Raw genomic sequence first — 562,415 nt, forward strand, 5'->3', positions numbered from 1 at the left:
CTAATCCTTATTTCGGCCTTCGAGAAAGCAATGAACACTTCTGTGGTCGAACGAAAGCTTGCGACCCTTTCGAGGAGGTTAGAGCTTTTTTTGTATCTTGCGCGTCCTGAAATCGTGTGCCGAACAAAAATTCTAGAACTGAAGGAAATGCAAAAAATATTGTAATCGCAAAAAAAAAAAAAAAAAAAATTGTATTTATAACTTTAAACGCGAAAATGTAAAGTGGTCTTTCCTGCAACCTTATTGATGTTGCAGGAAAGATACATATGCAGGGCATAATCTGGAGATCTAATTAATTACCTCGCTGGGAACTCAGAGATTTAAGTTATGCGTTATCTATTTCACATTTTTTTTAGCAGACACTTTTACTACATATACCTCAAGGAACTTTTAGAAATTAAGTATTTTTCGAGTATAAATTAACAATAATTAGTCATCAAAACTGAGATTTCCACATGGTTCAATGGGAGAAAGTACGTGTTTAACTAGGAACCTAGATAAACAATTCTATGGAGCTAACATTTCTCCTGGCTATATCATTTCCATTGATCTTATTAGCTACAACGAACTTTTCTTTATTGAATTTGGATCAGGTTGATTTTATTGTTATTTGGACGATTGCCCGCATATGCCGAAAGATGGCGAAGGTGCTTCGTGTCCCAAAATGCTAGGAATAGGGCGGAAGACGGAACAACGCCACCAGAAAACACACGTAAACACACGAACCGGGTGACGCGCGCGCTGGCGTGGACGACGAAGCGACGATTTCTGAGTCCCCAAAAGTGTTTCGAGCAACTCTCGAGAGGGCGCGTCACGATCGTGGCCACTCTGACGCTTCTTGAAGGTCATAAATATCACATCAAAATGTGTTTTTTGGAGAAGTGATCACATATAAAGCAACATTTCTGATATTTTATTAAATCCTGAAGAGTACCGTCGAATCTCATTCAATTACTTTTTCAACGTATTTGTACTCTACTCATGATAGCTCGTACTAAAAGTAACTTGAATACTACTTAAGATACATTTTCAAATGGGTATGTAGTATCTTTTTTTACATTCTTTTGTTGAACATTTGGCACAACACTGTATCACATGCCGAGTCGGGTTAAAACTTGTAGGGGTGTGCGAATACTCGAATATACGAATTCGAATCGAATAGAAAGTTCCCGAATAATTCGATTCGCGAATCGAATTCTTAGTATTCGGTTACTCGAATATTCGATATATTCGGCCGAAGACGCGCGGTGGGCGCGGAGCAAACGAAAAAGCAGTTTTTTTCCCGATGTAAGCGCCGTGATGTTAGACAGACCATGCGAGAAGCACCTCTTGGTCCTACCATCCCACAAAAATCTAACGCACAGGTTAGAAAACAGAAAAGTAACGAACGCCACAAACTTTATAGCACGAAGATTTACTCACGATCATGACACAATCTACCCTTGAATCACAACTGAAACATCCCGCTTGCGCCGCTTCCAGAGAGGAATGGACCTTTTCCGAGAAGCGTTCTGCGCACGCGCGAGCGCCCTATGCCAAGCGGCGGAAGTCGGAACGAAAAATTGAGGAAATTCGGAATGAGCCTGTGGATAAGCGAGTAGAACAGGTAATTGCAGCATATATTTAATTGGGTTACACAAAAAAAGAAAGTGGACGGAAGAAAAAACACAACGACGCAGCTCGGAGAGCGAAGAAACTGGTAGCGTAGCTCCCGGTATCGATTGGTAGCGCAGGTAGGTCACTTCCTCGATTTTTAGTTCGTGCAGCCACCGCCTGGTGACGTCGGTATGTGGAAAAGATCCATTGTTGGGAAGCCGGAATTCCGCGCCAAGCCTAATTCTTTTCACGAGTAAAACTCCTCGTTTCAAATTGAAGCGCCGATATAAAACACACTTGCCGCACTCGCAGAAATCGGCTACTGCGCCACTGCACGATCACAGAAAGAAAACCAACGTTACCACGCCGGCGAAACCAACCGAGTTATCGTCGTCGTTCTTTTGGAACCGCGAATTCTGATTCCGAATCAGAACGACAACTCGGTTGGTTTCGCCGACGTGGTAACGTTGGTTTTCTTTCTGTGATCGTGCAGTGGTACAGTAGCCGATTTCTGCGAGTGCGGCCAAGTGTGTTTTACTTAGGGGCTTTACTCGTGAAAAGAATTAGGCTTGGCGCAGAAGAAACGGAACGGAAAAATAGTGTGCCTAGATTTGAGAGGGTTTCCAACAGCTCGATAGCCGCGTTTGAATTACGAACTGCGAGAAGGTGCCGAAAAGGCGAAAGCGTCGGTCGGGTTCGGGCAGACAGGGCAGGCGTCGTCGCTCTTCTGTTTGTTCGCCTTCTTTCCACGCGACAACACAACACATGCGCATTCACGATCAATCTGCGATGGAGCCGTCTCTGTGGTTTCAGTTTCGGTTGCTCCATCTTTTAAATCAAGGCTCTCTAAAACAAGATAGATAAACGGAAAAATGATGCGTAGCGGCAGTTGGATGGTGACTTGCGCCACCTAACCACGTGTTTTTTTTTCTTACTTTAGATTATATTGTTTAAGCCAGTTTACCTCGTTGCTGTTTAGTCAGATTTAACACCTGTCTATTCATTTATGTGAAATCAAATCCCAGGTGCCATTTTTTCCCCTTAAAATGGAGACACACTATCGCAAAATGCCCCTTTTCTGAGATATACAAATATTAAAAAAAAAGTTGCGATGTTAGGTTGTGTTTTTAAAGAGAAAAAAAGGCACGCGTGGCTGTAACTTTTTTTTGTGACGTTTAGGGTAGATAGATTATGTTTGCACCATAAAATTGTATCTTTAGTGCCCAACGTTCAACAGCAACTGCTTTTTTTTTTTTCACCGGAACTTTTTTAGATTTTGGCTTTTGTTTTGTACAAGACGTATATTCTGCACTAGGCGCATACTCTGCACATATAATAATCGCATTCGCACCAAACTTTGAAAAATTCCTACGAATAAAATCACTATTCGATATTCGATTCGATATTCGGTTTTTTTTTCTTGATTCGATTCGGTATTCGATTCGAAAGCTACTATTCGGTATTCGCACACCCCTAGTTAAAAGACAAATGTCCCGTCAGTGCATGAATCGGGTTGTACGAGCACATGACGACGTAAGCATCCCGTACGTCAAGGGAGTTTCGGAGGCGTTGGGACGCGCGTTAAGGCCGTTATGTGTACGAACTGTGCACCGACCCTACAGGACAATTAATTATTTTCATTTGTTGATTTATTGACCACCGTTAACTCGAAACTCAAGGACCCGACCCGTTCAGGGATAAAAACGGGGGTGATTTACCAATTACATTGCAAATAACGTGACGCGTCCTACGTCACACAGACGGGGCGAAAACAAAAACGACTAAAATAACATGCACAGGACATCGCCAAGGCCACAAATGCAACTCGCTTCAAGTCCGAACTTGTCGACCACGCATGGATTACAAGTCACAACTTTGACCTTGAGAATGCGTCGATTCTGGCGAAGGAGAAAAAGTGGGAGTGGCTCATCGCTGGAGAACAAAAACCCTGGACCCCTGCCAAACGTGTGCAAAAACTTCACGCGTGAATAGTTTACCTTTGGAGCGCGCTTCTCATTTCGCTATTTGCCTTATTGAAGATGCCTCCCGCACGAGGAGTGAAAGGCTTAATTAAGCTGTTATTCCTGTTATGCCCAGACGTTGTCGTTATTACTTTTATCGTGTCTTGGCCCGGCTTCTATAGTATATTTGCTCCCCCCCCCCCCCCCCCCCCCCCCCCTCCATGTTTACGACGCTACGCGGCGGCAGTCCGCGGATGGCTCATTACAAAAATAATAACCCACCTGGCACACCCGTACACTCCGCTTTGCGGCGCCCGCCGGCGGCCCAAGACACCCTGTCCCCAATTGCACCTCCGAAAAAGTGCGACCCGTGATTAACTACGCGCCCCACGTGTTCTGGTGTCATAGGTCGCTGTTGGTCACTGCGTCCCCCTCCCGTATAGTCATAGTATGGCACACGTATTTGGATCGGCTTCGATGGCTCGTGCGCCCTCCGTGGTAGGGCAAAACAGAGTATATACATGACTTGCACTGACGTCATATCAGTGGCGACTCTGGCGGCTAGCGTGGTTCGTTGTTACAGAAGACAAGGCCTACGCACCACGTTATCGCTAGTAGATCCCTGAAGCGCCTCGAGTGGGCAAACACGCTGAACCTCGGTCGAGGGACGCCGGAAAGCAGCAGACATCCGTCTTGGTGTCACCGCCTGCTGTAGCGTCGCGCTCGTGGTCTGAGACGCTGCGAGGTGTACTAAAGCCTTTTAATCAAAGCCGTTTTTTTAACCGTTCAGTTGAACGGTAAAATGTTTTGACCTAGACAATTACGCTTTCTTTTTACACCGGAAGAATAGCAGTGTTATAATGATCGTTATAATTTATAAAGGTTATTTTCCTCTGGAGTGGGGAATTATTAATAAGACGCTTTATTATCTCCACTTCTTCCATTTCTATTGCTGCTCATACTAACTGATGACTTGTGGTGTTAATGTGGCCAATAAAAAACGGGAACACCATGGCTTACATTTTATGGAGCCCAGGATCATGGGGTGCATTGTCGAACGTACGTTCCTTCAAGGAAGTATCATCGTCCTTGAAGAGATGTATTCCATTTCAAGCACGAAGCCGTCCTTGAAGTAACGACCTGCCTCCATGTCACATGAAACTGAAAAAAGACCCTCTCCTTCTTTTTTGCAATGAGCACAACCGTGGGCTTGCCAGTTTTCCAACCTACGTTTTGAGAAATGAAGCTATTCTCCGAGGATAGAATGAACAGACATGTAAACTGATAAATACAAAAAAAAGTCGCCATGAAGAATAGTTATATTTCTTTCCAAGAAGTACCTTTCATGCGTAAACGAATGGAAGGGAGGGGGGATGGAGAGAGAGAGGGAGACTTGGGGTGTGGGTATATTTATACAGCCAGAAATTAGTCTGCCTCAACTGGCGACTTGTCTCCCAGCTGTAGATTAAAATTTAGCCAGTGCAGTACAACCGCTAGCCAGGAATCTTTAACGTGCACCACGCAGTAGTGATACACGACCGCACGCCGGTACGATGCTCCTCCAGATCGAAATGGGCAGGAGTGGGGATTGAATCCAGGATCGCTGGGATCTGCAGCGCGAACTTCCGCTCCACGTACTCTGAGCTGGTGTGCGCTAACCCATCGGCCACCGATCCTTTTTTTTTTGTCTTTATTATATGGAAAGTTACGTTCAAAATTCAGGTTACAAGGTTACTAGTTTACAAGGTTAATAGATGATTATGTGCATAGTGATGAATATGATGTGAAAAGTTGAATGGAATGTCTACCTAAACCGCAGTCCTCTAGCACTCTTTCACTCCCGGCACATCTTAGACACTAGCAAACGCAACATTTCTTGATAATTTTCAGATATTAAAAATCTGAAAGTCTTAAACCAGCATCAAAAACTGGAAACTGTTCAGGTACTGGTGGGTGAGCTTCGTAAACACTTCTTACTTTCAAAATTTGTTCTAGAAAAGTGTATTATGTGGTGCGTGGTGTGTCGGCGTTCTTGTCAATTAACCGGCATCTTCAGAGCCTGTGGAGGCCTACCAGCATAAATAAATCACAGGGAATGTTTGTCTTGCTAGGTATGTGTAAAGTCTATATCCTTTTTAAGACTTCGTTAGAGGGTATCCCAGAAGAAAATGGCATCTGTACTGTAGACGAAGCGGTGTTCTATTGTTCTCTGTTGGTGGCATACTCGACAGTCAATAGACCAAGGTACAAAACAAAACGCGTTCTTGGAGCCACGATTTTACTAGAAGCGTTGTTGTGTGTAACTTAAAGAACAATGTTTCAGCTCTAGGAGATATGCACATTCACTTTATTCGTTTAAAAACATCTTGTCCTTCACAGTCACTAAACCCTGTCCTATATAGCGGAATAGTAAAGAGAATTTTAATCAAAACTAGTGATAGCCATTTTTCTTATACTTCAAATAGATATTATAATGAGAAGCAGACTTTTAGAAACGAAAAAAAAAATATATCGACTGGGCATGGAAGCTTTGCAGCGATGAGGTGGCTTATGTTTTTCGTCTTGCCGCAGCTCCTGTCCGTGTCAGCGCGTGCGTCCCCATCCAGCCGGCGACACGATGACGGCGCAGCTTTGCTCCGGTTTACGGACCGCGAGCTACCATCCGCCACGCGCTCGTCGACCACAGTGTTGCCCGCTGGGATCAACATCACAGAGGACCTCGCTCGTGCTATGCCATCAGCAGCGACATCAACGGAAGCGCCTACAAAGGGACCCCCCCGGCTACAGCGCGCCAGTGGGCATGGAAGCTTTGCAGCGATGAGGTGGCTTATGTTTTTCGTCTTGCCGCAGCTCCTGTCCGTGTCAGCGCGTGCGTCCCCATCCAGCCGGCGACACGATGACGGCGCAGCTTTGCTCCGGTTTACGGACCGCGAGCTACCATCCGCCACGCGCTCGTCGACCACAGTGTTGCCCGCTGGGATCAACATCACAGAGGACCTCGCTCGTGCTATGCCATCAGCAGCGACATCAACGGAAGCGCCTACAAAGGGACCCCCCCGGCTACAGCGCGCCAGTGGGCATGGAAGCTTTGCAGCGATGAGGTGGCTTATGTTTTTCGTCTTGCCGCAGCTCCTGTCCGTGTCAGCGCGTGCGTCCCCATCCAGCCGGCGACACGATGACGGCGCAGCTTTGCTCCGGTTTACGGACCGCGAGCTACCATCCGCCACGCGCTCGTCGACCACAGTGTTGCCCGCTGGGATCAACATCACAGAGGACCTCGCTCGTGCTATGCCATCAGCAGCGACATCAACGGAAGCGCCTACAAAGGGACCCCCCCGGCTACAGCGCGCCAGTGGGCATGGAAGCTTTGCAGCGATGAGGTGGCTTATGTTTTTCGTCTTGCCGCAGCTCCTGTCCGTGTCAGCGCGTGCGTCCCCATCCAGCCGGCGACACGATGACGGCGCAGCTTTGCTCCGGTTTACGGACCGCGAGCTACCATCCGCCACGCGCTCGTCGACCACAGTGTTGCCCGCTGGGATCAACATCACAGAGGACCTCGCTCGTGCTATGCCATCAGCAGCGACATCAACGGAAGCGCCTACAAAGGGACCCCCCCGGCTACAGCGCGCCAGTGGGCATGGAAGCTTTGCAGCGATGAGGTGGCTTATGTTTTTCGTCTTGCCGCAGCTCCTGTCCGTGTCAGCGCGTGCGTCCCCATCCAGCCGGCGACACGATGACGGCGCAGCTTTGCTCCGGTTTACGGACCGCGAGCTACCATCCGCCACGCGCTCGTCGACCACAGTGTTGCCCGCTGGGATCAACATCACAGAGGACCTCGCTCGTGCTATGCCATCAGCAGCGACATCAACGGAAGCGCCTACAAAGGGACCCCCCCGGCTACAGCGCGCCAGTGGGCATGGAAGCTTTGCAGCGATGAGGTGGCTTATGTTTTTCGTCTTGCCGCAGCTCCTGTCCGTGTCAGCGCGTGCGTCCCCATCCAGCCGGCGACACGATGACGGCGCAGCTTTGCTCCGGTTTACGGACCGCGAGCTACCATCCGCCACGCGCTCGTCGACCACAGTGTTGCCCGCTGGGATCAACATCACAGAGGACCTCGCTCGTGCTATGCCATCAGCAGCTACATCAACGGAAGCGCCTACAAAGGGACCCCCCCGGCTACAGCGCGCCAGTGGGCATGGAAGCTTTGCAGCGATGAGGTGGCTTATGTTTTTCGTCTTGCCGCAGGTTAGTAGTCGTAAACCTTGCCACTGTTTTAGGTCGAATTACGTTTGCCTAGTTGTGCTTCCATGCCCCGGAGCTTTTATTGAATCTTTTAGAGCGTGTATTGAATCCTTCAGAGCTTTGTTGCTTTTATTGTCTGGGGATGTAGAGAAGAACCCAGGCCCTATGAGCAAGCAACAAGAGGATGAATTCCTTGCGCTTGTGCAGACGGTCGCGAAACTTCAGAGTAGTCTTGCTCTTCTGCAACAAGAGGTAAACCTACTAACACAGAAAAATATAGAAAGCGAAAAATCTGCTTCCGCTCTAGAAGAACGCGTTAAAAACCTAACAACTGAACTCGACTTACTAAAGCAGAAGGAAATCGGTAACGTCACACCTACCGAACTTCAGCTTACTACAGCTCTAAACGAACTTTCGCAGCTGAAAACCCGTTGTGACGACGCGGAGGGCAGATCCCGTCGTAACAACCTCCTATTTTTTGGCGTCACTGACACCGATAAGGAAACGTGGGCCCAGTCCGAGGGCTTGGTAACCGGCCTGTGTTCCAGTAACCTAGGCGTGAATATCGAAGCAAGCAAAATTGAAAGAGCGCACCGCTTGGGAGCGTTCAATCCACGAAAATGTCGCCCTATAATCGTGAAGGTTTCATCATTTAAGGATAAAGAGGGCATTCTTTTGTCGGCATTTAAGCTCAAAGGGACACGTGTAGCCATCAGTGAAGATTTTCCCATTTCTGTCCGACTTGCGCGCCGTCACCTTCTTGATTTTGCCAAGCCTAAAGGCACGACTTACAAGCTGCGTCACGATAAGCTGTTTTTAGATAATAAGTGTTATGTATATGACGCCGCTCTTGGTGCCGTGAAGGGAAAAAGTGCAAAGCAATGCCAGCGTTCATTTCGTTTTTCGTCACCCAATCAACCTGCAAAACGCCGTGATATCTGTAACAAACCTTCTTGTCATTCTATTTTATTTACTAATATTAGAAGCTTGATACCAAAAAGAGATGATGTGATTTCCTTGGTTGAGGCATGCAACGCAGATTTCCTTGTGCTTACCGAGACGTGGCTAAGCCCCGATATATCCGATACTAAACTTTTTCCTTTGTGTCCAAACTTTCGTGTGTATAGGTGTGATAGATCCGCTAGGAGGGGGGGGTGGTGTGCTTTTAGCTATAAAAAATCAAATTCCGTCCCGGGTTATACCGATTCTTACTGACTTAGAAGTTGTATTTGTGTACGTCGCTACGACGCCCCCCGTAATAGTGGCTGTGTGCTATAGACCGCCAGATAGTGATAAAGAATTTGTTAACAAGCTATATAAGTGTATTTCTGAAATCACCACTAAATACCCTAACGCCTTTGTTACTCTCTTTGGTGATTTCAATTACCCAAACGTTGACTGGTCTGCCCTCTCTTCTAGTTGCGCATTGTCTCAAGAATTTATAGACTTTTGTTTAGATTTCAACTTTACAAATGTTATCACTCAGCCTACTAGGATTACTAATCACTGTAGCAATATACTCGACTTGTGCTTAAGCCAAGACCCCTCACTCTTCAGTAACATCACATACTTACCCGGCATTAGTGACCATCTCGTCATCGATTTAACTCTCTCTCTCTCTGTTCCTCATAGATCACATTACTGCAAATTCATTCGCAATTACGCGAGAGCTGATTACGCATCAATCAACTCGAACCTCGAAGATTTTTATCATACCTTCTCAGTTAACTTCTGGGAAAGAACGGTTAATGAAAACTGGACTCTATTCAAAGATAAAATGATCTACCTAATCGAACGCTTTATTCCACTGACCCGTATTATATCTGACAACACTAACCCTTGGTACAATAAAACAATTCATAGTCAATCCAATAGAAAAAAAAGACTCTATAAGCGGACTAAGGCTGTCAACACTACGGCTTCTTGGAACGCCTACTACGAATGCGCTAGGGCTTATAAATCAGCAATAAATCACGCCAAAACCAAATTCTATAGTATCGACCTCCCCAACATACTAACCACGAAACCAAAGAAGTTTTGGAAAATAATCAATCCGGCTCTTTCACTTCCTTTGCAATTTGTAGATGACGACGGACTTCCGCTTTCTGATAAACACGGCGCTCTTGCTAATAATAATTTCTTCTGCTCCATCTTTACTAACGAGGACTTACTAAATATTCCCGACTCGTGCCAATCCACCCACCCTCTCATGGATCCTATCGTAATTGACCGTACTGGAGTACTTAAGGCTATAGATCAACTAAAGGTGTCCTCCAGCTCCGGAGATGACCAAATTAACTCTAAGGTATTAATAAACACTAAACACATTTCTTCCACTTTCCTCTGCGACATATTCTCTCAATCTCTTAAACTCTCTGAAGTACCATCAGATTGGAAAGTTGCTAACGTCATACCCGTTCATAAAACAGGCGATCGCCAACTAATCAGCAACTATCGTCCCATCTCGCTCACCAGCGTTTCATGCAAACTCTTGGAGCACATTCTCTATTCTAACATAATAAATTTCCTAGACTCTCATAACCTCCTTTTCAAGCACCAGCACGGATTTCGCAAGTCCTACTCATGCGAAACTCAGCTAACAGCATTTCTAACTGACGTTTACTCAAATTTCGATTCCAATGTTCAAACTGACGCCATCTTTATTGACTTCTCCAAAGCATTTGACAGGGTCCCTCATCAACGTCTTTTAATGAAACTAAGAAATATTAATCTTCACCCCTCAGTAGTCAATTGGATTTCTGAATTCCTTACTAATCGCACACAGTACACTTCTATTAACAATATAAAATGTACCACAAGCGCAGTAACGTCTGGCGTCCCTCAGGGAAGCGTTCTTGGCCCCCTTCTTTTTTTAATCTACATTAATGATCTCCACCATGGCATCACTTCTGAAGTACGTTTGTTCGCCGATGACTGTGTCATATATAGACCCATTCATTCACGCCACGATCAGCTAACCTTGCAAAACGATCTCCAACTTATAATTCAGTGGTGTCATAAATGGCAAATGGCTTTAAACTATAATAAATGTAAATCGCTATCTTTTTCCCGCAGTTCACATGTTCTATCCTCCTCTTACCACTTTTCTGGCATCCCAGTAACTGCTTGTTCATCGTATAAATATCCAGGAATTCATCTGACATCTGACCTGTCGTGGACCACTCATTTAACAACTGTCATCGCCGATGCTAACCGCACTCTCGGATTTCTTCGCCGTAACCTCAGACAAGCTACATCCCCCGTAAAACAACTAGCTTATACTACCTTGGTCTGAACTAAACTAGAATTCGCTTCTTCCATATGGTCACCGTGGCAGGCATACCTAACTAACAACCTGGAATCCGTTCAAAGCAGGGCCCTCCGTTTTATTTATTCCGACTATTCCCCATACGCAAGCATATCAGGACTTCGCCAATCAGCTAACCTTGACACTCTTTCTCACCGCCGCAGGGTGTCTCGTCTTTCTCTTCTTCATCGGATCTTTTATTACAACAGTCATCTCAGACAAAGTTTGTTATCACCTCCTTACCGCATTTTCCCTCGTCTCGACCATTCTTGTAAACTCCGTCCGATTTCATCGTCAACCGTCACTCACCGAATGTCTACTTTACCAATGGCCATTGACGACTGGAACTCACTGCCTGACGTAATTGTTACCTTATCTGATACTAAAAGATTTTCTGCAGCCATTAGCTTATTTTTTCTAACCCATAACTAGATTACAGCGTGTTTTCGTAGATAAATAATTTTGTTACTTGTTTGTTTTTTAAGTGTTCACTCCCTTGTGTAATGCCCCCTGGGCCTTCAAGGAATAATAAATGATGATGATGATGACATGTTTCCAAAGGCCCCAGAGTTTGCCTGGGGTAGATTTCGTTGTTGAGACGACCAAGAATGGCAAGTGATGTGCCAGCTTTCTTTGAACGATGGTAAGCAGAAAAGGGTGAGGTAAGTTTTAAAAAAAAGATAGTGGCGGAACGAGTTGACGGACGAATAAATATGCCAGACCTAAGCCACCAGCTTCCAACGGAATGAATAAGTTATCGCGTTTCATCTGTACCCAAGCAAAAGTTCTATGGAACACTCTAATAAAAAGGGTGCAGCGGTCATCACGCCAGCTCTTGAAATGCGAGAAAGAAGAGGACGACAGGAGAAGAAAGCTCGCGAGCACGTTTGAGCGGTTAGGTTTAGAAGGCCGTGACAGGTGATCTGTACTTGATGTGTAAATAATGTATATGTATACTGATTGCTGTAAGGGTATAGCCATTATGCCCCGTGTCCCATATATGACACCCCAAAACTTAAGTTCTACGTACAGCGCACTGACGTCTTACTGACGGCCCCAACTTTTACGAGAGGCTTGATGCCGGTGGGATATTACATATTAAACAGCTAAAGTACGTATCAAAGTCAACTCGAAAAAAACACAGAGGTTTTGCAGTAGGGTCAAGAAAACACAGATTACGTTATTTGCAGTCAGCCACACATACATTACATATTTTAAGAAGTTTCACAACTCGGCAATCAAGCTGCTGGTTAAAGTTGGTACCGTCGATTCAACGTCAGTTCGCTGTACGTCGAACTGAAGTTTCGGAGTGTATTACATGTGACAACGGGTGTAAGAATATGCCCTTTTTTTTCTGTGTGAGGGCGTGTACCTTTGGACGGCCACAATGTAATGCTTGTAAGACAAGCAGTTGTTTAGATATTAAAGGAAACAAAAAAAAAAAAAAAATGTTGCACACTGCTGCTTTTGCGAGGATTGAAAGATATCGTCTCTTACATGATAACGTTTTTAATTAATCTCAGTTACAATGGAATTCCCATATAGATTATAGGAACCGTGCGCATCTAATTCAAGCCCCGACCAGGGCGCCCCTAGCGGCAAACGGGTCCCTTGCATCGGGGAGCTTGTGCCAGCCGCTGCGTTGGTTGTGCGTTGTAGTGGGTTAGCGCTGTAATTTCTGAGATGGCTATTCCGCACCAAGAAAGCCGTAACAATTGCTGCGTGGTCGGCTGCAACAGTACGTCGAAGATCGCGAACGGCACGAAGTACTACATCGTTCCTTCGGAGCCGTACGAGGCGGAGTACTGCGCGGCCTGGGTGCGACTTGTGCGTCCATACAGGTTAGTGGCGTTTCTTACCTTCCAGTTCGCGCTTTGTTTAAGCTGCTCACGAATAATACAATTAACTTTTTTTCTATTCTAGCGACGATGCGACAGCATCGACACCGACGGCAAACTCTAAAGTATGCGGCAAATCACCGGAATCGAGAAGCGGAATGCGGTCGCCACTCTAAGCCTACCCTGGATGTTTCCATCAGCCTACAGGAAGATAGTAGTGGGAATCGCGGAACGGCGCTAAAAAAAATCGCCCAGTTATTGTCAAGCTGATTCAGAAATAAACGTGCATAATTACCACAGTCCACTCAACGCCAACTGCATTTTTTTGCGGGCGCGCTTAATTTTGTTAGCGGAGTACGGCGCGCCGTGACATCCACTTGTCCGTCGAAACGGACCTCCTTCACGTCGTACACGCGGCCAGATTCACGAACGAGTTTTCCCTTCTTCATATTGGTACCACGGAAAAAGCTTTCTGGATTCGTAACCGCCTTAAACCCCGTCGTAATCACCCCGGGAACACTGTCCGCTGTGCTGCTCATCACCATTGCTTCCCCCCGATGATTCTGCACCGGCTGCCGAAGAAGCTTTCCGGATTCGTAATCGCCCACTGTCCTCTGTGGCGTTAGGTGCTATTACTTCCCAATGATTCTGCGCCGACGGCACCGGCTACCGAGGGAACTTTCCGAATTCGTAACTGCCTTAAATTCCTCCGTAATCACCGCGGGGACACTGCCCGCCGTGCTGTTCGTCGCCGTTGCTCCCCGATGCTCCTGCGGCGGCTACCGCTAGGTCGCGGCGAACAATAGGCGACCGCCTCGACACGGCCGGCTTGCTCGCTTCCTATTGGATATTGCTTGATCTATCTTAGAGGAATACCAACATATTTGAAGGGACAGCAAATCCACGATTGCCCGGCATAATGTTCTTGCATGGTTGTCCACGCGCCTATCCAGGAGCCATTATATTTTTCAGTGTACAACCTCGCTCCAGTTAGGTCGCAATACTTCTCTGTTAAGGCCCGTTCACACTCTTGCGACCGAGTACGACTGAGAGAGACGAGATCTCTTACAACTTCTTAAATGTTTCTAGAATGAGGGAACACACTGATATTGTGGCGCCATCTATGCGGTGACCCTAGAACTGCATTTCACAAAAGCGAAGGTTTTGCGGGATTTCCGAGGTCAAATGTGCGTAATACCCATAGAAAGGCTCGTTTATAACATTGACAAAAATGTTTCGAGCCAAAAAAGAAAGGATATTGCGCGAGAAATAAAAAAAAAATATGCCGGACCGCCGAGTTCACACTACTTCCCAATAGATGGCGCCAGTGTGTTTTCTGGTTTAAGAAGTTTTAAGGAACCCAGGTTTAAGAGGTCGCAAGCAGTCGCAAGAGTGTGAACGGGCCTTTAGAGGAAGGCCTTTTTCCACACTTTTTTTTTTATTCGAACAGAACAGCGCCACGTCATCAGCATATGCCAGTAACCCTACCTCTGTGAAACAAAGGGTGTAACCTCGGGTTGTATCATTGGTAATAATGCTAAGGCAGAGAGGTTCAAGCTATAAAGCAGAAAAAAAAGTGGTGGTAGTGGGCAGTCTTACCTTACTGAAGATTTTATAAGAAAGAATTCAGAAAGAAATTTGTTTACAATTAGCCTTGTGCTGCTGTTTTTGTAACAAAGCCGGACGCCCTCGAATAGCATGGTTCCTACGTTTGCATGAGCAAGTATTTTGAATAAGAATGGTTTAATCTATCGAACGCTTCGAACTAGTCAAGTTCAACTATAGCTACTTAATCTTGCTCATCAAATGCAGAGTCTTGCATAGGTCTTGCTCCGTGTATGTTCGTTTGAATGTTTCGTTCTCGTATACCAGAAGTTTGGTGTTCTCCATTTAGATTATGTATTACGAGGTGTAAGCGTTCGTTTAAAATTTTTGTGAATATTTTATAGAACACAGAACAAAGCGATATAGATCAATCAGCTTTAACCTTTTTAAAGCTATTGTCTCTTCTATTTTAGGAATTAGTATAGTAAGAATAAAAAAGAGTAATAATAAAATAATAAAAAGTTGGAGGTAGTGCTTGGCGTTCATATGCGGCTTTTAGGGCATCAAGTACTAATGGACTCAACAGATCAAAAAATTCTCGTATAATGCAGCACTTTGGCCATCAGGCCCAGGTGTATTGTTTGAAGGAAGAGCTTCTATGATATCTTGAATTTTTTGCAAAGTCAAAGGACCCTCGAATATTTCTTTTTCCTCATCTAATAAGGAAGGCAAGAGGCTCACAAAATGTTTTATATCAGAGTTTTTTATTGGGATGCCTTTCCCCAAAATATTAGTGTAATTATCCCCAAAGGCCTCTGAAATATTTAGTGTATCTATTCTTGTACTACCATTATGTTCAATTTCAGCCATTTTCTTTGTTAAAACATACTTTCGCTCATCTTATAATTTTTTTGCGGGATCTAATCACTGCGTTTCTATATTTCTCGGCGTCGTATCGCTGGAGTTGTGTTTTAGCCATGTTAATTTCTTTTGTGTATTCACCAGGACTGTTACTTTGAAGTTCGAAAACCGTCAATAACACATACAAGAAATTCTTCAGTTCTCACCTTTTCTCGAAGGTGATAATGCTCGTGCGTTCTACCGCCCTTTTTGTTTTTTTAAATTTCATGTTTGAACATGTTCCATTTGCAAAATACGCGCAATGAGGGTATCTGGTGTACGCGTAAAAAACATTTGGCGATACGATCGGCAAATATTTTGTTAGCTAGAATGGTTGTGTTCAGTTTCCATAGGCTTCATTCATTCAGGACGTAATAAATGCATTTTCTTTTCACCAATGGTAACTGACACAAGACAGGGGACTGAGGAAAATACGTCTAACGGTATAATTTGAAATAACCTTGTAGAGTTCTCCAGAGACGTATATTCGATCCATCCGTGCGTGAGAGGAGCTTTGGAAATGTGCATAATCTGCTCTGCTTTATTTCTGTTCTCCAATGTCTGCTGAGTTGTTTTCGTCAATGAAAGACTGCAGTAAAGCCGGGCTAGGGTCAAATGTGGCTGTAAATTGGAAACGATCCTCTATATTTAACGCATAGTTGAAATTTCCCAGTAGAAGTAATTTTTTATCGGTTCTAATATATGATTCTAAGAATAAAAATAAGTCATTACGTGCACCGACAGCGTTTGGAGCGTAGACAAGGGCTGTGCGCCATTCGTCATTGCCATAAGTAAGATCGCATACAATTAATCTCCCTTGCCGATTGGTGGTGAGAGCATTAGCAGTCAGACCCGTTCTCATTTTCAGTAACAAAAAACAACCGGCCGAAGTGCCAGTTGCATAGGTGACACACACATCGAAATCATTTAGAAAAGGTTTCAACGCGATTTCGGTTTCTCCCTCGCCGGACAATTTCGTTTCTTGTACAGCCAATACATCTACCTGTTAAAAATATATAAGCAGAAGAACCTGGCACTTCTTTCGCTTAGATTTAAGACCTCTCACGTTTAAGGTAGCTACACAAAGCTGAGGGGCGCAGGACATGAGATGGTTTATGGTTCAGCGTTATCGCTCAGTGGCTTGTCTTCGACAAGTCTAGGGCAAGAAGATGGCTTCCAGTACGGCTTGTGCCATGTTCCAGCCTGTATTCTGTGGGACAGTTTTGATCTAGATAAGGAGCCATCACTCAATGTCGCATTTGTAAGTGCCTCAATTGCAAGAATAGGGTCATCTGCATCGTCGATTCCATGCGTTAGGTTACCTTGCTCCTCAACCTTAGGGGTCGCTGCGTTTTGTTGACCATCTGTGAAAGTCTGTCTGTGTTCTCTCATATGAGAAGTTGTCAGTGTTCTTTTTTGGATGGTATTGGGTTGATCTGCACTCACATTAGTAGAAGGAAGGGCTTTTTCTGGAAGGGTAGGTTCGATCGGGGGTGGCTGAGATGTTGGACATGGAGGCTCAGTCAACATGGAGATGACCCCACTCGGTTCAACAACCTCGCTTGGATCCATTAGGTGTTATGTGTTTGAGTCTTCTGCTGTTACAATTATAAGCCTGTTGGCGTGGGTGAGAACGCAGTCAGCAAGCCGGTGTCCGTATTTTTGGCACTTCGTGCACCTCGAAGTCCGACCGTGGCGGCGGATATATGGCCCACGCAGTTGCTTCGCAGGCACAAAAGAGGTCGTCTGGGAATCAGTAGCAAGCTCTGGCACCCATAAATAGTCAGTAGGTAAGGAATCTTGCTCACCTACTCTCTCGGAGTGTCAGTTGCACCTCTTTGTTGAGGGTATCCATATCTTCCATTCCATTCGCATTTCCGCTTCTCGTGTACAATAGAGCGCACGGTACCGAAGAGTTCTAGCGCTTCAACCACTTTCCGCTTTTCCATGTGCCGGAGTAGCCACAGAAGCCTCAGTTTCACTTCTTTCGACTCTGGGTCTACAACGAGACATTGTCACCCTTTCACCTTTAGCTTTTCGCAGGCGACGAGCTTGCTTTCCGCGAGGTGAAGTCACACATACGGCCATTCAGACATGCAACATGTGTTATACATAGCTTGCACGTGACGTCATTCGCGGCCATGCCAGTGTTTTATGCGCCGCGAGCGTTTGGTTTTCCGTGTTAGTTTCACACCGCAGATGTTGTAGATCGAAAAAACCAGTAAGCAGAAATAACCACCAGTACCCAGAAATAGCGACATTTGTAAGCTATGAATTGTTCCATGGCGATGATGTTCTTTCGATCAATTATGCCACGGAGGGCGTCTTGGAAGTCCGGAGCTCAGTAGGGTCGAGCTGCGAGATTTCCATGCAGGAATACTGAATTTAGAACCAGGTTAACACTAGGTAGAGGGGGGGGGGGGGGGGGGGAGGGGGACGGTAGCAGCAGCAGCAGTAGACGTAATACTTCGCCCGGAGGCCGGTGTGTTTTCTTGGGAGGAGGCCATGAAACGCAACCGTTCGAAACGGCGCCTTCTCCTTTCTTCTCCGCCACCGATACCCCTAACAAATGGGGGGATGGAGAGGAAACGAAGTGGTGTGGTGAAGAACATCTTTCACATTGGAGCTGTTAAGGGCTAGCTTCCCCAGGATCGTGTCCCTCGCAAAGAAATGAAGACACCGAACTCTGGACACCTACCGCCATCTATGAGCGACGGCGGCAAGCCACGTATCTGGTTGCCGCCGTCGCTCATAGATGGCGGCAAGCTTTTCCACTCTGGCTTGCCGACTTGCGGCCAGCCATTACTTTCCATTGTACAGCTCCGCTGGTATTCCTTCTTCACCAGAGTGGAAAGGGTGAAAGTTTGTTTTATCTTACCTGAAAGCAGTCAGTCGCATACCCAATCAAGTTATGTTCCATGATTTAGTAACCAAAATGTTAGTGAAAAAGTGGCTGGGGTAATAATTCTATTGCTGGTGATTCGAGAGCAATGTGCAAACCCAGAAGCGAGAGTAACAATGTAAAAAGCACTCTAATGCTCCGAAATTCCGGAGAGCGAAATTCAATACAACAGCGTTAAGCCAATCGATGAAATGGCGTTTGATGAATCGGGTTTCGATTAAATGGTTATTTGATGAAACGGCGTTCGATGAAATGTCCAGTACTCTTTCTTAGCTTCATGTTTTGTTTTTGTTTTTTTCCTTTTTTTAAACCTTGATGTTTACTAAACACAGCTTTCATAAAGGGTTGAAGCGGTTGGCCAAATTATAATTTTATTTGGCTTTCAAAAATGCTCTCTTGACGACTCAAACCTGTTACAAAGTTCCTCTACGCTACGCCACTATTGATTTCTATGACGCACGCTTTCAAGAGGACGTGGCGCCACCGTAGGTCTAGACTTTTTTTCTGCGTTGTACCAATTGAAATTTGAAGCACTAATTTGTTGCTATTCTGTCCTTGTTCAGTCTATTTACGCGGGCCGAGGATCACGGTTCTTTTTTTCTCAAAAACATTCTGTATGTAATTATGAAGCATAAAAAATAGTGCATTTATTCTGGCAGCAAGCCAAAGCACAAGGCGATTCGAAAATGCGTTGCCAGTATTTCTAGAGCCCATGCGACCAGTATTTTGGTAAATGACTAGCTAACTCTGTCAGTCTGTATTGTGAGCGGTGGAGCGGGCGTAAAGGGGTAAAAAGGCTTTAATTTGGTAGAAAAGGGGCTGGGTTACAAGTTCGTCAACACACGAGGCTCATGGCGGCTCTTCACGCTCCTTGCGCTGGGCTGCCCAGGGTTGTTACACCAGGTCTCAGTGTCCGCTGTCTGGGGGTCACCTCAGCTCACATCCCACCCCACTGCAAGTCCAAGTCCTCTTGAAACAAAAGAACAACCTAATCTTGCAACGACAGGTCATAGTCCTGTAGTCGCTTTGGTTTTGTCCGATGACGCTGCGGTCTTTGGTTTGAAGGGTGGCCTGGGTCCTCACTTTGGGGCAAAGGCACCAAGTCAGATTCAGCTTCAAGTCCCACGGAGTTGTGTGCGGGGGCTTGATCTTCAGTGGTCGACTCGCCCAGAATTGGATCGAAATATGGGGGCCGGTATTTTTTCATTTGGCTTACGTGGGCGACTCGGGACTCTGCTGTAGTCGTCGTCGAGTTTGTCACACGTCGCACGTCATACGTAACTGGAGTTCTCTTGCGTGTGACTTGATATAATCCTTTGAATTTGGGAGCAAGTTTCTCCGATCCCTGAAGGATAGGCTCTTGTCGTCGTATTTCATTTCATTTATTTCTCCTTAAGGGCCCTGTGGGGCATTACATAAGGGGGGGAAGCTTGTGGGGTAATACAAAACATATAAACACAAAAATAGAACAAACAAAAAATTGATGTAAAATCAATAGTCACAGTAATACAGGTTAAATGGTTAAAATTTATTGGATATGTGCAGTCACTGATTGGCGAAAAGCGGATTGGTCAGTAATAAGGATGATTTTTTCAGGAAGAGAGTTCCAGATAGTTATGGCATGAGGAAAGAATGACGTATTAAATGCTAACGTTTTGCCTGTTATGCGTTTGATGCAACGGCTGTGATTGAGGCGTGACGAAATTCTGTCAGGAGGTGATATCAGGGAGTTAGATAAGTTGGTGCTATTGTGGTAAAATTTATGTAAGAGACATAATCGCGAGATTATTCTGCGGTCAGAGAGCAGTGGAAGCTCGAGAGTAAGTTTAAGCTGCGTCACGCGGGTGTCGCGGGAGTATGCTGATGAAATGAATCGGGCTGCACGATTTTGAATTCCTTCCAGACTGTCGCTGAGGTAAGCTTGTGATGGATGCCAGATGGACGAGGCGTACTCGAGTTTGGGGCGGACGAATGTAGTGTACGCTAGTTGCTTTAGGTGAGAAGGTGCTGATTTTAGATTCCGCTTTAAGTAGCCGAGAGTCCGCGAAGCATCAGCAGTGATGACGTCGATATGATGAATCCAAGAAAGTGTGGAAGACAGATGGATACCGAGGTACTTGTATGAGGGAGTAGAGCCAATTGAAACGCCATCAAGTGAGTATGAGTAAGAAAGAGTAGATTTTTTCCGCGTGAATGATACAAGTTTGCACTTCTCGTAGTTAAGAGGCATAAGCCAACGATCGCACCAAGTGTTAATTCTTGTTAGATCCCTCTGCAGGGTGATATGATCAGAGCAGTTTGCGACTGGTCGGTAAACAACGCAATCGTCTGCGAACAGCCTAATTATTGAGTCGATGTTATGCGGAAGATCATTTATATATATGAGAAATAGGAGTGGGGAGAGCCCTGCTCCCTGGGGAACGCCTGATGTTACGTTAGCAAGGGGTGATTGATGATTGTTAGCAATGGTAAACTGAACTCGCGACGTAAGAAAATCCCGAATCCAAGAAATTATAGTTGTGTCAATACCGAGCATTGAAAGTTTAGAGAAGAGGCGATTATGCGGAACTCGGTCGAAAGCCTTGGAGAAGTCTAGGAATATGGCGTCTGTTTGATAATTGTTATTCATATTAATGTGTAGGTCGTGAGTGAATTCGGCAAGCTGGGTTTCGCAAGAGCGATTTTTTAGGAAACCGTGTTGGTGAGAATAAAAAAAGTTGATCGAGTGCAAGTGGTTGATTATGTTGGTGCTGAGTATATGCTTCAAAAGTTTTGATGGGACGCTCGTTAAGGATATAGGACGATAATTGGATGCAAGTGATCGGTTACCATGTTTATGGACTGGTACTATTTTCCCAAGTTTCCAATCTTTTGGAGAGCGGCCACAAGACAAGGATTGCGAGAAGATTAATGAAAGATATGAGCTGGCGATTATATCGATGTTCTTAAGTATTTTGGAGTTGATATTATCCGACCCGGCTGACGATGAAAGCTTCAGTTTGTTAATCAGCGTAGTTATTCCAAGAGGTGATATCGTTACAGGTGGCATGATATGGCTCGATACCGGAAGAGGTGTAGGTAGATTGTCAAGGTCTTCAGTCGTGAATACAGATACAAAGAAGTCGTTTAGGGTCGTTGCACATTCACTGTCGATGATTGGGTCGTTATTGCTGTCGGTTAGTTCCAGTGATCGCGATTGATATTTTGGTGATAAATGTTGCCAAAATCGAGTCGGATTAGATCGAAGGATAGAGGGCATGTCATCAGATAGGAATTTTGTCTTGGCACGCTTGATATTTGCGGTATATTCTCTTGAAATGATTCCATGGGCATCCCAATGTTGGGTAAGCCCGCTTTGTTTAGCTTTTCGATAGAGGCGTTTCTTTTTGTTATTTAGTGACTTGAGAGATTTATTAAACCAGGGGTGGTTTCTGTCCGATTTAACATAGACAGTCGGGATAAATATGTTGATGAGGTCGTTGAGCTTGGTTCGGAATATATTCCAGTTATCTTCAATATTTCTAGAGCTAAATGTTCTACTAAAGTCATTGTAATAGGCCTGCAGTGCATGATTAATGGATGTGAAGTCTCCTCTCTTATAGTCTTTAATAAACTTTTGTGTAGGCGCTTTTCTGTTAATGGGAAGCGACAATGTTATGTACAGCATTTGATGATCGCTTAACCCTGGCGAATGAGTGATTTCATTTCATTTATTATTCCCTCAGGGCCCGAAGGCATTACAGAGGGGAGTGGGCGGTCGACAGATAAAAATAACATAGTTGAACGAGGCAAAAATAGAAAAAAAAACAAAAAAACACACACACACACACAGCAAAAACACGCGCTACGCATCATCTGTTAAAAAGTTGGTAATAGCATTTTTAAAATAAACAGTGTTAGTTATTGAGACTATATGTGCGGGAAGGCGATTCCAATCAATGGAGGTTTGGGGTAGAAAAGAAGCATTAAAAGTGGATGTGCTACAATGGGGAATCCCTACCTTTAGGTCATGGTCTACACGTGATGATATGTACGATGGTTCTAAAAACAATGCTTGACGGAGAGCGGGGTTAGAGTAATAAATCTTGTGAAATAAACATAGACGAGATATTTTTCTTCGGAGAGAGAGATCAGGTAAGGAGAGGGACGATTTCATGGAAGTTACACTGGCTGTACGATGATAGTTCGAGAGTATGAAACGGGCAGAACGATTCTGAATAGATTCGACAGCTGATGCAAGGGTGATACCGGGGCTCCAGATAGAAGCTGCATATTCCAGTTTAGGACGAACTAGGGTTTTATAGAGGAGAAGTTTTAACGAAAGACGAGCAAGCGAAAAGTTACGTTTGAGCTAGCCCAAAAGCCTATTTGCGTTGTTAGTGACATATTGGACGTGGATATTCCAGGAGAGGTCGTTGGTTATGTGAATGCCGAGATATTTATAGGAGGACACAGAAACTAAAGTAGAATTGTTAATTGAGTAGGAAGGACAAGTGTTGTTATGACGAGATACTCTCATAGATGTACATTTAGTGATGTTAAGCTCCATGAGCGATTCCTTGCACCATTTGCAGATGAGTTCTTGATGCATTTGCAGGTGTGGTCTAGAGTGAGGTGAAGATGATGAGTTAATGTTAGCAGTTGGGTATCACAGGAATAAAACTTTCGAAAACCGTGTTGAGCTGTGTTGAAAAAAGAGTTAGAGTCAAGAAAATTAACAAGATGTGAATATATTACGTGTTCAAGAATTTTGCAAGGGATGCTCGTTAGAGAGATCGGGCGGAAATTAATAGGATTATGTTTATCGCCGCCTTTATGAATTGGAATCACCTTCCCCACCTTCCAGTCACTGGGTAATATTCCTTGTTCGAGAGACTGGGAAAAAAGATAAGATAGAATAATGCTTGAATACGTTTTAGTGTTCTTTAGAAACTTAACAGTTACATTGTCGATGCCGGCTGCCGAAGAGGTTTTAAGATTTTCGATTATGTTAGCAATCCCTTCAGATTCTATAATGACAGGATACATTGGCAAAAAGTTACAAACTGGAGCTGCGGTAAAGTTGGAGGTAACAGGGCACGAAAACGCTTTGACAAAAACATCATTTAAAACAAAAGAACACTGATCATTTGGTACATCTACTCCGTCAGCCATTCTAAGCGCAACATCGGAGCTTTCAGTGGGGTTAACAACTTTCCAAAATTGACGGGGGTTGTTTATTAGCATAGATGGTAACAGAATATTAAAAAATGAGCTTTTAGCCTCTACAACAGCATTTTTGTACACGCCCGCAGCTAGATGGTACGCTGCCCAATGCTGTACGTCATCCTTCAGCTTGGCAGCACGAAACAAACGCTTCTTTTTATTTGAGAGCCTTTTCAGAGTCACGGTATACCATGGCGATTCAGGTGACGACGTTATGTTGCGAAGAGGTACATGTGCCTTCATCAGTGATACCACCTTATCTTTGAATAAACGCCAGTTGTCTGCGACTGAGCGCTCGGCAAAACAGTGCATATACCGATCTAAAAAGAGACTCATTTCATTGTTGATCACATCAAAGTCCGCTCTAGCATAATCGTGTATTTGCTTTATTTGTTTTGATTTGCGGGAACTGGGAATGTTTAATATAAAATGCAACAAGGAATGATCACTAATACCAGGCATGTAAGTCAATGAAGTAATAAGCTCGGGCGATGTTGTTAATATAAGGTCTAAAACAGAGGCAGTTGTAGTTGTAATACGCGTCGGTTTCGTAACAATTTGTGCAAAGCTAAAGTCCAAGCACAAGTTCAAAAACTCACTACTCTCTGAAGAAAAGGGACTGAGGCTAGCACCCATATCTGACCATACTATGGCGGGGTAGTTAAAATCACCCAGCAGCATTATTGGCGTATTGGGAAAACGCATCATGACTCCGTTAATGGCGTCGTGTAGGCTTGTAACAAAAGTGGCACTTTTTGAAGGAGGACGATAACAAACGCCTAAAATATATTTTTTTTGTTTTTAACTGAAGACAAACCCATAGAAGCTCCAGTTCAGAAACAATACTGATTTGAAATGATAATACGTTTTCCGCCACCGCGACCAATACGCCACCGCCATTGTTTTCGCCTCTGTCATGACGGTAAAAATTGAAACGTTTATGACAGTTTAGTATTTCATCGTTACGTATTTTGCTTGACAACCAGGGCCCGTTTGCTCGAAGCACTAACCGCGGCTAAAGTTAGCCGCAGTACCTAGGAGGGGGATTTTGAGATCACGTGACTGGCTCGGTAGGGATGCGGGGAAACATGGCGGTGCCCCGGTGAGTGAGCGCCGCTCGCTTTGGAACTAATATGTCGTTGTAGTTGCAATATTGGGCGCGTTAGTCAGCAACGAATGGTGCAGGAGGCTTTCGCTTTGCCTTACCTCACTTAAACCGCAAAACATGGGCAATGACATCGTGGGAATATAAGCGCCAAAAAAACACGGACAAAGAGTAGATTGACAACGACACAGGGCGCACTCTCAACTGAATTTATTAGGAAAAAAACACACCATCGCCGCATTTCTTAGATGGTGTTTCGATTCTGGGCACTCCTAAGCCTAAATGAACGCGATAATTGTCGGCATAGCAACGTCTTTGAAAAGCGGATTGTTGATAGCCCACAAAAGCAGACGGCGTCCCAACAGACCTTTTCTTTAAATTATCCAAGCACCGAGGTGCATGCTACGACTGTAGTTGCACGCATCGCACGTGCTGGCGTCTGCAGTAGTAACCGTTCTAAAGCAAAAAGTATAAAACAAATTTTGCCTTGCACGCGCGTTCGTTAAAGCCTTATTATGATTTTTTACTTCAAATATTTTATAAGAGGAAGGCCAGCGCGCGTGAACCGTAGAATTACACTTCCAGCGTTCTCCTCGCGATGCTTGGATAATTTAGAAAAAAGTCTGTCGGGACGCTGTCTGCTTTTGTGTGCTATCAACGATCCGCTTTCCAAAGACGTTGCCATGCCGACAATTATCTCGTTCATTTAGGCTTAGGAATACCCAGAATCGAAACACTGTCTAAAAAATGCGGCGATGTCATTGCCCATGCTTTGCGGTTTAAGTGAGGTAAGGCAAAGCGAAAGCCTCCTGCACCATTCGTTGCTGACTAACGCGTCCGATATTGCAACCACAACGACAAATTAGTTCCAAAGCGAGCGGCGCTCACTCACTGGGGCACCGCCATGTTTCCCCGCATCCCTACCGAGCCAGTCACGTGATCTCAAAATCCCTCTCCTAGGTACTGCGGCTAACTTTAGCCGCGGTTAGTGCTTCGAGCAAACGGGCCCAGGTCTCGGTGAGAACAACAACATCCGCGTCTGATGAGTCCACAATGGACGACAAGTCATCGCGGTTACGTATAACGCTTCTAATGTTAGTAAATATAACAGAAATATTTACAAGGGGTGACTCACTAATGTCATCCGAACGCTATGACAGAGCAGGTGCTAGGTTAGAACTGCCGGTTTTTCTGAGCACCATGACGGGGTCATGAAGTCCGGAAGGAGTCCCGTCTGGCTCCAAGTTCCTCTCAGGTGGGTTTAGTTCGCGAACGGAGTCTGTGCCAGGCGCGTAGATGTAACATTTGTTGTCAACGAGTAGTTTGTCGAAACGCAATTTGATGGGCTTCCCATGCGACCTGGCGAACTCTATCAGTTTCCGCCTAGCAAGGCGGACAGACGGTATATAATCCTGACTAACGGAAAAAGGGGTGCCCTTAAGCTTGAAAGCGTTTGAAAGCACCGTCTCCTTTTCTTTATAGACCATTTTTACAATAATGGGGCGATGCTTTTGGTGACTGAACCTGCCAAGACGATGCGCTCTTTCGATAGCTGCTGTTGAAAGTTGGATGCCCAATTTTTCGCGACACACGTCCAGAACAGCTTTTTCCGATTGTGCCCAAGTTTCTCTCTCCCCGTCGGGGAGGCCAAAAAATAGAAGATTCGACCTGCGCGCTCTGCTTTCTGTGTCATCGCAGCGCGCCCTAAGTTCTGATATCTCGGAAACCGCCGATGTTATCTGGGGATCCGATATTATGCAGTTACTTGCACTTGCTTCTTTTATTGTGGAAAGTTCGTTTTCTAAGTGGCAAACTCGTGTGGTGAGGGCATTCAACGATTCATCAGTGCTACTCTGTTTTTCTTTTAACTCTCTAACCTCCTGAAGTATGCTAGTCTGGCCAGTCTGCAATGACGTGACGATGGTGAAAACTTGGTTAAGTAGGTCCTCTTGCGCTTTCGTCATAGGACCAGGGTTAGTCTCAATGTCCCCTCCGAGGAGTAAAAGTGACATATATCTAGCACTTTCTACGTAGGCAGCCACACAAGCACTACCAACGCGATACAGTTCACAACATTCAAGGTACAACACTGAGCATGCCTTGGGGCCCGGCAGCAAAAAAAGACACACATTGTTGCTCTTTAAACCAAGGTGTTTAAAACTACTGACCTGTAACGATATGACGAAAAACTTAGGCATCCTGCTCGGATGGAAGCTGTCGGGCCCACTGGCGATGTTGAGTGATGCCGCCGCTTGTCTACCCAGTGGCGCTGAGCTCGCGGAGGTGGCTGATGGTGACTGGTTGGGGTCAAGCAGGGGCAGAACCGCAGGAAACACGTGCTGAAGACCGATCCACAAAGAATAGGCCGGTGATGACGGATGCAGTTTAGTTGTATCTGTAGATGTCGCTGATGTGAAGTTGCCTCCGATGATGGTATTGCCGTTCCCAGATTGTGGTGACCATGACGGTGCCAGGACGGTAGACAGCAACTGTAACGATATGACGAAAAACTTAGGCATCCTGCTCGGATGGAAGCTGTCGGGCCCACTGGCGATGTTGAGTGATGCCGCCGCTTGTCTACCCAGTGGCGCTGAGCTCGCGGAGGTGGCTGATGGTGACTGGTTGGGGTCAAGCAGGGGCAGAACCGCAGGAAACACGTGCTGAAGACCGATCCACAAAGAATAGGCCGGTGATGACGGATGCAGTTTAGTTGTATCTGTAGATGTCGCTGATGTGAAGTTGCCTCCGATGATGGTATTGCCGTTCCCAGATTGTGGTGACCATGACGGTGCCAGGACGGTAGACAGCAACTGTAACGATATGACGAAAAACTTAGGCATCCTGCTCGGATGGAAGCTGTCGGGCCCACTCATGTTCTGAATATGTTCGGGGGTGGTAGAAAATAAAAGATCAAGTGTGTTGTCGAGTCTTGTTGGTTGCATGATGACTTGAGTGAACGTAAAATCAAGAGTTAGGTCGAGAAATTTTCTCGATTCATTTTCTGCAGATTTGTTTGCGACTGTTAGATCTGTCCAGTTGATATTTGGGAAGTTAAAATCGCCGAAAAGGAAGAATGATGCTTTACGGCGAGTATTTCTAAACTCGTAGAGCGCGTTGCGCAGCTTATCAGTGAAGTCATTGTTGCTGTCGGGTGCTCTGTAGCAGATTCCGATTATTATTTCGGAAATAGGTGATGTGACGCATACCCACATTAGCTCAAGATTAGTATCGCGGTTGATGCAGAAGGAGGATATGTTATCTTTTATGGCAACTAGGACGCCACCGCCCCTTCTCAAGCGCCGGTCATGACGATAGATATTGTAGTTCATGTGGGGTGGAAATATTTCAGTGTCATGTATGTGTTCAGTTAACCAGGTTTCTGTGAGGACGATAATGTCGGCTGCGCAATCGTCAATGAGGCCGTGTAAGTCATCCCGCTTGGGCATGACGCTACGTATATTAGTGAAGAGGACAGAGAACTGCAATCGCTTTTCAGGTTTATGTTTTATTGCGGAGGCGGTGCAGTTTTTCCGGGTATTGCATAGTTAGCTCCGCGATTCGATCACTAAATCCGAGTTGGCGTCGTATATATAGCATACGTTGCCTACATAGAGCCTATCGAGCCGTAGTTTGAAGGGACATTTCTTTAGCTTGGCGAACTGAAGAAGTTTGCTGCGTGCTACTCTCGTTGCCGCCGAGAAGTCTTCACGAATTGCGAAGTTGGTTCCCTTTAGTTTCGGCCCGCATGCCATGATCAATTCCTTGTCCTTGAATCGACTCAGCTGAACAATTATTGGACGGTTTTTGTTCGTTGCGAACTTGCCCAAGCGGTGTGCCCGTTCAATGTTATTTGCATCAAGGCTGAAACCTAGCTGCCTTGTGCAAAATGCTATCAACCTTGTTTCGGATTGTTTCCAAGTTTCTTCTGGTGAATCATCAATCCCCATGAAGAGCAAGTTGTTTCTGCGCAGTCGGTTGCTGGCATCTTCGCTAGAGGCCTGAAGGGCTGCGATTTCGGTTGTAAGTGCTTTTGGGACTAGGGCCGGTTCAACACTGACTGGGTCCGCCTTGTTATTTTCTAATGCAGCAAGTCTAGCCTGGAGCTCTTCTATGGCCTTATCTGCTGCTGACTGCCGCTCTTTTACAGACTTTATTTCGGCGAGTATATTTGATTGTCCCTGTTCGATACGTTGAACGATGGCTAAAATATCTTCTAAAGTAGGCCCGGGGTTCGCTTCAACATCTCCGGACAAGAGTAGAAGAATTTGTGATAGGAACACATTGGCGCACATTTCACAGCACAAGAGCATACAACTGCGCCATTTCAAGTCGTAGGGGCACGACATTGCGATTAAACAATAATCACTACTTCTATAGGCATACGCTCGATCGAGGTAACTAACCTGTATCAGAAGCAGGGGTGAGTTCATCGTGTCGTTCGCGATGTCGTGCCCCGTCGGGTAGGCGTGAACTGGGTGGTTATGTAGGGCGCGCACAGAGTCTTTGTTGCGTTGTGGCGAAGATCCAGGTTGCCAACCGCAAAGGTTGACTTGCTCCACTTTTGGCCAGATCCGCGATGGAGTGGGTGTTTGGCCCGGATGGCCCGTCCGTAGGTCCGATATCTTGAACGGCTGGTGGTTTTGGCATGAGTCAGCAAGGCCGACGGCGAGTGACAGGACCTGTATCAGAAGCAGGGGTGAGTTCATCGTGTCGTTCGCGATGCCGTATCCATACAAAGTCACCGATGTCATAAGATGCATCGCGGTGGGTCCTGTCATATATCGTCTTCCGTGTTTCCTGAGCTTGTTCAGAGTTACTGACTGCTTCGCTTCGCAGGTCTGGTAGTGCTAGAAGTCTTTCGCTGAGGTCAGAGGCTTGATGTGGGCGGACTTTCTGGTGTGGCAGCTTTGGTATGAACCCGAACAAAAGTTCGAAGGGTGAAAATCCGGTGCTTCGGTGGCGGGTTCTGCTCACAGCAAAGGCGGCCTCTTCCAGTTTAGCGACCCAGAGTGACTGATCACCGTCACACAGTTTCCGAAGTACTGTCACAAGCGTCCCGTTGGCACGTTCAACAAGTCCATTGCTGGCAGCACGGTATGCTACTGAGAAGTGCATGTTCACACCATGCATGCGCATGAAGCTCCTGAACTGGTGGGACTCGAATGACTTGGCATGGTCGGAGAGACAGTCATCACAGGCTCCGAATCTGTAGAACAGTGAATGCAAATGTTTCGGCACATCTTTTGTTGAAGTTGTAGGCACTGCTGCTGGGACGATGTATCTGGTTGCGAAGTCGATGACGTTGAGTATGTACTTCTCTTCTGTTCCTGGCATTGTGATGTGATCAAGGGCTATTGCACTGAAGGGGATCTCTGTAGTGGGCATGAAACACATTGTGCCAACTGATCGCGTGGTGGGTCGGTTGTGCGCTTGGCAAACTTGACAGCCTTCGACATACTCTTTCGTAGTAGCCGTCATCTTCGGCCACCAATAACGGTCTTTGACCTTTGTGAGGGTGCGTGACGCATCCATGTGTCCATTGGCGTCATGAGCAAGTTCAAGGACCTGCTGTTGCATCTTGGCCGGGATAACAATTGTGCACAGTTCTGGATTCACAACTCTGCACAGGGTCTTGTCGACCACAACAAAGTTCTGGGTGTCCTGTCCTGACAGAAGTTTTGCACGTATGGCCTTGCACGTTTCGTCTCAGCTTGCATTGCGATGAGTGTGTCGACCTGGGACACCGTGGCACATGAGTATCGTGAAAGCATGTCAGCCACGTGGTTCTGACGTCCGGGTCGGTGCTCAACCGAGAAGTCAAACTCGGCTAGGTCGAGTAGCATTCCTGTGAAGCGTCGCGACGGCTTGAAGTTTGTGGTCAAACAGGCGACTGACCAGTTGTCAGTCAGAAGATGGAACCGTCGTCCCAATAGGTAATGTCGAAATTTCACTGTAATGGCCCAATGCACGGCCATGGCTTCCCAAACATTGCTGTGCAGTTTCCGTTCAGGTTCCGTGAGCAATCGGCTGGCATACTCAATCACAGTCTCTTTTCCATCTTGCTTCTGGGCGAGTACTGCTCCAAGGGCTGTAGCAGATGCGTCTGTGGCAACTGTCGTAGGCGCGTCAGCATCAAAGTGGCCAATTATTGGTGGTGACGTTAGTGCAGAGCGAATAGTTTCAAAAGCCTGCTGGCCCTCAGGTGTCCACTGGAACTCGACGTTCCGAATGGCGGCTTGAAGAGGCGCTGCAATCTTCGAAAAGTCACATATGAAGCGTCTGTAAAAATTGGCCGTTTGGAGCCACGATAGCAGCCGTTTCGACGTTGTTGGCGCTGGGATTCGCAGGAGTGCTTCGATCTTTGAAGGGTCTGGTTGTTTGCCTTGTTCAGAGATCACAAATCCAAGAAACTTCACAGAAGGAACCGCAAACTTGCACTTCTTCAAGGAAACCTTGAAGCCGGCCTGCTGCAGGAGAATCAGGGCCTCTTCGAGAAGATCCAGGAACTCCGAAAAGGTGTCGGCAAAGATGATGATGTCATCCAGATATGTGCGCACACCTGATTTGGACTGTCGGGGCTTCAGCTGAGAAAATATCTTGTGCATCGTTTTTTGAAAGGTGGGCGGTCCATTCTTCAAGCCAAAAGGCATTCGCGTCCACTTGAAGGTACCTTGATGAGTGATGAATGTGGTTTTCTCTTGGTCTTCATCTTTCACTCTGATCTGCCAGTACGCACAGCATAAGTCCAAGACCGCAAAAAGGGAGCTTCCACCAAGGTCATCAAAAATGTCATCAGCTCGGGGGAGTGGCTGCAGGACATTTACTGTCATCTGGTTTAGAGGTATGTAGTTCACACATAGCCTCTTTTTGTCTTTTTGCGTCACAACAATCGCTGGGAATCTCCATGGTCCAGAGGATGGACGAATGATGTCATACTCGAGTAGAGATGCTGTCTGACGCTCGAGGAATTGTCTGTCACTGGCGGTGTAGCGGTAGGGCTGTCGACCGTAGGGCTTGGCGTCGGGCATCAGCTTGATCTCGTGTTCAATGCCTTCATAGAGGCCAATGTCCTCAGGGCTGCTGCTGAAAAGACCAGCATGGCGTTGTACAATGCTCTTTACGGCTTCTTGTTCTTCGTGACTTAGCTGAGCTCCTAGGCAGATATCGGTCAAATTATCATCAAGAATGATAGCAGGCTGGTCTGGAGGCAACGGTCTTGGGGGGCCTGTCTCGAGGTGGCTCGTGGAGCGAGTTGTGTCCGCCTGAGGTAAGGTTGCCTTGTTGAGTTGGCTCCACAAGGGTTCGTTTTCATCTGGCTCGTGCTCGACTTGGGGTGGCTCTGCTGTAGAGTGCGGGGGGTCAAAACGTGACAACGCAGAAGTTGTCAAGATTACTGCATTTGACATTCTTGGCAAGAGTTCCTCCTTACACTGCACGATAATGTTGTTTGACGGTTGGCAGATCACAGGTAGGAGCGGAGGCTTGAAATGCAGTTCCGCTTGGGCTGCGTAGAACCAGTCTTCTCCCAGAATGAGCGGGAGGGCATTCCTTTCAAGGACGGCTGCTTTGACAACTGCAGACAGAGGTCCGGTAGTTATCCGCAGAAAGACTGATCCTTCGGGCATGACTGAGCTTCCTCCGACGACAAGCAAAGGTGGCTTGGTCCACGGTTCCAGCTTGAGGTTTGATGGTAGGCTTGCTGCAAGGATAGTGACGTTCGAACCACTGTCTGGGAAGGCACTGATCTCTCCCAGTCCTTTGACTTGTGCGGTGACTACAGCACATCTAAACTTGGATCCAGACAAGAAGTCCTCGGCGCGGCCAACACAAGCCGTTGGTGCTTTGGGGACTGTCTGCTTGTCACGAACAGGCTGTTTTGGTTCGGTACATTTGCTTGCGAGGTGGCCCTTCTTTTGACAGTTGTAGCACACGGCATCTCTCAAGTCTTGTCCTCGTCTGTATGCTGGGGCACCATACTTCGTCGAAATGGCCTCATACCTTGATTCTTGGTCAGGAGGTGGTAGGCTGGTGATGCGAGGAGGCGGCATAACACGTGTGGTGTGCTGGAAGGTAGATGATCGACCAGACTGTGGGGAGTTCACGGCACTGTCAGATTTGGCGATGGTACCTTGAGGCGTGGGGCGTCCTAAGGCTTGCTCTGTTGACTTTGAAGATCGGGCCAGGCGGGTGTGGTCCAATGCTCCATCCACTTCAGACACTATGCTGAGGAAGTCGTCCACGGTCCGGGGTCGCTGAACGGCGATGGATGTGGCTACCTGTTCGTCACGAATGCCTTGAACGAGGTATTCAATGCGTTCCTTGTCGGCAATATGAACTGGACAGCGTGACATGCGCTTCAGCTTTGCGAAGGCGTACTGCTGCAGGCTCTCTCTGGCTTTCTGCGTGATCGCTGCGACTCTCTGGTGCCACTGAATGAGTGAAAGTTGTTCACCAAATTGCTCTTCAAGCCCGGCTTTCCAAATGGTCCAGGTTGTAAGTTGTCGCCCTGTTGACACATGCCAGTCTGCTGCGACACCACGTAGCTTCCCTTGTGCGATGGCCAAGAGAGTTGGGTCTTCCCATCGCGCAAGTCGTTGAGTGCGCTCGAGCTCTTCGACCCAATGCTTGAGGGTAGGGGTGCCACTTCCGTTGAAAGTAGGCAACGAAGCTGAGAGATCCGGTAGCGTCGTTAGGCGCACCGGATTCGCTTGACTCGCTATCGTTGTCATCATCACGGCCATGTTCTGATGGAGGAAGGCTGTCATGCGCTGCATGTTCTCTGGTGGGTCTGATATAAAGGTTGGCGTTTCCGGGAATGACATCGTAGGTGCTGGCACGGTTGGAAACGACGTCGAAGCTGCGGGCACGTTTGGCGGTGGTTCTTGGGCGGTATCGACCAGAAGTCGGTCGATCAATTCCTCCTTGTTGCCGGTTGTGGAGAGGCTCCGGCGCTGCAGCTCGGTTTTTATCATCTGTACATTCAGGGTGGCAAGGTCTTCGGCGGTGGCAACACGCCAGTTGATGAAAGGCATCGTTGTTGACGGGCTAGGCTGAGTAGGCTTAGGAGGCGGTTGACGTTCCGACAGCGCTCAATCAAATGCGGAGAGGCTTACTTGACGGGCAAAGCGGCTGCGGCAGGTTGCGGGCGTCGACTGCGCCATGTGTGAGCGGTGGAGCGGGCGTAAAGGGGTAAAAAGGCTTTAATTTGGTAGAAAAGGGGCTGGGTTACAAGTTCGTCAACACACGAGGCTCATGGCGGCTCTTCACGCTCCTTGCGCTGGGCTGCCCAAGGTTGTTAGACCAGGTCTCAGTGTCCGCTGTCTGGGGGTCACGTCAGCTCACAGTATGACTCTGGCACGCGGTTATTCACAACTTTCAGCGATGGTGGTACCGCGGTGTGAGAATCTCGCTCCCTAGCTCCTGGATGATGGGCCTCATAATAAATGGGCTTGCCTACACCTTCCTGGCGTGAAAAAATAACGTAAAGCTCTAAAACTGCGCGTATGTATAGCAAAACTAGAATTACTTAAGCGTCGCAGACCCAGCCTCGCACCGCTGTTCTACGACGATCGTCCAGATGACATGTAGAAGTGTCTTCTGTTTCTTCAACAAGTCTTCTTTCCTGTCTTCTGTTTTCTTCAACAGTTTCCTAACGTTTTTCGCTGATTTTAATCACGTTTCCAGATGACAGCCATTTTGACACGTACCACTGGACCCCCTTTAGGTCGTGAATGCTGCAAATTTGGATATTGGAGTGCGGCTGCGTTACTGATGGTAAGAAGACGAAGATCGTCGGTTCTTTGGCGCGCGAACCTCTTGTCTCGAGCGAGTGCCGCTCAGCTGCCAGAACCTTTGTTCTGGATTTTGTTGTCCAAATGGTTCCAACCGGATAACCCGCAGGTAAGACAAACGAGCTTGATGATCGCGCTGTTCTATCCTCTTGACAGCCGTAGAGGATGGTGGAATACGGCTTGTGTGAAGAACTGCAGCGCCCGTCCGTGCTTCGAATCCTCCGCGGCAGCCTTAGGTCGTTTGATAGATGCCTTTCAATGCGATGGTTTGGCGAACGAAACACCGTTCGTTTGGCAAAAGCCTGGATTTCATTTTCTTTTTCGTATGTTTTTATCCTCTCTCACTCGATCAAACCTTGTCGAGAATCGAAACCGGAAAGGGCCCGGTAGCCATGGGTTATATATGCCCTTCTCGTGTAAGGAAAAGCGTGCACGCATGTACACGCTTTTCCACTTCGCCGTACACGTGGCTTGTCCTGCCTCCTTTATTGCGTGTGCTCCGGTATACGTTTTGGTGGTGACTACTTGCGACGGCACACTATTTTCTGTCGGGCCCAACAAGCCTTCTTGTCGACTCCGCTTCTGGGTTTGTTGTACCCAAGAACTACAAAAAGAAATGCAAAAGTGTAGTTACTTTTCTTTCCTGTGAGGGCCGGTGGTAGGCCCCAGGAAGAAAGAACAAGTTTAAAGATTAAGATAACTGTTTATTACGGGAGAAGGAAGGTATGTCTGAGTCAGTGGGACGGGCGGAAGCAACTGGAAGAGAAGAACGCAGGCTTGGAGAATCTTGAGGCGAAGAGGCGATGGCTTCGGGGCAGGGGCGAGGGCGAGGCTAGTTTATGAGGTGAGGGGTAAGGTTACAGCTGCGGCGAAGAAGTCGGCTGCCGGGGTTTGCGAGCAGAGTCGACTTGGCTGGTGTTTACATTTGGGCGATGGGTAGAACTGAGGGCGAGAAGAATGGGCGGTGGTTTGGACGGCGAGGGCTCGTTGGCTCTAGAGAACTCGGGTTGCGGGGAGCAATTTGGAAGGAAAGAACGGAGCGGGGGCGGCAGAGGGGATGGAAGAATAACAGATGGCTACGGTTAACATATGCTCACATTCCTTTTCTTTTTTTTACTGTTTTTTTTTTTTTATTGGGTAAGCGCTGTCACTGCCGTATCCCTTCTCTGGGAAGCGAAGGGCGCGCTTCACCCCCCCACAGGCATCCCCGCTTACTGGCGCCGCCACGTGGAAGCCGCACGCACTTTTCTGCCCCCAACATTCGCGTTGCGCCTGTCCTGATGTGATAAGCGGCAACTGTTGCGCCTCATGTTAAACCGGGTTCAAGCACCCTAACGGGTATAATCAGCGGCTCCAAAAAGTATAATAAAAATAACGTGCGCCAGGCCTTTTTTTTTTCTTTAATAGATTGATTTCACTATGCGTTCGATGCATGCATGACGCCGTCATAACTTCAGTCATATGCTTTAGTTCACAAGATGTAGAAGGTCGTGCATGCGAGCGCTCGTGCCGTCACGTGCTCCACACAAGCTAGCTCCGGCGGGGTTGTCGCACGTGCAGAAAGATAAAGTTACCTCGATGGGGGGGCGGGGGGGGGGGGGGGCATTGCGGCAGCGGTGGCGTAGTCAAACTGACTGGTCATATCGGTCTCTTGTTCATTTGCGAACGAAGATAGTCTTTTTCGTGTGTTTTAGGCCTTTTATGCAGAGCGTGAGCGGACGATGTTATGAAGGTTCGAGTCAACGTTACTAGATCAACTCAGTTGTGGAACTCCCGCAAACGAATGTATCTCCCCTCCTCCTCCTCAAGTCCGCTTCACGTCGTTTGAAGTGATATCGCGGAACACTTTTAGTTTCCTTACATCCCTTTTTAGGCTTGAAAAACTTTCGACAAAGTTACCATTTCTCATAGTACGTATATTTGATCTCGAAAAAACAAAACCTTCGCTGTAGTGAAATGCAGTTCCAGGATCTCATCGATGGCGCCAGCGCGTGCTGTCTCGTTGTAAGAGCTCGGTCCACACGCAAATCGCTCCTGCCGTAAGGAGTCGCAAATATGTGAACCAGCCTTAAGCCTCTCCGGTCGTAAGCAGTCGAAAAATGTGCGAACCAGCCTTAAAGGCTCGTTCAGACACCTGCGTTTGACTGCGTTAAGACTGTTTCCGTCGAGCTGTTGCTATGGCGACCCTAACGACTAGACAATGGGGAGGCGCTGTGCCGCACGATGCAACACAGAGCAATGCAGTCGACGTAACTGTGTGAGAGAGCCTTAAAGCGGCTGAGCGGAGTAGGATCTATTCTGATGTACTCCGTGTCACTTGTGTAACACTACTATAGTGTGCAGTGCCCGCGAAGGCTAAAGCCCCTTCATGTTTCAAAAGTAGAGCAAGGTGCGTCGATGCACGAGGCACGTGTAACGTGCAGCCCTTGGGAAGACCATGCCGGCACAGCTCAGCAATGAACTAGATTTTAGACGCCATGTTCCTCCCAGAAGTGGCGCGCGGCACTTGTCCCAAGCATTTCCACAACAATGAAAGGCGTCATTCTTTCCTAGGATAGAAGGGCTTTACCGAAGGTAATTCCAAATACTTTACTAGGGGGAAAACATTCCACTCCTCTCAAATACAATAGCCTCGGCGCGGACAGGTTTTCTGGGCTTGGCGATAGTCATCTATCGTCGGGGAGGTCTCGGTTATCGGGCGGTAAATGATGATGATGATGATGGTGGTTTTACATACCAAATTCATTGTCGTGGAAATGCTCGAGAGACGTGCCGCGCGCCGCTTTTAGATCATGGCGTCTAAAATCTAGCTCAGTACTGCGCCAAATACTTTGCTGCGTTGCGCCGCCATGATCTTCCCAAGGGTTGCACGTTGCACGTGCCTCGTGCATCGACAAACCTTGCGCTACTTTTGAAACATGAAGGGGCTTTAGGTGGAATCGGAGACGAAACCGCTGCGGCCGCCGCGAACATCCACGTGCACATGCGCGTGGAGTGACGCGGACCTCCCCTTCGTCAGTCCTGGATTCGGCGCTCTAGGCGTTGTGCCTAATGCAAATGAGCGGAGTGGAATGTATTCCCCCTAGCAAAATATTTGGTAATTCCAGGCGGAGAGAGAAAGGGCGAGCACTAGGAAGGCGGGACGGGATGGGTGGGCAATGGAGGCCGTAGAGAGAAAAGGAGAGCACTAGGAACGTTAGAGGAGAGAGGAGGTTTCTCTCTTCCGCCCCAGCCTTCCTAATGCTTACCCTTTCTCCCCTCGCCTGGCGTTGCCTTCGCCTGTACTGCACGCTACTAATGACACGGAGTATAGACCCTTTGGTTGTCTACAAACGAACCGCTGCTTGAGTCCCAAGCGACGTCCGGTCTCTCGGTCTTTGCAAGCCTGTCGAGCTTGCTTATGTCACTCATTGAGATCTCGGAGGCCATGTGTCATCAGTGCTAGGAAGCGTAAATGCTACACGAACAACAAAGTTGGAAATTTAACAAAGGCCTTCGGCTGTGCAATTTAACCTCTCGGAAGAGGCAGGTTGGTTTACAAGAATCATGCGAAAAAGTTTAACAGATTTCGCTCTTCTTCGTTCCGCTCGTCCTGTTTGCCTCTCCGTCTTCGTATTCGTCTTTATTGTGCGCTTTCACTACTTTCAACATGCATAACCAACTCGCCTGCATCGCCACATTTCTTCGTTCTATTGGCGTTCAGCGGTGTAAAGGTGAGCTTGATTCATTCTTTTTATGAATCGGAAGTTCTTTGTGACGTCAAAGACTGGAGCACCGCCTGGTGGCATTTGCCATGAAAAAGGTCTATAGTAAAGTATTTGAATTTAACATCAAAGCGTTGTTTAAAACCCAATTCACTCTCCCTTTGTGACCTGGCGAGCCGCTGTTCGCCATGTTTTGATACATGTCACACATAATCGGAGGATAAGTGTCAAGGCTCAAGAGTGCGTGTCAGCCAGGCGAGGAAAGAATGGCTGTCCTTGTCGACACTACTAGTATAAATAGTGTCGACACGGACACCGATTCCTTCCTTCGCAGTATATTTCACACCTCCGCACGTGCTAAAAAACAATATAAAAGTTGTTTTAGCGCTTTCCACGCATTTTTGTACCTGCAGGACGAAAAGTACCTTTAGCGCACTACTATACGCTTCCCATGCGTTCAATGTATTTCTAAAAAATAAGGATTTCGTGGCTTTCGATGACGCTCAGCAGGTTTCTAACTGGAGCAATGGGTCTATTTTTGATAAATAGAAATTTAATTGCATTTTTACTTAAATAGCCGACTGATCGTTAGGTTAGCCCGGTATACTATGTCCCACTGGCCGTATTACTCACCTGCACGAATCGGATAAGTATAGTTTTCACGGCTTTTTTTTAAACACATCTATTAAGCTTAAAAAAAACTGTACGTAAAAAGAAAACAATTCGCTGTTAAGGCTGCTCTCATCACATGTAGTTATAATTTTAAAAAATTGACGATAAGTCTTACGTTTATCTCTTTGGGTTATTCGATCTTCATTCCTTCGCCATCTGTTCATACCTAAAAAAAAGTTCGGATTCTAAATAACGTGGCATGTTTTTGCGGTTTCAGCAATTCAGGGCCGGTGGAAAAGACGAAGCGCGACATGCACGAGCTGATCTCAATGGGCCGCTTTTGCTAGCGGTGGTTCACCTTGTAAGTATAACTCCCCCTGTTCTTTTCTTTTTTTTAAGCACAGCGCAACTAAACGGAAGCCTAAGACACTGTTCTTACCAAACCATCTTCAGCGAGGATTTCCTGAAGATGGCGCATCGCCTTCAAATTCTCTTACGCGTTATATTTTTTATCGCCTCTCAATTAAACAAATGACATGAAAAAACTTCGAAGCGTATCTTTCTTTTTTAGGACTAACGCGGCCTATAGCGAACAAGTTGTTCCCAACCAAGCAACACGAATGCCCCCCCCCCCCCCCCCCCACACACACACACACAGAGAGAGAAGCACACATAACGCCGAGCTATGATTGGAAGAATTAGTGGGTAGACTCAAAGGCTAGATACCAATCTTTCTCTACTCACTGTTCGAACGCGAGGAGGTAACGACGCTCCTGTTTGCTCTGGTTGGATTGGAGGGAGACTGTGCGTATAGAGACGAAGGCAGCTAGCCTCTGCGTCTATCCAAATCCGTCCAATCAGAGCACAGCACGGCGCTCTGACGTCCCCGCGCGCTCTCGTTTCCTCCTCTCCGTGAGTTTCTCCCCGTACAGTGGATGGACGCAGCGCCGCCTAGTTCACATCGGCGGCGACGCCATCGCGGTTTGCAGCGTCTCAAACGAGCGTGACGCTTGGCACGCAATGACGCCAATTTTCTCTTCGAGTTTTAGCCCGTTTGTTTTCCCACTAAAACCGACGTCATGCGTAGTCCTCGTTTACTAGATTGTAAACGAGGACTCTGCATTGTACCGGACTGACGACTCCGATACATTGCAGAGGTCTGCGGTTTGGTACATTGGCACTCGCATGCACCCCTTAGCTGAGCAAACTACTGCACGCTTTGTCAGCTGGGTTCGGAAAGCGCCGTGCGCGGGAGACATTAGGGAGTTTTAGGAAACCATTTTCGCACACCCGATACGGTGCGATGGGCCCTCCCGTACGTACTGCGCATGCGCTATCACAGAAGGTTCTCATATGCGCAGTTCGTACCGGAGGGCCCATCGTATACCGTATCGGGTTTGCAAAAACGGTTCCCTAAACATGCCCTTTCTAGCACGACAACCGAAAGGCCGTAAACGCGCCCGCGATGCTAGAAGGAGCGAGGGCCAACACCTCGCACTCCTCTTCCATGCGCCGCCATCATGTCTACACCAGTGGCACGTCAGCGCGTTCCCGACCCCGACGAACCTAGCCCGACCGCGACGGCAGCCCGCTTCCCCCGCGAGAACTTTCGTTTGAGGAAGCGCCTTTACTCTCCACCGTGCGAATCTCCAGTGCGCAGACGCGTGGTATTGGCGACGTGAGTGATCGAAAGCGTCGCTATGATCGGCCTTCCACGATAGGCCGAATGCTGACTATGACGTCAGCAAAGGATTTCCCATGGACGGAAATACTGTATAGAACTTCAATTTTAATGGTGTTGGCAGTGTTGCTCTGAGAGCGCAATGATTTCAAGCTTCTACCGTGCTCTTTACAAACACCATCAAACTTGTTGTTCACAAGGTAATGACGTCACGAGAGGTAACCATAGGAGGGCGCCACCAAAACATCTCGCCGCCAATACTTCGCGCAAGGTCAAGCACATGTGTTTGAGCAAGAAACCGAAAGTCGCGTGACATCGCATCGAGTGTCATCACTTTTAAGTTGCAACATACTCGGTTGCAAGCCTCAAGTACTCAATACGATGTCACTCGATGTCATATCACGAGCTGATATCACGGAGTCACTCAATATCATCTCACAAACTCAGAGTCATATTGTCACGGATGAAGGCGGAAAGACAATGAACAATGAATGGAAATAAACATTTAATCGTGCAAACTTGATCCCAAAATAAGCGAACAACCAAAAGGGGTAAAAGAAGATAAGCACAAAGCGTTGCGGGCGTCGGAGTCGGTGGAAACGCAGAGTCGAGCGCTGGCTGAAGAGTATGTCACGAAGGAGAAAGCATATGGATTGCGGAAGAGAAGAGGAGGAAACATTCCCCTCTCTCCAGCATTCCGCCTGCTTCCTCCTCACTGGCCTGCTTATCTTTTACACTCGGGGCAAGAGTAAAACGGGTCTTCTAGATCCACGGGGAAGCGTTCTTTCTCGGCCATGCACGCTGCAATATCATGGAGTCACTCAAATTCCCTCGCAATCACGCGGTATGTATGAGCGAGTCTGAGTGAGTGAGTTTGTGATTGAGTTTGTGAGTTTGCCGAGGTATGGTTGGTATTGCGTAACAGCTATGCTTTGATAACTGGAATTATATAAAATATTTTAGCATCGGGCACCAACTGTTACATTATAGTTAAGATCCCGTGTTTTCGGAGTTTTTTTTTTTTTTTTGACAGGTTAGGAAGGTGTTTTATTGAGTTTATTTTTTGCAGAAAATTTTGAGTTTAATAAAGTTCTTTTTTGTTCTATTCTCAATTCTTCCGATATTCAGAGCTTAATTTTTTTAATTTTTTTTATTTTAAGGAATAAAAATAAACAATATTCGGGTGTAGACATGTGCTAGATTCAAATAAATCCGCTTTTATCGAATTATCTTTTCTTTTTTCTTTTTTGCTGGATTCAACGTTGGCGCCACTGCCACTGGCAACACTAATTTATTCCACCACAACAACTGCAAACGAGTGTTGCTTCGATAAACGGCGATAGCTTAAGATCAATAAACCGGCCGTAATCAATAAATAAAGTCCCTGGGAAGCTAGTATTCGTCCCATCCTACGACTATCTATCAACCTACCCCGCGGCTGCGCGGGATCGAGTGGTAAAGGGTGTAATATAGAAACTTCAAGTGCCCACCACCTCTTCCCCTTGTGTCACGCGCGTTTCGCGCGTGACACAAGGAGGAGGGGAGGAGGAGAGGGTACGGATGAGGAGGAGGGGTATACCCTCCCATCAGTACCCTCCCCTCCTCCTCCTCCTCAAGAGCTGCGCTCTAAATCGGTGTTACTGGAAGTTGTAAACGTCTTTCATTTTTCTTTTCATTGGTAGTAGATGAATATTTGGAGTTTATCGCATTAATCCTAATTAACGAATATTCTCCCTGCGGGTTTTTTCGGAGATTTTTTCGGATTTATCCGAAAAGACAAAAGCTTACTTCTAGTTTGTGCACATTTTTTTACATCGCGCGTATATCATGCTCGTATTTTTGTATTTTTTATGACTGATGTTTTTCTCATGTAACTTATACGCGCATACTGCTCCTACGTACAATATAGACTTGTAATGGAGAGCGTGCTGGTAAGAATAATAGTATGAATAATGTGAGGAACATAAAACACCGGGTCGTCTTGTCCGTGCTCTATGTCTTATGTTCTTCCCATCATTTATATTATACAAGATTCAAGTCTAATCTACCTTTGAGCAGAGCTTTTTTTGTATTATTGTAAGACGGATACTTGATATTTGAACGCAAAACATCTCAGAGTTTTCATTTCACGCATGGTCATTGACAACTTAAGAAACGAGGGGCGTGACTTCTCATCATCAGGCTTCTGGCTTCGTGATTCAATCTTCGGCATTCGGTGGATTCCGGCATTCCATTGACCTGAATAATAAGGTGTTCACGAGTCGCCATACCCTGCCCCTCTCAAGTTGTAAGGGCACTCTATAGTGTGCTTTTAGGTCTTTGAGGGCTTAAAAAATATAGTGTCCAATTAGATTCATTCATTTCAGTTTTAGAAACGATTTTTCTTAAAACCAGAAGTTATATACAATATATAGTCACGTTTTATGTGTGTTCTGTATAACTGTGCAAACCTATAGCTTTTAACGCGTTACTTTTCCCTCGTCGGGTGAAGTCACAGGACCAGCGTCTCCCAGACTCCATAATGGCCAAGCCACCGAAGACAGACATGTCTGCCAGGATCACGGACCACAAGTCCGGGGTCCCGGACCGCCCGACGGATATATCCCGGGGGCTGCGCCGGGAGGAGAGCGCCTACATGCACGACATGATGGGCAAGCCGACCGCGGTCAAGAGTCCCGAGAGCACCGCCAAGAACGCCGAACTATCCAAGCTGCTGCGTCGCGAAGAAGAGAGACTCAGGAAGATTGAACACAACCTGCAGAGGCCGGACCTGATTGAACAGAACCTGAGAGAGGCAACCACCAGGACCATGAACGCGGAATCGGAATTCGCCTCGTCAGGAAACATCAAGACCGACACCCGCATGAAGATGACCGATGACCCGAGGTACGCTGAACCTCTTCCTTCGGCGAAGCAAAAATCCGTGCCGGTTTCGCCACTCAAACAGGCGTCGCCGTCCAAAGCCGCAGCAGCCCGGCAGCCACTCACCGGAGGGGGTCTGTACACGGCTATGAACGACAACGTGAAGACGGACATGGTTGCCGGCATCACCGACCATCGCTCGCACCTGGACGAACTCAGCAAGACGATGCAGGACCGCGTCCGCGAAGAAGAAAGCAACTACGCGAGGGACGTCAAAGGGGCTCCCGAAAAGAAGGACCAGGAAGTTCCTAAGCAGGAGGCCCTGGCGGGTGTCTCCAACGTCAGCACCAAGACGTACGCGTACATCACGGACAACAGGTCCAGGATGCGTGAACTGAGCGGAACGACGCGCGAGCGCCTGCGCGAGGAAGAGGACTCCTACTTGAGGGACATGCACCCCCATCCTGGAATGAAGGCGGAATTGGTGAAGCCCTCGGGTACCGCAACTCCAAAGGCCGGAGCTGTCGGAGAGACGACCCCTCAACCTCAAGCCGGAGCTATGACTGGAGGTGGGAGAGAAATAGGCGGCACGGCAGGGGGCGTCGGGACTCGCGCCGGGGCTGGTGCCGGTGGCAGTAAAGGAGGTGGAAGTGCCGGCTCGGCGCGTGTTGCCCCCACAACAACGCGTCAGAAAGACGATGACCACGCGGATTCCGAAGAGTATGAACACGAGCAGAACGTCTGCTGGTTGGTGCCTGAGCGAATACAAAGAATGTTCAGCCCGTTAAAGCCCCAACGGCCCCACAGGGCCGCTGGGGCTTCACTTCCACTTGAAATGGAAGTGGATGACGAGAGTTTCGACCCTTACTTGAACCAGGGAGAGGCCATGCAAACAGGTTACCAGCCTGAAGAAGAACATGTAATGTACAGAACGAGATCCCCTGTTCCCGGCCGGCGAAGGATGTACGAAACGGAACAGGAGTGCAAAATTATGTACCAAGGCAGTTTAGACCCAAGCATTGTATATCAAGAAATGCAAGGTGGTGGAATTGTATACGGGGGCAAAGGCTCGATGTATGATGATCAACAGCAAGGAATTGTGTATCAGGACGCGCAATGTGCGGCGATGTATATGGAAGAACCGGAACAGCGAGTAGTGTACCAGGACCCCCGCACGGTGTACCAACAACAAATGGTAGAAGCCATGCCCCAGGTACAGATGACGCAAGCCATCCCCCAGCAACAGTACGCATACGTGACCGGACGACCCGCAACGTGCATGTACAGCCCGTCGCAGAACCTCGTCACGCAGAAGGGCTACATTAAGATTAGTGTATCAGAGCAAGACTTGTCTCAGAATTGGACAGATAGGTACGCGCCAGGCGGCCCCAATAGGCAGCCCTCAGGCGTCGTCGCGGGAAGACCGCAGCCTATGACAATGCAGCAGGCGCAAGGCAGTGATGCAACTGGGTTCAGAATGTACATGAATGCACAAAGGCAATATCAGGGTCAATCTCCTGGCGGCAGTATGGAGTCTGAAGGCGGGTTCTTCACAAGGGATGAAAGTTTTGGAATGAAGACGGCTGCAGTTCAGACTATGCCAGACCTTCCCATATCTACTACAGTACAAACCGAAATCTCTCATAAAGAAACGAAAAGCGTCCATGCTAAGGCAGAAACAGACGAAGTAGCGACTCAGCAGAATTTTCCTAAGTGGACTGTCTCGAACTCCCAGACGTTTCCACCATATGTTCCAGGTGCCGGTATGCCATTCATGGGCATGGGCCAAATGGCCAGCCCGTTCATGAGTACGCGAATGCCTGTGGCACCTCCAATGGTACACGAACCTCCACCGCCACCACCAGCTTCGTCCCGACCGTGCGATGAGTGTGACCGAAAAAAAAACTGCTGCGAAGACGTCCCTTTCGAAGATCTGCAGCGCAACATTGAGGAGGACATTGCAAACATTGTCAACGAGAATATGAACGTCAAAATTAGCAACGAAGACACTAAGATTCTGGTTGCAAGGCCCGACTCGCCGTATAAGTTGGTCTACCTTATCCCTCAGCGTCCTGAAATTGTAAAGGAGGCAAAGAGTATACAAACAGCTAATCTACCCGAAGACAAATGGATGCAGACCGACGCAAAAAGTCGTAATTTATCGCGAAGGAGTGTCGCCGATGGCGAAGCTGCTGAGGCGAGCTGCCAGATCGAAGTTTCAAAAATTAATACGAAAGAGTGTCGGGTGAACGGCAAACGCGTGAGGACCACAAAAGCCTACAGAATTAGCCAGTCAGAGGACAAGGACGGTATGACTGAGGTAATTCAAGACTCGAGTTCGTCCGACCGCGGCCGAAGTCGTTCGAAAAGCAGGTCCAAAACTATGTCCAGGCGTGCTGTTTCTGAGGGCAAGTATCCACAAAGCATTACAATATCCGTGGGCCGCACCAGTTCCACCACGGAGCGCAGCCGATCCCGCAGCTGCACCTTGAGCCCAGTACGTAGCGTGGTAACGGGTCCGAATCGCTCGCCTAGGCAAGCCGGAAAGCGCTGGAAAGAAATCAGCATCTCCAGCAGCTACAGCAGTGCCAGCAGCCGCACAAACGGGTCCATCATAGGCGTTTCCTCAAACGCCGGCACGGCCAGTACGCACACCAGTTACTACTGCGACCCTTCGAAAAGGCCTCTCTTTCGTAGCTGCTCTATGACCAATATGCCTCCCAGCAGCACAGCGCAATCCCCAGTGCGGTGCCTCGTAGCCGGAGGCGCTACTGGAATGGTCTACGAGGGCAACAAAGAATGGCGTCATGACTACCGAAATAAAGTAGGAACCAGTTCGAGTAAAGTGTATGTGGAGAGGGCCTATCCGGAGCCCCCGGACCCAAAATATCGACCAGAATGCAGGTCTCCTCTCTCCACCGATCCGAACGTTGTCCTCTGCACTGATACTGGCGCTCCCCGTCGCACTGAAGTCTGCACCCGCACTCCCGAAGGTTTCACTCGCCGCATCACGGAGGTCTACACTACGCGGCCGTCTGACAAACGCACTTACTCTCCTGTTGGGGGGCAACCGCCCAGGATGTCGGCACGACCGAGGTCAGCCTCAAGCGGACGGCGTTCAGTCACCAACTACGAGGGCCTGCAAACCGCCCGAGTTGCAATGGGAGCCGTGGGCCAGTCCTCCAACTATCAGGCCGAGCAGATAGCCAAACAAATTGCGCATCAGCTCGCCCCGCAACTTTCGGCCATGAAGCAAATGGAACCCCAACGATATGTTCAAGAACAAGAAACAATACGACAGCCGTCTAGAAGCCCATCTGCGTCGCAGAGAACAACCCTGCAGCCACTCCCGCAGAGAGCCTTTCAAAATTCGTCCCGCCCGGTCTATATGGCCGAAAGCCCCGAGGACGACGTGTATCGGGGAGGCTACTACACTTACAAGGCGACACATTCGCAAGAGCGCCTCTTAAACGAGCAAAGCCACAAGATTGCGAAGGATTGCAAAGTGAGGTACAACCGTGAAGCGGCGCCTTCGGTAAGCCAGGGTCTCCTACAGCAATCCTCGAGACAGCAACCCGCCCGGTATGCTTCGCACGGGAACAACAGGCGCATGATGGTGCAAAGCTCGATGAGCCAGACGCTCCACCCCACGTACCAACACGCGAGCCTGAGGACGAACTACACACCATACAGCAAACCCTCTACAATCCTACAACCCGGTCAGGCCCCACCACGCTACATTCTACCCATTCAGTTACAAGTTACCGGAGGGTCCAGCCGCGGGCCAGTGTCAATGGCCACTTTCCGAGCGACAGTGCCCGTACCAGCGCATGCAGAAGTCATGGCCCCTAGCAAGGCGATAAACGGGATCGCGATGAACCAGCAGCAGCAGCTTCAACAGCAGGACGCTGGCTCGACCACGCAGATGCGGTCCATCCATCCAGACGTAAGTCCATCGAGGGCTCACTCTCCTCAGCGCTGTCCAGTGGACAAGAGGAAAGCCTTCTACAAAAGGTACGTCATTCACCCTAGTGTCTCCTCTCGCACCCTTGGCTTAGTGCTTCAGAACTAAGGTGTTGCAGGCGGTGTAATATATATACATCACTGCCCTCTTTGTCCGTACCCTCATGTGCAAAAAACGCTGCATTAGCTGTCACATGGAGAGAAGCCGGCGTTATCTGATGTCTGTAACAGCGAAAGCCGGCACCTAAACACCCATTGCCTGAGCGAAACGGCTTCTAAATACTCATTGGTTGAGCGAAACGGCACTAAAATCCCGTTTTGGCTGAGCGAAATGGCACGTGAATTCCCATTGCCTGCGCGAAACGGCACACATATTGCCACTGGCTGCAAAGCGGACGCGGCTCAGAAAACATAAAACACAAAGAAAAGCACAGCAACGCAGATGCCTCGTCGCGGATGCCGGCAGGGCGCTCAAGGTCAAAGCGGACGCGCCCCAGAAAACATAAAACACAAAGAAAAGCACAGCAACGCAGATGCATCGCCACGGAAGCCGTGGATCTGGCGAGGGGGCCGCGCCTGCGCAGTGGGGGAGCGTGAGGTCACCGCAGAGCACCGTGTGAAAAAGGAAGAAGCGGCGCGCTGCTTGTAGCAGTCTTAACTGTCTTCTCTAATTTGTATTTGACCATAACAGGAAAATTACGCATCGTTGGATGACCATGTCTTCCCCCAAATAGGATAGTGGTCCGAACCAGCTTTCAAAATTTGAGAACTGACCGGTATCTTCTCCAAAAGTTATGAACAATTTTCGTCAATTTCCTAATGAGAAAATGGTCGCCGATAAAGCCCACGAATACATACGGACGAATGGCGTCAATTACCGGGAAGGGGCCTCATTTTCTTATTAAAAGTTCGAGAAAATCACCTGTAACTTTTAAATAAGACAACGGTTGACTCTGAAACTTTGGCATCTGGTCCTCTGAAACTCTGGCAGCTATGCACGCGCACTCTTGCTATTAGTAAAAAAAAAAAAAAAAAAAAAAAAAGGAAGACGTCACGATTGGTGTTAGTGCGGGGGAATATACCTGGCAAGCTTGCAATGGAGCGCGCTGCCCACACGAGGGACACGCGCTTGGCAGGCCGAGCGATCCTTTTATGACGTCACGACTGGTCGAAAGATTTTCGTGTTTTCTCACGTTGAGTTGCATTTTCGAGGAAGACGAACGCGATATTCAGATTCACGGGATGAAAATACTCTCGAATTCATTTCTAACCCGTCTTTTTTTTTTTTTTTTTTTTTTTAAGAATCTTTTCAGCTTCCCTTTAACGAAGTCCGAGTTCCCACAAGGTTCGAAAGTGTGTTCATACTAAAATGTAATTATTTTTAGAATCGAGAGTAGTATAATTGCTACCGCGCTTGAGCATTGTACATGCTAGATGTATATTCTTTTCCAATAGCATTGTCAAGAATGCGTAGAAAAAAAATGAGGAACTAGTGCAAGAGGCATGACCAATCGGACGTTCCTTATTTAATTGATTCGAATCTTATAAACTAAATGTCTATCACAAAACGATAATTATTTCAAGTCAGCAGTTTTTTTCTTTTTTTTTTTTTGCTTTTTTTAATGGCTGAAAAGGCATCAGCACACAAAGAGGGAGTTGCTTATATTCAATTTCTTTCCTTTTTTGTTCTCTATTAAGTAGACATAGATGCTAGACATAAAACACGGGCACACTCACTGTCAGTGCAAGAATGAAAATTGATTTAACGAAGCCTGCATTCATTGAAAATATGCGCTAAACTAAGCGCAGTAAGAAGTGGTTCCTAAAAACAAAAACTAAGATTACCAATGACTTTACCTTTAATGCCTTATAATGCCTCCAAGGCCATACTTGAGGTGGGAACGTTTAGATTTGTTTACAAGACATCAAACTGTCGCTTCGGGCCGTGAAGACCGCCTTGTTTATTCATTTTCTCACTATACATTTAGGGTAAATATTGACGTGACATGGCCTGACGTCATGTGACAGGACATCTCGGTGTCATGTGGCCTGATGTCAGGTAACCTAACATCGAAATTGGTATCACAGTTTTAAGTTACGTCACGTGATACCATCACGTCAGGTGACGCCAATGTCCCCGCTAACTTTTGCGGTGAAATGCATGTTGTAAAAAATGCAGTCTCTGAATCGGCAGCGGACTTCTTTCCGAAACTTACGCTGGTTCGAGTTACGTGAACATGCTGCAGAACCCGGTCATTTAAACAGCAGCTCGAAACCCATTCTAATCAGCAAGAGAATCAATGTAGCCATTGCTTGGGTCCAAAGTCACCTGTGGAGCAAGAGTGCAAACCTGCCGTTTACACTCTTTAGGGGGGAGGATCCAAGGTGGGGGGGAAGCGAAAGGGGCGCCCCCCCCCCCCCCCAAACAAAGTCGACCCCCTCCCCCCTCCTTTTTTGGAGGCCAATTTGACGTGGGTGGAACCCCCGGTGCACAAGAAAGAATGGGAGAATAGTATCTTTTCAAATTTTCCGCCCCCCCCCCCCCCAAACGGAGTTCTGGATCCGCCCCTGCACTCTTAAGGGTGTAAACAAAATGTACACCTTTAAGAGTGTAAAACAGCTTGTCCCCGGTCTAACACCTTAGGGCTGTTACGGCAACACCCTTTTCAATTTCAATTATTTTATTTTATTTTTCAAAATTTATTTTTTACAAATACACAAATATTTATTGGGCCCATAGCATTGAGCTGGAAAGGGTTCCAAATAAAAATAAATTCCACATTGCAACAGGCAAGCCGATGAAACAACGAACAACAATCAAAAATATACTAACCTAATAAAGTGTTTCAGTGTTCGGACAAATAGTATTTTAAATGAAATATATATCTTTAACACGGCCAGAAGTTGGATTTATGTTTCACATCAGTGGGTATTGGATCCCAAATTAATGCTCCTCTGTATATATCCTATCAGTCTTTGACCATACATATTTCGACATGAAGGCAAATTGAAGTTAAGATTGGTAGCAACCCTCGTTTGATTTCTTGGAGAGTTAAACTTACTATGAATGGCTTATTTGATGCTATGATTTTATTAATAGCTTGAACCAGGGTTAATTTATTAAAAATATACAAGTATGACTCGCATTGACTGGTATAAATGTCTACTTGAATCGGTGGTTTTTAAAAATCTGACTATTCTGAGCGTCCGTTTCCGCAGGCGAATAACCGTATCTAGGCAAAGAGGATGTGTACTGCCCCAGGACCCGATGCAAGAACTCATTAGATGATTGTGAACAAGTGAAAAATATAGTCGCTTTCAGGCAGGTTAGTTACGACGGCATGGGTGCCGTCGTAACTAACCTTTCGTTTTTGTTTCCTGTTATTCCGTTCGCTGCACTTCATCATTACCACAGCAGGACAGGGTATTGCCATTTTAGATACTCCGCGTCCTTCTCCCCAGCAAAAACACCGGTGGAGGTTCGTAAACGGCCGCTTCAGTGGCTCGGCATCTCGGTAGAAGGAGAGAAGGTTGGCTATGGCGGCTCAATCTGGCGCGTGTTTAAAGCGTCTATAGCATTGGAAAAATGAACGAGTCAAAATATTCACGTGCCCTGAATAGTTTGTAACATCCGTAGGCTGGCTTTGAAGATACGTTTTTAATTTGACTTTTCCAATTCATATCCGATTCAAATAAGACTCCTAACTTAAAGGTAACAGCGCAAAAGATAACTCACAGGTCCAGACCTCACGCACACCGTCAAAACGAAGCCTCTCACGTCACGCCGATATATCAACTCTGGCTTGCATTTTTGTCTTCTTCCTTTACACCGATAAGAAATAAAAAAAAAAATCTCTCTCTTTCTTTCTCTCTCTCTCTCTATATATATATATATCTATATATATATAAAACACGGGCACTTCACACCATCGTATATATATATATATATATATATATATATATATATATATATATATATATATATATATATATATATATATTTATCACACTTTGTTGTTTTCTTTCTGCTGCTAAGTAAGACCACTATTAAGGTCCGTTCACACTCTTGCGACCAAGACAGAGAGAGACCAGACAGGTTTATAAGCCTCTTGCGACGTCTTAGGACTAGCTCCGCTGCAGCTTATCCGGTCCTAAGAAGTCGCAAAAGGCTTAAAAACCGGTCTGGTCTCTCTCGGTCTTACTCGGTCGCAAGAGTGTGAACGGCGCTTTGTTCTGCGTGGTATTCTGTCCTCTTGTAAACTATTTTAAAGTCTAACGCACTTATTGCTTTCGAGTGGAGTCGATCTGGGTATAACAACCCCTTCTCGGAAAGCGATATATAGAAAGATTGCTAGCACGTGTTTCACTCTGCTTCATTCTGTGATATGAGTGTGTGAGTTATCTTTTGCGCTGTTACCTCTAAGTCATGAGGAGCAAACTCGGCCAAGCCTTCATCTTAAAGGGACTCCTTAATATTTGTAAAAATAAACATGACTCAACTCTGTATTGTCTAAGCAGATAAAATACTCGACGTGGAATATTTTTTTTCTTTGTGTAAAATACTGTGTACTTAGTTGCTTTTTAACATTAGGGGCAAGTTGATTACTTGTAAACTATATGTTATGACTGTGGAAGCTCCTAATTTATTTTACATTTAAGTTCAGCTACCGAATCTTCTACAAAAACCTAGTGCTGTATCATCCTCGTACATTACGTCTGAGTATTTTAATAACAACAAAAAGTCATTGACTTAAAGTTAAAAAAATAGTTGGCCCTATAACTGAGACTTGTGGAGCCCCAGTTAACAGAGTTTCTGGGGTAGAAATAAATTTGTTAATTATCACGGATTGTCTTTTATTGGAACTATTGAACAGATGAAATATTTTGCCAGAAGAGCCATAATTGTGTAACTTATTGAGTAGGGCGGTGTGAGTAACTGTGTTGAAAGCCCTTTTTTAAATTTCAAGACACAACCACAGCAATATTATGTCATAAAAAGCCTTATTAAGAAGTTGGCTTAAAAAGTGAAAGCCGTTTACAACTCCCTGTAACACCGAATTAGAGCGCAGCTCTTGAGGAGGAGGAGGGAAGGATACTGGGGGGTGAAGTGACCTAGGGGGGGGTCACGTGACCTTGGGGGGTCACGTGACGATGCCGATGATGTCATCAGTGACGTCACTGATGACATCATCCGTGATGATGACAATGACGATGCGGATGCCGGTGACGTCATCAGTGACGTCACTGATGACGTCATCAGTGATGATGACGATGCGGATGCCGGTGAGGTCATCAGTGACGTCATCAGTGACGTCACTGATGACGTCATCAGTTACTCCACTGATGACGTCACCGGCATCCGCATCGTCATCGTCATCATCACGGATTACGTCATCAGTGACGTAATCCGATGCGGATGATGACGATGCGGATGCCGATGACGATGCGGATGCCGGTCAGGTCATCAGTGACGTCACTGATGACGTCATCAGTGACGATGACGATGCGGACTCCGATGACGTCATCAGCAATGATGACGATGACGATGCGGATGCCGGTGACGTCATCAGTGACGCAACTGATGACGTCATCAGTGATGACGATGACGATGCGGATGCCGGTGAGGTCATCAGTGACGTCACTGATGACGTCATCAGTGATGATGACGATGACGATGCGGATGCCGGTGACGTCATCAGTGACGATGACGTCATCGGGGAGGTCACGTGACCTCGGCGGGGGGTCACGTGACCCTGGGGGTGGTCACGTCGGGGGGGGGGTCACGTGACTTTGGGTGTCACGTGACCTTGGGGTGACCCTGGGGGCCACGTGACCTTGAGATGACCTTGGGGGGTCGCGTGACCTTGGGGTGACCTTGGTGACGCCGACGGCGACGCCGACGCCGACGCCGCTCAAGCCGGGAACGGGCCCCTAAGAGCTGCGCTCTAAAACAAGAATGGCGGAGAAGGTAGATCTGTTATGCCTAAACTGTGTTGATAAGGACAAAAAAAATGAAAGCCGTGTACAAATCCCTGTAACACCGAATTGGAGCGCAGCTCTTGAGGAGGAGGAGGGAAGTGTACTGAGGGTTACCTGTTCTTGGGGCGGGGGGGATCATGTGACCTTGGGGGGTCACGTGACCCCCCAGAAAATTTTTTCCGCTAGATTTAGCGGGGAAATTTTTCCGCTAGGTTTAACGGGAAAACTTTTCCGCTAGACTTAGCGGGGAATTTTTTCCGCTAAATCTAGCGGGGAAATTTTTCCGCTAGATTTAGCGCGGAATTTTTTCCGCTAGATTTCGCGGGGAAATTTTTCCGCTAGATTTAGCGGGTTAATTTTTCCGCTAGATTTAGCGGGGCATTTTTCCCGCTAGATTTAGCGGAGAAATTTTTCCGCTAGATTTAGCGGGAAAAGTTTTCCGCTAGATTTAGCGGGGAATTTTTTCCGCTAAATCTAGCGAGGAAATTTTTCCGCTAGATTTAGCGGGGAATATTTTCCGCTAGATTTAGCGGGGAAATTTTTCCGCTAGATTTAGCGGGGAATTTTTCCCGCTAGATTTTTCCGCTAGATTTAGCGGAGAAATTTTTCCGCTAGATTTAGCGGGGATATTTTTTCGCTACATTTAGCGGGGAATTTTTCCCGCTAGATTTAGCGGGGAATTTTTTCCGCTAAATCTAGCGGGGGAAATTTTTACGCTAGATTTAGCGGAGAAATTTTTCCGCTAAATCTAGCGGGGAAATTTTTCCGCTAGATTTAGCGGGGAAATTTACCCATAATGCACGGCGCGGTTACGCCGCTGGCGACGGCGACGCCGACGCCGCTCAAGCCGGAAACGGGCCCCTAAGAGCTGCGCTCTAAAAAAAGAAAAACATATTGTACGTAGTTATAAATTATTTTATACGCCTACAATGTATCTTTTCAAACCCTTTCAGGAATTCAGCGCCATCTGGCGGTATAGTTTGGATATTTCTATTCTGCGCCGTCGCTTTCGCGGGTCGACGGCAAACGAGAATGTGCGCTTCACTCCCCCCACCCCCCCCCCCCCCCCCCCTTTTCAATATACATATATCTTTCTCAATATCTTTCAATGTTGATGGCGAAAAAAGATGCAACCGGTCGGGACGAATCGCCGATTCCCACATACACGCCTCGATAAGGTATACCATACATCGAGGAGCTCTGAAGCCGATTGTGTGCTACAAACAGATTGACCGGGCCCGAGTTAGAAATGAACGCAGCTCTTGCATTCAATTCCTGCTTCGCGTCGCGTTAACGTCTCAAATGTGTAGAACTCGAATCATCTGCTTAGGAGCACCTTCGACTTTTTCCTTCATCGGTAAACAGAAGGCCTGCATTAGTATAGCACGCCTTCCATTTTCAGATGATGATTATAGTGATCAGAGTGTTCAGATTGAATTTCGGAAAGGGTCTTTTATATTTAAAACTTATATTGGTCCATACCTATAGATGTTTTGGAAGGATCGCTATTTTTTTTACACCGGCACCACTTTAGCTATTTTAAGTTCATGGGGATATATCCCGCTTTCTTCCTGTAGTGATTGATGAAGTGTAGGAGATGAATGGCTAAAATACCGATGTTATCTTGCACTAATTTAACAGAAATTGCGTCGAGGCCAGCCGCTTTACTCACTCGAAGGCCCCCAACGGTTGATACAATTTCAACCATTTCAATTTTCTACAAGACAGAGTTATTTGTGACTGGTTTCAAAAGCAGCGGGGGTTCAGAAACCTGTGGCAGTAGAGCTGCTAAGAGAAGCCCTTCGTTAGTAAAATAGTCATTAAAAGTATTTACCCTCTCCTCTTTTATAAATTGAGGAAGTACATGCTTATTTTAGCGAATGCCAGTTGCGTCACGTACTATGTGCCATATGTTTCTAGTGGCCCCGTCAGCTTGCGAAAAAATTAGGAGTTGTATTTTTCCCCATTTGATTATCATACAGATTTATTTGTCAAACATCTAAACTGGCCTAGGTAGTAATTGTTGCTTTATAATATTGCTTTCATTTATCTTTCAACTACATTTTTTTTTTGACACCCCCAGAACTTTGCTTGTCATTTAATGACAGACCGGTACGTTATAATTACAGAAAGTCTGCTTTATAACAGCCAGCAATACTGCACTTTTAAGAGTAGTGACGAAGTTTTCGTATGCAATGCGGGTGTCAGGATCATATGTGGCATAGAAATTTGTCTGTTCTAGTAGACTTCGAAGCTGGTCATAATATATTTTGGTACGCGCTTCAGTAGAGAAAGATTTGACAGTACTTGGCAACTGTCTTTGGTACTAAAATAAACGTAGGCAAATGATGGGCTGTTGGGTCCAGAGTAAATTCCGGCACTCACATCCGTATCATTATTCACAAGGGCATGGTCAATTAACGTACTAGATTGGCTAGTAATTCAGGTAGGTTCAAATATAAGATTGTGTAAGTTAAATGATATCGGAAGAAGCGTTTAGTCATTTTGAGCATCACCAGCCATATCAATATTAAAATTTCCAACAACAAAAATGCGACCAAGAAATCCATGAGATAACTCTGCAAGGACTGACTAAAATTCTACAAGGAAAAATGCTACACTTGAGATGGGAAGGCGGTACACTATGCCGATTATCAGGCCACAATTAAGCTTTATGAAAAGGGTTTTAATAACGTCATCACTGATAGATGCAGCAGATAAGACTTGATAATCAAAGTTTTCTTTCTTTGTGTGTGTGAAAAGTGCTACACAACCTCCGCGGCTACAGATATTGCGTGGAAGCGAAGACAAATTATAGTCATGTATAAATGTCGTTTGATTGTTTTGCAACCATGTCTCACTTATGGCGATTACATCGAAATCAAACTTATGCCATGAAAGATAGACAACCATAGAATTAAAGTTTCTTTTCGTATGCTAATTACATTGCTATGAAATATTAAAACAGTATTAGCGTTATGTGTTAATTAATTAACTTGACCATAATTGTAAGGCATGAAACTTTGCAATAAGAGTCTGGTGAACACCATATAAATAGGATGCGGGCAATCTTAGCAGCATTCTAGGGATATTATTTTGCGAGCAACACGTTTACAAGCCGCAAGCACCACTAGCAGCTCTCACATGAGCAGAAACAGCAAATACAGACGGAATGATTTAGGCACGGCGTAGAAATCATGACCCCGCTGATTGCTCCACCGCCTCATATACTCGATGATTTAGTAACACTTATTAGCAGGTGACCGTCTCCGCAATTTCGAAAGTTAGTCAGGTTTTTCTCTTGACGTAAATATTTCACGTAAACCATAATAGCATATTTAAGGGGGCACAACCCCTAGGAGGGTCAACTTTTGAACCCTTGGCTTAACATTACTGAAATTTACAGGGTAGGCTGGTGGCCATGCTAGAGGATGCATGACAAAATTTAAAGTCTGTCGGTTAAGTGGCAAGGAAATTAGGGCAGCTTCTATCAGCAACACGCCTACATTGTTTAGTTAATCCTATCGTCGGAAAACTATACAATATTCAAGATTTTTATTCGCTAGATATGTAGCAGAGTGCCTAAAAGGTGCGGCTATAGAAGGTTGTTTGTAAAAAGTCATTTATTTCTATCAATTTTCTCTTCTGCAAAATTGGTCAACTTTTTGGTCTTCTGTGTCTTTGACAAAATGTCAACATTTTTTTCAAAAAACACATCTGTAAAGGGACAAAAATATTCCATAGCCGCATTCCATATTAAATTTCAGTTAGGAAAAGTGAAGAACGAGCCTTCCCTGTATTGCCATTATGAAACGATAGGTTGACTAAAATGGAATTTACACCAAAAAGTGGAACGGAGAAAAATATGTTCAAAGTGCTCCAAACCCTACCTTTTCCTTAGCTTCGGTGGACAAAAAATAATTTATAAAAAAATAAGTATGCAGTGTAAACTAGTGAAAATTTCGGACAATACTTTCCAGATGTTGGTGGATGTAAATATGTGATTTTTCAAAATCAACATTTTTTGCAGAATTTTGTTTTTCTGGGTAGTGTCCCCCCTTAAGCCCAAGGAATGTGTCTCCAAGTCAAGAGCATTGGTATACAGGCAATCATGATTTTACGTAGTCGCTAAAAGCAAGTGCCGGTACAGCAAACGACCTAAAAAGTGAAGGGTATTTCATGCAACAGCACCCGATTAAAATTGCATGTTACTCGAAATTACGCTACCTGGAACGCGTCTCCAATCGGGGTGTTTAGCGTCCCATTCCTCCTATGCACCGAAAGTGATATCGATGTGGCAACAAATGACGTCACAAAAACGGGAGTTTCATGCTGTTGGATGTCACGATCCTGGCGGCGATCGGACAGAGGGTCATCACCTAAATGTTTCTGCCACCGTGGTTTACATGCGCCCTAACTGTCACACATCGAGAGCCGAAACAAACAAACAAAGAAAAAAGAAAACGTCCCAGCATTTTATACGTATTCGAACGCAACACCTACAATATTAAAAATTTAATCTAAAATGCAAGCACCGTATTTGCTGGTGACGGAACGTCGTGAAACGAGATTGGCTAATCGACACCGAAACCGTAACCAATGGGCTCCCAACATGCTTTAGGATCGCTTCGATTTTGCAAGCGGTCTATTGATGGAATCGAGTAAGGCCAACACCATTTAGAATGATTAGTGTGTGCACCAGAATTTTGACGTCATCACATTGAGATCGAGCGAAGACAGATTGGATACGAGGGCTGCGTCAGTGCTCGGCTTGGCCTCGTGTCCAATCAGCGCGTCGAAGGACGTTCGGCATCGGGTTCGGGTTTAATAACTGAGTTGGCGCCATCAGACTGTAATAACGTTCCATGAATAAAGAGTGGCGCATTCAGAAGCCTTCATTATTCTAGATGGTGTTGGCCAGTCTTGAAATGGACGAGCAAATCCAACAACTCGGGGACTTTTGAAGCGACACCAGCCAATCGGAGGCGCTAAAATTTCTCGTCGCACCTCCTCCTGAGGTGATGATGATAATAACTGCAGGTTTTAATCTGGTGTAGATTTAAAATAGATAGTTTTCACGAGTAAATGATTTCAGGGAGATGAAATACTAGTGTTCTCAACTCGCCAGCCAAAGATGTAGAAGCCCGTTATTAAAGGTGTACACCGGCGATTTCTTCATGGTCCGCGATTTGCCTGAAAACTTTCTAAACACACCAGCAAGCATCGTTGAAATACTATCCAAAATATTAAGTCAAAATATTCTTTTCCGGTTATTAAATTGGCAATTTTGGTGCTCACTGTACTTTCCAAACTGAAAGTCTCTACTGACAAAAAAAAAAAAAAAGGGGGACGCTAGCTGAAGACAGCGGTTCAGTCTTTGGACTGTAGAATTTGTTCTCCACTGATTCTAAGCAGTTTTATAGTGTAAGACGAATGCTTTGGAAGCTCGCCCGCCCACCAGAAGGTAACAAATGCTTGGCCTGGTTCATTTTCTAGACTGCTTGTTCGACTGGTAAACCTAACTGCCCCTGACGTCACGGCACTGAAAAGTGTGGGTACATTTGAATTCTGGTTTTTGCATCATTTTCATTGGCTGATTTCTAAATAACTATTGTGAAGTTCGCGTTACTAAATAGTATACCGGAAAGGGTAAACATCGAGGATTCAGAAAATATGGTCTGTTGCGGTAGCTCTAAGGATCACCGGAGTACCCCTTTTGATCTAAATATGCAATACATCAAAGCTCATATTGATGATGATGATAACAAGAAAAAAAAAAGACGCGGCTCCAATTTAAGTTGTGATGGTGGTTGGCCAGCGACAACCATTAGCCACTGCACTATAATTGATTGACGAAAAAAAAATGTAAATGCACTACCAATGATTTTTGTATATTGTAACGGACAAGGAAAATGAAGAAAAGGAGAAGAAGAAGAGGTCGTGCGGAGAACGGGGACTGAATTCTGGGTTGCCCGTTTGGCCCATGAGCTAAGACTCCCGCAACATTTAGTGGCAGCGGTGGGATTACGAAATGACAACCCAATCGGAGGCAAGTGGCGTGTTCTCAACTTCCGTGGCGATGCAAATCACGGAGAGGTTAGCTATACTGCTCGCCGAAAGGAGTGCTACGGACGTTGTGAACCTGCTTGGAACCCTCGACGGTTGCCTCGCAACCCATCTGTCTCTGCTGGAAACTGCGGTTGAACGTCAGGTTGCCGATGTAGCGCAACGCCTCAATGATGGCCTTTCGTCCGTGGAATCTCGGATTCGACTGCCTGTGCACCACGGACTGCCACTCACGCTGCCGACGTTCGATGGGCAGTCGTCTTGGCAAGCCTTCATCATCCAATTCAAAACGGTTGAAGACTTTCACGGGTTCGACGCAACGTCCAGAGCTCGTGCAATGGTGGCCTAGTTGAGGGGGAACGCTGCTGAATGTTTGGAGAGCATGTCTGTAACAAGCATACCTCGGCAAACCTCACTCATGAGGGCCCTCACTCACCCTCACTCACCCTCATCTTCACAGGTGAGGTGAGGGTGAGTGAGTTTCTGAACCAGGAAAATTCATGAGTGTGAGGGTGAGTGAGGGCCGTGAGGGCGGTGAGGGCCGTGAGGGCGGTGAGGGCCGTGAGGGCCGTGAGGGCCATGAGGGCGGTGAGGGCGGTAAGGGGTATGAGGGTCATGAGTGCGTGAGGGGCGTGAGGGCGGTGAGTGGCGTGAGGGCCATGAGTGGCGTGAGTAGTGTGAGGGCGGTGAGTGCGTGAGGGGTGTGAGGGCCATGAGTGCGTGAGGGCAGTGAGTGGCATGAGAGGCGTGGGGGCTGTGAGGGCCGTGAGGGCGGTGAGTGCATAAGGTGGTGTGAGGGCCATGAGTGCGTGAGGGCGGTGAGTGCGTGAGGCCCCCTTCAGATCGAGCATCTTTCTCAGCAATTTTGGTGGTAATGGCGGGTTGTCCTCTAGCTTTCCCTAGATCGACACGAATTGCTGAGATCGGGTCCGGCTCAAAATAAGCAAGCAACTCGGAGGAATTCGAATGCGTTTGAAGCGGCTGCATCCAATCAGGGACGCAAAATTTTCACGTGATACCTAGTGCCGGTGATGATGACACCGAAAGACTTGGTTCTGGTTTCAAATCGATCGTTTTTTTTGGAAATAAACTGTTTCAGAAAGGTGCATTAGTATTCTTAACGAGATTTAAATGCATAAAAACACGTTTATAGCGCGTAATTGTGTCTAGATAGTGCAAGAAAAATAAAATTTTATGATGACGATGGCAAATTGCAGCAATTGGTTGCTGCGTGTGATCGCGGGCGGCCCGTGTTGCTGGTGTTGCTACATAAAGTTTCTGGGCGAAATTGCCCCATCTGAAGCTGGCCTGAGTGGCGTGAGGGCCATCAGTGCGTGAGGGGCGTGAGGGGTGTGAGGGCCGCAAGGGCGGTGAGGCGCGTGAGGGCGGTGAGTGGCGTGAGGGTGGTGAGTGGCGTGAGGGTGGTGAGTGGCGTGAAGACGGTGAGGGCCGTGAGGGCGGTGAGGGCGGTGAGTGGCGTGAGGGCTATGAGTGCGTGATGGCCGTGAGGGCGGTGAGGGCCGTGAGGGCGGTGAGGCCCGTGAGGGCGGTGAGTGGCGTGAGGGCCATGAGTGAGTGAGGGGCGTGAGGGCGGTGAGGGGCGTGAGGGCCGTGAGGGCCGTGAGGGCGGTGAGTGCGTGAGGGCCGTGAGGTTCAGTGAGGGTGAGTGAAGGGCTGAAGGTGAGTGTGACTGTGAGGGAGAGGGTGAGTGAGGGGCTGAAGGTGAGTGGAGCTGTGAGGGTGAGGGTGAGTAAGGGGCTTAGGTGAGTGTGGCTGTGAGGGTGAGGGTGAGTGAGGGCGACCTAAAATGCCGACCTCTGGTAACAAGTCGTTCCTCATATCAGCTACTCATGGAAGCCCTAAAGTCTCGCTTTGGTGATGAACACCTCCAGCAATTTCACCTGACTGCTTTGAAGCACCACCGCCAAGGCACGGACACACTCCAGCAGCTAGCTGACGTAATCCAGCGGATGGCGAGAAGAGCGCTCGTCGGATGTACGGAAGTGGAGCAGATAGCGACCACTGCTTTCATCGACGCAATCAAAGACACCGATATCCAGCTTCTTGTGCGACTACTTCACCCAACCACGGCTCGTGCAGCACTGGCTCGCGCACTCGAAGTTCAAGCAGCCAGCAAAGCAATGGACATGGTGTCGACATCTAAAATCCAGCTTCCGGGACTGGCTGAACGATCTTCTCCGGTACGTTCAAGTAAACGTCGTTGCTTCACGTGTGGTGACATTGGGCACTTAGCTCGATTTTGCCCAAATCACTTGGCCCCGTGCAAAACGCAACCTATACCAACGCCAAACCTTTCAAGTGACAGTGAGCCTAGCCAGATTGAGTCTCATGTAGTGCATCATGTTCCTCTGGTGACAACGTCGCTGCGCACCTCACCAACGCCATGTCTTTTAGTTCATCTTCATGAGTTGGGACAACATGTGAATGCTATCGTGGACACCGGAGCTGCAGTAAGTCTAATTGATTATGCATTACTGCACTCAGCGAAGTGTACCACGCCCAAAACAATTCCTGGTACCGTCTGTCTTATATCAGCCGACGGATCTACAATCGAACAAGAAGGACAGATCTTGTTGACTGTAGAAACCTTAGGAATAACAGTCAACCTCCCCTTTGCAATTGTGCGCAAGTTACAATAGTCAATGATACTCGGCCGTGACTGGTACGTGTTCAAACGTCCAGCTCTCTCTATTGTATCGAGGAGGTGAACATTGTTTGTCAGCCCTACTAATTTTGAGTATTGGCGATCAGTCTAGTTGGTCTGCGAAACAGTTGCCCCAAGAAAATAGCGGGGAAAGCAAGGAATCAACCCCCTAAAATTTTGAGAGCTTATTCGATGAATTTGTCCTAGCGTGGCCCAGCTTGAAAAACCCGACGAAGACCGCTGCAGCTCAGGTATGTTCGACCGTTGCAACTGCTGGGTGATTTCAGATAAGATCGACCAAAGGATGGCTAGTCGACATTTTCAAATCAACTGATGTTTTTATATGTTATTGTCTAGTGTCTGGTATGAACGAATCCAAACTTAGTTTTGACTAGAAAAAATACTTGGGGACAGGAAAAATCGTAAGGCATGAGGTGGTGGACAGTTGCATTAACGCGCACTGATGGAGGGGGCCCGTTTGAGAGTGAATAACTAAAGCGATAACATTAGGAGAACTCTAATACGTTTTAGGCTCAAACTATGGGTATAGCTTGCTTGTAATATAAAGTAATCATATTTATTTAAAATTTATTTATTTTTCTAAAAATTGACAAACATGCCTGCTCGAACGACAAATGGCAAACTTTGGAGGTCTGTATCTCATGAAATAATTTAATCATTATGATATAATTTGCAGATATTATTCTACTAATATATAGCTAATATTTAAAAAATAACTAAGGTATATGTGTGATACAATAGTTAGGATATATTTAGTCAAACATGGAAAAAAAATCAAACAAAGAAAAATTCCGATGCGAATAAAAAAAAAACACCACCCTCGATTTTTTTTAAATTTAGGTAACCTGTTATACTCTATTTCGGCATTCATTTCCATTAAAAACATGTTGCATCATTTTATTGAGGAAGAAGATACAACTCCCCAAAGTAGGGTCCTTTTCCAAAGCCTACACTTAGCAGTGTTTTATACAAGAACTGACTCTGAGTTCCAGTTTCATGAAACCAACACACATCTTTTATATATTTTTATTCAGATGAGGCCAATGATAACTAAAGAAATCGTTCACACACTTAAATTAAGGAGAAACTACTGTGTACAAAGAGGTATCATATTACGGACTAGTGATCCGAGAAAAGATCATGCAGCCATCGGCCACTAGGAACTTTGTTTACTTTATTCTCCTGCGACACTATATGCTATTCCCTCTTCCGCTCTACCTTCATCTCTCTCTCTCTCTCTCATATATATATCCCTGATATATATCCAGAACAAAAATATGTCCAAGCATTCCCTTTCTGCGTGGTAGTGTTCTGTGGCTAGCAAAAATCATTTCCTCGCTAAGCTCACGATTATGGCAAAATAGTTGCCGGAAACCGCAGACGACACTCGTCGCTAGTTCTGGCAAAACGGCCGATACAATCTTTTTTTCGCATTTCCCCGCTCGCTGTCAAGGACAAGGGGGTTCGCTTCAACCAGCAAAACATGGCCGCCGACGCCTGTTTACTGAGCAGTCATGCCTGTCGCCATCTCACTCGCTGGCGTCACGGGCGATAATATCAGGCACAAAGGGGCACACCAACCGGCAGCATTCTCCCCAAATACTCGAGCCTCGCGTAAACACATAGAGTGTAAACGCTGTCGCCATGTTATCGTAGTAAGACCGCCCCCCCCCCCCCTCCCCCAACGGGGGACTGCAGTACGCGACGGCGTACTAACACAACGGCGACGATATCGACATCGCGGGCTCCGAATTTTCCCATAGTTCTACTCCACGGGCATTTCTCGAAACGCTTGATATTGTGTACGCCCGCCTGGAAGGATTTCAGGCGCGTAGTTAAGATAAGGCGATTCTCCGCGGCAAAAGAAAGCAATTTCACAAAAGCTTAAAAGCGGCGGCGACGCGTGTGCGGTGAACGCTTGTAGTTTTGGTGTAGACAGGGTGCGTGTGTTCTCGTTGTTGACACCAGCCGGCGATAGGGCACTGCAGGCGGTAGCTCAGTACAGCAAGGGCTAATCCGAGTGACCATTAACGTAACCCCACCGCCAACCCCTCGCGAAACGGTCGCCGACATGGCTCAGGCTGTGTCATGAACCACGTGGTAGAAGCTCGGGTGCTTTCATATCAGCGCGTGGAGGGACGACAGTGCGATTCCGGAAAGTCTTTTTCGAAGGCCGCTGACCACAATTTTTTTGTCTGGAGACTTTCCCTCTTTCTTCCTTTGACGGGGATCAAGCTTTGCCGACAGCCTCAGTTGTGACCTCTCTTTTCAAATGTACGTTTGCAGTGAGTGAACTTCTCAGCCTCGGACTTGTCACTTGTGCACCCAGTAGTTCTTTCACTTGGCAATTATATGCCATCATTTGGGGTTTAATTTCTTTTATTTATGTATACATTATGAAGACGTCCTGGAGCTCCGAACGAGTGTTTTGTGCAGATTACTTTTGCAAACACAAAAAGACTATACCAAAGCAGCGGAATCTTCGAAGTATTGGCGAGTTGGACCTAAACTCGTTGAAGCAAATTCTTCCGCCTGACTGTTCCACCAAAGTGAGTGCGACGGAGTACCTGTGCTACCATTGCTTCATGCACACCACTAAGGAGATCTCGATGCGAAGCTCAGAGCAGTGCCCTGACATATTTGTGCCAGCTGAACAAGCAATTGAAGATCTAAATCGCAGCATACTACCTACAGATGTGTCGCCGCTGAGACAACCAAGCGTCGTAAGAAGTCGGGACAGGCCTGCCTATGTCAAGAGAAAGCAGGCAGAACTGGAGCAGGTTGCTGTCAAGAATATACGCTCAAGGCTACGTATTGCGTACGACAGGGACGCACCATCGGGGTCGTCCGAACCAACATGCTCCACATGCACTGAGTGGGTGGACAACTTTCGGCAGGCCTTTGAAACCGCCACCTCTCTCCGGGAACGTTGTCAACTGCTTACACTCCTGCCGTCAACACTGACGAAGAATGAGGTTCAAAAGATGATTCCACAGGCCTCAATGTACCTCATCAGTAAATCCCGAAAACTCAAGGAAAAGCATGGCGTGTGGTATGAGCCGAATCCTTACACGAGGTGCAAGGTGAGCCCTGAGAACCTGTCTGCTGCCCTAGAGTACTTCACGAAAGACGAGCTACAATGTTCGCGCCAAAGTCCCAACCAGAAGGACGTCATCTCTGTCATGCTCAACGGAGAGAAAACGTTCGTGCCAAAGCGCTTCATGGCACGCTCAATACGAGAGGCCTTCCGTATATACAAAGACAAGCATCCCGATTCCGGCGTTGGGCTAACGAAATTTTATTCGTTGCGCCCTAGATGGGTCCAATGTATTCCACACCAGGAAGTGTGCGTTTGTGTGCGCTGCGCCAATTATTATCTTTGTATTGCCGCTCTAGACAACGTTACAGGCTCAACATTCAACACTGGTGAAATGAACTCGGCATTTCTGTGCGACCCAGCAACAGAACTGTGCCTTCAAGGAGACTGTGATCACTGCCCAAAAGGCCAGTTTCTTACACTCCAGGAACTTGATATCCCGGAGGATGAAGAGATTGTGCTTGCAACTTGGGAGTCCGGCGACCTTGTGAAAAAAACTTTGGAACCTGAGACTTTCCTAAAAGTCATCCAAGTGACGGTTGGAAGTTGGGTACTTCACAACCATATCCGGCAAACGCAAGGTAAAGCGATCTACGATGAAAAACAGTGCATGCAACGCGGGAGCATTGTCTTTCATTTTGACTTTGCTGAAAACTGGACCATCGTGCTTCCTGACGAAGTGCAAGCATATCACTGGAAAAAAAAAACAAGTTTCGATATTTACATGTGTAGTGACGACAAGAAAATCTACAAACAGCTTTGCAATCATCAGTGAGGACCTGTGTCACGACGCCGCTCACGCTTGCTTGGCTCTAGAAAAAGTGAAGGAGTGGGTTGAAGACAACGTTGCGGTATACTCGTACGTGACGTACGTAATTGACGGCGCCGCCAGTCATTTCAAGAATCGCTACCAGCTTCACCAATTTGCAAAGGACGATTGCCCACAAGCCCAGTGGTTATTTTCTGCATCTGGACATGGGAAAAATGCATGTGACGGAGTTGGCGGACTCGTGAAGCACCAGGCCACGCTGAACAACCTGAGAGAACGTTCAGTAAGCGCAATTCAGACGGCCAGGACAATGGTGAGCGTTCTATCAAAGAAACTGAAAGGCGTGCATCTTGTATATCTGGACGAAAATGAGGTTGTTCGGTATCGTGAACAAAAAAAAAGAAAAGTGACTGACGGTGCGCGCCTTCCCTGGCATTCAGTCTTGGCACGCGTGGCGGCTCAGCAAGTCATCAACAGAAGGGACCTGTCGGATCTGCTTGGAAGCAACTTTATTAAATAGGTACAGCGAGGAAAACCTTAGCGTAAAGTGCCGAATTTGATTTCCCAAGGACTGCTCATTTTGAATGCAGGGACATCTTATTTATCACATTTTTCTTCACGGGGTGTTTAACCTACTGTTTTTGTTGGTGGTTACTAATAATTTTTATCTGGTCACTATAAAAAAAATCCCAGAATGTTATCCTCGAGCAGGATAAAATATATCGGCTTGCCACGATTCATTCATACACCGAGAGCATCGAAGCTGCTCCAGTTAGGCACTATGGCATCCGTCACCTGAAATTTTTTGTAATCGTAAATACACAGCCAACCTAAATATCTTACTATTATATCTTTGTTTTTGTGTGTGGAAGTAAAGTTATTTATTTTACTCTAGATGTAAAATATACCGGAAGGTACAACTTCACACTGCATCATCTTTTCTCAAATCATTAGTCTCTAATATGATACCACTTTGTACGCTTATGTAAAATGCTGTATATAGTTTCTCCTCCCTTTTACTGTGTGACCGATCGCTCTTTTTATCAATGACCTCATCTGAATAAATGTATATAAAAGATTTGTGCAAGTTTCATGAAACTGGAACTCAGAGTCACTTCTTGTATAGGACACTGCTAAGTGTAGGCTTTGAAAAAGGACCCTACTTTGGGAAGTTGTTTCTTCTTTCACAGTGCAATGATGCAACATGTTTTTAATAGAAATGAATGCCGAAATAGAGTATAACAGGGTACCCAAATTTAAAAAAAATCGAAGGTGGTGTTTTTTTTTATTCGCATTGGAATTTTTCTTTGTTTGATTTTTTTCCCATGTTTGCCTAAATATATTGTAACTATTGTGTCACTCAGATACCTTATTTATTTTTTCAATAATAGCCATATATTAGTAAAATAATGTCTGCAAGTTACGTAATAATGAATAAATTATTTCATCAGATACAGATTTCCAAAGTTTGCCATTTGTCGTTCGAGCAGGCATGTTTGGCAATTTTTAGAAAACTAAATAAATTTTTAATAAATATTATTACTTAATATTACAAGCAAGTTGTACCCATAGTTTGTTTGTAAAAAGTTTTAAAATTCTCCTCCTAAAATCCGCAAACTCGGCGAACCAGAAAGTCGATGTCATTCTTCAGAACTCGAGTGCCTCGCTGTTGTTTGGGCAGTGGAAAAGTTCCATCCGTACATCTACGGAAAGCATTTTACAGTCGTGACAGATAACTCTGCTCTCCGTTGGCTTCAGTCAAAAAACGATCTTACTCCGAAATTGACTCGGTGGGCAATGAAATTACAAGGGTTGGACTTTTCGATCGTTCATAGAAGTGAAAAACAGCACCAGGAGGCCGACTTCCTCTTACGGCACCCCATCGAAGACGCCAGAGTTGCTCCTGTACTCGCACTCTTAGATTTGCAGTCGGCGCAAGCAGGGGAATGTGACACATTCAACATAATCCAGTTTCTTTTTGACAAAGTGAACGGGAGACCGCGACTTTCAGAAGGTCGCTTACGGCGTCTACGAGCGTACTACCAGCTTCGGGACGCTCTGCTTTGTCATCGAGCACATCCCCGTCGTTCCCCCCAAAATGCGTCGGAACGTTCTTGAGATTTTTCATGGTGCTCCAACTGCGGGTCATCTCGGGCAACACCTGACGCTCGACAAAGTCGCCAAGAGATTTGGGTAGCCGCACCTCAGGACGGATGTCTGACAGTACGTCGCGTCTTCCGCAACATGCCAACTGCGGAAAACACCACCGCACCCGGCGAAGACCGAGCTACAGCAAATACCGCCTCCAGGCAGCCCGTTTGAGGTAGTCGGAATTGATCACCTGCGGCCGTTTCCAAAACCTAATGATGGAAACAAGTACAGAGCGCGACACTGTTAGCGAGAACAAGCGATGGCCGGTTTTTCCAGTTTTTCTCTTTGAAACCAAGGAATGCCATTCAAGTTATTATTGCTGCGGAAAGAACTCATTTAGTTCTATAGTGTAAGCGATAAAACTTCGTGCTCACTAATACTATTTAGAAGTAAAATGCGAAAATGCGCCGATGTCGTGTTCGCGCTAACAGTGTCGCGATGTGTACGTCATTGTCGCAACGGATCACATGACGAAGTGGGTCGAAGTGGAGGCAGTCCCCGGTACTTCAGCCGTGCATCTCGTCGCCTTCGTCAACAAACACCTTGTAATCAGGCGTGGTACACCCCGCCTGATAATATCTCACAGAAGAACGTCATTTATGTCCCGTACTTTCGGTTGTGCTTTGCGAGATTACGGAATTAAACATGCGGCCGCTTCACCCTACCATCCTCAAACGAATGGCCCAGTAGAGCGCACCAACCGCAGCATTGGAGATATATTAGCTGTGTTCGTCAGTAAATCTCACAAGAACTGGGACACGTTCATTGGTACAGCGGCGTTCGTTTTGAACACTTCACAACAGGATGGGACCGCCAAATCTCCATTTTAGCTTGTTAATTTACGGAAGACTCCCGACGCTTCCGCAGGATTCATCGATGGGCGCTGCGTGGACCCTCCGGACGCGAGAGTATGAAGAGAACTTCGCTGAACGACTAAGTGAAGCAAGAAAACTGGCTCGGCTGGCAATTATAAATAAGCAATCAAAGTTGGCCGAACGTCACAACAGAGACACCTCATTGCCGTCGTTTTCACCAGGTGATGTGATGCTTCTTCGAAGGCACTTAAGACGTCCACAGCACTCGGAAAAACTTTTGTCCTGATACTGCGGACCTTTCAAGATCAGCAGGCAACTTGGACCCGTAACGTACCGTCTCGAAAACCTTGACACCCTGCCTCAGCGTGGGCGACGCTGCACTTTGACAGCCCATTCAAGCCATCCGAAACTTTATGTCACACGTGGTGACAATCTTAGCATCGTCCGGGACGGACTTCCAAACAGGGAGGGGCGAGTGTAACGGACAAGGAAAAGGAAGAAAAGGAGAAGAAGAAGAGGTCGTGTGGAGAACGGGGTACTGAATTTCGGGTTGCCCGTTTAGCCCATGAGCTGAGACTCCCGCAACAATATTAAAGGCTAGTGACGTCACTCCATGTCGCAAGCTGCCGTCACTGCGGCAGCTTGCGCAACAGCAATTTTACCTTGAAACATATGCGGTGAGCGCTACATGCTTCGCAGTGTCACCAGAAGCGCCTTATCATCAAATATGTGGGTCGGATGCATATTTTGTCCTTGTTTTTATTGAAACAAATGCTGTGCTGTATGTTGTATGCGTGATATGCACTTTTCTCTTCAATCGTTAAAGGTTTTATTCCGAGAGGACGCCAACACGAAAAAAATGCGACCTGCAAATCATTTACAGCTTCGCTGTAAAATAGTAATTCGAGCCGCATAAGTTGCTGCGTGTAAAAGCGGAAGACCCATGTTGCCTCGTCTGAAAGGGTATCAAACAGCGTACTTCAGAACGCGTGAAACGACACTTCTCTGCCATATGAAGTAAAAGTTGAAGTCCGACAGTCCGTCTTCTGTTTGGACATCCACCATGCAAACATCGCGGCTTTCCTCCTCGCCTCCTTGGCTTTTCTGAGACGTCGGTGCTCATCAGACTTAACATCACATATGCCACCTGCCCATGGTGTGCCTGCTGCCTGTCCATCTGTTCTGCCCCCCCCCCCCCCCCCCCTTCCCTGCGCTTTCGTATTCTTTTCTTTGAAACTTTCAGGACTTGAACAGCAGCGGGGGGCTTGGGCATTCGACTGACAGCCAACAAAGCGTGTGAGTGGCTGTCCGGACCCACGTGATGGGCATGCTCTAGGCCTCTTTGAAAGACAAAAGCGGACGTTGGCGGAGAGAAACTTTCCCTCCGGAAAAAATCTACGACAACAAAAACAAAACACAAACGGACGGAAGCGGATCTCCGCACTTCATCTGGCGGAGAAGTGTCGCTCACATGTTCTTGAAGTGTCCTGTTCGGACAGCCCTTGAAGCGGGCCTAAGAATGTAAAGATATACTTAGTGTGTGAGACTGAGCAGCGCACCCAATCGGTTCTCTGCAGGGCGTACGGACTGCGGATTCCGGCGCAGGAGAAGCAGGTGCTGATGTACGCCCTGGTGTCACTCGTGGCTCTCATCAGCGTGATTCTGGTGATCAACACAATCGGCAAACGTCACGCGGCCCCCGTGGTCTTTGCACCGAAGCCTGGTTCAGAACTTCGGCTTCCCTAACGGCAACGCGACACGGGCCACTGCGCCCCTGACTCAGCGGACCATCGCACCGCTCAACGCCGGGCTCGAGGTCATCTTAAAACTGGAGACGCTGTAGTACCGTTGTCAAGACATGTTGGAGTAACTTGCTTTTTTCGTAAGGATAATAATAAAAAAATGATCCAAACAAACGCCACCCAATCTAACGGAAGTTATGCGGATTAAACATTACTTGCACGTAACGGCATCGCACCATGGTATCCTATGCTTATGCCTATGCTATACTTAGTATCCTATGCAGTGGGAAAGCTTGCGCCTTTCGCGCCAGAAAAATAGACCACCAGGCCCGCCAGATCGGAGAAAATGAGGGAAGAGGAGCGGCAGGCGAAAGGGGACGATTCCGAAGGCAGCGCCACACAGGTAGCGGCCGTACGACAAACGATCTCTCCGTTTTTAAACGTCATCCTAGACGCTGTCCTTGACGTCGTCCTCGATGTCGTTTTGGAGGTTGTCATAGAGGTCATTCTTGACGTCGTCCTCTAGGACGTCGTCCTCTAAGACGTCAAGAACGACGAAAACGTCTTTGAGGCCGACGTCCTAGAGGTCGTCGGCCTTGAAGTTATTTTAGAGGTCATCCTAGACGTTTCTCTTGACGTTGCCGTCTACGACGTTATTCGCGATGTCGTCCTTGACGTCGTCCTCGGCATTGTCATAGATGTCGTCCTTGAAATTGTTCTAGAGACCGTCCTAGACGTCGTTCTTCACGTCGTCCTCTAGGACGTCGTTCGAAGACGCCGTCCCTGAAATCGTCCTAGACGTCGTTCTTGACGTCATCCTCTAGGACGTCGTCCTCAATGTCGTCCTAGAAGCCGTCCTTGACGTCATCCTTGATGTGTGCACGGCATATCACTACTATTTCATCACCGAACCATTTCCTTTTCAAATTGTTTCCAATAATGACATACCTGTAAATCTACCGCATTTCGTCCCGTTTAATTGAATGAACGTGCGTGTATTGTTTTTTTTATTTCGTGGAAAAAAATTCTGCTTTGCCCATACTTTTTTAAATACTTTGCTAGGTGAGTTTCCTAGTTAAGTATTTGCCCCCCCTACGGCTTACCCTCCTCTCTTAGTGAGAGTAGGAGCAAATACTTTACTATACTTCGTTTCAGGTTAAGTCCAGACCGTCCAGACGAAACCGATGCTACGAGCGCGAGCAAGTGGCCTTGAACAGTGCATGCACTGCACGAGCGAGCGTGCTTGGCAGGGACACTGAAAGCCCGAAACTCGCAATTGTAGCATGGGCTGTGTCTGGACTTCAGCTGAAACGAAGCATATGCTCTCTTCCGCCTCAAGAAAAAAAGTGTTGCGCCTAAAGCCCCTTGATAAAGGAGTTCTTTTACAAGTACCGCCAACCATTTTAGTGGACACGCGCAAGACACGTGCCACAAGCGTCAGAGCCGTGTGTAGAGAGAGCTTGGTCAACGGGAGGGCACGGGCAGAGCCAGGGCGTGCACCAGACGCAGAAAGAGGGCCTGACATTCCCTCTTGGCCAACCAGCAGCCGAAAAGAATCCCCTAGCGCTGGTACCAAGAAACAATTTTAATAATAGGTATATGGTTTTTATAAGCGCGTAAGAGTTCAATGTAGTAACCCTTCATGGTTGAAAATAGGGTACACGTGATATTTCGATCATTATCATGGAATGTGCTGCTTGAACTGTTTGGCTCGGGCAGAGTGAGACCGCTCGGACGGCCTATTCCTGGCCTTTGACGCCTGGCGTACGGACTATGTCGATTGTTCCGCTAGTCGTACTTTTCCACTATAATTTTGGATGACCGCGATTGAAGCATCACGTGCACCATATTTTCAATCGCCGAGAGTTACTCCGACGCACTTATTAAGTTTGTTTCTCGCGACCACCGCCAGGGCATTATTTCCGGCTTCTGGTTGGCCACATTCGAATTTGTGAAGACGCCCTGGAACACGCCCAGCACGCTTTCGGCCTAATGGCCCCTCCTCATTTGTCTCCTATACTTCCCAATGAATGGCCAAACTCTCTACACATACGGCTGTGACGAAATTGTGTGTTCCGCCGCCATTTGCTTCCAAGGGCCGCTCAAGACACGGGCCCGGTGCACTCGCGCATTTGACGCTACTTGCAAGGTGGTGGTACATAGTTTATTGTGCCATTTTAGGAAAACTCGAAGGTCGGGGTAAGAGCCCTCAGTTCAGAGCTCCAGTGCTTTCTGCTGCAGCTCTTGCCCGCCGTATCAGGGCGAGCTGGTTGTCGGGGGAGGGGCTGCGCAGCGAAACTTCTCAGGCCTCGCGTTCGGAGGAAGGAGGTAAGGGGAAAGGGAGGAGCTAATGGGACAGACCCACGTAACGTGGTAGAGGGACGGGTGATCTCCGCAAAAGGGAGATTCGGCTGGGTATTGTTGAGGAAAGTTTGTGCAATAAAGCTAAGTGTATATGTTTGTCTGGAATAGCCTCCTCTCGGGTCAGCGTCTTATGCTGCTGTGGATACTCTCTTCTATAGACCATTCCATTTAGCGCTCTCTGGGCGGCACCATTTTGTTTGACTGCAGCGCCCTCTCCACACATCCGGGTAGTTCAGCGGGTTCGGCGGGGTAAAACGAGGGAGAGGGCACGCGCCCGACTCCGCTAGCAGACGACAAACCGGGAGGTTGCTGTTCTCCAACTTTGGGCTGTATCGGCGGACAGCACGGAACATCGAACTCTCGCTCGTGGCTGCCGTTGTGAAGTGGTTCGCCTTGTGGCTACTGCAAGCATGTCGCCCTGACTGGTGCCCCGCGCTTGAAAGCGTGTGCAACTTCCGCGCGAACATAGCTTTGGCAAGCTTGAAATTGTACGAACTTGTCCGCACGAGCAAAGACATGTCGGCGGCCAGTTCTTTTGCTTGCAATCGTCTATAAGGAGTATTCACTGGGCGCCATATATGAGGGTGCTGTTTAGAGCGCATGCTCAGAACGAGCCCCCCTTAATAGGCTGCTAAGACCGGCCATTTTGACGGTGTGGAATGCACGTTGCAAAAGAGCCCTGGAAGCTAGCCATCAGCACGCGCTCAGCAGTCGCGCACACAGCTATGGCCGCCAGTGAATACCTCCTATAGCTCTCTGTTGTTCTATTTCTCTAAATGATCAACTAGCATATTTTTTCCGTCACTTAAATAGCAGTTGAGTCAGCCTGCAGTACTACCCTCAACTACTGCGTGTATTGCGGCAGGAGAGCACGTTTTATTTATTATTTCAGACTTTCACTCATGGTCGCTAGAGGCCTACACCAGTACAAACTTTGTATTGTAAAAAAGGGACAGCAACCGGATTTACTTTTCGCCAAAGAGACCGGCAAATCTGACACAGTTTTCCCTATTTTTTTTTTATTTGCACGCAGGTAAAAGCGCAATTGGACCCTGTGAGTCTTTTTGTGTAGCATAGTAATACACGACAACTGGCATACCAAAATCTGCGCATCTGCGCTTGAAGGTTCCAAAATGACGCGATTTTAAACAGAGTTTGCACGCCAGCCGGACGCTAGCTACAGCCCACTCGGCGCAGCAGACGACGTTAGGGGTGAGAGGGGGAGTGCATTTTTTTCTCTTTTACCCTCTCTGCTATGACTCTAATGGAACGGTCTATATTCCTTGCAGAATGCTAGAAGGACCGTGGAGTGCACGGGAGTGGCAAAGAGCTGTGCCTCCTCTTCTTCTTGTGGGTCGAGGGTTTGCTCGTTGAACGGCGGCCGCTGGCCGTGGAAGGAGGGGTGGCTTGGAGGATTCCAGCTCGAGCCGCAGCGTGCGCACGCCGATTTCCCTCCACATTTGCGTGACCGGGCGTCCAGACGAGGGGGCGCCCTTGGGAGGTTGGGTGCGGGGGCGGATCCAAGGGCGGAGGGCGACGGGGGCGGCCGCCCCGTCCCTTCAAACTAAGTCAACCCCCCTCCCCCTTTCTCGGAGGGCAATTTGACATGGGTAGACCACCAAACCCCCCCCCCCCCCCCAAAAAAAAAATAATAATAAATAAATAAAATAAAACCGATTACCGGCCTGCCATGTGGTAGAAGGCTCGGTACTAAAGGACGAGGGTTCAAAATAGGGTAGGTCGCACCCTAGAAGGCACACTTGTACTCTGAACTTGGAGAACCCCTCCGTCGAATGGAAAAATAGTATCCTTAAAAAAATTCCCCTCCCCCCAAACGGAGTTCTGGATCCGCCCCTACCCTTATCAGCACACAAAGAGATGCTGAACCGGAATTTGGATTTTGCAAGATAAAGCTGCGGAAACGTTGAACGGGGCGCTACGAACTCCTTAAAAAATCACATCGATATCTCAAACGAATAGCCGTATTTTTTGGAAAAGAAGGGTGCGATCAAGCGAGGACAGTGACGTCACGATTCTGCGGTAGAATGAAGCGAAGCGGCCTTGCTTATCTCCTACTCGCTTTGGTTCACCTGCTCGAGGGAACGAAGCGAAGAGGAGAGAGAATCTTGTCGGCCTCGTTGGCCGTTTTCACTATCGCACTTCTTTTCCAAAAATACGACAAACCGTTAGAGATATCGCTGTATGGGCGATGTTTTTGGGTTTTGCAGCGCTTTGCCTTTCGCTCCAGCCTTCTTTTGTGAGCTCCATATTTCGGTTCAGTATCACTTTAAAGGAGGACCAGCAGAAATATTCTTCCGCCTGGCGGAAAGTCCTCCTCGCCCTCTTTCTTCTTGTATTGTAGCACGGCGAGGCGAGGGGAAAGGTCTCCTTTTGCGCCGGCTTCTTCTGAGAGGATAAGCCGAGAAAATCCCCATTCTGAGCGACGGGCGATCGGTGCGGCAGCAGCGACCTCGTGAGTTAGAGGTAGCTTCAGCTCCTATCGCGTAATCTGCCCCATTTTTTGGCGCTGACCAAGCCTAGCCCCTCGGGTGTAGGTTTTACGGAGCTGCAAGGCTGCGCCCGCGCAGTCACCGAATTTCCGCTGTCGAAGGTCTTTAGTTTAGCCCGTGGCAAAGTAAACGCATGCTTGAGAGCTGCGATGCATCCCCGCACCCATTGAAGGAACGTTACATAGATATTTCCGGTTGATCAAGGAGCTCAAAACACATGCGCGAGAAGTGGTGACTTGAATATGTAAGGATGACTCATATCTTCACAAAACGTTCCATCTTGAACAAAAAGGCTTATCACGCTCAAATTTGCCTCAGATTGGGATCGATGGAGAAGAGAACGATGTACCAGGCGCGGGCATCTTCTAGAAGGTCTCTGTTTTCTAGCAGCGAGCACAAACATTGTGTGCGTAACTCACACTATATGATGGCCAACGAATGTATGTGACATTTATATTTACACATCCCAGCAACCACATGAGGTGAGAAGGCAGCTATGGTGTGTGTCGATACTAAAAAGTTCTAGTGGATCGTCTTTAGCTCTTGGATAACCGCACCCTACAACAATTTATAAGCTATAACCTTTCTGTGAGCATTCTTGATCGAGTGCGGCTATCGAAGCGTCTGATGTTATAGTTCAACGTTGCTTAAATCGGCGCTATAGCACGTGCTGCCACTTTAAAGCATTTCTGAGGCATTAAAAATAAAAAATAAAAAAATCAACTGTAGCCTTTTTTTTAACATAATACGCGTTTGTAATTTGTCTGTGCAAACACATTTTAGTTAGCACGGACAAACTATTGGCGGTCTTTCTGATTTTGTTTTTTAGAAATAAATGATATTTAGAAAACTGTCAATGCAACTATCCAACCTAAGTGGCAGAGCTCAGTGCTAGACAATACATGTTGCTGGGCAGAAATAGTAAAAAGCGCCGATGTCGCGTTCGGGCTAAAAGTGCCACGTAATGCACGCGTACCGCTACAAGTGCGTCCGGACATTTCACCGAACGCCGTTTCATCGAATGCCGTTTCATCGAAGCCGTTTCATCGAACGCCGTTTCATCGAACGCCCTTTCATAGAAGCCGTTTCATAGAAGCCGTTTCATCGAACGCCTTTTCATCGAACAATGTTACAGTCTGTAATACTTTGGAATTTACTTTAATTTTTATACACAACTTCATCTCATTCTCTCTTTTTTTTCTTTTGTTTCTGCTTTTATATCACTGGGTGCAGTGGCGAGATAAGTTCCATCGTGAACATATCCTGCTTCGAGAAGGAAGCCTCCATGAAACAATGACCCCTCTCCATGTCACACGAAACAATAAAAAATGAGGCAAAAACAGAAAGCACAGACGCTTAAAAGTGTTTTAAGTGTCTGTCCTTTATTTGCAGCGTCGTGGTTTCAGCCATGTATGTACAAGAGTAAGGCTTTTCAGAAAGTCGCATACCCAATTGTTTTTATTTCTTTTTATGCCAATTGCTTTTATTTTTAGTAATTTGACACCACCTTCAAAACAATTTCTCAAGTGACTACCTTAGTCTTAACAAATGCAAGGTGAAACATCTATAAAGCACTGTTATGCCCCAAAACTCGGTACAGAGCCTGTGGGGTTCTACCTTTTGGGTGGTTACCACTTAGAAACACAAAGAGTTCCTTGGGTCCAGATAAAGACGTGTTTATTGACTGCAATGTCAGCACGCTTCGCTCTTAGACAATGAAAAGTCTGGGCGCTGGCTCAATTGCCAGTATCACCCGGTCGGTTTCCCGCGCTGCCGCATTAGACAGATTCACGAGAAGTCGGAGGCCCACAAACAAAAACCGAGCTCCGTAGAGCCAGGGCCTCCGCCGACGAGAGCCCCTGGCCCACCTTCGGGGCCAGCTTATGTAGCCTCGGAGAATGGACGCGCCCGGGGAGGCCACTAGCAGTCGCGCCCATTATAACTCTGAAGGGTGTGCCGAAGGCGCGTTCACCCAAATGGGCAAGGGAGAGTCGGCCCCTTCGGGGAATTCGGCCTCGTGGTTCCTTGTATCCGGGAGGCCGACGCCATTGGTGACGACGACTCCCACGGCCTGCTTGAAGCTAGGCCTGGATAGGGATAGAGGGAACCCGATGGTTCCCACAAGCCATAACTGAGAAATTCGATGAAACGGCCCTTGGCGATTCGATAAAACGGCGTTCGATGAAACGGCGTTCGATGAAGTGTCCGTTCATTCGGTGAAACGGCTTTCGATGAAATGGCGAAAAAGTGAGGTTCAGGCTTAGTCGGAGATTGCTACGGTTACACACGTACGCTTTTTCAGCTCTATCTCGCATAAATAAGCTTCTTGCTCAAATAAACAGGGGCATCTGACTTTTCGCTCATCTTGGCCTATTGCGCGACTGTTGACAAGTTCTAAAACAGACAAAGCAAAAGTGATTTAATTAGCTCAGGATTATAGGTTGAGCGAAATATTTACAAAGTTCAAGGTTCCCTGAGTCGTCTTTTGTATTCAATTCCCCCTCCCCTCACCACCACTTCCTTCCTCTAAATAAACAACGTAGATTATTTTACGAACCACCAGTAATAGAGCGTATTCACAAAACGTCTATTTGGCGTAAGAAAGCGTAAGAAAGGCCTTGTTTAAATGTTCGAGCAATGAACTTGTTTTCTTACTGTGCGTGACACATCTAGCACGAAACACAATATTGACATTTTTACGCAAGGGCCATGCAGAATTTAGTGTATAAGAACAAATTGATGCCTCGTAAGTTGGTGCCCAGCGGAAGCACTCTTTACCGAATTGCTTGTTTAAAAATAACAACTTTTCAAACATAAAAATAAAACAAAATAACACCACTTTTTTGGGGGCCACTAAATTTACTGATTTACTATGTTAGCGTTGATTGTGCAGCGGTATGCGTACATTACGCGACACTGCTAGCGCAAACACGACATCGCGCTTTTTGCTATTTTCCCCAGCAATGTATCCACTCGCACTAAAATCTACAGCTTAGGTTGGATACTCGCATTAACAGTTTCCTAAACAACGTTCTCTTCTAACAAAAAAAAAAAAAAGGGAAACACCGGTGATAGTTTGTGCTAACTGCGTAGCGTAGGGTACCTAAAAGTTTTTTTTACAATGTTAAATACAATTCTGTGTCACGTTAAAAAAAATTGTCTGCTTTTGCCTTAGTTTCTTTGAGACACCGTAAATACTTCGAAGTGGCGGTCCGTGCTATGGTACCGATACAAGCAACGTTGAACCATAACACGACACGCTAGACTCGTCAAAAAGGGTTTTAATATTGTCTTTTCGCTCCATAGCCGCACTCGATGAAGAATGTAAACAGCGAGTCTAGCTTACATTTCGTTGTGGGGTACGGACCGTATACGGTTATCTAAGTGGCTAAAAGCGACCCACTAAAACTTTCTAAAATTGACATCCACCCTTGATGCCCTCTCACCTCAGGTGCTTGTTGGGAATGTGTAAATATGAATTTCATACATTTTGCTGGCCATCATGTTCTGCGAGTTAGGCACACAACAGGGCATGTTTGTAAATCGTTTTCAAAGGCCCGCTGCCACTTCAGGCGCGCGCTTCAGAGAATGCATCGAAGTGGCAGCGCGAGCTCCCGCTAAATATAGCGTGGCCTGAAAACATAGTCTGCTAAAGTTCTTCAATAATTTGTGCTCGCTCCTAGAAAACAGAGACCTTCTAGAAGATGCCCGCGCCTGGTACATCGTTTTCTTTTCCATCGATCTCAATTTGAGCGTGATAAGCCGTTTTTTCTTGAAGATGGAATGTTTTGTGAAGATGTGAGTCATCCTTACATATTCAAGTCACCACTTCTCGCGCATGTGTTTTGAGCTCCTTGATCAACCGAAAATATCTATGAAACGTTCCTTCAATGGGTGCGGGGATGCATCACAGCTCTCAAGTATGCGTTTACCTTCGAAAGCGGCAATTCGGTGACTGCGCGGGCGCAGCCTTGCAGCTCCGGAAAACCGACACCCGAGGAGCTAGGCTTGGTGAGCGCCAAAAAATGGGGCAGATTACGCGATAGGAGCTGAAGCTACCTCTAACTCACGAGGTCGCTGCTGCCGCACCCATTGCCCGTCGCTCAGAATGGGGATTTTCTGGGCTTATCCTCTCAGAAGAAGCCGGCGCAAAAGGGGACCTTTCCCCTCTCCTCGCCGTGCTACAATACAAGAAAGAAAGAGGGCGAGGAGGACTTTCCGCCAGGCGGAAGAATATTTCTGCTGGTCCTCCTTTAACCTGAAGGTCCTAATTGTGTATAAAAGTCTGTTTTAATATACAATCTCTCGACAACGCAGCATGCTCTATCAGTATAGTTTACAGGTTAGGTCAACCAGTTAAACTGATTTTTGTTTAGGAAAATGAATTCACTGAAACGTTAAAATTAAAATTTATTCCACCAAGCCTAGTTACGTTTTTCAAAACTGGCACGACGTTTTCTTGACCCCCCACGTCCATTTTCTACGCATAAAAGGATGCTTGCGGTATTTCTCCGACGCCATGTACTGCTTAATGTTGGGCAACTCTTCAAACTCGTTAAGGTATTTGAGCAGAGTTGGGAAACGCTGGAAAGCCTCAGGTTTAAAGTCGCGAATCCAGTCCAGGGCTTCGTGGAGCATGAAGTCCACGTAGGTCAGTCTTCCGCCCAGGGCCCACGCTCGTCCGTGGAGAAACTCATTCCAGGGTCTGAGTTCGTTTTCCAAGCTTGTTTCGTACTTCTTTCGGGCCTCCTCCCAGTTCGAGTCAAATGCGGTTTGGGCCAGTTTCTTTTGAAGGTCTAGAGCCTGCTGCTCCAGGAGGTCTAGTTGAGTGACCTCTTCCTCAGTTCTGGTGATGGGGAGAAAAAAAAGAGCACTGGATGTCTCGTTTATATAAACAATACCCCCCCCCCCTCCCCCACCCACACACACTCTCCCGAAACGTTTATAATATGAGTTGTCCATTATATATACGAAACGAAATGCACGTATTTACGCAGTAAAGCGGGGTATTCATATTAACAAGTCCGTATTAAGGAGGCCTGACTCTAGCAGCATTGTGGTATTCACTCCCAAAAGTTTCCACAAATTTGGTTTCTATCTACAGCCTTCGTCAAGGGGTTCAGAATTACATGGCGTTTTCAAAAAAAAAAAAAAAACTGTGATTGTTTGTTTGGTTAGTTAAAAAAAATAAAATGAAATTTTTATAAATTCATCTTTGAATCATTCATCTCCTGTCAGGATGCAGTGCTAGCAGTTGGGATCAGATGAGTTTCAGATCTTAACGTTATCTAATTCAAAAGTTAGAAGCAATTTTACAAAATTGCTTCTAAGATTCGCTTTATATAACAAAGGCTGTTTAGGCTCATCGATTTTCTGGATCCGCCAACCGCCACATCGTCATGATTTTTTCTTTTTTTTTTTTTTATCACGCTGTTTTTTTGTTAGATGACGCTAAGTCCTGAAATTTCGATGTCTCTGCCCAGCTGTTTGCGCTACACTCAGGCGATGGCTGATTAGCGTTCGGAAAAAGAGGTCGTTTATATTTCCGGTGAGCAAAAAGAGGTACAAATTGCTCTCCAACGACCGGTGCTGAGGGGTTTGGCAACAACCATATCAGTGCACAACAAGCGCTTACTGTTAGAGTAAACTTTGAGCATGAGGTGTCCGCTGTCCGTTATGAATCTGCATGGTATGGTTCAGCTCGTGCTTGCATGGAGCGTACACCGTGTATACCTTTTGGCATTGACTAACATTGAAGTTTGAGCCAGTTAGTATACAAATAATAATAATAAAAAAAAGATAACCAACAGGACAGAGTTGTGTCCTGTCGGTTACCTCTTACGTTGTGCACGTCTTCGCGCTGATTTTTGCCTATCTTATGTCATAACAGTTGTTGCTATAGGTGAGTCAGTTTTTGTAGCAACAAAGTTCACTAACTTTCATACGTGAGTTTCTGATACTCTATTCATCGAAACTGGGTAACTGTGCTCGAGACGAGCTAGAGCGCTTTGATCCAGCGGCCATGATTGTGCAATCGAATGAAGAAACAAATACTATTATACAACCGCTCGCGCAAAAGGAAGCGTGCTCAGACCTCATGCTGCTGCACAGAACATTTGGCATGTTCATTTGTCTGTGCTGTTTCCGTCGTCTTTCTTTTTTTTTTCTTTTCAGAACTTCTGTAAGTTTTTCATGTTAATATCTGATAAAAACGGTTTACCATTCATTTTGCATGAGTAGGTGCTTTGATACAAGGTTCTCCAAATCTACAGAATCGGAGACAAACTTTGTGTCCATCTAGCCGATAACGTTGAGCCCTGGTTCTCCTCTGGAAAAGAGACGTTGAACCAATGAAGGTCAGAAAAATGCCCGTTGGGATGATCGCCGTTTTTGGCCGTCCGCTAATGTTTCGCTGACAGCCCATTCAATGTTGTAGGCTACTGGTGTGGATTATTCGCGTAAATGATTTGTTCGTTTTCTCAATTAATAAAATAAAACAAAACCTGGAGAGAAAAAAAGCTGTCGAAACGTGCATCGCGCTATTAGCATATTGTTTGGGTTGGTGCAGATACGAAGCCAGCTACCCCAAATCTTCCAAAACGTATACACGTGTCCGAGTCTGTCCCTATCCTCTTCGATCCTGCTTCGACAGCTAATTCGGGTGGTCTTTCTAAAGCTATTTCTTTATTTCACTTACCAGTTACCCAAAATTCAAGCTCAATCAATTATCTTTCCTTGCCAATAGAATACTCATGCGCCCCGTTCACGAACGAGATTAAAATGATAACACAGATTCCCAGTAACGCTTTCACTGCGTCTTTGTTCCTCCAAATATATCACGGAGCGGTAACCACGGTTATACGTTTTAAATTATAAACACAACGGTCCTTGATTTCACCGCTACAGCAAACACCGACAAAGCACAGCAGTCACAGCCGGTGCAAAGCCGCAAACAAAGAAGAGCAGCTGTAGAGTTCAGGAGGATCTGCACCAACCCTCCCCGCAATCATACGCAGAAAGCGACTCAGCCCATGTGGCGGTATACACTCATGAAACGGTCGCGGGTCTACTTTCCCATAAAGCCCTCAAAGATCCAATTATTACATGAAGGGAATTTGACGAATGACCAGTCCGGAAGCATGTCTGAAGCTAAAAAATGGAAGTCTGTGACTCTGCGCATGACGTGACCTTGTGAAACTCGATGTTCGGTGCCCCTCTTTATTTTTGAATTACGTAAACATATCCACGGCCTCCTCATTCGTCGCACTACTTAGTGTGTAGTGATTGGCTATGTGAGATCTATAGACCTTTTCATCCTCCACCGCATGGGCGCTGCCATCTTGGAATCACGTGACGCGGCAGCCATTAGGTTGCTTCAACTTGCTGCTCCGCTCTCCCCTCCGCGCCTTGACGGATGTATTGTTTTCGTGTTTTTCGCCGCGTTTCACCGCGCTTTCTTGCCTTACTTCGAAAACTAGTCCGATACATCTACTTGATGACTAAAACATTACGAGGGTTCAAAGGTCCTTATGACAACTGAGGTTTCTTTACTAATAGTGGCGGAACATTCTCAGTAAGAAGCGCGTATATTTATATCGCGCATTTAGGATCGGAAGGCGTCAAGAATAGTCAGCGCAAGGAGACTATCTGTATGTCCTGACAGTATCATTCTTTGTATTCATAATATATCGAGAACAGTTTATTTTGATTATGTGAGGAAACTCGCGGAGGAGATAGACAACAAATGTTTAACTTGTATTTCATCTGAGGCTAGAAGTAATGGTACGTCAACATCAGGCGATTTGTTTGTTCATTATATCACACCTACATGTGTATAAGCTTCTCAATCTTTTTTTGCGACGTAAACATTCGGTTGGTAGGTTTACTAATGAAGTTTAAGAAATTGTATACCGTGCTCGCTCCCATTTCGAGTCATTTAAGTGATTTATTTATTATATTTAGATAACCAGTGCCATCCACTTATATAAAATCTATTTTAATACAAATGTTGGGACTTCCCGCGTAAGAAACTGCCACAGACACTTAACAGTAGCGAGTTTTAGAATAGCATGCACAAAGAAATAACGTCGTTTCTATTCGCAAATCCAAAACGCGGTTTGGGTTCGGCGCTTGCGCAATAATAACGACCCTTTTTCTTTCTTTCTTTCTTTTTTTTGCGTACGTTGTCATAGATTTTGTCAGTATCTGGAATATTTGACTCCGAAAAAAGAAAAAGAAAAAAAAAAAGAGCCGTTTGCATAACAATTACGTCAGTCCAGGGTTGTCGATGGCGAATAGAGATCTCCTTTTGGTGGCTGGCGACGCCGAAATTTACAAAGCGAATCTGTTCAAACAATTAAATATTTGTTCACACAGGTCCGTGAAGTGGTGCCTAGCGCTAGAATTTAGTCAAACTCTCCGAGCTATTTCTCCTCCTGCGCCCTTTCATTTTTTTTTTTTAATTTTTTTGACCAATATTGCGGAAGACAAATGCCAGATTTAATTTGACGGGCCTGTCACATAATCATATCTTGAGTAAGCAAATGTTCATATAAAAATTGATTTCCTAGGGCCAATATCGCGAAACGCCGCTTATTCGTGCTTTAGCAGGGTTGATAATTTAAGAAATGTCCTACTGGGCCTGTCAAAACATTCTCGAGTATTGAATTAAAATAGAAAAAGAGGCTGAGACGATACTACTTCTTTATATCAGTTATCTGCGTCATTACACGATACGTTTTTAGTCTGCGAAGTTCACTAACGGTTGGGTGTTCACGAAAACCAAACAGGGAGTAGTAAACTCGCGAGTTCATCTGTCCTGGCCGATTCAGCACATTGCTAATCAAGCTGGCGATATGCTTCTCTACATTCACGTGTTAGTTTCTTCATTGGTTTGTTTTTCTGAAAACTGTTGCCACCGGGTACGGCCGTAGACGATGGTAATCTTCCCTGTACATCCGTCAGGCGTTTCGAAACCGATCATAATCAGATGCACCAAAGGAGTTGGTAAAAAAAGCCCGCAATTTAGGCTAAAATACACCTCGTAGTCCACAAAGTGGCTCAATACCACTGTTTCATTTGTTGTGTGCTACAAGGAAAATAATCGTAACACAAAATTAAGCAAAAACAACGTAAAACATCAACTTAGCCGCGTTCACGTTAAAACAGAAACCAACCAAAACGTTTAAGGAACACTTCGCTGTGACTCGACTTTACTCTTCGCTACGTACCACCCGTGCTTGTCGCCGCCTTCATACCATCTGGTCGCGTGGGCCCTGCATCAGTCAAATCATTTTTTCCTGTGTACAAACAGACAGATATGATGATAGCTAGAAACACTCCAGGTAGAAGCACGTGCGCGACAACGGCGTGCAATGTTCAAGCATGGTCATGCTGAGTGCGATAGTGTGCTACTCTAATATCGTACGCTTGTACTTGTCGATAGTTCAAACTCTCACGTCGGAGCAGCGCCGCCAGTCTCTTTCTGTCGTTGCTCGGTCGTTTCCGCTTAGCTAATTCTCGACTGTACATCTGCTAATGTGACGTTCAACCATCTTGAAACGTAAATGAATTACTGTACATCTTAGCGGCTAGACATTCTTGGTCCGCAGTTCCTAGGTACACAATAGACAAGATACGTTAGGTGATGAGCCCGTTATATATTAAATGTTCCTATCTCTTTAGTGGCTTGTATTTCGTCCGTTTCCCAACAGCAATGTACTGGCACCGCAAGTTTATGTAGTTGCGTGCAGGATTAGTGCTATAAACCAAAATGACGAAATTTTCTGAAATAACTCGCTGTATATTTAGCGAGTATATGTAACTCAAATCTCTCTAACAGCGCTGTTACAAAACAAAAAGAAAAAAAAAACTGTTTTAAGCGTTACTAAAGATGCATGATTTATAGCTATATCAACAGTGGTCACCTTTGACGTCGTCGCCTTGTCCGTTAGCTGGCGATATGATCTCTGAATGTGCAGACGGCGACCAGGCAGATACAGACCGCTCGGTCTAGCAGGCAGTGAGTGGAGGGTCAGATATATGCGTCTACTCATCCGCCGCGCGTGCGATACCTCCCCAGCCCCAACATAAGCACGGTCGCCGCGCGACATCGTGGTTTGTGTACTGCCACCGTTCGCGTATTCTAGCTCATATCGCTAGCCAATGTACGTGGCTAAATTGTTTTTTTTTTTTTTTTTTTTTTTAATTTATGATACGTTTAAAGCAGTGAACACCTATTGCGCCGCCCGACACGTGCGCATACTGCAATCAGCTCTTCTTGTACTCCTCAGTGTCCGGTCACGCATGTGTTTCGCGCTAAACGTTGCAACATAAATCAAGTATTCATCTCTTTTGCACGCGGCTACACAAGATGACATTTAATTTTTCTTTTAAATAGGCCCATTTATTAAGTTTTTAGGCACGCGTGACGTCGCCATAACTTTAGTCCGTATGAGGCAGGCGGCAGTGCATGAAAGACAGCCCGGGTTTTAAAGAAAGGATTAAAAAAAATTGTGTTGTATGCATATTTATACAGCCGGAAGGTGATCCGGCTTAGTGGGCGCTTGGTGTCTCAGCTATATATGAGAAATTTAGCCAGTGCGGTACAACCGCTAGCGGGTCTTTGATGTGCATCGCGTGTGATACACGACCGCACGCCGGTACGATGCCCATCCTGGTCGAAAGGGGCAGGGGTGGAGATGGAACCCAGTATACCTGGGTAGAAAGGATTCAACTCGAACCGTGGGGAGCGTTTGCAATTTAATGGTGAACGCCTAGTTCTTGCGAGTGCGGTGAGCAGTGCGCATGAACTGCGTTGTCGCAATTGGGCGAGGAAGAGGAAAGCAGGCGGAAAGGCGAAGACGTTCGCAAAAATCAACGCTTTTGCCAACTCCTCACAGCTCGCGTTTCAAACGTGAAACCGCGTGACCCTGATCGCGTAGTTGGAAACTCTCCGTAATATATATGGGCTCTTCAACTCGTGCCGTCTATAGTGCCAATACCGGCCTGCATCTTTCGGCCTCAATCGCCATTACTATACTCCATTCACCTCTGAGCTGAAACTGCGGTCTACCTTACGTCAGCATCGTCGCCAGCACATCTTGCAGCGGCTTACGACTGCGACGCTATACACGCAGCGACGCCCAGACAGACGCGTTTGCCGTTCTCCGGCGACTGTCGTGAAACAGTTTTCTGCGCTTGTTGCGTGTGGGGGTTCACCGATGATGACGTAATGAGCATGCTTCTGCCATCTAGGTGGTGTTGCTCGTGCTCTGGTTGCGCTGACCTGTAGCAGGGTGGGTCGCAGGAGCAGAAAGGTTAGAGTTCCCATACGATGTATGCCGCTGCGACGAAACTGACTGCAAGATTGCTCGGTTCTTACATGGAAGGTTTTAAATAACCTTACCTGCCAGCAAGGTCATGCTTCCTGCCGAGGTAGCGCAGGATGGCGAGGCTCTGTGTCAGCGTGACATCTCCGTCGATGTAGTACGGCAAGTTGGGAAACTTTAGGCCCAGAGAGGACTTGTCGGCTTGCCACTCGGCGCCGACGTAATCCGGAGGCGGTCCGTACGAATACCGCTTGTCCACGAAAGCGACGTCCTTGTAGACGAGCAGGTTCCGGATCATTTGAGCCTTTCCCCGGATGTCCCAGTAGCCCAGAACGGGCGCCATGCTTGCCTTTCTTGGAGCGTGTTCCTGAGGAGAAGAAGACACGTTTTTCGCCCTCGCGTTGGTGGTTCGTTGACGGAACAGGCGATTTCGAAGCCCCTTGCGCCTCTTCTGATTTGGGTTTCTTAGTTATCACTGTGCTTCCAAAAGCAGAGGGAGGAAAGCAATCAAGATATCAACTTGTTGTCGTGAAGTGTGGGCCGACGAATGTGTCTTATCTAATGGGGCTTATCTAACGGAATGTCTCAAGGACACAAGTTCGTTTACCTTTAATTGCGTTCGTGCAAGCCATCCCTGACGTTGATACTTCGAGAGTCTGCTCACGAAATTCTATATCAAACATGCTGGTTGAAGTAACGCAGTCGTCTTCGTATATTAATGTACTTGCTTCCGAAATGGAAACAACGCACTTCTCGGTATCTTTCGGCTTTAATTATCGGCATAATAAAAACGTATAAACACATTATTCTTACCGGAACGAACGTTCGTCCTTTGAATGCGTCAACATTCAAAAATATTTATTACCATGTATTTATTATAGCATCTGAAGACATTGAATTCTTTGATGCCAGGCATGTTTCGTAGTAAGCTTATACACAAGTATCATGAACAAAACACCAAGGCGAGCGAAGCTGGCAGGAGAACGTGAAGAGGGAGCTTCTGGTAAATCTCGGAACGACGCGCCGACGTTGCACTATAGGAGACCTAGCTTCTTCAGGAAAAAAGCTATAGGTCTCCTTGTGAAACGTCGGCACGCCCTTCTCATGATTACCGGAAGCTCCCTCTTCACAAGTATCACAGGCGATTCCCAAGCCTCTAAACAATTTTCGCATTGCAGTGGGAGTTCTATATGAAAATACCAGACACGGCAAAAAAAAAAAAAAAAAAAAGAAACACTGGGTTTTCTATTTAGTTGTGCGAAGCGAAGTTAATGGCTATTAGCCCAGTTTGCGGCTGTGCTGCACTGCCCAAATTACACCACTACATCAGAGGCACTTTCAGTCTTCTGTTTTACGATTCCAGGTTGTCCCCCAAAACAAATGTACAGTGTGTTATTTTTTTTTCTTATGCTGAACGCTCAGTTTCCGCTTAAAAGTAGTGGCCCAGACTTGATGACAAAGTTTCGTGACCGTTGTCTTATTCAAAAGTTCTGATTTCTCTGAACATCACTGGAAGACGAGGAGAGGTAGGGCGACCTTCCCCGGCATCGCGCCGCTTTCCAGTGTTGTTCTGCCATTCATGAAGTGCGAGTGCGACGACAAAACACCTTGCAAAACTTACTGCTTTTTCGCCATAAGCCTGCCGTATCATTTAAAATGTCCCTGCTCCAGATTTGCTGATGTGACGCAGAGCTGATGCTCGCTCTTCGCTCTGGCTTGCAGACAATGCTGAGATCACTGAAGCACTCGTGCACGACGCATCCTGCGATTGAAGCCATACGATAGCTGCGCCGCTGCGCCTCGCCGCCTGGCGCCCGGCTGCACACGCGTCACCGTGCTGCTCTCTCTCTTTTTAAAAGACAAAACTCGTCCCGGTACTTTGCAGTGGCGTAGCCAGGTGTGTGTCTGTGTGTGGGGGGAGTTAGGACAGTGCCGTCGGAAGTGTTACAATGGTGGGTGGGGGGTGGGGATGGTGAGGGGCTGTTTCGATCCCAGTGCCGGCCAATGTTTTTCGGTTGATCTCATTTCGACAATACGGTTTGTATCATCTGCACACTTCAAATACAGTTTATAATAAACTTTATGAATTCATGACTTAAGCGATAAGAAATAACAAACTAAGTGGAATATTAACAATGTTATCAGAGATCAGAAATATAACTATATAACGTGTCGCTTTCACGGGAGCACAAGGAAACACGAGATAAAACAGCCATCAGTATATTGTGCGCTCTAAAGCCGGGGTCGCACTACTTGTGCAACATACAAAATACAGTCTGCATACAGAGTTTTTTTTTTTTTTTGTGCAAAAACAAAGATTAGCCGCCCGACGTTTCAAATAAACTGGGGAATAAGCTGAATTATTGGTTCACAACGCTGTATACGGCAGCCGATGTCAACATAACCGAGAATCGGTGGGCGGCGGAACAGCGGAAGCCGCTTTTGTCGCTTCCTCGTTTAGGGCAATTATGTATACCCCCCCCCCCCCCCCCCCCATGCAGTGCATGACTTTCAACTAGATACATGCTCATATTGTAAAATCTTCATTCACTCATGTGTCAGTGAGTAGGGGCATCTGGAGGGAACCGCAGTCAATGTCTGGTCCTTATAATTTTGCTCATCAAACAAAAGTTTACAGAAGCCATGACTGGGAGCTCCCTTGGTGAGCATGAGATAGGGTTATTTGCAATGGCGTAGGCAGGAGGAAGGGGGCGGGGGGGGGGGGGATTCACCCCCCCCCCTTCCCTCTTCTGGGGCCCGCTCGTTCCCTGCTCGCGCAGTCGGTTTTGCACGAGGCACGGAGCAACGGGAGAGAGCGGACTATCCCCCACTTATATTCTTCCGGAAAAAAATGCAAAGTCGAACTTAAAAAAAACGTTTGTGGGGTAGAAAATGTTCAAATTAATAAAATATGCAATATTGTTTCATTCATGTTTCTTCGATGGGATGCGGAACTTGGTCAGTATATAGAAAACGGATATTTCGAAACATTTGGAGTAAAGGATGGCGATTTAAAGGCAAAGTAAAACAAACAATTTTTAATTAAATACACAGTTCAATCAAGCCAATGTTAACATAACAAAACGAACAGATGGTGATAATATAAAACAATGTCAGCAATCTAAGGAATGTTAAATGAATTGTAAAAACAATTGCACTGTAAGCTACGGGTGGCGCTGCGCTCACGCGCACCTTGTGTACTGAACAGAATTACATGCTTTCGACTAGAAATTACCGCGAATAAAAAAATAACAGCAAGAGCGCGAAATGTGGCCTCGCGCTCTTGGAATAGTCTAATCATTCCGGCAAGAAGCAGGGGAAGTTGGTCCTGAAGGGTGCCTACCGGCGGAACGTTAGGGTTAGGGGAGGCATCTCTCGGGCGTTGGGGCTGGGTGCCTCTCCGCCAGAAATTCGCGCTATCTGGCGGAGAAACTGACCCCGACAGCGTGCATATATTTTTGTTTATTATCCGAAACAATTGAAAACCGTGCCCGGACATTATCCTCAAAATCCGAAACTTGTGAATTCTGTATTTCTGAAGTAAAAAAACAATTTCCAAATGCCGAATTCGAAGTTCTTGCCCGATCCGCGCCGGTGCGTTGGCGTCAAATATTGCGGAGTCCTGAAAGTCGACTTTCTTTCACGACTCCGTGCTGTTGCCACCGCGACCCAAAGCGAGGAGGAAAGGAGCGAGGGATAAGGGCGCCGGCGGACCGAAAAAAAAAAAACGGTTTTATTCCGTGCGAGCGGTGCCGCCTGCCCAGGCGGCATGTTTTCCGAGGGAGGATACAATTCCAGAAGGCGACATCACACCGGACTCCGATTTTTGGTATTTCTTTCTTTCTTTCTTTATTGGTTTGCATTACATACAGAATGGAGGAGGCCGAGGAAAAAAGCTACAAACGCAGCTTGTGGGGCCCTCGGCCCCCTTTAAATGATGGCAGCATTGGACTCACAAAACACTTACACACAGTAACAAAACACTTCCTGGTCAATCAGATTCACTCATTCGATACAGCTCCACACATTAGTATACAGTTGCAATTTAACATGATTAGGTCGGGTAAGGAACACAAAACAATTCTAGGAAATAGCTCGTTTTCATCTCAGGCAGTTCTAAGGGCACCGGTATCAGAAAATGAACCTAAAAGATATCTCAGTTCAGAAGGGGTTATAGAGGATATATCGGTGCCAGCCTCCTCAAATGAATTTAGTAGTCGAGGCAAAGTATTCTTAAGCATTTGGTCACCATAATTTGTCCGAGAACGAGGAACTATCCATGGTTCTGGAGTTCGTGTTTTATGCGAAGGTTGCCTTTTTTCTAAGTTTACTATTTCTAAGAGTGTAGAGGTATTTTTCCTAATGCTATAATAAAAATCTCGCATAAGCCTCCTTCGGTATATGTCAAGAACTTTTGGAATGTTATATTTCTTGAAAAGGTAGTCAGTATGTTCGGTGTATGAGACATTGGCAATAACGCGTATCATTCTCTTTTGCATTAAGTGTAATTTATGGAGGTTAGATTCTGTTGTTGTGCCCCATACAAGATGGCAATAGTTAATGTGAGATACAAATAGCGTATTTTAGATTAATAATTTAACTGATTCCGGAAGAATATACCTATTTCGATTCAGTATACCAGCTAATTGACTAAGTTTGAGTAGTACAAAGTTAACATGCTCGTCCCATTGCATGTTACTGGAGAAATACGTGCCAAGCACTTTTATAGTGTCCAAAACTTCGATGTTTGTGTGATTAAACGCTATGTTATGATGCAATGGGATAGGCGTTCTTCTTGTATAGAAGAAAACGGCTTTAGTTTTATTGGAATTAACTTTTAGACGGTTTTGTTTTGACCAAGAGCTTAATTTACGTAGAACATCATTTGCCATATTGGTTATCTCGGCGTAGGAGCTGGACGATAGAAATATGCTAGTATCATCCGCATAGATTATAAACTTCGCCTGTTGACATATATGTACGATATCATTGACGTATAAGTTAAAAAGCAACGGGCCAAGAATGCTACCCTGAGGCACACCAGAGATTATTTCTTTGCTTTTAGATGTTAAGCCATTCAGAAAAACGAATTGTCGCCTTCTGCCGAGATAGGATTTTATGAACTCAAGTGGCAGACCCCTTATGCCATACCGCTCAAGCTTTTTAACTAGAATATTGTGATCGATATGATCAAAGGCCTGGGTAAAATCAACAAAAATGCCCAAAGTCAGAAGCTTCTGCTCGAAGTTTTGTAAAATATATTCTTTTTGCTCAAGAAGAGCCAGCTTCACAGACTTATTTTTTTGGAATCCATACTGAGCTTTAGTTATTAGCTGATATTTTGCACAAAATGACGATATTTGATTTAAAATAACTTTTTCTAAGCATTTCGAGAAAATTGGAAGGATAGAAATTGGGCGATAGTTCTTTATATCTAACCTATCACCTTTTTTATATAGTGCTGTAACTTTGGGAACTTTCATTTTGTCTGGAAAGGTTCCTGTGGAAATACATAAGTTGTATATATGAACCAAGACATGGACGATTTCATTAATTACGTACTTGACAGGTCTTATCTGAATACCGTCAGCATCACGGCTGCAAGAGTTCTTGAGTCCAAGAAAGGTTGAACATACCTCTACACTGTCGGTTGTATGTAAAAAAATACTGTTTTCGTTTCCGGACAGGGAGTAACTACAAGACTCATTTGAACACAGTTCAGGTTCTCTATGGACAAAAATAGTGGTTAAACGCATTCACTAATTCAACTCCTGTCAGTACGCGTCCATTGAGAGAAATTCTTTCTATTGTTTCAACATTCTGTTTTCGTTTCATGACTACACTTAGCTTGCTCCATAGCTTATCTGTGTCCCCTGCACAGCTAGAAAAGAGGTTCATGTAGTAAGCTTCCTTGGCATTCCTTAACTCTTTAGTTAATTTATTACGATAGACCTTAAACGTTTCCAAGTCTGAAGGGATCCTTTTCTTAATAAATGTTAGATAAAGCCTCTCCCGCTTCTTAATTTTCCTTAAGAGCTCTTTTGTTAACCAAGGTTTCCGAAATTTCTTATTGAATTGGCGCTCCTTATTGATAAAGTGCTTCTTATATGCTGCAACAAATATGCTGAGGAAAATATTATAAGCTATATTGGAAACTCGCTTAAGGTCTTTTCGTTAATCGAAAAGAAGGGCCGTAGTGCGTTCGCAATTGCGTTAAAAACATGTTTTACGATTGCCGTTATTAAATGTTATAGAAATGTCGCCTACAAAGCTTCCGAATTTTATGATTTTTGATGTCAGGAATCAAAAGAAGCGAGGAGGCGAGGAGCGGGAGAGAAAAACGCCAAAAATAAAAAGGCGCGCGCGCGCGTAGGAATGTTTTCTTTATTATTTTTTTGCGTGTTTATGACTACAACTTGCATCGTTTTAGACAATAATAATAAAAAAAAATACGACCCTTAAGGTGTCAGCGCCTTTGCCGAGTCGGCTAAACGGTTTTTCTGATCAAAGACGCCGGCAGGAAAAAAAAAGCAAAAAAACATAATGGTGCTTCGGAACGTAAAACAACGACTATATGTACACTCCCTCAACCGTTATATTGTACGTACCTGCCACACCGAAAATGTCGCCGATCTCGTTCCAGTCCTGCAGCTTTTTGTCCCGACCCTTGTGGTCGGGGTGCCACTTATTGTATGAGGTTATTGTAAAGTTACCGCCGCCGTGCGCGCGCCGCTATTTCCCGCGGGAAGCAGTGCCGGATGTAAACAAACGCACGCATCACTTCCGACGAGACTGTGCTTGGCTCCGCCGTCCAGCGACTCGTTTTTGCGACTTAAAAAATCGCTCAGGGAGCGATCGCCAAAAACCGGTCTCTAGCGACCTGTTTTGGTCGCTCTGCGACCAAAAAAAAAAAAAACCAGTTGCTAATCGCTGGTCGCTCCAGCGACTGTCGCAAGTGTGAACGGGCCTTAAAGAAATTTTATTAGGAGGTTTCAACAGGTCTTGTCTCTCTCGGTCGTACTCGCTGGCAAGTGTGTGAACGGGCCTTTACACCAAACACACCTTTTAGCAAATTTATACCAACGTAAATTTACACACCTTAAAAAAAAAAGTTTTTAGGCCGCCGTTTTGTTGCTGATGATGATGCAAATAGCGCGATCTCACGCCCCCTGTCAACTAGAAAGTTTCTGTCACTCTCTTGGACTGTGAGAACCTGCTCAGCACGATATTCCACCTATGTGTTGCGGTTTTGCATTCCAAGTTTTTCGACTTCTTTGAAAGTTTCCACTTAATTTTTCTTATGCATGCTGTGTAACCGTCTTGTGTTTTCTTCGACTGTGATAAATAGGGGCCAGGGTTTATAAGGGCCTGCCATTTAATCGTTTCTGGTTGATGTTCACGGGAAACGAAGGAAGGAAAGAACCTCAAACGGCCCTCGACGCGATTTTGTGAACAATAAAAAGTGCTCTCCCCCCTTGGAAGAGATAATCCGCATAGTCCTTAGTCATCACCAAAAATAACATCTATTCCTTTGCCTTGGTGCTGGTGTGGTTAAAAAGAAAGCTACCCAAAACGTGCCCCAAAACGAGGCCCTCTTGTATTCCTTCCGTTCGTCAAGATGTCGTCGTTGACACTGTATAGTCCTGTGGTATCTGAGAACTTTTTCAATTAAATCTTTTTCGGACAACGCTGCACCGTGTGGTGCGTACAATGTATAGTACGAATGCTGTCACTTGCTAAATTTTATGTTCTATTCGTGTCCCGTACGCATACATCCGTAAACATGTTATTTGTGCTCGTGAAATAGGCATGGCATTCGGTTATCTTTTGTTGGAAATCTCTTTCGACTTTGGCGGCTGACATGGCTGAGCGGGCGGCGTTGTCAAAACTCAACGTGAAATAAAATAACAGTGTTGTACGGAACGGCGTTCCAAGGAACGCCGTTCCTGGAACGCGTTCCTTTTTGGAGGAACGAAGGAACGCCGCCGTTCCATTTTGCATCGCTGGAACTGGAACGGGAACGCGTTACATTTTTACTGGAACGGAAAGAGTAACGGCGTTCCTTTTTTTCGTCCAGCGGGGTGATCTTTATTTTATTTCTAACAGGGAAAGTATACGAAAGTACAAAAACAATAGCTTTACTAAGTGCAGGATCTCTTTAACGTTTTGGCTACTAATCTTATGGATTATTTTGTGTGGTCCTCGCTTGCTAACAGTTTCGGGTGCAGGAGAGCTGCGGGCGTTGATACTTTTTTGAGTGCCCGAAACTGTGGTACAAAAAGCAAAACTTTTAGTCGTATAGGAAAAGACAAAGGAAGAGGGTTGTTTCAAACTAAGCTGCTTTTTTTGGTTCCACGAATCCTCATACACCCAGAAATATTTTTCCAACTACAGACATTTTTGAACTTCAATAACGAGACCTCCAATTACAAGATCGCAGGTTGCCAGATATCGAACTCACCCTTGTATTCCGACCATTATTCACTTAAAAGATACACGAAAAAAATAATAACCTTTATTCCTACAATTGTCCCCCACCTTCAAACTGAACAACAAATCTAACCTTCACAACGAAGTATTTGTAGCTTTCAAGACGGACTTTCCAAAAGCCCCCACCCTCTTCTTCACATGCTCGTCTTACGGACAGCAACATCGAGAAGCAACTGTTGTTAAGTTCTAACACAGGACTCTGTTGAATTGAAACGTGTGAGGTAGTTGTAAAACGCTCGTGCAATCTTGGATAAAAGTACATTCGGCTCGTCTCAAATTATCCGCTACAAACATGGAGATGGTTAATAGCTGAGATTTTTAACATGAACATATCAACAAATGAAACCCTGCTTCCGCTTGTTTTCTTCTCCTGTTGCCCTTCCTTCACGACATACAAAATCGTAAGCTGACTATTAATAGGATAGATAAAAAAAAAACTTTGTTTGATTTAACTAAATATGGTAATTAGCAAAAAATACAAATGTAACGTATATGTAACGATACGTTCCATTTCTTAAACTGTAACGGGAACGAGTTCCTTTTTCACATATGGAACTTGTAACGGGAACGCGTTCCAAAAATCAGAAGGAACGAGGAACGACCTTTCGTTCCTTTCTTTGAGGAACGTGTACAACACTGTAAAATAAGCATTTCAGTCACATTCGTTCTATCGCGCGCATGCCCCCCCCCCCCCCCCCCAAAAAAAAAAGATAAAAAATAAATAAAAAGAAATTTACAGAATGCTTTTTTAACGTCACAACAAAATGGCGGACCAGGAAAGTAGCAGGACAGCTATGGGTTCGCTTATATCGTATTTCTACAATTAAAAAGTATTGAAAAAGGTTCTGGGAAGATTTACTTGCGGCTCTCGGCTCAGTTTGTTGCGCTCTTTCAGAAATTATGATTAGCTGAAAACGTTCAAATTGACGCCGGATGTGCAGCCCCGTGATGCGTAGTGGTGCAGCCCCGCACAGCATGCTGCGGCTGTGTGGCCTTGCCGTGGGGACGAACATGTTATACTCTGTTTCACCTTGTGTTGTACCGCAGGAAAGGCTACAAGCGCGAGCTCCTTGCTCTAGGGCGCATCTCGGCGGCACAAGCTCTCGTGCACCAAGGGCAGCTGCCAACGCTATGAGCTCGCGCTTCTAGCCTTCGCTGCGGTACAACATAAGGTGAAACGGAGTATAGCGAATTGATGTTAGCTTGAACAAACGTTGCTTGAACGAAGCTTTCACGTATTTTCTTTCACTTCCCGTCCCCGAGCGCGCGTGCACAGCCAGCACAGCAGGCCTGCTCAAGCTTCGGGCTCGTCTCTTGTAGCTTCTCATTCTCTTGCTCTAGGGCAACTTCGTCTGCTTCTCTTTCTGGTGACGTCAGAATGCCGAGTTCTGATTCGTTCTGATTGAAGCACATTGGGTGCACCTCAAAGCAAGCTTCCTCCTAGGGGCTTGCTTTGCCTATCCTTCAATCAGAGCCAATCAGAGCTCGGCGTCCTGACGTCACCGCAACCCCTGTAAAAGAAACAGACGAACTTGCTGTCCGCATAGCCCAACGTTGGCATAGCCTCACGTCGCACAAAATAGGTCACGTCTCGTGCATATTTTGTGCAAGAAGAAGCAGTTGGTTTATTCCCACTCTAGATTTAAAAAAAAAAAAAGCGATTGAGCGCATAGTTTGAGTAGTTTCGGTTCTGATTTTGCTACTCTAGTTTACACATCTTTAAAAGTTAGCATAAAAGCTTTTTATAAATTACATTTTATATTGGTATAAATAGGTAACTAAAACCGTATTCAACACAAATAAATTCTTTAAGAAAGCCATTTTTGTTAGTTTTAGTTGGTTTTGGTGAAAACAAGATATCGTTTCAGCAACACTGTGTCCACTCGCTCCGTGGATAAATTTGTGCGTGAATGAATGATATTGCAATATTTAGATCGTTCTCAAAATGGTAAGTGTTTGCTTTTATTGCCTATTTCTAGGGAATTTAGCTCACACACAGTGCCGCGAACGTACGTTCTTTATATATTCGTACGGAGCGACTGAACGAGGAACTTGACGCTGCGACAACGTCGATCCTGTTTGACGGGAACGTTGCAACCTTTATTAGAGTTTCAAACCATCCTTTATTCAGTTCGCGTGGAAGTACCGTGCAGGCGTGATAACGTTTCGTTTTCCTACTTTTGAACATACTGAACACTAACTTTGTAACTGATACTGGACTGTGAAGATCCGTGTATTTGTTTGCATATGCTGTCCCGCGGAACGCATCCGTGGTACAGGCTGCTGTCTTTCAGCTGTACCGCGGCTCTACTGAGCCAGTAAAGATTATTACAAACATGACATCATTATTGTCCTATTCCTGTACGTTATGAGAACGTCGCCGATGAATGTGTCAAGGCGCGAGCTATCACTCTAAAACACGTCTGCGAGTGCACTGTCCTGCAGAACACAAGGAGCAAGCGAAACATCACGCTCATTGTCCCTGCGCATATCGCATCTTTTAGATCTAACCGTATTCTGAGCTTCGTCATTCGCTGAATTTTTTTTCTTGTTCGCCGTGATTGACTACCGCGGTGCACCGCAAAAAAAGCGCACTCGCAGACATTTTTTTTTTTTTTTAGTAAAGTTGTTTAGCATTGAATAGCATGTATATCACAATGTTATGATCATGTTACACATGTTCCTTCGCTTCACCAAAAGCGGGTTTTGTGACGTACTGGATGTCTTGTCAAGATGCGGAGCTTCAAGAGGAGACATCCGAGAAATTCGCAACTTCCAGCGATGGTGGCACCACGGTTTGAGAATCGCGCTCCCTAGTTCCTAGACGATCGGCTTCACAATAGAGGTGCTTGCTTACACTTTCCTGACAGGAAAAAAAAAATAAGTAAGGCTCTATCTCGTATATATAAAAAACCAGAATAACTTATGCGTCGCAGTCCCAGCCTTGTACTTCCATTCTACGAGGATCATTCAGATGGCAGCCATTTTGTCATAAAGCCCCTCTATACTGAAAGTAGCGCCACTGATTGATCCTCTGACACACTCTCACCCTCAAGAAAAATCTGCCTCCTCTTCAAAGTTCCCCTTGCCACTACCTCTGATTGACCGACCATCTGTTCAGTTTCGGTTTGCCACTTCCGTCTGCCTTTTGTGCCCTCCCGTGTCGCAGCCTCACATTCTCCGGCCGCGTGCATACATACTACGTTGCTGGCCGCCCATCGAAGCTTTTTTTTTATCCGTAGAGCGTACGTTGCGTGTTTTGCTTTTAGAAACGACATCGAACTGCCGCTATGATGTGATGTGACTAAATCGCTTGCACGTGTTTTACAAAATGCTCGTTCGCATTTCTCACTTCGGCATGTAAAGGCGGAAACAAAAACTTCGCTCCGTTCACATCGTAAGATGGCGGCTTCGCATTCCATAACACAGACGTGTGCTATTTCGTGCTTATCTTATTGGCCCCCTGTCTGCTGAAGAGGAGATTGGGGCAATCTGTCTAACAGTTCAGTTTTATTGTGTGAATGTTTATAAAACGGAAGATATTGCATCTGATATTGAACCGAATGATCTGAGCAGACGCACAGCCGAAGCCTCGGAAAAGCTTGCGTGCCTGCTCCAGACGTGATGCAATTAAAACACATACCCCCTGTAGCCCAGACGATAAAGACACCAGTAACTCATATCTTAGCAAAAGCACAAAAGCTGTGAGTCGAAATCGCGCAAAAAACACTGATCTAGGGAGGGTTGGCGAGCAGTCACCTGTCGCAGCTCTTGGCAGAAGTGCAGCCTAGGTGGCGCTAGCGTCGAAATGAAAGAGGGAGAGACTCACGTAGAGTATGAAAGAGCGAGAGATTCTCAAGAGAAAAGGGCAAGGTGCTAGTTTCAATATAGAGGGGCTTATTTTGACAGGTGCCACTGCACCCCCTATAGGTCGGGAAAGTTGCCCATAAACTCTTAGCTCTATTTGGAGAGGATGTGACGTCTGTGCGTCCCTCGCCGATACCACTACACACGTCTAAAGTAGAATATAGTGCTTTGTATCCAAAGCATTGCTTGCCCTTTGAATCACATTGAATGAATGTTCCCAGAATTGCTGTAAGTAGGGTTCCGTGTTTTCTGAGTTAGTTTTTCTTCCAATTTTAAAGCTGTTTTTTTTTTTTTTTTTTCGGAATTTATTATTATTTTTTTTTATATTCTGTGTTTTTCGGCATCAATATCCAGTGCCGGACACAAGGTTGGTGTTTGTCTGGGGTTCATGTTGGTGCAAATAGGACATGAGCCTTCCCTAACCTCCAGTAAACATGTGCGTGACCCAAACACTTGCCAATTGTTTCGGTACCATTAAGAGTAAAAAAAAACTAGGTATGTTGTTCCCGAAGAAGCAGCCTAGCCAACAGTTCACAGGGGCCGTGTTCAGGGTTGACTCAGAATAACTCCATAAGTAAAAATTTTCTTCCCGCGAAGCTTGGGTTTTTTTCCCATAAGGATAGCTCCAATTCGGGGCTCTTCAGTCTTCTCTGATTTTGATGAAACAGGCTCGGAAGTTGCTTATCGAGTTTTATCGGTATTTATCTAAAGCACAAAACCCACATTTGTGTTCTCCTTTCAGTTCCCGTTCAACATGTTCCACGAGCACCTCACACGGCCCTTCAATACCCAGTACAGGTCCTACTCCGTCTCCATGCTTCCCGGAAACGAGAGACAAGACGTTGAACGAGGCGGCAAAAGTGAGCTTAGCATGGCTTTTGGCTCGTGCAATGTGTCGGGCATTGAGACTGCCAACGTCGTAACTCGACACTTGCGCTGCAAATTACTCTTCTTGTATTTCAGTTATAATGCCCCCATCTGCACTCGACCATTTAAGTAAGTCCCGATTCATAATGTCTCTATTCATTCCTTTGGGGTTTTTGTGTTCATGGCTTGCCAAACTGTTTCACTCCAAAACTGATTGTGTGAGTAAGGTAATCAAACTCCAACTTTGACTCACAATTTTAACTATGAACTTTTGCCATCGTGCAGTGTAGGCTGCATGGTAAAGCTACCCTTGACATATGCTTGAATGTCGAGCAGAATATGTTGTTGCTTAGACTACAACAAAATTACCAGTTGTAATTTTGTTGGAGCCAATTTGATGGGAAGTCACCTAGAAGGATGTTCAAAACAAAATAAACGCAAGTACTCGAGCAGCGTGTGGCTGGTAGGAGGACGTCCTTGCAACACATCATTTGCTTTTGAAAAAGATAGCTGGGGATACTCGGTACGTACAAATCTGTACTGCATTGGGCATCTGAATGTCCGGCTTTTGTGTTATTTTTCTAGCACGGCTCAACATTGTCTACCCAATGCTCTTCAAGCTCACAAACAAAAAGTCCAACAGGGAAACACACTGCGGAGTCTTGGAGTTTGTTGCAGACGAGGGAAAAGTGTACTTGCCATACTGGGTGAGTGGGGATCATTCTTGCGTATTTATTCAGAGTTTGCAGAGTATTTAAAATGTGAGACACTATGCAGCCATTATGCTAATGCTCTTTGACCCTTAGTATGGCTCAGAGATTACATTGACATAATCTTTGTCAAGGGAAAATTTGTTAAGTGCTGTTATTTTTTGCTGATATGATTGAATTCCTGGTATTACAGCTAAGTATGTACTCAAGATGTACACCCCCAGACAATATGAGCTAGATCTGCACCCTTACTACGCTTACAGTTTTCACGGGCTCTGTATTTTCTCAAATTGTGAAAAATTCAAAGATTGAGGCCTAAGCTGTGTATTCCAACACATGTTTACACCAAAGGTTCTTTAAAAACTGAGAGGTAAGCCAAAGAAGTAAGGAGGGCTGTTTCAGCTAATACTGTCCAGGGTAATCCGTATGCGGTATGATCGAGACAGAGAACTTACTTCACTGGCTCAGTTTTTCTGTTAGCCACTTTACAAAGCTTGTAGACACTTGATTATTGAACATGAGGGTAGGAAGAAAAGGAAGCGTCATACCGGATCAAGCCAGCCAGACGAGCAAATTCCAATAGAAGCCGGAAGTAGAGGTCGCGGTTGGCAAGAACGCCCCCGAGGGCAGCCAAAAAAAATTGTTGGCACCAAATCAGCTCACCTTTCCGTCCATAGCGCCTTTCGGTTTTGTTCGTTCTTGGTCATCGTTGAGGGCATGTACCTCCAAACCTGAAGTCTCCCCTGGCTTCAGCTCTGGTGGCGTCATGTCACCTCCAGAAGATTCCTGCCTTCATGTTATTGAAGGCCTTGAAGATTGTACAGTTCACTTGTGTTTGCCATAGTTATGAGGGAATCCAGCACTCTGCATAACACCCTTCCGGTGGCTATGCTGGAGCAGGCATCTGTGTAGGTCGGGTTGTGAACTTGCCATGTTTTGCGTGCTTCACAGATGCAGAGAAATTTACTGCTCGACGAAGGGGATCTTGTCCAAGTTGAGAGTGCCACACTCCCAGTTGCAACCTTCTCCAAGTTTCAACCTCTCTCGGTTGATTTCCTCGACATCACCAACCCCAAGGCTGTGTATCCTTTCTAGTGACGCTTGTTTCAAAGGCGGGGAAAAAATGCAATGGGACAAGGAGTAAAAGCCTCTACCTGAGCAAAACACCACAGCCCCGAACATTATGCAAGGTGGACACTTTTTGTGCTTGACTGATTTTCATCACATTTTACTGTCCCGTTTAGGTTTTAGTACCTCCTTGCTGTAACAGCTGGCTGCTCGGTGATTGTGTCTGTTGTTCTCAGAATCTTGCACTTCTTTTTTTTGGCATCTGTAACTTTAGATTGTGGATATTTACGAATAGAAACAGAGGAACATATTAAAAATAGTGTCCCTGACTTGTTATGGTTATCTTTGTCCTTAACCTTTTGAGTTTGTTTGTTCAGCCATGTTCGATAGTTTGTCGTAGGTTTAGTACAACAATATAGAAGGCAGTCTATCAGGAGGTCCAACCACTCTTATAAAAAAGTGAAAAAATATATTGGTTGCAAATTATGGGCAGGGGGGGGGAGTGGACAATGATTTGAAGCTTTCAGTGACGACTGGCAAGAAATTACTATACCTTGTTGAATCAGTCTATTTTGTCACCCTCCAGGACCAGCAGCAAGGGATTTAACCACTGGGGTTCAACGTGGGGCCAGTGTTGAAACTTTGTTATTAGGTTTTAGCTGCGTTCTATTAATGCAGGCTCACCTGCGCTCTCATTCTTTTATCATTTCCATTTTTCTGAGCCTTTGTCCCAACTTCAGGCTCGAGAACGCACTGCGAAACTTTGCCTGCCTTTCAACGGGCGACAGCATTGCCATCGAGTACAATAACAAGGTATTTTCGTAATTCTCATTACCGTAAAATCTTGTAAGGGCACCCACCCAAAATGAAGAGATAAATGTTGCAAAACATGAGGTGGGCTGTCTTTGGGGATAAGACAGCATAACTTTATAAAACGTTATGATAAACGCGGGCACCCGATACAAGCCACGTGACACAGGAACTAATATTGCAGATTGCGGTATCACAACGCTGTAAACACAACGGCATTCGCTACAAACTCCTGTGTCATGGGGAAGGATACTGCGGACCATGGATGCAACAGATATGTGCGTTTCACGGTGCGATCAACACGTGGAAACCGCTTGCGTGCCACTGGAACCGATATCGCTCGTGCAGTTCGCGGACAAAAAATGAGAACTTGCTACAAACTCGCACGGCACAAGAATCGATATTGAGCACGCAGATCGCAGACGAAAACGCAGGAACCCGCTGCAAACTCGCTTGTCACAAGTACCGGCACCGCAGATTGCCCGGTTGATGTGATTCCCGTCGAACATCACGTGACGTCTGAAGGGAATTGGGGAGTGGGCAATGTTTTGGAATATTTATGTTACGAATATCTAACCACAGAAACGGGATGGGCAATCTCTCAGGAGAGGGTGTCCTTAAAAAGATTTACGGTAAAAATTAGTAAAATTTCCATACTTTTATATTTTTTGTTTTTCTTGCCTTTTTCTTTAGATCTACGAGTTGTGTGTCCTTGAAACCCGTCCAGGAAAGGCGGTGTCCATTATCGAATGTGACATGAATGTAAGTGCCTTTTGTCTTTCTAGAATGAAACTTGCACCTGATTTTGAAGTCTGACATTTGGTGATGCCTAGATTTTGATTAGGTTATAAAAGTTTTGAATTTCGCTGTCCAGCACATAATGAACGCACCCATGATTTTGGCTTCACGAGCGTTGAATTTCATTTGCTCCATTCGCTGGCTCATGCACCTGGGCATTCTGTCCCAACGCCTTCATCGAAAGTCAACTCTCGATAGTGTGGTCACTTCACCCAGATTTTTGCGTACTAATTCGAAGCACGGGTGTGGTCCTGACAGTCATACTTACGAGTCTGCGGGAAAAGATGTGCGATAATTCAAAGTTTAACCTCCGAGTCAGGTTAATTCCAAGGAGTTTTGGGCACTCCAGAAGTCTGGCGACTCTGGGAGCACGAATGAGACCCGCGATAATGCCGACCACGACTCGGCATAAGGAGAGGTCCCTTCTTTCGGTTCTCGGACGGTTGTGTGTGAAGAAGATGTGTTTGTGCTAGTAGTATATTTTTCTCTGTTTGCAGGTTGAATTTGCCCCACCCGTGGGCTACAAGGAGCCTGAGCACCACTCCGCACCCAAGAAGCAAGAGAAGGAGGCCGAGGTATCTGTTATCACGTCTGTGCAGCGGTCTTTCTTTCAAGCAGTCCTGTGCTACACTTGTCTCAGCACACGTTTTGCTTTGGTCTAGATGGACCTGTCTGCCTATGACGCCGAGGCTGCAGGATTCGTGGTGAGTCGTTGCAAGATTTGTTTCACTGAATCAGTCAAATCAGTGGTAGTAGTACTAAATATATTCTCTAAACAACTTCAGTGATGGAAGTGCTGCGCCAATTGCGCCAAATTGCGCCAAGGACGCAATCCTGCTACATGTAGCGCCAAATTGCCATTTTACCGAAGAATTGCGTCATGCCTGCGCCGAGATGAGATGTAGCAATAAAAAATAAAAATTGAAATCTTATCAGAGCGCGTGGCGGTACCGCGGTATTTTCCGCGCCGCAACTGTTTCGCAAAACGAAATTGCGAGGGCGCATTATCATCATCTTTATTGAAAGGAACAACGTTAGCAACATCCGAGACCAAAGCCGCAGAGGCTAAGCGAAGAACCATCCCACTGAGCAGCTTATTTAAAAGAAAAAAGGCCGAGCTTGTAGATGTTTTCAACGTTGGCCCGCCCTGTTCCTGTGTGCTAGCTACCAGCGAAGTCAAAGCTAGCGCGAGCCCATTGCTCTGTGCATTCCTGACTCGCGCGTGGGCTCGTGCAGTGTGGGCACCGTAACGGGCTCCGTGCGCGCGCTTGTAGCTTCGGCTGCGCTCGCACCGAAGCTGGAGCGAAGTATAGTTGAGTTGCACCAAACTCTGGATGTAGTGCTGGTAAAGCCTCACCGTCCTTTTCGAAGCACAAAGTACTGCGCGACTCGCGTGACTGCGGTGTTTGCTCCGCGGGTGTCGCTTCTCTGCAGCGCGTCGGTGCATGCCAAGGAGCGCACTCAACAGGTTAACTTGCCGTGATCCGATCGTGACTTCGCCAGCACACCGAAAATGAATTGGAATTTTTGAGGCGAATATCAGATACCGCAATATATGAAGCTGCTGCCCGAAAGACAACTCTAATCTGAACTAAAGCATTCCACAACAGTGAGGGTCGTTGATGCTACTGCAGATACCTTAAAAGAAGTGTAGGGTGATAAAACTAAATATCCTGTACCATCAGAACTCAGTGTGACATATTTAATTGTAGTTTTTTATCTGACGAGCAGATAAACTTTTTTTTTTTTAATTTTTGTGTGTGTTTATTTTGTTGAATTTTATATATCCTGTCTTAAAAAGGCGACAGGCGCTGTGTTCCAATTATAGAGATGGGCTTTATATAGCTATGCAGCATTATTTCATTTTCAAGTATTATGCTAACATATGCCAGACCCTGCCCCAAAAGGGCCACTACCTGCTCCAAAACAACATTTTTCCTGCTACAAGGCCTGCTCCAAAAGGTCAAATGGCACTTCCATCACTGCAACTTTATTTTTGTGGAGTCCATATGTATCTTGCAAATCTTGCTAATTGGAGCTTTTTGGAAATATTTCGTGGGCATCAAATGTTGTGTCCGAGAGGGGTATACTATGCATTTCCTTACCGTGGGGAAATATGTTTGTGAGATCTATTGTTTGCACTTTCATTCAAATCATATAATGCACAAAAATTAGGTTCTTTCAAGAATTGAATCGTTTACAGAACCCTGAGTGACTTAGTGGGATTTTAAAGTTCCCTGGAGTTTTTCTTTCTTATTTTTACTGTTTGCTCTTTCTTGTTTGCGCTACAAAATAAAAAGATAAAGGGGCTTAAACATCTTAAATATTTTTATCGAGGTGATCCGATGGCTTTTTTCGGTGAACATTACGAAACACAAATTGTGCAAAAAATGAGAATGAGCTGAAGCACACAGGGCTTGTGCTAACTAGATTTAGAACATCAGTTGCTGGTTAGCGCTCGTCCTGCCTGCTTTTTCCACTCCATAGAATGAAAAGTTGGTCGAACTGGTGGATGTTAATAGTGAAAACAGCGTGAATAGAAATGCCGACGAAGGACAAGAAAGGACAGTACCAAACTCGGAGTTCTTCTTATCCTCATTCGTTATCCTATTTGCTTTTTGGAAAGTGTTTACTGATGATGCAAATGCTGGTTGCACATTTTGACTTGACCTTGCGGGGGAGGGAATCGTACGACTGTAGCACTCCCCATTTTTTGCATTCAAGTTGAAGAGTTTGACCAGTAACACAATACCGTAAAGTTCCGAGAGATTGCCCATCCCGTTTTCCGTTGGATGTCACGCAATGTCTGATGGGAATCGCATTAACCGTGCGATTTGCTGTACCGGCACGTCTAACAAGCGAGTTCGTAGTAGATTCTCGCTTTTTTGCCCGCGATCTGCGCGCACGATATCGGCTCCTGTAACACGCGAGTTGTTCCCGCGTGTATGTTGCAACGTGAAATGCGAATCTGCTGCGTCTGCAATCTGCAGTATCCGTTCCCTTGACATAAAATTTGTAGCGGATTCCTGTTTTGTCCGCAATCTGCACGCGCAATCTCGATTCTACGCGAGTTGGTCCTGCGTGTGCATTGCATCGGGAAGTATGATTCTGCTGCATTCGCATCTGCGGTATTTGTTCTCATAACATACGAGTTTGTAGCGGATTCCCGCGTTTTTGTCCGGTATCTGCGCTCACATTATTGGTTTTCATGACAGGCAAGCTTTTGGGGGCTCCTGCGTGTTTATTGCATCATAAAAGTTGAATCTGCTGCGTCCACAACCTGCGATATCCTTTCCCGTGACAGGAGTTTGTAGCGAATTCCTGCGTGTCTATCGCATTGTGAAACGTAAATTTGCGGTGTCCGCGATCTGCAGTATCACTTCCCGTGTCACGTGGTTTGTAGCTGGTGCCAGGGTTTTAATAATTAATTTTTGATAAAGTTTTCCTGTGGCATCCCCAAAGATAGCCCACCCCATGTTTTTCACCATTTACCTCTTCATTTTCGGTGGGCGTTCTTTCGGAACTTTACGGTAAGATTTTGATCAGCAAGGTTCAAACTCCTGAGCAGTCTTATTTTCTGTGTACACTTCAAATGGCATTTCACTTCATTTGTTTTACATAGGCCTTTAGTGGGAAAGGGACCAGACTTGACGGAAAAGCACGCTCCCAGGAATCCACCTCGAATGACGTCGTCAAGCTGCCTCCCCGAAGGTGAACTATGATTCTTTTTCCACTCGAGGCTTTCTATGACGGCAACGAAACAGTCCTGGGGTGGTTTGCTTATCTCTGAAGGTATCTAAGTTTGCGGCTAAAATAGCCCAAAGCACGATTTTCTGATCACGACAGGCTGCGTGGGGACAAGAAGCCAAAGGTACCTAGCGTTGCAGGGGAATGGCTGCATGAAGTCCGTCCTCGCTTCGATTAATATTAAAGGATTATTCCAGGCAGAGAAAAAGGGTGAAGAGCCCTGAAATGTAAGTGGAATTAACCCCATTTGTGTAAACTGGGAAGGAATCGGCATAGAGAGTTATTTTTTGGAAAAGTTGTGTTAAGGCCAGACGTTGGTCCTAAAATTGAATTTATTATTTATTGTAAGGACAATTACTCTATCTATGTGTTTTACCACCCTCTTTCCAAATTTGCAGTTAGATTCAAGACATATCAATTATTTTTCGAGTTACGTAGAAAATAATAAAGCCTAATTAGGTAATTTTTTTTTTACAGAGCTTTAAAGTCTTTTCTGTTAAGTCTTTTTTTTTATGTAAGTAATATGAATTTGTAGCTGAGAACCCTCAAGCAGACTTATGCTATTTATATTTTGTAAAAAAAGTTTATTTGATCAACTAAGTAATTATGTCAAGTCCCCTATTTATAAAATACACTTTATCCCTAATAAAATTAGTTTGAGTGCATTCAGCCATACAGAAATAACATGGCTCCACAGTTCACTTTGTTCTAAATTAAACGCTAAAAGTTGATAGAAATCCTTAAAAAAAGAAAGACCTTTGAAAACCTCCGTAAGGCAAAGCTTATTGAAGAAAATTATAAAGTTGAGTAAATCGCAGTTGAAGTTTTGACAGTGATTGCAGAAAATTGTACGAGCGATCCTATCCAATAAGTTTAATGAATATGTAGAGTAGTTCTTTCTGAACAAATTGAGATAAAATGAGCTGTAATCCATAAATGGGAACCTTAAAAAAAAAAAAAAAAAAAATCTGAAAGCTAAAAAGAATATCTATAATGTAAAAAAAAAATCAAACCAACGAGTTAATTTTTTGCAAGATACAATGGGAGGGGCCAGTGAGAGTTGGAAGCACACTAACACAATTTTCTTTGACCCTAAAAAGGGCCTTTGTTTGGGAAGTGCCTTTACAGTTGTCTGGGGCTGCAATCCTGAGCTGCTCGTGCCGTGTGTCGCTTGGCATACTCCTCCTTCGATCTGCTGCTGATCTTGTCTGCGGCGTTTGCATTATGCAAACGCAGACTGTCAATTTCTAAACTTGGGCGTTCGAGGCAGTTACCGGTTTCATACCCCGGGCTTGTGGTAGCGGACTTGCTGTTCATCCTCCTTCCCTGGTGGTAGATGGCAACAGCCTCGGCTGCAGGACATTCGCATTTTTGGACATCTGCAGCGAGATGACCAAATGTAGGCTCTCGCTGCTGTTCTTGGTCTTGCCCTCACTGCATTCTGCCAGCAGATCTTCATTGCTGAGCCTCGCAAACACGGGCTCAAGAGCAGCCCGAACACAATCCGGAAGCAGGCTGTTGTGTGGTGGAGGAGGCTCACTGTTTGCCAAAGCTCTCTAAAACCTGCACCAGGACTCGACTCTATCGGGGCACTTGCTGTGGTCTGGACGTGCGTAGGAGGATGGCCTCCACTGCCCTCTTCATCCCCGGAACATCATTCCTGTTGCTCCTGAGAGCACAGCCATAGTAGTACTGAATCTTTTTGATCTTCTCCCAAGTCAGCTTGCCCCTTCCTTTGAGTGCTTCGTTTTAAGCTTTCTTCTTGTCCTTGATGTTGCACAAAGCAGCCTCCATCTACTTGCAGACATGGTTGACACAGTCCTTTTCTCAACTTCGTTGAAGCCATACACTTCTGCCTCTGTCAACGCTAGAAAGGTCCGACTGTCGCCATCTGAGGGAACGGTGGTGTAGCGCAGTCCATGGTTGGCCAGGGAGCTTTTAATTAAGCATGGTCAATGCAGCTTCAACCTCCATGCAACCACCATTACAGTCTATGTTCTTTTCACACTCGTGGGCTGCGTACCAGTCGCCATGCCCCTCTTTCTCCGAGTCCGGTACCAGGGCACAACCAAGGCAAACGTTTGAGTCGAGGACTAGGCCCAAATATAGTATGGTCGAGGACTAGGCCCAAATACAGTTCTACAATGCAGCCCACGGCGTTGTGGGAGATGCATCCTCTGGTCATCCAGGATCCGTCAAAGACGACGTCGATGTTGGCAACAGGGTTCAAGAAGTCTGCGTGCAGCTTCTTCACAACTGCCACACTGGCAGCTTCATTCGCACTTGCTGAATTTTTGCGAGCTTGCACAAAAGTCTTCGAGTGTCCCTGAAGGTCTTGTGCAGGCTACGGTGGGACAAGTTCATGCACGCACAGAAATCCCCCACAGCTGTAACTCCTTTGTCGATCGACCGAATCCCCTTCATGGCCCACGTGTTCACTTCGAAGGGAGTGACCTTCGCCTAATTCCAGACACTCTTGTCGAAGAGAACTGTTTTTTCTTGGACTCTCTTGTGGTGCAGCCGAGCAAAAGTTTGACTACTAAGCCATACTTTTGTATGTAGCCTTGGTGATTGTCAGTGTTCCCGCACTGCAGGTTCCACACTTTCTCTGTGCAAAGAGGTCGTTCAGTAGTTCTATATTCACAACAATAAACTGTCTCTTGGCATCCTTTGTCTGGCCCCTTGCATTGATGCCGAGAAGGCGAAACTTGCACTGGGTCGCTGACTTTTCCGATACAGCATGCTTGCATTGCTCCTCTTGTTGGGCACGTTGCGCCTTCTCAGTTGTGGAGTAGTATGTGGAGTCGACTCGCACCTTACATTCAGAGCTCGAGAAAACGCCCATGATTTAGCCTGAACCTGCGACGTCTTCGGCAGGCGACCCGGCCGATCTTCCCGGTAGATCCAATGATTCTGGCAATGCCAATCGCAGTGGCGCAATTGCGAGAGACACCTTTGGCGTCTTGTTCCAGGCATGTTTTTTCTTCCGGAAGCTTGTTGCGTTCTCGCTTTCAATTGAGCATCGGCCCACATCTCAAGAACTCAGAACCAAACTCCTGCTGCTTTGTAACAAAACAAGGCAGTGACCGATGTTCAATCCAAGCCCGCAAACAGAAACTGAAAATGTGCGCTTGATCACTGAAAAAATAAAGCAGACGAACCGGCAGCCAACAACACAAAGCAGACGACGGTTTCATCAGCGTGCAAACCGAGAGGAGAAAAAGAGCGGAGGGGCGCATCTCGGCCAATAGCAGGAGTGCGAGATTTGGTGTGTGCGCTCCCATGTGTACCGGCCAATGAGCTATCGCTATCGGAGCCTGGAAAACCCGTGGAGAGCGGACGTTCCCTGCAGGTGTCACGAGCATGAGTAGAGTGGGGAAGAAGGAAAGACAACCAGCTTTGCAACAAGCTCAATATGGCTGTGATCCAACAAGCGGCTGCGGAAATCGAAGGTTCAACTACTTTTTACTTCGAAACCGCGGTTCGAGCGCTGCAGAGGCATCATAGTTAGCATTTTTCTTGTACTTAGACATTGAATTGGGCATTGAAACTTTGCAGGCAGGTAGTTTAGACTATAAAGTTGACTTCTGTTAATTCAAACTTGGCAGAACATGCAAAATTGGGTTGAATGATCCAAAAGTCTAATTAAAAGATGCTTACAAGATTTTCCATATCCGGCGCTTTAGGTAATGTGGGCTAACATTTTTATAATGAGCCGCTGCACACCGCCGCACGGCAGCGGCAGCGGCCGTGTATGTCCTTTGCGCAAGCGGTGCGGCCACAGAGGTGACTGGCAGCCAACAAACAACCTGCACCTCCAGCGGCTACGAGGCACATGTCATCGTTGCGTGCATTCACGTCATCAGTGGCCCTCTCTCATAAACAGCCAGTCGGTGCTCGCTGCTCCGCAGCGGTGTTGCCATTTGTGTTGAGACCCGGCCATGTCCTCTGTCTCAACGTGTGCTCTCTTTTTCTATCTCTTCACAATTCGGCACGCGCTTCAAAATATAAAAATGTTCTTTTTTGCAGACGGGCACTGCCAATCGTGCTTATAACTTGTCCACCGCATAATTTGGGAAGAAAAAGACCTGTTTTTGTACATTACGCATGGCCAATCGTGCTTGTAATTTGCCCACTGCCAGTTCTCTATAGGTCAAATTAACCAATATTTTATATTTAAAGACTAAAATAACAAGTTTTTTTTTTTTTTTAGAGAAATGTATGGGCTTTTGCCAGGACCTTTGAACAGGGTTGAATTAAACTATAAGTTGAATTAACCAAGGTTGATTTAATGCAATTCTACTGTATTTAATCCAAAAATATGAGTTTCAGAAAACGTAAAAGTTTGCATTTTTGATGCTATATTAAGACTGACATTTTTTTCTTAAGCAAAAATTAAAGAAAGCAACGAGTGAGGCTTACATTTGGTGAGTGGAATTGGCTAGAATGCTAGGTACCTTCTCCCCATGAAGCCGGTCACTTCACCTAAAAATGCCTCTCGTGGCTGTTTCACCCACCGGTTAAGGTAGTCACAGAGATCAGTAAACTGGTCCTGGAGTGGATAGTTTGAGGCAGTATTCTGATGTTTCTCGCATTGCTTGAAGAGATGCTGCAATCAGCTTGGAATGTCTGTTTTCTGTGACGATATGCATGTCTCATGCAAATGCTGCTCAGAAATGAAAGCATAATTCGCAAAAGATTAGCATACACTTTTCTTTTTTAATTCAACTACAAGCTTGCCATCAAACAATGGCAGGTGCACATGACCAGGAACAGGATTGAAAACCAGAAAACCCAACTAAGACTAGGAACATGTGCTAATAAAAACAAAACAAAAATATTCTCATCCTCTTGTGGCTCAGTTGTGGATATGCAGTGCCAGCCATAAAATAGGAATGAATTTCAATACGAGATTTGAAGCAGTTTCAGAGTAATTTTTTTTATTATTTGCTTGTGCATACAAGTGGAAGTGAACTTTTAGTGCTCTAAAAGTGTGAGCACAAAGTGCTTTTGAATTGCTCCAGATCTGCGATTCGATCTTTCCATTACTCCCAGGGCTGTGCCTATGAATGTTCTTGTTTTCTCTGTTGCACAGTATGGATTGATTGAACTGCACATGCCAAAAATTTACTTCCTACCTTTCAGGCACGTAGCCAGGATTTTGGATCGGGGGGGGGGGGGGGGGGCCTGCCCATGACAAAATGCTGTATGAGGGGGAGGGGGGAGAGGAGGTCCCAGAAAAATGGAAGATTTCGGGAGGGCCCAGGGCTCCATGGGTCCCCCCCCCCCCTGGCTACGTGCCTGCTACCTTTGTTCCTGAGCCAAACTACCGTAATATCCCGAGTCATCGCCCATCCCCGAGCCATCGCCCACCCCATTTTTTGGGCCAATATCGATTTCCGAAAAAACACCGAGTCATCGCCCACCCCTTCAAATACCCCCGGCGCGGACTCTGCGATCCGTGAACACTCATCCTACCCGAATGACGCGGCCGCGGACCTTGCAGTTGGAGGACCTCCGTGACAAAGTAAAACGAAGGAGGGAAAGACACTTCTTTTTGTTTACGCATTTCCTCCGTGAGCGACCCCAAAGTGGTCGTGTATCCGTGCAAAAAGAAAACGTGGAGATAACAAAATAAGAGTTTGTTAATGTAACCGCGGAGTACTAAGTCAAAGTCTGTCTCCGCCGAAGTAAGGACACCGCGAACCCGCTCCTTCTTCCCGCCCGTCGCGACCGCGGTTGTGCAATATTGTAGGCAAAGCCAACGCGTAAATAAAGCTTTGCTGGAACGCCCTACACAGACGTTTGCAGAGCGTCCCAACCGTGCATTGATAGCCCGCCGTGCACGGACGCACGTATGTACGCACCAAACAAGAAAGTTGCGCAAGAGCTTGCGATTGACAAGGCGCCCGACTTGGCCCGACGCCAAAGTATTTGCCAACGCGACCGCCGGCTTTCCCCTTTCCCAGGATTGCTCTTAGTCGCTTCTTTGGTCCGCTCGCTCGCTCGTTGCGCCTGGTCGGTTTTTTCTATTTTCTTTTAGACTTTTCTTTCTTTTTTTTTTACTAACTAGGAGAACATAGTGGTGACGTTCTTTCACAGAACAGACGTTCGCGCTATATGCAGATCGGCGGTGTTTCTAGCGTGTATGCAAGCAACGGACTCCGCTATAGTAAAATATTCTTTCGTGAGCATTTTTTTTTATAAAACAATGAAACTAAATCGAGTTTTGAGTTTGATATATTTCTTGTGCATCAGCGCTAGATACGCAGAGAAAAGTAGGCAGTTTTTTCGCTTTTTTTTAAGTGTTTGTGCTCACCCACCGAGACATGGCCCACCCCACTCTTTTAATGAATTTCAGGCGGTAGGGGGTTGGGCGATGACTCGGGATATTACGGTAAGCAAAAAGAATGTGTGTTTTGCAAATTATAAAAATTACAGTTGCTTAGAGGGACACTGACACCCACCCAAAAAATGTTTTATTATTTGTTGCCAGGCAATTCATTATGGTGTTAGAAGACTACCCAAACAATATTTTGCTAGTGTCACATATATTTTTAATGAAGCAAAAAAATGCAACTGCTTAAAACCGAAACTGGACTGGGGAGGAAGAAGAAATATAGAGGAGTAGAGAGATACCAAAAATCATATGGCTGTGCAACATTTTTTTTTTTTTAATCAACATAATTTCCGTTTTTTGGAAGGCACAAAAAATGGATGTCATATTTTTTTGTCTATTTCTAGTATTGAGTGTATGCCTTTGATGACCCACGACTTCGATTTTCTTTGGTGGTTGTGTCTAAACCATAGAAAAGCTGCATGTGACCATGAAGAAGAGAGTGAGCGCGACTCAAACCGGCCAGTTCTCTATAGGCGGTTTTCGGGTGGATAGAAAACGAATTTCGAGCCGCAAATTGTGTTCTGGGTAGTTGGGTTCTCATATGTCATGTACAAATAAAAACCTTGGCAGGCATAAATACCCTGTCAGTGTCCCTTTGAACCTGGTGCAAATTGACTAGTATACTCACTGCAGCATTTAAGGAAGTTCTGAACTCTATACCTTTCCATATGACAGAGGCATTCCCGACTACGACTACGAAATTGGGACACTCCGATTTATACGGACAGCTAGACCGGCACAAGAAGATCCTGATGTGAGTTGGAATCATGGGTTTTCTTGGGGGTTCACTCGATTTAATGGGCGCCTTGACAGACAGTGAAGTGTTGTGTGTATTTGGTGCAATAGAAAGGCTGCAGTACTATAAATATACTACTGGTGTTTGTCCTTTCATATTTGAAGCTCTTGTATACAGGGTGCTTAAATATAATTCAAACAAATTAAAAAAAAAAAAAGAAGTGTGAGTTACCCGGGTGTCCTCTTCACAATGTAGGTGTTTATCAGGCTCAGCAGATATTAAATAAGCGAATAAGAGAGTTAAGTTGACTAATTAACTAAAATCTGTTAAATATTTGTTTTTAATATAGATTTTATTGCTCATGATGCAATAGCAGTATTGATTGAACTTACTCTGAAAGGCCAGAACAATTTAAAGAATTTTCAAGGAAGTAATTGTTTTTTTAGATTAATCATTTTCACATTTTTTTCGCCCAATTCCAAAAGTTGAGTGCAAAAAGAGCACCGCAAGCCCTGCCCACAATAATGCTTAGGAGAGCGACATAGTCATTTCAGTTGCATGGTCACCATTTCTACAGTGTGCCGTTGGCAAATGCACCAAGTACTATGTGCTTCCGAGATGGTGACGACGTGATTATAACGACCATTATGTCATTCTTCCAAGCACCATTGCTTGGAAGAGTGGGCAAGGCAGGGCTTGTGGTGCTCTTTTTGCACAGAACCTTGGAATTTGGCAAAAGAATGAAAAAGCTGATGGATGAATATCTGAAAAAACCATTACCGTCTTGCAAATTGCAATAGTGATTGCCGTCAATGCTCCCATGGCAATGTGACCGATAGAACCTATCGAAAGTTCATTAAAGGGCAACTCCGGCCAAATTTCAAAATGAAATAAATTACTGGTATCGCTGTAGCGACACAATATACGACCCCAGCTAAAATATTACATCCGTGGGACGCCGCATTCTCAACTAATGCCAATAATAAAAATGCGACCCGCCGCGAGCCGCAGCTCCTTAGCGGGCGGCCAGCGGGTTGCCGATCGCTAAAGCAACATTGGGCCGTGACGTCAGTATCGTTCTCTTTTTTTCCTCCGGTCCGGGCGTTGCACGGAGTGCGCTTCTTTGAGCAGCTACCACCGCTACTTCGGCTTGTGATTGGCGTGTTTAGCCGTTGCTTTTATCTGTAGCCCGTGTAGCTTCGGTATAGCCTTTTGTTTATTTGCTTGTGAGAACTCCAAGACTCTTTTTAGCGACCAACTCGGTGCGCCCAAGACTTCACAGCTGTTCCTCGAAAGATACCGAGTGCAGCTTGTAGCGCCGTGGGCTGCTTAAACAACCCGCCGCGCAACACGGGGGTGCTTTTTCACAAGTTTCTAACTCACGGGAAATCGGAGAAGGTGTGGGTGAACGCTGTTTGACGAGTGGACTTTGGACTTCGGCTTTTACGCGCCCGAGGAAAAAGGAACGAAAAACCGCACCTCCACGTGGTGAATGATGTTGATTGGGGTGAAGCTCTGGTGGTGCTTGTCTGTGTAGACGCTGAGCCGCAGCATGCCGAGCCTTTCGTTCGTATATAACCACGTTCCATACCACACATTCTCTTTCTGACATGGATGAAAATGAACGAAAGGCTCGGCATGCTGCGGCTCACCGTCTACGCAGACAAGCACCACCAGAGCTTCGCCCCAATTAACATCAAGCACCACGTGGAGATGCGGTTGTTTGTTTGTTTTTTGCCCTACACGAGCACGTGAGCTCACGAGCAGGAGCACCTGCACCCGACGGCGGGCGGACATACGGACCTGGCTAGCCCCTAAGGAGCTTCGCCCCTAAAACCAGACGTGTACAGCCCAGCACCACGTGTGTTCGGGCGCCGCGGCCCATGCCAGAGAGCCTCAAAGCTTCGTGTCTGGGACTGACCCGCAGCGCGAAAGCGAAAGGGCCCCCAGTACTGTATGTCACTGGCAGCGCGGCGTAGAGCAACGCCGTGCTGCCATCCACGGATCCCCGATGACAATTTAGGCCTAGCGACGAGTACGGAAGACCGCACACACGGCGACAGCCGCCGAGTACTGCACCGAACGAGTTCACTCGTTTTCCAGTCGCTAGCTTTTGGGTATACGAGCAACGAGTACGGCATATACGTGCGCGGCGGCTGAGTACGGCACTGTACGAGTTCACGGGTTTTCCAGTCGTTAGCTTTTGGGTATACGCACTAACTCTTGCTACATATGCTGGATAACTACCACGCATACAGAATTAAAACAAAATCAGCTTATTGTTTATTCTTATTTTTATTGTTTATTCTTATTTTCAGTGACCCACCAACAGCTTGACGCCTCCTTAGTGGTGCACTTATTCCTTCAGAAATACAACGCTAAACAGGATAAAAGCGAAACGTTAGGAAAGAACAATAGCCTCAACACACTGTCGAAATTTACGCTTTTCATCAAATATATCAAGGCTAGCATTCGCACAAATCCGTTCCAAATGGTTATAAGTCAGTTGTAGGCGTGTTATGGGTGCAGCATGATAAAAGTCGATAGGATAAAACAAAGTATAAATTCTACAAGACTGACGAGGAACGTGCAAATAGATGTGGCTGAGTAGCTCTGGGGAGTCAATTATACCATTTACAATCTTATACAAGTATGTCAGTTCACGAATTGTTCTCCTGTTGTGCAACGAGTCTAACTTCACGAGTTCACAAATCCTCTCATAACTATAGAAATAATTCGGTTGAAAATAACGATCAAACAAAACAATTACCTCCTATGTTTAGACGGCTGAGCACAACAGAGGTAGGTGCCGCTTGGCCTGTGTAGTTGTTGAACGAGAACGATCCTGACAACACGGAAAATATAGCGGCTAATTTCCAGTGTTGCCGGGGCCTCGAGCGGCTAGTTTCAGTTTTGTTGGCCGCGCCCCAAACAGAACTTTAAGGCGTCGATATCTTTAAAACTATGCATAATAACGAGAAAAAAATTACACCTTGCAATTCAGGGACACTCACTGCACTAAAAACAGTCATAATCCCAAAATCGAAAGTATGGACCGAAGTTGCCCTTTAACAAGTTTGAGTTAATTTGCCCACTTGCCGCGACTGTTCATTTATCTAATGTCTGCCGAGCCGGTAAACACATAGTGAAGACAGCTTCTTCGAAACTCGCTTTTTTTTTATTAAGGGAATGCTCAGCATTTTGGTGTGGGCTCAGAAATGTATATACCGTAGGACGAAAATTGCTGGCACCCCCCGGCAGACAATTCGTGTGGAAACGTTGAATCTGGCTTGTTTCTGCGTCTGCGGTTCCCGCAAGCGCTGTTACATTCCAATTTGTCAAAGAGTCTGAAGTATGGGACCTCAACTCTGCACTTCGTTCCTAGTTCGGTCCAGGGCTCTCTCAAAAACTGGCGAGTACGGCAAAGAAGCATGAAGGACAGTTTCAGCTCGTGTTCTCCATGATAGCACATAATAAGCAGCGGCTGTTCATTGAGATTAACTTGAGAGAAATTTAAAGCTTTATTTCCAGACAAATTCAAAAGTTTAAGTGAAATTTGGGGTAATGGAGTTTTAGTAGATGGTTCCGACGACTCCAATAGCAATACCCGATGCTCCGCCGCCACCTTTGCGCACGCATCGTATCATTATCGTGAATCCTTGTCCGGGGTACATAATTGTCAAGTCTCCTGTATTACCCTGGAGACTCCCGAATTTCGACCATTTCGTATGATTCTATGATCGACAGAAAATCTCCTTCAAAACGCATGTTAACTCCCCCCTCCACTGCACTCCGGCATTTTCTAACACATCAACATACATCGCCAAATTAGTAACCCAAAAATTAGGCCGAAACCATTTTTTTTACAAAGTTATTAAAATTCAGATTTTTGGCCTTTACCCTTTTTTTTAAGCTACAAGTCTCTGCCGGCAACAATGAAAAAGTGACACCAGCAGAAGGCAGGGGTCCACTCTTTCGACTGTAAATTCGTTCCCAACTGATAGCAAGCAGTTTGATGGTGTCAAATGCCGGAGCTAGCTTTGGAAGCTAGCTCCGGCACCGGCGGAACAGCACGAAACAAATGCTCGTCACAATCCACCTTTTTAGATTGCCCGCTCGACCCGCAAGCCTTCCTTCCCTTGACGTCGCGAGACTGGAAAGCGCGGGTACATTTGAATGTTGGTTTTGGCACCATTTTTGTTTGCCTATTTCACAATAACCATTGTGAATTTCACGATACTAAATACCATACCGGAAAGGGTAAAAGCAGGGGATTCACAAAATATAGCTACTTATGGTAGCTCACAAGTTCAAGAGTACCCCCCTTTAAACAAGCTTTTGCCGTCGCAACGGATGGCAACACTGATAGCGAGACTTAGCTGTAATTCTGTTCAACAACCAAAAGAGGGAACCCCTGAGGATACAAGACATTGTAATACACCTTATAGGAAAATACCAATATCTGTAAGTCTGGCTCAATGAAGGAAGGGATTATCTAGAGGAGAATAAGGAGAATGTAACTAGAAAAGGGAAAAGGAATTCATCTATTATGCAAGCTCTAGGCACTATGGAACTTAATAGATACGAAGTGGTCAGAGGTATATGGAAAGGAGTGATGGTACCAGGACTGTCTTCGGGCAATGAGGTACTGTGTATGAAATCAGAGGTTCAATCAGGATTAGAGATTCAATAAAGGAGCTTAGGCAGATTGGCTCTGGGAGCACATGGAATGACACCGAATGAGGGAATGCAGGGTGACATGGGCTGGTCGTCTTCTGAGAGCAGGGAGGCAATAAGTAAGTTGAAATTTGAACAAAGGTTGACCGAAATTGATGATACGCAGTGGGCACGAAAGGTATTCAAGTACCGTATTTACTCGCACAATGAACGCACTCACGTAATGAACGCACCCCCCAAGTCGGCTCTCAAAATTTCGACTTTTTTTTTCACTCGCGTAATAAACGCACTTCCAACTCGGACGTCAAAATTTTGACCCCCTCCCCCCACGCGCGCGAAATGAATGCACTTTTCTATCCTGGTGCAGCGAGGTCGCGAATGCATGGGCAGCGTGGGCGAACGAAACGCCTTGCAAAAGGCGTTAAAAAAAATTTGCAAAGATCTAACGAAGCAAGAAAAAAAAACATGGAGAAGAGCTTTTTCTTTTGCACAGCGCAGTCTGTACTTTGGGTTCGTGCGCCGCCGCGCGCAAGGTGGTAAGAAAGAGAAGCGGAGAAGCGCTCTAAGCGAACGAAACAGCCTGCGAAAGGCGGCAAAAAGAAAAAAAACAAAAAAAAACCACGGAACTAAGAGAAAACAAAAACAAAGAGGAGCTTTTTTTTTTTCTTTTTTTGCACAGCGCAGTTTGGTTACGGGGGGGTCGCGCGCAAGGAGGTAAGAAAGAGGAGCGGAGAAGCCCTCTAAGCAAACGAAACAACTTGCAAAAGGCGGCAAAAAAAAAAAAAAAAAATCCAAGGAATTAAGAAAAAAGAAAAACAGTTTTTTTTTTTTTTTTTATTGCACAGCTTAGGGGGATTGGTTACGGGGTGGGGCGCCGCGCGCAAACAGATAAGAAGTTACTTCGATTTTTCAGGATAAAAGGTCCGTTCATTATGCGAGTAAATATGGACGCAAAAATTTTACTTCGCGTAATGAACGCGCCCCAACTTTACATCGATTTTTCGGGAAAAAAAGTGTGTTTATTCTGCGAGTAAACACAGTATTTATACATGAAAGGTTTAAACACAGAATGGACAATTCGAACCCGAAAGCTTACATTTAAATACCTACACACTAGTGATGGGGCTGAGCAGACTGCTTAGTGGAAAAGAGAGTGAAAAAGGCAGAAAAAAAAATGTGGTAGGTAAGAATGCAGGAAAAATCAGCTCAAACAATGTACAAGACACAAAAACAGGACATAAGAAAGCAAAATGTGTTTGGCAATTCACTGGGAAGTTCTTTATTCTTCGAGGCGAGAACGGGAGTTTTGAGGACCAGGACGTATAGGGCCAAATTTCAGGAGACAGACACATTAGGTGCTGCCTGCCATAATAAGAGCGAGACACTAGAGCACTTGGTTTTGAAGTTCACGGGGCTTTGCCCTTCCCTCTCTAAAGGGGGAACAGATTTGGCCTGGGTTTTACTGGCGATGAGTGAAGGATGGAAGAGAAAAGGATTACAGTCGCAATGAGGTGATTAGAAAATTGGTGGAAATAGTCTGGGGAAAATTAAATGATGCACAACTAACTAGCACAGCTGGGGGCAGGCGGGACAGGAAAATTGGGACTGCCTCCCATGTGGCTCCAGACCGAGGTTTCAACCCTGTCCCCCAGTGGGTCCGGTTCTGGGGTAACGCCGACAAGGTGACCACTCCCTCGCCGGGAGGAAGAAGCAGGGGGGTGATATTTTTTTAGATTTTTCTGCCCAATCTCCCAAAGGTTATCCCAGTGATATCACACACTGCCTGGCGGTAGTTAGGGGCAGAAAATTGGCTTAGAAGGGTGGGAGGAATCATATGTTTGTCTTTTTAGAGTTAAGCTAGGTGGTGCAAACTACCGCCCATTAGAAAGGGTACAGCCGTTTACATCCAACATCCATCCCTCCATGTATTTTGCTAGCATGAGCAGTGCAATACAAATGTAATAAAGTTTCCTTTATTTCTATTCATTTTCAATATTTATTTTTAAAAAACTGCTACCTGGCTTAGAAAACCTCCCAGATTTAGTTTCTCCAAACTTAGCAGGTAGGGGGTATCAGAACAACCTACTAAACTCTTCAATATGTGTTGGTGACTATAGAGAATTCTAGTGTTTGAGGAAAGCACATTTTGATTAGCACTTATCTGCCACTTGAGCAGACAGGTAAGGTCAGATACCAAAAGCATGCATGTGTAGAATAGCAGTGGCCACAGGGCTGCTTTCTGGCGTGGTGCATCTTAGACAGTTTTAAAAAGCAGAAACATTGCTCCCGATCTCTTACCGTACACAATTCTTTCTCTTCCTTTCTTCAGAGCAAGAACGAAGAGCAGTTCGAAGCCTTTTCTGGAGAAGGACGTTCGCTCAGACAGCAGAAATCCAGGAAGTAGAGGAAAGGGTGGGGGGAGGGGGGGCATTTGGCATATATTTATTCTTTAAAGACCAATTTTGGGAACAGCAGGTTGAAAGTGGTTTAAATAAAAGTGACTTGAACACTGCTGCACAACCTTCTTGCATATCGGTCTGAAGTACTTGCTGGCAGTTTTCTATGGACTACTATAGCTGAATATGTTTTTCATTTCATTTGATCAAGCAAAAGTTCTGGTGGCCTGTTAGTATACTTGCTCAGAACATTGTGGGTTGTAACTCTCCAGTGATTGCAACACTAAATCTTAACTGTTAGCCCACTGATTTTAGAATTATATCTTAAAAGGCCTCTGAAAAAAAAATTAAAAATGTTGTTCTTAGCAGTTTGGTTGAGACACACATGTAAAAAAATTAATTTTATGCGAAAAGAAAAATTTTTTAGAATAATATTGACGGCGCGAGACGCGATTTAGTCGGCAGTCATCTCATTTCAACTTGTTTTCTCTCTCGGCATTTCGGGCGCATGGAGGAGAGGTGGATCGGCTTTGCCTGCACGACCGAGATGGTCATTCCGGAATGACCCTTGATGTCATGGACTTCACGCGCAGAATTTCAAATAAATCTCTCGCCGTCAATATTGCTCTAAAAAATTTCTTTTTCGCATATAATTTATTTCTTGACACACGTGTTTCAACCAAACTGTTTAAAAAAAAACTTTTCTTTTTTTTTTTTTTCTTAGGGGCTCTTTAAGTTGTCAGGGGGATCAGCAACATCCAACAGTATATCCTTATTGCTTTTGCCTGAAATTGTATTTACCAAACTTTATTTATACCGTCCCACTGCTAATTTAAAAATGCTAAATTGCATCAAGGGAAACAGACAGGAAAGTAGCTAAAGTTGAGTTCAATGTGCCTATACTTCATTTCACCTTGCGATGAACTGCAGAGGGCACTAAAAGCCATTGAAGCCATTCCATTGCTGTGTGAGTGACGTGTGACTTTTGGAAGGGGGTGCAGTGATGTGTGGTTTCATGACACGTGTATGGCGCTGGATTGACTGGGACTACTCGTGGCATCTGCTGCAGTTCATTGTAAGGTGAAACGGAATGTAGTCCGAGTGCTGACCGTGTGAACCATACCCACATTGTTCCTACCAGTTCAGTGCTATGATTTCCTCCCTTTGTTCTGTGCTGGTGGTTTATGAGACTGGGGCCGAGCTTAGTGGCATCTCATCACTTTCATCATATTTGCACTTGGTCCAGTGACTAAAGCAGGAGCATAGATGCATGGGCAAACATTATGTGGTCCTCATCTGTAGTCCTACTGGACAGATATCCCACAAGCTGCTCGTAGACGTGACAAATTGCATGCCTTGGCAACCTTTCTCACACTTGAGTATCACCAACTCGTGACAAATACATAATTCTGTTAATACTTTGGTACTTGGTACTGTTGCTTAGGTTGCCAAAAGGCTGCTTTTGTAAAGCTGATGATTGTGCTGGTTGCTAGCTTGACTTGTGGTACTAGATCGTTCGGGCTTTAAACTCGTACTAAAGGACAAGTAGTCCTTTAGTACGAGTTTAAAGTAAAAATGCAGGCGAGCTGGTGCACATCCATATTGAGAAACTTTGAGACCAGGAACCGAAGGGACAAGGACGACACCGCCTCATATGAGACGGTGTTGTCCTTGTCCCCTTTTGTTCCTGGTCTCACGGTTTCTCATTATGAAATAGAGGACAGACATGCATTACCAAGAACGAGGCAGTGGTCTGCAAATGTTAAGGTATTTATTGCCTACACTCCAGCTGAGTATGGAAGCAATGCTCTTATGCCTCTTAGAGGCAGCTGCAAGAACATCAACTGCTGCCATCCACCTATCTTACAAGAGCCAATGCCGACAGAGTGGCACTGGCCAGTATACCAGCCTGCAAGGCCAGCAATGCTCGGGAAGGTAACCGGCACTCTTCGATGTTTGAAATACAAAGAAAAAAAAACCTAGAGTCATAGCTCCACTGTACAAATAGGTTGCTGTCTCTGTACTAGCCTTTTTGCACCTTAGACTGTGCTGGAGTTTTACAAACTCTTGATCAGCTTTCTCAGGACGTGCAACAACTGAGGACAAGTACAGTGGGTAGAGAATGAGAAATATAGGAAAGAACATTTTCAGAAAAAAATTGGGCTTCGTCATAATTTGGTCAGATGTCAGTCCTAACCATCTGGTGCATGTCGGCACTGGTCACATGGCGAAGCTGTGGGCGAAAAAATTACCATGGGAAAGCACTGTCTCTCTCAAGGACTTGCTCAACTGAAGCTATTTTTATGGTTTGTTTGCAACTTGAAAGCTCTACCACAGGACGTTTTCTGCCTCCAATGCATTTTTTTATCCTTTTTAATGGAATAAAGACCATAATGTTATCTCTCTGGGCATTTAGGAATGATCATGGGCTAGTCAAATAAACTATACCGCACATCTCAAGATATGGAGACAGTTTTTGTTCCTTTCACAGCTGGTGAACTTTGCGTTGAAAGCTCGCAGTTCTCCAAGCAGGTGTGGGCATGGCTCTGCTGGGTCTTTCTTGAAACGCAGACGACACTAAAAAGGTTTTGTGGCCCGTTTCAGATGACTGTTTCGCCTTCGTAGTCTCCTTTGCTGTAGCCCTTGTACCTGTGGCTCTTGAGGACCGAGGCGTGATGGTTAACGCCATTCTTGGGGTTGTTGATGACTACCAGCGGCTTTGGTTCCCAAAAGTCTGTGGGCTGGTCGACGTCCATCTGGGGCTCTAGGGCTTCTCTCACTTTCTGCATTTGAACGAAAACGTGCTGTCAGATCTTGTGAGCGCACAGCGAAATTTGTAGTTATTACTGCGGTATTTAATCTGTAATATACCCTTTTCAAGAGGCCATTAAGCAACACTGGTGGCTGCCATATTTTGGGCATCACTTCCTGCGCGAAGCATGTGACTGCAGCCGAGTTCGTGCAGACGCAGCAGCACTCGTGTCGAATAGATTGCACCTGAGTATGCGCCGAACGCCGACACGGTGCTCGTGTTCGATGTATGCACAAAGTGCGTGTCCTAAGTCTGGCGGTCTCAAAACAGCTACTGGAGAACGTTCATTTTCGAAAGGGGTATCAAAGACTATGTCAGTACTTTTGCGCAAAAAACTGTGTCACAGTTTAAAGATGTTCCTTGTGAAACGTTTCTTTTCTGGTGCTTAGTTTGCGAACGCTGATGAACCTTTTCTGCCACTGTCCCTATTTTCTTGCATGTAAGCGAATCTTCATTAACATAATTTGTTGTGTCTTCTGCAGAGAGAGTGGCTTCGTCGACGACAGTTCAGCAAGTGTGATTTGGGTCATATCTGGGTCTCGTAAACCCCTGCTTGCTGCTTTTCTTTTTTATCGACTCGGAGTCGCCCCGGTGGCATTTACCGGGTCCATTTTTAGCCGTTCACACTCACTGATTTCCCTCAAAATTTATTCAACAGATTAATGTACTAGTATTACAAGTCGCACGCAATAGGTCGTTTTTTCGCGAAGTTGTTGAATTTCTAGATTTGGTGTGAGGTTGAGGGGCTCTGCTGGCAGCACTAAAAACGTGACGTCAAATGTTGTAATAGGAAGAGGGGGCGACACAAGTTCTTCCCGACGCTTACAAGAAGTTTGATGGTGTGAAATGACTAGTGGGGAAGCTCACCTCAGCAAAACGAACAAAACGCGCAAAATACCATATTCTTATATTGCCTGCTCAACCCGAGTCCTACAACCTGTAACGTGTCCCGATGCCACCTAGTGGCTAAAAGACGAGGCCTGAATATGATGTCATCGCTAGTGGATCCCCCGCCCGTCCCAAGCGGCAAAGACGCTGAAGCTCGACGAGAGACGCCGCAAAGCTGCAGACGCGTCCATCTTGGCGTCTCTGCGTACTAGCGTCACGCGCGTAGTGAGACGCTTCAAGATGCGATGCTGATGACTTTTTTTCTTCTTTTTGGAAAAGGGGGGGGGGGGGGGGGGGGAGGTGAGGGGCAGGTTTTGTTTTCCTCCAAGTGACTGCACTGGAGAGCTCAAAAAAGTTTAAATGTTGATTTTGGCGTAACCTTCGTGTGCCATTTTCTAATTGGCTATTTTTAGGTTAGAGATAATAAAGAGCACGTTGGGAAAAGTATAAAGCCTGGGTATTCCAAAAATGTGCTTAATTTGGGCAGCTAAAAAAGAAAGAAAAAACAATCTGTTGGAACTTCTCCTTATACAAAATGACGACTTTTTTTTTTCTTTTAGGTGTATGTTTGGTGTTGGCATTCAAAGAGTGAGTAGAGACAAGGCCAGCAATTAGTGGGCAGATGCAAAGGCTTCACTGGAACCAGAGCCCGGCGCTTTGACGTTTCCAAGCGCTCTCATCTCTCCCTCAGTCGAACCAGCGTCCGGCATTCAAACGCTAGACCGCGCGCGAGGAGCAGACGACGCTCTTCTCCGCTCTGATTGGAGGGAGACAAAGGCAGCTAGCCTTGGCTACTACCCACTAATCCTTCCAATGAGAGCTCGGCGGCGATAGGGCGTCCCCCCGCTCTCATCTCCTCCTCTCCCAGGTTTTTTCCCCGCATAGTAATCGCGCAGGTTCACTATTGCCCTTTGCCGACAAATAACGACGGTCAAAAAGGAGATCTGGAGCGACCTCTTACTTGGATGATTCCCGAAGACTCTGCCTTGTGCAGGGCCTTGACGACGAACACGGGAACCACGCTGACGATGATGCCGAACAGGATCCAGCCCACGACGTCCACCCACATGGGGAAGTGGTGCTTGTTGCGGTAGCGTAATCGGGAAAGGGACATGCCGCCACACACCACCACCGCCTGTGAAATAGGAAGAGGGTTCGCGGACAACATGAGCTGAAACACCCGATCTGGTCTTCTTTTCTGTGTCTGCGGTCCCCACAAGCTTTGTATTATCTCTCAAGCTGTCAAATAGTCGGAACTGTGACACTTCAACTTCGCATTTCATTCCCAGTCCGGACAACGGCTCCTTCAGACACTGGCAGGTACGGCAGAGAAGCACGAAGTACTGTTTCAGCTCATGTCGTGCACGATACTACATCAGGCTTCAGCTGTAAGAAAAAACGAGAAAGACCGAAGGTTCGGTCTTGGCATCTGCCCGTAAAGCAGAGGAAGAACTAGTTCTTAGCGTTTTACTGAAAGATTTTTTTATGATTCCGTACGTGTGTAAACATACTGCTGCTCGGGGCACCTAGAGCGAAACCTCGCACTGCAGAACCCCTAGTTCAATACCCACCCCTTCCCGTTTCGATCTGGATGAGTATCGCACCGGCGTGCGGCGTGTATCAGAGTAGCAGACGAAGCAGTCGTACTGCACTAGAAAAATCTATCTACAGCGGAGACACTAGGCGACCATTGGGGCTAACTCCCCGCCGTCAAAACAAACATACAACGCAATTAGTTTTCTCGTTACACAAAAGTTACCACCGCAGCAGAAATCGAAACTGGCCGGGCTGGAAGTAGAACACAAGCAGTAAATTAGCAGTTCCTTTCAATGCCGTTTTTTTTCTTTATCTTTATTCAATAAAAATAATTCGAAAAAAGGTTGTATTTGATTGGGTGAACAACGAATTGTTTTTATTTTTGTGAGTTATTCCGCAGGCAAACGGCGTAGGTGCCTGGCAAGGCCTGTTGTACAACATGCAACGTACGGACAACAGTTGAAATAATGCGGAGGTCAAGTCGTCTCCTTGCGCAGGAGTTGCGGTGACGTCAGAACGACGCTGAGTTACGATTGGCTTCGATTCAAAGAACAGTGATAGGGACTTCAAGGCATCTAGGACCTCAATCCTAGATGCCTTGAAGTATACCCACATTTTTTTTTTTGTTCCTTCTAATCAGCCAATAAGAGCTTGGCGTTCTGACAGTATCGCAACCCCGTGCGAAAAACAGACAAACTTGCGCCATGCATAAAAAAAAAAAGGAACTTGCGTTTTGCATTAAAAAGAAAAAGCAGCATTTGACACGGATTCACAATTAGTTAAATAGCCAAATTCAGTCAAAACATGCAGCTGAAGCTAATGTCCGGATAATGCAATTATATACTATAGAATTATGTCGGCAACCTGTAGAAGAGAAAATGGCACGTGAATTAGTTGTTCTCGCTAAATTTTCGTAAATAATGTGCTCTAGTGTTTTACAACCAACACTTGGAAATGGCTGCCTTGTTGCATTTTTCCAATCTAGAGGTAATTTTGTTCAAAACACTTACTTTTTAAACAACAAGTAGGGGGACGACAGCGGCTGTACAGTTTTTCAAGATGCGGTTCGAGATACCACCTGAGCCGAAGGCTGAGTTTAACCTAAAGTGACGCCGTGCCGCTGAGAAGGTCTATGTCCTTCGTTTGGGCAAAACGTTTCTAATTTTGTAATTGTGAAAATCGACTGAACAGTCGTGAAAACCGACTGAAAATACAGACCGAAGCTTTCAGGTTTGCCTCCACATCCGTGCATAATTAACACCAGTATACTAGAAAAAAAACAAAAAAAACGATACTGTGTTTTTGTTTTGTATTTTACTTTTCAGATATTTTTATATATTTTTTAATATTTTCAGTTTCCTTTCACTTTTTCAGCTATTTCTATACTTTCTCAATTTCTTTTAGATATTTGTATACATCATTTCACTTTTTCAGGTAGTGCGTCCAAGTGCAAATATTTCGCCTTGCGCATTCTTTTTGTTATGGTCTTGGTTAGCTCTTTTATCTTGGAATACAGTGTTTGCTCCGGTGAGTGACAATACCTATGAAACAAACGATTCGTTTTGCAGGATGTTGATTAAAGTTTGATGTCTTTGTTCATCCAAGCCTTATCATTCCTCCTGTGCTTCGCTGTTATGACACGCGATGGTACGTACGTCTGTGCCAAATATAAAATTTTCGTTTTAAGTAAATTATTGTCCGAGTAGATAGATATCCATAGATAAACTTTGTGTAGGCCGTAGATTTTCCGGTGTTTATTTACAAGAGAAATCGGCGGATATGCTTTTCGGTGTTTATCCTTTTTTTAATATAGTAGAATATTGTTTGTTTGTTTTTTGGGGGCGGACGCTGAAAGCTGTGATTATCGGTGAAAACATATAATGAAAAACTAAGAGCTCAAATAAAAAATAAAAGTGTTTTGAAGAAAAAAAAAAAGTCCTAGGTAAAGCAGAAAAATTCGCAAAATCGGTGTTTTTGAGGTATTAACTGGTTTTGTATATTTAACACCAACGGATGTTTATGGGCGTTTTGGGGTTATAACCGGAAAGTCTACGGCCGAACTCTATGTGTTACAAACCTGGGTAGAAACGCGTCCAGGGCCTCTAAACTCGTCAAACACAAATTTGGGGCCGAAGTCGACAGAGCTCACCGATCGGCACATCACGACGATGACTTAGCGCTTTTTTCGCCGACGTTCAATCGGCGCGCTCCGCGAACTTCCGGCTCCAACTTTGTGTTCGACGAGTTTAGGGCCCCAGTCACGCAAAACAAAATCACCCATTAAATTTAAAAAAAAAAAAAAAATAAAGAAAAGATTCCCGTGGTTGGGTATTTAATGACTCATTGCAGTACAGGAAACTCTCGCGACAACAACCTCGTGATCACAGATACCAGGTATCGTAACAACGGAGGACACAGGGTTACCGTCATTTCATAAGAGCAAGTCTTATCACATTAGCACTGCCAGGGCACAGTCTTGTGGGTGCTTCCACAGATTGAAACATTGAGCGGGCGTTAATCATTCCCCCCAAAGAACAAAATACAAAAGAGGTAAGCCGAGAAGAAACCCATTCTACGTTTGAAAAATTTAAATCGTCTGCAAGAATAATTGTGCTTTCCGGTCTGTAATGTTAATCCGCGCGAGAAATGCACTTCCCAAGACCAGGAGCGCCGGCTAGCTCGCGCTTGTAGCCTTGGCGAGCAATTCGTTCATACTCCATTTTGTACGCGCTCCGCACACCAGCAAGTTCAGACTCGTCCCAGCATCCGCCCGCGCATTGGCTTCCGCCCCGTGACGTCACCTCATTCTCGCCATCGCCCTTCACTACTCTCCTCTTCTCTACGCGTCCCTTTCCACTGTTTTGCCCACAAATGGACGCCGTCGGCTTTCCCCTGTTATGAGGGAACTAATGCTAACGCATAAATAATCTCGTCCACGAAACGAACGAGGGCTCGTCAAGCTGTGTATGTATTTATTACAAGCTGCTTTCAGCTACCTTTATCTTGAGAGTTTTGCCTCCGCTGTCTGCCGATGTACTATCGCGGACAATATGAGCTGAAACGGCGCTCCGGCCTGTGCACGGTACTACCTGCGCCGCCTGTCGCATCGCTCCCTAAACACGGCACACCCTGAGGCCGAGATAAATTATCACTTGCGCTCACTGCGCCGCTGCGCTCTTCCGGCCGTCTGCTAGCCCAATGTTCACGTTTTCAGCTAACCTGCATTTCAGTGCATTTCAAGAAAGCGCCGAAATGGAAAATGCGCTGTCACGCTCGTATCTCCTCAAGGAGCGCTGCCTGACGAAGCGGCCTTGGCCCCCAAAAGAAGCCGATCTGAATATCATTAAAAACATTTGGAGGCGCCTCAAGGCGCGGTGGAGGGGACGCCATGTCGCGGCGTCCCCTCCATCGCGCCACTGCTCACAAATCGTGGAAAGCAATCAGAGGTGAATGGGAGTGGCTTCGGGGCTGAGCCAGACTTCGTGGCCGCGCTCTATGATTTCTTACCAGACAGGATGAGAACCGTGGTCGCGGGTCAGGGGAGAATGACGCGGTATTAAATTATTTTGCAAGTTTTACTGCGCCTCAGGACACCCTGAACTGGACTTCTGCCGATTGGAACAAAGCTTGATGCTACAGTTGCGACACGGTTTGATGCCATTAACCACGCATACGTTTGTGCGGTGCCTCCTTGATCCCGATCTTCTTGTATAGTGCAGTGGAACTTCCAAGCCGACTATTAATCTTTTGTGTCTGACAATGTCCTCTGCAAATATTCTTTCGATTAAGTTTCAATCTCCTTCTGTTGACAAATATATGACTGTTTGTTCCACCTTATTAAGACTGGGAATCCATAAACATAAAACTGGTGTCTTGTCAGCAACTTGTTTTGCTTGAAACAAACACGTGGGCCCCTTAATAAAGAAATAATATTTTGGAATCTTTTCATACTAATCAAGGTTACAAAACCTTCTCAGTAACATGTATGCTTACCGTTTTTTTTTTTTAAACATCTGTGATCAATGAAACAGAAAAAATAAATTAATAACTTGGAGCTGGACTAAACCCGGCACGCATATTATACTTCGTTTCAGCTTCGGTCCAGACGCAGCCAAAGCTACAAGCCCGAGCTCCGGGCTTTCAGCATCCCTGCCAAGCACGCGCGCTCGTGCAGTGCAAGCACTGTTCTGGGCCACATGCTCGCGCTTGTAGCATCGGCTGCGTCTGGACCGAAGCTGAAACGAAGTATAGTGCCTATATTTTAGGATGTCGTACTTTGTGCATGCACCTATAATCAAAGAAAAACAACCTGCAACGTCTTTTGATATGACTTTCAAAAACGATAATGGCAGTTGAAATTTAAGACACTTCAATATTTTTTCTTCACCAGTCAGCGTTTTTTTCTACGGGATTCTGCGCAATAGAGTAAAGTAAATCAATACCAAAAGGGGGACGGCAAGTGTAATCTTTTGTTCCCACCGCCGCCCTACCACACATGCCCGCTGTCGCACCCGCCGTCTCGCTTGCAGACAGCCGGAAGAGCGCAGTGGCGCAGCTAGCGCAAGTGAGAATTTATCTCGTACTCAGGGTGCGCCATGTGTGCGGAGCAAGGCGACGGGCGGCGCAGGTAGTACCGTGCGCCCGCCGGAGCTCTGTTTCAGCTCATATTGTCCGCGATAGTACGGGAGCCGAGGGTTCGTCAAGCTGCCACCTAGCAGCTTTTTCCCTCGGTCCTCACTATCAATGATGAAAAGTAAACTTATACTATTATTTTAGAGCGCAGCTCATATAGGCGCCCGTTTCCGGCGTGAGCGGTGTCGCCGTCGGCATAACCGCGCGTTGCATTATGGGACGTGTCGCATAATGACTTCACATGGCGCCTAAATTTGGCGGAAAATGTTCCCGCTAAGCTTAGAGGGGACATTTTTTCAGCCAAAATTAGCGGGGGAATTTGCCGGGAAATTGTCTCACAATTTCACGGTAAATTGCCGTTCATACCCTTCCCTCCTCCTTCTGAAGAGCTGCGCTCTAATTCGGCATTACACTGAATTGTGAACGTGTTTCATGTTATTATTATTATTATTATTATTATTATTATTATTATTATTATTATTATTATTATTATCATCGTCATCCCCGTGGCAAAGTCGCGCTGTCAAAATTCATATTTACAGAGAAAAAAGAAACGCGTGAAAGTCGTGCATCCTCGTACAAGACGCCCCTACGAAAAGTTTAGAAAGAAACCGCAACTATTTCCTCGGAAATAATGACCTATGCGTTGCTTTAAAGCTTAATAAGATGTTTAAGACTAAAATAACGAGACGCGACATATCTCAATCGGGCTTTTCACTTACCACGAACACGAGCGGCGTGATGAGTCCCCAGCAGATGCGTAGGTAGATGTACGGCACGTGGTGCATCACCTCGCTCTGGCCACTCAGGAGGTTGTGGCCGCCTTGAAGTACGGGGAGCACGCGTCAAGAGAAGCAGCGAGCGGACAACGCGGTACTTTTTTAAAGAACTCTGTAGATGACACAATTGAATAAAGCCGTTTCATTTCTCCACCAAAAAGGCTGTCTAATAAGGATTCGATCGTCATGAAAGCTACGCTCTGTTGAGACATCGGACAGAGAGGTGGCGCTGTTGTCGGTAAGACACATGTGCAGTCGTGTCTCTTCGACTGAATGTGGTTTCTGCGCACGGGCACTGCCCCCGCATGGTGCAGGCAGACTCTGACTTGTTCGTAAACAAAGTGTAGCTCTCTGGGTACTACATTCATAATGGAAGAAGAGGAAAAAAGCCTGCTGGGAAAGCTTCCCTTCTATCCAATTTGGGTCGATGGTTCTAAGCTTTCGGTTAATTCACCTTAAGAAAAAAAAAAAAAAAGTAAGGAACGAAAAGTCTTTTATTAAGCTGGGTATTAATGATTTAAAGTTCTAAAAGCAAACGCGTGCTTTATTTCTAGCCCGCATTGCGTAGTATATTATATTGTTTCGTTTATATATATATTTGGGGGTACGAGTCACCTTAGCCAATGTGGCGGTTCACGGCTGCCACGTGACTCGCCGTCAGACAGGACTTTTTTTTTTTTCAAATGAATAGTACAAAGAAAGGGTCAATGCGCAGTTTTTTTCTGTGTTTTTTTTTAATGGTCTGACGGGTGCACGTAGTACAGTGTTTGCAAGTTATTCAGGTTTATAAGCACCGAATAGAAATATCGAGGGCGAAAGGTTGTCACCTTAGTAAAACATATAAAATAGCGCAACAGAAAGACAAGGACAAGAAGTATACAGGACAGGCGCTAAGTACGTTCTTAACGTTCTTAAGGAACGATCAGTACGTTCTTAAGGTTGTCACCTTCCATTCGGTTTCATTTTGGCGCGTCCGCTTCCGCGACATTCGTCTCCGTCGGATAGTGAGCTCTCATCCTCCGAATTTAACTCCGAGAAGCATTAAAAGTTTGAATCGGAAAAGCCGGCGAACCATCTCGCGTGTATTACGTTATAGCAGAGCGTCTAATCTCGAAACTATGAACCCCAGCAAATCGAAACTCGCTGCAAATATAACGTTTATAGTACGCCAAAGACGTAACAAATAGCAACACCTTCCGGGTGTGTGTGTAGCGGCCTCGGCGGCTCCTAGGCAATGGGCCGGCTTACGAATTCTCGGGTGACGGTTTCGAATCTCAGCCGAGCTGCCCTCAATCTGACGGAGGCTCATTGCGGAAAAAGGTGCAGTGTAACCCAGCTTTCGATAGCACATCAAAAGAACCCCAGGTAGTCCAAATGAATCCTCAGTCCACCGCTGTGGCGTGCCAGATGCCCTTCGTTGGTTTGGCACGTAAAACCCGAAATTTGACTTCCGGGCATCCCGGAAGTCAAAGTGCAGTTTTAAGGCGGGAACTTGTAAATGAAGAGTCGCCGCCGTACATGAACGGCGACGACCGTCAAAGGGTAGCCCGGCGGTTTTTGCGGGTATATCTACGCTAACTACATTTCTGGAATATCGGAACTTTTCTCCTTCCGGCAATGCTATTTAGTATTTCTAAATTCAGGATAGCTCGTGAGGAAACGGCAAGTTAAGATGACGTCGAAACCAACATTAATATTTCTCCGCGCTTTCTAATGGCGCGACGCCAGGTGCATCGTTCTCCATGGAGTGGAGCTTCCATGGCCCTTATTTCACGCCGTCAAACTTCTTGTATAACCCACCGGAAACAGTCTACTGCCCAAATTACATCGACGGGTGGATGTATGGATGCATTGCTAATGGCTGCATCCTTTATAATGGGCGGAACCTTGCGCCACCCAGCTGTCGTCACATTTTCAATGTTGCCAGTAAGACCTTTCAGTTAAAAAAAAAAAAATTAACACTTAATAACGTTGTGAAAAAAATATATTTTGACTAATATGGGTTACTAGTTCAGCCTAGTCTATTGGGGGGTTGAATCAATTATAAGACTAATTCGTAACCACGCAAAAAAAAAAAAAAGAATCCCCGCAGTTACACATGCCTGAAGTGTCAGAAAAACGAAGTGTGCTTACCGTAGAACCAGCCAAGGGCACAGAGCTCGAGGAATGAGATGATTATGAGCGCTAGCACGGCCACGTAGTAGTCTGTCATTTGGAAATAGTAGATGCCTCCCTGTAAGACATGGCTCGTATTTGTCTCGCAGAGTGCATTCAGTCTCTTTGCACAAGGCTCAATTGGTTCCACTTTTCTAGGGGCAGTTGCCCTCTCGAATCACAAAACCCCGGCACTAAAAATAATTCAACACTATACTGTTTGATTCGCTGGAAATCTGTCAAAATGAAATATGTTATACAGCCAAAAAATAGGACAAAGCAGTAATGTTTTTGGCCACGAAGAATGTCGTTTTCTATTCAACTGCTTTGTTTGAAAGGAACAAAAACGCGATTTTCAAAGGTCAATTTTATTGTTTGATTCTGACGTGTCATGCCTTGCTAAGCAGGTATTGAGCTAATCGTGTTATACTGGTAGAGACGTCATTCATCTTTCTGTTTTTCTTTCTTTTCCCTGGTTCAAACGATAGCATCCATTTTGGTTCCTCCTGTTATTCTTCGAGCGATTTATTTTCAGGATGTTACTTGGAATTCTTTTTAATAGAAATTGGGTAGCGTACTTTGCTTATAGGAAGATTGTTATAGTAACAGCTCAAGAAGGTAGGGCGAGGGAAAGGAAGGCTGGAGAGGAGGAAGCAGATGGAACCTGGAGAGGAGAGGGAAAGACATCCCCCTCTCCCCAGCATTACGTCTGCTTCCTCCTCCCCGGCCTTCCTTTCCCTTGCTCTACCCTCTTGAGTTGCAATGGACTTTAACCAGAAATACTTAATCTCTCTCCAGTGTTCCTTTCAAGTTAGTACCGTCATGTTAAGAAAAAAGACCGTACCACATGCATATTCCTTTTCGGGGAGGTATATCAGTACGTTGTTGATTGCATTACGATATGCGCAAGCAATCCGCGAGAACAAGATGTGTGCAAATAAAAGCAGACATTATGCGAAGTGCCTTAGCAAGAGGCCTTACAGGATTTTGGAAGTCGTTCATCTGTTCTCCCCATTTGCACCCTATTCTATAATTTGTAAACACCTTAATAATAATAATAATAATAATAATAATAATAATAATAATAATAATAATAAGAAGAAGAAGAAGAAGAAGAAGAAGAAGAAGAAGAAGAAGAAGAAGAAGAAGAATTTTATTTAGCAAATAGCTTGCTTTGAACATATATTTCACACATAAGAGAAATCTAAGAAGGTTCTTTTTTGTTATGTGCATAATTTTATTTTATATTACTGTGGAAGAACAGAGAGATATCTGATCGGAGGCCAGCCAAGGTGGCGAAAGCTCGCTCAGTCTTTGCGCATCTCCCGGGAGGGGCACTGTCGGTTTATGGGTCTTCGCGCATGCGCAGTGGCGCGCTGCACGGTCTTGACTTTAGTCATGACTGTTGCGCATCTCGTGGCGCTTACAAGAAATGCGAACGAACCTTCGACACACGTGTTCTAACTTGTTCCATGGCGATGCGGCGCCGTCCAGCTAAGCTCTCTTCTTACACCGACATTGATTTAGCAATATAGTGGTTTCCGGTAAAAAAGAGCCGAGGATCAGGCATACCTGTGTGATGTAAGGTATGCTGGTGATGAAACATGCGACGCATATGAAGAGCAGAAACAGGCCGTGCCCCTGAAATCGTTGCTTGATGAACCGGCCGTAGGATTCCTCGAGTGCTTGTACTCCTGTGCTAGCAATTGTTACCTGGACAAAAAAAAAAGAAGTGATTTATGAAATGCGTAGCATTTATAGGGCCGCAGCTTCTGGGAATTTGTGTCCGTGGCATGCTGCCTCAATGACGTCACAGCTCCACGTGACATGTCACGTGATGTAATAATTTCAATGACCCTATGGTGCCACGTGACACTGGTTTCGCGTCACATGGGAACGTCAGAGTGTCACGGGACTCTGTGGTGGCTTTATGCATATTCACAAAACCTTCGCACTGTGCCCTTGAGTGGCCTCCTTAGCTGTGTGCGAAAAAGGAGGAGCCCGAAGAATAAATGTTATGCATTTAGAACGCCTTTAGGAAATGCAAAAAAGAAACCGCCCGTTTTTAATTTGCCTCAATGCAATGGGCAAGAAGCGCACAGCATCCTGTCTGTTAATGTACACTTTCGTTGGTTCCCAAGTGTGGGAACAATATTACGACGTTCGTTTTCACTAGCTTGCCTGTTTTATTAACAAAGGTGAATCGGAAATGCTTTCTCACTTGTGAATCCATGGCGACGCAGATAAGGAAGAAAAAAAAGATGACAGCCCAGAAAGTTGGCACCGGCATGTTCCTTATGACCTCCGAGTAGACGACAAATATTATTCCGGGATCTGCAAGACAACGAAATTCGGGGTAACTCACTTTCCATGTCCGTTCTGACGAGTAGGAACAATGCGAACGTTTTAAAGACTGGTTCACAAATTTGCGACGGTTCCGTTCACAACAACCAAAACGACAAAAACGACCGGAACAACTTTGATTTATGCTTGCTTCATGTACCTCTCGCACACATGCCACGCTGTGTACGGCGAACACTTGTCCCGGTGAATTTGTCGTTGCTGTCGTTTCGGTTGCTGCGAACGGAATCGTCACAAATGCGTGAACCAGCCGTAATTTTGAAAGCAAATTAAAACAACCACAGACAGTGCGGACAAAGAGCGCGTATACTCGAATTGAGCTTGAGCTCAATTAAAATAAATTCGTGCTTACGAGCTTCCATTAGGAAGCTTGACTGGGTTCGGTGTTCCTGCACGTACAAAATATAGTTCAAACATTTTAAAAAAAATTGCTTAAATAAAATGAGCGCACACTGTTTTTATAGCTAAACAACGAATATAAATGGTCGAAGACGAAGTAGTTATTAGGCAATGTAATGTGCATGTTACACAGAAGCGACTCAAGTGCATAGTAACTAGTACGGAAATGAGGAACGATCAGGCACTCCCTGCGTCGGAGAGAAAATCGCAAGGTGTTGCACTGCGCCAGCAAAGATGCGAGTGTAAGTGCATGCGTGGCTTTCGCGAGTGCCGTCTACGTGAAACCGCTCGTGCAAATGAAGCATTCTGCAGATGCCTTCATGTTGCTATCGCTACTCATGGCTTGTGAGGTGGAGTATAGTTGCTGCGAATAGCCCGGAAAATTGTTTTGGTTGCAGAAGATGTCCCGTCCACCAACTGCTTATGTGTTTATTTTTCGGCTGTTCCTGGTACGCGATTAATGAAAATGGCGGTTTTTCATCCCAAAGCTGGTGTATATAACGATGTATATACCATATATACGTCGTGATGCATAGAACTAAAAACAAATAACAATGATTGCGAAGGACCACACGAAGTCTGCTGCGATTATGATAGTAGTGAAAGGTTTGCGATTGCCGCAAACCTTTCACTACTATTTCCAGCTGAAGGGTCTCACTACTAGAACATTCGTCTCTAAAAGTGTTAAAATTCGTCCAGAAAGGGATGAAAGTTACTCTCTCATTACTATAAAATTCATCTCTAAAAGTGTCAAAATTGATTCTTAAAGGGACGAAAGTTACTCCCCCATGTTTTACAAAATTTCATCACTAAAAGTGTCAATAATGGTCCTCAAAGGGACGAACATTACTCCCCTGTCACTTTAAGTGGCAAAAGTAATTCCCAAAGGGACGAAAAGTTAGTCTCCAATCAGAAAGTTACTTCCCAATCATAGCATTGTTGATCCTCAAAGAGATCAAAGTTACTTCCCCAATTGTGGACACGACGGCGCTTAAGAGGGCGCGGTACCTCTATTTATTCGTCCGTTTCAGCCACCAGATGGCGCGCGGCTCGAAACGTGGTTGAACGCGCAACTTCTAGATGGCGCCAGTATCGAGGTGTGAAAAGGCCCGCGTTATCCGCTGCGTGAAATAGATCCTGAAATCTGCCGTGTTCTCCCGGCGGAGGAAGTTTCTGCATCCCTCGCGCGCGCTTGGTATGTACGCGCGGTGACCGAGTCCGGCCTCTGCGCTGTGTGATGCAGTGGGTGGCGCTCGTTTCTGTTCGGAGGTAGGAATAAAAATGCCGGTCCCCTTTTTTACGACGCTCGTTTCTATAGCTTGTTTTTCTTTTTTTTTTTTTTATCTCAAGTGACCTACAGTACCGCCTGTTCGAAATCGTCCTTTGCGGTGAGCGATTGAGAGTCAGGTTAGCATTTTATTTGGGTCAGCACTACACGTTTAATGGAGACCTCGGGCGGCGATGTAAATATGCATTGCTTCCCAAAGTGTGTCCAAGGTGCGCAATGACAATTGGAAAGGGTATTGAAGGCGCGCGACCGTCGGTTGGTAAAATACGTGCGTTAGATTGACTTATTCAGTCTAATCATTTTTGCCAACGTCTTTTATCTGTTTCGACAAATGACATGGTCGAGTCTATTGATAACCTTAGCTAGATTGGACGTACGGAGTGTCCGGGCTTTAAATAAATTTGCTTCGTTTATGTGAATGAATAACTGTTTTCTCTTTTCCGTGCTCGGTGCTATGCAAAAATCGCTGAGATGTTATGGTAGCTCAGTGTGGCGGCGTTTTGCACGCTGACTCGCTATTGCATTCGCTGTGCACAATATGTGTTCAGATGGAATGTGCCAAATCGTATTTCCGATCGATATGATAGATTTACTTTGCTACAGTGTTAATTATATTTTCCTGATTTAAACTGGTTCGTCCCTGAATCCTGATCTGAGCCTAAGTTTAAATTCGAAGGGCAGACAGACTTAGCGTCGTAACAGCCGTAATGCGCAGAAAGAAATTAGTACCATGAAAGAAAAACAAAAGGATACGAGGTGGCTCAGTGTTATAGAAGTAATGAGTGTGCAAAGGATGGGATACGGTCCATTCGTCTCATGCACACTCGTCACAGGACGATTGGTCACAGGACGATTCGTCACACAGGAACATTCGTCATAGGATGACTCGTCACGCGGCCAACCGGTCTCACAATAGTTCGTCCCCCCAAAAATGTATTGTTCAATTTGGTTCGGGCGGACAAAGGCGAAGAATTTGTAAGGAACGTTTTAGCTTCTGATTCGGTCCCGAACATTGAATGTTGGTTGGGCCTCAGAAAGTCGGTCACCTCTTATCTTAGCATGTCTTTCGCGTCTCGAGGTCAAAGAATTTGTAACAGACGTTCTAGCTATCTGGGTCCGTCCTGAACGGTGAATGCGGAGGCCATAGAAGAGCGACTATTTTTGAACTACATTCAAAAGGATGGAGGTGATCGCAACAGAGAGAGCCATGATGCTGCGCGAGGGGTACTCGTACACATTCGGCAGAAGGAATTCCGATACTTGATGGTTTTGTCGAATAGGTGTATGCAAGGCAAAACTAAAAACTAATTTGGCTGCCAGTCGGATTATTGCTCGTTCAAGCCTGCAACTGAGATCAACCTGCTGAAGACCCGTAATATAATGAAAGGAAAAGCGGATGAGTATTGTAATATTAGTTTATATAACCATTGGTTTACGTGACAGTGGAGAATTGTGAAACTCCTCATCAGGGTATGTAGGCAGATGTTGAAATTTACAATTTACTATCGTCCCCTGCTCGATCAATGAGACCAGTTGCCCGCATGACGAGTCATCCTGTGACAAATGTTCCTATGTGACGAATCATCCTGTGACCAATCGTCCTGTGACGAATGCGCATGTGACGAATCGTCCTCATCCCGCAAAGGATGCCATCGTACGTTTTTTTTTTCTTTTTTTGTTTTTTTAACTCTCCGCATTGCTGGGAAACGCTCAAGGTACCAGCAAAGACAGCGAGCTGGCGTGAAATTTCCATCGAGCGGAAAACGAGTGTGACTTTTATTTCATCATGCGCTTTCATTTTGATATGGCTCAAAATGGGCGCGAAATAGTAACAGGTAAGGCAACAAAATTTAGATGTTAGGTCTGGAGCACCGCCATACTCAGCCGTGTTGGGGGCATCTCTCGCGAGTCAATACGGCAAAGGTATTGCGCGTCGAACTGTACGTGAGAGTTATCCATTTCAGCGAAACCTTGATTTCGCAAAACTATTGTGGCTCGAGTCGTGGCTTCCAGTACTTGGAAGCCACGAGCGAGAAATAAATGACAGTTGATTTTGAAGGACAATCGCGACGTGGAAACCCATAAAAGAGAGTTCCAATAAGACGAGAGCTTCCCCTTCTCTTCAAGTGCGTGGGTTACGCTCTCAATCCTGCACCTGTGGTAACACCGCAGGCTCCTAAAATGGCTTTGAAAACGTTCCTGATCGCAACAACTTTTTTTTTTTTTTGTCGAGGCGCTATTTCATTTTTTTTACTTTTTGTCTACCTTGATACCCCATCAGCGCAAAAACTACCATAAACTAAAAAAAAAAAAATAGTGGGCATACAACGACAACGCACCCGCTGGGACCCGAGTCAAGGCAAGAACAACTAACTTCTAAAAGGGGAAAAAAATCATGTTCGCATACACAGACAGAACGCCTCCATCGAAAGAAATGAATCATGCGCTTTTTCTGCCAGTCTCGTTGTGCGTCTGTCAAAAGCCACAAAGGAGGAAGACAATCAGCGCCTACACCACTCCCCTCCACTCCCCCCCCCCCCCCCCCCCCCCCCCCCCCCACCACCACCCCTAAAAAGAAGAAAAGAAAGGTTTCTTGGGCGCGCGCGCGGTCGCCCAAGCGATGACCTTGGAAGGGTATGCGATTGTAGCACGTTTGTCCCCCGGTTGTGCCCCTGTCTCAAATGCCACGGTTCGTTTCTCCCAAGTGCCCGTCTTATCTTCCCGAGTATCAACTCCGCAGTGATTCTGAATCATTCCGATGCTTTCCAACGTTGCAAAACTGTTAGACGAATATTTGCACAGAAGTATACTCTGTTCGCAGAACTATCTACGGCGCTAAAATTCAAAAGCGCCGAGTTGGATTGGGGAACTCGTGTAGGTTTAGCTCATCGTTGGAACATTCTTATTCGCTCGATGAACTCCACAAAACGTGTAAATATTAGAATGAACTTTCCAGAGAACGAGAGTTGTTGTCGGGGTTCCAGGCGACCGGACAGGTCGCAATTATTGGCTGATTAAAAATTTTATTTCATAATCACAATCGTATCATCAAGGGCACGCCATTTCCTCATCACTTCTTCTACGAAAAGAGTTGCTGTATTCGTAGCACACACAGACGGAAACGGTTGAGACTGCCCAAATAATATCTTCTTTTGGCAGGTACTGCGCAGCGATTACACACAATGCCTCTAACATAAACATGCTGCTCCCCATGTCTATTCACAAGATGCAATACATCGTTCTCCCAACTTTGTTGAAATGGGCATGAAAGCGCGTAACCGTCACTTTTTTGAAGTTCTACTTAGAGGTGAAGTGTTTACCGTAAAAAGTCGTTAATTATTTATTTTTTTCCGTTTACTACAAAGCTCGATTCCCTTAAATTTTTGTTTTTATATCGTCTCTACAGCGCTTTTACGTCGGTACTTTCGTGTTAGAGGACATCACATAATGTGCGAAAAAAACAACAAAAAAACGGTAGGATCGATGCTGCATAGCCTTTTTTTTTTTTTTTGTGGACATCAAGAAAAAAAAAAAAAAGATAGTAGTTGTCTTCACTTCGCACTGCATGTTTTGGCACGGAAGTTCCTATTTGGTTATGATGTCTTTACTTTCTTAAAAATTATATACAGTAATTTAAATTACCGAATTACAAAAACGTCGAAATTGTATAATTGCTTTTCGTTGGGACGCCATGACGACAGCGACACTCGTGTTCCCTCGTGGTTTTCGCCAGCATTTCTACGATGAATTGCCAGGATCGCGAGATGCAACAGCGTGACACTCCGTCTTCTGTGACGTCATTTGTTGCACTTCGGGACAACTTTTGATGTATGGCCAGCATAAGACGCTAACCACACCAGTCGCAGACGCGCTGCAGGTGCCATAGTACTGCTCGTAAAAGTAGCTGTCACGTGCTTTGCTCCGCGACTGAGGGTTGCCAAATTACGGTGAAACGGAGTATAGACAAAACAGACTGGACGACATTTACCGGGCATCTTTAGAGCTGCGAAGCTCAAAATCACGCGTACTCATAAGATTTTTTTTTTCTCGCGTGTTTGTGATTTTTATGATGTCCTGCAAGCAAGAAAAAAATATATATGGTGAAGTCACTCCGAGGGGGTAGCGATAACTGCGAGCCACGAACATGAAGGACTCGCTAACATCCGTCAGGAGTGTGAACGGTAAATCGTCACGCAAACATATTCTCACAAGCTGCAAATATTTATTTGGCTTAGCAAGTAGAATACTAGTATACTAACGACATGTGATTATTGTACACAAGATACCATTTCTCGGTTCTTCAAAACCATTTCCCAAGTCTGAACGGTCGCGCTACGGGCCGCGGCTAGCCGTGCCCTCGATAGACTACGGAGCTGCGTTGTGTCGTCTGCTACTGTACCGCCAACAGGAGAGCGATAGCTCTGTGTGTTCCACAGATGCGTGTTGCGGTATAACTCTGTACGTCTGTCCTAGAGGAAGACAAAGAGATAGGCTCTGTGACCCCCTCCTAAGCTAACAAAAACAAACAGAAGTATACTCGTTTGGACTGAAAGGTTTACAAAATAGTGACCAGACATTGGAAAAGCATATGTCACAGAACTTGGTTTATGAAATGGCATCATTGTTTCGAGCAAGAAATCACCTGCTCACCACTGGGACGATGAAATCGTCACTATTTATTGCGTCAGGTATATTTGCGCTCATGAAGAAAAATCTGAACACATCCTTCTCCCAAAGTCCTATGTCGAATAATAAACACTTTTTTAAACATCTATGCACAAATAACTCATTTTTTTCTACACTTGTATATGCACGTTAATTGACGTCAAACCGCATTTTTGATTAGATCTTGATGTCTACACCAACTACATTCATATTTTTTAGGGCTTTATTGAACGATAACTTCAACTATAGTTAATGGAACACGATGGCTCGATCTCGACAAAAACCTCAACGTGCGAAGCTTCCACAGACGGTCGCTAGCGAGTATTCTCAATGTGAGACTTCAGAAGCTTTCGCTTGCCATAGGGAGCTTGCTTTCGACTACAGCACTGCACGGGCCCGGAAAGCGCTGCTGTGTGGAGAGGTTGACTTACAAGATGACGTGTTACGTGGTCACGTAAGATGGCGTCATTTCGTGCAGCGTGATCACGTAAGATGACGTCATTTCGTGTAACGAGATCATGTAAGATGACGTGTTTGTGTCACGTCATCACGTAAGATGACGTCAGTTCGTATGAACTGACGTCATCTTACGACAACGCCAACAACATTAGTGCCGTCCGGAACCATTGACCTTAGAAACGCGCTTCTTCGCTTGAAGAGCTGATATGCGTTGATTGTTATTTGTTTCTTTTGCCTACTACAGACCATTCAAGAACTCGCCTTCTGGGTGCCACCAACTTCGTCTACTGGGCTGTGAAGCGCGTTCGAGCGTGCGCAATACCTCTCTAGGCCGAAAGATTGTACACTGAGTATGCGTTCACAGCTCAATGACTTTGGCATTTTTCGTCAGGATAGATGCTCCCACGAGAAGAGCGTAATGGATATGTGAATAGAATTGGAAATTTGAAATGTTCTTGTCTAATCGCATTTTTCTTTGGTTATCAACGCTTTTTAGCGTCATCACAAGACGTTCAACCCATAATACACTGGTGATTAAAAAATAAGCACCGAAAAACATGCACCGATTTTCGCTCAAAAATAAACACCGGAAAAAAACATACCGTAATCATTACCCATGTCACCTTTTTGGGTGATATGTGAATTTCCAGAAGAACAGCGAGTTATCACCCTCCCCTAGGAATACCCTGACTACAGAGCAGGCGACCCGTTTTTCCCCGCGTTAGAGATTGTGGTGACCACGAACCGTACGGAGGTCACAGGACGTCCGCGAAAAATAAAAAGGAGGCAAACAACGATCTACTCTGTGCACGCTTCATCCCCAATTTCCACGACCCCAAGGCCGAAGGACGTTTGTGTGAAGGATAACGATAAAATAAAACTTTGCGTAAAAAAAAAAAGCCCGTTTTTAAAAGAAAAAAAAAAAGTAGAAACAAGCACAACGCGTTGACGGACCGCGAGGTTGTGGAACACCTCGCGGTCCGCTTGCCACAGGACGGTTGTCTTCAACCCATAGCTCCAAGGTGAATTTGCCACTTGCGAAAACACGGAGACCTACCCAGCGAGAACCAGGAAAGCAAGACACGCACACTGACGCCTCGGCGTGCAGAATGAAACAGGATACGGGCGCGGAACACGGCCGCGGAAGAACACCTCGCACAGTGCCGATCCGGCCGATCTCCGAAGGGACGATTTCGCATTTCGTGGACAGCGAGCGCCACCGCACGGGAGAGAGAGGTACCTTAAAAACGACGAAAACAAGCACCGACACCTTGGTTCTTTATATTTGCTGTAGTTACGGAACAAATCGACTTACATGAATAATTTGAATATTATTCGATTCCGTAATAAATTTAGAAGACATTAAACGCAATTCTTCTTATGTTTGAATTTAGATAACTTTGTAAATTCGCTCCGAACGCAAGAGTGCCGAATTAGCCGATTTTGACCATTTTCATGATTTTTTTAAAGAATATAATTAAATTTATGACGAAACATCTGTTGCGTTTAGTGTCTCGATAATGACTCAATGTCTTTAAAGCCGAAATTTTCAAGAAGATCTGCGCAGCCGTTATTATGTGAGAATTTTTTTAATTTGGTGAAAAACCTCATGTATTCTCTATGGGGCTCTGAGGTGCGCCCCCTCTTAGGGACCATACTTAAAGGAGGTGTGCAACGATATTCAATTGGAATGCTTTTCTCTCTACACGAGCTTACTGGCACACCTGGGACTCAAGGATACTCACACGCAACGCCATTGGCCAAGAAACTCCTTTGTCGCGGTGTAATTTCATGGACAAAAGCGATCATTTTCATTCGATCTCTCCTTTGCAAAATTTGATGACGTAACTCGGGGATCGCAGTACACCCAAGGGACGGTATTTGAATGCGGTTCATAGATTGGACCCGAGCATTGCGTGGGCACTCGACTTGGGCTCGTGACAATTGCTAGCTCGAGAAGCATTCGGGCTGTGACCCGTGTCCAATCGCTGCAACGACGACAACAGCCGAGCCATAACAATGTCTGGAACTCAGCGCGTGTCCTGCGCTTTGCCAACCCCAGCGCGTGGCTATGATCAACACTGGCGGCATATAATCGGCTCCAGATCACGTGGCCGCTTGTTCTGGCTGCGAGTTGAGGGGGTGAACGCTGCTCGTTTTTCTTAAATTTTTTTCTGGGATTTCTATTGCGTGGGGTGAACAACGAACGCGTGCTTCATAGTTCATTAACGTTAGGGATCCGTTTTAAGCGGTATTTGTGCACAGTACAAAAATTGTTGCATAGCTCCTTTAAGGGACCCCTGAATACTTAAACTTTGTCCCTGATGCCCTGCTGTGGGGATCAAAAACTCAAAAACACTCCTTTTAACGGACCAAAACTTCGACCTAAAAGTATCAATGCAAAGAGACTAAAATAAAAGGGAGGGACTGAACCGGCGTTTTGCCGTTTTGGGGGGATCACTCTCAGTGGCATCGACTTAGTTCCCTAAAAGGACGATACTACTCCCTTCTTTGTTTCTTAAGTGTGTGTGCTGTGCAGTGTTTCTAATTGGTTATTTGCACTCAGCAGAATTGATGTAGGAGACATGTGCGAGGAGATGTGTGCTTTGGTGAAACGAGTGTGCAAAATGTTGCATAGTGTGACTGTTTCGCTCCTGCCACCGTGCCTGCAATAAAAAAAAATAAAAAAATTCAGCCTTTCTTCCTCCCCCCCGAATGCAGCCAACCCTATCATATACACATGCATTTTGACCGTTTCCTCCCCCATCCGCACCTCAAGTCATCAACATCACAGCCACCTCAGCCTCCCACCCCCCGAGAAAGCAACTCTGGATACACCGGGCTACGTCACTGCGCTTCTGGCTCTGAAGACTGTGAGAGTTGAGAGCGGTTGGGAGGCGTTCAACGCTTCAATTGTTTGACCATCTACTAAAAAAAAAAAAAATAATAATAATTTGGGGGGATTTTAAAAGAGATGGTGAACCAAAATTTGGATTTCAGAAAAAAAAAAAAAAAAAAAAACGCAGGAGACGTAGGCGGGACGTTAGAATCCCTACAACACTACTCGTAAGGCGGTATCTCGAATGGACGGCCGTATTTTTGGAAAAAGAGGTCGAGATTGAACCGTGCCGACGAGGCGCGTGACCGTGAAGATATACCTATACCCGTTTTCACCTCAAGAAAACAGTAAGTTTTGCGCATTGTTCATACGCCGCGCGAAATAGTTCTCGCCAGATTTGGTTGTTGGAGGCACAGGCGATGCTTTTGGCGTTTGAAACGTGTACTCTTTGATAAGATAACGTGTATCCACTCTAAAATGCTAATAAATATATCTTAAATCTCCACCTAAAGCTGAAAATTAGTAATCATCCGCGAGACGCCGGACTTTTTTTCCTATGGTTCTTGAGGTGAAATCAGGTATAGTTTCCTCCTTTCTTCGCTTCGCTCCCTCGAGGCGGCGAGGCGGAGAAGACGCGAGGCCATTCCTCCTCCTTCTCGGGGAAACATGACGTCAACATCTCTGTCAAATGCGCCTCCTTTTCTTGAAAAACGCGGTCATCCGTTCGAGATATCGCTGTATGAGTGATGTTTTGGTGTTTGTAGCATCCCGTTGCACGCTTTTACCGCGTGTTTTGAGGAATCCAGATTTCGGTTCAGCATCCCTTTAAGCTCCGCTTTTAAGACGCGACAGCGTTATCGGGCCCCGTTCGAGCCTTCTCATGTAAACCCACGCTCGTCCCCGAGCCGTGCAAGCGTATGTTCGTGATGTTGTCGGAAGTGTCAGGTGTCCCGTGACTGTGACGTCATGACCCTACCGAATTTCGGGGAAATTTTTTCGCTAATTTCGGCGGGAAAATTTTTTAGCTAAGTCCCATCGACTCCGGATTTTCTGCGACATGCACTCCTAAACGCTATCGCGTTAAAAGAACTAGCGCGCTTAGGCAAGAATGGTTTTCAGTTCTTTACTCCAGATGTGACAAGGAACAACACCCACACTTATTTTACCCCAGTACGAAAATTGCTGCACGCACCCCCTAACAGCTGCCGCTGTAAAACTAGACCGAGCTCACTTGAGTCGTCAGCACCTGGTGAATTTCCCATTGTTCGTTGTGTGGCTCGCATGTTGGTAGTGTGGTAAAATATGTCGGGGTTTAGAAGTGTTTCGGGAAGCACCTCAGTAAGTAAACCATTTAGTTTGGTTATTTATTAATACTGTAGCATTAGTACCAACATGACAGGGAAAAGCTGACGTCGTACGTCTGCGGACAAAACAGTGGAGAGGAAAGCGCGCCGCGTAGAGAGGAGCAGTGAAGGACAAAGGCGAGAGGGAGGCGACGTCACAGTGTGGAAGCCAATGCGCGCGTGAAAAACCGGTGAACAGCGTCAGGAAGCGGATGACTCTGCTAAGCGTGCAAAGGCGGGCGGACAAGACAGGGGAGCGGATGCAGCACCTAGATCGGCTGTCCGAAATGCGGCGGAAGAAGCGGCAAGCCGACGACGGGGGTCTGCGTGCGACAGAGGCTGGGGCGAGGCGAGCCCGGTTCGTCGAAAAACATTAAGGCAAGATCCATTGGTGGATTCTCAAAGAATGCGTCAGCATGACCCTTGGGAAACGTCACATACGTCCCTTCTTGGGAAACACTAACACTGACCCCATAAGGAAGGCAAAAGAGGCAGCAAAAATTAGAGGGAGCAAAAGAGAAAGCCAAGACAGAGAATTGAAGGGGTCAGGGTTAGCGTTTCCCAGATGGGAATGTGTGTGGCGTTTACCAAGGCTCATGCTAACGTACTCCCCAAGGATCCACCGATGGATCTTCCTTTAATTTGTTTTTTATACCTACATTACCCAGACGGCGTCACAGTAAGAAAAAGGAGCGGACAGAAGCTTATATATGTATATAACACAACAAAGAAAGCTGAGAAAGCATAGAACAAAACAGAAATACTGAACAAAACAAAAATCAGATTGAAATTTCATAAGAATGTTATTTTATTAAAAAAACAAGTGAACTAATGCATCAGGCCGCATCGGTCCAACATCGCCTAAAAAGGCGAGCTTCCTTGCAGCGCTGGGCTTCAGTGAGGGCAATGGTACAATGTATTTAAAATGGGTGAAACAAATTAAGATAAGGTATAGGATTAATGGTGGTTTAAATCAAAGAGAAAAAAAGCACTAACTCTGATCAAATTTTCTTGAACAACAGATCTTAGTACTATGAGGACAACACTTGGTTACGTGGGTTTAACCACCTCGCCAAAAAATCAACGGACACCACCGCCTGATCCAAAGGAATTCGCAGCTTCAACGCATCCCTTCAGTCAGGTTTACGCAGCATGAAAAATAAAAAATCGTGGTACTCTGGCGGAAAGCAATACGATTTTTCTACGTTGCTTCTTAGAGGAATGAACAGATTAAAATGAATCATCTTTAGCGTTTCTTTTTTTAATGACAACCTGCTTTCATTGTCACTTTGAATATGGGTGATTTCAGATAAGATCGACCAAAGGATGGCTAGTCGACATTTTCAAATCAACTGATGTTTTTATATGTTATTGTCTAGTGTCTGGTATGAACGAATCCAAACTTAGTTTTGACTAGAAAAAATACTTGGGGACAGGAAAAATCGTAAGGCATGAGGTGGTGGATAGTGGCATTAACGCGCACTGATGGAGGGGGCCCGTTTGAGAGTGAATAACTAAAGCGATAACATTAGGAGAACTCTAATACGTTTTAGGCGCAAACTATGGGTATAGCTTGCTTGTAATATAAAGTAATCATATTTATTTAAAATTTATTTATTTTTCTAAAATTTGACAAACATGCCTGCTCGAACGACAAATGGCAAACTTTGGAGGTCTGTATCTCATGAAATAATTTAATCATTATGATATAATTTGCAGATATTATTCTACTAATATATAGCTAATATTTAAAAAATAACTAAGGTATCTGTGTGATACAATAGTTAGGATATATTTAGTCAAACATGGAAAAAAAATCAAACAAAGAAAAATTCCGATGCGCATAAAAAAAAAACACCACCCTCGATTTTTTTTAAATTTAGGTAACCTGTTATACTCTATTTCGGTATTCATTTCCATTAAAAACGTGTTGCATCATTTTATTGAGAAAGAAGATACAACTCCCCAAAGTAGGGTCCTTTTTCAAAGCCTACACTTAGCAGTGTTTTATACAAGAACTGACTCTGAGTTCCAGTTTCATGAAACCAACACACATCTTTTATATAATTTTATTCAGATGAGGCCAATGATAACTAAAGAAATCGTCCACACGCTTAAATTAAGGAGAAACTACTGTGTACAAAGAGGTATCATATTACGGACTAGTGATCCGAGAAAAGATCATGCAGCCATCGGCCACTAAGAACTTTGTTTACTTTATTCTCCTGCGACACTATATTCTATTCCCTCTTCCGCTCTACCTTCATCTCTCTCTCTCTCTCTCTCTCTCTCTCATATATATCCCTGATATATATCCAGAACAAAAACATGTTCAAGCATTCCCTTTCTGCGTGGTAGTGTTCTGTGGCTAGCAAAAATCATTTCCTCGCTAAGCTCACGATTATGGCAAAATAGTTGCCGGAAACCGAAGACGACACTCGTCGCTAGTTCTGGCAAAACGGCCGATACAATCTTTTTTTCGCATTTTCCCGCTCGCTGTCAAGGACAAGGGGGTTCGCTTCAACCAGCAAAACATGGCCGCCGACGCCTGTTTACTGAGCAGCCATGCCTGTCGCCATCTCACTCGCTGGCGTCACGGGCGATAATATCAGGCACAAAGGGGCACACCAACCGGCAGCATTATCCCCAAATACTCGAGCCTCGCGTAAATACATAGAGTGTAAACGCTGTCGCCATGTTATCGTAGTAAGACCGCCCCCCCCCCCCCCCTCCCCCAACGGGGGACTGCAGTACGCGACGGCGTACTAACACAACGGCGACGATATCGACATCGCGGGCTCTGAATTTTCCCATAGTTCTACTCCACGGGCATTTCTCGAAACGCTTGATATTGTGTACGCCCGCCTGGAAGAATTTCAGGCGCGTAGTTAAGATAAGGCGGTTCTCCGCGGCAAAAGAAAGCAATTTCACAAAAGCTTAAAAGCGGCGGCGACGCGTGTGCGGTGAACGCTTGTAGTTTTGGTGTAGACAGGGTGTGTGTGTTCTCGTTGTTGACACCAGCCGGCGATAAGGCACTGCAGGCGGTAGCTCAGTACAGCAAGGGCTAATCCGAGTGACCATCAACGTAACCCCACCGCCAACCCCTCGCGAACCGGTCGCCGACATGGCTCAGGCTGTGTCATGAACCACGTGGTAGAAGCTCGGGTGCTTTCATATCAGCGCGTGGAGGGACGACAGTGCGATTCCGGAAAGTCTTTTTCGAAGGCCGCTGACCACAATTTTTTGTCTGGAGACTTTCCCTCTTTCTTCCTTTGACGTGGATCAAGCTTTGCCGACAGCCTCAGTTGTGACCTCTCTTTTCAAATGTACGTTTGCAGTGAGTGAGCTCCTCAGCCTCGGACTTGTCACTTGTGCACCCAGTAGTTCTTTCACTTGGCAATTATATGCCATCAGTTGGGGTTTAATTTCTATTATTTATGTATACATTATGAAGACGTCCTGGAGCTCCGAACGAGTGTTTTGTGCAGATTACTTTTGCAAACACAAAAATACTATACTAAAGCAGCGGAATTTTCGAAGTGTAGGCGAGTTGGACCTAAACTCGTTGAAGCAAATTCTTCCGCCTGACTGTTCCACCAAAGTGAGTGCCACGGACTACCTGTGCTACCATTGCTTCATGCACATCACTAAGGAGATCTCGATGCGAAGCTCAGAGCAGTGCCCTGACATATTTGTGCCAGCTGAAGAAGCAATTGAAGATCTAAATCGCAGCATACTACCTACAGATGTGTCGCCGCTAAGACAACCAAGCGTCGTAAGAAGTCGGGACAGGCCTGCCTATGTCAAGAGAAAGCAGACAGAACTGGAGCAGGTTGCTGTCAAGAATATATGCTCAAGGCTACGTATTGCGTACGACAGGGACGCACCATCGGGGTCGTCCGAACCAACATGCTCCACATGCACTGAGTGGGTGGACAACTTTCGACAGGCCTTTGAAACCGCCACCTCTCTCCGGGAACGTTGTCAACTGCTTACACTCCTGCCGTCAACACTGACGAAGAATGAGGTTCAAAATATGATTCCACAGGCCTCAATGTACCTCATCAGTAAATCCCGAAAACTCAAGGAAAAGCATGGCGTGTGGTATGAGCCGGATCCTTACACGAGGTGCAAGGTGAGCCCTGAGAACCTGTCTGCTGCCCTAGAGTACTTCACGAAAGACGAGCTACAATGTTCGCGCCAAAGTCCCAACCAGAAGGACGTCATCTCTGTCATGCTCAACGGAGAGAAAACGTTCGTGCCAAAGCGCTTCATGACACGCTCAATACGAGAGGCCTTCCGTATATACAAAGACAAGCATCCCGATTCCGGCGTTGGGCTAACGAAATTTTATTCGTTGCGCCCTAGATGGGTCCAATGTATTCCACACCAGGAAGTGTGCGTTTGTGTGCGCTGCGCCAATTATTATCTTTGTATTGCCGCTCTAGAGAACGTTACAGGCTCAACATTCAACACTGGTGAAATGAACTCGGCATTTCTGTGCGACCCAGCAACAGAACAGTGCCTTCAAGGAGACTGCGATCACTGCCCAAAAGGCCAGTTTCTTACACTCCAGGAACTTGATATCCCGGAGGATGAAGAGATTGTGCTTGCAACATGGGAGTCCGGCGACCTTGTGAAAAAAACTTTGGAACCTGAGACTTTGCTAAAAGTCATCCAAGTGACGGTTGGAAGTTGGGTACTTCACAACCATATCCGGCAAACGCAAGGTAAAGCGATCTACGATGAAAAACAGTGCATGCAACGCGGGAGCATTGTCTTTCATTTTGACTTTGCTGAAAACTGGACCATCGTGCTTCCTGACGAAGTGCAAGCATATCACTGGAAAAAAAAAAAAACAAGTTTCGATATTTACATGTGTAGTGACGACAAGAAAATCTACAAACAGCTTTGCCATCATCAGTGAGGACCTGTGTCACGACGCCGCTCACGCTTGCTTGGCTCTAGAAAAAGTGAAGGAGTGGGTTGAAGACAACGTTGCGGTATACTCGTACGTGACGTACGTAAGTGACGGCGCCGCCAGTCATTTCAAGAATCGCTACCAGCTTCACCAATTTGCAAAGGACGATTGCCCACAAGCCCAGTGGTTATTTTCTGCATCTGTACATGGGAAAAATGCATGTGACGGAGTTGGCGGACTCGTGAAGCACCAGGCCACGCTGAACGACCTGAGAGAACGTTCAGTAAGCGCAATTCAGACGGCCAGGACAATGGTGAGCGTTCTATCAAAGAAACTGAAAGGCGTGCATCTTGTATATCTGAACGAAAATGAGGTTGTTCGGTATCGTGAACAAAAAAAAAAGAAGAGTGGCTGACGGTGCGCGCCTTCCCTGGCATTCAGTCTTGGCGCGCGTGGCGGCTCAGCAAGTCATCAACAGAAGGGACCTGTGACGTATATGTAGCACGGACAGTCGGATCTGCTTGGAAGCAACTTTATTAAATGGGTACAGCGAGGAAAACCTTAGCGTAAAGTGCCGAATTTGATTTCCCAAGGACTGCTCATTTTGAATGCAGGGACATCTTATTTATCACATTTTTCTTCACGGGGTATTTAACCTACTGTTTTTGTTGGTGGTTACTAATAATTTTTATCTGATCACTATAAAAAAATCCCAAAATGTTATCCTCGAGCAGGATAAAATATATCGGCTTGCCACGATTCATTCATACACCGAGAGCATCGAAGCTGCTCCAGTTAGGCACTATGGCATCCGTCACCTGAAATTGTTTGTAATCGTAAATACACAGCCAACCTAAATATCTTACTATTATATCTTTGTTTTTGTGTGTGGAAGTAAAGTTATTTATTTTACTCTAGATGTAAAATATACCGGAAGGTACAACTTCACACTGCATCATCTTTTCTCAAATCATTAGTCTCTAATATGATACCACTTTGTACGCTTATGTAAAATGCTGTATATAGTTTCTCCTCCCTTTTACTGTGTGACCGGTCGCTCTTTTTATCAATGACCTCATCTGAATAAATGTATATAAAATATTTGTGCAAGTTTCATGAAACTGGAACTCAGAGTCACTTCTTGTATAGGACACTGCTAAGTGTAGGCTTTGAAAAAGGACCCTACATTGGGGAGTTGTTTCTTCTTTCACAGTGCCATGATGCAACATGTTTTTAATAGAAATGAATGCCGAAATAGAGTATAACAGGGTACCCAAATTTTAAAAAAATCGAAGGTGGTGTTTTTTTTTTATTCGCATTGGCATTTTTCTTTGTTTGATTTTTTTCCCATGTTTGCCTAAATATATTGTTACTATTGTGTCACTCAGATACCTTATTTATTTTTTAAATAATAGCCATATATTAGTAAAATAATGTCTGCAAGTTATGTAATAATGATTAAATTATTTCATGAGATACAGATTTCCAAAGTTTGCCATTTGTCGTTCGAGCAGGCATGTTTGGCAATTTTTAGAAAACTAAATAAATTAGTAATAAATATTATTACTTTATATTACAAGCAAGTTGTACCCATAGTTTGTTTGTAGAAAGTTTTAAAATTCTCCTAATTTTATTGTTTTAATTATTCACTTTCAAACTTGCCCCCTCCATCAGTGCGCGTTATTGCAACTGTCCACCTCTCCCTGCCTTACGATTTTTCTTGTCTCCAAATTTTTTTTCTGGTCAAAACTAAGTGTGGATTCGTTTATACCAGACACTAGACAATGTCATATAAAAACATCAGTTGATTTAAAAATGTCGACCAGCCACCCTTTGGTCGATCTTATCTGAAATCACCCATATACAAAAGGACGGAAAAGTAAAAAGGTATTAAGGTGGCTATGCAGGCTAGTTGGTTCGTAACTAAATTGAGAAACAGCGCAAAAAAGAAACACACGAGTGGTGAATGGGACGAACGGTGACTGATAAGTAGAATTTTATTGAAGAAACACACTAAAAAACACCACAGCAACCTCAACAAAAATAATAAACAAAACGCGTAGGAACTACAAGATAAAAGCCTCAAGGCAACCTCAAAGACAGAGTTGTAGCACATTAACCTAAAATCACTAAAAACAAAAAAAAAAAAAAACAAAAAAAAGTTTCCTTTTTTTTTTTTTTAGTGCAGGTTCACAGACTTTTGGTTGGCGCAGGTGTCTGTACCTGCTTTGTTAATTTCAAAAGCCTCAAGCAGTTCGCGTGCTATTTTATCATTTCCCCTGCCGATGATTTGAATGTTATTAAAGTTAGGACAAAAACGACAATCCGCCACGTGTAAAGCCAGGTGCCCCCCTGATGTTTATTTTAACGACAAATCATGCTTTCTCGTTCTTTCATTGATGCATGTCCCGGTCTAGTTGATATACACTATTCACCACGACAATGGGATAATAAATTATTCATATTGCATATTCCACATGTTTGTTCTGATGGTTTATCACACAGAGCTCCGCGTTTGTTTTGCCCAAATCGTGGGGAGCCGGGAACACGATCGCAAGATTATACCGTTCGGCTACCTTTTTTAAGTTGTGAGAGTCCCTGTGTATGTCTCACAACCCTCACATCTCCCACAACTTTCTCAAAGTGCGAGAGTCACTTTGTGGTTTTTTTTTTATTAATGCGAAAGTCTTATTTGTTCCATTCAGATAAAAAGCAGCGTCGTTGTGCCCCAAAGGTGGCCATACAATACGTGATCAAGCAATAAGCTCAAACGTATGCTCAAGGACGACGGCGTCCTTAGCGTCGTCCTCTAGGCCTACAATAGGTCGTTCTCAATGCCGTCCTTGACGTCGCCCTAGAGGTTGTCTTAGACACCGTACTTGGCGTCCATCTCTAGGACGTTGTCCTCGACTTCGTCCTAAACTTTAATACGTGTAGAAATTTTACTCGAAAACATCCCTCCCGTTGTGCCCGAAAAGATTTCGCCTTCCTATACGTAAGCCGTCTTGAGTGTCCTCCTGTATATTGTGTTTCTTCAATAAACTCTAAATAGTCGGTCAGCGTCCGTCCCGTCCACTTTTAAGCGTCGTTCAGTTGTTTTTGCGCTGTTTCTTGGTGTAAAAATAATAAACAAAACTGAAAAAAGAGGAACAGGCATGGCATCAATCTGCCATCTTCCCCTTTCTTTCTGTCTCTGTAGCATTTTACTTTTTTCCACCCCAACATCGGGGTTTATCTTGTTCAATAGGCGCGACCTCGCATCTGAACGTAAACCAATCATTTAGAAAACAACAATTCAATTCTAGACGGTATGAGGTCACCCACCCAACGGCATTAGTGACCTACGTTTTCCCCCTTCTGTGGATGAACCAAAATAATTTTGAAGTGTCTTATCAGTGCGCCCTCCACTTTCCCGACCTAGCATCCTTCGGTTGCGGACAATGGAAGGAAATAGGTCAGCCAGCAGGGCTTACTCCAAACCCTACTAAAAACAAAAACGAAAAAACAGAAAGGGGACAATTAAACTTGCACTCTGTTTTGACCCCTCGTTTCTATTTTTTTTTTGTTTTGTTTTTTTGAAGGGGTGGGTTCAGTATTATAACTCACCAGCTAGCCGGTGCAATAACTCTTACTTCACCTTACTACCAAACACTGGAGAGGAGGAGGAACGAACTTAGCTATTCGTCCATCCTCAAGGTCATAAGGTTACTTAGAAGTCAGACCGGATCCAGTGATCCTTATAAAAGAGGAACATCCCGAGTTTGCGGCATTCCACGCTGTTTTCGCCCTAGAAGCTGTCCGGTCTACACCATGGCAGAGCTCGGAGAGTCCAGTTTCTGCAGCGACAAGTCCCTGCCCTGCTACAGTTTGGACGAGCAACTACTGCGTATTCTCTGGGGTAAGTACATCCGCCGTAATCATGCATGTTCGCTTAAGTGCATCTCGGATTGTCACCTCGGTTGACTGGAGCCACTGTAAAAATGTTTGATACTTATTTGCTCGTTGCTTGTTTGGTTACATGTTTGTTTTCGCTCTTCACTTTCAGATCAAGACATTGGCATGAACGAACTTCTGGAATTTTCTTTCGATCGGATCGACCGACTTGCAGAGACGTGCGGCATGGAAGTCAGCATGGAGCAGAAACAAGAACTCTGGAGCTACGTGCAAAGAATGCAGGTTCGTTCATGGCATGGCTCTTATTTCTCTCTCTGTATAGTTCAGGTCGCATGACCTGACCTATACACGATCAGGTTTCTTCGCTAAGTTCAGCGGAAAGACGTTGTGTGGCCATCAGTTTGCTTGTAAAATTTCACGATGAAAGGGATAAAAACATAGATGCTTCAGCCCGTGGAACGAATCTTTAATCTCTTCTAAATAATTTAAATGATCGCACTTTTTTATCATTTATCTATATGAATACCTGTGAAGCAATAGAAACAAATTACTAGGTTTTGTAGCGCGCGCACTCAGAATTTCCCTTTCAGTCATGCACTCTTCCGTCATCCTCTAAAGGGCTGCTTTTCACTAGGAGTATTACTTTTCACTGTTCATATTTCTGTCCCCGTGCAATGTGTGCGGAGAATCATTCAATGTGTACTCAGGCCTCGTCTTCGTAATTCTGCAGATGGAAAAGTCGGACTGGCTGTCACCGTCAAAGGTCTCGGCAGACCGTCCTCGGACGTACGGTTCCTGGGAAGATTCCATCGGGCCGCCTCCGCCATCCCCCGTGTTCGGGTTCGCCAACGACTCGCCGGTGGAGTCTTCACCAAGGTCGCCCTCCCGCGCAGCTAAGGCGGTCACGTCGCCCGGGGCTGGATCGTCGACTCCAAGACTTGATGCCATTCGAGAGGGCCAGGGACACACTCCACGCAGTCACAGATCGATGTTGAGGCCTTCGCTTCTAAAACTGAGTCCCATAGGAGCTCCTGGGGCACGCTCTTCCAAGCGGCCGATTGGACAGAAGATCAAGTCCTTCTTCACCGGCACCGTCTCGTGGAAAGTGCCCCACGACCAGCGCTTGGCCAGGCGTGACCACAAGTCCAAATTGAGGGTATGTATATGCATTTTATGAATAGGGTTTAGTCTTTTACATCGATCTTATGTTAGCCAATTCTACCAGGCCCGCTCAGTGAGAACGACGAGAGCGTTTTTATTTTACTAGTCTAGTCTGCAAACATTATCTAGTCTGCAACATTATCTTGCTTCGGCAGGCAGTGGCAAGCGTAGTCTAGTCTGCAAACATTATCTTGCGTCGGCAGGCAGTGGCAAGCGTTTTACGTAGCTGTGTAACTATTTATAGAGACCATAGTGTAACCTGGAAGTTAATATGCCTTCCAGTCTCACCGTAACTTGGCAAACCGCGAAGGCTACGATCCCAGTTGGCTAATCAGTGCGTCGGAATGGGGAAACGTGACTTTTCTCTATCTCACTATAGTCACTGAGTTCAGGGGAGGTTTTCCCAAATCTTTCCACTTGAGCAGAGCGAACGTTCGAGAGGAGGCTCTTTTGTGCGCAGTGCTCTCAATGCTGGTGGGAAAGAGGGGCAAGCAGAATTTGTACGAAAGTCGTTTGCCGACTTAATCCTCTAGGGGTCATAACGACGTCTGAAACACTGAGAAGAGGATTTGGCTAAGATAGGAGTTTCTTCTTACCCTCTTCCTCAACTGCTTGTGTTCCACTGTCATTCATGTACCCTTAATAAGGGCTGTCGCGTGCTTAGACGGTGTGTGCAGCGGCTGTGTTGTGTTTTGTCGTTTATTATTTTAAATGTCTGCGCAGGTACCAAGTTCCTTGCTGCGTCTGGGAAGTTCAAGCGTGTTTGGTGCCTTGCACGACCGGATTCCGGCCCTTTTCCGGAAGTCGCTCCGCCTGAGGTCCGGCACATATGTGGTGAATCGGCGGCTGCGCGGGCGACCTTCACCAAAGTGCTGATGCGGCTGCCGGAAGAATAGTTCTTGCCGTTGAGTACCCACCTTTATTCGTGGTACCGAATAAACTTCTTCCAAGTTGTTCATGCATTTGGTTGTTTTTCGTGATCGAAAGTTACTCGCTAAATTTGGCGGGGATGATATATTGCAGACATTGACGCGACGTACACACAGTCAGCGCGAACAAGCGATTGCCAGTTTTTACTGTTTTTTTTTTCTTTTAAATTAAACAGCAGCTATCAAAATGACCTGTGTGGTAGAAACTCCTCATTCAGGGCAAAATCCCAAGCTGCCAAGTTTCGTTCCCACACTGTCCGAGTGAGATGTTGCAAAGCGCCGATGTCGTGTTCGCGCTAAACCTCTGGCGCAGTGCCTGTCACGTAACCAGTCACGCGACGTCATAGTATCACATGACACTGTGACATTAGGTCTCGTGACGTCATGGTGTGCCACGACTTGGCAGCATCACGTCGTGTGAGGTTTAATGTCGGTCCCGGTCTCGGACTATCTGATGAAACAATATGAATATGGTCCCGGTCTCGGACTGTTTGATGAAACAAGAAAATTCGCGAATCTATTTATTACTTTTTACTCTGAGAGTAATGTAGCGGGGTGCTATTAGTGATTACTAACGAGTATCTGTCGAGCATCACCTTTATGCAGGAAGGGACTGTCGATCCTCTGTCGCCAGCGTGCGCAGATGTGCCCGATAGTGCCAAACACCACGCATCCCACAACCATGACTGTCGCCGTGTTCACAAACACTGAAATCACGGTGTCCCTGGAAGCATAACAGAAAGCGGACACCTTCACTGAGGCTTCTTGCCACTAATTGTATAGCGACGTCAGAAAGTGTGCTAATACCTGTTTCTGTCTTCTTTTTTTTTTTGATTTGACTGTTTACAACAGCACGCTTGTTGAATTTTGGCCCTGCTTCTCATTTGAGTAGTTTTGTTTAGCAGGCCATTGCGTAAATATTAACATACCAGAGGCACAAAAATGCCTACCACTAATTGGATGCATGCCGTTTTAATTCGGGAAGCGAGGCATCATAATTTTACCAAACTCCATTTAATTTTATACCCCCCCCCCCCCTTGCCTTTGCCTGATCCATCAGCCTTCCCTCCCTTATAAGTTATACCACGTCGCAAGTCTTAAGGCCGTACCTTGGAGCTTATTAAAGACAATGTCATTCAATGAATCTATTTCATTAGAAACGCCAGGTTCCTACACTTTGGACAACAGGGAGGGACTGCAAGACCCACCTCATTACGCTTATCTGTTTCTTGTTCTTGGAACTGACAACGTAATTGGATCCGAGCGTGAGGCCGAGTGAGTGAATAGTCTGCGCCAAGGCGAAGATCCACAACTGAAAAGAACAAAAAACATTATCTGCGCATGCGATCTTCAAATAACCAGGTACGCTTCAGTTACATGAACAGAAAGTATACGGTCGGGCTGATTAGGGATTATAACCTAAAGCCTAAGACAAAGAAAGTATTGCCCGTTATTTTATTTTTTTTTTTTCATAATGACGAAGATGGCCCCCACCCCTCTTGGAGACGGACCATGCTCCTGTATTATTTTTCCTCTTAGCAATAAACTACTACTGGATCGGGATTAAATTATGATGCGATTTACTATAGTTCAAAGCTCGCTCGGTGTTCTGATCGTGTTCATAAGTAAACGAGCAAACAAAGCACGGACGCTTGTAGCTTGAACTTTACTGTACAAAAAGCTGGATCATGCATTAAAGTCATTTGTACTCAAATGATTGGTGTCAAGCCCGACCGTATTGCTTTGTGAAACTCCCAGCATATTAATAGCACAGCTTTGTCTTCACTCATTGTGTTTTCCATGTATCACACGCAACTACGCGCCTTCTTGAAGCGACATAGATTGGATCATTCGAATAATCCTTTATTTATTATAAACCAGCAGCACCATCAGGCATTATCACAGGGGCAAACAAACATACCAATGCCATCAGGCGTTAACATCGTATTTTTAGCTTTATCGAACTTTAAACTTTTTAAGAATCATACCTAAACGAACAGCTAGGAACGTATATATCATCGCTTATAAATTATTCTCGGAAGATATGAAAGTATCAATCTTTTCTCCTGTGCGCTATAAATCTTCAGCACTTGGAAACCAATGGACGAGGGCAGTGACGGCTGCAAACTTCTAGAACCAGACCGTTTGCTACGCAGTACTTCAGTCCACGAGAGGCTCGGTATCCTACCGACCGTTATGGGCTTTCCGTTTCAACACGGGTTCCTATGAACCCGCAATGAGAGGCCATCTATGACTGTTTTTTTTTTTTTTTTTATGATCCATGGTCTGTTCAGATAAGATCAAACACCCGTGTCACGCATCCAACGGCATGCATCCAACGCGCAATTAACGAAAATAACCTTTTTTTTTTAGATTTAGGTAGAAATACTTTACTCTACATCGCGTCTTTTCACATTAAAAACATGATGCATTATTTTGTCTCCGTCAAAAAATACTGCCCTTCGAAATGTGCCTTCCAAGTTCCAGACCGACCATATTGTTGCAGTCCGCAGCCTCAATACCTCCTTCGTGTATGAAAAAAATATTATCTTTTTCAATAAGTACCCAAGTGCACATTTCAGATATAGGACACTATAGAGCACATCCATTACGTGCACATGCTCAACCCGGAAAGGGCGCCTAAGAGCTGCACTCCAAAACACGTTGCATAATTTTGTTTTCGTAAAAAATACCGCGCTTCAAAAATCTCACATTGGGCTATTAGGCAGTTTTCGTAGATCGTTTAGGCACTCCCGCAACGATCTCCGCAACCCGCTACGATACCTGGAACTCTACAGTCAAGGTCATAGGCGCGCAGGCGCAGTACCATCTTCTTCGTTGCGGAGGGCTTAGCGGAAGGGGCAGCGCGGTCTACGAAAACTCCCTATTGACATTTTAACGCGATAGCGTTTAGGAGCCCGTGTGGCAGAGAATCCGGTGTCGGTGAGGCCGAAAAATCTAGGATTTTGACGTCACCTCGTGACGTCACGTGGGACGTCATGTGGGCTAAATGTTTTCGCGAAATTTGGCGGGAAAATGTTCCGCTAAATTTGTCGGGAGAGTTTTTTGCTGAATTTAGTGGGTCGATAGGGTGAGTACGTCATAGTCACTTGTGACGTCATTTGTGTGACGTCACGCCACGTGACCTCGCACGGGAGTTTCAAACCCACAACGCTCACGTGTGACGTCACGTGACACGTGACGCTACTGACTGGACCACGAGCACACGCGTGCACGCCTTGGGAACGAGCGCGGGTTTACATGAAAAGGCGTTGCGAACGGGGCCCGATAACGCTATCGCGTCCCACTCTTAAAGGCGAGGCTTAAAGGGATACTTCAACGAAATTTGAAATATTCCCGTCGTGTTCAAAAATAGGTTGAATATGATCCACAATATCCGTAAATGACAATCGCACGTTTGTATTTTGATCCTGGTGGCTGTATTTTTCGTTATAAACGGCCCACTCTGGCAAGCGCTCGGAGAAGGCCCAGCTTTGAGCACGTGACATCCAACGCAATCGTGACGTAGTCGTCTCAAGACGAGCAAAGCTACGGCGAGGCTGACGTCGAGAGGATGGCCTAGTCGTTCCAGCCACGGAAGTGGCTGCTTTTGTACGAATTTTGAGTGACGGGTTAATCTTCTATAATCTTCTAGGGGGACAATAGCGACTTCTGCGACACACAAAAGGGATTCTCGGGAAGAGGGGAGTTCCTCCTTCCCCCCTTCTCTCGTCGTGGCCGGAGACGAGACAACCTCCGTCACTAGCTGTCAAGGTTCCTAGACGAGCATTACAAACGAGGCGTTAGCGTTATCCACCAGGTGCTCTTTGCTAATCGTTTAATTCGTTTTAAAATTCCTTTTCGATACTTTTTTAACAAGATATTGGTATGTTCCATGTGATACTGCTCTTTTGAACACATATAGATTAAAAAATGAGAGCCGAAATTTCGTTGTAGTATCCCTTTAAAGGGGTAGGGAAGCGAAATTTCAGCGCTCATTTTTTAGCTTTAATGTGTTGCATGTTGCACCCTAACCTCAAAAACACCAGTCTTCCATTGAAAAACACAAGAAAACTAATTTTAAAGCTAAATAAACGATCGTTCAATGTGCACCTGGTGGATGCATGCGGAGCCTATTTGGGAGGTAGTCTAGCAACGTTGTGGAATCTGCTACGTAGTCGTGACGTAGCAGATTCCTTCGGAGCAGCGCCGCCCTTTGGAATTTCAACATTTTCCTTCTTAGCTCAATGGAAAGGAAGGACTCCCCTCTTTCTCGGACCCTCATTCGTGCAACCGGACGCAGCCATTCTTTCCCTAGAAGATTAGCCCGTCCCTCAAAACTCGAACAAAAGTTGCTTTCCCCACCCCGTTCAGCCATAAGCTGACAGTGTTGTGGAAGCTACGTGCTCCTTGGGCCAGCCACACGCTGGTCACCCCACGGGCACTTCGAACGGCTCGGTTGTAACGCGTTGACGCTATTGACACCACTACATCGCTGACAACGCCACCAAGGGCAAAGCTCATAACCACGCCTGCCTTGCTACTCCACGAACGCGGGAAATCTTTTCTTTCTGCTTTTGTTTGCGCCTGATATCCCATGACGCATCGCGCTCTCTGTTCACCTCTCTTCGAGCGCTGGCTCGAGTGCACCGTTTGGAACGAAAAATATAGCCAGTCATTCAAAATACAAACGTGCGATTATCATTTACGGTTATTATCCGTCATGCTTGACTCATTTCCGAACGAAATTTGTATATTTCAATTTTTGTTTCCGTACCCCTTTAAGTGTCCCCAATGTTTTTGACCAATGTTAGGGTGCTGTTATCTCGAGCCGTTTTTAAGCTTTACTATTCAGTTTTTGAATGCGAAAGCATTAACTCTCCCACGGAGCCAACCGACGTCATCAGCTCTGAAGCAGCGCCAAACGGCCCCTTCCCTTGTCCCCATGTCGACTGTAGCAGAAATTTGATGGATAGGCTCCTAATGGCTGGTGCGCGTCATCAAGAAACGAGGCTTCCATTGACTCTCGTGCGGCGTGGTTCCAAAAAACGCCACCAGAGAAGCCCTCTTCATGGTGGCGCAGCGCACGCAGCGGCCCCAGAGCCCCCAGGTGCCGGTAAAGAGGTGCCGCGGTGCAGGCCTGGCCGAAGAGCCCGCGCGGGCAAACTTCGGAGGGGGTGCACGGCCGAGCTCAGCGCGGCGCGGCCACTTCCCGAAAGGGCGCACTCGGCCGTCGGCCGGCGAAACCTGGCCGTCCACGCCACTACGACAAAGACGAACCAAGGAAGCGGAAGAACGACATTCATGCTTTCGCATTCACAACCCATAAGTGTTTTTCTCATATATTCTTCTCAAAACGATCTCTCATTTAGATATAAAATTCCGCCCTAGTTTATAAATGAAACTACTGACCGCGCTTTAAACATGCCCCAAGGCAAAACGTTCCGCAGATTCAAGTGCAATTATATATATTTTTAGATTACGTGAAGTATTTTACACCACATCGCCGTGTTTTTTTTTTCATTAAAAACATGTTGCATAGTTTTGACTCCGTAAAAAGTACTGCGCTTCAGAATGTACATACCTTCCAGGCCGACATTTTGGTTGCAGCGCGAAGCCTCGATATTTTCTTCATTGTATAACGAAGTTCTCGTCATATTACTTTTCCTCGAATTTGTGTCCAAGTGCAAATTTCAGATATGCGACACTATAAACGCATCCGCAGTAGAAACGCAGTAGTTTGAAGCATCAATTCATGGATCCGTCCCGTAACGAGCACGCCTTCGTGCTTGTTCCATAGGTCGGCTGCTCGGCGTACAGTACACACGCGTAAATTTGTTAGAAAGAATGTAGTGTTTATTCTCGGTTCCACTAAGATGGTCGGTTCCTATCCCGAGAGCGCAAACGGAGATGTTGGGTTCGTTTCTTCTTGGGAAGTTGTGTTTCAGTTTACGCGTATACTGAGCAGTGACCTACACGGAACAAGCGCGAAGACAAGCTGTCACGGGACGGATGCATGTGCATCTAATGAATGTGTTTTATAGTGTCATATATCTGAAATTTGCACTTAAACACTAACTGAAAAAGTTTTTTTTTTTTTTTTTTTTTTTTTTTTCATACAACGAAGGAGGTATTGAGGCTGCGGACTGCGACAGTATGGTCGGTCTGGAAGGTACATTTCGAAGAGCAGTATTTTTTGACGGAGACAAAATAATGCACCATGTTTTTAATGTGAAAACACGCGATGTGGAGTAAAATAACTTTACTTAGATCTGAAAAAAAGGTTGTTTTCGTTAATTGCACGTTGAATTTGAGGACCTTTTTACCTTGAGACATGGTTCAAGGGCTATTAATATTTTCATTTATAAACTATAGAGGAAAAATTTATATCTAGGTGATAGATCATCTTCAAATGAATTATTGAGAAAAAAATAATTGAACGGGTATTTTACAAGAAGGAAATAGCACGAGATCACACACTTGTGGCTCCTTAAGGCCCCTTCACACACTTGCGCTTGACTCCGACCACCTGAGACAAGACCGGTTTTTAACCCTCTTAGGACGGCTTACGACCGAAAGCGCAGCAATGCAGCCGGCCGTAAGTCGTCACAAAACGCCTATAAACTGGTTTTGTCTCAATCAATCGTAGTCAAGCGCAAGTGTGTGAACGGGCCTACCACTAGAGAACACAGGCTCTCAGAGCATACTGGCACGCTAGCTCCATCTATGCGGTCACTAGAGCGAAGGTTTTGGAATCTTTGCGAGGTCAAATTTATCTTCTATCTATGATAAACTGTCGTTTATAACATTCACAAGAGTTTTTCAAGCGAAACAAAACAAGAATGATACGCGAAAGAAAAAAAGGGAAATAGGGAACCGCCAAGTGTTTCACGGCAACCCGATAGCTAGCGCCAGTCTGTTCTCTCGTCGTAAGAGATTTTAAGAGGTTTCAAGGCCGACGGTCCTAGGAAGTCGCGATTCCAACATTTCACGGGATCGCGACAGTTCCTTGAAGAGGACAGCATAGAAGCCCCTTTGTCATTGCAAGAGCCAGGGAGCCGAAAGAGATTTCCTGCCGTTTTCTCCCCGTCAGTGACTGTTAGTGCCGAGATTAGAGTGCCTGAATGTTGCCGGGCTGGCGGCCGCAGCCAGCAAACAACACTGATGCACTCTAGCCGAGATGTTTCGGTGGCGCCCTAGTATAGCTCTTCTTCGTGACGTCACAATCGTGATTTGTTTCGCCGTGACGGCATGAGTTGTGAACCTGGCTACTTATCATCAGCCGGGAATGAAACGTTTGATGGCGTGTGTAAAGTGCCCAGTGGAAGCTTAATTGGAGTAACCGCGTTGTTAAACTAACACCGTCAACGTCGACGGTGAGACGTGACCCTAATTTCTATCGATGAAAGCAGCATTAATTTTACCAAATACATCGTAGTGAGCGTCTGGTCATTCGTGGAAAGCCGTCCACAGTGACGCTTCTGGTCGCGCACGATGCCAATAGAAAGTATTCACTGCATGCAGTCATAGCTGTCTCCTCTGCGCCGTTAAGCGCGTGCTGTTGTTCTCGATAGATAATAAGTTGCTCTACCCACCAGTTGTGCTGATGACATGTGGATACTTGTTACAATGTCGCGTGACTACCTGTGCAGGCGCGGGCTAGACCATAAGGGGGAATTGGGCCACACACCCGAGCGTTCTTGATCTCCTTGATGTTGGGCTGGAACATGTACATGATTCCCTCGGTGGCGCCTTCGAGCGTCATCACCCTCATGAGGAAGGCGATCATGATGAGCATGGGCGCCAGCGAGAGCACGTACTTGATGCGCCCCGTGAAGAAGGTGTTCTTGCGCAGGGACACGTACGTCAGGCACAGGCACAGCCCGATCGAAGCCAGCAGCTCCCAGCGCACTTCTCCGGGAGAGTCGATGCCGCCGCTCACCTCCAGCAGCTTGTGACTGCGAGGCAATCGGAATCGGTAAGCGAGACTAGTGGCGAAGGACTACAACGTCCTGGTGCTTGAAATCTCGTCTATAGACAGGATTCTGACTTCTTCTAGATGCATTTAGAAGTCGGAATCCTGTCTAGAATCTTTTAGATCAAAAACGTCTTCTAGATCACCAAAGATCATCTAAAAGGTGTCCGTCACCTACAAAACGTAAGTCATCGAAATCATCTGTACTCGTTTCACATTAAAAAAAAATAATAAAAAAGAAGTTTTGCTCATTTCCTTACGCTCCACGAAGTAGTTCTTACAAGATTTGGTTGCCCAAGTAAGAGACGATGCTTTTGGCGTTTGAAACGTATCCGTCTTGATAAAAATAACAAAGCTGTCTAAGATGCACCTTTATTTTAAAGATCAGTAACGTTCCGCAAGGAGCCGGGTCTTTTTATTACACTGTAAAAAATAAATATGTAAAAAACAAAAAAGCTTGGCAGTTCTCTTGCCACAAACCATATGTTTTCGTCTGTTTCTCTGTTCCCGTTTTTTTTGTTTTTTTTTTGTTAAAAAAATAACATTATCGGTTCTTGTCCTTTCTGTAATATGCCTGAACTTTTATTGCCCAGCCTTGTAGAAAAACAGTTTCTGTTCTAATACAACTGAGTTTTTCTTTTAAAAAAAGAGAGCAAATTTCTGTTCTGGAAATTGTGAAAAAAAAAAACAGTTTCTATTTTTAAAAATAACAAAAATTTTGTAAACAAAAAGCGCGTTTTTGTTCTGGAAGTTTGTGAAAAATAGTATCTGTTTTTTTTTTAGATTGCGAGAAAATGTTTACAGCGAAACTGTCGCTGGTATTTATCTCATGGACTATTGTTATAAGCGCATGTTAAAAGTGTGAGCTATTTGCGCTCAAGCTTGCAGAGCCTTCGCAACTAGTCCATGGTAAGGTGAGACGAAATATAAATACACAAAAAAGCGGAAAAATACGCTACAGTGAACTCACACATACAAAGTACAAATAGCAGCAACAAAACAGCCACACCATTCATGCACCTCCCTTTACGCATACTACGTTCACGTAATCGCTATATAAGGCAGCCTTATTTTTGAATTCGGCTTGGCCGGTGACTGCGACATTTGTTACGTGAAAACAAAGATGCTGACCAAATATCTGCTGTGTGCCGCCATTCGCTTCCTAAAACCTGCACCGTCACGCAGTCGGCGCTTCAAAGAATGTCGCTACGTGTAGGAAGCTCTCATATGGGATCTTTACCCAAAACTGCTGCTGACGACCACGCGAAGTCAATTATTCGGCAAAATTTTATATATCAGCTTCCAGCGCTTGCTGTATGTCCCTCCTAGTTCTTGTGTCTCGTATATGGCGCTGGGATTGCCAAAATGGAGGTCCATGAGCTGCGGCATTCACCATAAAGAAGTGCAGTAACTTGATCGTTGGGGACTTTTAGCAAACCGTTACCGCGTTCCGCTTACCTCGCTACCGGAGCCTTTGAAGCATGATTTTTAGAGCCCGTTTAGCGCAGCAGAGACTATTGTGAATATAATCGATTGAGTTCGCTACTACCGGAGAATAATGACGAGCCTCTTGGCTTCTGCGACTGAAGTAATGATTTCTGAATGTGGGTGTCTCTCCGACGTTTGTCGACTACACTTTAAGGTTGATATAAAATTCGAAATTTTACATTGCGGCGCTTATCACATATTCAGCAAAGAAAAACAATATAATATTTACTTTTTGGAATTATTATGCACGAGAATGGAAAAATCCCCAGGGTTAAAATGTTTAATCAACACCCAGCCGTATTTGCGAATAAACGTTCCTTCAAATATAATTTATTTTAGCTATGACTTTGTTGACTGATTTAATGATCATCCGTTTTGCAGGAATGAGGAAAGTTCAGTATTTCTGCAGTAATTTGACTTTGTTTATCATTTTTATTTACCAAAAATATATGGGATGCGTGAATGTCAGCAATCAAATCAAATCAAATCAAATCAAATTTATTCGTTGTCACATTTTACATGACAACAGGGACTGGGGCAAAAAGCTGCTAAAGAGCAGCTTGACAAGGGTCCCAGCCCCCGTACAGTTTGCGACAGCTTCAAACAATTTAACGACTAAAATTTAGTTTGCAACTACACAGTGTACAGAGACTAGTACACAGCAATGCAGAAACTTGATTTATGCAATACTAAATTTGTTGAAAACATATAGACGAAAAACACACAGGCCAGTGAAAGAAGAACTCGAATAATTAAAGCAATGATACAATCGTACATGAAATAATACATCCAGTTCATAACGAAAAATATCAGCAGTATTCAAAAATCGCCTAGAAAAGTAAGTTCTTTTAATTCCCTATGTGATAGTGATTCAAAATGGCGACCTTTTCTGTACAAACTATTTAACATGGTGGACAATCTGAAATGGAGCGTCTGATTTAGGTAATTTGTACGCGTTGGGCGAATCATCCAGGGTTCATTTTGTCTTAGGTTGCGTAGGATGACGCGATGTTTTAGGTTGACTAGTTTAATAAAATGAACATTATTGTGTTGAAGAGCCCTGCGATACGTTGACAGAAGCTTGTAAGGATACATTTGCTCAACGGTTTTGACATTTAGGGATTTAAATAGTGATTTAGTTGGATGAAGAAATGGAGTTCCTGAAATTGCACGTACGGCCTTCTTTTGTAATAGATGCAACTTATTCAGATTACTTTTTGTTGTGGTGCCCCATATCAGGTTACAGTAATTTAAGTGAGAAGAAATTAATGTATTATATATAGTTAATTTAATTCGAGTAGGAAGTAAACTTTTAAATCTTGTAAGCAGGCCTACATTTTTAGATATTTTTGCTTGCATGTAGTCTATGTGTGCATTCCAGCTCATATCATAAGAAAACAACACACCCAAAGTTTTAATACAATCCACAAACTCAATTTCTTCATTGTTTATTGTAAGATGAGGTAGGTTATTTATTTTCCTATTTTTGGGCCTAAACAAAATAGCTTTGGTCTTTTTACAGTTTAATTTTAGTTTGTTGTTAAGCGTCCAGGCGGCGATTTTTTTTAGCACTTCGTGCACTGTAGCAATAGAAGTAGAAAGATTGTTATGGGAGAAAAAAATACTTGTATCATCAGCGTAAATTATCAGCTTTACATCATCGCTTTTGGCCACATGCACAATGTCGTTTATGTATAGTATAAATAGCAATGGGCCTAAAATGCTACCCTGAGGAACACCCGATTTGATAGAAAGCCTGTCCGAATGAAAATTCAGAAAAGACACGTATTGATTCCTATTTTCTAAGTATGATTTTATGAGATCGAGTGCTACGCCTCTTATTCCAAAAAATGGTAATTTGGCAAGTAAAATATCATGATCGATGGAATCAAAGGCTTTTGAGTAATCAAGAAAGACGCCTAGTGTCATCTTTCTTTCGTCAAAATCTTTCACAATTTGTTCTTTCTGGTTTAATAAAGCCAATTCGGTAGATCGATGTTTACGAAAACCGAATTGCGCATCGGAAATTAAAGCGTGCTTATCAAGATGTGTTATGAGTCTATTGTGTATTAGTTTTTCAAGTGATTTAGAAAAGACAGGAAGGATTGAGATGGGCCTATAGTTATTTATGTCAAGCCTATCACCACCTTTATGAAGAACACTAATTTTTGATACCTTCATTCTCAGGGGAAAACAGCCTGTTTCTAATGCGAGGTTATATATGTATGTTAAATATGGTGCAATAATATCAATGACGTATTTTATAGGTTTTACCTGCATGTTATCAGCGTCGACGCTTTTGCTATTTTTAAGATTTATGACGGTCGAGTAGACTTCTGACTCATCCGTGGGGAATAGGAACATCGATTTCGTATACGATACTGGCATGAAATCTAGAACTTTGTTTAGGCAGGACGATGACACACCAGAAGTACCAACATTTACAAAGAAATCATTGAAAGCATTTGCCATGTTCACTCCTGTTATTTTAATGGAGTTTATACTTATTTCATGGGGCACGTTTTGAAATGGCTTATGATTCAGTACTGACCGTATCTTCTTCCACATAACGTCAGGTTTCTTAGTTTCTAACGGATCGAAAAGATTATTGTAGTAGTCACGCTTAGCATTTCTTAGCAGACTTGTGAGTTTGTTGCGGTATTTCTTAAAGGTTTCAAGCTTGCTAATTTCTTTTGTTCGTAAAAAATTTTGATATAAATTAGTCTTAACCCGTATCATTGAGAGTAGCTTTGGCGTGACCCAAGGCCTACGCGACTTCTTAGATGCTTTGAGGTTGACAAAAGGAAAATGTTTACTATAAATTGCACTAAATGTATCGAGGAATAAATTATATGAGGAATTTGTTGATTTTGTTGAAAAAATATGTTGCCAAGATGTCTTTTCAATTTCTTCTCGAAAACTACGCAATTGATCAGGGGTGATAGACTGAATTTTAACCATTGGAACAGGGTCACTGCGGTTTTTCTGGGAGTGCTCACTGTACAAGCAAAAATAAATGGGAAGATGATCACTGATATCAGTAGAAAGAACACCTGATGATACCACCGATTTTTCATAGTTCGTGATGAACAAATCAAGCATAGAAGATGACGTATTTGTTATTCTTGTAGGATGTGTGATAATATTCGACAACCCATTTGAAGCAATAAGATTTGAGAAAGAGATTTTTTGGCCAGAGTTCGAAATCATATCAATGTTGAAGTCACCACCCATGATTACCTTGTAATTGTTATCATTGACATAATTGAACAATGTCTCCGCAAAATTAAAAAATGGTATGACCGGAGAATTTGGTGGCCTATATACGACGGAGAGCAGAGTATTTTTGAAACGTACAGTTACAACCTCATAAAAATCAGTAATTTCACAGAACGATTCTAATATCTCACAATTTTTTTCATTTTTTACCAACATAGCAACACCACCGCCTAGCCTATCATTTCTATTTAGGTTGAAATGAGAATATCCCGGAAGCAGAAAGTAATCAGCACTACAACTGTACCACGTTTCAGTTAGCATGACGACGTCAATATTCGGTCCAATGCAGTCAAACAAAACAGCGAGGTCATCGTGCTTATTCCTTGCAGATCGAACATTTAGGTGGATAATTGTCATTTGAAATGCAGACTCATTCTCAAGTAGATTTTTTAGTTTAAAAGGTGAAATGAAGGATTCAGACATCGTTTTTCAAAAGACAACAACAAAAAAAAAAAAAAAAAAAAAATTTTTGCTAGCTCGCCGTTATCTTGCACACGTCATCAGCACACGTTACTTTCAGAAACGGCGTCTGTTCAGCCTTACGAGCAAATATGCTACCGTTTCGGACCCAAACGAATTTCCAGTTGCATTCCTTCTTTTTTGCTACAGTCACTCCCAGCAGTTTTTTTAGCGCGGGGCAAAGGTGCTCGTTCACATACACAGAGCTACCCGAACTAATGCCAAGGTCCTCGCAACTGACGCGTCGTTTTTTGGCATGCCCAAGGAAGTTATCTCGCCTGTCCCGGCGTATGAACTGAACAACAATGTTCCTAGCCGTACTGTTCGGAACGGGAACGCGGTGACACACCTCGATATCAGTTTCAAGTATGGGCGCGCCAATCACGACTCCCAGTTTTCCCACGATGTCAAGCAAGTTTTCATTTTGCTGGGGTGGGATTCCCTTTATCTCAACATTTCGATTTCGGCTGTATTGCTCGCAATATACAAGCCGACTTTCACTTTCTCTGGTCTGTTGATACAATTGCTTGCATTCCGATCGAAGTTCGTTGTTTTCCGCCCTGAGCTCCGCATTTTCCTTTATTGTTGCATTTAGCTTATCCTTCATTTCCTCAAACGTTTTGTTAATAAATTCCATACTTGCTTTCACTTCCCTTAACTCTCCGCGCAGCTCTCTTTCAATCGTGCTTTTTAATTCTTTGTGTTCTTGCCTCAGTTCTCTCTTAAGGTCTTCAAATAGTTTGGCCATTTCCTTGGCCATCTCTCGTTTATCACAAGGAGTTGTTTGCTTATAACGACACAAAAAAATCTGTGATGCACTTTGAAACAGGAGACACAAATACACGCTTTGCAGGTAGAAAACACAAACGTGCTGTGTTCGGCAGCAGTAAAAAAGGAAAAAAAAAAAATAAAATTAAAAATAAAGACTCTCACCTGCAAAGCAGATAAGACAGAAATTATATGCTTGTTGGTCGAAGAACTGCTGCCGAACTGCGACGGGCCTGGCTCCGCTGTCTTCTTTTATAATCCCCGACGACGGTAGTCGCCGTCTGTTGGCGTCCTTTGCGTTGACCACGTGACAGTGACTTGAATTTCCACGGATGATGAACAGCGAGAAATGCCAATAACCGTCGCTGCAAAGCAGATAAGACAGAAATTATATGCTTGTTGGTCGAAGAACTGCTGCCGAACTGCGACGGGCCTGGCTCCGCTGTCTTCTTTTATAATCCCCGACGACGGTAGTCGCCGTCTGTTGGCGTCCTTTGCGTTGACCACGTGACAGTGACTTGAATTTCCACGGATGATGAACAGCGAGAAATGCCAATAACCGTCGCTGCAAAGCAGATAAGACAGAAATTATATGCTTGTTGGTCGAAGAACTGCTGCCGAACTGAATGTTTTCTTGCAAATAAAGGGATGTTTTGTCGAGTGTTTATTTAAGGGAAAATTACGTTTTTTAGTGTGATAAAACACTTGCTTTCTTTACCGATAATACAAGTACATTTATACTGTTTATTTACCAAAAACTTGTATTCACGACGAATAACAGAAGCCGTGTATTTTAACCGATAAGCGTGTCTGCATTTTAATCTAACAGAACCGTTTCCTAATTTTGACCGAAATTCTCCGGGAATTTCCTATTATATTACAAACATCTTTTTTCAATGATACAGCTTTTGAGGTGAATACGAATATAGATGACCATAAGGCACGCGCTCGTCACATTGGAAGCTGTGCATGAATATGGTCAGCTGAACAATTACAAATTAGAAAAACCGTGAGAGGAAATAAATACACACCGCTAATTTGTAATTGTTCAGCTGACCATAATCAAGTATGTACCAACTAGCTCAAGTAAAAAGAAGCTGTGCACTTTAGCGTGATGATGAAACTGTTTTGGTATACCTTCGGTACGCCGGAGGACTCAGCTCGTCAGGTCGCCCTCTATACATTGTGCTAAACGGACGCATATTCATTGATCTGATTTCACTTTGCCGCTCTGGTCACGGTCGATCCGCTGGTGTGGCCTGACGTATCGTTTTCTAAAGCGGAAGTTTTGATAGCGGCAGATTATTTCTCATGACGAGCCGAGCATGGTGCGATAGACTGGAGTTTATGAATAATTGGGTGTTTACTCCAACGTGCACTTAGTGTTTAACATCAAATGTCATGTCCTTTTTTATCTTCATTTATAAATTAGAGAAACCGCCGACAATGACTGTTATATAATGGCTGGTTCACACATCTGCGTTGGCCGGGACAAGTGTTCGGCGTACACAGCACGGCAAGCGATGCAAGGGGTGGGGTAACGTCGAGTAGCAATCCACGATTCACGGTTGTTACGGCGTTTTGGTCGTTTCGGCCGTTTCAGTTGCATGCGAATGCAATCTTTGCAAATATGTCAACCAGCCTTAAAGTGGTACGGAAACGAAATGACGTGAGCACGAGCTTTCTGTCACTTGCTTCAAAGTCGGCCAGCGAGAAGCGCAATGCGTATCGAGCTCGTGACGTGAAAAGTTCTCGGACGGTCATGGATACTGTAGTTGCGAGGCTTGCCGCTTGGTGGCGTCAACGCGTGACAATTCCTAAAGCCCCTTCGTGTTTCAAAAGTATCGCAAGGTTCGTCTTTGCACGAGGCACGTGCAACGTGCAGCCTTTGGGAAGATCATGACGGCAGAGCGCAGCACTGAGCTAGATTTCAGACGCCATAAATTTCCCAGAAGTGGCGCGCGCGACGTGCCTCGAGCATTTCTACAACAATGAATGGCGCCACTTTTCTCATGATAAAAGGGGCTTTAACAATCCCGCCTAGTACTAATATCCGAGGACTGTACTCCCCATAGCCTATACATAACTTGCCGTTAACATCATTTGCGGCCAAGCCTGTATTTTACGTGCCACGAGCGTTCGCAGCACCGTTTAAGTCTTACACCGCAGAATTAGTGGCTCGAGGGACCTAGTAAGTAGAAATAACCGTCAGTACCCAGCAATGGCGTATGTTTGGGCTGACAGAGGTCCCCGCATCCTCAGATCAAGATCCTACCTTACGTCTCCGAAAAACGGCGACCCCGAGGGTGTGGAATGCACGTTGCAGAAGCACTGTGGAGCTGAGACAGCAGCCAATGCCACAACCACGAGAGCTCGAAGTCGCTTGTTTGAAGCGTTGCTCCGCAGAACGATCGAGCGCTCGCTCTTGTAATACATATCTTAAAGCCAGGAGCGGGGGCTAGCTCGCGCCTGTAGCTTTGGCTGCAGTCTCAGCTTAGGAGCGTCCTCCGCCAAGTCACATTCAGGACTAAGTAACTCCACAAGAGAGCCATACTGCCGCAAACTGGCGCTTATTCTTAGGAACTCATGACGTGACGGCATTCCAACGGAGCATCACAGACCGCCACCACACGCAATTCTGAAATATTTTCATTCGTTTTAAAATTAGATTTCTTTTTTTTTTTTTTTTCTTTGCCTGCAGCCCACAAGTACTATAGTCTAGGCTAGTGTTTCTGGGCGGCCGGCACAACATGGACCAAATCTAAGCAAACGAAATAAAATTGGAAACATTTCGCTTCCGTACCCGTTTAAGGAGAATCACCTTCTGCAGCTCGTGCTGCAGAACGCAGGCCTTCTGGGTTCAGTCCCCACCTCAGCCCGTTTCGATCTGGATGAGGATCATATGGGTGTGCCGTCGTGTATCACTACTGTCTGATTCTCGCTAAAAAACCCTGGATAGCAGTGGCACCGCACTGACTAAAATTTTCATCTACAACGTAAGAAGTGTCGCCGCACCTCAAAGACATGCCCTTGCGCTGTCCAAACACGAACGTCAGTTCTTAAAAGCCACCTCCCCCTTTTAGGGGCGAAGCTCCTTAGGGTCTAGCCTTGTCCGTCCGGCGTCCGTACTCACATCGATCTTGCTGGTGCTCGTGCTCACGTGCTCACGTGCGCGTGTAGGGCAAAAAAAGAAAAATGTTTGCGCATGTCGACAGGATTCTAACCTGTGCGGGGAGACCCCAGTGGATTTCTAGTCCATCGCCTTAACCACTCGGCCACGACTGCGGGACGAGTAGGGGGCTCTGAGATGTGGTAGTAACTCAAGAGCTGGGGATGTCATGGATGAAACGTTGCATGTAGCCGCTCAACGTCTATACAGGAGAGGGCGCTGCGGTCAAATGCGTATACAATCGCGTTAAACTTTGCATGCATTGGCTCAATGTTTATAGACGAGAGAGCGCTGCGGTCAAATGCGTATACAATCGCGTTAAACTTTGCATGCATTGGCTCAATGTTTATAGACGAGAGGGCGCTGCGGTCAAGTGCGTATATAACCACGTTCCATACCACACATGCTCTTTCTGACATGGATGAGAACGAACGAAAGGCTCGGCATGCTGCGGCTTAGCGTCTACGCGGACAAGCACCACCAGAGCTTCGCCCCAATCAACATCATTCACCATGTAGAGATGCGGTCAGTTTTCTAATTTCCTCTATTTCCTTCTCTTAATCCGGAACTTGACTGCCGTCTATTACTAAGCGCCCTTTGAACCCACGCAAATAGGCGCGCAGCTTCACCTTCACTGGGAGCAATGCCAGCCATGGAGCATGGTGTACCAAGTTAACGCTCCAGAGCATTGCTGTTATACAAACGACAAACGCAGCATAAAAATATAGACCTTTTTCATTTTCCCTTGTCCCCAGTCATGTATACGTTGACAAATTTGGTATGCGGGATGGAAAAGAAAGCAAGGCATTACAACCTTTAACAAGATTATATAGAAAAGGCAAAACAATACCGATAGACAGTCGCGATTAAAACCTGAGCTTCTTTAGTTCCGCGATTTAAAATGACGGCACCCACGTTGAAAAGGTATATACTATATAGTTTCATAAGGATCACGAATTCTCTAGAGTAGATTGTTGGGCTAGTTGGTTTTGGAATTTGGAATACATTTTAGCGCTCAAAAAACAGGGACCAAGAGGCGAGAAACAGACAGCACCGTGCGCTACTAACAACTGATTTTATTACATAAAAAGACACTTTTATACCATCCGAGTTTCTGATTTCGCTCCACCTCTAGCCAACCCGATGCCAGGCCGCGTCATTGAGGAACGCACGCTCCTTGTCTAGTAAATCAATTGAGGCCACGCTGACACATGCTGCACCACCCTTCTTAATCTCATCTGCCTCGACTATCTCCCTCACAGTTTTTTCCTTGTGCCGTGCCAGAATCTTGCTCTCGGAAAACAACGGCACACACTTGCAACTTTGACAATGATCAGACAGATGACCGTCCCGATAATTTCCTACTTTAAGTTTGTGTTCCCTCAGCCTATCACTAACACACCTACCAGTCTGACCTATATACTTGTTTCCGCATGATAAGGGGATCTGATATACTACTCCCTCCCCACATTCAACGAAGGGATCCCTGTGTTTCACCGCGCAGCCAGAAGGGGCCTTAAAAAAAAAAGATCTGTCATCCTACATAATCTACTAAGTTTGTTTGGTGCGGAAAACACTACTTTCACGTTTGATCTATTGGCCACCTTTTTCAAGCCATGCGCCGTTTTGTGAATGCACGGTATCACCGCAACCTTTTGTTTATCTCTGAGAACCATTGGGCGAGGGTAATCTTCACTACGCAATCTTTTTAGTACGATCTCTGCAACTGACACCACTACATTCTTCGGGAAGCCAGCTGCCAACAACCGCCTATACTGCGTGCCCAGGCCTTCTGACATCACATGGTGGCATGATTTTTTGAGGGCGTTCAATACGCACATATTGGCAATACTCCTTTTTACCAGTTTCGAATGAGCTGAAATGTACGGCAACAGGGGTTTCTGGGCTCTAGGGTGGTACATCCAACACACATGTCTTTCAGAAAAGATTAGTTTGATATGAAGGAACTGCAACACCTCGCCGAATGGTTCTCAGAGATAAACAAAAGGTCGCGGTGATACCGTACATTCACAAAACGGCGCATGGCTTGAAAAAGGTGGCCAATAGATCAAACGTGAAAGTAGTGTTTTCCGCACCAAACAAACTTAGTAGATTATGTAGGATGACAGATCCTTTTCGTAAGGCCCCTTCTCGCTGCGCGGTGAAACACAGGGATCCCTTTGTTGAATGTGAGGAGGGAGTAGTATATCAGATCCCCTTATCATGCGGAAACAAGTATATAGGTCAGACCGGTAGATGTGTTAATGATAGCCTGAGGGAACACAAACTTAAAGTAGGAAATTATCGGGACGGTCATCTGTCTGATCAATATGTCAAAGTTGCAAGTGTGTGCTGTTGTTTTCCGAGAGCAAGATTCTGGCACGGCACAAGGAAAAAACTGTGAGGGAGATATTCGAGGCAGATGACATTAAGAAGGGTGGTGCAGCATGTGTCAGGCGTGGCCTCAATTGATTTACTGGACAAGGAGCGTGCGTTCCTCAGTGACGCGGCCTGGCATCGGGTTGGCTAGTGGTGGAGCGAAATCAGAAACTCGGATGGTATAAAAGTGTCTTTTCATGTAATAAAATCAGTTGTTAGTAGCGCACTGTGCTGTCTGTTTCTACTCTTTGTCCCTGTTTTCTGAACGCTAAAATGTATTCCAAACACGAATTCTCGGTGAATACCGGTGACATCGTCTACGGGCTTTGTAGTTCCTGTCACGATGAAAGAAGATAGAGGCGTCTGAGCGGGCACCTCTTTGCCGTGGAACAATATGTGTCGTCGAAGATTCGCTCGCATGTCTAGTGAACGCCATGAGATGTGCAACATGACCTCGAGGAACCGTCCTGTACCTCATGTTTTCGAAAGACCGCACCAGCGCGGGAGCCCTAGGCAGTCAGTGCCCCTGACGGAAGACGCGCGAAGCCCGATTGAAATTTGGGCCTCCTTTCTGGTCTCGTTCAGATATCTCTTTTCTTCCACCGTGTGGGATTTCCCTTGCTGCTACCCGTCTCGGAGAATGACACAGCACACCGGTTCAACAACACGTAAACATTTAATGACCGCTATCACCTGCGCCGCGATCCCAACAGCCCCCGCGCATCCGCTGCAACAGCCTTTTATCAGCGGCGGAGCGCCGCGCGCAGCCAGTTGCCCTTGGCTTCCTCGTGGTCAAGATGACCACTTATGATTGTCGGAGGGGCAGCCTGGGGCAACCGCTTGGAATCGCCAGGTTGCCCACAACCGTTGTGCCTATACACCTCTCTAGTGCTTATCAGCCTAACCAAACTTGCCCAGTCACTGGGCTGTGAACGCATACGCTGCGTCTGACATACCGCAGAAGGTTTCAACTGCGAATGCTCAGAAAGCGTTCGCAGTGCACAACCAAGAAGACAAGAGATGGCGGCGCGCAGTATGTGATACTTGCAAGGAGGTTAGAAGTACTAGGAGGGGGCACGTTGCAATATCGGTTAAGCCTAGTCATAAAAAGTCTATAAACGATGTTGTGGCCAACATGACCATAGATCTCTCTGGCAATTAGTGCGCGTGACATGTCACGTGTGAGATGGATGGTTGATTGTAGAAGGATTCCTTGCAGGCTTGCGCGCGCTCCGTTTGGTAGGTTTTTTTTTCAGATCGAAGGCTAGACTGTGGTGTATTGTAGTACCCCATAGCTAGACGGAGGCTAGCTACGGTCACGTGATGTGTCCTGATAAGTGAGGAGAGTAACGAGGAAATTGAGAAAGAGGCGAGGGGTCAAGGGAGCGTGGCTTGTAGAGGCTACGCGGCTGGCGTCATGCTCTCTCTTACCTTTCTATCCTCCTTGGATACTTGGCATGGTCAACGTTACTAGAACATCTCAGTTGGGAAACTACCATAGAGCCTTCTCTGAAAAAGGGGCACCGACCCGTACACCAGAACCGAGCTAACGGCGATCGCAACGTCGCCATTTCTCCCGCAGAGGCCATTCGAAGAACTACAGGGCTGTGTCGGTTAGGGAGTATCGCATTGGAGAGCGTGTGCTGTGACGGTTGCATTTTGACTTTAATCGGTTACTTCTGCGCCGAAGCAGATATGGTAAAAAGGGTTTCAGGGATGACAACCCCCGCCTCCCGTGCGGGACGCGCTGCGAACTGCTATCGAAGTTTGGACGCACCCAGGTCGGGACGCGCTACCTGAGGTCACCGGTGAGACATGGTTGTATAAAAGCAATATTAATTGGGCCGCCATGCCTTGTATACTAAAGATTTAAAAAAACATATTGCGCCTGTATAATCACCAATAAAAGTTCGTACAAAAGCTTTCAGCCTTTCCACTCTGGTGAAGAAGGAGGAGCTGTACAATGGAAAGTAATGGCTGGCAGTAAGTCCGCGAGCCAGAGTGGAAAGGCTGACATTATCTATGAGCGACGGCGGCAACCAGATACGTGGCTTGCCGCCGTCGCTCATAAATGGCTGTAGGTATCCAGAGTTCGGTGTCTTCATTTCTTTGCGGGGGACACGATCCTGGGGTAACTAGCCCTTAACAGCTCCGGTGTAATATAACTTTTTCCGTTTTTTTTTCTTTCTTTTTTTACGCAAAATTATGGCTTTTTTAAAGCTTGTGGTGCCCGCAGTAAAGAAAAAGATTGAGCCGCCATCTTGGCACCTCGAGCCTGGGGGTTTCGGTACTCTGCGAAAATCCAGTGACTCACTAAAGAGTGGCGCTGTTATCTTATTTAGCTCGGTTTCGGACCTCGATGGACGCCAGCGACCCAGGTTTCAAGGATGGGTTCCCCAACTGAGCGTTTTAGTCACGTTGGCATAGTCTAGAGCCGCGAGAGAAACAACGCTGCAGAGCATTGATATTTCAGCCAGCTTGGTGCCTACAAACTTTGTTACCAGTTATCTGAATCCTCATTCGTAATTACAGAAAACAATACCTAAGCTTCCTGACACCGAAGAACTTGAAGCGCAGGAAGCTGCATTTTAGATTTCTAACGATCGCTAATGGCGCCTGCTCAGCACCAAGCACCGAAATGGCGGCGCTCACAGGAGACTCGAAGAATGGATGCGCAGTCCCGCTGCCCATACATCACACAAAAGGCACTGTGTTCGCTGCAGACACGATGAGAGTATTTATGGATGCACCCCAAACTGCCTCAAGCATGTTGGAATCATGCTATGCTCGGAACATGACTGCCGACAGCTTTTGCATGACCATTGTGACAGGACCATGACACAGGAAGAAACACGCCTTTTGTGTTGTGTACTAGCAATGTGACTGCGGCCTAAGCGTATTTAGCATATTTAGTAACTGTAGAATTGTCTATACAACGAAGCCAGGTCGCTCCCGTATCTTTTACCTACTCAAAGAACTCCTGCGCCGTCGTGGTGTGCCTGGAGAGCGTGTACGAGACCCACGAGCTGTCATCCTCCCCCTGGGGCACGCGCGGACGCGGCGTCATGTCGAGCTCCAGGTCCGGGATCCGAAATCCCGGCGTGGTCACGTTCACGTCCGTCCAGTTGGACACCGTGGGCCTGGTAACGTTGGGGAACCGGAGGGTCAGAGGCGGCGGCGGGGCGTTGGGATTCTGGAAGCCGCCGTAAAGGCTCTTGACGAGCGTGTAGGGGTCCTCGCTGCACTTGGCCGTGTTCCACGAGTTGGCGCACGTCGCCCAGCGCGGGTTGCCGTGGAACGAGTTGAAGAAGTAGAAGATGGCCCATGAGAACAGCACCGCGTACAGGGCGCTCATGAAGAACGAGGCTGCCACCCCAGCGAGTCCCACGCCTGCGGAGAGTGCCGGTAAAGCCATGTTGAACCAATTCACCAGGACACTCTTCGACTCTACCCCCGGACATTAATGCAATAGGTCAGGACTCATCAACGAGGTTATGATAATTTCTTATTCTACGCACCGGAGCTTAGTTGTCTTGTGTGTATGTTTATAAAGGCCGCGGGATTTGCGTGGAGAGTTGTCATCGTTACTCTCAGTTGATTGATTCTCGTTACGGGAGATACGGGAAAGTCAGCAATAGGCAGGAATTTGCTGAGAGCGTTTATACATTATGATTCAAATTAGACAAATAAACTATATTTTATTTGTATTCGTGTGCACGTTAAATCGTGGTCACAGAGCTTGCAATGTACAGTTTACAAACCCACAGCCTAACACTCTCCAGCCTAAGTGTATACTCCTCGCCTTTGAGCAATACGTCTCCATCTGTACCCATTTCCTTTTCTTTGAATGAGCAACGCAGCTCTACAATAGGGACTATTCACTCGACTGCTAAACGCGTGCTGACGGCGAGCTTCCGCAGTCCTTTTTCAGCGTGCATTACACACCATCAAGATTGCCGGTCTTAGCAGCCTATTAATGTGACCTCGCTCTGAGCATGGGCTTTAAAAAGCACCCACAAATATGGCGTCCAGTGAATACTCCCTAAACGGAGGGCAACTGAGGGAGATTAGGAGATTGGAGCGCGTCGGAGCGCAGAGCCCTGATTGGAAGGATCAATGAATAAACGCAAAGACGAGCTGCCTTTGTCTGCACCCTGTGTCTCCCTCCAATCAGAGCGAACAAGCGAGTCCTCTGCTCCTCGTGCAGTGTCTCGCCTTCGAACACCGGACGTCGCCGTTCGGTGTTCGAACGCGTCCGAACGGTGGGCAGAGACAAAGGCCGACAGTATTTGCATCTCCTCCTCTCCCTCAGTTCCTTTCCGTACAGACAGGTTCGCCTTCAGTACAGTCCTCTAGAGAGCACTATATCTTTAAGGCCCGTTCACACACTTGCAACCGAGTACGACCGAGTAAGACAATATCGGTTTTTAAGCCTCTGGCGACGACGTAGGACTGGATGCGCTGCTGCGGAGCAGGTCCTAAGCCGTCGCAAGGAGCTTAAAAACCGGTCTCGTCTCAGCCGGTCCTACTCGGTTGCAAGTGTATAAACGAGCCTTTAGCCCTTTCTAGGTTTCAATTGCCTCGTACTCGCCGAAAACCTTTTATTGTTCAATAATAATACCCGGCCTGCCCCCCCCCCCCTCCCCCTTTTTTTTCCTTCCTCCCTTTTTTGTTTGTTTTTGTTTTCGGTAGTTTTGCGTGTGTGCAGGTGTCATCAGGGTGGACGCTCGCGGGGAGGTGCGGAGAAGGGCAATGTGCAGTGGTCGCCACCGTTGGTCGCGGCCTCTTTTGACGTTTGCCCATCCCCGCACTTCCACGATGTGCTGTTGAACAAAAGGCCGCCTGCAGATAGCGGACGCGAACGAGCTTCGGAAGGAGGAACGTGCGCGAGTCTGCGCCAAGGCCGTCGGTACCATTTAAGATAATGACTGCCGTCGGTAGCGGTCGACGAATGAAAAGTGCCCCTCGTGCTACCTGAAGTCCGCAGTCCGTAGCCAAGTCGCGAGCACAGAACGTTTTGTCGTACACGTCCAGAATGTCTCCGCGTTTTCGCTATAGACATCTATAATGATTTCGGCTGACATGAGTGGCAAAAGTGCGTCGATTAGCGGTTGTTTTGGCCAAAACAAATATACTTCGTGACGGGGTCCTCTAGGCCGAATCAAAATGAGTGATATTGTCGAGAAGAGGTTTGTCTACATTCCATTTTAACGATAGGACGGACGGCATACGAGCCAACCCAGCGGTGTGGATGTGTCACGTGACCACGCGCGCAAGCGCAAGGCTGCGCCGCTTCCGAAGGTCACGTGACGATCGCAAGGCATTACGTTGACTCCGTCGGCTCGAGTACCGCATCTTCAGGTCTATAAGTTATCTCTCTGTATAAGTCGCACTCGTATATTTGTACAATCGTCGCGGCGAAGCCGTACGCATTGATAAGCCGGCATATGTGTATCATGATCGTATAACAAAGCAGGAGCCACAGTTTCAATATTCTCACCAACGAATCAAACGAAAAGCATAACGCCCGTGGCATATATGCAAAGTTAAGGTCCACTCTTGTTAAAAACAAATACATATAAGTCTCACCGTTACATACGGCGCACAAACGTAAAATGCAGTATTAAAAAAAAACGCAAACTCGTTTTTTTTTTTTTTTTTACATATTTACGTCGGCGCCAGCTAGTGTGGGGCGTGATGTAACGTCTAGGCAATGATAATGGAGCTACGTGGTTTTCCCATACAGCTAGTGGAAACCCCGAACTGCTTGAGCAAGAAGTACACGGCAAGGCAGGTGGAGCGCCGGAGGGGTGACTCGCCGACGCTTCGATTACGTTCGTTCAAATTTGCATTACATTCAAAATTCCAAATTATTCGTTTCATTGAAATCGAATCGTTTCATTCAGAATTGCATAAGACTTTTACGTTTCCTTCAATTTCCAAAGATAATGTTTGTGTTCGGCGGCGTTGGCTTGAGTCACAGTATTTTATTTTATCTGTCACCAAAGCTTACCCGGCTATTTTTATTTCTCATCTCATCGTCTCACCACATCTTTGAACTCCAGTACTATACGCATAACTAATCATTATCTTTAAAATGAAGTAACTTACTATTTCATCTCGCGGAAAGTTCAGCATAAGAAATGAAGTTGGTTCTAATTGCAATATATCGTTTCAGATACCGATAGCCGGCGAATCAACGCGTGTTGACCTTGTATTATTTTTATTATCTCAATCATCATTATACTTTAATTTTAAACACTGAGATTAAATTGTTTGACCAATAATGATGCTCTAGCTGGAATGGCTAGAAGGACAGCGTAGTAATACTTATTTATGCAGGGGTTGCGCTAAGTTGGAGGCACTAAAAAGATGGCGTGTTTCCACAGAAAAATCAGGAAAGTGAATCTTCTCGTGAAATCATCTTCGGATATTAAATGTCTTGTTTTAAATAATATCCATACATATACTTTTCAACTAGAATATTAACACAATTAGGTTCAATGTTTTTTTGTGATATAATGTGCGGTATGGATGACATGACGACAACACTATGCGTTAAATCAATGCCGCCGTTTTCTTGTAAATATATTACGCAAGTACTGGTACTAATGTCTCCCATACTTTCTCAAGCACGCGTTGTTATATGCCTGCCAGATGCATACACAGGCGAGTCAAAAACCTGTTGAATATTTAAAACCGCTCTGACAATAATGATTTCGTGCAAGCACGAATTCCCGTTATCTGGACAGACTCAAAACCATGGCTTTAGAAAATAAGATATCTCACATAGCTTTTTGCTGGTTGACTTTAATTACATATAGGCCTCCATGTCTCCCTTTGTAAAGGGACTTCTGATATCACTCCTCCGACAGAAAACAATCCTGACCAAAAAAAAATGCAAGTACTAATATTCACGCGGCTGCACTAGATGGTTACACAATACCGTAGTTTTCGGACGCATAGTCCGCACCGCGCGTAAAATTTCAATGTTTAAACTTACATATTGCGTGGACTACAGTCACGAAAACACGGTATCTATCCCCCATATCTCCCGGCCCAGAAGAAAATATTCTAAACCAGTGGTTCTCAAATGGGGGTCCGCGGACCCTTTGGGGTCTGCGAAGGCATTCTAAAGAGGGTCCGCGAAGCTCTACCTCATCAGTCAGGCCCGGCAATAAACGTTGTCTCCTCTCAGATTCACAAAAAATGTTATAATTTTCGGGTGAGTTTTCTCGTGTGTATGTCAATGAGAGAATTCTACTTTACACTAGCCCTTAGTTCTACTAATTCATTAGAGAATTATCATCATTAACTTATACCCCTCCCTTCCCCTCACCACGAACGGGGTCCTCCGTCATCTTTGCCGATCCAATGATTGAGAACCACTGTTCTAAACAAATCAAGCGGCAGAGATGGTAGTGGGATACATGGTTACTTACCCTTCATGAGAGGACAGAGCTTGGCGATGGCGGCGATCGGCCCCGACTGAGTCACCCTTCCAGCCGCCATCTCGATACAGATCATTGGCATGCCGCACACAACCAGCAGTGTCAGGTAGGCAATCATGAACGGACCTGAGAAAAAAACAAAAGAAGGCAGCTTATAGTCCGCAATCATGAACAACCCTAGGAACGTATGCGAGCAATATATCAGGAGCGCGCGCTTTAGAGCGCAGCTCTTAGGCGCCCGTTTCCGGCTTCAGCGGCGTTGCCGTCGCCGTCGGCGTATCCGCGCGGTGCACTATGGGTAAATTTCCCCGCTAAATCTAGCAGAAAAATTCCCCCGCTAAATTCAGCAGAAAAATTTCCCCGCTAAATCTAGCGGAAAAATTTCTCTGGGGGTCACGTGACCTGGGAGGTCACGTGATCCCCCAGGTCACGTGACCCCCCCCCCGAGGTCACGTGACACCCCAGGTCACGTAGAAGGTCACGTGACCCCCCCTTCCGACGTCACATGACCCCTCCCCCCCTCAGTACCCTTCCCTACTCCTCCTCAAGAGCTGCGCTCTAATTTATTGCCTCGAAGTTACAAGGTAATTTTAAAGTGAAAGTTTTACATGAGAACGTTGCTTGCTCATATTGATGTTGGTCGCACCGTAGCAAGGCCACGAGAGAGAGAGTGTCAGCAGCAGAGCGCAGTTGTTGGTTTAACGTGCGACCTATGGCGTAGCCCCACGCGGAGTAAGGGTGCTGCCCAGCAGGGTAGGAACTGCCTATTAGCAGAATAATCTATAGCCGGTGTCAGGTTAAGAGTCCAGGAAAAGTTTCTCCCACCTCTTTCCATTTTATCAGAACGAACGCTGGATAGAAGGTAGCCTCCTCCTCGGCGCTCATTCTACTAAAGTGGAAAGAAGGGGGACGAGCTCCACTGAACTCTTAAGTTGTCACCTACTATAGTAAGTGCTAAGGCATTTCATGGTCAGATTGTATGTGCGGCAGCATATCAAAGAACAACAATGACGCAATGGCCCAGAGCAGAAGTGCACGGACGAAGCGAGTCCTTAATACATTCGCAATTCCTTTGTCAGGTGTCACATCGCACATCAATCCGATAGCCAGTGCTGCTCATTAAAAGCCCCATCAAGTGCTATCGCGCATAATTAATTTGTCAAAATGTCTAAACCAAGTGATTTTTTTTTACCCCATATTAGACGCGTAGGCACTAAAATAAGAATGCGTCTTTCGTTCCCTCGTGAAGATGCCACTTTAGTTTTAATTCAAATGCTTGTTCTCACATTTACGTTTGAACATGATCGACTGCGTTGCAACCGTTTGTCACCGCTTACGTCGAGGGAACACACTAGCGCGCTCTATCGTGCAGTCCTGGAACATTTCCTATTTCCGTATATTTTACGCTTCATTCCTTCACCTTGAACTTGAAACAATCCTGACACCTGTTAAGGGTGAATATTTCCCATAAATAGTGCGTACATTTTATCTCGCAAATGCTACAAAATATTCCTGGAGGTGTTCCAGAGCTGCCCGATAGATGGCGCCAGTCCGCCCGTGTATGCTCTTGTCGTAATCGGTCACGAGTCAACACAAAGGCGTGAAGCACACGCCGCAGTACTCGCGCGCCACGAAGGAAACATTTCTGCCCAGGCCTTCTCCGCCTCGACGGTCTGCTGAAGATGGACGAGGAACTACCCGATGGATAACAAAAAAAGCGTGCCGACAATTATATTCTCGTATTTTTATTATGTTTCGCTCGTTGGAAGCCGTCTAGGCCACGGCGGAGCTCTTGCTTTGGTCTTCCGCGTCCGATAAGATAACGACGGAGCCTTGCACCTGTGCCTAGAACGAACCTCCTTTCAGCGCTTCGAGTTAAATTAAGTCTGAGATCTCCTCGATGGTCGTCATGAATACGCTTAAACACCCGGGTCTTCGTTTTTTTGTGTTGCTTAACTGGCACATAGAAAGCGTATTGTTTGTCTTCTTTGTGCTTCTTGTTCCTTCTCGCTTTCAATATTGTCGCATTAAAAAAAAAAAAGGTTGAGTCTGTGGCGTGCTTGGTTTGACAAAATCCGTTGTGGGCATCTTGGACAAAGCACCTGTAGTAGTCGCGAAGAAATTATTAAACGAGACAAAAAAAGTTAACCTTTCGTAACCCAAATGGATATCGTTTCCAAATTTCAAGAAATGCACAACAGTAAAATAGACGATGTCGTGATATAAGTAATCTGAAAGCGTTACAATTAGAAATAACTCCGTGTAACTAGACATAGGTGATAGGTTTGAATGTCTTACCGGCGCATCCTCCGTGGAATAATTGGATTATCACGTGGGTATTTGAAGCGATCAATTGATCAGATTTCTGTCTACCCGAGAAAGAAATTTCAATAAGCTACCCCTTCATTTTGACAATCGCTGAGATCGCAGAAATAAAACAAAACATGTCAAAACGACGAAGATAAATACATAGGAAGTAACAATGACATTAACCAATGAAATTCTTAAACTTAAATTGGAAAACGAAAGTATAATGTGCCAGATTCACTAAACACTCCATGCTGAAGTTTGTATAGACAAACTCATGTTTTTTAAAACCGACGAGCCCCCAGCGGCGCCGCTAGAAGAAGCGCGCCGTCTCCCATCAACAAACTATTGGGATGGGGAGTTCGCGTAAGTCCCCGTGTTGTTGTTGTTTTGCAGTGGAATTTTTTTATTTGACATATTTCTATCATTTTTGTTTAATTACTTTTGAAAAGGCTAAGGCTCGTATACGCTGCAAAACTTCGCGTGAAAAATGTGACGAAGAACCATCCATTCCGCGTGGACGCCACAAAATGAAAACCTGATTCGCATGGTAAGATTCTGGTCCTTATTTTAGTTGCGACGTTGCTGGGGCAGAGAAGAAAAAGTCTAGACGAAAACTGCGATGCTCGACGTCAAAGTCGAAAATCGCAAGCAATATCGTATCGTGCGAATCACGCATGACAAATCGACGATCGCTGCCGGTTACAATGGTCAACGCTACCTTGTAACTACCACTTACTGCGAGACGATAACCCAAACACACTACACATTTACAAACCTTTAGAGGCCTACAAATATTTCACATCGCAATTACCGTGTCGACGACGCGTAAACTCTGGAAGTGGTGGTCTACGGACCGCTGTCGCTCGAATGTGAAGACGGTCGTTTAAACGTGAAGACGCACTGAACGCGCGGTACGTGTGGTTCAGACCACTTGACAGTTTTCCCGCGTTCGTGCTGCAACTGTACAAAAAATATTACGACAACAACTTTCTGTTGATTCCCCCCAAACTGCACAGGTGATCGTGTGGGCCGACGGCGTTGTAAAACGCGTAAAACTGATCCTGATACCTTTCCCAACCCTTTCGATGCGGCCAACTCAGCGGAATCCTAAAAAAAGAAAAAGAAAACAGGTGTTGTGTATATATATATCAACAACATACGAATTTAAGGCCGGCATGTCGTTTCTTGCCCACGCTCCGGACGGTGGGATTGATTGGTCATGCCCATTTATAGCATATTGCAGGTTAAGAAGAGCAAGAGAAGACCCTTCCGCAGTGCTCTTTTCTCACCCTGATTGGTGGTTTCCTTTTAACTGGGGGAAGGGGGCACCCCCCCCCCCCTCCCCCAGACTTGAGGGCTTTCCGCCTATGCCTTGAGGCACGTGGTAACAAAACTATTTGCCGTGACTGGGGGCGGCGTCGCGTTTGTCCGTAGAGCAGCCTGTTTTCATTCCTCTTATTGCAATATGCAAAGTCCGTCAGCGCTGACGTGGCACGTATGCGACGCCGCGACGAGCGTCAACGCCGCCGTATCCACTCTCCGACGCCGGGCCTTGAAACCGGCGCGTTCCACAACAGGATATGACATCACTTCCGGCTTTCCCACAGCTGTGTGAGGCTCGGTTGTATGTCAACACACACCTCGGATTGAGCCATCGAGCCTCACCTGCTCAGATTTCCTTGTTCCTTTTTTTATTTTTATTTGGTGTCGCTCGGTGTACGCGATGCAAGAGGGATCCCCCGAGCATCGGGGACGCCCTCGATGTTATTCGGGTCCATCGTCCTCGAACACTGCCCATGTCAATGGCGACTACATGAAATACTAAGCACAATTTTTTTTAAATTTTTTTCCTTACACGTAGTTTTTGGTTGATGCAAAACTAAAGAAGAGAAGGCTGTGCTTTAGTACGTTACTTGCAATTTTTGGCAACCTTTTGTCGTCCGTAAAACGGTGCTCCCAATGAAACCTATCGCCTTTCTTTTTGGTTCTGTATACACCAATCCCCAACCCTGCCCGTTTCGATCTGGATGAGTATTTTACCGGCGTGCGGTCGTGTATTACTACTGCGTGGTGCACGTTAAAGACCCCAGGTGAGCGATTGTACCGCAGTGACTAACTTAATCATCTAGAGCTGAGACACCAGACGCCCACTGAGGCAGACTAACTTCCGGCTGTATAAGCATACACGGAACAATTTGCTTTTGTATACATATATTGGATACAGTCATCTCTCGTTAATGTGAACCACGTTAATATGGATACCCCCCAACATGGAACACATTTTTTTTGCGACCGCTGTGTCGCCATGCAATCCTGCCCCGTTAATATAGAAACCCGCAGTGTGGATTATCGACGGCTACTCCGGAAACGAACAGAGAAAATTCGCGTGTTTTGGTCTCGTTATTAACAACACCAGTTTTCAGAAATAGGTCCCGAAACGTAAGAAACCATATGAGTGAATCCAAGCGGTCACAGCGTACACCCCGTCGTTGGTTTCCAGTCTCGAAATAAAACCTGCGAACGTGATTGTTCCCCGCGCTTGCTAAGCAATCTTTGTGTTTTTGACCTTGATTCGGTATCACGAACGACACATATTTTGGATATGAGTCGATATCTTCTGGGGAATGGGGTCGTCCATATTAACGAGGCTTGACTGTGCCAATATTGGAAATTAGGAAGAATTATTGGAAACCAATAATGGGATTTATAACGGGCAATATTGGTTACGGATATTGATATTTAACTAGATAAAGTGGAATGCCACATGATAATAAATCATCATTGGCCACATATCATAATTTTTATTGGGCCAACGTTGGAGTGGGTATCGCTCAAATATTGGGTTCAGTATTGAGATCCAATCAACCCAATATTGTGCCAAGGTAGGGCCAACACTGGCGTGCTGCCCCCGGGGCACGTAGGGCGATCGACGTATACACCAACACGCGTCCCTGACGTCTCACCTCTGCTTATTGGAAGGGCGCATGCGCAGAAGCTACACTCCGCGCGAATCTGGTTTATGCGCACGCGCGATGCTCACATCATGCGTTGAAACTGCGCGTTTGCCCGCACCTCGTGCGGCCCTGTTTGTAAACAGCGCGCTGGTCTATGCGGTAGGAAGTTAGGAACGCCATTTGTATAAAGCAGTATCAATAGCTCTGAACTTCAGCCATTGCGACCGACCTTTCTCAACCCGATTCCCAGCTGCGATTCTTTATGGTGCACTCAACGCGCAGCTTATAGCGCGACTGCGGCCTGTTCCGGGGGCGAGACACGTATTATAGTTGGTGGCAGGTTGAAGGGGCGATGCACCGCCTCAAGAACGAGCCTTTGATGACACTTCGTGGCACACGCAGAAAAAGACTCCGCTTCGTGGATCCTCTTTCTTTTTGGCAGCTGTCCACAACCAGCCGTTACCTTCAATTTTTGTTTACACAGTATGGGTTTTATTAGTCGAATTTTATGAAACAATCATCACAAAGAACCGTCACGAAAAGCCATCATAAAAAACTGTCACGAAGAACCACCACGAAACATCGCGACGTCACGTGACAGTAGGACGTCACGGGAAGCCCTGATGTCACATGACACCGTGACGTCGCATGACTTCATGTGACTTTGTAACGTCATGGTGTCACGTGATGTCATGATGTCATGTGACCGTGACTTCATGACATCGTCTGGCACCATATCATGGTGGGACGTAACAATCATGTGACCTAATTACATCCTGTGACGTGACACACACATAGCATATATCAAGCTCATTGGTCCCAGTTATTTGTCAGCATGATCAAACTAATGTACTTTTTTTTTGTTCAGTTATAGTGTTGAGCGAATATTCGAATTTTCTAATACTAGTTTCGAAAAATACGCTATTCGAAACTCGCTTCAACATGAACTGCGATGTTCGTACTTTTCGAAGTCTTGATCGCGGCGAGTTAGCCCCGTTGAGTGCACTTCAAGCCGAGTACCTGCGCACTGCGGTGAAGCAATACTCGCGGAGCTCGCGGGTGCCGCGGGTATTGCTTCTCCGCAGCGCACAGGTGCTCCGTGAGAAGCGCACTCGACGGAGCTATCCCACCGCGATTATGTAAGATAATTCCCTCCTCGCGTGAGTTAAAATGTAGTGGCGCCAGTCTGCTAATATCCCCCAACCACTTCCAGTTCTGCACTTGACGACGGGTTTCGCAGTAAATGGCCACTTGTAGCTCCGTCACACTTTATTCGATCTTATAATAAAATAATGATTTGTAAAAAATAAGAAAATATACGTGAACAGGAAAGTGTGCCGTGGCTATCCAATAGATGGTGCCACTGAGTTTGTTGCCAAACAAAAATCTTCGCCTTTAAGAATGAAACGCGATAGCTAAACGTATAAGCTCCCGCTGGTTCTCAAGCCGTGCAGGCGTCTCTGTATGCCTTAGTCAGTAGCGTGTTTGGCTGGCAACCGTCATACCGTGCTCATAATTCATGCTCGTGCGTGTGCTTTTTGTTGTTTTCAAATTTGAAATTTCGAGAAAAAAAACTGCATAAAGCATGCAGATTTATAAACCCCCTCGATTACGATAGCTGCAACAATTTTGTTAATTACGGGCCAAAGTTAACAAATATAGCTATACTAAAATTAACTGAACTTTTTGGAAGACATGTTGAAGGTTGGGAACGACCTTTACAAGTTCAGTTGAATGTTCGTTTAGGCATGCAGCACGGTTCTCCAAGGCTTGGAGAACGATTCGATATTCGATTCGAAAATAATCGGCCAAAACCACTATTTGTTTCGAATTCGCTTCGAACTGAAAATACAGAATTTGTACATGACTATTCAGTTACTAAGAACATGCATGCAAGGAGTTGACTCCGATGCGGCCGGTACTTTCTTCCGGCTATGAAAATATTAAATAATTTAAATAATTTGAAAAAAATCAGCCACGCCAAATTGTCTGTAGAGGAAGTATTTTCAAAAAGCACCAGTTTGACACCCGTGCCTTCAATACCTCTGAATATCTCTTTCGTGCAAAGAAAAATATTATATTTCCGCTCTCATTTTGGAGGGCTTAGAGTTATTCCGCATAAGGTTTGCAAAAAAGAGGGAGAGCATGCGCATTTCGGATTTTTTATCTGCCATTCATTCTATTCACGATGGTGAATTCCACGTACGAGTTATTGTGGCTTGCTGAGGTTTGTCCGATGTTCTTGGTAAATTAAGAAACAAAAGAAATAAAAAATAAAAAAAAATATTACGCAAAGAAAAAAATGCATACATCAGTTTAGTGTCGAGACAACGAAACGACCTGAGCGCTCTAGCGCAACGTCATGTGACAAAAGGTTGCAATAAATGATGAATGCCAGTCTGCTCTCATAAACGTGCTTGCACACTGATGTTCAATCGCACGGAAGCATATACGAAGAAACAGGAATAAAAAAAATGCCGCACTTTTCCCATAGAGGTCTGGTGGCTATCGTTAACGTGACCTCAATGGCGTAATCAGTGATAAGGTTATAAATCGGTAGTCTGTTTTTCTTAATTTTTATTTCGACGTGATTGACGTCGGGTCTACGTAGCCACCGATCACGCACCACAAGTCACGGATCTCTCCTCTTTGGCCCCAGTGTCGAAAAACACTCAACGCGTAAAAACGTCTCTGCTGTGCCGGGGATTTTCCGCGCGAGGTCGAATGGGGTATACGTGCCACGCCATCGCCGGTCGTGGTTACGGCAGGCATTCGGGCTCAATAGCAGTTACTGTTTGCTCCGCTCTCTCGCTTCTAGCTGGCTCAGACATTTCGGATGTTTTCGGAGCGACTGGAACAACAGCGACGACGAAGTAAACGAAAAATGCGTTCCACGCGCACAGAACGTGACAATTGAGCAATACAAGGAGTAGCTTTGCGAAGCAATCATGAGTCACGGTTGTTGTCCGTTTCGGCCTCGGTGTCCCCGTCGTCGCGATCGTTTCCCTTGCTCTGGACGTAACCGACGCATATGTCTGAACTGGCGGCCATTACAGAATCAGCCGGACGAAGTATGAGTGTACGTGACTCGTATTTCACGGGCTCACGTGACTTCCAACAGACCAATTACAGGCTGCCTCGCGGAATGCGCTTTTTTAGCACTTATCACCCGGGCGAAAAATGCTGAGTCATCTGATATTCCGCGAAAGCGAGTTACCCCGCATGCTCAGAAAACGTTCAACAGCCAAGTGGACGGTGATGTCAGAACGACGCCGAGCTATGATTAGCTTTGATTGAAAGGGTAGTGGGTAGACCTCATTGCTATACTTCGTTTCAGCTTCGGTCCGAGCGCGGCCGATGTTATGAGCCGAAGGGCCAACCAAACAGCAAAAGAGGCACAACGTCATGGCGTGCTCTCTGCAGTTGATGGGACCAGCCGGTATTCGCCGTCTCACCGTGCGTGCCCCTCCGCCGGCTAGTCTTATCAAGCGCCGAGAGCACGCCATGACGCTGCGCTTTTTGCGCTCTCCGATTGGCCCTTCGGCTCACAACATCGGCCGCGCTCGGACCGAAGCTGAAACGAAGTATAGATGCCTTCAGGTCTACCTCCTATCTTTCAATCAGCCAATAAGAGCTGCGCATTCTGACATCATCGCAACCCCTGTGTAAGGAGCAGACGGCTCAGACAGTGTACGCAGACTGTCTTTTGTACGGGCTTTACGGGTTACCAGTAAGTCGTTACTAATAAAGCGCTACTTCCAACTACACTATCGCGCGGCAAGGTCAGCGGTAGACTTTGCACGCTTTGTAGGGGACGCCGCGGGGTGGATAAGAATGGCGTATGGTGAGTTCGGTCGGGTTCCGGATACAAAAGATTCGCTCGCTCCATTTATCTCTCCAACCATGATAGCATTCTGGCTCGAACCGGATTGCGGTTATTATGATCTATTAGAAAAGGGGGGCGGGTGGAAAGGCAATGCCACCGGTTGCTCATGAAAGGCTGATCTCCCTCGTTCATTAAAAGGGGTCCCTTTTCCGCCAAGAGGAATACGTGCGACAGGTAAGGGTAACTGACCGTTCTGTCACATATTTGCTACCGCGTGTTCAGCTAGTCCGGATCCGTGACGCCATATAGATGGGACCGTACCGGGAAGGGCTGCTTAGCTTGGAAGCAGTCTGAAACACACAAATATAGCTTAAATCGAAGCTTTAAGAAAAAAAAGCGAGTATTTTGTTGAAGTATGCACATCGTACGTAATAAAAAAAGTATACGACCACTGCAACAGGTAACACATTTTATGCACTCAATGTCACGCGAAAAATTGCGTTGCACCCGTTACACTTATGTAACGACTCTGTTACACGTATTACGTTTCTGTTACATCTGTTGTACTTACGTCTCATACTTCCTTTCTTTACATACTATCGTTGCATACTTCCCTTACGCGATTCCGTGGCATACTTAGGTTACAGACTTCAGTAACACACTTAAAGGATACAACGAAATTTCGGCCCTCATTTTTTGGTCTATATGTGTTCAAAAAAGCAGCATCACATCAAACATACCAATATCTTGTTAAAAAAAAGTCACGAAAAGGAATTTTAAAACGAATTAAACGATTAGCAAAGAGCACCTGGTGGATGTCGCTAATGCCTCGCTTGTAATGCCCGTCTAGGAACCTTGACAGCTAGTGACGGAGGTTGTCTCGCCTCCGGCCACGACGAGAGAAGAGGGGCAGGAGGAACTCCCCTCTTCCCGAGAATGCCTTTTGTGTGTCACAGAAGTCGCTATTGTCCTCCTACAAGATTACAGAAGATTAACCCGTCACTCAAAATTCGTACAAAAGCAGCCGCTTCGGTGGCTGGAACGGCGAGGCCATGCTCTCGACGTCAGCCTCGCCGTAGCTTTGCTCGTCCTGAGACGATCTCCGTCACGATTGCGTTGGATTTCACGTGGTCTCCGCTGGGCCTTTTCGAGCGCTTGCCAGAGTGGGCCGTTTATAACGAAAAATACAGGCACCAGGCTCAAAATACAAACGTGTGATTGTCGTTTACGGATATTGTGGATCATATTCAACCTATTTTGGAACACGACTGGAATATTTTAAATTTCGTTGAAGTATCCCTTCAAGTTACACATTTCCGGTACACACATTACACAACCACAACAATCGGTGACGGAATATTTTAGCGCATCGCAGCTCGGAGGACGTGGAGCGAAAGCTCACGCTGCAAAACTGAGAAATCCCGACTTCAATCCCTACCCCTGCCCGCTTCGATGTGGATGAGCATCGTAACAGCGTGCTGTCGTGCGTCAGCGCTGGGTGATGCACGTTAAAGACCCCGAGGCTAGCAGAGGTACTGCACTGGCTAAAATTCTCATCTTAAGCGTAAACCATTTCGCCGCACCTCAAAGGCAGGCCTTCACCTTACTCATTATCAACAAGAACGCCAAATTTGGTTCGATTTTATACTGCTATTGCACCATTTCGTTCTTTACTTCCGCTACACAATTGCGTTACACTTTTTCAAAACTTTGCTTCCTTTCTTTCTTTCCTTCTTTCTTTCTTTCTTTCTTTTTTTTTCTTTCTTCCTTTCTTTCTTTCTTTCTTTCTTTCTTTCCTTCTTGCTTTCTTTCTTTCTTTAATTATTTTTTAGCACACACCAGATTCTATGTCACAAGTGCTCGTATTCGCCGAGCAACTTAACTTATCTCATATATGTGTACAGGACAGGTATAGGGAGATGGACTGATTTTGACTTTAAAGTATGGCTGGGTACTTGATCGATTAACCTACCGATTAATGAATTAAAGCTTTAGTCACTAATAATTTCTAACCGGCTAATTAATTGAATTTTGACAAACCAAAAAAAAAGGTAAAAATTCAACGCATCCATACGCAAACGCGCGAAGGAGTATACCTGTAGGAAGGCAAACCTTAGGCAAAATTTTGACCTAAAGTAAACTGTAGGGACAAGATTTGTAACTGCAAACAAGTTTATAAGGCGCGTGTGCTTGTTTAAACCTTTTGCACACCCGCCAGGTTACCAGCCGCCTATTGCCAAGCTTCTCTCCTCTTACAGAGATGCCGAGCCACTGAAGCGGGCCTTAATAAGACCCCTTAAAGACCAATGCTAAGGAGGAGGGCACAGAGGAAACTAAAATGGCAATCACATGTCCTGCCGCGATAATTATGAATTGAAGTGAACGGAATAAGAGGAAACAAAAATGGAAGTTGGGTATGGTGGTGCCCTTGCACAGCTGCTGCTACTTCAATGGCTTTCGAGTGCCCGTTTAGTGCAGCAGAGACTGTTGTGAACAATCAAAGGAGTTCGCTATTGCCGGAGAGTATCAACGAAGCTCTTTGTCTCATGCAGCTGAAGTAATAATATATGAGTATGAGTGTCTTTGAACTGTTCTCAACTACATATCAAGATAGATTTGAAATCCGAAATAGTACTTGCGCCATTTATTGCTTGTTCAGCAAAGACAAAAAAGAATTGAATTTTTACTTTTTTAGAGCTATTATGAATGTAAATGAATGAAACCGGTTCATCGATTAAGGGTGGCGATTAATCTGGTTAAGATTTTTAATCGAGGCCCAACCCTACTTAGAGACAAATCTTCGAGACTGCAAATATCACGAGTCGTGCCGTTTTCAGAAGGGGCCGGCACTTTCTCGAAGTAAACAAGACAGCTCGGAAAAGGGCCAGTAGCACTTCTCTAATGGATCGAGCGTGGGCCATCGGCGAGAAGATGTCGGAGTGTCAACTTTTATCCGCGAGAAAACACTCGAGGAGCGGAAGCCGGCGCAACGACCTCGACCGCATATAGTCTCCCGTCTTTTGGCAGGATTTACTCCCATCACCTCACGTACGCAGTACAACCATATCGTCTATATTACAAACAATATATATATATATATATATATATATATATATGAACGAATATGTGCAGACGAATGAACCGTACTTAATCCAATAAATCAAAGAATCAAAGTTTCCAGGAACCCGCCGAAAGCCAAAAATTGGCGGATCCAGGCTCCTGGCTCCGCCAATTTTTGGCTTTCGGCGGGTTCCTGGAGACTTTGATTCTTTGATTCATTGGATTAAGTACGGTTCATTCATCTGCACATATTCGTTCATATCCTCCTCGGAGACCACGTACGATGGTGTGAAGTGCCCGTGTTGTATATATATATATATATATATATATATATATATATATATATATATATATATATATATATATATATATATATATATATATATATATATATATATATATATATATATATATATATATATACATTGTTGCGGAGATTGTCATTCAGATGCAGTAGCATTATTTTACAACGTATCGTACTGCATAAACGTTTTTGTATTAAAAAGGTTAGGACACGAAAATTAAACAGGTAGTTCACCCTTCATATGAAATGTTCAGGTTATTTAGTGTACACGCCAAGTCTTGCGATATTTATAGGTGTAGTAATTACAAGAATGAATTTTTTAATGTCGATCATTTTCATCTGGTGATCAGGCATCCTTGAGAAAACTCTGACGTAAGCTGCCCATAACCTGTCCAGAGTGGTCAGGTAGTCCTTGAACCATCTGATTCTTCATAACGTAACGCTCTTTCACCCTAGGCCACGATGTAACGCATAGTGAATACACCTTTTCCGCAAGGGCGCAGCCATTTTGAATGTCGTCACTTCTGGTATGCGGCAAAATATCGTTATGATATCTCCACACAGCTGGAAGGAGTTTACGAAAAATGCGTGATTGTCACATTCTTGTTTTGACTCACCTATATTTTCTCGCATATTCCAGGTTGATTTTTTTTTTTTCATCCTGCGTACCAGATACGTAACCCACGTGACTGAGAACGAAAGGAAACAGAAAACGTCCATAGGTGAGAATATAGCACGGCGAGCGCTGCGACGCGATCGTCCAGATAAAGTCCTATTTGCACGCGCCCGAGTAGCCTGAGCCGACAGCGCCTCCGACGTCCAGACGGCGCAACCGAGGAAAAAAGAAACAAGCAAAACAAAATCAAGGTGTCTCGCTCCCATGGCACCCGGGCGCGCTCTATTTACGCTAGGAGCGTCTGCCCTGTTTCTGACGGACGCTGGCTTGAACGCCGCGCCAGAGATCTCTCGAATACAACGCGTTCATAAAACCGTTACTGCCCCCGTTAAGGCACGAAACTAGGATCAAGGACGAAGCTGTGTCTAAGCAACGCACGTAGCACAAATGCCATGTTTTACATGACGCGGCACACACAGAAAACTACCTTAAGAACAAGCAGGTCTCCCATAGAGAAGCATGGGAAACCGGGCCACGACAGGCTGCCATTAACCGCATATCAGGGTTCGCCGTTTGCCACCAGAACTTTATCTGGCAGTGGCGACGCGCGCCATGACCACACCTCGCGCGCCATGTCTACACCCACCTTACACCATTTCCTAGGCTCCGGCATGCTCGCCACGCCCGCACGCTACACGCAAAGCGGCTGCTCTCATTTCCTTGTCCTCCCGCCTCGTTATGAGGAGATGTTGGGATGAACCGATTATTAATGGTGGGAGCGTTTCAAGAAGAAAAACGCAACATTTGAATCTCCGCCCGACGCTGGCGCAGTACTCCTGCACAAGGCTGCACGCTGTAAATGGTGCTGAAAATTCGGCATTATGAGCACTCTACGGCTCTGTTATCAAGAAGGTGTTGGTTATACTCAGTTTGTCTATTTTCTGGTGTTTACTTATAAAATAAATCCACAAATCATTTTCGGATTTCACTTTGTTTTTAGATATTACTGTATTTTGGTCGCCTGCTTTGAACCGACGCAAGAAACGGTAATTATCGTTGAAAACGAAAATCACACTGGGAACTAAGAGTTCAATCGACGGCAGGGGTTGCCCCAAGAACTGAAATTAGGGGGGGGGGGGGGGGGGGGGGGGTCTGAATTTTTTGGGAGGGTGAGGGGGGGGGGGGGGCACTGAGAATAGAGGAGTCGTTGCGAATCAAGGGGGTGATTTCAGAAAAACAAGGGGGTGTACCCCCCCTCCCCCCCCCCTCTAAAAGGTGTGTAGGGAAGTCACTGATCTATGAGTAAAAATTTTCCACAAAAGCAGACTCTGCAGCTCAAAAAAAAAAAAAAAAAAATCTTTAAAAATCTTTTTTTAACCGCTTTTGTATTTTCGATTACGACGAATCTATACGTCAGCGTCTTTCGGGTTAAAACCGGAAGGTTTTCGGCCTAGTTGAACTCAGGTTTCCTTAGAAGTATTTTCTATTCAGAGGAGACAGGAAAAGATAAGATGGCAGACTGCGTCGCGCACTCTGAACACGTCAATCGCGGCTGTCAAAGGGTAAGAGCCACGATAAGAGCCCTTTTAAGCGTCAAATGTCGCCGAGACGTTGCGAGGTCGGATGTCCCTTACGACGATACTGATACGATGGAGTTTCAGTAGGGGGCTTGTTTACACGAGCGCTGCCAAGTGAGGAATGCTGTTATGCTGTGTCGCTCTTTTAAAACGCTATAACTTTTCCATACTCCGTATCGCAGTAAGTCTGTGTATGTCAAATTTCGATGCCCGAGCGTCTCAACCTCTCTACGTTTCTGTCTACGCGATCTGTCTTTGGCCGCCCCTGCACACTCGAGGCTCACGATCGAGACGCCGAAGCGTCATCGAAGGCATTCGAATAAGCTCGCGCTGGAGTCGGAACAACTGAAATTCCTTCCTGCCGTTATCACCCTCTCAGTGAATATAAAGACGTCGTACTTATCATATTCGCACAGATTACATTTCCAGGGTAAATTCTGTCTTGTGTCTCGTAATAATGAATCAATACAATTTTATACCAGCGTCCCGTTAACCTGCAACTGAGACGCGGTGATGCGACACATAAAATCAATGCTTTTCCAGAATGTTACAGATTTTGTTTTCCTCTCTGATGCCACTTTGCTAACCCAAAGACACACATGCAATATCTATGCTAATATCATCAGTAACCCATATCGTCACACGGATTATAGCGTCCATTAAATAATTAATGAGGAAGCGACACCAGTTCGCTCGTATAGTAATCTCCTCAATATTTTTGGAAGTAACGCAGATAAATTGAGCCAACGTACGCGCGTATACGTTGGCACCAGCATTTGGCCCAGTGCCCAGTAGTCGCCTCGAGTAGATACTATAATTATGTCGTGGAATGGAAAATTTATGACCTCGGTCCCGTCCCTATACTTTGTTTATAAACTCATGGCAGCTGTCGCTGCTTCGGGAAGTTATGCGACGGAAAAAACGCAGACCTGTTTGCCTTTGCAACGTTCGAATGCTTCGTTGCAGGAACAACCAAAAGCACCAGGTACGCACGTTTTGCGAGTGATTCGAACTTTGTACCACAGTCAACCGCATTTTTGTACACTATATGACATGTTATGCCCTGCACACAGCGTTGCATATAAAGGGACCACGAAACCTTCCCTTTAATTTCGCTAAATATGGGCTAAACGAAATTCCACATGCATGTTTATAATAAAAAATCTGCATGTGTGTATGAAAATAAACTTAGAACGGGTTGGTAACGAAAATTAGAAAAACACGAAAGAAAAATACACGTAGGGACGAAGACAGAGAGTACAAATCTTTTAATTAGCAACCCACATTTAAGTAACATGGCAACAGCATCGGTATAAAGCTCAGTCACGCCGTGCTCTTGTTTACCCAGGTCGCGGCATGTTTCCAGTTCTGCGCGGGATTGGTGGCCTCCACCGGTCGTGATTATGCGCCAATTCTTCAAGCCGCCAAAGGCGGTCCTTCGTGCGTACCCTCCTAGCGACCATTCTGGACATTTCCTCAGTCATTCAAGGTCACCTCACCGACAACACCATCAAGCTTCGATAAGAACAACTGGCGAAACACTGGAACCTTCAGTGACCATGGGGACAGCATCGGGGTGAAGCTCATCCATGTAGTGCGCTAGTTTACCATGGTTAGTAAAAACATGTCAATAGTCGAAAATAAATCGAGTAACGTATACCTAGTGCTGTTCTCATGTCCGGGAAGTGATGCTTTCCGTGATGATTTCTTGGCGCCGTCAGTGTTTTGAAGTTATTCGCCAGGTCTACTTGATTGCGGGATACGAAGAATTAAACCCAGGTCCCACCAAGGACGACCCTGCTACACGGTTCCAGGAACTCGCAGCACCAGTGAACGATAGTCCAATACCTGACGCGCTACAAAAACATTTCAATTATATGTTTGCAACTTTGCAAGGAGTGAATCACGCACAGCGAAAAGGGAACAAGATCAGTCAAGAGGGTCGGTGGCCAAGTGAGCTAGCGCACACCAGCTCAGAGCACGTGGAGCGGAAGCTCGCGCTGCAGATCGCAGGGATCATGGGCTCAGTCCCCACCCCTGCCCGTTTCGATCTGGATGAGCACCGTATCGGTGCGCGGTCGTGTATCACTACTGAGTGGTGCACGCTAAAGATCCCGGGCACTCGGTTGTACTGCACTGGCTAAATTGCTCATCTACAGCTGAGAGACAAGTCGCCAGCTGAGAGAGACTAATTTCAGGCTCTATAAACATAGACATACAAAATCAGAAAAACTTAATAGGAAGAGTAACTGAAATTAAAAGAAGCCAGGAATCAATTGAGAAAGAAATCACAGACATTGATAGAAGGCTAATTACCGTAGAACCTAAAACTTCGTCAAGTAGCGTTACTCAGCAAGACTTGACCGATTCGCGGCAGGTGATCGATAGCCTCATTGGTGAAAACTTGCGGTTGAGGGCTAGTCAGGCTGAGCTGGAGGACCACCCTGACGAGATAATGTTTTTGTTTTACGGTTTGATGGAGTCTCATTCTGACACCTGGAATCAAACCGAGGAAAAGCTACTGAGTGTCGTCTCAGCCTCCCTGAATTTGCCTATTCGTACAGATCGAATTAAGCGCAAATAAGCTCAGTGACTTTTCAAACAAAAAATACAGGCCAGTTATCATAAAATGTGTCCCTTTTAAAACGAAACAGCAAATTTTGTTATCATGCGCCAAATTGAAAAGCAATGGCACCACTGAGCGAGGTCTATTCTATCCCTACGCGTCAGGCACGAAGAAAACTAGTCGAATTTGCCAAAACGCAAAACAGAATAACAACAACCTTTATGGTTATAACTCTGTTGATGACAGCTTGTTTGAGCTTGGCAGCCCCTCTGAATAGCGCCCCCCGATCAGCGACCGAAGAATGAAGGCGAATCATCACGAGCATGCGCTTCCCGATAACGTAACGGGAGAGGCAGTGGACTGTCTTCTGATAGCAAATATAAACTTTCCTGTCACTAACATAGAGGACATTCACTGGACGCCATATTTGAGGGTGCTGTTTAGAGCGGATGCTCAGAACGAGCTCACATTATTAGGCTACTAAGACTGGCAGTCTTGATGGTGCGGAATCCACGTTGCAAAAGAAATGTTGAAGCCCGCCGTCAGCACGCTCAGCCTGTCGAGCACACAGATATGGCCACCAGTGCATACTCCCTATAAGGAGTGTTTCATCTAAACGTGACGAATTGAACTCTGTCATTGACTCGTGCGGTGCTGACGTGGTATCTAACTGAAACATGGCTTTCCACGAAGGTTGGAAACAATGAACTTTTGAATGTAGAAAGCGTTTCAATGTTTATCGGTATGATACAAGGCAAAGGTGCGTCGGTGGTGTCTTGATTGCCGTGGCTGCGAGAACCTTTTTTCGTCTTCTGTTAATGTAGTAACCAATTCAGAACTTGTCTGGGTAGGGCTTCACGTCTGTTGCAGAAGGTTCGTCTTAAGTGTTTGTAGTCGACCGCCGTCGTTAAGTGCTTGTATTCTTGAAGATTTCCACGATGCAATTAATAGAATTATTGTACGATTGCCAGATGTGTCATTTATGTTGCTATGTGACGTTAATTATACCAATATTACCAGGTCGAATGCATCTTCCTATGCCAGTCTATATCTTTCTAGCAGATGGTGGTCACGTACGTTAAACAACCCCGTAATCACGTCACGTCACATCACTTACGCCATAGTGTCCCATGAAGCTGCGACATTAAGGTGTCATGTGACACCATGACATTAACTTACGTGGTCACGTGACAATGTAACACGTGGTCACATGAAACCGTGACGTCACGTCACGTGATCGCGTAACCTACTGGTTCTCAAATGGGGGTCCGCGAAGGCATCCTAGGGGTCCGCGAAGCCCTGCCTCCCTGCAATAAAAGTTGTATTTTTTCAGATTAGAAATAAACGTTCCAATTTTCGGACGAGTTTTCTCGTGTATATGGCAACAAGAGAATTCTACTTCACACTAGCCCTTAGTTATATTCACTTATTAAATCACTATCATAACTAACCAATAACTTCTCCTTCCTCTCACCACGAACGGGGTCCACCATCATCTCCGCCGATCCACAAGGGGTCCGCGAAACGTCAGGGGTTGAGAACCACTGACGTAACCCATAGTGGCACCAACCACGTGACTACCCCACACAGAAACGCAGCCAGAGCGTAAGATTTTGAAACCCTCTGCGTTACCATCACGATTCCCACACTCCTGCGGGTCTGCGAGTCCCCACACAGATTGCCCTCGGAGCATAGAATTATGAAACCCTGTGGGTTGCCTCTACGATTTTCACACTCCTATGTGTCTACAGGTCCTCACACAGATTGACCACAGAGCGCAGGATTATGAAACCCTGTGGGTCACCTACACTATTCCCAAACTCCTCTGGGTCAGCGTGTCTCCACACAGATTGCCCACAAATTGTAACATCACGAAACCCTGTGGGTTACCTACACAATTCCCACTCTCCTGTGTGGAAATTGTGTTCAGTGTGCACTACATCGTAGCGCACACTGCACTATGATGTAGCGCAGTGTGCGGTAAGCCCAGTTGTTTTCTAGCAATCCGTAGAGACTGCTTTCGTAGCTTGCCTTGGCTGCGGCCTCTCTCGCCTCAAATGTAGACCGTCCCAAATCCCCCTGGATTCCTTCGTTGGGCACGGCTTTTTTTGGCCACCAGGGCCATGCTTCCCACATCTCTCCACCCCATGAACTTGTTGGTGAGGCGAGTACGAGCATACTATATGAAAAAGTGACACATGGAATGATGGCCATCTTCCACAGTTCCGAATCACCTCATACCTGTTGAACGCCCAGAAAGTTATCTTTGCCAAGATTCTCTTTTCCCTGAAAGCGGCTGTTTTCTTTTTGTTCCTCTCATAATCTGCAAGGTAGTTTGTCCCCGCATTAAGGTTCACCCCCAGGAGTTTGGTGATGTCACACAACTCTAACGTGCCGCCCTGTAGGGTCCACACTTGGTCCGCCGGTTAATTATTTTGCTGGTTCCGATCTCCCCAACTGAGGACTGCGCACTTGCTGTGATTGAACTGCAGCGTGATATGTGTGCTTACCTCTCCACATACGTTCAGGAGCTCCTGCATATCTTCTGGTGAAGCGGCAAGGAGTATACCAGGTCATCGGCATACATTAGAGCTGGCACTTTTTGTGTTTGCCATGCCCCCTCGACCCTGTATGGCACGCTGAAGCCTCGTCCCGCCTGGTGTTATGTATAGCTGTACACACCCTGTATGACACGTTGAAGCCTCGTCCCGCCTGGTGTTATGTATAGCATAACACCACTGGTTTCCAGTGGTGTTATGTATAGCGTTAAAAGCAGAAGGGATAGAGGGCACCCCTGCCTCAGGCCTCTGGACACCGGCATTTGTTTCGTATTGTGTCCCTCCTATTCAACCTGCATAGAGATTCCAAAGTACAGTGCGTGTAGTAGCTAAACATTTTTTTTATCAAAATCCAGCTCCTTGTCTTTTTTATAATATACCTTGATCCACCGTGTCACACACCGTTGAGATATCTAGAAATGCCGCATAGAAATGCCTGTCTTCCTGGGCTGCCACGTTGATGCATTATGTGACCACGAAGAGGCAATCTTCTGTGCATCTTCCCGCGTGGAAGCCGTTCTGTAGCTCACCCAGCACCCCTTCTTTTTCGCCCATCGCTGTAGTCTTGCTCTGATAACCTGGGTATACAGTTTGTACACCACTTGGGGTGATTGGGCGATAGTTGCCAAGCTCTGTCCGCTCTCCCTTTCTTTTATATTGTGGTTCAACGCGCGTTTCCTTCCAAGCGTCTGGAATCTCGGCATTAGTGAAGAGCACTGTGAGGCTCTCGGCCACCACCGCTCTCATCTTTGTTCCCAAACCTCTGGACATAAGAATTTCGTCGTTCCCCACGGCTGTTTTCTCATCTACTATGTGCACTGCCCTTGTAAGTTCTCAGTCCGTTAACTTTCCCTGAAGATCTGCCGTGATTCGCTCCCTGTTATTTTCCCTGTTTGGATTTTTTTCTTCGTCACCCTCCTCTCTAGCTGCTCCTCCCTCGTCTGTTCTTGGCGTATCGCAGCCAAACAGGTTTCCAGGCCATTATTCAATGAACGTGGTGCACACTGCTCCCATTATCTCCACATTGGTCTCTCGTGGGATAAGTACCTGGCTCCAGACCGTTGTCCTGGTCTCGCTACGTAGTCTCCTCCAAAAGCGTTGTGGGACGTCTTTCCCACCTGTTCGGAGCTCCCCCATAAACCGCTTGTCACATCCATGGATGCTGCATGGGCGCAGGCCGCTGCTTCTTGCTTGCATTTCCTGAAGGCCTCCCGTGTTCTCTTTATCTCTATGTGCCCACCCCTCTTGAGTATGTGTCTGTCTTTTCTAGATGTCTCTCTTCTTTTAACTGTCATGTCCAACTCCCGATTCCACCATCCATTTCGCCTTCTCCTCCGGTGGGGTCCAAGCGCGGATCTCTTCTTCTAGTGGGCCTTTAAATGCTTCACAGACAAAACAAAGATATATTCTTACACACCTGGTCACATATCATACACCCCAAAACTCCAGTTCGACGTACAGCGCACTAAGGTTGAAACGGCTGTACCATCTTTCACGAGCGGCTTGGTAGCCGAGATGTACAACTTATTAAAATAGCTAATGTACGTGTGACTGACAGCAAAAAAAAAAAAAAAAAAGCAATCGGGATTTTCTTTGCCCTACGGCGAAACCTGTGTTTTTTTGTTTTTTTTTATAGTATTTAATACCTACTCTAGCTGTTCAATGTTATATCCGACCGTCATCGAGCCTCTCGTAAAAGTTCCGGCCATCAGTTCGGCGTCAGTGTGCTGTAAGTCGAACTGAAATGTTGGGTGTCTTGTATGTGCCAAGGGGTGTAGTAACTAGACCCTTTCTTAGAGTGTTTGGTGATGTCCTTTTAACTGCTAAAAAGTATGAGTACTCTAACCTCGCTGCCATCCTCTTTATCTCCCTCTCTGTCGAACAACTAGCATGTTGCTCCTGGTTCTGCTTCTCCATTCGATCTTATCGTGTATCGTGAAGATCAGTCTCAGGTGGTTGTGATCGCTCCCCAGGTTACCCGAGCCATCTTCGTCCACCTTCATGGTCGTTAGCCTCTCATATATCCCCGGTGACATCAGGCTGTAGTCGATGTTGGAGTACTGCTTTTTCGCTGTCCATGTGATGGCGCCGTCACACCTCCCCTCTGCATTTCCTATCATCAGGTCATTAGTTCTGGTACATGGCAGCACTCTCCTCCCATAGGCGTCTGACCTCCATCCAGTTCTTCCAGGCGACCATTTATATCTTCCAGTATTATAACTTCCTACTGACCAAGGAGTTCTCGAATGTCTTTACTTAAACATTTATGAATTTTGTGGTTTGTTTTCTCGTGGCTCCCCGACCAAAGGTAAACCACTGCCACTCTCACTTGTCTATCCAGCAGCCTGCCCCGCATCTACTCGTGATGTTTACACGTTAAAAGGTAACTTGCACATTGGGTCCCATCTGGTTCATTGCTGCGATATCGCCCAAAGACATCCAACTGCTCCTCCCCGTCTGCTCTCTCCTGTCTTGTTACAGCCCTCCCCTACGAGATCCTCTTCATGGAGTGCTACTTTTGTGTCCGTTAAGTGGGTCTCCACTACGGCGAAAAAGGCTATTCTTTCTTCACGCATTTGAGTGTCCAGCTCCGCCCACTTTCTCTCTGACCGTCCTCCCTGCATATTCAGGAAAACGATATTCAATCTTTTTCCGTGTTTGCGTCCTCTCCTATGCATCTTGCATCCCTTCCCGTTTCTTTCACTTGTACACCTTCGTGCCTCTGGTGGTCTGCCTCCCGCCCCTACAAGTTCCTCAGCTGGTGTAACGGGGCGGCCTTCAACATGTTTTCCAGTTGGTTTGTCTTGCCCTTTCTCCTTCCACCTGTCTTTGCTGCATTGAGGATTCTAAGAAAAAAACGAAACTTGGCCCCCTTTCAGGCTGCTGCCTGTTCGACCGCTTTCTTGGAGTATTGAGTTCCTTTGAGTACCCTCCGGTTGGTTCCACATCCCCGTCACCGACACTAACTCAACCATTGAGCCTATTTTTCGGCAGACTCCTCAGGGCATTGTTGAGCTCAATCACTTGCTGTTGAAGTTCAAGACCTGTGGTGTGGATGATATGGACTGCGCAGATGGCATACCAATGTGTTGCGATTTCTTGAGCAGTCTCCCCAGGACTGCCCTGGCTGCTTCTATTGTTTTGGCCGCTTCTTGTCTGTTCACAACATCCTGCAATCCCGGATGGATGATCACAAGGGTTCTGACTTATACCTCTTGCTTCGTTAGGTCCCTGTTTTTTCCAGTCCACATGTTCCAACGCTGCCTCTGGCTGGCACAATGTGTTTAATATGCCTTCTCTCAGTTTCACCTCCAGTAGTGTATTTAATTGCTCTTCGTTGGAGGCACCTATCAGGAAAAACTTTAAGCTTTAGCTTTGTCTTTCTTTTTTACTGTTTTGGGGCTCTTCACGCCCTCTACGTTGCTGTTTTCTCCCCTTTGCTTACTAGTGCTTTTTTTCGTTGCTCTCATTTGCCTCCTTGGTGCCTCCGCTGTCGTCCCCGCCTTTCTCTTGGCTCACTGGCGATATCGCGTTTGTCTCCTCTTGATGTTGATCTGCACCCGTCTGTCGGTTTCCTCCCCGTGCTCCTTCCGGGTTCAGCTCCACTTCTCTCATCCCACGGCCTCCCGTATTTTTTCCAGTTTTTCCTGAATTCTGTGACTCGCCTTTCCAGTTGTTCTCTTCTCTGTTCCTCTGCCATCCTCGCTATCCTCTCCTCATCGAGGCGTGCCTTGAAACACTCATTTCGATCCTTCCATTCCTCCTTTGCTTTCAGCAAGGCATTCTCCAGCCTATCCCGCAGCACTTCGGGCGAAATGACGATTGACGATGAACCTCGATCATTCCGGGCACCCTTTGACCAGCCGAACTGAAGATAGCAAGAATTTGCCAAGCCATTTTCGATAACCGCCATCAGACCATTGATGAACATGTTGGGTTGACTGGAGTGTTGTGGAGTACCAGTCGACGAGCTTTATCAGATTATCTGCACACGAAACGAGCTTCAGAGCAAAAAGGCAGTCGCTTGGCCAGCTCGCTTGCTCCTTTGCATTTAATTGCATTATAATCGCTTGGTTGCGTACCGCGCTTTGGAGAAGCAATTAATAAACGACCTAGTTTTTTTTTTTTTTTTTTTTTTTCTTTTTTTTAAAGTTATAACCGGAGATGAGTCTTGGTGTTACGGCTCCGTCCCCGAAACGAGACAGCAATCCAGTGAATAAAGAACTGCGACTTCCGCGCGACCCAAGAAAACACAGCAGGTGAAGTTCAACATGAAAACAGTGATAATTTGTTTCTTTGACGTGAGACGCGCACTCGTAATTTGTTCCTCCGGGTGCAACGGTCAACCAAGGTGTTCCTCTGGAAGTTTTTGTAAGTTTTCGTCACAATTTCCTGAAGAGACGTCCCGATTTGTGGCAAACAGGAAACTGTGGTTCATCCACACAACGCGCCTGCCCACACCGCAGTGCGTGTTCAGCAGTTTTTTTAACGAAAGCGGCATGGCTCCCATACTTTATCCTGTCTATTCGCCCAACCTCCCTCCGCGTGACTTTTCTTTTTTGTTTGTGTCCCCGGATGAAAGATAATGTTCTCGAAAGAAAACGGTTTGCCAATGTAAAAAAGCAACAAAAAAAAAATAAAAAAAACCCCCAGAAGTATTGAAAGGCATGAAAATCGACGAGTTTAAAGGCAGGTTTGAGCGTTGGAAAGAACTTCTCAACAAGTGTATTGCGTAAGGCGGAAAGTGCTCTGAAGGTGACTAAACTGTTTAGCGTATAAAAATAAATACACGATTTCGTAAAGCTAAATTCTGGTTTCTTCTGAGTCTTTTCTCGCAGTACGCGACAGAGCAAAACACTACCCCTGAGCTTCCTGGCAGTGCAATATAAACAAAATCTGGTTGTAAAAGTACTCTTATAGGGTTCGTCGGCTTGTCCACATTTTCCACCCTAAAAAGTTATTTTAAGCAGTCTCTAAAAGGGTTCTTCGTCTAAAACCTCTAAGGGATTCTATTAAGCTCCTTTTATATGCGAAATAATTCTTCATTGCCCAGTCTCCTTTCTAGTGCGTCAGAAGGCGATAGTGCTTGAGGCCAAACGGGTCTTCACAAGCCGAAAGTGTTATTGGCGCGTCAAAAAACCTCTCAAGAACGGATTTTTTTAGAGTGTATATCTACATTTGGCGTCAGCTATTCTGTGCTACATTGTCAAGGAAAGTAGCTTCCACAGTGCTCCAGCCGGACGCTGTAGCGAGAGCAGGAGGCCGAGGCTTCGCGTTGCGACTCATCCGCATTTGCTGACAGAGTTGGAGCACTGAGGAAGCTACGCCAGCCTCAACATCGTAGCGCAAAATAGTTGACGCCGAGTAATAGAGTTCGGGAAGTCCCATTTTCGAATCGTCACGATAGTTCGTTGCGCTCGCTCTGCACTGAGCACAAAGATGGCGGCACCCACAAGAAAACCGAAAAACTGAGTGCCAATTCCCCTAAGGGCAGCTTAAATATCAAGTGGCGCTAGTAGTACCTGAATTTCATGAAGCCAGAACCTCGATGCCTGGAACGCGTCTCCCACTAATGTGTTCTTACCGCGTCCTAAAAAAGTGGTTCCTCAATTTCCGCCTGATGGCGTTATAGGCGTGTCACGCTGTCGCCGGTCGCGGTCCTGGCGCGGTGTCGCAGCAGCGATCGTCGATATGGGAGGGGCCTGTTCTGCGGAAGGTCGCTCCTCAGCTTGACAACCCACAGAAGCTTCAGCAGTCAGGAGTTGGGACACCGCGAAAACAGCGACACTCGCGCTCTCTCGTGCTTTTTTTTTTTTTTCTTTTTTAACCAGGACTTCTACAGCCCAGCCGCCAAGACCGCGACATCCGACAGCATGACACGCCAGCTTTTGTGATGTCATTTGTTGCCACTTCGGGACCCTTTCGATGACTAAGCAGGGTAGGATGCTAAACACACCAGTTGAACACGAGCTCCAGACACCCCTAGCCATATACACCACCCAGAAACATTCAGATTGCGCGTTGGAAGACGGCGACCACTAGTCGAGACACGAATGTTCAAATTGTTTTCCTGCATACCGGGCATATCTCGTTTCGACACTCCCATTCCGCTAATGGCACCCGGATGATTATATGTGCGGCCCGCTTTTTTGCGCATGCGCGATAGCTGCCTCGGTGGTGGCTCGAGGCGCCTGTGTGGACTTGTTTTGACGCAGCGAGTTGCCGCGGTGATGGATTGCCGCGGGCTGTCTCCGTGACCCCCGCCGCTTTTCAGGGACACCCCGCTGTTTTTCGATGCCTCTGATTGTCGCGGACCCCTCGCGCCGTGGTACGTGTCTCACTCGACTTTGGCCCACAAACTGCCTTCCGTCTTATCCTCAAGCTGATGTAGTACGTGTGTCGTTTTGTGTGTGTCGCGCTGCAGCCTCCTGTGCAGAGTTGCGTTCCGTAGGTTAGGGTCACACACACTTTGTGCCCTGCAGCGCTGGCACTATGAAGAGGCGGGGTTGTATCGGGCAGCGTATTCGAAAAGTACGTGGATTAAGTCAACAGGCCGACTTCGGCACTCTGGTTGGTGCATTTTCATGCGCGTCACATCGCCTGGTTTGCGAGGGGAGGGGGCGGGAAAGGGGGCTTATGGTAAACATGCCTCAGTGACTCACACGCTAGCTTTTATACTCCGTTCACTCTTTAAGAAATACTACAATAAAAAAAATGTATATATATATATATATATATATAGGTGGGACACTTTTTTTTGCTAATTTTTATTGAGAAGAACAAAATTGTCACGTAATATTTACCCCGTCAGACGCAATTTTTTGTACTGCATTAACTAAAATAATCCATCAGTGCTCTTCTTGATTTAACCCTTAGCCATCACCATCCATTCCGAAGCCAACTGGCCAGCCTGTCGCGCATGCGCATAGCAGTCGAACCTGAGCCGAACCTTTGTCTAACTTTTCACAAGAAGTTCGAAAAAGTCAAACCTCGTCGAACTCGACCTCGACCAGTTCCTGACACCCCTAATCATATCACACGTCCATCATGTTTCCAGCCAATAGAAGTTGTAGCACCTTGTAAACACGGGGCGGGAATTAGCGGGCTGCGAACTCCAAACGTTTGCACCTAGATTCCGTCTAGTGGTGTAAATATTGCTTAAAAAATGTTTATATGGTCATTTTTCTTTTAAATATGCGTGTCCCGTGAGAAAAAACAAATTCTTCATTGCAGCGTCTCTTTAAAGGGGCGATGCAACAATTTTTGTACTTTGCGCAAATACCGCTTAGAACGGATACTTGACGTTAATGACCTATGAAACACGCGTTCGTTTTTCACCCCACGCAATAGAAGTCCCAGAAAAAAAAAATAGAAAAGAGCAGCGTTCACTCCCTCAACTCGCAGCCAGAACAAGCGACCACGTGATCTGGAGCCGATTATATGCCGCCAATGTTAATCATGGCCACACGCTGGGGCTGGCAAAGCACAGGACACGCGCTGAGTTCCAGACATTGTCATGGCTCGGCTATTGTCGTCGTTGCAACGATTGGACACGGGCCACTACCCGAATGCTTCTCGAGCTAGTAATTATCACGAGCCCAAATCGAGTGCCCACGCAATGCTCGGGCCCAATCTATGAACCGCATTCAAATATTGTCATTGCGATGTACTGCGATCCCCACGTTACGTCATCAAATTTTGCAGAGGAGAGATTGAATGAAAATGGTCGCTTTTGTCCTTGAAATTACACCGCAACAAAGGAGTTCCTTGGCCAGTGGCGTTGCGTGCGAGTATCCTTGAGTCCCACTACACATCGGTTCACTTTACCGTGGAAAAAAATTGGGTTGTGTGTGTGTTTATACAGCCTAGAACTTAATCTGCCTCACAGGGGCGACGAGTCTCCCAGCTGTAGATGAGAAATTTAGCCAGTACGGTACAGCCGCTATCCTGGGGTCTTTAACGTGCACCACGCAGTAGCGATACACGACCGCACGCCGGTACGATGCTCATCCAGATCGAAACGGGCAGGGGTGGGGGCTCGAACCCAGGATCCCTGGGTTCTGCAGCGCGAGCTTTCGCTCCACGTGCTCCGAGCTGGTGTGCGCTAGACCACTCGGCCACCGATCCCCCCTCTTTACCGTGGACTAACTGCGAAGGCTGTGCAAGCGCGAGCGGCTAGCCTTGACTGCATTGACTGGAGCTCTCGCTGCACGACCGCTCGTGTAGCCGCCGAGGCTTCATTTAAAGCAACTATAGCTCGCGCGTTTAGCATGCGCAGCTAACAATAGTCAATGCTAAGGTGAGAAGAAGTATACACGGTTGCAAGCAAAGCCACTGGCCGTCGCCATGTCTCTGCTCATGCGAACAAGCCCGTGTGATTTCAAACTTGTCAAAGCTATGTTCACGGGCAAGCTGCACGTATTTGCACTCATGGGGCACCAGTCGGGGCGCCATGCCAGAGCCATGCTTGCAATGGTGTATAGCGCCAGTAAGCTTGTGTAAAGTGAAAAACATTCCAATTGAATATCGCTGCACCGCTCCTTTGAGCTGAGACTGCAGTCAAAGCTACGAGCGCGAGCTAGCCCACGCTCCTTGCTTTGAGACTTGCATTCTAGCGTAAGCGCTCGTTCTGTGGAAGAATGCTTCAAGCAGCGACCTCGAGCTCTCGTGCTTGGGACATTGACTGCAGTCTTAACTCAAGGGGGAACGTAGAGTCACTAAATGAGCTACGCTTAGAGAATCGGCATTCTGTTCTCCAATATTTTTGTGGGCGTCGCCATTTTTGTGCTTGTGCAGAGCAGACGCAACATCCGATCGTCATGATTCAAAAGTGCGATTTCCACAGCATTAGATTCGGTGTTTGAAAGCTCGTGTAATATTGCTTTACTTTGTCACGAACTGATTAAATATTTGTGGAGACGGAAAAATGTTTTCTGGAATTTCAGATAAAGTTTCAGATAACCGGAAAGCAGGACTTTAAGCCCCAAGGTGAGTAAGTGTCGTTACCCTGAAGCGTTATGTAGTGGCTCTATGTGAACGGAGCATAGCCAGCTCCCAGATTCTATCACCATATAAGCGATAAGCAACTCTAGAGCCAGCTAAAGGCTTGGCACGTGAATCAATAAACGTGTTCACCCAAGTCTCTCGCCTTGCCCCCGCCCCCTCCCCCCCCCCCCCCCCCCTTTCCCCCACAGCCAGGCGGCGAAAACCATGAAAACGCGCCAACCAGTGTGCCGAAATTCACCCGTTGACTTACTCCACAAGTTTTTCCGAATATGATTCCGGGTACTGGTAGGGAAAGGTGGGAAAACGATGTGCCGTAATTCAGGTCATCTGATGCAGTCTTGTACACCTTACTCAAAAAGAAGTAGTCGATTACACTTACAATTACTATTGTTTAAAATCTATCCAATTAGATTTCTCGGTTAATGGAGAAGGAAAGTAACTGGCCGTTACTTAAAAAAGTAACCGCTCCTTTTTCGATTACTTCATATTTTCAAAACGACAGGTTTCCCTGTCGGTTTGAAGACGGGTCTTGCGTACCGTAGAGGGACTCGGTTGGAGTATTCCCTGGCAGAAAACGTGTACAAACAAAGTGCGCCAATTATAAGGAAGGGAAGGAGATAGCAGTAACGGTTACAAGTAATGTTTAGTACTGCCAAAAGTAATAAGATTACTGTTGCGATTGTTTCCCAACAAAGGTAATCCGACAATTACAAAATCACCCCAAAAACGGAATCGATTAGAAGTAATTCGGTTACTTGCAATGAAAAGAAGTCTGAATTCGGGTGTCACGGCGTCATGTGACGCATAACTTGACATTGTGACGTGACGATCGAAGTGCTTCTATATGCACTAACACAGCACTCTGACGTCACGCCTTGTGTGGGCAAACGCGGGCTTGTTTATAAACAGAGTCCCCGTGCTGGTCGTCCTCTCTACCGATTCTTACCGAGAAAACAAATTCGTCGGTACGTAATGGGGGCGGCACAAGATGCGCGCTCAACTGTAAGGTCCCCGAAAGGCTTAGAGTATGGGCACTCCGTTTCCAGATCTGGGATAAATTATTTTAGATTAGGACTCCAGTAATCGCATATTGCTTAGTAGGCCGAAAGAAAGATTGTAGAAAGTCAAAAACCTGCTTTTCGCTACAAAAATTTGAAAATATAGCGCACTATTTCGTACCGCCTTTCCTTTGAAATGCTCTACCTTTTTACAGGGATTCGTCCGCGGTGCCCAAGCAGGTCAGCCGAACCCAGCTCACACCGGGACACGACGAGAACTACGTCACTCGGGCGTATGCGCTCGTTAGCAATCAATCCGTCGACGAATATTGAAATTCGCGTTCGTAGCTAATGAGTCCCTTAACGGCACTATCATCGCTTGCGAATGACAAGTTCCATTGTGTGCTTGAAAAGCACGGTGTTAGCTCGTTGCACCGCAAGCACGTCACGACCCCGTGATTTCTCATTTCGCTTTTGAGTTGAGGATTAAAGCTAAGGAGAAAGTTGAAAAAAATTCCGAGGACACCTAAGCACTTATGAGTGGTGAATGCGAAAGCATGAATGTCGTTCTTCCGCTCCCTTAGTTCGTCTGGGGCGTACTGGCGTGGAACGGCCACGTCTCGCTACTGCCGAGGTAGCGACCGACGGCCGAGCGCGCGCTCTCGTGAAGTGGCCGCGCCGCGCTGAGCACGGCCGAGTAGCCTCTCCGGAATTTGCCCGAGCCGGCTGTGCGGCCAGGCCCGCACCTCTTTACCGGCGGCCCGGCCACTGCGTACGCTCCGCCGCCATGGAGAGAACTTCTCTGGTGGCGTTCCTTGGAACTACGCCGCGCGAGAGCCAATGGGAGCCTCGTTCTTTGAAACTATATATATATGACGCGCTCCAGCCAATGGGAGCATATCCATCAGATCGCGGCTTCACCAAAGCGCCCAGTGCGCATACACAGTTGCCCCCCCCCCCCCCCCCCTTTTTTTAACAACGCTTAGACAAACATCCATTGGGACAGGGGAGTTTAGGTGCCGTTTGGCGCGGCTTTAAAAGCTGACGACGTCGGTTCGCTTCATGGGACAGTTCATGCCTTCGAATTAAAAGCATTTCATATCCTCTTTAAGCGGATACTACAGCCAAAGTTACAATCGGGAGCTAGCCCGCGCTCCTGGCTTTGACATGAATTTCTAGCATAAGTGCTCGTTTTGCGGAAGAACGCATCAAAGCAGCGACCTCGAGGCTCGAGCTCTCGTGCTTGTGGCATTGGTTGCAGAAAATACAATAGTTGCAGTCTCAGACATAGCCTCCTCTGTACTGACAAAGCCTGGCAGATCGCCACATGACGCTGCCACCGAAAGTGAAAAGGTAGAGCGGCAGACAAGAGTCATCTAACGGACGCTCCGCTGCGGCGAGGCCCTGAAACACACTTGTCCCGAGCGATGGTATGTCCGCTCGTGCTTCTCGCGTTTCTCGGGCTACCGCTTCTTTTCTCTTCGGGTTTGAAAACCATGTTTCGGGTCCTCGCCGCTGCGAAAGCTGTACGCTGCAGTGAATACCAGACTCCCCGAAAAATGGTCTGTGCTATACTCCGTTTTTACCTTATGTTGTACCGCAGCGAAGGCTAGAAGCGCGAGCTCATAGCGTTGGCAGCTGCCCTTGGTGCACGAGAGCTTGTGCCACCGAGATGTGCCATAGAGCAAGGAGCTCGCAATTGTAGCATTTTTTGCGGTACAACACAAGGTGAAACAGACTATGCCTATACCAGATCCTTGCGCTCCAAATCTGCGACCGGGCACTCTATGGCTCCGTCATCGAACTGCCAGGCTTTCTGAGTAGAGAGGGGGCTATGTCTCAGCTCAAAGGTGAACGGAGTATAGTAGACGCCGCCATCTTCGTGCTGAGAGCAAACCAGACGCAACTGTCGATCGCCACAATTCAAAAATGCGACTTTCTCATCTTTAGCTACGGTGTTGAAAGGCTCAGCTGGTGATATTGTTTTCCTTTGTCGCGAACTGTTTTCACATTTCTAAAGATGAAAAAGCGTTATTTCCTGCGATTTCAGATAAAGCTTCACATAACTGGCAACCGTGATTTTAAACACCAAGATGGCTGAAGTGACCGTTACTCTGAAGCGTAGCTTATTTAGTGGCCTTAGCTCCCATCAATCTTGCCAACTGGGAGCGTCAAATAAACGAAAGCCAGATGTGTTTAAGAGTACAGTTCCCGGGCATTTACAATTTACTAACACAATGTAACCCTACGAAAAAAGAATGGACGACATTATTTTTGCAAGCGTTATTGTGGGCGCCGCTTGCAGGGCGCTCATTTTGCGGGCAATTTTGAAATCGGAAGAAAAAAAAATCGAAAACTGATTAGCGAATATCTAAAAAGCATTATATTTTCGCAAATTTTTTAGATATGTTCAGTCTGTAACAGCAATTGCCGTCAATTCGGCAATTACAACAAAGCCCATAGAGCGACATGATGAACAGAACAGCGCACACAAAGACAAGGACAGAGAAAATGAACATGCAGGACACACAAGCGCGGAGGGATTGATGAACGGAAGGTTGGAGATGACAGAGGAAGAGCCCGATGCACAAGAAATAAATTGCAGAAGTGTTGTAAGTTGGGCGTGTTGGTATGATGACATGATGAACAGAACAGCGCACACAAAGACATGGACAAAGAAAAGGAACATGCAGGACACTAGCGCTGAGGGATTGATGAACGGAAGGTTGGAGATGACAGAAGAAGAGCCCGATGCACAAGAAATAAATTGCAGAAGTGTTGTAAGTTGGGCGAGTTGGTATGATGACATGATGAACAGAACAGCGCACACAAAGACATGGACAGAGAAAAGGAACATGCAGGACACACAAGCGCTGAGGGATTGATGAACGGAAGGTTGGAGATGATAGAAGAAGAGCCCGATGCACAAGAAATAAATTGCAAAAGTGTTGTAAGTTGGGCGAGTTGGTATGATGACATGATGAACAGAACAGCGCACACAAAGACATGGACAGAGAAAAGGAACATGCAGGACACACAAGCGCTGAGGGATTGATGAACGGAAGGTTGGAGATGATAGAAGAAGAGCCCGATGCACAAGAAATAAATTGCAAAAGTGTTGTAAGTTGGGCGAGTTGGTATGATGACATGATGAACAGAACAGCGCACACAAAGACAAGGACAGAGAAAATGAACATGCAGGACACACAAGCGCTGAGGGATTGATGAACGGAAGGTTGGAGATGACAGAGGAAGAGCCCGATGCACAAGAAATAAATTGCAGAAGTGTTGTAAGTTGGGCGTGTTGGTATGATGACATGATGAACAGAACAGCGCACACAAAGACATGGACAAAGAAAAGGAACATGCAGGACACAAGCGCTGAGGGATTGATGAACGGAAGGTTGGAGATGACAGAAGAAGAGCCCGATGCACAAGAAATAAATTGCAGAAGTGTTGTAAGTTGGGCGAGTTGGTATGATGACATGATGAACAGAACAGCGCACACAAAGACAAGGACAGAGAAAATGAACATGCAGGACACACAAGCGCGGAGGGATTGATGAACGGAAGGTTGGAGATGACAGAGGAAGAGCCCGATGCACAAGAAATAAATTGCAGAAGTGTTGTAAGTTGGGCGTGTTGGTATGATGACATGATGAACAGAACAGCGCACACAAAGACATGGACAAAGAAAAGGAACATGCAGGACACAAGCGCTGAGGGATTGATGAACGGAAGGTTGGAGATGACAGAAGAAGAGCCCGATGCACAAGAAATAAATTGCAGAAGTGTTGTAAGTTGGGCGAGTTGGTATGATGACATGATGAACAGAACAGCGCACACAAAGACATGGACAGAGAAAAGGAACATGCAGGACACACAAGCGCTGAGGGATTGATGAACGGAAGGTTGGAGATGATAGAAGAAGAGCCCGATGCACAAGAAATAAATTGCAAAAGTGTTGTAAGTTGGGCGAGTTGGTATGATGACATGATGAACAGAACAGCGCACACAAAGACATGGACAGAGAAAAGGAACATGCAGGACACACAAGCGCTGAGGGATTGATGAACGGAAGGTTGGAGATGATAGAAGAAGAGCCCGATGCACAAGAAATAAATTGCAAAAGTGTTGTAAGTTGGGCGAGTTGGTATGATGACATGATGAACAGAACAGCGCACACAAAGACAAGGACAGAGAAAAGGAACATGCAAGACACACAAGCGCTGAGGGACTGATGAACGGCAGGTTGGAGATGACAGAAGAAGAGCCCGATGCACAAGAAATAAATTGCAGAAGTGTTGTAAGTTGGGCGAGTTGGTATGATGACATGATGAATAGAACAGCGCACACAAAGACAAGAACATAGAAAAGGAACATGCAAGACACACAAGCGCTGAGGGATTGATGAACGGAGGGTTGGAGATGACAGAAGAAGAGCAATTTATTTCTTGTGCATCGGGCTCTTCTTCTGTCATCTCCAACCTTCCGTTCATCAATCCCTCAGCGCTTGTGTGACCTGCATGTTCCTTTTCTATGTCCTGGTCTTTGTGTGCGCTGTTCTGTTCATCATGTCATCATATCAACTCGCCCAACTTACAACACTTCTGCCCATGGAGCGAATAATTCAAAAGTCAATGAACATATTTCACTTAATTAGCCGATCTATCGCGATGGTTATTCCCAATGTCCGCCGATTCTAATAAAAAAATGGTGAAGACGGCACCTGCGTGTAACTTTCGTCCTATTAAAAAAAACTGTTCGAATTAAAGAAAACCATTTCGGATTAAAATAAAACACCCTGTATATAAAGACTTCCGCCCGTGTTTTCACATTTTGTTTATGTTTACTGTTTTGACCAACAACAATACCATATTGGTCACAAAAGCAGGCCAACCTGACTCAGCTAACGGAAACAATCGCTCCCTATCCGTTGAAGGTTTCCAATTTGCATACCGTCATTTATTACGGAAATATTTGCGCGTACATTTCCAAGGACGCGCGCGGCAACAACACACACCTATCTTCTTCCGGAGTGTATATATTTTACCTATGCGCACATGTGTATAGACGCTTTACAGCAGCTATGCATGGGCACCGCCATAACTGACCTTCAGTTTTTGTTCCCTCTTATTCCGTTCGCTTCACTTCATAATTACTACAGCAGGACAGGTTATAGCCATTTTAGATGCTACTGTGTACTTGTGCCCAGCATAGGCCCTTGTGAAGACCCGTCGACGCCCGCTTCAGTGGCTCGGCATCTCGGTAAGACAAGAAAAGGGCGGCTATGGCGGCTCAATCTGGCGCGTGTGTAAAGCGTCTATAGCCCCTTCCTTTTTTTAATTGTTGTCGTTGCATATGGCTTCGTGATTTCTAAAATATGATTTCGAGTGATGTTTCACTTAGCCTCGTTTCATCAGACCGTGTGAGTTATGCCCTTCTAATAAAACAATCTTACACGGTTCTGTACAAACATAAAACGCTCAAAGGAGCTTGTGAATATAAACCATCACCAAAACCCCAAAACTCCGCGTTAAAAAAAAGAGGGTCTCAATAAGGTTTTAAATAAAGGTATCTTGAGACCGTTTAGAATATGGGTCGTTCTTAACTGCAGTCTCGAGGTTTTTGTTATGTGTAACTTCTCACTGGGCTTCAGCACCTCGATGCAGGTGAAACTTCCCTACAACCTAAATATTAACTAATCGTCTTAACGCTGCATCTTAAAAAAGAAAAAAAGAAAAAAGAAGTAGCGGCGGTCGTTAACAACAAAGTGTTAACGGAGATCTTCGGGTCTAAAAAGTCATATATCTGTAAACATCTCGCCATTGCGGTGAACCTTACTGAAGTAGCTTGAAACGATTGAGCCCCAGCTAAAAATTTCAACAATAAAAAAAGTTTTTTTTTTTTTTTTTTATAGAAAGGTTAAGTTGCCACTCATTAACGTCTACACGGACTGGCCTTCGTGAACTCGTCAAAACTGCCGCACGTGCCTTGATGGGTCATGGTACAGTAGCTGGGCGGTGCACTCAGGGGCATTGTATTGCCGAAGTAGCCAATGTACGAGCTGGGGATGACGCGCAAAGCGCAGTACGTGTTAACCGCGAAGAGCACGAGGTATACAATTGTGTTATTCGCCTCTCCGAACACGTGTTTTCAGGCTCCACCGCCCATGCGATCGCTTCATGCTTCATTCCTTTGCCGCACGAATCAATCATTCTAAGCAGAACACCGAATAAACCTTATGCAATTTTTGAGTCTTTCAAGCCCGCAAGACAAAAACAGAAAAAGAAAGAAATACTGAGGTCGGGTGCTTAAAAAAGACGCCCTGACGTTCTACCTTTTCAGTGACTATCCGCAACGTCACCACCGGAACTAGTTTCTAACGACAAGCTTGCTGGTATATGTCAAAATCACGTTGGAGGCTCGCAATCATCGCGTTTTTAATCCAACACCATCAAAGGTTCGCAGTCCCGACATTACACTCTTGATTACGTCGAGAACAGCAGAATTCCTCAAGACGTAACAGTGGCCGTTTGGCCAACCGTGAAAGGCGAAGCTTGTTGTCACGCACGTGGCCAATGAAGTGAGACATAAGACGCAAACACGAAGGAACTTTAGCGCTTATCTCACAAAACACGGAAGCCACGATAGCTCACGGATGATCCGCCGTCTATATGGGTATCACAGCATCCGACGTGCGATGCTGTATAGTAGACCAACGCGCTGTTTACAAACAAGCTCGCGTTTGCCCACACCAGGTGTGAGCACAGTCGCAATGCCCGTGCGCAGAAACCAGATTCGCGTGAGAGAAAGCGTCTGCGCTTGCGCAGTACCGACGACAGCGCCACCGCAGCGGGATGACGTCAGAGTGTTGAGCTGATGAACAGCCACAGGCTGGAGTCCAGGCGTCTCCTTTGGACGCTCATGGACTCCAGCACGCGAGCTTTGCCTTCCGTCATATGCTTCGGCTCTGCGTGAAATCTCGAAGCTGTCGAAACGCCCAAGTTTTATCGAAGGAGCTCGCGATGGGGGCGGGACAACTGAAGTGCCTCCCTCTCGTTCTGTCAGTTACTTTATAATGAGGCCTATTGGCGTGACGACCTGCCTGGACAGCTACGCTCGATGCCGTTTGATGGGCTGGAAGCGCGGAAACATCTGTGTTGGCGTTGACTCGGCTGTTAATAATCGATGCACATCTGCGCCTTACTTCAGCAAATATGACTTTATACGGCTGAGTGAAGTACGAGTGACAGACCACTTGAGTGACATAACCCCCGACATTCAGTTAGTTGTGTGAAGCGATCATAACGCAATAGCCTTAAGGCGCTCGTGTCGGAGAAAAGCCGCCGTCGGCGTCGGTGGCGTCGTGACGGGAAGATCCTGATTGGTCGATAGGATCATGATGTCGCAGCCACGTGAAACGTGACGTCACGCGCGGAATGAAACTGATTAAAGCGTGACATGCAACGCGAATTAAAGGTCGCCGCATGTTTGAAATGATTTCACTTCCTAAGATAATTTATTAACCTTAAAGAAAATTTGAAGAATTTTGGGTGGGATTCGAACCAACGGCCCTTCTGTTGCAAGCCTGACACGCTACTGATTAGGCTACGCAGGCACGCTAGCGTGGCATGGGAACGCGCGGGAGTTCATCGTGTTCCAATCTTTAAGGCGAAACTAAAGCGTCCTCCAAGTTTTAAAGGGGCCCTGCAATCATATTTAAGCGTCTACCTTTTTTGCGGTTTCCACGTCTCTTGGGGTTCGGGCAAGCCAGCGGGCATGGAGAGAGTAACTAAATGTGAGTGCGTCATATTTTAACCAGACGACGCAGAAACCTCCTCCACCTACGGGGGCGACTCGCGGTGCCGAAAGTGCGCGATATGTGACGTCTTTGGTCCTTGGCTTACTACTGGTCAGAGCCGCTAAAAGGTTCGTTTTAGTCGAAATGCAAAATATTAGTGGCGCGAACCGTTTCACCCATTTATAAAAGTAGCTTTTGTTCAGTATTTTAGATCAGAAAAGAAACAAATGCAGTTTAGAAAGTACTTAAACAAGAAATGACCCGTCGACATACCCGCCACCAAGCGGTCCAAAAGGCGGCGCATACTAGAAAGGTGCAGTCGGATCAGGCACCGACGAACGGCGAGCGTAGAATGGTCCCGGTTGTACGCGGCGGCGCTGCGGTCGTATGGGCTGGAAGATTTGACCAGTTCCGAGCGCTCCGAAGGCTTTCGGCGAGCAGCTTTGGCTTGCGGTATGGCCGTTTTGCGATATGGCAGCGCGAAGGGGCTCCCCGTCTGAACTGATCTTTACCCCATGTTTGCTGTTGTTTGTGGCCAATGAAGTGTCATGCCGAATTAGTGTTCAATCGCGCAGCAAATGCAATGCGAGCCGCCCTGGCTGCCCGCTTCATACAGCCTATCCAGACATGCTTTAGTGGTGCCCTCTCGAGCCGTCGACAAGGAGTGCGGCAGCAGTGAGCGCTCGCTGAGCTCAGAAACCTCCTCTAGTTCACGACCACTCAAGCGACCAAGGACGTCATTAAGGAGGTTGTTTTTTGCTTCTTTTTTTTTCTAATTTTAATTGGCCTATCACTTTTAGAATAAAGCGAAAAGCGAAATTCAAGAATACAAAAGTTTCATTAAGTTAGTACGTTCAGTGCGCTCAGGTTCGGTGCAAATTAAAAACCAGTAAAGAAAGTCCTTGCAGGGCCCTTTTAAACACCCGTGAGATTTGCACAATGCTTTCTTTGCTCAAATTCTCATGTCAGAGAGCTCTGACTTTTCATTGTTTTTCATTGAGCCAGTGAGGCGTGACTTTACTGAACTCGACAGATTAAAGATTGTGTAATTCTTGGGCTTCTATCAAAGTATATAGACCCTTTCCGTGTCTCCTTGGCATCGTGCCTGTAAAGAAAGGTCCGTGACACTGGTATGACAGACGGACGCGAGCACCAATTGATTTAAGAGAATTATGGCTCATTCACAGTATCCGCTCCAAACGCCGCATGGCAACCAACTCAAGGACCGGCCCGGCACGCGACATACGAAGCAGGGATGTCCCGCGCTGACTCGCGGTCGTGTCACGCAAGAACACGCAATCGAACATAATCGTGTGAGGGGCCTTTATTAGGGCCCATTCACAATGTAGCGCTTGGCGGCGTTGTGAGAACTTACGTCAAGTTACGATCCATGCCTCGTGTGAGCTTTGCACACGACGGAGGAAGCACGAGGGTCCCTGCGGTAAAGCACGATTCACATACTTGCGTTGAGTTTGACCGAGTGCGAGGGTTGCTACGGAAACAGCTGCGTCGGCTCCAACAAAACGGGGTAAAGACCGGTTTTGTTGGAGCGTACACAGCTGTTGCCATAGCAACCCTCGCAATCGGTCAGACTCTACGCAACTGTGTGAATCGCCCTTAACTCCTCCCGGTGCGGTACGACGAGTTACGCCCGCGTGTGACACACGCTAAGGTAGCATTGTGGATAGGGGCACATTAGCTGCACGTATATGCTCAAGTTGGATTGCAAAGGAAAAAAAGTAAATATTCCGAAACAAGTATGACACGTGCACAGTTGTGGCGCGATTCGAGCCGGCTCTGATCGCGACATCGACACCAGACCGCGCAAGAAAAGAAAAAAGGGGCTGTGCCATTGACGTCTTCAGTCGCGGCGGGAGAGTCGGCCAAGGTCTCGGCCCCTTTGAGAAAAGCGAAACAAGCATGTAAGGCGAACACGGGGAGATAGGCATCGTTGTGCTCGGACGCTCTTTATCAGACGAGGTCACACGCGGAGCCTATATACGATCCCCTGATCACTGAAAGGTAATCCTTGGATTGCCGTTCGTTTGGATTGCGCTGCTATACCGCAGCTCTCGTTACGGCGGGTTCTTCGCCGCACGGAGTAGCAAAACAACAAAGCCGTTAGCGATATCTCTTTTTTTTTTTTTCTAAACGCGGAAGAATGCTAGAAAGCAAAGTTACGAACGTAACGTGTGTCTATGAGGAACACATTTTTAAAAAAAGGCCGTAGAAACTGACAGCCTCACACACAAAGAAGAAAGGTAGCAGGCGACTTTAGCAAGCTGTCTTTGTTGAGTCACGATAGGGATACTGACGGACAGCACGCGACGCGGCTGAAGCGGGCGTTTTGAGTAAAACTTCAAATCAAACGGATGGAGGTTATAGACGGACATCTACATTGTCTGTATGTCATTATCACTCTTTCAAAATGTCCGGGTCAAACTGTCCCGAAAACGCAGCGAAGCGGCATATACAAATTAAACACTCTTTTTTCTTCTTTTTTTTTTTTTTCTCTTCTTTCATCTGTGCCAAACGCCGTCTTTGCCGAAGCGGTATACGACCCCTTCCGCTTTCCATATGCCAACCCGCATTGTAAGGCCAGGCGTTTACGAAGATCAGCTGACGCACGTTAAAGATCCCAGATAGGTAGTGCGGACGTATAGACTAGAACCACTATATGAGCTGCGCTTAGTGTTTCGGCACTCCGTTCCCCGACATTATTGTGGGCGCCGCCATTTTGGCTCGTATGCAGAGCAGACGCAACTGCCGATCTTCATGATTCAAAATCGCGACTTCCTCAGCATTACATTCGGTGTTAAAAAGGTCATGTAATATTGCTTTGCTTCGTCGTGAACTGTTTAAACATTTGTGGAGGGCGGAAAAGCGTTTCCTGGGTTTTCAAATAAAGCTTCAGATAACTGGCAACCATGATTTTAAGCCAGAATATGGCCACGTGTTGTTACTCTAAAGCGTAGTTATTTAGCGGCACCAGTATAGACCCTCGCAAAAATCGCCTTCTGCGCGCTGCCATCTTTGTCTGCTGGGCTGTGGAACGCCTTCTGTACACGCGCTGTTGCTCTCTTCTGTGGTATATGGGACGCTGCGCATGCGTACACGGTTCACTGACTGAGCATTTTTCGCCCGGGTGATAAGTAAAGCAAAGGTCTATACAGTTGCACTCACACCGCTCATGCATCACGCAACCGATCGGCGTTCGCTACATACATGATGACAAAATTATTTTCGGAAACGCCTCCAGCATGCTTGATTCATACATGATTCGGACATGCATGCAGACAGTTGTTGTATGACTAAAGCCGGGATCACACATGCTTATACATCATATACAAAAGGCAGTCTGCATACACAGATTCTAACGCGAGTCACCGCGAGATCCGTGCTTCGAATGCCGCCTGGCAACGCGTTCAAGGAGCAAACTTGGAACGCGGTATTCGAACCATGGATACTGCGGTGACTCGTGTGTTTGCAGACTGTCTTTTGTATTACGTGTGTGCAGTGTCACCGGGGCTTGTACTGCACTGGCGGAGTGGCCCCTTCTCAACGGAGGCACGGGAAACCGGTGCGGACTAATTTTCCGCCGTCTAAATTCTTCCCACAACAAACTTGATGTTTTGACCTGAATTCAGTCTGCATGATTTGTTCACCACCTGTATTTTGCGTGTCTAAAAGCCGAGCTTACTCGACGTTTTCCTGATAACTACTGCACGTACCCAGGAGCGCATCCCACACCCGCAGCACGGTAATCACAAAGATTGCAACTCGCAGAAGGTCAATATTTTATATCAGAAAACGCTTTTTGCAGACCCCAAACTGCGATTTGTGCCGGGACACTCGACGTTCGAAACGTCCCGCTCGGGGGAAAAACAAATGAAACATAGGGCGGAAATCGAGTGCGTCGACGCACCATAGCGTAGTGTGGTAACGAACGTTCACCGAACCGACAGAGACAAAGCAAAAGAACCAAAAAGCAGCGCGAGGCGGCGTTCCGCGCTGACGCCTTTCGCAGCAACAGGCAGAAAAGAATTAAAGAGCAGACGCATCTCCTCACTTCCTTGAACACGTGGACAAAAACCACGCGCAGCATTCACAAATATCAATTGATTGGATTCACACTCGTGCCAGCTTCCACGCGAGCGAGCATTGTTGTGGACATCAGCTTGCAAATACAAGGTGCCTCCCCCCCCCCCCCCCCCCAAACACCCTTTTTCCTAAAAAAAAATGAATAATTTTTTTTCTTTTTATACGGCTAAAGTAAGTTAGGTTTTGCTGCACGCTCATTCTCCGCCCAAATTTAGCGCTAACGGACCGAATCAGATACTAATGCTTCAGAACTAACCGTTGCCTAATACAAAAGTTACAAGGGATTTTTCTTAAATTTCAATGGAAAAATGGGGCCCGTTTTCGCCATTTTTCGGTAACTGGCGCCATTCATCTCCGTGCCTTCGATAGCTTCCGTCGGCCGCCATTTTTCCATTCAAATTTCAGAAAATCAGTCTAGAACTTTTGATAGAGATAACGGCTAGATCTAAACCTTTTGGCATGTGGTTCGGGCTTTGAGCGCTACATTTGGGCAGAGAATCCTCGTTCGGCGATGCGTAGCTTATTTTTGTGGGGAAAAAAACGCTGTTCATTTTTTGGCGCGACACGCTGTATACATACCTTCAACGGACGTCACATCAACGGTCTTTCTGGTGGTCTCGCTGCTGAGCGCGTACCGTCTGCTGCATCTTCTGGTAGCACCACAAAAACACGGCGTTGTTCTTCGAGCGCAGCTCTTAGGCACCCGTTTCCGCGCATCGCGGCGTCGCCGTCGGCGTCGGCGTCGCCCTCGCCGACGGGAAATCGAATTGGTGCTGAGGTCACGGGACGTCAATTTTCCCGCTAAATCTAGTGGAGAAACTGAATTGGTTCATGGGTGACGTGACACGAAGTCATGAGACGTCATTTTTCCCGCTAAATCTAGCGGCGACACCGAACTGGTGTTGAGGTCATGTGGCGTCAATTTTCTAGCTAAACATAGCGGGGAAACTGTGGGAGGAAGGGAGGGTACGGTGGAGGAGGGGGAGAAGAGGAGGGAAGGAGAAGGAAAGAAGGGGAGGAGGAGCAGGAGAGGAGGAGGGGAGGGAAGGGGTATACGCTCCCCTCCTCCTTCTCAAGAGCTGCGCTCTAATTCGCCATTACAGAGAATTGTAAACATCTTTCATATTTTAATAGACATTGAGGTTTATTTAAAACTAATCAAATGATTACAAGATGGCAGCTGTTCCCACTGTTACTTGAAATGTCGTAACGTCCGCTTTCCCATAAAAGCAGCGCCGTTCCCCGGAAGTATGTCGGCAAGCTGCGATCGCTCGCTCCATGTCGAAATTGGCGCAAGCGGATTTCCCTTCACTCCCGCACCTATTCAACTCCTGCATGCCACAAGAGGTGATGAGATTGACAAGATGAGGAGGTTATAGTAAATTAAGGAGCGCGGGTGAGTCACCTTTTCGTCTCTACTGGCATCGGGCCGTTCTCAGGCGTCTCGAACAACTAGTTTATGAGGCGTTGACACCACCAACTAACGAAGCTCATTACCATGCCAGCCTATTCGTAGCCTTGCCCGTGCTGGGAAAATATACGTCACGATTGCGCCAAGTCTCCCGTGGTGCATCGCGCTCGCCGACGGCTGCTCTTTGGCCGCTCGCTAGAATCGGCTGTTCGCAAGAAAGAATACGGCCGTTAAGATCATCTGGCGGTCTAGTTGGTTTTACACATTGAAATATTGAAGCGCAAAACGACGAGGAAGAAAATACAAGCAAGACAGGGAAAACAAAAACAAGCTCCCGCTGTTTTTTACAGCAGGAGCTTAGTCTGCCAGAACAGGGCGACATTGTTAAACACAGCATATAGGTCACTTTGCCAGTGCATTGCGTCTGCTAGACTGGGGTCTTTAAGATGCACTACGCAGTAGTGATACACGAACGCACGCAGGGTACGATGCTCATCCAGATCGAAACACGCAGGGGTGGGGATTGAACCCAGGATCTCTGGGTTCTGCAGCGAGAGCTTTCACTCCACGTGCTCCGAACTGGTCTGCGCCAGCCCACTCGGCCACCGATCCCCGGAGACATAATAAATTGGTGTGTGTATGTTTTTACAGCCGGTAGTTAGCCTGACTCAGGGGGCGTCTGGTGTCGCAGCTGTAGGTGAGCAATTTATCCACCTAGCAGTACAAGAAAGGGATTGCAGGTGTTCCGCAATGTTTAGCTACACCAAACTCTTAAAATGTTTTAGAGCTTAGAAGATGTACGAACTGTACGAGGCATAAACCATTCTGCCCAGGGTGTATGCCTCCGACAGCGCGTCGTCAATTGCCATGACATACAAATACTTTTTATTATCTCAGCCTCACGCCTCCTGCCGTGACTTTTTTTGTTCATACTCTTCCCAAACTTCATCTTTGTTTATTTTTATCGGCATCCCTGTTTTACGTGTTTTCGTGCCTTTTTCTTTTTCAAAAAGAATATTTTCATTATTTTTGTGGTAATCCGTTACTTAAAACTAAATACCCTCGGTAATTCCCCCATTAATGATATAAGTGGGATTTTCTTTGCGTAACACATGCATTCCATTTTTTTTTTTTTTTTTTTTTTTTCTTTTTTTATGCGTTTTGATGACACCCAGAACTTTTTTCTTCTCCTTCTTTTTCGGGAGTATTAAACGTCAGTTGTCAGTTAGCGCTCTTTGCAGTCTCCCTCGAATTTCCTTCCTCGTCGTTTCGCGCTTTAATATCTCAATATAAATACAGTCATCTCAATATAAATACAGTCATCCGTTCAAAATATAAACGTATTATTGTCATTAGCAGATATTGTTGATCATGTTTAGCTTATTTCTGCATGTGAGATGTATATTTGTTTTATTTTCATTTCAGTGTTCCTTTGAAAAACGTTTGAGTGTGTATACAAGCCGAAAATATGCACTCCTTTTGGGACGGGCATGCTCAAGACAAGCTGTCTTACTGTGCAACGGAGAAGCTAGCTAAAAAAGCTAGAGCTTAGCGTGTGAACACTCCATTCTCGACTTTTCGTGTGGGCGCCGCTGTTGTGGTGCTTATAAACCATCTCACAAATGTCTGCAGTAAAGATGGTAAAGGCAAAGGCATAGGCGCGTGGGCCCAGCTCAGCAGTATGCTCTTGTTTGTACGAGGACCAGGCACGTAGCCAGGATTTTGTTTCGGAAAAAGGGGGGGGGGGGGGGGGGGACGCCCATGACAAAATGCTGTATGAGGGGGAGGGGGAGAGGGGGTTCCACCAACATGGAAGATTTAGGGGGGGGGGGGGGGGAGGCCCGCCCCCCCCCCCCCCACCTGGCTACGTGCCTGACGAGGGATCGTGCTAAAGAGGTCCTTTCTAAAGTCACGCGCTCGTGCCCATGCCGCCCATGTCTTTGTCTTCACTGCAAAAGTTTGTGAGATGGAGTAGAGTAAAGCCACTATATCCTGCGAAAGTAGCACCATTGCCTTCCTTGTCTGCCGAACACAAACAAATACTAACATACAGACGACCAAAACCTTGCCAGGCGATTGGCTAATCGGTGTCCGTTGCTATGGCAATCGCCATTTCGGCCCCTTCAAATCTACGAAGCTACGAACGGGTCGTTCTAATTCAGTCGCACCAACATCACCGAGGAGCATCATCGTACTGAAGGCGTTCCTCGCCAATATAAGCGTCTTTGGCTCTGTGTATGCAGTCAAATTATCAATCATGCCCATCTCCACGGATTTCTTACAGTCATAATGTTCTTCTCGCGTATTTCAAAACAGGAAAATAGGTTTTCGAGGCCTCCAAGCACTGAAACCGCATGTGGTGGTGGGGGTACGAAGATGTGCGCTCGTGTCGCCAGTGAGTGGATAGCAATAAAATCTTGTTATTCAAGAAACGTCTCTATAAAGCTACCCGTCACCAGGGAATTTAGATCGGCTAGCCAAGAATGGAGAGTTCAAGGAGAAATTGCTTTATTCCATGAGCCAAAATGGTGACCATACGAGGAGCTTGGCGCACCTTGCCACGATCCATTTATTTTAGAGCAGAGCGGCCGCAACGAGCGGTCGTTTTGATTCGAAGATGCGATTTCCAGAGGTTCGAATATACAATGTCAGAAAGATCAGGCGATGACGTTTTGCTCTGTCGTCGACTTTTCTAACATTTCTGCGGAAAAAAAAAAACGTTTCATTCGATAAAATGAAGCTGTCAACTGATTTTAAGCGCAACGATATGGTGCGCTAGTGTCCCTGTTCACTATATCTACAGAGCCCCTATTCGACATAGAGTCACTCTTCAGTGATTCTATGGTGGGCTAAGAGGAGATGTGTGCCCATAAAGCGCTATTCGTGCCCATAAAGCGCAGCATAATAGCTGTGCTGCAGGAGGCAGCGCGTCACCTTGCACAACAGGGCAATAAAAGAAGTGCTAACAAAGCTTGGCAGACTGAGCATTTTATCCCATCCTGTAGAGGTATGGTTTAGCGGCAAATGGGAACACGACCCTTCATACTTTTATATTATAATTTTGCCTGCTCTGCTTTCTTTAAAACTCAATTTAAAAAGAAAAATTAACTGCGTTTTGGCGCTGCTGCAAGCTTACCGATGGCACCACGGCGATAGGGGCACGCGAAACATGAATGGTGGAACCGCTCTTAGACCGCTGGGAGAAATAAGCGATGCCCACATCTCCCCTTCTAGCCCACCACAACAAAGATGACTCATGTGTCTTTAATCTTTACTCAAAGCGCTGATGTATAGTGGTTCTAGGGGAAACCTGACTGATGTCTCGCTCTATGAACATCATTTGGCTAAGTATTTATTTAGTTTCATTGCTGTTTGAGGACATGTCGAATTTCATACTTTATTTTCAGCGTTTTGGCCATTTCTTTTTTGTTGGTTTGCTGTTCGCGCAATTTCTTTTATAAATACATTAAAAAGAAAAGAAACACCGAGGATAACATGTGTGTGTATGTGCGTGTGCGTGAGTGTGGGGGAGGGGCGTGTTCGTGTGTGAGTGAGCGGGCGTCCGTGGGTAGTTCATTGTTTGGTTTTGCATATACACCAACTCAACTCTCCTACGTCACGCCGCGGTGGTGGCGCGCCGGACGCACTTCCGGTCTGGGGCGGTGGGCAGAAGTCGCCGTGCCAAACATGCATTCCTGTGTTCCTTCGGAAGAAACGAGACAAAAAACCTGCCTTCTCGTCAAATGCTGCGACGAGGGCTGTACCAAGAGAGCCTGGAAAGGTTTGAAGATCAGTTTTCATGTGTTTCTGCCCCCTCCGTTCGTCCGAGAACGTGAATAGTAGCCGTGAAAAGGGAAAACCAGACGCTGTCGCTCTACAATTGCGTGTGCGGACAACACTTTGTGGTCATGACTAAATGGAACAGCGCGGAACATAGGACAGAAAGAACAGGCGCTGTTCCATTTAGTCATGAACCAACTAGCCCATCAAAGCACACTTTGTGGTCGCCAGATGTATTTGCTTTGTTCCACATGAACGAGATAAAACCGCCAAGTTCTCCGGACCACCCACGGGTTCAGTGCGTCTTCAAACTCACACGGCCGCCTGATCGTTCAAACTTTCGTCTGCTTTTTCAAACTTGTCTGCTTTTTGTCGTCTGCTCGTTCAAACAAAAGCGGCCCGTGGACCAAACGTTGACCTGGTAATTGCAATAAGAAGTAATAGCAGGCCTCAAAAGACTTAAGTAGGCTCTATGTAAACAGTAGATACAAGATGTTGATCATTGGTACCGGTGGCCATCACCGACTTGTTACGCTTGGTTTGTTCCCGCTTCCGATTTTCAATATCGACGTCGATCATCGCCGCTGCCTTCTACACTTTTGCAGCACGAGCCACGTCGCGTTCGAAAATAGCTAGAAGAATCTCATCATGATTTTGGCGTCCATTCTGCGGCGTTCACGCGAATGAATCGCAAATTATTTACGGAAAGATTAGCGGCGTAACAAGAATTGATAATTTTGCTCAGGCGATTAAAGTGGTAAGAAAGACATTGCGATGACGACGTAGAATCGACAATTCCAACTCGAAAAAGAGTATGCAGACTCACACAAACGCCGACAAGGTGACATTCGAATGGTTTGTTGACGTGGGACGCGGTGCTTCTTGCCCGTACTCCATTGCGCATGCGTTCGAACTGTCGTCTGCTCTTTCAAACTTGGCTGCTTTTTGTCGTCAGCTCGTTCAAACGACAGCGGCCCGTAAACCAAACCTTGACCCGGTAATTGCGATAAGAACTAAGTGCAGGCTTCAAAACACTTTTGAAGGTTGGTTGGGGTAAGTAGGCTAAGTGTAAACAGATACAAGAAGATGTTTATCATTATTGTTACCGGTGGCCATCACCGACTTGTAAGGCCCGATTCTACTTGCGGTTTTCAGTATCGACGTCCACCATCTCAGCTACGGTCCACGCTTTTGCAGTCCGAGCGACGTCGCGACTAAAAATAGCGAGCAGAATCTCATCGTGGGAGTCAGGTTTAGCGCCCATTCTGCGGCGTCCACGTGAAATGAATCGCCGCACGTCACATTATTCACGCAAAGTTTTGCCTCGTTAGTTTTGCTGAAGCCGCACAAGTAATCGGACATTGTTAGGAGGACGTAGAATCAACAATTCCAACGCGAAAAAGAGCACGGGGACTCCCACCGACGCCGACAACAACGCAATTCAATGGTTTGTTTATGGGCGACGGCGGGCTTCTTGCCCACCATCCACCGCGCATGCGCGGCGCCGGTGGCGTCCGCTAGGGGCGCTCCGGTTTGTTTGTAAACATGAGTTGGTGTATATTGTTCTTGCATTTCTCCGACTTGGATTACGAAGCAATCCCTTAGTCACAGAATTTCGAAGATCCGCTCGTGTTCCGCGTACGCAACACGTTTTCATAGAATGTATCAACCTTGCTGGCTGGCTGCGCCGCCAGTACAGCAACATTGAGGCACTCTACGTTTTCAGCGCCGCCAAATGACACTCTAACCGCATGTTAATCGATCTCAACTGAACTGCAAGAAGCTTTTTCTTTTTTTATGTTTCCTCTTCTTTCGTGCATCCGAAGAGTGGGAATCGCCGACCATGTTAGCAGCCACGCAACACAATGAAAGCTCGGCCAACGATCGCTACGAGAGAGTCTATAGCCCCAGCTCGAGGACGCTTGTTTGGCGCTTTCTGATAGCGCTATCAACGCCGGGCCTCTCCGCCGTTAGCGTCAGACTTTGCCCTCTCAAGAGGTAGATCGTCACGGCACGCTCGAAGACGACGCGACACCGGCCACGATATCCTGTGTGGTATACGCGGCCTCCCTCGGTAAACAGGGATCCCCTGTCCGCTCGCTGCAGGGAATCTGTGTGTACCATGCAACGGTCATCGGAACACCCTAAGAATGTTACAACAACATCCTAAAACCGCGGTCACACTGTATCATGCAAAAGACACACGATGTTCGCAGCGGACATGATGACGGAATTATCTGCGCACGCGCCTCAAGCATCTTCCAAGCATGTTTACATCGTGCAAATGTCTGCTTGGAACATTCCTGCAGAGTACCTTTTGCATGATGTTTATGCGGAGCGCAAGCTCGTCTGCTTCCCGCGCGGGGGTTGCGGTGACGTCATAACGTCGAGCTCTGATTGGTTCTGATGAAAAGATAGGAGCCAATCAGGGCTCGACGTTATGACGTCACCGCAACCCCTGCCCGAGAGGCAGACGAACTTGTGCTCCGCGTAAGCAGTGGGACTCCGGCTGACTGTTGTACCGGGACGCCGTTCCGAGGAATGGCGTACGTTGCTGGAACGTGCTGCTTTTGGGAGAAACGGGAGCAGGGACACGACGCCGTTCCATCTTGCATCGGTGGAACTGCTGGAACGGCAACTCATTATAACTTTTTGAAGGAACGGCTAAAAGAAACGGCGTTCCTTCTTTATTTTTTTTTTTCTTTTGTATTTGTATTTGCAATTTTACCCGAACTTAGTAGATATTTAGGATTTTTTTTTAATCGATTAGCTGATCCTTTGATCTCAAGGGTTGGGAAAATGTTCGAAAGATACTCTAAAACAAAAAAAAAAAAAAAAAAAGATCAATTGTGATCGTCGCGACACGATACGCAATTCCGTGGGATTATTCTCACCTGCTCGCTTTATTTTATCTACAAATTATTCGGCGCGATGTTTGATTAGGATGCGCGAGCGTAACGTTGTGCAACGACACGAATTGTTATCTTGGAAATGTAGCGGGAACGCGTGCCTTCCTAACCACTGGAACTCGTCAGGGGAACTCGTTCCAACGTTCAGATTGAGAAGCGTCCGTTCCTAATCCGAAATAGGAACAAGCGTTCGTTCCTCTTTCGGAGTAAGGTGCACAACACTGCTGCGGCTTAAAGGCAGACGTACAACCTCGGTTTTATGCAAGGAACTTCCTCTTAGCGCAAGCCTCTCCTAAGCTGCGAGAGGAGCCAAGTTGAGGCAAGGTGAACGAGGACAGTATATAGAAAAGGAGGAGGCGCGCCAAAGTGGAAAGCGTGAAGTGTACGTCGGCCTTTAAGGGTATAACACCCTTAAGATGCTGGTGAGCACACTACAGCTGGGGTGCTGGCGATCTTAGCAGCGTCCTGTGGATTTTTTTCTTTTTTTACGAGTAACAGGCTTACGAGCGACAAGCTACGCACGCAGCTCTCTTATGCACAGAAAGAGCAGATATTGACAGAATGTATCGCGTACAAGAGACTCATGACGAATCAAATACACTAATTTGAGGGTGACCGTCTCCGGAATGATGAAGTTTACAAGTATGTTGCTTTGTACTCACGAAAAGCATAGTATGCCTAATTTCCAAGGATCTATCTCTAAGTGAAAAGCGTTGGCGCAGGCAATAATTATTCGACACTGTCGCTAAAACAACATCCGCCGTTCGAAGCGGGGGTGCCAATGCGGCGGACACCCCCCAGAAAGGGTGTTCGCCTGACTTCGCCGAGGCACGCTTTTCCACACCCAATTTTCCACCTTTTAAAAGTCAAGAATGTTTCATGCAATAACAGCACTCAATTTCGCGATCGCGAATGTTGTACTACTCGAAAGAAGGGTGCTGAAAGCACGTAGTCAGTCTCCGAAACAGCCTTTTTTATACCATTAAAAAAGTAAAATTGTATAGTATGTACCGAATTGCTCGGCTACTCGCGCACTGGACCGAAATTTATCGATAAATATAGGAGTAAAATGAGCCCTCAATAAAGATTATTTTCTAAAATGAAGTAAAGCCAGACAGGAGGGCCCTCCGCCACACGACAACTAAGATTATAAATATTCAAAATAGTTGATGGTTTGGGTCTCTGTGGCGATTGTAGCGATTCACGACGGAAACGTTTCGGGACCTAGTAGGTCCTTCGTCGGTCCGGCCAAAAACCTCAATCTAGACAGTCTTTGGGAAGGGCGTTTTTAGTTTTAGCTGATGGTCCCCATGCGTTTCCTGCAATCGCTGTCGTCGCACGGGCCTGAATAACCGTGAGGCGAACGGGATTATTGCGATACGCTTCGACCAGCTCAATGATTGTATCGCAACCATGTATACCCCTCACACACTGTGGGGAAACTCGTACCCCTTTCATCTTTGGCAGAGCTAACGCTGGAGAGGAGGCGACCTCCTCTCCATGCGTTTGCTCTGCTAAACTGGGAAGAGGTGGTAGGAGCTTCGCATTTTTCTCTAAACGTGTCACCGACTATAGACAACACTTCGTAAATAAGGAAGCCCGCGTGCTAAATTTTCCTGCGTCAGCAGTCTTATCAGTAAAGACGGCCACCGTAGGTCACAGATTGAACAGGACTGGACAGCGTTCGGGCAGGAGTCGTGTCCAATCAGTGAGAACGCGACTTTGGCCGGACGATGGCCTTTTTTAGTGACGCAGGAAAATTCAGCACTTAGGTTTTCCATCTTATCTAGGAGGTGTTACGTCAGCCACGTAGCTTTGCCGAGCCATCCTCCCGTGTCGCTCACCTCTTTCTGATACCCTTCGCCGATTTCCCTTTTTTCCCTTTCAAACATGAACCACACGTGACCACTGAATGTTACATGGTTGCGTTTACGAACTGAATGGCACCAGACTTCACCGTGGATCTGTTCATGATCGTGGCAGCTGACTGTGCATGCTGTCTTTAATTTGGTCGTGTAACAATAAATTTAAGAAATAATGTTGTTTTTTTCACTCTGTTACCATCGTGAAAGTAGATAGAAGCGTTTTAACAATGGGCGTAACTTCATTCAGGTTGAGAAATGTGTTTTGCATCGAAAGAAATTTAGATATACTTGCGAATTTTGACAGCAATTATTTTGCGCACGCTCGTGTGAAATGTTTCGTGGAGCTTTCACACAATTGAGTCCACAATGCGGTCGGAGATGTTCTCGGTATGCATCGCAACCAACATTAAACCATGAAGTTGCGTTTGGATAGCGTGTTTTATTAATATGCATATCGTGACCAACGTTCGATTTACTCAATTTGAAATGAACCTGCGGACTTTTCGCCGGGGCGTGCCAGATGGCCTTCGTTGGTTTGTTTTATAAAACCTTAAGATCTGAATATTTTCTCCTCTTTACCTTGGTTCAGAGCGCAGCCAATGCTACGCTGATGAAGCCACTGAAGCAGCGTCAAGAGCGCGATCCAGGGCTACGCCTGGGACGACTGTCGAAGTAACCAGATTTCAAACGAACGAAACTCCACTTCGATGAAGTCCATCTTACTGTTGCAACAAAGGGCCAAAATCCATCGTTTGAGCAGCTCGGTGGCTTTCAGAAATCTACACTCTAAAAAAAGTATGTGCGTCTACATTCACACACACCACTCGGAGAGCCAATCACCGCAACTTACGGGGGCAGCTGAGCGAATGACGATGCGGAAACATATGTTTAGACCAAAAAACGCAGTCTGAGTTGTGACATTAAGCAATGCAATCGTGACGTTTTGCATCGCTTAATGTCACAACTCAGACTGCGTTTCTTGGTCTAAACAGATGTTTCGGCATCATCATTCGCTGAGCTGCCTCCGTAAGTTGCGGTGATTGGCTCTCCGAGTGTTGCGAGTGAAAGTAGACTTCCAGACATTTTTTTAGAGTGTAAGAGAACCGATTATAAGTGCGAAGTTCAGGACGTGATCCAACAGGGGCGTGCCAATGAACAAAATGTGCCGCAAAGGGTTTCTGCAGCCGTTCAAATTTTGCAAAGTCCCACCTTGATCTCGGCAACGCCACGCACTTTCGTTTACTTCGAATGCTCAGCGGCACGGGTTTAAAATCATGGTTGCCAGTTATCCGAAGCTTTACCTGAAATCGCATGAAACGATTTTCCGTCCCCGAAAAAATACGTTAAAACAGTCCGCAACAGAGCGAAGCGATATTGCCCGAGCTTCAACTACCGACAGTATTGCCCGGACTGCAATAAGCCCCAACGTGGCGGCGTCCACAAGGTGATCGTAAAATGAGGTGTCGGTGCTCTAACTTCTTTAGTGGCTCTAGTATGAAGAAGGCTACGGTTCCGCCGTACTGTTCTTCATCTTTGACTGGGTCCGCATATATGAAAAAGCTTGTGGAGTAAGTCGACAGGTCAATTTGGACACTGATTGGCTCGTTTTTAGGGACGTCACATCACTTGGTTTACGGGTGGAGGGAGGGAAGGGAAAAAGGGGGGGGGGGGGGGAAGCGAGTCGTAGGTAAACACGTTTCAGTTATTCACGTAGGAGCCTTTATCCCGCTCCCAGGTTTGCATACGCTTATATTGGGTAAGCAAATCTGGGAGCCGGATAAAGGCTCGTACGTGAAGAACTGAAACGCGTTTACCTAAGAATCGCCTCCCCCCCCCCCCCCCCCTTTCCTCTCCGTCCACCCGTAAGCCAAGTGATGTGACGTCCATGAAAACGTGCCAATGAGAGTGCCCCAATTGGCCCGTTGACTGACTCCAGGAGCTCTTTCTAATATGCCTTTCTTCCTCATTCTATGTTCGTTGCTGCGTAGTTGCTACGCAGCAACACGGTTGTCGTAGGGACTTTTTTTTTTTTTGTAGCTCCTGTTGTTGCGAACGAACGTAACCCGCGCAAACGCCACTGCCAGCTTTGACGCAAATAGTTTCAATCAGCCTTGGAGCGGCCTGGCAGCTGGAAAACTAACTTAGCATGTACGCTGTGGGAACAGAGCAGCTTTGCAGACAGGATGTCTTGTTGAGCTGTCACGTCGTAAGATCAGAACCACGCTAGCTCGTTTCTAACGCGTAGATTGATAGGGTCGCAGATGTTGACTCCTAAGTAAGAATTGGTGTTTCCGCCTTGACTTTGTTTCACCGTAACTTAGCAAAGAGATAACGCTACATCTCCTTGGAACCAATAAGAGCAGCAGAGATCAGGCACGTGACCGACCCTACCATGTGTGCGGGGACAAAAGCGTAAACCCAGCAATTTGAGAAGAGGGGGGGAAAAGTAACTCCTCTCTTACCCGTCTCAGGCGTTGCTTTTGTATCCTCGGAGATTAGCGTCACTCAGAATACGTACAAAAGCGGCCTTGCCATCTCTCTCTCTCTCTCTCTTGCCAATGGCTTTAACTGCACTGCACGCAACTATGGTCGGTGACAGGTCAAGAGTTCACCGGAAGCTCCTCCCACCTCCTTCCCCTCTAGCAGACCAAACGCTGGAGAGGAGGCGACCTCCTCTCCACCGTTCGCTCTGCTAAAGTAGAAAGAGGTGGGAGGAGCTTCCCGTGAACTCTTAACACGTCTCCCTTCGACGTGCTGGCTGTTGCCATGATGCGTTTTACTCCAATATAGCCTTGCCTCTTTGTTATATATGTAAACTAATACACTTATCTTCCCTCATTTCATTTATATTGACAAGCGTAGACAGTTTATTTTTTCAGGGTCTAAACTGTTTGCTTAGCCTCGTGAATTGGCCGAGCTCCCTCCATGGATTGCAGCGATTATGTCTTAAGTTCTTTGTGGGAAAGTGGATGACAGCTGCGTGCTATTTTTCAATAGCTGCCCTCTAAAAAAAAAAAAAAGCCCGTGCGTCTACTTTCACGCACAACACTGGGAGAGCCAATCACCGCAACTTACGGAGGCAGCTCAGCGAATGACGGTGCCGGAGCATGTTTAGACCAAAAAACGCAGTCTGAGTTGTTACATAGTTACGAAGACGGAAGCAGCGCCTAAAGTACGGAGGACAAAGAACGGGGAACACACAGACCGAGCGCTGAACATTAAGTGACATTAAGCAGTGCAAGCGTGACGTTTTGAATTGCTCAATGTAACGACTCGGACTGTTTTATTTTTTTGCGTGTGTGTTGTTTTTTTTTTGTCTAAGCATATGTGTTGGCATCGTCATTCGCTGAGCTGCCTTCGTAGATTGCGGTGATTGGCTCTCCAAGTGTTATGCTAAAAAGTAGATGCACAAGCTTTTTTTTTTTTTGTTAGACATTTTGCATATGCATATGTTTAATATCAGACAAGAAACCAAACTACTGTATGCTCCTTGGATTTGCGTAATATACAGACAAAAACAATGCCCCCTCCCCCCCAAAAAAAAATTGTATTGTCAGGACATTTTTAGAAACAAACATGTTAAGAAGATAGACGCAATGCAAAAGCAGGGTGCTAGATTCGCTTCTAATAACTATTATCCGCTTTGAAGTGTTTCAAAAATGAAGGACGAGCTAAATTGGCCATGGCTATACTACCGAAAGAAAACAAAAACCAGGCTAAAATCTTTCTGTGCTCTTTTCCACGACCGAACGATAATGCGGGAGAAAAACTTCACGATGCCGAAGAACTGAGCCACCCGTTCACGGCAGGAACTGCATCACGCCGTCACACATCATTTTTGTTCGTGCCGCAACATGTAACCCTTTGCGACCCTCACTATTTCCTGCGTCGTATTCATCGTGTTCATTCTTCAACTATTTGTGCGCCCCTTTTCCTACTATAATAATAACGAAAAATCTTCATTTTGGTGCGTCCACAAACTGTACTACGCCTAAAAAGTGTTTCGCTGTGATAGGAATAGAAAAAAAAAAACGTATACAAAGCAGAAAAAAAAAGACAAGCAAAGTCATACTCACGCACACACTAGTGGCTCGATTGCTCGTCGAAAAGAGTTAATGTCACAAGTAATATCTATTAAAGAGTGGTCTAGCCTACGGGTCTCCAAACCCCGGCCAGCAGGCCGAATCCGGCAAGCGGAGGTTTTCCAGCGGACCCGGCCGCTTCTATACCGACGCAAAAATAAGCGAGCGTAAAAAGATGACGACGCAACGCGCACCAACCGCGTAAGCGAAGATTCGCAGTTAAAACGAGAGATAACATTATACACTGTCCTCACCAGCATCACCATTCTTAGTTGCCTGTTTCATACCTGTGTTACTTCGAATGTTAGGATTCCTACGAGTTCCCATGTATATTGTGCTTAGTGTCTTGCGGTCGTGTCTATTGCATATTGTCAGCATCAGTTCTATTATTCTAATTGGTCATCTTCCTTGTTGGAACATGCCAAAGTTTCAACGCGCTTTGATTTATGCTTGGTGAGGTTTTTGCAATAGTTTTTAGCTAAATAATAGATTTAAAAATAAAGTTGTATCCATCCACCTTACCTTCTTCTTTTTCTGCTAATTACTCTAACATTCAATTATTTTTTATTTATTAGTTTTATGCTAATTTACGATTATTTATTTAGTTTTCCTTCGTTTATATTTATTTATTTGCGGCCCTCGATAGAGCAACAAAATCCCCGATAATGATCCGGCCCCGTAGCGAAAATGTTTGGAGGCCCCTGGTCGGTGTTGAGAGCGGTTGGACCGAGAGGAAGCTTGGAAGCTAACAGGGCGTAAAAGCAGTGATCACTCAATGGCTACGTTGACAACCTTGTGTAAAAAAAAAAAACAATAAATCACGAATACGACGTGTATAAAACAATTAACAATTCCGGTTACTGAAATTACCTTTACAGATGTAATACCACTTGCCCGTAAAATATATATCGTAGATAAACCGTCTTTCAACTAGGGATGTGCGAATACCGGTTCGCATCGGATCGCGCCGTGTCATCCTTATAACTTTAACACTGTTAAGAAACCCTGCTGTCGTGGCTTTCCGTTCCTCTGTGAAGTTTATGAATGACCCCGTGCTGTTCCACTCAAGCCGGTATTCGCACACCCCTGCTTTCAGAACGTTCAATAGATGATGACGCAGTACGGTAAAAAATACAATTCCAGACTACGCAAGCACGTTGAAGTTTCGCGCGCACCCAAATGGTTGCACGAAGCATGCAGGCGAAGAAAATCGCTTTGTGAAGCGAGATATCGCAGCAAGAGTCATCGGCGAACCCTATGCTGGGCTCAAGTTCGTCTGCTTTTTGCACAGGGGTTGCGATGAGGTCAGCAAGTCAGGCTCTTATTGGCTGATTGGAAAAAATAGTGGGTAGGCTCGAAGGCATCTAGCATCGAGGTCTACCCACTATCCTTTCAATCAAAGCCAATCCGAGCCCGGCGTCGTTCTGACGTCAGCGTAACCCCTGCGCAAGAAGCAGACGACTTGCTCTCCGCGTAAAGAACTTCCTCGTAGCGGTTGTGGACCAACTTTGTACCCCCAGCGGTTTCAAGAAGACATGTCCTCTTGGCGCCCGGTGAAAACACGAAAACCTACTCCATGACGAGTTTTCATACACCCTGCACCCCCAGTCTGCGCGTGTATTCATTCGCCGGGAAGTTCCCAAGAAACCCCCCTCTACGACGGTCCATTTACGTTTGGCAAGAACATCGAAGCTCTGCGCGGTGCTACTGAAAGGACGTCAAGAAACATTTTCCCTAAACCGACTGAAGCCTGCGTCGCACTGCGGAGGCGCAAAAGTTCTGCGCATGCCCAGTGCGACGCCCCGAGCTTCTCTGAAGACCCAACGGGCCCTCTATTCTACAACTCCTCGATGACGAAGTCGTCTTGTGCGAGACTCGCAGACTGGTACAGTACTCATTAGAAGTAATCAAATTAGTCTTAATCGATTACTTCTTGACGTAATTTTGTGATCATTTGACTACATTTATTAAGAAGTCATCGCGAGAGTGATGCCATTACTCATGGAAGTACTAAAATTATACTTGTAACCGCTACCGCTCTTCTCTCCCCCCTTCCCAATGGCGCCCTTTGCATAACTTTTCTACCCGGAGGAATCCTCGAACCAACTCTTCGATAGGAGGATGTGTTACCCAAAATGGGTGGCTGAAGAAGATAAGTAGTTTACAGTTTGGTTACTCTAACCCAATAATGGAGAGTATGAAATCCCTGTTTTCAAACCGACAGAAAAATCTGTAGTTTTAGAAATTTGAAGCAATCGGAAAAGTAACGGTTACTTTTTCGAGTAACGGCCAATCACTTTTCTTTCCAAGCAATCGACTAATATAATTAAATACTTTTTATGTAATTGATTACTCGTCTCTTTCTTTCTTTTTTTTTTTTGCGCAAAAACGGTTCCCTAAAACTCTCTACTCTCTTGGACAGTTTCCTTTCTTTTCTTAATAATGTCCACAAAATACGTTAAGTATCGTCATACCGGTCTGCACACCCTAGGGTGCGCAAAGAGATCGTGTGTAAATAAACAAAGATACGCGTAACTCTAAGCAGTCGTTCTGATTCAACAAACACGCACGACATCTAGTATGACACATGATGTCTTGGCGCTGGGAACACTAAACGTCCTTCAAAATGGCTATTTCTTTTCTCTTTTTTTATGATTTTGCGAATGGTTGTAGCCACGTTCGGAGTATTCAGATCAACTTGTGGGACGTGTTCTCTGCAAGGCACCTTGCGTCTGTGTACTCAACAAATATGTTTTTATCCACCCAGTCACTGGTAAGGCTGACGCGCGATTAAAAAGAACGTACATACGCAGTGGGCAAAAAAAAATGTAACGAATGCGTAGACGAGAAATGGCACGCGACTCCATTTATATATACTTATCTTTGAAAAGACCCCTGGCTTTTCGCCCGATGAGAAGTGTACGATAAAAGTTGTGCGTACTTCAATTGTTGTCGACATTTTTAGTAGACCTGAGTGGGAAATCTTAATTTAGTGTTGCGATAGTACGTCTCGTTAATAATTTTCCCCCGAGTGGTTGCTCTTTGCTGGTTTCTGAAAACAAAAAGTTCTACAGGGTGTTTGAGAGAAATCTGAACTGTGCTTCGCGCTGCACAAAAATACACTAGGCAACGCTAAAGGCTCAAATTCAAGCCTACGGCGTCTCTAATTCAGCGTTGCCCGGCTCGTAGAAGAAATTTACAAAACGTTTCAATTAATATTTCTGAAACTCAATGAAAAGCTTTTAATTTCGGAAAGGTTCAATTTTAAACATTTTCGATCTATTTATTGTCATTTAAAATGTCCAAAAATAACGTTTTACTATTTTTTTAAATATCAGGAAGCGTTGAGTCCTGAAACGTTGGCATGCCCCTTGTCCCAATTGATAGCGGTGTACGTAAATTCTTGACGACGTTTCAAATTTCGGCAATGCGCATTTTACTTTTGTGGTGCGAAAAACACGCTTCGAATATTTGCTCAAAGGACTCGTAATTTGAAACGGCTCAACGCCCAATTCTTTTTTCTCACATGTGTTTTTATTTTATTATTATTATTATTATTTCGTCTCACGACCTCGCATATAGAAATATTTTGACGTGCCTAAGGAGCGTGCCTGCCGTCAGAAGATATTCAATCTTTTTTGTAAACATTCCGACGCGCGCAAGGTGAAGCTTCAAGGGCAAACATGGAATATGTGTTCAGCTATACGTATCCGATACGAGACAAGACCAACCTGCAATGTGCACTCGCACTTTCTCAAAGGGGAATACGCTCATATACTATGGAAAAGGTGCAGATGAATGAACCGCGTACTTGATGGAATGAAACAAAGTCTACCAAGCCGCCGAAAGACAAAATCCCGGCTCCGCCAAAAATTTTGTCTTTAGACGGCATCGTAGACTGCTTCATTCGATCAAGCACGGTACATTTATCTGCATATTTTCAATTATTTGCTTTTTGGGAACCACGTACAATGACGAAAGTGCCCTCTCATATAATATTATAAAGATATATATATATATATATATATATATATATATATATATACAAGTCAATATCGTTTCCGTGACTAAAGAAGGTCGTACCTTAATGACACTGTTATCAAGCTCATTTTCAAAGCTTCGGTAATAACTGAAGTTCTGTGTTTTCGGCAGAGACCGATAAAGCCCGAAATGTAACCCCCGAGCCGGTTTAATCAAAATCAGTGAGAACCGAAAAACCTCGACTACCCTTAAATAAAAAAAGGCTTCACAAAAAAACAAAGAAAAAAAAAGCTTGAACTACCGTTTTTTGCGATGTCCCGGAACATAGCCTGCAATGAACTGCCCGCTAGGGTGCTTCTTCCTTTGCGACCACCCTTTGTTGTATTTCCAGCCCTCTTTGGTACCAAACGTTCTTTAAGTATTAGAATAGCACCTGTGTTTTCCGAAAGATGGGAAATCCCCCGCCCGTGTCCTGCTTTTTTCAACAAAGCCCACCAAAAAACGCTGAGGTTTCGTCCGCTACCGTAAAAAACACCGAAAAACACCGAATCTATGAAACAATAAACCCCGAAGGAAAACCCCGAATTCGAGATAAAAAAACGGAAACACTAGACCGTAGCAATAACGGTAAAAAGTTATTGTGTTATTGAACTTCAACAAAATGCTCAGATCAAAAATTAATAAAAAAAAGGATTTCTGACTGGTTTGAAACTCGCGTCATATTTTTTTTTCGCCAGCTTAGCTGGGTAAACACATCGCCAATTTTTGGTGTAAACTTCACACGTTTGAACATAATGCGCAGCTCGTAAAGGAGCTTTACAACCTGTTAGAACTGTCTGGGCAGCGCCGGCTACTTAGTGATTCCAGGCTACTCCATTGAAGTTTATTAGATATCAACGTGTTTATCTAGAGAAGAGCACTCAAGTTGTGCAATAGGAAGTAGTGTTCTTCATAACTGCTTGTAAATGTACACAGCACGCGCGACACAGTTTGTGCGAACAAACCATCGCCAGTTTTCTTTCTTTTTTTTCTTTTCTCATATACTTAAGGACTGTCATCAAAATTACGATAATGGTGGAAAGCGCTCAGCTGGGGTACTAACCAATAAGTAGCCAATTTTGATTCCCGCCAATACCCTTTCGAGAAGAAAAAAAAATACACGAAAAAGCATCGTAGTTGTGTTTGGGCTAACAAGCATGCAGAAAGAAACTCACCTCCGCCGTGCACGAAGCAGAAGTAGGGAAACCTCCAAATATTCCCGAGTCCCACGGCCTCCCTGGAACATCCGGCCACCAGGTCCAGATAGTGCAACCAGCGGGACTCGGACACTTTCTTCTTGGGCAACTCGGTCACGTGCTCCTCGTCCGACGAACTGTCGTAGTCCTCTTCGTGGACCTTGGAGAACGTGGGACGCGCGATCTCCTGCGGTCTCAACTCCGGCACGGATCGGGAGAGCCTCCGGGACACCCTGGCCGCCAGGCTGTTGGGTTCTTCGCCGAACGAGAACGACCGCAGGTACCTGGCGGCTTCTTCGAATCCTTTCGGCGTGCCGGGCACGTCCGCGGTCGTCGGAGGCACCACCGGCTGGAACACCAGGGTGGTCGGAGTGCCCGGCGGCTGGTCCGGGCTGCTGACCATCTTGGGTATCCCCGGTACCAGGCCGGCGGACGTCGGGATCAGGATGATGGGACCGAAGGTATCGTAGTCGCCCTTGCCGAGCGTGTACGCCGTCGGTGCTTGACCGGGACTAGACGAATACATGGTCACGTTCTGCATGATGACAGTCGGTCTCGGTAGAGTCCTCGCCGGTTCGCTGTTCGCACGTGTCGGATTACGTTAAAAATTTTGAATGCAGGAGCGTCATTGCCGTCGTCGTCGCCGCCGCTCCCTCGCTCTTGACCTTCTTGTTCCGACAGAGTTTGCTCGTGGAGGACAGTGCGCTTCGATGCGCGCGATTTCGAAAACGAGCCTCCCTCTCGCTGCGGTAGCGGCGGTCTGGCGCGGGTTACAGGTGCGCTCCCGTCTGCTTCTGGCAAGCGGCGCTCGCGCTGGGACGGGGCGCGCTCCTCGCCTGGACAATGATAACGGGCTTGCGGGGACAGCGACAGATGGCGGCACGCGCTGCTCCGCTTCGAGGGACGTCGTGACTGTCGACGAGTGGCTTGAGATCTCTGTTTGAGTGTTCCATTGCTCCTCTCTGTAGTGTAGCCAGAATTATTTTTTTTTCAAGAAAGATAGAAAACGTTTCTCTCCCCCCCCCCCCTCTTTTTTTTCTGGTTACGTCACTGTTGTTTTTTTTTTTCGGTGCATGAACCACTACTTCACAGCACAAAAGAACACATTTTGCCAACTCGTCGTCAAGAAAGGCAGGGCAATCTGCTGCTACGATGCACTGACCTCTTTCAACTTGAATGAGCGAACGCTGGAAAGGAGGCGAGTGGGCTCGTCTCCTCTCTCGCCCGCTCTCTGTAGCCTTCGCTCTGCTGAAATGGAGAAAGCTGATGGCTTTACGGGAGGAGCTTGTTCTGTTTTTTTAGCCTGCAACAGAGTACAGGACACTTCGCCCAAACTCTAAAAGGAACAGTGTTTCTTTCACGCGGGAGTCCTGTTTACCTAATATCGTTAATTTAAGGCCCCAGTAACCGGCTCGTGCATCATACAAAATCATGGCGTTTCCTTCAGACACCATGATAGAATTATGTTATTCGAAGAATGTTTGCTTCGTACACACGTGTGCTTCGAACACGTCTGCAGAAAGGTTTTTTCGTACGCCCAATCTGGCGTGACCGTCGTGCAAGGAAGAAACCGGTTTAAGACACTGTATGCAGCCTGTCTTTTGTATGATGCATTAGCGGTGCGACCGCGGCTTTTAACCGGGTATGCTTATTTTCCCCTTGAAAGACACGAAATCTATCTGGATTAAGAATTCACAAAATGAAAACATTACACGAACCACCCCCCCCCTGCCAAAGCTCATTGTTGTAGGCAGCGGAACGGATAGTTTGGCTGAAATTTCCTTTTTTTATTTTTTTTTGTCACCCCCTGATTAGTTGAGGCGCGTGTCCCGAACGTGACAAGGCCAACCTCACTTATGTAAGGGCTTCCTCCTCCAGAGGTGTCAGGAAATCCCAGATAAAGATCGAAGTCGCAACACGGAGGTGCAATATAGACTGGCACAAAAGCAGATAGTTGGTAGGAACATTCAGTTGTGGACGACAGAACGAAGAATGAATAGTAGATATCGAACCTGTGATCTTGTGCGCCATTACCATATAGCACCTGTCTTTTAGACGTAGCAGATACTTGCGCACTTGTTCAAAGATGTTCCACGGGAACGCAGAAACGTTGTGATGTATTGTATAAACTTCTGGGGATACGTACACCGAGAGACTCCAATTAATAAAACGAATTCTTTTTCACCTTAAAGTTTAAACTTCCCGGCTAATTTGACAAATTACGCTTCGACAGGTTATTCGAACACCTCTTGCGCTATTGGTTAATTTTGACGAGCTTTTTTTCAAACTATATGTTAAGTTTTTATTGGAACAGTTGTAAATTACAACAGAGTGAACTCGAAGTAATTTCGCAGTAACGAAAAAAATATTGCATGTTGCCTTTAGCAATGCAAAATTGGTTATCTTAAATGCCCGGTCGCAAATATATGGATGCACTATAGCGTCTTTTTTCATGGCGAAATATGTTGGACCTTAGTAATTCATCCGTTTTTGCTGTAGGTACCTGCATTATAAATAGGTCGTAAATTTTCCGGTGTTTATTTATAAGGGAAATCGGCAAAAAGTTGTTCGGTGCTTATTTATTTTAAGATATATGTGTACGTCGGTGGTTCGTTTCGGACGGACGGTAAAAACGGTGATCATTGATAAAAAAAACTCATAGAAAAACTGAGAAATTTTGCCTAAGAGAGGCGGGTTTTGACAAAAACAGTCCTTGTTGGAGCCAAAATTTAAAGAAATTTGTGTTTTGCGGTACTTAATACACTTGGAATATCTTGTATTTTCTTTTTAATTACATATTAAGGAATATATTTCCCTGTTGTATTTATTCAAATATTTATTTATTTATTTAAGCGCCTTACAGGTTCTCTTGTAAAGGACATTCTGTAATGGGGGGGTGAATACAACATTTTGAGATGTTACAAATAAGAACAAGTGCACATAATGGATAACACACAAAATCCAAATGCATAATGAGAAGAAATACAACATTTTGAGAAAAAAATTGCAAATAAGAGCAACAACTGCACATCAAAGTATAGCACACACAAAAACCAGATGCATGAGCAGGAGAAATACAAAACATTTTGAGATATTACAAATATAAACAACTGCCCATTATGTATAACACACACAAAATCCAAGTGCATATTCAGGAGAAATGCAACATATTGAGAAAAAATTGCGAATAAAAGCAACAACTGCGCATCACACAAAAACCAGATGCATGAGCAGGAGAAATAAAAACATTTTGAGATATTACAAGCAGAAACAACTGCACATAATGTATAACACACACAAAGTCCAAGTGCCTAATCAGGAGAAATACAACATTTGGAGATGTTGCAAATAAAAACAACTGCACATAATGGCTAACACACAAAATCCAAGTACACAATCAGAAGAAATACAACCTTTTGAGATGTTACAAATAAGAACGACTGTACGTAATAGATAACACACACAAAATTCAAGTCTATAATCAGGAGAAATACAACATTTTGTGAAAAATTGCAAATAAGAGCAACAACTGCACATCAAAGTATAGCACATACAAAAATCATATGCATGAGCAGGAGAAATACAAAACATTTTGAGGTATTAGAAATAAGAACGACTGCACATAATGGGTAACACACAAAAAATTTAAGTGCCTAATCAGAAGAAATACAACATTTTGAGAAAAAATTTTCAAATAAGAGGAACAACTTCACATCAAAGCATAGCACACACAAACACCAGATGCATGAGCAGAAGAAATACAAAACATTTTGAGATATTACAAATAGAAACAACTGCACATAATGTATAACACACACAAAGTCCAAGTGCATAATCAGGAGAAATACAACATTTGGAGATGTTGAAAATAAGAACAACTGCACATAATGGCTAACACACACAAAATCCAAGTGCATAATCAGGAGAAATACAACCTTTTGAGATGTTACAAATAAGGACAATTGCACGTAAAGGATAACACACACAAAATTCAAGTTCATAATCAGGAGAAATGCAACATTTTGAGAAAAAATTGCACATAAGGGCAACAACTGCACATCAAAGTATAGCACACACAAAAATCAGATGCATGAGCAGGAGAAATACAAAACATTTTGAGATATTACAAATAAGAACAACTGCACATAATGTGTAAGACACACAAAATTCAAGTGCATGATCAGGAGAAATACGACATTTTGAGATGTTGCAAATTAGAACTGCACATAATAGATAACACACAAAATCCAAGTGCATAATCAGGAGAAATACAACATTTTAGAGAAAATTGCAAATAGGAGTAATAATAGCACATCAAAGAGTAGCACACACAAAAACCAGATGCATGAGCAGGAGAAATACAAAACATTTTGAGATATTACAAATAAGAACACCTGCAAATATTGTATAACACACACAAAATCCAATTACATAATCAGGAGAAATACAGCATTTTGAGATACTACAAATAAGAACTGCACATAATGGATAACACACACATAATCCACGTGCATAATCAGGAGAAATACACCTTTTGAGAGAAAATTGCTAATAGGAGCAACAACTGCACATCGCAGTATAGCACACACAAAAACCAGATGCACGAGTAGGAGAAGTACAAAACATTTTGAGATATATAAGAACAACCACACATAATGTATAACACACACAAAATCCAAGTGCACAATAAGGAGAAATACAACATTTTGAGATGTTACAAATAAGAATAACTGCACAAAATGGACAACACACACAAAATCTAAGCGCATAATCAGGAGAAATATAGCATTTCGAGAAAAAAAATTGCAAATAAGAGCAACAACTGCACATCAAAGTATAGCCCACACAAAAACCAGATGCATGAGCAGGAGAAATACAAAACATTTTGAGATATATAAGAACAACTGCACATAATGTATAACAGACACAAAATCCAAGTGAATAATCAGGAGAAATGCAACAGTTTGAGATATTACAAATAAGAACAACTGCACATAATGGGTAACACACACAAAATCCAAGTGCATAATCAGAAGAATTAAAACACTTCGAGAAAAAATTGCAAATGAGAGCAACAACTGCGCATCAAAGTATAGCACACGCAGAAACCAGATGCATGAGGAGGAGAAATACGAAACATTCTTATTTCTCCTCCCCATGTTTCTGGTTTTTCTGGGTGGCGATGTCGTTAGGAGGTGCATTCCGACAGACCACCGTCCTGGGGAAAAACGAATAGAAAAATGAAGAGTTGCAAGTGTAGCGGTCAATTTTGCGAGAGTGATTTAGACGAGGTGTAACCAATGATGTATGGGTTAGCAGACCTAGGGAGAGATGAGGTGAGCAATAAAAGCGATGAAGGAGGCACAATTAAGAAAGTTTGTGCCTTAAGCCAAATTCTGGAAAGTTGGCTTTTTGGTTTAAAATGGCGATGCTTGAAAGACGTTGAATAATCAGAAAGAATCAAATACGTCACATGGTTTTGGAAAGCTTCTAGTTATTTAAGTTATTTAATATGATAGGCTTGATAAGGATTCCAGATGCTTGATGCATACTCATATTTTGGTCGAATAATTAAAAGATATGCCGTCTTTTTCTTTTTTTATATTGAGGAGGAACAAGAAGAAGGTTATGTCTTACGTAGCCAAGAGAACGATTACAACACGACAGCAGTGATCAAATATGACATTTCCACGAAAGATGCATGTCGACATGAGGACCAGGGTATTATAGGATGTAACCGAATAATCCAGGTTAGATTTAATTAGGTAAAATGTGTAAAAAGAGGTTTCTGTTCAAACAATGAAATCCGTTCTATACAATTAGCGGGGTTAAGTTTTATCATTTATTTAGAACATTATTCAGATAATATATTGACATCATCTTGCAGCGTGATGGTGTCAGTATTAATATGAACTTCTTTATATATTACACAGTCATCAGCAAATAATCGAATGTGGCAGGAAACACATTATGATAAATTGTTTATATATATATATAAGCAGGAGCCCAAGGCCAGATGCTTGGGGTACACCCGTAGACACTGGTATGATCGATAAATTTTGAGAGTTTACAACTGTGTATTGAGTTCTGCTAGAAAGCCAATCTTTAATCCATAAAAGGTCCTTATCTAATTTTAAGTTATCTAGTTTGTGCAAAAGACGCTTATAAAGGACCCGGTCAAATACTTTTGAAAAATCAATAAAAATTGCGTCGACCTGAGAGTAAGAGTTAATTGAAACGTGAATGTCATGAGTGAAGCCTGCAGGTTGTGTTTCACAGGAATGACCTTACGACAATACTGAAAATTTGGTATTTCAAATACAGCCGACATTTTTTAACTCTTCTCTACGCGATGTGACTGATATATCAAGGTCATGAACGTTGCCGCGATTTGAGCACAATAAACACCAATGATAAAGATAGAAGAACAAGACAAGAACTGAGTGGGCGGGGTGGAATTATTGACTCCTTGGAAGTGGCGCGTTTATTTTTGTGTCCTAAAAGGCGTTGCGCGGTGTTGCTTTAGTGATGCTTATTAAAGTCCGCAATCAAATTCGCGCTGAACTCATATACAAAGAAAAATCATAATAGAATTTATTTCCTGGCGTTGGCCTATCCTACGCTATAGATGTTTTGTTTCTTATATTGGCACTTCTTTTTTTTTCTTTTTTACTTGTTGATCCCAGCGACATATTATGGACTCAACTTTGTATTCGAGCAAATGTTTTTTTACGTCCTTTATTCGGTCTAAGGTGACCAACTATGGGGACCGAATGTGTCTGGAAATTTATTAGATTATCCAATACCCATTGTTGTAAAGAATGCCCCCCCCCCCCCCCCGCCCCCAAAACAAAAAAAAAACATGTTTTTTTTTTCTCTTTGTCTTTAGTGAAAATAAACTACGCATCACCAAACGCTCATTCTGAGCGCCCAAATATAGCGCTAGCGGTCCCAACCAGATGCCAAATTTTCAGAACTAAACCGTTATCTCACTTAAAAGTTAGTGATTTTCTTAAACTTTCACTGAATAGTGGCGGCCGATGGAGCTCGCGAGTGCATGGCGCTGAATGGCGGCAGTTACCGAAGTCGGGCAAAAACGGGCTCCGTTTTCCCATTGAAATTTTCGGAAAATCAGATCGTAACTTTTGAATGAGATAATGGTTAGTACTGAAACTTTGGCATCTGGTTTGGTCCGTTAGCGCTAAATTTGGGCTGAGAATGAGCGTGATGCGTAGTTTACTTTTGCGGTAAAAATAAAAAATAAAACACAGCGCTATTTTTTAGAGAAAAAAAAGGGGGAGGGTGGATACGTTGCGTTTGCATTTTGCATTGAAACACTTTGCTTAAAATGTAATAACATTAGGCATAAAAATCATTATTTTTATATTTTGTTTTTATATTTAATGTATTTTGTAAAAGTATCTTGTATTTATGTTTGGATAGATTTTTCCGCTTATTTTGGCCATCGAGTGATGGGACTCACCCATAACGCAGACGATTTTGAGTCATCGTGGACATTGAGCTCGAAAATGCGCGAGAAAAGACGCCGCGACAATTTACCTGGCGGAGAGGAAACGGCCCCTAATTCAGACTCTCCCTCGTGAGAAATTGCGGCCCTCCGAGTTTTCAGATGGAAAATACAATCTCCGTCAGGCTTCTGCGTGGTAGATTATTTGCAAGCCGCGTTTTACTGGTATATACCACGCTCCAGCATACAATTCAAGGAACCGCGGAAACTATGATTAATGAATGTGCTTAACTTCTCTTCGTAAGATTAACGAACCTATACGTATATTGCGCGCGCGGCAATATATAGGTACACCGGGTACGCTCACTAAGAAAAAAAATCAAATTACTATTTTTAACATTGGCAGACAACAGGGATGGGCAAAATACATGCAAATATGTATCGAAATACAAATACAAAATACTTCGCCAAAAATGTATTTAATTACAAATCTAATTACATTTCCAAAAAATCATTTAAGTACAAGATACAAATACAACCAAATATATTTGGTCTCCTCCAAATACTTTTCCAAATACATTCCTCAAAATTTGTGTCAGCGACTTCAGGGCACCTGCAACGGGTTTCTGGGTATCTCATTTTAATTTTGCATCGCACACTCGGGAGTTAGTGTGCGACGCTTTAGTAACATAATAGAAATATAATTAAAAAAAATGTAATCAGCTTGGACGTAATAGGTGAAAAAAGTACAGAGCTTCAAGCTGCTTTTTTTGTCGATTACATTTTGGTATTGACCAACAAAGACCCGAGACGACCAAGACGCGCAGCACTAGCTAGATATTTTTTTTTATTGTTGCAACTCGCACCAGTTACGAACATCTGGACGACCCGCGCATTTAGAATGTTCCAGGCAAAAGTATGGATGGAAATCAGGCTGGAAAGCCATCACAAGTAGTCACAGATACTTATTTAGCCAGTCTGCCTATGAACGTCGTTTGGTCACTATTCTTGCCCTGGACTAGCACCGTAATCCCAAAGTCACTAAACGCTTGTGCTTGATTGAGAGACACTGCATTGGGTGCAGAACGTAGTTTTGTTCCTGCTCTGGACAGTGAAAATAAATTTGAGGGATGTATTTTCGCCCACAAAATTGTATTTAATTACAATTGTATTTGAAATACCCACGTTTTAGTATTTAAATACACACGTCAAATACATTACCCAATTTATAATTAAATACAAATGCAAAATACACAAAGTATTTGAAATACGTATTTCAAATACTTGTATTTGAAATACTGCCCATCCCTGGCAGACAACGTAAGCCAGGTTCGTAGCTCGGCATAAATAGAAATACATTTGATGGAGTAATGTACCCCTGCTTCGCGGGCCTTCCAATAAAGGATGCATCAGACCCGAAGGCCTTTAAAGGGCCTCTTACACGCCAAAAAAAAATTTTTCATGCTAGGCGTTGAAATGGCATGTCAGGACATTACAAAAAAAATGTTTTCCTATAAAGGTGCGTAGTTTTTTTTTTTTTATAAAAATAGAAATACGAGGCCCAAATCAAAGTTCCCGACAGTGCACTGTGACGTAGCAGTGTACCGCAAGGTGTCGGGGCGGTCAAAAGGGAGGCATCGCCGGAAGTCACGTGAGTTGTATCCCTCCCCGTGCTTACCGCGAGCGCGTGTAATATTTTTTTTAAATAGTTTTGTTATTCTCCGCACCTCCACGAGCGGTCCAAGCAGACAAGGTTTCTTTTATTTGCTTTTCATCGCTTAATGTTGCTGTAAAGGTAGAAGAAGAGGAGTCAGTGAATTGACGTGATCAACTACAATGCCTAGAAGGTGCTGTGTGAGGGACTGTCCCGATATTTGGACGTGTCGTACGCAAGCAGAGATGGGCAGTATTTTAAATACAAGTATTTGAAATACGTATTTCAAATACTTTGTGTATTTTGCATTTGTAGTTAATTACAAATTAGGTAATGTATTTGACGTGTGTATTTAATACTAAAACGTGTGTATTTCAAATAAAATTGTAATTAAATACAATTTTGTGGGCGAAAATACATCCCTCAAATTTATTATCACGACAATTCTTGTTTTGTTGCATGTGGTTGTAAGATATAGCCTCCATCCTTTATTTGGCCATGGGGATTTCTCTTTTTCTCCTCCGGCTTTGTTTTAAAGGCACGTTCCAGAGCAGAAAGAAAACTACGTTCTGCACCGAGTGCAGTGTCTCTCAATCAAGCACAAACGTTTAGTGGCTTTGTGATTACGGTGCTAGTCCAGGGCAAGAATAGTGACGAAATCGACGTTCACACGCAGACTAGCTAAATGAGTGCATTGACAACTTGTGATGCTTTTCAGCCTGATTTCAATCCATATTTGTGCCTGGAAAATTGTAAACGCGCGGGTCGTCAAGATTTTCGTAACTGGTGCGAGTTGAAACAATAAAAAATTCTCTAGCTAGTGCTGCGCGTCTTGGTCGTCTCGGTTCTTTGTTGGTCTATACCAGGGGTGGCCAGGCTGGCCTGGCCTAAGAGCCGCAAACAAAACCACGGAACTTCTAAGAGCCGCGGGGGGAGGGGGGGGGGGGGGTTTGGTGGAGGGCAAATTTAACTTTTCCTCAGAGTCTGACGGTACGTATGGGGGCACAAGGCTGTACGACTGTACGTATGGGAGTACAAGGCTGTCAAACTGCAAGCTGCAGTGTGCTTTATTCTGAAATCCTTTGTTGTTGTTTTTTTCCTGGGGAAACAAGGAAAGGGGCGAAAGGGGGGGGGGGGGGGGGGGGAAGGTCCTTTTACGAGGGATCCAGGAGCCGCGCTTGGACCAGAAAAGAGCCGCATGCGGCTCGCGAGCCGCAGTTTGGCCACCCCTGGTCTATACCAAAATGTAATCGACAAAAAAAGCTGCTTGATGCCCTTTAACTTTCTTCACCTATTACGTCCAGGCTGATTACATTTTTCTTTTTTTGATTATATTTCTATTACGTTACTAGAGCCCCGCACGCTAACTCCCGAGTGTGCGATGCAATATTGAAATGAGATACCCAGAAACCCGTTGCAGGTGCCCTAAAGTCGCTGATGCAAATTTTGAGGAATGTATTTGGAAAAGTATTTGGAGGAGACCAAATACATCTGGTTGTATTTGTATCTTGTATTTAAATGCTTTTTTGTGAATGGAATTATATTTGTAATTAAATATATTTTTGACGAACTATTTTGTATTTGTATTTCGATACATATTTGCATGGATTTTGCCCATCCCTTACGCAAGCAATCCAAATTTCTGCGATCGTTCTACATTTTTTTTTTTCAAAACTTGATGGCTTCTTTTGTGCCCAGTATAGCTCTGTATCATCGGACTGACTGCACGCACTCCTACACTGGCTTGTAATCGCAACGCTTTCATCATTGACCTCCATCACGCCGATCTACTGACTCTTCGTCCTCAACTTTTACAGCACGCAAACTAACCAACGGTGCAGCGATAACGAGCTGGTGGAACTGAAACTTCGTTTTCTACAATCGCTCGTACAAAGAGCAGAAAATAAAAAAAAAGTCGTAGGCACGGTCGCGGAGAGCACGAGCAGTGAAACTCACGTGACTTCCTGCGAACCCACTTTTAGTGACGTATGTCGATGCCTCCCTTTTGACCGCCCCGACACCTTGCGGTACACTGTTACGTCACAGTGCACTGGTGGGAACTTTGAATTGGGCCTCCTATTTCTATTTTTTATAAAAAAAAAACTACGCACCTCTATAGTGAAACAATTTTTTTTGTAATGTTTTGACATGCCATTTCAACGCCTAGCATGAAAAAAAAAATTTTTTTTTGGCGTGTCAGAGGCTCTTTAAACACAGTCGCACTACTCGTACATTATACAAAATACACGGTGTTAGCTGCGCATACATGATGCCAGAATTATGCAGGGACGCGGCTCAAGCTGGGCATCTCCGAAACATGTTTGCTTTATACATCTGTATGCTTCAAACATTTCTGCAGACAGTTTTTTGTACGACCATTGCAATTTGACAGAGAACCGTCATGCGAGAAAGAAACACTCCTAGGACGGTGCCAGACCGAACGAACATGCTGATTGGTCACGAGTGCTGCGTCAGCGTTCAGCCTGGCCTCGTGTCCAATCAACGCGACGAAGGACAGTCGGCATCGGGCTCGGGTCCAATTGCTCAGTCAGCGCCAAAGAAACACGCCTCGGACAACTGTCTGCAGACTGTCTTTTGCACAATGCATGCAGTCGGTGACCGCGGCTTTATATATATATATATATAATCGGAGAAGCAGCTAGTGATCCCGGCTCAGCGCTCGACCCTGGTCTTGTTCGCCGATTCGGTACATGCACTTACTTGCACATGACGTTATCGCGCCATGCTGCACTCTAAGAAAAAATGGAGGAAAAAAGTAGCAACGGCGCGTCTTCCTCCCTTCTACTGACGCGCCCCCAAGCGGACACGAGAAAAGGGGAGGAACGAAACGTTTTTCTCCTGCTCCAGGCAGACGGGTGAAAGCTTTCGCCCTCCCGACTCATTGTCTTTCGGTTTCGTTTTTCGAGCAGGTCGCGCACGTTGTTTAATAAATAGCTGTTGAGTTCATTGAGCTTCAGGAGCAGCGAAGGCCGCCTGTAATTCCGTCTTTTAGTCTAAACGTGCAGAACATTTCGGTTGCATTGATGTTTTTATCACTAATTTTATCAAACGAGCAAACGAAGCCGCTAAAAACAGCGAAGTTCCGGAGCAGTGCCAGCAGAGCCACGTACACTGGGGGATGGCCGTCTCCGGATTGCGGGACTCGCGCGGCACGGAATTGACGGAACTACAGCACTACAGTGACTACAGTCACTACAGTAGCGAAATCGGCGGAACCACGCCGAACTGTGTCGACGTTTTCGACGTTATGGAAACCGCAGGAACTGCATCCAAGACAGGCAGATTTTGCTGCCGGCTGCCTGGGTGCCTTCCCCCCTGAATTCGGTTCTGTTTTCCGATGCCGAGTGCAACCGGCGTTCAACGTGGTTCTGTGTTTGTGCGTGTCAGCAACATAGTGATGACAGTGTTGTGGGTTGTGAACAGAAGACTGGAATTATCGCCGACGTGACCGTGTGTTCGCGTATCAGTGGTGTAACAAGAAGATGAGATCATAAACTGTTGGGCATTGATGCCGCTGGTCGGGCCGTGATCGGAGGGGGCGGGTGTCGCAGGTTGACATTCCGCCCTACATTAAGAAGTTTAATACCACTTGAGGGATTACGTGCAATCGATCAACGTGCGGATAGTCATGTTGGAACGCTGGTCTGAACAGTAGAAGCTCCTATCGTACAGTGGCCAATGTGACTGTCGGAATTGTGTCGTCCCCGAGAGCGATTGCGCTCTGGGGCAAGGACTGACCAGTACGAAATCGTGACGATAAGTACGTATATTTGCAGTATGGAATTTCGGCATTAAAAAACGATAGTAGGTAAAATCGAAAAAAGAAAGCTACCCTTTATTTTGCTGTTTAAATATACTACGGTTCCTGGAGAAACTGCCTTCCGTGGCGCGCTGGGATGAGCGCTAGAGGTTTTCGGGCTCGCCACGGCGTAGCTCCGTACACTTAACACCTGCCGCAAGTCGCAGCTTTGACTGCATTCAAGTTGATCAAAAAGCGATTTCTCAGTCCGTGAAGCATCACTTCCAGCTGACTGAATATCCGCTCTACAGAGATTAATTCAAGACGGCAATTGCAGCTTTGCGCGAACAGCACAAATAGGAAAACAAATAGAAATACAGGCTACGACGTGCCGTGTGGGGAAACAAACTCATGGCTTGGAACCGCATTGGAGAGGCTTGATTTATTGGCTTTCAAATAATTACGGCATGATCGAGCGTTTACTTTTTAATAAGAGATTCAACCCCTGAGCCATTCAAAATACTCTCAGAGGTATGACATTGCTGGGAAAAAATCAACATGCTGGGAATATTTTTTATTGCTTAGGGAGTCACCGAAAAGTTCCGTACGTTCAAAACGACCAGTATAAAAGACGGAAACGCAGAGCACGGGTGTAGTGTTCGGTTTAGTGTGGTGTTCCATTGTATTGACATTTGTGTGTGCAGTGTTTGTGCTTAATGTATGTTCCCCTGATGCTTGTAATAAGCGTGATATGTGTATAGTAGAGGGTCCCCAAGCGCAGTAGTGGCCCGAAAGAAGCAAATTATTTTTTTGTAGAACATGAATTGGGCGGTACCTAGCGCCACCTAGCCTAGCTACTTTCAATTACTCTGCTTGACCCCGCCATCTGGTGGCTAGCGATTTAACCTTCTTTCACGCTACGCGATAAACAGCGGCTTAAGTTTGTTCTTTCGAGAGCGGCTTTTGGTTTCGCGGAGTGAGTTTGCCCTTCTCCGTGATGTGCGGTAGACGAAGGAATTGTGACTCGAGGAACACCAAAGGTAAGACGTAAAGTGCGCGAAGTATCTGGGTATCGGTTGTCTCCGTTTAACATCGCAGTGCTGTCGACGAGAAGACTGAGTAACTGCTTTCGAAACGCAGGTTTCTGTACCTGTGGGGGGAATCTGGCTTCGGAAATAAACACAGTTTGCGGAAAGCTCGTGTTACGCTTTCATTTGCTGCTGCTCTCGTCCCGTACAAGAGACGTCGCGTCCTCGTTAAGCCTTATTGGGCTCGATTTGCTCGAATCGGGGCCGCCATATTGCGATGCAAGCGACGGAGGAACTTTGCTCCCCTGCTTCGGGGACGAAGGTTTCTCCCTTTCTAAAGGAACATAGGTTACAAGACCGTTCCTCCCGTAAGGGAGGACTATCCGTACCCTATTTTTTAAGAGTGTGGTGGAAATTCTTACTCTAATTCTGGCCGAAAAAAAAAAAAAGAATTTGGGGGTGCGAAGTTTCAGTTGCGAAAAAGGTATAATACGGGCTCAGCAGCAAGGCTGCCACAACAGCAGCTGAGTTGACGTCAGGGCGAGCCACGTGTGCGGAGCGCAGGTTCGCCTGCTTCTTGCGCGGGGCTGACGTCGGAACACGGAGCTCTGATTGGCTCTGGTTGGATGGAGATCTCAATTATGCGAAATGCAGGTTACAAAAGCACCGTGGAAACTCGGCGTCAGCATGCGCTTTGCAGCCACGGCCTCGGTTATGGCCGCCAATGTGGCTCCCTATTAAAGGGCCCATGAAACGATTTTTGGGTTGGGATAAATCATTCTAGATTGGGATTTTACTAATAGCACATCGTTCAGTGGGCCAAAAGAAAAAATGTAGAAAGTCAAAAGCCTGACTTTCAGTGCGAAAATTTGAAAACACAGCGGACTATATCGTTCCTCCTCCCCTTCGTAACCGCTCTGCCTTTTCACTGTGATACATCCGCGGTCCCAAAAGCGCGTCATCGGGTCCAAACTGACGTCACACGAGACCGGACCTCATTTAGTCCCTTCACCCCTAAGCTGACATTGTGGTGGAAGCTACGCGCTTGCCGGACCAATCAGCCGCCTCCGTTTCATCACCTGACCTCATTCTCTGCAGCCACATTTGCCACGCTCGGAAACATGTAGGCACCCTAGGCTAGCCCAAAGAGCACGTAGCTTCCACAGCACTATCAGCTTAGGGGTGAGCGGGGTAGGGAAAGAAACTTTTGTCCGAGTTTTGAGCGACGGGCTAATCTTCTAGGGGGACAATGGCTCTCTCCGAGCGAGAGGGGCCTCGCTTCTTTTCGTCTTCTTGAACTGTTTGGAGGAATGCGCGATTTATGAGTTGAGGAGGAAAGCGAAACAGGAAAAAGTTGGAAAAGCGTTTCATGACCCCTTTAAGGTTTTTTTGACCCCGATCGAGTCTTTGATATGCCCGTGAAACTGGAGTTATGACATCTAAAAGCTAAAGGCCCTAGAGCGCTTGTTGCCCCGGCATTGCCCCGACCGAGAGCACTCCTGAAATCAACAATATTACGCGATGAAAGACGGAGACATATTTTTTTCTAGTCGTCCTTGCAACGACTGCTTTTTGTCTATCAGAGTGAATGGGGTGGGCAGTTGGCGCTGGCCGCCGTCTGTCACGGTTTGCCGCGCTGCTTTACAGCGTGTCATTCAAGAAAAAAAAAAAAAAAACTTTGGGGAGGGATTTGTGATTCGAGCCGTACGTTCCTTTCAAGCTCAAGGTCACCCATCCTTTTATGATCTTTCGTTTCGTGTTTAAGTTTGTCGGCATGGGGGCACCATGGAAAGAATGGCGAGACTTCTTTTGTGACAAGTGACAATGCGAAGCTCGTCAAACTGCACGAAAGCTTTTTTTTTTTTATGTCTTTTTTTTTTGCGCTCTAAAAATTATGGTCTGTGATTTAACTTTCGTGCAGAACGTGGAGACATTCAATTACGTCGAACAAATGAATAATACCAGCCAATGACGAAGCTCGGAATACGATTACCTCTGTAAAATGCCATGTGCAGGAACAATCTGAGCATGGCATTTCACTTGCTCGTTGTCCCCTGCGCATTTTTTTTATCCTATTTATATATTAAATTTTGTCGTTCGCCGGGTCTAGATGCTTGTACTGCTCGCCGTGATTGGATGTCCCCATGTTCTGCAAAAAAAAAAACTGAAACCACAGACTTCTATTTTTTTAGAGTCATGGTAAAACATAAACATTGTTATTACAATTATCTCACTAAGACCAACCAATAATCAATTTCATTAGGTGCCCACGAACCACCATGTATACGGTCTCGGACCCTGGCACACCGGGACTTACACGCGCTAGAAATTATGTCTAAAAACTGAAAGCACCAAAACACCAAAATAACATTAATAATCAATAAATCAACGTCTAGCATAGTTTTTCATGAACAAATTGGTCTTGGTGTTTGCACATTTTGATTAAAAACAACAACACCCTAAACTCGAGAAATTAAAACCACAAGAGCAGAACATGCCTGACGCGCTAACATAGTAAATGCGGGGGATATATATAGTTTCAGTTCCGGAAGAAGTTGAAAGCAAAAAATAAAAACCGTACCAAAGCGTGAAGATTCTAAGCAATAGAAAGGTAATTTGTTAAGGATATAGAAGTACTGTTCGGCTGTGTTCAAGCGTGAATAAGTTTCTAACAAAGTGGTCAAATGTCCCGCTGCATGTGCTAAAAATATTAAGGCTGTCGAGTAAAGGTTATAATAGTCAGCCGATCTAAGGATGGGGGTTAATTGATTAAAGTGTTGAGAGAAATAAAAAAAAGAATAAAGCTCCGTAGGCACACAAAGAACTCGAATTCACACTGCTGACAGTAAACTGGGGCCGTTAATTAATTGCCGTGTAGGGTTTTAAACAAAAATGACCAATCCGCTTTCCCCCATCACCGGTGCAGGCTCCGCACGTTTGCCATTTCTGAACCAGCTTCAAGCATTCCAACAATACGATGACGGTGAAAATAAACATACGCCAAACAGCACTGAAAGAAAAAAGAACGATTTGCGTGAAGTTTTAAATTTATTTTCATTCTCGGGATGTTTCTGACCTAAAAACTTTCAGCCTTTCCACTCTGGTGAAGAAGGAAGACCAGTGGAACTGTACAATGGATAGTAATGGCCGGCCGCAAGTCGGCGAGCCAGAGTGGAAAGGCTGCCGTCATCTATGAGCGACGGCGGCAACGAGATACGAGGCTTACCGCATTAAAACTTGGGTTTGGGCTAGTTGGTCCATTACTGAATAAAAGGTTAAAAAGCGCGAACAAACGAGGACAATAAAGAAACACGGACGACAGGACAGGCGCTTCACTCTCAACTGGTTTTTATTAACACCATTGTCACCTATATATAGACCTTTTCCACAAGGGCGCCGCCATCTTGAATTGTCGTCACTTCCAGTATGGGCGACGAAAAAAAAGTAAAACGTTTCAACCTGTAACTAGTAAAAAAATAGAGGCGAGCCAAAACGAGAATGTGTGACGGTTAGGCTTATATCCTAAATGTCTTCTATTGGCGTGGCAACGGCAAAGTTACGTTTTCGCCCATACTGGAAGTGACGTCAATTAAAGATGGCGGCGCCCTTGTGGAAAAGGTCTATACACATTGCCCGACGGAGGCTTACCGCCGTCGCTCATAGATGGCGGCAGTTGTCCAGAGTTCGGTGTCTTCATTTCTTTGCGGGGGTTAACAGCTCCGCTGTAAAAAAAGAGGAACCAACGTTTTTATGACTTAAGCCTGATTCACATGGTGCGATTTTCTCCTGCGAAATCGGTGAAGCGATGAACCGCACTTGCGAAATTTCGCGTTTCCTTTCACATTGATTGAGAACATATGCGATTTTTCGCATTTGCGAAGCACATGGTTGGAACCCTTGAATTCGTTTGGCGATACTAATTTCGATATTTAACAAAATTATAAAATTTTCAGATTTATTTATTAGCTTCTGGTAAAAAGTACGACGTTTGCATCGACTGCATTCGCATCAACGAAAACGACGAAAACAACGAGTACGACGAACGCGACAAGACACCGGGAGTGTCACAGCTCATAACTGCTTGAGCAAGCTAGTTGTTGCGTTGCTTGGCATGTCGCGCAAGGCGAACAGTTGTCCCGGTGGCTTCGTCACGTGGACGATGTTCCATATTGAAAGATGGCAAGTAGCAGCGCGTCTTGACTTTCATAGAGCATATAATGGCCGCTGATGACGACGAGTTCAGACTGCTCTGTAAAAAGGAATACCTACTTCTGCGGAAAAGAAACTCCTGCTCCTAGACGGCAGCCCGCGGTGATGGCGGGTCAGGCCGTGCTGGCAAAACAGAGCCAAAGAATCGGAGTTTTACTCATAGGTAAGTCGACTTGTGCTTTTCTGCGAGCAGGTTTCTGGAATACTTTTTCTCTGCAGACCCTTTTTATGCTGCACAGCGACCCGGAGCAGTTTCGAAGATATTACCGGATAATGCGGAACGCCTTTGAAAGACTCCACACTCGCCTGGAAACAAAGCTTACGAAGCAATATGTCGTCAGAGAGCCCATTTCGTCGCGGGTGCGGCTTGCTATCACTTTGAGGTAAAATGGTATTCTCTTTAAACTTCACTGTTTGGAGTTAATACGAGGTGCAATTAAACTGGTTTATATGGCGAACTCATTACTAGTTTCTCGGCTTCCAGACATTGATGTACACACCAATGTTTTGTTTTTATTCAGGTACCTGTCATCGGCAACGTCAATGCAGGATCTTGCATTGCAATTCAAGGTTGGAGTGTCAACAGGGGCATCCATCGTGCATGAGAGATGTCCGCATATATGAAAGGTGCTTCACCCAAAACACATGAAGGTAAGCAAAGAAATCTGATTTCGTTTTTGGTAACTTGTGGAAAAGAGGACGGTTTCACATGGAGCGATTTTAGTTGCGATTTCGTAGTTGCGACGGCGCTGTTGCGGCAAACAGGCAGGTTCAATGCGATTATGAAATAATCGGAGCTGCGTCAATTGTCAAACATCTTTCGAGACGTCACCAGCGCCGCTGCGACGGTACGAAAAGACAGCCAATAAAAACGCGCCTCATCCAAAACCAACCGTATCCTTAGTGTCGCATGCATGCTGTGAAAGAGTCGCTGGCGTCTCGTAATGAAAAAAACACTTGAAAATGGAGGTGGTGTTCCGGTCGTGTGGTATTCACTGGGGGCCATAGCTTGTGCCGGTTGCTGTTGAGAGCACGTGCTGTTAGTGAATTTGCACAACGCTTCTGCAACGTATATTTCACACCGTCAAGATTGTTAATCTTTGCCAGCAGTACGTTGCAGTTCTTTTTGAGCTCTAGCTGCGAACAATGCGCGCCAATACGGCGTCCACTAAATACCGCCTTTAAAGATGTAGATCATGACGAACAACAAGACTCACAGTGGTGGTCTTGGGAAATTGATGAATTCAAGTTCCCCCCCCCCCCCCCCCCTGCCCCGGTGTACTCCTTCTACACACTACCAAACCACGTAATCATCCAGAATTCTAAATCAGGGGGTGTTGCAATTATTCGGGGGGGGGGGGGGGGGGGGGGCTGTTGGGAGGGGGTGGCCTTAGGTCTAGATGCATTGGTCAAGAAATTCTGAGGGGTGTCGCCCCCAACCTGGAGATAAATAAGGGGGTGTTAGAAGGGGCTGGCTTTAGGTTTATATACATTGCTTAAGACATCCTGGGGGGGGGTGTCACACCCCACCTGGAGATAATTATGGGAGTCGGGTGTACAAATCACTGCAGCTAACTCGTCCTTTGCAGCTGCTCCTAACTATTCGCAGCCGAAATATCTAAATGAATCATGTTGAAAGCTGTACTGTCAAAAATGGTTTCTCAAAAAGTTTACACAACAGAGAGCCATTGATTTATGATTCTAGGGACGAACTTGGGAAGAGAGGGCTGCAGACCTGAGGATGTTGAGGGCCCCAATGCTATTACTGCGCCACCTTCGAAAGACGGGGTCACACATTACGCATCCTACGAATACAGTTTGCAGACAAATAGCAATTTGAGGCACCGCAGCATCCCTGCTTTTTTATGTCGCACGGCAACCAATGAAAGGAGCAGCCTGTCACGCGGCTTATGAAACACAGATGCGTCAGTGAGTCGCGTTCGATCGATGTCTGCAGACTGTTTTTTGTCTTTTGTATAAGCAGTCTGACACCGGCCTGACTTGGGCATAATATGATAGCTTACAAAAGTAAGTGGTGTGTGCCTGGAGCTGGGCTAGTTGGCTAAACATGCTTCTGAAAGTTTCCAGCTGAACGTAGAAAAAAAGGAGCGAGGGAGAAAAAAAAGACAGACACACAGCTTTTCAGGTCCAGTTACAAAATTATTCGCAATTGTTAAGCGTCAACAAGTATTTCTCATATTTGAGGATGAATTTATTACCAGTATTACTATAGGTAAAGATTACATGAACGGCTTTTAAATAACAACGTAAAACCATGTGTGAACTTTGTGCTGTACTTCTAGCTCCCATCAAGAATCACAGACCAAGGGAAATTGCCAAGGGCTTTGAGACAGGGCGGAATTTTCCTCATTGTGTAAGGAACGTTGACGGAAAACACGGACATATCGAAGCCCTTGCCGATTCTTGAAGCCTGTACTATAACTACAAGGTGCTGTTTATGGGTCTACAAATTTACTTTAACACATATCATGTTTTGGAAGAGCGCATGAAGTGACGTAACACTCGGCTTTTCAGGGTAACCTACTCTGTAGTGCTGATGGCCGTCGTGGACAGCAAGTCGAGGTTTATGGCCACAGACGCTGGAGCGTATGGCCACCAAAGTGATGGTGGCGTCTTCAAGGCATCAAAGATAGGACAGTGCCTCAGTCAAGCTGCCTTGAATTGTCCACCACCAAATCTGCTGCCATCTTCCCATGTTATCGCCGCGTCCGTCTTCGTTGGAGACGAGGCATTTCAACTGAGGTCGGACTTTCTGAGGCCCTGTCCTGGTTGATACCTCAGCGATTATCTAAAAATATTCAACTATCGACTGTGTAGAGCGAGGTAACCTTTAGAATTGTTGCACTTGCATTATAATAACAAAAATCACAGTGTTGTCTTTGTCCCATTTCCAGAAGGTGCGTCCAGAACGCATTCGAAATTTTGGCTACTAGATTTTGCATCTTCCGCAGGCCAATCGACATCCTCCCAGACCACGCCACTGGAGTCGTCCGCGCAGCTTGTGTACTGCACAACTACCTACAAGACGACAAGTTGCACATGCTAAATGCCAATACTGATTGAAGTCGACCACTTCGGCAACATCGTTGATGGCCAGTGGCGCAAGGAGGTCTCTCAACAGACAAACGCGTTGCTCCACCTACCGAGGCTGAGATCGCGGCACGTCGACCAATCCGTCCGAAAATGCAACATAGTGGCCACCGCAGTGAGAGACCTGTACCGCAGGTACTTGGTAAAGGAAGCTGCAGTGTCATGGCAAAGGAACCGCGCTGGACTGAAATCCTAACTAGTGTCAGCGGTATGGTGACAAATCACAAAGTTTTCAAGTTTTTGTGTGTGAGGATTGTCTGACCTATTTCCGGTGGAACAGGGAGCTGAGGCCACCATTACAACAATATTCTGCCGCTGCGAGTTCGCTACTTTTGAACGGGCGCTCTGGTGAGAGACGGCTTCCGTGTGAGGCCCACTAGGACTTTGAACAGAGAAAGTGAAACATTTGTATTGTACCAAGACCGGTGCTACTGGAGGGGGATGAAATTAGGGACTCTCCCTGTTCATGTACGCTATTATTGTGTTTAACTAGGGGTGGACGTAATTTATACTCTGCCGCCCGTGGAGGAGTGACACAGTCCTCTGAGATCCTTGGTTGGATAAGTGGGACGAGTGTTTTCAGTGCACGTTCTGCAAGATCCTGAGCTGAGGCGCAGTCCTTAAAGGGAAGCCGGAACACTTCTTAAAAAAAAATGAGATAGAGCTTGATTCTAGCGTAGTTTTATCCCGTGGATATGAATATCGCGTTCGTTTTCCCCGAAGATGTAACTTAACGCGAGAAAACACGAAAAACACCCGACCCGTCGTGGCGTCCTAAGAGGGCCTTCCGGCCGCAAAGCTCGTGTCACTCGAGGGCCGCGCATGCAATCCCTAGCTTGCCAGGTGTATTCCCCCGTACTGGCACAAGTGTTGACATCTTTTTATGCCCTTCTTAAAAAAAAAAAAAAGAATAGCAAGAGTACGCGTGCATAGCTGTGGTGGACGCTGCTGGGAGGAAGATTCCGAGAACTCCTTTTATGGCGACAAGCTCCTGGAAGGAGGGCCTTCGGTGGTACTCTGAAAATGATTTTCTGCCACCTCCATGCCCCAAATTATAAAAGGAATAATTTCGATATTCGAGATCCTGGAGGTGAAATGAAGCCGACTTAAGTGTGTTTCCTCAAATACAAAACCGCTTCAGCTTCCTTTTAACTTGGTGTGTGAGAGTTATTTGAGTAGTCTCCGGAAGTATGTGCATTAGGTGGTTCAGGTAAATCTGCAACGTGCTGGAGGTAGTGTAGTGTTGAGAGGGAGTGTGTTTGTACACGCCGAAGAAGCGTAGCATCTGCCCTCTCTGCAGTGTGGAGTGGGCTGTAGGGGGTTATGTGGTTACGACGAAACTATAACAGAAGGCACGGCGAGTTTCCTTCTCGTCGTGCCTTGCGTTGTAGCTTCCGGGTCACGTAGGGGTCGATTTCGTCTGGCCATTGACAAGGGGTACTCGGATCGTCGGTGGCGTGCGTAGATGAGTGGGCGGCCTTGCAACACCGGCGCACAATGCAAATATTTGCCTTTTGGCGCCGGTGCACCCCATGACTCCAGCAACGTGTTATGTTCCTCTTTATTCATATTTGATGTCTGCCAAAAAGGTGAGCCTGTACTTGATTTTTTCTTCTTTTGTAATTGCATCTTTTTTGTCTTTTGTTAGTTGTTATCTTTCAACATTTAAAGCCAGCAATAAAAAATTGATTTCTGAATCACCCCTGCATCATGTCATCTCTCTAGTTCATTTCCACCCCGGACCTGTTGCCTGCAAATCAGTCAATTTTTTTGTAGAAAATTGGTTGTGGTCTTTGCCCCTTTTACGGACAAACTGGCGGACACTTTTTGTGGCAGGTATAGCCCAAAGTAGATCGACAGAGTACTGGCTGATTCCCCACAGGGTAAGGTGCTATTTTACTGTTTTCGTTGGACCTACGCTGCCCAATCGGGTCTTTACCAAACACAGAATTCGTTTTATCGGCCGACTTTCATGAAATGAACGACACGCTGGACGTGCAAAACACATTCTGTACTTCCTCAGTGTAGGTCAGCATGAACAAGCTAACGTAAATATTAAGCTTTTTTCTTAATTCAAAACAATATTAGCGATTGCGAACATGACAAAAACACTGAAGATAAAGGAAACGACATTAATAGAAAACCACAGGTTTTCAGATGCAAAAAAAAGCCAAAACAATCATGTTGGTGAAATAATCGCTAACTATGCACAAAACCAAATTGTCGCAAGATTTCTATGACAAATGTCACGCGTGGCACGTGTGACATTTGCGTAGGGGACTCATTGAATAGTAGAAAGACCCTTTCTTGAAATCTATTTGGGGATCTGACACGAAGGTCTGTCCAGAAACAGAGAATCGCTGATCGGCACTTTGTAATTAAGGCCATTTTACAGGCGTGTCGCTCGCGTAGCACGCGTCCAGCGCGTTTACATATCAATTAGTTATTTTCACTATACGTAAAAATGTGAAGCTCGATTTTTATCAAATGGCTTTAATAACAAGGTTCTGTTCAGCGTTTCTCAGTTTCTAGACAGACCTTCGCGTCATCTGCAAACAGATTTGAAGAAAGGATCTTTCTTCTATGCCACGAGTCCCTTACGCAAAGTGATCGAACAGAAGCGTCAATTGTTATCGCCTGCAATTTTACAAAGGAAGCAACCACAACCCTCTCGTGGTACGCAAACGCCAGTTTGTTTTAATGCCGTACAGAAGCTTACATCCCCCGGCGAAAAATATTCACATGGAAGAAGCACATCCGCCGCCCCACCCCCGCAGCGAATTTTGAAGACGACGACGTAGGTGACGTATTCTTCGTATTTTTGATTCCCACGTTGCTATGACCACCGTGACGTCTTTCACGAGCCGCGTTTGATTGGCTGTTCGTCCCCTTCGCAAGAGCGGCCGTTCGCAAGGAAAGTTTGGCAAAATACGGAGTTGCGATTTAGTCGAATTCGCACCGCAACTGCGTTGTGCCGCAAGAACGGCGTCGCAATTGCGAAATCGCAGGCAAATTCGCACCATGTGAATCAGGCATTAGAGAAATAAAACTGGTAAAGAGTTACCTTTCCGGAACCTGAATACCGACCCCAAACTCCGTTTCCTACTTATACAACGCTGCCAAAGCTACTGGCTCGAGCGCGTGGCTTTATCCATGGTTTCGTCTGCGCGAGAACGCGTGCAAGTGAACGACATCAAACCTCATGCTCGCGCCAGCAGCTTGGACAGCGGTACGCTAAGTATAAAACAGAGTATAGACATCTAGAGCATTCATCAAGATATAAATTCTCGTGTCTAATGACGAGAAAAAATAAAAGTAACCTGACTTGGTGTAGCGTCAAATCTCACACCTCAGATAAAGGGACATTGCTTCGCGACCGCACTGCGAGTATAGAGTCCATGACAGGCTAATAGTGCTCCGCCTCCTGCAGGTTTGTTGCCCTCCGCCGGCCTTCGCTCCGCGTGCGACGAAGTGCTATCAAAGGCAAAAGCTCGCGCTTGAGGCGGAGCACTTACTGGGTTCTTAGCCTGTAATCGACTGTAGTTATCAAGTTTGGCTTCTGCGTTACGCCATCCATTACCTTATCTCTTGGCAAATAACACCTTTCAGGTGTGATCTCTGTACTCCGTGCGGCACTAATATTCTTCATGGATGACTAAAGTGCTTAAAAAAGAAAAAAAAAAGCTTCGATAATGGCATTGACCTCCCCTTAGTGGAGTTCAGTGACATTATCTATTTAAGTTTGTGAATTCCTTAACAGCCATTATCGAACCCCGTTAATGGCTTCTTTGGTTTCTTTCATATATCATGCACATAAAAGCGGACACTCCACATGAGCATCGAACTTCGCCTAAAGACCGGTTCTCACATGCAGCGAAGCGCTGATGTAGCGCTGCTCACGTTTCGTTAGCTACTTATCGTCTGCAATAAGCAACAGTTTTGACGGTGCGATACAAAGCTGGGGAACGCTCTCGTGAACAGGCGCTCAGCACGGGGTCAGCGCTATTCTTGTAGCGCTCCGCTGCATGTGTGAACAGGCCTTTACTTTGCACTCTCAGAACTCTGGTGGGTCCAGTTTCCCGCAAAGCTACTGGGAGAGCCAATCACCGAAATCTGAGAGTTCGGCGAGTGGCCAGGCTGGAAATATGTTTAGAAATACAGCAGTCTGCACGGTGAATGTAAAATACGTTCAGCCTTTCCACTCTGGTGAAGAAGGAAGAGCAGCGGAGCTGTACTATGTGCCGCCATCTGTGAGCGACGGCGGCAACCAGACAACCGGCAAGCCGGTTGTCTGGTTGCTGCCGTCGCTTATAGATGGCGGTAGCTGTCCAGAGGGTAGGGTCGAGATTTATTTGTCCACGGACACGAAACTGGGGAAACTAGCCCTTAACAGCTCCGCTGTAAAAACACAAAACGCGTTTTTTTTTTTCTTTAACATTTTTTTTAGCTTTAATTGTGACGTGACGTCACGGATAGGACAGACCGGAACAGATCGCGCAGATCCAAGATCTGCGCGGTCTGTTTTCGTCTGTCCTAGCTGTGACGTTACCAACGATAATGATGATAGCTAGATAAGCGTCCCCTGTAGTTGGCGCACACCTAGCGCGCACCAGCTTGGAGCACCTGGAGCGAAAGCTCACGCTGCAGAACCCAGGGATCCTGGGTTCGATCGATCCCCACCCCTGCCAGTTTCAATCTGGATGAGCATCGTACCGGTGTGCGGTCGAGTATCACTACTGCGTGGTGCACGTTAAAGACCCCAGACTAGCGTTTGTACTGCACAGGGTAAATTTATCATCTACAGCTGAGATACAAGTCGGCCGTTGAGGCAGACGCTGTAAAACATAAACACGCCCCCATTTTTTGTTTCTACACACGCAAGAGGTTTTTGTACTTCACTTTCCTATTTTCAATTTGATCAGACATTCATGTCTCAGTTTTATTTTGCCCGAATCATAATAATAAAAAAAAAAAAAAAAAAACACGAGTGGAATGTGATAGCTAAACATATCAACTCTCGCTCGTTCCCAAGGCATGCAAGAAAACCAGCCCCTATTCTTTGCCACGTTTTCAAAGAATCTTATACAGAGAGTACTCTGCCACTGCCGTTTCGTAAGGCTCACACAATACTCATTCCGAAATAAAAAGACCCTGAGAACTTACAACAGGTGGAAGGCTATAACCAATTGGCCTCCTCCTGCGATTACAAAAATACTCGCTCGAATGATAGCGGCTAGGTTCCAGACTGTGATAAGTAAAATCGGGAGAGATCACCAAACGTGTTCTATCAAAGGCAGAAATATACAGACCAATCTTCACATCCATGGGCGTACCAAACGGGGGGGGGGGGGCGCTTGCCCCCTTAGTACTCAGAGTGGGGAGCGAGGCATGTGTTTAGCCCCCCTGAGAAAGCCACCACTGGGCACGGCAAACACTAGCCGGCGGTGCCACAGGCATACCAACGGACCGCCCCGCGGCCATGGAGGGGGGTTCTGGTTTGCACCCCCGCCCCTCCCGCCCACTCAGAAACAAGTTGGTGGGCCACTGTCCACATCGTTAAATCATGCAATGTTGGAGATATGCCAACGTTCATATGAACCAGCTGCTATATATTACAACTGGATCTTGCAAAAGCTTTCGATAGGGTGGACCATTCTTTTCTATTTGCTTTTTTGAAGCACGTAAACATAGACGACATATTTGAAAAAAGTTGTTTTACAAGGACATATAAACGAAGATACTCATTAACGAATCTTTTTCTATATCCCACCACGGTTCCACGATCATTCACAAATCACTACCTAGAGAACAGGAAAGAATACTCCGTGCGCTACAGGTTACTACTTTCCCCCACCAGAAATCACCTCCTAGCCCCCACTGATTTTTCTCCGCAATGCCGCTTCTGCGGAGAACCCGAGTCCCTCCGACATATGGTAGGAGGCGGCTCCCAAACATCACTAGATCCCCCCATCCTCTACCCCACCACCGAGCTTTGGGAGAGAGCCTTGGCCAGCCCCGACCTCGACGATCAGCTACGACTGGTCGCGAGGGCCCAAGACGCGGCACGAGCTCAAGGCATCTGGACTAAGGACGCCTCCCGAAGCTTCTTTTGCTCAATGAAGATGTTTATTCTCTCTCTCCGGCGATCATTACGCCAAGGCTGAATAGTAGCGGAGGCTACTATTCGATGTTTACCCCTAGAATCTCTTTGCAGGTACATCATCAATGATACCAACGTACAAGACTTTTATCTTCATGCCTGTGAAGTAAAACTCCTTGTGTATGCAGACGACTTGGTCCTTATTTGAACCGACAAGCCATGCATTACTATACAACGATGTCACGTGTTGCAGACTGCTGCTCTGCGTCCGGTGCCTCCGTAAATAAAGAGAAAAGAAGTGGATCTTGGTTTGGGACGTGGGGGACGACGCCTACCATTTACGTGGACATCTAATGGTCAACGAACAAACCGCAACCCTTAGGCTTACCACTGGGCGCTATGGACAATCCCAGGTTCATGTGGGACTCTGTAAGAACTAATGTTAAGTCAGCTGCTCGCAATTAGAATCTAAGGCACATTTCTATGTTTGGAAAAGCTGCTGTTTGTAATATTTTCCGTTTGTCTAAACTTACATATCTGCTCCAAGTCATGCATTGCTCGAGAGTTACAGTTAATGAATTCAATATAATTTTCGCGATGTTTATTTGGAGTTCCTCGTTTGAGCCAATGAGAAGATCTAACCTCTTCCGATGAACTGAGGACGACGGCCTTGGCCCTAGCCACATCTTTGTCGGATAACTATTCGCGAGACGGAAATATTTTCGAATCTTACTACACCCTTTTCTAGAAAGTTGCAAAGAGTTTTTCTTGCCGGGGTATACGGGAGCCACAGTAGACCAAAGGTTCTCAAGCGATACAATCGCTTTACGTGGTTTCTATAAAGAAGTTGTTAACACCATTGATTTCTCGAATGCACGGTTCTTAAGTGCCTATTTGAAGTCATGCTACAAAAAGAACTTAGTTATACCTCTCATCATTTCTTTGCTCCCCGAATCATTGTATCGCCTAAGTGTGTTTGCGGCTCCTCAAAATTGCAAGCAGGTGCCAATATCACCTAAGTGCAAGACGTTTGTTTTTCTCTCCAACTATCGAACGATACCTGTGAAAAAATAGCGTGAACTCTGTGGTTTTAAAGTATTTTGGAACACGAACTGTAGGCTATCAAAACAACTGAGACATTCACTTGTGATTTTGTACTGTAAGTTGATGCTGTACTTTTCTGGGTCGTTTTCAAGAGGACACTGAAAAGGGATTTTGAAGTTGAAGAGTGCATTCTGGTTACTTGCATTTTGGAAGCCAACTTGATTCAGTTCTTGACACACTCGTTGCGCAAGGTTTATATGGCCTATGGAAAACTCGAAAAGTGCATACGGACGGTGGTGTGGCCAAACCTTCTTGGGTAAACTTAAAAAAAACATAGCCATACTCGAAGGCCAAAGCATATGTTCGAAAATTATGAAGGATATGAAGAATGGAAAGAAGTTGTACAAAGCCTGGATCGATCACCGGACGCCTTTTAGGCTACATTTCAAAATCTAGCTTAAATAATAACCAAATCCCCCCTTTTTTTTTATGAGAAAGATTTAGGTTCTACTATTTTAGTTAAGGCGAACTGGGAATTTGTGTCAATGGAAAATAATGTGCCCCAACGTCTTGAGCGTAGAGTGTGTAACATATGTAACCGGTTCTTTGTTCATTTTATGTATATATTGTAGAATAGTGTCATAGTGTATATAATCATGTAAATAAACCTTTCGTAAAAACAAAACAAACAAGAAGTCTGCGTGGCCTAGTCATTAGTGTGTTTGGCTCGTGAGTTCGAAACCCGCCTAAAATTCTTAATGTTTTTTTGTTGGTTTTTTCTCTCTCTTTAAGGCAAATGAATTACTTGATGGAGTGAAGTAATTTAAAACATGCGGCGACCTTTTAATCTCATTACATGTCATGTGTTAATCACTTTCATTCCACGCGTGACATTACGTATCACGTGAGCGTTGGGGGTTGTTTTGAAATTTCCGCGCGAAGTCATGTGGATGTGACGTCATGACCCTATCGACCAATCAGGAATTTTAGGTCACAACGCCGCCGGTGCGAGCTGTTCTGCGACACGAGCTCCCTAAGGCCACGGTCCCACTGAATGTGGCAGTTTAGGTACTTTTTGGCAGGTCATTACTCATCTCCTTTTAAATACTGCTTTGTGAGATTGATGTCTTTCGAAAGGCAATGCAATCCTCTTTCACTTGATATTATGTATGTGATGGTTTTTACTGTTCATGCCCGTTTGTAGCGTTGCGAATATGATGGCGCGGACCCTCACTCGCTCCGCTAGTTCATGTTTTATGAACGATCCATTAAAGATAGCACGGTTCCAATATAGCAGTTTTGTTAAGATGATGTCAAAGCAGAATGTAACGACACACTTTTCTGGTATTTGCACCACTTTGTTTTTTCATCCCTCCAAATATTGCCCTAAAATTGACATTTTTCAGCACAAATATGTTTTTAATGACAAGCGCTAGGGCAATGAAATTAGCTACAGATGTAGTGCTTATAATTGGTAATACGCAGAAAAAAATTTAATGTTGTGTAAAATGTTTTTGTTTAGATATTTTATATCAAACGTAGCACTTTTTTGTGCTTCGAGTCATGGTACTTCAAATGTCGCTGAGGAAATAAATAAACTATGATAAAATCTTTTATAACATTTAGAGCTACAAAGGTTGCCCAAGAGGTGGACGATGGCTTTTTTCATTTTCAAAGTAATAACGCTCCAGGAGCCCATCAAACTTACCCGTTCTTGACGCATATCTTTTTTGGACATCAAACAGATTTATTGGCATCTAATAACATTTATTGTGTGGAATAGATATACATTGCGATGTATTAAAATTTCACAATGATCTTGCTTTGGTTTCTTAAAGGGACCATGAAATGATTTTAAAATCGAGTTTCATCCACCGCACGTCGTAAAAGGTGTGAAAAGAAACACAAAAACACAAAAATAGGGAGCCCAAAAAAATTATTTGCTATAGAACTTTTAAAAGAAAACTGGACTCTTTTGCGCCTTCCTTCCTTCGCCTGTTCACTACGATGCATACGCAGAATCGGTGCACGTCAGCCGAATCCACATCGCCTATTGGGTAAGAGCCTACCTCACCAGCACCGCGATCGTAAACAATAAATAGCCGGCGAATGTTTCCTAAAAGTTTTGTTAAATAATATTCAGATTCACATTTTGTAGCATAATTAGAGATGTGTGGCGAAAATTGCCAAATTTGATAATGCTGAGAGCCAAGCGCCATCTATCGTGTGGTAAACGAAGCAATTACTGCGCGTGCGCAGTAGGGCAGGGCCGCCAGTTACTTGGTTGACGGCGACCGACGAACATTTATTTTCTTTGTTTTCCTTCCTCTCAAAACACTGACTGACTGAACGTTTATTTTTCTACGTGTTCTTCCCGCGCGTGCCGACTTCAAGCAGCAAGAAAACAGTACTTAAAACAGACCACGACGAACAAGAACGCTGGATTCACCGACTCCGACGAAGCGTATAGGCCTAGCAGGCATTCCGACTCGGCTCTGCGTTGCTTCGTCGCAAGACCGTCTGCCTACGACCGGCTGGCGTGCTAAATGGAATATGCCCGCGCGACCCTTGTGGACCCTTCCCGTATTATAGTTTGATCACTGACCTCAATTCTAGATTAAGAGGTGAGGAGGTCAATCTCTTCCCCTTGTTTTCCGAGGCAGTGTTGACGAACACTCGTCGAAAAGGGACTCTCGTCGATTCTATCTTCTTGTTTTGTGTGATATAGAGCTGAAATAAACGCCGTATGGATTGCCTTCGTAACACGGTATGTACACTTTGTTATTGGTATGCCATTTTTATTCTGACAGACTGCACGTCACTGTCGACCCCGGTCCAACCTTTCTTTGCCGAGTGTCGCGTCAGTATCGAGTTGCAATCGTAAAAGAACGGTCCCGAAGCGCTTACCAACAGCGCGAATACAAGACTTCAATCAAGCGCGCGCGTCCGCTCCGAGTGTAAGCAGGTATTTACGTGGCTCTTGCTGACACTCGTAGTTCAAACGTATCTTTTTTAACGTCGGCTCGCTCCTGCATCTCCGAGGCCGCGAAAAACGCCATCTACGTCGCTTTGCAAACGACTGACACGGGCCGGCCCTTCTGCCAACAATGACGGGGTGGTGACAAGACTCGCTGCACTTCCCAACAGGCATACCGGCGTATGGGACTAGTCCCATGCTGTCGCTGTAGCGCAACATATCTCGTTGAATTTCGCTCAGCTGCGATGCGGCGATGAGAGGCGCCGATTCAGGAAATACGTCGGTGACATCAGCGCAGTAAAACCTACCGGCGCACCCCAACTCGTTGCCGCTAACACTCCCATTCTCCTACTGTCGAGAGAACTTCCGGTTCCGGAAACGGTCTACGTCACGGCTTCTTTTGCGGTCAGTTGGAGAGAATGAAAAAGTCGATATTTCAATAATTTTTTGTGTAAAAGTTAATAAACCGAGACGAAAACGGATGCCTGTTCGGCATTCAGTGAGCATTGACGGTTCAATGTAAAAGTTATCTGGAAAAAGTAAAAAGGTCATTTCATGGTCCCTTTAATAGGCGTAGAGCTTAGCTAATTTTGAAAATAATTAAAAGCTGTTTGGGTGTTTTGTTGCGCTACCTGGCGGATGGCAGACAAACTGCTGATTTCTAGTGTTCAAAAAATTTCCGAGGGCGGCGTTGGCGTCTGTATCATCATCAATATCCGTGTCTTTTTACCTTCACATTTAAAAAATATATTGGAAGATTTACTATCGATAAATGAATGGTTTAAGTACTGGGTCAGGGTGAATAAATCTAAGACAAATATTTACACACGCGTAGCGTGATATAATGTGTTCATTATTCGATATGATTGAAATCAATAAACAATAAAGACGATGAGGAAAATAATACACCCGAGTTCACTTCATGCTTAGAGTCACTAAATGAGCTTTAAAGTATCGGCACTCCGTTCCCCGAAATTGTTTTGGGCGCCGCCATTTTGGGTTTTGTTCAGAGCAAACGCAACTGCCGATCGTCATGATCCAAAAGTACGACTTCCTCAGCATTAGATGCGGTGCTAGGAAGCTGATGCAATATTGCAATGCTCTGTCACGGGTTGTTTAAACATTTGTGGGGGACGAAAAAGCGTTTCCTGTGATTTTAGATAAAGCTTCAGGTAACTGGCAACCATGATTTTAAGCCACAATATGGCCAAGTGTCGTTACTCTGAACCGTAGCTAATTTACTGGCACAAGCGGGAACAATGAGGAAGAGGCAGGCGTCAAAAGGTAGTGTGGAATCCACGGGGCTTACGTCATGGCCCGTCCAGGTATTACAAGCCTCTTGAACAAGAGCATGAATAGTGTCATTAAATAAGCTACGCGTCAGAGTAGCGACGCTTGGCCAAATTGTGGCTTAAAATCATGGTTGCCAGTCATTTGAAGCTTTATCTGAAATCACAAGAAACGCTTTTCCGTCTTCCACTTTAAACAGTGTGCGACAAAGGAAAGCAACATTACACGAGCTTCCTAACACCGAATCTAATGCTGAGGATGTCGCATTTTTTAATCATGACGATCGGCAGTTGCGCCTGCTCTGCGCAAGCACCAAAATGGCGGCGTTCACAACACTGTCGGGGAAGAGAGTGCCGATACTCTAAGCGCAGCTAATTTATTTGCTCTAGTTCCCGCGAAACTCCTTTTCCCTGACTGAAACTGAAGGTAAATACGAATAATACACCATTATTATAGCTTATTTAGTTATAACCAACCACACATAATGAGAGGAGGAAGCGGCCGGGTAGGAGAAACGCGGGTTTTATGTGCGACCGTTAATTCTAACCATCTCAAAAGAGAGAACGCGCGAGCTTGCGCTGCTTTAAAAAAAGGCATCCAAAGAAAAGAGGCGGCACACTGTGGCTCTTTGTTATTATGCGTCTAATTGCAAATTGTTGCGTGTATGTTTATACAGCCAGAAGTTAGTCCGCCTTGGTGGGCGTCCGACTCTCAGCTGTAGATCAGCAATTTAGCCAGTGCGGTACAACCGCAAACCAGGCAGTAGTGATACACGACCACACGCCGGTGCGATGCTCTTCCAGATCAAAACGGGCAGGGGCGGGGTGGCTTCTGCAGCGTGAGCTTTCGCTCCAAGTGCTCCGAGCCGGTGTGCGCTAGACCATACACTCGGCAACCGACCCCCCCCCCCCCCCCCCCCCCCTTTGTGTGTCTAATTTATATACAGGTATAAGTATTTGAAGATCGACGATGGATGTCGATTGTCTCGAGGCAATGTAACGTAATAACATTATATAAATAATAAACTTGTTGAAGGACTGAACGACTCAATTTTTCAATTCTTGGATTGTAATATAGCGGTAGCCTATTGTACTTACTGCTGATGGAGAGCAATATGAGGTGACGAGGTAATGATTAAATGATGAGGCTCTATAGACCTTTCCAGCGGCAGTCTCGAACGAAGCGATTTACAGCGGGCGCCCCTGGTTTTGAGAGGGTACGTCAGTGTCGCCCGACTGCACTGAGCTGTGGGTTTTCTAGTCAGGGGGCTATGGCAGCCTGCGTAGGCGCACTTCCGGGCGCTGGTGGAGGCTAAATTGCCGCGTTCTATTTTTTATTTCGTGTTGTATGGCGAATAGAATTTCTCGGGGTTTTTAAGATTCATTGTACTATTTTTTTGGGAACAAAAATGAAGAAATGAAAGCTGTTTTGGCGAGTCCGTGCGCGACATAACAAATGCAAGGGGAAAATTTGTTTCATTTTATGTTTCTTTTTTTCGGCACCGTAAACTCAGCTGTGTCATTTTACAAAGGTCTAGCCGTCGAAAATATTTGACCACACAAGATATCCGAACTGCATGGATATTCCCCGCCCACAACATGAAATTCAAAGAGTATCATCAATCGAACAACATATAGATATATTGTACGTACCCCACGGTGCCGCGTTATCCGAACAGGACTTGAGAAAGGTCTCGAATAAAACAGCATGTCCAATATACAGTGCCGACGATCGCCGATAGTCACTTAACGACAATCGGACGGAATCCGGCATGTTTTGGGGAACATCTAGAAGAGAGCTGCTTTTTCGCACAGCTCCAAAGCAAGTGAACGAACGTGTCTATTCCGTCGCCACAACCCGGACCCGACCCTATCAGCTATTTTTCGCGAAGACCCGGAACATAGCCGGGAAGGCTTTTTGGAGATTATCTCAACATAAATAATCCTCCAAGAACGTCGAACTGCCTGCGTCGCGGGCTGCTTGACGTTCGCTCTCTTCGTTCGTTTCCTGCGAAAGCCGAGTAAGCTACGAGCCCTGGTATTCCCTGGTTCTCACAGTGGAAGATAACGCACAAAGGGTAAGCATTTTAAACAGGCGAATAAAATAAAAACGTCCAAGAAAAGCAGGCGAACTCCGAATGCAAAATGCAGGTGGGGAGTCACGCTGACCGGGCTTCCACAGCTCAGGCGGGTGCCAGAAATTTCTGGCTGATAGGGGTCGCTCGATTCGCAAAATGGCGGCGGCCAGAGTGCTCTTTTTGCAAAGGTCTATAAGGACGACGACATTAGTGGGTGTCGAACCACAGCGTACAGTGCCAGACTTGTTTCAAGTATCGTGTACCCAAAGACTTTCTTCACCCGCAACAGAACATGGTAGAATCAATGAGGATGCTGCTTTACAACTGTACGTGGAACAGGAAAACTGCACTGTCCAGAAGTGCGGCTTATTCGTTAATAGGAGGGACGGATTTCTAGCAGCATTCCCTGATTGACTACTTGGAACGAATGGCCTCGTTGACGTAAAGTGTCGCCGTTCCAAAAGATTCTTGAAGCATACTTAAACCGCAAAGGAGTATGAGGCGAAAAATAAGAAAAAGCAGCCTGATGTGAAAGGTCCAAATCACCACCATAGCTTCTACTATCAAATACAAGGGCAGTTACACAATACACAAAGAGAGTTTTGTGATTTAGTTATATTTCCACTCAAGGGCATTGATATCCAACGTATTCAGAGAGATGACACCTTCTGGTCAACCAACAAAGCCTTTTCTACTCAAGCTTCACATGGAAGGCCCGACTTCCGCTGAAATTCCTTACGTAGACGAGTTGTCCGACCGATTAACTACAATTACTCCCGATCTGGGAATCTCTCGATCTTCGTTCGTAAGCCATAGTATCATGAGATCGAGGGGTGTGGCTCTTCGTCCGCCGAATATTGCTTCGGCGGGTGTTTTTACCGTGTAAGATGAGACAGTCGCGTGCTGCTGGAACAACAACCTGGCGATTCTTCACTGAACTGCTTCTTCCGTAAGCTTCAAAAGGGCTTTTTTTTTTTTTTTTTTTGTTTCGCACACCATCTGTTCTGCATGCCCGTTGCAGGATGGTATGGTGCACTAATGTGATGCCTGATGCCGTTTTTTTTTTTTTTTTTTCTTCAAATCTTGTTTATTTTGTTTGAAGCAAGATTTGGCGCGTTATCAGAGAAAAGTATTTTCGGTAGGGCAAAAGTAGGTAAAAGAGACCGTAGAACGTCAATGACGTGTTTGGACGTCGTGGCAGGCATCTTGTAAACTTCCAGCCACTTAGAGTACGCATCGACCATGACTCAGCAGATGAGGATACGTTTCGCCACCCACCGATTGAATAGTGGATCGTTTTCAGTTACTGTTCATGATGGCGTTGGACTCAAGGAAGACTTGGAGTCTTTCCAAAAAGTTAGCCCAGGTGCCAGGACTTTTGTAGAAAGCGGTAAGTGTTCGAAACGTCGTCAACGTCGGTGGCCACGTGTTGTGCTTGACACTGGACACCATTCGCTGAGAAGAAACTTGCTTGTTCGTCTGCCACGAGTCGTCCGATATCAGGTCATCACCGCAACACCATCTCCCGACAAAAACACATGTCCATAGTTAGCAATCACGTGAACTTATAAATTCCCGAACGCTCATAACTTGCCGTCGCTAAACGCCGTTTATTCATAGCGTCATCATTTCAAACAAACGTCTTCCTATTTCTTCTGATGGTTTTCATCACATTCCTCCTAAGCTGTACTTACAACATTATGTGTCGGTACTTCCGAAAATATTGCAACGGCGTTTGTTTTCTGGGAACCTATAATGTAACAACCTTTACAACATCTTCCGGATCCCGTGAAACACAATATTTCGTGACGTTATTTTAGTCGTCATTAAAATGGTGAGGCAAGTGCCGTAAATCGCGAAGCAGTTTAATTGACGTCCGCTTCCACTGGTGTCTTGGAAGTTTGAGTCTACTGAGCATGCATTCCTGCTGAAGAAATTTTCATTGATAGAACATTATGGTGCAACTCCACCCTTGGCTAGTGTGATTCTGAACCAACAGATGGCGGTGGGATCGCCTTCCAAGCCTGTTCATCAATCCGAGAAATCGTGTGTGGTGGCGCTTCGATACAGTGGGGTATTTGACATCCCTGGTCCCTTGCTTGTTTTTTTCTGCTGCACGAGCTTTCTTTGGAACGCGCACAGCTGCGCCAGTTCTCGTGCAAGGGGGCCAGTTGCCTACGCTCCGAGCTCACGTCTCTGGCAAATGTGGGCAGAACAAAACGCGAAAATCGTCCTGAGCCAAATGGCGAGACTCATGCACAACCAAACCACCGACGCGTTGAAATATAAAAAATTGCCTGTGCGCCGTTACCGGAGATTTCAGAGGCCAATTACACATATTTCAATATAATCAGATTTATGTTGACACGAATGAAGGTGACAAGAGGTCGAATAGTGAACTGAAAAAATAAAGGCTGAATCGGCGAACTTGTGCCAAACAAAAAAAAGTAAGGAAAGAGCGTCGAGGTAGCAGAAAAGCAGGCGGCGATTCGGCAGCGTGACAGAGAGCGAGACCGAGAGTGACTCGACGAGGTCGCCGGCAGCTGCTTATCTACAGTGCGTCACCGTCTCGAAAGTTCGGCAAAGAAGGTTCGAGCGTCACGCGCTCGGGGCGAGGATGAACTGGCACTTTCGAGAACAAGAAAACAGGGTGAAAGTTACGCCTGGTGAAAGAATGAACGCAAATCTTCAAGAAGTCCGTGACTGAGCGTTGCTTTATCGGCTCGGCGGGGCGGCAATATGACTGGCTGGCGCTTTTGTCGTGCACGTGTTTGCTCTTTGTGGATTTCCAGGAAAACGAGCTGACGGAATAGACTTGGGTGTCCAAAATTCTAGCCCAAGGAATTAACCATCTAAAAAATAAAAAATAAACTATTTTTGGGTGGTTAGGTGCCTCATTTAGGTAGCTGGGTGTTCATTTTTACCAAAACCACGAGACTGGAAAACACAAAAAAAATGACAATCAGGTTTAGATGTTGAATTTGGTAAACCCAAAGAAGGGCTGGTGCGGGAGTCATAATAAAAAAAATGCCGAGGTTAAAAATTAACTCACAGAAATAAATTATAGTATTAATTATCATTAATTCGTTATTATAATAATTATTAACGGATTCAGTGATAAATGCAATGACTGGCCAGGCGAAGATTCTTGGTCTGTGGATAGCTTTTCCACAGTTTAAGCATAGTACAGGATGTTACAAAAAAAAAATTACAGGGTCTGTTTTTTTACCGCAAGAATAAACTAGGCATCGCCGAACGCACATTTTCCGCCCGAAGGCAGCACTAGAGGTTACAACCAGATGTCAAAGTTCAGCCCGATCCGATACTTTATTCAAAATTTAAGTTATTTTCTGAAACGGTCATTGGGAAAATGGCGGCCGACGGAGCTTTCGAATACATGCGGCTCTATGGCACCAGAAACCGAAAACGGGCAAAAATGGGCTTCATTTTCCCATTAAACTTTTCAGAAAATCACTTAGAACTTTTGAATAAGGTGTCCGTTCGGGATGAAACTTTGGCATCTGGTTGTAACCTAGCGCTGCCTTTTGGCGGAAAATGAGCGTTAAACGATGCGTAGTTTATTTTTAAGGTAAAAAAAAACTGTTTTTTTTTTTGTGGCATCTTGTAACAGTCTTAATTTGGTGATTTGGTGATTTATGCGCGCAAGTAGTGGTGTGCAAAGATGAAAAAAGAAGCAAACGGGTACAGTTTGACATTGTATAAAATATAGTGTAAGCACTCACATGGTACTTAAGAATAAAACAGCCCTGCATTTTGCACTAGCGTTGAGTGTATCAAAAGTTAAGGGTGCATCAAAGGCTAAAGCTTGTATACATATATTACTGCTCAGGCCATTATGTTTGAAAGCTCATAGTACTTTATTACCCTCAGATTTGGTGTAAGTCCTCTCCTCGTTGCTTACAAGAAAAAGAAGGAAACATTCTAAGCTTGGGTTGATAGAAAAACTCCACCTGCTGCCAGCTACCAATCATCTCGGAGCCGATTATGAGTATTCACTGCATGCCGACGGTCGCGTGCTTAGAACGAGTTTTTTCCCACGTGATTTCATGCAATCACAATTGTACTTGATAAACAACAATGTTTACTCAGGCAAGCGGGCATATGTGAAGCTTATAATATTTTGTATTGATTGTGGCACACATGGCAAGTTGCATAGGCTTTTTTACAATCCGCGAAATAGAATGCTCCTGGGTTACCTTGGTCTCTAATGCATGTAGCACACAAAAGAACACGAACTGAATTGCAGTGGGAAACAAAAATAAATGATAATAAACAAGCGTGTAGTCACGCGAAAACTGAGGGCATTGCACATATACAGAAGATAAGGTTTGTTTCATTAAATACATTACCAGTAAAGTATTTGGTTTTACCCTGCGAGCGAAGCGGAACATACAAGTGCCAGCATACTGCCCTGAACTATACTTTCAGTGAAGAAACGCACCATCCAAAGCATTGAGTTCGTTTTTATAGCTCTTGGTACGCTGAAACCTTTAAAAACACAATTATAATCAATTCTATTATTTTAATTATTTTTATTAAGTGCGCATATGTGTTTGTTGTTGTTTTTGTTTTGTTTTTGTTTTTTTGCTTTTTTGTTTGTTGCGTTCACGTGCCATTTTCTTAGGCATATAATATTTTTCTAGAAGTCCGACACCTATAGTCTGGTTCATCATAAGTAAGGGCCCAATAATCAAAGATGTAGACAAAAAAACAAAGAACGCGAACAAGCGAACACACATTAAAAATGCAATGTAACGGCACATTCAAAACTAGTCGTTAGTCCTTTAGAGAGCAGCAGTTTCGTAGGGCGACATTGTTACCCGTTGAAGGTTATACAACGTGCAGTACAACTGTTAGCTCGGGGTCTTTAACGTGCATTACGCAGTATACGTGGTACACGATCGCACGACGGTAGGATGCAGATGGGCGACTGAACCCAGGGTCCCTGCTAAAGCCCCCTTGATAAAGGCGTTTTTTACAAGTACCGCCAACCATTGTTGGGGAAACGCGCAAGAGACGTGCCACGAGCGGGTGCTCCGCCGCGATTCGCTTTCAAGGGCCAGTCATTTTACTGCTGCGCCGCCATTTGCCTCCAAGGGCCACTTGAGACACGGGCCTCGTGCACTGGCACCTTTGAGGTTTTTTGAAAGACCAACGCAAACACATCGAGGGGATTTAGTCCCTACACGTTCCGCCAACGTTGGGTTCCGAAGCGTGAGCTCCGTGATTTGAACGGAGCTCGCGCTCGAGCATTTCTCCACGTGCTCTGATCTGCGGTGCCACACCACACTCGGCCAACGGTCCCCCGCCGCACTTGGTTTAGCCTGTGAGCCAAACCAAATGAGCTATGCTTAGAGTATCGGCACTTTTTCCCCCAAAATTATTGTGGGTGCCGCCATCTTGGTGGTTAGTAACCAATCAAACGCAACTGCCGATCGTCATGATTCAAAAGTTTCGGTGTCGGGCAGCTCGCGTAATATTGCTTTGCTTTTTCACGAACTGTTTAAACATTTGTCGAGGACGGAAAGGCGTTTCCTGTGATTTCAAAAGCTTGAGATAACTGACAACCATTATTTTAAACACCAAGATGTCTATGAAGCGTAACTTACTTAGTTGTTCTAGTTTAGCCCGACCGCATAGGCATAGAAAGAGAACAAACAGCTTGACCTTGCACTCTAGGCGCTGCTTCAGTGGCTTTATCAGCCGGTAGCGTTGGCTGCGTTCCGAACTAAGGTAAAGCAAAGCAAATATTCAGATCTCAGGGGTTCACAAGACAAACCAACAAAAATCACTTAACACACCCCAATAAAAAAAAATTGCGGGTTTATTTTGACTAACTGGAGATCTTATGACGTGCAACCGAAATCTCATGATTGTCCTCCGTCGGATTGCGGGCACCTCGGCCGATATTTAAACTCAACAAATATAGATTTATGGGCCAGCGCTTTGGCTCAGAGACACTGAGACGATTTAATGCTTTGTGTTTTGTTTTAATATCATTGCCACTTAAGAGCCACCGAGGTCGTTTTTGAAACAAAATATAGTCAAACCATTCCGACAAGCATAGTTTGATTGCGAAAATGGTGTTTTTATGTGATAAAAATATTAAAATATTTTTGCATACGTGGCGGAATCTGAAATGGCAGAATGCATTTCATGGCGCCCATTTCATTTGGATCGCGTCGGGAATGCGTACCGACGCACAGTAGAATGCGCGCAAAAGTAGCTGTGGTGTACCCGCAGCCTCGCGCGTGTGTTTCTGACATCTCTGGCTCGCTCACTGCGGGCATCCAGGCATCTGACACCGTGACATCTGGCGGTTTTTCTTTCTTTCACGTGGCGTTCCAAGCGGCTCACGACGGAAGATGCACATCAAGCTGTTCTTGAACACGTGTCGCCGTCTGTACTTTATATTAAGAAACTACAATTTGCCGTAACGGAATGGGAAAAGTTTGATGTCTTATAACATTTTAACGTGTAATATGTCAATATGGAAGTTCTGGAAAATGTAATATTGAAGGATGCTTCATAATTTAATGTCTCGTTATTTTGATTAGTTAACGTGATTCCGTTTTTATAGAGCCTTAAAATGATGCCATTTTAAAAGTTATTTTTATTTTAAAATATACACTATCTGTACAGCTCGTTGCTTACTTTTTTTAATTGATTACTTGCAACCAAACTCTCACGTAAATTATCGTGGACAATGGGACGTTATAACTCGAGAAATACTTTTTTCAACATTAGAGACTGCCGTCTATTAAAAGATAAATTATTAACTAACAACTAAAAGTAATCGTAATTTTGAGACATTAAAGGATTGTCGAAAAACAGCTCTTTAATTTGACATTAACTTTATAATTGTAAGTTACATAGAACGAATGTTATAAGCCGTCAAAAGAGCACCAAAACGTCCTGCACGGTGGGGTTGCACCTTAACACGTCAATCAACTGAAGTAGAGTAGACAGTTGGGCGAGTTGGTAGTTATTGAACATAGTGACAGTTGCGCACACAGGGACAAGGACAGAGAAGAGGAACACGTAGACGACAGACAAGCGCACACTCACAACTCATGTATTAACGAAAGAAGAAAAGAAAGTGGTACAGAACGCGGAATCCGCTCGAGCGTTGGCCACACAGGCACGAGGGACCAGAGGCCCGAGGGCTCGAGGGGTACTGTTAAAATTACCCACACGAAAATGATTTTAAAAAGGCAATTTCCTCCTCTGTTAATAGAGAGTTTTAGTATACCGTTTTCATCTTCCGCTCCGCTCTGAGGGTGCCAAACTGCGCATGCGCGGCCCGCTTCGCCGGAATGCAAAGCGGAGGTCCAAAAACGCGTTTTAGTAGAGCGTTTTTCTTCAGCGTAAGAGCGTTTTGAGCGGGTTCGAAAAATTTGCTTGCGTAGCCCCACAAGTGGACGTTTATGGTACTAGTAAGACAAAAAAACCTAAGCGTTAACACCAAAAGAGTAAAAGGGAGCGTGATTATAGAGGTAGTAAAAACGAAGGCGACAATATTGAGCACAAAAGAGTAGGCACACACCTGAAGAAATATTAAGCTATAAAATATAAATATAATCGTTCCACCTTGTGTGCGAGTGAAGCCGAAGGTATAAGCATGAGCATGTTGCTCTAAACGGTGCTTGGACCGCACGAGCGCGCGTGCTTATCAAGGACGCTGAAAGGCCGGCACTCCCTCTTCTAGCTTCTGCTCCACTCGAATTAAAACTAAAACAGATTTACTTATTCGAAGTAGAAAAATAAGAGAAAAGGACGAAGTTTGCGCATTGGGAGTACATCCTTTTGCGTAGTACGAGTACAGTGTTGCTCAAGGCTAGCAAGGCAACTGCACGATGAATCCCTGCTGTTCTCAAGGAAGGAGACTTCTACTAACGAGATTAAGATGGCGAGACATCGAATCTATGATTCGCATCCCTCGTGCCATCAAGCGCCGAAGCTTCCTTTCCGAACGCGGTTTGCTGGATATTTCCAACGTAGAAAAGAAACCCTTTAGGAAGCTATCCTGCTTAAAGAAGAACCTGGCTGTTCTGCATGCGAGCCTCCAAATACCAGCACCCGACAGATCGGCGCAGGGTGTTGCCAATCTGGCGAGACGCTTTGCATGGTTCTTCCTCAACAGGCCTATCCCAACCGTCTGTTCGTACTTGGATGAGCGTTTGGACGGAACTTGGCGGTGTTCTTCAGTTCTGTGAACCTCATCGTGGGTCACATCAACGAGAGGTTCGGCCACCTGCTCGCTGACATGAACAAACATAGGTGGTTTACCCTGGCGAAACTAGAGCTGTGCTCACAGGTGAGACCCTGCATGGTTTGTGTTAATTTCGCGTTTCCATTGTTTTTAGCACAGCTGCTCTGTCTGGTGAAAAGTTACTTTTTTCTATACGCCAAAGGTGTACATGGGCAGTGTCAGGAGAAGTCACGACGAACGCGTTCGTAATCTATGAGTATTAGTAGGCCACTTTTATGAGCCGTCTTTGCTCTACTTTACGCTCTGCGAGAGGCATCGTCCCCACCGCGCATGCGTGGCCCGCTCTGAGTTGGAGCTTAAAGTTAGCGGAGTGAGCGTGCGCTCCGCTTCACAAGTTGTAGAGCGGACTGCCCTCAGCGTCCTTAGCGTGATCGCTTAGATCTCAAGATGGCGGCACTTACTCAATACGCGTCGATGTTTTTGACCGTGACCTCAGCTTGAAAGAGGTCGAATCAAGAAGTAAAGCGTACGCCCCGCGCGTAAAAAGTAAACCATTCGATTTGAGTTCTATGTAACACAAAACAGCATAATCAAACGAAGTGAACGAGTATCACTTTGCAACCAGCACGGCGTCGGTAAAGTCGTCGCGTTTTGTGGACGGCCTATGGCTATGCAGTCAGATGTACGGGTGCGCGTGCTTGAACGACGATTATATCTGTGCATGCGCCCTCCTGTCGAAAATGCCACTGAAAGCTGACCACGAGCATAGCACTCGCAAGCTGCACCAAAGAAACCATTCCTCTCAGCTTTATTTATTCACACTCGCTCGCAACTTTTGAATTGTTTAACTTTCCTCAAGAAATGTTTGCGTTGGATTTCCTTGGTAGATTTAGAAAATAATAGAAACTTGAATGCAGCCCTTTTAAAAGTGCAACCCATGGTGCCGCTAGTCTTCGAGGCCGCCTTATTTTGGCCAAGTGTCTAGAGGGCAAGAGAGCTACGTCATTGTTTGTCGCGGATGCGAGTCTAAATGTATTAGACACGAATGCTGCGTCAATACTGAATATGAAATGGGTTCTGGTCACAAGTCTCGCACTAAAAGCGATGCCCAAAATATGGCGGCCGAATATGTTACCCGGTGGTGTTTTGAAAAGAGTTACCAATAACGGTCGAAAGAATATTCCACGTCAATTTTTTGTCTGGTGAAAACCAGACAGGCATAAACAATGCAAAATTTAGCAAACACAACCCTGGACTTCTAAGCAATAGTGGTAGATTAGAACAGTTTTCAGAAGTTTCGTTTTGAATTTCGGCGTAGCGGGCCTCGCATGCACAGTTTGACGGCCTCAAACCTCAGCAGAATTAAGAAACATATATATATATATATATATATATATATATATATATATATATATATATATATATATATATATATATATATATATTAATTTACGATACCCAGTTTTTTACAACCGTACAATGGAAATACGCTTTATCTTAGAGGAGTAACAAGTCCCATATCACATGTTTTGGTATGGTGTTTAAATACTGCCGTGTTGTAAGAGTGTTTTCTTTGTCTGTTTTATTAGGACGTCAAGGACAAGGGAACGTCAAGGACAAGGGTTTTGTTGACCGCACAGCGTGCCCGTATGCCGTCCATCAAAAAAATTAGAAGAGGACCACAAGAGGGTGCTCGTCGTGAAGCACCAGGCAGTGATGTGCGCAGACGGCATAATTTGACGGCTGGACCAAACCTACAAAGACCATGGGCATTTTTTTGTTTGTTTAATATTAGAATGCATAAAATTATCACAGTAAATCATGTTCAAGCTTTTGTACTGAGCGAAATACCTGTCCAACTGGGCTGAAAGGCCATCTAGAAATATTTTAATAAAAAACGTTTACTAACGACTCCCATTTTACTTCTCAGATGTGCGTGTGAATATTGCATCTAACCAAATCACAGTGTTACTGTTGAATTCAGCATTGTAAGAGTAGACTATGTTGCGTGGCCTTCTATTGCAAGAAAAGACCGTAGCACAATTGAGGCAGAAACTGGGCAGGAGCTTAAGCTGAAAAACGCACTTTCATAAACACACAAAATAAATAAAAAGAAGTGTATAGTGAAGCAAAATGGTTTCATGTCACCCCCCAAGGCAGATACATACACTGCGCTCCACTGTTAATAGGAACACGAAAAAAATCGCTTTTATTTGCAGTTTATTTCTTTGACAGCTATTGAAAAAGCTGAAAATTTGTCGCTCAGATTGGTGCCCCAAACGAGCGCTTTATTCCACACCAATAGGCAAATGCCAGCCCCTCGAATTTAAGGTGAAAAATGAAACAGGATATTGAATGCTCCCGCTAACAGTGTCGCGCAGTGTACATAAACACCAAGGCACCATATCACAAACCGAAGCATACGAAGCAAAAAAGACTCATTTCATTGGGGAAAAAAAAAAGTAGAGATATAAATGGAGCACTCGCTTTCGCTAATTTTCACTGTCTTGCTGCCTGAAGTAACCAAACGAAATATCTGTCCGTTTGCCGACTGCTTTAGTCTTTGGTCTTTAACCTTTAATTTTTGGCTCTGGAGAGCTGCGGCACCGCGGAAAGCAGCAGCCCGTACCACCGAGGCCCGCGGTGCCGCGTCTAGAGAACATGGTAATGTGATGAGTAGATACGTGCAAGATGACGACGACATGGGTTGTTGGTATCGGGGAGGGTGGCAGTCCGATTCGCAGAAGTCTAGACTTCGTGGAGGCGGGTTGGGCGGGTTGGGCGGGTGAGCAGCGAGCTATGAAGATCTTGCACGCCGTTCGATCAGTGCATGAAGGAGCACCAGGAACATAATGGCGCTATTGCTCACTGGCGTCCACTGGGGTCAAAGAATCATGCTCCAAGGAGGTAGTCCAGCCGAAGTAGAAGCTGCCGCCTCCGAGGAACCGAGGCCCAGGGCTCAGATTGAGACACCGCCGTCGCCCGGTGTGTCATCCTCTCAACGTCGTCGTCGTCATCTCGCATAGAAAAATCGAGCCCGCTGGCTTTGACAAGGCAGCACCTGTTCCCACCGTTCAGGGGCCGTAAAAGAATTGCGGCCAGCGGTTTCTCGAAGCAGCCAGAGGTTCATGACTACCGTGAAACGTTTTCTGGGGGACGCCTTTTCAAACAAAGTCTGCGCAGCTTCTTAGTGCAGCGAGGTTCATAAGGGTCAAGCGCGCTCCCAAGCATGATTTCAAATAGCGAGCACCCACCTTTCCAGAAAAGCACCATCTAGTGAACCTTTACCGAGAGTGGAACGTACTTCTCAAAATGGCGACGATAGCGGAGCTGACGCTCCACGCTCAAATCCCAGAGCGGGTCGCGCATGCGCGATGGCGACTCCGCTTTCCATAGAGCGGAGCGGGAAACCGAAAACGGTCTACTAAAACTCTCTAATGACAGACGGAAAGCTGACACATCGCTCGCCCATGCTTAGAATAATGAAAGCTTCAAAAATCTCTCTGGTGTGTTTTTCCCGGTACCTGCCTATTATCTTGGTGTCCGCTAAGAATGGCGTACAATTACACGATTTACAGTGAAGGGGTAGATGGCCCCCCACCGTAGACTTTAGAGAGAGATTGTGCTCTCGTAGCCGGTCGTTCACACACCGTCCGGTCTGTCCAACGTAGCTTTTACCACATGAAAGAGGGATACTATATACTACACTCAGGGAGCAGGGCACATAAAAGTGGGAGTGGTTCTTGTGGCACGTATGTTTTTTTAAAATTGTTTACCTTAGCATGAACTTTTTGACAAATTTGAGCCATTTTTTGGGGGGCTGACATCACTAAAGGGACCCCGTAACGGCTAGCCACCTTTTTAAGATTGTGGGAAATTTTATGCATATACGGGACGACCACAATTCTTTTTCTGTCAAAAGCGGGCTTAGGTTTTTGAACTCCCTTCACTCTCTTGACCAGAGTTCCCACTACCTCAGTCAGCACCTGCATAGGAAAGCCCGAGGATGTCAGCCTCTCAATTTGTGCTTCAAAACTACATTGGAGGGTATGATAACAAGACTTATTTAAGGCGCTTGTAAGGCATGACATAGCTATACCCCTTTTAACGACTTTGGAGTGAGAGGACGTGTAGTTTAGGATGCCTTTCTTGGAACGAGGGGAAAAGGTCCAGCACAGGTGATTGGGTAGCAGAGAAAGCGAAAGGTCCAGAAATTGCAAAATTCCTTCCTTTGGCGTTTCACAGGTAAAGACAAGTCCCAAACCACATTTGTGGAAAATGTCCATTGTCTTACAGACAACATCATTATCGACCGTTTTTTTGTACACCAGCAAGAAGTCGTCGACATATCTAAACACTTTTGTGACAGTCGTGGAATCAATGGAAGACTCAATAGCACGGTCAACACCCGAAAGAAAAATATCGCTTAAAACCGGTGCTACACATGAGCCAATGCACACACCCGACTTTTGCAAATAAACCCCATTTTGCCACTCTATGAAGGTGGAACTAAGATAGAAATGGAGAAGTTCTAGGAAACTTTCCAACGTTATCCCACTTGAGTTCCGGAACGAAAGTTCATCATGTGACTCAATGCAGGACCTGACAGAGGCGAGCAAGGAATCATGGGGAAGTGAGTAGAAGAGGTCTTGAACATCCACGCTGAAGACACTGTGATTGTTAAAGTCATTTGTCTTCAGAAATTCAAGAACAGCCTCCGAATTGCTGATCAAAAAGGGGTCGTTAATTTTTAACCCTGAAAGGTGTTTCTGCAGATATGTCGATACTTGCCGTTGCCACGAACCTCTTTCAGTAACAATGGCTCGGAATGGGCATGCTTCCTTGTGTGTTTTGGCACTGAAAAAGATTTCTAAGTGCAGCTCTTCAGCTTTTCTGATGTTGGCAGCTAACTGTGTTAACGTGAGACGTTCACACAGACTGAGAGCCTGGCTCTTCACTTTTTTCATCACAATCTGCACCTGTCGGAAGTTCTTTTGTACTGCTGCGCAGGCTTTTTCATTATACATGCCTTCAGGCATTATCACGAAGGAGCCTTCTTTATCGGCCTCCAAAACACGCTGTTGGTTGTCGACCAAGAAGTTAACCAGACGCATAGGATCCTGGGTCTGGACTTTTCCCGAGACAGAAATAGCGTCAACACATTCCGATATACATCGAGGTCGTATCTTCTCATCAGTCTTGTACGCCACCTTTCTTGCCAAAGTAAGTAGTTCCGGAAGGCGCAGATTCGGTTGAAGGCAAAACTTGGGGCCAAGATTCAAGGTTGATTGAAGGGAATGGGGGTACCACAATATCCCCGAGGTTGGTAAATCTCCCTGCAGCTGTAAAAGGTTTTTTCTTCTTTTTGGGGAGGTTTTGTCGAACTCGCTGCCACAAAAACTCGGTAACATTACTCAATCTCCTATTCATTTCAGAAAAGGATCGTCGTTGCCGGTACGAATCGGCCCCATTGGCGCCACAGGCAACCCACAGGCAGTCTTTGAAGAATCTACTCTTCTCCAGACAACTTCAATCAACCTTGAATCTTGGCCCCAAGTTTTGCCTTCAACCGAATCTGCGCCCTCCGGAACTACTTACTTTGGCAAGAAAGGTGGCGTACAAGACTGATGAGAAGATACGACCTCGATGTATATCGGAATGTGTTGACGCTATTTCTGTCTCGGGGAAAGTCCAGACCCAGGATCCTATGCGTCTGGTTAACTTCTTGGTCGACAACCAACAGCGTGTTTTGGAGGCCGATAAAGAAGGCTCCTTCGTGATAATGCCTGAAGGCATGTATAATGAAAAAGCCTGCGCAGCAGTACAAAAGAACTTCCGACAGGTGCAGATTGTGATGAAAAAAGTGAAGAGCCAGGCTCTCAGTCTGTGTGAACGTCTCACGTTAACACAGTTAGCTGCCAACATCAGAAAAGCTGAAGAGCTGCACTTAGAAATCTTTTTCAGTGCCAAAACACACAAGGAAGCATGCCCATTCCGAGCCATTGTTACTGAAAGAGGTTCGTGGCAACGGCAAAGATCGACATATCTGCAGAAACACCTTTCAGGGTTAAAAATTAACGACCCCTTTTTGATCAGCAATTCGGAGGCTGTTCTTGAATTTCTGAAGACAAATGACTTTAACAATCACAGTGTCTTCAGCGTGGATGTTCAAGACCTCTTCTACTCACTTCCCCATGATTCCTTGCTCGCCTCTGTCAGGTCCTGCATTGAGTCACATGATGAACTTTCGTTCCGGAACTCAAGTGGGATAACGTTGGAAAGTTTCCTAGAACTTCTCCATTTCTATCTTAGTTCCACCTTCATAGAGTGGCAAAATGGGGTTTATTTACAAAAGTCGGGTGTGTGCATTGGCTCATGTGTAGCACCGGTTTTAAGCGATATTTTTCTTTCGGGTGTTGACCGTGCTATTGAGTCTTCCATTGATTCCACGACTGTCACAAAAGTGTTTAGATATGTCGACGACTTCTTGCTAGTGTACAAAAAAACGGTCGATAATGATGTTGTCTGTAAGACAATGGACATTTTCCACAAATGTGGTTTGGGACTTGTCTTTACCTGTGAAACGCCAAAGGAAGGAATTTTGCAATTTCTGGACCTTTCGCTTTCTCTGCTACCCAATCACCTGTGCTGGACCTTTTCCCCTCGTTCCAAGAAAGGCATCCTAAACTACACGTCCTCTCACTCCAAAGTCGTTAAAAGGGGTATAGCTATGTCATGCCTTACAAGCGCCTTAAATAAGTCTTGTTATCATACCCTCCAATGTAGTTTTGAAGCACAAATTGAGAGGCTGACATCCTCGGGCTTTCCTATGCAGGTGCTGACTGAGGTAGTGGGAACTCTGGTCAAGAGAGTGAAGGGAGTTCAAAAACCTAAGCCCGCTTTTGACAGAAAAAGAATTGTGGTCGTCCCGTATATGCATAAAATTTCCCACAATCTTAAAAAGGTGGCTAGCCGTTACGGGGTCCCTTTAGTGATGTCAGCCCCCCAAAAAATGGCTCAAATTTGTCAAAAAGTTCATGCTAAGGTAAACAATTTTAAAAAACATACGTGCCACAAGAACCACTCCCACTTTTATGTGCCCTGCTCCCTGAGTGTAGTATATAGTATCCCTCTTTCATGTGGTAAAAGCTACGTTGGACAGACCGGACGGTGTGTGAACGACCGGCTACGAGAGCACAATCTCTCTCTAAAGTCTACGGTGGGGGGCCATCTACCCCTTCACTGTAAATCGTGTAATTGTACGCCATTCTTAGCGGACACCAAGATAATAGGCAGGTACCGGGAAAAACACACCAGAGAGATTTTTGAAGCTTTCATTATTCTAAGCATGGGCGAGCGATGTGTCAGCTTTCCGTCTGTGTCATTAACAGAGGAGGAAATTGCCTTTTTAAAATCATTTTCGTGTGGGTAATTTTAACAGTACCCCTCGAGCCCTCGGGCCTCTGGTCCCTCGTGCCTGTGTGGCCAACGCTCGAGCGGATTCCGTGTTCTGTACCACTTTCTTTTCTTCTTTCGTTAATACATGAGTTGTGAGTGTGCGCTTGTCTGTCGTCTACGTGTTCCTCTTCTCTGTCCTTGTCCCTGTGTGCGCAACTGTCACTATGTTCACGTCAATCAACATTTGATTCTTTCTTGGTAAGATTTATTGCGAAAGCCCGTGACAACCACCGAACCGCATCTCCCTATATCAGAGAACAATTTATACCCAGCCTGACATTCTCGCATACATCCATTTGCTGTGCCATGCTACTTGAGCTAGCTGATGTGAGCACAGCTGGCAGCGGCGCGAGCAAGGCCACGAGGGGAACGTGATGGTGCTCGAGCCATCCAACTGTGAACCAATGTTTCGGCCACCCCACTAGGGTGCCTACATGTCTGTCTGTCTCAGGGTGAAGACATCCATTGTTGCCCCGAATGTGCCAGCGCGTGACGCTCTCGCGCACTCGGTGCGTGACTTGGGCGGTGAAATGGCGTCTATGCATTAGCCAAAGCTACGCGCCCGAGCTGAGTGACACCAGATTGCGCGCACTTCAAAATGCATACAAAAAACAATTGGGCGGAAAAATGGCTGAGATGTCACCACTCAAGCAAAAGCGCGCGTGTGTATGAAGGCACTCTACACCCCACGGGTGCGTGTCGCCATCTATTGGTTGAACTAACGCCTTGTTCAAGATAGTTGCCGTGGGACCGCAGCCGCACTGGAAAAATTTATTATCTACAGCTTAAACACCAAACGCCCATTGCGACTGATTAACTTCCGCCTATATAAACATACACACAACACAATTAGCTAAACTTTCGTTTCCAAGGGGCAATGACAGGATTTTTATGCTCGTCAACGTTTTTATCATTGCGTTAACATTAGTACCCACATGGCAAGGAAAGGCTGGCGGCGTCCATCTGTGAGAAAAACTGGAAAGGGACGCGCAGAGAGGGTGAGAGTAATGAAGGACAAAGGCGGGGCGGAAGCCAATTCGCGCGCGGATGCTGGGGCGAGTCTGAACTTGCAGGTGTGCGGATTGCTGGTCCAAGTAGGCGGCAAAAGACAGATTGTGAATGGAGGAGACGGGCTGCCGAAACCGGTGAACAGCAAAAGCAGCGTCAGGCAGAGGATGCCCCTTGCGTTTCCCAGGGGTCACGCTAACGCATTCCCTAAGGATCTACCAATGGGTCTTCCTGTATTTTTACGTGACGTATGAGAGCTCAGCTACCCAAAACACAATTTGCGGCTCAAAATTCTGAATTTTTCCTCCCGAATACCCGCCGATTGAGAACTGGCCGGTTGGAGTGTCGTTCACTTTCTTCTCCGTGGTTACGTGCCGTTCAGACACACGTACAAAATATATTTGAAGTCGTGGTAGAAAAGTATGAGACCTATTTATTGCGGCTTCTAGAAAGCTGATAATACGCTGATTGGAAAAAAAAAAGTTTCACAGGGAATTGGAAGTATTACATGTACTGGTTCTCAACATGGCGTCGTATCGCTGGAGTCGCGGGCTGGACGGCTGGACGAAGACGATGGCAAAGGACGACGGGCATGCGACCTTTACTTCAGAACTGTCGTTCGCGCTACCGGCGAATCTGTCTAGCTTCGGAAGAAAAAATTTTGTACATATCAAAACATTTATTCTGTACGACATTCTCGACCACCAAGCTGGTTCGCACGAAGACGTCGCCGAGTCGTCGAGCTTGAAAAACGCTCGCGATCTTTGTGCGCCTTGCGCGTTTTATCGTCTGCTTCGCACAACCGAAGAAACGAGGAAGAAAAAAAAAAAGTGCGGCCGGGAGTAGTTGCGGCTTTCGGCTTTCTGCTGAAGTTTGGGTTTCGGTTTCAAGGAGTTGCACTTTTTTTTCGTCTTTTTATTAAAAACATACATGACGATGTAGCAAAATATGAATTGGGTAGTCTTCTGACACAATATTAACTCAGCTGACATTTTTTTTTTGGGGGGGAGAAGGGGAGGGGGTGTGTGTTTTTTTAAGCCACTGTAGTTGTAGACGGTAATCTTTAAAGAAAAAAATTAAAAAAATAATCTCACTTGAATTTGAAATAATACGCGTATTAGAGCGTTGAATCCTCCTTCTATCACCGATATATTCAATTATATTTTCATTTATATGTATATTTATATTATATTTTCTCAAAGCTTTCCTCTTTCACGACATATTTACCTTGTAGTTCTAGGCCGCTAGTTTTAGCGATTTCGCGTTTGGCACAACCAACTATGCAAGAGGGCCAAAACTTTCCGTAGCTCTCTGCCAGATGGCGGCACCTACCGGCTTAGCTTTTGGCAGCGAGAAAGTGCAGCTTTTGGAGCAGCTCAGTATGTGCTACTAATATTTCCTTACTTAATTTCTACGGTTGCTTTTATAAAATCCTGGTAGCTTCACTTTAGTTCTTTCTGCGGCCAAATGAAGGGTGAGGTGTTTGATTATTATTTGCTAAGAAAAATTAAAGATATCTAGCGGTGTCGCGCACTTGCGCGCTCAATCTTGCTGAACCTTTTTCCCACCTTGCCTTGTAACGCATTATAATTGCGTAAAGGAAATAACGAGGCATAAAAAAGCAGCTTCACTTTAAAATCTGCCCTTTAAAGTTTACTGACGTCAAAATCAGAGACTATTGCATCAGCGCCGCGTTCTAGTGATGTGGCACCTGCTGATCAATGTTTTGGAAGTTTCCGCGCGAATGCCGTTCTGCATTCGTTGCTATTGACGACAATCCAATTAACCCGCAAACTTAATAATTGCCAGCGTGCTCCAATATCCGTTGCTAGGAGGGCGGTTGAAGGAGAGTGTATTTATACCAAATTTCTAGCAGGTGAACTCTGTGGGGGGTTCAGGTTAAAAATACACACTGGTCCGTGCGTGTACTCGTCGCTCTATCTCGCACCTCATATTAAAGACCGCATCGCGGAATTGTCACTTCAGATAAAGTTTCGTGGGAACGTTTGTGTCATGTGTAGTGCACTTATAGGGTGTTTTCACTGACGTAATTTCGTCCACCATTTTGTTGTTGCGAGCTGTCTGGCATGTGCCAAACTCGAACATTCCAAGGATTTACATGCCCCCTCAAATCCGTACAGCACCGCTGACATCATCTCAACCGGTTACGATGTAATCCTTCAATGTAGTAAATTTGTTTGAAAAAACAAACTAACAACAAAATGGCGAATTGACGTCATGTGCAAACAACCTATAAGGGGCCACCTCAGAGCGCAATTGCTTGTCACGGGCATAAACATAGCTGTTTGTAGTTGAAAGTAACGTCGGATGACCACAAATGCATATTGGCTGCGGTGCCCGTGCCATGCAATTTTTGTAGTTCGAAACACAACAGCGGAAAATATGTTTTACATTTCTATTTTATGCAATGAGATATTTGATATCTCCACCGTTCGAGCCGTATAAAGTTCCCACAGTTATTGGAATAAAGTGGTGTATTACTTTAATATGCTCCAATCTTGGCAAATCTGGACTTCTGAACTGTCTTTGAGGAAGTCCCATGCGCTGTGACAGGATTCGCATGTAACCTCCGCAGCAAATTAAAGCCTGGAAGGATATAACTAAAGCGTATGTATATTTCTGAGGCAAATCTACCTTTTTTTGTAGTCCTTTTTAGATAGATTCGTCTTAAAGCATCTTAATTTGTATTGTTTTCTCGTTAACTCTAAATTTTTTTCTTTTAAATTTGGATGTGTTGACAATACCACCATCGTATACCCAATCCAAATTGGGAATTTATTGGCTAAGGTGAATTGGAACCAACGGCGATGCATTGCTTGCTTCTTGGAGCGCAATGCAAGTAACTAATCGGCATTCTTGCCCTGGACTTCCAGTATGTCTTCGAGGACGAAGCCGAGGAATGCAGCCAATTCAGTCGATTCCGCCACCCTGTCCATGAATGAGAGGATTCTCAGGGACTGCCATGCTCTCTATGTTGACCCTGAAAATGGTGAGTGGTGCACGACAGTTCCCTTAGTACACTCCAACATCGCTAGATCACCTCACTTATGGAACAGCCCATAGACGCTGCTTCTACGAGCTGTACGTTCCCTCTTCCTACAAGGTTGCCTCTCATCTTTTAACATGCCACCGTTTTGGGATGGCTGCTGTGGTAACTACAGTGTAGTTACCATTGTGAGGAAGTATTGCGTTATATATAATTGCTTGTGCATTGTGTGTGTACTACTTGCATATTTATTTTATTTATTTAATTTATTTTGTTTGTTCACCACTGCTGAGTGCTTTCAGGAATTAAGCTGGGGGACAGTCAAGCTGCTTGCACAGCTTTTTTTCTCAGCCCCCCACCCCCCATAATGCACATGGTGAATAAATTTATTATTACTTAATAAAATACATGAGTTTTGAAGCACAGCCTCGAGATGGCATTACTGTAGAGTCTCCAAAGATTATGTTTTGAAATGCAGCCCCTAGATGGTGCTTGAAACTACAGATTGCGTAGTTGAAGAAAAAATGGGGGTGGAGGTGGGGAGTACCCCCTCCTCTGGGCTTCGACAACTGAGTTGATTGAGTAATCTAGTATTGTTGTACATGCTGTCCAGATACGGGCAGAGGGCTGGCCATGCAGGGCTTGCGTGCTGTAGTTGTTCATGTGCTAGGAGGACTGCTGTGCAGAGATAGTGCACTCATAGCATTGGGGACTGCTGTTGTCCCCGAGTCGCTGTGCTATTGTAAAAGATCATGCAGCGTAAAATAATTTTATTCATGATTAAAGAAGTTCAGCTCATTTTTATATATATATATTAGACAGATTTTAAAGTATAGGTCTAAGCCTTACCTCTCCGCTGCTGTGAGGCTTTGACCATCACACAAAAAAGGAGTTCCCAAATGGTGCAGCCTCAATTTCGAGGAGATGAACATTTAATGCAATGGTATTTGTCGCAGTGGTGGCCTTTAAATCACACTAGCTTGTGGAACTTCTTTGCCTGGACAAGATATCTAGTTTCTGAGCCACCTGAATTCCCCTCAGAATTTGATATGCTTCATTAGGCAGTCTGCAACAGGTGTAGCTTGGTAGGTAGCTCGTGGCATTGTCTACCGAGTTACACGCTAGTGCAGAAATTCTGGAGGCTAGCTAAATTCCCCCCCGCCCTCGCCCAAAGGAAACAAAATATGGCATTTGTGTCTGCCTTTGAGGCACAGCAACACTGGTTTCTACGCTAGGTGAGAAATTTAACCATTGCAGTACCACTACTAACCTGAGGTCTTTAACGTGCATCACGCAGTATCGATACACAAAGGCACGCCAGTGTGTATCACTTGTGACTGCTGACGACGAAAGAACAACAATTTTTTGTGTGTGCTATTCACATTGAATGTGGATCGCGATCTCTGACGCACAGATGATGTACAGAGGGCAAAAGTCTCCGGTGGCTGGTGAAAGACAGAACTACGGGGTGGTTTTAGGAAGGGGCTGTACAGCCAAATGCAGGTTGTGGTAAAGTCACAATGGTCGGTGGCAGGTTAAAGACTAAATAGATACTCTGCCCGGAGTGCGAGCTTTCTGCTTATGATAACACTTTGTCGCATGCACAAGCAGAGCCTGGCGGATGGCGACGAGCACGTGCTGGAGGCAGAGCATCCATCGTGTCTGCTTCTAACTGAGCTGGCTAGTGATTCATGCTTCTGAAGATGCCAGCTGAACGTAGGAAGGTACACGAAGAGAGAGACAAAAAAAAGGACGAAGACGACCAGCAGTGTGTTTGTCCCCTTTTCTCTCTCTCTCTCTCTCTTCGTGTACCTTGCTACGTTCAGCTGGTATCTTCAGAAGCAGAGCATCCGGTGGGCTCTTTACCTGTCACCAACTACGGATTATATCTGCGAAGCACACCAATTCTCCACCGTTCTGTTACCGACTTTCATTGGTGCTTTTGTAGTTCAGCTCTTAATGTGGAAACAAAACCTCTTCACTCAGATTCATGACACAATGTTGCGTGACTCTTCATAAACTGAACCCCTGCCGGCATTCAGCCATTTCAAAACGTTAGGAGTACCGTGGTTAAGTGAGCCAAGTTATAAAGAAAAACACACTTTTTTTTTGGGGGGGGGGGGGGGGTGGAAGGGGGAGGGGGAGGGGGAGGGGGGAGGGGGGGGAGGAGGAGGAGGTGTTTTATAGGACAGTGAAGTGATCAAATGTCATGCATAAGCACATCACATAGATGGTTACACAGCATAAGGTCAAGTTGATGTGAGACATGGCGCCTATGGCAGTCCATCCACCTGCCACACTACTGATTAAAGATGACGACGTTACTAGTTGCTACGAGCATAACGGCACGAGGGAAAAAACATTTTCACCTAAGCTCGGAATCGGTCGTACAGTCTGTTTTTTTAGCTCTGCTGTGCAAACCTTGTTTGGTGCTCACTTTGTGACAGACCTATTTAGAATGAATCAGCATTTCTCACGACTTTGAGTGATATGTTGTTCATTACACATCTATATGGCTGTTTTATCTGTCCTCAACACCGAAAGCGCTACGGCACCTTATGTCACTGCCATAGAGGAGCAGTTTCTGCAGTGCGGAATGCCTAGTAATGTGGCACCTCTGTCGAAGCTCACTCACTCTACTCCATTTTACCTTATGACTTACTGCAGCAAAGGCTTCAAGCTCAAGCTTCTTGCTCAAGGACGGAAACTGCCAAGCAATCAGCTCAGTCCTCTAGCCTTCGCTGCGGCTAAGGTGAAGCGGAGTGTAGTAATTGCATGAAAGCCGACTCAACTTGAAACTGGCTGGGATGAAAATTTTTCATGTCACATTTAGCTCTTCGGTGCAAACCTTGTTCAGTGCTCACTTTGTGACAGACCCACTTAGAATGAATCAGCATTCCTCACGCCTCTGAGTGGTATGTTGTTCACTACACTCCTGTATGGCTGTTTTATTTGTCCTCAACACCGAAAGTGCTACAACACCTTATGTCACTGATGTAGAGGAGAAGTTTCTAAGGTGCAGAAAGCCTAGTAATGTGGCACCTCTGTCGAAGCTCACTCACTATACTCCATTTTACCTTATGACTTACTGCAGCAAAGGCTTCAAGCTCAAGCTTCTTGCTCAAGGACGGAAACTGCCAAGCAATCAGCTCAGTCCTCTAGCCTTCGCTGCGGCTAAGGTGAAGCGGAGTGTAGTGATTGCATGAAAGATTTAAATTGAAACTAGCTGGGAGGAGAATCTGTCATGTCACATTTGTTTTTCTGTGCAAACCCTTGTTCAGTGCTCACTTTGTGACAGACCCACTTGAATGAATCCGCATTCCTCACGTCTCTGAGTGGTATGTATTATCTGACACTAATGTGACAGGGATGTATGAACGATTCAAAACTTCATGAAGAGTGGAGAACAACGACTACATTTAAGGGGCTCGGTTTTCATCCCAATCAACTTCTAAAGATACATTGCTGCATGACCGTCCGTCTAGGCTGCAGGAGCGAGGAGTCACTGCTGGGGCTTTGGCATTCAGGGCGTTCAAGCCGACTGGTTAAACATGAAAATTTGTGGTTTGTGAAATGAATGGCACTTGTTGACATCTTTGAAACATTGTATTCCAAGAATGTTATATCATTGGGCTTCTGTTTATGACACTTTCGACGGAAGGTGTTAGTTTAAAGAAGAGGCTTTGGTCTCCGGTATTTTTTGTTGTGGTGCTAGAAGTGGCTATTAATTTGTTTCGTGGGTTTTCCATTTATCCTATTTTACTACATCGGAGGCGGTATGACACCATTGTGTAGCGCATAGATTATCCCGCATCTGGCAATCCCAACTGAGGGGGTTATATATAATCCTTATTTGACTGGTTTTAGGAAGAAAGCTTTCTCACTGGTGTTGGACACAGCATATAACTGTTTAGGGAAAAAAGAAGTTTTGTTTGAGAACGAAAGGGAAATTTGGGATGCATGTTTTCTTGTCTGTTGTTGTTGTTCTGCAACGAGCACATGTAGACAAAAAGAAAAATCACCTGGCTTGGACATTTTGTCAAATTCAGTAAAGGTGCAATAACATGCAATGTTTTCTTTTCTTTTGCTTTTGTTTTTTCTTACCAGCATTATTTGTTATTGGAATGGTACGCAATGTGACAGCTTGGCAAATGAATGGTATATGCGTAAACCCTTCTTCGTCGATGCACTTTTTTGGGGGCACTGCATCATTTTACCACATACACAGTCTGACCAGAAAATGCCTTTGCGCCCACTAGATTATTCTACTAATATGCAGTACCTAGCTACGCCCTACTATGCAGCGTAAAAGGGAGGGGGGAGTCAAGGAGAGTGTTGGCGACACACACACACTCCGTGTGGCGTTACGCCTTTGGTTGCACACATTATGACGTCGAACCAAAAGCTGCACCTTGTTGCTGGTATGCCCGACACAAACAAGCACGGTTTGTGGAGGGCTCTCACATAAAAAAATGGCTTCGTCTAAAACCCACATTACAGTAAAATTGCTTTTTTTTTTTTTTAAGTTTAGACCAGACAAAATGGGTGCGCCCTGTGGTGACATCGGTAAATGGCTGCCGACATCAAGATCCGAAATTCCCAGACTAATTGTAGCTAATATAACTATCTTATAACCTTGGATAAAGATGACAATGGATTGTCACAAGGAGGAATATATTTTCTCACAACAAAAAGAATGGGAATAATATAATAATAATCCTTAAGTGAGACATCGAGGCACCCTGGGTGACTCGCAGTGTTCTGCAAATGAGCTAGTGTTTGCCTGCCTGAGCAATCAAGAATGCAACCCTGCATGGGGGGAGGCGTCATGATTATCAGTGGATTACTTAAATAATATACATGCACCGAAAAGTTGCATGCAATAAAATCTAAATTCAGTGTATTGCCCTCAAAGGCATTTGAATGAAGTGCATTACATGATGGAGGTTCTTTTAAACAAAATGCAATTAACAGTTCGGTTAATTACGCAATATAAATTAAATGCTGTAGCGTTATAGGGTGGGTGGTGCTTTTAGTTTAAGGGGGACACTATCCAGAAAATACAATTTCTGCAAAAAAAATCGATTTTGAAAAATGACATATTTACATCCACTAACATCTAGAGAGTTACCCCAGAAATTTTAAGTAGTTTACACTGCATAGATAGTTTTTTATAGATTATTTTCTGTCCACTGAAGCTAAAGAAAAGGTAGGGTTTGGAGCATTTTGAACACATTTTTCTCCGTTCCACTTTTTGTAATAATTCCACTTTAGTCAATCTATCATTTGATAATGGAAATTCAAGGAAGGCTCGCTCTTCACTTTTCCTGACTAAACTTCAATAAGGAATGCGGCTATGGAATTGTTATGTCACTTTACGGATGTCTTTTACAAAAAAATGTCATTTTGTCGAAGCCACAGAAGACCATAAAGTTGACCAATTTCGCAGAAGAAAGAATTTATAGAAATAAACAACTTCTAAAAAAAAGCTTTCCACAGCCGCACTTCCTAGGCATTCTGCTACATATCTAGCGAATAAAGATCTTGAATATTGTGATAGTTTTCCAGTGATAGATTAACTAAACAATGTAGGCGTTTTACTGAAAGAAGTTGCACTAAATTCCTTCCCATTTAACCGACAGACCTGAAATTTTGTTATGCACCCTCTAGCATGACCACCAGCCTACCCTGTAAATTTCATTAATTTTAAGCCAAGGGTTCGAAAGTTGACCCTTCTAGGGGGTGTGTCCCCTTAAGTGGTTACTAGGGCAGGGCTTTTGTATGGAAACATATTACGCCATGTCATTGTCTCTTCGTGACGCTGCGCGTGCTTCCCTTCAGCGTCACCGGGATACGGAGCTTTTGCGCTGATTTTCTGGGTAACCAAGAAAGGGGAAGCGCACTTTCCTAGCCTTTCCACTCCAACTCGTTCCGCGCGCTCTTTCTACCCCACCTGTTTCTGCTCCTCTCTTTCTTGCCCTTTCCACCTCCTCTGCTCCGCGCGCTTTCTCACACCTCCTCTTTCTGCACCTCCCGTTCCTGCGTGCTGAATCCGTCAGCGGCACACTCGGGTTCCAAGCTGGTGGCCGGGGTTCAATAACCCTTTCCGAAATTCGGTCTGGCCACTTTGAACACTATCATCATCTGTGGAACGGCATTTGTGCCATACCAATGGCGGCCTTCTAGTGACTGATAAAGGAAGACGTTGAAGATGCTCCTAAGCGGATCTTGCGAGGCCTGTGCATTGGGGAGGGGGGGGGGGGGGGGGGGTTAGTACGACGCGACGTGGGAATAGAACACAAGAGCTACGTAAGCGTTTATTTCTAATAACTCAGATTCAGTCAATCTGTGGGCGGCACACAATCGGCTTTAAAGCACTTTGGTGTATAGAATTTTCTCGAGGCATCTGAGTGGGTTGAAGCTTTGTTCTGAATGCAGGTTCTTGTTCACCATCGAACTGAAAGTGATCGAGAAAGAACTCACCCTGAACATTTCATCGCGTGCCGTTGCCTTGCGAAAGTGGCGGTGCCGATACAAGTTCAATTTCCGCCATTGATATGGCAAAACCTAAACTGCTTTACAAACCACCAGATGGCACTGGATTTCGAAAAAAGTCTGTAGCCAATATATATATATATATATTTTTTTTTTTTAAGGAGTGTTTAGTGGTTACGGACTGACCGACCTACACATTTTGTGCTTACGTGGCTCCTGAGACTAGTTGGCCCTATAAAGCTACCGCTTTAAAGGGCAACTCCGCTTCATTTTTGATATTTAGAAAACTATGTAGTCCTCTTCAGTATCATATAGGAAGACCCCATGTCAAATATTACGATCTAATTCCGTCTATATATTTAATAAACTGGCCAGCAAACTTTCAAATCAGCCAAGTCGCCGAAATCTGCCAACTCCAGCGTGCGACGTGAGGCGCAATCGTCAGCGCAGTCAATGCGACGGAGTTGGAGCGGCCAACGTTGAACCACTACGTCAGAGGCATGACCACGTCATTCTCACGTTCCATTCTCACGTTTTGTTTGTTTTTACTTCCCAGAGCGAAATTGAACGATGACGTCATGAGTTTCTCGTCCCGGTGTTGGCTGAACGGCGTCCACGTGATCACCGTAACGCGGATGCGCTAGTTTGCGCTACCCTGCGCGCTTATCGGTCTGTTTCTCCGCTCCCCCTCTCCTCTTTCGTCTTCTTCCCTTCCCCTTCTCCCCGGACCATCACCGTCCACGCCATGCGAAGCGACCTGCCCGCGTCGCGTGTCCTGTCCCTCGCCCCCACGAACGTCACAAGACCACGTGGTTCGACGTGACGTGGCCATGACTCTGACGACACGAGACCAATGTTGCCTGACGCAACCGAAGTTTCGTTTTCGGTATCAGCTGATGTTTAAATTAAGATTACACAAATAATATTCCACATTTCGCGAATCCGAGGACGTAGAGCTGTTGAGTAGTGCTTTGTGAAATGGAATCACATGTAAGCCTACATTTCTCGGAATTGAGTGGAGTTGCCCTTTAAGGCCCGTTCACACTCTTGCGACCGAGTACGGCTGAGAGAGACGAGATCTCTTAAAACTTCTTAAATGTTTTTAGAATGAGGGAACACTCTGGCATTGTGGCGCCATCTATGCGGTGACTCTGGAACTGCATTTCACAAGAGCGAAGGTTTTGCGGGATTTCCGAGGTCAAATGTGCGTAATACCCATAGAAAGGCTCGTTTATAACATTGACAAAAGTTTTTCGAGCCAAGAAAGAAAGGATAATGCGCGAGAAATAAAAAAAAAAAATATGCCGGACCGCCGAGTTTACACTGCTTCCCAATAGATGGCGCCAGTGTGTTCTCTGGTTTAAGAAGTTTTAAGGAACCCAGGTTTAAGAGGTCGCAAGAGTGTGAACGGGCCTTTAAAAGCATAAGTAAACAAAATGGACAACAGTAAGTGTTAGCGATTGAACATTTTGACTAAAGAAAAACACTTTTAAAACGTGCCTTGTAAAGGTCACCGAATCTCGCCCGGTTCTTTTTGAATGTTGTTATTTCAGGAAAATAATTTCAATTTTGAAATTAATTAGTTTTCGCGAATATAGGATTTACTTTCAAACTGTGGTCCTGACGGAAATCAACGTGTTATACAGGTTGGCAGTAATACTCTCGAAAAGAAAAGGACTGTAGTAGATTTTGTGGCAGGTGACAAGATAGCAAGTATTACTCATTTCGAAAGTCCATCGATCATCATTGGTGGTCTCTCTTTCTTTTTTTATTTCCTGGCTAGGTGGCGCAAGTTACCGGCCATTATAAAAGGTAGAGCCGTTAGCTTCCATCCATTCATCTGTCCATCCTTGGGCACGGAGCGCGTGATTGGATCCGAGTCTTTGATGAACTGTAGCTGAACGCTGACGCACTCGTTTCCAACACATGCGCAGAGATACGTGCCCAGCTCCCTTTTGAAGAGGGTCTAATAAGTTTGCTCGATACGCGAAAGAAACTGGCAGAACTCCAATCTCAGGTTGCTCTCCTCCTGCTCTAATGCCCCATGGCGGCATTCTAACGAGTAAATAAACGACCTCTTCCTGTTGTTTGACGGCCCGGTTATTTTCGCGGTTCCCGCCGATCGTCGGGTTGACCTCGGTAAGGAGAACCCTGTTTGATCTTCGTTCGCTGCTCGACCGATTGCGCCTTCGACGATCTGCCGCCATTTATTCTCTCCGCCACATTTACTGAGAGATGTAGCTGCTCTGCAGCTTGCAGGCCTACTCACCCAGTACCGGCTAGAAGACAAGGCCTGCGAATGACGTCATCGTTGGTGGACCCCCAACCCGCCATAAGCGGTAGGGAGGCTGCAGCTCGACGCGAGATGCGCGCGAGGGAGCTCCTCCCACCCGTTTCCACTTTGGCAGAGCGGACTTTAGCACAGCGTTCGCTCTGCTAAAGTGGAAAGAGGTGAGTTGAATTTCCACTTTACTCTTAAAGGGATACTTCAACGAAATTTGAAATACTCCCGTCGTGTTCAAAAATAAGTTGAATATGTTCCACAATATCCGCAAAAGACAATCGCACGTTTGTATTTTGAGCCTGGTGGCTGTATTTTTCGTTATAAACGGCCCACTCTGGCAAGCGCTCGGAGAAATTAAGCCCAGCGGAGACCACGTGACATCTAACGCAATCGTGACGTAGGTCGTCTCGGGACGAGCAAAGCTATGGCGAGGCTGACGTCAAGGGGATGGCCTAGTCGTTCCAGTCACCGAAGCGGCTGCTTTTGTACGAATTCCGAGTGACTGGTTAATCTTCTATAATCTTGTAGGGGGACAAAAGCGACCTCTGCGACACACAAAAGGCATTCTCGGGAAGAGGGGAGTTCCTCCTTCCCCTCTTCTTTCGTCGTGGCCGGAGGCGAGACAACCTCCGTCACTAGCTGCCAAGGTTCTTAGACGAGCATTACAAACGAGGCGTTAGCGACATCCATTAGGTGCTCTTTGCTAATTGTTTAATTCGTTTTAAAATTCCTTTTTCGAGACTTTTTTAACAAGATATTGGTTTGTTCGATGTGATACTGCTCCTTTGAACGCATATAGACCAAAGCATGAGCGCCGAAATTTCGTTGTAGTATCCCTTTAGCTCGTCACCGACCATAGGTGGCGCTGCGTGAGGGATTAATAAATTAATTATCATCTGTGGTAGGGAAGGAGAGGAATTAGGTTTAGAGTTCAGTAGTGAAAAATCAGCACTCATGATTTTTAACAGTGATTAAGTTGAGATGCTGAAGATACAGAATAGTACAGTTGAGAGAGCTAGTAAATACAAGTATCTAGGAATATGGATATGTGATGGTGCAGAATATCTCAGTGAGCATGAAAGGTATATAATAGGTAAGGGCAACAGAAATGCAGCTGTAATGAAAAATAGAGCACTTTGGAATTACAACAGGTATGAGGTGGTGAGAGATTTGGAGAGGAGCCATGGGTGCCTGGCTTGACTTTTGGAAATCTGAAGTGCATGCAAGACTAGAAATAAAACAGCGCGGAGTAGGTAGGCTGGCTTTGGGGGCACATTGCTAAACGCCAAACCAGGGAGTACGAGGAGACATGGAATGGGCGTCGTTTGAGGGCAGGGAAGCTGTGAGCAAGATAGGATTTGAGAATCGGTTGAGGCAAATGGATGGGGAGCAATGGGCACGAAAGGTTTTCAGCTATTTATACGTGAGGAATATAGACTCAAAGTGGACACACAGCGCTCTAGGAAATTAAGAGGAAAGTTTTTATGCTATAGTGGAGTTACGGAAGAGCAAGTCTGATTTAAGAAGAAAGTTAAGGCCACAGTAAGATATCGGTGGCTAGAGGGAATGCAGACAAAGACGGCTCTGGAAAGCTTGAGATTAAACAAAACAGTTATCAAAGAAAGCATTTATGACAATTCTAGGGCAAGCTCATTGTTGTTTAAGGCAAGGTGAGGTGTCTTGCGAACCAGAGCATACAAAGCGAAGTACCAGGAAATTGATACAGTGTGCGCTGCTTGTTGAGAGGAGGACGAGACGGCTGAGCACTTGATACTCTACTGTAAAGGGCTTCACCCTATGCCTACCGAAGACAACATAGATTTAATAAAGTCGTGGGGTTTTGGAGACAGCGAAGGAAAAGTGGATTTCAAGACAGTAGAGATTATCCAAGCAAAGATTAAGTGAAGGGTGGCAGAAAGCGAGAGAAAACTAGGTATTTTCTTATCCACTGATGGCAAGGGGGTTTCATAGCCTCACTTTCTTTGCACTGCGGAGTGAATATAGATTTCACATTTAAATATTCTAAGCTTAAATTGTAAAACAAAAGGGCTAGGTGCCGTAAGCTACCGCCCGATCCAAAGGGCTCAGCCGGATATATCCATCCATCTATCCAGGGATGACGTTTGAGGGTGAAAAATGCAGGCCTTCTTGTCTTCTAGGTGGTATTGACTCACCAAGAGTACTACACCGTGCAATAGACCATAGAGTTATTACAGTGAACGCTAGAGGTTCAGGTGGCGCTAGTGTGACATTGCATTTTAAAGGAGACAGCAAGCAGCCTAAATTTGACTTCCGGTAATGCATTCCTATGGGAAAACACAAATGTGTTTTCTATGCGCGCTCGATTATAAGAGCAAATTCTGCTTAGTGTTGTGACAGGATAAGAAGTTTGGGACGTTTTACAATCGAATGTACAGAAATATGTGTCAGTTAAAGCGTTTTTCTTTGAAATTCGTGTCGTTGAAGACCGCTAAAATAGCCCAATGTACATGTATAATACGTTGATGTTACAGACTGCTATTATAGGCACGTATCTACGCGTATAGTCAATGCTATGAAGCACAGAGAGTGAATCAGCTTGACGAACCATCAAAAGGATGCTAATATATGCCAAATCAAACAACCAGAACAGACAACAAGAACGAAACATTTAGTTATGGAACGAAGAACACGTACTGGATTGGTAACAAACTGTGTATTAGTAACAAACTGCGTTTCCGTCACCTGTATGCCATTATAGCTTGAATAAACACTACGCACTTTTTAATTGTTCTATTAGAGCGCAACTCTTAGGCGCCCGTTTGCGGGTTGAGCGGCGTCGCCTTCGCCTTCGGCGTCGGCGTAACTGAGCGTTGCATTTTGGGACGTGTGACGTCACTCGTTACGTCACGAGGGTTACCCTTATGAGGGTAACACTCACGGCTATCCGCACGAGGGCGCCCTTACGAGGGAAACTCTCAAGAGGGTTATCCTCACGAGAGTAACCCTCACTGGGGTTACCCTCGTGAGGATGACCCTCGTGAGGGTTAGCCTCGTGAGGATTACTCCCGTGAGGGTTACTCCCGCGAGGTTAAGTCCCGTGAGGGTTACCTCCGTAAAGGTTACCCTCGTGAGGGATACCCTCACGAGAGTAACCCTCACGAGGGTTATCATCACGAGGGTAACCCTCAAGGGGGTTACCCTTATCAGAGTGACCCCCGTGAGGGTTACCCTCACGGGGGTAACTAACCCTCTTAACCCCTGTAACAGGGTTACTCTTGTGAGAGTAACCCTTGTGAGGGTTATCCCTGAGAGGGTCACAAGGGTAACATCAAAACGTTACCCTCGTGATGCCACATGTGTCGTCATTATGGGAAACACGGGCCGTCGCGTGACGTATGACGTCAGAATTTTGGGTTGGGATGAATGATTTTAAATTGGGACTTTACTAATCGCATATCGTTTAGTTGGCCAAGAGAAAGAGGCTAGAAAGTCAAAAGCCAGCTTTTCGGTACGAACATTTGAAAACATAGCGGTCTATTTTGTACCTTCTTGCCTTCGAAAGCTCTCCGCCTTTTCACTATGATACATCCGCGGTTCCAAAAGCGCGTCACCGGCGCCAAACTGACGTCAGCAGAGCCCAGCTCACGCATTGGACAAGAGAACTGCGTCACTCGGACGTCTGCGCTCGTCAACAATCAATCCGTCGACGAATATTTGGATTCGCGTTCGTGGCCAATAAGTGCCCTGACGGAACTTATTGTCACTGGGGAATGACAAGTTCTATGGTGTGCATAAAAAGCAAGGTGGAAGCTAGGAGTCATCGCACCGGTGCCGAAGGAATGTCACGACCACGTGATTTCACAATTCGCATTTGAGTTGAGGATTAAAGCTAAGGAGGAAGAAGTAGGAAAATTGTTTCATGACCTCTTTAATTTAGCTGGGAAGGAGGAGGCGTATATCCTTTCCCCCATACCCTCCCTCCTCCTCCTCAAGAGCTGAGTTCCAATTCGTTGTTACAGAGAATTGTAAACGTCTTTCATGTTTTAGAGCGCTGCTCTTAGGTGCCCGTTTCCAGCTTGAGCGGCGTCGGCGTTGCCGTGGGCGTCGGAGTAACCGCGCGGTGCATGATAAGTAAATTTCTCCGCTAAATTTAGCAGAAAGAAATTCCCCGCTAAATCTAGCGGAAAATTTTCCCCACTAAATTTAGCGGAAAAATTTCCCCGCTAAATTTAGCGGAAAATTTTCCCCGCTAAGTTTATCGGAAATTTTTCCCGCTAAATCTAGCGGAAAATTTTCCCCGCTAACTCTAGCGGAAAATTTTCCCCGCTAAATTTAGCGAAAAAATTTCCCCGCCAAATTTAGCGGAAAAATTTCCCCGGTAAATTTAGCGGAAAATTTCCCCTATATGGGGGCGAGCAGGAAAGGAGGAGGGGCATATCCCCCCCCCCCCCCCCCCCCCGTACCAATTCCCCTCCTCCTCCTCAAGAGCTGCGCTCTAATTCGGCGTTACAGGGAGTTGTAAACGGCTTTCATTTTTTTGCTTGAATTGATAGCTTTTATTGGACATATCATGCTGTACGACATAAACCTGGGCCTTAATTTTTGCTAGCTTAAACATCGCTCCGCAGTAAAAAAAAAAAAAAAGCCATTAACTAAATAAATTACACTTTTATGATGTGAATAAAGCTACATAGTACCCGTTACGAGTAAAGAAACTACGCTGATTGCTATTATTCCCTTGCTAAGGGAAAAATATCACGTACGCTTTCCCATAGCTAGCTCCCTACTGAAAAAAAAAATTATATGAATTTATTTCTGATATGTTTATTGGACACCTTTTTCATATCAGAACTATTATTTCATATCAGTTTCATGTGCCGCATATCAGTTACACTAGCTAGGTGGCGCTAGGTACCGCCCAATTCATGTGCTAAAAAATATTTTTATTTACTCACGCCACCATGTAGATACATTACGCATACCACTAGCATCAGCTGAACATATACATTGAGCGCATACACATACAGGGCACAGCAAACATGAATACAACAGCACACCCAATAACTAGTTGTGAGCTCTGCGTTTCCGCCTTTTATACTGGTCGTTTTGAACGTACTGAGTTTTTCGGTGACTACCTAAGCAATAAATAATATTCTCAACATGTTGGATTTTTTTTTTTTTTTTTTTTTTTTTTTTTTCAGTAACGTCGTATTTCTGAGAGTACTTTGAACGGTTCAGAGGATCACTCTCTTATTAAAAAGTAAACGCTCATGCTGTAGTTGTTTGAAAGCCAGTAAATCTAGCCGCTCCTCTGCGGTTCCAAGCCACGTGTTTGTTTTCCCGCGCGGCACGTCGTATACTGAAAAAACTATATGAATTTATTTCTGATATGTTTATTGGGCAGATTCATACCAGTTGGCAAATGTACATCTGTTTTGGGGTATATCAAATCAGTTTCATAATCGCATATCAGTTTTTGGATATTTCATATCAGTTTCATATGTCGCATATCAGTTTTTGGATATTTCATATCAGTTCTTATATAGGTTCATATGATTTTTTTCAGTAGGTGAATACACTGGAAGACTGCAAAAGCAGACTGCTTGCTGGCTGCTTCAGTTTGCAACGGGAAGTCCCGTAGACACTATCTCCAGCTGAGCCTCTAGCGTTTATTGTAATACCTCTATGCAATAGACCCCTTTGGCAAGACTGCCCTCTGTTGGCAGCTCTGGAATCCCTGCACAATGGCGGACTAGATCCGCAACGTTGCGGCACACTTTATGCTTTTGGTTGGATTAGAAGCCCAAGCACACCTACAAAAAGGGGTGATGAGCGCAGTGACGTTACACTCTCGACGCTGTTTGATTGGCTCGTCGGCTCCTAGAGTCGGCCGCGCTTTGAAGTTGGCCATCTTGCGGAATGAAGCGGCGCCAAAAAGTGCATTGTCATCGTCTTTGTGCGTTTGCTATCAGCGACGAAACCAATCGCGCGCAGTGAATGCTTCGTGTTCCTGGGCTTTGCGTGTGTGTGTATGGATGATTGGTTTAGTTGGTGCTAGCAACCGCACAAAAACGACGAACGAGCGCAGTGACGATGCACTTTTGACACTGCTTGATGGGATCCTTATCTGCCTGATGGCATTCGGTGTTTTTGCTTTTGTTTTTCCTCCGGGCCTGTGTGACCTAGAGCCACTCTATATGGCAGCGTAGCTGCCAGAGTAGCGACACGACGCAAAATTATCTAGATACACGACGTGAGATGCGCTGATAGTGATCTCCATTTTGGGCCTGGGAGGTTGCCATGGTAACCATGCTTCTAGCGACGCCGGGCGGCAACCTTTGTAGTCTAGTTGATATCTCCATTCGTTCATTAAAAAGTGGACGCTTGGCATCGCGGTACGGCAAGAACCTCTGGAGGAACGGTGCCTGTTTGTTTGTGAAAAGTGAGACGATTTCCAGCCGGGGACTGTCGGGCGACGAGAGCTGCTATTGTATCGTACGTGCACGGACAAGGCGAGTGGTTTTCGGCGCCGCGGGGTGGCGGCCGCTTCGTGGACGAACGTACCGTCCTAGTATTTTCGGACTTCGCTCTGATGGAACAAAATCCGATTACGCCGGCCACGACAGGACGATATGCTCGGGACATGACTGCTGCTCGACTGCCCCATAGTGAGCGAGTATATGTTTAGCATCATACTTCTTCAAGACCCGATCATCCCTTCAAGATAAGATTTTCTCACCGACTGGTGAGGAGCGACGTCGAAGGGGTTCAGCCAAGAAGGACGGCATGGTGGTCTCTAGGGAATTGTTGACGCCATCAAAAGAGACAAACGCCGGATATGGCGTGTGCTTGCCGGCAGGCCAAATGGTCGTTCGGAAGTTTACCGGCCTTCAAAAAGTCAATATTTTTATCTCGTGTAGCACACATATCCGTGTTAAAGAGGCCACGAAATTATTTTTAAACTTCTTCCTTACCTGTGATCCTCAACTCAAAAGAGAACTGTGAAATCACGCAGTTGTAACATGCTAGGGCACCGGTGCGATGACCCCAAGCTTTCACCGTGCTTTTTAAGCACACCGTAGAACTTGGCATTCGAAAGTGATGATAAGTTTTGTCAGGACACTCATTGGCCAGGAGCTCGAATTCAAATACCCATGGACGAATTGATTGCTGACGAGCGCATACATCCGAGCGACGCAGTTTTTGTGTCCAATGCGCGAGTTGGGGTCAGCTGACGTCATTTTGGCCTTTGGAGGCATTGTAAAGAGGATATTCAGAACCATACACACATGATGATAACGTCATAGCACACTGACATTAAGGAGCACAAAACCGGCCCAGCTACAGAAAATAAATATTACAATAGTAAGAAATAAATACGTCTGTAACTTGTTAATTACAAGGACGAACACACCTCTGATAGTATGTGTTGATGCATTGTTATATGGCAGCACATTTCATATACGTCACTTGAGCAAACGCCAGTTTTTCACTTGAAAAACAAACCAAAAAACACTGCGATCAAATGCAAGCTATTGCAACGAAAGCAAGTTATATCAGAATCTTCAGAACTGTAAAATTGGCGATTAGTAAAAAAAGTTAAAGATCGCAGGAGCTTCCTCGCTAAAAAAATGCTGTGATTATTCGGTGACCCAGGGCTGAAACAATTTCCTCTGGGCCCTACACGAGCCGTATACCTTTCGTTATGATTATCATAAATTCAGACTTTCAAAGGAAGCTAGAAAAATGCGAAAATTTTATCCTAAAAGCTATGTGGAGCGCAAGTCCGTCTGCTTCATTTTGCAGGGGTTGTGGTGACGTCAGAATGCCGAGATCTGAGTGGCTCCGATTGAAGGATAGTGGGTAGACCTGAAAGCAAGCTGCCTTGAGGCCTACCCACTATTCTTTTTCAGAACCAAACAGAGCTCGGCGTTCTGACGTCACCACAACCCCTACTAAAGGAAGCAGACGAACTTGCGCTGCGTATATCGTAAAATCGTTAATTAGTATACTTGGGAGTTTTGTGAATATTTATACAGCGTGTAGTTGGTCAGCCATTTCAAAGGTGCGACGAGTCACTCGCTGTAGATGAGCAATTTAGCCAATGCAGTATAAGCGCTAGCCTGGGGTCTATAGGTCTTTAGCGTGCACCGCGCAGTGGTGATACATAACCGCAGGCCGGTACCATGCTCATCCAGATCGAAACGGGCAGGGGTGGGGATTGAACCCAGGTTCCCTGGTTGATTAGTAGAAAACGTAAACATCGCAGGAGCTTCCTCGCTAAAAGTTTGTGATCATGCGGTTACCTGGGGCAAAAAACAAATTCCCCAAGGCCCAACATGCGACGCATAGATTTCGCATCGGTTCTCAGACACTCCAACGTTCAAATAAAGCTAAGAGAATGCGAAAATTGCATGCTAAATGTCTTATCGATCCTCAAACACATCCGGAAACCCGAGCACCGCTAAGGCGATATTACTGATGCTGTCGCACAGGTGCTAATATCCAGAGCGATCTTGCACAGAAAGGGTATAAAGTATCATCATTTCAGATCTTCACGTTATACCTACGTCAGAAAGCACGAAGAAGCCCTAAATCGTCGGCAAGCTGCGGCACATCAGGACTCCGCGCACCGAACAAACTCGCATCCACCAGCTCTGGGCGCTGCCATCTTACCGATGACATCACGGCTCTTAAAGGGGCACGTGACGAGTCGTCACTCGGTTTCTACGGAAACCGAGCCAGCACAGCTCGTTGCTATGGTACCGCGTATGACCAATCGCGGTGAGAGGCGGCACAGGGAAAAGCGTGGCGCTACTCTGGCAGCTACGCTGCCATATCGAGTGGCTCTAGTGTGACCCTGAGAAGGTGGGATCAGCTGTCGTCTGCGCGCGGGTGTCTTACAATGCACGTTTCTTTTTTCTTTTTTTTCGGTCGGCGTTTTTGGTTTTTCCCGCCGCGCGAGTCAAGGACAGCTTTGCGATGGCCGCGCCTCGCTCTTTGTCCGGGGAAAGCAAGATCGTTACTGCGTCCGCCGCTTCGCGCTACAAGGACCCTGATTACATAGAACCGCTCGCTTCTGTTTCCTCGACGCAGCGAGGGCATGGCGACGAGACGAGAATGCGCCACACTCGGCTAGTCCGATGCGGGCAGAAACTGAGGGGGAGGAGGAGAGGGACGTCAGAACTCCGAGCTCTGGGAAACCCTCTCCTCTCTCCAGCGATTCGTCCGCTGTGTCCTTCCTTGCCCTCGCCCTACCTTCTTGAGTTGCTACGGACTATGGTCTAGAAACTCTAAAAACTGATCGTTATAAGCATTACATCGTTTTATGTGGTATCATTAGAAATGGATTGCGCTGTACTCGTATTCACCTCAAAAACCACAGCAAAAAAAAAAAAAGTCCGATTTCTCGCGGAGCATTACAGATTCACACCTTTATGTTGTGAATTGAGATGTACGTAGGTACGTTTCAGATTAGCTATACTGTCGAGGCCGGTTATAACGAAGTCAACGGGAATCGGAAATCACTTCGCTATATCCGCTATTTCGTTAGAACCGACTTTGGTTATAACGAAGCGCAAAAGGGAATGGGAAGTCGTGATCGCTTTGCTGCAGCCGCTATTTCGTTATAACTGACTTCGTAATAACCTGTCTCGACAGTATCATATTTTATCAAGAGGTACACATTTCAAACGCCAAAAGCATCGTTTCTTTCCCCTACAAGCAAACATTCTAAGGACTACTTCGCGCGGCGTGTGAACAATGCGCAAAACTTGCCTCTTTCTTTCGTTTTTTGAACAACGGGTATAGTCGTTTCACCGAGTCACGTCAAAAAGCGCGAGCTAGTTCCTTTTCTGCGTCTACATTTAGCGATATCATTCCGGATCCCAGCTTCCGGTCCGACATTGCGGTCTGCCAGCGCAACACCTACTTGGTGCTTTTGATTTTTTTTTTTTTTTTTTTTTTTTTTTTTACCCGGTCGTGCGAGTGTAAAAATGGGCAGACAGTACAGCTTGGGGGGTTCCCGACGGGTTGGGTTAGAAGAAGTCTGTTGGTGAAAAATTAATGCTGAAAAAAAAAAATCAGGCCAGCAAAAGAAGGAAAAGATAAGCTAAAAAGAATGTGTGTGTGTGTGTGCGTGCGTGTGTTTGTTTGTTTGTTTGTTTCTTTCTTTCTTTCTTTCTTTCTTTCTTTCTTTCTTTCTTTCTTTCTTTCTTTCTTTCTATTTAGACTGTTGCGGAGTTTGCGAAAAAATCGGAATGTTGGTTTTGGCATGACCTTGGTTTGCTGTTTTTCTCAATAGCTATTTTGAATTTAGAGAGAATTAATAAGATGCCGGAAAGAGTAAGAAGCCTGGATATTCCGAAAATGTGTTTAAATCGGGTAATTAAAAAAAAAAAAAAAACGACGTTAAATGCACGTTGGAAACTCGAAGTGATCGCCTTTCTAGACCAGTGCAGACAAACCGCACTGTATTACCTGTAAGATGAAAGCAGAATTAACCCTGCTCAAGACATCGTGCGTATTGAGCGTGGCCCATTGCAAAAGGCCGATCCCAGCGACGCTTTTGTTCGAGCGTGCCATCAATAGACGCCGCGGGCTGTCGACTAACACCGTCTTACAGTTAACACGAGTGTGGGCACTGAGCACGTGCTCAGTGGCCGCACTCGCGCCGCTTCAGAGTCAGGCGTTCGAATGATCCGGGATCCTCAGCTCCGTTGGGTGCGCTTCCTGCGGGACCTGGGTGTAATGCGGAGAAGCGACATTTGCGGGGCGGAGTTTTTTTTATTGAAACGAAATTTGCCTTTTTTTTTCTTTTTTTCTTCTTTTTTTTCGGCGCTACGTGCTTTTTTTGACTGCGATTGCCGCCGTTGAAGGCCTGAGTGTCTTTGAAATGTTTAACCTGTAGCTTCTAAAAAAAGAAAAAGAATAAGCTTCTGATTTGTTTGATAATGGATTTAATTTTATATACAAATCCGCTATATTTTTTTCCGTCATCAAACTTTGCAAGATCACATTTCGTACTTGGTTGCGTAAATAATATTCGAATGCAATTTATTTACGATTACAACTATTTTGCTTCGAAAGTACGCTAGTAAAATGATAATTACTTCCGCACGAGTAGTAATTAGTGCGCGAATGTGTCCTGTTTTGTGTTTGTTCGTGTCACCGAGATCGGCGCTGTACGCACATTATATCGCAGGAATCTGCGACGGCGGCGGTAAAGTGTTTTTTATCGCTCTTATTTTTTTTTTTTTTTTTTTCAGTAGTTCAGCGACCTTGCCCGATCGAATAGGATTGACATTTCCGCCATATTGCGGAGTGTCCGGAGCTCTGAGAAGCGCCTGGTCTTGGAAAGAGGTTTATATTTCAAAACATCTTATAACAAAAAATCGCCCGCTGCTTTTTTTATATTTTTTTTATATGAATTGTTTTATATATATTGACAATGTAGCTTTATACCTTCGACAAAGCATCGGCGTATCGTGCACGTCGAGCACGGCCGAAGGCAGCCCAAAGGACGGCGGATGGCGCGGAACGCGTGCCGGAGTGGTCCGGGCGTTTGAAAGGCACGCCCTGCCGTTCTCACTCTGTCGTTGATCGCCCATAGAGCGTGTGCGCTCCGATCAGCGTGCATATCCTGACGTGGCGCGTGCACGGCCTCGCCGTGGCGTCGGCTATCGGGGCCCTGCCAGGCGCCGTCGGGTACGCGAACTTCCTGCGTGCTCCGGAAGCGCGCCGTCTCCGGACGCCGTCTTATCGCGCGTCCGCAGCCTGGCCGTTCGCACGCGGTGCCGACTCGTCGTCGTCGCCGGTCTCCGCGTGGGCCGGAACTCCGCCGCGCCGCCGTTCCCCGGGGTTCTTGCCGCCACGGCGCCGGTCCCCGAGAATCGCCCGACCCCGTACACTGAAAAAAAAAAAAGACATCCCTTTTGTGTATACGCTAAAGCGGCAGCCACTCTGCTCACATATCATATACGAAAGATTCGCTGTAGACACGGTGACTGAATGGCACGCGGACATGCCGCAAGTGCGTCCCAAACATGTTTGATTCATACATTTGTGTGCACTTCCAACATGTCTGCAGGCTAAGATTTTTTTTTTCTTCTTCTTCTGTGACTTGGTGATATTCCACTCTGCCTGCTGATACGGTTAGAAAATTGACTTAGAAGGGCTGCAGGAATTATGTGTTTGTCTTTTTAAGCTTGGGCTAGATGGCGCGAGCTGCCGCCTGTTACAAAGGTGTTTAACACCCATCCATCCATCCGACTTATGTGACAGCTGACCGTTATCCATGGAAGAGAGATGCCTCGGACAGTGTCTGCACTGTGTTTCGTGAAGGATGTATAAAGTGCACTGGGTGCAGAAATGTGAGCTGGCCCAGCGGAGTTCAGGTCGGGGCGTCACAAAGCCCCGGCCTGAACGAACCCGGGGTTTTGTGCCGGCCCGGCCTCGGTTAGCATCTGGCGAAATTTGGACAGTCTCTGGTTTGCCTCGAAATTGGTTCAACGCGTTTTTTATTATTTTTTTTTATTTATTTAGAGGATGCTACAGGCCATTGAAGGCCCAAGTAGGAGTGGGGTTCAACATATGCATTCACACACACAACAACAAACAAATAACATGACATTAAAAGGTTTACAAGAACTAACTAGCAAATATACAGGATATATAGATTTAAAACAAGGGGAGGGGGGGGGGGGGCAGCAAGCAACAAGCAGCATGTAATTCAATCATGCACTAATACAAATGAACTATCCAGATGTAGTATGATGGTTTATACAATCGTAATGTCCGTGCGAAAAGGATGAAGGTGCAGCAATGTACAAAGCAAACATGCTAGTTATCAAGACGTTCGAGACCTTGTACAAAGTTGGTGTCGGTAAATAGTTCTAGCGGTAAACCGTTCCAGTCGCTAATAGTGCGGGGGAAAAAGCTAAACTTAAACATGTTACTACGCGAAAAAATGGGTGTTAGTGAAAACTGATGTCTGTGCCGCGTAGTTCTTGACGCTAAAGGGGAGATATATTGCAATGGGTCTATGCGAGTTCGTCCTTGTTGAAGACGAAACAAGAATTTCAACCGCGCAAGTATCCTCCTGGCCTGAAGGGTCTGTATTCCGTTAGCCTGTATAAGCTGAGACGGTGAATCCTTCCGGATATCTTTCTGAGTGAATGGATCCCAAACGACATTTGCATACTCCAACTTGAATCTGACTAATGAATAATAAGCACGTAGCTTAACCTGAATCGGAGCGCCTTTCAACTTTCTTCTAATGAAACCCAACTTCCTGGATGCCGAGGTACAGATATGTTTTATATGAGGAGACCATGAAAATGTGTCCGATATAATTAAACCGAGATATTTACGTTCCCGCTCCACAGTAGCCGGGGTGTCGATTTAGCAGACTTAAGCTTCATTTTCCAGGTATCGCACCGTGATACAACGGAATGCAAACTATGGTCTAACAATAGCTGATCCGAGCTCGAATTTATTTCTTTAAGAATAATGCAATCGTCGGCAAAAAGACGCATATGGACACCTGCGTCAATGATTGATATAATATCGTTTATGTACACCGAGAACAAAAGAAGACCTAAAACTTGGGGAACCCCTGACGTTACAGGCAGAACTGGAGAGATGCAACAGCTCCGACGGAAACAGACTGTGCGATGTGATAAGTATGCAGCAATCCAGTGAGCAATATCATGTGGAAGACCAAGCTGTTCAAGTTTAAAAAGGCACCTTATCGAAAGCTTTGCTGAAGTCCAAGAGAGGCACACCAACTTGACTTCCCCTATCGAGGATTTGCGCAAACTCATGGATGGTAGTAACTAGTTGGGTCGTAGTTGATAAGCCTTTGCGAAAGCCATGTTAAAACTGTTGGAAAATTACGGCTGTCCAGCAGTTGATTGATTTAACTGCACATGATAAGCTCTATTAATATACACGAAGAAGAAGGCATCTAATAAACACATCTGCCCAAACTTGTCGCAGCAATTTTGATGCTTTATTTATTTATTTTTTCTTGAAGCTATTGAATTTTTGGAGTTGGTCCTGGAGGCTGAGAGGCTCTACTGTCAACACTGAAAACGTGACGTCGGATGGTGGAATATACAAGATTATTCCCGACAGGTTACAAAGAAGTTTGATGATGAGAAAATAATCTTAAAAAAGCTCGCGTCAAAACAAAAGTAAACAATGTTTTATTTTTTTTTTTTTTTAGATTGCCTGTGTGATTTGCAAGGTTTGCAACGTGTGACGTCATTCGACTGGAGAGCGCGGGGAAATAGCAGAATGTTGGTTTTGGCATAACCTTCGTTCGTAGTTTTTTTTATTTTTTTTTATAGTTATTTGAATTTAGAGTTAATATTGAATAACATACCCGAAAGAGTAAAGCGTGGGTATTCGCAAAATGTGTCTGGTTGATATAAACCAGATTTGTTCGATTTGAATTGGATTTAAATTGGGATAATTTATTTAAATCACTATAGCTAAAAAAAAATATAATTATTTACCACTAGCTGTATTTTTGAACGTGGCAGAACGATCGATCAATTCGTCCGACCAGGGATAACAATGCGGAAGAAAGAATTAGCGTTAATGTAACGTACAGCTTATTAACAACTCGTTATTGCTGTAATCCCCGTAATATGAAAACAGCTTGGTCTATTTAGTCAAATAAACTTTTTCTTTATTTTTTTTTCTTCGAGATTTGACTTAAAAGAAAACACAACTTGTCTATGTTTCCGCCTCTTCTACGTTCTATTTTTGTTGCAATGGGACGTGACGTAGCTGGCGAACGAAGTAGAAGGTAGAAATGAAGCTCAACGCTTAAATTTGCCAGAAGAGCACTTCTTTTTGCTTGTGTTCAGCCTTTTACGTATCTTTTCGTTGATTGTTTTTTTTTTTATATAAATACAAAACACATGCACATAGAAAGCATGAAATGATAGACAAACGATTAATAAAAACAAATTTTGGGATTATTTTAGTGGGAAAGGCTTTATTTAAATCACCTTATCAAAACTGGTCTGATTTAAATCATGATATAAGATACGGTATACATTATGATTGAAATCGCGATTTAAATTGTTTTTTTTTTTTGTTTTTTTTTTACTCCATTCTGTTTAAAGAAAAATGTTGAGAGGACTACCACATTTCCTAACGTCGCAGTGTGGCAGATCGTTTCATAACCTAGCGTGCCGGAGGCACCACGTGCGGTATTTTACGCTTCTGGCTAGCACTAAACTGGTTCGGTTCGTATTGGCGCCAACTGTACGTCTTCTTGGCGCTGAACGCGTTGCGAGACAGCCCTGTGACAGTGCTGTGCTATACACTGCGCGGCACTGTTAGCGCGATCGCGACATGGGCGCTTTTTCGTATTTTGCTTCGACAGGGCACCGTCTCGCATCAGTAATTACCACCAACTATACTAGCACCTAAGCGCCTCCCACCACTATAGTAGGTCTTATGACTGTCCTTCAATACCGACAGACATAAAAAAAAAAAAAGAAACGGCGATGGCTTGTTCGCGCTAACAGTGTCGTGGAGTGTACGTTCACCCAACCGACCTACGATGGCAAAGCGTATACGTGCACGCGGTAATAGCGAGTTTTAGTAGACCGTGTTTCCCCCTCCGCTAAGCCGTTCCGCTACCCGGAACTCTACAGCCAAGGCCATCGGCGCGCAGGCGCAATGGCGGTTTCTTCGTAGCGGGGGATTAGCGGAGGGGGAAACACAATCTACTAAAACTCCCTATTATAGGGAGTTTTAGGGAACCTTTTTTGCTCACCCGATGCGGTACGATGGACCCTTCGGTACGAACTGCGCATGCGCTATACCGCAGAAGACTTGCATGTGCGCACATTCGCACTTCGTACCGGAAGGTTTATCGTACGGTATCGGGTGAGCAAATACGGTTCCCTAAAGGTCTCTAATAGGGAGTTTTGGTAGATCGTTTTCGCCGTCCCGCAAGGCCCTCCGCAACCCGCTACGATAGCGGGAACTTCACAGTCAAGGCTATCGGCGCGCAGGCGCAGTAGCAACTTCTTCGTTGCGGAACGCTTAGCGGAGGGGGCAACGCGGTCTACAAAAACTCCCTCATATATCGTTCCGATACCTCCGATGAAGATACGATGCATGCGCGAAGGCGTCGACGGAATGCCAGGTATCGTTATGGGAGATATTTGGACGACTTACTAAAACTCCCCGATAGTGTCAACTTCACCAGAAGAGAAGGCCTTATTCGGGGTCTCCTCATGCACTTCACGTCGGGGTTTGAACAGCTAAAGTAAAATCCGGAATATCTAACTCCGTAATATGGCCACCGGTTTTTTCGTCTAGCGTACACCTCAAACTCAAATTTGAAGGTTTTACGTGCCAAATCAATGAAGGGAATTTGGCACACCGCAGCGGTAATCTAGGGATTAATCTCCTTTCACCTGGAGATCTTCTGGGTTGCAACCGAAATCTCGGTTACACGGTGCCCTCTCCGCAATAAGTGTCCGTCAAATTGCGGACACATCGGCCTGGATTCGAACCCACCCCCACGGGATCCGTACACGCTGGCGCTTTCGCCTCGGGGACATCGAGGCGGCATTCGCATCTACGGCGTCCAGAATTTTTAACAATATCGCGCAAACGCCGACCGGCCTGTGGATCAGCGCCTTATCGTGGCGTGAAACAGCAAGTCAGCGAGGCTAGGTGTGCGCATTATTCTGCCACACGCGCGTAGTCTCGCTGACCTCCTCTTTCACGCCGCGATAAGGCGCTGATCCACCGGTCAGTCAGCGTTCGCGCGATATTGTTAAAAAATCTCGAAGATGTACCTCGACTACACGAACGCTCATGCAGCGAGATTAACGAAATCACGCAAAGCTAAGCTTAGGATCCGCCTAAGCACGAAATATGTAGGTAGGTCAGTCCGTAAGCGCTAAATGATATTTTAGACAAAAGACGACAAACGGTGCCAGAGATTGAACCCCGGTCACCGACGCGGAAGCGGAGTGCGCTGCTGACTGAGCTACGGACCCAGCACGCAGGAACGGGAGGAGCAGAAGCAGGTGATGTGAGAAAGCGCGCTGGGCGTAGAGGGGTCGCGGGAAATAGAAAGAGAGGAGCAGAAACAGGTGGTGCAGAAGGAGCGCGTGGAACGAGGAGGAGTGGAAAGGGTACTAGTTAATTGGAGCATGTTGTTATAATGAATACTTAAAAACGAAAGAATAAAAACATAAAAAACGTACACAGACGACCGCACTTCTTTTGAATAGCAACGACGTTTACGCACGAACACTCAAAGTGGCATCGGCCACACGTTCTTTTTTGGAAAGGTCTATTGGCGGCGAGATGTTTTGGTGGCGCCCTCCTATGGCTACCTTTCGTGACGTCATTACCTTGTGAACAACAAGTTTGAAGGTGTTGGTAAAGAGCATGGTGGATGCTTGAAATCATAGTACTCTCAAACCAACACTGCCAACACCGTCACAATTGAAGTTCTTCCGTTCCTCTTATTTCCGTCGATGGGAAATCCTTTGCTGACGTCATAGTCAGTATTGGGCCTATCGTGGAAGACCGATCACAGCGACGCTTTCGATCGCTCACGTCGCTAATAGTCGACTGAATAGACGACAGAAAACCATCGCGCGCGCTTTATCACCGTTTGCTCGCGCCTTATCTCCATGTGATTTTGACACTTGTTTCAATAAGAAAACCACGTGATAGATGATAAGCACGTAGCGCTCCCAGCGAGCGTTTCTCGGTAAAGATTGCGGTTGCATAAGCTGCGGCGGCAACGGCAGCGTGCGAAGTCTTTCACATATAAAAAGTTTTGGTAGAGTGAATTTACGTTCCTTTCGTCAATCATTTGATATAGACCGTTTTCCTGTTTGCAAACATGAACTGCCGCTTGTGTCCCAAGCGACTTCCGGTCGCAACGTCGTTGCAAGCCTGTTGAGCTTGCTTGTGTCTCCCGTGCTAGAAAGCATAAATGCTAAACGGACAGCAAAGTTGGAGACTCAACGAGGGCTTTCGGGTGTACAATATTACATCTTGGAGAGGGAGGCGAGTTGGTTTACAAGGATACTCGAAGCATTTTACCGTATGTCGCACTCCTTCGTTCTTTTGGTGTTCACCTGGAGAATTGGTGGTTAAACGTTCCATCTACATTTCAAGCTGCAATGTTAAGGTGGCCTTTGTTCTTTCTTTTTATAAACGGGAAGTTCTCTGGGACGTCAAAGACTGGAGCACCACCTGGTGGTGTTTGCCATAAAAAGGGTCTATGTGCAGCGGGCAGTCGGCGCAGGTGATACCACAGCTTCACTGTCCAACCACCTTCACGGCGTGGATTGGAGGCTTAAATTGAAGCTACGGAGCTTCTTGGAAAAAATGACTTAGAAGTGAATTCTAGTGTATTTTTACCCCGTGAACCCGAATACCCAAACCATTTGCTGCGTAAGTATTGTTAAACGCGAGAAAAATGCGAAAGACAGTCGCTGTACGTGACGTCATCGGCGGATCCTTTGGCTGCCCAAGGCTAGGGAGGCGGGGCTTTAGCCCTATTTTGAAATTGCTCGTATGGCTCTCCGGCGCGTCGCATTGAAATATAATTTTGATATCTGTTATTCTAAAGGCCAAATGAACGCAATTCAAGCGTTTTTTTCTCAAATGTCGAAGTGCCCCAGATCGCGCTTTCCACTTTTCCCTCGCTTCCTCCTCTCCCCCTTCTACCCTGTCCACCGTTGCCTGTTTCATTCTCCCCCATGGTGAGGAGGATCTTCTGCCTTGCAGAATCTCAAATTTGGTCGTCGGCCTTTAAGTGGAAGGGCCAGGAAAGCCCGCCTCCTCTTTCTTGGTGACCCAGAAAGTTCAGCGCAAAGGCTTTGTATCCGAGGTGTGTTGAAGGGAAGCGCGCGCAGTGAAATTATGCGTATGAATTCACTAATTAGAAAGTCAATGACTAGAAAATAATTTTTAAACTAATTATAGCCGACGTTGAAAATTCTTCCAAATCGACCCTTTGGCAGACACCAATACGATATTAACCTTTTTCTGTTCGACGCGTATTTTTCGCATGACCGATTTGGCTCACATTTCTCCAAGTCAGAGCGCAGCAGACGCTAGACGCCGATAAGGCCAATCGAACTGCGTCAAACGCGCAACGCCATGGCATTGGTCGTTTTGCTTCGCCTCAGATTTACTATCGCGTTTCTGTTTTCGTTCTTATTAGAGTCTCTGGAACATCCTACAGAGCTTCCTGAAACACGTGTTAAAACGGTTGCACAACAATAACGAATCAAAACACTATGTACTTGTCGGCCGCCTTCTGGGCGTTAGGATTCAGTCACATGGCCAAGTCGTGAGGGGGAGACCATCCCTGATGGAGATGATGATGGTATGATGATAGTTAGCCAAGAGAGGGGGAGAGCGCAAGCGGAGTCAAACTGCGCTCATGTATTGGTAGGAGTCCTGGTACAGTTCCTCCCCTCCGCCGCCTCTCGCCACTTGTCCGTCAAAGTCTGCCTGGAAGTCGGGAGCATTTCCTCCGCGAGCGAATTGGTCGCTGCTTCCCTTCCACAGTTCCAGCCCCTCGTTTCCGCTGTACAAGTTGGCGACGGCCACCCCTCGTTTTAGCTGCCATCCTCGACTGTTCCTTCCGGAGGCGCCACCCCTCCTCCGAGTCGCTTTAAAGACAACCGCCTCCGGTGGCCCTGGTGAGCCGCGCCGTCCGGAGCTGAGCCAGCGACACGTCCGTCCTCGTCGTCTTCCACCAGGTACGGACCCCCCTCGATGTACGCGCGGCGGCGCCGGTCTTGGAATTGACCCACGGATACGAGTATACTCGTTCTAAAAGGATTTCGTCATATACGTATGCCTATGGATGGATATAGGACCTCCTGGTGGGTCACCCGGGCGACCTGTGGCGATGGCGTGGTAATGGCGGTGGCAATGGAGACTCACGGAATTACTCCGAAACGTCCACGAACGAGATAGATAGCCATCGATACGTAATCCCTGGGATTAATTTCTGCATCGTTAGATATAGTTTTATTCTTAAAAATAGATTAGATGTGCACATTCAATAATTAAATCTTTCTTTTCTTTTCTTTTTTCCCCTTTAGTTTTACTTAGATCGGGTTTTGTTGTGTTTTTTTAGATTTAAAGAAGTCACTGTTCCCATGACATTCATTATTTTACATTAGGCTGTGTGGCCTCTTGTTGTTTCGAAAACCTCGGGTAGAAGCTCGGAGCAAAAGGGTGCGCCCTGATGCGCGACACTGGCCATCCATAATTTCGAAGAGTAAAGGAAACGTTTCGGGCGTCGAGATGCACGTCAGATCTGGTACGGTTATTTTCGTTGGGGAACAAGTTTCTCCGGGCCCTCGCCAGTCGCATACTTTTGCATCTGCCGCTGCACTCCGCAGGCAGGCGTATACAGGCGACCCGACCGAACGTGGGGCAATATTGTGTACACCACGACACTTGCGGCACGATGTGTGCGCGCGAAGCAAGCACGGGCATTGCAGATACACTGGGCCCCTGTAACCGCTCATTCACACTGGAAGTGGATCCGCGTTCGCAAAGCTTTTGCGAACGCGCTTGTATAACGACCCAGTACAACTTCACGCGCACCGTTTCATCTGAGGAGCTGCGTTTGGATGTACGCGGTCACAGACAGAACGGCGGGGCGCGTCTCCTTCACCACCAGTGTAGCCAGACCGCCAGTTCGTCTGCTTCGTTTGCAGGGGTTGTGGTGACGTCAGGATGCCGGGCTCTTATTGTCTATGATTGAAGGATAGGGGGTAGCCCCGAAGGCCTCTTGCTTTGAGGTCTACCCACTATCCTTCAGTCGGAGCTCAGCATCCTTCTGACGTCACCGCAGCTCCCGCAAAAGAAGCAGACGAACTGGCGCTGCGCATAGCGTCGGCATCGCTACCGGCGCTTCTCGCAGCGTCCGACAACGAGCGGGACGTTGGCACGCGGCGACGCCGAGCTCTCGTGTTGAGTTTCAGCGTGTTTGCCGTTTGGGGCCGGGTCGGGGGATCCGCTGGTGATGACGTAATTCTCAGGCCTTGTCTTTTGAGTGGTATTGCTGCCCCCTCCGTGCTTTGGCTACGCGTGCACACTCGAGGTTGGCTAGAAAACTGATCCTTGTCGTTCTCCCGCGCTGTCAGTGATTATATCAGGGGCTATAAAAATTCAGAAAGCCGCACGGAAAGAAAAGAAAAGGCCCGGGAGTGGGGGGGGGGGGGGGGGGGGGGGGGGGGGGGGGGTTAACTAGAAACGATGTGGAGGGAACAGTCTTTTCCAAATGGTGCAAGTATAGTTGTTGACCACAACAAAGAAGACCAGGCAAGAGAACGTTTCTTTAACAGCTAAGCAAAAACTGAATGCATGGTTCGCTCTATGGCTCTGGGTTCGCTGGCCAGCCACCGCCCCTGACGCCCGTTATTTCTAGCACAATAAAGGAAACGGGGTCACTGGACACATCTATGTGTCAAAAAGCAGTCCAGCTGTTATATTAGTAGTGTAGGACAAGACTGCCAAGACTGTGCTTTTTTTATTTTTTTTTTTTTTTTTTGTTTTTTCTAGAACTTTTTTGGTTGGGGCACAGGAGGGGATGGGCGGCACGCTTGCCAGGTAGCCGCGAGCCGCATTGAACCCTCGAAGAGCCGTAGTTTGGCGACCCCCGGGCTATATATGGTCTCTCAGATTACTTTTTGCGTGATTCTTGGTTTCGCCAGGAACACTTTTGACGTGATTGTTTCGTAGGAGGGGGAATGTATCTTAGCCACCCGATTCTTCCTCCGTGTTTATGCTGCGTGTTTATCTTCAACCGTTGCTGTTTTCTTTGACCGGACTGCCATAAAGTTTCATTCGGCCGGATTTGTTCTCGCCTGGCTCTGAAGTCGGCATTCGGCTTTGTCCTTTAAAGGGGCACTGACACATCAAAATCATAATTTTTTTTATTATCCGAAACGATTGAAAACGATGCCGGGACATTACCCTCAAAATTTGAAATTTGGGAATTCAGTATTTGTGAAGTAAAAAAACAATTTCCAAATGCCGAATTCGAAGTTCCCGCGCGGTCGGCGCCGGTCCCTTGACGTCAAAAATTGCGGAGACCTGAGAGTCGACTTTCTTTCACCACCCGCTGCTGTTGCCATGGCGACCCAAAGCGAGGAGGAAAGGAGTGCGCAGCGGCGTTGCGGCGGACCGGTTTTGAGCGGTGTCGCCTGTTTTCCGTTGGAGGATAGAAATCCAGGAGACGGCACCACAACGAACTCCCGATTTTTGGTATTTCAAAAAGAAGGGCCGTAGTGCGTTCGCAATTGCGTTAAAAAACATGTTTTAGGATTGCCGTAATTAAATGTTATAGAGATGTCGCCTACAAAGCTTCTAAATTTCCTGATTTTTGACGTCACCGATCAAAAGAAGCGAGGAGGCGAGGGCGGGAAAATCAAACGCCAAAAATAAAAAGGCGCGCGCGCGCGCGGGAAAATTTTTTTTCGCGATGCGGTTTTTTTTGCGTGTCTATGACTGCAACTTGCATCGTTTTAGACAATAAAAATAAATACGACCTTTGGGGTGTCAGTGCCCCTTTAAAGTCTGACAAAATCGCGCTCTCTCTCTCTCTCACTTTCCTTTTTTGAAAGGGTTTTTATTTTTATTAATTTCTACGGCATCTTTAGCCTGGGAACACAACTTATTGCGGGGAAAGGCAAGGACGATCCGAGTCGTTTACGGTCAATAAACTGACCTTGCACATTGTGCGCATTAAGCCCCGCTTACCTGCAGGAAAATGGGTCCGAGAACGCAACTGGAGCGTGCCAACGAGGAGCAGTTCTGTCGAATTGGCGAGGCAAATACGCGTTGTTGCTTACGTCCCTGCTTCTTGTGAGAAGCGCTTTAATCTACCGCGTCCACTTCCATGCGATCCTGAATGAACGAAGGGAGAATAACTGGTGTTAACCGTTAAAGCCTAAGATCGGAATCTGCTAGAGGCGTTCCTATCATCTCGTTGATCGAGCATTATATACTGTTGCTTTATATGCATATAAATCAGAAAATGTATTTGGTTGTAGTGTGCAATTAGAGAAACTAAGTGTAATGCTGCTCGTATACTTGCTGGACAATGTGACCGTTGAACTCTTTAATATTCGTCCTGTTTACGGACGAATATTAAATTTACAAGTTTACAATAACGGACTGGAATAGCCTGCCTAACAGTATCGTGACCCAGACAGATTATAATACTTTCATATCCCAACTGACCATCCATCTGCATTTACACTAATAGTAAAGTCAACTCGTGTTTATAGAAATGTTTTATTTGGGTATTTTTCTGTTTCATCAGCTGTTTTTCCCTAAAAATGTTTTAAGTGTTTTTTTTTTCTTCTGTTTTTGCTGCTTTATGTAACAATGTTTTCCAGCATGTAACCCACTTTTTTGTTTGTTCCTTTATATGTTTCTTCAGCAGTTACACCCACCTTGTGTAATGCCAGCAATGGCCTTCAAGGTTTTAATAAATGATGATGATGATGATGATGAATTAGAGAAACTAACTAAGTGTAATGCTGCTCGTATACTTGCTGGACAATGTGACCGTTGAACTCTTTAATATTCGTCCTGTTTACGACTTCTGTACACCCATCCCTACGAGTCTCTGGAGCTATTCTAATAAAACATAATACTCATTTTTCCCAGGTACATAGGTCTTCAAGCGGACACTTCCTCTCCTCTTAAAACAAACTTCCGCGAGTGGTAAATCAGTGTTAGTGGCGCCTTTGAGGGCTCTTTCGATTTTTCGAAGGCTAGTTCACATATTTAAAGTCAAATTTTGGGGCATTTCACCTGCCAAACCCGCGCCCCAGCGGAGGGCTGAGGATTAATTTCGACCACCTGGGGATCTTTCGACGTGCAGTCTGAAGCTCCGCGCTTACGCGGTGCCTTCTCCGCAATATACCTGCGTCATATTGCCGGCATGCACCTCTGCCCTGCTGGGATTCGAACCCGCCACCTGGAAATCCGTAGGCCGATTCGCACATTCTGGAGGGGAGGCACTCACTTGGTCGAATGACGTTTTAGCGAACGCCCACGTTTCACCGAATGGCACTTTAGCGAATAGTCGGACGCCGCCAAGCGGCGTTTGCGGGTGGGCCAAATGGGTTCACATTTTTGTAATGAGCCGCCGCAGACTGTCGCCGCAAAGCGGCGTAAAGCGCAGCGCGGCGGATGGGTTAACGCGCGCCCCCGTTATTCGCTAAAACGGCGATTCGCTCAAATGTCGCTGTTCGCTAAAATGTCATTCGCTCATGTGATATGGACCCCTTTGGTAGTAGTGACACGTTAAATGTTATAAAAATGTTACTCCTGTCGCTGGCGACCCCTTATGGCGAGAGAACTAAAGAGAACCCACTGGTGCCACCATCTATGTTTGATCTCGCAAGTATAAAGCCTTCGGTCTGAATACTCGAAAACAACTTCCTCTGCATTTCCGATAAGAGATGGAGTCGCGAGTGTACCGCTTTATTCGGCCCTCAAGCACGCGCTCTCCTGCGTCCTTGACTACACGCAAATCGGTAATGGCGCAGGTGTGCCAGCGCGTTTTTTCGAGACCTCACTCGCAAATGTGTGAGCTTACATGTGGTTCATCGTGGCGGCGAACCATACCCTGTTGCACAACTTGTTTGAAGTGTAACTCATCTTCGAAGGTAATTCCCCGGAGGCCTCGTAATGACAGCCTGAGGCTTCCAGATAGGCTCCTTATCGGTCCTCTTGCCAGCAACTTCGACCGCCTCCGTCCTTTGTTCGGACGTTACAATACAGAGGCTATTGTCTGCCACACATTCATAACTCCGTTGCGGTAACGGTTGTCAGGAAGGAGGGTGTCCGAGCATGCAGCCTGGCTGTTCGGTTTGGTTCGGGACGCGGGTTGTTTGTTTTCGTTATGCTTATTGGCCTCCCATTCGGTCGGGGCGGCAAGCCTCGACCGAATGGGAGGCTAATAATCATAACGCCGAGCCGCAGTTCTAAAAGCGGAGCCTCGTTGTTTACCCCCCGACGCAGGCCTGGTGAAGATCGCCGAGTCTCTCGATCTGCACCTGCTGCCACCGCGGAAGAAGATCGTCGTGCTGCTCATCGGGAACCACTCTGCGGGCAAGAGCTCCTTCATCAATTGGTGAGGCGCCCGAGGCGCTCTTTTGTTTCTCCACACCTGTCGGCCGCGCGGGGGGACCGTCCATCGGGCGGCTTTTGCCGGTCGTGGCAATACTTTGACCCGAGGGTGTGCGTCATCTTGTCCCACGTTGCACGAAGGGGTGCGTCGTCACCGCAGTTAAAGGGATACAGAACCGAAATTTGTATTTTGAAAAATAAGGCCACAGAAGCGTTGAAGGGGACGCTACGAACTCTAAAACATCACTGATACATCGATATCTCAAACGGATAACAGTATTTTTTGGTAAAGAAGGGCACGATCAAGCGGGGACTGCGACGTCACGATCGTCCTGGAACAGGTGAGAATTAGGGGAAGCGGCATATCGCCATCTTGTAGACCCTGAGATGGGGAACGATAAAAAAAAAAAAAAAACGGACGAACACAACAAAATCTGATTGAAATTGTGTTGTGCTCGTCCGTTTTTTATTTTTTTTTTTTTATTTATTGTTTTCCATTTCGGGGTCTACAAGATGTCGATTAATTACCAGCTCGCCTGCACTCTATCACTGCTTAGAAAAGGCATATCGCGTCTCTTCTCCTAGCTTCAGTTCACCAGCTCGACGGAAGCGAGGAGGGAGACTATGGCTGAGTTTACATGGATGCGACCGTAGCGCATCGAGTCGAGATTTCACGATTTTGATTGGTAGCAGTTGGGTAGAAGAGGAAGAAGTAAGAAGACAGGCTGCGTGTGATTGGTTCCTGCTCGATTCGATACGCTACGATCGCATCCATGTAAACGTAGCCTATGACTTATGTTCGGGATTCGCTCTTTCGGCGTCCTTATCGGCTAATCTCATTGGCGGCGAAGTGATCATGAGATGTCCCGAAGCGTCCTGGAAACGTGCACCACGGAGGTAACCCGTGATTTGTATCGCTAAACGAGTGGTTCAAGGTTTGAGTTGTCCGCGCAAATCTGCACTAAGGTGGATGGAGTACTCCAGTGAAACGCCGAACAGGAGACCTTATTTTGTCGTAACATGTTTATTATCATTGTTCTTATTACTACTTTTAATATTATTATTATTTATACGTAACTATACCCTGTCGCGGGTTAAGAAAAGCAGGACACGTTGCTTCCGCAAAGCTTTACACTCTTTCCATCTTAGTAGAGAGAACACGGGAGAAGAGGCGTGAGAAGGCGAGGGGACAATCGCCTCCTCTCCTGCGCTCGCTCTCCTAAAGTGGAAAGAGTGAAGGGCTTGTCCTGCTTTTCTTAATTAACCTGCGACTAGTATCGAATTAAGAAGGATCGTCTCACCGCAGTTACCTTCACATCGCTATTCTCCAACCACTCACGCGTACACCTCTTCGACACAGATCTCCTCGCCGGCACATCGCCGCGCACTTGCCGCGGCCACCAAACGCGTAGCCATCGTCGCTGAGCGAGCGCGTGACTACTGTAAGCGGTGTGACTCTCTCCGAAGCGAGAGACGGCGGAATAAAGCGGGGGAACTGTTCTCGGGGGTTTTCGGTGCGGGAGAGAAGAGCACGCGTCTCTCGAGTGTGGAGGAAATGCACGGGTGGGAGGTGAGGACTGCATTTAGGAGGAGGGCGAAGCGCCTCTGTGTTGGCACGCAGGCTTCCTGGCTAGCTGTGTCGTTATACGACGGGCTCGCATGTTCCGTGCTACGAGCAGCAGCGATACGCAGCTGCTGACCCACATACAGCCTTTCCCTTCCTTTCAGCGCGTTCTCCTTTGAACTGTTTTTATTTTTTTCCTTTTACTTTTGCCTATGGAGGCCCGGAGGTCACTTCGGCACGCTTTGCCCGCCTGCACGTTCCCGCCTCTCGAAACAAACGGGACGCTTGTCTAGGGAGGCCTCTGGCCCCTGGGGACAACCTAGGGAAAATAAGTACCGTTTGTTCGTTTGCATCAATTTTCTTTTTTTTTTTTTTTTTTCTTTTTGCAATTTTTGTTGCGTGTTTGGGATCCTAGGACGGCACGGCGTCCAAAGTTTGTTTGTTTAGTAATCGTATGTGGCTCTATCTGCATCATTCATTGTCAAGTGAGAGCGATCATCTCAGCATTAGTTTCATTGCCGATTATTGGCGCAATCTTTGACACGCTGCCTGGAATGATAATTCTCCGGATAAAGGTAACACGCGTTCATACGCAAACGTGAGCATAAATGGAGACGTTTATTCCGTCCATGAATTCAAGAAAACGCCTTGATTCCACTGTTTTATTGTCATAATTCTGGGATTAGTAACTGAAGTTTAGGGGCACCTAGGCTTGGGGTTGAATTATGTGAATGGCTCTATATGGGGGGGGGGGGGGGGGGGGGGAGGGGAGGGGAGGGGGGGGGCGCTTTTTTTGCGTCAGTGGACCCACAAATTTAAATACTAAAAAGGATCTCCACCCACGTTATTGTGGTGTGAAATAAATTTCGACAACTTCTATTTAATCTAATTACTATAAATAGTTTTTAATACTCTACTTTTTGGGATTCCGCAACTTGTGAAGGTCTGGATCCGTAGTAGCAGACGACGCGCTAAAAACTCGTCTGGCAACGACGTTGCCTAGGTACATGTTTCCCCCAGCTCGATGACACCTAGGGAACGACTCCTTCATCGAAGCGCGTGTTGCGTGCGTTGCGTTACTTTTGAGGAATTTGCCTGGCATTTCGCGAAGTTTGTCATCGTGTTCGCGGTGTGCGGGTGGTTCGCCGTCGGAACGTGACTTATTCCCTCTTAACTTCCGTGATTTCGCCGCTGTGACAACAACTGCAACGCCCGCCGTCACTGACTCGGCCAGTGGGCCACGCAACCCGCCTCCTTCCGTGTTCGTTTCCCCGTGCTTTTGTTACTATGCAAGTGATCCTAGTAGTCGCTGACCCTCGTCGTCTGGTAAGTGCCATTGTCAACCCTCGTTCGATCCAAAAAGAAAGCTTCGCAAAAGCATGTCCCTGGTTCTTTTTCTGATTTGCGCTTTCTTGGCGCAACATTCTCGAGATTCGCACAATATGTGTGACACGCTAGCGGCGAAGTGCATCGTCTTGCAGTAAAACTCGTCTGCGAATCCTCCCCCATCGCCAGCTGTGTAACTGCTACGGAGCCAGGCTCTTTTTTCTTTTTCTTTTTTTTTCCCTCGGAATGTTTCCGAGCGGACGCTGCTTTTGCGTATATTTACGGAGGTTTTGTTTCTTCAAGCTTCGTGTTTAAAATATTTTTTGCCGGTGGCTAGACGCTTGCGTGGTAGAAACCGAAAACGTATCGAGTTTCGCGTACGCGCAGACCCGCCAGCAGAAAGTAGCGTTGAGTCGCACGACGGTCCCAACCTAGAAACCAACAGTGCATGAGGTCCGTTCCCTTTCTTCGCTGTGTTCATTTTTTTTTTTTATGCGCTTTGTTTGCGCGAATGACCACGTCCTTTAGTTTTGTTTGTACGCTTTTGCGTTATGGTGGACATTGGACAGATACGTGCAAGTCGTTGGTCGGTCGTGTGCTGAGGGAGTTTGCCCGTCCAAAAGGTTGCTCATTGTGATTTTGGTTTTGGAGATAGGTGCTTTTGATCGACGCTTGTGCGTCGATGTCCAAAAAAACACTGGAGTGGCAAAAGCTTGCTTGTAGTGATTTTGGGGATACGTGCTTTTGATCGGCGCAGGTACATCGAGGAACATGTCCAGAAGACTGGAGTGGCGATCGAGACGCAGGGATTTGCTCTCGTCACCAGCGGGAAGAAGCGAGAATCTCTTACGGTAAACCAAAGCTTTGTTGTTCTTTTTTTCCTCGAAGTTGAATGTGCATGATAAAATATATTATGTGAAAAAGAAATAGAAGCTTAGCACAATATTCTAGAATCTAGAACATGAGGTTACTTGGCACAAGCTAAGGTTTCCGCCAGATGAGTGTGCTATGCAAAAGAGATACCTCAAAATGGGGAGATAGCTCAACAGTACCAATAAATCCAGCAGGCAAGGCTGTAGAGAGTGTACCTATAAATCAGCATTATCTGCACGTCCTAAATCTTCTCCTAGATATACCTTCGTTGTCATATCCTTTTCACAACTTATGTTTCTATACCCGTTTTTGCTTCAAGAACCGTAGTAAATGAAGTCCTGCTCGTTGCAGAGCATTACTAATTTCCCCCTTATGCAGATAATTAAGACATATGCCAGTGAATTTTAGGTTATATATATGTGTTGTCTTACCAAAACTTACAGGTTCCAAACGCAAAAAACATTGCTTTTTCTTTTGATAACCAAATCTCATAAGAACTGCAACGCACAAAACTTGTTTTTTTCTTGAGGTGAAAACGGGTGTAGTCATGAACCCCCATTTTATGTAGTATTGTATCTACCGTAAAATACTGGGCAAACACCCACTCGAACTTTGGAGATAATCGCAAAAAAATGGGGGATGGGCGCTTGTCCGGTCATCAACTTTACATATAAATGTACTGTTCATATTTTCTCAGATCTTACAAATTTGGTAATGGGCGGATGCGCAGTATTCTACGGTAGTTAAGCTGCTTGGACATATGGTCATGTCACCTGTCTTTTAGGATTCAATGGTTTCTTTTTTTACATAATGTATTTTAGCGATTAATTTATTGTAAAATGCAGTTATCAAAACCAGTGCTGCCTTACCTTGCCTGTAGCCAAGTTAGCTTAGCTGCCGACTTCTATCTAACATTCGTCCATCCATTTGATTGTTTTTGAATTCAGAACTTTCTCTCTCTTTGGCAGTGGCATGTAGTTACCAGTGGTTTTCTATTGCATGTAATAAATGTAAGATTGGAAGTCACATGAAGGAGCATCTAGATTTTGGTGAAGTTGAATGACTTGCTTAGCTGAACCTCACAGGCTCATTTATGTGCTGACAATAGGCCATTTGCTGTATTCCCAAGCGCCCCGGCCGGCACTCAAGGAATCATGGGAACGGTGTTCCTTCAGCTCCTCAGTGATCACTAATTTTCGACCAACTCCATGGTTACACAGTTTTCGAGCGTAATTCGTGGTCACCCTGAACAAGCACCTGATATACCCCAAGGACCTGTCATATCACTTTTAAAACTGCTCGTCAACATCAGCATTTTTGATAGTGAGCATGCGATCCACCTTTCGACTTGGCTGAGCCGCAGAAATCTCTTACAAAATTATCATTCTCGTGATTGTTGTTTGAGCAGGAATTGCTTAAAAATCCGATAATTCACAACAACAAAAACCAGGATTTAGCTTATGGTCCGCGGGGATGTTTATAGCATTTTAGCGTTTCTATCTTAATATCAGCATGATAATAATGTAAGATTTCTGCAGCCCATCCAGGTTGGAGGGTGGACACCATGCACAATATCAAAAACTCTGACATTCAGAAGAAATTTTAAAAGCGATATGACGGGTCATTAGGATATATCAGGCGCTTGTTCACGGTGACTTCGAATTACGCTCAAAATCTGTGTAACCAAGAATAGGGTCGAAATTACTGATCACTAAGTGGCTGAAGGAACACCATTCCCATGATTCTTTTAGCGTGGGCCGGGGCACTTGGGGGATATAGCAAATGGTCTATTGTGTAACACGACTGACAACTTCCCTGTGCTTAACAACAACCTAATAGTGACGACTGGTCTGAAAAACGGATCATGGTCCTCACTTCTTTGTGTAATCCGGTCACCTGTAAGCTTTCTGTGCCATGTTGCTTTTTTTTTTTTTTATCATCACAGAAGAGTTTATGTTTTTTTTGTCTTTTTTCATTGTTCTTTTGTAGGGCAATGCAACCCTGCACTTGTACCCCCATTTTAAGCCGCTGCAGAAAATCAAAGGTGAGCAGGTTGTTGGTTGTTTACTTGTCTTTTGCTGCACTGCAGCTGTTTTAGAGTGCTTTAGAGGGTATCTTTTAGAGTGACATCAGGCAAGCAATTCACTTCTCTAACTATTCTTTGCCTCCTCAGACTGTTCTTTCTTATACATCTTCATATTTTGTTTTCATTGCTGACGAGGCAGTGTAATTTCTGCTTCCCTCCCATTGGGGCATTTCGCGGAACATCGATCAGATATAGGTGTTTATGTTATCATTATTATGGCCCACTTAAAGGTGCAACCTTGGCAGTGTACAGTTGGCATTGTGTTCTCAACATGAGCTCACGACTAAGTCTCAGACATGGCTGACCGAAGGGCATGTTATACACGGTGTGCTTATTTTTAGGAATTACAGATTTGACTTAAAAAAGCTGTGAAAGCTACACTAATCCTGTTTGTGCGGGTGAGTTATACACTCAGGCAGACATAAGATAGGAGACCAATTGTCACAATAAGTTGAATAATGATCTAATATTTGTTAATCAACTTTTTACTTAGTGAAAATAAGTATATGGTCCCAATTAAGAACTTGTTCAGCATTATCGAAAACCACTTGGTGAATAAATTTTAGAAAGATCTTCAGTAAGTGCTAACAAACTTTAGCATACTACCAAGCTTCCCATGCACTCCATATCTTTGTAGAATTTGCTGATTTAGTGGCTTTCAAAGATGCTCAGCAAGTTTCTAATGGAACCATATAGTTATTCTCACTAATTAGGAAATTATTAACAGATTTTCATTTAATTATTCGACTTAATGTGACAACTAGCCTTTTTTGTATTTTGCCTCCCTAGCTGTATAACTCACCTGCACAGATTCCATTAGTGTAGCTTTCATGGCATTTTTAAAGGCAATCTGCGAAGCCCCCTAAAAGAGAACTTTCTGTATAATACACCTTTCTAGCGGCAGTCCCCAACCAGGCGATTTGCAGCACACATACGTGGTTTCGGAAGTGAATGACAGTGTTGTCCGACTGCACTGGGCTGTGGGTTTTCCCGTTAGTGAGTTGTGGTAGGCCTGTGTAGGTGCAATTTCGGACACTGATGGCAGCTAAATTGCAGCATGTTATTGCTTTTTAGCGTTTTATGGTGAATACGGCTTCTCAAGACCTTTGAGAAGGCATCCTACTATTTTTAGGAACAAAAACAGACAAATAAAAGCTGTTTTTGGTGAGTCCACGTGCGCCGGAACGAATGCAACTGGAATGTTTGTTTTGCGCACTGCCCAAACACTCGGCTGTATCAATCTACAAATCTCTTAACTGTCGATCAAACATATTTTACCGCACAAGGTAGTCAAAAGGCGCTGGCATTTCCCACTCACAAGATGAAATTTAACGAGTCTCATCAATCGAAAAATGTTCTGTAGATACCCCACGGTGCCACGTTATCTGAACAGGGATTGCTTAAAAAATGTGTCAAATATCGTAGCACATCCAGTCTACGGTGGCGGCAGCGTTCACACGCGCCCCAGTGATGCACGTGCAAAGTGTGGGAGTTCTTTTTTTGAGCAGCATGCCCCTTTTCGATAAAGAGCATCTCTCTAAACTGAGGCTCCGCTTTATCTAACCCGAGCTTTGATAAAACGAGTCCTTCCTCTAAAACGTGTTTTAGTGAAATGGCATTCGATCAACCATAGGCAACCTGAATTTGAGGCTGCATTTTTCCCATGGCAGCTCGGTGCGTCATGCGGTCGTCGCGTGGCGGTGGCTTTTTGCCGTGCACGAGGATGCGATGACCTTGAGCGGGTCGGGCCGATTTTGCGACAGTCAGTAACAGCAGATACTTCGTCTTTGTAAAATATGCTTAAAAAAATATTTGCCTGCGTGGAAACACCTTGCTCAGCAGCGCTAAGCCTCTCAAAATTTCCGGCGCACAGTGCATGAAATAGTAGCGTGAATGCGCACCTGAACCGTTTGGCAAACCTGTTTGGAACGCTTCTTTTGTTTTGCTCCTGTTCAGGTTTAGCTTCTAAATGGTGCAGAACATGTTGGCTCGGGTTCTGTTCTAGTTCAGGAAAAGTGAGCGGTTCTGTTACGATTACAGCTCGACGCCCTCAGTACGAGTATCGCAGTTCATCTCGAAACAAATAGCATATTATTCTAAAGCATTATTTGAATATTCGCACAACACTCCCACTTCCCTTTCTGTCCTCCGAGAGGGGCAACGTCGTCAGGCCATGGAGTCCCCCAACTGGAAGTCCGCACGGGGGCCAGCCCATCTTTGGGCTGCTGGCTTGTTGTTTGAGGCGGCAAGCTGCCCAATGAAGGGCTGGCATCCTGCGGTACAGCCATCCCCAAGAGAAATCGACGTCCGGCTCCACCGAAGCCACCTTTGGAAGCTTGGTGCCTGCTTGCCTGCCATGCGTGGCATCATTCAATGGCACGGAGGCTGGCGTGTGTTGCAGAACCTGCATTGCGGGCAAAGTTTTCTTTCGGCAGTCATGATTATGCTTCCGCATTTTTGGTCTATACACGGTGTTTCATAAAACATGGCCCAAAGGGTTGATGTCGTATTTCCCTCTGCCAAAAGGCCCGGTTAGGAAGATTAATAGTGTCGGGTATTATTAAGTAATAATTATTTCTTAGCAATTCATTTTGTATTTACTAAACTTTAAGGCATGGTTTCAACTAGAAACTTTCTTGGTATCATAAAATCCACTGAATTCGTGGATTTTACTGAAAAATAAGGCACACGCTGCATACCAAAGAAGATTAACCCTTTTCCTTTTAGGGTCAGTCAGGAAAATATGATAAAATGATCAGGGATAACCTGGAAAAGTCAGTGGGTTTGAAAACACCATTTTGGTAGACTTTGATGGTTTGTGTAAAGGTTGTGGCTTTAGGTGTCTTTTCATGTAAAGCTATAAGCATGTTGACATGCTAATAGGGTTGTTAACTACTTTTCAATAAATAATTTTTGAATTGCTATGTTTCAAGGCACGGTTTTGCTTAGGAGCTTTCTGGTTGTCATAGGAAACCACAAGTCAGTGTCGGAAAAATTTAGCAAAAAAGTCGGGGAAAACTTGGAAAAGTCGGGGAATTTTAGAACATCATTTCGGCAGACACCTTGTTTGTGCGAACGTTGCCGCCTGTGCTGCCTCTCGCTGTAAAGGATAGGCGTGCTGACTCAACTCCACCCCGCTCCCAACTTCTCGCAGGCGTGGTGGACTACCTGACGACGGAGATCTCTACATCACGGCAGAAGAAGTTCAGCCTGGTGACCTTCATCGACACCCCTGGCCTCGTGGACGGGGACATGAAGTACCCGTACGACGTCAACGAAACCCTCCTCTGGCTGGGTGCGTGCACCTTGTTGACAACTGGTGTTTGCACGAAATCTTGCAGTGCTGTAGCTTAACAAACTCAGCATCCCTTAAAAAATACACTGAACTAAAAAAAAAAAAAATATTAAGAGCGTCACAAATGTCACATATTTGCATATTCCTCATTATTACGAAGTTGACGGGACGGCAAAAAATTTGATGTATGCATAATATTGATAAAAGCGACGGGGGCCCAAAGCACTGCAACAGCAGCCTTAAAGGTGGACAGGAATATTTTCTCATATTTTGAAGTAATAACTCTTCCAGAACTGTTTACATTTGAGTTATAAAAAGTAGATAGCCCTAAGTCCCGCGTCTCCCACTTTATATTCAAGCAGTGCTTAAAGGGACAATGAAGAGGATTTTATTTAATTTTTTTAAATGGTGTTTTTAGGCTTCTTGGAAACCAGCATGCTGCCCAATTTTTTGTAGACAAATTGTGACGCGAATTTTTGTGCCTACGAAAAAACTAAAGAAACCGAAACTGAACTATCTCCATTCTCATTTCTGGGCCTTTGAGAAAAGAGGTGACGTAGGGAGTGACGTCAAGTGTGAATAGTCGGTATCTGAAATATTTAGGAGATCGAGACTCTGGTTACCGCGGTGGGTAATAGCACCGCGGTGGCGCGGTCGTTTCGTCGGATCTGTCAACATGGACGACAATACCGCTCTCGCAAGCGAGTTCGAGCTTCCGTTCAGTGACCTAACACCAACGGAATGGGAGTATGTGTGTGGCGGCCTCCGCCATCACCCGGCGGAGACCGCCCAGCCGGCAACGAGCGGCCCGCTGGCTCCGAAGCCGTCAGCAACATTCGCGTGGGCGAGACGAGCGGCGCGTTGCCGAAGAACAGGGACGCGGGCAGCGGGGCAGATGCCGAGGGGAAAACGGCAGCGACGCAGTCGTTCCGGGAACCGGCTCCTCTTCGGTGGGCGCTCCCCAAGAAGGAGAAAATAATAAACAGCACCATTTTTGGTTTTCAAAAAAGTTTGACGTCCTTTTTTTTTCGTCAAAGGACATGAACCGCAATCCGCACGTTAAAACTAGCATTGCCCGAACGAATACTGGCCTTCAGTCGACCGTTAGAACAGCCACCTACAGCGCACAAATTTGGCATGACTACCATTTTGCAGAATACTTCAGAGTACCAACCAAACGCCTCCGGCGTGTTCTTTCCTTATTTTATTTTCCTTGCCCATAGTTGCTCGTTGCCCATTTCGCATCCAGCGTAGCAAAGAGAAAAACAATTGTGCTGTTTTATTTACGGTTTAGTAATGATTTCCGGCCCAATCTATACTTTTCATGGTTATTCAAGCGGAAATTAGAACAGTATTCCTAAAAATCGTGAATCAAAACGTGACTGAGGGCACATCTCTCGTTTCGACCAATTGCTGATTCGTCTGTTGTGATGTCGCGCTTCTTGGCCCCGCTACGGTCACGTGAGCTCCGCTTCTCCTGGCTTCTCCCACAACTCTTGGGGCATCGGCCCAGTTGATCCCGGTACGATTATTACCGCGACTGTTTAATTGATTTGCACGGCACGCAAGTGCCGGTTTCGGTTGAAATTTAAGCAACGTGGCCTGAGACGTGCCTGGAACCCAGTTCAATCGCCAGAAAAATATCCGCAATTGCCTTTATTGTCCCTTTAAAGCTTCATTTGCATATCATAGATTTCTTAATGAAGAGTGACATATCTTCTAATGCAGGAATGTAATATTGTCCTAGAGAGCTGAAAGCTTGTACAATACACATACATTTGATGTTAAATGTCCCCTGCAAATTTCATTCTGATCACTTGGATAGTTCAGAAGTTAAATCTCTAGCCAGTGTCCCCCCTTAAACGTACCAGTCGAAGGCATGTTTCATACCAGTCGTACGCATGTTCCAAGCACCATACTATACCATGGCTATACTCCGCGACAACCTTTCTTGGCAATGCAGTGGAAGGTACAGGCACGCATTCCCTCTCGCATTTTGAGTGTACGCAGGCTTTCCTCCACCCCCATTTCCGGGGAGAGGAGGAGAGCCCGCGCACACTCAAAATGGGAGAGGGGACGCAGGCCTGTACCTTCCACTGCATTGCCAAGAAAAGTTGTCGCGGAGTATAGGTAGCGCCAGCTACTGCCCGTTATAAAGGGTACAGCCGTTAGCATCCATACTGACAATAAAATGTGGGTTGGCGTGGGCGGTTAGGTCGCAGTAGAGTTCCTGTATAGACTCCCTACGGGAGCCAGAGTTGCGCGTTCATCTGTGTAGCACCGGCTTTCCTGCACTGCATTCAGAGTCTGCTCCTTGCTCCTCACGTGACTGAATTCGGCGAATAGCGGTACCACGTGTTCGAGGCACGCGGCACGCTCAAAAGCAGGGGAACGTACAGCAAGGCGCACGCGACGTCTACTTTTCTGTACGGCATTTGAGTTGGCCCTCACGGGATCGGATCTCGGCGAATAGCGGCACGGCGGCACGTGGAAAACAGAACTCCGACTCCTGTAGGGAGCCTACACAGGAACTCTAGGTCGCAGGACGTGAGGGTCCCGTCCTGAAGTTAAATTATGTGTTGCAGGCCAGATGGCAGATCTCATCTTTGTGTTCTTCGACCCTATTGGTCAAGCACTGTGCAAGCGCACTCTCAACCTGGTGGAGGCGCTCAACGCCAAGTTCGTGGACAAGATGCGTTTCTACCTGAGCAAGGCCGACGAGGCGGGACACGAGGCTGACAGGCAGGTAGGTGCTTGGCTAACTGGACTGTCCGGGGCGGTGGTTCTCAACCACGGATGTTTCGGAGACTTCTTCTGGATTGGCGGAAGTGATGGGGGACCCCACCTACCGGGAAGCTGGTATTGAACAACTGCAATGAAAAAAGGATAAATGAAGAAAACTGAATGCACGGTAAACAACTTTGCAGCCCTGAAACAGATAATCAACCCTAGACACTCAATGCACATGGTTTTATCTATTTAGATTGTAAAACAACCAGCATCAGTAAAAAAAAACATTTTATTGCTTGGCTTAACTGATGGTTTAAGGTAGTGGTTCTCAAATGGGGGTCTGCGGCCCTGCCTCATCAGTCAAGCCCGGCGATAAAGGTTCTTTGTTTCCCATTGAGAAGAAACTTTCCAATTTTTGGGTGTGTTTTCTCGTGTGTATTTCAGTGAGCAAAGTCTACTTCACACTAGCCCATAGTTATACCCATTTATTAAATCATTAATCCTTAAAACTGTTCTTGCAGCTTCTTTTTTTATTTACTGGTAGAGAGAACCAGATTGACCAGTAAGCCTGCCCTGCAGAAGTCGTGAACTCAACCAGAAATTAGATGGCGTTCTTCCTTGTTTTCAGCACAGCTGTGTGCGGTGAAGTCCTCTCCTTGGATTTCTGGATGTATTGTACTACTACTAGTGCAGCTACCTTGATGTGACTCAACTCTTGTGCATACTAACGGATTCTCTAAACGTGAAGCTTGAGTTCAATAAACACTTTTCAAAAGTCCACCTACCCACCTTGTCCAGAGCCAAATTCGACACTTTAATTGCGGCATCAGCAGCTTTTCCACGCCAGGAAAAGCGAATGTCTTCGAAAGCATAGAGCAGAAAGCAGGGAATTGATTCTAACAAGTTGACTCTTGTACCTTCTCCTACCGCCGCCATTAGTGTGGAAATATTGAAGCGTTCGAGACTGCCACTATAGTTGGTACCAGGTGAACAGTTCGGGGGAAGCTCCTCCCACCTCTTTTCTTGTTAGCAGAGTAACTGCTGGAGAGGAGTGCACACACTGCCCACTCTGCTAGAGTGGAAAGAGGTAGGAGAAGCCTCCCCTGAACTCTTCACTTCGGGCACGTAGCACCCGGCCCCCCCTCCCCCCCCCCCCCCCCCCCCCCCGAAACCTTCCATTTTGCTGGGACCTCCTCTCCCCCCTCATACAGAATTTTGTTGTGGACGCCCCCCCTCCTCCCTCCCCCCCCCCCGCCAAAACAAAATCCTGGCTACGTGCCTGCTTCTCTTATCACCGTCTCTTGGTGGCTGTTTTGAAAAAAATCTGTCCAGACCTTGGGCATGCAGCCATAGAGCAACGTTGTATGCTGTATTGTCATTCTTAAAGGGATACTGAACCGAAAATTCGAGTTCACAAAACAAGGCCGGGCGGATAGGCGGGAAGCTGCAAAACCAAGAAATATAATTCATACGGCGATATATCTAACGGATCCCCGCATTTTTTGGAAAAGAAGTGCGGCGAATGAACCCGGCCGACGAGGCCGACGCGACAAGGCACGTCACGATTCCCATTCTCTCTTCTCCTCGCTACATCCCGTCAAGCTGGAGAACCGAAGCGAGGCCACTTCTCCTCGTTCTCACATTCTCCCGGAGGACAGTTACGTCAAAGAACTCGCTTGATCGCGCCCTTCTTTTCCAAAAGTACGGCCATCCGTTTGAGATATCGATGTACGAGTGATGTTTTGGAGTTCATAGCGTCCCGTTCAACACTTCTGCAGCCTTACTTTGCGAAATCCAAATTTCGGTTCAGTATCCCTTTAATGACTTCAGATATTTTGTGAGATCTGTAAAACAATTTGCGTAAAAAAATTGGTGGATTTGTAATTTAAGCATTCTATATGTGCTTGCCTGTGCCTACGAAACACTTGCAAGTAATAGTAGTAGAGGAAATGGAAGGCCCTACAGCCCTGACAATGTTTCAAGTCGAGCACTTCTCTCGTCCTCCTTTGCAGAAAGTGATGATGCAGATTGTCCAAGAGCTGTGCAAGAGGCCCGGACTGAATCGTTGCGGCTTCGACATGCCCACCATCTACATTCCGAATGCAAGCAAGGTCAGTCGTTTGTCTTTCTTCCTGGCCGCGTTGTTGCCTTAATTATTTTATTGAAGAGGTATTGGTCTCGACGTCCCACCAGGGTAATATAAGTGCCCAGCAAGTTGACCAGCTCAAGGGCTTGCAGATAGTATCGCCACGGTGCTTGTAACGCATCTCTGACCGGTGTCTTTATTGTGTCCTAAAAAGTGCTCCCGTTGTAGCGTCGCATCACAGCAGCGGTAGTGGATGGCAGGCGCCTGTCCTGTTGCAAGTCGCACTCCAGCTATGAGTTGGGAAGCCGCGACCACGGTGACACTCACATTCTGTCCTGCTCCTTTCCACAACTTTTGCATCCCACCGCTAGGATCTCGACATCCAACGGCGTGACACTTTAACTTTTGCGATGTCGTTTGTTGCCACTTGGGGACCGCTTTCGACGCGTGTACGGAATGGAACTCTAAAGACACCAGTCGAAGACGCAGATCGTGCAGATCAGAATCCCGGGGCTTGCGTAGGTGTTTGTTGTCGACTTCTAGCTTTTGGGATCCGCACATTGTTTCTTTTCATTCTTTTATATACAGTATATATATATATATATATATATATATATATATATATATATATATATATATATATATATATATATATATATATATATATATATATATAAAAAAAAATTAAAAGAAGCAATGTGCGGATCCCAGTTTCGCTGACAGTTTCGCTGAGAGGCTCGGCTTCCTAACGAAGCCGAGCCTCTCGGCGAAACTGTCGAAATACATGCAATAAACTCCTAGCATAGCAATTCCGCAAGTACGGATCTCTGACTTTATATATATATATATATAGAGCTTGTTTATGGTCCTAATTTCTGAAAATAGTGTTACATTATTTTATTGAGACTGCCTGTTTCGTAAATAACAGCTTGTTCCCCGATGCCAGTATGAAAATAGGCTACTATGGTGAAACTGTTTTTGTGTAGGGAGTGAGTTGAAGGGACACTGAACTTCCAAGAATAATCTTTTTAACGTTTAAATGAAGCATGTATAAAAAAGAAACATTTTTTTAGAAAAGAAAATCCCAATGAAATGAGTGCAATACGTAGTCTCCCACAATATTAGACAGTCATTTGCTGAGGCGGTATATACAGCAAAGCTAAGTGTATGTTGCCCAGAGGCAGTTTATTTTAAGAGAAGGTGTAGAACAAATATATTAATTGATCAAAATTGAATCATGCACAGTCTCCTGAAACTGCCATGTTGGATGTGTCTTCCTTATTGTTCAAGACTGTATGTTGGGAGACTGGCTTTTTAAAAGCGATTCTGAAACATCTTTTTTTTTTATTTTGTAAGGTCAATCCCCAAAAAAAGAATTATCTTTCATAATCGTTCTAGCAAGTCGCTACGTAAATATATATATATATATATATTTTTTTTTTTTTTTTTTTTTCTTAATAGAATATTATTTTGTGTTGTATTTGTCCTGTTTAGGCAGTTGAAGATAAATTTTGTCTTATGGAATTCGGTATTCCTTCAGACTTGCCTCACTGTTATCGCAGTGACTCCGAAGCTTTACGTCTAGTCCTCCGATTGAGAGGGAGATGGAAGCACGTCTAAAGTTGGCAGCGACCCACGTGTACTACATTCGCAATCGGGACGAGAACGATGAGGCGTCTTTTTCGGATCCCCTACTCCAGCAGGCGCTCGTTGTCTTCCATTGTGCTTTGGTCACGAGCATGCTCGAGGCTCGCAAGGCGCCAGAGCATTATCGAAGATAGAAAACACGCCCCACTGGTGGGATAACCGAAGGATTTTCCTGCCTTCCTATCCCTGTCAAGGGACCTTAAAGCGGTTTCACGTGACATACTTGCGGCTGAAACTGTTGCCGGTCGTCGTGTCGGCGAGCTTTTGCCATACGTCTTTTTTCCAGCTCGGTCGAGTTCTTTTGCGTCGTGATCAACTCTCTGCTAGAGTAGTCGACAGCATCGAAGGAGCATAGTCTGGCAGTCAATTTTTATACCTACCGGTCTTTATTCGGACTTAGGACGAGCCGGCGATCAAGAAGTCGGCCCGTTCGGCGGCCAAACCGGCCCTTGCAGATGCTGCGTGGCAACACCGAAAGAAAATTGATCGGAATAAGCTTGGATTTATGATCCCAAATACGTTCCCAATCATACTTACCAAGTTCCGTCGTCGATGGAGCCACTCGCTATACTTTGGCGTTTCACCAATACCAAAAATGTCGCCAGTAACTAATTGTCTGCACGTAAACAAGTGGCAAAAGGGAAGGACGCCGTTCGTCGACGTGACGGAATCTGGCTTACCGGAAGGGAAAGGGCATTTTGTGAAACCGCCCCATGGTCTTGTTCTACAGTAGCAGGCAGCATGACCATTTGGCCCTGTACCTTACGTTGCAGGCTGTACGCTGCATGAACCAGATCGAGGAGGTGTGCAAAGACATTGAGAAGACAATTAGCCAGACGGTGCAGAACACTCTCAACACACTGGAACATGACTGTGAACTACTTGCCAATGAAGCGCAGCAGAGGATTAGTGCCGACAAGTAAGTATTACTACTATCATTGCCTTTCTTGTTCCCTAATACTGTAACTTCAATCTCAGTTTCATTAAGTGATAAGTGCACTTGGGCAGCCATGAACGGTCGAAAAAGCGGGAGCTCATGCAAGGTGCGTGTGAACTGCATGGCCCCCTGGTGGGATCCCTCTCTCATTGAGAAAAAAAAAAAAATACTAACGCGTTGTAGTGAATCAAACAAGAGTGTGCGAGCTAGCTGGTGCAGGTTAAACACGGTGAATTTACCCGTGTATTTTTCTAAGGTCGTCACAAATGCAATGAAGTCTCAAACAGAGCTATGTTCAAGGCTTCTCTGTTTGTGTTGCCATTTAGAAAACACCGATCTCGGGTAAGTTCACCATGTTTCACACATTATATTCTTTGCGGGGTTGTGGAGAGTATTTTCTTTGTTTACATATTTGGTTGTCTTTCCGAAAGAAAATGTTAGCACTGTTTGGATGCTACTGCGGCGATACCTTGAAGAACACTTGGTTCACTTCCTGGTGAAAGCTTAGTGAATTGCAGATTCCTCGATTGCTTTGAGTAAACGGACATCTTTTCCATTCAAGGACCCAAGTGATTTTGTAGATTTGTTACACAAACGGACCGTAAAGTATGGTAGTACTCAATGTCACTTCGCCCAGTGTTTGATGCCAGGGGCCTTTTTGTGACGGGCCCCCCGAGGAAACCGTGTTTTTTGTCTGGTGTCAGAATAAAGCATTTCAAACTTTGATTTCCCGTTCCTGTTCCCGTTTCGTGTGCAGCCAGAGCCGCTCGGAGAACTTCAGCACGGGCGGGCGGGGTCTGTGCCTTGGCCTCTTCGGCCTGGTGGTGCCGCTGCTGCTGATGCTGAACCTGGCCCTGAGGAGCACCTCGGAGGCACGCCTCTACTCCCTGCTGGGAGCCAACACCGCCGACCTCCTGCTTCTCTTCACCGTGAGTGCACAACCCGGGTTCCGAGAACGTGCAGGTCTATTCCGGTGCTAATGTCTCCAAGATGCCGTACAGCCGTGTATTTGGTCCATCTGTCGGCTGGCCAAACGCGTACACGGTAGAGTCGGTTTCGTCGGGTTAAGTTTTTAAAACGTCGGGTGTTAACATGTTGACGTCACTGGTATAGTCTATGGTTCAGGTCAATGTTATCAGATCAGCTCGGTCGTGGATCTCCGCTCCGAAGGTGGTCTCCTTCGCACGTCACGAGGGGCACACGCTCCATATTTAGCGACGTTATCGACATCGTCGGCTACCCCTCTTTGTGCTCTCAAATGGCCAACTATTTTCAAAATGTATAAATAAAGCCGTTCTTTGCATTGTCATGTTTGAAAAAAAATTCCCCATTTTGCTAATAATGTGTCTCTTGTGTATTGCTAGGGGTATCAAAACACGTTTGAAATCCTCGCCCGATAAAGTTGCAGAGGGAAGTGTCTCCGCACGCGTGACGCATTTATAGTAGATTCGCTGAGCTGCCACCCGGTAAACGTGTTACACATTTCGCCGTATTTTAAGCATAGGGCCGATTAAATATGGCACATGTTTAAAATTTACAGATGGCGGACGATTTGGTTTTTGATGTGCTTCATTGTACGGTGTCCAAAGAAGGTCTCACAACCAAAGTAATCTTGTAGCGTTGGTTTGGTCTACCTTTGTTGCGAGACTTTACTCGAGAAGGGTCCTAATGCGTCGCTTGACCCCCTAGAGACTGAAAACTCCCACATACCCATGTTCCTTCAACATATGGAAGAGGGAGGGGGATCAGTGGTCGGGCGTCTTAGCTCGAAGCACGTGGTATAAAAGATTGCATTGCGGAACCCAGGGATCATGGTTTCAATCCCCACCCCTGTCCATTTTGATCCGGACAAGTATTGTGCACTAAAAGTTGGTTTAAGAGGTCTGTTTTGTTTATTTTCCCTACAGCTTCCCCTCGAACTGGTGTCTGGTATCCTGCCAGAGTCCATTCGATTTGCCTTTGTCCTCGTGCTGTTCTCCATCTCTGCCGTCTTCCTGCTTATAGCCAAGTTGCACTCGAGGTAACCATTCAGTTTCTCTTCCAGTGACTGTTGCATGAAAAAAGACTAAGGCAGGGTGTTTAATTATATTTAACTGGTTGTATACTAGTTAGGATACAATCAGGGGCAATATAAGCTGGCCCTGTCTAGTGCTAGCTGAAGGGGGTAAAATGCTGCACGGGGTGTCGCAGAAACTCTAGCTGTGTGTGGCATCCGAGCCCTAACTCATTGTTTTGGTGAGGGAGCAGTCGTAGCTGTTTCGTGTGACATTGTGGTGACTTCATTGAAAAGGACTTTGCAAGATTTTCTTGGCACTCTTGGGAGACATTATTATTGTTATTTTCGGTAGTATTCCGGTAGAAATTTCAGTTTTGTTAAATCAGCCTTGGAAAGGTTAGGCATCCATTGCTGTGGCATTCTGTTCTTGCAGGTTCAAGCCAACGCTGACGAAAAAGCAAAAACGCGCTCTCCAAGAGACGCACAGCTACCTTATCAATTTTGTCAAGCCAAAAAAGGTAAGACCAGGGTGATCAGCCATTTGACTAGTTAAATATTGAGCATAAAAACAACTGTGAGTTTATTTTTTTTTTTATTTACATGATCGCTAACTTTCTCGCCAGATTTGCACAAATAACAATTAGATGGTTTGTGCAGGGGTTATCTTTGAGGCCACTGCATCTATATTACCAGAAAGCACAGCTAGCAAAACATGGCGGTCGAAGAAACTGTCCTCGGTGAACAATGAAGCTTGGGAATAATTGCATATTGCTAAGAGTGGTGATCAGCATCGAATTCTAGGCACGTGAAACACGTTGCCCAGTCTCGGCAGCATGTTTCCACGAGAATGTTTTCTCTGCCTTGTCATTTGCTGGGCTTCTTCTGTAAGTCACCGATTTCGGCCAGCTGCACACACTGCTGGAGAATAGTTGCACAAACTTTCTTTATCGAGAATGTAGTATCTGATATTATGATAAATGGTACGGCACCCTCTTTTTGCGATTCCCAGATTTTCCTATGGACTCCAATGGCTTTGGAAACGCAGGCGGGCATATTATGTCCACATGGCTTCTCGATTCAACCTCCGAACCTTGCATTGGTTAAGCAGTCGCGATGATTGATTTAGCAGCACTAAGTCGACACTGGGAAGAGCACTGACTCGAGCATACTTTACTCAGCCTAATGGAGTGCTGTATCAGCTTTTTATTGCTAATATACAGTAGACTCATTAAATCAAACTCGAGGAAGCCACGAATTTCGTTTAAATTGTCAGAAATTCATCTAGATACTTTTTGATGACTTTTTCTACACAGGCCTACTATCATAGCAGGTATGCCACACATGAAACATTGGTGAAATGTGTGAGATATGTTTATTCATCCCTCAAAAGTTTTCTATCATGGACTCTTTAGACAGCACATGACCCCTCAAAAGAGAATTAAGTTTGTTCATCCAGCAAAAAAGTTGTCCATCGTAAACTATAAGCCCCGTTAAAGGGACACTGACACCCCCCCAAAAAAAAATTTTATTTTTTGCCAGGCGCTTCATTATGGTGTCGGAGGACTACCCAATTAATATTTTGCAACAGAGTAGCGTATTTTTTTAATAAAGCCAAAAGACGCAACTCCTCGAAACCGAAACCCGACGGAGGTCGGAGAAGTGGAGAGAAGAGAGTGAGTGGCGGAAGTCACGTGGCTACACCCTACCGTGCGTTTTTTTTTTTTTTTTTTCTCCTCTCCGGTAGCAGACGACAGGACATGCGGCGTGCGATGGGGCGTGCGGGAACTGCTCGCCGTGCGATTTTTTTGCAGTTATCTTTGTTCCGCTCGTTGTTCTGTACTCCAAGATGAGTTGTTTTGTACATTGAGGAGTTGGACATGAGTAGTAAGTGCCCGTGGTGAATTTCCATGATCGGCTCCGAAAAGAATACACCCAAGATGTTGCGTGAAGAGCTGGCTCACATTTCCTGAATCCGAAAAAAAGTGGCATTGTGCGACAGAGTTTCCGAAAGATCAACGGGATCGGGACCAACGGCTGGCTGCAATTCCTGTAGAACATATACGGGCACCTCGGAAAGCGGACGTTACCTGATTTAAATGCTCCTTGCATTTTGTGGAAAGTGATTACATTGAGCTCGCAGGTGTCAAAACGGAAATCCCGTACCATTTAAATCAGCGAAGTATCGTCCACAACATTATTTTGTTATTTTTTTGTTTGTTTCTTCAGTGGTGATCGTAAAAAAATATATATATATGTAAACATCAAAAAATGTTTGAAGAAAAAAAAATTAAGTTCCACGGGGGATCGAACCCGGTCCTACCGCGTGTAAACCGGACGTCTTTCCCACTGAGCTACTGGCGCATCGCTTCTCTTGAGGATCTCTTTCCTTAGTAACAATTCAGCCGGTAAACTAAGTTGGAAAGTTTGTTGTCGATTTTTCTCTAGCAAAAGCACTCCTGGGTCGAAGTCGGGAAGCACCACGCTTTGGGGACATTCGCACCTAGTAAAGAAATCGTACGCGTGCATATTGAACTCGAAGTAGACACGTCGTGCTTGACGTTTGCGCGAGCGATGTCTTCAGCCACGAGAAGGGATCGACGGCTCGGCGACGTCTTCGTGCAAATCGGCTTGGTGGCCGGGCGTGTCGTACGGGATGAATACCGATTCTTTTGATCACTCCCAAATTTCTCTTTTAACGGTAGACAGAATTCGCCGGTACCGCGAACGACAGTTCTGAAATAGAGGTCCCACGCCCGTCGTCCGCTGCCATCGCCGTCCCCGCGAGTCCCACGATATGCGAAACGACGAACGCACAGAATGCTTCCGGTTGTCTGTGGAACTTTTTTTTTTTCAATCAACGTATTTACAGCTTTTTAGAAGCCACAAAAAATGGGTTTCATGTTTTTTTCTATTTTTAATAATGAGTGTGTGCCTTCAGTGACCCACGACTTTGATTAAATTTGGTGGTCGCATCGATACCTTAGAAAACGGCCCGTGACCGCGAAAAAGAGAGTGAGCGAGACTCGAACCGGTCAGTTCTTGATCGGCGGTTTTCGGGCGGAAAGAAACCGAATTTCGAGCCGCAAATTCTGTTCTGGGTAGTTGAGCTCTCATATGTCACGTAAAACTAAAAACCTCAGCGAGCATAAATACCCTGTCAGTGTCCCTTTAAGTGTGCTTCTTACCGAGCACCTGTGCACTGCAGAGAAGCAACACCCGCAGAAGCGAGCTTTGCAGGTGATGCTTGTCTGCAGTGCATTGGTGCTCGGTAAGAAGCGCGCTCAACGGGGCTGTAGGAACAAAAAGTATAAATTACATGAAAACGCCGTTCGAATTAAGTGACTTATAGGTACATTGAAAACAAGCTAAATTTTGAAATTTTTTTGAATTATTCTTTACTGTATCAGGAAGTCAGTGCTGCATGAGCAAGGTTAGCGCTATTTCTAGCACGGACTAATAGCACCAAGGTAATGCTGTGGTGTATGTGTGAATGGGCGTTAAAGCTGCAAGTAGCGAATGAAGCAATGTTGCAATGTTTTGTCCCTTTGCAGCAGCGACTGTACCAAGAATACCTGAGGCAAAGCGTTGCGGACTACGACTTGTGACCCTACCCCAGCCTAAGCAGCTTCCCCTACCTTCCCAGTTATGCTGGAGGCTTTTTTAGCGCTAAATGCCAAGCTGAATTTGTTTTAAATAAATTGAGCAAGCACATAATTGTCTCTATTTCTTTATTGTCATGGTTGTAGTGATGTGACTACCGTAATATCCTGAGAAATGGCCCATCTAAAATCGAGGTAAAATCGGGTGGAAATAAGGAGTGGGCTAACATTCGAAGCGCAATCAAAAAAAGTTTAAAACTTTTATATTTAAATCACCTGTTCCTGCCAAACTTGTCACGGCGAGGGGCAGTGAAGCAAAGGTAACTTCTTTCCAATCGGCCACGTACCGTAATCATACCTCGGCAAACCTCACTCATGAGGGCCCTCACTCACCCTCATCTTCACAGGTGAGGTTAGGGTGAGTGAGTTTCTGAACCAGGAAAATTCATGAGTGAGGGTGAGTGAGGGCCGTGAGGGCTGTGAGGGCCGTGAGGGCGGTGAGTGGCGTGAGGGCCATGAGTGCGTGAGTGGTGTGAGGGTGGTGAGTGCGTGAGGGGTGTGAGGGCCATGAGTGCGTGAGGGCCGTGAGGGCGGTGAGTGCATGAGGTGTGTGAGGACCGTGAGGGCGGTGAGTGCGTGAGGCCCCCTTCAGATCGAGCATCTTTCTCAGCAATTTTGGTGCTAATGGCGGGTTGTTCTCTAGCTTTCCCTAGATCGACATGAATTGCTCAGATCGGGTCCAGCTCGAAATAAGCAAGCAACTCGGAGCAATTCGAATACGTTTGAAGCGGCTGCATCCAATCAGGGACGCAAAATTTTCACGTGATACCTCGTGCCGGTGATGATGACACCGAAAGACTTGGTTCTGGTTTGAAATCGATCGTTTTTTGGAAATAAACCGTTTCAGAAAGGTGCATTAGTATTCTTAACGAGATTTAAATGAATAAAAACACGTTTATAACGCGTAATAGTGTCTAAATAGTGCAAGAAAAATAAAATTTTATGATGACGATGGCAAATCACAGCAATTGGTTGCTGCGTGTGATCGCGGGCGGCCCGTGTTGCTGGTGTTGCGACGTAAAGTTTCTGGGCGAAATTGCCCCATCTGAAGCTGGCCTGAGTGGCGTGAGGGCCATCAGTGCGTGAGGGGCGTGAGGGGTGTAAGGGCCGCAAGGGCGGTGAGTGGCGTGAGTGGCGTGAGGGCGGTGAGTGGCGTGAGGGCCGTGAGGGGAGGGCGATGAGGGCGGTGAGGCGTGAGGGCCATGAGTGAGTGAGGGCCGTGAGGGCTGTGAGGGGCGTGAGGGCGGTGAGTGAGTGAGGGCCGTGAGGTTCAGTGAGGGTGAGTGAAGGGCTGAAGGTGAGTGTGACTGTGAGGGTGAGGTTGAGTGAGGGGCTGAAGGTGAGTGTAGCTGTGAGGGTGAGGGGTTTAGGTGAGTGTGGCTGTGAGGGTGAGGGTGAGTAAGGGCGACCTAAAATGCCGACCTCTGACCGTAATATCCCACCATAGCTAACTAGCCGCATTTACGCCAAGGTCATAAGCATACCTCGGCATTCTCACTCATGAGTGCGATCACTCACGATCACTCACGCTCACCATCAGATTTGAGGTGACCGTGAGTGAGGCCGCGAGTCTCGAAACATTGTGAGTGTGAGTGTGATCGTGAGGTACGTGAACTTATGAGTGTGAGTCTGAGCGTGAGTCCTGAGAACTGATGAGCGTGAGTCTGATCGCGAGTTCTGAGAACTAATGAGTGTGAGTGCGAGTGTGAGCGCTGCGAACTCATGAACGTGAGTTTGACCGTGAGTGTGATTGTTAGTTCTTAAAACTCTTGAGTGTGAGTGTGAGCTTGAGCGCTAAGTGAAGTACTCATGAGTGAGTTTTGAGGTCTCTTGAGTGTGATTGTGAGTTTCGAGGCTCATGAGCATGAGGCTGAATCAAGACGTGAGTCTTTGGGTGGATATGAGTCCGGTGATCGCATTAGTCTGCGTGATATGAGCCTGAGGACCATGGCCAGGATGAGTCGCGGTGAGCGCTGGTATATTCTTAGCTGGGTTGGTCACGTGAGCTCCCAGGCTGTCCTAGTGGGCGAGGAGACTCTCGCTTCGCAAGTACTGCGTGGGGTTCGGGACTTCAGAGTTTGTTTGGGTGTCGCTCGCCTGCTCCTTCGCCATGTGAACGCGCCGGTTCCTGTGGAGGGCGGAGGAGGAGGGGGGGGTGCTTGTTCTTGCAGGCTCCTCCTTGCCAGCGCCCTCTGCAATGTCTCAACCAGCTGTAGAGGGCAGAGGGGGTATGAGGAAGGGGGGGAAGGGGAAGGGGGGGGGGGGGGTCGCTTTCGTCTCTCCTCGGCGCTCTTCGCTTCACGGCAGACTGCGAGACGCCAACAGACTGACGGCGCCTCGAGGCGGCGCGGTAACGTCGGAGTTGGGGAAGCGCTCCAAACGGCTAGCGCTCCTCTCTCTGTGGCATAGAAAGGTTCGTGTGTATTTCGGTTCCTGTTGTCAAGTTGGTGTCAGTGGCCACATAATTTTATGATTGCGTCAACTATAACGTTCGCACAGCTGCAATAAAATTAAATGACTCGCATGATCCTCATCAGCACCCGGAATTTCATTTCTCCGCGCACCTCAACGTACCTTTCGCAATGAGTCATCACTCAGGAAGTGCGACAAAGGCGGTGTCATGATCGATCGAAGCTTCGAGTGAGGTCTTTCACATTGTGCGATATCATGCTTTTAAGTGTTGTTTGGGGCAAGATGGCGCAAGTGCAGGACAGCCAGCCGGCAATGGCCAGGCGGCGCCACGAGAGTGCTGCATTCGGCGCCGCAAGCGGAGGGGTCGGCCAGTGGCTAGTCTGCCTGTCGGGCCGTGGCGAGCGGCGGCGAACCCGATTTCAGCAGTCCCCGTGTGCACGTGCGCGCCATGTCCCTTTTTATTTTATGTGGTTTTTTAAGACCATCGGGAGCCTTGATAGGTCCAAGTGTTGAGAGCATAATCTGAAGCTGTCATTTGGACACCTGTTTGAACTGTCTTCGCGCGCTTGCGGCGTCGCTCTATAATAATCGCCGCCCGATCGGTCTGTGATTCGCTCGTCTCCCAGGAAGTGACACAACGCAACGAGAAGGCAGCGAATAGGTTTACTGTACTTCCCGGTTGCCCGTCTTCGAGAGCCGGCAGTCCGGACCCGCCGACCCTCGTTGTCGCCCGTCGTTCATAGCTGGCAGTCGGAGTCCGTGTCCACGCCTGCGGATCGTCCTTCCCACGCACTGCGTACGCTAGCTGTTCCGGGCTATCACAGAGTTTCGCTGCAGAACCACTCCTGGACCGTCATGGACTAGGCCGACAAGGCCAGGCTCGCCGTTTCCGCCGGTCCTGATCCGAAGCTCGCTCGTGGAACGCTCCGGGGACCGACATGAGCCGGACCAGCCAGAACGGCTCTATCGTTCCTGCCCGGCCCCAGCCTCGTGCAGCACGCTCTTCCTCTTTCCTGGCCGGCTGGCCCCCGCTCGCGCCTCGCTCGACCGTCCTCTTCTTCTCCCGGCGCCCCCACGACACTAGAATAAAATGTGGGTAATTAGAACCAAACTCTACGTGCTAGAGAACAGTGCACAAGTCTGGCGACAGGATATGAGAAGGATATTTACGCTTCGCATGAGCGCTTTTCCCAGAAAAAAAGTGAGCATCCTGTTTTCCGCACGCCGTCACATTTGTTACCAGACTCAGCATTAAATTTGGTAGCCGAAACAAACAAAAATTTGTTCTACGAAAATCCACTATTTAAAAACTTGCATGCTTAAAAGGTTTTGGTTGCAACCGCACGTGCCGAACGGCGCACGCGGTCGCAACCAAATGCACGCCTACAACTACGAGTGCCGGGAACAGGTCGAAGGGCATCTCGCTTGAAGACCTGATCGCCTGATTCTCGACGTCAAAGCGAAGCAACAATCGGCCCAATTTTTCCTACTGTATTTCTCTAAATGGTTGTCTCAGAGACTCGTAAAAAAAACTAGTATAAATACGTTATTTTGCAAAAGGAGTCTGTCAGACCACTTTCCAAGCCTGCACATCTATTTTCGTTCACTTCAACAATTAATGTAAAATTCACTTACTTGATGCATCGCACTCCAGTAATACGCTTTGTCGCCGTGTCGCTTCCCAAGGTCTTAAAGGGAAGCGGTAAAGTCTCACGCTTGGGTCACCTGCACGACCGTGGCAGTCTTTCACGCAGCAGTAGCGGCGTTTATTTTTGGGGAAAACTCTAGGCTTAGGGGAGATGTCACAGGAACCCGGAAAGGTCATAGAGACGTGAAGTTGAGACTTAATTTTATGAAAAAACAGTTCCAAAAAGGCTCACGCCGATCTAAAGTGCCACGTTCACACGTGGTTTCTAAATGCGCCCGCCCACAGTCCTCGCGACCCAGGCCGTCCTGGACTATCCAAGTTGTTTTATTTTTCAGTCGCTAGATGGCGCAACGTGTCGTGCCAACTTCCAAGCTGCATTGCTGGTTGCCTATGGGCACACTTACCAAACTGTGGAAGCTACGACTCAGTGGGCCAATTAGAGCGTCGCATAGAGACAGGTGGCATCTAGAATGGACGCCTGTGAGACGCTGCCATGTGTCTTACTCCAATAAATCTACTGGCTCATCGGGATTCGCAGAATTCGCCGTGTGCCGTGTGCCTTCGCTGACGGAGGCGCGCAGTGGCCGCAACGTCGCGGCGCCTGCCCCACGGCCACGGCCGGGTTGCCGGCGCGCCGGCTGGACGCGACTCCGAGGCGCCAATTGCCCGGGCTTCTCGGGCTTCGTGCGTGACGCTGTGCTCCCCTTGGCCGTTGTTTATTCATGTTTCTTTTTTACGTTGTTATGGTCTAATGCATAGGTGCTCAGAGTGCGGTGGCAATCAATTCGTCGAACGACGTTTCATGGACAAATCGTTTCGTCGACACTGCAATGTTTCATCGACAGATCGTTTCGTGGAAACGAGCGGGTGCTCGTTTCATAGACAGATGTTGCGACGTTTCGTCAACAGCTCGCTCTGCAAGCTCCGCCAGCTGCGCCTCCTCGCGCGGCCTTGTGTTGGATGGATGGATGGATGAAAGATGGCAGACTGAGCATTTTCCTACGCGTGGTTTACTTTTACGGTGATAAAACACGGTTGTTTTCTCCTCCAAACACTGGGTATTCAACCTACTGTACTTACCAGACCGTATACGATTTTTAGTCTTTAGCATATTTAGCTTCTGGATAATGAATAACACAATAGTTCTCCATATGTTATGCCTATACTAAACTTTTGCATGCAGATAAGCCAATATGTTACCATAGAACATTAGATTTGGAAGCCGCTCTTTTATGAAAAGAGCTACGAACTTGCCCCAGGTATCTGTCTGCTGGAATCGATAAAATAATAATTTAATGTCGCGTGTGGCTCTTACCGACAGATTTCATCTAGTGGTACTACCGCCTCCGAGGCCTTGCATGTATCGGCTGCTCGAGAGAAGCTATATAATGCATTAAGATGCACATTCGATATCAACTATGGTTTACTTTGTGTAATACGACTAAACTTCGTGTACTGTTTTATTTATCTGTGACCAATTATCGTGTTTGTTTATTTATTTATTTTTTGCATTGCAATGCAGTTTGTTTGTTTTTTGTTTACTGGCGGGCAGCGTGCTCCCGGTCCTCCCGGTAGTGCGAGTGTTATTGGTTTTCGTGCTTTTGTTATTTATTTTTATTTGTCATTGTTTACAGCCCCCTTATTGTGTAATGTCCTTTTTAATCGGCCCTTAAAGGGGAACTCCGGCGACTTTTTGAGCAACCCCAACTAACTATATTTTTTAAATCGCCGTCCTTTAATCTTTCTAATATGTTATTTTGTATCGCGAAATTCAGAATAGTGATTGTGAAATCGGCAAGTGAAAATGACGCTAAAACGAAGATTCGAATATACCCGCGCTTTTCATTGCCGTGACGTCACGAATGTGCCGGCTTGCGGTTCGAGCGGGCAGTCTAAAAATGTACTATGCCGAGCATTTGTATCGTGCTGCTGCGCGGGTACTGGAGCGAGCTTCCAAAGCATTCATTTGACACCATAAAACTGCCTGTAATCAGTTGAAAACAAAGTCTACAGCCCAAAGAGTGAACCCCTGCACACTCATGACGTCACTTTTTCAATGTTGCCAGTAGAGCTTTTCACTTTGGAAAACACGATGAGGACCAAAATTGTAAATTCTGTAACTTCGCGAAAAAAAGTTATTTTGTCCAAATATTTGGGTTACTAGTTCAGCGATGTTTTTTGGTGTTTTCAGCAAGTTTTTAGGCAAATCGGGGACTATGAAGAAAACGGCGGAGTACCCCTTTAAGGATACATGACGATGAAACTAGTGTGACAAAACAGTTTTTTCGCGTATAAGCAGCAGTAGCCAGTAAAACACTGCATCACTTTTCGTTTTGAATAATTTAGGGTAATGAACACGCTTAATTTCAATTGAAGTATTAGGGTTGTAATGTTGCAATAAAAGACTGCAAGCTGTAGTTTTGTTTTAAAATAACCAACATGAAGAAGAAAAAAAAACAGTGTTTACGCCCTTTTCGGCAACTCACCATTGGATCAAAGTTTTGCTTTGTGCCTACGCATATTTTTCTCCACCACTTTTCTTCTTCCAGTAACCTTCGGTTCCATAAACGGGCATCGGAACTTGCAAATATCCGAATAGGCCGCGCGCGAAGTCCTGCGCGCTCTTGCTTTTCCATTTGACACGGATGAGAGCGAGAGGATAGGGCAGTTGCTCACCTTGGAGAGCAACTGCGCTAGGCATAGTCTTTTTCATCTGTTACAAGCGCATGTACTGTTAAATAGCGTTAAGAGAAGGAATAACAGGGTTTATGTACAATATTTACATTGTTGAGAAACGTTCTGATCCGTTGAGGCGTTCGGTATGTATTGCGTCGTTCGGTATTCGTTGAGGCAAAATCGTTGCGCACTTCGTTCTCTTCGTTCTGCTGCCCCGTTCCTTTCGCGATCCAGCATGTCCTTTTCATCACTCTCACTCAAGAACAAAGTCATAATTAAATTATTTTACATGTACCTTAAGTTTCCGGCAACCGCAAAAAAAAAAAAAAAAAAAAAAAAAAAGTTTGTCGACGAAACGTTTTACGGTGGTGCTGTCGACGAAACGATTGTCGATGAAACGTCACACTGTCGGCGAAACGTGTGTCCATGAAACGTGTGTCCACGAAAAGTTGTCCACGAAACGTAATTCCACGAAACGAGTTTCGACGAAATGATAGGGACCCCTCAGAGTGAGGCAAGAATTTCTTGTAATACAAAAATAATATATCTGATAACCAACTTTTTACAATTCAACTCTGAAACACTTCTTATCGTTGGAAGGCATATGACACATATCGCGATGATTCAAGCCCGTAATGAATTTTTACGGGTCCATATCACAAGAGCGAATGACATTTTAGCGAACGGCGACATTTGAGCGAATGGTCGTTTTAGCGAATGACGGGGGCGCGCGTTAACCCATCCGTCGCGCTGCGCTTTACGCCGCTTCGCGGCGACAGTCTGCGGCAACTCATTACCAAAATATGAACTCATTTGGCCCACCCGAAAACGCCGCTTCGCGGCGTCCGACTATTCGCTAAAGTGTCGTTCGATGAAACGTGGGCGTTCGCTAAAACGTCATTCGATCAAGTGAGTGCCTCCCCAGCAAAGTAGGCTCGTAAAGGCCGGTTCACACATCTGCCTTCCGAGCTACAGGAAAGACAGAAACGACACGAACGACATGACACCGGGACAACCGTGAAACATGATTGCTTGACAAAACTGCTCATTGCATTATCTGCCACGCTCTGTAATACGAACATAATCGTCCCCTTTGTCATGTCGTTCGTGTTGTTTTTGTCGTTTCTGTCGCTCGAAACGCAGATTTGTGAACCGGGCTTGGGATAATAGACCGACCTCATCGCCAGTTTCGCAATGCCTCCTCTGTCGCAATGAATTGCGGGAACTGTGATCTTTCCGCACGAGGGTAAACGCCACGGTAGTGCGCGAGACGAGCCGTCTCGTGCACTACCGCTGCCTCCTGTGAAGTACAACTATGGCTGCGTCACGCACGCTCTTGACGGTTGGTGAGATCGGTCTATTGGTCAAAGTCAACGTTGGTCAAAGCGAACGGCGAGCTCCCGTTTTCTTTCTTTGTCGGGGGGTGTTTACAGATATTGCGTTTTCCTGGTTGATAACAATAAACTATTGATATGTTGGGCCTGAAATATTCGCTACAGTACACACGGATGAGCACTATATAAATAGGATTACGCTTCCAGCGAGAGCTCGCGCACGTAGAGAGAGAGAGAGAGAAACAACTTTAATGGAACACCTCATCAAGAAGCCGCAGGATAGAGGTTTACCTACCGCGGCTTCTCAAAAAGAAAAAATTCTGTTCCCGAACTAAAAAGGAATGCATGCGAGGTGGCTTTTCTCTGTTCTGGAAAGGATGTGACTTGGCGTGAACATCGGTGCATGGCATGCACCGATGTTCACGCCAAGTCAAACGTCGGGTGCTCGTTCGCTTTTTGTAAGGTCTTCGTGACTTCCGTCGCGATCTTGTCCGCTCGGGAGACGACTTCGGCTTGGATGTGTGGGTCCGAGCTTCGGAGAAGCACAGCCCAAGGGGGATCCAGCGGGTCCTCTTCTCCTTCTCGAAGGTGAGCGACGAAGTCCCGTAGAGTAGGTGAGGGAGGGTCGAAGGGACATTCCCAAAACAAGTGTGCAATGGTGGCCTTGGTCGGGCCAGTCCCCCCGTCGGCGGGGTCTGGTGGCGGGCAGCGAGCGCACCTCCCGTCGAAGACGGTTGGATAGATATGCCGCAGAAAGGCCGGGCAGGGGAGGGTATTTGTCTGCAGCTGTCTCCACCTCAGGGCCTGGAACTTGGTGAGACTTTTGTCGGGTGGTGGATACAGTCTGCGTTCTAGGCGGTAGTGTTGCAAGATCTCTTGGAACACCGTCAGGCAGTCCTTGGACATCGAAAGGTGGTGGGACGCCGTTTCGTCGACGCCGCTAAGGGAGCTTGGCAGCGTGCCGGCCGGCATTCGGAGGGAAGTTGCTCGAGTTGCCGTTGCGTGTGCCGTTTTGTTCCCCTCGTGGGTCGAGTGAGCGGGGACCCACACCAGACGGTGTCTGGTGCGGTCGGAGCCGGGCTTAAAGGATCGAAGGATGCGTTCCGTTACCGCGCACACCCTGCCTCTGGCGAAATTGCGGACTGCCGTCTTGGAGTCGCTGGTGATCGTCGTTGAGAGGGGGCCCGCGTGGACCAGGGCCAGTGCAACGGCCGCCTCTTCCGCCACTGCAGTGGCTTTGGTGGTCACGGAGGCCTGGGCGACCGTGGATCCGTCGCTGTTTACCACGGCGATCGCGAAACAGGCGTTACGAGAGGCGCCGCCCGGGTACGGCGCAGCATCCACGTGAAGGACGCCAGAGTTGGTACGATGCTGCTTGTTGAGGGCGTCAGCTCGCGCCTTTCTCCGCTCCTCGTGATGTTGAGGGTGCATATTCCGCGGTACCGGGCGGACTTCCAACGCTTTCCTAACCGTCTTCGGAACGTCGACCGGGGCCTCTTGCAAAGGTTCCGGCTCGATCCCCAGCCTTTCCAGGACGGCGCGCCCGGTAGGCGTCTTAGAGAGACGCACGATTTGAGAGCTCCGGTGCGCCTCGACGACGCCTCGACGAGTTCGGACACCGTGTTGTGTATTCCAAGTTGCATGAGGCGGTCCGTAGACGTGGCCATGGGGAGTCCGAGGGCCAACTTGTACACTTGTCTTATGATAGAATCGAGCTTCTTCTTGTCGGTTGTCGTGAGTCGCATGTAAGGTACCGTGTAGAGGACGCGGCTGACGACAAACGCGTGCACTATGCGGCAAACGTCGCCCTCCTTGACCCCGCCTCGCTTGTTGGCGATGCGTCTAATGAGACGAGCCGTGCTCTTGGCCGTCTTGCCAATTCGAAGAACGGCGTCTGCATTTGACAGATCTTTTCTGAGGTGCATGCCGAGAACTCTGACCGAGTCGCTTTCAGAGATGTGATTGCCGTTGACCAGAACTTGAACATCGTCCTGGAAAATGCGCTCGTGGTAGCCCCTCTTCACAAGGAGTTCCGACTTGGCATGGGAGCACTCGAGGCCGACGGATCTGGCATAGTCTACTACGACATCAGCGGCCGTCTGGAGCGCGCTTTGCACGTGTAATACGTGACCCTCAGTCCAAAGGGTAACGTCATCCGCGTAAAGCGAATGACGTAGGCCGGGGATAACGGTCAGCTTTTCTGGCAGATCCATCATTGCGAAGTTGAACAAGAGGGGTGAGAGTACTGCCCCTTGGGGAGTACCTCGTCCAACGCAGGCTCGAAAGGTCGGCGAGACATCCTCTCCCAGGCGAATCTCTGCAGTGCGTCCCGTGAGAAAGGACTTCAAGTACGCAAAGGTGCGGAGCCCGAGATGCAGGCGAGAAATCCGACTGAGAATGGCTTCGTGCTTCACGTTGTCAAACGCTTTCTGGAGGTCGAGGGCCAGCAAGGCTTGCATTCCCCTCTTCTTCTCGACGATGTCCTGTGAGAGTTGCAGGAACACGTCTTGGGTAGAGAGGTGAGCTCGGAAGCCGAACATGGTGTGCGGTAGAAGGTCGCGGTCTTCCACGTAGGCTTGGAGTCTGTTGAGAATGACGTGCTCGAGCAACTTGCCCAGGCAAGACGTAAGAGAAATCGGCCCGAGATTGGAGACCGAAAGCTCTTTTCCGGGTTTCGGAATGAAAGCGACGACGGTGTGCTTCCAGGTAGGGGGCACCGATCCCGTTCGCCACACCTCGTTGAAGAGGGCCGTTAGTGCCGTCACCGAACGGTCGTCCAAGTTCCGGAGCATCTTGTTCGTAATCCTGTCGGAGCCCGGCGCCGATCTCGCGCGTAGTTGTTCCATCGCGCTCCGAACCTCGGCCTCGATTATGTCATCGTCGAGCTCGGGGTTTGGTGACCCGGTGTACGAAAGGAAGGCCTCTTCGTGCTCTGTGGAAGCAGAAATGTAGGTGTTACGGAGTTCCTCCATGAGGTCCGCCGTACTGCCCCCGTGTGAGTGAAGGACCTTGGAGAGGTCGGTCCGTTGAGTCGTTTTGGTGGTCGTGGGATCCATCAAATGTCTGAGCAGCGACCAAGTGTCCTTGCGATGGAGGTTACCGTTGAGACCGTCACACACCTCTCCCCATTGCTGCCGATCTAGCTGGTCCGCATAAATCTCGATGTCTCTTTCCAGGCGAGCTATGCGCTTGCGGAGCTTTCCGTTCCGTCTCGCCTGTGCTTGCCACCTGGCCTGAAGACTGCGGTGAGCTTGCCACATGTGCTCGAGTTTGGAGTCGCTGACTCCCGAGGTCGAAGAGGCGTCGCTCTCGACGGTCACCAATTCCGCGCTGGATAGGAGGTCGTCGGTCCAACCGCAGAGGTCTTCGATGGTGGTCGGAGCCGACGCATCCCTGTTGCGGCGAAAAGCGTCCCAATCCGTGACCAGGACTTTGCGTTTTGCGGGGGCCGAGATTCCCTCAACCGGCATGAGCATCTCGAGCACATAGTGGTCGCTGCCGAGGGAAACCCCGGTGTTCGTCCATGACACTTCACCAATCATTCTCGTCATGGAGAGGTCGGGCGACGTATTTTTAGAGACGCTGTTCCCAATGCGGGTGGGATAGCGGAAATCATTTAATATAGTGTAGTCGTGCTCGTCTACACACTCCTGGAGGGACACGGCCTTAGGAAGAGTGTGTAGGTGCCCCCATTCAGCGTGGTTGGCATTGAAGTCGCCCACGACGAGCAGGGGGGTGTCTTTGGCGACGCGGAGAACTTCTGCGAGGATTCTATCCACAGCCTTCGATTGATCCTTCGGGGGGCTGTAAACGTTGAGTAGAAAGACGCGGCGCTGCTCTTTGCGCCTGGGCAGAAGTTCGAGCAGAATGTGCGGCACGTTGTCAACTACGGGTTCGTGTTGTATTGTGGGTATGCCTCTTCGGACGAAAGTATGAACAGGTTTCGATGCGCGCGGCCCTCTCACTGCTGCCTCGACGGGGACCTCGAAGCGAACGTAACCCGACAGATGGACGCCATCGTGCGATTCTTGGAAGGCGAGAACATCAGGCATGTGCTCGGCGTTGCGAATATGGAGCTGCAGGTTTCCCCTCTTGCGACCGAGACCCCTGCAGTTCCACTGCCACACTCGCAGGGGTTGCTGCTGCCGTTGCCGGCGCCTAGTCATGTTGGAGCTGGAGTTTGCGTAGCTGTTCCTGGATAAGCGGGAGTGCTTGCAGAATCTGTGGTATCTGCTGTTGCATTTGGAGCATCTGTTGCTGCATTTGCTGCTGGGTGTGCCGGATTTCCTCGATCGCCTGTTCGAGAGCGGTCTGCCGGGATTCCATGCGTTGTGTGAATGCTTCCTGACGAGCTTCCAGTCGCTGTTCGAGGGCGAGGACAGTCGCAGAGCTGACCACGCTGCAGGTGTCATCGTCTATTTCGAGATCTCTCTCTGTTAGCGGAGGTGGCGCAGCCTTGGAGGCCTGGCGCTTGCGAGGTTTCTTTTCGGGGACCGGCCCCGGTTCCAAGAGCGGTTCCGGTACTACGTGGGTGGGTGACGTTTCGGGGTCAAGCGGCGTATATTGGAGGTTGGTTGCGGGTGGCGTTCGGGGCGGAGGCCGCAGGAGCGTAGTTTGCGCTGAAGTGGTCGGTTTGGAGACGCACGCTCCCGTTAGTTGTCGTTGAAGGTCGGAGATCTGCCGTCGTAGTTCCTTGACCAGCGCGGACTCAGCACCAGCCGCAGATGCAGATGCCCACGCCGCCCTGTCTTCCTTGGGCTTGCGATTCTTCGAGACACTTCGATTCCTGGAAGCGCTTCGGCCTCTGCCCTCCAGGGGAGGGAAAGAGACCGAGCGGCTGCGTGCTCGGTAACCTCGCTGTCCGCCATTGCTGTCTCGCGAGCGGGACCTGCGGGACCGCTGTCGTTGCTTGTCAGGCTCCGTCGGCGCTGGTCCGCGACCCTCAGGGCGGCGAACATAGCGATGAGAGCATTCTTTGGAGGCCGTGATGTGCCTGCCCCCGCAGATGGCGCACAGGGGCTGGCACTCGTAGTGCGAGCCATCTTCGTTTTGCGACGAGTGTTGGGCTCCGCAGCGGTGGCATCTGCTCTGGGGTGGCATGGGACACACGTCGGCCCGGTGACCAGTTCGTCTACAGTTGACGCACGCCTCGATTCTATCTCTGTACGGGAAACAGGAGAGAGTGAACCCATTGAAGTAGAGGTATGTCGGGATCCTCTTGCCTCGTATGGTAACCAGTAGCGCTCGTGACTTGCCCATCCGTCGTGCTGCGAGTACCTGCCAGTGCGGGTTTTGCTCTATGCAGTCGAGCAGGATGTCTTTAGCATCCTCGGTTCCTTCGAAGGAGAGGGCCTTCGGTACGACTATTCGCGTCGAGTCGTTTGGAGTGGCCATGTGAGTCGTGACCTCGTGCGTCTTACCACCGATCACCAGTGACCGAATTTGCAGGTAGGCTAGCTGCCTGTCCTCGTCCGGCGTGCTGACCGTGATCGTGTTACTGCGCGGGTTGATGCGGAACTTGTCGAGAGAGCAGACTTCGCGCGGCGACAGGCCGAGCTGCGAGACAACGGCTGACAGGACGTCGGCTGCAGAAACTTGGGAAAAGTCGAGTCCCCGGGGTCGGAACGTGACTTTAAACCCCATAGGAAGAGGAGGAAGAGGGATCGTCCTCTTACCCTTCCGTCTCTTGGTTGGGGTGGACCGCTTCTTGATGGCAGGAGCCGAGGCAGCGTCGCCATCCTGTTTCTTCGGTACGGAGGCTTCGTTCTTCGCAGCCCGGGCCGCCATGGATTCTTTCACGGTGCGGTTAATGTTACCGCGGACGATCGTCGTCCATCCTTCATCGGTAGGCTGGCTCTTGGTGATCTCAGAGCTCGCAGTACCACTAATCGGAGCTGTATCCATAGGCACCCGGTGGAAAGGGGCGCACGAACGCCGCCGACGCTTTCCCGGTGGGAAGTAGGCTTAGCTCCCTCCCGCACCGTGCAGGAAGGAGGTTTGGGCGAAACAGTCCAAAACCACGCCTACATCGTGCACAAAAGGGTCCACAGGGTACGCTCACCGTGCCGAAAAGACCGGTAGCAAGAAAAAGCTCGAAGAAACCAAAGAAAAGGTCAAAAAGGGGCCAAAAAGCGGGAGCTCGACGCGACGCGTCCACTCTGATCGGCCGCTCTTCTTCTTCCTCCGCGCACGTAGAAGCGGTCAGCTGCCCTATGGCAAAGAAGACGACGCAGGCGATTGAGGAGTTTCAGCGACGATGTCACCGCCCTGGCGGCCGGTCGCCGAAAGAGAGAGAGGGGGATAGGTTAGCTGGGCGTTGGCTTTGTGTAAATGCGTCGGCCACGAACGTAGGCTTATAAACTTCAGCAGCAAGAATATTACGCGGCTCTAGTGTTCCGGTATGAGCAACAGAGCTGACACGATCTGTTACGACTAGCTACGACCACCCGCCGGAGCAAAGCAGACGTCGAAGGAGCGCAACCGCATGCAGTCAGTCGCCGTCGCCCGACGCAGATCGTTTGGCATTCAGGGCTTTCCGCCCAGGATTCTTCGCTTGTACTTGGAACCAAGTTTTACTTCCTGTGCTTGTGTATGTGCTCAGTGGTTGGATATGGACCTCATAGAGCAGTTCTTCAGACTCAACAGCGACTCAAAGTTGACGGCGGAGGTGCTTGCAGCAACGCTTTCGTTTGGTGCACGGGTGTGACGACTACACGGGTAAAATTTAAGATAGCTGCTAGCATGGCGGGCCATAGTCGCTTTATGTTGACACGATTTTAAGTTTAAGTACTCCGTGCAAAGGCGAATCTATCGCGTTTCTAATCCACCTTTGTTTTTGTTGTTGTTTTTATCACGCACGACCGACTACTGAGCAAATGCTTCTGTACCGATCACGGAGTGAATGTCTTCGGCCTTACATTGCGGCACGCCCAATATAAAGTAATGTTCGTTCGGAGAGAAAACTTCCCTTTCGAGGGTCCTTCTTTGATTGATTGATAATTTCTCCCGTATTTAGGTGCCTTAATCAACACGATCGATTAAGTTTGCTTCCCTAGTTAGGACATTTTGCTGCCACACGCGGCACTAATGCTTGGCACGATGTATGCCACTGGTGGTATTGTGAACTGGTTTACTTCCAAAGCTAAAAGTGTAACAGGTGGGACCATTCAGTTTGCTAAAAATATGATGATATGGGAATTTCGTCTACAGCATAAGCTTTCCAGATCTAGAATGGGTGTGCTGGTGGCTACAGCCTCAAGGTTTTTAATGGACCAAATGGGTGATTACACGGCGATAATGCGGTGGAAAACTGCCCATTGACTCGGTGAGTTTTGATTGTGACCATTGGTGTGCTGTTGGCAAATTAGGTAATGGCACACCTTTTCCCTGACCATCTGGCTTTAAGGAACATCGTGTCTAGATGCGCTTAAATATGTTTATTTCAAGGTTCAGTTGACCCCTCTGCATCATTACAGGAAGGCAGTCTCAAGCCGCAACAAACAGTGGTGAATATACAATGCATAATAACAGGCAGCTGTGTCGAGGCGTTTAGTCCGCAGAAGCCAATTTGAACCTAAAAATGATTTTTTTTAGATAGTTTGCATTTGGTGTATACTCCGCAGGGCCTGGTTTCCGCGACCAGTGCATAGTCCACCAAACTGGTGCGTTGTGTCTTCGTGCTTTTTTTCCTGGGTGGCATTTTCTTCGCAAGTTCTTCGGCGAATGCTATTGAGCCTGAAGAACTGCTCTTGAGGCCCATACCCAGCCACTGAGCACAGACACAAGCACAGAAAATAACACTTGGTTCCAAGTACTGGTACAAACGAAGCACCTGGGCGGAAAGCCGTGAATGTCAAACGAGCAGCGTCGGGTGACGGCGACTGACTGCGATGCACCCCTTCGACGCCTGCATCGCTGCGGTGAGTGGTCGTAGCTAGTCGTAGCGAGATGATCTTCAAGGCCCGTTCACACTCTTGCGACCGAGTACGACCGAGAGAGACCAGACCGGTTTTTAATCCTCTTGCGACTTCTTAGGACCGTTCGCGCTGCTGCGGAGCTGGTCCTAAGAAGTCGCAAGAGGATTAAAAACCGGTCTCGTCTCTCTCGGTCGTACTCGGTTGCAAGAGTGTGAACGGCGCTTCACTTCAAGCAAAAAATCTTGCCATACCCTAGTCATGATATGGGTGCAAGTGTTCGACGACGTGGGCTCTCTCACGTTGGTGCAGTTGTCATCAAGAAAGGTGCATATCAACAATGTTTGGCGTTTGAGGCTGAAACTATGACGCATACTTTATCTAAACCTAAATTTATCGGTCTGCGGCTACAAACATTTTCGTTGACGTTGCTTAGGTGATGTAACCATTCAGGCCTCGCATTAAATGGTGTTGCGAACTCTTCGGTTGTGTATGAAACCTATTTTTGCCCTAATAAAATACATTTTCAAAAAGACACGTGCCTTCTGCTGATACACATCTTTCAATTTACAATGCAGAGGCAAAAGAAAATTAACTGTGTACATCTACCACTTAGCATAAGCACCTTTTGCCATTCATTCTTGAGCACACTCAAATATCAGCTTAGGTTGCTCTTGTTTCAGAAGCTTTGCCCTCTTTTGTAAAAAGAAAAGAAGTTAAAAAAGCTTTACCTTTGTTCTCTTTCTGGCATTTAATACAAACTTGTTTGTTTTGCAGATTGCACACAGCAGATATCACCGTGGTACATACAACTCGAACAGCCGATAAGACTATTGCTATTAGAATAAAGCTTTCCACAAGAGCCAAAAGGAGGCTTGCAGGGGTGCACAAGCACATCGAAATGAGATTCGCGCTTCCGGGGCTTGTTTACATTATGCATAAAAACAGGACGATCGGCGACCAGCTGATCGCAATATAACACCAAGGATACCGATGTTTCCATACATAGAACGCAGGATAAAGACCTCAGTCGTCCCTTGTATGCTGTAGCTGTCATACTTTCCATTTAACCGCTTTTTAGCACTATTAACTAGAACAGCCGAAGAGTTCGCAACACCGTTTAATGCGAGGCCTGAATGGTTACTTCATCTAAGCAACGTCAGCGAAAATGTTTGTAGTTGCAGACCGATAAGTTTAGTTTTAGATAAAGTACGCGTCATAGTTTCAACGCGCGAACATTGTTGATGTGCACCTTTCTTTGGACCCAAGTACATTCGGTTCAACTTGATGACAGCTGCACCAGCGTGAGAGCTCACGTCGAACACTTGCACACATATCTTGACTATGGCAAGATTGCTTGCCTTCGACTGGCTTGAACACTTCATTTGTAGCATCACGGTAGGTCTTGGTTGAAGCGATGATCGTCTCGCACACGTAAACAAACATAACAGGACGCTTTGTTTACCATTCTTTGAAACAAAACTAATAAAACAGTGAAGTTCAAAGTGAAGTGACTGAAATATGCAAGAATTGGAACTGATGTAAATAAATCACAAGTATTTTATGCCTTGTTTTTAAAGCACATTCATGCTGGATGTGTGTAATGTATTGCCAACTTTTGTTTGTTAGATTTACATCAAATATCAGTGTTCTTAAAATTCGTTGTCAATGCATTCTTTTTAATCCATAATAAGGTACTATTACATAATGAAATTTTTCCTCTTAGAGAAACACTCCAAACAAAATTTTTTTTGTTTAAAATTATTCAATACTGTTCACACCTGTAGTATTTGCTCTCAAATTAAACCAAAAAAGGTGTCACTGGCTTTAATATTTAAAGCATTCAAATACTCTCATATAGAAATTATGCTTTGAAGAAATTGCACAACATACTTACTGTTCTAGAAAAGTTTGATTTTTGTGCTAACATCAGCTTAATAAGACCAGCTTACCATTTGAGCTTACCGATGTCAGGCAGGTGCGGGGCGAAGTTAATCCGTGACCATGGTTTCTACATTGAAGTCTTCACATTTATGGCAGCTCTGCACTGCATCTGATAAAACAAAGCAACAGGAGCATGACACCAACAATTCCATAAATCTGGTTCCATGTGAAGCAATCTGCACTACTGTTCCAGAGATTACTTACTAATGATGCACTCAGCAAGGTGAAGGTTCCTGAATGTAAACTTTCTCTTACGTCCTTCCCACAAACATTTTCGCCCCAACTGGGCAGTCAGCAACCGCTTCGTGATCTGTCTCGTACAGGAAGCATAACCAGATCCGTAGACTTTGCTGAGCTGTCGAACATAAAAAAACATCCACATAGCAACCGCTTAGTGCAATCATAACTATTGATTGGATGTTTCTGTTTATTTTTAGTCAACCTTGGCAGGTGTCTATCGGCATCCATTTCTTCATTAAATGTGCTGCAAAAATATTCCAAAAGCCGGGAATCATAATGATAAAAAAAACTGCACCGACTTTACTCAACAAGATTAACAAATTAATCAAACGTTTCGTCTCCCATGTGGGAAACATCGTCGGTGAAACCTTGAAGCAGGAATGAGCGAAAGAAACTTCAACAGTCCTATTTAAGCAAGTCCGCATACACATTGAGGAGGGGGCCGCAGCTGGAGTTACAAGCTGATGAGTCACTTCGGATGAACCATGATTCTACAAACCTGCTTGGACCCTACCTTTGTTCACGCGCCAGAGTGGACGCATTCTCAAAGTCGAAACTGTGTCCCGTATTCCAACAATGGTCTACGAGTTCCGTCTTCGCTCTTGTCGCATGCGTGGCCTTTGCCATGTCCCTTTTGGGACTTTCATTTAGCTTTAAACAGCATTGAATCATCAATCCAATTCACACATGAAGTTGAACAGAACGGTGCAAAGCCTTTTCTGTATGTTAATGTGTTCCGAAATAGTACCGGTCGCTTATATACAACAGTGTACCGCAAAGCTGTGATACAGGCAACCTCTTAAGCTTTAACTCGCATCATTCTGTCGAACATAAAAGGGCTGTCGTAAAAAACCTACTACACCGGTCCGAACGCATTTCTTCTAATCCTCAATTGCGCGCTTCTGAGAAAAAGGTCAAATTTGGGGGATTTACGTGCTAAACCAACGACGGGCATCTGGCACGCCCCAGCGGAGGACTGAGGATTAATTTAGACTACCTGGGGATCTTTTGACGTGCAACCGAAAGCTCGGTTACACGGCGCCTGCTCCGCAATAAGCCTCCGCCACGTGGGGATCCGTAGGCCAGCGCTCTCGCCTCGGAGCCACCGAGGCGGCTTGCGCGCTTCTGAGGATGCTGTTATTGTTGACTTGCTGATGAAGCGGAATTATTCGAAACGTTTTATTGATAACACGCACAAACAGATGGGACAAAGAAGTCAGGATAATGGACAACTTAGGACAGCGCAAGCAACAATACCCTATTTGAGAGGTGCTTTTGAGTCCATTCGCAGGGCCCTCGCCCCTTTGAATATCCGCACAGCTTTCAAACCCCATCATAAACTATGTGACTTCATTTCTAAACCTAAAAATTAAACCCCCCCAGAGTCCCAGTGCGGTGTTGTGTATAAAGTGAACTGTCTAGACTGTGACACATCCTACATTGGGGAGACAGGCTGGCAGCGCTGCACTCGCCTAAACAAACACAGCGAAGACGGAACTCGTAGACCATTGTTGGAATACGGGTCACAGTTTCGACTTTGAGAATGCGTCCACTCTGGCGTGTGAACAAAGGTGGGGTCCACGAAGGTTGGTGGAATCATGGTTCATCTGAAGTGACTCATCAGCTTGCAACTCCAACCGCGGCCCCCTCCCCCGATGTTTATGCGGACTTGCTTAAATAAGATTGTTGAAGTTTTTTCGCTCATTCCTGCTTGAAGGTGATGATGTTCCCCGCATGGGAGACGAAACGCTTGATTAAATTGTTAATCTTGTTGAGTAAAGTCGGCGCAGTTTTTTTATCATTAAATTTGCTACTAATATTTATACCTGCTCTTATTGAGGCACTTCCGACATTTAAACGGAGGAATTTTGACGTCTTTATCTCAATATGGCGATTGGATTAAAGATTATACCACTGGGCACGGGCTTGGGCTTACCTGAAAGCCCAGGCCTGGGATGGGCTCGGACTTTTGACTGTGGGCCCGGGCCGGGCTCGGGCCAGCACGTTGATTGGCCTGGTTCGGGCTCGGGCCGGCTGTAATTGACCATGATGCTGACAGAGGCCATCGTAGAAATCGGCGTCTCGGTTATCTCAGCAACATCAACTCCAGAACCACTAGACAAGTACCCATGAACGTAGGCCCACCTTAAGACAGTGGACGGCAGCGCCGTTAATCATGAGGTGAGCTTCAGGTTAATCCCAGTGGCGTGGTGTTTTTGCTTGTGGTGATAAATAGCGGCAAACCAAAAATAAACGGACATTGAAGCGCTCTGTCAGGAATTAAAAATGGGGGACTCAAAAACATTAACGCTAGACAATCTCAATCTAATTGATCATGAGAAACACTTATCGCTCTCGAATAATAGCTGGGAAGCGCTAACATAGCGGCAATGATGTAGTGGGGAAGCTTACAGGCCTAGTAAACAATTATACACATACTGGGGAATGCCTGGCACATATTCAGGTATGAATACATGCTCAGATCTACAAGATATTTTAGGAGAAGATACAAACTGCAAATTAGTAGTCTTTCTTAGAGAACACATTGACGTATCTTAATCACAGTGCTAAAACCCATAAAAACACTTGATTACAATTATTTTAATAAAAAAGATTCTGAATATGTACATGACACCAGCAGTCATAACTTTGATTTAGTTCATCGCAAGCTATATTTCTCTGGCAGCAAACGAAGACAAACCTTTTAACTGTGCAGTGAACCAGAATTAATACAATACGACGAAGTTTCCGTATACCACTTTAAAATAACCACAAACAACGCTTTTCAGATCAGTATGTTTTGCTATAAAAAGCTTATTATAAAGCCATAGTCCTTACAGTATATTATAAAGCTTTTAGTCTTGCTGCATCCAGTTGTGGCTTTGCTTAGCCTTTGTGCGGTTTGAAGGTCTGCCGGTTACAATTCGCCAAGGAGGCCATCTGTGGCAGAGATAATTACCAAACCTTACCGGATGAACATTGATTCCCTCTTCTATTTGAGAACTTTCGTGTGTGAAGTCTTGTTGAGCCACATGCCATTGCCAATGCACACATAGAAGACATAAACTTCAGTTCATCTTTGAAGCAGCACTATGTACAGGAAATTTACCAGCGCAATATTCGTGACTCCAGCGAAATCGACGCCGCGTAGCGGCAGCGCTGAGAAGCTCAGGAGAGGAGGTTGTCCCGACTCTGTCGTCAGGTATCGCTGCTTAGTTCTCGTAGGCAGCATAGAAACAAACATTGTTTCCAGTAATTATTTTAATGATTCCACCGGGTCCTTCCTACGCACTGAGTAGACAAACGTCTCTAGGGTCGAAAAATCGCTTTGCATTCAAATGTAACACCGATTTTACGCTGCAATGCAGGAATTTGTGATGGTCCGCATGCTGAACAACGAAAACGACCTTCTTTCGTCCGAATTTTGCCTGAGCAGCGCGCCATCTATAGTTTGCTGGAGTCACGAATAACCTGGACTGGGATTGAAAACAGGGGTATTATTTGTCAACGGCATGCCTCAAAATTAGTTTTGTTGATAAAAAAAAATTGTAGCAATATTTACGCAGCAAAACGCAATTTGAGTTTGGCACAAAACCGAACCGGTGTAACTAGCAGGTATCCTTCTTACCTCATTACTGTCAGAGTTAACGATTTGAATGATTCGACGTGATCCCTCACCCACCTCCTCTTCTTCATCTCCTCTCTCCCCCAACGAACTAACAAACAAACGAACATGCACGCACGCACGCACGCGTCGCGAAGTGTTGCTCGCGCGAGTATTTAGTCTAGCTTCACTTTATGTTTTTGCCTTCTCCGAGATTTCGTTCCATCTACACGGGACGGCTCATGGATTCCACCGGAGTCGGAGGGCCCCGAATGGGGACGAACGTGAACGCTACACTTAATTTATAGAACCCCGTGTTGGAAACGTTTTGTCTTGTGTATGTTTGCTTTTGGGATCTCTACTTCGGAGGTGGTTTTGCTTTGCGTATGTATAACTTCTGTGCCTACGAATGTGCTTTCTGTTGTTTATGGCTGCCCTTGTGAGCTTCGTTTGGAATGTGTTCTGTCTCGTATATGCGCTTGTTTTTGGAATGTTCGTATTTGCTTTGGGCTCCGAGCCTTTTGATTGGTGCTAAGAAATCCCCTCTTGATTGGTCCTTCCAAACCTCTCTGATTGGTGAACTGGAGGACCCCAGAATGCTGCTGAACCCAGGGCTTAAAGTCTGGGGGGTCTCAGGGGGTCTCGGACCCCCCACTGATTTTAAAGGATGGTCTGAGACCCTCCTCCACAGCCCCAGCATTAGTGAAATATAAATATATCTTTTAGTAAATAGCTTTAATTGCTTTCAGGGATGTAACATTTAATTGGGAATTATCAATTTGAGGATTGCAGGTGCAGAGTGGGTAGAGTCAGCAGTGGGGCTCATTTTATGTGCATCTAGCACATCTCGTCAAACCTCCCCCCCCCCCCCCAACCTTCTTGTAGGGACCCTCCTCAGCTTGCGGGAGACTTTAAGCACTGGCTGAACCCAATATAAGCGGCCACCGAGGGGCTGTAAGGGACTTGGCCCCCGGATACCAAGCCCTGGAACTCTCCCTGCCTCTGGAGGCCAACCTGTACGTCCGACCCACTTCGGCTGTGGAGTCAACCGCCCGCTAACTCGCAAACTTGGGACCCCTTACGGCTGTGGAAGAGTTCGGCTCGCCCGCCTTTGTGTGGATCCTTGTTTGTCGAGTTCGGCTGTGGTCGGGGCACCCGCTGAAAGTGCGGTCTCGGAGGACGGCAGGGGAAGTCGCCAGAGGTTGGGATTATTCCCCCCAACATTCATTGACGAATTGGCCATATCTGTAGTAAAGATTTTCTCTCCTATCTCTTAAATAAACAGTGTTGCTTGTTAACATCAGTAATCGTTTCATCATCAACGAAGAAGAGAAGTCCTTAATTTCTTCGTGACAAAAGTGGTGGAGGTTCGTGATACGACCTAATTCTCTTCGTTACAAAAGTGGTGGAGTGTGCGGGGTACGACCTTATTTTCTTCGTGACAAAACACGCACGCACGCACGCACACATACCTCTTCTCCAAATAGACACAGACTGCGCCACGCCTTGACAGATATAATTCATTCTAACCTTAAGCCTATCAGCACAGAAAAAATGTTAAAACACATATCCTTTACCTAGTTTCTGGGCATATGAAAACAAACACACGGCACCCCTAACAATGAAATTCCTTGTACTTGTGGCGGCATAACTAAAGAAAATCTCAAATTTAAAATACGTCTTATGAATTGCTTCGCAAGCGCGAAAATGAAATTACAATTACCTGTCTCATACAAGCTTCCTCCAGCCCTCCCGGGCAGTCACTCATCTCGTCGGAGGTACTAGCACCTGTCACTGGATTTCCGCGTCACTCTGCGATCCTGAAACAACCGGCGCCGAGAGTTACTCCCACATATTGTGCTTAAAGCTGCAATTTTTAACTTAAAGGAGATGGTCACTAGACTGGGCCCAACGCGTCAGGAGACTAGAACTTACCAAACAACTTTAGGATCCGCGCCTTGAAGAAGTCCGATTCCGTTTCGTCACAAGGCTTGACGGGCAGAAATTTGAGATGATATGTGGCTCATGGTCGTCCTCAAGACGTACGCTTGCATAATCGTTCGTAAAATTCCGGCCGCTCAACTGGTCTCAACTCTGCAACGTGCTTCAAGCGGTTAGACTTCCCGCGAACGTTGCTTCGGCAGCTTCGGTTCGTCTTCCTCCACGCTTCCTTGTCCTCCGGCCGGACCGTTCGGTTTATCACGTCGGACCACTTCCTGACGCAGGGGATGTAGCACGTGACTATAAAACTTCGTATTTCAACTCTTGTTTGTGTTTGCTGAAGTAAACGAATACTTAAAAAATTTACTTATTGACCTTAATTTACCAAAATATTTGCATAAATTGCACTTTGAAAACTTATTTTGGTTTTATATGTCATGCGGGCTATGCATGCGGGTGACCCCACTGTTCACTCTATTGACTCCAGCTCACTTTATATTGTCACGTGGTGTAACCCGCAAGCCCGCAAGTGTGACTGATGCACTTAAGAAAATAATAAACGTTTCTAAAAATTATGGTATTACTTAATTGTCAAATTTAAATACTGGATATATATTAAACTTATAACGGAGTAATTTGTATTTGTCATTTTAATTAAAAAATTGCATTTGCTGCGGGACGACGTCGGTGCGAATTTTAAAATTTGGATTTGAGACACGTAGGGTGTCGCGCTGTGCGACCATGAACCCAAACAAAAAAATATACTTGGAGCCACTAAGTATACCCAGCTTGCCAAGGACAACAGTCCTGAGACGAAGTTGTGTCCTGAAAAATGCTACAACAGGCCAGGGACCAGAACCGACGTCGCCGACAGCAGTTTCTGTAAGCTCGGTTGTCTCGGAACACGGTGAGACAAAAACTCCCCGTGAACTAAGTAGTACCAATGAAACCAGAAGCGGTCACAGTACTGGGCCAGTTAGTGAAGACACAAGTGATAAAATTGTGAAAGTGACGGGAGATTTGAAGACCAATTTCCTGTCCAGTAATTAGACATGAGGAAGATACATAGAAAGGGGGGACGGACAACGTTGTCCGTCCCCCCTTTCTATGTATCTTCTTCATGTCTAATTACCGTTACCAACACGCTCGTTTTGTTCTTAATTCCTGTCCAGGTTTCCGAAAAGGCTACTGCCAAAGACGAATGTAACGAGTCTGACGTACCCTGTTTCGGCTGGCCTTCATTTTAATTGGACGCAAAATGAAGGGCTTTTGAATCTCGAAAACTTCATTGCTGGAGTGTACACTCTTCCCGGCATCAAGGAAAACTACAACATTGGGAAGCCAGAAGCCAAACTAAAGGCCCAAACTGCCAACAAGCGCGTAAAATGCCTTTCAAAAAGGAACTTCCTTGCTCAACTACAAAGTGGAAAGCGCTGCCTGACACTTACTGTGCGTGAAACAAGGTGCAATCATAATTTCGGGAAGGTCATCCTTATTTCGTGTGTGTGTGTGTGTGCGCGCGCATTTTATGTGCTTTTTTTTTATGACTTCTATGGTGTTAATAATTATTGGATGTTATCGGCACTACCGGCTTTTCTTTTCTGTTAATAAAAAGCATGCCCACGATAGAACGTGCACGTGATCTGCCGCCCCAGAACGAGCGCGTAGCCTCTGCTAGGGCTCAAACAGGATACGTTCACATGGCAAAATGAAAGCCTGAAGTATCGCATTTTTTCGCCAACTCCGCCAAAGTTTTAAAGTCCCGACGTCGGAAGTCGGAGAGCTTTGGACCAATCGTGAAAGATGATAATAGGATTTTTGAGTCAGTATTATTCTGTTTTTGACCCGGTTTTACTCTGATTTGCTCGGTTCTGGAGCGAAATTTATACAAAAACGAGAACGTTCCACTCCGAAACCAGGTAAAACTGAATAAAACGGAGCAAAGTCTAATGTGAATACATAATCCAGTTGGTGCAATCGTTTACGCTATTACTGTTACTGAAACATCCTGGAAAACAAAAGGACAGAATACACCGCTAAACTGCAGAGTTCCGATGATACCTGAATTTCGTGGCTTGCCTATATATAATTATTCATGAATCTTGTGCATACTATGTGCACACACAATGTTCCCGTTCCCCATAGTCTTTTCTTTATGTTTTACTGGCAGCCGCATGTTTTATAATACGAAGGAGGACAGTACGTAATCAGGAAATTCTAAAACACGTGACAAAAAAGAGTTCATATTCACTTTCTTAACTGAATGTTTTATTTAAATAGTGTCTACATGGCCCAACCCAAGTTATATAGCTAAAAAAAAAAATGTTTATTTGACAGAGAGGAACCCATAGGGCACGCACGTATCTGCACGGGGGGGGGGGGGGGGGGGGGGGGGGAACCATGGGACCCCCCCCCCCTCCTCCCAAATCTTTCATTTGGTGGGGCCTCCTTTCCCCCCTCCCCCTCATACAGTATTTTGTCATGGGCGAATCAAAATCCTGGCTGCGTGCCTGCCATCGGGTATATTTGCGGCAAAAATTATTTTCCTGTGCTCAAAACATAAAACTTTAGTATATAACAACTCTAATTTCTCCACTAAGCATACTGTCTAACCTGATAGATGCCCACTTAATAGATTTTATGTTCTGTATTCCCAGTCGACCATTAAAAGTTCTCGATCCGAAATGCATTCCATTTCACCAATGAAGCTTTCAGTTTAACCAGTACAACTTGTTATTGATCCTATTGAAGGACCAATAGGCACTTGTATTCCGGACCAGAAAACATTCGTGTTGTTCCCATAGAAGTTTCTACTTGTCCTATAAAAGTTCCTGCTTGTCCCACAGAAGTTCCCAATGGTACAAGAGAAGTCTGTATTGGTACGATATAACTTGTTATCGGCCCAGTAGAAATGCCCATCGGTACGATGAAATCCTATTGATCGCATAAAAATCTCTATCGGTCCCATAGAAAATTTTTGCAAGGGTGTGCTAATTTGGAGATTGAGCATTGTCACTGCCATACTGCACCGAGTTCGCTTCTCTGCAGTGCATGGCTCATTGCTATCTCCCGCACAATGGCTCTGCCACATAGCGCCACTGGCTGCAATGAGCGGTAATGAGCAAACTGAGTGTCGTGCACATTGACACAATTGGCATCATGGCGCTTGCCCCCTCAAGTTGACTTTCCCTCGACCGATTCTTTGGCCTTCCCCCGTGCTGCGGCTTCTCTGCAGCATTTCCAGTTGCACCAATGTGCAAAACATCGGATTTTCTCATCGCCGCCAATTGCACATTCATGCTCATAGGCTTTGGCTATGCATTTCAATTGGAACAGGCCTGCCATTTCCAGCAGGGAAGTCATGCCAAAGTCAAACCAATCCAAACGAAATCAATTCAAGGACGGCTGCATGTATTAAGATAATGAATGCTGACAGTATTTTATAAAGGCCGAGATGACTGAAAAACAATGCCAGCCGATGATTCTCCTTAAATCGCAGCCTACTCCGGCAAGCACGGTCGATCAACAAAATCAGAAGCAACTCAAGTGAGAAGAAAACTCGGCCACCGCGGCCTCTGTTCATAGAATAGCATACGACTGACAGACACCACTGTCAACAGGGATTATGGTGAGATTTCAAACCGTCGTCACGTGCAACCACCCTACCTAATATAACCGTTCTCCCCCCCCCCCCCCCCCCCACACACACACACACACAAAAAAAAAATATGGGTCGATGCCCATATGTTTACTATATATACATTCTGCATAAACTTCCGTAGAAGTACCTGTGGGTGGCACAAAAAAAGAAACGGAGGTGATATATGTAGTAATTGTTTATCTGTGTACAAATGAGCGAGGTATGCACAGCGAGGCGATGTTCTAATCACTGCGACATTGTCTGTGTAACCTGTCGGAAGGCGCGTTTCTGTTTTCCCGCCGCCCTTGTCAGCAGGCGAAAGTTAAACGCACCCACTTTAGTCAGCTTGCATTTAGTTTCTTTCGTAATTCATCCAGGTTTACGAAATTTGGTAGAAATGTGCGGAGCATAAACATTAACATAGTACATTTCTTTCAAATTGGATTAGTGGCTCAGAAGTTTCCCCGCCGCACGACTCACGCGAAGACAAACCAAAGGCTTGAGAGAAACAAAAGAAAAGCACAAAGAAAGCAACCGGCAAGCGTGATGACCTGTGAGTGTGAGGACCTGTGAGTGTGATGAGCGTGAAGACCTGTGTGAGGACCGTGAGGACCTGTGTGAGTGTGAGGACCGCAAGGACCTGCGAGTGTGAGGACCGTGAGGAGCTGTGAGTGTGAGGACCTGTGAGGGTGATGAGCATGATGACCTGTAACAGTGAGGACCGTGAGGAGCTGAGAGTGTGAGAGCCGTGAGGACCGTGATGACCTGTGAGTATGAGGACCGTGAGGATCTGTGAGTGTGATGACCTGTGAGTGTGAGGACCGTGAGGAACTGTGAGTGTGATGACCTGTGAGTCTGATGATTCGTGATGACCTGTGAGCGTGATGACCGTGATGATCTGTGAGCGCGACGACCGTGATGATGACGGCGAGTGAGTTTTGGTTTTGCGTTGAGCCGTGAGGGTGAGTCCGGGTGATGATCCTATTTTGAATAAATCGTGATCGTGAGTGGGCGTGAGTTCTGATTGAGGAAAAAATAGTGATCGTGAGTTTGAGTGAGGACAGCTTAAAATGCCGACCTATGGTCATAAGTGATGCGAACACTATGATTACTCTGAATTCAAACTACAAGAAGCCACAAACTTTGTATCACCAAATTCATCTAAATATGATGCAAGATAAAATTATGACGCCATAGAATGGCTACACATACAAAGCAGATATTTGATGATTTCCTTTGTATAGGCCTACTGACCATAAGTAGATATGCCACGCATGAAACATTAGTGAATTGTACGACATCAGTTTAGTTATCTCTCAAAAATTTTGTTCATCGTGGGATGTTTTGGACAGCAGATGACAACTAAAAAAAAATTGGGTCTGTTCTTCGGGCCTAAAAGTTGTCTCATGCGGACTATTAAGCGGGGGACACATGGGCGATGAAACCGGGCATTGCGCGGCAGTTTTCATAGCAACTCGCGTGGACACTGTGACGTGGACCTATGCCATGGCGCCACGTCGCAGCGTCTGCGCGAGTTTTATGGAAACTCTTGCGTGGTACCCGTGTTCATAGCTCGTGTGCCTTGCTTGAGCCCCGTTGAGTGTGCTTCTCACCGAGCACCGGTGCACTGCGGAGAAGCAAAACCCGCGGAAGCAAGCTTTGCGGATATTGCTTCTCTGCAGTGCACCTGTGCTCAAAAAGAAGCACACTCAACAGGACCGCGAGAACGAAAAGTATGAATTGCACGTAAACGCCGTTCGAATTAAGCGGCTTATGAATACATTACAAACATAACGGGACAAGCAGTTTTTTTTAATTAACCAGAATTATGAATGATCACAAACCTACAGTAGCTAATCGAGCCAAAAATAGCAGTGGGTTATTGTTCGGGGGCGGGCATCACTGAGGATATTATGGTACATGTAATTTATTTGTGCCTTTAACTATTGCTAGTGCTGCAGATATTTGACTATGGATAACTGTGTTTACGAGGAAATAAAATGAAAGTATATACCTGTGAGCTATTTCACGGAGTTAAAGTGCTTCGGAAAGCAGTCTGAAAATTGCAGAAATGGTGCCGAACGACTTCTCAAAATAATTGTTGAGAACTAGTGCTGCAAGGATATCTATTTTGGAATATGTAAACAAATAAATTTTCGTGACTTAAAAAATATTGCAGACGAACACTGTAAAACCCTTTATTTTTGCAGCCCCCATTTTTCGCAAATCGGTCACAGGACATAATCGCGGCCACTAAATTTTGCAAATTCTAGACGCCTGCATTGAAACTCTTAAGGATCGAGATTTTCGTACGCCGTTAAATTTCGCAAACGTTTCGATTCACGAAAATTAAGTGCTCGCGAACATTAAGGGTTTTACACTATACTATTCTAGAACAATAACGAATATGTGGCAAACCAGTGTCGCAATACTTTGTGCCTGCTTAATATTTCAGAAACCCAAACTTTGCAATATTCACGAAATATTAGGCCAGCAATACAGTTGATTTACACATGACTTTCCTAGTGGAAGGATGCGACGTCCTTTAACCCTTTCCGGGTGTTTTAAGACTAATATAAAGGTCCCGTCACGCAGCCAAAGTTTGGTGACATTTGTCATTAATAAGCACGAGGAAACCACAAATTTTGCCACTGTTGGATGCGAAGAAAAGTGGCTAAAGGCATTCCTTCCTTCCGGCAAAGAAAGCCGTACATGGCAAAAACCAGAGGAATGGTGTAAGGATAGGCTGCTTACCATAAAATGCTGAGCAAGCACCTGCATGCTCGGTGTTTTATGGCAGGAGCGGACGGCGTGCCCTATGTTGCTGCCACGTAAAGTTTGTATATCGCCTTGGCTTCAAGTGGCGTTGCGAGAAGACTTTTTGACTAGGGGCCCGTGACACCGGTTTCTAGACAAGGTTCTTCAGCTGCGTGTAGCAATGCGACTGCAGTTCAGCAATTCCTGGCGCACCACTGCCATTGCGAATATCGTTGTGTAACAAAACTCGTTCAAAATCACTAAATTGCTTTCGTTTCTTTCTATCTTTTTGAGTTCAAGTGCTAGAAAGTGTCATCGCTTTCCACTGTACTCCCATGAAATCGGTGAGATCGTAGCTTCCTCTTTAAAATCACTACCCCTCCAAATGCTGTGGTCTACTATAGTCACCGATAGAGTGAGAATGGCAGGGTAATTAAAATATGGCAACCAACCAAGTCCTAAACATGTAGGAGCCCTACGTTTCAAACCAACTTGGTTCTTCATCAGACACATCCTGCTATTCGTCTTCGTCGAATAGCAGGGCGTGTCTATCGAGCACCCAGCCTCCAACACATGAGCCTTGCCTTCCGCTATGCTTTGGTTGCACACGCATGCTCCAGGAGCACGAGACGTCAAAGTGCTGTCGGAGGTAGGAAACTCGCTCTGGAGACTGGAAAACTGAAGCCCCTCCATCCGGTTCTCGCCTCGTTAGCAGCAAGGAACTCGAGACTGAAAGAGTGGTCAGCAAAAACATGGGCTTAAATTGGCCTCATTGGTGACCAAGAAACACACTGACCCCCTCCCTTTCCTCAATCGTCCTGCACATAAAAGTAAACCGGAGCGCCTTCTACTCGGGACTGCCGAACCTGTGCCTTTTTGAGATGCGCAAGGCATCCTGGATTGCTTTTTCGGCTGTAGGAACTACAAAAAAAAAGTAGTTTATTGAAATAATCCCAACTGATGAAAATTTTACCTACGAGCATATTACGGGTTTATTAAAAAAAAAGTGGAACCCTAATGATAGCGTATAGTAGCACATATTTATGGCTACCACGTCCACCCCGTCGAAAGCATGTTTCGGGGAATAATTTTCAGCTGCTTCGAGGAGGGTGAATAACTTCAAATTTGGGTGGGTGAGCCCTTCTCTGGTTTTGGAATTAGTGGGAATAGTTTCCGGTGCAAAGTCGCGGTGATTCATCAAGCAGACTGGGCAAGCGAACATTTAGTACTGTTTCGGGCTTTCTTAGTCTGCGACCAAAGGGTGGTTCACATACTTTTGTTTGGTTGGAACCGAGTGCCCTGCGCAGCCTTGTGATCTCTTGCTACGAGAGAATGCACTGGTACACTGGCACCATCTATGGGGCGGACCTGAAAGTGCATTTCACCCATAAATCAAATACGGTGGTGTGCACCCAGTGCGGCTGGTGTACTAAGTACAAGTAAATCAAACGCGGTGACTGTATATACAAATATGTCGATTAGCCCGTTCAGTTCACCAAGAATGTCTGCAAGTTGTCTTCGAAGGCCAAAAAATCAAGAATCGATGCTCCTTCTATAACTTTGCAGTTTCCAAACTTGGGCTTCCTTGCAAACGTGCATGTGCTCGGCGTTCTGTACAGCCGTAGGAACTTTTTCGCGTTTGGGTGGTCCATCTTGCCTGCCACTCATCAAGTTTCCGGAAAACTGTTCCAATGGGCTCTGGCTAAATTTAGAACTTGGAGTTGGGACATGTATGAATTGTTGTACTCGTACCATAAAGAATGGAAAAGATCAACCGTGAACTTCCGTGGCCCTAAGGCCTTTGACTGTTCTCGCAAGAAACGTGTCCTCAGTTACTGACCCATCTATAAACCCCTGTTCTTATTTGCCAAGCCATTTCTTTCTTGTAGGAGCCTGATGTGATGGCTACCTTGCTTTTCTGCCATTGGATATTGTCGATTTAATACATGAAACAAATTGTTAAGTCTTGTTGTGAATTCAATAGTGCCTTCACAGTCCTTCAGGTTTGTCTCCTTATTCCTGGTAGTGCATCATTTCAGCAGCTGTGGACCTGCTAAAAACTTTAGTCACGAGCTTGGATCGTATTCTCCCCATGTTGGGTGGGTAAATATGGCAGTGAGTAAAGTGTAAAATATGTGCACATAAACTGACCGATCTAACATATGTACGATATGATCCATTGGAACAATGGCCACATCTGTCAGGTATAGTTAGTTGTTCTAGAACATTGGATCAGCACTCTCGCATGCAACCGACGTGGCAAATATTCGCCGCACAGCGGCCAAACAGTCGAACACCTGCAGCCAATCGCTACACAGATGGCGGAAACATTGTGATGGCGTCACGCAAAACGCGAAGAAAGTTGTTGGGGGGGGGGGGCCCCCTCCCCCCCCCCAACGACTTCCTTCCTCCCTCATATATAGTGATGCCAGAACTGGGCAAAGCCGAACAAAACTTGTCGCAAGCAACTTTAGTGTGTGGCAAGGAGCAATCATCTTTTGGCATATCGTGTGTTGGACGAGATGGTTTGGATGCTCGCATCTTACACTTGATACTTGGGCATACCTCGAGTTTTTCTGGGTTTACCTTACCTTGCTCGAGCACTAAAAGGTAGCGAGACTATTTTACCCATTTGCCATTTGTCCTACTTCCACTTGAGCAATCTGTTTTAAATAGGCAAGAAACATTTGGGAACATGCAAACCTTTCACTTCTCGTAAACTCCGTCTTTAAAAAAGGCCTTGCTTTCCTTTATTTCGCAATTGCCCGTTTCCACTTCGAGTAAAAAGAGTGATTGTAAAAAAAGCCAACAGCACCGTGCCTCGTGTACCATTTTTGGGAGCGAACAAAGTCACAAGCTGCGCTACAACTTTTGGTAAATGGACAAAACATGAACAAGAGTCCAAGACCTGCTATATCTGAACCTTGTTTCTTAGATCAATTGACAGGGTCATTGTAGTTCAATGCTCTAGAATTGACTCGGTTCCATTTCATCCACCAGCAGCACGCTACGCCTGGTGAACATTGATTCTGCGTGCAGCAACTTTTGCAGGGCTGAAAAGAAAAAAAGTCCCTGTCAAATATATACATCATGCTAACATCGCACATCTGTGTCGTCGACGGGTCTTCACCGACGGTAGGGGAAGGACATCACTCTTTCTTCTCACATTCAGTGGATGTGCGAATGTTAAGCAGCAAGGACAACAGCAGCCAGTTGTTATCGTACTTCTTTCCCGTCTTTGACTTGTGTTGTCCTGCCGATGCGCACTCCTCCACCAGCCTTTGCTGTGCCTCCGTAAGGTTTGCTTCCTGGAGAGTTTTCTGCAACCAGTTCCCGCTCAACTCTTCCAATTTTTTACGACAGGATGACAACTCTCCAGTCAGCCTTTCTTTAGCCTTGCGTAGCCGCACATTGGATCTCTGGCAGGAAATCCACTGCTTCCTCAATGCCTCTACCTTCGGCCTGCTAGGACAGCTTGCGGGGACTCTGAATCGTTGCAGCTCTCGACAGTCCTCCTTCCTTGACCTGTGAATTCGGAGCGTGCTGGCCAACCTTGCACAAAAATTGCACCGCCATGCTCCGACCTGGACAATGGGGCACTGGTTGTGCCGCCAAACACCGGCTGGATCCACGTAGCCACGTTCGAGCTGCACGTCCGGATATTTCTCACGCTGTGGTCCGCCAGGACAGATATCCAGGTCATCAAGGTCCTTTAGGGCTACGGTGACAATGCTCCACTCTTCTGGGTAGCGCAGTTGGCATCCGCTTGGAACGGTTGCTATCTCAATTTTGTGATCAAGGGCATAAGTTTTCAGTGTGAACTCTGCTTCTTGGACTTGCTGGACGTGCAGAACTTTCAAAGACAGCGGCTTTCCTGTTGACGATAGGCCAGCTTGTGTAAAACAAAAGCTGTGCAGTCCCTGTTGACACAATGTGTGGTGGTTCCACGCCGTGCCGGGCAAGCGGGCATTCGATGGGTCTAAGCACGCTTGCGACGGGCCATTGCTTTCAATGCTCTCTTGGCTTTCTGCGACGGTTCTGGCTGCGGTATCGTCGTCAGCGCCAGCGGTGTGTGTTTCTCCAAATGTCTGTCTCAAAGTCTCGCTGGTGTCGCTGCACGCAGTGTCACACGAGACTTCACCTTTCTCTTCCTGCACTGGGCACACTTCAGGTTCTACAAGCATGCTGGTTGTCTCTTTGGCTGCAGTCTGATCGTCGGTGTGAACGACGTCCGCTTCTCGAAATGTCTGTTTCGGAGTCTCGCTGGTGTCGCTGCACGCAGCATAACACAGGACTTCATTTTTCTCTTCCTGCACTTCAAGCACTTCAGGTTTTTCAAGCACGCTAGTTGTCTCTTCGGCTGCAGTCTGGTTGGTCTGGTCGTCGGTGCCGACGGCGTCTGCTTCTCGAAATGGCAGTATCCCAATCTCGCTGGTTTCAGTGCACGCAGTATCCTCCTGCACTGAAAGCACTTCAGGCTCTTCTTCAAGCAGGACTGTTGCTTCAGCCCTCTTGTATTTCTTTCTCGCTTTTGGTAGCGGTGGTGGGCACCTGGTCGCGGGTTGCTTTCTTTTCTTCGAGGCCGGAAACGGGCGTGCGGGAAAAGGCGGAAAAATGCTAGGAACGGCACCCTGCGCGAGGGCGACTCTTTTGGGAATATCGAGCAGGATTTTCCCTCCGAGTTCCGCGAAGTACCTTTTCTTCAAAATCATGTCGTCAGCGAAATGCTTCCTGCATACGGCATCCTTGGAGCTGATCGCACGGTCCTTCCGAGGAATGGCACGAGCCCAGGCTTCCAGAAGCTTGGGGTCGGATGGGGCGCTAAATAAGCTGACTTTTTCTTTGCAGCTAGACTGACCCGAGTTGCAGCCCCTAACGAAACATTTCCGGCCCATTGTCACCAGTTCCGTGCCACGTCAGACGCGGCACATCGCTCCTTCACGCCTTCACTACTGTCTTCACCGTCTTCACCCTTCGATGTAACGGATGCTGCAGTCGGTCACTGGAGAAGTTCCAAACGGTTTCGTAGCAGCAGAAAGCGAAACCGCCCGCCAGCGGCTCGGGTATCGTCATTGCAGCACAGTCAAAGCAACTAATAAAGAACAGGATCATCTACACTTCTCGCCTGCGACGGCAGACGTACAGACGCTGAACAGAAAGCGGTTTACACTAGCGTCAGGTGCTTGCCCAGCTTGCCCAGGTGCTATCTCTAGGTGCCATGGCTGCCATGTTCCTGATCCCATGGCTACCGTGGCTACCTTGGCTGCCAGCTGCCATGGCAACGTGATCACGTTGCCACGTTGCCATGGCAGATTTCAGACAGAAAGCTACTCAAATCATTAAACTTGAGGAAGAAAACGAGAAAGGACTTGGAAAAGACCGACAACCACAAAGTTTGTGGTTGTCCGTCCTTTCTCGTAGACCATAGAGTTATTATAGCGTACATATCATAGCGCCATCTGTGAGACGTGGTCGCAAACAGAGGCATTTCGTCTGCTACTTCTCACGGACGGCGTCCTCTCGTAGGCGAAAATTAGTTTTTTATCTCTAATTTTTTATTCCGGTGATTGTAAGTGTTGACATTTCGGCATCTTGCTCGAACGGCTGGGGCTACGTTTTGACGGAGTTCGAGTGCAGTTTATTTTTGCGGTGCGAAAAGCCGGGTTCGGATTTCTCACAAACTGAGAAATCCGAACCCGGCTTCTTTCCGCGAGATTTCTCACAGAAAGAAATCTCAAAGCTCCGATTTGTTAGCACCGCTTTATGTTCGTGTTCAGCCTGCTATAAATTTGTGTTGCTTGATGATTATTTGATTTAAATACAATACAGGAGAACATGGAAAGCATCAAATGATGAACAGATGAATATTTTGGGGGGATCAATTGTTGCATAAAAAAATTTGATTTTAAAAATCAAGTGATTTTTTTTTTTCCAAATTGATATTCATATTATGTCTTTCATCAATCAGCGCATGCAACAAAATGGATGGCCCTTGTCATGGCATAACCGTTGACATATGGCTGGTGCAGTCTCAAGACTAAACAATTGTAGTGTTTTTAAGAACTAAACTGCCTGCTGCACAATGCATGTCAATAAGTGGTTGTTGCACATGGAGTGCCAAAGCAAAGAAGTATAATTGTGTTTCAGTTATACAGAACAACACATGAATCTTGGCGTTTGCAGTGGGAGTTTGTTGTTGTCAGGGGCAGATGGAGGTGTTTCAAGAAGGGGGGAGGGGGGGGGGGGGGGGGGTTGTCAGCAGTGTTTGAGAAAACATGCACTGCCCCCCCCCCCCCCTCCCTTTTTTCCTGCCCATGTTTTTTACACATGCAGAAATAAAGTGGGGGGGTCAGGACATCCCCGCCCCCTCTAAATATGCACCTGGTTGTTGTTGTACTGCATGTGGAAGCATACCTATATCGGTCTCTCTGTGCGGGGACGCTTAAGGCTCCTGAAGGCTAGGAAAAGGGAAGGAAAAGGAGAAGAGAGTTCAAGGTGGAAGTTTGAAATTTCGGCCCCAAGTTTTGGTCAGATTAGTATATGCTGGTATATGCCGAGAGCAATCGCAACACCGAAATATTATAATTCTAAAAAAATCTGTACCTGAGCGAATGTGACATTGACGCATTGTCAAGATAGTGGAGGCTGGGAGGGACAGCCTAGTGAAAGACTTGGAGGAATGCTCAGCAACTATTCGATAATCAGAAAATCATCGGCCAAAATCACCGTTCACTTCCGAATTTTCTTTTTGAATTTAAAATTCACTATTTGCCCATGCCTACTGGGAACCTATAAAAAAAGCCATAGCAAAAATGTTTGAATTAACCCGTATGCATCATTTATAATTTCAATATAAATTACTACTGGAGGACCTATAGTTAAATTGCAGCCTATTTAATTGAATCACGAGCAAAGACAACAAATACACTAAACACTGTAATAGGAGCACGCTGATCTTCCTCTGGGAAAGAATGGTGTGAAACAACTATACGAAGATTGATAGAACCAGCTGTGCATTCAATCAATCGGAATTTAGTATGGTTAATTGGTTGATTTACCACTTTGAGAGTTTGTAAATTTGATTGAAAGCGAAGACAAATCGTTTTGGCACCCCTGCTACAGCCTAAATGTTGCCGCGGGTCTTTCCCCACTTTATCCGAGCTTGCGTTGTCCGGTAATCAAAAAGACTATGGTTGGCACGAGTCCTCCGAGATCTTCAGGAGTAAGCGGCTGGTCTGTTAGTGTTTGTTACAAGGTTGCCGAGTCGGGTGTTTGGCTGTATTGACAGCTTGTGCACTCCTCTTCTCCCTCTCTCGAGCGAGAGCCCTTTCCCGCAGGGTGCAAAGCCAACAGTGCGCCGAGCACTTACAAGAACGAAAGATCGCAGGCGCAAAATCCAAATGTAAGCGCTTCTTCTGGAGTGACATGGCTGCGGACGAAACAAAACCGGCCAATCAATTAATTTGTCACAAATGAATGGTAGGAATTAGATCTGTTGACAACTACCGAATTGACGCCCAGTACTATAAGCGAGACTTCTACCTACCTTGGCCACAGAGTAATCGAGAAGTCCGTTCAAGCGTCGTAGCACTTGCACTGTTCTCGCTCAGAGGTGCTGTGCGGGAAAAAGAAATTATGCAAATTAAAATAAAAATGAAAAGCAGCTGCCCTTTTACGCAAATGTGGTAGGCACACATGACTGTTTTTGAATTAGCTGCTTAATTCTTGGCTGTTCCAAATGAATTTTTTCTATAGATTAGTTGAAGATTTTTGACAACTTTGAGTGCATCGTGTAGTGGGGTTTGTGTTTAGACCGCAATCCCCAGTACAGAGAGGTTTTTACATTTATTTTGGATGCGAGTAGTTCTGCGGTTGACACTTCTTTGGTACAGTCAAATCTCATTAATTCGTACTCGAGGGGGACCAAAAATCTGCTTGAATAAAGCAAATTTTGAATTGCCGGGAGTTTCCTCCTATAGAGACACTAAGGATGGAACCTCCATGTTAGTTCGAATTATCCGCAAGTTTCAATTAAGAGAGTTCGAATTTTCGAGATTCGACTGTAGTCCTGCAGGCTTTAATGTCAGTGGTAGTACAGACAACGACAAGTTTGTCACGATTTCAGTGAATTTGTCTTTTATGTTGCTTTGTTTAGTTGTGTGTCTGTTCCGCACATGTTTCTCTTTTGCAGTAAAACCCCCATGTAGAACGCTTTGGCATCGATCCCTGTCGATTCCCTTTTACACTTAAGGGATTATCCTTGGAGACGCTCGCCTCTTTGCCGCTGGAACAAGGCCGCGTCGCAGCTCATTGCCTCCTTCCTGAGAGGGAGAGTTTGTAGACATATGAAACATATGTCGAGGCCATTCGTCGGGAGTTTTTCTTTTTATGTTTCGCTTGTGTAGCTTGGTCCAAGGACTCCCCCGACCTCAACCTCGGAGACTCTGGCAAAGGATTTGTGTATTGAAGATGGGTACAGTTAGTCCCAGGTGGGACTGCGGGGGCGTGCTATGTCTGCAGAGTTGCCACTCAGTGAAACACTTTGGGCGAGCCATAGCTTATAAAAGCCACAGTTTACAAATTCGAGGACGAGCCTAGCAGAGACGCTGCTCGACTTGGTTGCCCCCCCTCTGTAAGTTGTTTTGACCGGTGGTACTTCTAACCGCCTCCGAGCGGTCTGGTTTCGTCGCTGTCTTCGAGTGTGTGCGTGCGTGGAGTGTCGTGTCTCGTCAGGTTCCTGCCATGCAACAAGTCTACAATGTCGATCGGACAGTGCCCCATCAGCGTCAACCATCGAAAGCCCCAATTTCAACAAGTTGTTCATCTGATTTTTTTTTTTTTTTTGTCCAAATGCTAAACCTTAATTGTTTGGATTTAGTTTTTGCTTCGGCAGAATTTCGTTGCGAGGGCCTGGCCAGAGGAACTGTTTCAGGAAAAAGTAGCGTGGGAAGTTTCGGTTTGTTCGCTGTTCCTCGACTTTGTCTGCGGTTTGATTTCAGTGCGAGCGTACGTGCATGCCGTTTCGGCATAGCAGCCTCTTCATTCTGTTTTAGATTTTCATTGTTGTCTCGCACACAATACTAACAGTGTTCGGTTGTGGAGTGTTGACTTTTTTTCTCTTTTTCATGTATACTACACGGCGTTTTATCGCGGTAGTAAATTTCATTGTTTGTTTTTTTCACAGACTCCCTGTGTCGTCATCTCTTCGCCCGATCTTGCACCTGGCGTGGACCAATCGCTGGTCACCGGACGGACCTAGTTTTTAATGCGAAAGCACTAACTGTCTCATGGAGCAAGCTGACGTCATCAGTCTGAAGCGCGAAAATGGCAGATAGTTTCCTTCGGTTCCATTGGATGGCGTGCGTCGACGGGGCTCCCATTGGCCGCTGCGCTCGTCAGTTTCCACGACCGCTCACCCCATGGCGCTGCGTGTCCATCAGCGCGGAGCGTCCCGGGTCACCAGGGGAGCACACGCGCCGACCGGTGACGAAAAGTATGCAGCAGACGAAAAAAGGAGCGAACGAGCGGCTTGCACACAACTCATTAAAAATGCAGGTGTACCTCAATTTTTCTTTTTTTTTTTTTTTCATTTTTTAAAGTTATTTTTGGTGTAATCTTGAAATGTTTCTTTTACCGGGTCTATTAACTTCGACCCCCCCCAGTGACAAAGGTACTGCTCCGCAGGAAGTAAAAATAAAGAAAGGTGACAGCTTGGCGGGGAAACAATCGGGGTAATTTTTTATTATTATTATTGGGAGGGCTTCTTTTCTACAAAACAACAGCTCTGTACAAATAACAAAAATGGCACTCAAATGTAAAAGTGGTGTCAACAAAGCTCTAAGTACAACAGCTGACGCCTCCGAACTTCCGAACACATGCAATCGAGGAATATACCGAGTTTGGGCGTCACAGTACGGCTAAAAAAGGAATCGATCTGCTGGCTTTCGGAGTGAAATGAGCAAGTTTTTCAATAAACTATCCCGCAATCGCTGGCCAGCTAACCGCCGCTATGGTCACTGACAAAATGAGAAGGGCAGGGAGCAGCATTTGTTCCACCACCAGCGCGAGCTTCCGACGGTGCTTCGATGTCTGCCAAAGCACGGCGGAAGGCATGGGGCGCATGCTTGGGATTGGCTGTTCGAAAGACACGCCCTGCCCTTCTTGTTCTGTCAGTGAAATTGTATCCAATTTCATTTGATTGTTCACAGAAAAAGGACACTTATATCGACGCTTTAGGACGAAAGACTTCCGCTCCGAGCAAGATTTAGAGGTACGGTGCTACTAGTAGTGCTTCACGTTTCTACGAAGTTTGTGCTGCAGCTAGTTCTAAACCTAAAGGTGGTATTCATTGGCAACCATAGCTGAGCTCGCTGCTGCTTTCGCACCTCCAGAGAACGGAGAGAGAGGGGAAAGCTGCTAGAGGGAGATTAGCAACGTCTGGGGAAGTCGGGGACACACAAAAGAGAGTCCCAGTGAGAAGAGAGTTTTTCCTTCTGACGGGAAACTCCTCCCAAGCATGTACTGTGGGCAGTCACCTCAAATACGGCGTCCAGTGAATACCACCTGTACAGCGTCGATCGAACGTCTCAATCTTTCGCAAGGTCCTCTCCGCCGTTTTGACTATTCCCGATCGACGGATTTGAGTATTCCTTCCTTTAAGACAAGCACATGTTAACCTAGCTCAAAGTTCCCGAGAGTTGCATAGCCTCGCGGGTGAGTAAATTAATATCACATGACTCAAACTAGAAAAACTGTCTGACTTAGTGTGTAAGCGCGACGTTATCACGACGCACGCCTCCTATAAGACACCGGTTCGGCGCCCTTGCTACTGGCAAGTTGAAAAATCGTGCGTGCCCCGACAGCTGCCAACCTAAATGAGATTATTGCTCTTAAAATTATTAGTGTAGCCGGTACGTTGATATGCCACCTGGCGTCCGCTAGTCGAACCTGCGTAACACAAACTCTCGTTTCTCTTCATGACACCCCCAAATGTGACCTTTCCAAAAAAAGCTCTCGGGTAGGAGAGGTTTGAAGAGGCAAAAGTGCAATGGGTCGCGCAATCATCTGTCGGCCGCGTCGGAGCCTCGCGGACCTTCCTTCCTTCCTTTCTTTTTGTTTCGTCTTCTGCAGAGTTTAGGGCAATGAAAACCAAATGTTCGCTTGCCAGATACAATCACTAACATGCGTGTCAAGCGAGGCGTTTTAAGTATATTCATAGATGTCGCGTCGCACGGTAATGTCTGTCGTGCGCTTCTTCAACCCCTTTGTTGCCTGTCCTTTGCTGCAGTGCGGTGGATGTGGATGTCGTGACTAGTTTACGGGATCTGGAAGTCTCGGAACTGGTAGAACACTCCAACCTGCACAGCAAAAGATGTGCAAACAATCGGCGGGTGCACAACCGACACCTTGTGTCACGTGCGCCAGACAGTGACGCCGTCGGCGCTTCAAAGGCTGGTTCACACATTTACGTTTGACCGTGGCCGAGTGCATTGTGACCTCTCAGAAACTGCTCGACATGCGACACACTGGCACCCTCTGTTGTTCCTCTGACCTGTGCGTATAGTTCCAATATTTTTTAAGCACCGCTCTTTCGCCGTCAATTCGAAATGATTCTGACAATGGTACAGGCAACTGTTTCTCGTAGACTGTGCGCACTGATTTGATTTCGCAAACACTGCGGAAACTTCAGTCTCATTGTACACAGAATGGAAGACTTCCAGGTCTACCCAATGAATGGCACCAGTGTGCCGGCGTGCCAAGCGGTTACGAGGGATCGCAGTCAAAAGCAAATGTGCGACCCAGCCTTCATTTTCCAGTCCGTCTGTTTTTGGTTCGGTGGTTTACGAAACTTTCGAGTGCGAGCAGGTAGCTCTTCAAAACAGACTTTTTAGAGTGTGCCAATTTGGAAGATGCATTGGAAGAGCAGATAAAGCAAGAATTAGTGGATGAGCTAGGACAGTAGTCCACAAACGGGAGCCCTGAACGCCTTGCTGGGGTCCCTAAAAGCCCTCTACCGTCAATCAAACCAAGGAATAAGACCTCTTTATTTACTTTTTAATATCGGCTGTTCTTTTTTAAACATAAATAGACCAAACCACACATGCTAAGTGAACAGGGTTGATTAGTACGCTCAATTTCGGAGCTTTGAAGTTAGTTTGCAAGCATTTAGTTCTCTTCGTTTACCTCTTTGTCATTGTAATTGTCCAGTACTCCACCTCTCCCCTGGTGGGTGGCGTCCCCCATCACTTTCACTGATCCAGAAGGGGTCTCCGACGGCGGTTGTGAACCACTGAGTTAGGCTCATCCTCGGTATTAAAAAGATTGGCTTCTCAACAGTCCCTCCGGTACCTGACAGACCGCTACGGAAGTCAAGATAAGTGGAACGATTCGTTGCTGCCAAGATATCAAAGCAGGAGACAAAAACAACATGCCCAGTGAGAACTTTTGCACACTACTGTGCCGATATCGGAATGGCTCCCTCCATTCCAGTGTGCGACGTCTCAGCAGTCGACTAAGGGGATTTTGGGATAATCCTAGACGGCAGTTCACTCTCACCTTGTCTTTTAGCTGCTGGCAGAGCTGCAATGCTATGGTGAAGAGGACGAGCACTTCGCTCAGCCACGGTACCGACGCCTCAGCCTGCAGTAAAATTATTGGGGCATACACATCATCAATGACGGCCAGCAGGGCAGCAAAGCGGTTTCAAGCAGCAAAAGCGCCGCATGCAGTCTACTCCGGTGTCTTCAATGTCGTAATGGGCTACATTTGTTTGATTGTTAAGGCTGGTTCACATACGTGCAATGGAGTGCGACAGAGTAGTCAAAGTACAGGCTAGCTGGTGGAAGTCAACCATTTCGTCGTTTACCCTGAGACTGGGGGTTTTTTGAAGAGCAGAAGAAACAGAAAAAACAGACAGGTCTTGGGTTTTTTGAAGAGCAGAAGAAACAGAAAAAACAGACAGGTCTTGAGACCTGTCTGTTTTTTCTGTTTCTTCTGCTCTTCAAAAAACCCCCAGTCTCAGGGTAAACGACGAAATGGTTGACTTCCACCAGCTAGCCTGTACTTTGACTCTTTTCTCGTTGGTCCAGAGAGAAAGGTTCACGCATCTAGGATGCTTCAAAATGGTGGCCTATATGCTGGCGATGCTTTAGTATGTGCAAAGAAGCAGCAAACCGTTGCTTGTAAAGCCAGCACCTAGTTGTTTCCTTCTAGCAGAAAGAATAATGCAGAAAGAGGACGAAACAGAAACGGGTCAATTCTTTCAACTCGCAACACGCTCGTTACGAATATACGTAGCTGTCTCCTCACTTAATTTCACACCAAAACACTGGCGTCCAGCATTGCATAAAAAGAAAAAGTGAAAGCCGTTTACAAATCGCTGTAACGCCGAATTGGAGCGCAGCTCTTGAGGAGGAGGAGTGAAGGGTACTGAGGGGAGGGTAGACCCCTCCCCCTTCTCCTCCTCCTCCCCTCATTCTTTAATATGCTCCGGGGGGGGGGGTGTCACGTGACTTCGGGGAGGGGGTCACGTGACCTCGGGGAGGCGTGACCTGGGGGTGACCTCAAGGCCACGTGACCCCAAAGGTGACCTCCACGTGACCTTGGGGTCACGTGACCTGGAGGGGTCATGTGACCTCGGGGGGTCACGTGACCTCAGAGGGGTCACGTGACCTCAGAGGGGTCACGTGACCTGGGGGTCACGTGACCTTGGAAGGGGTCACGTGACCTTGGGGAGGCGACCACGTGACCTCGGGGGTCACGTGACCTCAGAGGGGTCACGTGACCTTCAAAGGGTCACGTGGGGTCATCTTGGGGTCACGTGACCTTGAGATGACCTTGGAAGGGGTCACGTGACCTCGAGGGGTCACGTGACCTTCAGGGGGTCACGTGACCTTGAGATGACCTTGGGAGGGGTCACGTGACCTTGGGGGTCACGTGACCTTGGGATGACCTTGGTTACGCCGACGCCGACGGCGACGCCAACGCCGACGGCGACGCCGCTCAAGCCGGGAACGGGCCCCTAAGAGCTGCGCTCTAAAAGAAAGTCAAGAAGTGCTCGGACAACTTCGGCTCGTCGCGGCAAAACGAACGCACCTGACCTGTTATCCGCCTTTCTTCTCCGCTTTTCGGTCATTCGCTTTTGCCTCCTTTCTCTCGGGACCGCAGACGTCGGCGGTTGCGATTTGCCGTGCTCTGCTCCCCGGTCTTTACCCCCGCCCCCCTTTCCCCCCAAATATGAGCGATCGTCTCTTGTAGACCACGCATAGGTTCAATCACACAAATACTGCACAAAAAATTCGGTACAGTTATACATGGACTGGAAGTGTTCCAGAACTACTCAAGAGAGGGCACCAGCGTATCCCTTCTTTGTAAGCCGTCACGGGAGGTCGCGTTGCACCTGGTCGCAGTCAGACGCAAATGTGGGATGCGTCACTTTCCGACCTTCCCGGCTTTTAAAACTTGCGCAAAGCGGAACTACCCTACTGTAATGATGTCAGTGTGGATGTGCCACTGTTCCAGACCTTGCAAAACCGCGAATTTCGTCCACAGAAGGCAAGCGATTCGCTCGATCGACAGCAACTTGCACGTCGCAGCTAGAAGTTGAGTAAAGAAGCAAGCGGGGCATGTCGTCGCCAGAGCCTCACATGAAAGACGTCGAACTTGGGCTGTCCGTGCGAGTCCTTGTGAATGTGGTAGACGGCAAAAACGAGCTTGTGCGACTGGACGTAGAAGCTGGCAGCTATGTCGCTCGGCAGTGGGGGCTGTAAAGATTTCTGCGAGGCAACGAAAGGGCCCCCGTCAACACCAAATTGTCCCCGAGTGAACGGAGAAAAAAAAAATGCAATCTGAAGCAGAATGAGCTTTAAACGTGTCGCTTTTTCCTGCTTCGTATTATAAGCCAGATATTTTCGTCCTGAAATAATAAAACAATGGAGCAGGGATGGGCAGTATTGCAAGTACAGTGGAACCCCAATTATACAACTTTTGCGGGACAGCGCAAAATCGTCGTATTGTCCGCAAGTTGTATCATCTGAAAAAACAATAATTACGGATAGAGGGTTCGGTCTCGTGCAAAAAATACAAGCGAAGGTTATAAAGGGTGTCTGATCTGCTGTACTTTTATTAAGCAAAAACCGTCGGAACAAATTGAAACGAAACCACAGAATTGCGCGGTAAAGCCACGAGCAATTTTATTCTCACGTCAAAAGAAATCGGTAATCGCATGCTAGACTTTCTTTTTGTTGCGCAACATCGGCTTCCCTTCGAAGGCTGCCAGCTCCTATTGTCAACGGTGTTCGTTTGTGAGACATAATTTGCCAGCATGCAGAATCGCAACGACGGGATCCTTGTCGTTTTTCATGCTTTCTGAAAGCGGGAACGGCGAGAAGCAGTGGAAGAGTGCTCAATCCTGGGAGAAGCAACGAGTTGGAGAAGGTGGAGTGCAGAGGACGGCGAGGGTGAACGAGAGAAAAGAGAACAATGGAATGAACGGAGCAAGGAAGCAACGTGAAAACGCTGAGGCATTTCACAACCCAGGGAGGAGAAGGGAAAGCACTGCCTCCTGCTCCCGCCCGGCGCTGCAGCTGTCTCGGGTTGCCGGCGGCGTGTTCCTGGAACCTCTGAAATGGCGTGCAAAACTCTTCCGCGCCTCCACTCCCCTCCTCATGTAGCCGTTGAATTCGTCGCACGTTTTTCGCCGAAACGTTGCATGACGCGTTGAATCAAGCGTCATGTAAACCAAGCTTTTAATACATTATTTCTATGGGGAGTATGTCAGGACCTGAAAAATTCGTCGTAAAATGTGGGATGTCGCATAATCGAGGTTCCACTGTACTAGTATTAAAAAAAAGCGGTTTCGGGGGTAAAGTACTTCTAAAAAGTATTTGAAATAAGGTACGAAGTAAGTGAGAGGTTATGTATTTCAAGTACAGTAGTAAGTACTATACCGGGAGCGATTTACAGAAAGTCAAGTACTATAAATACAACATACTTTCAAAGTAAAGTGCAAGTACATTGTGACGCAATCTTTCACGATGCCCTTTCACAGTTTTTTTGGAACTGGTGAGCGTTTCCCCAGGGGTAAGCGGGGGTGCATCGGTTATTTTTGGAAATGGCAGTGAGTGTTGGATGAAGTCAAGTGACCACAGAGTAATTGTTCTACTCTCGCTGACAAACTATGTAACCCAATCAACTTATAAGGCGCTTATTCGTACCTTTCCTATAGCCGCCATGACTTCACTTCGAGGAATGTCCAGATGACGCTTCAAAAGACAGCGCGTTTCCACATAACGATACACCATTTTTTGTTTTCAAATTTGGGGAATGCACTCTGAAGTCAGGAGTTGTACTTTCTGAAGAAAGTACTAGAAAGAATACTTTAGAACTTTAAGTAAACTACAAGTACACACTCGGAGAACATACTTCAAGTAAAGTACAAGTTTTCTAAACCTACTTAAAGTAGTACTTTACGTACAATGTACTTAAAGTAGATTGTACTTAAAGTACTTCTCAACACTGTAGAAAAATATATATTTCAGATACTTTACATATTTTGTATTAAATACAAAATATGTGGCAAGCTTTACCGTTTCGCACGAGCGCAAAGCACCGAAGCTTCACTGCCTTGCACCGGCACCCATGTGTGAAGCTTCATTGCTTGGCACCGGTGTAATAGAAGAAACAGCTGATGGTGTCAGGGCATCCTGGTCGGCTCGATAGTCACAGAAATTTTGCTCACAGTTGCAGGTCAGCCTTTTTTAATTAAGATTATAGATTGACCCTGATTTTAAAGGAGGGTTCCGGAAAAGAAAACAGAGCGACATTCAAATAAATAAGGTGGTCATTATGTTTTACCCACTCGTCATATCAGCGCCTTTCTTTTCTTCAGGAAAACACCCCCTGGGAGGGTCAACTTTTGAACGCTTTGCTTAAAATTAATGAAATTCACAGGGTAGGCTGGTGGTGATGCTAGATGGTGCATAACAAAATTTCAGGTCTATCGGATAAATGGGAGGAAATTAGAGCACCTTCTATCAGCAACACGCCTACATTGTTTAGTTAACCTATCGTCGGAAAACTATCACAATATTCAAGATTTTCATTCGCTAGCTATGTAGCAGAGTGCCTACGAGGTGCGGCTATGAAAAGGTTTTTGTAAAAAGTCATTTATTTCTATCAATTTTTGTATTTCTCTTTTGATTCATTGACGAGAATTTGGCAACGAGCTTCCGCTGATGCACATATTGGGATCACAATGCACATATGTCGGCTTATCAATGCAGCTTCGCAGCATCGACCATACAAATATGCAAGTGCGACTTATACAAACGCATGACTTATTGACCAACTCTTTTTGTGAAAATAGCTGTTTAGAGCAGGGTGCAACCTGTAGACCAGAAAATACAGTATTTTGCATTTAAATACTTCCCTTAAAATTTCAGTTGAATTTGTATTTCAATACATTTTTGTCAGTTTTCTGCCCGTCCCTTCAATGATGTAGTAGTTACAAAAACATTATGTATAAATTGTCTTCCGGTTCTCTAACTACAGTCGAGCGAAGCATGCTACATCGCTGTGCCTTCGCCACACCGATTGGCTACAGTAGCAATACCTGCTACGATGTCAAAACAGCTTCATGGTAGCAACAAAGAATGAAAGTAAGGAATTATGTGACAACCTGCTGCAACATTAATGGTGTCCTGCTGCTACGTGCTGGTATGGCTGTGCCGGTATGCAAGGCAGCTGATGAATTCTTCAAAGAAGAACAGAATGGTAGGCACACATGTTCATTACAGAAGGTATAAGCCATAGCAATATTAGTACATATCAGTATGGTGGTTGTCTACATATACAATGATATGGCTAACACTGTGACAGAACAGAGGAAGAGGGTGTCTCAGTGAGCAAACCGAGCATGGCTTCATGCGAGAGTGTCCACATTCTAAACTCATGAAAGGCACTGTTGACATTATGTGCAAAAATTTTAGAAATGATACGACATTTCACTAGATCCAGTAGCAACAGGCCACAGTGCTGCATTTAAATAAAGGGTTGCTCAACAGTAAGGCCAAAGAAAATTTTTGTAGTTATTGTTGTTGTGCTGGGCTAGGGCTATGTTAAACAGCTTGTGGCAACACCACCGACTGGGCTTTTTTTATGGCCGCAATCACGGCAGCTTGTCAGTGACCAAACATTTTAATGTTGGGTAATTTGGTTGCTTTAACAATGGTTTATCAAATTTTGGAACCATAAGCACACCTCCTGAGGCTATCTCTGAGTAAAGTTATGTTTCTTGCATTTGAACTCCATTTTATTTGATGTTCACACCAAACCCTCAAGCTTTGTACCCTTTGCATAGATTAAACTTGTTGCACAAAAGCTGCCAAATTTCAGGTTTGTTTGTGTTTCTCCTATGTAGTTGGGAGGGGAGGGGGGAGGGGGGGCTAAGTTTTACTTTTGTGCCCCCTCAAAAATAATTTCTGGCTACACCAGTGATGTATAGTGCTCCCCACACTTAATGCCACCATAAGATGCCTCCGTCTTTGCCACATTCTGTGTCATTCCTGCACCTACTGGTCAAACTATGTGGTATGTTTTGACTCTCAAATCTTAACCCAGCCTTGAGAAGACATTTTAGCTGCCACAGCCACCAAGTAAGTTTTCAGTAGCCGGCAATGCATCAATATTTGAGTAGCTGAGTAAGTTTGAGGAGCACCATACAACTGCAGTGGCAGGCACCAGCCCAAGTGTGGATTTATGGGTCAGGCTTGGGGAAGCCAGTGGCAATTCGGTTCAGGGGGAATGGGGGCTCCGTAACAGGACGTAATGTCAAGGACAGATTTAGCGTCACGGACGGATGTGACGTCACAGACAGAGGCGATTGCCATTTCAACGAGAACGAGGCATTTGCATGCCGTTTTTTCCATAGAGAAATGTCGCCCTCGGAGGCTGCAAAGGAGACTGTCGCCACTGCCGCAGCTGTGGCACGTACCATGTTCCTGCTTCCGAGGATCTCCTCAATGGTCCGCTTCTTGGGAATGATGAGGCTGGCCCTGCCTCTCTGCAGGCACCCCATGATGGTGGTCATCAGCTGCCGGCCAGCAAAGAGTACCTCGAATCAGCAACATATCAAACATAATGGCTTCGCATTTCATTAAAAACGAATGACGAGGCTTCACTTCCCATATCGTGGCTGTATGCTGCAGAAAAGCCGTGAGGATGCGCTGCCCAATCCGGGTCCTTTCCTTCTATGTGTAATTTTTTTCAAAATATTTTATCACCCACCAGTGCACTCGCCTGAATACAGCGATGTTCATGCTCGTTCAGTACTTTCACTCATGTAATTATCTTCGAGAAAAAACAAAACTATAGCTGCATTGGCACTTTTTCGTTGAGTGGGATCTAGAGTGATCGAGTAAGCAAACATGTCTGGTTCCCTGCAATGCTGCTTCACCACGGTGCTACAATGTGCCCAAGAGGAAGCATGTTTTCCAAGAAGGTAAAAAATACACATATATTGGTTGTAAAAAAAAAAAGAAGAGGGATCTCGCTATACGAGTTTGCGTTCATGTTTAAGACTGCACACATGTCACCCAAGAATGTACAGAATGTGCCATGAAGAATGCATTTCCTTTTGCTAATCCTCATATGGTTGGCGAAAGCCAGGTTAAAAAGGCAACGTGAAGTTTAAACATCTCCATAAAATAGTTATTAGGCTCTTGCATTTTTCTGCCAAGTCATTAGGGACAGGAGAGTGTGCAAAAAAGTGTTTGCGCAATCGTAACTGGGAACCACCTCGGACGCAATCCCTCTGGCCTCAGTTTTGCTGGGGGCTACAAACGCTTCGTTGAGGCACACACAGAAACGCCAGGATGGACTCACCTGAGTAACTTCCTCTGCAGACTTGAACTCAAACCTTGTCTTGAGAGGAGGAGGCGTGAGTAGGCTTAGGGCTTGTAAAAGGTTGTTTCCAGCATCCTGCACCTGAAAACAGATAAATATGGCTGGGCTAGAGAACTATGAGGCTTTATTTCTATTGTCACCTCAAAGCAAGTTCTGCAAATACTAGTTGGTATATTCCATCAAGCAGTTCAGGCAAGATTTGGCTTTAAGAAAAAAACATGATACTTTAAACACAAAATGTGTTGTTCGAGTCGTTTTCCACGAAAAAATTGTCCCGAACATGCCTCATGAATGAGCGACACTGCTGGGAGCGTTACACAACCATAAATTTATATGTATAAACTTACAAAGGCTATGTAAAATCTACGTAAGAAAGACGTCCCAACAGTGCTCAAACCTGGGTCGGTGCAGTGGCAGTCAAATCCAGCCACTAAGCTGCGTTGCACAGCTACTCTAGAAGCTTTGCGCTCCTAGCAAAACGTGCGGGTGAGAGCGGCACAATTTTGAATGAAAATAATAAAATAAAATAATATAAATAAATACACGAATAAAAACAAACAAATGAATAAATTAATAAATATATAAAAAAACAGTAAAATAAAAATAAAAGATAGATAATAAAAATAATGAAAAAAACTAGTAAAGCCACACATGGAGTGTGCGGGACACATTCTGCGCTCCCTGGTCTTTGGCAACATGACCAAGCTTGTATGTACGACTTTTGCATTTGAAATGCATACGTTTCGATAAAATAACAAATGTATATTTTCCGGGCTATAACCTGCAAAGACAAATTTCAATTAAAAAAAAAAAGCATTTCCTTAGTTCTTCACATGGTGTTTAGTCCTCGTGTAAAAACACTCTCATACGAAGCACATCTGAAAAAATGCCCGCTTGATTAGCCCACAAAGATGCTTGTATGATACATCAATCATTATTAACATTACGTCTCGTCATATTCAACTACCTAGAAAATGTAAATAACTGTACTGTCGGCGGCACCGGATAAATCTTCTAGTTTTCTACACATACCGTTCAAGGACTACGATTGAGAAAATATGGCAAGCAATCTAAAATGCACACACAAGCATCTTGACATCCCACATAAGGGCGGACATCAGTAATGCTCTTCAAGGAGCTCAAATGTTCTTGCTACAGTTTTGAAGGCGAAAAGTATTGTGTAGGAATAAGTGTTTGAGGCGCAGAAATTTATTTCTTTGTGTGCCAAAAGCACGCCTATATTCCGTGCTCGTCCGCTATTCGTTCGTAGCCTTGGTTAAGCAACGAAAATCAACTTGTTCTAAAATGATAAGAGATGTAAGGTTGCAATAAAACTGATTGCTTTAAAAACTGCATAAAGCTTATAAAATTTTGAAAAAGAAAAGCATGCTGCAAAGAAACTCAATATACAAGGTTCGAATCATATGTGATGGGCTTGATCATGCCACATAAATGATATGTACAAGTACTCCGTCCTCACCTAAGCATAGATGCAGCCGAGATGTTTTATCACTGCGAAGTTAGCTCTCTCAACTTCAACGCATTGATTCCTGTTAATTGCATTTTCTCCATCACATGCAAAAGTTATCTTAATTTTATATTCAAATATAGACCACAGACCCTTCGAGACTTCTGGAAACTATTTTAAGATCTGTATATAGTTACATGTGCATTCAATTAGCTAAACAACTGATATTTGATTAGATGACTTTGCTCAGTTGCTTAAATTAATGAAATTGCTATGCCATTCTGAGCCTTCCCAAAAAGTGTCTTTTCAGTTATCCATTCGGTGCCACTCCCCAAAACAGCTTTCACTCCCAGAACAGAATCATTTCGGCTCGACATTGCTTCACTGTGTGGCAGAATTTGCAGTGCACGCGGCTCCCACATGGAAGCGCCGAGTTCAAACCCTGGCAACCTAGATTTTCATTTTACCATTCGCTGCTCTTTCGGGAAGTTCCAGTTCATTCTCGGCAGCTATCGTGTGTTTCCTCAACATGGAGCGTTTCCTCAACACGGAATGTTTCCTCAAAACAGAATGAGTATGAAAAGCAGCTCTATCAGGCTGCATCAAGTCAGGCTGCCGCTGGTGCTCGATCGTACTGTTATGCCGACATTGGCACCCGCAACGCCAATCCTAAAATTTGGTTTTCGCACGAGTTCATCGCATTAAACGTTTAAATTTCTTCTTTTATCACTGTCTCGTCACCGGTCATTTGTGACAAATTGTCAATCAACTCGAAAGGATTCAACAGCTAGTCTAAATGTGTGCCACTGATAGTCACGACAACTTGAACCTTTAGAAATTTCGCTTATACAGACTTACATGTACAGAACAGCAACGTACCTGCTGCAGTTTCCACTGGCAGTCATTCTGCACTATCGTTCTCAAATTGGGCATAGCATGCTTTGGAATGCGCAAAGTAATGTCCTGGAAAAAAAAAAAAGAATAATTGTAAACATGCTACATTTATGCCCAGCTAATGGGTTCATCGTAAAGGTCCAACAGTCCCAAAGAAATGCCCATCAAATGCTGGAGAGGTCGCTTATATGATTGGTGGAGGTTATCTATATGAATGGAAAATGAATATGCCAGCAGAAATGGGAAGCTCGTACTATGACTCAGAACACCAGTAAAGTCAATTGGCATGTCAATTTTAGCTCTATCAGACATTTAATCTCTTTTGATATTCGTGCACCATGCAACACTTCTTTCCTTTCTCGGACCGAGTCACTTTATAAAAGTGCCGCTACTCCGGATTCGTACATCTGTGTATCGACCCTCATGTTGTGTGTTGATTCATTTCACTAATCACCAAGTCATTTGCTTTTTCTTTTTTTATTGCTTTTGTTTTAGTGTGTGCCTCGAGTGTGATCATGAATACTTTAGTTTCCTACTTATAATGTTCTTATAGAGATGAACCAATCGAAATACTATTGTAGTTGTTTCGGGGTGCATTAAATAAAGGTTCTTCTTCCCATTATTATTATTATTGTGACTAGCTCCGCTCAATAAGAGAGCAGTACCATCAAAAGTATTTAGGTCATAGAGCTCCCATTCTGGAGGTAAGCTCCTTACCTGCAAGAAAGCAACTATTTTTGAGTCATGGTTTTTCTTTCACTGGGAACAAAGTGATAAATGTGGCGAGTCAAGAATACAAGGAACCAGAGCGAGGAAATTATTTTCCACGGCAGTGACGGCTTGTGTTGTCGCGTCACTGCTCCTGCAGATTCCAAGTTTCTCTGCACCGCATTCCTCATCTCGCACTTCAAGCACATACACGTAGTGCTTCGCCAAAAGGTGGCCTTCTTACCGCATGACTGATGTTGTCGCCGGTTAAAGTCACGACCACCTTTATTTGATCCGAGGAGGATGTCGAACTGTCAGGGGAGAGAATTGAAGCAATGTAGTGCATCATAAAGATCCGCAAAATAGCCGACACACATCATGTCGTTGGGCAGTTTCATGCGATGCACTTCCGGCCCGAAATTTTGCCGGGCGCCATTTTGACAAACTTTCGCCATGAACCTTTCCCACGCACACGGAGACAGTGTATTCTGGCTCGGCACAGTGCATCTGCATCGCGATCGACAGCGTCTGCCAGAGTAGTCCGCGGCACGATGTGGCATCGTTCAGTAATCAATTTTTATACAAAGTGCCGCCTTTGTTCGAACTTAAGACGAGCCGGCGATCTAGAAGTCGACCCGTTGACGGCCATGAAAGCACTGATAGACGCCACCCGGGCAACTCCGAAAGGGAAGAAATTGAAACAAGCTCGGATTTATGAGGCTCAAATGCGTCCCCGATCGTACTTGCCGAGTTAAATCGTCGACGGAGCTGCTCGCCACGTTTCGGTGTTTCACCCACAACAAACACAACTGCACTGACTAAATGCCCGCATGTAAACAAAGAGTTCCTCAGTGTGGCGGAACGCAGCCTACCGGAAGGGAGAGGGCATTTCATGGAACCGCCCCATAGCTCCTAGCCTACCTCGTACTGGTCATGAAGAACTTTTCGGACTTGACCGGAGCGTCCACGTCGGGAATGGAGACGGGAAACCGCTTTGAGCACTCCTTTGGGAGGAAAATTCCACCAGTGAATGCACTGACGAGCAGCTGCCGCTGCAGTGATGGCGCGATATTTCGAACACCAGGCTTTCACACCAAAGGATCGAGGTAAACGAACACATTAAATAGGTGGTCAAATGAATCGGTAGAATTACCTATTCACGATGATGGCAAAAGTTTGGCAGCACTGAAAGTGTTGCAGTATTTGCAGATCAAATTTTTACACTACTTTTAAGCTCATGACCTAGTCAGAATTGTTTAGAGTCCTCGATAAAAGATTGACGCATACAAAATTAGAACACATATATGTGCATTGGAAGTGTTTTAGGGCCACCTCAAAGATGGCGCCACTCTGCTCTCTCGTAAGAGCTTACAAGCGGGCACGACAAACTCTGCCACACTCTAAAGCAGGCCTGTGACCCTGTATTCATATGCTAGAGTAAATCTCGAAGTAAACCAAATATGGAGGATGAAAGCGTGCACGCTCTATGTGCCACTTTACTATCTGCGGACAATGATTGACCATTCCAAAAAATCCCACGAGGCCTCTCGTTGATCCCACGTGCCATTTTGATGTACGCTCAGGACGGTTTGTACGCCCCATACTATCCGGAAGTGGCTAAATTCCTTCTCTCTCGTTGCTGCAAGTTTAGAGCACAAAGAAGACGGAGCGATCGAGCACGTCCCAAAGCCGACACTGGGCACGTTCTGTTATCGTCCCGCTTTCTTTGCATTCTGGAATCTCAAACTGCTGAAGAAACGTGAACCGTTCCTTCTATTTATGGGTACTCCTTCGGGCGCCACGGGTCGGATTGCCACGGTGCGCCAAAAAGACACCAGGAGGCACTGCATATTTCCAGCATGGTTTGCTAATGTGATAGGGCAAGATCCTGGGGAGGCATATGGTCAGTATGCACTTAGCACAAAGCAAATGTGTGGAATTCCAAATTATGCCATAGCAAATAAACAATCAAGCATTCAAGTAGAGCCAAACATTAAGTATAGATATACCGGGTGTCCGCAGGAAATTCAAACCCGGCTTTTCGCACCACAAAAATAAACTAGACACTGCGAAGAGCTCGAACTCCGTCCGAAAGTAGCCTGAGCCGTTCGAGAGAGATGCCAAAATTTCAGCACCAACCGTTATCTTCTTCAAAAGTTATAAGTGAATTTACTTATATTTTCAATGGGGAAATGGGGCCATTTTTCGCCCGTTTTCGGTTTCTGGTGCCATAGAGCTCCCTGTATTCGACAGCTCCATTGGCCGTCATTTTGCCATAGAAATTTTCAGAAAATTGCTTATAACTTTTGAACAAGATAACGGTAGCTGCTGAAACTTTGGCATCTCGCTCGAAGGGCTGGGGTTATGTTCTGGCAGAGGTTGAGCTCTCTGTGATGTCTAGCTTATTTTTACGGTGCAAAAAACAAGGTTAAGCTTTCTCGCGGACGGTCATTAGTAATTACGTTCTGTAACAAATATTGTCGGAATAGCTGGTGCTATTACAAAGGAGCACTACAAAAGTTATCGAGTTCCCACATTTGATGCCATAACTCAACATATGAAAATAAAGAAAAAACTCGAGCTAAGTTGCAACAGTAAAAAAAAAAAAAAAGTATATTTTTACAAATAATAAATTTTTTGTTCAATGTTCGAGGGCAGCATTCGAGGAATGTTCTAAGGCAAGTGCGGCCAAAAGTGGGTTTCGATACTCGGTTTAGCCAGGTGCTTATGCTGGTATCCTTAAAGGTAAATAAGTTCATAAACAATATAGCTAAATATTTTTTATGTGCTTCAAAATGTTGTTTTACTTTCCATTGATCTCGTGTTATAATGAGTTGAATTAAAAATTTAGTTTAGATAACATATTTTTTGCATTATTCGTGTTGCCTTTTCTCATATCCTATTCAAATTATGTTTTACTGCCACTTCCATCAAACATTTTGTTTTTGTGTGTGTGTGTGTGTTACTGCCAATTTAAATAACTGCCTAAGGTCATTGTAAACATAAATATTTTACCGTAATTTTATCGAGCGACTATGAGCTGCAGCTATGAGTTGTGCACAGGACAGCATAATATGTATTCAATGAAACATTAAAAAAACGGGTCTGAAAGAAAAAAAGATTGAATTTTGCATACCATGATGACTCCCTGTAGCTGCTCCAAGACAATATTCACTTCCTCTTGCAGAAGCCATTCAAACTCCGCGTGCTATAAAATGAATGCAAAGATTATTACCCGGAAAGTTAAATTTCATCCATCTTAGGAGAAAAACAACCCTTCAAAGATAAGGCAGAGCAAACTTTCACCGAATGTTACCACAGATAAACCGTTCACAATGTTAGCTAAAGGCCCAAAATTACAAAATACAAACAAAAATATTTATTTTCTTCCTTTTTATGCGACAGTTGATGATTCAGATCCGAACGGTACAGGTGGTCAATACGTGTGGGGTGAAAACACCGTGGATTGCCAAGCTAAAAGCAATGATCTGACTCGGGTCATTGGTTTGCCGGTTCCTGTTTCCACACTGAAACCTTCGAGGAACGCTTGCACGAAAATGTTCAACGACGTTCTTCTTCTCGCAGACGGTGCGCTATTTTTGTAACAGAGCATCGCTCTCCTGCAAAGAAACAGTTAAATGTTTACTTACAAGCGCTTCAATCTCGTCGACGTCTGCTTCCGCCATTGTAAAATGATGGATTGCCTGTCCGATAGTGGGCCGATAGTGTCGCACCCGACGCAGCGCAACTAATCCAACATAGAACTCTTTAAGATAACGTAAATATTATATCGATATTATAGTAACGCTAATATAACGCTCTTTTATGGGTTGCTTTTATGTTTATTTATTTGGTGGTCTACGAAACGAAATGACAGACAACTGATTCGGCCAGCTCCTCGGGCGACGGTGTATTTTTTTTACGCGTGTGTTTTGTGCGGTGTCTTGAATCCCCAGAAATTTGGGCGGTGAAAGTAGCGAAAGCTATGTGAGCGCGCGCGCGCTTGTGCTGGTGTATTGCGTGTGCTGCACGAGTGTGCGTGTGGTATTCTAGAATACGCGGTGCGGTCGCGAGCTCTAGCGGCCCCAGCCAGTGGTTACCGATGGCTGTGGCCACCAGTTCGCCTCCGAGACGGACGGACGACGCCGTGCAGACGTTCGACGACTGCGTGGTTTTGCTGTGCTACAACCACGAGATGCGCTGCGGCTTGGTCGAAGGTGCCAGCAAGGGACTCTGGCTGCCTTACAAGGACATAGCTCAAGGCGAAAGCTGGGAAAGCGCCGTGGAATCGTTACTCAAAGAGGTGGGGCGCTCTCGCTCGTTTGCCGCGCTATTTGAAACCGCCCTGTCCTCACCTGTCGGCGCTGATGCGAACGCTTCCTCGTTGACTTCCTCCTATTTCGCGTCTCGTACGCCCTTTGACGTGGGATGTCTGGACATTGGTCTGGAGCAGCTTTTCTTTTGGTTACTTCGACTGATGTCGTCGGTAAATAAGCTGCCGAGCCCACTCTGCTTCACTTCGCGTGCGAGCGTAGCAGAAGCTACAGGGGCAGGCTCCACGCTTTCAGCGTCTGTACCGAGCGCGCGTGGAGTGCAAGCGTCGTGTAGGGAAACTTCGCTCGCACCTGAAGTGAAAGAACTTGCGTGCGTTACAGGGTCAAATGGTAGTTTATTTTCCCGAGTGACCTTTGTGATTTTGAAAGTTCGAACCGAGTTATGATTTCCTCCAGGGCCGTATATTGGGAGAGTTTGGCCAGTTGTAATCTCACCGCCGTAACGCCCCCCAACCGAGTGAGCCAATCAGCCCGCGGCGCAGAGTGAGAGGCGCGAGCGCATGCGTGTGAACTCCGGGCTCTTTCACAGCTGTGCTGGGAGTGTAGCATTTTCATTCATGCGCCCGGTGGAATGCATGGAATCGATATAAATTTCGCTTCTTTCCTCTTATCTCGCTGGCTCTGGCAAGAAAATTATAGTGTTAGTCCTCAGTGGGTGAAAAAGATAATGAGTAAAGTTTTCTCGACGTTTGACAGCAAACTTTTATTCAGGCAAAAAAGAAGTCTGCCCGTAGCAGACGACGCATAGCCTCAACAGTGCTCTGCGCCCAACGTGTGTTGCATCAAAATGGTGGTTGTTTCCTCTTTGCTCCCTCCTTCCTCTCGCTCCTTTGGCGCTCTCCCCCTTTCCTTCACTTTTCTTCTCTCCAGCGCCTTCATCGCCTACTGACCAAACTATTAAAATATATAGCTCTGGTTTTGTCTAGGAAAACCGGAACAGCGAAGTAGGTGCATTGCAAGTGCAGGCTTTTAAAAATGACACCTTGCATACAATGCTTCTCTTCTGCCAAGAACATCAAGCTAAATCTGACAGGAATGGCTGGCTTGATCGCAAGGAATTAATCTTAAGAAAATGAGGACAAAGCCAAAGGTAAACGCAAGATATGATCTTTGTCCTGCATTCACTTTTTGCTTTTTCCTCATTTTCTTGGTGTTTTCTCCTTTGCCGAACTGGCTATTTTAATTAATTCAGAATTGTTGTTCTTGGCAGACAGTAAATGGGAGCTAGCATGTGCCGCCAACAACGACCAACATTATGCACATCGGAAGTGTTCGGAGCTACCAATAAGGAATTTTAGCAATCCATTACCGTGTTCCGCACACCTCACTACCAGAGCCTTTGAAGCTTGGTTCGAAGGCTACGGTTGTGCGGTACACGGAACACTAACAGTTTGCTAAAGTCCCTAGTGTCTCCTCTTGTTGTAAGCAGTTAGAACCGGATGCAACACAGTCAATCATACTCAAGTGCAGATGTGTGAGGCAGATTAAGGTTGGTTCAAACGCCTGCACTTGGTTGCAACCAAAGTGCTGTGAAGCCTTGTGATCTCTTTTGCGAGAGCGCTCTAGCGCTATGTATGGGGTGACCCTGGAACTGCATTTCGCTAGAGTTAAGGTTTTGCAGTATTTGTCAGATCAAATATACATACTATTTATGAGAAATTATTGATTATAAAATTGTAAAAGGTGAGTCCATGGTAAAAGAATAATCTTCATAAAAAAAAAAAAGAGGTAATATATGTGGAAATACCAGCATTCCATATCTATCGATATAGATGGCGCCAGTGTATTCTCTTGTAAGAGATCGTAAGACTGAACAACACACTCAGTTGCAACCAAACGGAAGTGTGTGAACCATTAAGGGCCCAGGCTATGGCAGACTTTGACAGGTCGTCCGTTGACCCGACGAAAGGTTGCGGCGTAGCGGTCTCACTACACGCCATTGTTGCAGCTGTCCCTCAAGACGTACGCCAACCAGGGCATGATACAGATGCTGCGGATACAGCCGGGTCTGAACCGGGCGTTTTTCACGCGGGTCATCTTCATGATCCGTGTGCCCGAGGTGCTTGACCAAGGAGCCGACGAAATGGTACCGGTATATTCAACTGTCTTCCATCATCAAAAGTAATGATTGTTTTTTGGGAGCTTTTGTGTCGTGAACAAAGCATATTTCTTGGACTATAGGCCAATAACTACTATACATGTTTAGAAGTATTTTTTAGGTGCGAACTATATGACAATTTTCTATTTCTAGACCGTTTATTATGGCGAGACGTGACGGCTTTTGTGAATGAGAGTATGTTAATGATTTATGTAAAATTTATGTAAGCTGATGGAAACATTTGACTGGTCTCATCAGCTCGTGGTGTCGGCTGCATCCGGACTTGAGGTGAAACGAAGCGTAATAAGCAATCCGATTCGTCCACGCGCGGCGTCCGCAGGGGGAGCAGGTACGCCTGCAGTGGATAGCGGTGGAGGAGATCCAGCGCATGGCCAAGCTGCGCCCCTACCCGTTCATGGGGGTAGAGCCGACCGAGCTGTGCAAGCAACTGCTCCATAACAAGACGCTGCCACCCAACTGCGACTTTGTCGAGATCAACGCCACCACTGCCCTCACCTCCCAGACCGTGTCGGCCAAGTCCCAGATCGAGCAGATGCTCGAGTCGGCCAAGTTCGGCCAGCCAGGTGAGTCGGTCCGCCACAGTTCGTTTTGTGGTGGCGCGGTGCCTGGAACGCGGCTCCGACCGGTGTGCTCACCGCATCCTCAAATGTGGTCCCTCGATTTCTATCCGACGACGTCGTAGAAGTGGCGTGCTGTCGCCTGCCGCGATCCTAGCATCAGCGCAGCAGCAGAGGGGGATGCACAATTCTGAACAGTAGCAAATAAACCACACAAAACAATTTCAAATAAGCAGTGTTGCGCGAATAGTAGTTTCGAATAATACGCTATTCGATGGTGTTGATTGCAGCGAGCTAGCCCCATTGAGTGCGCTTCTCACCGAGCACCTGTGCACTGTGGGGAAGCAATACCAGCAGAGCTCATGAGCTTCGCAGGTACTGATGACTCCAGCAAAATCGACGGCGCCTAGTGGCAAACAGAAACCTGTAAATATTTTATTCACTCGAGTAGGCGGCAGCTTTGCTTGCCAGCCTTCTTTAGCGAATCAGATGTTTACAGCATCTTGCTGTCTAAAGAGAAAGCCATGGAAGCAGGTTGTTTTATTGTCGTTTTTTGTTTTTTCGTATTTGATATTTAAGAAAGAATATCTGCATATAGCAAACAGACTTTTAAATCCCCTCAATTTGGCAGCTGCAACAGTTTTGTCTTTTACATGTCGTAGTTCATAAATATGGCAATGTTAAAATTAATTGAGCTTAGAAGTGGACAAGTGGAAGATTGGGAACAACCTTAGAGTTCAGCCGAATTTTCGTGTAAGCATGGTGCACGGTAGTGAAAGGCTTATTCGGCCAAAACCACTATTCGCTTCGAATTAAAAGTCCACTCTTCGCACATGACTACAATTAGTAATGTAAAACAATACCGAAGCAATCGTGCATGAAGTACATTGGTCCATTCAATCAGAGACGATTCATTACTTCTAAGCAAACTTTTATGATGGTAATCTTTTGCCACAGCCCACAAATGGACATCTTTCGCCACAGCAGTAGCAAAGTCGGTAAATCGATTTGTATTTTTTTTTTCGTCCTCACTTTTCAGAGCAGGACATGGTGCGTTTCGACTTCTTCAGGTTTGCACGCCCCAGCACGTACATGAATGAGCACGTGTTCCAGAGTTATTTGTCTTCCCTTGGCTGGGACAAGACTCCCTACCTCGGGGACCTCTTCCGGTGAGCCGAACGCACTTCCTTCTCGCTGTCCCACCGCCTGTAACTCAATAATTTTCACAGCAAATGCCTCGGATGAAAATACTTGGCAAAATTCAAACTGCTAACTAAAAAGATGCAAACATTTGATGTTTGTGTTTTGCCAGAGTAAGGTCGGTCGGCTCTTGAGGTATGGCGACGCTGCTTTATGTTGTAAATGAGAAATTCAGCCGTTGCAGTACGAGCGCTAGCCTGGGGTTATGCAGGCAAGGTACTCATCCAAATGAGAACAGGCAGGGATGTGGATTGACCCAGGATCCTTGGCCTCTGCGGCACAAGCTTTCGCTTCACGTGCTCCGAGCTACGGTGCGTTAACTCTCTCGGCCACCGATTCCCCAGACTCGTGGTTAGAGTTCTCGGTTTGTCAGAGCAGGCAGTGTAGCGTTGTTCCCCGCCAACGAAGAAGGCGCTGCTGCCCGGCAAGAGCCAAGTGCACGTGCTTTGCTTGCAAAAGCAGTGCATGCAAAATGGAACGAAACCCTTTTGCGTCTGCTCGGAGTCGGTCACGACGCTCCTTTCATCCATTGCGACAGAACATTTGACGCGTGTATAGGCAGCTTTACGAGGAAGACTGGTTTCGAGCTCTACGTAAGAGGCTTTGACCCTCGCAGCATGAGGCTTCGTTGATCATCATAGGGATGGCATTGGTCCGCACATTAAGTGGACAACGCCCGGACGAGCCCATTTTTCGTCTTATCTCCGCGTCACCCATGGGAAAGTCTACAATCGGTTCACAGGCGTCGTCACTCACACGATAGAATGGGACTTCCGTACCATTGGCCTCGCTGTAGCAGAGACGGTGTTCGATCAAGTCGCAGCTGGGACAATGAAATAATACGGCGCACGCTGACGTTCGAAGCTCCGTTATAGCAGCGAGGGTCGTCGCATCAAAGCTTAGGGACGGAAAAACGACCCTCCCCCTTCCCTCCCCACGAGCAGGTTCGAGGAAGGAACCAGCCAGCTCGACGCAGTGATAAGCCGGGTAGTGGTGAGCGACACGGCAATGTTCCGAGGATTTCAATCGTCTGTTTTAGGACCGACTGTGCGGCACGGAACTTTCACCATACAGACACGTTGCTGCGACTCGCCGCATCTTCGATTGGCGAGAACACGTACGGCGTGCGACGCAGCTGGCATATTCGAGCTGCTATTGTTTTTTCTTCTTTTTTTACGCGATTGAGAAGATGCTATTGAAACTAATAGTGCAGTGGAACGTGGGCATCCTGGACAACAACTGGGGCAATACCAATATCTGGCGTTTGTTGATGACACGTCTAAGTAAAACGCAAAAAAGCCCCAATGTCTCATTTGCACTAAAGCCTGGTTCGCACGCTTGCATTCGGTTGCAACCAAGTGCATTGTGCAGACTCATCATTTCTTACGATGGGAAAACACACCGGCGATATTTATCGGGTAGTCATAAAACACTCACAATTTTCTGATATTTTTATTTTTTGTGCATCCTTTTTTTCTTTGTGGGCGCGAAGAACTCTTGACAAGGTTATAAACAAGTGTGTCTCATAGTACGTAATTTGATCTTGCAAAGGCTCTGCAAAACCTTTGTTGTAGCGTAATGCAGTTCCCGGGCCACCTAATAGACTGTGCCAGCGTGCGAGTGCATTCTCTCGCAAGAGATCGCGACGCTGCCAGTGCACTCTGTTGCCGATGCAAGCGCAAGAACCAGCCTTAGCAACGTCACGCGATGTGTGTGGGCACGGCGACACGACCTGGCGGCTTCACCGGCGTCTCCCCCCAGGGCCATGGACGTGCACAACCGAGGCGCCTTGACCTGGAAGGAGCTGGTCCTCGGCCTGGCGGCCATGGAGCCGGGCACACAGCACGGCGGCACCCCCGGGGAGCTCAGATGCCGGCACATCTTCCGCCTCTACGACGGCAACTGCGACGGCGTCATGGAGTATGCGGAATTCAGGTGGGGGCCCTCGAAGGTATACGTGCGGGGCGTGGCGCACTTCGAGCTTCACTTCATCGCTCCGCAGCCCACGACGTTGCCGCATTGGGTGATCGGAACGCCGAAGGACGATTCGCGAAGCAAAAAGTGTGTACACGACGGGCTATGGCCCACATTTCTTTAAAAAACATGTGCAAAGGAAAAACATTGTTTTTGGAGCAGTCTGGATGAAAAATGTATGTAAAACAAATATAGAACGAAAAAAAAATTTTTTAGAGCTATATTTATGGCTTGAGAGAATTTTTTGTCAAGCTAGCTATAGCAGTGCTCCTTTCCGCTTCTCTCTTTTGCGCCCATGCACTCCACGTGGAGGAGAGGTAAGCCACTCGGATTGATTCAGCTGCTCGGCTAAAAAACGTATGCGAGCCTCGTGCGACTTCCGCTCAACTTTGGCGCGCAACGCATTCTTGGCTTTTTGTGCCGGTATTGGTAGCGGCGGTAGTCAGCGTCTTTCGCGATGGATCCGGAGTTTGAGCGTACACTTCTCGAATGCATCAAACAGCTAGGACTTCGCCCCTACGAGGACACACCTCAAAGACTGGCACACCTCCCCGCAAAAAGCTCCAAGGCCGGCGACATGCCTCTGGACTGCGGTGCCAGCGGGTCTCAACTACCGCTCGAGTTGTACGAGCCGAACCGGAAGAGACGACTTTCTGATACTTGTCTCTCAAGCTTCAAAATATCTCGTTAAAAAAAGAAAGGCGACAAAAAAGTGAAGATTAATGAGCAATTTTCAGAGCTTATACGAAGCTTCCGAAAGAGAGTAGGCACCACGCGACTATAGTGGCCAGTCACAGACTGCCTCTTGCCACTTTTCCGCAGGCTCCCGCGGGCGCTAACTACAAAGTCGTTTCAGGCTATAAATATGACTCTAAAACTTTTCTGTTTTTTAGAGCGCAGCTCTTAGGCACCCTTTTTCGGCTTGAGCGGTGTTGGCATCGCCGTCGGCGTAACCGCGCGGTGCATTATGGGACGCGTGACGTCACTGAAGACGTTATCGGCATCTGCATCGTCATCGTCACATCAGTGATGTCACTGATGACGTCATCGGCATTCGCATTGTCATCGTCACTGATGACGTCATCGGCATCCGCACCGTCATCGTCATCCCGACCGAGGTGCCCGCAATATGACGGAGGCTTATTGCGGAGAAGGCGCCGTGTAACCGAGCTTTCGGCTGCACGTCAAAAGATCCCCAGATGGTCGAAATTAATCCTCAGTCCTCCGCTGGGGCGTGCCAGATGCCCGTGGTAGGCTTGGCACGTAAAACCCCCAAATTTGACCGCCATCGTCATCGTCACGTGACCTCATACGGGTCACGTGACCCCCGTCAGGTCACGTGGCCCCGGTGACGTCACGTGACCCCCGTGGGGCGACGGCGACACCGCTAGGAGTAGCAGACAAAATGAGGAGGTGAGGAGGAGGGAGGAAGGATATACCTTTCCCTCAGTACCCTTCCCCTTCTCCTCAAGAGCTGTGCTCTGATTCGGCGTTACAGGAAGTTGTAAACGGCTTTCATTTTGTCATCAAAAATTTATTTTATGACATTTGTTTTCCATCTAGGCTCCTTTGCACATGTTTTTTGGGCTGTCTGTGACCGTTGCTCTCGCAGTCTTCTGGCTGCGCATGGTCAAGCCGAGGCAGTGTTTTCCTTCGTCCGTCCACATATTGTTTAGTCGCAGAGTGCGGACGTGTCTTTCGAATGCCCGGACTCCAAAGTGCGCTCCGTGCCTCCTGCCGTGCTTTGGCCGTGCGCGCTCGTGCTCGAGATGCAGAGGCATTGTCGAAGGTAGGAAGCTCGCGCTGGGGGTGGGCCAACCGAAGCTCCTCGGTTCTCGCCTTGTTGGCGACTGAAAGAACTGTAATGGCGGAGTCCCTCTAGAGTGACAGATGGAGACCGCCGACACCGACAGGCTGCAGGCGCGAGCTCGAGGCTCGTTGGTGTCGGTCATTTCTCTTTCTTGCTCTGGTGGAACTGGGGCATTAGCACCCTGAAAATGCAAAGACGCCACGTAGCTATCTTGTGACACCTCCTAACCAAATTGCATCATATTCACGCGTCCTTGCCTTATGCACTCTTTTAATTATTTTGAAATGTACTGGCTAGCCCGGCAATTCTTGAAAGGGGTTCCGTGGACCCCGGCGCCATTTTTAAGGTCTGCAAAGCCCCTAGCTCAACCCTCGACCCCCCCCGCTGCCCTCTCTTTTTTTGCAAAATGAATGCCCTTTGTCGACCAAGGCTGCGTGGTGCAAGCTACTGCCAGTCATGAAGGCTACAGCGGTTACCACTTGTCCATCCATTCGTCCCTTCACTCTATGCTTCTCGCTTCTCCCGTCCATAATCGTAAAGGATGCCCTTTTCACGCCGCAATCAGTCGTCTCATTTTGTACCCGCCCCCCTTCCCTTGCCGGCACGAGGTCCCCCGTCACTTTGGCGGGTCCCTGAGGGCTCCCCTACACATCCATGCTAGGGAACAACGAGCTAGTTCATTGTTCCGTAGGGTTTCATCTCCTAGCATATACACAATTCGTGCAAATGCGGGTACTGTACCATGTGCTTCGTTTTTCCCCAGTCTCTGGGTTTTGTCTTAAAACCTGCTCAACACCGAGCTACTTTTATTACATCATTTGTTTCTATGCTTTTGTTTTGTTCTTAACCCTTTTTTCCTCTATGGTCGGTCCGCTCGATCCATTTTGGTCCCGGCAGCTCTCGCACGACAAATCCCCGATCGGTCGGTAATTTCGTAAGGTGCTCATACCTGGAATGTGTCTCCGGCTAGTGTGTGTACCACATCCAATGAATGGTCTCTCGACTTCCGCCTAGCGACGTCGTCAATGCGTCACGCCGTCGGCTGCCACAGTCTCGGCGGCATCGCGGCAGCTGCAGCGGGTGCGGCGGACACCTGTTCTGCCACAGGTCTCTCTCTGGCTCGATGGACCGCGGAAAAGTTTTGGCGGTCGGTAATCGAAACGCTGTGACGACGGCGACGCTCGTCTTTCCTCATGCTTTTTGTTGGAACCTCCATGACCAACCGGAATCGTGGCATCCAACGGCACGACATTCCGGCTCTTGCGACGTCGTTCGTTGCCATTTAGGGACCACTTTTGGACACGCGGGCGGAATGGGATGCCAAAGGCACCGGTTGGAGACGCCCTCGAGGCACCATGGCACTGTGACAGCCATGCGCGAGCTGAAGTCACCAACGAGGCAAGAATGGCGGAGAGGAGCTTCAGTCGTCCCGCCTTCGGCTCGAGCTTCCTACTTTCGACGACAGTTTGGCGCCTCGTGCACTTAGAGCGCATGCACGCGCGGCGGAAGGCGGGGGTCGCGTGCCGGAGGCCTAGCATTAGAAAGAGACGCCCCGTTGTTGCCGTTCCGTCGGCAACTTTAAATGGTCGACCACAAAGTTTCGAGGGGGCGTGCGAGCGCGGCATGCCCAGGCGCTTTTCATTTTCCGTGTTTCGTCGCGAGTCGAAGCGGGGGGGGGGCTGGATCCGATTCCCATCCTTTCTGCGCGTCATTTGGCGCCCGTCGGGCGGCACACTCCCGGCGTGCGCTTCGGCGTCAGGGAAGCGGACTTCAGTACCGCGGATGGTTTGTTAATCGCGATGCGTCATAGGCGCGACGTTTGGAAAACCGGCTCTATCTCGTGACGAAGGGTGTGGAGAACGCTAGAGTGGCCCTACTCGTTCGTGTATGGGGAGTTCGGGTTCTCTATCTGGGTTCCTAGGAACCAAGCAGGGGTTCTTCGAGATGCTCCCGCAGGTTCCTCAAGTCTCCGAATTTCCCTGACCGTCCCTAGCACCTAAAGAAAGCCTTTTTTTTCCAGTTCAAACGCCGCTTTATTAAAAATGAGTCACCTATTGATGCATAGTAGGTATGTTGCAAAGACGCCCTACTCTGTGCTTTGTCATTTACATAGTCTGTACGCTTCTACACTACTTTATTGCATTGATGCCTAGGCTGGGAGGGCTTCCTTGGATCGGCTGTCTGTCAAGAGGGAGGGGGGTTTATTGGGATTCAAATGTTTGAGGACCCCTGATTAGAGAATGAGGCTTCGATGTGGATTGGATATTGAGTAGCACCACGCAAACGGGAGTAAGCAAGACATTTCTACTTGGGGAAACTGGTTTCTGCAACCTTTGTACGCGTCCGCTTCACCTCTTGTTGACCTCGCCGTGCCGTAGGACCGGGCGGCGGGGCCCCGCGTCCGACTCTGCCCATGTGCTAATAAGGGGTCCTTGCAGGAAGATGGTGAAGGACATCCAGGAGATGAGGGGCATCACCATGGACGAGGCAGCGCTCGACAAGTTCACCTCTACCAGCGCAGCGTGAGGAAGGGCACTCTGCCTCTTTTCCAGCGGGCTTAAAGAAATACTTCGGAGCTTGAAGGCTCCGGCAAAATTATGGTAGTCGCTGATTTGCCTCAAGATTGGTTCAACATATCGGAAGGCAGATCCAAAATAGTAACCAAATTACAAGTCACAATACTCTTTTCTTTTTCTTTAATAATATTATTAAATTTACTCATTTTGTCCGACAGACTGAGTGGCTCTCCAGCAACACTGAAAACGTGATGTCAGATGTTGTAATAAGAGGGGGGTATAGCTTGTTCTGGATGTTTGAGGGCGCGAAATGAATGCTGGGGATGGTCACACCAGAAAAACTTAACAAAATGCACAAAATACTTTGTTATTTAGGTTGCCTGCTCGACTTGCATGGTGTGCAATGTGTGACACCACCTCACTGGAGAAAGCTGGCAAATTTTAATGTTGGTTATGTCATAGCCCTTATGTGCTGTTTTCTCAATAGCTTTTTTGTATTTAGAGGTAATAAATAATATGCTCGGAAGAGTATGTTTAGTTTGGGTAGCTCATAAAACTGCCGAGCTCCTCTTCTTAGGTACAGCTCAGTGTTAAAGACGGAGAACTGATTTCACGCCCCATCAGTGCCGTCCTAGCGCTTAATTGCACGTGACGCCGCCTTGTCTTGTTTACACTCGCAATGCACCACTAACAGGCTCGTTACATAAGCCGTTTTATCTAGATAAAAATAAGAAATTAACGCAGGTGCATAATTTCTTCAAACTCCTAATATTTTGACGAGCCTTACACGAAAAGTCTGTTTTTATAAGGGGCTAAACTACCGACGTGCTCGAGCAGCTTCTTTAGCTCAGACAAGTAAAAGGGGGTAACGGGACAACCCCTTGTCCCGCTTGCTTGTTCTATTTAATTCTGTCCATAATGCCATCTATGTTCTTGCTTCATTTACCAAGCTTGTCCAATGGTTTCTCTTGGTTTTTTCACTGAAGACTGCTTGACACACTTGTGTTTTCTGTCCACCGAGTGTGTTGCGCAGTCTCATGATCTCTCGGGACGAGAGAAAAGACTGGCTCCATCTGTCGGGTGGCCTTAGAACACGCAATTTCTGCACATTTCCTTTTTTTTTTCTTTTTTTTTTCTTTTTTGCATCATTTTGTTACGATCGGCTTGAAAATCTTTTTACAGTGTTTCATTTAGGCCTTAGATTTTCCGGCGTTTATTTATAAGGGAGATGGGCAGACGTCTTGCGGCGTTTATTTATTTTTAAGACGTGGGTGTATTTTGCCGATGCACTTTGGTCGGACGTGAAAAAAGAATTCACAAAAATATAAGACTACCGTATTTGCTCGAGTAATAGCCTCACTATTTATGAACAAGGCCCTTGCGCCTACTTTCCCACAGAACACATGTAGAGCCAATCATTGCGTCGCACATAAATAACAGCAAATATCCAGATCGAGAACACGATTCTCCATACATATGCAATCTTCACAGATGGTATCTTCGCTCGAAGACGTTATCTCGGTCCTGTAAACTGCAGGAATTGTGCTGTCCATCGCGGTGATTGGCGCTCTGCATGCTCCGCGGAAAAGCGAACCCTCGGGTTTTTTTCATAAACAGTGCGGCTATTATGTACTCGAGTAAATACAGTATTAGTCAAAGAGGCGTTTGAACACAAACGATTTTAGCTGAAACAAATATTTCAAGAAATGAGTGTTCTTCGGTTTGAACCAGTTTAGCGTTTTTGACACTGGCAGACGGTTATTGTAGTTTTTCGGTTGAAATTGGAAAGTCTACAGCCAAGTTACATAGTATTGTTTCTGACAGATAGTATGTGCATTTGATCCCGCAAATGCCACAAAACCTTCACTCTAGTGAAATGCAGTTCCAGCACCTCCTCATAGATGGCACCAGTGTGCCAGTGGGTCCTCTCATCACGAGAGCGCAAGGCAACATGCAGCACTCGGTTGTAATCAAATGCGAGCGTGTGAACCGGCCTCGAGGAAGAGTCCCACAGTCTGATGTCTGCCTCTGTCTCATCTCAGGAGCTTCAACCTCCCCTTTGGCGGCCAGCTCCCGCTCAACGAATTCCTGCTCGCCGTCGGCCAGCTCAAGTTCAGGGGCACCTCCCTCCTCTTCCGATCTCCGTCCTCCATTCTTCCCGCCCTCAAGAAGAAGTAGTGAGTCCCCGCTCAGTGTTGTTCGGCGCACAAAATAGACGACGACGACTCCCGCAGCAGCGGCGGCCAAGCTTACCTCCTGGCAGCTCAGTTTCGACCGTGAACATTGATCTTCGTGTTTTCATTGTTTCCCGGTTAATTCCACAATTTCTTTCGAAACAAGCATTTCTGAACGTCCTCATGTAACGTTGCACGTTCCCACGAGTGTTCTCGCCCACTTTCTTATTGATTTGCGCGTTTATTATGTGCTCCCCTCTCCCCCTTTCCCCACCCACCACCACCCCCAAAGTGGTGAACAAAAAATGAAAAAGCTTTAATAAAGCTGAACTTAAGAAAGGTTTTAGAGCCAGTCTTTTTATTGTGACTACTCTCTTTATACGCACTAAGCATCCTGAAGAAAGAAAAAATATATTATGATGATTTGTGGCCTATTTCCGAACTATTAAAAGTCTAATCAAACATCCTAAGTTGTTTTTTTTTAGAATTCTTAATTTTAGTTACATTTCAAAGTTACAAGTTCATGCCTGTACAGTCATCAGTATTAAACCCAAAACCATTCTCCACTTTCTCTCGCGATTCGACCGCATCGTCATTCGGTCGTTCAACTACCACCGCGTCGCCACTTGTGGTTTAACTCGATTTGTTTCTGACACGCCAAAGCTTTTCTAGGCTGCAAAAACTCATCGGTGCGCTGGGAACATACTGTTGGCCAACATTTCTCGAAATCAAAATAGAAAATTTGCTTCAATGTCCCTTTGATGGCGTACATCCGAGAAAACATGTTTGCTATCTGCGTTTTGTTTTTAGTTGTTTTTTTAATCAATTAATGTTGTCTTCCTCGTGCACAGCACGCAGGAGTCTCTCATTGAACCGGTGTCAAAGAAGTCCAAGATGTTTCACCCCACCATTGGAAGTGATGTCATGGACCAGAGCGTCACTTGTGAGTTGGACCGGTGTCTCTGTCCAAGCTTTAGCATATAGTAAGAACAGAAGGATATCATGCTTTGTTGAGCTGGGATGACAGTAACACGCTTACAATTGTGACTCGTTACAGTTGCGGTAATTATGCGAAGTTATCATTGCAGTTGTGATGCATCGCACAAAAGATGGCTATAGGTGCTGAGATTACCGGCTCGATCTAGTGACGCCGATTTGCAAATGGATGAACGGATGAATTGTAGTTTTCTAGTGGGCAGCAGCTTGTGTCAGCTAGCCTAGGTTCCGATTCCAAGCACGATTGCCGGGCCAAATGAGAGTTTTTCGTGAACAACAGCACCTCCGTGCAATGAGAGCATCGAGGATTTCAAAAAGTAAATGTAACTTAACCAAGTTACAGGTTACACAAAAATGTAACTGACTTATAGGGTACCGTAAAATCCCGTAAGGACACCCACCCAAAATGAAGAGATAAATGATGAAAAAGATGGGGTGGGCTATCTTTGGGGGTGCCACAGCAAAACTTTACCAAAAATTGATGACAAGCGCCAGGGCACCCGCTACAAACCGCATGATGCCGAAACTGATACCGCAGATCGCGGACACAGCAAATTCGCATTTCACGATGCAATAAACACGCAGGAATTCGCTACAAACTCGTGTGTCATGGAAAAGGATACCGTAAGTGGCCAACGCAACAGATTCGTGTTTCACAGTGCGAAGGACTCGCAGAAGCCCACCGAGAACTCGCATCTCACGGGAACTGATATTGCAGACTGCGAATGCAGCAGATTCAAGTTTCATGGTGCAATAAAGACGCGGGAACCTGCTACAATTTTGCCTGTCACGAGAACCGATATCGCGCCTGCGGGTCGCAGACAAAAACACGGGAGTACGCTACATACTCGCATGTCACAGAAACAAATACCGCAGATTGCGGACGCAACAGAATCGCATTTCACGATGCAATATACACGCGGGAACAACTTGCAGACAAAAACACGGGAATCCGCTACGAACTTGGGAACGGATACCGCAAATCGCGAAGGCAGTAGATTCACATTTCACTATGCTGTATACACGCGGGAGCAACTAGCGTGTTACACAAGCCGATATTGTGCGCAGATCGCGGACAAAAACGCGGGAACCCACTATGAACTCGCTTCTCGGACACAACGGTGCCGCCGATCGCGCCGTTGATGCGCGACTTCCGTCAGACATCGCTTGAGAAAAATAATAGATTGTATTATTTTTCCATCGAGAAAAATAATACATTGTATAATACTAAAACCTGTCATGCATCGGCACAGAACGACTACTGCAGTCATGGAAGCTTTGGTGCACAGTGTTAGCTGGTGAGACATTTCAATGTTATTGCATCGTGATTGACTCAACATTCCGGCGATGTTGCGTCGTGCAGTGTCGCGTAAACCACAACCAATCGCCCTCAAAACAGCTAGCACAAAACAAGTTCTTGCGGACACGCTGAACAAATTGCTCCGTCGTGTCCATTCTTTGCTCGGTAATGTTATCCTCTACGTGCCCACGTTCATGCACAGCATGATCTTGACATGGAGTGTGTTTTATCCTATAGTAAGTTACAGCTCAAGAAGGTAAGACGAGGGAAAAAAAAAGGCTGGGTAGGAAGAAGAAGACGGAATGCTGTAGAAGAGAGGGGGAAACCTCCTCCTCTCTCCAGCGTTCCGTCTGCTTCCTCCTCTCTGGCCTTCCTTTCTCTCACCCTACCCTCTTGAGTTGCAACGGACTATATCACCTGGGGCGAGACCCTAGGCGCCTGCACATCAACGATGTTCATTCTCAATAATAATAATTGGGGTTGTGTGGATATTTATACAGCGTGTAGTTGGTCAGTCATTTCAAAGTTGCAACGAGTCACCCGCTGTAGATGAGCAATTTAGCCAGTGCAGTACAACCGCTAGCCTGGGGTCTTTAACTTGCACCACGCAGTAGTGATACACGACCGCACGCCGGTACAATGCTCATCCAGACAGAAACAGGCAGCGGGGGAAGGATTGAACCGAGGATCCCTGGGCTCTGCAGCGCGAGCTTTCGTTCCACGGGCTCCGAGCTGATGTGTGCTTGCCCACTTGGCCACCGATCCCCCGGACATTCATTCTCAAGAGTGCATTTACACTGTCAAACAGCCACTGCTCGCTACGGTGTACACTTCAGCCACCCCATTCTTGTGCACAAAGGCTTAGGGCATCGAGGGAACAGGCGACCAAAGGCGAGAAAAAGCAGGTGGTGGGGAGCTCGATCGCACTACCCCCAGCGTAATCGCGATCGGCCGAACGTGCCGCACCTCAACCGTGACTGTTATCGGCAAAAGGGCGAGGGTGTCGCCGCCTCACTTGCCCTCTCCCAGTGCCAAAGCCACCTGCAATAAATGCATGCCTGCTTCTTTCGTTTTCAGCAACACAACACTCGCCCGGTACTACAAGCCTATAGTACAGCTGTTGCTGTAAAACAGCAATGATGTCACGTAGAGCAAAAAAGCAACTTGTACTCCGCAAAAAAAATTAATAGCCGTACGTAGATCACACTTGAGTGTCAGCTTCCAGTGGCACTCTTGTCCATCTTTTAGACACTTTGATCTCGGTTATTCATCTTTGACGAATAACTGAGGAGCATCTCTCGGCCCCAGCATCGATGCCCTATGGTAGTGCGGAATCTTACGGAGCTTTTAAAAGGCAACTTTGGTAAGTTCAGAAATTCTGGCATTACGGGTAATTGTAATGTCAAAGCTACTAATAAACAGTTCTATGTCATTCGTTTTTCGAACAGTGAGATAGTTCTCTTGCAAACCTCGTTTAAACGAAAATCACTAGGCGAAACCGCTGCTCTCCAAGGGCTTGCCAGAGTGGGCCGTTTACAGTAAAACCTCGTTATAACAAAATGGGATATAACAAACTAATGGATATAACAAAGCAATCATAATTCCCCTTGCTTGCTAATAGTATGGAGAAATGGACATTGGCTATAACAAACTAATGGTTATAACGAAATAACTACGACCGCTCCTTCAACTTTGTTATAACGAGGTTTTACTGTATAATGAAAACTACAGCCATCAGGCTCAAAATGCAAATGTGCAATTGTCATTTACAAACATTGTGAATAATATTCAGCTTATTTCCAAACACGACGGGTATATTTCAAATTTTATATAAGTATCCCTCTAAAGGAGACATCGCACATGCTGAGGAATGTTTCTCAGGTCTGCTAGAATAGTGCTTAAGCTGGAAAGACGCCTCACTTCAGTACAGGAATGGCCGAGGAAGTCTGGGGGATCGGGGAACCCCCGACAGTACCCTGGGGAACTCCTGTATTTTCTGGAATACAGTTTGAGGACCCCAGGTTTAGTTAATGGAGTGCCAGGCTTTTGCATTCTGGAGCATAGACTTACTAACCTTTTGGCTACTAATCACAATAGACCTTATGCGAAATTGCTTGGTGGTCTGACAACACTGAGAGCATCGCCATTTTAATGTTGGCAAGCGTTGTGGGTACAGAAGCACGGTGGAGGCGTCGGAGACAACCGTACGGGCAGTGTGTGGTGGCGTGGCTGCTGTGTTTTCTGCCTTCCGACTATGGAATGTGGACGAGCAGTTTAAACAACCTACCGCAACTATCTGACGAAACTCTAGGAGCCCTGTGCACACTGGCGACAACCTGCAGTGTGTAAGCTTCCACAGCAAAGGCGTAGGACTTGCTCTGCTGCTTCGACAGGGTTGTCACGAGCGTGCACAGGCCTCTGAGAGTTTCATCAGATAGTTGCGGTAGGTTGTTTAAACTGAGTGGGCACATTGGATGGCCAGAAATTAATAGTGAGAACAAACTGGAGACCGAATGAATGTTTCCTTTAATTTTGCCGCTTTATTGCCAATTTGTAATATCTTTAATGAGAAAAAAGAAAATATGCAACAGGTTCCATTCTTTCTGTGTTTCCACCTCGTCGCCTCCGACGAGCGTGCGCCTCCCGTGAGTCCAGTTTCCCCACGTCCCACAGCGGAGGAGTCCGTTCCTGCGGACACGACGCACCGGTTCCAGTCCCCCCTGGGCCACTACGAGCTGGCCACCCACTCGGTCAAGGTGCGCAGGACGGGTACCCTGGTGGACGTGCTCTCCCTCTGGGACCTCGAAGGTGAGGGCCCCTGCTGCGCGGCAAGCACTTCGTTATTAACTAAGGTGGATGCCACAGCAGGAACTTGTGCCATTGTTTGGATTTGACCGTATAGCTTACATAATAATGTAGGAGAAATCCCACACATTTCGGTTGATTCACGCAACGGGGCATGGACGCGAACATCGGTGGCCCGGATGAACTCATATTGCTCCTGTCGTTTTAGTATACGGCGTGTTCGAAAGAAAATGTTTACGGCATTGTTTTGTTTTTTATGTCGCAGAAGCAAACTATGCTTTGCCGAACGCTCGTTCTCTGCCCAAAGGTAACGCTAGATACTCGAATTAGATGCCAAAGTTTTGGAGCTGACCGTCATCTTATTTAAAAGTTACAAGTGATTTTCTGAAAATTTTAATTGAAAAACGGAGCCTGTTTTGGCGCATTTTTAGTAATAGATGCCATTCAGCTTCATGTAATCAGGAGCCCCGTTGGCCGCCATTTTTAACGCGACAGCGTTTAGGAGCTCATGGCGCAAAAAATGCGACATCGGCGGGACCAGAGGATCCCATAATTCAATGCATGCAGCCACGTGTGATGTTGCACGTGACTGTGACGTCATTACCCTATTGACCCGCTAAATTTTCCCGCCATATTTAGCAAGAATGTTTTCCCGCCAAACTTAGCAAGAATGTTTTTCGCCACATTTGGCGGAAAACTTTCCCGCCAAATTTAGCAAAAAGTTTTGTCTCCAAATTTAGCGGGAAATGTTCCCCCCAGATTTAGCGGGAATTGTTCCCCCCAAATTTAGCGGAACATTTTCCCTCCATATTCAGTGGAAAAATTTCAATGAAAACACCCGACGTCATGCGACGTCACTTGACGCTACCAATCAGACCACGCTTACACGCTTGCACGGCTGGGAAAGGGCGCGGGTTGAATAAGAAGACTTTGCGAACAGGGCCTGATTACACTATCGCATTCCATTCTTAAAGGCGAAACTTAAGCGTCTCCCAAGTTTTTTACAGCGGAGCTGTTAAGGGCTAGTTTCCCCAGGACCGTGTCCAGTACGAAACAAATGTTGACACCTGTGGTCGACACAACACTCTGGTTGCCGCCGTCACTCACAGTTGACAGAAACATTTCTTCGTAGGAAGAAGAGCGGGAATTGAACGAGCGGTGATGTGCGCAGCAGCGCGAATGCTTCTGCAACCGCCGCGAGGCCGCTATCGCCTGAAGTTCCGCTGCTTCGATCGCTTCAGATTCCCTTGCGAAAGAAGAACAGATCGCTTGCCTGGAAAACCACCGCCGAGAACAGAAGCTACAGCTCCGCTGGTCTTCCTTCTTCACCAGAGTGGAAAGGCTGAAAGTTTTCATTGAAAAGTTCAGAAAATCACTAGTAACTCTTGATTAAGATAACAATTAGTTTTAAAACTTTGGCATCTGGTTCGGACCGCTAGCTCCACATTTGGGTGGAGAATGAGCATTTGGCAATGCATAGTGGGACACCTTGTACACAAAGAGAAAAGAAGACAACACTTGCAAGGTCTGCACTCAGTGTTTGTCTAGCTTTATTTTGCAGGAAATCACTGGCATCGTGCATTGTGCTAGTGGAAGCCTCATCGCGGCCCAACGAACACGCCTAACCTATCGGATTGAGTATGCTCTCATTAATTCAAACTCCAGGAAGTCACGTATTTGGTTTGAATTATCACAAACTCGTCTAAATATGATGCAAGATAAAATTATGCTTTTTCATATGAATGATTACACATACTCAGCAGATATTTGATGACTTCCTCTACATAGGTCTACTGATCATAAGCAGGTCTGCCACATATGAAACATTTGTGAAATGTATGACATCAATTAATTGATCCCTCAATAATGTTGTTTATGATGAACTGATTAGACAGCACATGACAACTCAAAATTAAGTTTGTTTGTCATGCCGAGAAGTTATCCAATGTGAACTGTACACAGGGGACAGATGAGCGATGAAAACGGGCACCGCGCGACAATAGACCGATCTCACCAAGCGTTCCACGCGTGCGTCACGCCGTCATAACTGTAGTTCTTAGGAGGCAGACGCCAGTTCACGAGACAGCTCATGCTTCCTCGTGCTCTGCTCGCGCAGACCTCCAGCAGGGTTGTCGCGCGTGCAGAAAGACTACAGCTCCCACGATGCATGTCGGCAGCGGTGGCGTACTCAAACTAGCTGCGAGATCGGTCTATTGTCATAGCAACCTGCTCGGATGCTGTGACGTGAACCTGTGTCATGCCGCCACGTCTCAGCATCCGTGCAAGTTCCTGTAGAAATTTCTGCGAAGTGCATGCGGCCCCCTTGAGTGCGCTTCTCGTCAAGCACCGGTGCACTGCGGAGAAGCGGCACCCGCAAAAGCAAGCTCCGCGGGTGTTGCTTCTCTGCAGTGCACGGGTGCTCGGAAAGAAGAGCACTCAACGGGGCGCGGGTATAAAAGGTATGAATTACACAAAAACACCATTTGAATTAAGCGGCTTATAAATATGTTAAAAACATAGCGGGATAACGAAAATTTTGAAATTTTGGTTATGCTATATGCTTTGCACACTTCTTTCCTTGTAACCTAAAAAGAAAGCCCCTTAAATTATAATAAAAGACCACGTAACAATGCACCCGCACATCGCGCTTGCAGCACTTTAAGACGTGCTTTGAAGGAACAAAGTCCGCCTTATCACTGGCACGCTCTTCTAGACAGGGCTGTGCAGCAGCAGGGGCTCGCGCCTATCTTCGGGGCCTACACCAACATGAAGCCCTGTCTCGGACAGCGTGCCAGCAATAAGGTCGACTTCATTCCGTGCACATCTAAGAGTGCTGCAAGCACCACGTATGTGCAGGTGCGTTGTAACACGTTTTTTTTAACGATTTGTAAATTTTCTTTTTAGGCTAGAAAAAAAAAATGCACAAAGCATAGGTATTATGTAGTAAACACATTAAATGGGAGTTTCTCAATGCGCTCTACAACTTTCCAACATTGATCTCTTTGTTGTCTACCGACATAGTAGGCATGGAAAAAGATTTTTTATTATAGAGGAAGAAAAGTGAACATGCATAAAATGCCCATATCTTTGAACTCATTGGAGATCCTTCCTCAGTTTAGGTGTAACAGTTGTGCTTCTGCTGATGCTCTCGGCTGGCTGCCTTGATTAATTCTGGACTCGAGTGAGCAGTACCATTACTCTCGCACTTCCAGGCACCTCGGCTGTTACAAAGAGCTCGAGATTGAGCGAAAAGACGCGGTTTGAGCGCCTTCCTTCAATGGACTCGTTCAACCAGGTGAGATTCGTCTTTTTCTTTATTCAAAGGCCGTTGGAATACCCAGACAGCGACACAGATGTGGGCCTCCCTTTTCCACGTAGGAGACTAATGGCAAGATCTATGAGGCGGTGTTCTTTTGTTTTCACAGTTGAGTTTGTTTCACCGGCAGGGTCAGAGCTTAAAAGTAACAAAAAAATGTTCAGCCTTTCCACTCTCGTGAAGGAGGACCAGCGGAGCTGTACTCGATACATTGCCACATTGCGCACGCGCTCGTTTCCCGTTTTTTCACGTCCGACACGCCGCCGATCATGGATACGTCTCTGGCGAACCAGAGTCCCACGCAGCGTACGCGGCGCACGTGACGCCAAACGAGTAATCCACGAACTCCCTCCGGAACCTCGCCGTCGCGCCCGGGAACTGTTCAGCCTGCGTGGAGTGCAGTCGCAGGGCCTCGCGCTTCCGCTTGGCCTCTGTGGCACGATCGTCGTCCGTGGCGTTGGCCCGCCGGCGCCGTTTACATCGCTGGTTCTGTTCTCGGCGGGGGCTTTCCAGGCGAGCGATGTGCTCTTCTTAGGCAAGAGAATCTGAAGCACTCGACGCGGTGGAAGTCGAGGCGACGGCGGCTTTGCGGCGGTTGCGGCCCCATTCGCGCTGCTGCATACGTCGCCGCTCCTTCCGCAGCCAGTCTTCTTTCCCCGAAAGGGCGCGCAGCCGACCCATCCTAAGTCCAAACTGAAACTGATGAGAGCGTAGGAAACAGCGCGCAAAACAGACGAGGACGAAGAAACACACGTGACGAGCGCTGCGCTCGTTACGTGTACTTCTTTGTCGTCGTCTGTTTTTCGCACTGTTTCCTACGATGAATTCCCACCAATGCGACCAACTATCCATTCTTGTATGATAGCTGGAAAGGTTGCCGCCATCTACGCGTGACGGCGGCAAGCAGTCTGGTTGTGTGCTTGCCGCCGTCGCTTATAGATGGCGGTAGCTGTCCAGGTAGGTTTGTGTCGACAGGCATTTGATACCGGGCACAATCCTCGGGAGTCTAGCTCCTAACAACTCCGCTGTAAAAATAAAATGCAATATTAATGCGTACAAAAATTCTAGCACCTCATGTCATCACAAAACTAGTTGGGTCACGACGTACGCAGGTTTTTCCATATCCCCAGTTGAGACTCATCCCAGGCGTAAGAGCCTTGCGAAATCTCTGCATTTTTACATATCTGAACGCACTTCTGGTAGATAGTGAACAGTTTGTACAGTTAAACACTATGGTGTCAGATAAATTATTGGTCATATCAATAGTGTCTGAAGGGTCTGTTGACTTCACACTGTCTGTTCAATGACGTGAGGGGAGGGTTTGTAGCCGGCGTCAGAATTACACATATCACCGCAGATACAATTCTTTATTCAGAAATGTATTTTATTCAGAAATCATTGTATGAAATTTATTGAACAATTAGGTAAATTGACAAGCTGGTGTTCATATTAATGAGACATAACAGTACGAGAATTTGCGCAGAAAAGGTACTATACCAAGCCATGCACTTGCTTCTTTGTGAGCAGTGCAGATGTTTCTGGGATAGAGTATAGGCATTTGAAAACATATAGTCGCTTCCATCATTTGTGTCTTGTGTCTCACGCATTGTCACGTGACGTGACCTGTCGGAGCATCTCATATCGGTAGGTAAAGACTGAAGAAAAATGTGGCAAATCATAAGTGCTGGCATTGGTGGTCACAAGAGAAGAAGCCACAGGAAATCATAAGTGCTGGCATTGGTGGTCACAAGAGATGAAGCCACAGGAAATTAGAGAAAGAAAGCAGACAAAAAGTTATGCACATTCGTTTGGCCGCAACGAGTTGAAGTTGGTCTAGCACTTTGTCAACTTTATTTAATTCATGATGAAATACAGCGCTACTAAGACAAGAGCAGAGAGATGAAGAAACACAAGACAAGTGCTGACTAGCAACTCATTCTAATGAAACGAAAAAATACTGCTGCTTGTGTGGTCACATGTCCCTTCATGGTCTTGAGCACCTCTTCTTTCACTAAACACATAACTAGCCGCGCTACCTTAAATCCAAAAAGCCGATGTCGCAGTTCGTTAGTCACTGTCGGCTGGCTTACGGTAGTATGGGGCATGAAACTCAATGAAAACCAATACAGTGGCACAATGCCAATGTGTTCCGATCGGTGGAGGCATATTGGCTGCCCTTCGTCTGTATACTTCACAGACAAACCCCCCGAGGCAGCACTCGTTACTCGAAAGAGGCCCATTAGTTACTTTACAGCTCTGGTCGTCACGCGGCATGACCCGTTGTAGCATCTCGATATTTCCCGAGTTGTGGAGTGCCTGACGTGCCCGATTGCAGAAGTCGCACGCCAACGAGATGCTGGCGGGGCTGCGCTACTTTGAGCGGGCCATCCGCAAGGAGAACCTGGAGAACCGGGTGGGGGCTGGCCGAATGCCCAAGGACCAGTTCAGCTGGGGCGAGGTGGACCGGCAGGCACTGGCTCGCTGCCTGGTGGCCATGTGCAAGCAGACGCGTGAAGTGATGTTTGCGGAGCCCAGGCTGCTCAAGCTCAGCGTGCCCACCTACATCCTCGGTGAGTGATGCCTCCCCCTAGGCCGCCACACGTTCCTGGGGCACCACGTTCTAGGTCACCCTGTTCCGGTGCACCGTGTTCCCAAGGTATCTGATTCCGGCACACCATATTCCGGTGCACTGCGTTCCCAGGGCAACACGTTACAGAGCGCCACGTTACAGAGCACTGCATTACAGAACACTGCATTTCAATGCGGAGTGTTACAGCTAGCACGTGTTACAGTGTAACCTGTTCCAGAGCACCGTGTTCTGGTACTCGTTTCGGTGCACCTCATTCCGTCGGGTGAAATGCACGAGGTGGTCACTTCCCACGTGGGCTGCTCTGACGGTAGTGCCAGTCAGAGCATTGACTTTTCCAATTAAGACTAAACTTCTCAGAATTGAATTCAGAGGATGAGAGCTCACCATCCGACGGAGGAGCTGCACAAAGTAACTACAGTTCAAAATTCAAGACCAGCAGAATGTCGCGAAAGTGAATGCATGCCAGAATGAAATTAAACCGAAGATAGCAACTTTTTGCCCTCTGTGTTTCCACTCTATGCTTCTCGGCCTGAACTGCTGGCAAGCACTGTACATACTCCCTGACCACTGGAAAACTTTTTTCGGGAAAAAAACCCCGACCACAAAAGTGTTGATTGCGGGTGACCAGATTTTGGTATCGAGCTTGCTCTTGGAAGCCGTGTTTCACTTCTTCGACGCCGGACTTCCCGGTCACCCGTTGGTGCTTGGACGATGCAGGGGACATCCATGGGAATTACCGGGACCTGGTGTGCTTCGAGAAGGCCCTGTGGAGAATGGGGCCTGTGCTGACTCCGGCCAACTTCCTCTTCCTGGGCGACTACGTCGACCGGGGGGAACACGGCGTCGAGGTGCGTCTCCTTCTTTCCTTCGCTTAAACAGACAATGCAATATGCTGTGAGATGCAATTTAGGTAGAGGTCATGGTCCGCTCTAAGCCCCACCCACAAATCAGTTGCCCCGCCTATTACTGCTGGATTGGCTTGACTGCTCGGCCAAACACGCTAAGAGGCCTGGTGTCTCCCTTTCCCGAGATCTGGTGCGTCTTTCCTGGCATCTGACAATGCCTGCTAGATGTGTGAGCAGATGCACGGCAGCCTTTAGCACAGTCTGCTATTTCACCACCTTCTATCGTCATCTGCCATGCCCAAAGGACGCTGACACAAATGCTGCCCATCGGCGTGCGTCCGTTTTCGCCTTCGTCCGTCTGCTATTCTGCCTTTGTCTAAAAACTTCCAAAACACTCGCAAGACTCGACCATGAAAGTGGCGTTCTAGCATTGTATTTTACTCAAGCGACGGACCAATACGAGCGTCTGTCGGCGTCCGTCGATGTGCGGTAAAGAGTGACCGAGAGGACTTTAAAAAAATGCAGCAAAATAAATATGCAGTCATTTCAGTTTTTATGTTCTTGTTTTATTTTTTGCATGGCATCCGTGAGCAAGGTGAGAGAGCGTCATGATGCACATGTAAAATGTCACGTAAAATTTGTTCGCTTTGGCGGGCCAGGTGCACCACAATACTTGAGAGCTACTTTCCTTTCGAAGCGGAATGACGGGAATATACCCGGACCAACTTGATACGAGCCGAACGCCCAATTGCCTCCAGCCCAATGGCTCGCAAAATCTTACCTGTGTAGGTATCTTCTCGGTATTGAAACCATAGTCACAATCACAACGGTTACACAATTCACAGAGCGGCGGTGCCGCTTTTACGGTAACCAACGTCTATATTCAGCACCAACACGCACAAAGAAATGCATCGAGCCAGATTGATCAAAATAGGGACGCTAGGCTTGGGCCAGTCCCGCTAGCAAAAACAGGCATCTGCACAGCGTTTCCGAAGGTGCACACTTGCGACAGTTGTTTGTTGCAAATAATGTCGGTTGACGAGCTCAAAACTCAAAGCTCAAAAGACCCGCACTCATAAAAATTGTCGAGCTCAACGAGCTACGCTCTTTCAGCACTTTGCAGCTTCGCAGACGCTGGCAGCCATGTTTTTTAACGTTTCACACTAAAGTGGGAGAAGCAATCTCGGAACACGTTTGAAAACAATAATGACTCTATCTTGATTAGTTGCTTCTCAAACGTAAACAAATGGTCGATTAAAATACTATTACAGCACGTAGATGGTAATGAGAGATGTAAGCACCTTGTAAGCACGGGGTGGGGCTTAGCGGGCTGTGACCTCCATGTTCTGCACCTAAATTGCGTCTAGCAACAAAAAAATATTGCAAGAAAAAAATATTTTTTGTGGTAAATTTTTTTTTATATGTGTTCCTTTAGACAGCAATTATTTTTTCGTTGCGATGTCTCTCTTAAAGGGCAACTCCAGTACACGGAATGCGCCGCACATGCGCACCTTCCCCGTATAAGAGATCCTAAGTAAATAACCAAAATAAAGCAATGGCAAACGTGCGTTCAAGATGCCGTTTGTTTTAGGCTTTTGCTTTAGAACAGTTCTTGCTGCAGACGCCGGCACGTGTGGCGCGTTGAACACCATTCTCTGTATTCTCCTTGATGCTAGGGTAATTTAGCAATAGCTCTATATTTCACTTCTCTCGTCGTAATGGGGAGACCGCCTATAGTCCATACTCCCGAAGAGCGCCTACAAAGAGCCACGGCGGGAACGGCACCGAGAATGTCAGCGGCGGCGGCGGGCGGCAAACTTCACCGATGAAGATCGTGCACACAATGCGAAGCGCGTGCGGCGAAAGGGGCAAGACGACGAACGTGGCAGGGCGGAGAATACATCAAATAAATGTGTGTGCGTATCCTTTTGTCACGATGACCACCGATCAAGACAATAAATGTGTTTGTACCTTTGTTCAGGCTTCTGTTGCACGTCTGTGTTGTGTGCTAAACAGCTTTGCTAGTCATCCACCTTCTCAGAGTAGAATGGCTCATGATTTTTTTTACATTGTGTGTAGGTTCTATATATATCACAGCTCAGTTTAATTTCGGGCGTCTATGGCAAAACAAACTATCTGCTCAAGAGGGATGGCAGCACTGATCATCAGCTGTACGGCTGCGACGTGACATCACTGTGGTGCTCCGGTACACGGTACAACATGTGGAATCAACTGCTGCGCCACCGCGATGTGACGTCACAAGCGTGTTGTGGTATGCGTCGCTTAGTGTGGCTCGACTAAAAGCTAACCCGCTTGCCTCCCGCTAAGGAGCGGCTAGTCTTATCTTTAAAATTGGTTTTAGTGGAGTGTGCAGCTTTGTTTTGACGTAATATTTTGGCTGTGATCATATTCTGTGTCACTAAAGCGATACTGGTCATTTACCTATTTTGGTTTCGTTTTCTACCGGAGTTGCTCTGGTAAGTGTTGAAACCACACAAAGCTAGCACCCCGCAGGGGGCACCTGTGAAAGCAGGTGTTTGGAGAGTGGCGTCTCCACGGACCCCGAGCCATGCGGGTTCGCCCGCCCATGTCTGACTGTGCGTGGCTTTCCCGTGTCTGGGGAAAAGGGCATCCTGGTGGTTGAGCCAAGCCCGGGGTAGGTTTGGACCCTTCGGGGCCCCCCGGGCGAGGCAATACACCACTTCGGCCCCTGCTTCCCGTAGACGGGAGTCCTGGTAAGGCCCGGCCAGGATGATTCAGTCTAGTCGCCACTCCTTCTACTATCCCCTCCCTTCTTTCACCCTTGTCTCCTCCTCCTTTTCACTCTTCTCATTTCTCTTCTTTCCTTTTCAACTTCTTTGGCGGCAAGGGCTAACCTTGGGTGGTGACAGATACTCTCGTCCAGATCCACACTTGGTTATAGTTTCTGGGTAGCGCTAATAGAGTAATGCTTCCAGCAAAGCCATATTTGTTATGGGGTGTTACCTATTCCCTCGTTGGGCTCCGTGGTGGGCGGCGCGCCACAGATTCTGAACACCCTTTGCCTTTTTATGGCTCCCCTCTCTTCTAAACCCCGAGCAGAGCGACCCCCCAAAAGGGTTCGCCCCGCTCCCCCTACTTTTGAAAAAGCCAAAGAACCCGACACCTTTTCACGATTTCTTGTACTTCATGCTGCGAACGACTCTCTACCGTTATCAAAGATGTCACCTTTCCTTGTCTCTAAGGTCCTAGAGCAGACGATTGGAAAGAATTACAAGGCAAAAAAACTTGCTGGAGACCTCCTCGTTGAGGTAGAAAACAAAACTCAAAGCACAGCATTACTGAAGTTGACCAGCTTAGGTGAACACCAAAATTGTGTAACCCCGCACCGGACTTTAAATACTGTCCGCGGCGTCATCTCTGAGGATGACCTCCTTCAGTGTACTGAAGAAGAAATCCTTGAAGGGCTGCGTCGGAGTGCTGTTGTTGCCGTGCGGCGAATCACGCTACGACGAGACGGACAGGAGATACCAACCCGACACCTAGTCCTGACTTTTGAACTCCACTCTCTGCCTTCCACCGTGAAGGCAGGGTATCTAAACTGCAGAGTCCGTCCTTTCGTTCCAAACCCACAACGGTGCTTTCGTTGCCAGCGTTTTGGGCATGGCTCCCGAAACTGCCGCGGCCGAGAAACTTGTGCGAAATGTAGTGCCACTGACCACGTCGCTGACATATGTGAAAACAACCATAAATGCATAAACTGTGGCGGACCACACCCCGCATTTTCACGCACATGTCCGAAATGGAAGGAAGAAAAGGAGATAATTACATTTAAGGTCAAACACAATCTCAGCTACCAAGACGCTAGAGAACAGCTTGCCTTCAAGGCAAGGGGTTCATATGCCGAGGCAGTGCGAAGGGGACCCCCACTGTCTATGGCATCCGTGGAGACGCAGACTTCCCCGGAAGACCTGTCATCTCCACAAGGGTCCTTTTACGTACGTCCGAAGACAGTGGGCAACCCACTGCCTTCATGCTCCAATGAGTGTATTGTGCCCTCTAAGGAGGGTGCTGCACCCTCCAAGGAGCCAGACGTGTCGTCACCGGCACTAGCTGGCTCTTCTGGCCGGGGTCGGGGGCTGCTTCCCCGTGCCTCTGGCAGCTCTTCAAAGCCTGGGCGGTCAGATTCACCTCTACCGCCCAAAGGACCCAAGGTCTCATTGGATGAGAAGATGGATGTGAGCATCCCACTCTCCGATGAGGACCTTCCTCTCTCTCAAACAGGCTCTGTTTCCTCGGCCTCCTGCGAGGCTGGAGGACGGCCTAAAGACACTGCAAAAAGAAAACCATCCCACGGATTGTGGCACCAAAAGACGCATAAACTACATTTCACAATTTTTGCGTAAAACACTTATTGAGGCGTTTCCTTTATTGAAGATAAATGTCTTTCTTCCTTCAGTGGAACTGTAGAGGCCTCCTGTCTAACTACGATGATGTGAGCGATCTTTTAGAGGATCACCGGCCCATTGCATGTTGCTTACAGGAAACGCACCTAAAAACCACCCACACCAATGTTTTAAAACACTTCCAGGTGTTTCGTAGGGACCGTACACATGCAGCTCACGCAGCTGGAGGTGTTGCGGTGGTTGTCCAACGTTCAATTCCTTCTAACGAGGTAGCCCTGCAGACTTCACTTGAGGCGGTGGCTACACGTATTTTGTTAGATCGAATAATTACAGTCTGTTGATTGTATGCACCTCCCAATTATCAGTTACATATGGAGGAGCTAGAAGACCTTGTTAATCAACTTCCTTCACCTTTTTTACTTTTAGGAGATTTTAATGCACACAATCCCCTGTGGGGTTGTGACAGACGGGATTCTAGAGGGGCCCTTGTTGAACGTTTTTTGCTTTCTGCGGGATTGTGCCTGCTGAACACAAATGAATCTACATATTTTAGCTCAGCAACTCACACTTTCACTTCCATTGACCTATCTATTTGTCACCCATCATTATTCCCATTGCTTTCATGGAAGGTCATACCGAATCCTCACGGAAGTGACCACTTTCCCATCATCTTAGAATTTAACCATCTTCCCATGACAGTCCCAACACGCTGTCCTCGTTGGAAATTCGAAAATGCCAACTGGCCTACCTTTAAAGAATCATCTCTTTTTGCATGCACATCACTTGACGATCTTGATATCAATAAAGCCACTCAACATATCACTCAGCACATTTTACAAGCTGCCATTCTCTCCATCCCCATGACGTCCTCGCATCTGCCCAGGAGACCAAAGCCCTGGTGGAACAAAGATTGCCGTTTGGCCAAAAAAGAACAAAATCGAGCGTGGGGTATATTTAGGCGCTACCCTACAACACACAATCTTATTGAATTTAAGAGAAAAAGGTCCCAGGCGAGGTGGATTAGAAGGCAAGCTAAGAAAAAAAGTTTTAGAGGGTACGCTTCTTCAATTAACAGCACTGTATCTGCAAAGGAAGTCTGGGATCGCGTACATAAAATTGACGGCTCTTACCGGGCATTCACTGTCCCACTCTTGAGTCGGAATGGAGTTTGTTCTGCAAGCCTTGAGGAACAGGCCAACATCCTCGGTGAACACTTCGAGTATGTCTCCAGTTCGGAACATTACACCTTAATGTTCCAGCGATACAAGATCAATGCAGAAAAAAAAGCTGTTATCACATCAGGTGGCACGCACGAACCCTACAACACTCTATTTACATTATACGAACTTCAAATGGCACTTCTTTGTTCCAAACAAACTGCCCCTGGACCAGATGGTATTCATTATAAAATGCTCGAACATCTTCATCCATCCACTATGGAGCTAATTTTGTACCTTTTTAATAGAGTTTGGCTCAAGGGCCACTTTCCATCCTCCTGGAAGACCGCTGTGGTTGTACCAGTGCTTAAGCCCGGCAAAGATCCCTCTTGTGCATCTAGCTACAGACCAATAGCTCTAACTAGCTGTCTTTCCAAGACATTAGAAAGGATGATTAACAAGAGACTCATGTTTTTTCTAGAACGAAACAGCTGCCTTGATAAGTTCCAGTGTGGCTTTCGGTCAGCACGGTCCACTGTCGATCATCTCGTCCGCTTTGAGACCTTCGTACGTGAGGCGTTTGTCAACAGACAACAGTGTCTTTCCATCTTCTTTGATTTGGAAAAAGCATACGACACAGCCTGGCGTTAACGGCATTCTGCAAGATTTATTCGATCTTGGTTTCCGTGGCCGAATGTTGAGTGCCATACAGAGTTACCTGCAGCACCGTACGTTCCGCGTGAGGCTGGGAAAAACTCTCTCGAGGGAGTTTTTACAGGAGAATGGAGTCCCTCAGGGGGGTGTACTGAGTGTCACTCTTTTTATCGTCAAACTTAATTCCATTGGCCGTGTAATTCCTCCTTCGGTGCAATATTCCTTACGTGTTGATGATCTCCAGATCTCCGTTTCATCCTGTAATCTCTCAATTTGTGAACGTCGCGTTCAACTTGCGGTCAATAATTTGGTCAGATGGGCCGATACGAATGGGTTTAAATTTTCTCCCGAAAAAACAGCTTGTGTCAACTTTTCTCGTCGACGTGGTGCTCTTCAGGAACCGTCTTTGAACATGTATGGTTCTCCTATTGTTGTAAAAAATGAGCACAAGTTTTTGGGCCTTGTGTTCGATTCCAAGTTGACTTTCGTTCCACACATTAAGAGATTAAAACTCAAGTGCCTTAAATCTCTAAACATCCTTAAGGTCTTGTCACATGCATCATGGGGCTCGGACCGACTGTGTCTGCTGCGTATCTATCACTCAGTCATTCGCTCCCAGCTTGGTTATGGTTGTATTGTCTATAACTCTGCTCGGGCATCAGTTCTAAAGATGTTAGATCCTATTCATCATCAAGGACTGCGACTGGCTACTGGTGCATTTCATACCTCCCCAGTGCTTAGCCTTTACGCGGAAGCAAACGAATTGTCCCTTGAGTATAGGAGGTTTTCCCTGGGTTTTATGTACTCTGTCAGAGTTCGCTCGGTCGCGGAGCACCCTGTTCGAGATAATATTGAGACAATCAAGTTCCAACGCACATTTGAAAACAAACCTTCCACAGTCCCCCCTTTTTCTTTGAGGAATAATACTGCAGCACAATCCGTTGGGATGGATGCAAAGATACATTGCGACCTTACACTCACCAAGTACAACAAAAAGAATGTTCCACAGGAAGTCATAAGGCAGAACTTCTTTGAGCTTCAGACCAAATATCACAAGTATGCCAGTTTTTATACAGACGGGACAAAAAAAGACTCCGTAGTAGGCTGTGCTATGGTGGGACCATCGGTAAATCAGGTGAAGAGAATAAATTCAAAAGCCTCTATACTAACAGCAGAGCTTTATGGTTTGTTGTTAGCTGTTGATTACATAATCAAAAAACGCATTTCTCACGCTGTAATCTACACCGACTCTTTAAGCTCTCTGAAGGCTGTCGCATCAATGAACCGTGTAAAAAACCCACTGGTTTCTGAGTTAAAGTACAAGATAATCCTGGCTGCAACGAAAAATTTTGACATAGTCTTATGCTGGGTTCCTAGCCATGTTGGCATTCCTGGAAATGAAGCAGCTTATAGTGCAGCCAGTTCTGCTAATGATAGAGAAATTGACACGCACCAAATACCCTACAAAGATTACCACAATTCTCTGAAACGTCGCATCAAAGCAAAGTGGCAGCTGCAGTGGAACGGCGAAACCGGCAACAAACTACATGCAATCAAACCTCTTCTAGGCGAGTGGGAGAGCGCCCGACATCGGGAGCGCTTTTACGAAGTCGTACTGTGTAGGCTACGAATCGGTCATACTCGTCTTACACATGGACACCTCTTGAGCGGGGAGGATGCCCCTGAATGTGTGCACTGCAACCTACCTCTAAGTATTATGCACATACTCATTGAATGCCCTATGTATGACCAATGCCGGTATAAACACTACTCACTGCTTTATAAAGAACACATTCCACTACACCTTGCCCTACTACTAGGTGACGAACCGCTCATTCCATATAGTTGTGTTTTTAATTTCCTCACAGATATCGGCCTTCTACACCGACTGTGATTTTACTTTCTATCCTAAACTCATTGTCGTATTGTTTACACTTATACACATTCATGTTCATGGTTTTATCATACATTTCGCTACTATAGCTCTTTCCTCTTCTTAAACCCGAATTGCAATAGTATAAGCTTGGCGCAATATAGCCTTAGTTGCTGATGCGCCAAAAAACCCCAATCAATCAATCAACAAAGCTAGCAAAGCGTTTCACAGCCTGTATTGGTGGGACTATGTAATGAATGCTGGATTTGCCTGGCATCCCCTCCAGTTATGTTGAAATGCAATTCCCGAGTTTGCCTAACCCGCGGGTTCTCAGACTGGGTTCTCAGGAACTCGGGAGGTTCTCCTAAGTACCCTTGAGTTACCCCAACCCCGAAGTCGCGTCAACCACCCCTACCTCGAAGTAAAGTGTCTACCCAGTTTAAGACCTGTTTGACCAGATCTGAGCCATCCATTAACGCGTAGCTATGTGTGAAGCACACAGAGGGGTTCTTTGGCTGTCACTCAAGATAAACGGGTTCTAGAGATTGGAAAGTTTCAGAAACCCTTTGGCCTAACCACCTGTAGGTTGCCTGTCGGCTCAGCGGGTTTGACTTGACCGAATTATCTTTGTTTACTCGGTTTTCTAATCACTGCCTGTTTAAAACAAATGTCTGTGCACCTTCTTCCTGTTTTTTTTTTACAGCGGAGCTGTTAAGGGCTAGGTTCCCCAGGATCGTGCCCGGTATCAAACGCGACACAAACCTACCTGGACAGCTACCGCCATCTATAAACAACGGCGGCAAGCACACAACCAGTCTGGCACACAACCAGTCTGGTTGTGTGCTAGTTGGGCGCGTTGGTGGGAATGCATCATAGGAAACAGCGCGGAAACCAGACGAGGACGAAGAAAAGACACGTGGCGAGCGTAGTGCACGTCACTTGTGTTTCTTCTTCGTCTTCGTCTGTTTTGCGCGCTGTTTCCTAAGCTCTTATCAGTTCGGTTTGGACTTAGGATGGGTCGGCCGCGCGTCCTTTCGGGGAAAGAAGACTGGCTGCGGAAGGAGCGGCGACGTACACAGCAGCGCGAATGGGCCCGCAACCGCCTCAAAGCCGCTGTCGCCTCGACTTCCACTGCATCGAGCGCTTCAGATTCCCTTGCCAAAGAAGAGCACATCGCTCGTCTGGAAAGCCTCCACCGAGAGCAGAACCAATGATGTAAGGGGCGCCGGCAGGCCAACGCTACGGACAACGATCGTGCCATGGAGACCAAGCGCAAGCGTGAGGCCCGGCGACGACTGCTCCACGCCGGCTGAACATTTCTCGGGCGCGACAGCGAGGTTTTTGGAGGAAGTTTGTGGATGACCCGTTTGGCGTCACGTGCACCGTATGCGACCAACTCTGGTTCGCCGGAGATGTATCCACGATTGGCGGCGTGTCGGACGAGAAGAAACGGGAAACGGGCGCGTGCGCGTTGTGGCAGTGTATCAAGTACAGCTCCGCTGGTCTTCCTACTACTTCACAAGGGTAGAAAGGCTAAACGTTTTTTTCTTGTTTCCTTTATATTTACTCTCGCTTTTAAAGCAGATTATGTTACATATGGCTGGCACCTGGCCGTTTATAGTTTCAATGTGCGCATGTGCACACTTTTTTTTAACTTCGGTGCACTTTTTTGGGTAGTGTTGTTCACGAGAAAGCTGTGGCGCTTTCATATCTTTCGTGCCACTACGTCTTGTTTTCGAAGTTTGCCGGAGTTGCCACGGTGCCAGAAACAGTGTCGTTGCGATTTCCTTACTGCGCAATTGAGGAGAATGGTTGTGTCCTACAATGATCATTTTTGCTCAATTTGCATCTTGTGACATTTTTCTGCACCCTGCACGTAATTTGTTGATGCACGTATTGGTACTGCAGTCTTTTTATCAAAGCTTATCTTTTGAAGTTGGTGTACGGTTTTACCGTTTTAAGGTATACGGCCAGGGGGACAGAATATAGGAAGCTACTTGTCACTACAAGTCAGATAATCAGCTAAAATTTGTTAATTAATGTTTTATTTAGTGAAAATAAACATGGTTTCAATAAAAAAAGTTGCTGAGCAGCATTGAAAACCACCGAATTATTAAATTTGAAAACAATTTGGAGTGCGTGAGAAGTGCAGCATGCGCTAAAGCTTTCTTTGAGAACGTCTCGGAGCGCTCTGCTGAAACTAACTGGACGCTTTTCAAGGAAGCGGTGATTTCGCTCACTAAAAAGTATATACCTTTGAAAACCATAATTGTAAATTCTACTTCACCATGGTTCAACAGGGCGCTTTTGAGGTTATCGAACAAAAAGAAACGTTTATTTAGAGCTGCCAGGCTCACGTCCTGCCCAGTTCGCTGGCAGAATTACTTCAGTGCTGCTCAGTGTTATAAGAGCGCAGTTCAGAGTGCTAAGGTCAATTTCCTCCACAATTTGCTACCATCTACGGTATGTTAAAAAATAATCCGCGTCAATTCTGCAATGTATTGTCCCACCGGGATAGACCCTCATGTATTTCACTTAAAACACTAGACGAAACTCTGATCGAGGAATCTTTATGCGCTACAATGTTCCAGGAAGTGTTCATTAGGTCTTTTTCTAGCACCCCCATCTGTGCTAACCCAAGCTATCATGTTGATTCCTTCCCATTAATGGATCCTATCATCATTTCTCCCGATGGTGTTCTGAATATCATCAATTGTCTTAAGCTATCCTCAGCGACTGGAATAGATGAGATTAACTCAAAATTTCTAAAGCTACAAATCAATACTCTTCCGTAATCCTTGCACATATTTTTCAGCAATCACTTGAGACTTCATTGGTACCAGCCGAATGGAAAATTGGTAAAGTTATTCCCTTGCACAAATCTGGTAATAAGCATGTTCCTATCAATTATAGACCCATCTCACTAACCAGCGTTCCCTGTAAAATTTTTGAACATATAATCTATACGCAGCTCGTTAACTTTCTAGAATCTAAATCATTCTTTTCACCAGCTCAACATGGCTTTAGAAAATATTTATCTTGTGAAACGCAACTTTTGTCTATCACCAGCGACTTTCATTCGGCACTTGATCAGGGATCTCAGGTGGACTGCATATTTCTAGACTTTGCCAAAGCATTTGAGAAGGTATCGCACCGACTTTTACTGCTTAAGTTAAGTAAACTTAACATCGACTCTAACGTGTTTAACTGGCTAGTATCGTTTCTAACGAATCGGTCACAATTTGTAACGCGTAATGGTACTAACTCCTCCTCTGCACCAGTTTCTTCCGGAGTACCTAAGGGTCCGTTCTGGGACCTCTACTCTTTTTAATATATATTAATGACTTGCATGCGGTGGTTTCTTCTTCAATTAAACTTTTTTCTGACGATTGTGCTATTTATCAAGTAATATCTAATGACTCCGACTCACAAAAACTGCAACATGACCTAGATTCCATACTACACTGGTGTGAACTCTGGTCAATGGAGCTCAATATTAATAAATGTAAAATAATGCGCATAACACGTAAAGCCAACTTCAATTTTGCTTATAGTATTAATAACACACCCCTAGAACTTGTAAACTCATACAAATATCTGGGTGCGATTTTAAGTGCTGACCTTTCCTGGAAACTTCATATTAACTATGTGACTAACAACGCCAATCGAATGCTTGGTTTCCTCAAACGTAACTTTTATCTCGCCCCATCATCATTAAAACTATTTCTTTATAAAACACTAGTTAGGTCCAAGCTAGAGTATGCAGCTTCCATCTGGGATCCCTCTACTCTTTACCTCGTTGATTCACTTGAAGGTATTCAGAACAGAGCTGCACGTTTCATAATGGCTAATTATAACCGCACCGCAAGTGTTACATCAATGAAGATAATTTGTTACTCCCAAGCCTCGCACATCGTCGCACAGTCTTTCGTATTTGTCTTTTTCATAAAATCTATCACCATATTCCTCAGCTTAAATCCCAACTAAGCATCTCCCCCTACTTTGTTTCAGGACGCCTTGATCATCGTCACAAAGTCGGTGTCCCATTTTGCCACTCTAACGTTTATTATGACTCTTTTATTCCCAGGACTTCCAAAGACTGGAATCGCTTACCTGCATCGCTCACTTAATGACCACACACTTTTTTGTACATCTATTGCTAATTTCATGTTCTCTGTTCTTTAAGTATTGTATATTTTGTTCCAATTGTTTATTATGTTTACTATTGTTCCCACCCCCTCTGTAATGCCATGTGCCCTGAGGGTAAAATAAATAAATAAATAAATAAATAAAAGCTAACACTCATGCAACAAGGCGCGGAACTGGCAGTGCGAAAATGCAGATGCAAAGCATGTGGTGGCGACTTCTTTTGCGTTTCTGCACTGCTAGCCTTGCATGTTTGCATAAGAGGTGACTTGAGCTCGTTGCCATGCTTCTCACGTGCTCCAAATCTTTCTAAAATTTACTGACAGTGGTATTCAACGACGCTCATCCTGTTTGTAATTGGAACCATATGTTTACTTCCCCTATTTGAAAAGTTGATGAACAAATTTTAGTTAATTAACCAACTTATGACAATTAGCCCCCTATATTATGTCCCCCTGGCTGTATAACCCGTCTGCATAAACCCCATTGGTGTAACTTTCACAGCTTTTTCTTTTAAACAAATCTGTAAAGCTTAAAAAAAAAAAACCTGTGCAAGTTGACCTGTACCATTTATAGTGCTGCTTTAAGAAGTGCTAGTTACAATTGTAGCACTCCGTTTTTCTTGGTATGATATTCTAGAGATGCATATTCAGAAAGTGGGGACGGAAATATTAATGGTTGCATTTGGACGTGGGACGTACGGTCCCCTTATTGCAAGGCCCCACTTTTCAACTCGAACCGCTCTTCCATAAAGCCTCTCAGTCACAGATTTGTAACCCTAGGCAGCTCACACTCTTTTGCTTCGTTCAATTGCCAGGTCATTGCGCACCTGTTTGCCCAGAAGATATTGGCCCCCGACAAGTTCTACCTGCTCAGGGGAAACCACGAGGTGCGGAACGTGCAGAAGATGTTCACATTTTACAAGTGAGTCACCTCAAAATTTTTTTTCAACGCAGAATGTGTTTTGTTGGTTGAATTCCACGAATGAATTGTCGCATTTTGATGTTACGTTCCAGCTTCAGATTTAAGCGTTACATTTAACCAGAGGTCGGCATTTTAGGTCGCCCTCACTCACCCTCACCCTCACAGCCACACTCACCTAAGCCCCTCACTCACCCTCACCCTCACAGCTACCCTCACCTTCAGCCCCTCACTCACCGTCATCCTCAGAGTCACACTCACCTTCAGCCCTTCACTCACCCTCACTGAACCTCACGGCCCTCACACACTCACCACCCTCACGGCCCTCACGCCCCTCACGGCCCTCACGCCCCTCACGGCCCTCACGCCCCTCACTCACTCATGGCCCTCACGCCACTCACCGCCCTCATGGCCCTCACCGCCCTCACCGCCCTCACCGCCCTCACGGCCCTCACCGCCCTCACGGCCCTCACCGCCCTCACGGCCCTCACTCACTTATGGCCCTCACGCCACTCACCGCACTCACGGCCCTCACCGCCCTCACGGCCCTCACGCACTCATAGCCCTCACGCCACTCACCGCCCTCACCGCCCTCACGCCACTCACCGCCCTCATCCCACTCACCGCCCTCACGCCACTCACCGCCCTCACGCCACTCACCGCCCTCACGCCACTCACCGCCCTCACGCACTCATAGCCCTCACGGCCCTCACCGCCCTCACGGCCCTCACGCCACTCACCGCCCTCACGCCACTCACCGCCCTCACGCCACTCACCACCCTCACGCCACTCACCGCCCTCACGCCACTCACCGCCCTCACGCCCCTCACCACCCTTGCGGCCCTCACACCCCTCACGCCCCTCACGCACGCATGGCCCTCACGCCACTCAGGCCAGCTTCAGATGAGGCGATTTCACCCAGAAACTTTACGTTGCAACACTAGCAACACGGGCCGCCCGCGATCACACGCAGCAACCAATTGCTGCAATTTGCCATCGTCATCATAAAATTCTATTTTTCTTGCACTATTTAGACACAATCACGCGTTATAAACGTGTTTTTATGCATGTAAACCTCGTTAAGAATACTAATGCACCTTTCTGAAACAGTTTATTTCCAAAAAAACGATCGATTTCAAACCAGAACCAAGTCTTTCGGTGTCATCATCACCGGCACGAGGTATGACGTGAAAATTTTGCGTCCCTGATTGGATGCAGCCGCTTCAAACGTATTCGAATTGCTCCGAGTTGCTTGTTTATTTCGAGCCGGACCCCATCTCAGCAATTCGTGTCGATCTAGGGAAAGCTAGAGAACAACCCACCATTAACACCAAAATTGCTGAGAAAGATGCTCGATCTGAAGGGAGCCTCACGCACTCACCGCCCTCACGCACTCATGGCCCTCACACACCTCACACACTCACCGCCCTCACACCACTCACGCACTCATGGCCCTCACGCCACTCACCACCCTCACGCCCCTCACGCACTCATGGCCCTCATAACCCTCACCGCCCTCACCGCCCTCACCGCCCTCACGGCCCTCACGGCCCTCACACCCCTCACGGCCCTCACGGCCCTCACGGCCCTCACGGCCCTCACGGCCCTCACCGCCCCTCACGGCCCTCACTCACCCTCACACTCATGAATTTTCCTGGTTCAGGAACTCACTCACCCTCACCTCACCTGTGAAGATGAGGGTGAGTGAGGGCCCTCATGAATGAGGTTTGCCGAGGTATGCATTTAACACAAAGTCTTACATAAAGCATAGACCTATTTCTCAAGGGCGTCGCCATCTTGAAATACTGTTATTTCAGTTTGGCTAGAGTGTACTAGAAAGACCGAGTGGGGCGACCGGAGCGCTATTTAGGTACCTCCGCATGTGGAAAAAACTGGCTAATCCAAGCCACTTCACTCGTAGCGCCCTCTCGAGCAATACTAGCGAAGCGGTTCGGATTAGCCGGTTTTTATGAAAAATGTGTTGCGTTTCAACACCAAGATCGTTCCACAAGTGGAGACGCCGAAAAAACGCTTCGGTTGTCTCACTCAGTCCTTTCTAGTATACTGTACAAAGGTGGCACTGCGATCAAAGTGGCTTGGGTCCACCTGATCGCTTTCCACATTTTGAGGTGCAACTGAAAGCATGAGCGGAGCCTGTAGCTCGTCCCACTCTGTCCTTCTAGTACACTCTAGTATGGGCAAAAACTTTGTTTTGCCATCGCCTTACCAATAGGACATAAGCATAATCGTAGCCTATTCTCAATTTCTCTCTCCTTTATTTTTTTACTACAGTAAACTTTCGTTAGTTCGACCTCGGTTAATTTGACTTTTCGTTTAATTCAATAGTGTTCAAAAGTCCCTGCGAGTGCCCATACATTTCTATGGGAGGAAAAGTTTGATAGCTCGAACTCGGGAAGACTCCGCATCCAGTAATTGCTTTTCGAGGGAATGCACGCGGGCTCAGATAGCACGGTAGCACGGCAGAAAAACCACCAATGTACAGCGAAACACGGTCGCTTTTGCTGCAAAGCCGTACGTGTGCAAATATGCGCCTGCTCCTCTACGCCGTTGAGATGGATCGTAGCGAATGACTCGAGCCAGCGCAACCAATCTGGCGTGGAGTAGCGCGGAGAACATAGCACGTGGTCGGGTGCGGGGGCAGCGCGCGGTCTCTCTCAAAGAGCTTTTCTATAGCATCATGTGCGGTCCATTGCGCGCCAAAAAGCGCAAGCTCTCTTTTTTTTTTGTTCCCTACGGTTTGGTTGTTCGTCGCGAAAGTCTGCTCGTAAAGCTTCCTCAGCGCGCGCTCTCAAACGCTGAACCGAAATCCAAATTTCGGTTCAGCGTGTTGCCGATGCGTACTTGGACAAACAAAATGTCACAAGTAAAGTTATTTTGATTATCTCCAAATAACGCCACTGACAATGTCGATCTTGAGTGCATAGGACGGCGGCTTTGGCAGATGGTGTTAGCCTACTTCAATGTGCGGTCGACAGATGGTACAATGCGAGAAAGTGGCGCCGTATAACTGATGGGCTGCAGTTTTGTACAATGATTGGCCCATCTCTGGCCCAATTTGCCCAATCATTGTATAACATTGGGCCATTTTGGCACGTACAAATGCAATGTGCACGGTGATTTGAAAAACAAACCTTGAATATACCATTGCAAGCAAGTCGGAATACTAGAAAATTGTGCATTACAGACTCGCGTCGCACTGAAGGAAGCATAATAAAATCTTTTGGAAAATTGTCTGCTAAAACCAAGACCCAGCTCAGCTACTCCTGCGGGGAAGCTCGGCACATATCTTTGGCACCTGGGGGAAATAGGTGCCCACCGCCGATGCCTTGCCATTCACAAAGTAGTTGGAACGCATTTAGGGATTTGTAGGCTTCAAGACATTGTTAAGTATATGGACCAGGCAAGCTGAATAGGTAGTCTTGAAGGTGCGCCCATGCTACCTTCGGCAGATTTGTCATTTCCTTGAGGAACAAGTGCTCTTTCTCTTCACCCAAGGGAACAAGAAGGGATGTCGATCCCGTAAAAGTAAATTTCAGGAGGCACCGCAGTTATGGTCCTTGGTGGTGGCGCTTTTAAAGTATGTGCTACTCGCTGAGGGTCCTAAAAAAAAATAAAGGCAAAATTGATAGCCAACCAAAACCAAAATACTCCCGCCGGAAGTTCGGCCATCATTTGTCTTTGTTTACCTCCGCACAATGTGTATAGGGACGTCCTGGCGTCACGTGATGCACATGGCATGTGCTAAGCTCATTTGCAACACACTCTGTGCTCCCCGCTCTTTGCCAGCATGATTGAGCTGGCGTTATATTTCTTTTTAGGTTGTGCCTGAAGTCGTTTGATGTGCTTTGCAATTGCTCGAGTCACAAACTCCGGAATATACTCCACTAAGGCCTAAGCTGACGGTGCAATGGAAGCCACGCGCTCGCCTAACCTATCAACCGTCTCTTTCACCGCCTGACCCCGCCCACTGCTCGTGTGTGTGGGCGCGAACATGATCACGCGGCGAAGGGAGCATAACAAGCATTCCGTTTTTTACGAGTACCTCATTCACTCCTCGGACACTCTGAGTCGCATACTTACGTACCAAGTCTTCTTTCGTCTTCTCTCGCAGCGAATGCGTGAATAAATTTGGCGATCGAGTCGGCGTGGAGGTTTGGGAGCAGATCAACGCTTGCTTCGACGTCATGCCAATAGCCGCCATCGTCGACTCGAAGGCGAGTATTTTTTCCAAGTTTCCAGTTTACCATTCTCAAATGATGTGCGGCAAAGCCTCTCTTGCTCGAGACACTCACTTATGTTCTTGTATGTGAAAGCTTCCTGCATAGGCACACCCGTGTATGCTTTATTTTGTAATGCAATGGTTCTCAACCATAGATGTTTCGCGGACCCCTTGTGGATCGGCAGAGATGATGGAGGACCCCGTTTGTGGTGAGGAAAAGGGAAACGTATAGGTTAATTATGATAATGATTTAATGAATGAATACAACAAGGGCTGTGTGAAGCAGACTTCTCTTTTTAACAGATAGACTAAAAAACTCGCCCGGAAAACGGGAATGTTTTTTTCTCAATATGAGAAGAGACCCCTTTTATCCTGGGTTTGACTGATGTGGCTGGGCTTTGCGGACTTCTAGAATGCCTTCGCGGACCCCCATTTGAGAAGCACTGTTCTAACGAATTGCCGTCTCATAACGGCTGGGGAGAGTTTGAACTTTCAGGTGCGGAGCACATAGGCCTCGGTTTGTGCTAAAAATGGAGTGTGAACCAAGAAGGACTAGAGCTGGTCCGAGTAGGCGGAAAAAAATTTAAGAAAGGTCCATTGGTGGATCTTTAGGGAATGCGTTAGCATGGTCCTTGGGAAATGCCACACTCGTCCCCTTTGGGAATTGCTAACACTGACCCTGTATCGAGACAAAAAAAGAGGCAGCTAAAAATAGAGGAAACGAAAGAAAAAGCCAAAGGAGAAAAGTGAAGGGCCCAGTGTTAGCGTTTCCCAAAGAGGGACGTGTGTGGTGTTTCCCAAGACTCAAGGTAACGCGTTTCCTAAGAATCCACCAATGGAACTTCCTTTAATTTTGAAAGGGATAGTTCAAATAAGGCGAAAAGTTCTCACCTTTCTTCCATTCGGTTTTATTTTGGCGCATCCGCTTTCAAAACATTCCAGTGGTCTCGGACATTGAACCAGAGGTACTTTACGGAGATTTTTCACAAGTGACCAGTTCTGGTTTTTTTAGTTTAATTAAAAAATGCGTGGGAAGTGTGAATTGGGAATTTGGCCACTACTGCCAGAGCAACCGGCGTGCGAAGCGATTGTAGCGAGCACATCACGTGCACGGAGCATCTAGTTTCGAAACTATAAATAGCCTCAGCATGGCAAAACACAGTGCAGGTACAACAATTCATGTATCCGGAGACTTAACTAATAGCCGCACCCCCCGCGGTACGTGCAGTTTTGCGTCTAGGCAAGAGCTTCCAAATCCGCGACCACGGCCATACACACCCGGCAGCAATGCCCGGAGCAGGTGCGACACGGTACCCGTAGTGTCGTTTTTTGGCAGCAAGTAAACGATGGGCGGATTGTCGCAGGTTTTCTGCGTGCACGGGGGCATCCCTCCCCCGTGGCTGGGAGGCGGGTTCCTGGCGGCCATCAATCAGATCCCCAAGCCCCTCAACGACCCCGAGAACCAGTCTCCACTGGCCTGGGAGCTCATGTGGAGCGACCCCATCTCGTAAGGACGCCGGCTTGGGGCCTCGCATAGACGGTTGGGGGTTGGAAAAGTGCCGCTTACTGAGGTTCGAGCACAACGTCGGGAAGCTCGGCCACCGTCATTTCGTTCCTTGCAAACCATTTAGATGTTTCCAGGGGATGGTGAAGCGTCTCCTGTGTTTTCGGACAAAACACAGGAGACGGATGACTGGCAGCCACAATTTTATGCGCCCAGATGGCCGAAGCGTTGTTTCTCCGAAGCAAAGCGTATCTGGTGGCCGTAGTTGGCACTGCAAAGGCGGTGTTAGATTTGGGCGAATACGGCGGGGCACGTCTTTTGAACGTGTGGCCTTCCACCGTGCTTTGGCCGCGCGCACCTGTACGATGCTGGCGAAATGCCGAAGTGTCTTCCAAGGTGGAAAGCTTGCGCCGGAGATGGGACGACCGAAGCTCGTCCCTGCCATTTTTACCTCGTTCGTGATCATACACCTTTCCAAAAAAACGCCCCTAAGCCGCCGCCACGTTGCCAACGACGATGCAGCCGGCGGTGTGACTCTCGCGCCCCCTATCGGCTAGAAAGTTTCTGCCAGTCTCTCGGACTGTTGAAACCTGCTTGGCACAATTCTCCGCCCATGTTTCGCGGTCTTGCATTCAAAGTTGTCCGACCTCTCTCGAAACTTAATTTTTCTTACACATGCTGCATACCCTTTTTGTGTTATCTTCCACCGTGAGAAATAGGGCTGATATGTGCGTGCCAGTCGAGCGTTTCTGCTCAACATTCGCGCTAACCAAGGAGGGGAGGACGTCGGAACGGTCCTCGGGCCTCGACGCGATCAATGACAACTGTTCCTGTCCCCTCCCAGAAATAATCCGCGTAGAGTCCTTCTCGGTCATCGCCAAAAATAGTTGTTTGTGTCGGGTTGGGAACGGGTCAGTCGAGTCCACTCCTTTGCCTTGGTGGGAAGAAGGAAGCTCTCCCCAAAACGTGCCCCAAAACAAAATCCTCCTAGGTTCCCTCCGATCGTTGAGATGTGACTGTCATCGACACTGTAGTGCTGTGTTATTTGAGATCTTATAACTCCTTTTCTGTTAACGCTGCACTGTGTGACACGTATTACAATGTATTGTTAGAATGTTAACACTCCCAGAATTGTGTATGTCTGGTCCAGTCTATCGGTAAATGCGTTCTTGTGCTCGTGATATATGCGTGCCTTTCAGCGATGTTCGGTTGTAAATTATTTTCGACGATTAAGCGCTTTGTCGTTTCATGCGTGGCTGAGCAAGCGGCGCCGTTCAAACTTAACGTAAAATAAAACAAACATTCCAGTCGCATTCGATCTGTCACAGACATACTCACCAAATATACATGATGATTGAAAACCTTCAATTATAATGTATAACTTACACCAGCTCGCCTGCACTTTAACCGTTTTTTCTTTCACCAAATATAATTTTTTTTTTTAATGTACAATGCTTTTTAATATTCTTGGAAGTATGCATAGACCATGGAATGCAAAAAACGGTGGGAAAAGACGAGAATTTAGCTGCCAGCAGTGTTTAAAATTGCGGCTATCGATATCACATTCCACTCGGTTAGGGTTAGCAGGGACAACAGTGAGAGTAGCCTCAAGCCCAGTGACTGGGCTCGAAAAAAGTTATGTTGTCCCTAGGGCCGAGCGTTTCTTGGGAAGGTCTATAGTCGTACTGAGGAAAAGCAAGGAGGTCTGGATCGGGTCAAACGCCATCCCTGAACGTTGTCTCACTCGGCCGGCATTTTGCAGGAGCGAAGCCGCCACAGAGGCACAGAAGGCCTTCCTTCCGAATGCCAAGCGTGGCACAGCACACATGTTCAGCGCCGAGGCCCTCGAGGAGTTCCTGTCTCGCAACGAGCTCTCCCACGTCGTCAGGGCCCACGAGGTGCAGCAGGCCGGCTTCCAGGTGAGCGGCTGGGGCGTCGCGGAACGTGATGCTACGATGCGTAAAATGCTTCTCCGAACGACGCATTTGCTGCGTCCCAAAAATTGGTCTCTCGGTTTCCGCCCGGCGACGTCGCAGAGGCATCGCACCGTCGCTGGTTGCGATCCCGGCGGTGTCGCAGCGGCGGTGGTGGATGTGGTAGACGCCTGTTCTGCAGCAGGTCACTCTCCAACTCATGGGGGTAGGAAGCTTCTGGAGGCGACATGAGGCCGCCACAGGTGAAGCCAGATGTGTGGAGAGACATGCCCCCAACGATGGCCAAAACCAAAAAACGCCCTTGTTGGGGCCACACCCCTCTCACTTGTTGCTTCACCTCTGGTGGCCTGGTGTGACCTCCAGAAGCTTCCTACCTCCATGCTCCGGCTTGACTAGGGAAGCTTCGGCAGACGGGAGTTGGGATAGGGTTACCACCTTCCTGCTAGCAAAACGCGGGACGCAAGGGGCAGGATGCGGGGAGGGGGTTAGAGGAAATTTATTAACACGGCACACAACAAACCGAGGGTTTGTTAACAGATTTAATATCCTGTACTGTTTATATACCTACTAATTGTTTTGCAGCAATTAAGCTCAAATAATTTCCACTCCCAGTGATATATATTATTTAATGCCAAACATGTTATTAAATGTGTCAAAGTTGAAAAAAAAAAATAAAAATAAACTGTATTAGAACTTGCATCAGATGGAAATAAGACAGTAAATCTTTTTCGGGTTATTGTTTCCTGTCAACGCTTACTTTTATCAACATGGTCCAACACAAATTTTTAATATTATGTTCTTTTTCGACCGTTGGTCGTGTGACTGTCTTCACTAAAAAAAAAATCCACAGCAACCCTTTCGCATTGACACAGCAATTTGAAAGTACTTACAATATTTTATATTTAAAGTTTTCGCGAGCAATTTTTCTTACCATATTTTGCTACCAAAGGGAGAGGAACAATGGCACATGCGCGTCGGTTCTCCTGCAAAAACGACGGTTGCCTCTTGCAATGTTTGGATAGAAAATTCCATGCCATTGCGATTCACACGATTACCAGCGACCCCCGCGCTTCCCCGTGCCCCGTTGTTCGCAAGTCGCAGGACAGGTGGTCATCCTAAGTTAGCCGCGACAACAGCGACACCTGCGTTCTCATGTTTTAACGCGGAATGTGTTTATGGCTGGCACCTAACCAGGTGCCGGCAACAGAAGTTGACGGGCCGAGTGCCGAACACCAATGCAGTGCTTTTCTCTGCAATAAACGGATGCCGGTGCCAGCCGAACCTTTTCCTCAAGTGCATCCGCATAACTCCCGGCGGGGGAAAAACGTTGTGTGTTTGGACATACTGCGGCGCTCTGCTTGGTGAAACGAGCGCGCTCCGGGCCTTCCTGGAGAAAGGGCGAGAGAGAGCGGTAGAAAAGAAACAGACACTCGCTTTGCTGCAGCGGGTTTAGGTACAGATTGAGAGGTTGGTTCTCTTTTGCTGCAAGCTGGCACGAGGGCTCCCCTTGGCACTGCCGCATTCCAGTCGTTCCATTTTGCGCCCGCTTCTTTCTGTTGCATCTCGCACTCTGACAGGCTCCGAGAAAGTCGCATTTTTGCCGCAACCGCAGAAAATGGCACCCATAACCGAGGCATTCGCGGAATGCTCAGGCGCTTACCTTACACGACAAAGGACCGCTTCGTGCCATCCATTCTCAACATGTGGACACAGTTTCCCCACCCTCACAGTTCACATTCTACATTACCACTGCCTTTGCCATGCTAATACGGCAAAGGGGCGACTTTTTTCTTTTATTTTTCTAACTTCTAGGCTTAATATGCTTCGTGCGTGCTGCTACGGCACCACCGTCTATCGTGCCATAAGCGCCTCCTGTGGTCGGTTTAAGAGCTAATTGTATGTTCCCGTGTGGAAGCAGCGGCGGGGAGTGCGGGAGTGGCCATGCGGAGCGCTTTTGCGACTCGACAGAATAAATGACACTGTACTATATTTTAAAGTAAAGCGTTTCAGGCTAGGGAAGTATAGCCTTATGTTGACAGTCACCTGTTTTCTGTGAAAGAGAGGATGATTCATGCTGCAGCAACCGGCAAGTTGGCAAAGTCGTGGCGAAATGTTTTGCTCAAGCGATTCTACGACGACTGTTTCCATTGTTTTTTCTTCTTTTAAACAAATTGTTTTACCTGAGGAGTTTTTACGCCGCCTCGGCTTAGTAGATAGTTTAGCCTTCGACCCTATCTTCCCCTTCGCTGCGCCTTTCGCATCAAAAATGATCTGTCCGCAGAGTTCCAAATCCCCACAAAATAGGTGCTCCGGGCCTTTTAGCTTCTCCGTTCACGGACTGCCACTAGGTATTTCCTGTAGCCTGTGCCGGCTACAGGAAAATCTGAATTGTAGGAACTAGGTCAAAATAAAAAAAAGACGCAATCGGAGTTTACGTGGCTGGTCACTCCGCGGAACCGCCGCGATTCATTGCCATTGATGCTCTGCCGGCTCCACTTCCTACGGCTTGCCCGGAAATCATTAGAATTTCACGAAGCCTTGCTTCTCAGCTTAATCCATTCAGCCATTAACCCCTTGCCTACTCATTTATTTCTTCAATAAACGTACAGCAAAATTTCATTTTAAACGGGCAATTCGCGTTAAAATAAGATGAAAACATTTCCTTGACTTCCAGGTGTCATATCTTGCTTTAAATCAGGACTTCTAGTCTGGGTCGCACTGACGTGCAGACGCCGAAGTTGATGTCCTGTCACTGCCCATCAAACTATCGTCCCATTCCTGAAAATTGGAAAGACCGAAGAATTCGTCATTACATATGCCTGAGCATTAATCTCTTTTAAAAAGGTTTTGTATCTCTTTGTTGGCTAAAGCGGACCTTTGCATCAAAGCCAAGTTGTTGTAGCATGAACGCTCACGAGCGACTTTTTTTTTTGGCTAAATGCAGCATTCTTTTTCTGTCAAACAGCAAAAGAAACGAGCAAACTACCCAAGGTAAATGGAGCAACAGGGGTGGTTTAGCCATTTGCCAGAGAGTGCGCTAAGCAAGCGCCAGAACCGAAACGCGAGTCACTTTCATGGTCATGTTGTACAATCTTTAAAAGTGGTACAAGTAACACTCGCTATTAGTAGGCAAGTGGTCAAAGCACTCGTACGCGAACAAAAAATTAATAAATAATCGGCGCTTATTTTTTTTTTCGTTTGCGATGCTGTGGATAACGAAACGAGGCTTGGGAAACGCCAGCTCGCCCTCGGAAACCAGGAACGTACCGATTGTTCCTATTTTGACCACCAGATGACGCTACAGTTTTTTTCGTTTTTTTTTTTTTTTTTTTAAACACTAGCATTTGGAGCGTATTGCCGGGATTGTGACATCCGACGTCACGACACTCCGGCTTTTGTGACGTCGCTCGTCGCCACTTTGGGACCACTTTGGATGCGCAAGTGGATGCTAAGTGCACCGGTTGGAGAGCTGACCGAAAATTTGAACGAGGCAACGTTGAATTGCCGAGAGTCGAACGTACAACCGACGGGCAGCTCGCCGGCATTTCTGACGTGGATCGAGCGCATTTGAACGAATCCTGTCTGCATCACGCAGGTCCAGCAGAAAGGAAAACTCCTGACGGTCTTCTCGTCCTCCCACTATTGTGGCGGATCCAACGAAGCGGCATGCATCCTGGCCGACAGACAGAAGCTCAGGACCATCCGCCTCGACACCACCTAGACGGACGGTCGCCGCAGTCCGGAAGGGATACGCGTCTCCGAACCACACGTTCCAGACGCACGCATGCTGCTGGCACAGCATTCCGTAGTGTGCAGAACAGAATCGCACTCTTTTTTTAAGTCACGCCGCTCCCTACAAGCACACAGAAATGCTCTGTCGTCGTTGCAGATTGTTTCTGTACGGCAATTTTCGTCGTCTTTTCTTCCCGGAGAATGACGTTGCTGAACCTTTGCTTCGAGTGCGTTGTGCCATTCCTGCCGCCCAGTCTTATCGGCCATTACCGTTTTCAGTTCGGAGTGACCGATCATCGACCGTGATAGCATAGCGTGGGTCGGCGCGCAACCTAACCATTCACTCAACGATGTTCCTCACTCATGCTCATACATAGTTATTGGACAATCATAGCGTGCATAATTTTATTCACAAGGTCGTTTCAACGTCTTCGGAATATTCTGCAGAGGCTCGAGACCGGAAAGGGATGACCATACTCATTTTGAGAACAGATGTCATTGTTGCAATTCACCTGTTGTTCAAGTGCCTTTACAGTGACTGGTGTATGTTAATATCCAGTGAATTCCTTTTTCCAGTAACAGCCAAATGGAATGCCTCTCGCAGGCCTCGAAATATTAGGATATTAGTAGTACTCAACATAAATTTAGGCTTTATCTCAACTTCAATAAATACGAGGGTCGCAGTCTTTATTTGCACCCAAAAATTAAATAAACCAATTGAAGGTTTAAAAACAACGCTGTTCATATGTTTTAAACTTTCAGCATCGTTCGAGGATGTAGTGAAGCGTACCGGGTGCCGACCTGTGGCTGCAGAGTGCACGAGAAGCAGAGGGCCTTTAAAAACGGGAGCTGTCAACTGTGGTACAAACCACAAGCAGGCTTTCCAGCTCGCACAAGTGCCACAGTTTGTTGTGTGATCCTCACTGTATTGCATCCAGGGTGGGATGGTTGCTGTTATACCAAAAATGTTGGTGGAAGAGAGCATCTCTGATATTAAGGAGGCACGAGTGGAGGCATCTCCTTATGGGCTTTTGCCAAATGCAAATGAATGTACAGGTGTCGAAGTAATGTTTCCCCAGTACGTCCTATTTTCTTACCTTCGTTGTTAAGCCTATGAGCCCTTAGTCTGTCAATAAAACTCTATGGCACATTTGCAATGCACCTTTTGTACGGTGTCCTTTAGTTTCACTTATATGGGGTGTTTTAAGCCTTGCATTTTGGAAAAAAAACCAAACTGCCTGAATTCTGTGCTATAAAATGAAGTGGAACTTTCCCACAAGGACTGTTCCTATAGGGTGATATCTCTTTAAAAGGGGCACCTTCATTCTCCCCATAAAGTGCCTATAATGTGGCTTGTACATAATAATGAGACATGCACGGATGTGTTTACCTAATTTGTCCCCAAAAATGTTATCTGTATAGCAGGCTATTCATATCAACGGGGTTCATATTAACGAGACATGTCTACTTGGGGACATCTTATTCTGCCAGTGAAGCAAAAGCTATGGGCACCTTGAGCACCCATTAAAGCTGTGCACACACAACCTTCACTTCTGAAATGCCAGAAAAAGTTGTCACATAGTATAGCAGGAAACGGTTCAAACATTGGTAGAAACAACCAGCTTCTACCAATGTAGAAGCTGAAGTACAGCAAAACAAATTTGCACGTCTGCGCTAGCCTAGATGACTAACTAAGTTGTACTATTACAGCCCACGGTATGCCTCATGCCTTGCACGACACTCGGCACACAATGTCAGCACTTTTTATCTTACTTTGCCACTGTAAAAAAGTACAACTCCCGACTTCAAAGTACCTTCCCTAAATTTGGTCTCGTTAAATTTCTATCACAAAATGATGCTGTGCCAACTCTGAAGCCACTTGACTTTATCCAATATTCGCCACCATTTCCGAGAATCGCTTGTGCTTTGAAACATTTTTCCGCAGAACGACCGCTCGAGCTAGCAAGGTATGTCTCAAAGCCAGGAGCAGGGGCTGATCCAAGGGGGGGGGGGGGGGGGGGGGGGGAGCAGGCGCACACGACGGACGGCCGCCGCCCCCCCCCCCCTCAACAAAGTCGACCCCCCCCCTTCTCAGAGGGCAAATTGACATAGGTGGACCCCCCTGTGCACACAAACCCCCCCCCCCCCCCCAATGGGAGAATAGTATCCTTACAAATTTTCCGCTCCCCCCCCCAAAAACGGAGTTCTGGATCCACCCCTGGGCTAGCCCGTACTCGTAACCTTGGCTACTGTCTGAGCGTGAGGGTGAACGGAGTATAGTTGCCTTTCTTTTGCAGTGCTTTGGCTGCGCATGCATGTTCGGGGCTCACAAGACGCCGAATCGCTTGGGACGAGACAATTGAAACTCCTCTCTCCTATTCTGTCAGTGACAATAGTGTAGGTCACTTTTCAGAACTTGGACGGTTGTACTCTACAGTGGCATTCAAGAGTTCTTGTTAAGCCGGCGTATGCACGACGAAAACGTTGGATCTGTGAAAAGAAAAACTGAAAGATGCATCGTGACCAGGGTTGTAAAGTACCTAGGTACAAGTAACTTTAAATCGGTAACTAGGTACTTTTGTTGTACCTGAGGTACAAACCTAGGTACTTTCATTTCTCAGTATCTGTATCTTAGGTACATTTTCCAGTAACTTGTAACTAAGTGAAGTTACTTTTTACAGGTACTTCTTTTATTCACTTTGTCAAAATTGTAGAAAATACAATATAACATATAACTGAAAATAAATTATAATTACAGTCTTAAAGCAATTTAACATCACGTAGTGTTTCCATGCAATAAATCGAACTCAAATTTTGCACTTTACAAAACTGAAAATACCTACGTCTGAAGAAACTCCCTCCTGGTTTCTAAAATACCCGCTACAAATACTACTTCCAGAGTCACAGTTATAATTACGTGCGGAAAATAGTATTGGGAGACCTTAGATATGTAAATGTTCATTTTACATAATTAAGCACAACAAAACTGGCAGGCTTCGTTGTCAAAACTTATTGCAGCAGTAGAAGGATACAAACATCAAGGGCAGATAATCGAAGCACTCGTACTCTGGCCGAACGGAGTCTTCGAGCTCCTGATGTAGTCAGCCACTGATGGCTGGGCTGCTGCTATTCTATGTTGTGGAGACCCTGTGCTACATTCGGGTCTTTCCGTTTTACCCCGTCGACATTCGTCTTGGTCTTGTCGACACTCTTTAGTTCTTCCTTGCGAGACCTCTTGAAAAAGCAAAGCATGGCTAGTTAATACTTATTGCACCGTGTCAGAACAGCTCAGCGGCGCAGGACACTAGTCCAACTAGGTTTCAGCACTAGCACTTGAGACGAAAACGATATTTCTGCCAGATGCCAAAGATGGTCAACAGCGGCGGAAAATTCTGGACGTGCGGGCATTAAAAAGGGAAAAATTGGTTGCTTCCAGTAAAACTAAAATGAAGACGATATCTAAATGACCAATGACAAGGCAGCTTACAGATAATTGTTGTGGGTCGATTCATTTTCTCGGAAGTTTAGTTTACCTAGCACACCCGGACATCTTTGTAACGACTTCTTACCGTCGCTCCAGACGCCCTGAAAAATGGACTTGTACCGTAATTTTGGATAAGTATGACCAAACCTTTCTTTGTTACCCATTCCTGACGAAGACCGGACTCCGGTTGAAACGTTGAAAACAAAGTTTCCGTTGTTCTACCGAGGGACCTCTACTTCGTCATATATAATATATAGGTGAAGTCAGAGTGGTGAATGGGTCGAAACACGTCGAAAACGAAGAGTGAGTTGACGCAGGGACAGGCTTTAAACAACGGTTTCGAGGGGGTTCTGCAAAGTTCTAAGTCCCAGTTATCGAATATCCGCAGTTGAGAACAACGACGAATCAGTAGCAGGCGTATTGTACGCACGAAAAGTTGCTACCCTGACGTGCGACGCGACGTCAATCTCTTGGCCGACTGACGGACGTAAACGCACATAGTACGGTGCATAACAAACTTTACACAGTGATGGAAGTGCCATTTGACCTTTTGGAGCAGGCCTTGTAGCAGGCGAAATTTTTTTTGGAGCAGGTAGTGGCCCTTTTGGAGCAGGGTCCGGCATATGTTGGCATATTACTTGAAAATGAAATAATGCTGCATTGCTATATAAAGCCCATCTCGATTATTGGAACACAGCGCCTGTCGCCTTTTTAAGACAGGATATATAAAATTCAACAAAGTAAACACAAAAAAACATTTTTTAATTTTTTTAAATGAAGTTTATCTGCTCGTCAGATAAAAAAATACAATTAAATATGTAACACTGAGTTCTGATGGTACAGGATATTTAGTTTTATCAGCCTGCACTTCTTTTCAGGTATCTGCAGCAGCATCTAACGACCCTCATTGTTGTGGAATGTTTTAGTTAAGATTAGAGTTGTTCTTTGGGCAGCAGCTTCTAATATTGCGGTATCTGATATTTGCTTCAAAAATTCCGATTCATTTTCGATGTGCTGGCGAAGTCACGATCGGATCACGGCGAGTTAACCCGTTGAGTGCGCTCCTTGGCATGCACCGACGCGCTGCAGAGAAGCGACACCCGCGGAGCAGACACCCCAGTCGCGCGAGTCGCACAGTGCTTTGTGCTCCGAAAAGGACGGTGAGGCTTTACCAGCACTACATCCAGAGTTTGGTGAAACTCAACTATACTTCGTTTCAGCTTCGGTGCGAGCGCAGCCGAAGCTACAAGCGCGCGCATGGAGCCCGCAACGGTGCCCACACTGCACGAGCCCACGCGCGAGTCGGGAATGCACAGAGCATTGCGCTCGCGCTAGCTTTGACTTCGCTGGTAGTTAGCGCACGGGAACAGGGCGGGAACAGGGCGGGCCCATTGACACCAATAAAGCATGCTTATCAAACTTGTTTTTGTTTACATCCCAGTATACAAAGGATTTACTTCTAATAATAATATGACAAATTTGAGAAAAAATACTTGGCGTGAAAATAAAAAGTACCTTTGAAGTAACTGTACCTGCACCTAGGTACATTTTTAAGCGAGTAGGTAGATACGTACCTAGGTACATTTTCGTATGAGTAACTGTAACTGTATCTTAGGTACATTTTTGAAGTAACTTTTACAACCCTGATCGTGACCCGTGGTTTCTCTGAGGTCGTGGTTGGCATGGCCCATCTCTTCGACACATTGTACAATTTCATTGTGCATGTGTCTGGCGCTTGACCCGTTAGGCCGTTTTGGACGAGTTTAGTCTTGTCCATGTGGAGCCATACTCAAACCGTTCGGAATGAGTGTAGCTCGTCTGCTTTCCCCGGTTCACGCACTGGACCATGTTGGACGAACCAAGCTCGCTCATGGCCTAGTTCGCGGCTCTGCCACTGCTGCAACAATTGGCAATTTGGTGCTGCCAACAAATGGCAGCACCAAATTATTTTTAAGTTTTGCTCCCATTTTGTTAGTGACTAGAAACTTGATCTTGAAGGCAACAAATGTAATTTTAAAGACAGGCAATTGAGGGTCAGATATCCACCGAAACTGAAAATGGCTAAGGAGTTAAAGCTGCTCAGTTATGGTCTCGTCTTTCAAATGGGTCAGATGGGATAGAGTCGCATGTTGCGAACTTAGGTCTTGAGACCCTCCCGTGGAGAACTTCCCAAAGACATGAAAATTTTTCATTTGGGCATTCCGCTAATCTACCTTCTTAATAAGAAAAATGCTCTTGACCACGGTGTTTCCATGTATGCTCTACGACACTGTTAGCACGAACAAGCCATCACTGGTTTTCTGTTTTCCTCTGGGTATTGAAGGACTGTCATCAGAACCACAAGAGTAGTGGAAAGTGCTCACTTGGGGTATTAACCCAAGTGGTAAATTTTGGTGCTCGCCAGTACCCTTTCAAAGTAAAATGTGAGAGTGCCAAAGTCGTGCGTGCACTAACAATGTTGCACAGTCTGTGCTGTAACCACGTTTTCTGTCAAAATACGAGACGTTGCACGTCGGGATGGGTATTTCAATCCCAATATGCAATGTGGTTCCATCATGACTTGGTCACCTATTTTCTGGAGTTCATTTCTGGGTAAAAGGTTTGCATGCCTTTTAGCATTTATATTGGGACGGGGGTATTTTAGGAACTCCACGAATACACATGCTATAATTGGTGGACGTTATTCACCGAACATCTACGCAAAATTATGCAATGGAATAACTTTCATACACGAGATGAAGCATACTCCGGCGATGTCTGCAGTCTTGAATGTGGCCATCGAAGAGCGAAACGACAGAATAGCAAATGTGGTCTGCTGCCACGGTAATAAGCCAAAAAGATAAAGGTGCAAGTGCATAGGAGATTCTTTCCGTGGTCAGCGTTCTGTCATTGGCTCGTATATGTTTCATTTTGGCCCCCCAGGAGGTTCTACTGCAGCAGCAGTTTTAAACGGTTCAGCCAAGACACTACGTGCCAAGGACTTAAAAATTCTAAGCTGTCTAGCAATGCAGAAAATTTAAGGCCTTCAAAGTGATGGAAATTTAGTGAGACAAGTTACTAATTGATACAGAACTTTCAAAATTACTAAGCCCCTAATCATTGATAATTCGTAGAAGGCTTTGATGGGCTCTATGAATTGTAATAGAAATATATTAGCAAAAATTATTCTTATTCCGATTGCTGTGCATGTCTACAGGTAAGTCACCTGACAGTGGCTATTTACCTATCGATTGGGTGCAACACAGTTTTCCCACAGTTAATGGATCATTCCGGAAATACACACTGCCTCCCATCGTATTTTTGACGTGCTACAGCAATCCAACATAGGGCATGCGAAAATTTCAGAACTAAAAAGAAAGCAGTACGATAACAAAACAGGGTATGTACTGGCTTCATGATGTGTTTTGAACTTGCAGTGGTAAGAGAGTACGAGCTGCGCCGCTTGCAGGGTGTATGGAGCGAAAGAGCCGGCCCGAGTGTACATAGGAACAGCCCCACAATTCCCCGTGCCAAGCAATGTAGGGTCCACGAGAGGCCCCGTCGGAGTTTCCGAAACTGTCCTGTGAAACTTTATTTTGTGATGGCAGGAGCACATTGAACATAGAAAAAATCGTAAGGGTGCAGGCGAGCTGGTGAATATTAACCATGTTGAATTAACCTGAGACTGGGGTAGAGAAGAAACATCAAAACGTAGAAGAGGCAGAAAATAGACAGGACGACGTCTCAAACGTCGTCGTCCTGTCTATTTTCTGTCTCTTCTACGTTTTGATGTTTCTGACGTCGTCCTGTCTATTTTCTGTCTCTTCTACGTTTTGATGTTTCTTCTCTACCCCAGTCTCAGGTTAATTCAACATGGTTAGCATATTGAACTTCAAGAGACCGTAGAAAACTTGCACGAATGACCAGTCCTAAATTAGTCGTACAAATTGCTTTTTATTAGAATACATTTGCCCCTCTCAAAAGAAAAAAATTTAACACTTTAAATTTGCGAACCAACCTAAATGATATGTAACAGAACTAACAACTTTTTCTCGGTCAACCAGCAAAATCATCTTCAGCGGGGCTAGAACCCGTTCCCTCTCTCTGTCATCAATAGCTCGATGAAGGGTCCTTACTATATTTGACTTGCTGACTCCAACTGAATGTTGGCCTTTAAACGAAAGGTACGCCTGTCCCAGGATTCAAGAAACTTGAGTCTCTAGGAACAAAATCTCTATACAGCAATTTTCCCAAATCGACCCTCGCAATAGCTTCACATCTTGTTCAATGTGGTCAGACCAAATCGCCTTAAAATCCGCTGCAGAGTTTTCTGGACAGCCTTCAGGAGCCAGAGACGTGCACAGAGAGTCTTCAGCAAGTGTTGCTCGGGCTGAACAAGGATCCTGACCTTGCTGTAGTAGGCGCTGAATTCTGACCCGAGCCCTTCGAGTGCCTTGCAGAGGGCATGCGCATTGACCTCCACCTTGATGGGGTTGCCGTGGAGCGTCGCAGGGCTTGGCTCCAAGAGGAGACGCCAGCAGATCGAGAGTCTGTGCCACAACATCCATTCGGGCTGAAGATTCAGCAGGCTGAAGTCTGCCTCTTCCAGTTTGCACAAGGCTGGGTAGGCACCTGGAAGGATGAGTGGAGGCATTATGCACAGTCTCGCTGCACCGTTCTGTCTTGCCGGTGGATTGATCACAGGTATACAAGGATGCTATAGATCAATCAAAAAAATTATGTCATATTGATAATGCCTGGGCATACAAGGATGTTTTGCAGAAGTGGTTCTCATGCAAGTTCTGGAACTGGCATATACTTTGAGCTTAAAGTGAATGCAAACTATTAAGATAAATATGCTGCCAGTGTTTTGTACACTTCCTGCAACTTTGTCCTTACTTTGCTATATTTCAAATTTAGGTAGGCAGAAGGATTGCACCCAGACTAGTCAAGCCAAGCAAGAGCACCAATCGCAAAGCAGAGAACTTGATACTAGCTGAGTGTACTGTATACTATGGCCCATTTCTGCATTCACTGTTTTACAAATCTTCCTAGTGCCACATTTTAAAATATTTTGAAAGAACAAAATTGGTTCATAGACTCACATCCCCGGCACCATTCCCATTTCAACTTTTTTATAATTCTTTTTCATTTGAGAAAATTGGATTTCTAGGGTCCTTAAGGTAGCTTAGTTACTGTCTAGCTAATTCAATTTGCCAATGCATAGTAAGCTACAACACTTCTAGACATACTGAGCTTTTCAAAAAGCAGAGCTTGCTGTGATTGAAGGGAATAGAGTTTTGTTTATAAAGCAACAATATCAACGTTGGTGAAAAAAGAAAATCAAGAAAAGTATGAAGCAGACAGGGACAAGAGGAAACTGAAAATGAAGAGAGCTTAATGCAATGGTCGCAAGCTTCTCGTACCCTCATTGACTGCAAGTTCGTACTTCTCGAGCACTGCTGCGATCCTGGCCGCTGTGTACTGCAATGAATAGTGTCCATTCTCTGCACAGCCCAGTCGTTCCCCCATCTTCATCCTCAGATTCTGCCTGCTAGAGAGGAAGTCGAGAGCAAGCTCCGTTTCTACAAGCACACCCACAGACGATTTTATATCTTCCTTTGTACCGCCCTCGCCTTCCAGAAAAACATCCTCCGCAGTCCTGGAACGCTTTGAGAGGCTGGGCTCGGTGCTAGGACGTCGGAAGGCCTCTCGAATGTAATTGTCTCTCGCACTTTGATATGTCTCGAAAGAACAGTCTATCGGTTCGACACAGCCCCCGTGAGTGAGGTAAAGCACCTTCGGGGCAACGTCTCCTCCAAGGAACTGTTGGAGAAAGAGCATTTCAAACAAAAGTCCAGCTTGTTGCGCTGCAAAGCTCTTCGAGTCGGGGACTACGAACAACAGCGTCAGTGGCTCCGACATACAGCCTCGGGAGATTTGTGCGAGGAGTCTCATAGTGACGAAGGCGCTACTTTCAACGTGAACACTGTCGACGTTTGGATCATAGTTGGAGGACACGTCGACCCCTTGCTCATCAAGGTAACTCCTTAAGCTAAAGGTCGAGGTGTCTCGGTCGTAATACTTGCAGCGCTCGACCACCGAGCGAAAATCTGTGGCTGTGTCTATTTCGGATTCTGCGATACATGGTATCAGGTTGACACCGTTGCTTTGTCTCGTCACCAGGGCAGGTCTGCTCATATAGAGGGTAACCTCTGCGTCCTGCTCGAGGTAACACGCACAAGCGTAGGCCGCGAGCTTTTCAGTTCGAACGGCACTGAACGACTTGTCCAGGAACGGCACGAAAATGAGAGCCTTTTGTCTGCAAACATGCAGCGTCTTTTTAGTATGTTCCACGAAGATAGACCCGAATAACGATTGGAAGGCTGCTGTGCGGTGGAGATGCACTCCGACGTAGGGAGATGACGTCTCGAAGTGACACTTGGCGACAGGCACGGGCCACGAGGCGCTGACTTTGAGGAGTTCGTCTGCGAGCAGCTTTAGCCGTGGTCGCAGCACCCGGTGGGCCGGCTTTCCCACAAAGATTCGGTAGTCCGCCGGCTGCTTGGTACCCTTCTTAGTCGCCAAACTGAAGCTCTCGATCGGTAATACTTCGTCGAGTTGCTGCGCGGCGCAGAAGTCCTTTATAAACAAACTCAACTGTCGTTGCACGTCCATCCTGTGAGCAGGTGCGGGTTCTTCAACTTTCCTGCGGTTTCGTGGCGCCGTACTTGTTCTTGATGCCGTCGTTGTGTCCCTCCCGGTTGCGCGCGATCTCGATGGCGTAGAACTGGACGCGGGGCACGAGGGTCGTGTTGTCTTCTCTGTAGTCGCTCTCGCTGTCCAGTCGGACCATGGTGGCGTAGTTATAGTCTTCCACGACTCCCTCGTAGTTCATGCAGAATTCCCGCCACTGTTTCTTTGAATCTTCGCTTTTCAGCTCGGCTTCGACGAGTAGCTTCACGTTCAGCGCTGGGAATCGGGCTCTGAAGTCCTTGTAGAGCGCGTCGTCGTGCGGGGTCAACTTGAGGAGTTTTGGATCGACAGCGCTGATGAGGTTGAAGTATACTTCCATGTGCTCTACGGCCTTGATGGCCCACAGCGATTCCACGGTGGGGTCATTGCCGAACTCTGAGGCGGGTCTGCTGAGCAGGTGAGCGGCACCCAGCGCGGCTGAAGGGTCTAGTCCTGGTGCGAGGTTGGCCATTGGGAGTGCTGTCAGAAACTGCCGGAGACTGCACAAAACGTCGCTGCTGTAGAGGCCTAAAACCTAGAATTACTGAATATCAACAGTATGAGCAAATCAGAGAAAAATGCCCGGCTCACCATTCACCTGCACCACCACACCAGTGCACCACACGTGTTAACAAAGCGTGCTCGCTTGTTCACCGTTCTCCGTTCTTCTCCAAAAGTTCATAAAATAGTGAATGACGTCACAATACATTTTATTTTTTTCGTCTAAACTAATGTTTGAACATATTTCGTTTAAACAAGTATCAAATAAAGCCAAATATCTCGATTTTATGTATTATTTAACTCATAAAGGTAAATGTTTGCCTTGTGCTGGTTCGGCAGCTACAGTGGCTACAGCGGCTGGCATCAAATACATCGATCCAATCCAATCCAACCACCCTGTTGATTCGGTGGTCATGTCGCGTCAAGTCGCTTGTCGCCGGTCGTCTCTAACTCCGCTCACCCACCAAGTGCAACATGACTGAAGTGAAATTAAATGGAAAGCCGAGAGTACCAGTGACTCCGCGAGCCTATGATGCGATCCAGAACGTTGACGTGGATAACTTAGCCGCGCTCCCGGAATGGGAGCTGCGTCCGCTGTTGCCATGCTTGGTTCGCATGGCGCTCTGCTCGCCTCTCGATCAACGCCGGGACTGGGCCCAGAAGAAGAAAACGGTGCTCAAAATACTCTCGGGCATCGAACTGGTCAACTCGCTCGTCGCCCTTCTGTCCATAGACTTCCACGCGCTCGAGCTGGACGTGAAGAAGGAGCAGCAACTACGGTAACGGTCCCACCACCGTCCCGGCGGGTCAACTAGTTTTGACCGCTTGTTGGCTGTTTGTCTAGCGCGCGTTCGCGCACTAGCTTTGAGTTGGTGAACTCTTGTCTGTCATTGCGGGGCCAACACTTCGTTAAATGTTAGCCTGTCTCGTTAGGATGTCAGTCGCTGGTAGACGGGCAGGTTCCGGCTGGAAACGCGAGAAAGCCGGTAAGGTAATTGTGTTGTGTGTATCCGCGGGAGGTCAGCCCTCGGTGGGTTTCCCCGCTATAAGTGAGAATTTTTGCCTATGCAGTACGACTGTTAGCCCGACGTCTTTAATGTGCATCAAGCAATAGTTATGCACAACCACACGCCAGTACGATGCTCGTCCGGATCGAAACGGGCAAGGGGTGTGGATTGAGCTCCCCTGGGTTTCGCAGAGCGCGCTTTCGCTCCTTGTGCTCCGAGCTTTGCGGTGCATGGACACACTCGGCAACCTAGCCCCCAGAAGCCGCTATCATTGTACAAACTTCTAACAAAGCCTTAAAAAAAAAAAAAAAAAAAAAAAAGACTATACTCCGTTTCACCTTCCGTCCGAGCACAGCGGACGGTAGGAGCCATCCCAGCCAATGCGGCGTTGAGGGAGTGTCATGCGACCTTGAGCTCCCTGTGTCGCCCCGCCCCACCGGCAGGTCACGCGATTATCTCCTGGCGCTGGATCGGCTGGGATGGCTCGTGGCGTCCACTGCGCTCAGACTGAAGGTGGAACGGAGTATAGTTTTTGTGTTGTGCCATTCATTCTCTGAGATGTAGATGATTTCTGGTCATGCTGTTATATTCAAGGTGCCCTGAGGAGGTTTCTGAGATCGCCTAAATATGTCGATAACTCGCTCTATGGGCTCTAAGCATTCTAAAAATCCATAAATCATAACGATGTGTGGCCTACTTCCCTACTAAAAAAAGCAATCAAAGATCAAACACACCGAGGTCATCTCCGGTGGTGGGAGGAGCATTGTTCTAACAGTCAGGACGACATGTGGCCAATGAAAACATGACATTTCGTTGTGATTGCAAATGCTGTTATTACAAAATGTGTGTGCTTTTGTACACTGTAAAAGCAAATAAGATTAGTCTAAATATATTTTTAGCGGAGAGGGAACACAAAACTGCAATAATTGTCTCAAAAATAGTGCACTATGATTTTTTTTTTTTTTCTGTCTTTTGCACGAGTGATTTGTTTGGTCGTCAGCTCTCGAGCACGCACTTGCAGGGTTGAATTATAGTTCGAGCCAACATTACTAAAACATTTGGTCGGGAAACCCACCCTTGAAACCTGGACCGCTCGAGTCCTCTGTGACAGGCACGTAGCCAGGGGGGGGGGGCACATGGGGCCTGCCCCCCCCCCCCCCCCCCCCCCCCCCCCAAAAAAAATTTCATTTTGCTGGGACCTCCTCTCTCCCCTCCACCTCCTACAGCATCTTGTCATGGGCGGCCCCCCCCCCCCCATACAAAAGCCTGGCTACATGCCTGCTCCGAGACCAAACTAAATATGATAAAAACGCCACCCTTTCGCGACGAGTCAAAACAAAAGTTCATTTATATTGATACTGCAAAATGGACGGACAAACACAAACTTCCAACTGGCAACTGGTTGTTGCCAGTTGGAAGTTTGTGTTTGTCCGTCCCTTCTCATTTTCTTCCTCAAGTTTAATTATCCATACCAACCCGCTCGTTCTGTCCTTGCAAAATGGCATTGCGAGATGTCGCCACTGGCCCTTGCACGACCTGACCTGAACTCAGACACGCAGTTCCCGGAGTGGCCGCTGTGCGAAAAATGGCAGCGTTGTGATCGCCTTTAGTGCTGTTCTCGAGTACGGATCGAAGCCACTTGTAAGGCGAAAGCCTTATTTGTCCTATTGAGTGAAAGAGTGGTGTATAGGGCCATAAAAGTATGATTGAGCGGCACGCGCCGCTCACGCTGAAGTGCAAGAGCGTAATGTCACCGCCGGAGTGGCGTATGCAAAAGTTGCGATTCGGACTTCATCTGTGCTCGTTGTGTGCTTCGTACGATGGGCTGTGAGGCGAGCGCATCTATGGCCTCGACATCAGCAGCAGCATCTACATTTACGGTGGCTTCCGCAGGCAATTGTGGCCACCCACGCAAATACGCCACAGCCTCCTTAAGTGTCCTTTAGACGTCGTCCTTGACGTCATCCTCGACGTCGTCCTAGAGGTCGTCCTAGACACCATACTTGGCGTCAATCTCTAGGACATCATTCTTTACGTCGTCCTAAACTTTAATATGTGTAGAAGCATTACTCGAAAACATTTCTCCCACGGGACTATAATGCTTTCGCCTTCCTACACATTAGCATTCTTAAATGTCCTCCTGTAATTTTTTTTTTCAAAGCAGGCTCTGTGGCAGTTTCCCAACTGAGTTGTTCTAGTAACTTTGGTTTGGGCTGTGTGGGCAACGAATCGCGCACATTCGAGATATCACTCTGCAGTTCCACCGGTAGGAGGCACAAGGATTCTTCGCTTGCTATTGATTGCTTTTTTAATATGGAAGTCAGCCGCCTATCATCGTGATTTAGGGGTTGCTAGGATGCTTAGAGCCAGCAGAGTGAGTTGTCGCCATATTTAGGCAGTCTGAACAACCTCCTCAGGGCACCTTTTAAGCTTTTGCACAATGTGTTGCATGGTGCATCGTTACAGGTTGAGCTGCGCTGACAAAGGACAGTAGATAAATGGCGATCACATTTAGTTAGACCTACAAAACATTGTCAACAAGGTCATCTTATTTTATATGAAACCCTCGTAGAAATTTTCTTATGTTAAAGAATGCACCAGCAGTTGCATAAACAAGCACGGTTGAAGCTGACGGAAAGAACCTTTTGAAAAGCAAGCTCGTGGAAGCATCAAAATGGCATCGAACGCTTTTGCATTTCACTTTCAATAAGCCCTATCTGGACAAGGCTATACTTTGTTGTCAACATGAATGGTGCTTTAGATTGTGTGTGCATAAACATGCCTTTTAAATTGGTTTAAATCACTTTCCAGGCTGAAGCTTGGTGCACACTCTGGAGATAGCATCCTGATTTCTTCGCTACAAAACTCCTTGGCACTAGAATTTGAGAGAAGTGATGCAGCCAGGAAGCTACGCCTGGTCCTCAGTGAATTGCTTGCCTTCATTGCTCAAGTAGGACATTATTTTTCTCTCCCGACTTTCTCATACTGTACTTTGTGTCACTGTAACTTGGCAAATGGCCAGTGTTGGGTGAAGTACATCTACAAAGGGCTTGAAGTTAAGCATAAAGTAAATTAGAGGTTGTGTACTTCATCTAAAGGAGTAAGTACACCAAGTGCAATGTACTTGAAGTACTATAGATACAAAGCGCTTTCAAAGTGCAAGTACTTTAAACAATTTTTCATGCAGCCCTTTCATACCCTTACACTGAGCAGTATATGTAGAGAGTTTGGCCATTCATTGGGCAAATGAGGAGGCACCATTGGCTGAAAGCGTGCTGGGTGTGTTCCAGGGCATCTTCACAAATTCAAATGTGGCCAACCAGAAGCCAGAAATAATGCCCTGTAGGTGGTCGCGAGAAACGAAATTAATAAGCGCGTCGAAGTAACTCGTGGTGACTGAAAATATGGTGCACTTAATGTTTCAGTCACGGTCATCCAAAATCATAGTGGAAGAGCACTATCAGTGGAACGATCGACATAATCTGCACGCCAGCGCCGAGGGCCAGGAATCTGCCATCCGAGCGGTCACGCTCTGTTCGAGCAAAGCAGAGTTCGAGCTGCACATTCGTTTCTTACATCTTTCTGCGTGATCATAATCTAAACATTACGTGCACCCTGTTTTCAACCATGAAGAGTTACTACATTTAGCTCTTACAAACTTATTAGAACCATATACCTATGATTAAAACTTTTTCTCGCTACCACCGCTAGGGGATTCTTTTCGGCTTCTGGTTGGTCAAGAGAGCATGTCAACCCCATTTTCTGCATCTCGTGCACGCCCTGGCTCTGCCTGCGCCTCTCGTTGACCAAACTCTCTCTATACACAACTATGCTGTTACACAGGTTTTTTTTCTTTTTTTTTTACTTGTATGCATTGCCTTAGGAGTGTTCAGGGGTGCATCAGCTATTTTCGGAAATGGTAGCAAATACTGGATAAAGGCAAGTGGCTTTACAGTTGACAAAACATAATTTTGTGATACAAATTTAACAAGACTAAATTTGAGGAATGTAGCTTTAAGTTGGGAGTTGTACCTTTCTCGGAAAGTGCCAGAAAATAATACTTCAAGTAAAGTACAAGTACATACTCAGAATGTACTTAAAGTAAAAGTATTCTAAAGCTCTTTAAAGTAGTGCTTTAAGTACATTGTACTTAAAATACTTTCCAACACTGCAAATGGCGGAAGCTACGGTCTCGATGAGCCAATCAGCGCGTTGGGGGGAAGTGCATGACTGTGCTTTCTTTCACTGGTTGCGCGCAGTGCTGTCAGAGCCACAGGTGGCAGATAGAGGAAAGCCGCTCTTGTACGAAACTTGAGTGGCGGGCCTATCGTCTAGAGGGAGAAAAGCCACGTCTTAAACACACAAAAGAGAGTCCGGGTAAGACGGGAGTTCCTCTTTCACTTCATCTCCAGCTGCATGGGTTACGCTCTCGCCCCTGTCCTTTTGGTAAGGGCTGTCACGTGCTTCGCCTCAGTCGCTCTGATTTTCTCGAGGGGGCCGTAGCATTCGCTCTTTGCCAAGTTGCAATAAAACGAAGTATAGTTGTCGATTGTTTTAGCAACCGGCTTGGTTCTGCGGGCTCTGTTTTTCTGACACCCTACTTGAGGGTGTCACATACAGAAATTTGATTTTATCCTAAGCAAAGTGAGCACGCGTCAAATGTTTTCTCGGCGTTATCCTCCAGGTTAAGGACAGCAGAAGTGATCCCGGAACAAAGTCTTCGGACCTCTTCGACAACGACGTCTACCTGGACGAGGTCTCTGATGTTATGTGCATAGCACACGCAGGTTAGAAACATAATTATTGATTTCGGAGGCTCCTGGCTTGAGTTTGAACCAGCTTTTGGGACAAGTGAGTGTAATGCTTTAAAGAGCAACTCCGCCCAGTTGCGAAAATTTGGGGAAAATAAGTGATTTCACTTTAAAAAGCACTAATAAAAGGCACTATGTCATTTTCTTTGCAAAAAATGGGGTATATATTGTTATATCTTATTTCAAACATAAGCAGACATCGAAAGTGAAATTTCGGCTCCGTCTGGGAACATTTGACCTCGGGCTGCCAAAAACATGGCTATCACATGGTACGAGTGATCATGTGATACTCTACGCCAGTGTTTCTCAATCATTGATGTTTTGCGGACCCCTTGTAGATCAATGGGGATGATGGAGGACTTTGTTCGTGGTGAGGGGAAGGGAGAGGTATAGTTTAATTATGATAATGATTTAGTAAATGGATATAACCAAGGGCTGTGTGAAGTAGACTTCTCTCATTGACATGCAGACAGAAAAACTCACCCAAAAATTAAAATGTTTCTTCTCATTCTGAAGAAAAAATAATACAACTTTTATTGTTGGGCTTTACTGATGGGCTTTGCGTAGGGCTTTGCGGACTCCTAGAATGCCTTCGCAGACCCCGAAGGGTCCGCGGACCCCCATTTGAGAACAACTGCTCTACGCGACAATGGGCGGTAGTGGGGCGGGCGTGTGCCAGGTGCAAGTGTCGTCTGCACCGCACTCTTTACCACGTTTTGGTGCCTGCGATATTCGACAACAACTGCACAGCTGCGGCACCAGTCTGCGCACGTAGTGTTAATGAAACTCCGAGAGACAATAATCACAAACGGTGATATGACGATGGCAGTTGTGACGCAGGAGACGGCGGTAACGGCCAGACGGCTCCCAAGAAGCGCGCTGCGTGGGCACATTACCCCAATCACGTGGCCACCGCTGAGCGCCGAGAGGAAACGTTGCCGACGTTACCTGTTATGCTTGCCCAGAGTAGTAAGAACAAGCAAAAAGGGGCAATGGTGATGACGTTTAGCTCAATGTTGGCTATGCCTTTGCCGTAGCCTTGATTGCGCTGCTGGTTGCACCTCAATTCATCCGCTAGAGTCAGCCGATTTCGGCAACTTGGCGCGCTGCAAAGTTTGATGGACCGTTTAAGAAGCATTTAGACAGAACTAGGTCGTAATATTTGACGTGCGGTCTTCCTAGGTAGTGCTGAAAAGGACTGCATTGTGTTTTTTTTTTTTTTTTTTAAAAAACAAAAATGAGGTGGAATTGCTCTTTAAAAAGCTGTTGAGCCTAAGATAATTCCATGGCAATTAAAACGTGCCAGGTAACCTTTACCTGCAGTTTTCTCACATTGTTTTGAATAGTAGTAACAATGCATAGAACTGGAGTATCTGCTCAAATGTAAAATTGCCTTTACTGCTAGAATACAAACTTTTGGTGCAGTATGTTATACTCAAATGCAAAAACAATTAACGCACGCTGATAAGAACCCAAATTTTTTGGAGCACAGATTTATCTCGGACTTGATAGTCTGATTTGTGCTTGTGGTTCGCGTTGCTTCTGAACCCATTCAAAGGTACACTGAAAATTATGGGTGTTTACGTGCTAAACCAACGAAGGACTGAGAATCGATTTAGACTGCATGGAGATTCCCTGACATGCAGCCGAAATGTCAGCTTCAATTAGCCTTCACCGCAATAAAAGGCTCCGTCAAATTGCGGGCAGGTCAGCTGGCATTCGATTCCATTAACCGGGGACCCGTAGGCCGGCTCTTTGCCTTGGAATCACCGACGCAGCTCGGACATTTGCTCGGCGGGTTGCCCAGGATGCCAGTGTTACAAAGCGTCTGCGCATTGTGCCGCACTGGAGCTCTCTAATTGCATGTTTTTCTTCAGAGCTTCCGGGCATCCTCCACATACAAGACATAGCAGAGACGCTGATCCACTTGAAGAACGGGCCAAACCTCCTGTGTCGGCTCATAGCCAATGCACCGGACAGCTTCTCCGAAGGTGAGGCTTGGTGTCCAAAACCTAAAGCATGTGCAGTGATGTCTCATTAATATAAACACTGTCTGTTCCTTCAAAAAACCGTTCACAGTGCGAGTTGTCCATAATGATGAAACAAATATGCATTTATTTACTACCCAGTTCATCCCCAAAAACAGTGTCCATATACGTTCAGATAAGATCATGCACACAAGTTCGGAAACATTTTTTGTTATTGCCATTTTTTTATATTACTCTCCAGCATGCGTAGGGAACGTTGCCAAAAAAGATAAAAAAAAAAAAAAAAACATAATATTTGAAAGAAAAAAAGTTTTTGAGTTTGCCAGAACAGCATATTCAATTTTTGAAGTTTTCGTTTATGTCATGTTTGGTGACACCCACTACTCAAACTGCAAATATCAGAAGCCTAACATATTTTCCACTTATAATGGAGCATGGAAACTATTTATTTAATGATGTACAGCATTGTAGAGGTTATATATTTTGCGTCAAAAATGTGCAAACATGGCTCCTTTGACGTTTTGTCACTAGATTTCTCAACCGTTATTTAAAAAAGTTAAATAGTTACAACATTTAAACTCACGTTATGTATTCTTATTAAAACATTCGTCCGATTAATATATAAGTCATTGCTTTATCTCAAAGATTGAAGTTTTTATGTTGTTCCAAAGTTGCCCTAAAGTGCAAATATAAAAAAAAAAAAGCAGTTTAGCAAGCTTGGTGGCTTAAACATCCCCACTTCATCGCGAATATACCAGATATAAATATTTGCATATAATTTGTGCCACTGTTCTTACTTTTCTACTACTTTCTATAAGAAAAAGAAGCTAGTAGTAGTGATTACAAGTGGAAAAAAATTTGGCTAAAGCTCCTAGAACTTGTAACTTTAAAGAACAAAACAATCTTAATGGTTAAATAAGTGCAAAGGACGAGCAATGCGGGTATTGTTTTAATGAGTTGAATACCTCAACTTTAGCCCAATACCTGAATACAGCACAAAAAAAATGTCTTGTCATAAAACACTAGGAATCAAAAGATCATCCCTTCTTTGGCATTGGGCCAAAGTGTCAGCATGGAACGTGCACTTTGCAGCGCTGTAACTTTGAAGGAAATAAAATGATGCAGCATGTTTTGTATGAATAAACACAAAGTATGGTGGAGAACTATCTCTATGCGGAGGGCAAGTTCGTCTGCTTCTTGCGCAGGGGGTAGCGGTGACGTCAGAACGCCGAGCCTTGATTGGCTGATGGCGACCCCCCTATCTGAGCGTCGTCTGCTCCTTTGCAACGTCGTCTGCTCGCAACGTCGTCTGCGTCTGTCCTACCTTTCCTGCGACTTTCGAAAGTGCAAAGGCCAGATTCACGAAACTATCTTACGCCAAAAATGTGCGTAAGACATGACTTAAGAACAAATTCGTATTCACGAAACGAAATTTTCGTAAGTTTTGCGCAGGTTATGACGAAATCCTACGACACCTCCGAAGCTGTCTTACGCACTTCTTACGATCAAATCAGCATGGCCGACAGCGTCGCGGTTGCGACGACCCACGGACGTTTATTTTTCTACGTGCGCTTCTCACGCGTCCCGACTTCAAGCAGCAAGAAAAAAGTAAAAAGTACTTGAAACAGACCACGACAAACAAGAACGCTGGATCCACAAACACCCAGGAAAAGCTCCAACGGCCATGATGGCACCGAACGCGACCAAGCGAGCACGGCAGTGAGGCCTAGCAGGCACTCCGCGACTCGGCGACCGTCTGCCCATGACCGGCTGGTGTGCTGAATAGAATATGCCCGCGCGACCCTTGTGAACCCTTCCCGTATTATACTTTGATCGCTAACCTCAGTTTTAGATTAAGAGGTCAATTTCTTCCTCTTGTTATCTCCTTGTTTCCCGAGGCAACGGTGACTCTCGCCGGTGAAAAAGCGGTGAATTTCCGGCAGACGCAGGAGAGGTAAAGCAGCCATCGCTTTGACTAGCAGACGTAAAGCAGACGACGTTAACTGCGCCAACCCGCCGACGCCGTTAAAGAATGAGGGGTCTCGCCGCTTACGAAAGGAGGGAAAAAGTATTTGGGAGCTCACTCCCGGTTCTTAGCAAACTAACCTCGGCGCCTCGGGACACCTCGCCAGTGAGTCCTTTGACTTCCCTCCTTGATATGGGTCTGCTAGTACCGCTCGAGTTATTCGTCTGCCCTCTTTGAAAGGCGAAGTCGAGCTCGCTCTTAAAGACCTCCACTTCCGAAAGTCGCAGGAAAGGTAAGATAGACGCAGACGACGTTGCGAGCAGACGACGTTGCAAAGGAGCAGACGACGCTGAGATAGGGGGTCGCGACCAGCCAATCAGGGCTCGGCGTTCTGACGTCACCGCTACTTCCTTTCCCATGCGCAGAAGATGAAAATGAGCCCACTTGCGAGGCATATAAATTTCAGAAAAATGGAATATGGGATTTTTTTTTTTTAATTGCCTCTTGAAGTTTCTTAACTTTGTACTTTAGGACAAGTTTGGAGCAACATAAAAATTAAATTTTTGAGATAAAGCAATAATTTACATATTATTTGAAAGAATGTTTCAATAATAATGTATGACATAAATTTTAATGTTGTAGCTGTTAAATTTGTTCAGATAACGACTCATAAACCTACAGTCGAGCCCGGTTATATCACACTTGGTTATTTCGAATTATTGTTTTTATCAGACAGTTCAAGCATCCCCTTGAAAATCACATGTAATATATTATAGGAGCGTTGTCTTTTTGTATCGAACTCTCACGGCGGGGACACTCGATATAGCGAACGAAGGTCGGCCGCTCACCCGTTGCTTTTTGCGCGATCCGATTGCCCCGGTGGCGACCACATGGCTTGCGTTGCGTGGCTGGCAGACCGCCAAGCCAGCATACACGCGGGAAGATAGGCAGCCAAATAGCAATTGTGGAAAAGAAGAGACAGTGAACCGTAAAAAGAGAGGAGGATGGCAAAAGCAAGGGGAAGGGCACGCACGCGTAGGGAGAGCCTGCGCCTTTTCCCCGAACACTGCTGATGCTGCGCAACTGCCTACCCCCCCCCCCCCCCCCCCCCCCCCCAAAAAAAAAAAAGTTTGGCAAGTTGAGTGTGTTGACAACAACGGTTGTGCACAGTAAAGGAAAAAAAAAGACAACCCTTATCTTTGTTTACCTTTTTCTTTTGCCATTATTGCTTTGCCCCTTTTTCTTTTTTTGCTGCCTGAATTTAGCGAGCTTTCTTTTTTGTTGCTTGCTTAACTTTTTTCTATGGATCAAAACATTTTTTTATGTGTCTGACTTTTCCGTTTTTATTTCTTTTTTTTTTATTATTATTTTCGTGTTTTGTCATTTACGCTGTGTGGAGGTCCCTGGCAGGCACGCATGTAAGCACGGGGGTGTTTGTGGTCTTCATGAACTATGCTGTACTGTATTTAGCGGCTCTTGGATGCTCTATTTGGTAAGCTCCTGTTTGTCGCGACCTTCGGTATTAGCAGATGCCTGGAAATTTCACCTCGAGTTTAATTTAACATATTTTTGTATATCAAATTACTGATACAGTCAAACGCCGCTACAACGAACGCTTCTACTATGAAATAGCAAAATAACTAACGAAATAGCCTGTACGACGGGCTATTTCGTTGCATATCAGCTTTATTGGGGTCATTAAAGTGCGCGACGGATATAACGAAGTGACTTGTATAACAAAGAATTATCGCGGTCCGACACGCTTCGTTATACAGGCGTTTGACTGTAAATTGAACTATTTATGATCCTCTTTGAATTCAATATATCCAAGTTTGACTGTATTAACAAAACGTCAAAGAAACCATGTTCGCGCATTTTTGATGCAAAATGTATACTTTCCATGACGCTGTACGTATCTACGTCAATAGCTCCCATGATCTATTATAAGTGGAAAATATTTGAGATTTCTGATATGTGTAGTTGCATAGTAGGTATCACGAAACATGACATAAACGAAAACCTAAAAAAATCAAATATGCCGTTCTTGCGCACTCAGCATTTTTTTCTCTTTATATTTATTTGTTTTTTGCAAAATCTTTTTGTATTATGCTTTCTTCACATGCTGAGTAGTAACATAAAAAAAAATCAACAAAAAATTATGTCCGGACTCGCGTGCACGAGCTTATCTGAACAAATCCTATAGTAGGGTATCCATGCTATCGGGGTCCATGTTAACGGTAAGTGACTATGATCACTTTGGTCGAGCGAAAAGCGACTAAAAATAAAACAGCTGGAGACAAGACAGTTGGACCTGTCCAGTCGCAAACGAGCCAAAGTAGAGGGATGCTTTTGGTTCTGATAGAACAATTTTTGAATGGATCAGCACGGGGAAGGTACGAGGATGAGTGCAACCTCACAAACAGAAATGTGATGCCCTTACACACAGAGAAACTAGCAGATATGCTCTGGTTAAGAATGATCCTGGAAGCACATAATTTGGGACTGAGGTTCCACGGCTAGAACTCGAGACCTCTACAATATGGTTGTGTAAAAATGATGATCAGTTTGTTGGCAACCTATTTCTTAGCTTCAATCTGGGAAGAATATAATCTTGTTTTAGAGTCGTAAAAATGCCTGTGCCTTACATGAAATATTTTGTTTTTCAAGAAAAAAGTAGTAGTCAGTCAAGAGTCACACTGTATGCCTCTTTCCTCCCACACTTTCAGTCATTAGCTTTGTTTTTTTTTCCATTCTGAATGAGCAAGCACCTCTGTATTTCCGTCACCTATGTGCAGTAGTGTTGCCCTACTGTTTTGAGCGTACCATTTTTTCTGAAGTTTAGTCCGGGCCCGGTGCATAGCTTGCAAAAGCCAAAATAAGCTTTTTTCTTAGATAGTCTGCACCTGGTGTGGACCTTGACAAGCACCCGCTTTATTAGCTCACAAAGAAGCTTGTATCATACATAAATCGTCATTAACGTGTTATGTCATTCAAAAGATCTGTCACGTTTCATCATAACAAGCAATATTGAAACAAATCCTAGTATACTCTTCACCGCATAAAATTTAAGCTTTTAAATATATACAGTGCAATCCACTTATAACGATACCACATATAATGATCAGTTTCTAGAGATTTTAGACTAGAAACGCTCAATTTCTAGTCCAGGTACAACAATAATCGGTTATAACGATTGAATTTTTGGGTTTTCTAATTATCGTTATAAATTAATTGCACTGTATAGCCTACAGACTATACTTAGGATATTTGTTTTTGGGTAAGACCCAATATTTAATGATGGTTACTCCTTGGTCATGTTTCTTGAAAGTCAGGTTGAACCCGAGTTTTCTCCAAATTTGGAAATCGTATTTCAGTGTATTTCAAATTACTAGCCTCCGAAAATATTTTCTAGGAAACAAAGATGTTGGTAGGGACATATGGCTAGCTCCAGACCTCAGAAACAATCCTAAATTCTTTTATATTCAGTGAACTGTCGTAACAGAAGTCGAGCTCTCAAATGTTGCCTTTGTGTCCATTGTGAAGCATTCTTTACCTCACTCCTTTTTCTATTTCAACCAGCGCAAATATAAAGAGTGAAAAAGAAGGGTGAGAAACTATGTATCTGAAATGTATATGTAAGCTGTAATGCTGAGAGAATGTTCTCTCAGTTCAGATACCATATGTCCGAAAACCGGATGGGTCCAGGATGGAGACAGAGATGATGCGCGCGCAGAATATTATGTAAGCAATGAGGATTCATCAAAAATTTAAAAGCCCATCTGAGTTCTTACCATGTTTCAATGCTATCTTGGGTACAGTACTTTATTAAAATTAATATCTGTATTGAAACCAATCAATTGTTACTTTTACTTGCATATTTCTAAATATATCCTGAAAATCGAGAGTTTTATAATAATTAATTAAAAACCCAATTTCTTTCCAATTACACTTTTGGATCAAAGTGCCCTATTTTTACCCCCTGATTACTGAAACATATAAAACCCAAAAACGAAGGGCCCTAACCATCCCCCAGAAAATATGGGAATCACAGCGTGTGCATGGGAGAGCTGCAGTGTGTCTCTCGACGTCTTGTCGCAGTGTGCCTGGCCCTGATCTCCAACGGAGACCGGCAGGATGAGGACACAGTGGGCGGCTGCATCAGGATGCAGGCCCTGCACCTGCTCTGCCAGATGAACCCGGCCCAAGCCTTGATCGTGCGAGCCAAGGCCGTGAGTCGTGGTTCTGCTCTTGGGAACGTGTGGGAGGCTTGTCTCGAACTGTGAAGCACGTGGTGCCCAGCCGATGCTTCAGTGGTGCAGACAGGCATGTGGGAGTACAGGGCAGCACGTTAAAAGCTTTGGCATCTGCCTGCTCCTTTATTGAAGTTTTGGTCCACAAAGATTATGTGCAGAATTAAGACAAATTTAAATATCTAAATTTAAAAAAATTAGAGGTCTACAGCATTCATTAAAGGGGCACTGACACCCCAAAGGTCATACTCTTTTTTATTGTTTAAAACAATGCAAGTTGTAGTAATAGACACGCAAAAAAAAAAACGCGTTGCGAAAAAAATTTCGCGCGAGCGCGCACCTTTTTATTTTTGGCATTTATATTTCCCGCGCTTACCTCCTAGCTTCTTTTGATCGGTGACGTCAAAAATCAGAAAATTTGGAAGCTTTGTAGGCGACATTTAATAACGACAATCGTAAAACATGTTTTTTAACGCAATGATGAACGCACTACAGCCTTTCTTTTTGAAATACCAAAAATCAGATTTCGGTGTGATGTCGCTTCCTGGATTTGTGTTCTCCCTCGGAAAACTTGGCGGCGCTCGAGCAGAGGCTTATCGCCGAGTCGGGGAACAAACCGTTTTTTCCCCGCGTCGGCTCCCTTCTATCCCGCCTGCTCACCTCCTCCTCTCTTCGGGTCGCGGTAGCAACGGCGCTTTGCTTCACAGCGTGGTGCGGAGGTCCGAAAGAAAGGCGAGTCGCAGGAGACCGCAAAATTTGACTCACTGCACTGGCGCGGATCGCGCGGGAACTTCAAATTCGGCATTTGGAAATTGTTTTTTTAATTCACGAATACTGAATTCCCAAGTTTCGAATTTTGAGGGTAATGTCCCAGCATCATTTTCAATCGTTTCGGATAATAAAATAAATTATGATTTTAATGTGTCAGTGCCCCTTTAAGTATAAATGAAGACTATGAGGTTTTTATGAAACCTAAATTGTTTTTTACTTTAGAAAGTTATTGTCATAGGATAAGTTGGTTGCATCGCATAATGTACTTCAGCTATATCTAACATGTTTATACCCCTTATCGGAAGCCTCTGTTACACTTCTGGCAGAAAAAGGAATGACGAAGATTGGTTTGCGTACAAGTGAAAATTTGGCGTCCACAAAAAAGTGGTGCGTAAAAAATTGACTTTGATATAACAGGAAGAAATCATTCACAAACTCATTTTACTCCACTTTCATATCAATATTTGAAAATAAATAGGTCTTATTTCACAAAAATCCTGGAGGACAAGACGAGAAGTTCCCGTAGGTCTTGAAGAAGACAGTTTCAAAAATGTCAATTTTTTTAGAATTATTAGGGGCGAAGCTCCTTAGGTTCTAGCCTTGTCCGGCGTCCGTGCTCACATCGATTGCCATCCCATCTGTCTTCTTAAAAAAAGAAAAAAATGTTTGCGCAGTCGACAGGATTCGAACCTGTGCGGGGAGACCCCAATGGATTTCTAGTCCATCGCCTTAACCACTCGGCCAAGACTGCGGGACGAGTAGGGGGCTCTGAGATGTGGTAGTAATTCAAGAGCTGGGGATGTCATGGATGAAACGTTGCATGAAACGTCTATACAGGAGAGGGCGCTGCGGTCAAATGCGTATATAATCACACTAAACTTTGCATGCATTGGTTCAATGTTTATAGACGAGAGGGCGCTGCGGTCAAATGCTTAAATGCGTATATAAGCACGTTCTATACCAGACATTCTCTTTCCGACATAGATGAAAACAAATGAAAAGCTCGGCATGCTGCGGCTCAGCATCTACGCAGACAGCAAGCTGCTCCGGAAAGGATAAAAAATATCAGCGCCATCAGCACTACCTATGAACAAAATCAGTATCATCAGCACCACCAGAGCTTCGCCCCAATCAACATCATTCACCACGTGGAGATGCGGTTATTTTTTTACTTCCAAGAGCAGCTCTCCCTTTTAGACTGTAGATGGCGAGCGCTTCAGCAGTGGCGGCTGCTCGCAGGTGGAGCTCTGCCGCATGCCGGGGCTGGCGGTGCTGCTGACACTGGACCACTGCGAGCCGGACTCGGACTCCGAGCTGGCGGGGGATTTGGTGGCCTTCGTGAGCGGCCTGCTGCTGGGCAGCGACGACAAAGTGCGCACCTGGTTCGCTCAGTACGTCCGCAGCTGCCAGAAGGTGGGTCAGGACTAGGCCGAGAGCTTACCTTATTTATATGGAGTCATGTCTCCTTAGTGTGGCTACACCACTATATAGGTGGACAACATTTTTGGGGACAAGCTGGGTAAATACATGAATTTTTGTCTCATTATTACGGGTGACTCACATGATGGACAAGCTTTTGGGTGAACGGAGGTGTTCATATTAATGACACACAATTAGTGGAAGGGACAATCGAGATGTATTTGTAGAGTGAACACAGTCTTCCTTATTACCTTCCTTGTTTTTATCATTTATGTGCACTGGCAGCTGCTATGCAGGAGATAAAAAGACAGGAGGCTTAGAAACGATAACTCCAACCATAAAAAAAGAAACAGCAACAGTGAGCACAGTTAAATCTAGCCTGCAAAAGTTTTTGCTGCCTGGCAGGTATCAACATTCACAAACTTTCCACTTCTTTCTAAATACACTGACCACGCGCCTGGGCCATTCCGCTTTGAAAGTGTGCTTTTCTCCTAAGCACGTGACTTCATTATTTGTACTTTTCAGTGTGTTGATCGTGGCGGGGGTTAGCCCCTTTGGGTGCGCTTTCTACCGAGCACCGGTGCACTGCAGAGAAGCTACACCCGCAGAGCTTGCTTCTCCACAGTGAACTGGTGCTCAGTGAGAAAGCACACTTAACGGGGCTAGTCTGCCACGATCAGCGCTTCAAAAAGTACAAATAAGGCAGTTTGTCTCGAAACGAATATCGAACAGCACATTACCATATTTACACGAATGTAGGTCGACTCTTTTTTCAATTTTTGAAAATCCGAAGTGGGGAGGTCGACTTATAATCGAACCAAAGCATTCCACTGCCGGCAAAAACGAAACAATCGCGATATCATGAACACCTCGGCTTGTTACGAGTTCAGCCGGCTGTACCTCTAGCATTGCACTATTCTGTGCGCTCATTTTACAAATTAATCATTTCTTTATTTGTGCGAACGAGTATTATTGATAGTGATTCGCAAATTAACTTGACTGTACGGTGGCGAACAGCGCACGGCGCGCCCGACTCCTGGGGGGTGGCGGCACTTCTTGTAAGAGCCACTCCGGAGGGGCCGCTGGAAGAGCCTCACAGCTCACTCACCCCATGGCTTCTCCTCGCAGTTTTTCGCACAATTCACGGTCGCACGTCGTTTGATCGGGGGACAAGGTCATACTGGAGCGCTAACTATGTTTGCGCTAACTACGTTTTTTTGTATTGACACGCGTGATCCAGGCAGTTTAGGTTTTCGGTGCTTTTTATGACCATTCTTCACCCAGAAGCAACCAACAGCTGCTCTGTTGGACACAAGTTCGACCCGTCGGAGCGGGTGATGCTCCAGTGGAGTCTGCGATGGCGTGGGATCTTTAACTGTGACGGCAAACGAAGAGGCTTCTGTAGGCCAAAGTCTGGATAGGTGGGGATGCCTTCTGGAGTTGGAGGTCAGACTTGCAACGTACGCTGCAAAAGTGCACAATCAGTCCCTACCCATGACGTGCAACGCGATCGCCGAGCAAGCGTGAAAGATGCGGTTGATGCTGTCATTTGCCAAGTGCGAGATTTCGTTAGACGACGCCGACGACGTGCTTTGAGAACGTAGCAGTGATGACGATGGGACTGACATCACTAGTGCGGGCGAGTCGTAGTCTAGTCGCGGATGGAGTGAGAACGACAGTGAACAGCTTCAGTTGTCCCGCCTCTAGCGTGAACTTCCTAGTTGTCCCGCCTCTAGCATGAACTTCCGATAACGCCTGGTCATCTCATGCACCTTGCGTGTGCATGCACAGGCAGAGCATGCCAGAAGGCATCGATCGCATGTTGAAGGCTCGGCTTTGGAGACAGGTACTTTTGCCGTTCTCACGTGTTCGCAGTAAAATGCGCATCTAAAGATTTTTTTTTTTTTTTCCTGATGTGCAATGTGAGGGGTTGACTTACAATCGAGTCGGCTTACAATCGTGTAAATACGTTCAAAAGTGCTATTTTTATATCCTATAACTGGTTAGCAGCCACCAAGCAGGCAGGAAATGAGGAAACAAATTGTGCAGATAATTACGTGACGTGATGCATATGGAGAGCGTCAGCTGGTGCGACATTACAATAATATTGTGTCGCTATTCACTGAAAATTAGAGCAACATTGCGTCACATGGTGTCTCGCGTAAACCACGACCGATCACACGCAAAACATCTAGCACCAAACTCGTTCTCTCGAAGGTGCTGCACAAATTGCTCGGTCGCATTAGCATGTTCATTCTTTACTCGGTAAAGTTCTCTCCTACGTCCCGCTTCACGTTCACCCCTAGCACGATCTTGACGTCAGATGCGTCCCATCCTAACACCCAGGGTGAGGCCGTCGGCGGCTACACATCGACAACATTCTCTCATGGGTTTGTCTACGCCGTCGAGCAGCCGCCGCTCACTCCGCGTATGCTTTGGCCGCACCATTCATGCGCGCAAAGGCTTGGAGCACCGAGGGAACAGGCGACCAAACGCAAGAAAGAGCAGGTGGCAAGGAGCGTGATCGCACGACCCCTAGCGCAATTGCCATTAGCCAAAAGCACCGCGTTTCAGCCGTGACTGTTATGGACGAAAGGGCAGGCTTATCACTGCCGTACTCGCCCCATTCCCGGCCCCAAAACCCCCCCCGATAAATGCGCACACGCTCCGTTCGTTTTCATCAACACGACACTCGCCTGTTGCACCGAGCCAAGTACAGCTGACTGTAAAATGGCGAGGGGAAAAGAAGGGGTAGTTTTCCAGCACCTCCTAGCTAACGAGGCTAGCTGTGAAGCTGGATTTTTCATTTCACCTGCCAGAGGCCAGCGAGGGGCCCAGATTGGACAAGAGCATTGCACTGCACCAGCGTTTGGCTGGAACTCGTCTTCAATGGGTGAGAACACCAGCCGAGCGTCAGCATAGTGTTTGCGTCCAATCTGTGTCCCTTGTTGACCTCTGGCAAGTGACAGAAAATCTAGCCCTACTTATTCAGGATGGAGGTACTGTGTTCCTAGGAACTCGAGAGTTCCCCGGAGAATCCTCGGGGGTTCCTTGGCCGTGCCTGTTTCTAAGTAAAGTGTTTTTCCTGTTTAAGCACAGTTTAGAAAGTCTTAGCCATTCGTTGATGCATAACTGTGTTTCAAATACTCCCTACCTAGTGGGGCTGTTATTGCATATGTAGTTATTGTATACGAGGCTACATGGTATACAAGACCTTCGGGAGATCCTCGGCAATCAGTCAAGCGGAATTGGCGCTCCTCGACATAGGAAAGTCTGGGAACCCTTCATCTAGGAGGATGCAGGCAGGAAATGAGCAAAATTGGCGAGGAGGAAGGTAAAAGGTTGTTTCCTCCTGCTATTTTTTTTTTCTGAAGGAAAAAGAGGATACTTTGTTTTTACATGTCGGTCATGAGCCCGAGAAAGGCCACCGCTACGCCGGTGCGAATTCTTCAATAGACGAGGAATCTGTTGTAGCATTAGCGAGCATTGCCGTTTCATTCATGGATGGTTCCCAAGCGGCACGCCCATTTCTGCCACCTGACGTCCCGCACTGCCTTCGTGCATCCCTGCCGTGATGCAGAAGGGGGAGACGGGCAAGGGCAGCACCCTGGAGGCTCTGCGGGGGGAGCTGCTGTCCCGGCTCCAGCGCCTGGTGCTCTTCAGCATGGAGCAACAGGACCTGCCGGACTGCCGGGTGGTCCAGGCAAACTCCCTGCTGCGCCTTTTCTGCGCCCTCCGCGGCATTGCGGGCCTCAAGTGAGTGCTCGCACGTGCGGTCGAGCGGGAGCGTGGCGTCGAGGGAAGTTTACGCCTGTTGCGATGGTCTATATACTTTGGTCACCCCTCAGACGACAGCTAGGTGGAAGCTATGTGCTAGTTGGACAAATCGCACGTCCGTCTTTTACAGTTTGATTAAGCTCCCACTCTTAATCAAGCACCAAGTATGGGGTCAGGTGATGAAAGGGAAGCTATTAATTGTTCCTAGGAGTGCGTGTCGCCCACCGCTCTGTCGGCTTAGGGGTAAACGGAGAATAGTTTGTTGCAGGTTTTGAACAAGACCAGCTCCTTGCACAAAGCACCGCTATTTGTAACCTGTAGCGAACTATAGTTTCTATAGATGCAGCATGTTGAAATGCATGTTTCGTAGTTACCTAAGCATTAAGTTGGGGCTCTACCTACCAGCAAATGGATTGTCTCGGCGTATATTTTCTCAAGCAAAGGCTCCGCTCCGTCGGATAGGGACCCTTATAGTCGCTCTATCCTATGGCATTGGTTTTCTTGGTGCTGCGACTGTGGTACATATATCATCAAGTGACAGCACGCAAAAACTTTCAAGTTGAAGTATGCAAAAGTAAGAAACCTTAATTGCTCAAATTTTCCACGGGGGTTATATTTCTTGCTCGATTCGTCAACGAGCATGTTGAAACTTGCTTTCGCTTGCGCATACAGTAGAACCTCTTTGATTTGTCCCTGGTTTTTATATTTTCCCGGTTTTTATGTTCAAAACCGCAGGTCCCAGCAAGCTCTTAGCCCCCCCAAGGGCCTTCTCACTTCTTACGTTTTCCCAAATTATATGTTTTTTTTCTTGTGATCCCCCGAGAAACATATCAACGGGGCTCTATCATATATTGCGATTCGAAAATGCATCTGCAGGCTCTTCAGTGCAGTTTTGCTTTGCCAACCTTACAAATATATAGGTTTGACTTATACAAACGTGCAAGTCATAGACCGTAAAATACGGTTTACTAGTCCAGCCATCAATTTTGGGGGTAACATATTTTACTCAACGCAAAACTGTACGTGCGAAAAGTGAAAAGGCGTCCTAACTTTGTACCTGCCAGTCTAATTGTCCACATCGTCACTCCTCGGAAGCTTCAGTCTCCGTGACTCTCGGTCCACCGCGCAGCTTTTTCACAGTTGCGACAGCCTCGACGCGAAGGAAGGTGGACGGCTCTCTCGCGCAGGTTCACAGAGGACGAGGTGGCGGTGCTGGTGCAGCTGGCGACCTCCCACCCCCCTCCGAGCGCGGCGGGCATCCGCTTCGTCTCCCTGGGGCTGTGCATGCTTCTGGCCTGCCCCTCCCTGGTGTCCAGCCAGGAGCATGAGAAGCAGGCCACCCGCTGGATACGTTGGCTCATGCGGGAGGAGAGCTACTTCGGCAGGTGAGCTCCCTTCCCTCCCGGCGACTGGCGTCACCGAATACGCCGCGTTTCAGAGTAGCGGCTCCTAAGCCATCCTCGAGCTTATAGGCGCGGAGGTGGGAAGCTTCTGGAGGCGACATGAGGCCACCAGAGGTGAAGCCAAAAGTGTGGAGGGACGCGCCCCTAACGACGACCAAAACCAGGAGATGCCACTGGACGAAAAAAAGGGCCGACTCAATGGCTGTTTCAGTCACTCTCGGGGCCCAGGCCCACGATCGACTGAAACAGCCGTTGAGTCGGCTCTTCTTTTCGTCCAATGGCGTCTCTTGGTTTTGGTCGTCGTTGGGGGCGTGCCCCTCCACACTTTTGGCTTCACCTCTGGTAGCCTCATGTCGCTTCCAGAAGCTTCCTACCTCCATGTGTAAAGGGGAGCTCCGGCAAAATTTTTGTAGTTACCGATTCGCCTTGAAACTGGTTAAACGCATAAACAGACATGTCCGAACCGGTAACTCAAATAACGAGTCACAATAATTCTTTGTCGCAAAATTACGGAGTTTTACAGTGAAGCTGTATATGACTCGTAGATGGGATTTTTTTGTGTCTACTATCGACAGAAAACCCACGGGCGTGCCTTATCACCGTTGGCGCACACCTTATCTCCGTTGGCGCACACCTTATCTCTTACCATGTGGTTTTGACACTTGTTTCAATAAGAAAACTACAAAACAACCATCAAAACCACATTATAGATGATAAGCACGTAGTGCCCCCCTCATGCGTTTCTCGGTAAAGATTGGGGTTGCATAAGCTGCCGCGGCAACAGCAGTGTACAAAGTCTTTCATATATAAAAGTGGTTGGGTACAGTGCATTTACTTTTCTTTTGTCAATCATTTGGTATAGACCCTTTTACTGTTTACAAACAGTAGGGAGTTTCAGAATAACATACGCAATTTTAGCGCACGCTAGTGCTAAATTTAGCGCTTGTATTAACGCATGCGGCGCAAGAGAGTTTTAGAATAGCGTTTCTCCGCCGCGATGCAAAAGCACAAGCAGCTCGCGCTTGCAACGCCACCAAGATAGTCACAATTTTTATTTCACACACGAAATGCTGTAACTTTAGAAAAAAAAAAGTTTTTTGGTTCAGAGTACTATTTTAGAATTGTTTAAACATGAGAATGCGACGCGAGCGGTTGACAAGTCGTGTCCGCTTGCGTCGCCTTGGCAAGAGAGGTCTCGCGTACTGACCTTCGCACATCGTACCTTCGCCGAGAAATGTTCGCGCGTCGCAAGCATCAAGTTGCCGGGGGTCGTTGCCAAACCACGTACAATGTCGTCCCGTATTGAAAATCGCAGTCGCGAGGATGCCGCCGACGTCGCACTCACGACGCCGCCAAAGCAGCCGCCGGCATAATCCTGGAAGCCGCCATTTTTTTAACTGTGCTCGTCTTGGCTTTAGCCAACTTCTCATCACGAATCCTCCTTGGAGAAGCGCACTCTTTGCGTACGCACGCTATTTCCGAGAAATAGCGCACGCTAAAATTGCGCACGCAAAGCGCAAAACCTGGTTTGCGTTCGGAGCATGCGCAGTGGCGATGACGCTATTCTTTGCGTACGCAAAGCTTTAGCGTGCGTTATTCTAAAACTCCCTAGTAAAAGGGTCTATACCCTTTTACTGTTTGTGTTCCAAGCTGCTTGTGTCCCAAGTGACTTCCAGTCTCGCTGTCTCTGCAAGCCTGCTTATGTAACCAGTGTTAGAAAGCATAAATGCTACACAGACAACAAAGTTGGAGATTTAACTAGGGCCTTCGGCTATACAATATTGAATCTTGGAGGAGGCAAGTTGGTTTACAAGAATACTCTAAACTTTTTGACAGATCTCGCACTACTTCGTTCTTTTGGTGTTCACCTGGAGAAATGATGGTTAAATGTTTCATCTATATTTCAAGCAGCGGTGTTAAGGTGGCCTTTGTTCATTCTTTTTATAAACCGGACGTTCTCTGAGATGTCAAAGACAGCACCACCTGGTGGCATTTGCCATAAAAAGGGTCTACAGTGCAGTGGGCAATCGTTGCGGGTGATACCTCAGCTTTGCTGTCCAGCCACCTTCACAGCGTGGATTAGAACCTCAACTTTTTTTTAACCTTGGTCCGAGAGACGGAGAGGCTTTACTGAAAATGCTGAAAGTGTGATGTCAAATGTGTTGGCTTGGGAAAAGAGGAGAGAAAGAAGAATATATTTTTTTTTTACTTCTCAGGTTAGGTGGCACAAGTTATTGCCCATCATAAAGGGTATGGCCATTAATATCCATCCATCCTTGTGATAGGGAGGATAGTACAGCTCGTTCCCGACGAGTTACAAGAGGGTCGACGGAATGAAAAGAATGCTGGGGAAGCTTGCGCGGCAAAACAAACAAAAGTGCAAAATATAGTTTTTTTAGACTGCTTGCTCAACTTGTGAGTTGTACAACGTGTGACATGACCCCTCTGGAGAGCGTGGGAAAGTTTGAAAGTTAGTTGGTTATGGCATAACCATTTCCTCAATAGCTTTTTTGACTTTAGAGACAATAAATAGCGTGCCGAAAATGTACTTACCGTAAATACCGGGCAAGTGCCCACTCAAAACTTTGGAGATAATCGCAAAAAATTGAAGGATGAGCGCTTCTCCGGTCATTAGTTTTACATATAAATGTACTGTGCGTATTTTCTCAGATCTTACAAATTTGGTAATGGGCGCTTAATGTGGAATGGACGGATGCGTGGTATTTTACGGTAGGCAGTTTAGGTAGCTCAAAATACGGCCAGCTCCCCCTTAAAACAATTGTGGCCAGTTATCTGAAGCTGTATCTGGGATCGCAGGAAACACTTTTCATCTGTGGACGGGGCTTGAGGTGCTCGTTTTATGCTCAATTTTTAAATCGAGCTAAAAATGTGAAATTTAATAAATTAATATTAAAAATATTAAATCTTTTGCAAATTCTTTTAATTTGTTTCGTTTCTAATTGTAATTCCCATCAATACTGCAATTGCAACATGACTCCTAAAACCAATAGTTTACTACTTAAGATTACTTAATGGAGTTCAGTTAATTAGCCAACTTAGCACAACGATTATTCCCTCGCCTAACGTATGCCGAGCTCGATATACACGTGGTAAAGACGGCACTCGTTTAACTCTCGCCCCCTTCATAAAAATTGTAGAGCCCATCCACTTCACATCAAGATGAAGGACTAGCGAAGCTGTTATCTTTACGACAACTATACGATTTACGTATGATTGCAATAAAGACACATACACGACTTCGTTGTTTAATTGTCTTTATTTAATTCTTAGTGACTCAAGTGATCATTGCCTTATGGTCACTTATGGGCAAGTGCTAAACCCAATTCTTTGAGGCACACCTAGAGGACAGTTTTTCCCAGTTGAGCCCAAGTCTCTTTATCAGCATTGCAGAAGCGAAAGAAAAGAAAGGTAAATCGTAAGTTCTGCCCTCAGCCTCGTCACAGCACACTCTTAGCTGAGATAAGTCGGTGACTGTAGATGATAACAAGGGATCAGGACCTCACTATCTCATAATGCCAAGGAAGGATGACTCACACGGGTTGCCCCCCTTTTTATTTATACTTGCCGCGACCAATCGTAATGAAGGAGCACCGCTTAAACGGAATTTTTAGGGGTGAAGCTCCTTAGGGGCCAGCCATGTCCATATGTCCGTCCGATGTCCGGCGTCGGGGGCTCGTGCTCCTGCTCGTCAGCTGATGAGCTCATGTACTCACAAGCACGTGAGCACGTGCTCCCGTGCTCGTGTAGGGGAAAAAAAAAAAAAACCGCATCTTCACGTGGTGAATGATGTTGATTGGGGCGAAGCTCTGGTGGTGCTTGTCTGCGTAGACGGTGAGCCGCAGCATGCCGAGCCTTTCGTTCATTTTCATCCATGTCAGAAAGAGAATGTGTGGTATAGAACGTGGTTATATACGCATTTGAGCATTTGACCGCACCGTGACATGGATGAAACGAACGAAAGGCCCGGCATGCTGCAGCTCAGCGTCTACGCAGAAAAGCATTACCAGAGCTTCGCCCCAATCAACATCATTCACCACGTAGAGATGCGGTTGTTTTTTTGTTTTTTTTTGTTAACATCTTTGGACGCATTTTTTTCCAGATCCTAGCACATAACAGCTTCGCTGTAAAAGGATTTGTTTCAATTAACCTCAAATCTCCCGTATACGCCGGTTTATCGGTGCAGTTCCGCCGTGCCAGCCGTACAAGTGTGTATGAAGTGCGACTTATACAAATGTGGTATATACAAAGACTCGTGCAAGCACCGGAATATACTGTGCCTGATAACGGAGCTCTGGGGCCCCAAGACTTATAATCTTCTCGTGCCGCGGCAGATCGGCCCTACTTTCCCGCATTGACGAGGTTGACGCCCCCCACAGGACGAGTGGCGTGAACGCCTCATTTGGGGAGATGCTGCTGCTGATTGCGATCCACTTCCACGGCAACCAGCTGAGCCCGATTGCGGACCTGGTCTGCTCCACCCTGGGCATGAAGATCCCCATCCGGCCCAACAGCCTGGCCAAAATGAAGGCAGTCTTCACCCAGGAGCTCTTCACCGACCAGGCAAGACGGGTGTATGGGCACCCCGTTTACGAGCAGGGGACCGCGCCTATCGGGGATGGGACGAAATTACCAGATCTTCCAAGTCCTCTAATGCAGGGGTTGGCAACCTTTGGCTGCAGCGGGGCAAATCGCCGCAAAGCGTAGATGGAGCTGGCTGGACGAAGAAACGGTGAAGGAAAGGGGGAAGGGGGTAAAGCCAGCCCATAGAAATAAAGGATAAAAAAAAACTCGTATATGCAAAGTGGTATGCAAAGATGTTCTCTCGAATCGGGCATGGGTAGCGTAAGATTACTCGAGCCCCGTCTCGATGAGATTTTGGGCGTTCAATATTGCTCGGAAAGATTGAGAGCCGTCAAACATTTTGTGGGTACTCCGACATTTGCATGATCCACGTTTGTCCTGACGGTTTTCATCTTGAGTAAGCATTCATTCGCAGATATTGTGCGTACGGTGGTAAACACTTCGGTCGAGGCTGCTGTGAGATTGTGTAGGTTTGGAAGCTTTTATTCTGGGAGGCTGACAGAGAACGTAACAAAATCGTTCGCTGCAAATGCGTCCTTCAATTGTTTAGGGATCAGCTGATCAGTAAATTCTGTCTGGCAAACCTCTCGAGTTAATAAGTCTCATTACTCAGGGTTTGCAACCATATATTTATTTATTTATTTATTGAAATACCTTAAAGGTCTTTCTGGGATATATACCTCTTATCCTGGAGCGTGTTTGTACAGGGTGATTCAAGGATAGGCCAGGCTCTTTAAATCGACCACAAAATTCGGTTTCTTAACCTATCACGCTACGACTTTGTGCAGTGTTGCCCACAGATGGTGCATTTTTTTTGTAAACTTTGCAAAGAGCAAATTTACCTGAGGAAAAAGTAAAGAAAGAAAAAGGCTTAGCTCCTATGGAGACGCAGCGACGCTGCCGGTCTTCAAACAACACGGCGCCGTTTCGCACGGGAGACAAGAGATGGCGCAATAAATGCCGCCAACGAACGAGCATACGGCGCCGAGAGCCGGCGTCTTAGCAGACAATCTTTTTGACTCAAAAGTGGCGCGCGTTCCACAGGCGGTGACAGTCGCAGACACAAAAACAGGCGCGGTAGCAACAAGGAACTGCAGTTCCTAGTCTGCTGAAGGGCCGGCTCTCGGCGTCGTCTGCTCGTTCGTTGGCGGCAGTTTGCGTCATGACCGCTTGTGCCATCTCTTGTCTCCCGTGCAAAACGGCGCCGTGTTGTTTGAAGACCGGTGGCTTTGCTGCGTTTCCATAGAAGCTCAGCCTTTTTCTTTCTTTACTTTTTCCTCAGGTAAGTTCGCTCTTTGCAAATTTTACAAAAAAATGCACCATCTGTGGGCAACGCTGCACAAAGTTGTAGCGCGATAGGTTAAGAACCCAAATTTTGCAGTCGATTTAAAGAGCCTGGCTTCTCCTTGAATCACCCTGTATTTGTTTCTTTGTATGGGGGGGGGGGGGGAGGTTGTTTTTTTTTGGTGGCGTGATAAGGGCCGTACAATATTGCCTCGTGGGCTGTAGGTTGCTAGCCCCTGCTCTAATGCATGAAATGCATTAGAGCAGGGGCTAGCAACCTACGTTTAGGAGTGATCGTTTAAATTTGTTTAGAAAACATTTATAACAGTCGTTTCGTGGAGTGGAGAAAGAGCATATGGGGGTATTTGCTGGACGCCATACAGTATAGACCACTTACAACGTAACCGCTTATAGTGCAGGACCGGGTATAACGCGGCTTTTTTAAACCACAGGTTCGCCTCCCATAGAACTCCATGTATTTACATACCGCTTAAAATGCAGGCGCGCGAAGGGAAATACCGGTTATAGTGCGGTTTCTGGAAGAGCCCGGCGGCCGTGCCGACTGACCGGCGCAGCGAGCACGCTTCCCTTTGCGGCGCTAGATAACGGCGCGAGCCGCGAGCGGCACTCGCGGGGCAAGGAGGTTGCTCGAAGAAACCGGGAGATGCGAAGAGAGAGGCTGCAGTTGCCATAGCGACGGAGGGACGCATGCACGTGTCGTTCTCGTGCGCGCGTCCCTCCGCTGCGATGGTTGGAAACAACCGCAACGACAGACCAATCGCAAGTCGAGGAGAAGTGTTCGCACGCGTTGCATGCCGGCAGTGCGTACACACTATTGGCTCTCTCCTTTCCCCCCCAACCTCTATTACAACGCTTCTCCTCCTCTCCGCTCGCGGGCCGTCTGCGTCTATCCGCAAACATGGCGTTGGTTTTGATCGTCGACGTAGATTGCGTGATGGAGGCTCATCGTTCCTCGTAAAAGCGCTACCCTTGACTGTGAATTTTCGTTGTGTGTGGTTATGATAACCCAGCACGTACTAGAAGGGAAGATCCACCTACTCGTGCGGCGATGTCGTGGCGGCACTCTCAAGACGGCAGAAACGCCCGTGTCGTCGTGTTTGTTTACTTCGACTAGAGTGGTGCTTTCTGTGTTTTCGAACATCGCCCGGATTTCTTATTTGGAGCATTTCATGCCTGTGCTCAAGTTGAAGGTATTACTGGCGCGTACCGTATAAAGGATGCGAATTTTCACGCGTTTTCATTACCGGAGAAAAGTGATTAGGGTTAGCAATCCTGAATGCTCGCAACGTCTGTCCGCAACCCGCGACGCCGTTAAAAGGCTGCGCCAGGCAAAAGTCGCTCATTTCTTTCAAAATGTGTGACACACTTGAGACAGAACTGTTCTAGTCTGGTGAAATAAAGACTTTCCTCAAACTAAGCTTTATTTTTCTCCTAACATAAAGTAAATTCTTTTACAAAGGTAAGTAGTCTCATGGCATGTATTTTGGCCTGAAAAATTGATGTTTTGGTTATAACGCGGTACCGCTTATAGTGCGGATTTTTGCGACTCCCGCGACATACGTTATATGCGGTCTACACTGTATTTGGGTGTGCCATTCACTGCTCATGCTATGAACGAGCTCACGTTTATAGGCTCCCAAGATTGGCGATCTTGATGATGGGGAATGCTCATTGGAAAATAACTGTGGAGGCTCGCCATCAACACGCGCTCAGCAGCCGTGGACTCGGCTGTGGCTCCCCATGTTTATTCATTTTACCTCTAAATTTAGCGGGAAAATTAACGTTGCGGTTTTATGTCGCGGTGTCATGTGATGCCGTGGCGTCACATGGTGTCGATTTTTCCGCTTAATTTAGCGCAAAAATGCGCGGATAGACCGACGGACTAATTTCGGGGATTAGGGATTTTCATTAAAAAGCGTTCCACGCTTTTTAACGGAAACAAAATGTTTGCACTTTTACAGTCGAACCCGGATATATCGAAATCAAAGGGGATCGTAAAATAGTTCGATATATCGATAATTTGATATACAAAAATATGTTAAATTAAGCTCCAGTTGAAATTTCCGCGCGTCTCTGCTAGTAACGAAGGCCGCGACAAACGGGACCTTACCAAATAAAGCCACTAAGAACCCCTAAATACAGTAGAGCTTAGTTGGTGAAGATCACAAATACTGCCGCGTTTACGCGACGGTGTTTGCGATCGTTTACGCGCGCGCGACGCGTGACCTTCGCACAGCACCGGCGACAAAACACGAATTAAAAAAAAATGAAAGAACCGAAAAAGCGAGCTGCATAAAAACAAACAAAAAACGCTCGATCCGTAAAATAAAGTTAAGCAAGCAACTAAAAAGAAACCTCACTAAAGTGAAGCAGCAAAAAAAAAGAAAAGAAAAGCAAACAAACGCGCAAAGCAATAACGGCGAGAGAAAAAGGTAAACAAAGATAAGCCGTTCAAAGTGCTATTGCTCAACCATTGCACACTCAACTTGACAAAGAATTTTTTTTGCTTCTTTTATTTTGGGGTTAAGGAGCACCCCCTGCTCCTCGTGCGCGTGCCTTTCCCTTTGCTTTTGCCATCCTCCACTTTTTTTTTTTTTTTTTTACAATTGTTTTTTGTTGATTATGTTCGTGCGCGTATGCTGGCTCTGCGGTCTGCCAGCCAGGCAACGCGAGCTATGTGCTCCGCGGGCGCAATCTGACCACAGGAGAAGCGAAGGGCCCCCGTGCTTCGTTCGCTATATCGAGTGTCCCCCGCCATGGGAGTCCATGGAAGTTCGATACAAAAAGACAACGCTCCTATACAATTACATGCGATTTTCAAGGGGATGTTTGGACTGTTCGATATAAGCAATAATTCGAACTACCCGGGTGTGATATAACCGGGCTCGACTGTATTTCTTTGTTTAGGCGTTTCTGGGCCTGCAGCCCAGAAATGCCAGCCTAGACTAGTGTTTCTGGGCTGCAGGCAAGAAAGTCAAGAAAACTTATTTTGAAACAAATGAACAGATTTCAAAATTGTGTCTGGTGTCGGTCTGTGAAACTCCATTGGAATGCCGTGATGTCGTGAGTTTCTAAGAAGCTGCGTCAGTTGATTATGAATCGCTCATAGAGTTACTTAGTCCTAAATGTGACTTGGCAGAGAACGCTCATAAGCTGAGACTGCAACCAAATGTACAAGCGCGAGTCAGCCCGCGCTCCTGGCTTTGAGACGTGCATTTCTAGCGCGAGTGCTCGATTGTCCTGTGGAACAACGCTTCAAAGCAGCGACCTCAAGCTCTCATGGTTGTGGCATTGGCTGCAGTCTCAGCTCCACAGTTCTTCTGCAACGTGCATTCTACATCATTGAGATCGCCGTTCTTTGCAGACGTTAAGTAGGAGCTTGATCTGAGGATGCGGGGACCTCGGTCAGGCCAAACATACGCCAATACTGACGGTTGTTTCTACTGGCTAGTTCCCTCGAGCCCCTACTTCCGCGGTGTGAAACTAACACGGTGAAGTGAACGCTCGTGGCGCATAAGATACCGGCATGGCCGCAAATGATGTTACAGACAAGCCATGTATAGGCCATGGGCGTACAGTCCTTGGATGTTACTACTAGGCGAGATTTTCACATGTTGATGCCACCAAGCGGCAACGTTTGCATTACAGTACCCTTGACTGTGCGATAACTATTGACGTCACAAGCACGATACGCATTGCACCTCTCGCTGGCCGACTTTGAAGCGAGGTAGAGAGCTCATGCTCACGTAATTTCACTTCTGGGAAGCACAATTCTTTTGTGATATACTTCGGGAATTTCGCGAGTCTTGTTTGTACTCCCCAGTTTGCCTCACCGGTTTTGCAAAGTTGTCTTCAAAATGCCCCGTGCAAAGCACTGAGTGAAAGAGTCTCTGCCGGACCCAGGTGGTGACGGCCCACGCGGTGAAGGTGGCGGTGACACCCAACCTTAACGCCAACACGGCAGGCTTCCTGCCCGTACACTGCATCTACCAGCTCCTCAAGAGCAGGGCCTTCACCAAGCACCGGGTGAGTCCAGAACCTTGTGCTCACATTCTTATTGCATGTTTCCCGATACCTGCATTTGAAAACAAATCTACAAATCTGCACACAACTTTCAAGGACGTAGTCGTCGTCGATGGTTTCAGCATCTTTGCTCGTTCACGTTTGTAGGCGGAGTTCCGGGAGAATCTTACTTTAGGTATTTATTAAATAATAGCACCTGGCCCAAATGGGGACTTTTTAGGAGAAGCAGAGCGTAGCATTGTTGAAATATTGCAACAAAGAATGGCAAAACTTCTACACCCAACCTGGCAGTTTGGTGTCGAACATCTGGAGAAGAATGTGAAAGAATGCGAGTGTTGCCATTGTCACATAGTCGCAACTTCCAGCTATTTAAACTCCTGTGATCTGTCAAACTGGAAAGCGACCCGCAGCAGAGCAGGAATCTGCCACATCCGCCGCCGCTGCCACAACACCGCCAGGTTCGCAGCAGGCGACAGCCTTTAACGGCGCAGCTCTCTGCCCTTGCAGGTGCGCATCAAGGAGTGGGTGCTGAAGCAGCTGTGCGCCAGCGTGCCTCCGCTGCACCCGATCCTGCCTGCCCTGGTGGAGGTGTACGTCAACTCGGTGATCGTGCCCAGCTGCAAGGGCTCCCAGGAGACGACCAACGAGCCCCTGTCCGAGGAGGAGATCGCCTCCGTCTTCGGTCAGGTGCTGCAGGACGGGGCCGCCAACGGCACTCAAGGCAAGCATGCTGCCGGGACCGGTGAGCGGATAGGGTGTCGCCTTTGACGCGTGCTTTAAGGCTGGTTTTCGAGTCTATGCTTCATCTCACTAATTGTACACACTGTTGCGGAAGCCACGGGTGGGAGAAAGAGGAAATTTAGTTTTTATGCATTTTGAGTGAGGGGTTTATCTACTACGGGGAGAAAACGCTCTCACATCCGTACCTTTGGTATCGCTGCATGCAGCTAGCGAGATTGCTTATAGAGTAGGAGTTATGCATCAGTGGATGGCTCAGATTGGCTAAAAATATGCTTCATACTGAAAATTAATTTTATTTAGGAGCAGGGACAGTTTAAGAAATTTGGGAGTTTGGGAACCCGGGAGGATCTCCAGGGGAATTCCGGCAGTTCCAGGAGCCCAGTTTGAGAACCCATGGCCTTTGAGCGTCATGAAATGTTGTCACTAAATTATGGTAATGTGACCAGTCGTCCCTATAAGAGGCTGCATCCTTCAGCGGGAATTGAATTGCCAACCTGTCGCTTGGTAATTTGACATCTATCCATAGCAGAGCGCCTTTGATTAGCACGCTGGACTTCTTTTGAGTCCAGAAATGCTCGCAAACAAACACCCCCAGGGCAACTCGAAACCTGCTGCATACATGTGCCCCTACTTCGACTATAGGATTAAAACACATCTGAATTGTTTGTTTGTTTGGGCGTGGTCTCGAATAATATAGATATACCTGGTGAGGTTGACATTCTGGTAACCTGCCGGGTGGCCTGGACCATCTCTTAATGCGTAATCAGTACCGCGAAATGCGCGTTAAAGGCACCAGTCTGGTGGTCGTAATGCATTGACTAAATTGCTCTTTTTAAGCTGTTATCATTTCTCAAGAGCAGACCGACTTTTCACTGTACAAAAATTCACAACGTACAGTTTGCTCTGCGTCTGCTTGACTTGTTTTACTTAAGTTTGTTTGGTAAAGCACACAAAGAACAAAAAAAAAATGGCAGCATGCTGAGAAAAAAAAAAGCGTCTGTATGTGTCATTTCTTTGCACATGCTTCATTGTTTTCTGTCAAACTTTTTTTTCTTTATTTTTTTTTTCTAAAAGTGAGCTGGAAAGTTTTACAGCAGTAAATGGCCGTCATTTTTGGAGGTTAGGGCCACCATAATATTCTCAGGTGCTCTCGAGTTACTACAACAGCAATATACCAATGGAACGTTTCACTGACAACTACTTCAGGTCTTAGTGTTTTCCTCGCTCTTGATCCACCATTGTCGTGCAAAGAGTTCTCCCTAGGTGCAATGCTGGAAACCTTTCGAGACATTGCCTGGGGTGCCCTTTTTCTTTGCTCTTGTTCTCTTCTTACCCCGTAGTGTTTTATGTAACATCCCTGCATTCTGGGAGGAGGTAACATTTCCATCCAGAGGGGTGCATCGCTATGCCTTGTTTTAAAGATGTTACTCATACTTTTCTGGTGGTAATCTTTTCTTAGATACGAGTTGTACTTTCTTTTCTAGATATGTGCTGTGTTTCCTGGACTATAGTCTGCAAACTATATTACATGTTTGAAAGATTGAATTGTACATAGTGCAGACTATCTACCGGTGCGGACTGTGCAAGGATTAGTTTCCTTAATTGTTTATTTTGATGAGTTGTTAGGAATTTTATGAGTGATAGGTAGCCTACATTAACAATAATTTCTTTGTGATACAAACAAGCTTTTTCGTTTGCTAATCAGGCTGGCATTTTTATACATGTGCCGTGTATGAGAATTTTACGTGCGATCCATGTAACGGGTGCGGATTATGGGCCGCGTGCTGACAATCTTAAAAAAACCTAATTTTTTTGCCTGAAGTTTGCCTCTCCGGACTATAGTTCGGAAAATGTGGCATAATGCTTGGAACTTTGTTGGAAACTCTGCTCCCCTGGGGAAGCAGTTGATATTGTGCGCGCTCTGTGTGCGCAGGCTGCGTGACTTCACGGGACGACACCAGCGGCCTGATGGTCCCCCAGCTTCTGCTACTCTATTACCTCTTGCTGTACGAAGACACCCGACTCAACAACATGAAGGCCATCGTGACCTCGGGGCGCAAAGTGGGTTCCTTCTTCCGCTTGTCTAGGCAGTCGAAAAGTGATTCAAACAAAAAAAAAAGACAAAAGAGGACAGGCGGTATGCTCCATTTGAACAACACGAAAAAACTAACTTTTCCCTGAGCAGCGTCTAGTGCTCCAGGAGTTTAATGTCCCATCACCCAGCGCCCTCGTGGCTTCGTAACGCCTCTTACGAAAAAAAAAAAAAAATTCACATTTACCTAGTTTTGTAATTTACAATTTTTCGTAATAAAGGAACATTCATATGCAATATCTAAGTTCATTGTAACCAGCTTCATAAAATTTCGGTCTATAAGCCGCAAAAATTAAGTCTCACGATAGTTTCATACTAAAACGATAGATTTTTAATGCGAAAGCATTAACTGCCTCATGGAGCGAGCTGACGTCATTAGTCTGAAGCGCAAAAACGGCAGATGGTTTCCTTTGGTTCCATTTTAAGTGAAATTTAGGCCAAAAAGACAACGGAGAAAAATGTGTTCAAAGCGCTCGAACCTCTTCCTTTTCTTTACCATCAGTAAACTGAAAATAATGTATAAAAAGATGACCATTTATTTTTGGCCCCAAATTTGCCCCGCAGACTATACAGTGGGTGCAGACTATAAGTTTATAACCCTTAAAATATGGTACAAATGCAACGGTCGACTTTGGGGTTGCTCGCAGGTGAAGCGGTACGGGGCGGACTTCCTGTCGCAGCTGCCCATGCGGTACCTGGTGACAACGGCCCAGCGGGACGAGCGCTACGCGGGGCTGTTCCCGCCGCTGCTGCGCCTGCTGGCCTCCCACCACCCGCACCTGTGCATGGTGGACGACTGGCTCAGGGGGGAAGGCGGGGCCGTCACCTCCCTGCCCCAGAGGCGCTTTGGGCCCCGGGTGGGCCCCCGGGCACCCTGCAGCGTGCAGGGCCTGTCCCAGGGTAGGTTCACACGGGGAGGGCGGAGAGCGCGGCGCTCGGAACGCGCGTCTGACCGGCACATTTGGCGTCCCACTTCACCCGTGCATGAAAAGCTGTCCCAAAGTGGCGATGATTGACGTCGCAGGAGCTGGAGCGTCGCACCGGCAGTTGGGCGTAGAAGTTCTGCAAAAATTGCGAAAGAACACCGGGTGCCTAGGATTCCAGTTGCTTCCTAGAGGGGTCCTCCGGGGTTCCTCGAGGTCCGAAATTTCTTGGGTAGTCTCTAAATCCTAAATTCATTTTTTCTACAATTTAGACTCTATAATCAAAGTTTGAGGCCTTCCCATCAATGCATAAGTGCCAGACAGTCCTTAGTTACGCACGTCGTGGTTTTGAAGGTCTCTCGGCCTCTATGCTACTTCATCGCAGTAATGCCGAAACCGGGAAGAGATGCTCGGCTATCCTTTGAGTTAGGTGGGCGTTCTTCGAGACAGAAAAGTTTGAGAACCCCTGTGCCACAATCACTGACAGGATGAGAACAGGAAGGGCCCTAATTTATACGGGGGGACCAGGCAGAACCGAAACTTCGCCGCCTGCTGCGATCGGTCAGTTGTGCGGAGCTGGCCAATCGCAGCAGGAGGGATATTTTGGTACCGCTTGGTCCTGCGTGTAGATTAGGGTCCTAGGAAAATCTATCAGTGGTCCCGACTCCTGTACGAGCTTCCTACCTTCAACGACGCCTTGGTGTCTCACAGGGCTGTACCCAGAAAAAAAATTTCGGGGGGGGGGGGGTTTTCGGGGACAATGGCGGCCATTTTGAAAGTGTCTATTGTCTTATTTTCGCCTATGAATCATGTGCATCGGTGGCATATAATGGAGAGTTGCAGCAAACTGGAGAACCGGTCCCGGTTTGGTACCCGGTAGCCGACCGGCGCCACTTCGCGTGCGCAGAGGTGGAGATTAAAATCGGCTGGCTGCAAGTGCACCGACCAGGGCCGTACCCAGAAAAAAATTTCGGGGGGGGGGGGGTCAGAACCCCCTAACCCCCCCCCAGCCCTGGTTACGGCCCTGGTGTCTCACATACCTCGAACGCGCAGCCAAAGCACAGCGGAGGGCACGGACCACGCGCCAGAGGTAGGGCATCGGAAAGACGGGCCCTGCTGTTCTCATTCTGTCGGTGATTGTAGCAGATTGGAGGAGATTGGTACTTGAGATCCCCCACCCCAACCATTCCCGGTGCAGCGTTCTGCAGCCTGCGCAAGTGCCCCATCGACCTGATGTCCCAGCTGGACCGGCTGAACACTCTGCCCCTGCACCAGCTGTGGCCCTATGCCCAGCCCCTGATCTCCCACCTGCCCCTGCTGCTCCAGGAGGGCAGTCCCAGACAGGCAAGCCACCCTTCTCCCCGTGCGGTGGTTTCGCGTGACGGACGTCCGGCTTGAAATCCCGCCGAAAGCCGTCTTGACGAGCTTTTGCCGTGCGGCTACATGTGCAGAGGCAATGCTTTCTAACTCGATCAAGTTCTTTCGTGTGACGGTCAACTGCACCAGGCAGAGTTGTCAGGAGCGTAAAACAGCATCGGCTGGTGCTCGATTTTGTATATCATTACTTTTGTCATTATTCGGACTAAAGACAATCCTACAATCGAGAAGTTTACCCGTCTGTGGCCAAAATATTGTTCAGATGCCTCCTGGGCAACTCCGAAATTAAAAAAAAGGTGGAGTAATTCTGGGTTTATGGGGTCCTAATACATCCCCAGTCATACTTATTGCACTCTCTTGTCAACGAAGCCACTTGTTACGGTTGCGCATTTCACCCACATGAAACATCTCCACGTGGTGAATGATGTTGATTGGGGCGAAGTTCTGGTGGTGCTGATGATACTTACGGTATTTTATTGTTTATAGGTAGTGCTGATGGTGCTGATTTTTTTTATTGCTCATAGGTAGTGCTGAGTTCCGGGTTGCGTTTCGACCTCGTTATTACTGCTTTATGGTCGGTGAAACGCAGAGCCAGTGGTTCTTCTAGCGTATGAGCTTGGATCCACTAGAAGCCGTGGGAACGCATCTCCACCGCTTAAGTCAACGATCCATGTCAGAAAGAGAATGTGTGGTATGGATCGTGGTTATATACGGAGTTGAGCATTTGACCGCAGCGCCCTCTCGTCTATAAACGTTGAGCCAATGCATGCAAAGTTTAACACAATTATATACGCATTTGACCGCAGCGCCCTCTCCTCTATGGACTTTGAGTGGCCACATGCAACGTTGGAGTGTAGCGTAGTGGTTAAGACGTCTGCCTCGTAAGCAAGCGGTCCTCAGTTGGAACCCCCGTATGTGTATGTTGTTTTTTTTTAAGTGGGCCGATCCCGGAGGCAGTGCAATCGATGTGAGCACGGACGCAGGACAAGGCTAGACCCTAAGAAGCTTCGCCCTTAAAACTAAGCATCTGACCAGGGTGCAAAGATTGTGTCCCGCACAAGCCACACACTCTGTGTGTGGTTTGTGCAAGACTTTTCAATCATTTTATTACCTGCTTTTATTTTGTTGTATTGTCATTTATTTTTATTATATTTATTTATTTATTGTGTTCTTTAGTTCATTTTATTGTATTGCTTATTTAATTTGATAAATTAATTTTTGCTTTATTTTTTATTTGGTTATTTATTTTATTATTTTCGTCCTAAGCCTGCCACTCTCACTTCCGTGTTTGCATTCAAATATAGTCATTTATCCTTCCAGGCAAGCTGTGCTAGTCGCTCAGTGGCTATAGGATCCAACTCCGACCGCACCGATCCAAGTTCGCCGGAGCTCGAACTTTATATATAAAATTTATGTGTAACCTTAATGTCCATAACGCTCACAGCGTGTCGCTCCCTTGTGACAATTTTCTCATATAAAACGACTCGTAAAACTGGTTCTGCATTAAAATTGGTATGCAACGGGTTAAGCCTCCAACTTGGGGCTCTCGATGCACTTCGCACGATTACCCCGCACTCCCTTGAGTGCACCGTTCTGTCCCCAGGTGATGGAGCGTGCCAAGCAGGTGTGGTGGCGCCTGAACGAGGTGTTCCCCCGCCGCCTGTGGGTGCTGACGGCCAACGCCCTGCGGCTGCCTTGCCACAGCCGCCTCCGCCCCCTCACCCTCGACGACCTGGTGCTGGACCCCCTGCACGCCCTGCGCTGCGACAAGCGCGTCTTCAGGTCAGCCTGCTCCCCGACCATTCGAAAGGGTTCTGCTCGCTCAATCCCACGAGGACCGAAATTTCCGGAGTCTTAGTTGCACTGCAGCGCCCAAAACATGCCGCCGTCGACCGGTGTTTTTAGCGTCCTGTACCGCCAGTGCGTGGAAAGTGGTCCCAAAGTGGCAACGAATAATGTCTGGGGGGGTGGCGTGACGTTCCGTCGGTCGTCGCAATCGTGGCAGTTGGTCATACAAGTTCCGGAAAAAAGGGCGAGTGACTGTAAGTGCTGCCATCGTTGCAGTGTTCCAACTTCCAGCTTCTAAATCTATCGTGGGCCGTTAAGCTGGAGAGCAACCCGCAGTGGAACAGGTGCCTACCACACTCGCTTCTGCTGTTGTGCCAGGATTCGCGGCAGGCAAGAGCGGGACACTTTTGTGACATCATCGGATGAAAATCGAGGGACCGTCTTCAAAGATGCGGTAAACACATTGGTCAGAGACGCGTTCCAGACACCATATTGGTGCCGAATTGAACTTTGGAGTTTTTGGAAATTTTAGTTTGGAAGTTGGCTCAGGGGTATTAGAGGTGTTCGACCTTTTTATTCCATATGTTTCTGCAGCTTCAGAACGACCACGCAATTTACACACTCATTCGGTGTATAGCTTGCAATAGCATCTGGAGATGGCCTACCCCAAAATTACAGGGACACGTAAGCTTCGCCTTTAAGAGTGGAACGCGATAGCTAAGCATATAAACCCCCATTCGTTCCCAAGGTGTGCAAGCGTGTCTGGCTCACGACCGAACGTTCGTGAGTTGGAAACCCGCCGCCGCCTAAAATTCTTCGAACTTAAGTGGAATCATTTGAGACACGCAGTGACCTTTAATTCGCATTACATGTCGCGTTTTAATCGCTTTCATTGCACGTGTCTTGCTTCACGTGAGTGTTGTGGGTTGTTTGAAATTCCCACGCTAGTCATGTGGCTGTGACATCACGACCCTAACGACCAACCAGGATTTACTCGTTCCGCCGACACCGACACTGATGCCGATGCCAAGCTGGCTTTTCTGCGACACTAGCTCCTTAGTGCTGTCGCATTAAAAGGCAGCTTACCCCTGCTTTCTGTCCAGTTTTCTCTTATAGAATATGTACAATAAAGGAAACCCCCACTTAGGAATCGGACTATCTGGGTTCAGGCAATTTGTGCAGTGGGGAGGGCCATTTCTGTCCTTCAAATAATGCAATGTTCTTGGCACTCTCTAGGGCAGCTACAGTCGCTGACGAGCTGTTGGAGGCAAGGTGTTCGAAAAACATGCCCTGCCGTTTTCACTTTGTCAGTTACTATTCATTCATTCATTTGTTTGTTTTCTGTGCTCATGAACAGCCGATACCTTGGTAACGATGCACAAACAATGAGATTGCAAATTAGTCAAAAGCAACTTAAATGGTGAAAAAAAATTAATTCGGCAGAGACACTTTACACTCTTACATGTAGGAATGCAAAAGCATTTTTTACGCACAGCACATTCCCACAAGCAAAGCGCCACGTCTTCCTTTTGCACACGGCGCTCCGGCGGTGCCATCACGCTCCCCCACTGCGCAGGCGCGGCAAACCCTGCCAGCTTCATGACAGCTTCCGTGATGAAGCATTGCATTGCTGAGCTTTTCTTTGTATCTTATTTCTGGAGAACTTCCGATTTGCTGTGCTTTTCTTTGTGTTTTATTGGGAATGGGAATTTAGGTGCCGTTTTTTTGCTACAGACGGTTACAGACAATGCCCGCTTTGCTTCATAAGACAGTTAATTTCATATAATTTCATTTCATTTATTATACCCTCAGGGCCCGAAGGCATTACAGAGGGGGAGAGCAACAAGAAGGTTAATGCAAATAACATAATACATATTTAGACACACTCAGTAATAAAGTAATTAGTTATTGTACTTTTAAAGAGCTTAGAGTCCGTGATAATGGCGATCGACCGGGGAAGGTGGTTCCACTCCTGGGATGTACGGGGAACGAAAGATGAATAAAACGTGGTTGTGATAGAGTTAGGAATGTCCACCTTATTTTGATAATTAAGACAGGGGGAAACATAGACAGGCCGAGCAATTATTTTGTCGCGCAGGAAAGAATTATGGTGATACATTTTATGGAATAGGGAAAGACGGAGAAATTTTACAACGTAGGGATAAAGGTGGTAATGAGAGAGTTGTTTCCATAGAGGTGACGCTAGGGGTGCGGTGATAGTTTGTGAGGGTGAAACGAGCGGATCTGTTCTGAACGGCTTCCAATGTAGATACGAGAGTGACTAGTCCGGGATCCCAGACAGAAGCTGCATATTCTAACTTGGGACGAATTAAAACTTTGTAAACAGTTAATTTCAGTGAGACAGGGGCTAATGAAAAATTTCGCTTGATGTAACCTAACATGCGGTTAGCGTTAGCTGAAATATGCTGAATATGTGTTTTCCATGAAAGGTTAGAAGCTATATGTACGCCTAAATATTTGTACGAAGATACCGGTTCTAGATGAGCATTATTAAGGAAATAGTTAGGACAGTCCTGAGACTGGCGAGACACACGCATGGTCTTGCATTTGTTAGTGTTAAGCTTCATGGACCACCAGTCAGACCAACGGTAAATAGCATTAATGTCTGATTGGAGTATACAGGTGTCATTATGATTGAGAATCTCACGGTAAAGTACACAGTCGTCAGCGAACAGAGACACGGATGAAGAGAGATAAGTGGGTAGGTTGTTAATATAAATTAAGAATAGCAACGGCCCTAAGACTGTCCCTTGTGGAACCCCTGACGCAACTTTGACAAAAGAGGAGTTATTGTTATTCACAGTGACAAATTGAGACCGTTGAGTTAAAAAAGACTGTATCCATGCGAGAACTTTTGCTTTTGCATTAAAATTTTAATGCTTTTGCATTAAAAATTTAGTTGAAAATGTTAGCATCCATTGTACTAAGAGTGTTGTAAAAGCGTTATATGTGAGCAATGGGGCTATTTGAGATGATTTGATTTACATTCAGAGACAGTAGGAGAAACTTGCAAAACTGGCTTTGGAACAAGAGCACGAATGGATGACGTGAGATTGTGGCAGTGGATTAATCCACAAAGGCATTTACTATGCAAGATTATTATATCTCCACGAGTGTTATATCTGAGCGGTGGGGCTAATTGAGATGACTTGATTAACGTTCAGATAAAGTAGGAGAAACTAGCAAAACTGTCTTTGGAATGTGAGCATGAATGGAGGACTTGAGATTGGGGCAATTGATTAATCAACGAAGGCATTTATTATGCAAAATTATCATATCTTGCTCACATCTTCAACTCGAAGTAGGACAGTTGCATTGTTCCGAAAGTCTCCTATGTTTGTAATAAACTGCATGACCAATATAACGATAATAAAAAATGAGAAAGAAACACTATTGAACATTTTCTATATAATGAACACGAGTGGACGAGGAACCAAGGTGAGCAATTTTCCTCTGCTTTTCTTCTGAGGTTATGGGCCGAGAGTTGGCCCATCGCTCTTTTCCACCCCATATTTGCTCCATGGGGGGAGGGGGGCCCACCTTTTGGAACAATACCGTAGCTAACCCCTCCCCCCGGTACCCAGGTGTGCCCCCGTTCTGGAGCTGGTGCTGCACATGCTGCGCGCCCTGCTGGCAGCCTCGCGCACCCACCTAAGCCACCACCAGCTGGAGCACCCTGTGGCCGGGGAGAAGGGCTCGGCCGCGGAGGCTGACAAGGACCGGGAGGACCTCCGACTCGCCCTGGTGGCCGCCCAGGAGAGCGCTGCCGTGCAGATCCTGCTCGAGTGTTGCCTGCCCACTGAGGCCGAAAAGGTGGGTGCCTGCTGCAAGGGTGCCCAGAACGCACCCCTGAACGCCGCATCCTCGAAGGCAGTCTCTCGGTTTCTGCCCAACAACTTCGAAGAAGTGTCACGTCGCTGTCGGTTGCAACCCCGGTGGTGTCGTAGCGGCGGCAGTGGACGCGGCGGGTGCCTGTTCTGCTGAAGCTTGCTCTCCAGCTTGGAGGTGCTCGGAAGCTTAGGCGGCCAGAGAGAAACCTAAAAAGCGGCCTGTTTAGGCGCTGACCAATGTTGAGCGTGTCAAACCTTGTCCGGAGTCGGGGTCACGACATTACAGCATGGGGGAGAATGCACCGTCGTCAAAGCAGCGTTTGCGTGCGAGAAAAATTCGCGGAGGGACGCGCGTGAGTGGCAGTAAGTGCATCTCCCTCCTCGGCTCTGTAATTCATATGGACGAGTTGCCGGCTAGGAAGGGTGTCGGCGTTAGTGGTCAAATTCAGCAGTTTTCGCTGTCGGTACCGAAGCTTTCGACGACAAAATATTGTTAAAAGCAAACTGATCCGCCACCGGATGGTGTTTGTTTCTACCGCCTGAGCTAGAGAGCCTCGATTTAAGAGAGAGAGCAACGCAGACCATAGAGAGCATTCCTAATTTAATGGCAGACACCTGCACAGATTGGTTGCAGATGCACGTGCGTTGCGTCGTCGTGTGGCGAGGAGGTGAGCGGATTGAGAGGCGGAGATGCCTCCAGACAATCGATGCTTTCGTCACCTCTTCACAGCCTCTATGGCAAACACGGCTCTTCAAAAACGTGACCCGAACTAGTGGTATAGCCAGGAAATATGACTTGGGGTGTGGAGGTGGGGAGGGGGGTCAAAATGCGGGTGTTTATTAGGGTGTCCCTGCTTTCAGATGTGGGGGGGGAGAGCCCCATAAGCTTCTTTCTCCGTTGGCTATGCCACTGGCCCCGGTTGAGCGGTTGTAAATAGTCTGAAATTTGGGCACAACTAGTTAGCATGAGTACTATTCTTTTACTCTTCCGCTGGATAGCCGACGTCACAGTGCCGTATTACAGCACCCATCACAACGTTTTCATCGCACAATGCAGCTTTGCACAGAAATTCAACAGCTTTTTGCCTCGTGCGAATACTGCTTTACCTCATGTCTACCAGATTGCGTTGGCAGTCCTTTTTACACTCTGTTGCAGGTTTGGAATAGCGGGACAAGCTCCTTCCACAAAGCTTTCCACCTCTTTGCACTTTAGCAGAGCAAATGCCAGAGAGGAGGAAGTGGATTCGCCTCCTCTCCAGTGTTTGCTCTGCTAAAGTGCAAAGGGTGGAAAGCTTCGCGGAAACATCTTGTCCTATTTTTGTTTAGCTACGACGGAGTAAAGCAATGGTTCCAATCTGCTCCGTACAGATGAAGGACGACGGCTTCTTGACGGACCTGCGCGAGGTCCAGACGCTGGTCTGCACCCACCTCCACCAGGTGTTCATCTCGGACCCCAACCTGGTCAGGCTGGTCCACTTCCAGGTAATGTAGAAAGGTTCATTGGTTTTGTACATTGTGCTACGGCACGGTGACCGTGTCTCCGTTTTGTCCCGTAGCACTCTCAATCAGAGTCGCTTATTTCGCTTCGCTTCGCTAAGCGAAATAAGCACTTCGCTTATTTCTAAAATATGTTTGAATATTTTTCCCTTTTTTTCTTATGTAGCACCGTAAAACTTCTTTTTGCTGCCCCTATTTTCCACGAACCGATCATAGAGGACATAATCGTGGCCATTAAATTTGGTGTATTCCAAACGCCTGCATTGAAACACATAAGGACCAAAATTTTCGCATCCCCTTAAACTTAGCGAATTTTTCGATTCGCAGAAATTAAGGGCGTGCAAACATTAAGTGTTTTATGGTATTGCCTCTTTTATGTAACGTCCCTCAAAGGTTAATGAGTGAATGAGCATATGAAACGTAGCAAACACCCACACCAGAGGCACGGACCTAACCACTTCTTCAATGGGGCTCCAGACGCTCTTGCCACCCGCCCCAAATTTTTCCAAGTTCAGAGCCCTTCTCTTTTTTTGCTTTTTTCTAGCGCTTTTTGCGAGCTTTTCTTAAGCAGGGTCGCTCGGGCACCTTTCTCTCCATGGCAGTTAGGATGTTTCATCATAGACTAGAAACCTATCTTAACAATACCCGTCTCGAGCCACGCGCGTTATTAACAAATGCAGCGTTGGTTTGTGCCCGAAGTCAAAGCGTCGATGCTTTACCGCAGGGTTACCCGAGCGAGCTCCTCCCAGTGTCCGTGTCCCTGATTCCCTCGATGCACATCTGCCTGGACTTCATTCCCGAGCTGCTGAGCCAGCCGCACCTGGAGAAGCAGGTGAGGGGGCCCTACAAGATTCCTGGGAGACAGATACGAATGCCTGATTTGAATCCCGGGTTGTCAAACGAAAAGAGTTTATAGGGCAGTTTCACGTAAATTTTACTCTTGGTTAGAAATCTCGCCGGACGCGCCACGTGTATGGACTTTTTTTTGCGCATTCTTCTATACGGCGGAGGCAGTGTTTTCCTGATAGCTGGAGTTCTTTTGCGTCGTGATCGACTGGACCAGCCAGAGTAGTTGGAAACATAAAGGACCTGGACTGGATTTCTATTAATATGAGTCTTTATTCTGGTTTAATACGAGCCGTCGATCGAGAAGTGGACCCGTCGGCAGCCAAGTCGTCTCCGGTAGACGCTCCCGGGGCGACTCAAAAAGGAAGGAAAACGGAGTAGGGATATGTTTACGCAGCCCAAATACGTCCCCGGTCCCACTTACCGATTTCTGTCAGCGACGGAGCCACCTGCCACGCTCGTGCGTTTGACCGACAACAGAAACGCTTCCAATAACTGATCGTCTGCGTGTAAACTGATGGGGAGGGTGGCGGACGCCGTTCATCAACTCTCCGGAAGATGGCTGACAGGAGGTGAAAGAGCTTTTGGTGAAACTGCAGCGCAAGCAGGCTTGAGGCTCGCAAGACGCATGAAGCGTCATCAAAGGTAGGCGGGACAAGTGCCACTGAATGTTCTCAGAATATCAAAACTCCCAGGCTTGATGGCGCCAAGATGGCGGCTCAAGATTTATTTTTTATTTTATTGTGGTCACTATGAGCGTTTAGAAAGCATGTTTTTGCGTAAAAACAAACTGAAAAAGTTATTTTTGTATAGGAACTTTTATTGGAGATTAGTGCAAAAAGAGAGGAGTGTGATGTTTTTATAAGACAATAATTTACAGGGTGTTGCGGCACAATTAGTGTTGTTTTTATACAACCATGTCTCACTGGTGATTTCAGGTAGCGCATTCTGACCTGGGCGCGTCCTAACTTAGTTGGTAATTCACGGCGCGCCCACTTGGAAGATGGGAGTTGGCATCCGTGAAACCCCTTCCACAGTATTTATTTTGGTGCCGAAATGGCCGATAAAATCTAAAATTAAACAGTCACAGCAGATGCTATAGAATGTTATAGTGTACTCTGGAAACATTCAGTGACTCTAGGTGATACCACTGAAGGACATTTCTGTCGCTCTCTTCTTGTCATCGACTTGTGCTTAAAGACCACATTGCTGACCCTGGTGCTTGGCACTTTTAGGAAGAGCATTGGGGGCAGTGACGGTGTACATTATTTAACCTTAAAGTAGTAAGGGAGCAAAGGCTGTGAGAACAAGCTTTTTGCATCTGTTTAAGTTAAGTGCCAGAAGAAAAGCTCACCTGTGAATAAAACAGACTCACAAGTGTAATAGGGAACAAAGAGGAGAACCCCTTAGAGCCCAGACAATGCTATTAAGTCTTGTATTCAGCAGACGAGAGGGGCCAGAAAGGTTTGGGGTTAGATATATAACATACAGGGTGTTCATTTTGTAAGCATTACAAATTTGTTAAAAAAAACAATACATAAAAGCTACACTATTGGGTTTGCACAGGTGGGTTACACAGTCTGGGCAACATAATATAGGAGAATAATCATCACGGTAAGTCGGTTCACTAATTAAAAATTGTCCATTCACTTTTTAATTAGTGAAAGTAAACATTTGGTTTTTATTAGAAACTTGCTGAGCATCGTCGAAAGCCACTAAACAGATAAAGTTTAGAAAGGTGTGGGGCACGTGGGAAACACAATGGTCCACTAAAGTTACCACATGTGCAATGGGCACAATGCTGGGGTATGGAAATGTGGATGAAAGGAGACAAAATATTCATGCGGGTGTAGAAACATCATTTCCTATAGCGGTTTGAATGTTGTTTCTACACATATAATTTATTAAACTGATCAATTACATTGTGAATTCTGCGGCAGACTGATTTTGCGTCCGCTCCGGCCGATATTCCCAGGTCGTCTCTTGTTGCTCTTCGGGAAGGGGCTCCTTGTGGAGAGCGGCCAAAGCAGACACAATATTAGTCCGCAGCTAAATTCACAATGTAATTGATCAGTTTAATAAATCATATTTGTAGAAATAACATTCAAACCATTACAGGGGCATGTTTCTGCACCACCACCTTCCCACGTGCCCCAAATCTTCATATATTTAGTGGTTTTATTAATGCGAAAGCTTTAACTATCCCATGGAGCAGAGCCGTAAAAAAACGCTAAAGAAATGCCCATTCTCCCATTGGCTGAGCAAAATGGCTCCTGATAGCCTTGGCAGCCGCTTCATAAGAGCGCGCGTTCAGCCGCCGCTCTCATGCTGAGGAACATGGTGGCGCCTGAGACATCTATATCATCGGCGGTTGCAACCTTGGCAGTACCAAAATGTGGCCGTCCACTCCAGTACACTGCAGACGTACTAAGGGAGCGGAAAAACGACATTCATGCTTTCAGATTCATAACTCATATGAAGTGCTTAGGTGTCCTCAGAATTTTTATGCGGTGCCCAGTAAGTTTCTAATTGGAACCGTATTTTGATCTCCAATAATTAAAAAGTTAATTAGAACAATTTTTGTTAATTAACCGACTAATCGTGACGATTATACCCCTATATTATGTTCCCCAGGTTGTATAACTCACCTGCGCGGACCACTTTAGTATTGATGGCGTGCGCAAACTACAGGGTGCGCTCCTCTAGCTATCATCATTGTTTGTGACATCACGGGTGGGACAGACTGGGACAGACCGCGCAGTTCTTGGATCCCTCGGCTCTCCAGCTCGCCTCATGCGTTGTTTGGGTAATGCACGGCAAAGTCCGTTTCACGCATTGTCTTTATTTGATGAAGTGATATTTCTAGTAGGACATTTTACCAAAGCTTAGAATCGTGGCCCGTGTAGCTGTGCTAACAAACACTTTTGGCACTGAGATGTCAAAGCGCTTGGATGGTGGTGTGCTGTCCTCTGCCCTTGTACAAAATGCTGGATGATGAAACTAGAGTATTCAGAATTTTACCCCCTACATCTACCACGGCAAATAGAATGTATTTTTTATTATGATTCAAACAAAATAAAGCCGAGAAAGGAATGTCTTGTCAAACTGAAAATAGGAAAGGAAAATTCATGAACCTCTTGCGTGTGTAGTAAACACTTCAATGAAAAGGACTCTGTGTATTCTGCAAGTTTCAATGTGTTTTGTGAGTGCTGGTCTCTTATTAGTTTCATGTTGGTTCCTTTTTGACTTTGTAAACCAGTAAACAAACATTTCCTTAAAATAACTGGCAGGAAGAAGCGATGGCGGACTTCCGGCGTCGTTTCAGTTAGATCCCTGCTTACTCACCCAGTCGACGCAAAACGTGCGAGACTCGCTCGTGATCTAAGTTTTAAATCTAGTAAGTCGGTGACACTTCAGAGTCTCAAAAAATGAGGTATACACCGGCTATGAATTCCTACAGTTTGTATGATTAATTTGGCGGACCCAAGTGCGCATAATGTGTGATCAACTTCTCAGCGAGCGATTTTAAATTTGTTAACAATTCTTAGTAAAAATTGGACAGAACAAATAGATCAATCGCCTGATTTTGCCGGGTCATGTCTGACAGTATGAGAATTTATAAAAATTTCTGCTTTTCTTTCAAGCAGAAGTCCCATTGTGACAAACTTCTTTACCACGTATTTGATGCGAGAGGAAATAAGCGTCTTGTGCTGAAGAGAATTTTCTTGTCAGCAACTGTCGAGTCACACGTGACTTGGATAGAAGCGTCAATATTGGCAAGCTCAATGTAGCTTAAAAAAGTGTGTGGCACTTAGCAACACAACTGTGTGTGCGTGCACAGCTAAGAAGGCAATATGCCATTCACTCTGGTGAATGCAAAACCTTTTTCCACAACAACCTCCATAGATCTGGAAAAAAAAAAAATAGAATCGCGGAGGTTGTGAATAGCCCTGACACACGCCGCGCGAGCTGAAATGTGAAGCTCTAGGCTTGTTTTTGAACATTTTAAGATTTTTAATATAAAAAGCAACTTTGAGGCACTGTTATTAATTCGAAAGATCACTCACAAAAACGTTTTACACATTTTCTTAATAAATAAGCCGTTTCTAATTGGCATAAATACAAATTAACATATCCACTCAGTGCTTTGACATAGCGCGTCGTCTGCTCGCATCCTACCAGCTCCGTCACAGGAGGGCGCCCGCGAGGTGACGCCACCAAAACATCTCGTCGCCAATAGCATTCACGGCTTCTTCAAAACATATCTGTAGAGCTTTAAAAAAACATCTTGTATATAACCAATATATGTTCTGTAATTATTTTATGCTTTCTTTATTATTATGCAGAACTTCACTGATGGATCTTATGTTTGTGACTGTTCCTAACATTCAACATCTGTGTTGGTGTTTTTTCTACAGGTGTTTGCCATTGAGCTGGCATCTTACTTGTGCCTGCAGTACTCCATTGCAAAATCCCTCAGCATTGCCCGCCTCTGCGTGAACGTCACCCACACTCTGCTGGGAGGTTGGTCCTTGCACTTTTGCATTCTCTCGCTCTCCTGCCTTTTGGAACATAGTTTCTCAGTCATACAGAATATTTATTGCAGTAATTAAAAAATACATCTCTGAAGGAAATTCAGCTGCCTTTTAGGACAAAATAATAACCGATGGTGCGGCGTGGTAAAAATGCTTCTATTTATCTGTCGAGGATGTTGCATCTGTAGCGGAAGCCAACCAACGCTAAGCCACATCTCTGAATAGACTGGTCTCCAGGTTCGGAATTGCAAAGTAGAGCGGAGAATTTTTGTGAAATATGCCCTCTCATTGGCACTTTACGACCAGTGCTACCGACGTGCAGCACGTGCCTGTCGGTGTGAGAAGCAAATCGGGACGAGTTATAGGCGGACTTGCGTCTGGTCACGTGGGTCGTTTGTGCCAAGGCCTTGTTTTCCTCCTTGTGACATTCACAACGAGCAGGGTAGAAGAGTTTGTTCCAGTGTGTGACCCACGGAGAGAAGGTGCAGACTCATATTTCGAATCCAATCAGAACTGTGGTTAATTCTATGTGGCTTCACTACGGGACTGTATTGTGTAATTTGACGCGTCACTGTGGAACATGGAAGTTGTCATTTAGTTTGCTTCAAACGGCCGACAACTCCGCTGTCAGACGAGAACGTCGGAGGCACCGTAGCTTTGCCAAATCTCTTTCCAACAGGATTAGAACGATGGGGATAAGATCCTCGAGTCGTGTCACCTTTGGTGCGAGCTGCCTACACTCGATAACGCTTGAAATCTCATTAAACGCTATGTTGGTAAACCTTTTCCCGACGTCTATGCGCAGGGGCAGTGCCTTCTAGATCGCTAAACTTCCTTTGCATTGTCGTTGACAGCGTCAGTCAAGGTAGTAGGGAACATTAAAAAACTCCTGTCGATACTTAATTTTTATACATGCCTGTCTTATTTAAACTTAAGATGAGTCGGCAACAGATAATTCGACATGTTGTCGGCCAAAACGGCCCCAGTAGATGCCAACGGGGCCATTTTGGATAGGAAAAAAAGTTTTTCGACCGTTGGTTTATGCAGACCCCATGCGTGCCCGGTCATACTTTCTGAGTTCTGCCATCGACGGAGCCAGTTGGGATACTTCAGCATGCAAACTAAGAGGGAAGCTGGCGGACACCGTTCGCCAACGTGGCGGAATGTAGCTTACCAGAAGTGAAAAGCCGTTTCATAAATCTGCCCTATGGTCTCTCTGTGCACATTGGGCCACTCAAGCCGCCTTGTTTTCGTGTCTGGTGCCCAGTGCTGCCCAGCTACCAGCGTCCGCTGCTGTTCCTGCCTGCACTGCCCGCCCTGGTGCGCATGTGCCGCGCATTCCCTCCTCTTGCCGAAGACGTTGCCGTGCTCCTGCTGCAGCTGGGACGCGTCTGCCTCTCCCAGGAGTGCACGGCTGCACCGCCACAGCTCGGTACGAGGCTTGCTTCACCTTTATAAGTCTTAGAACCGCCATTATCCCTCGAAGCATTCGCTTAATAGCCGACCACATTGGCCTTTTTAAAGACGGGGAGAAGCTACTACCGGGTGGTAAAAAGTGTGGCGGGAGTGCCGGGACAGTCGTCTAGAGGGCTGTCCACGCGGGACATGCTTTCTACTGTGGACAGCACTTGCTGGACGGAGGTGGAGGCTTTCTCCTCACTTTCGGTCTGCTTCGGGACATTCTTGGACAGAGTCTTGGAGCAGGCTCGTGATGTAGGGCAGGACGCAGCCACTCGCGCACTCCGCTGGTTGTCGCCAAAACCTCCTCTGTTGTTGTCAGTCCCCAACCTCAAAGAAACAAGAAAGGGGGAGGAGTCAACAGCAAGGAGGGAGGAGGAAAGCCATTCGGTTTGCATGGTTGATGTCCTCACCGAGAATGTATGCAGGCTCTGCAACATTCGTGTTTTTTAAAAGCGTGGATACCATACTTTCTTTGCCGTTCACAAGAGGAAGCATGTCTTGCTTGGACTGCCATTTTATGAAACCAAGTGTGTTTTCTGAATCTTACAGTAACTTATAGCATACCGTAAAATCCCGTATGAACGCCCTCCCCTGAAATGTCGTCCATCTCGTTTTTCTGGCTAAATATTCATTACATGAAAATTCTGAGACATCGTCCAAACTCCCATACCTGTCGACGTGATGTCCGACAGCAATCGCATCAACCACACCATCTGTGGTATCGGTGTGCGTTGAAAACGAATTCGTAGCAGGTTTCCGCGTTTTCGTTCGCCATCTGCGTGTGTGGTATCGGTTCCCTTGACATGCGAGTTTGTAGTAGGTTCCAGCGTATCTTGTCCGCGACCTGTGCACGTGATGTCGGTTCAAGTGGCACGCAAATTTGTAGTAAGTTAAAGAGTGTTTTATTGCGCCATGAAACACGGATCTGCGGTATCCTTTCCCGTGACACAGGAGTTCGTAATGAATTCCTGCATGTTTATCGCGTCGTGAAACGCAAATTCGCCGTGTCTGCAATTTGTGGTATCAGTTCCCATGTCACATGGTTTGTAGCGGGTGCCCAGGTGTTTATCATTAATTTTTACTGAGTTTTGCTGTCTCATTGTCGAAGGTAGCCCACCTCATGTTTTTCACCATTTATCTCTTCATTTCGGGCAGGCGTTCTTACGAGATTTTATGGTTGATGTTTATACACCAGGAAGTTGGTCTGCCTTAAAACACTTTGATCCTGCATGTCAAGTCTTAATTTTGCAAAGTGCAGACTAAGGGGTTATTACAAGGTGATGTAGGATATTTTTTTGCTAAATTTAGCGGACGGTGGTCATGTGACGTCATCAGCATGATGTGGTCACATTATGCCTACCTTGTGACCTTGACATATGATCATGTAGCACTAACATCAAGCGACACCGTAATGTTGCATCATGTGGTCACATGAGCACGTAACTCATAGGGCAGTGTTTCTCAAATGGTATTCCACATACTCTTTAAAATCCCTAACATCTCCTTAGGGTCTCCAAAACCCTCGAATGTCAATCAAGCCAAGCAATAAAGCTTTTTTCTTTTTTTATTCTGGCTATTCCACAAAGCTAAATAGACAAAACCATGCATGCAAAGTGACTAGGGCTGATTATTCTCTGTTCCAGAGCTTCAAAGTTGCTTAAAAGTTGACTTTTGACATTGTAATCGTCCAATACAATACGGGGCCTCCATCACTTCTGCCGATCCAGGAGGGGTCCCCAAAGCATTAGTGACTGAGAACCACTGCCATAGGGGCACCAACAACATAATCATTGTACGCCCGTGTTGTCATGTTTTCGTAACAACTTTTGTGACGTCTAGACTTGCGGACTAGCCCACAAAAGCATTCTGCTTTCAAAGACGACGCAGGGGCAGATTTAAAGAAAAAGTGGAAGGCGGGGAGCTGCTCCCCCCCCCCTCAAGCCTCCCAAGTGTGATTTTTAATAAAAAAAAAAAGACATACACCAGCTCTCTTTTTTATAGAAGAGACGTTTAGTTTTTAGTTGAATGGAAATTAATAGATCATAAAAATAGATTTGGCCAATGCTTTTTTGCCCATGATGTCACATCCATCTGTGATGTCAGGTCTAACTTCGTGGCCCATAAATCCTCCCCTGAGACGTCTTATGTTTCCACACTATAGAATGTCTAATTTAGCCCAAGCAGTGAACCTGACCCTCCTGACTTCATGTAACCAACTCAGAATAATTGCAAGCTATCAAAGGTGAATGCGTAGACTCAAGCATGAAGAGTACTAGTGTGCGACATTCTTTTTTTGGGATCGGAATGTTGCCTGTATCAAGTGTTAGGTGTGCACATTGTGGTTCATCTTGCAGGTTTCTCAGCTAACCAGCTGGAGAAATGCACCGCCTCCATGGACTCTCAGGGGCTTCTAGAGAGGCTTCCCACCAACAGTGCGCTGTGCCGAGCGATCCACAAATCCTTCGCGGACCTGTGCGACAGTGCAGTGCTCAACAGGACCATCTATTAGATGCAACGGCACTGCACCCCCCTTTTTGTTTTATTTTGTGATTGGTACCACCAAACTCCGCTCTGAAGACTCCCGCAAGCTTGGAAGGGACAGTGCACAAGACTACCGGAGCCACCTGCCTTGTACATAAGACATCTCAAGGTCATTCATTTCATGACACTCATCCTCGGTTTCTTCTAAAGCAGCATGCCATAGCCCTTTCTATATTCTGTTTCACTCATGCTTGTTTCTTTCAAAGAACTCATTAAAAAGAAAGTGATTCTTTTTGTACGCTCCAGAGCATGGTTACTGCGAGTCTATACTGCGTTTTAACTTACAGTGAGCCACAGCAGATGCTACGAGCCGTCCCAGTCAATTCAGCACTGCGAAGATGTCACGTGTCTACATTGCCCCACATGTTGCTGCATCCTCCCAAAAATCACGTGATGCATGGCACTGGATTTGCTTCAATGGCTTGTAGCGTCGTCTGCGGTTTATCATAGAGTGAAACGAAGTATAGTAGAATTGTGCGAATATTCAAATTTTCATATAATAGTTTAGAATAATATGCTATTCGATATTCGCTTGGAGATTCATCCCTTAACCGTTAAAGGAGCTGTGCAACGATTTTAACGTTGAAAGAATTGGCATTTTCTGCTTTTGATATTGTTCACTGTGTCACAAATGGCAGAAAACACACCTCCTTTCATCGCAATGTTGCGATTCCGCCGCGTAATAGCGAGGCAAAACTTGGAATATTTCCCGACCTGCAGCCACGAGCGGCGGCCATGAGAAACAAGCGGCGTGACGTCACTTGGGTCGTTGTAAGAAAGATAGCAAGTTGTGCGAATACCTGCTCGATAAAAGGTAACTCTTTTTACAAATCTTGTCGTTCCAACATATATATAAATGCGTCAACACCCTGGTATCATCGACAAAACTTTTATTATACGGAGTTTTAGTGGCGCCATCTATCCTAGGTCCACAAAACCGCGAACAGCCACCAGAAGCCGGAGGGGGAGGGGGACAGCGCCGGACGGGCAAGGACGGGTGGTCACGCGGTCGGCAGCGGATGAGTTCTCGCTGCTCGCTGATGGCTCTAAAGAGAGAACTTTTCCGGAACTCCGCGCCTACTCTAGTGACGTCACTGTGCACGTGACCCGGAAGACGATGCACGAGTTGAGAGGCGGCGAAAACCTGGATCTTTTTCATTTTTTTAAGTAAAAACTAGGGTATCCAGGCAAAATCTGTTTTCTGTAGTTCACTGCAGAAGTGTCAGGCATCAACTTCCACAATTATTTAAGCAAAGCCCTGAAATTGTTGCACAGCTCCTTTAAGGTGGAGCCGTCCCTGAACTGTTCAGGACGAGTATAGCTCGTCTAGTTTATTCCAATTCACGCGCTCAACCATGTTAGACAAACCAGGTTCACTCGTGGCTTAGTTGAAGCTCTGCCAACAGATGGCAGCACTCCGTTTTTTACAATTTTGCTCTCATTTTGTTTTTGGCTTGAAACTTGATTTTAACACAATGAATGTAATTTTGAAGACAACAATCAAGCAGTTGAGGGTGAGAAATTTCCCCAAAACTTAAAACGGTTTAGCAGTTAACTGTGATATTCATACCTTTTTAAGTGCCGATCGCAGAGTGCTAAACCGGAACGGAATTGAAAACCGGAACCGAACCGTTATTTTTGGCCGAGTCGGAAAATCAAACCAAAATCTCCGCCGCCATCTTGGAACTGAACCAGAAAATTGTAACAGTAACTGGTTCAAAACGGTTCACGGTAATTTTTTTGTTAATAACATGAAATGAACATTTGAGTATAAATAATTGGCAAAGCTGTGCATTTTTATGTACTGATCGTATCGTTATATACAGCATTGCAATGTATGAGAAATTGTGGGCTCTCGTGGCACTTTTGTATTGGCACTATGATTATTCATGTGTAACGTGTTCACAAGATGTCAGTGTCAAAACATGCTGTCAAGTAATGTCACGTGGCCCCGTGACGTCACACGACTTACTTCGTCAAGTCGATTTAAGTTGAGAACTTCACTGGATTCATTAGCGTTGCTGACACCGTGATGTCGCATAACATCATAACTTTGCATCGCGAGTCATGTGACACCGTGACATACTCGATTGTCATGAGCCCAAATCGAATGTTCAGGTTCATGACAATCAGCATCGCCAAACATTTGGCTCATGGTTCATGTTCAGTCAAAGATGAGAATAGCCAAACCCTAACAATGTCTGAAGCTCAGCCCATGCTCTATGCTTTTCTAATTCCCAGCGCATGACTATGACTAACACGGACGGTATATAGTGAGCATCAGGTCACGTGGCCGCTTGTTCTACTTGCGAGTTAAGGGGGGACACTGGCTAGTGGTTGAACTTGTGAACTACACAAGTGATTGGAATGAAATTTGCAGGGGAGATTTAACTTCAGATGTAGGTGTTTTGTGCAAACTTTCAGCGCTCTAGAACAACTTTACACACCTGCATAAGATGTGTCACTCTTTGCAAATGAAGCTATTAAGCATCTTTCTAACTGCTTGGATATAAAGTGGGGGATGTGGGACTTCAGGCTATCTAGTTTTTATAGCTCAAATGTAAATATTTCAGGAAGAGTGATTACCTCGAAATAAGAGATGCATATCTGTCCCATGTCAATGTATGAAAACAGTTTTTTTTAGTAGGGACTTCAACTTAAACAAAAATAAAGTAGATAGCCCGATTCCCCAGTAAATTTCGGTTCAGAAACATCTCGATTGTGGTATCAGAATAATTTTACCTTCAAACAAAAGATTCCCTCAGACTTTCTTGCGGCCCCCCTGTCGATTCAATCTCCTCTCCCCAACAACTGTGACGAGTCCGCTGCCCTGCGCCGTGCATTCTCACGCGATCTAAGCACCTAGAATGAATCTTCGCCATGATGTTCAGAGTTTGGTTTCACTTTGTTTTTCTTTGTTCTCTGTTTTTGTTGTTTCTGTTTTGTTATTCCATGGGCCGGGTGGTTGGCTGACAGGCACACTAGTGTACGGGCTCTCGCCTTTCTGTCTTTGCCTCGCAAGTCACTCGAGGTAACATTACTCTTGCGAATAAAGATTATTATTATTATTATTATTATTAAATTTGCAACAAAAAGTGGAACTGAGAAAAATGCATTCAAACATTGAACTCCTTACTTTGTTAGTGCCTCACAATGTGTTGAAAATATTTTATATCAACGTAACTATTTGGCGCACGGTTATGAAATTTAGTGTAAGAGTGTATAGTTTCTAAAACCAAAAACCTCAAAATAAAAAAATTATTTTTTTCAAAAAACTTTAAAAAAAATTGATTTTAAAAATTTTTAAAAATTTGAATGAAACAGCAGTTCCATTCCTCTATTTTTTATGCGTCTGCCGTTGCGTCGGGAGGAAAACTAATGGGTATTTTTGCAAGTTATCAGTGTCACGGATTAGTTCTTAGTGGTATTTAGTGAAAGTACAAAAATTGTTCACGACCCATTTTACACATACACATCATTGAGGCACCCAAACATGTTTTCGTCATTGGAACTTGTTGCTGTACTGCCTCAGAAAGTAGTCCCTGAGAAAAGAAGCATTCGTATTAATTATACGTTACATATAACTGCAAGTGTGTATGGGAGGGATACCTGAAAAGAAAGATCTATACTGGACAGCCGAACGTTGGCAACCGCTCCAAGTCTCACAGGAGAGTCGTTCTCAAGTTCTTCCCCATGCTTCATCCACCTCCGTATTTTGTTTAAACTTCACAGTCTCTGAGTGCAGAATAAAAGCAATTGAGGATTACTTATAACTAGGGTTCCGCGTTTTCGGTTTCTATATTTTCAAAATTCGGCGTACTTTTTTCTGTGTTTATTTTAAAATTCAATTTTCGGTTTTTTTTCGGCGTATATTTATGCCCACAAAATTTTATCAGCGTTTTTCGGTGAATATACAATAAACACCAACGGTCACCGGATCAGATGATTCTTCTAGCTCTGATATTTGTGATCATTCAAAGAATAACGGCACAGATACATTGAAAAAGAAATGGACACTTTATTTGGCAAATGTGTGCAACTGTAAAAGAAACAAGAAAAAAACAGAAGTACAGACAAGTCAGATATAAAGCCTATTTCCAAAAAAAAAAAAGGAACTTCACCGTCTGTACATCAGGATTATGTGATCTCATTATAGTACACACACATATACATTCCTTAGTTCTCCTTGTTGATCCGCACTCTTTCTTCCCTGCTAATATGACCCTGAGCTTCGAAAATGCCCTCAGAACGCTGACACTGGCAGGCTGGGGATATGAAGAGCTGCCTGAGCCCAAATCGGCCAATCAACCAATTGTGACCACCAAAAGAGACACGGTGCGACGTTTTGAAACACAACATAACATGCAGAGCTTGCATCAAGTCAGTCTTCTTTACAACAAGTTAAAAAATACGCTTGTATATGGGGAGTCATGGGGGCATTTCAGACTTCACATTCGGATCGATGATGTGGCACATTCAAACCAAAACGTCGTGATGGCATCCGTGTATCGCATAAATTCGGGAACATTTCGATAGACACTGTCGTTCCACTTTTTCGCCACGGCTCTGCGGTACGACTGGAAGGTCAAAGTGAGCTTTTCCGGTTAAAACTGAATTTTAGAAAATGAGTGCGACGTATTTTTATCGGTTTCAATTGAAAATGTTGTGCCTAAAAACTGACCTTTTTCGGTTAAAACCGAATTTCCGAAAATGGATTCGGCGTACTTTTATCGGTTTAAACCGAAAACGCCGAACCCTACTTATAACAAGTGGCACAAGCATAATTGTCGAATAAACACCCTTAAACGGAGGAGGGGGTCCCTCAGGAATAAAAAGTAATCCCTGAAAAAGCAGCGAAGAAAGGAAGGCGGGGGGAAAATGTACCACGTTGTAAAGGTTCCTCTACCACGCATCTTCGGCACAGTCAAGAAAGCGTGGTCCGAAAACTACTATGTTTGCAGAAACACTTTTGCCAGAAAGCGCATTTTCATTGTGACAGACGCTTTCGCCATTCCTCACGACGCTGCACCGAGCAAAACTAATTTGTGTCTCCAAAATGCATGTCTGGCCGAACCTTCTACAGCCTGCAAAATGCACGCTGCAGAAGTGGCGATCTAGAAAGGGGGGAGGGGAGGGAGAGGGGGGGTGCAAGATGTCCTGATCCCCCTCTTAAATTCCGCATCTGTAAAATGGGAAATGGGAGGAGGGGTGTGCGAGCAATTGCAACTAACATCTGATGCGCTGACCACCTCCCCTTTCTGGAAGCACCTGCATCCGCCCCTGCATACAGGTTCAGGTGTGGATACAGCGAATCCCTCCTCCATCCATGTTCGTGGAACACTGGATCTAGCCTCGCACTGCCTCGTGGTGCTTTTGCCTCTCCCTTCCGTCCAGGTGTAAAAAGCGTGCGGCAGTTGGCATGATCGAGCGATTGCCGGCGTTTCCTCTCCCATGAATGAAGTGTCGGTGACTCTAAGGATCCAGTAGAAGCTCCACCTCCGGCACGCGCTCTCTGCCTTGGACCGAGCCTTGGCTCCACGTGCGACCAAGCCTTATCAAAAACAGAAAGCTCGCGCTGGAGGCACCAGCTGCAATTTGGTATTTGGTAATCGGTTTATTCGTTTTAAGGGGGCACTGACATCCCAAGGGTCGTATTCTTTGCAAATACTGAATTCCCAAGTTTCGAGTATTGAAGGTAATGTCCCGGCATCGTATTCAATCGGTTCAAATAATAAAAAAATGTATAATGTTGATGTGTCAGTGCCCCTTTAAAGGGCAACTCCGCTTCATTTTTGATATTTAGAAAACTATGTAGCCCTCTTCAGTATCATATAGGAAGACCCCATGTCAAATATAACGATCTAATTCCATCTATATATTTAATAAACTGGCCAGCAAACCTTCAAGTGAGCCAAGTCGCCGAAATCCACCATCTTTCAAATATCGGACCCTTGTCAAAAGGGGTCTTGCCGCTTGTCTCTTCAAGGTTGATTCAGGGCAAAAGCTAGGTCGTTCGTTGAACATTCGGGTCACGACAAAAGCCACTCTTTTTGGTTTCCAGTTTGGGCCATGCGATTTGTGATTTAGAGAAAGGAAAGGGTATGCTTTAGTAACAGTGAAAGCTATGGACCATAGGGATATTAGGAAGAGAGACAGTTCAAACTCTCTATTACCTCCTTAACCACTCCACCTCGCGCGGCCGCGGGATAGATTGATGGAATAGGATGGGATGACTACGAGCATCCTAGCGACTACCTCCGGGAGTTTATTGATTTTAGGGTATCAACGTTTATCGAAGCGCCCCTTGTATGTGACTTTTGCCGTGGATAAATTAGCATTGCCAATGGCAATGGCACCAACGCCAAATTCAACTGAAAATATTTCAACTGATACAAGCGCGTTTTCTTTTTTATCTGGCTTACGTTTACATTCGGTTATTAATTATTTATTTATTTTTCATTGGAAACACACCGAAATTAAATTTCGGAGAATTGGGAATTAAAAAAATATAAGCTCCGAAAAACACCCTACGAATTTGACGAAAAATAAACTCCGAAAACACAGAGCACAAGTGATATCGCACCATCATCAACCCTCTCGCAAAACTTGGGGCCGTCAGTTCGACATCAGTGCGCTGTACGTCGAACTGAAAGGGCAACTCCGCTTCATTTTTGATATTTAGAAAACTGTGTAGTCCTCTTCAGTATCATATAGGAAGACCCCACGTCAAATATTACGATCTAATTCCGTCTATATATTTAATAAACTGGCTAGCAAACCTTCAAGTGAGCCAAGTCGTCGAAATCTGCCAACTCTAGCGTGCGACGTGAGGCACAATTGTCAGCGCAGTTAATATCCGCTACGGTATCCCTGAAGAAGACGCCGCAGCTGCGCATGCGCGCCGCCAGCCTTATCTGCATAGTTCAAGGTCTTGTGGCGGATTACGGAGCGCTATCCGGGTGCTTAGCGGGCTGCGGAAACGGTCTACTACAACACTACAATTCCCCAATGCGACGGAGTTGGAGCGGCAAACGTTGAGCCACTACGTCAGAGGCATGTGTACGTCATTCTCACGTTTTGTTTGTTTTTTTTACTTCTCAGAGCGAAATTGAACGATGACGTCATGAGTTTCTCCTGCCGGTATTGGCTGACCGGGCGTCCACGTGGTCACCGCAACGCGGATGCACTGGTTTGCGCTGCCCTGCGCGCTTATCGGTCTGTTTCTCCGCTCCCTTTCTCTTTCGTCTTCTCCCCTTCCCCCTCTCGCCCGGGCCGTCACCGTCCACGGAGGTGTTGGTCCACGCCACGCCAAGCGACCTGCGCGCGTCGCGTGTCCTGTCCCTCGCCCCCCTCCCGAACGTCACAAGATTACGTGGTTCGACGTGACGTGCCCATGACTCTGACCACACGAGACCAATGTTGCCTGACGCAACCGAAGTTTCGGTTTCGGTATCAGCTGGTGTTTAAATTAGGATTACACAAATAATATTTCACATTTCGCGAATCCGAAGACGTAGAGGTGTTTAGTAGTGCTTTGTGAAATGGAATCACATGTAAGCCTAAATTTTTCGGAATTGAGCGGGCTTTGGTGCCTTTGCGGTGCTGTGCCAACACAGTCGACATTTAGGCAATATTACAGAGATAAAAGTGCTGGGCCAAAATGTCCGTTTTGCTAAGAATGCGGAGAGCTGGGGCCCTAAACTCGCCGAACACAGTTGGACCCGAAAGTTCGAGCGCGCCTATTGGACGCCGGAGAAAAAGCGCGAAGTCATCGTCGGGATAGTCCGATCGGTGCGCTCCGTGAACTTCAGCCCCGACTTTGTGTTTGGCGAGTTTAGAGCCCCAAGTCGTCTACTTCCTGCGCAGGAGCTGCGGTGACGTCAGAACGACGCCGAGCTCTGATTGGCTTTGATTGAAAGGATAGTGGGTAGACCTCAATGCTAGATGCCTTCAGGTCTACCCACTATTTTTCTAAGGCGAAAGCCCTATGTCTCATCGTTCAGGCGACCTTCAAAGTCCTTGAGTGAAAACACGTGGGCGACACGAAAAGCACGAAAACATGTCGGCGACTGGAAGGTGCCAATGAAACGGCGCCAAAAGTGCGTCGTCAGAGAGCGCGCTGTCTTCGGGGGTTCGCTGTCACGTTTACATCGGCGCTTGTGCTCTCGCCTTCAAATCGTCCTTGATTTTTTTTTTTTTTTTTTATTAGTTAGTAAGAGTTAGGCGTTTTGACACCATCGCAACCCCTGTGCAAGAAGCAGACGAACTTGCCCTCTGCATATTATTGGTCAACCCTAACATTCAGAGAAGTAAGTGAAGATTGTACAAATACGTCTTTCAAAGCGCGTCTAGTTTTCTTGTGTTTTGTTTCGTCTTAAAGCACAATCGAAGGCTCGAATGCAGCCACGGAAACACCTACGAAAAGCTAAAGTCACGGGGCATTCACTGCGTTTTATTGGTGTAGCGGATGAAATAACGCAAGATGACGAATGCTGTGATGTAGCGCTTTGGATGCTGTTTGATCGTCGGCTGCGAGCAAATAATAGAGATCGCCCACGTCATCCGAATTTTCAGGCGATAGACGATGTCAGGAACTAAAAGTGGAAAGAAAAATCCGCTAGATAGTCCGATGGCGGTGGCAGCGATAAGATGGAACCATAGGACATTTTACTCCTGATGGAATCGCTTGATTATCATGTCTGCCACATGACGCAGCTGCAATGTGCCGTAACCCTTGAGTCTTGCACGCCGCTTGCGTCGAGCTTCACCGCCTCACACCAGCGCGAGTCGAGTACGTTGAGCTTCACCGCTTTCCACACCCTAGGTTAGCACAATTGGCTCGGAAATTATGCTGATACTATTACGGGTTAATCCTCTTTACTCTTAACTATAAAATTACCTTTTTTTTTTTTATTTTTAAGGGGCGCTGATGGGCAGAAGCGCAGTGTCGCTTTTGCAGTTTATGGTATTAGAATCTGGAGTTAGGTAGGTTCAGAAGAGGAGGAGGCACGCATTTTAGTGACATTAGGGAGTTGTAGTAGATCGTTTTTCTCCTCCGCTACGGTATCCGGGAAGAAAACGCCTCAGCCGCGTATGCGCGCCGCCAGCATTGTCTGCATAGTTCAAGGTCTTGTGGCGGATTACGGAGCGCTATCCGGGTGCTTAGCGGGCTGCGGAGACGGTCTACTACAATTCCCTATTATTGCTTACATTTTACAGGAATTATATTTACAGGCTAAATAAACTACCAAGTGTAAAAGCTCATCTGAGGCCAGATTCATAAAAAACCTCTTACCTACGACAACTTAGCTAAGAAGTTCGTAAAGTTACAATCATCGTAAGATGAGGCGAAAACGGTATTCACAAACGCGTTCTTAAGTGAGAGGAGGAAAGTTACGACTTCTTACGGAAAAACGATGACTTCCGGTGCTGTTGCTATGCCAACGGCGTCTTCGGCAGAACGAACAACCAATTAGAGAGCTAGGCATAGTTCGGAGCACGTGGATTTTTAATAACAAACACAGGCTAACGACTCGTTGACAGACAGCTCTGTGTATGTCCTGTCCTGTCTGTGTGTAAATGTGTAGTGTTCAAGCTGATTCTCATAAACACGGGCGACCTTTCCACCACCGCTTGTCTGGGGTTCGTGTCCGTGCAGTGGTATATTGACGCTAACACGATTTAAACGCTTCGTTGACTGCTACAAACTCGATCGCTACGAAGTCAACACAACTGTCATCGTTGGTAAAAGCCCCGTGCCAGTCTTTTGCAAAGCGACGTAGAAGGAAACAAACCGCCGCGGCGTTTCTTGCGGCCTCGGAAATGGGAGGCACTCACTTGATCGAATGACGTTTTAGCGAACGCCCACGTTTCATCGAACGACACTTTAGCGAATAGTAGGACGCCGCGAAGCGGCGTTTTCGGGTGGGCCAAGTGAGTTCATATTTTTGTAATGAGTTGCCGTAGACTGTCGCCGCGACGGATGGGTTAACGCGCGCCCCCGTTATTCGCTAAAACGACCATTCGCTCAAATGTCGCCGTTCGCTAAAATGTCATTCGCTCTTCTGATATGGACCCGGACCGATCTTCTACGATTGCAACTCGATACTGACGTGACACTCGGCAAAGAAAGGTTGGACCGGCATCGCGTAGCTCCCACAAACTGATACAGCTCGACAGTTAAAAATGGCATACTAATAACAAAGTGTACATACCATGTTCCGAAGGTAATCCATACGGCGTTTATTTGAGCTCTATATCACACAAAACAAGGAGATAGAATCGAGGAGTCCCTTTTCGACGACAGCGTTCGTCACCGCTGCCTCGGAAAACAAGGTGATCGAGATGATAAGGGGAATCGGTTGACCTCTGAAATTTAGTTCAGCTATCAAACTATTCATACGGGGAGGGTCCACAAGGGTCGCGCGGGCATATTCCATTCAGCAAGCCAGCCGGTCGTGGGCAGACGGTCTTGGCCAAGGACCGTCTGAGCAATGCTGCGCCGGAACGGGTCGGAGTGCCTGCTAGGCCTATATATTCTGCCGAGCTCGCTTGGTCGGTGGGATCGTCGCCTTTGTTGCCTTTTCCGGGTGTCTGTGGATCCAGCGTTCATGTTCGTCGTAGTCGGTTTCAAGTACTTCTTCATTTTTTTCTTGCTGCTTGAAGTCGGGACGCGCAAGTAGAGCAGGTAGAAAAATATATGTCCGTTGGGTCGTCGCGACCGAGCAACTGAGCGACGTTGTCGGCCATGTTAATTTGATCGTAGAAAGTGCGTAAGACAGCTTCGGAGCTGTCGTAGGATTTTGTCGTAACCTTCGCAAAAGTTACGACAATTTCGTTTCGAGAATACGGATTTTCTCTCAAATTTGTCGTACGCATTTTTTTCGTCGTAAGTTCGCTTTGAGAATGCCTCTGGAGTCTGGCACTATGCTTTACATTTCAACTTTTTGTTTTAATATACCTACTGTAAATGAAGCCTTGTTCTGTTGTATTGGAAGTCCTATCGTAAGTGAAGCTGAGTTTTAAAAAGAGAGCTCTCTGTTCCATTTAGTGATGCAATCACTTTTTTCTTCGTTTGAATGATCAAGTGATATGCTCAGAGATGTTGGCACCTCCCTTAAAAACGTCAGTCGCTGCTCCAAACCAATATTTTGCCTGATTTAAAACTTGCTAAAAAAGGTCAAACGCCGCTTCCATCACTGCAATAAAGTAGGCGCTAGAATTTCGCTTCAGTGATATAGTTTTATGGTGTTATGATCCCTACCAATTTCAAACTTGATTTCTTGATATTGCGGAGATATACGCCCAATAATCATGGCTCTATTATCAACTTTAAAGGACACCAAGGGTAACAATATCCATTAAATAATGAGCGTATCCAACGCCTTAAAGAAAACCTTGGGCTGTGTGTTTTCAGAAATATTATTTCTATCAATCTGCAGTATATGTACTCCATGTCCTCCCCAAAACAATTGTTATTTGCACACAAAACACATACTTTTCACTGGAATGTTTTAGTGGTAATTATATTTTGTTTTCTTTTTAGCTTAATTTTATTACCATGCCAGTGAGCGTGGGTAATGAGGCTGGAATTTAGACGCGATCGGAGGGATGCCTCGCATTTCAGTTGCAGCTTACTGTTCTTTGTAACTTGTAGTGAGTCATATGCCAGTTGACGCGCTGTGTGCACTCAAGACTTTCGTGTCGTAGAGCCTTTTTTTTTTCTTTTTTAATTGCTTTTAGTGCATTTACCTTTGCGAATGTATGGAAGGGGGGAGCAAAATGTGCTATGAGTCCCCGTAGAGCCACTAAATGAGCTGCGCTTAGAGTATCTGCACTTCCGTTCCTCGACTTCGTTGTGGGCGCCGCCCTTTTGGGTCGTATGCAGAGCAGACGCAACTCCCGATCGCCATGATTCCAAAGTGCGACTTCCTCAGCATTGGATTCGGTGTCAGGAAGCTCATGTAATATTGCTTTGCTCGGTCGCGAACTGTTTAAACATTTGTTTTGTGGAGGACGGAAAAGCGTTTCCTGTGATTTCAGATAAAGCTTCAGATGACTGGAAACCACGATTTTCAGCCACAATATGGCCAAGTGTCGTTACTCTGACGCGTAGCTTATTTAGTGCCATTAAGTCACCGAAGGGAGATCATCAGGCCTTCGGAACAAAGCCGCCATGGAGCCATTCAATAAACGCTGCTTGAACACAGCACAGCTTGCTCAACTTCGTCAAATGTTGTTGCAGAGAGGCGGTTTGACAATTAAGAAACAAACATTAACGATATTATGACCTAGACGCTTTATTAGCATAACTCGCCGTTTGCATCTTTTATTAAAGGAATTTACAGGTAGCGACTAAAGTTTCTGAGGAGTTAATTATGAGTTAGTGTATTTTAGTGAGTCACCTGTATTACTGGGCGACAGGTGAACAAAACCCAAAATGTGAGCTTTTATAGCCGCCATGCAAACAAAATATTACATTTTCTTTTGTTTATTTTACTTTATAAAGTACTGCAATAGGTAGCTAGAGAAAAACAATTAGCCAAATAAAAGGTGGGCTTTTCAGAAAATCGACCTCCAATTCTCTAATTGTTTTTTAAAGAGTCCTTGCTTTACGATAAAATACTGACCTTTCTTTTTTACACACAACGTCAATTTTTTTTATTATTAGAAGGAGTAAACTCTAAGCTTTCTGAAAATACTAAATATGTTAAAGGGACACTGACACCCCCCAAAAAATTTTATTTATTTTTTGCCAGGCGCTTTATTATGGTGTCGGAGGACTACCCAATTAATATTTTGCAACAGAGTAGCGTATTTCTTTAATAAATCCAAAAGACGCAACTGCTCGAAACCGAAACCGAAACCCGACGGAGGTCGGAGAAGTGGAGAGAAGAGAGTGACTGGCGGAAGTCACGTGGCTACACCCAACCGTGCGGTTTTTTTTTTTTTTTTTTTTCTCCTCTCCGATAGCAGACGACACGACATGCGGCGTGCGGGAACTGCTCGTTAGTACTCCAAGATGAGTTGTTTTGTACATCGAGGAGTTCGAGATGAGTAGTGAGTGTCCGTGGTGAATTTCCATGATCGGCTCCGAAAAGAATAAACCCAAGATGTTGCGTGAAGAGCTGGCTCACATGTCCTGCATCATGTCCTGCGACAGAGTTTCCGAAAGATCAACGGGATCGGGACCAATGGCTGGCTGCAATTCCTGTAGAACATTTACGGGCACCTCGGAAAGCGGACGCTACCTGATTTATATGCTCCTTGCATTTTGTGGAAAGTGATTACATTGAGTTCGCAGGTGTCAAAACGGAAATCCCATACCGTTTAATTCAGCGAAGTATCATCCACAACATTTGTTTGTTATTTTTTTGTTCGTTTCTTTAGTGATGATTGTAAAAAAAAGAAAAAGATACGTAAACATCAAAAAATGTTTGAAAAAAAAAAAAAATTCACGAGGGATCGAATTCGGTCCTACCGCGTGTGAAGCGGTCGTCTTTCCCACTGAGCTACTGGGGCATCCCGTTTCTGGATGATCTCTTTTCTTAGTAATAATTCAGCCGGTAAACTGTAAGTTGGAACGTTTGCTGTCGATTTTTCTCTAGCAAAAGCACTCCCGGTTCGAAGTCGGGAAGCACCACGCTTTGCAGACATTCGCACCTAGTAAAGAAATCGTACGCGTACATATTCAACTCGAAGTAGACACGTCGTGCTTGACGTTTGCGCGAGCGTTGTCTTCAGCCACGAGAAGGGAGCGACGGCTCGGCGACGTCTTCGTGCAAATCGGCTTAGTGGCAGGGCGTGTCGTACGGGATGAATACAAATTCTTTTGATCAGTCCCCAATTTCTCTTTTAACGGTAGACAGAATTCGCCGGTACCGCGAACGACAGTTCTGAAATAGAGGTCCCACGCCCGTCGTCCGCTGCCATCGCCGTCCCCGCGAGTCCCACGATACGCGAAACGACGAACGCACAGAATGCTTCCGGTTGTCTGTGGAACTTTTTTTTTCAATCAACGTATTTGCAGCTTTTTAGAAGCCACAAAAAATGGGTTTCATATTTTTTTCTATTTTTAATATTGAGTGTGTGCCTTCAGTGACCCACGACTTTGATTAAATTTGGTGGTCGCATCGATACCTTAGAAAACGGCCCGTGACCGCGAAAAAGAGAGTGAGCGAGACTCGAACCGGCGGCGGAAAGAAACCGAATTTCGAGGCGCAAATTCTGTTCTGGGTAGTGGAGCTCTCATATGTCACGTACAACTAAAAACCTCGGCGAGCATAAATACCCTGTCAGTGTCCCTTTAAGACACCTTAAACAGGGCGCACGGAAAAGCTGGAAAACTTTGACAAATATCGCCCGAAAACGTCATATTGGCAAAATTTATAAAATATATTTCATATAAATAATCGTGTTAAAATTATTCATCAGAGAATAAGTGTGTTCACATGTATCTATTAAAGAATAAGAAGCACCAATTTTGAATTCGTGTATTTTTGCGAGTAAGTTGATTTACTGACAAAACAGTCAAACAAAATCAGATTTCAAGCTTTCATAGCTGCCATAGAAACAAAATATTACATTTTATATTTAAATGACCTTATAAAGCACTTCAATAGCTAGCTAGAGAAAAAAATCTGCCAAATCAAAGTTTTTTTTTAGAAAATGACCTTCAATTTGTAAACATTTCGAAATAGTCCTTGCTTTACGAAAATACACTGCCCTTTCTCTTTTACACACAACCTTAAATTTTTTATCAATAAAAAGAGTATAGACCATTCCATTTAGCGCTCTCTGGGCGGCACCATGGATGGATGGATGGATGAATACGGCTGAGCCCTTTGGATCGGGCGGTAGCTTACGCCACCTAGCCATTTTGTTTTACCATTTAAGCTTAGAATATTTAAATGTGAAATCTATATTCACTCCGCAGTGCAAAGAAAGTGAGGCTATGAAACCCCCTTGCCATCAGTGAATAAGAAAATACCTAGTTTTCTCTCGATTTCTGCCACCATTCACTTAATCTTTGCTTGGTAATCTCTACAGTCTTGAAATCTACTCTCCCTTCGCTGTCTCTAAAACCCAATGACTTTATTAAATCTATGTTGTCTTCGGTAGGCATAGGGTGAAGCCCTTTACAGTAGAGTATCAAGTGCTCAGCCGTCTCGTCCTCCTCTCCACAAGCAGTGCACACTGTATCAATTTCCTGGTACTTCACCCTGTATGTTCTGGTTCGCAGAACACCCGTTCTTGCCTCAAACAGCAATGAGCTTCCCCTAGAATTGTCATAAATGCTTTCTTTGGCAATAACTCTTTTGTTTAATCTATAGCTTTCCAGAGCCGTCTTTGTCTGCATTCCCTCTAGCCACCAATCTCTTTCTGTGGCCTTAACTTTCTTCTTAACTGAGACTTGCTCTTCCGTATCTTCGCTATAGCCCAAAAACTTTCCTCTTAATTTCCTAGTGCGCTGTCTCCACTTTGTGTCTACACTCCTCATGTATAAATAGCTGAAAACCTTTCGTGCCCATTGCTCCCCGTCCATTTGCCTCAACCTATCCTCAAATTCTACCTTGCTCACCGCTTCCCTGCTCTCAAATGATGCCCATCCCATGTCTCCTTGTACTCCCTGGTTTGGCGTTTTGCAATGTGCCCCCAAAGCCAGTCTACCTACTCCGCGCTGTTTTATTTCTAGTCTCGCATGCACTTCGGATTTCATGCACAGCACTGCGTTTCCAAAAGTCAAGCCAGGCACCATGACCCCTTTCCAAATCTCTCTCACCACCTCATACCTGTTGTAATTCCAAAGTGCTCTATTTTTCATTACAGCTGCATTTCTGTTGCCCTTACCTATTATATACTTTTCATGGTCTCTGAGATATTCTGCACCATCACATATCCATACTCCTAGATACTTGTATTTACTAGCTCTCTCAACTGTAATATTCTGTATCTTCAGCCTCTCAACTTCATCCTCGTTAAAAATCATGACTGCCGATTTTTCGCTACTGAATTCTAAACCTAATTCCTCTCCTTCCCTACCACAGATGCTCATTAATTCCTGCAACTCTGTCCTGTTGTTAGCCATTAGTACAATATCATCCGCATACATCAATCCCGGTAAGGATTGCTGAATTTTTTGGCCTAGCTTACTGTAAGAAAGGTTGAACCCAAGCCCACTCTTCTCTAGTCTATCCTCCAATCCTCTCAGATACAACATAAACAGCAAAGGCGATAACGGGCACCCCTGCCTAAGGCCTCGTCTTATCTCTATTTTCCCTGTCGCCTTTCCTTCCCATGTTATAATCACCTTGTTATCTTTGTAAATGTTCCTTAATAGTGCTGTTAGTCCTTCATCTAGGTTTAAGTTCTCCATTATGTCCCACAGGTTTCTTTGGTTCACATTGTCATAGGCACCCTTGATATCCAGAAATGCCAGCCAGAGCTGTCTGTTTTCTTTTTGCGCTATTTCTATACACTGTGTTAGAGAAAATAAATTGTCCTCCAACCTTCTTTGTTTTCGAAACCCGTTCTGTAATTCGCCCAGTATGCCCTCGCAATCTACCCATTCCTCCAGTCTGTTCTTTATAATCTGCATTACCAACCTGTAAATAACCGGTGTCACGGTTATAGGACGATAATTCCTAATACCAGACTTATCTCCCTTTCCCTTATATATCATACTCATCCTACTAAGCCTCCATTCATCTGGAATATTTCCTTTTGTTATCATGGTACTCACTACCTCCCTTAGTTTTGCCTTAGATTTAGGACCCAAATTCTTCACCAGCTTGATAGGGATACCATCTGTGCCTGTCGACGTGCCACTAGGGACTCTTCGTTCCGCCTTTTCCCATTCTCTTTGTCCAAAATCCGCGATGTCACAAACTGGACTGCTACTTCCTTCGGTTCTCCTATCTTCCACATGTAACCGTTCCTGAAATTTCTCCTCCATCACTGCTGCTATATATTGTATCGCATCATCTCCCTCTAATTGATCTCCCTGATGCGAGAGTATGAACCTCTGTCTAGCTTGCGTTGTTTCACCGAGTGAGTTCAAGTGCTCCCAAAACTTCTTGGCAGCGTTTCTATCTTTCTTACTTACATTACTCATCCATTCCTCACCCTTTCTCTGAATTTTCGCATTGATCAAACTGGATGCCTCTCGGCGACATGTTATAAAATTGTCCCATTTTCTTTTTACTTCCGTTTCGGACTCCCCACTACGCTTGGAATACCTGTGTTCTCTAGAGGCTTCCTGACGTTTTTGTATCGCTTGCTTCACTTCTTTGTCCCACCAGCTTTTTGGTCTATGTCCTTGCTTCCCCTTTCGTTTACTCTTAACTTTGTCTAGTTCTAGAGCAAAAAGCCTAGTTAGGCTCTCATAGGTCCAATCTGTATGCCGGTGCCCTGAAACTGCTGCCTCTATTCTTTCAACAACTATTTCCAACTCTTTGTCGCTGCAGAAAGTTTGCTTTGAATTATATGTTGTCTAGTTTCAGGATTTACTTCTCTGGCAAAATTCAGCTTAATACGTTTGTGATCACTACCAAGACTTTTGGAACCTCCTTCATCTATTTTCATTACTTGTAACTTACCATAGATTTTGTGTGACATGAGTACGTAATCTATAGTTGAATGCAGATTGCCAGTTTCCCAAGTTATGTGCCCGTCACACTTCTGACTGGTATTACATAAAACTAAGTCATGTTTTTCCACCAGTTCTAGTAATATGCTTCCAGTTGAGTCCGTATACCCATCCAGACCCTCAATATGGGCATTCATGTCTCCCATAATAATTATTTCGGAGCCTTCCCCTAGTTCACTAATGTCTCTTGATATGCAATCAATCATTTTTCTGTTTTCCTCTTTAGCACCTGTCCCTGTCCATAAGTAAACCACTCCAAGGACTGTTGATTCCCCAGCGACTTTTCCTTTCAGCCACAAATGTTCGGCGCACTCCTTTCTGATCCTTTGAAAGTTCATATTCTTCTTAATAAATGCTCCAATTCCACCTCCCTTCCTCGTTCCCTCCATTCTGTTGCATTCTTCCCACACATAGTCAGGGTTGCAAGGTGGCTGCTCCATGTCTCTGAGATGTGTTTCCACAAACCCATACACCATTAAATCCTCCTTTCTTAGTTGCTCCTCTACCTCTTCCCATTTTAACCTATTTCTACCACCCTGCATGTTAATATATCCAATGTCTGATTGTGCTGTTTTTTTATACCTGTTCTTACGTTTTCTCCTCTTTTTAACCCTGGGTGCCTCTCCTGACTTCGTTGGGTTTTCAATTACTTCAGTGCCCCCAGGGCCCTCGGTCCCCCCAAAAAAGCAGTCACCGTGCGGCCCATCCTATCCCCCACCCTGTAACCCGTGGCCTCACTGTAGTGAATGCCATCTGCAAAAGGGCGGGAGCCAGCCTCGTACACCTCTCTGTTTACTTCCATTACGTCGTACCGAAGCTGTCGACTCATACCCTTAATTACTCCGTTGGCTTCGACAACCCTCCTCTCCGTTAACCCGGACTGCCCCCGAACTTCTGGAATGGTGCACACAACCACATGCACATTCTCAGACACGTCCCTCAGCTTACGTATTCCCACGTTTAGCTGCTTTCCGAGGTTCTGGCTCCTACCCTTCAGCACATCATTAAGCCCCGCATGAACTATTACTAGGTTCCTTCCCTCCCGGTTATCCCACACCCCCTCACGTGCTGCGGTCATAGCATCCACCATACACTTCCCTGGCTGGACCTCTACGGTTACCCTCTGGTCTCCCTTCACCCTGTTATGTACACCCCTCCTAACCCGTGCTACGTTAGAGCTCCCCACTACCAGTACCCTAGATCCCCCTGGTGCCTGCGCGCCTTTGTCCTGCGACTTATCTCCTGTCACCTGACTGCCAGACGCCTGCTGCTCGAAGGCGCCATTGAGCTGAGGTTCAATCAGCTCTCCAGCGTCGTCGAGCCCGCCTGCCAACAGGCCGGACTCCCGACCACCAGGGACCCCAGCCTGCAGACTGGTGGTTCGTCCCGCTAGAACTGACACTTCCTCCTTTCTTCCCTCGCTACTCTCACTCGCTCGAATTACCCCTTCCAGGCGCTCTACCCTACTGTCACACTCCCTCTTACGCTCCTCTAAACCCGCCTTCCATACTTCCCCCAGCTCTTCCGCCTGCTTCTCGAGGCCGACCCGCTGCTCCCTCTCATGATTAAGCTGCCTAGTCAGCTCCTCTACCTGGGCCTCGAGACCCACCCGCTTCTCTCCTTCTGCCTTAAGCTGGGCCTCAATCTCCCGAAATCTACCCTCCCATTCCCCAGTTACCTGCTGAAGCTTCACACAAAGCCGACACTCGAAACTCACCTCCGCCGCCACCTCCAGGCTCCCGAAACCCGTCTCCTCCAGGTAACACCACCTCCCACACCCCTCGCACTGCACCAACTCGTCCCCACCCTTGTCATGCCGACCCAAATCTAGACCCATGTCTAGACGGGGAACAAGCCGTCCCTTCCCGCCAAAAATTCAAACAGAGCCTACTTTGCGAAACTAACGTTAACTGCTGCTGTTCAAACCTAATACTGCTACCGCATAGTCACTTCCAATCAACTCTCAAAAAAAGAGAGAGAAAAGAAGAAAAACTGGCACTTAGCTTCGGATGCTCGAGGAGAACCAGGAAACACGTCCGCTCACCGCAACTCAGTACGAGACGAGACCATGGATGGATGGATGGATGAATACGGCTGAGCCCTTTGGATCGGGCGGTAGCTTACGCCACCTAGCCATTTTGTTTTACCATTTAAGCTTAGAATATTTAAATGTGAAATCTATATTCACTCCGCAGTGCAAAGAAAGTGAGGCTATGAAACCCCCTTGCCATCAGTGATTAAGAAAATATCAGTTTTCTCTCGATTTCTGCCACCATTCACTTAATCTTTGCTTGGTAATCTCTACAGTCTTGAAATCCACTCTCCCTTCGCTGTCTCTAAAACCCAATGACTTTATTAAATCTATGTTGTCTTCGGTAGGCATAGGGTGAAGCCCTTTACAGTAGAGTATCAAGTGCTCAGCCGTCTCGTCCTCCTCTCCACAAGCAGTGCACACTGTATCAATTTCCTGGACCATTTTGCTCGACCGCAGCGCCCTCTCCACACATCCGGGAAGTTCCGCAGGGTTCGGCGGGGTAAAACGAGAGAGAGGGCACGCGCCGACTCCGCTAGCAGACGACAAACCGGGACGTTGCCGTTCTCCATCTTTGGGCTGTATCGGCGGGCAGTACGGAACATCGAACTCTCGCTCGTGGCTGCCGTTGTGAAGTGGTTTGCGTTCTTAGAATAGTTGTGGCTACTCCAAAATCAGCCTATAGCTCTCTGTTGTTCTATTTCGCTAAATGATCAACTAGTATATCTTTTTTCCGTTACTTAAATAGCAGTTGAGTCAGCCGGCAGTACTACCCTCAACTACTGCGTGTATTGCGGCAGGAGAGCACGTTTTATTTATTATTTCAAACTTCCACTCATGTTCGCTAAAGGGCCTACACTAGTACGTACTTAGTATGGTAAAAAAGGTACAGCCACCGGATTCACTTTTGGACGGAGAGACCGGCCACTCTGACACAGTTTTCCCTATTTTTTTTTATTTTTTTTATTTGCACGCCGATAACAGCGCAATTGGACTCTGTTAGTCTTTTTTATCTAGCATAGTATTACACGACAACTGGCATACCAAAATCTGCGCATCTGCGCTTGAAAGTTCCAAAATGACGCGATTTTAAACAGAGTTTGCACGCCAGCCGGACGCTAGCTACAGCCCAATCGGCGGAGCGGACGAGATGCGGGGCGAGAGGGGGAGTGCATTTTTTTCTCTTTTGCCCTCTCTGCTATGACCCTAATGGAACGGTCTATACTCTCAGCTTTCTGAAAATACTAAATATGTTACGATATCTCAAATAGGTCACACGGAAGAGCTGGTCAAACTTTGAGAAATATTGTCAAATGGACACACTTTGAGAATATTTAAAACAGAAGTGAAGATAAATAATCACATTAATAATTATTGACCATAAATAATCGCCATTCTGAGAGGGGCCGAAAAACGTTACATTGCACTATCAAAAAAAAAAAAAGTCAAAAAGTTGAAAGGTGTGGAACATGATACCTTCGACAGGCGAGAGAAAGGTCAGTTGGCGCCTCGCGGCTGCTTAAAATGTCCATAACTCAAGAATGAAAAATCACCCGAACTTGCGGTTTGCATTCCCTGTCACAAAAGGGTTTTCCCCAAAACATACATTTGTTTCGTCAAAATTAAAAATTCGACCCCAAATCCGTGCCTGAGTTGAGATGAAACCACCCATATATATATGGGTGGTTTCATCTCAAATCGTGCAGGCAAAAAGGGTCGAATTTTTAATTTCGATGAAAAAAATATATGTTATGGCGCCGTTTCTAAAACCGCAGTCGACACAAACCGTAAGTTCGTCGGATTTTTTGTTCTCGACTTATGAATTTTTAAAGAGGCCGCGGCGAAAAGCAGTGTTTTTCACACCCATCGTGGGTCGGATGTTTCGCTTCATCTACCGCCATGGATTTTCAGTCCACATTATATTATCTTTTTTGAAGCACTCTGTGGACACATTTAAAAGGCTCCAATACCATGAAATAATTTTAGGCCTTTTGCTTTTTTTCTGTAAAAATGTCAAAAACGCCTCCTCGGTCAATTGTTGACGAACTTTGACAATTAATTACTGGCGATCTACTTGGGTTACACCGATATTTTTTATGTCCACGGGGAGCCCAAAACACGGTCTTTATACTTATTATAAAATGCCTTGGCTGTATAAAACATCCTTTGCGGTACGTTTACGTTAATATTATGCAAAAACCAAAAAGTACCATATTTGAAATTGATTTTCTCAAAAAACCCATTTTTTATTTTTTTTTATTTTTTGTTCAAATGTAGATATGATAGTTGTCTACACGAAAATCAAGCCTAGAAAGTGTATATTTTGTTTGTATGTTCTACATTTAAGCATCAATATCGTACAAAAACGTGTTTTTACGGCTCGAAGTGGACTTGCGAATTGCGCGTCTTCACAAGCTTGGAAATAGTTTTTTTCTTTTTTTGAACGTTCCCACATAAAAATGAAATACAGTATTTCCACCCTGATATATTTATTGATTATTTAAATTTTATTGTAGGCGGCAAGCTACATCGGAGGAGTTCCAAAAAGAGAAAGCAACACTTCTTAACACACCAGCATGTGTCGTAAATTTTTAACGTGTAGGAGTCGGCAGCCGTCTTATTGATTCGGGGCCCTCATTGGCCTGCATGAACGTCCCGCCCTTTCGGAGCCAGCAGATGACCACGACCTTTCGCGCTCGTTGTGTTAGATGGGACGGCCCGTGACAGTAAAGCGAGCAGCGCACCCTGTGTCACTAAAAGTGAAATGGTACGATTGCGTCGTTGACTCGGCGAACAGTGACAGCCACCCAGGAGGAGACTGTCAGAGTATTGCACAAGGGAAATGATAAATACAAGCTTTACTGTCAGCTTTAGAGTGTGGACGGTGCGTCCATCGCGGTTCTCGGTCCAGGAACAAGTGCCCGAGCTCTCACTAGCACGCGATTGTCACGAGGCTCGCGGCATCAGCTGCTTAGTCCACCTGCCGGTGGCTCCGGTACATAACACCTCTTCCCCCTCTGATGTAGCTCCCATAGCGTTCTGGAGGGTGCCTATTTCTTGGAGGTTGCTCCCTTCTTCCGCTTCCGGCGTCTGTCGTATGTTCCGGCGTCGTCTCGGAATTATCTTGAAATGACGATCTCTCGGTAGGGTGATCCTGTTGAGAGTCCGAAACAGGAGCAGGAACAGACCACTCAGCCGATGGAGTCGATGTCGTAAATCGACGCCTTATTTGATCCACGTGGCGGCGGGTTGATCCAGTTGCTGTCTCTACCAGCCAGGAGCGAATTCCAAGTCTTTTGGTCAACTTCCCTTGGATCCACTTGGGGGTTCCTTTGAAGTTTAGGACATAGACTGCCTGTCCCTCTTGAAACACCCTAGACGGCGGTGTCTTTTCCATATCTCGTTCCTTGTGAGTACTTTCTCGACGAGGAAGGAGTCTACTGATGTTAGTAGCAAGCTCCCTGTTGAACATCAAGAATGCTGGTGTTTTTCCTGTCGAGTTGCAAATTGAGTTGTGTTGTTTGTACAGGAATCGAGCAATTCTCAGTGACAGCGATCCCGTTTTCTCTTTGTCAAACTTTGCTTAAGTTCGTAAACCATGCGCTCGGCTTGGCCATTTGTCGCTGGATGGTACGGAGCGCTGGTCACAAACTTCACGCCATTCTTGTCATAAAAGTCTGTTATCTCCTTGGATACGAAGACGCTTCCGTTGTCGGAAACAATCTTGCGAGGCAGTCCAAAAGTTGCGAACATACCTCGGAGTTCTTTGATGACCGCTGCAGATATGGCACTAGTCATGCTTCGCACTTCTAGCCACTTCGTGTAGGCATCTACAACGACAAGGAACATGTTTCCTTCCAGAGGGCCTGCAAAGTCCAAATGCAGCGTGTCCCAAGGAAGTGATACGTGATCCCACGTAGGAAGCGGTGCCTTGCTTGGTATCTTCCTGGACTCTTGGCAGATGGGGCAGCTGCCAACAGCGTCCTCTATGTCGCGGTCGATGCCAGGCCACCACACATAGCTGCGTGCAGATGACTTCATGGCCACAATTCCCTTGTGTCCAGCATGCACTGAATTCATGGCTTCAGGACGTGCCAAGGCTGGTATGACCACCCGGGATCCCCCTATGACACATCCTCTTTGAGTGGACATCTCTGCGCCTTTTTTTCTGTACGCGGTAAAGTCCTTCTCCGTGAGCTCATGAAGCTTGCCTTGCTGCACAGCCTCGTAGACGCGGGACAGAATCGGATCCGCGCATGTCATGGCTGCTATCTTCTCTGCTGTCAGCGGAGAACTTGTCAAGGCTTCAATCATCAGGACGTCTCCCGGTGAGCAAGGCTCGTCGTCACTATCAGGTAGGGGCAGACGGCTTAGAACATCCGCGTTCTGGTGTCGTTTTCCAGGCCTGTACACGAGTTTGTAATCGTACGCCGATAGTTTGACGCACCATCGCCGCATTCGGGGTGACAAGACTTGTGGTACCGGCTTCTGCGGTCCCAAGATGCCAAGCAGTGGTTGGTGATCGGTGATAATAACGACACTTCGTCCGGCGATGTATTGGTGAAAGTGCATCGCCCCAAACACCACTGCTAATCCTTCTCGATCAAGCTGTGAGTAATTTTTCTCGGCATCCCCTAGAGTTCTTGACGCGAATGCGATTGGAGCTTCCCTGCCCTCGTGGTCGACCTGCGCAAGAACTGCGCCGACGCCATATGGTGACGCATCACAGGACAGAAGCAGTGGTTTTGACTCATCGTAGTGAGCCAACGTTGTCTTGCGGAGTACCAACTCTTTCAACTTCCGGAAAGCGAGGGCATGGCGCTCTTCCCAGTGCCAAGGAACGTTTTTGGCTAGTAGTCTGTAGAGATCGCAGGCTACAGTCGCTCGGTTTTCTAAGAACCTGTCGTAGAATGCGAGCATTCCGAGGAACGACTGCAGCGTGGCTTTTGACGTAGGTTCTGGCAACTCCCTGAACGCCTTGATCTTGTCGTTGGTTGGATGAACACCAACCGCATCGATCGTGTGGCCCAGGTAAGTGACCTCAGGAACGCCAAATAGGCACTTCTCACGGTTTGCTCGCAGGCCAGCTTCTTGGAGTCTTGACAGGACAAGGTTCAGGCGCTGGGCGTGTTCCGCGGTTGTGGCACCGCTGACAAAGATGTCGTCCAGATACACGCTGACACCGGCTATCCCTGCAAGTGTTGTCTCCATGCATTTCTGGAAAATGGCTGGTGCTGCCGAGACGCCGAAAGGAAGTCGCTTGACACGATAAAGGCCCTTTATCGTGTTGATGGTAAGAACGTCAGCTGTGTTCTCGGTGACTCGTAACTGCTGGTATGCTTGAGCCAGGTCGATGGTGGAGAAAATTCTCCCTCCCCGCAGCTTTGCGAGCACCTCTGTCACTGTCGGCAGTGGATATGACGCCTTGAGCGTCACAGCGTTGACGGTGCTCCGGTAGTCACCACAAAGTCTGATGCTGCCGTTTTTCTTCCTTACTACTACAACGGGTGTTGCCCAATTCGAGTGCTGAGTCTGTTCAAGGATGCCTTGTTCCGTGAGACGTTGCAGCTCGGCTTCCACCGCTGGTTTGAGCGCGAATGGCACAGTGCGAGCTCGTAGAAACTTGGGTGACGCGTTGTCTTCCAGTTCTAGGCTTACCGCTGGTCCGTTGTAGCCGTTCAGGTTTCCGTCAAAAACTGACCCGTACCTTTCGATGGTGGCTGTCAGGCTGCCGTCCAACACCACCTGGTGCACGCCGCTGAGGCCAATTCCCAGGGCTGCAAACCAATTCCGCCCAAGAAGGTTACATCCGGGGTGCTTCATCACAAGAAGAGGCAAATTCACTTTCAGTTTCTTGAACTGGACCATGACGTGAATTGTTCCCAGAGATTCGATGCCTCCCCCAGACCAGGTACGCAGAGCGATGTTATCGTCTGTAAATTCCGGAGGGTTTCTTGGCCACGCTGCTCGGAAAGTTTGTTCGCTGATCAAAGAAAACGCCGCTCCCGAGTCCACCTCAAATCTGAGAGGAACACCCTGAACCTCCAGGCTTATCATAACCTTCTCTGCCGGCTCCCGCCGCGGTGTTACGGCGTAAAAGTCACCCAGCGTGCCTGACGGTTCCGTAAAGGGGCCATGATTTTCCTGTGGTTCGAGTGCCTGTACGGAGTTTTGGTTGTTTTTCTTTCTCTTGAAGCAAGCTTTCGCGATGTGTCCCGTCTTTTTGCAGTACCGACACTGCGATGTTCGGAACTTGCAAGAACTAGGACTGTGGAGTTCTTCGCAGCGATAGCAGGGCGGGGACGATGGCGTCGTCTTCTCCTGGCGACGATGCGCCGGACGCGTTTTTTCCGCTTTGTTTATTTCTTGAAAATCTGCTTTTATTTGCCGCTGGTGGTCCTTGGCGCTCTCGGCTCGTACGGCAATGTCGAACGCCTTGAGAAACGTAAGGTCCCGCTCCGCAAATAGCCGCTGCTGGAGATTTTCATTTTGAAGACCGCAAACAAAACGATCGCGCAACATTATGTCCATGGGTAACATCGTCGCGTTGCTGGAAACCGCTGTTGTGACCGTGCTGACCGTGCCGTCGGCTGCCCCAGCAGCTAGCGCTGAGACGGAAAGGCTAGCTGTGCTAGTCGTCGGAGTCACTTGTACGTTCCCAAAATTGCAGTCTGCTGCAAGTTTCTTAAGAGCAGCGACGTAAGCGGTCACTGACTCTTCGGGCTGTTGATCTCGCCGTTGGAACTTGCAACGGCTGAACAGTTCTGCCGGCCGGGGATCAAAATGTGCTTGGAGCAAATTCACGATCTCCTCGAAAGTCAACTCACTTGGAGACCTGGGAGCCACCAATGCCTTGACCGTTTCAAATGTGGAGGGACCACACAGAGTTAGCAGAACGGCCCGTTTCTTGGTGCCATCCCTGATGCCGTTGGCCTCGAAGTAGTAGATGAGCCGCTCCGCCCAAGATGACCACCCCTTTCCCGAGAACGCTTCCATGGTGCCGTGAGTCGCCATCTTCTCAAAGCCGCAGGTTTGTTCCTCTCACTCGTCGCCAATTGATAAATACAAGCTTTACTGTCAGCTTTAGAGTGTGGACGGTGCGTCCATCGCGGTTCTCGGTCCAGGAACAAGTGCCCGAGCTCTCACTAGCACGCGATTGTCACGAGGCTCGCGGCATCGGCTGCTTAGTCCACCTGCCGGTGGCGCCGGTACATAACAGGAAAGCAAAGGAATCGTTGCCTGAAAGGATGAGGACACCACGGCCTTACAATATCGACGGTCAACAACTGTTCTGCCAGCCAAAACAACGCCGCGTGCGCGCTAAAACCGGCGGCGCGGGACAGAAATCCCGCAGACGCACACACGAAGATGGGCCGGTTTCGTTAGGGATGTGGGGAAATTTGAAACCAGCCATCCGTGCATGCGCGAAACGATACCGCATGGTTGCCCTAGCTTCGAGCGCGCTATCCTTACCTTGAAACGGCCGTGCTCTCTCTCTCTGTCTCTCCACGGAGATCCGATAGCACCGAAGGGTTATCTATTAAACTTGAGGAAGAAAACGAGAAGGGAGTGTTTAAGTTTAATTATCCCCACCAACCCGCTCGTTCTGTCCTTATAAAGGGTTATCTCTTTTGGAAACAGCAAAGCCCGGAGACTGACATTAAAACGAGCGTGTTGGTAAATATACTTGTGTTTGTATTCTGCCCGGAGACTAGTTGGGTCGAAGTCAGCCTCCTTGTCAACTATAACCGTTTGTGAAGAGTGGGCTTCTCCCGAGATGAAACGTTAGCGCCGGCTGGCGTGTTCTTTTGAAAAGAGGGAAGGGGAAAGAGAAAGTTTGAGTAACTGCAGAAACTACCTCGAAAGCTCCTCCCCCGATATGAAGCTTGAAGCATAGTCTCGGTTACCTTCTCGCGCATCGCCTGCTCGAATCGATTCTTCACTTTCTTTCGTACAGCCCCTGTTCCGCACAGCCATTGTGGATGTGCGTAATAGAGGGAGGAACAGATTCGAGCATCATCTGGACGCCGTCATCATGCCAGACTTCAATGTCGTGGGACCGACTCGTGTGTGTTTCTTCGCCCCACTGAACTTTGTTTCTCGGGTGCGGTTTTTTCTTAACGTTTTTTTTTTTTTTTCAATGTTTTCTTATTAACTGTTTGTTAGCACTGTTCAGTTGTTGGGTTTATTTCGTCATGGCGTAGCGGCCTGGCGGTGATGTAGAGAGCGTGTTCGCACGCATTTGGTTGCGTCCCGTTTAGGGAATGCCCGAGGGAGTTGGTTTTTGTTCTTGCCATGTGCGGCTGAGTTTTCCCGTCTTTATTAAATTAATGATTTTTTTTTTTTTGCTTTACCTTTACGTGCCGTTGACTTCTTTGTCTGACTCTCCACCAGGCGTGGACCTATCGCCTTGCCACCGCTCGAACCTAAATACTTTTTTTTTTTTTTTAACGCAATTTTCGTTAAGATCGGAGTTGGGCAATTTAATTCCTATTTATTTTTATTTCCTACCCCTCTCCATGACACACTCTCTGTGTGTTTCGGACCGTTTCTGTGTCACCACTTTGTGTATTACGGAAGTGAAAGGACATTCCCTGGTGACCTGTGCGATGTGCGGTGAACAAGCCCCAGTGTTTGGTTTCGTAAAGAATTGTATATAATATATCGACGATGTGGTGACTTTCTTTGTCTTAGTAATATGACAGCTAATAGCTAGTCGTGCTAGTTTACTGTGAAAGGTTTATAAATCGAAACAATACTGTGCCTTTTGGTTATTGAAATTCTACTAGGCCTGCTGATTCGGTTAGATATGTATCTCATGGTTCCCGCTCTTATCCAAACATACATAAATATTCAATACCACAAAATCCGTTTATAATTGATTACAAAATGCAGAAGAAAATTTAAGAAAACTTTTTCACAATTCATAGGGACGCATGGGTCGCTATGTCTGACTTAGGTCTTGCAAAACAAAGACGTCTTTTTCCGATATTGAGGCCTAAATATAAAACATGCAAACAAAATATACACTTTATAGGCTTGATTTTCGTGTAGACAACTATCATATCTACACTTAAAAAAAAATAAAAAATGGGTTTTTTGAGAAAATCAATTTCAAAAGTGGTACTTTTTGGTTTTTGCATAATATTAACGTAAACGTACCGCAAAGGATATTTTATACAGCCAAGGAATTTTATAATAAATATAAAGAGCGCGTTCTGGGCTTTCCGGGGACATAAAACATATCGGTGTAACCCAAGTAGATCGCCAGTAATTAATTGTCAAAGTTCGTCAACAATTGACCGAGGAGGCGTTTTTGACATTTTTACAGAAAAAAAGCAAAAGGCCTAAAATTATTTCATGGTATTGGAGCCTTTTAAATGTGTCCACAGAGTGCTTCAAAAAAGATAATATAATGTGGACTGAAAATCCATGGCGGTAGATCAAGCGAAACATTTGACCCACGACGGGTGTGAAAAACACTGCTTTTCGCCGTGGCCTCTTTAAAAATTCATAAGTCGCGAAAAAAAAATATATCCGACGAACTTGCGGTTTGTGTCGACTGCGGTTTTAGAAACGGCGCCATAACATATATTTTTTTTATATGGGTGGTTTCATCTCAAATCGTGCAGGCAAAAAGGGTCGAATTTTTAATTTCGATGAAAAAATATATGTTATGGCGCCTTTTCTAAAACCGCAGTCGACACAAACCGCAAGTTCGTCGGATTTTTTGTTCTCGACTTATAAATTTTTAAAGAGGCCGCGGCGAAAAGCAGTGTTTTTCACACCCGTCGTGCGTCGGATGTTTCGCTTGATCTCCCGCCGTGGATTTTCAGTCCACATTATATTATCTTTTTTGAAGCACTCTGTGGACACATTTAAAAGGCTCCAATACCATGAAATAATTTTAGGCGTTTTGCTTTTTTTTTCCTTTAAAAATGTCAAAAACGCCTCCTCGGTCAATTGTTGACAAACTTAGACAATTAATTACTGGCGATCTATTTGGGTTACACCAATATTTTTTATGTCCACGGAGAGCCCAAAACACGCCCTTTATATTTATTATAAAATGACTTGGCTCTATAAAATATCTTTTGCATTACGTTTACGTTAATATTATGCAAAAACCAAAAACCAAATATTTAAAATTGATTTTCTCAAAAAACCCTTTTTTTGTTGTTCAAATGTGGGTATGATAGTTGTCTACACAAAAATCAAGCCTAGAAAGTGTATATTTTGTTTGTATGTATTATATTTAGGCCTCAAAATCGGAAAAAGACGTCTTTGTTTTGCAAGACCTAAGTCGGACATAGCGACCCATGCGTCTCTATGAATTGTGAAAAAGTTTTCTTGAATTTTCTTCTGCATTTTGTAATCAATTATAAACGGATTTTGTGGTATTGAATATTTATGTATGTTTTTATAAGAGCGAGAACCCACGAGATACATATCTAACCAAATCAGCAGGCCTAGTAGAATTTCAATAACCAAAAGGCACAGTATTGTTTCGATTTATAAACCTTTCACAGTAAACTAGCACGACTAGCTATTAGCTTTCATATTACTAAGACAAAGAAGGTCACCACATCGTCGGTATATTATATACAATTCTTTCCGAAACCAAACACTGGAGGTTTGTTCACCGCACATCGCACAGGTCACCAGGGTCCTTTCACTTCCGTAATACACAAAAGTGGTGTCACAGAAACGGTCCGAAACACACAGAGTGTGTGTCATGGAGAGGGGTAGGAAATAAAAATAAATAAATAGGAATTAAATTGTCCAACTCCGATCTTAACGAAAATTGCGTTAAAAAAATAAAGTATTTAGGTTCGAGCGGTGGCAAGGCGGTAGGTCCACGCCTGGTGGAGAGTCAGACAAAAAAGTCGACGGCACGTAAAGGTAAAACAAAAAAACAAGAAAAATCAATAATTTAATAAAGACGGAAAAACTCAGCCGCACATGGCAAGAACAAAAACCAACTCCTCCGGGCATTCCCTAAACGGGACGCAACCAAATGCGTGCGAACACGCTCTCTACATCACCGCCAGGCCGCTACGCCATGACGAAATAAACCCAACAACTGAACAGTGCTAACAAACAGTTAGTAAGAAAACATTGAAAAAAAAAATCGTTCAGAAAAATCCGCACCCGAGAAACAAAGTTCAGCGGGGCGAAGAAACACACACGAGTCGGTCCCACGACACTGAAGTCTGGCAGGATGACGGCGTCCAGATGATGCTCGAATCTGTTCCTCCCTCTATTACGCACATCCACGATGGCTGTGCGGAACAGTGGCTGTGCGAAAGAAAGTGAAGAATAGATTCGAGCAGCGATGCGTGAGAAGGTAACCGAGACTATGCCTCAAGCTTCATATCGGGAGAGGAGCTTTCGAGGTAGTTTCTGCAGTTACTCAAACTTTCTCTTTCCCCTTCCCTTTTTCAAAAGAACACGTCAGCCGGCGCTAACTTTTCATCTCGGGAGAAGCCCACTCTTCACAATATACACCTTTTAATTTCAGTAGTTGCCTGACCGGCGGGGAGAGGGCGCTGGCGCACTCGCCACCATTAGGTTGCTTCAATTTGGTCGGTTTCGGTTTCAACGTGCACGCAATTGTGACGCTGTTTCATGCCCCTTTCGATTAATTTTGCGATATAAAGTTATTTCTTGTCGCACACAGCAAATGAAGCAATAGTATTGAGCCACTTGGCAAACCACAAAGTGGTTTCGAGCCTAAATTGCGATCTTTTTTGACGAACACTATATGCGTCTGATTCCGTCCATCGTTAATTTCGGCCAGGTTTGGTGGTGAAACAACTGCGTTGATGCACAGGGAGGAGTACTATAGTCCACGGCCGTTCCTGTGGACACTAATTTCCACAAGAACAAAATGAAAAATAAAGAGCAGGACAAGCTCCGCCTGCAGCGTGCGCTCGTTGCCTGCAGCCGTGATTTGGCTGTGCGTGCACCGAGCGGTACGGAAGGTAGATAGCTCCCGCTCAAGTCAAATATTGAGCTGGTCATCTTATATTGCAACAGACTATATTGCATGAGTGCTTAATGAAAAAGCAGGTCAACAACATGATTAACAATCTGTTGAATCACCAAAAACAGATGAACTGACAAGTTTACTGTTCGATGTTTGGTTTCCGTACACCAACCTTTTCTAACTTCGAGACTAGAAACGTCTTTTATAATAACCAGAAACGTTTCATATAATCACGTAGATAATATAAAGAAGTGATATTGTCCCTGCCTGTTTTATTTAAAGAAATTAAGCGCTCGAGAAATATTTTGAAAGACCAGCCTAGGCTGACTAGAAAATTTCTTTAACTAAAGTATTCATTAACAGCATTTCAAAATATTGGCCTTATGAAATAGACTTTTTGTTATATGGACATCTGCTTACGACGTTCTGAAGTATGAGAATGGTGAGATGAGTGAACGCCAGACTTCAAATAAAGTATGATATTCATCTTCCATAAAATATGCCGAATGAAATTGAAGAGCGCAAAAGAAATGATCTCCAATAAGCTTGGCTGAAGTCGAACGCCAGGCTCCACCGAAGGGACGAAAGCTATTCGCTGATTTGAAACTATGCGCTTTGCACATTTTGACGTCGCCAGCTACTGAAAGTAACTCCCTATTCGCCGTCGACAACCGGCTGCACTCAGGTGATTTTCATGCAGAAATATTCTTCTCGGCGTCACATTTTGTGAATCATAGGCACTATCAAGCTCTCTGTGGCCGTATTTTACGCGGGATGTCCAGATATTTGTGTTGGAATAAATTAATTGCAACTGCATGGTTATATTAAAACAAATGACTGAAGCAACTGAAAGATTATGGACATGGGACCAAGCAGGATATACAATTCCGTAAAGCTCATAAATAAACCGATAAAGCGAATGCTTATATCACACACACGATTAAGAACGTAAAACATATATAGGTGTGATGTTGCGAACAAACAAGTTCCCTAATGTTAAGGTACCATTATTTCTAGCATAAAATATAATTCAAACAAAACGTTTGTTTCCGCGTCTTGTCAAAAGAAACTGTTTTCGATCTGTTGTAACATACAAAGCACCATGCTTTCAGGAAAAACACGTGGCTAATTACGCAAAGTGTTTTTGTCTCCTCCCTTGACACCGATGCGCACTCATATATATATAATAACATTGGGCTTCCTATCGCAAATGTTCGATGTGCGCAAGTGCTAACGCTGATTCCTGTTCCCATAAAGCCTTCTCACACGTATCCCGCACGCCGATGGTAAAAAAAAATATTCAAAACGTGTTACAAAATTAACTATAAAAGTTGCGCGCTCAATGATGTAATGCAATTGCATTGTAAATATAAGTGTCGGACGACACTTTACGGAGTAAAGCGCGAAACACATGTACGACGAAACCTTCCGATCCGACGTGCGGACTGCCGGAATGACCTTGGGGGGAGAGGGTGTTCGTAGCATCGGAGAGCGTTGAAAACCCTCGCCTCCGACCGTCGTATTGCGCGGTCGGACGTCGGATCGGACGGTTTCGTCGTACATGTGTTTCGCGCTTAAGGCGCGAAACACATGTACGACGAAACCGTCCGATCCGACGTGCGGACTGCCGGAATGACCTTGGGGGGAGAGGGTGTTCGTAGCATCGGAGAGCGTTGAAAACCCTTGCCTCCGACCGTCGTATTGCGCGGTCGGACGTCGGATCGGACGGTTTCGTCGTACATGTGTTTCGCGCTTAGGTGAAACGCGACGAAAAACACGAGTTCAACGCATCCGCCAAGGCGCGGGCGGGAGAGCGGAGCAACAAGTTGAAGCAACCTAATGGCGGCCGCATCACGTGATTCCAAGATGGCAGCGCCCATGCGGAGGAGGGTGAAAAGGTAGGCTGACTTCGACCCAACTACGTAGTCTCCGGGCAGAATACAAACACAAGTATATTTACCAACACGCTCGTTTTAATGTCAGTCTCCGGGCTTTGCTGTCTCCAAAAGAGATAAACCTTTATAAGGACAGAACGAGCGGGTTGGGGGGGATAATTAAGCTTAAACAGTCCCTTCTCGTTTTCTTCCTCAAGTTTAATAGCACCCTTCGGTGCTAACGGGTCTCCCCAGAGAGAGAAAGAGAGAGAGAGCACGGCCGTTTCAAGGTAAGGATAGGGCGCCCGAAGCTAAACAGGCGGTATCGCTTCACGCATACACGGATGGCTGGTTTCAAATTTCCCCACATCCCTAACGAAACCGGCCCATCTTCGTGGTGCGTCTGCGGGATTTCTGTCCCGCGCCGCCGGTTTTAGTGCGCACGCGGCGTTGTTTTCGCTGGCAGAACAGTTGTTGACCGTCGACATTGTAAGGCCGTGGTGTCCTCATCCTTTCAGGCAACGATTCCTTTGCTTTCCCTTGTGCAATACTCTGACTGATTCCTCCTGGGTGGCTGTCACTGTTCGCCGCGTCAACGACACAATCGTACCATTTCACTCCTCGTGACACCAGGGTGCGCTGCTCGCTTTACTGTCACGGGCCGTCCTATCTAACACAACGAGCGCGAAAAGTCGTGGTCATCTGCTGGCTCCGAAAGGGCGGGACGTTCATGCAGGCCGATGAGCGCCCCGAATCAATACGACGTCTGCCGACTCCTACGCGTTAAAAATTTACGACACCTGCTGGTCTGTCTTTTTGGAACTCCTCCGATGTAGCTTGCCGCCTATAACAAAATTTAGATAATCAATAAATGTAACAGGGTGGAAATACTGTATTTCATTTTTATGTGAGAACGTTGAAAAAAATAAAAAAAACTATTTCCAAGCTTGTGAGGACGCGCAATTAGCAAGTCCATTTCGAGCCGTAAAAACACGTTTTTGTACGATATTGATGCTTAAATATAGAACATACAAACAAAATATACACTTTCTCGACTTGATTTTCGCGTAGAAAACTATCACATCTACATTTTAACAAAAAATGAAAAAAAATAAAAAATGGTTTTTTTTTAGAAAATCAATTTCAAAAATGGTACTTTTTGGTTTTCACATAACATTGACGTAAACGTACCGCAAAAAAATAATTTATACAACCGAGTAATTTTATAATTCAGTATAAAGAGCGTGTTCTGGGCTCTCCGTGGACATAAAAATGATCGATGTAACCCAAGTAGATCGCCAGTAAATAATTGTCAAAGTTCGTCAACAATTGACCGAGGGGGCGTTTTTGACATTTTTACAGAAAAAAAGCAAAACGCCTAATATTATTTTATGGTATTGGAGCCTTTTAAATGTGTCCACAGAGTGCTTCAAAAAAGATAATATAATGTGGACTAAAAATCCACGGCGGGAGATCAAGCGAAATATCCGACCCACGACGGGTGTGAAAAACACCGCTTTTCGCCGCGGCCTCTTTAAAAATTCATAAGTCGAGAACAAAAAATCCGACGAACTTGCGGTTTGTGGCGACTGCGTTTCTAGAAACGGCGCCATAACATATATTTTTTTCATCGAAATTAAAAATTCGACCCTTTTTGCCTGCACGATTTGAGATGAAACCACCCATATATATATATATATATATATATATATATATATATATGTGTATATATTATATACGGTTGATGCACCAGAAATTTCGAACATCACGATTGTAATCGAAATGCACGGTCCTTACGTTCGCGTTAACTTGCATTTTTCAGCTCGAATTTTCTTTTTAGTCATAAAACCTTTTATATTTTTGTTGTTCTTTTTTATGGGGAAAAGGAATAACCGGCATCGGTGATACCTTTTATCACTCTTCTTTTTTCTCTTTGCGGGACGTTTATTGCGAGGCCTTGAGCTAGAAAGACGGAAGTGCCATAAAAAGATAGCGTGCGGAAGGCCTTTCTTTTCGTCGAGCCTCGGCCGAGTGCAAGGTGCATTAGATCATCCGCGAGCCCCAAGGAGGAAGTCGAGCACGACCGAGCCACGAAAAGAACCCCGCCGTCCCAAACAGCCGGTTTTCCATAGCTCGCAGTAGTTACGCATGAGTCACCCTCGCGACGCTGAGGCTTTTTTTGACCATCGTTTCGTTGGTTCGTTTTATTAGTCCTTC

At 46.1% G+C, this 562,415-nt stretch overlaps 13 protein-coding genes and 1 long non-coding RNA gene across 17 annotated transcripts; 6 read left to right on the forward strand and 8 right to left on the reverse strand.

Annotated features, from left to right (window-relative positions):
* Positions 1-5,563: 5,563 nt before the first annotated feature.
* On the forward strand, positions 5,564-27,481 carry LOC120850619. The gene is made up of 4 exons (XM_040498651.2): positions 5,564-5,568; positions 7,733-8,670; positions 27,051-27,215; positions 27,372-27,481. The coding sequence occupies exons 1-4, from the start codon at positions 5,564-5,566 to the stop codon at positions 27,479-27,481; spliced, it is 1,218 nt and encodes a 405-aa protein (XP_040354585.2).
* Positions 27,482-28,086: 605 nt separating this feature from the next.
* On the reverse strand, positions 28,087-30,178 carry LOC121835746. Its single transcript, XM_042290219.1, has 2 exons — positions 29,576-30,178; positions 28,087-29,448 (listed from the first exon to the last, which is right to left on the reverse strand). Exons 1-2 carry the CDS (start codon positions 30,176-30,178, stop codon positions 28,147-28,149), a joined length of 1,905 nt encoding a protein of 634 aa, XP_042146153.1. The 3' UTR covers positions 28,087-28,146.
* A 35-nt stretch (positions 30,179-30,213) lies between these two features.
* Positions 30,214-33,633, reverse strand: LOC121835747. The gene is made up of 2 exons (XM_042290220.1): positions 31,560-33,633; positions 30,214-31,160 (listed from the first exon to the last, which is right to left on the reverse strand). The coding sequence occupies exons 1-2, from the start codon at positions 33,631-33,633 to the stop codon at positions 30,214-30,216; spliced, it is 3,021 nt and encodes a 1,006-aa protein (XP_042146154.1).
* A 774-nt stretch (positions 33,634-34,407) lies between these two features.
* Positions 34,408-70,680, forward strand: LOC115330795. The gene is made up of 4 exons (XM_029992824.4): positions 34,408-34,501; positions 38,986-39,069; positions 42,881-47,265; positions 70,355-70,680. Exons 3-4 carry the CDS (start codon positions 42,911-42,913, stop codon positions 70,521-70,523), a joined length of 4,524 nt encoding a protein of 1,507 aa, XP_029848684.2. The 5' UTR covers positions 34,408-34,501; positions 38,986-39,069; positions 42,881-42,910; the 3' UTR covers positions 70,524-70,680.
* A 9,133-nt stretch (positions 70,681-79,813) lies between these two features.
* LOC8041378 (glutathione S-transferase Mu 2) lies at positions 79,814-87,212 on the reverse strand. Its single transcript, XM_040223177.3, has 2 exons — positions 86,801-87,212; positions 79,814-80,239 (listed from the first exon to the last, which is right to left on the reverse strand). The coding sequence occupies exons 1-2, from the start codon at positions 87,064-87,066 to the stop codon at positions 79,831-79,833; spliced, it is 675 nt and encodes a 224-aa protein (XP_040079111.3). The 5' UTR covers positions 87,067-87,212; the 3' UTR covers positions 79,814-79,830.
* Positions 87,213-97,080: 9,868 nt separating this feature from the next.
* On the forward strand, positions 97,081-121,331 carry LOC8041379 (ubiquitin recognition factor in ER-associated degradation protein 1). The gene is made up of 12 exons (XM_029992823.4): positions 97,081-97,161; positions 99,823-99,940; positions 100,044-100,076; positions 100,533-100,654; positions 101,609-101,739; positions 102,466-102,538; positions 103,229-103,297; positions 103,831-103,908; positions 103,996-104,037; positions 106,956-107,044; positions 114,156-114,234; positions 121,223-121,331. Exons 1-12 carry the CDS (start codon positions 97,159-97,161, stop codon positions 121,295-121,297), a joined length of 912 nt encoding a protein of 303 aa, XP_029848683.1. The 5' UTR covers positions 97,081-97,158; the 3' UTR covers positions 121,298-121,331.
* Positions 121,332-123,043: 1,712 nt separating this feature from the next.
* On the reverse strand, positions 123,044-247,065 carry LOC8041380 (sodium- and chloride-dependent betaine transporter). The gene is made up of 12 exons (XM_029992822.4): positions 246,240-247,065; positions 185,309-185,443; positions 180,836-181,256; positions 166,040-166,307; positions 159,558-159,661; positions 158,946-159,073; positions 136,312-136,424; positions 135,663-135,803; positions 134,070-134,169; positions 131,880-131,980; positions 125,951-126,124; positions 123,044-124,072 (listed from the first exon to the last, which is right to left on the reverse strand). Exons 1-12 carry the CDS (start codon positions 246,799-246,801, stop codon positions 123,890-123,892), a joined length of 2,430 nt encoding a protein of 809 aa, XP_029848682.3. The 5' UTR covers positions 246,802-247,065; the 3' UTR covers positions 123,044-123,889.
* A 51,920-nt stretch (positions 247,066-298,985) lies between these two features.
* On the forward strand, positions 298,986-356,872 carry LOC8051831. 2 transcript variants are annotated; one of them, XM_029992821.4, is made up of 13 exons: positions 298,986-299,151; positions 300,572-300,687; positions 334,514-334,625; positions 338,269-338,362; positions 340,374-340,428; positions 343,625-343,765; positions 346,351-346,511; positions 348,508-348,606; positions 351,002-351,147; positions 351,923-352,094; positions 353,073-353,185; positions 353,595-353,679; positions 356,713-356,872. In XM_029992821.4, exons 2-13 carry the CDS (start codon positions 300,573-300,575, stop codon positions 356,764-356,766), a joined length of 1,347 nt encoding a protein of 448 aa, XP_029848681.2. In that variant the 5' UTR covers positions 298,986-299,151; position 300,572; the 3' UTR covers positions 356,767-356,872. The 2 variants fall into 2 exon arrangements, with proteins under 2 accessions (XP_029848681.2, XP_042146703.1); XM_042290769.1 differs by lacking the exons at positions 298,986-299,151; positions 300,572-300,687 and adding an exon at positions 329,162-329,217.
* A 17,894-nt stretch (positions 356,873-374,766) lies between these two features.
* LOC121835943 lies at positions 374,767-377,002 on the reverse strand. The gene is made up of 3 exons (XR_006077721.1): positions 376,924-377,002; positions 374,952-375,102; positions 374,767-374,856 (listed from the first exon to the last, which is right to left on the reverse strand). It is a non-coding gene; the product is annotated as an uncharacterized LOC121835943 (long non-coding RNA).
* Positions 377,003-396,640: 19,638 nt separating this feature from the next.
* LOC8051825 (protein rogdi) lies at positions 396,641-413,605 on the reverse strand. 2 transcript variants are annotated; one of them, XM_029992819.2, is made up of 11 exons: positions 413,552-413,600; positions 413,038-413,109; positions 410,823-410,905; positions 410,146-410,212; positions 409,179-409,262; positions 406,811-406,912; positions 405,921-406,019; positions 404,607-404,681; positions 401,575-401,703; positions 399,485-399,568; positions 396,641-398,286 (listed from the first exon to the last, which is right to left on the reverse strand). In XM_029992819.2, exons 1-11 carry the CDS (start codon positions 413,585-413,587, stop codon positions 398,245-398,247), a joined length of 873 nt encoding a protein of 290 aa, XP_029848679.1. In that variant the 5' UTR covers positions 413,588-413,600; the 3' UTR covers positions 396,641-398,244. The 2 variants fall into 2 exon arrangements, with proteins under 2 accessions (XP_029848679.1, XP_002434611.2); XM_002434566.5 differs by lacking the exon at positions 404,607-404,681 and having other exon boundaries at positions 413,552-413,605.
* Positions 413,606-413,776: 171 nt separating this feature from the next.
* On the forward strand, positions 413,777-464,144 carry LOC8051826. The gene is made up of 17 exons (XM_029992818.3): positions 413,777-414,204; positions 416,184-416,321; positions 416,674-416,917; positions 417,951-418,080; positions 419,873-420,046; positions 424,334-424,417; positions 426,454-426,588; positions 427,437-427,528; positions 431,555-431,689; positions 434,899-434,981; positions 437,338-437,572; positions 438,310-438,440; positions 451,470-451,576; positions 455,706-455,808; positions 457,178-457,320; positions 459,080-459,236; positions 462,847-464,144. Exons 1-17 carry the CDS (start codon positions 414,004-414,006, stop codon positions 462,970-462,972), a joined length of 2,418 nt encoding a protein of 805 aa, XP_029848678.2. The 5' UTR covers positions 413,777-414,003; the 3' UTR covers positions 462,973-464,144.
* A 6,236-nt stretch (positions 464,145-470,380) lies between these two features.
* On the reverse strand, positions 470,381-473,814 carry LOC8051827 (DALR anticodon-binding domain-containing protein 3). The gene is made up of 2 exons (XM_002434568.5): positions 471,873-473,814; positions 470,381-471,078 (listed from the first exon to the last, which is right to left on the reverse strand). The coding sequence occupies exons 1-2, from the start codon at positions 473,122-473,124 to the stop codon at positions 470,720-470,722; spliced, it is 1,611 nt and encodes a 536-aa protein (XP_002434613.3). The 5' UTR covers positions 473,125-473,814; the 3' UTR covers positions 470,381-470,719.
* On the reverse strand, positions 472,763-473,653 carry LOC8051828 (protein PBDC1). The gene has a single exon (XM_002434569.5). The coding sequence runs from the start codon at positions 473,651-473,653 to the stop codon at positions 473,147-473,149; it is 507 nt and encodes a 168-aa protein (XP_002434614.5). The 3' UTR covers positions 472,763-473,146.
* A 242-nt stretch (positions 473,815-474,056) lies between the features above and the next one.
* LOC8051829 (integrator complex subunit 2) lies at positions 474,057-526,887 on the forward strand. Of its 2 annotated transcripts, none has more exons than XM_029992816.4 (21): positions 474,057-474,461; positions 477,501-477,639; positions 479,374-479,476; positions 481,378-481,491; positions 487,553-487,683; positions 489,715-489,888; positions 493,475-493,650; positions 494,859-495,056; positions 499,472-499,655; positions 504,885-505,007; positions 505,512-505,746; positions 507,679-507,806; positions 508,485-508,737; positions 509,959-510,104; positions 511,741-511,919; positions 515,531-515,759; positions 517,145-517,258; positions 517,998-518,105; positions 522,538-522,643; positions 523,922-524,086; positions 526,470-526,887. In XM_029992816.4, exons 1-21 carry the CDS (start codon positions 474,157-474,159, stop codon positions 526,622-526,624), a joined length of 3,465 nt encoding a protein of 1,154 aa, XP_029848676.2. In that variant the 5' UTR covers positions 474,057-474,156; the 3' UTR covers positions 526,625-526,887. The 2 variants fall into 2 exon arrangements, with proteins under 2 accessions (XP_029848676.2, XP_029848677.2); XM_029992817.4 differs by having other exon boundaries at positions 474,086-474,461; positions 505,512-505,725.
* Positions 526,888-562,415: the final 35,528 nt, after the last annotated feature.

The sequence above is a fragment of the Ixodes scapularis genome, unplaced genomic scaffold, assembly GCF_016920785.2.
Source record: "Ixodes scapularis isolate PalLabHiFi unplaced genomic scaffold, ASM1692078v2 PGA_scaffold1__304_contigs__length_218370807, whole genome shotgun sequence".
Classification (NCBI taxonomy): Eukaryota; Metazoa; Arthropoda; class Arachnida; order Ixodida; family Ixodidae; genus Ixodes; species Ixodes scapularis.

Bases quoted from the DNA above. Each gene is read 5' to 3' on its own strand.
- LOC8051826 (XM_029992818.3), top strand. From the start codon at position 414,004: ATGGCTGTGGCCACCAGTTCGCCTCCGAGACGGACGGACGACGCCGTG. The intron at 416,322-416,673 runs GTACCGGTATAT...CGGCGTCCGCAG, and splicing joins ACCAAGGAGCCGACGAAATG to GGGGAGCAGGTACGCCTGCA. The intron at 424,418-426,453 runs GTGAGGAAGGGC...GTCTCATCTCAG, and splicing joins TTCACCTCTACCAGCGCAGC to GAGCTTCAACCTCCCCTTTG.
- LOC8051825 (XM_029992819.2), bottom strand. From the start codon at position 413,587: ATGGCGGAAGCAGACGTCGACGAGATTGAAGCGCTT. The intron at 410,213-410,822 runs GTAGGCTAGGAG...CTCCCCTGACAG, and splicing joins TTCTTCATGACCAGTACGAG to TTCGACATCCTCCTCGGATC. The intron at 404,682-405,920 runs GTACGTGCCACA...TCTTCTTTGAAG, and splicing joins TCCTCGGAAGCAGGAACATG to AATTCATCAGCTGCCTTGCA.
- LOC121835746 (XM_042290219.1), bottom strand. From the start codon at position 30,178: ATGCAACAGCAGGTCCTTGAACTTGCTCATGACGCCAATGGACACATG. The intron at 29,449-29,575 runs GTGAGCAGAACC...AAAGACTTCTAG, and splicing joins TGGAAGAGGCCGCCTTTGCT to CACTACCAGACCTGCGAAGC.
- LOC8041380 (XM_029992822.4), bottom strand. From the start codon at position 246,801: ATGCAGAACGTGACCATGTATTCGTCTAGTCCCGGTCAAGCACCGACG. The intron at 159,662-166,039 runs GTGTGTGGCCCA...TGTTCTTTTCAG, and splicing joins AGGAGATCAAGAACGCTCGG to TTGTGGATCTTCGCCTTGGC. The intron at 159,074-159,557 runs GTGGGTCTTGCA...TTATGCTTCCAG, and splicing joins AAACAGATAAGCGTAATGAG to GGACACCGTGATTTCAGTGT.
- LOC8041378 (XM_040223177.3), bottom strand. From the start codon at position 87,066: ATGGCGCCCGTTCTGGGCTACTGGGACATCCGGGGAAAGGCTCAAATG. The intron at 80,240-86,800 runs GTAAGGTTATTT...CCCCATCACCAG, and splicing joins AAGCATGACCTTGCTGGCAG to AACTGAGGAAGAGGTCACTC.
- LOC8051831 (XM_029992821.4), top strand. From the start codon at position 300,573: ATGTCTTCGAGGACGAAGCCGAGGAATGCAGCCAATTCAGTCGATTCC. The intron at 338,363-340,373 runs GTAAACCAAAGC...GTTCTTTTGTAG, and splicing joins AGAAGCGAGAATCTCTTACG to GGCAATGCAACCCTGCACTT. The intron at 348,607-351,001 runs GTCAGTCGTTTG...CTTACGTTGCAG, and splicing joins ACATTCCGAATGCAAGCAAG to GCTGTACGCTGCATGAACCA.
- LOC8051829 (XM_029992816.4), top strand. From the start codon at position 474,157: ATGACTGAAGTGAAATTAAATGGAAAGCCGAGAGTACCAGTGACTCCG. The intron at 477,640-479,373 runs GTAGGACATTAT...GTTATCCTCCAG, and splicing joins TGCTTGCCTTCATTGCTCAA to GTTAAGGACAGCAGAAGTGA. The intron at 505,008-505,511 runs GTGAGTCCAGAA...CTGCCCTTGCAG, and splicing joins GGGCCTTCACCAAGCACCGG to GTGCGCATCAAGGAGTGGGT.
- LOC121835747 (XM_042290220.1), bottom strand. From the start codon at position 33,633: ATGCCTTTCATCAACTGGCGTGTTGCCACCGCCGAAGACCTTGCCACC. The intron at 31,161-31,559 runs GTCAGACAGCAT...AGTCCAAATCAG, and splicing joins TGACAGACAATTCCTCGAGC to GTGTGCGCACATATCTGGAT.
- LOC120850619 (XM_040498651.2), top strand. The intron at 8,671-27,050 runs GTGCAAAGCAAT...TGCCGTTCCCAG, and splicing joins TGGTGCCGTGAAGGGAAAAA to ATTGTGGTGACCATGACGGT. The intron at 27,216-27,371 runs GTGACTGGTTGG...TGCCGTTCCCAG, and splicing joins GCTCGCGGAGGTGGCTGATG to ATTGTGGTGACCATGACGGT.
- LOC8051828 (XM_002434569.5), bottom strand. From the start codon at position 473,653: ATGGCCAACCTCGCACCAGGACTAGACCCTTCAGCCGCGCTGGGTGCC.
- LOC115330795 (XM_029992824.4), top strand. From the start codon at position 42,911: ATGGCCAAGCCACCGAAGACAGACATGTCTGCCAGGATCACGGACCAC. The intron at 47,266-70,354 runs GTACGTCATTCA...GGTTCTCTGCAG, and splicing joins AGGAAAGCCTTCTACAAAAG to GGCGTACGGACTGCGGATTC.
- LOC8041379 (XM_029992823.4), top strand. The intron at 100,655-101,608 runs GTGAGTGGGGAT...CGTGCTTCACAG, and splicing joins AAGTGTACTTGCCATACTGG to ATGCAGAGAAATTTACTGCT. The intron at 107,045-114,155 runs GTGAACTATGAT...TCCATATGACAG, and splicing joins GTCAAGCTGCCTCCCCGAAG to AGGCATTCCCGACTACGACT.
- LOC8051827 (XM_002434568.5), bottom strand. From the start codon at position 473,124: ATGGACGTGCAACGACAGTTGAGTTTGTTTATAAAGGACTTCTGCGCC. The intron at 471,079-471,872 runs GTACGAGAAGCT...TCATCCTTCCAG, and splicing joins CGAACTTGCAGTCAATGAGG to GTGCCTACCCAGCCTTGTGC.